This window comes from Suncus etruscus, chromosome 2, assembly GCF_024139225.1.
Source record: "Suncus etruscus isolate mSunEtr1 chromosome 2, mSunEtr1.pri.cur, whole genome shotgun sequence".
Lineage (NCBI taxonomy): Eukaryota > Metazoa > Chordata > Mammalia > Eulipotyphla > Soricidae > Suncus > Suncus etruscus.
Genome location: NC_064849.1, coordinates 58,745,281 through 59,321,996, shown reverse-complemented (window position 1 = coordinate 59,321,996; position 576,716 = coordinate 58,745,281). Strand labels below are relative to the sequence as shown.

General features: G+C 34.6%; 2 protein-coding genes, 1 long non-coding RNA gene, 3 other non-coding genes and 2 pseudogenes across 7 annotated transcripts in view; 4 read left to right on the top strand and 4 right to left on the bottom strand.

The window, feature by feature from the left end:
* The first annotated feature begins 29,322 nt into the window (after positions 1 to 29,322).
* Positions 29,323 to 29,429, top strand: LOC126002274 (U6 spliceosomal RNA). The gene has a single exon (XR_007493029.1). It is a non-coding gene; the product is annotated as a U6 spliceosomal RNA (small nuclear RNA).
* Positions 29,430 to 48,725: 19,296 nt separating this feature from the next.
* Positions 48,726 to 48,859, top strand: LOC126002468 (small nucleolar RNA SNORA5). Its single transcript, XR_007493166.1, has one exon. It is a non-coding gene; the product is annotated as a small nucleolar RNA SNORA5 (small nucleolar RNA).
* Positions 48,860 to 107,571: 58,712 nt separating this feature from the next.
* On the top strand, positions 107,572 to 152,628 carry LOC126001699 (dnaJ homolog subfamily A member 1-like; annotated as a pseudogene).
* Positions 137,071 to 137,202, bottom strand: LOC126002684 (small nucleolar RNA SNORA51). The gene has a single exon (XR_007493360.1). It is a non-coding gene; the product is annotated as a small nucleolar RNA SNORA51 (small nucleolar RNA).
* A 33,515-nt stretch (positions 152,629 to 186,143) lies between the features above and the next one.
* Positions 186,144 to 495,673, bottom strand: PRKD1 (protein kinase D1). 2 transcript variants are annotated; one of them, XM_049766580.1, is made up of 19 exons: positions 495,398 to 495,673; positions 323,499 to 323,637; positions 259,601 to 259,732; positions 257,809 to 257,969; positions 246,793 to 246,816; positions 229,731 to 229,941; positions 229,484 to 229,561; positions 226,816 to 227,020; positions 224,771 to 224,894; positions 223,531 to 223,608; positions 221,504 to 221,780; positions 219,612 to 219,664; positions 217,402 to 217,474; positions 214,365 to 214,471; positions 207,481 to 207,642; positions 206,654 to 206,752; positions 205,455 to 205,722; positions 187,888 to 187,973; positions 186,144 to 187,128 (listed from the first exon to the last, which is right to left on the bottom strand). In XM_049766580.1, exons 1-19 carry the CDS (start codon positions 495,671 to 495,673, stop codon positions 186,910 to 186,912), a joined length of 2,772 nt encoding a protein of 923 aa, XP_049622537.1. In that variant the 3' UTR covers positions 186,144 to 186,909. The 2 variants fall into 2 exon arrangements, with proteins under 2 accessions (XP_049622537.1, XP_049622538.1); XM_049766581.1 differs by lacking the exon at positions 246,793 to 246,816.
* A 55,575-nt stretch (positions 495,674 to 551,248) lies between these two features.
* Positions 551,249 to 552,375, top strand: LOC125998841 (RNA-binding protein 3-like). Its single transcript, XM_049766900.1, has one exon. It carries the CDS (start codon positions 551,306 to 551,308, stop codon positions 551,771 to 551,773), a length of 468 nt encoding a protein of 155 aa, XP_049622857.1. The 5' UTR covers positions 551,249 to 551,305; the 3' UTR covers positions 551,774 to 552,375.
* Positions 552,376 to 552,896: 521 nt separating this feature from the next.
* LOC125999004 (uncharacterized) overlaps positions 552,897 to 576,716 on the bottom strand; it is a 701,961-nt gene continuing 678,141 nt past the window's right edge. The window contains exon 2 of the long non-coding RNA XR_007492093.1: positions 552,897 to 552,978. This is a non-coding gene — a long non-coding RNA (uncharacterized LOC125999004). The remainder of the gene's footprint in view (positions 552,979 to 576,716) is intronic.
* LOC126002722 (uncharacterized) lies at positions 561,556 to 561,709 on the bottom strand (annotated as a pseudogene).

Genomic DNA, 576,716 nt, shown 5'->3' with positions numbered 1-576,716 from the left:
TGTGCTAACAACACAGCATGCTAAGCCTTCATATCCTACACTGTTACCTGATGATCTCATCACATTTGAAGGATGGTAGTCTGGGAAGAAGACATTATTATAGCAAGTAAGCATGACAATAAGATATATGATGATAATCCCTTATTTCCATTATTTAATAAAGAGAAAGTGTGATATTTTGGAAACAGATGGGTTACACTGCATCTTTGCTGAACCAACTAAAGTTGTTTACCTTTAGTATCACATTAGGATAAGCATAATCTTTATATTTGCCTTCATTGATTTCCTAAGTTTATCTATAGTAATTTTATTCCAAAAAAGCATGTTCTATCAAAGCATGTTCATATGACCTATGACCTGAATAAGAACCTTTAATGAATTTTATTAATTTTTATTTCTTTTATATAGTTTGGAATTGAAACTGTATTCTAAAGAATCTATTATTAGGTTAGAAAGTTGTTAAAATGCTTTATGTGAAGAAACAAAAATTTGGATGACTCTAGTATTATATCCCTAAATAAACATAATAAAGGCATGAACCACTTTACTGTGCCAAATATTTGAAAAGTTGACTTCATTTCTTTTATGATAAAACATTTTGAAAACATTGCCAGGCTACTACTTTGACTTCATTTTAATGAAATGTGAGTCATTTTCATTTTACCAGAAATATTCATTCTTCTGTTTTTTTGAAATCATGAGTATATGACTATACTGACTTTCCTTTAATGGATGTTACAATCACTTGGCTTTCCCTTGTAATATTTTCTATTGTAACACAGATTTGCATATCTCATTGTGTTTCACTATGTTTTCTGAAATTTTTGTGTTGCTGATAAAAGAGAATAAAATATATTTTTAGAGGAGGAGGCATTAACTTTCATGAGAAATCACAATTGTTACCACATCATTCTTAATGCTCCTACTTTCTGAACATTTAAATAAAACTCACAGAATTGATTTCTTTTGAGGAAGATGATTAGCATATTAATACAAAAGAATAAATTCAGAATAAGACACATTCCCAAAGTATGACATAGAAAGAGTTTACTAATAATTATAAAACTCAAGTAGTCTATTGTGGATATAACCTTCTCTATTAGATCTGTGTCACAATTATGTGTGAGAGTTGCTTTCAGGGTAACGACAATAACATATTTACCATGGCTTTGTCTTGATACATGTATCCTTCTAGTTATAACGTAAGATTCAAGCAAATAATAAAGCAAGCTCTTTTTGTTTGGAATTTTGACATTTCGTAGTTTAATTTTCATGTCCTTGCAGTCAGAGATGGTCACTTAATTTTTATTATGACCATATATTTGTGTTTATCAAACTAAATACATCTCAGGTAGCTTCTTTAGAGATGTTTTTATCCACACCTGTGACAATGACCATGCTAGTGATGCTAACAAGAGTCAGGTTATAGGTCAAGGGTCAGGACACATCAAGAGAAAGTTATTCTTCAATCTTCTAAATCTCTTTATTATTTTCATCTAATGTAATATACACCTGTCTATCAGAGTATATAGATTTTTGTCTTATCCTAAATGTTATTTTCTGCTTCAAGAAGAGCAATTTGATTACTTTTCTTATAATTACCATTTTTATTTTAAGATCTTATCTTAAAATTAATACTAATACTAATAAAATTTATGTAAATATAGATCAGTGGGTAGGGAACTTGCCATGCCCTACCCCCAGTACCCCATATCATTATTAACTACTGCCAGAAGTGATCCCTGAATACAGAGCCTTAAGCACTCAGCACCAGGTGTAGCTTAAAAAAAAAAAAAAAGGAAAAGAAAGAAAATAAAAGCCAAACAAACAAAAAGCAATGAGTGATATGAAAAAATGTTTAGGTTTGTTTGTTCCATTTAATATTTATGTATTACCAATGAATCAAAATCAGCAAATGAATAATGAAATGAGTAGCACTGAAAGAATGATGAATGGCAGAATAGTTCAGCAATGCTACATGTCAATTCATTTAACTCTATTAAATGTGTTTGTTTACGTGTGGGTGGATTTACCCCAGGTAGAATAAATTAGCACAATATCCAGCTAGCAAGTATGTTTCTAGAATAAATAGATAATAGAAAGCAACTTCTGAGGTGATGTGCATACAGAGTAGGGTGTGCTTATGTATACAGTATTGTTATAATAAAATTACATTTACATTGTGGTATAGTAAAAGGCTCAGTTATCTAGTAGTACAATATGCAAATTGTTGTTACCATTGTCACTTGAGATTCAACATTCAAGGAAAATTATCTAAAAAGAAAAAATTCCCTAAAAAATTACTATGAATTATCTTAAAACATTTAAAAAGAAAACTATGGCTTAACACTCATCAGCTTTAAAGTATCTAAGTTGGGTGATTTAGACATTTTTCACTAAACAAGTCTAAGTCACAAAGAAATCATGCTATCAATTCTTTTTCTCAAAAGAAAGTAAAGAAAATCTATCCATTTCCTAAAATGATCCTTTTTCTCTGTAACTCTTTTAAGAATATGATTGTGGGATGAAGAGTATTACAATAAAACTCAGAGATCACATTGTAACTTCAAATTTGCTCTTGAATAACTGTTTCTTTAACTGTCTAATGAAAGAACAGGTTGTACTTCTAATGGCTGATCAACATATTTTTGCATCCTCAGATATAGAAATAGTTCTACTAGAAAATAGATATTAAGTCTTAATAAAAGATATATTTAAATAACGTGGCCAAACGTTTTCTTTATTTTCTTAATTCCTAATTAAAATATATGTACTCTAATTACATGGCCTTGATCATCTTAAGAAAAGACACAACACTCTCTTTATTTCAATCAATATTTAAATGATTTTAATTCCTATTGAATTTAGAATAATTCCAAGGATAACTTTATTTCAAATTTGTTTATTTCATGTTTAAGTATTTGTTAATTAGTAATTTATAATTTAACTTCTAAAAGTTTCAAGATTGAATAGTTTATATATTCATTATTTCCTTTATAGAAGAAAAAATTCACCACTTTATGTTACATTAAGTTAATGGCCACTCAAATTTTTATTTTCAAAACAAATCCCGTTATATATTTTGTATTATTGTCAGTCTGACTCAAAAAAATTGCAAGTTATTTTAATGTACAACTGAAATGCAGATTCAGTTTTCTATATTATTATTCAATATTTAAATCATCTTGCAGAAGTAATTCTGAAAGTCCTTAAAATCTTAAGATTATTATATTTACAAATATATTTCATATACTTTACTGTATATCCCAGATTTTACATAAAGCTTCTCATACTTTATTTACTATTATGCAAGTAACAAAAAGCAAAAACAAACTTGTTGGCAAACAAAAATAAGCAGTACCAGTTCATTCCAACAGATGTGTTGGGAAAGACAATATTTATAGACAAGAAACAATTGAGAGAGCAAGGTTCATGTTATATTTATAATAGTTAAAATTAATGACTAATTATAAGATGAAAGTATAGTTTAAAAGTTGTTATACTTGTTCTCTATATTTGAACATAATTGTTAGGAATAAATGATGCCCCTTCCTCCCAAAAAACCCTATATTCCTAAGAAACTACTCCCATTTCAATCATTTTTTGGTCCAACTCTGATGGGCTTCTCAAGCCATTATTTTGCTCAAACATATACAATCTTGATATGTCAAAAGCTTCTATAAAGAGTGAATATAAAAGCAGAGAGTAAAGTAACTAACAAAACATAATAAAAACAACTTAGACAATGACAATAAATCGTTAATAGCAGAAACAAGGAAAGAAGTGGGGTGGGAGGAACAGGTAAAAACTATCTAGTTCATGTGGAATTATACTTAAACTTTACTTCCTGGCACAGTTTAATATTCTCATCATTAAGTACCTAATCTCTTCTAGTTTCGAAATCAACTCATTTACTCTTTTTTTCCCTTTTTATTCATATGCCATGGTTTATGTCATTGTTTAGACTCACGTTGCTTCCACTTAAATCCCATTACCCCCTATCCCAATCCTTCTGCTACTTATCCTTGGTTTCTGACTCTCTCCATATGATTCCTAGACATATTTAATAGTAATAGGAAGGCCATACTTATGGCAGTATTAGATCTAGTTGTTTGGATATATAAAAATGCCAAAGGCATCATATCCCTGTCATCTATCAAACCTGAACTGGTAAGTTTCCTACTAAAGACCCATTTTCAGTTTCTGTTGAATGTTCAATGCATTAAAACCCTGCCATTTTTAATATTGAAAATCATAATTCCTAAATAAAAATTAAATAAATGAGCCATTATTAACATATTATGATCAAACCGACAAATTATTAAAGATAATACATCAAAAATAAAAATATATTACATATTTTATATATTATAATTCCAACAATATAACACTTTAATCAGATTTTAAGAAACAAAGAAGATATTGATATTTACCATGAGTTAGAAAGGACAGAGCCTAAAGATTATGTGTTCAGAACAGGGCAATATGAGGTAGTACTATATTGCTGAAAATGTCTTGTTTGTTTGTTTGTTTGTTTGTTTTGGGACCATACTCAGCTACTCCTGACAGTGCTTAGGGATTACTCCTATCTTTGGACTCAGGGATCACTCCTAGATGCGTAAGGGACAATATAGAACACAGGGGATTGAACCCAGTTGACTTTGTGCAAGGCAAACATAAAATAAACACAAATATCCCTATACTATCTTTGTGGTTTCTGTTCTGTATCTTATAATTCAATACTTACACTGTTGTGTTATTGTACTATAGTTTGATAAAATGTAACCACCAAAAGTACTAGATTCATGGCTTTATTCTGTGTTATTTAATACAACTGTATATGAATATACAATATTTCAACAATTTTTAAAAATCATTAAAATTCAAGGCACTATGATTTACAATAATGTCAGTAAAATTTTCAGGCATACATTTTTCTAACACCAAAGTGCCAGTTTCCCTCCACTAGTGATCTAGAGGTCCTTCCCATCCACATCATCCCCTCAAAAAGCTCTTTTTTTTTAATATAATTTTTATTTTGATCACAGTGGCTTACATATTGTTGACAATAATATTTTAGGTACATATTTACATAAAATCAGGGGGTATTCCCATCACCAAATTGTCCTCCCTATTCCTCCATTTTTGTTTTCCCTCCCATTTCTTTTTCCCTCACCCTCAGGGCGACTAGAGTGTGTGGTCCCCTCTGTATCTAACCTACTACTTAGTAGTCTTGGAGCTGTTTGGACTTGACGCCTCCCTTATTTCCCCCTCTAACTGGAGGCAGTACTAGCTATTTCAAGTTGCGTGGTTTTGCCTGAAAAAGAGAAAAGTAATAAACTGGGGTAAGAGTCTAATACCCCGAAAATGGGCGAGTCCTTCCAGAGGCTCTCATCATCGATTTGGGGGATGGAGGAGAAAGGGAAGGTGGAACACTCCACCAGCACCAAAAGACGTTTCAAATATCCAGTGAGGACTCCAGCTTTATCGATAAGCTCCATACAAAACAAAGAAAAAACAGAACAAGACAAACAAAAACAAACAAACGTACAAAAAAAAATACGCCATGGTCTTGAAATAAGAAACTTGGCATAGCACATAATGAAAGAAAAGAAAGGGAGAGAAAAAATAAAAAGCTCTTTTATGTAGAGCAACTCTCTAGTTATGCTACCTTTGGCCAATTTTCTTCCATTATTATGTATCCCAGATATGAGAGAGATAAGTTTAAATCTGTTCTTCTTTCTTTTCTTTCTTTCTTTCTTTCTTTCTTTCTTTCTTTCTTTCTTTCTTTCTTTCTTTCTTTCTTTCTTTCTTTCTTTCTTTCTTTCTTTCTTTCTTTCTTTCTTTCTTTCTTTCTTTCTTTCTTCTTTCTTTCTTTCTTTCTTTCTTTCTTTCTTTCTTTCTTTCTTTCTTTCTTTCTTTCTTCTTTCTTTCTTTCTTTCTTTCTTTCTTTCTTTCTTTCTTTCTTTCTTTCTTTCTTTCTTTCTTTCTTTCTTTCTTTCTTTCTTCACTAAGCACAATGCTCTAAATTTATCCACACAGTGGGAAATTGTATAGTCTTCATCGTTCATCATTTTTCCTGACTCCTATAAAAAAGGATAAGGCGCACTACAGTATTTTATAGATGTTCTTTGTAAAGTTTGGGGTATTCGCCTCCATTCTAAGTTTCTAATTTTGCATCACAAATATGAGTTAAGTTTTGTCAGTTCCTTTTCAAATATCAATATGAATTTAAAGTTTGTTTTTTTGACCTTTATTAATATATATTGTTGATTAACATTCAAATAGTAAGCTAGCTTTTTTTTTTTTTTTTTTTTTTTGGTTTTTGGGTCACACCCGGCGGTGCTCAGGGGTTACTCCTGGCTATCTGCTCAGAAATAGCTCCTGGCAGGCACGGGGGACCATATGGGACACCGGGATTCGAACCAACCACCTTTGGTCCTGGATCGGCTGCTTGCAAGGCAAACGCCGCTGTGCTATCTCTCCGGGCCCAAGCTAGCTTTTCAATCTTGAAATGAACTCTTAGTCATAATGTATAAATGTTTTTTTACTATGATGAAATTCATTTGGTGATATTTTGTTTAAAAGTTTTCCATTTGTGTTAAAATAAAGTACACTGGTGTCTAGCTTTTACTGTCTCTCTCTTTATTTTTACTTTGTCGGTTTTCTTATCAGGGGAATACAAGTTTCATAAAATGAACTGAAAAGTGTTCTCTCTTTTATTGTATAATTTAGTACTAATTAACAATTCTTAAACATTTGGTAGAATTCTCCAGTGAAATCATACAGAGTTGGAGATATTTTCTAACTAAAAGACTTTATATATTATTATATGTTATATATATAACAAATTATAAATTTGTTTCCCTTATTAGTTAAAGTAATATTTATGCTTTACATTTTACATTGTATGCATTGTATTGTACTGAATTTTATATAAATTGGTCTAATCTGTATTTTGTGTGTAGTTTTTGTATTATTGACAAATCATTCACTGATGACTGCAAAAACAATCATAATAATGCTATTACTGATACTGATAAGTATGTGTTTTCTCTGTTTTTTTTATTATTATTACACATCTTTCTTTTTTGTTTTTGTTCTTTCTTTTGGTTTTTTGTTTGTTTGTTTTTTGGTTTTTAGGCCATACCCGGTGACGCTCAGGGGTTACTCCTGGCTCTACGCTTAGAAATCGCTCCTGGCTTGAGGGACCATATGGGACACTGGGGTCAGCCCATGAAAGGCAAATGCCCTACCACAGTGCTTTTGATGAGGCCTCTGTTTTACACATCAGTCTTGTAAGTGTTCCCATTTTTACAAACTGAAGAGTTCAACTATGTTAATATTTGAAATGATAAATCTATTTACTTATGAATATTTAGTCTGCTTTTCTTTCAAATTCATTGATTTTTGCTTTTATATTTTCTTTAGTCCTGCTATAGATTTATTTTTCATATTGATGAGTGCTTGGCTGAGTCACTGTTTCATTCCTGATACCACAGTGTGATGATAAAAGACAGCAATATAACACCCAACTTAAGAAAAGAACTGGTGCCTCATTACAAGAAAAAGAAAATAAGAGAGAGAAAGAAAGAAAGAAAGAAAGAAAGAAAGAAAAGAAAGAAAAGAAAGAAAGAAAGAAAGAAAGAAAGAAAGAAGAAAGAGAAAGAAAAGAAAGAAAGAAAGAAAAGAAAGAGAAAGAAAGAAAGAAAGAAGAAAGAAAGAAAGAAAGAAAGAAAGAAAGAAAGAAAGAAAGAAAGAAAAAAGAAAGAAAGAAAGAAAGAAAGAAAGAAAGAAAGAAGAAGAAAGAAAGAAAGAAAGAAAGAAAGAAGAAAGGAAGGAAGGAAGGGAAAGGTTAAATTAAAAAATAGGAGAAACACTTTAAATTCACACTTTTCTTTTTTTGGGGGGGCACACCCGTTTGATACTCTGGGATTACTCCTAGCTAAGCGCTCTGAAATCGCCCCTGGCTTGTGGGGACCATATGGGAAGCCTGGGGATAGAACTGTGGTCCTTCCTTGGCTAGCGCTTGCAAGGCAGACACCTTACCTCTAGCTAAACTCACACTTTTTTTATGGTCTCTATTATCATCTTGGAGCAGATATGGAGGTGGGGGAAGGTTCATTTTTTTCATGGTGGGATGAATCAGCCCTATAGTCAAGCTTAACTTGATTCATTTTATTTAGTTACTTGATTGGTCATCCAAGAGACAATAAAATCTTCAAAAGTAGGATCTACACTCGCAGGGGTTCTCAAACTTTTTAAACAGGGGGCCAGTTCACTGTCCCTCAGACCATTGGAGGGTCTGACTATAGTAAAAACAAAATTTATGAACGAATTCTTATGCACACTGCACATACCTTATTTTGCAATGAAGAAACAAACAGATACAAATAGAATATGTGGCCCGCGGGCCATAGTTTGAGGACCACTGATTCTACAGTTTATTAACTCATTGTTAGAAACCTTGCTATTTTAATAACATTCCAAATTCTATAAATGTTTAATAATTTATTAATATTAATGAAAATCAATGTTTTGACTTCTAATAAATGTTTTTTACTTTTGTTGATAACTCTTTTCACTTTCATTTGCTATCAGACTTTCCAGTCACCAAATGAAATTAAATGCATCATTGGAATATGATTTATTTCATCAAGTTCAACAGTTTTTATTAATATGTAATCAAAATGGCTCATTAGGAAGAAAAAAGTCTGTATCTGGTTTGGTAATTTCAAGAGTTTTCACTCCAACTGAGTGTCTATAAAACAGTAAAAATTTTTTAAAGATGACCATTAAATATAACATAAACTTTAAAGGATCCAAATAGATTGGTGTGATTTTTAAAGTAAAAAAGAAATAATTATATCTTACTATTATAGACTTTTTTTAGTTTCATTGACACTAACATAGTTTAGGTAAAGATATCAATTTGGGAAACTTTTTAAAGGTTTTTATCTTCACTACCGGGAAGGAAGGATATGTATTTCTTGAAAATGAAAACTTATCTGTGGAAGAAAACAAGAAAAATTGCAAAGAGCAGGAAAATTACAGAATCTACAATTTTGGGAGTTCATGATTTTCCACTATCTCAAGTAGATAACCTTAAAATTAGATGGCAATAAGAGGTGCTTTATGTGACAAGTATTTCAGTTCTTATTAGATTTCCAAAAGTCATTTAGATATGGCATGGCCCCCAAAAATGTCTCAAAATGCTATCAATTCTCTTATTTTTAAAGTTTTATAGATGTTTTAAAACCATTCCTGATTTAACGAGCTCTTTAAATGGTGGGTGATATCTGCAATTTCCCAGATTATCCTTTCCTTTACATCTTTTTTTTAAAAGTTAAAGATGTTCAATAGTCATTGATAAAGAACAAAGCTGATTGTTAATCTGGCAAGTGAAGACAATCTTTGTAATTCAAAGGTATCATTCTTTTTTTTTTTTTTTTTGAGAAACTATTCTCATAGGATTTCAAATTACCCTCATAACCTAGGGCCTACAAGTTCTATCCTTCAAAGTTAAATGTAGTTCCCACATTCTTCATGAAATATATTTCTGCTATTTTAGTCCTGAATGATGACTCCCTAACTTCAACACCTGCTATATGACAATTGTTACCTGGCACACAGTAAATGTTAAATCTTGTTTTATGTTTGCTTCATTTTACGAATCAAAATGAAAATATTTAAAACCATATGCAAAACACAATAAAGAAATGTCAGTTGATGCATATTATTTTAATAAAACTTGGTCTCTCAATGTGTCAGACAAGACTGCCTAGGCCTTGTCTGTCTCTTCTAGATGCATATACTGCAAAATAATCCTTAATGAAATGGTTTTGGGAAGCTTGTTCTGAGGTCATAAAGTTAGGGTCCTCATGAATGGAATTTGCACCCTTACAAAGAGAACCTAGGAAATTCTCTTGACCATTCCAACATTGCAGACCCATGAAATGATAGTAATCTATTAGGCCAAAAATGGACCTTTATTGGACATAATCTGCCTGTGCCTTAACTATGGAATGTCCTGTCTCTTGAACTATGAAAATAAATTTGTATCCTATACATTTTTCAGTGATAGGTAATTTTTGATAATATTAATCCTACAAGTCTGGTGTGTTAGAACCCTTCAGAGTTAGGGAAAGAGTAAATTTTTAATTTCTGCTTAACAAATATATTTTATAACCATATAGACATATATAAATTCTACATAAGTATAGGATAAAACTAGGTTCAGAAACAAGCAACTTAACCTATCATTTATCTATGTACTCTCTTTCAAATAGTAGTTACAAAGAATTTCTATTACATAAGCAGTATTCATTTTCTCCCTCTTGACCATTTATAATGGATACTTTCAGATTAAAAGTGCTAAAATATCTGAGTATAAAAAATATTTTGAACCCATCTTTAACACATAATTTCCTAAATTTACTGGCCATGTAACCTCACTATCATATCATTAAATTATTTGAATAGTATCTAACTCATTTATACTTAGCAGAAGTGGTGATATATGGGATGTTGCCCAGTAGAAGATAAAAATACACTTATCTAAGAACCATTGTCATCATTCTCTTGGAAACTCAGCATTGTTAGCCTTAAATGGAAACTTAACCTTGGTTTAACAAAATGGAGTCCCTTCTGCTTCAGGCTTTACAGTATTAGTGATTGAACCGAGGTCATCTACATGAAAAGCCAGTACCTAACCCATTATACTAAAGCTTTGACCCCAAATGTGAGTTAAAATTTTAAAACATTACATTTTAGCTTTATATAATATTTTCATGATGTATAACAGTTTATGCATCTCTTCCCACTCTCATTTAAATAAAATTAAATGTGAATATGCTTTATAAATGCAATGAAATCCAATTTTTAACATTATAGTCTAGAAAAGAGATTTTTACTACTCTTTGAACCTATAAAATTATTATTAATCTGTGAAAACATAAGAACAATATTTACATTTCTGAATTTAAGATACTCAAGTGATTTTTTTTTTAAGGAAAGGTGTCTCATTTGGCAATACTAAGGGCTTACCCTTGACTCTGAGCTCAGGTATCATCCCTGTTGAGTTCTGGGGCTCATATACCATGGATCTAAGCCAGATGAGTTGCATTCAAAGCAATTGTTTTACCCACTATAATATTTCTTCATCCCACATAAGTCATTTCTTTTTGTTTTTGTTTGTTTGTTCATTTTTAGTCACACCAAGCAGTGTTCAATATACTTATGTATGCTTGGTATTGTGCTCAGGAATTACTTATGACAGGCTAGAGGATCCAACTTGGGTTTAACTTGTGCAAGGCAAGTGCCCTACCCATTGTACTGCCCCTATAACCTCTCATAAATGTTCTAAACTTGTAACCTTTATTTGATGTATATGATATTGAAAAAGACACTTTGGGGTGGGACTTTTTCTTCTTTTTTATTTTGAGCAACACCTGGTAATCATAGGGGTTATTCCTGTCTCAACACTCCTAACACTCCTAAAGTTACTCCTCGAAGTGCTTGAGGAGCTATATGGGATGCTAAGAATCAATCACCATTTGGCTGCACTCAAAGCTCTTGCCCTGCCTCACTTTTATATCTGTAAAAAAGATAGCATTTGTATGTATTTATTAGATATACTAAAATATCAGATTAATGAGTTAATGACAATAGGACACTGACAGTGCCTGACATGTCTCAATAATTGTTATATTATGACTGCAATCATCATCACTCTCCTCCCCTTCCAATGGACTTTCCTAACACAAAATGACGACAATTTAATTACCAAACAGAGAAATTGAGTTATTTCTGTTAAAAACAGTCTCTTAAATGATAAAAATATGGTTTCTAAAATTTCAGTATAGTATTTTAAAAATCCATCACAAAATTAAACTAGAAACACACTGAAAAATATAATTCAACACAATTTGATATTTTCCCCTAATTCTCTAAGGCCCAAAAGCACTTACCTTTCTCCTGTAAAATGTAACCAATAATATGAAAATCTAGAGTTCTCTAAAAAAATTTTTTGAGTGAATTACCCTGTATTTACCCTCCATTTTCTGGTATTATAAAGACACAATTTACATAGAGAGAACTTGAAAGTATGATGCTTGCCTGATATTTGAATAAAGATCTGAACATTCTACTCAAAGCTATAGGTATATTGATTTAAAAAATCAAACATAAAATCACTTAATGTACATTTCCTGCTCTCTTTAGCATGGTTTCTTGGCAGGGGTGAACACCTGGGAAAGTATAGGGCATATTCTTGGCTTTGTGGTCAAGAGTCACTGCAGCTCTGCTAATAGACCTCTATAGCATGGTCTTATAGTCATCTGGTAAGTTTTGGATTATTATTTACTATTTGTTTTATTAGACTATATATTTACTCATTTATTACATTTAACTATTAGTTAATTCATAATATAAATTTATAAAGAGATTGAATAAATGATTGGCTTTCCAATCATTTATTTTAATCATTTTCTTACTTTAAGTAAAAATAAGTAAGACTGTCACATTTTGACTTAGAAGCTATAAGACTTTTTATTTATAATCCAAGGCCTAAAGAGGAAAAGCTTTTAAAACCATTTTGAGAAAAACCACAGGAAATATTTTATAAAATGTATTTGTACATAAGACCAGGAGTTAATATAAACTACATTAACTCTAGGGGCTGGAGTGATTGTACAATGGGTAGGGTGTTTGCCTTGCACACAGCTGAACTGGATTCAATCCCCAACATGGCATATGGTTCCCGAGCTTTCCAAGAGTGATTTCTGAGCACAAAATGATGAGTAAATAACCCCTGAGTGTCACCAGGTGTGGCCAAAAATAAAATAAAATAAAATAAAAAATAAAAAACAAAAAAACATATATAACTCTAAATCTCCCATAAAACATATCTGTAGCTGCCTCTAGATTAGATTAAATCTTTTAAAATCAAATCAATCCATTTTGCAAGTTTTAATATATTTATTTTACAACTGATATTGCAATCCATTATTTAGAGAGAACTTACACTTGAATAAAAGCAAGTATATATAAAAAAATAGAAACTTACATTAAGGGAAAAAATACAATTAGACTGCACTTCAGTTAGTTAAAATGACATGGTTGGTAACTGAGGAGACAGCATCAGAGAGAAAAAAACTTTTAGGTCATTTTAATAAATGACTTGTAGGGAAAAGAACATAAAAACATGTCAAAAATTAATCATATGTTCTAAGACCATACTTCTAAAATGCTTTCTTCTTCTCTGCTATTATTATTCTGTAAAATTGTTAAGATACTCAAATTTTGGTTTGAAATTAATTTCATGTTTGCCTTAAAGATAATAATATCCAAGCAGTCTGCTTACTATGTGAAAAACTTAATCACAAACCAGACACCACTTCACATTACTTCAAGTAATAATTATCATGTACATTTCATCCATGCAATTGACAATGTGGTCTCCACTATTGAATATTTTGAATGTTTCTCATCTATTTCATCATCTAATGAAATTAGGAATCAGGTATAGGCAGTGGGGAGTTGTAAGTTTTGTTCTATTTACTTCAACAAGTTATCTTTTCTAAGTCACAGTTTTCACATCATTAAATTAAAACAACTTGAAATAAGATCTCTTTCATGTTCCTTTATTTGACACATATGACACTATCTGCTAAGATTGCTTTCAAAAAAAGATAAAGAGACAATGAGTAATTCAATTTCATAGAGAAAGATTTACTCTCTCTTTATTAGATGATTATTTTTGTAAATATAAATAAAAATAGTGGAATAAAATACCATTCATACATAATAAATTTAAAATAGGTGAATTGAACTTGAACTGCTTCAGGAAAAAAGTTTGTAGATCCGTTAAACGTATGTATCTCTCTTGAGCAAAATGTTCTAAGCAAAAAACACTTGTATAATTTATCAGTTGACAAGGCAGCCTTTTCTCCACAATTCTGTCAAGTACTGATATATGTTTTTAGTAATATAAGTATTAACTTGTTAATTCTAGCTATCAGATAGTGTTATTATGTCTTTTGGGTATCTAAATGGTTAAAAAATCATAGAATGAACCAAAAAGAAGGTGTGCTTCCAACTAATACATTAATGTCTACAGGTTGGTTGAAGTTCAATCTTGGAAGATATTTATTTGTTAAATTAAAAGCATTAATTTTATTCTAGAAGATGTTTAATAGTACAGTTTTGATGCATTTACCATATTTGGAAAACATTTGACTTCGGTTTTGGCTTACACCTGGTTGTGTTTGTGGTTTACTCCTGACTCAGTGCTCAACTTTTACTTAAGTCAGATTTGCAACTACATGCAGTACCAGGAATTTAATCTGGGTTACCCACCTATAAATTAAACCAACACTTGAAAACATCTAAAATGAAAGTTTTCTATCAAATTTAGGACAATTTTTCAAATGAGACTAATTATAAATTTTATATTAAAATAAGCAGACTAAAAGTTAATCAAGAAATTCAAGGTTGTATATTTTGTAAAAATACAAATGCATTTATAACATAAATGAAGGTGCTCGATATAAAATAAGATGAAAAGTGTGCTACAAATTAAACATGAAGATGAAGGAAAGGGAAGAAAGTAGAATGAAAGAAAGGAGAGAAGTGAGGTAAAGTGAAGAGGAGAAAAGAACATATATTAAGGATTCTCAAGGCATTGAATAAGTGGTTATTATTTATGTATTATATTAATTAAAATGTATAAAATTAATAAAAATTTTATCTACCTACCAAAACCTTAATTTTTGAATAGCTTAAGCCTAATAGATTCCAAGACCCTTTCAAAAATATTATCCTACTAGTAGTGAGAGAATAACATGACTAAAAAGACATGTCTAGAATAGTGAATTCTAATGAAAATTTCTTCCAATCTGAACGTAATACCTCTTCTCTAACTACAATAAGAAGCCTATGTGTACTTCTTGAAGACAAGATGTATATAGTGTTGCATGGCCCTACTAAGTTTAGTTGAAAATGATTTCTAGGGGCCGGAGAGATAGCATGGAAGTAAGGCCTTTGCCTTTCATGCAGAGGGTGGGTGGCTCTACCGGCATCCCATCTGGTCCTCAAGCCTGCCAGGAGTGATTTCTGAGCATATAGCCAGAGTAACCCCTGAGCGCTGCCAGGTGTGACCCAAAAATAAAAACAAACAAAAAAAGATTTCTAAGTGGCTGTTAAAACCTAGATGAGAAAAAGCTCATCAGGTCAGAGGAATTAAAGAATAGTTTTTATGAACAAATACATCATAATGTTTTATAATTATCTATAGAAAGGTATAAATTAGCTGTTAGGAAAATATATAAATAATTAATATAGGCAACTATATACTCAATTTTAAACATATATGTAAATATATTATGTAATGAATTATATATTTTGCTTAAGTAATTGTTATAAGTGTGCAATTAACTTAAATATGTTTTTATTTTTCATTTCAAATTATCTGCCTAATCTACAAATAATTAAGAATATTTAAAAAATAGATATAGAAATATTAAATATATTTTTAAGTAAAATAGAGTTCAGAAAAATATTTTTAAAGCTCAAGTGAAGAAATTCAAAAAAGGGTACAAAAATGTTAGCCACATTATAAAATGCCTAAAAACGTGTCTAACCCCTACAAAGAATCATGTTTTCCTTTGAGAAAACTGTATGCAAAATATCCATCCTTTTTCTTTTTTAAGTCTCTTTTCTATCAAGTTCATCAGTTCTTGATCTCTTGAACTGGCATTACCTATCAGCATCTCTGAATATCAGACTAGAGTCTCTCTCTTTGTTCGTATAAGTTGTTTTCCATTACAATTTGAAAACTTTATTATTATCATTGCTTTTTTTTATCTGCTTCTGCTTGTACTCATTTCTAATTCTACTAACACATATTTTGAATGTTAGATTTTTCTCTTTGGCTATCCTTTAGATTTCTCAGTTGGAGAACACTTCATTCCTTATAAGTCACTAGGAGATTTCAATGTCCCCATTGACGAAAAATCACATAAATAAGCATCACAGCACAAGAATCTGGGGCCAACTGGTAAAACAGAGGATCATGGAAAAGAAACATTATCAGAAGGAAGAGAGGTTAGGAAAAAAAAAAGATGAGTAAAACAATTTAAAGATGGTTCTATATATTTATCTATACATTTATATATTTATCAAATGATACATAAAGCAATGCTCTTTATGTCTTTCATCAATGGTTTTATTTATCAGTTCCTATTTTGGCAAGCACCATAGTTAGACTCCTTCTGGCCACTGAGTTTATGCCAATTATGTTGCAAAAATGTTGCTCTCTAATGCTTTTTGTTTATCAAGTTCTTCTGACCTGATCTACAGATCTTGAGTTTTTACTACCTTTTTTTCATGACAGTGGAAATTTTTCTATGATTTAAAGCGATAAAAAATAGTTTCTGAGAGAAAGAAACTAGGGAATTTCCCTATGGAAGAAATTTCTTGTTCTTATTGGCATTGTTCTTTTACCCTTATGATCTTACGATAACTTTCCGGCTCAGAGCAAAGCTTTCAAAAACCACTTGTGGCATTAAATATGTGAAGTGGTTGGAAATTCTAATTTCTCACACAATGAAGGAAGCTTTATCATTCAAAGAGAGTTCTATTGTTCTTAGAAATATTCCAGCTCTTCTGTTTCTCAATATCTTCTTCAAAACAAGCCACTGTAGTATGTAAACTGATGCAACATGCACAGATAACTGTCATATTACTTCATGTGTCTAGTTTGACAATTCTTCAAAGGTACCTATGAAGATGGACAATGTTTTTATATTTTATGAGGGAAACTGACTTATTCAAAGAAACTTTTAGTCACAACCTCTGTAGTTTTCATAAAATCCATAGGCAGTCATTGTTGGAATACCTGTCTTTAGGCCCTGGCTAATTTTTGGGTTTATAAAGAAATCTAATATATAGCCCTTATTTCATATAATTTCAAGATTTTGGGAAACTGAATACAAGCTAAACACATAATTCTAGACTACTATACTGATTAAAATATGCACAAAGACCATTGGAGTTGCCAAAGAATTTATATACACATAAGGTATATGCTATCACTAAAACATTTATTTTCTTGATAGTTGTTATTAAAGTGCAATCCTTTGAATTATCCCTACAAAGTTTGCTGTTTAAAAATAGACTATTCTTGGTTTAATGATTAGTTCCTCATAAAGTTAAAGTGAAGACAAAATATCAGTGCCAGTAATAAAATATGCAAAGGAATATTATGAATTATGACTCAATGAGCTCTTTATTTCTAAAGTTTTTGAAAATGCTTATCCCTAAAGCATTGCATTTGTAGCCATGACACAGTAGCCAAATTCCAAAGGACTATTTTGTTCCATTTATTATAGTAAAAAAGAAATCCTTGCTGAATACAAAACATTGCTGTTTTGATTATGTGAACTGATTGTGTGTAATTTTGCCACTTCTTTTTATGTCATCATGTCCATTGAATTCCTTTTAAAGGAAAATCATTTTTAGACTAAAATGTTATCATAAGAGCAGCTCTACTTTTGCTGACATGATTTTGATTAGGAAATTTAGATCTTCAGTATATGAATACATTAGAAGAGGATTACTCTGATCGAGACTCCACAAGAGAGCTAAAATTTACCACAAATAAATAATCAAGCATCTTGTATGAATTTAAAAATAAATCATGTATCATAAAGTAAAAATGACCAGTTTAGGCTCAGAAAGAACACAGATAGCATAGTTAATTTGTAGCAGAGTGAATCCAGTTACGAGAGTTTATAATTAGATGGCAGAAACAGTAAGGTGACAGGACTGAGAACAGGTAAATCATCCAGGAATAGCAAAGCACCAAGCGTAGAGCCAGCTGGTGCATTACTGCCTTGGTGTCAGAGATCTGTGCTGCATCCTGATTGGGGACTGTTCAGACAGTCTGTCGCACAGCTGTTCTTACTTTGATACAAACAGCCAGGTCTGGTGGTGGTATCACTCTGCAGGTACTATCATGACAGGAAAGTTTCTAGAAAGGACTGTGTGTTAGTGAGAGGGAGAATTTAAACTTTACTGAAAGGACAAAAAAGATGCATGAAATACCTTTGTTCTCTTCATTGACTAATCTTTTGCATTATGCATATCAAAGGGATTATTTAGTCAAAATTATATCTCTATCATCAGATAGGGTGTTTTATAAAATTGAGCCTGTGAAAGCCAACTAAAAATATATGGCACTATTTTTAATGTTAGATATGATCACAAATAAATTCTAGGTTTATTTCTTTATGGTACCATGTCAGTAAAGAAAATTATATTAAAAATCTTTGGGGGAAGTTGCCTCCTTAGCACAGTAGGCAGCGCGTCAGTCTCATAAAAATCTTTGGGGGAAAGTCAGAACCTCCACTTCCTGAAGTGGATTCCAAAACATACCCTAAAGCTGCATTCTTTTCTCTGCTAGACAGAAGAGGACCTGTTAAACATGGAACATGGAACAATCACTTCTCAGACTCTGGCTCCACCCAAATGATAGAAAACAGCCCTGTGGACTTTCTTAAGTAGGTCTGCTAACATGGCTGAAAATAATCTCTCACCATCAATATATAGAGCTCCCACAAGGATAACCAAGTGAAGTGGAAAAGATGTACCCCAAACTATAAAATAAATCAAGGTAAATCAGCACAGACCGCACCAAGGGTAGTGGGAGAAGACTATAATCCTGAAACCTCAATCATTAACAGTCACCTGTTTGATCTTTCTAAAAAGGACTTCAGAATGAAAATACTTAGGATATTTAACAAACTCAAAAAAAAAAAAAAAAAAGCAATGGAATGAACAGCTAATAAACATAAAAGGAAATGAAACCAAATAATGAAAACAACAAACAGAAATGACAGAACTGAAAAACTTGATAGGTAAAAACTTGCTAGAAGGCCTCAACAGCAAAGAAACAGCTTCTAAAGACAGAATAATTGAACTTCAAGATGAGGTAAATAAAATTCAGACAAGAATATAAGATGAAGAGTGTCTCAAAATAAATGAACAATTGATAAGAGAATTTGGGGATGAATTCAAAAGGAAAACATAAGAATCATAGGGGTTCCAAATAGCCAAAAAGGCAATAATATTTAGAAAGTTCAATATCCCTGTGTCACCTCTTAATAGATCAATTTAAAATCAATTTAATACTAAATCTCAGTAAGAAAACACTTGCTTTGAAATAAGAAATGGGAGATATAGGCTTTACATATGTGTGCTTTTTATCTCTGAAAACTAATTACAAATCTTTGTTAATCTACAAAGTACTCCAAAATGGACCCGTCTGAGACACAAAACACACTCCATAAAGTCAAGAGGATAAAATTATATCATTTATCTTTTCAGACAATAAGGCTTCAAAACAGATATTGAAACCACAAGCAGAAAAAAGAAATTGATTCAAACATCTGTAATTAAACAGCTCACTATTGAACAAGTGGGTAAAAGAAGAAATTAGAGAGGAAAACAAAAGATTCTTGGAAACAAACAAGAATGATATTTGATTGTCCAACCCTAAACCCTGAATACCAAACGTAGAATGAGTACAGTTCCCACAACCATTTTCAGCACAAGGAATCAACCCTCCCCCAGAGGGATGTCCTAATACCTCTCTGGCACCAACTTGCCTCAGGGTAGATTCATATGACACCCTGACAAATAGTAAACAGGAATAACTTGATGTAAGGGCAAGTTATCCTACCTCACCACCTAACAGTGAGATGAAACTGATTTAAGGTACTATAACTCTGCAAGGAAATAATACCAACCCTATCAAAAAAAAATTGGAGAAGAGATAAAAAGACTCTTCACCGAAGAATAAATGGTCAAAAGGCACATGAAAAATGCTCTGCATCTCTAAACATCCTGGAGGCACAAACCAAAACAACAAGATATGTCTCACCAAAGAGACTGACATAAAAAGGATGAAGAACAACCAGTGCTAGCGTGGATTCAGAGAGAAAAGGATTCCAATTAAATTCTGGTGAGATGGTTCAGTCTTTGTGGGAAAGAATATGGATATTCCTAAAAAAAAAAAAAAAGCCTAGAAATTGAGATTTCATTTTTCCAAGCAACTCTACTGTTGGGGAGGTAACCCATGGGACCAAAAACAAATTTGATAAAAGCAAAATTGTACCCTTATGTTTCTTGTAAACACTATCTAAATAGCCAAAACCTCCAAATCCAAGAATAGATGACTGGATGAAGAAATGATGGTAAATATATTCAGCCATAAGTAAAGATATTTATGCAACTTGCTGGTATATGAAGGGACCTGGAGATTATCATGTTGAGAGAAGTTAGTCAAAGGAAGAGAGACATACACAAAGCTCTCTCATGTGTGGTATATAAAGAAATATAATGATGGACTAATGAATCCAAAGAAAAAACTAGTATTCAGTAGAAAATGTGCCACTTGAGTGGGTTGGTGGATAGAACAGGGAGGGACCAATCTCTATGATGGAGGCAATCATTCAATCAAGAGGAGGAGGCAAATGGGCATTGGGAGAGAACTGGTGGAGGGAGGTGAACACTGGTGAAGCAGTCAGTGTTGAAACATTTTATGCCTGAAACCCAATCATGAATAAGTTTAAATAGCATGGTGACTAGATAACATTTTATCTTAAGTAAATAAAAGTCTTTGGGAAGCATGGCCTTAATAACATTAATATTTCTTTCCTTTTCTGATTAATTTTATCAATCTTATTAATTTTAAAATGTATTTTATCTAAACCTTCATAGTAATACTCTAAACTAATTAAATTTATTTAAATGCTAAATAACATGTGTAAACTTGTTTCTTTAGAATAAAATGTTTCAGTACTATAACAAATATAAAAGTACTTTTTTATCAAAAAATGTCATTGTGTATTAAAATTCCAAGGCAGTTATTAAAAGGTATTACTCCAGAATTGGCACTGAATTGTTCACCCTTCAGATTACTGTGTTGAATAATTCCCCCCAATGGTGACTGCATTTTTATGTACATAGAAGGAAATAATGAGAATACAATCTTAATTCAGTAGAATTGAGGGCCTCATAAGAAGGAAAGAAACTACAATCCCTCCTTCAAAGCACACAAAAGGTCATGTGTGTTTTCCAAGATCTGACCACTATCTATAAACAGGAAGGAAAAACTGTTGATAGTTGGGATTTCAGAATTGTGACTGTGAGAGGAGGCTTTCTGTAGTTCAATCCACACAATCCTTTGATGCTCTTGAGATGACAACACAAGTTGTCTTGTTCATCCCCCCAAAAACGAGAATTCCTTGAGAAGCTTTCTATGAGTTTCAAGCCAACAGCTAGACCAGATTATTAGTAAAAACTGTTCCCCTGGAATTCCAAGCAAGAAATTGGTACCCAGAAACAAACCACTACAGAGAGAATGGTACAAATCTTAGACTCATATCCTTTCCTATCAGTAGTTTCTTGCATAGTTTGCTTTTGTTTTCATTTTCGTGTGTGTTTGTGTGTGTAAAAGGTCTGGTTGTTGCTGTGTTACACTGTCTGTAAAAATATATGCATTTCTGATCTCTAAACTATTGGCATTTTAATTTACAATCGACTGTTTACAAATGCTATCTTGAAGTTGCAAAGAAAGTCTCCAGCTTGAGGACATTTGAAAGATAACATATCTTTTAGTAAGTTATTTACTGAGCTAATAATTTTCTAATAATGTCAATAAATATTATTTATTGTGAAACTCTAAAGGGAAAAAAAAGATAGTTAATTTTTCAAGGCACTTTTTATTTCTAACAATTATTGAGTACTTAGCATAACCACTTCTATTTATATTACACATATTAACTCAATTACATTCACAACAATTCTACACAATATTTAGGATGATGATGATTATGATGGTAATTTTTAAAGATAAAACTGAGACAGACACAAATGTGTTATAACACCAAAATTTCTTCAACAGGAAAGCAATAGAGACGATATTCGAAGGGAGGCATCCATAGCATGAATTTTCAAATACAAGTTTAGACTCCTGAAAAGGTATAATGCAGATGAATGCCACCCCATAAAATAACACTTTTGGGGGTGATAGGAAGTCATTGAAGGCCTTTAATAATTAATGCTGAAATAAGTGCTTTAGAAATATAACTTGAAAGTTACTACAGAGTATCTTTAACCAGTGATAATATTAAGAAAACAATAGATAAAAAGCAGAGAAAATGTGAGTGTGAATCATTAAAATGGCAAAAAGAATGCAGAAATCTTGTCAGAAATTTAATTCCCAGGCTTTCCCATATGCCTCAAGCAGGCAGCCTCATGGTTTTCTCAAATCCCTACCCCATCACAAGCAGGACCTTGATTGCTATGACAGGTTTTCCTACAGGAATAAGCTTTATTTGAGTTATTTCTCCAATCCTTTGCTAAATTTAGATCTTTTGTGCTTTTCAAAATTACAATGAAAGAATCAGTTGGCTTAATATATGTAAACATACTAGTTAAACTGAAAGGGGGCAACTTTGATCTCAGTTTTCATGAGTAACAATGTCCATATAAGAAGTTGGTCAAAAGTTAAATAAACTAAATTAAACAGGTATAAAACATTTATACATGATTTACATTCAGTGCTGGACCTTTACACATATAAAAGAAATAAAAGGCAATTGAAAGTTTAAATAAACAGAACTTAACAGAGTCCTCACATTAGACCTTATAAATTAAACCACTTTTTACATACGTTTAATGTGTCTACTCTTAGTCTATACAAAGCTCATTGTAAAATTTAACTTTATAAAGGAAGAGTTCCCATAATCACATATTAATTTTTATTCATTTACATTTTAGTGTTTTATATGATATATTTTGTGATTTATTTAAGCTATGACAGGGCAATAAAAGAAGAACATGTGTTCATTAGATATGTCACAAAATTTAAAAACAATCTTTTAGGAAATTATGGATTCATTATTTATTCAACCATTCATCTTATTCCAAACTGACAGACTAAACTGACTCTTTTAGTTTATGGACTATTCAATGATTGAGGAAAGATATTGCATCTGTGAACAACTTTTAGCCATTCATCCACATAGAAGACCCAGATATATTTAATAAGAAAAAAATGACTCAATAAAACACAAAGGTGAGGGTATTCTGGAGAGATCAGGTAAGAGACATCTGGACATAGGCCAGTATTTGAGAAAAATTACTCTTCTGTTCATCACTGGTCTATGACCAAGTTTTAAAGGGAAAAAAGTTTCTGCTTGACTGAAATACTTAGAAGAGGGTGGAGATACAGATAGCAGTAGTGAAATACTCAAAGCATGTGTCTTGACATCATAACAATAGTAAGAATTATCAAACTATGTAGTCTGGGAAGTTTTCTAACATTGTTGGAAATGTGAGTTTCTCAATCTGAAGTTAAACTATGACTTTTGAGAAATTTAAGATGATTCCGGAGACATGACAGATGTCTCTTTAGATATATATTACTATATAGTACAGGGAAAGAAAAAAGGTCAGTTCCAGATTATCTAACAAATACACTAAAAGCTGTATAAGTAACACTGACTTGCATTTTTATCTTTCTTTTGCCTCTATAATAAGGTTTCTTCCCTAGGAATCGAGAACATTTCTTGATTTAATTATTTAAATATTATAAATATTTTTTGTTTCTTTTTTTTGAGGGTCACACCAGCCAGCACTCTGGGGTTACTTCCCTGGCTCCGGCTCAAAAATTGCTTGTGGCAATTACAGGGAATCATATGGTATGCTAGGGATTGAACCCAGATCTATGTCATTCCAAGACAAACACTACCCACTGTTATGTCCCCATTCCCTCCCCAATTTAACAACATTATTAAAGGGCTGGAGGAACTAGTATAAGAGTTAAGAAACTGCCTTGCACAATGGGCAATTCCAGCATTTCAAGAGTGTACTCTGTGACAATAGAGCCAGAAGTAAGCCCTCCAAAATACCAGGTATGGCCCAATGCTTTAACAGTATGGATAAACATATAAATATATATGCATATTTTAATTTTTTTAATATATTTCCCCTAGATATCCCTGATGAAGATACTAAAACAGATTTTATGGTAAACTAATTGTATTTAGAGAGGAGCTAAACTTTTTCCATTATAACTCTTCTTAGTCTGAATCTTTTTAATGCCTACTGAGTATATATAAAACAGGTAGACTAACAAAATATTTACTAATAACAAATTATAAAAGTGTACTTTAAACAAGGTTTTCAAAACTTATACAACCTCATGAGTTTGTTTTGTTTTGTTTTGAGCTTGGGGTCTTCCTAGCAATGCTCAGAAAACTATTCCCAAACTCAGGATTGACTCCTATGTTGCTCATGGGACCATATGTAGTGTCAGAATTCAAATCTAGTTCTTGGCCTCTGTAGTCACATGCAAGACAATTGCCCTACTTCTTATAGTATCTCCCAGTTCCACTCCATATGTTTAAAGAAGCTCATATCTAAAACAGCTAAACATTTAGAATCCTTGTAATCCCTTTTCAATGGGTTTTTAATAAGTGCTAAATTCTTCTCTATATTAGTTTATATATATTGAAGAAAAATAAAGAAAATTAAACTGTAGCTTTTGTAATTGCATAAGTTTTCAGCACCAAACATAGATATTACCAAACAAAGATAATTAGGCATAATTATCTACAGCTTGCTCTCATTTTTTAGGAATGAATATTTTTTAAGCCAGGAAAAAAGGGGGTCATTTTTTAAACCTACTCTAATCTTTGTTCTAACAGTCTTGGGGTCTGTTTGTTCTCATGGCTGAGTAGTGAAAAGTGTGAAGTGATGAGAAGAGATTTCAAATTCCATTAGCAACTTTTGCTGTCTACAGATATCTTGAAACTCTGCTTCAGATACCAATATTGTTCAGCCTAGAACATCATTTACACATGAAGCAAGATAACCAAAAATTGGCGACATTTGAGGAAAACAACCAGGAAGAAAGAAATCAAAGTCACTGTCAATGGCAGGAAAGAGGTAAACCTCCGCACTAAGTAGAACAGTGTTAATAGAACAACACTCTGATTTTAGAAAGCGCTCAGATTTTTAGACATTTTCCATGTGTAAGAAAGTTAGCTGAAGATAGATTGATCTTGACTGGTTTGTCTGGAGGTTAATATTTATTTGCTTGTTCTTTTGAGCCTGTAGTTATCCAAGGCATGTATGTTTTTTGGTTTTTGTTTTAGGTGATGGTAGAAGTGCAGGAGAGCAAACGGTGGTCCATGTACTTTCTTCTTAAGTGTCTATTGCATTATATCTATATTTAACTTGTTGGCCTATGCAAATTATATGATTGAGCCCAGAATCAAGGCTAGTAACATCATTTCCATACAAATAAATAGAAGTAAGAAATAAAATATTTTATTAATATCCTAGTAGAATAATATGTCAACTTCAAATGGTTGTAGAGTGAAATATTAATTAGTACTTATGTAAGCTTTATAAAAGTAATTACAACATATTAAATATATCAAAGGTTTATCCATTTTATTACTATATAAGTAAGAGATATATCCTCATATAAGGAAATACACATAAAAATATAATTAAAAGAAAGTCCAGGCACATTGTGGGAAATATTTGGGGCATATTCCACAGAGAAATGATCAATCTTGCATACAAATCCAACAATATAAATTATTGAAATAAAAAATAAATCATATTAAAATTTCTCCAAGCAAAAATCTTTAGGATTAAAAATAAAATAATTTAAAACATTAAACCTATAAATGCCTTGGGTTTGCTGCATTGTTTGGTTATACAGTCTTAATCATTTATTAATACAAATAAAAAATTACTGAATAAAAAACAACTATAAAATAGTTAAAATCGGTTCTTTTTTCACTCTGAAGGAGCTATTACTCTCTTAAACATATTTTTCTTTTTCTTTCCCCTACCATTTTTCTAAATAAATTTCTTTTTTTCTTTTCTTCATATTTGCTTCCTTCCTTTCTTCCTTCCTTTATTATCCTTTCTTTCTTTTCTTCCTCCTTCTCTTTCATTATTTCTCTCAGTCTTTCTTTTGCACCAGTACTCAGAATTTATTCCTGGATCTATACTTATGAATCACTTCTATCTGGTTTAAAGATTTCAAAGAATTATATAGAGTGCCAGGTATTGAATTTGGATATAAAGGTGCAAGACAAGCATCCCACCCATATACTATCTTTTGACCCCCTAAAAGAATTTCTTTAGATAAAATTATTTTCTTTTAAAAAAGACAATCAAATAATTAAAATAATTTTTACAAAAATATTTATTTTTTAATATTTTCTACTTTATTTTATTAGCTTTTGGACCACACCCAGCGGCACTCAGGTGTCACTCCTGACTCTTCACTCAGAAATCACCCCTGGCTGGCTGGAAGCCCATAGACGATGCTGGAATCAAACCGGATCTCTTCCAGGTTCAGCCTAATGCAAGGCAAATGCCTCATCACGGTGCTATCTTTCTGAGTCTGCAAAACTATTCAAAACACCTATGTTTTACATAGAGATAGATTTGCTCTAATAATCTTACAAATTTCACTATAGATGTGAAAAACTATAAGTAGAAAAGTTACATTTAAAACAGAAAACAACAAAGGCACCAAATCTACCAGAAATAGACAATTATTGCTATTTCATTTTTCACAAATATTGTGGCTCTGGTGATAAAACTAAAAAAAAGTAAGAACACAAAAAGGTGAACATTTAAACCAATATTTTTAAATATGTATGTTATGCAAATATATTATTATAAGTTATACTTATATAAGTCATATGATTTATATATAACTTACATATATTTATATATAGCTTATGCATAAGTTATATAACTTATATAAGTTATAAGTTATATGAACCTATTATTTGTAAATGTATATAAGTAAAATACTGGAAATTTTTTAAAACATATGAAAGAATGGTTATAGATATGTAATTTAGAAATTCAGACCCATATTTGCTTAGAAGTACTATGTGATATCAGGGGCCGGAGCAGTGGCACAAGCGGTAGGGCATTTGCCTGTACAAGCTAACCTAGGTTGGAATGTAGTTTGATCTCCTGGCATCCCATATGGTCGCTCAAGACAGGAGTGATTTTTGAGCTCATAGTCAGGAGTAACCCCTAAGTGTCACTGAGTGTGGCCCAAAAACCAAAAACAAAAAAGAATTACAATGTGATGTCCATCGTGCATCGGATATACTAATTTATTTTTGCTGAAGAATTAAATCAGAAACAGAAAGCTTCCTATTTTTCTGAGAAATATGTTATGACAAAATATACATATACTGGAGAAAAATGGAGACAATTTTGTTCAGACAGAAACAAGTTAAGAATGCTTCTTGTAGTAATAAGATAACATGTGTTTTCTATAGAAAACTGTAAAGAGTAGTAAAGCCAAGTGAAAATTTGTTTTTATTATCACAATGTGTCTGTCAGTAATTCTAAATACTCTTAATAATAAAGTATTTTTAAAATATTGTATTTTATTGACATTTGGTCAATTTAATTATTGTTTATAGATAATGTAGATATGTAAATAAATTTAAAGTTAACTTATTTTAGTATATATCTTTAATAATGTAAAGTATATTGAAGTATATATAAAGTATATATAACTATATAACTTATATTGAAGGAATATGAAGTATTCCTGCTTATAAAAATAATTTTTGAAATAGAACTGTTGCATATGTTTATTTTGATCATTTCCCCCAAAATGGTTTAGAATTATTTAAATTTGTTTCATAGAACATTGGATTTAAAATTCTGATGGTAGAGTATAATCCTGCATTGAAATATTTTAAAAAATGTAAAAGTTATTGAAAGTTCAATAACTTAAACTGAATTTTACACAATTGATCATTTTATTAATGCATTTAAGACAAAAAAGATGCATTTTTTATGCATTTAATGCATTTAAGAAACAAAATAGAGGAGAACTGGAGGGTCTAGCTCCCGACATGAAGCTCACCACAGAAATTATTGGGTGCAGTCACAGAAATAATTACACTGAGAACTACATAACAAATTGTGACTGAATGAGGGAAGTAGAAAGCCTGTCTAGAGTACAGGTGGTTGTGGGGTGGAGAGAAGGGACACAGGATATTGGTGATGGAAATGTTGCAATGGTGAAGGGTATTTTTATATGTATAAGAAAAATCAAGAGAAAAACATTAAAAAAATAAAAATAGAATTGAATGGCTATTAGCACGTATAAGGAAAATAAAGAAGACAAAAAGATTGTGAACTCTTTAGAAAGCTTCAATTAGTTTATTTCCCACAGACCCAAACACTAATTCTATTTATTTTTTAGTAAGTGTGTGTCAGTGCTTACTTCTGGATCTGTGATCAGGGATCACTCTTGAGGAGTTTCAGGGTCTGTAAGAGAAATTGAAACTTAGTTGGCCATAGTCATAGCAAGCATCTTACTGCTGTGTTATTGCTCAGTCCCAAACTCTAATCCTAAAGCATTGTGTCAGCAAGCAGTTTCATTTGCTATTATTCTATTTCCTCTTATTTTTTGCAGAATAAGAAACTTTGCTTATATAATAGAAATATATTATGACTTCACTGGTAAAGATGTTTTGTGAAGCATGTTATGCATAAAATTCTGTAAAAGCTGGCAGAATTGATCCCCAAGAAACATACAAGAAAAGTATTCTTTCAAGACTATATTAAGCGGGGCCAGAGCAATAGCACAGCCATAAGGCTTTTGACTTGCATGCGGCCAATCCGACAATGAGGGTCTTCAGTTGGATCCCCAACATCCCATATGGTCCCTGGAGCCTGTCAGGGGTGATTTCTAAGCGTAGAACCTAGAGTAACCCTAAGCAACGGATTGACCCAAAAATCATTTAAAGAGAAAGAATATGTTAATAAATAAAATACTAATTAATGCACAAAAACTTATCTTTATTTTTGAGATCTTATTTTCATATCTGTTTCTTAAGTTAACAAAACTTTAAAATTAAGGGCAGGGCTGGAGCAATAGTAAGCAGTAGTATGTTTCCCTGGCACCAGCTGACCTGGTAAGGACCCGGGTTCAGTTCCTGGCAACCCATAGGTCCCCTCAGCCTGCGAGGGCAGTGCCAGGAGTAAACCCTGAGCACCGCCAAGTTTGGTCCAAAAACAAACAAAAACTTTAAAGTTAAAATTTATTTGTGTTGCTGAACATGAATAGGGATGGGTAAACACATAATACTCTGAAATATAGATATTGCATATGATTTCTCAAAATTTTTATGATAGAGGATTCCAAAATTGTAAAATTGTTAAGAATTTAAAAAGACTAGGACCGTTCTCTCTTCAGCAGCACATATACTAAAATAGGAGGGATACAGAGAAAATTAGCATGGCCCCTGCGCAAGGATGACACACAAATTCGTGAACTGTTCCATAAAAAAAAAAAAAAAAAAAAAAAAGACTAGGTCCTCACCTGCACTGGAGTGAGGTGGGTGGGAACAAGCCAAAAAATTCCTCCCAGAGTCTGAGCGGTAACACAGCTGTCGGGCTTTTGCCTTGCATGAACCCAGGCATTCCCTATGGTCCCCCCGAGCCTGCCAGGAGCAATTTCTGAGTGCAGAGCCAAGAGTAACCCATGAACACTGCTGGGTGTGACCAAAAATCTCCCCAAAAATGTCCCCTAACCTTGAGGACCCTAGCTCAGTGGGGGTAGGGTGCAGGGACTCCCAGAGCACCTTTCATGTGTCCCCCACACACATACCAGGCCCTTTCTTCCCCCAACCTTCCTAGTCAGAGAATGCTCTAGCTGCAGGCACCTAAGTCCCAACTGACCCACCACACCTGCAGAGGAGAGTGGAACATATGAATTGCCAATAATCCACTGCCCCACAAACATCCCAGACACTTCAATTTATATCAGACATTTCTAGGCAGATAGGGCCTAATGTTCTTTTCCCTTAGAAAATGTACAGCTCCCAAACCAGAAGAACAAATAAAAAAAAACAGTTTGGAACATTTCTAACATACTTGGATAACCTACCTTACCTAGAATAAATAAAACTCAAAACAGATACATAATTCCTAAAATCAAAAACACCCTCTCAGTCCACATCTTTTGCCCCAGCAATCAACTACAACCAACAGCACACCTGCTGACTCATGCTATGTGACCTTTCTCACCCTCCTCAAAATGTGAATTGTTGCATGGTACCGGATTCAGCTTCAGAAAGACCCCCAGCTCAAGAACACTACCTGATCCCTTAATGCTGCAAATAATGTCTCAAACTCAACAAGACCACGATGTGTGATGAAAAAGTGCCTTGAATTTCACCCTCCACAAGAATATCTCAAAAAACTTAATTAGGAATGCCTATATTGCCTTTGTAACATGTTTAATATTTCTATAATGATAACGTTTATTAGGGTGTTTATTCCCAAACATAAAGGTAGCCTCCTCTATCACTTTTTCCCCTTTGATTACTTTTTTAAATTCAGTTTTATTTCTTCTATTATATATATACATATATATACATTTTTATTATTTTTTCTTTAACTCCACCTGCTTTGATTCTGCTTGGAACAAAAAACAAGAAAAAATGTCTTGCCTGGGATAAAAGTTCAGGTCAAAACCAGAGCACAGAGATTGTGTCGCCTGTTGTTCTTACCCCCAAATGCACCAGCAAAATAATATGACACCATACGCTTTTGTATAGGCACAGTAAAAAAGGGGAAACCTTATACACAGAAACAAGATCTTATCTTCTAGGGATAAGAACTCATACTTTTTATAATACAGGGCACCTTCCACCCTGAACATCTGTCATGTAGACACAACTCAATCTCCATGAGATTGGGCAGTGTCCTTCCAACCCTGAACCCCAGATCCCAGATGTAGAACTAATTTAGATCCCTGCAACAACACCAGGAACCAAACTCCTCTGGGAAATTCCTAACGCCACTTTGGTACCAAGTTGCACCAGTTCCAATATGACATTCAGACAACAAGGAAATGACAACAACTTGAACTAAGGGCAGGTTGTCATATCACATCACCTAACGGTAAGATGAAATCAGAAGACAATTCACCCTGTGATCTGTGCAAAAACCAAGAGCCCTAACTACAGAAGACTGACTTTGTCACCCATGACTGGGCAGAACTTATCCTGGGACCAATAAAAAAAAACTCTACCCTAGCCTTTAGTCTAGAATTTGTACAAAAATCAAGATCTCTAAGTACAGAGGTCCAACTTTGACAATGGAGAATGAGCAGAACTTCTGGAACCATAATAAATACTCTATCCTAGGATTCAGCCTAGGATTTGAGCAAAAACCAAGACCATTTATTATAGAAGACTGATTACAATAGTAGTGATGGAACAGAACTCCTAGAACTGTAAAGAAAAACTCTCTCTTAGCCTTTGCTCTATGACCTATGCAAATAACAAGAACTCCAGCTATAGAGGTGGGATGTCATCACACACATCTGAGCGGAAAGTTTTCTGGCACCATATAAAGATCTTGGGGTGTGTAAATGAGTGAGTATGGAGCCAGTAGTTGTTCCCATGACAGTATGCTACAAGGGCAGAGAAACCCTGAATCTCTTAAGCCAAGGGAATTCCCTTTCTTACTTCCCCAATATTTACTGTCCCTACACAAAAAGGTGGGGGGCACAAAATAACTTTTTGTTTGTTTGTTTTTCTTTTAACTTTTCTCCCTTTTCTTCTTTTTTTCTTTTCTTTTCTACTTTTGTGGTTATTATTCAGTATTTTTTTTTGCATCTGGATGCTCTTTTTTAACTATTGGGTATTTTTTGTTGTTGTTATGGTTTTATTCTTTTCTTTTTCGTTTTTGTCTTCTTTCAGCAAACCACACAATTTGAATTATCTTGTTCTGCCTCACGAATTGAGGGAGAACATAAAAATGAACGGTACCAGGATCAAACAGCTGTATGAACATTGATTGGAATTTAAAAACGATCAAAATTTAACACCAAACCCAGAGTTTAACAACAGAATATATACCCTGTATACAGCAAGCTATACACAGAGGGGAACAATTACTCTAGCACTCCAGGAGGGGGTAAAGAAGGGAGATATGGGACACATGCTGAGAAGGGGAGAGGGAGGACAACCCTGGTGGTGGGAATAGCCCTGATTAATTGACACTATGTACCTTCAATATTACTGTGAAATGCTTGTTACTCACTTTTTTGTCACAATAAAAAATATTATTAAAAAACATGCTAGCAAGCCCTAGTAGTAGATTTACACAAATAGAGAACTGAATAGATGAAGACAAAATACAAGCAAGTAACAACATAGAATGAAATAAATAAAAGGCAGAACATTGGAAGAAAATATAAAGTACTTAATGAACAAAGACAAAAGAAATAATTTATGACTTATAGAACTTATAGCAGAAAAGGAAGAAATACGGAAAGGCTAAGTAGTGAAGGAAATACTAGCAGAGAACTTTCCCACTTTCTGGAAAGAGGCTGCTGAACAAATCCAGGAGCTAAAAATAGTACCAAAGAAAATAGACCCTAACAAAACAACACCAAGACATATAGTAATCTAAATGGCAAAAATAAAATATTTAAAAAGATCATCTGTTTAAATCAATAAGGGAGGAAAAAACCTCAAGTACAAAAGAAGGAATGTAAGAATCAAACCAGATCTTCCATTGAAACAAGAAGAGAGTGAATAACATATTTAAACTACTGAGTGAAAGAAACTTCCAACCTAGAGTCCACTACCCAGTAAAATTCTCATTTACTCAGGTGGGAGGATTAAAAACCTCAGACAAAAAAGAACTCGCAAAATTTGAACTAACCAAACCAACTCTAAATAAGCAACTGAGAGATCAATTACACAAACCAAATACTCAATTATAACAACAACCCTACACAATATAACAATACAACAACCCTCTCTGTCAATAATGTGCTTAAATGTCAATGGACTAAACTTTCCCATTAAAAGGCACAGAGTAGAGGGATGGATCAGGAAACAAAACCTTGATATCTGCTGCCTGAGGAAACATACTTAAAAGCTTAGGATAGACACAGGCTTAGAGTAAGAATGGAAATCAATTATACATGTCACTGGAAAACAAACAAAAAAACTGGAACAGCCATATTTATATCAGACTAAATCACATTCAATTTCAGAACGTACTCAGAGACAAAGTTGGACATGACCTCTTGATCAGGGAACATTAGACCAAGAAGTATTAACTATGATCAATATTTATGCACCAAATGTAGAGCCAGCAAAATATATAAAGCTTTTGCTCGCAAACCTAGAGAAACATATGGATGGGAATGTGATAGCAGTGGGAGATTTCAGCACACCATTATTTCCACTTGATAGATATACTAGGCAGAACACTAGCAAAGACATAAGAATGCTAAATGAGAAACTAGAAGAAATAGGACTAATGAACTTATATAGGGCCCTTCATCCTCAGAAAGCATAATATTCATTCTTCTCAAATGCACATGGAACCTTCTCTATAATAGACCATGCCTTAGAATACAAACCTAACTTACATAAAGTCACAAATAGGATGACTCCTATCTGACTCCTTATCAGCACAATGCAGCAGAGATCAAGATTGACTGTAAAATGATGTGTAGAAAATCCAGCATCTAGAAACTAAAAAACATGCTGCTCAACAACAGCTGGATCAATGCATAAATCAAGGAAGAAATAAAAAGATTCCTTGAGATAAATGACAATGAAGAAACAAATTGCTAAAAATTCTAGGATACAGCAAAAGCAGTAATTAGAGAGAAACTCATAGCAATACAGGCCTATGATGGAAAAGCAGAAAATGACAAAATCAACAATTTAAAGGAGCACCTTAAGTATCTGGAAACCAGCAGCAAAAAACCTTAACAAAAGTAGAAACAAAATAATAAAATATAAATAATATAGGAACAAGGAATAATACAAAGAATTTATGAGAACAGGAGCTGGATTTGGGGTGTGTGGCATACCAGGTGACGCTCAGGGGTTACTCCTGAGTATGTGCTCAGAAATCGCTCCTGGCTTGGGAGACCATGTGGGATGCCAGGAGATCAAACTGTGGTCGGTCTGTCCAAGGTTAGTGCATAAAAAGCAAACATCCTACCACTTGCACCACTGCTCCAGCCCCATGGATTTTTGAGAGAATAAACAAATAGACATCAGACACTACATCAAATAGACAAATTGCTGGCAAGACTCACAAGGAAATAAAAAAAGATAAACACTTAAATAAATCAAACACAAATGAAAGGGGAAAAGTTACAACAAAACCCCAAGAAATAAAATACATCATGAGGCCTCATTATGAACAACTGTACTGTTAAGTTAGAGAACCCTGAAGAAATTGACTGATTCCTGGAAAAATATAATCTCCTGAGACTTGATAAGGAGTAAATAGAAATACTAAACAGGCCAATCACAAGCAAGGAAATTAAAACAGTAATTAAGAAAATTCCCAAGAATAAAAGTTCAGATCCAGATGGTTTTACAGGTGAATTCTATCAAACATTTAAAGAAGAAGTCCTTAGACTTTTCCAAAACATTAAAAAGAGAGGAATCCTCCCTAATTCATTTTATGATGCTAATATCATGCTTGTTCCCAACGTTGACAATGAAACTGTCAAGAAAAAAACTACAGGGGCAGGAGTGGTGGCACAGTGGTAGGGCATTTGCCTTGCACATGTCTGACCTAGGACAGACCGCAATTCGATCCCCCAGAGTCCCATATGGTTCCCCAACCCAGGAGCGTTTTCTGAGCACATTGCCAGGAGTAACCCCCAAGTGTCACTGTGTGTGGCCCAAAAAGCAAAGCAAAACAAAATAAAACAAACAAACAAAAAACAAACCAAAAAAAAAAAAAAACAACAGAGCAATCTCATTAATGAACATAGATGCAAAATCCTCAACAAAATCTTAGTAAACCATATCCAGCTCCACATCTAAAATATTTACATCATCACTAAATAGGTTTCAACCCAGTGATTCAAGGATGGTTCAACACATGCAAATCAATCAACATCATATACTACATCAACAAAAAGACAAAAACCACATAATCATATCCGTTGACACAGAGAAGGCATTTGATAAAATCCAACACAATTCAAGATAAAAATAGCAAAATAGTGGTGCAAGGAACTTTCCTCAAGATAGTAACAGCTATCTATAAGAAGCCCACAGCCAACATTACCCTTAACAGCAAAAAAAAACCTTGGCACTAAGAGCAGGCAATAGGCAAGGCTGTTCACTATACCCACTCTTATTTAATATAGTATTAAAAATCCTAGTAATAGCAATCAGACAAGAGAAGGGAATCAAAGGAATTCAAAGAGAAAGTTAAACTATCTCTTTCTGCAGATGATATGATGCTAAGCATTAAAAGCCCTAAAGGGTCCACAGAAAACTTCTGGAAACAATAAACCAATGAAGGAAAGTGTCCAGCAACAAAGTTAATACACAAAAATGTGTTGCATTCCTTTATACAAATAATGAAGTAGAGGATTAAAATATTAAAGAGTTCATCTCATTTAAAATAGTATCTAATCTATCAAGTACCTATGAATTAAATGAGCAAGAGAAATGAGAAACACAAACTTCAAAACACTTTAGAAAGAAATTGAAGAGGACCTAAGAAATTGAAAGAATACCACATGCTTATGGATTCAGAAGAACCAATATCATCAAAATGATCATCCTATCTAAACTACTATATAGAGTCAATACAATCCCTATTCAAATTCAGTCATTATTCTTTAAGGTCCTAGAACTATCAATGATAAAGTTCGTGTCAAATCACAAATGACCTAGGTTAGCCAAATCCATAAAAGAAAAGAGAAGAAACTGGGTGGTATCTCTTAACCTAACTTGAAGCTTTACTACAAAGCAATAGCGATCAAAATAGCAGGGTACTGGAACAAAGACAATCTCAGACCAATGGATTAGAACAGAATATCCAGGGACATACCATAAATATACAGTAAACTAATATTTGACAAAGGAGCAAAGAATTTGAAATAGAACAAAGATGGTTTCTTCTATAAATGGTGTTGGAACAACTGGATAATTATATGTAAAAAATTAAAAATTGAGCCATACCTCACACCTTACACAAAAATCAACTCAAAATGGATTCAAGACCTCTAAATAAGAACTGAAGCCATAAAGTTCATTGAGAAAAACTGGCAGAACACTCAATTTACACCTCAAAAAATCTTTGATGATACAATGGTAAGAGCTATACCATCAAACCTAAATCAATGGAACTACATCAAACTAAAAAGTTTCTTATGGCAAAAGAAACATGGGCTAAAATTAGGAGATAGCTAACAGAATGGGATCAGATTAAGGTTTGGTGTCTAGGATATAGAAAGTACTCACAAAGGTTAGCTCCACAAAACCTAAAAAACCCATCAAAATGGGGAGAAGAAATGGACACTTCTCTCAGGAATACCAATAGTTGGCCAACAGACACATAAAAACATGTTCATCATCACTTATCATTTAGAACATCTAAATCAAGACAATAATGAGGTGTCAACTAACGCCAGCGAGGATGTCATATATCAAAAAATAATGGGAACAATGTCTGTTAGTGGGAATGTGGTAAGAAAGGAACTTTCATCCACTGCTGATGAAAATGCTGTCTGGTCCTTTTGGAAAACAGTATGTAGGGTTCTCAATAAAGTCAAAATTGACCTACCATATGACCCAACAATCCCTAACTTGGGTATCTATCCCCAAGGATAGATATCTATTTTCTCCCAGGAGAGAAAAACATTCATCCAAAAGCATGTATGCATGCCACTACTCACTGCCACACTCAGTACAATAGCTAAGACTTGTAATCAACCTAGATGTCCAACAGCAGAAGAGTGGATCATGAAGATGTAATACATATATACAGTGAAATATTACATAGGTGTAAGAAATGATAAAATCATGCAATTTTCAGCAACATGGATGCAACTAGAAGATATTATGTTAAATGAAGTGAGCCAAAGAAGAAAGATAAATACAGAATTATATCACTTATATGTGGAATTTATAATAACTCCACAAAGAAAAACAATGAGCTAAATGGTAGATAGTCTGAACATCATAGGTGCCAGGGTATTGCAAGGAGAAAGAAACAAATTAAATGGAAGAAGAGAAACACAAAGCCTTTACTCAATTTTATATTACAAAGAAACTGGCAACAATGAAAAAACAGTTTAGATTGGACGAGTGTTCAATCAGCCTCTCACTACAAAGGCATATAATAAGGTTCTAATGTTTTTATCCACAGAAACAGGTGCAGAATGCAATAGAAATCCAAGAATCCCACTGCATTGTTCACTATCAGTATGTTTTAGTACCTTAATCTTATTATAAATAAAATGATTGCTTCAAATTCTGTATACACAGTGGTTCTTGGAGATATAGGTTGGTTTCCTTAATTTTGTATTTCCATGCTCTACCAGATAAGATTCCAAATACATTGTTCATTATGACAATGTCTTGACAAAATACTCCAATTTATTCATTTCCTTTTGATTACATCTGCTAGTATAATCTGATGCATCTGTCCATAAAGACAAATAAAATAGGCAATTGTACACCATAAATTTTAGTTACAGGTCCCATTCATTGAGTATGATTTTGAAAATAATTTTTTTATCTTTTAATTTCTGTTTCTCTATTTACTTTCAATTCAAAACTCTTTTATCATAATTCCCACACTTCAGTTTCCAGAAAGAAAAGGAACTTGGACACACAAGTCACAGTAGAAATACTACAGGGGGTAAAACTCTTCTTTTTATTTATTTATTTATTTATTTATTTATTTATTTTTATTTAAACACCTTGATTACATACATGATTGTGTTTGGGTTTCAGTCATACTCTAGATGTGAAAACGTTATCTATCCTAAAATGCTCCATGCATAACCTAACCATGAAACTCTATTTAGCAAAGTTTACCCCAACCATTGAGGAAGTGCCTAGAAGTTGGAAAACCTTTCCCCTGATGTGAAGACCCATTTTTAAAGTGCTCTGGTCCATTCCATAAGGGTCAGTCCTCCAACTACAAATTACAATAGATATCCAATATCTGTCTACAAGTGGGTGTGAGGGTGTATGTGATGGACTCCTTTATGTTTTTCTAATTGGTATTGTGCATAATCCCTACCTATATTGTATATAATCTCTGTTATATGTTATTTCTTCTGTGGCCCCATTGACCAACTTACAAAACCCCTTCTATCCTCTCACCCCCTCAAACTTGATCCATTGTGTCTTCCTATTTAATCCTTCTTACCCTCAGTTCTTAACTCCTCAGGAACCAGGACCTTCCCCCTCCCCAACAAGTTGCCACTCAGCTCTAAATGTGAAAGGACACCTACTCAGCACCCCATCTCTTGCCCTGGCAAGAAGCTGCAACTACAGCCCCTCCTGATGCATTCTATGTGGCCCTTTTTCTCCTACCTCCCCTCACTGTGGACTATTGCTTCTAACTGAATGTGGCTCCATTTCTCAGATTCTAGTAGAACATGGAGGAGGAATGAAGAGGTGCCCTGATTTTATCCCTCCTCAGGCTATCTCAAAAAGACTTAAAGAGGATATCTATATTTTCTTTGTATGTTTCTATAGACACTTTTCTTTAATACTTAGAACTTTTAGTATCTCCCATTCTTATTTTTATTTGCTTAGTAGGAAGTTCTAATAGAAAATTTTGGTTGGTATATGAGCTCAGGCCAAAACCATGGCATAGAGACTATAGCTTGTTAATTTTAACACCAAATGCACCAGTAATATAATATGGCATTCGACTAGTTCAACCTTTCTGGATAGCGATATGGAGATTCCTCCAAAAACTGGAAATTGAGCTCCCATATGGTCCAGCTATACCACTACTAGGAATATACCCTAGGGACACAAAAATAAAATACAAAACCCCCTTCCTTACACCTATATTTATTGCAGCACTATTTACCATAGCAAGACTCTGGAAACAACCAAGATGCCCTTCAACAGATGAATGGCTAAAGAAATTGTGCAACATATACACAATGGAATATTATGCAGCTGTTGGGAGAGATGAAGTCATAAAATTTTCCTATACATGGATGTACATGAAATCTATTATGCTGAGTGAAATAAGTCAGAGAGAGAGAAAGATGGAGAATGGTCTCACTTATTTATGGGTTTTAAGAAAAATGAAAGATATTTCTCAACAATTTTCAGAGACAAAAAAAGAGGAGGGCTGGATGTTACAGCCCACATCAAGGAACTCACCACAAAGAGTGATGAGTTTGGTTAGAGAAATAACTAAATTGAGAACTATCCTAACAATGAGAATATATGAGGGAAATAGAATGCCTGTCTAGAGTACAGGTGAGGGCAGGGAGGGGAGGAGGGATATTTAGGACATTGGTGATTGGAATGTTACATGGGTGATGGTGGTGTGTCATCTTATATGACTGAACCCCAACCACAATTATGTTGGTAACCAAGGTGTTTAAATAAAAATATTAAAAATATATATTTATAATATGACATTGTTCCATTTGCACAGGCACACTAAAATGGAAAATATTATGTATAGAAAGAAATTCTTACCTAATATGAATAAAAATCATAAATTTTGTAATGCAGAGGTCCTCCCAACCTGAACATTAGTCACAGAGATTTGACTTATGTCTCAATCAATCAGACATTGAGAATCCACCCCAAGCCCCAGATCATAACATTAGAACTAGCACAGTTTCTTGCACCAGCATCAGGAATCAAATTCCCCCCAGAGGAAGTCCTAATACTGTGCTGGCACCAACTTTCTCCAGCATAGGTTCATATGACACCCTAATAATGAGGAAACAAGAACAACTAGATTTAAGGACAGGTTTTCCTACTGCGCCATGAGATGAAATCCGAAGATGCTCCATCCTAAGATCTGTGCAAAAACCACAATCTCTGATGACAGAAGACTGACTATGACAACTTTGACTGAGGAGAACTTTTCCTGTGGCCATAAAGAAAGACTTTACACTAGCTTCATTGTAGGATCTGTGCAAAATCCAAGATTTCTAAACTACAGACTACTGACTGACAACAACAATTGAATAGAACTTCTCCTTGGATCATAAAGAAAGACCTTGGGGTTGGACAACCAACATACCTGAATCCTATAGTCAATTCATGACAGTGTAATTCATTGGGTGGAGACACCCTGTATCTCTTAGGACAAGGAAATTTTCTTTCTAATTTCCCCCAATGTTTACTGTATATATGCAAAGAAACTCTTGCCACACCTGCCCCCTTTCTTAATTTATATCTTCTACATAAGAGCGCCCACCTTTTTCATAGGACTTTAGAACTTGAATCATTTTGTTAGACCTCATATTCATATATATTTTTACAAATTGAGGGTGAAAAGTAGATGGAACCCAGGGGCCAAGTGGTCTTAGAAGCATTGAGTGGAAAAAAAAATAACAAGGTCACATCTAAATACCCAACCGAGAATCAACAACAATAGAAACAAGAGACCCAAACTATAACAAGTTAAATACAAACTGGACCTGCTACACTAGTAGTCCAGGGGCTAAAGATGGAGGTATGGGTTGGATGCTGGGAAATATGGTGGAAGGAGGTCAACACTGGTAGTGGGAATGGCCTAATTTCCTCTTACTATATGCCTGAAATACAAATGTGAAAGACCTGTAATTAACAATGATCTTACTAAAATAAATCAATTAATTACTAACTATAAAATTTTACCTCTGCATGCATTCATAACACTGATTCATTCTTTGGTTCAAATTTATGGATCATTATTCATCTTTTTATAATAGATGTAAATATAGGCACTCATTTGGGGAGCATCTTTGATTTCACTTAAAGTGGTTCACTCTAAATACCTTGTTCACTGTCCCTAAATATTATGCTCACTGTCTCTAAATAATTCTTTGTCCTTATTATATTTTATCATTCTTCTTTATTTATCAAAGTCTTTTATGTTGTATTTATATATTTATTTGTATTTGTATCAAAATCTTTCCCATTGTATTTATATCAAAGGATTTCCCATTGTTTCTTGGCTATTTTCCTCTAGCTGTCCAAATATTTTGGAGCTTCCTGATTCAATACAAAAAGATATAAAAATCTTAAAAAAAGAATTAATAAAGACTATATAGATAAAAGCTCTATACTTCTTTATGAAGTATTCTTATAATTAAGTGATTAATCTACATAATTGTAACTGTTATATTCTTAAGTACTGTGTTATTTTTAATGTGAATTTTAACTGTCATGTTAAACTTAAGCTTAGAAAATTTCTAAATGTCAGCATTTCTTTTCTGGTCATCATTATGACTTGATTCTTTCATAATTATTGCTAAAGAGAATAGTCAAACAGAGAATGGAGTGGTAAAATGTGATTTACCCTAGATGTCAATTGTAATGTCATTAACAAACTATTTTTTAGAAATTATGAGATTATCAGTGTGATATGCTAGCTTTCTAATCCAATAACAAGAAAACTCTAAAATGTGGAGTAAGAAGAAATCAATACTAAATAAGCACTAAACTACATACTGAATAAATGATAAATTTTTATACTATGTAGTAGGAAGCTTTGATATTTTTAAAGAACTGGATCTGTCCATTCCCAATGACCTTATTAAAAAAAAACTAATTTATAAGATTGGTGGGTTTGGCCTAGAGCTCAAGTGGTAGATATAGCATGTATTTTGTGGATGTGAAACAGTGGAAAAATCACTCATTGCAGCCCTAGTCACACAGCTCTACCAAAATTACCTTTAAAATAACAACTATAAAATTCTACCATATAGTTGAAAATGAATGTAACTTTAAAATTCTAGTTGAATTCACTCAAGTTACAAACCTATCTCGTACACTCAGTGTAGTAAAATAATCTATCTACTCTGCGGAAAAAAGATCCAGGTGAGAATTTGGTTTCACAAATCAGTGTGTTTTAGGGTGTACAGTGACACTAAGATAAAATCTTCTATAGTAAAGAAAACGTATTTACCAATTTTATGACAGTTTTGGTAATAAACTGGGTTTGAAACACTAAGAAAATATTTTGGGAAGACAATCAGAGACACATTTATCAAATATCCACAAGATTTGGTTTTCAAAGTCATCAGAAGCAGTTGCATCAAAAGACCTGAATAACTAAATACTTTGTGATAGAACATTATTTGCCATTTTTATTGACCTAAGAACTTAGACTTATTAAGTATGTTATTCTCTGTCACATATATGATAACCTTTCCAGATTTGTATTTCAAAAACAAAAAGAAAGAAAACATTAAAAAAAATTGTTAGTGATCAGGGACCAGTGGTAGCACAGCAGTAAGGCATTTGCCTTGCACTCAGCTGACCCAGGACAGACCCAGGTTCAATGCCCAGCATCCCATAAAACCAAAAAAAATTGTGATTTGCTAATCTCTTATTAAAATAAAACATTGAAATTTTCTACTCACTAATAACATTCTATTCATATTAATGAACATTTAATTGTTGGATTAAAAGAAAATTACTAGAATTACAGAAGATTATTAAAGACAAATTTTTATAAATACATATTTTATACATAAATATTTTACAGAGAAAATTGTTTTATTTATAGACATAATATAAGGAGATTTTATGGCTTTTTATGGTTTGGTTTTGGGCCACACACAGCAGCGCTGAGAATTCTGACTGTACTCAGAAATCACACCTGGCAGGCTCAGGAAACTATATGGTTGCCGGGTCCATCCTGGGTCAGCAACATGTGAGGCAAACACAGTGATAGGGCATTTTCTTTGCATGCTGCTGACAAATGGACAAAACTGGGTTTGATCCTCAGCATCCCATATAGTCCCTTTGAGCCTGAAAGGAGAGATTTCTGGGTGCAGAGACAGTAGTAACCCCTGAGAGCTGCAGGGTGTTGCCAAAAAAAGACAAATAATTTTTGATAATCTTCACTCTCAGGATTTAATCTCTAATAAACTAATATTATCTATTCTATACTCCTTTTCTTGTAGCATCCATTTTATTACAGAAGCCAAATGTAGCCAGATGTTTCTCTATCTATGTGCAGGAAACTCTGACTATAAAATATTTTAAATAAGGAAATGTGAGGCTGGGTTGAAAGTATGGCAAGTAGGGTGTTTTTCTTGCATGTAGCTGAACCAAATTGAAAACTGGAAACTATATAGTCCCCTGAGCCTGTTAGGAGTGATCACTGAGCAAAGAGCCATAAAAAATCCCCAAGTAATGCCAGCAGTGACCCCTCCCATACATACACAAATAAATAAAATGAAAATAAGGCAGATTTTAAGAGTGGTCATTTCAAAATTTAATGTTTGTTTCCTCTCTTAGTCCTTACTATTCTGTTGACAGCTGGGTCCTTTCTTTTCTAGTCAGATCAGTGTTTTTCTTTGTTCTGTAACAACTAGATACCATTTTTAAGCCATCATCATCATAACTCTTGATAGTAATAATACTTTTTATGGTACTAATTAATAAAAATCTTTTCCAGTCATAACTCTAGTCATCCACTCAGGTGCAGAGAAGTTTCCTGAATGTCTAAGTTTTGCCACCATCTTTGCAATAGCACTAAATTTCATGGTGCTTGCAAAAAAATCTGTCCTTCCCTTTTTTTAAATTCAGCAGATCACAATTCATTCCACCTCTCCTCCATATTTTTTTCATCAGACTCTAACTATGGAAGTGGGTAAAGGTCATTGCATTTTTAGAGTGACCTAAACTAATCTACAACAATAACAAAAATAACTGTCGTGATAACTAACTATACCCTTCCATTCACTCTTCCCAAGCCCAAAATCAAGGAAGCAGCTTGGCTAATAGTCTATTAAAACTAGCAGTGAAGAGTGAGATCTTTCTCCCTCTGTGCTCTGAAAAAATAAATCATTCTGTCCAAAGGAAGAAATGTGGTGCAACATGATTTATTTGGGACAGAACTGACACTGGTAAGACAAAGTCTCCGTATCTGTTTACAGAAACTTAAGCAGAGGTCAATGGCCACATCCTTGGTTGCTATGCCATATGTGAACATCATGGGAAAGATTTTTGCACTTCGTCTTGAATAGGAGTCCAAACATATACTAATATGTCTTGTGAAATAAAAAGGAGTGAAAAATAGAAACCAACTTTGGAGAGAAAGACACAGGATCCCCTAAAAATTAAAAAAAACAAAAACACCATATACTGAGTCTCAAAACTCATATTTCTAGGTATATTCAAGCACCAGTGTCATCCAGGGAATAGGGTTTCAGAAATAGTACTGGTGTTTTGAAGCTAAAATCTTGTTCCTCAGAATTTATCTTGCCCTGCAAGCACCACTCCTAATAATCTGGAAGTGGAAGGAGTTTCTTTGCAGCATGCAAAAAAAATTTTGAAAAATTGAAAAAAAAATTCTCAGAATTGGAGGTAGTTAGAAATGAACCCTTTAGAGGTAATGTGTTGCATCTTAAGTCAGCATAGGTCTATCATTCTTCTCTTAAAGTAAAAGGGATCTAGAGTTAGAGTAGGAAAAAGAAGATGCAGCTGCTCAGAAAATAAGACATGGGTAGCAAATTGGAGTCCCCTGATATTTCTGGACAATATTCTTGGACAATTGTGTGAATGCTTCCTAAAGGGAGTGAGGAAACTGTTCTACCTGAGAGGTAAAGTTCTTTGATCCTTATGGAAACAATCAATTAAAACATTCATACTTAGGTTCTATCATGTTAGAAAATAATTTCTGAATATACTGAAGTCCACATAAATTTGAGAGTGGCAAGGAAATCAATGATTTCCTCACACGATACTGCTTTTTTGTCAAAAATATAATTTCTGGAGCCAGAGAGATAGCATGGAGGTAGGGTGTTTGCCTTGCATGCAAACAAATGGTGGATCAAATCCCGGCATCCCATCTGGTCCCCCGAGCTGCCAGGAGCGATTTCTGAGTGGAGAGCCAGGAGTAACCCCTGAGTGCTGCCAGGTGTGACCCTAAAACAAACAAACAAAAAATAATAATTTATGACAAACATAAAAACTCAAAACCTCTACATGATGGGTTTAATTTGATTTGGTTTGGTTCTGCAAGATGAGTTGAAAGCAGTGATAGATCAAGGGAGTGTGAGTAGGAGGTAAATCCATCACATAAAGATGCTTTCATTGAAAAGGAGCAATGGTTACTTAATGCCAAGTCTATTTTCATTCCAGTGCATATTAAAATATCCTAGCTAATATACAGAGAAGAGTCTGAGTACTAATTCTGAGGAAAAGCAGTTATCCTTTAAGAAATTGGCAGAATAGAAAGTTGACAAGAAAGGTAAATAGTTCCAGCTGAAGACCAAAGAGTCTCAGCAGAGATGGGTGGAGAGGCAGTGAAACTGGACTATAGGTGTGGAGGTAGTTGTAAGGCTGATTTGTGAGTGCAGTCCCAGGGCAGAGGGCCCCTTCAAAGGGTTTCAGTGAGATCAGCTGCAAGCCCATGTGCCCATCAGTGTTTTCTGCAAGTTGGGTCTCTCTTCCCATTTACACTAGCCAGCAAACACCCCAGGTATGCCAATTTTGTGGATAACATCTCAAGGAGCGTTGGAGCCAGACACAGAGTGTTCTGACATAGGCTCTGTCATGCCAGAGAATCGTTAATGAGTATAATAAAATGGGTAAGGCCAACTCCCACCTGTCTCTAAACTTGCAAAAGCCCCTTGCAGTTCCTCCCACAAACCAGCGACTTCTGCTATGTCTGTGCAAGTTGCCAACTCCATAGACTCATGCAAGTTGCCAACTCCATAGACTCATGTAACTCTAAAAAGAGGCCCAACTAGCAGGAAAAAATCATGTACTGGGGCCAGGGCGATAGCAAAGTGGGTATGGAGCTTGCCTTACATTCTACTGGGGTCAATCCCCAGCATCCCACATGGTCCCCCTGAGCCTGGCAGGAGTAATTTTTGAGCACAGAGCCAGATGTAACCATTAAGCACTATCAAGTATAGTCCCCCAAACAAACAAACAAACAAAAAAGTAAAAAAAAAAAATTACCTCATGGACATATAGGCTTTGCAGTTGATAGTACTGGAGCACTTCAAAGGATCTTTATCAACCACTGCTGTCACCATATGAGCTCATCAGTAATTTGTGGACTACATGGCTGCTTGCACATCTTTTGACACCCATAATTTAAATTATGATTTCCTAGTGGTATTAGTAGTAGCACAAAAAATTAAGAAAATTATATCTGCCAAGGGGAAAGCTTTCGGCTTTGTTAAACTGATGATCACATTGGAGATAATTTTATATATGTGCTGAAATATTGAATTACAGAAGAACAAAACTATTATGAATAACTTTGTAAGCACCATATCTAAAATAAATAAATTGAATTTAAAATAAATATAGATGAACAGAGACCATTTTGGAGGTTTCTAAAACAAACTTAAGTCATCTTAAGTAGCAGCAGTTAAATTTTCTAAAACTACTTTCTTTTTGAGTTTCAAAAGAGTATTTTGATACTGCAATTGACTTTCTATAAAGATGATTGTTAATGATTCGATTAGGTCAAGAACCACATTGTAATTTAAAATCTGTATTAGTCTAATCAGTAAACAATTTTAACATGTTTATGAAATTACATAATTGCAATTCCTACATTACAATTTTCTTACCATGACCACTTTCAATTTACTGTCTTAGGTTAGATATCTGTTACATAAATTCCATTTGAGTTTCAGTAAATTGTGTGCATCTATTAGGGAATGAATTAATTCCTTTTGAATTTAACCTTTTATAAAAGAAAACAAAAGGTACAGAGGTATATAGAAATACCTAACCCAATAAATTAAATTAATGTTTTTGGTTCATTTGTGTTCTTTTTTGTCAGCTCTCAGTATCTTTACACCTTCTATAATGCTTAATTCTATTCATATACACTCTATTGTTCTCCTTATTTCAACTACTGGCAACATCACAAAATAGAAGACAAAGGAAGTCATAATATTCTATCAGTTCAAATTGGAGGACCACACATTTAGGAAGGATTCAAATCTGCTTTTCCAAGACGATCCTGAAACACAAAAACATGATGAATATATCAAAAATATTTCTCACATACTGCCTGCCATAAAAAGATTGTTTGAATTAAACATCATTATTGCTCTGTTGTCAACTTGTTAGAATGTAGATATCTACACACATGCCTAATACTATCATGTTACATAAATTACTGTTACTCTTACTTTTTTACTATTTAAAGCTCATTAACCTATATCTTAAAACTTATTTCTATCATGTTATTATTCCTCCAGTTTGTAAAAGAAAAATTCCAAGTGATTCAGTGACCCATGAAAATGGATTTGTTTAATTTATTTGGGGTGGAAGACACTGGTTTGAACAATACATTTGTGATCAGGGCATACTCCTGGCTCTATGCTCAGTGCTTAGGGATTATTTCTGGTTTAAAGAGCCATATGTTTTGCAGGGAATCAAACCTGGATCAGCCACAAATAAACAAATGTCCTACCAAATGTATTGTCCTCCACACAAAACTGGAGAGATGGCATAGAGGTAGGGCATTTGCCTTGCATGAGGCCAAACCAGAAAGGACGGTAGCTCAATTCCTGGAATCCCATTTGGTCCCGTGAGCCTGACAACAGTGATTTCTAAGCATAGAGCCAGGAGTAACCACTGAGCACCACTGGGTGTGACTCAAAGCAATAAATAAATAAATAAATAAATAAATAAATAAATAAATAAATAAATAAATAAATAAATAAAAGTTCTCAGGGATTACTCATGGCCCAAGACTTACTATGGAGTATGGAGGTTCAGAGAGACATACGTGGCACTGGGCATTGAAATGTAAGGTAAGCACCACATCTTCTGAGATATCTTTTGAATATATCACAGCAAACACACAAATGTTTTCAAGTACATTTCCAATTGATAATATTATCTGGAGCAGGAGCATCACTGACATGGCAATTTGTTCTATAAGCATATAAAGAAAAAGAAGACTAAGGCTCTTACTTCTATTTAAAGTGCCTTTTGTTTTGATTTGCATTTCCTGATGATGTGTAACTTTTTTTTCATGCGCCTTTTAGCCATCTGTATTTCTTCTCAAAATGTCTGTTCATTTCTACTCTCCATTTTTGGATGAGATTAGATTTTTTTTTTCTTGCTAAGCTCTAACAGTATCTTGTACATCTTGGATAATACCCCATTTTCAGATGGAGACTGGGTGAATAGTTTCTCCCATTCCATGGGTGGTAGTCTTTTTTTGTTTGTTTGTTTGTTTGTTTTGGGGGGCACACCCATTTGATGCTCAGGGGTTACTCCTGGCTAATCACTCAGAAATTGCCCCTGGCTTGGGGGGACCATATGGGACACCGGGGTGTCGACCCGCTGTCACGATCTTTCCTTGGCTAGCGCTTGCAAGGCAGACACCTTACCTCTAGCACCACCTCGCCGGCCCCATGGGTGGTAGTGTTACTATCCTAATCACCATTTCCTTTAAGGTGTAGAACCTTTTTTGATTAATATAGTACCAGTTGTTTATCTTTGCTTCCACTTGCTTCATATTTCTTCTTTGAAGATGCCTTTAGTTTCAATGTTATAGGGTACATTTTCTTCTATGTATCTTATGGTTTCAATTTTAATATAAAGGCCTTGAATTCATTTTGATTTAACTTTTGTGCACAGTATTAAAAAGAAGGTCACAGCTGAGTCAAATTCAGCACCTGCCCCACCCATGACAGATGCTGGCCAAAAAGGCTGCCATTGGAACGCTGTGACTCATGGGCCCTGATGTCCCTCCTGGACCTCAGGAATAAATTTGGTCACAGACAGCAAAAAATAAAGAGATCATAGTACACTTTTCTGCATGAAATTGACTGGTTTTTCCCAAAACCACTTGTTGAAGAGGCTTTCCTTTCTCTACTTTATAGAGATATCATCTCACCATAGAAATAGGCACACATAACAAAGAACAAGAACAACCAGTGCTGACACAGAAGAGGAGAGAAAGAGACACTCATTCACTTACAGATAAGTGTGAATTGCAATACCGACCACAAATGCAGTCCCCATGATCAAATCTGGTCAGTCCAAGACTCACTCTTTTTTTTTTTTTGAACAAAATATAAACCAAGCTATGAAATATCATGAAGACACTAACCATGCAACAGAAACCTGGCAGAAGGAGAGTATCTGGAGGAGAGTATAGGTCAATATCCCACCCTACTGAAGCCAAACCTGCCTTCAACACCCAGAATGCCCCTGTCTCTTCATCCCTCTACAATTCTCTTCTGGGATACCAATCTGACCAAACTTCAGGTACAATGTTTTCAGAGCTGATAGCTCTAGGGTTTTTTGGATCCAGTACAGAGACCCTCCCCCTGCATCTTTCTTCTTCCAGGAGGCCTGACAGCTGAGAATACATTCTTAAAAGGTGCAGTTTTATTAACAGAGCTTTGAATTTCTGAAAAACTTCATTTGTTTGTTTGATGACCTCATATCTTTAGCACACACTAAAAGGTTGAATAGCTAACAAGAGCTTATTATACCTTCTGCCATTGTACTAATGACTTCATTGGGGATGCAAGAATTTTCACAAATGTGCTTGCTACTGTAATATTTCTTTTTTTCCGATTTAAGAAATTTTCTTTCATCTCTTTTTTCTTTCTATTCTTTTTTTCAATTCCTTCGCTTTCACTTATTTGTAAACAAATGCACTATGGTTGACTAAGTCAACTATATGATGCATGTTCAAAGAAAGAAAAAATGAAGAGAAAGAAAGAAAGAAAGAAAGAAAGAAAGAAAGAAAGAAAGAAAGAAAGAAAGAAAGAAAGAAAGAAAGAAAGAAAGAAAGAAAGAAAGAAAGAAAGAAAGAAAGAAAGAAAGAAAGAAAGAAAGAAAGAAAGAAAGAAAGAAAGAAAGAAAGAAAGAAAGAAAGAAAGAGAGAAAGAGAGAGAAAGAAAAGAAAGAAAGAAAGAAAGAAAGAAAGAAAGAAAGAAAGAAAGAAAGAAAGAAAGAAAGAAAGAAAGAAAGAAAGAAAGAAAGAAAGAAAGAAAGAAAGAAAGAAAGAGAGAGAGAAAAGAAAGAAAGAAAGAAAGAAAGAAAGAAAGAAAGAAAGAAAGAAAGAAAGAAAGAAAGAAAGAAAGAAAGAAAGAAAGAAAGAAAGAAAGAAAGAAAGAAAGAAAGAAAGAAAGAAAGAAAAGAGAGAAAGAAAGAGAGAGAAAGAAAAGAAAGAAAGAAAGAGAGAGAAAGAAAAGAAAGAAAGAAAGAAAGAAAGAAAGAAAGAAAGAAAGAAAGAAAGAAAGAAAGAAAGAAAGAAAGAAAGAAAGAAAGAAAGAAAGAAAGAAAGAAAGAAAGAAAGAAAGAAAGAAAGAAAGAGAGAGAGAGAAAGAAAAGAAAGAAAGAAAGAAAGAAAGAAAGAAAGAAAGAAAGAAAGAAAGAAAGAAAGAAAGAAGGAAGGAAGGAAGGAAGGAAGGAAGGAAGGAAGGAAGGAAGGAAGGAAGGAAGGAAGGAAGGAAGGAAGGAAGGAAGGAAGGAAGGAAGGAAGGAAGGAAGGAAGGAAGGAAGGAAGGAAGGAAGGAAAGAAAACAAAGAAAAGAAAGAATCTGTGACACATCTATACTATACAGCTATTTGGAAAAATAAAGTCATGAAATTTTTATATGTGTATGGATATGGAGAATATTATGCTCAGTGCAATGAGTTAGCAAAATAGGATCAGACATAAAATAATCTTACTCATTTGTGGGATATAAAAAATATAAAAGGTAGGGGCCGGGCGGTGGCGCTAAAGGTAAGGTGCCTGCCTTGCCTGCGCTAGCCTTGGAGGGACTGTGGTTCGATCCCCAGGTGTCCCATATGGTCCCCCAAGCCAGGAGCAACTTCTGAGCACATAGCCAGGAGTAACCCCTGAGCGTTACCGGGTGTGGCCCAAAAACCAAAAAAAAAAAAAAAATATATAAAAGGTAGTAGAATAATAATTTCCAAAGACAATAGAGATGAAGACCAGGAGGACCTTTTCATTGTAGAAAGTTTGCCACAAAGAGCAGTGAATGCAGTTAGGGTATAGAAGGGTCCACTAAGACAATGATAGTTGGAACTAATCACTCTGGACAAGAACTGGCTGCTGAAAGAAGACAAAGTGATATGCAGAGTACCCCTTCATTAACAATAGTGCAAACCATAGTGTCAAAAAGGAAAACAAGAGAGAGAGGCAGTCAGAGGAGTGGAATGGGAGAAAAAAAATAAGAAAATTGGTGGGATAAAATGTGCACTAGTGTTATTTCTTTTGTCTGGCTACCCCCATTTGATGCTCAGGGGTTACTCCTGGCTCAGCGCTCAGAAATTGCCCCTGGCTTGGGGGACCATATGGGACGCTGGGGAATCGAACCATGGTCCTTCCTTGGCTAGTGCTTGCAAGGCAGACACCTTACCTCCAGCGCCACCTCGCCAGTCCCCTAAAATGTACAATAGTAAAGAGTGATAGACATACTATGATGAAACTCAATAATTAAGATTTTACTATCCATGGTGGTTCAGTAAATTAATAAGAAAAAATAAAGTGCTTTTTGTAATGAATACCTGTTTTATTTTATCTAAACATGCATTTATTTTTAGTAAATTAGTATTGGCCTATCTGGTCTTTAGATGGTTACATTTTTCAAGATAAATATATATACATATATATTGATTAATCTACTCCATCCTATGAGGAATTGGTATACCAATGTTTAAGTGGCTTGCCCACAGTTAGTGAACCAAAAGGTAAAAGTAGGAAAATTAGAATCTATTTTCTGGTCTACAAAAAGCCCTACCTATTTGGGTTATCTCATTTTGGGGGCCAGCTATGCTTATTGAAAATTCTACAATAAGTAGAAGAAAATCAACATGTAGCGATTCTCTACTTTCAATTGGAGACCCTAAATGACTTTGAGCATAATCTAAAATTATGCTTCACATCTGGTTTGTATTAGCATTTGGTATGTTTAAAACTTCACTAACTTTTAAGAAAAAAGAATTGAAGGATTTAGACTGTAGATTTTTAAAGTGTCAAAAATTTAAATTAGATGATCTAGGCATAAGGTATATACACAGTTATGCTGTTGACAGTTACATGGTCAGATCATTGTGCTCCAGTTTGCATATCAAGTGTTTGAAAATTCCATAATATCATAGGGGAAAATGTTATTTGATGATGTGCTACCCATCTGGAAGTTTCATCTGATAAGAACAAAACAAATTAAGTTCTGATATAATAAACAATACACTTTTTTCCCTCAAATATTGCTGTGCTAGCTAAGGTCTGTTCCCTATAGTAATTCTTTTTTTTTTTTTTTTTTTTTTTTTTGGTTTTTGGGCCATACCTGGCAGTGCTCAGGGGTTACTCCTGGCTGTCTGCTCAGAAATAGCTCCTGGCAGGCACGGGGGACCATATGGGACACCGGGATTCGAACCAACCACCTTTGGTCCTGGATCGGCTGCTTGCAAGGCAAATGCCGCTGTGCTATCTCTCCGGGCCCATGTTCCCTATAGTAATTCTTATAAAACCTTGACAGCATCTACAAAAACAAGAAGGGAACATTCTTTTGATTGCTGTGGATAGAATTTCAGTAAAGTCTAAGGACTGAAAGAGAGTTATGTCTTCAGGTTTAATTATTTTAATTAATTAAATATTACTATTAAAATTAATGCATTGTTAAAAATAAACATAAAATACTGGAAATGTTTCTTAAATCTTGCAAATCGGGGTGGAGCGGTGGTGCAGTGGTAGCATTTGCTTGCATGGGGCTAACCTAGGATGGACTGCAGTTCAATTCCTGGCATCCCATATGGTTCCCCAATTCAAGAGCAATTTCTAAGAGCATAGTCAGGAGTAACCCTTAAGTGTCATCAGGTGTGGCCCAAAAAATAAAACCAAAAATAATTTTGCATATAAAGACTATGGATAAAAGAAATATGCACCATTAATTTATCTCCAGATATTAAAAACAAGGCAATGTAATATGCTTTATAACTATCCAACACAATGTTTTAGACTATGGGTAAGTTTTAACAAAAATAAAAAGAGAGAAGATTCCTGTTCTAGGAGCAGTAGCATTCTATTAAAGGAAGGCAATATGTTAGAATAATGTAACTGCCTTACATGGTGTTCCAATTCTTTTGTTGTTCCTCAACTTTCAGGCTTTACCTTTTAAACTAAGAGTCTAAGGCAAGTAAGGGATTATACATCTTTTCATATATAATTTCTTTTCCTCTTAAAATTATACATGGATATTCTATAAAACTTTCACTTATTCTAAGTATAAATACCTAAGTAGATAATCATACACTATGGACCCCCAAAGGCTAAAGAAAAAATAATTTTAATTTTCTTTACTTCCCAGAAGCTTCAAATCTCTCTAAAACATGGAGATCAGTAATTTTTGAATATTTAATGACATTTCTTTTTGTTTGTTTTTGGACCACACCAGGTCACACTTAGGAGTGATTGCTTCTGGCTGTGTGCTCAGAAATTGTTCCTGGCTTGGAGGACCATATGGGACACTGGGGTAATCAAACTGCTAGCAGGCTAGCACAGGCAAGTTAGATACCTATCAGCTTGCGCCACTGCTCCGGCCCCAATTTTATGACAAAATTTTAATGAAAACGATACTATAAAATCCTTACAAGCTTATAGGATATGCTATTTTTTAGGCTGTGTTTATTTGTAAATCAGCAAATATAAGTTGAATGGTTTGCTAAGGCCACACAGGTGCTAAATAGTAATATCAGAAATATTTCTTGAGTCCTTCTTATTCCAAGACTGCTTTGTACTACCACCCCTGCCCCAGCATCCTACTTACGTACTATATGCCACCAATTCCCTCTCTATATTTTGTTCTATATTTTGTCATAATTCCTGGTGAGTTGTAGAAAGTTCTCTGTATTGAGACCTTTATATCACTGCTCCCATAAAACATGGAAATGGAAGCTCCCACATGTCTTGCCTCTCTGTGAAATGATGTGTCCTATTGTGCAGGAGTGTGTTTTACTCAAGAAATGAGTTGCATGCAAATCATTTCCATGTTGTAGGCTGGCTTCTGAGCAATATGTAAATAAGCGAGAGAAAAAATATCCACATTAATAAACAGCCCCATGGATATATAAAACCCATCTGCAACATTAGGTAAAGAGTTTGTATACTGAGTAGTCAGACGGGATGTCCATATTGCATTGCTCAGTGTCTGCAAGAGAAAACAGAATGATGGTTCAGGTAGGGTGGTGCCATATGGCTGAATCCATGAAAATATCACAGAGTTATTTTTTTTTCAGCAACTGTGATCAGTCCATGTAAGCAAGGATCAAGTCTCTGCAAATAGAATTATGACACTCCAAGTTTCATCCTGTTTCCAAGGTCTTTTTCTCACACATCCTGCTGAGATTAACCTATAATATTTCTCTGCGCGTGGATTGAGTTCTCCCAAAATAGGGGATGGCGACCAAAGGGAAATTGCAACCAGAAGAGACACAAGCAATAGAAATGGCCCAAAGTGAGAATCACAGATTGACAATACAACATGTGCCAGTAAGCCCATGGCTGACATTATCAAGTAAGATGACTCAGAGAGAAAAAAAAAATATCTGCAGAAGGAACTGTTAACTCACACCAAACAGGAAATGACTGGTTAAAGACAGAACAGAAGTGGAAAGCCAGAATCCAACTCAAGTATAAAAATTTTGCTGTCCCTGTAAAAGAGTACTGTAATAGATAATACATCTATATTTCTCTGATATTATCATAATGTCATTGTAGAAGCGGAGTAGCAATAACAAATAACAGTTATGTTTTCATTTACTCTTTTCTCTTACTCTATTTTTTATCCTTTTTCATGAAAAGAAGAAATTTGTTTTTTTCTAGTATAATTAAGAAGTAAGAATTAATATATAGTTGATCATATTTAACTGTGACGTTTTCCAAGGGTGAGGTATTTTTACCTTATCTCTCACACTCTTGATTCTACATTAAAAAACTGTTTTGTACTTTGATTAACATATGCTCTAGAATAGACGACTTGAAAAATATTTAATAATATTTTCATAATTATACCATACAACTTGAGAACAATAGCTCTGAATAGGTTCACATTATTCTCTGATAACTGCGTTAAAAGTTAATTTTCTTTTTATTTGGTACATTAATGGATATTCTTGCTTTCTTAAAGTGCCTTAAAATTTAGGTTAATGGGGCTGAAGAGAAAGCATGGAGGTAGGGCATTTGCCTTGCATGCAGAGGGATGGTGGTTTAAATCCCAGCATCCCATATGGTCCCCTGAGCCTGTCAGGAGCGATTTCTGAGTGTAGGAGTAACACCTGAGTGATGCCGGTGTGATCCAAAAACCAAAAAAAATTTTAGATTTAATTAATATTAAGTTTAGAACCTCAAGCCAAATAACACTAAACTTAGTAGGCAGAATAGAGAAGGGAAAGGCCTACAATGCCCAAGATTACAGCCAGTGAAAGCAATTAATTATGTATAGTAATTCTCTTAAAAACATTAAGAACAGGCAACAGAATTTCTCTAACAACTATTCTTACTGCATAGCCAGTAATTTAAAATGAATCCCTGTATATGTATACTTATCCCTGTATACTGTATAAGTATAGGTTGAGTTATTGATGTGACTGGAATGCAAGACTCATTCTTTACTGTCTATGCTGTCACCTTCCTATTTTGTTATTCCTGCCTTCTGAGTAAGCTTCCAAATAAATTGCCTCTTCTTCTTTACCTTGACAAAAATCCAGATCTCCCTATTAATTTTTCTTGTCCTCTTTAGGTGTTATATATCTGGAGTTGGGTAAGTGTAATGGTAGAACTGATTAATATTCCAAGTTTCTTGTTTGTACTTCCTTTTTACTTTGTCTTCCTCCCTCATACCAAATTAATTCCAGTATTTATTAGCTTTACAAAATCAAATACTGTAATTAAAGACCTTACCCTTAAATTCCAGCCCTGTGCACAAAATGTCTGCTAAACCTACCTTTTAACCAACCAACCCAAAATCACTTGACAACTGTGGGTCACATCTATATACCCATGTTTTAGTTATCTCAGCTTATTTTATTTTATTGTTAATGGGTCTATAAATAAACAGCCGTTTCTCTTTTGCATAGGCACATTAAAATGGGAAACATTACATATGCAAACAAGTTCTTTTTTTTATTGTGACTGAAGTTCATTACACAGAATTATTTAAGATACATAGTGACAATGAATGAAGGGCATTCCCACCACCAATGTTATCCTGCCTACACTCTTGTTCCCAGCATGTCTCCCACATCTCCCTCCTTTACCCCCCAGAATCCTAGTGCAAATAGTCTCCACCTTAAAGCTTGCTATAGGTTGGGTATCTATTCTGTTTGGTGTTCCAGTCTGGTCATTTTTTTATTTACACTACATGTTCATATTACTGGTCCTGGTATCATTCTTTCCCCCACTCAATTTATGAGGCTGAATGATTCAAATTATGCTATTCTGTTGGAGGTAAAAGGGTTAAGGAAAAGAAGAGAAAAAATTTGGTATCAACTACTAAAAAAAAAAATCATCAAATGATATTCACAAAAGTGGAAAAGAAAGAAAAAATTGGAAGAAAAGGGAGAAGGAAAATAATATCAAAAAACAAACAAAAATTAAAACAAAACAATACCAGAAAAAGTGCTGTAGTGGCAGGGTTTGTGTTACCCACTTTTTTTTTTTTTTTTTTTTTGTATAGGCACAGCAAGTATTGGGGAAGGAAGGAAATTTCAGTGGCCTAACAGATTCAGGGTTTCTCCACTCTTAAAGCATATTGTCATGGGAACAACCACTGGCTCCATACCTTCTCATTGCCATATCCCAGGTTTTTTTGTTTTTGTTTTTTGTTTTTTGTTTTTTGTGTGTGTGTGTGTGTGTGTGTGTGTGTGGTGTCAGGAACCTTTCTTCTCTGTTGTGGTTGAGAAAATAAGGCCACTATAGCAAGCAATCTTAGTATTTGTGCAGGTCCTAGGACAGGACCTAGGCTAGAGTCTTTAAGGTTCTAGAGGTACTGTTCCACCATTGTTGGTGTGTTCAGTTTTCTGTATCATGTGCTCCATGTTTTTGCTCGTACCCTAAGCTGAAGTCTAGGAAATTATGGTTCCAATGGTTCTGCTCAGTCTCTGTTGTCAGAATTGGGCCTCTGTACTAAGAAGTATTGATTTTTGTAAAAGACCTGGGCTATAGTCTAGGGTACAGTTTTCCTTAATGGTCTCAAGGTACGTTCTGTTCAGTCACAGTTGTCAAAGTCAGTTTTCTGTAATTTGTGCTCTTATTTTTCGTAGTTCAAAGGACGATACATCTTCTGATTTCCACTTAGTGTTAGGTGATGTGATAGGACCTCCTGGTCTTAGGTCAAGTTGTCATTTCCTCACTGTCCTCTTTGTCATATTAACACTGGCACAAATATATCTCTCAACGCAGCTTAGTTGCTGGTGTTGTTGCATGGATTTGTTTCAGTTCTACGTCTGGGATCTGGGATTTGAGAATGAACTAACACTGTCCAATCTCGTGGAGACTGAGTTGTATCCACATGACAAATGTCCAGGATGGGAGGCACCTTTGTATAAAAAGTGTGAGTTCTTATCCTAGAAGATAAGATCTTGTGTCTGAGGCCATGATTTCCCCTTATTTACTGTGCTTATACAAAAATGTATGGTGTCCTTTTGTATTGCTGGTGCTATTCCAGGTAAGGATGACAGGCTACACATACAGTATCTGTGGTGTGGTCTTAGCTTTTATCTCAGGCAAGACGTTTTCTTGGTTTTTGTACCAAGCAGCACCAAAACTGGTGAGGGTAGAGAAAAAAAAAAAAATATATATATATATATATATAAAATAGAATATATATATAGATAAAATTGAGATATATGTTAAAAAAAAGAAATTGAGAAAAAAAGGGGAAAAAGGTATTTGAAAATAGAAAGTGATTGGGGAGGCTATCTGTATGTTTAGGAATACATTTGTTAAGATACATTATTATAAAGGTATTAAGCTAACGTAGGCAATATAGGCCTCCCAATTAGGTCTTCTGAGATATTCTTGTGGGGAGCGAAAGCCAAGGTACTTTTTCGTATCACAGACTTTGGTCTAGAGTTTAAGATATGATTTGCGGCATTTCAGGGTCTTATAGTGTCCTTGAGATGGGGGTTTTGCTGCAGCTGAATCCGGTATCATGCAACCATCCACGATTTGAAGGGGGTGAGAGGGGTCACAAGCTTGAGTCAGGAGGCTTATTGGTTGTGGTTTCTTGCTGAGACACAAGATGAGGGATCAAGAGGGTTGTTCATTGAGGAGCTGGATGGTGGTCTGTTGTGAAGGAGGTCGGTCTTGGTGCCTAACGAGTTAAAAACTGAGGGTAAACAGGGTTAAATAAGGGGGAGATAACAAATCCAGGTTGGGATATGAGGGAGGGGGCTAGAAAGGTCTCTGGGTGTGGAAAGGCAATATAGAAGAAGGGCTCTATACATTGTATAGATAAATGTTTAAGGCTAAGGCTCGGTAGTCAGAGAGGACAACTGTATAGAAAGTAACATTTATAGACACTGACTTCAGAGATCTATTTGAGTGCTATCCTCCATACATAGGATATTTCATTTTTTTACCTACAAATATTCAAGAACTAGAATATTTTTGGACTATGTTAAAAAGGGTATATGTCGCACGGGCGCAGAGCGCCCGCCCGCTTTTGAAAAAAGGTTGAGATAAATCTGCTTTGGCTAGCTGTCCAGGGATTCTTTGGCTAGCTGTCCAGCCCAGTGCCCACCACATACGAGTGCAAGGGACCAACTCCTGGCATGTGGCTTCTCCAGGCCCAGCCCTCGCCTCTGTAGCTTGCAATGAATGGATAGGGGCGGAGTTTTGCTCCACTCCATCCCATCCCCCAGGCCCAGGTTACCAGATCAGGCCATGAAGACCCTCTGGCGTGGGGGAATCTGGGCCCCCGAACTGACTGGCAGTCTGGGGGTTCTTTGGCTAGCTGTCCAGCCCAGTGCCCACCACATACCAACAAGTTCTTATCTAATAAGATAGAAACACAAATTTTGTAATGCATTTAGGCCTTATACCCTGAACATTGGCATAATGACTTGGCTCAGGCCTCCGAAGAATGGGCATTGTCCATACACCCCTGAACTAATGGATGACCATCTATGTAAACAACCCACAATTGACCTATAAACATTACCAGGATGCAAACCTCTACCAGGGAAGACCCTATCACTGCTCTGACATTGATCTATTCCAAAGAGTGCTCTCAACACCGGCTTGCAGGGCAGGTCTCTCTAATGTTGAGGTGAAACTAGAGGATGTTCCACATCAGCCTGACTTCGATGATGAAAATGCACAGAATCCCAGAATCCTTCAATACAGGAACCCTCGACACAACAACAGCTAAAGAGCGGGAAAAAAAAAGCCTTTACCAGGACCATGGAGAATGACTCAGGGCTTGGACAGGCTAGTATGCCTGGAGCCAGAATTGGTCTTATGCCAATAAACTTCTGGGGTGAAGCTTTCTTGTAATAAGGCCAAGAATTTTTTCCCCATTTTCCCACTTTTTGCTGGGCCTATGCTAACAATGGCGATTGCCACTTTCACCCCTTACTACTGTGTTTTTTAACACATATCCTTTAAGAAAGAAAAAAAAAACAGCTTAATGACCTTAAAAAAATAACTGTAGTAGAGCGCCTGTCTCGAATACAGGCAGGGGATAGGAAGGGGAAGGGATTAGGGGTGGGAATGTTGCACTGGTGAAGGGGGATGTTCTGTTTGTGACTAAAACACAACTATAATCATGTTTTAATCATGGTGCTTAAATAAAAAATTTTAAAAAGTAGAATCAAGAAACCCAAACTACAAACAAGTTAGACACAAAAGGGACCTGTTATGCTGGCAGTCCAGGGGGCAAAGGGTGGAGGTAAGGGAAACATTCTGGAAACAGAGGCAAAGGGAGGTCAAAATGATGGTGAGAATTGCCCTAATTCATTGTCACTGTGTATCTTAAGTATAACTATGATAGACTTATAATTCATATGCTCTCAATAAAAACAAAATCAATAAATCAATAAAAGGAGTGAATAATAAAAAGAAAGAAAGTTCAGTTAGAGAAATAACCACAACTATCATGGCAATGGTAGTGAGAGAGAGAAAAAATAAATAATAAATAAATAAATAACTAAATAAATAATAATAAATAAATAAAAGTTATCTTCTCAGACTCTTCATCTTTTTGTTTCTATTGTTTTATATTGTTTTTGAGTCAAATCTCGCTGTGCTCAGAGATTATTCTCTGGGACCAAGGATTAAACCCAAGGATTAAACCCAGTTCAGCTGCATGCACCACAAGTGTCTTTCTGTTTGTTGTTGTTACTGACCCACAATAATTCATCTTGGCTCTACACTGGTATAGATATCTTTAAAATTTTATGTTTTTAATTTTTCTAATTTTTATATCATTATTTAAACCACCATGACTACAAACATGGCTGTAGTTGGGTTTCAGTCACAAAAGAACACCCCCCCTTCACCAGTGCAACTTTCCCACCACAATTTCACCCAGTCTCCCTCCACCCACACCTTCTGCCTGTATTTGAGTCGGCAAATCTCACCATATTATCCCATTATCAGGTGTTTGTTTTTTATTTGGTGGTGGTGCTCAGAGAAACATATGGGATGCCAAGAACCCTTTTTACTATCACTCTGGCCTTTTTTGTCATCTGTCAATGGATCCTCTTTCTATACATTATAAAATAAAATACTTGACATTTCAAATTGACAATCCTATGTTAATTCCTTTATATTTTTCTAGCATCATTTTCTTCCTAAAATATAATTTAAGACATATTCAACGGGGCCAGGAAGTTCGCACAACAGTAGGGCATTTGTCTCACACCCTGCTGACAGAGCTGAGTTCACTACTCTGCTTCCCAGCACAGAGCCAAGAGTGTCCCTGGGAACTGCGGGTATGACCCAGCCCTTCCCCAAAGACAAAATATTGTTCTTATTCTTCAGACAAACAATGAGTACCTAATAATATTTTAATAATTTTCTGACATTGACCTACTGAAAAATGTCACTATTTTTTCATTTTGTTCAGCCTAATTTCTCCCATTTTGTTCTTTATGACAGTCTATAAGCAAGCTGGTAGTAGTACTGAATTAGTAAATGGCTAGTTATTAAGAAAAGATATAATCTATTCACTTTGGATTTAAATAATATGTAATTCATGTATTGGGTGCACTTATTGGCCCTTTAATCAATGATACACAAACATTACTGCTATGTCATTATGTCTAAAGCGATACAAGATGAGATGGCCAAAGTGGATGGTGCCAGCGGTAGGCATGTTCTGCCATGCATTCAGCTGATCCAGGGCGAGACTGCGACCATATTCCTTGCATCCCATATGGTGCCCCAAGCCAGGAGCGATTTCTGAGCACATAGACAGGGAGTAACCCAGAAGCATCATTGGATGTTGCCCCCCCCCCCCAAATAAAGACAAGTAAAGCTGGGTCCTCTGAGTAACACTTCTATTTAGGAAGATTTTCAGAAATGAGAACATATAAATATAGAGTATCATAGGTGTTGAGATAGGAGTTTCACTGATGCTTTGAGCTTTTAAAGAGGAAATGTAGATAGCATACAGTAAAGAGTTAAGGAAGACAGTACAAAAAAACGTGCCTGAAATTTCTAAGTAGGAATAAATGCCAAAATAAAAATATTTCCTCCAGATGTTTCCATCTTAGCTTTAAGCCAGCAATATTATCAACCAATTAGTTCTGTTCCTAAATTCTTCAAAGAAACAATAAACTAGTTTGGGATAGGTAAATGTCATGGTACATTTATTTTCTCATGAAATTGTAGGTGATTTTTTGTCTCTGAAATTAAATTGTTTCCATATCTCAATGAAATTAAATAACACATAGATCTGCAATATCTTATTGTAAAATTTTGGGAATTAATTGTATTCATCCTAGATTTTACTAGAAAGAAAGAAATAGCAGTAAACTTTTAAATAGCTGGTTTTCCAGTGCCTTTTGTAACGGTATCACCAGAGTCCAAAATGTTTTCAAGTTTTTTTTCAAAAACATTATTGAAATAGAGTAAATTTTTATTATTATATATGGAAGCTAATCATTTCAGAGTAAACAACAGATGTTTGCACCCTTATTACTGTTTGATACTGACATCGGTATTAAATGATAATATGAAAACATGTCACAAACTTGAATGATGAATCCAAATGTTAGAAATGGAGGAAAAGAAATGTTTAAAATAGAACTCTTAAGGGTCTTAAATGAAAAGTAAAACTATTAGCACCTTCTTCAGGCAAAGTGTGATAAATACTGCCTTACTACCAAATAATTACCTGGAAAATTCCAATGTCCAATTAAATTTAAAGATTTTTCTACAAGATCATAAATTATTTAAATCTGAATTATCTATTAAATAATCTAACCAAGAAAAACTCAATTTTATACAAATAATAAATTCAACAAATGTCACAAATTTAAAGAGGTAAAATTACCAGATAGATGTTTCCATAGTATACAGTTTGGGACATTTGCATGTTGTTAGAAATAAAGTCATATTCTAAAAGTTAATTAATTTACCTTAATGAAAGTTACAAATATTGTTATTAGTCAAAATTGCTACCATATAACTATTTTCCACTGCTGGTGGGAATGCCATCTAGTTCAACCTTTATGGAAAGTGAAATGGAGATTCTTCCAAAAACTGGGAATTAAGCTCCCATTCAATCCAGCTAGACCACTTCTAGGAAAATACCCTAGGAACACAGGAATATAATACAAAAATTCCTTCTTCTCACTTATATTTATTGCAGCACTATCTACAATAGCCAGACTCTGGAAACAACCAAGATGCCCTTCAACAAATGAATGGCTAAAGAATCTGTGGTACATTATACACAATGGAATATTATGCAGCCATCAGGAGAGATGAAGTCATGAAATTTTTCTATTCATGGATGTACATGGAATCTATCATGCTGAGTGAAATAAGTCAGAGGGAGAGATAGGCTCAGAATATTCTCACTCATATATGAGTTTTAAGAAAAATGAAAGACATTTTTGCAACAATCCTCAGAGACAAAGAGAGGATGGCTGGAACTTTCAGCTCACTTCATGAACCTCACCACAAAGAGTGGTGAGTGCAGTTAGAGAAATAACTACAGTGAGAACTATCATAACCATGTGAATGAATGAAGGAACTGGAAAACCTGTCTAGAACACAGGTAGGGGTGGGGAGGGTGGAGGGAGATTAGGAACATTGGTGATGGGAATGTTGCACTGATGAAGGGGGGGTATTTTTTTACATGACTGAAACTGAATCACAATCATGTTTGTAATCAAGGTGGTTAAATAAAGATATTATTTTAAAAAATTGATACCATATTTATCTTTTATAAAATTTAATTTAATTTATTTAATGACCACCTATAACATAGTTGACATAGTTGATCATAATACATTTGTTTCCAGATAAGTCAGAGAAAATTATTAAAAATGAAAAGAAATAAAAAAATTAGGAAGAGTAAAATAAGAATACAGCAACAGGGACCTTTGTAAAAATTATTGTTTCCCCAATGTGGTAATTAAGTCATTGTCAGAAAATCACTAAGCTTTTGTTGCTAGTTGACCACTTTGTTATTCCTCTTGTTCTGAACATTAGGTGATTTCAGATACACATTGGTGTCTCAATTGGTGTGTTTCAAAAGGGATGACAGTATTTTTAAAAATGAAGTTATTGTGCAGCTGCAAATGGGGCCATGAGGTTCAGAAAGTCCAAGCACTATTGTACTGAGACTTGTGGAGCATGTATTTAGCTGCCAGGGCTTCTGGAAGTACAAGAAGTTTGGGCAAGGATATCTGTACCCACTAAAAAAACTCTCTTATTGATATCAACCCAAATACTTGTGTAAATGGAGTTTTGGTCAAATTGAAGTCTCTGCAGAGAATGATGCAGGTTTGGTTAAGCAGGGGCATTGGAGAAACAGCAAATTGGGAGATGAATGCAGCAGGCATGGCTTTTCCAGGGCAGGAGCCAGCTAGTCCTTTCTTCCTATGATTCCAGCTTTCAGCTGTATGGCTAGTGTATCCATGATTTTTCATGGTTTAGTTTATATCTTTTTTGAGAACAGAGTAAGTCTATGGAGCTAGCCAAATGCAGACATGGCAACTGTGTTTTTCATAATTCATTTATTAAGAGGAGTCTAATAATACTAACTGTAGAAAGTCTACTGTGTTCAATTGAACTGACTTGGGGAGGGGCACATCCTATGACACTCAGGGGTTACTCCTGGCTATGCGCTCAGAAATTGATCCTGGCTTGGGGGACCATATGGGACGCTGGGGAATTGAACCGTGGTCTTTCCTAGGTCAGCCACATGTAAGGCAAAGGCCCTTCTGTTGTGCCACCATTCTGGCCCTGAACTGACTTCTTCAAATTAAGCCTATAATAATCTTTATTCCAGTAGTTATAGAGCTTTGGATAAACTTTGTTAAATTAAACATTATGCCTTTCCATTATGGATTAATATAACATCAAAGGTTATACATTTAGATCATGACTTTTATCTTTTCTGGTTAAAATATAAGCATAGGAGCAACTTTCTTATATCCCTATGAGCATTGTATTTTAAGTGCTTATGATAGGAACTCAATACCTAATGATTGAAATAATTATTTATTGAATGAATTAATGGCAGTAATATAGTCATTTAAACTTTTATTTCAAAATATTTTAAAATAATAACACTTTGAATAAATATAATTTAAAAATTTTGTAAGTCATAAATTTTATACCCATAATAATATTTGAAAGTAATATATATCTTGATCAAAAATATGACATAATTTAAACTTTTTATTGTTTTGTTCTCCACATAGAGGTAATTTGGTATTTATTATAGCCTTCTGCTGCCCAGCAAAGTAAAGCAGGGAATTTACTGGTCCTATCCTCTTCTCTGCATTGATTTTCAAGCCAGAATTCCTTAAAGTAAGTAAAAAAAATAAATAAACAGAATTGCTTGTTATTCCAGAGAATAGAGAAACTAAAATGACTTAACTTTAAAATAGAAGGATCTGATGCTTTCGTATAATGTTGTGACTTACCTAGAGAGATAAGTCAAGAATTAAAGTGTAGTTTTTTTTTTCTCCTTGTGTTCTTTTCTGGTTTTAGACTCCACCTGAAAGAACAAGTTTATTTGATCATAACAGAAATTATATGAAAAGAAGTGGCTGAAGTTTTTTGATTTTATGTCTGATGTAGTTGTTAATCAATTTCTAGGGGAAGAGAACAAGGTTAGAATCTCTACCCGAATTCATAGAACAAAGCTGACATTAAGATAATATATTATTTTGCTGATTCTCTGTCACCTGTAACAATGGGAATTCTCCACTTTATGGAATTGCTGTGAGAATAATCTATGATCAAAACACAACTTATACCTGTAGTACAGCAGCAACACATAATAGTATAGCAGTCATGGGGCCGGAGCGGTGGTGCACACGGTAAGGCATCTACCTTGCCCACACTTGCCTAGAACGGACGTGGGTTCAATCCCTGGCATCCCATATGGTCCCCCAATCCAGGAGCTATATCTGAGTGCATAGCCAGGAATAACCCCTGAGCATCACTGGATGTGCCCCCCCCCCCACTAAAAAAAAAAGAAATATACATTGTGTTTCTCATTTGAGCTAAGAATTAGAGGATGCCATCAAGGAGTGGAAACTTTGTTCCCTGGAAAGTGGCACTATGTATGGACCTTTCAGTCAAGTGGGAATTCAACTTGGGTCATTGGATCACAGCACCTAAGCAAGTCATGACAGAGAAGCGACAGTTTAGGAGATTGGGAAAAAAAGAGTCTATATAGTACTCATGGTGTTGGAGAAACACAGCATATAGGAAGTTTCCTTGCACATGCAAAACTAGAGTTTCATCCCGGGTACTCCATGCTGTTTCTCAATATCCCACCAGGAGTGATCTCAGAACACAGAGATATGAGTAAACCCTATTCCGAAGACAACAAAGAAAAAATGCCAATAATTGTTCAACCATGATGAGCAATGGCTTTTTGAAGTTGGGATCAAACTTCTTCGTCTCCCTCTTTATCTGTCACATTGGCAGGTATAGAATCAGAATATTAAAACAGATTACTCACGTGAGGGAGGATATGTATATGCTGTAAATAATAAATAGAAAAAGTGATAACATATATTATTTCCCTTATATGTTTAATATAAACTGTGAAGTCATGCTGCCTATCTGCTGGATAAGTTTCTCAATTCTGGACAGGTGATGCCAAGAGAGGAGATCTACGAATCCAATTAGATTTGTTAATGGTGCTTAAAGCACACCTGTAAGTTACTGCAAGTGTATATAGGACTAAGGAAACAATCTGCTCTGCACTCCCAATGACAAAGGAAAGTCATTTTATATTTCAAGTCTAATCCTGTTCTCTATTTTAAGATTTTTTCAGACTGACAACTCTGAAACCCAATAAACCATTGCCCAGGAGACTGATGTTACACTTACTCTCAAGTCCCAGAGAAATAAAGCAGTTTATCCAAAAAAGATGCTTTCAGCAGAAAGACAGTTCAACATTCATCTCATTCAGATCAATTTGCCAACAGGGCATTGTTTAGTCCAGTTTGTAGTCAGGAGGCTATAGGACTGCTGGGGAGGTTTGGAGGTAAACGACTTTGCCTGTGAAAGGCTGTGAGATTTATTTACAGAGTGATATTTTGAGTAGGTCTCCTCTTAAGTTATGCTTTCTACCACATAGGATATTAAAATAAATATTAGGTTCCTTGGAGATACCCAATGAAACTATAAAAGATAGCTTAATAACTATCTTTTGTTTCTTTGGTTATGTGGTCACCGCAACTGTGCTCCTGAAATATTTCTGGCTCTGAGTTTAGGTGTCCCTGACGGTGTTAAATGGGACTTACGTGATGTTAGGGACTGAACTGGGATCAACTGCATTCCATGCAAGTTCCTTTACCCATGTGGTATCACTCAGGCCAATACAACATATCTATTAATTGATTCTAAACAGAAAATAAAGAAGTGCTACTTACTGTTGTATTAAAAAAAAAGCCTAAGCACAAGTAACTGGAATGAGAAATTTGGCAATGAGGAACAAATATGATTTGTAAAGTAGAAGAAATAATTATATTCGTATTTGGAACAGTTCAAACACATCCTGATTTTACTATTGAATGACTCATTATATGGGTTATTTTGTTGACACTATTCCCAGCCTTGGGTACTTTTAAGTAAATATAGTGTTTTAATCCAAATTCAATGTAGAAAACTTTGCTTTAGAGAATGTAGGAGTGTTGTGAAAAGGAAAAGATTTAAATTAAAAATGGGATTTGTTATAGTGCAGTTGAATCTGTGCAGGACCTATTGCTAAAGCTTTGCAAACAATGATAACCAAAGATATTTTGATCAAGTTATTATCTTTCTGAGTCAATTTTTTAACATGCATGTGTATAGACTCAAGATTTTTGGCAAGAGAAGCTAAATGAATTCTATATATCCTATTCCTAATGCACCAATTATACTGAATATAAATTATAGCTATTAAATTTCTTACCACCTTTCTTTTGATAGAAAATGCCCTTCTGTTGCATTTAGTCTATTCATAATATATTCTGATATTCATCTGCTCTTCTTTCCATTAATATTTCATTCAAACTACAAGGTGACATTGTTGTTTACATATTGGAATTTAAGCATCTTTTCTGGGGAATATTTTACCTTTTTATTGTTTAAACAAGGTAACAAGCAGATGAATTTAAATTAAAACTGAAGGTAACTTTTATATACATGTTTTTGTTTTATTGACTATCACTAATTACTCATGCTAAATATAATGTCACCAAATTCAAAACTCACAGCATAAGTAAAAAAATATTCACAGTTTAAGGATAAAATAGGTTATTTGAACCTCTTACTGTATACAAAATTAAACAGTATGATGCATATTTGTCTCTAGAAAAGAAATGTATTAAATATTCAAAAGCATATTTGCCCCATCTCAGAGCCTACTTTCACAACTTCACAAGAACACAGGGCTTAAGAGATATTTTTTTAAGTTGATTATTTTTTATTTTATTTTAAGAAGGTAAGTATTGGGTGTATGCAAGTGAAAACTTATCCATTAACAAATAATTTTTGTGTTTCCATTGCCAAATATGTAGTTAAAATGAAAAAACGTAATGGTTTCTCACTTTAACCCAGATCTGCGTTTCCTGCTAATTCTATTATTATTAATAGAAATACAATTAATATTAACTCTTCAAGAACTTGGATAGCACTTATTACTGTTTATCTCCTCTATCATTATCACATTAACTGTTTAAAAATTTCCTTCAGTTAAATTTTGTATAATTTTTTCATCTTAAAGTCAAGGGTGAAATATAAAAACTGTTTAGAAATGCATTTTACTAAGCTTAAATACTATTGGAATCTCATCAGCTATTGGAGGACAAGCACACTTCATTTTTTTTAAATAGCTTGCATTGTTTTCCATAATGCAATGACTAGAACTTAGTATATTTAAGTGGTACTTGAAGGTGCAGACGTGATCTAAACTCCATCATGATTATACATATGCTATTCTATGGTGCACACTAATCTCTTCTGCCTTGGGTGTTTTAACAAAATGGCTGAAATTTTCAGCCATTATGGATGAGTTATTCAGCAAATCTGTAAAAGCAATTCCACTTGACAAGCCTATAGTGCTACTTTAAGTGATTGAATCTCTTTGATTCCACAATGGCAAGATTCTTATTATACTTGCAAGAATTTTACAAGTCCTAAGAAAATTCCCAAAATGCCACTAGCCACATTGCCACAGAGAGATAGACAATGCAATCTGAACTATACTAATTTGATTTAGGAATTTAGTTAAAGTATTGTTTTCTTTCTATGGAAAAAAGTGATTTTATACTTTATATTTAAATGCATCTATCTTTTATTAAATTGTCTTAAATAGCTACTCATAATATGGCTTTATTCTCACACCAAAGTTTATTTTCTAGTAAATAAATGGAAGTCACAAAATTGGTGAGGTCATGAAACTTACTTATCTGAAACACTGAATTGTAGACATCCCTTAAAGGCAAAGGGATGTTTTTTGCCCCAAGGGTATTAGTCATGGTCCATAGTTCGTGGGAAAAACTAAGGAAGTCTCAAAATTGTGTTCCTATTATTTCCATTTCTCTAAGACTTTGTTTGAATTCCAAAGTGAAATTTCTATTATCCCATTGTACATTGCATAGGAGGGTACCAGCCAACAGCCTTTGGAGAGCAACACCTGCAGTTACATTCAAAGGCGTGACTTTTCCAAGCAGTTTGTGAGCTGGCTTGCATTGTCCCCAAGAGGATAAAGGCCTAGGTTCTTTACCTGACTGGCAGAAGCATTCCAGCACTACGAAAGGACTCTAAACATTGTTTTGTAAGTAATGAGTCCTGCTGGTTTCATCCTGCAAGACATTGAAATCCCACAGGGAAAATGTGGTTAGAAATAAAACAGAGGGCTGGGGCCTTTAATGAGTTTCCTATCCACAGATGCCATCAAGCTTTTATGCTATTCATTTTATTTCTACAGCTTCAACAAAGATTCCCAGAGTTGTGGGCCATACTCTCAACACTGAAGTGCATAGAACTTGGCAGAAATCTACACTTCAGAGATAATAACATATCATTCCATGAAATAAGGGAAAAGGCATAATCAAAAAAAAAAGTTAAATATGGAAACCTGTTTTGACAACAAATGAATACAGATGAAGCTAGACAGGAAAGGTGTTATGTATGCATGTTTTTTTCATGTTTCACATAAATTATGATATTGTAAGAACCTATCAAGCTTCTTTTTTTTCTGTTTTTATATCCTTTAACTGGATAGATTATTCATATTGCTTTCCATCTAATATCAAGGAAAAATGTCAACTACCAATGCCGTAAAAGAAAAGAACACATTTGTTGATAAGAACACTTGCAATATCTATTGAAAATATATATGTGGTGCATTGTATAGTATTTTCTCAACTTTTATAGTTTTAATTTTTAAAGTCACATATATTTAAAAAAATAACTTTCTGAGTTAAAAAAGAAAAAGGGAAAAGCTACTGTTATGGAGTTGGTAAATTATAAAAATTTCAAATGAGAGTAATTACAAAAAATTTTATATTTTGTTAATAAAGTTAGTTACTGAGGTTTTTTTAAATTCCTGTTTGCACTAAAAATTTTACATCTTGTTTATAAGGGCATTTTGTGTTTGCAATTGTTAATTTTATTTTAAAAACAGAATGCTGAAAAAAATCCCTTAAAAGTCTCCACCTGATTATTTTTCACTCTCAATTTATTTTTACATTCAAGCTAAAATTTTTTTTAAATTCTTAGTGAAGTGAAATGCAAGAATTACTGAGAAACTACACCTTGAAAAATTATCTTTCCAATGCCGTTTTCATTTTTGAAAAAAATACTTAGCTTACTAAACCTTGATACTTACCTTTGATACTTGGATACATTTTTTAAAACTGACTCCTTGTAATTCATAAAAATTCATGTAAAACTAAAATATAAATTTTAAAAATGTTAGACATTTTTGCTGCCATTATAGCTGCCATATATTGAATGAATCTTTCTCTAGTTTACCTACTTCCTTTGATATTTGCTGTTTATTGTAGTATGACTCTTAGATAATGTGAAATTTCATGGGAAAATATGAGAGTTTGTGTTTAGATGTCTAAAAGAAAAAAGGCAAGAAAATTCAGGGTTTTTATTGTTTGTTTTGGGTCACACCTGGTGACTCTCAGGGCTTATTCCTGGCTATGCACTCAGAAAATGCTCCTGGCTTGGGGGCCATATGGGATGCTTGGGAATCGAATTTTGGTTCGTCCTAGGCTAGCACCTGCAAGGCAGCCACCTTACCACTCCACTCCACCGCTCCGGCCCCTAGAATTATTATTGGTAAAGAGCAATATAAAATATATAACACATTATTATAATATTCATACTATTATTTTCTTTTGTTTGTTTGCTTGGGGCCACACCCAGTTGTGCTCAGAAGTTACTCCTGATTCTGAACTCGGGCATCACTACTGACTGGCTCAAGGGACCATATGGGTTGCTGAGGATCAAACTCAGGTGGCCAACATGAAAGGCAAGCTTCATAACAGCTATACAATCTCTCTGGCCCCTATTTATATATTTTCAAACTGTGTACTCCAATGTTAAAGAGCATATCAGGAATTCAGGAAACATAAATTTGAGGAAACTAATAGAAATACTCTGGCATTAATGAGTCTTATGTGAAATGTTGAAAAGTAGAGATTCAAGGGGCCAGAGCTATAGCTCAGCGGTAGGACCTTTGCCTTGCACGCGGCCAATCCAGGACAGACCTGGTTCGATCTGGAGTCCCATATGGTCCCCCAAGCTAGGAACGATTTCTGAGTACATTGACAGGGGTAGTTCCTGAGCATCAAGGGTGTGTCCCAAAAGCAAAAACAAACAAACAACAACAAACAAAAGTAGAGATTCAAGAAACCTGTTGAGCTTTCAGAAACATAAAGTTTGAACTATCACAACAGTATTAATAAAAAAGAAGAGAAGGGGCCAGAGAGATAGCATGAAGGTAGGGCTTTGCTTTGCATGCATAGCCCTGTTGGATATTTTGTATTACCATTTTACAGATAAGACTTAGATATTTTCCCAAAACCAGATTTGATCACTTTTTGCACTTGATAATTCATAATCTTTATATAAAATATGCCATATTACATTTTAACTTTATGTATTGTTTTATCTCTACTTTCATTAGAAGCTTAAAATACTATTTATAATATATAATCAGTGAATTTATTCAAAACTGTCAAATGGATTTATATCTGCAGACTCAACAATAAATATACTATGTTGAGAGACTGGAGATACAGTAGATAAAGCCGATAGATAAATACAGTAGATAAAACCATGCACAAGAACTGATCTGAATTTGATCACTTGTACCACATAAGATTCTCTTAGTATGCCGGGAGAGATCAATGAGCACAGAGTAAGGATGAAACCCTGAGCATAGCTGGTCATGGTTCAAAACCAAAAATAATTTATGATAAAAGATTCCCAATTAAGAAAAAAGTTATTTTTAAGTTGAATTTTCTAAATTTCAAAATGCAAGTTATCTAAATTAGTTTAAATATTTTATTATAAAATTTGTTTGACATGCTGAATTTTCTCAAGGAGGAGAAGGAGGGGGAAAAGAAAGAGGAAGAGGAGGATGAGGAACAGAAAGAGGAGGAGGCGGAAAAGGAGGAGAAAGCGGAGGAGGCGGAGGCGGAGGAGGAGGAGGGGAAAAGAAAAAGAAGGAGGTGGGTGAGGAGGAGGAAGAGGAGGGGAGGAGAAGAGAAGGGGGAGGAGGAGAAAAAGAAAGAAAGAGAAAGAAAGAAAGAAAAAGAAAGAAGAAAGAAAGAAGGAAAGAAAAGAAAGAAAGAAAGAAAGAAAGAGAAAAAGGAAAGAAAGAAAGAAAGAAAAGAAAGAAAGAAAGATAAGAAAAAGAAAAAAGAAAAAGAAAAAGAAAAGAAAGAAAGAAAAGAAAAAGAAAAAGAAAGAAAAAAAGAAAGAAGAAAGAAAAGAAAGAAAAAGAAAGAAAAGAAAGAAAGAAGAAAGAAAGAAAGAAAGAAAAAAGAAAGAAAAAAAAAAAGAAAGAAAGAAAGAAAGAAAGAAAGAAAGAAAAAGAGAAAGAAAGAAAGAAAGAAAGAAAGAAAGAAAGAAAGAAAGAAAGAAAGAAAGAAAGAAAGAAAGAAGAAAGAAAGAAAGAGCAAAGTTTAAGTTGGAACATGAATTTTTTTTATTTTTTCTTTTTCTTTCTTTTAGTTTTGGGTTAAAACTGAACAGTATTCTGGGGTTAGTTACTTCTGGCTCTGCACTCAGAAATTACTTTTGAAGTTCTCATGTGACTACATAGTTCAATTGCATGGAAGGCAAATACCTTAACCACTGTATTATCACTCCAGCCCCTTTCTAATAGTTTCTATTAAGAATAAGAAATCATGTATATTTATCTATCTTTTATCAAAATGAGACATTCACTGTATTTCCATATTTGACACATATTTACGATATATAACAGTTACTGCTATCGTAAAACTCCTTCATTAATGCTCTATTGATTTTCACAACAAAATAGTACCTGAGGCTTTGTTATGGGACCATTTTTAATTTACCAACAATTTAATAACTTCCCTGAGAAAAACAGATTTGTTTGCTATTACATTTGTATTATTTCTCTTTACATTATCATTTATCTTACCAGGATTTTTAAATGAAGATTCTTGGATGTTTTAATTGTACATGTTCACAATGTATTAATACAAGTTCAGCTAATCTATTCAATTTGGGGGAATTTAGGGAACTTTGTTCATTTTATATTAGAAAATTACCTTATCAAGTCTTGAGATCTTAGAAATTTTAAGTTGACTTAGTACACAGGTTAATGATTGGTAAGTGAAAAATTCTATTTGTCAATATACATTCAAAAAGACTTGAGTAACATTGCACAGAATTTATTTGCAGGAGAAATGGTACCTTGTACTGGTTTTCAATTTGGAGTTACACAAATAATTTATTGATTAAGAAATATTTTAATATGTTCATAATCATCCCTATATATAAATTTTAAAAATTATACCTTATTTTAAGACATACAGTTGTTAATTTAAGAAAAAGCATTAGCTTAGAATCAAATCTTTGATTGAAGAAAAGAAACTGTTCCTCATTTTAATTACTGGAAGAATTAGAGTCATTTGGCATTTGAACTAAAATTATGAGCATTTTTTTCATTGTCATTAATATTAATTTAATTTTTAAGTGCATTTAATTTTATCACAAGATGTAAAATGGAACTTTAGGTCATCTTATATCTAATTTTTATTTTCAGGGGTATATTTTTAATACCAAATCAGGGTAAATAAAATACCAATTTGTTTAGTAAATATAAATTATGAAATTATTTTTGCAACCTTTCACGATGTACCAAAGATACAGGTTTTGAACAAACAATATTCTAGACACAAATATTTTATTCTAAGTGAAAATCATTGTCTTACAGGCTAATAATTATAACAAAGGGAAAAACAACACTCACGGAAATTTATATGCATAATATATTGCTACCTTCTATTTTATGTAACTAAAATAAGTTGCAAATTATTTCAGAGGTAAATATCTATTTTTGATGCTTAGATTATTTGATAAAGCGAACAAGTTTAAATGCTAACTAATATTGTACATACATACCATAAGACACAAAATAGCACGTGTTTTCTATTTATGTTGGATACGAATCTTGATATTCAAGGGAAGAGTGTATAAAGTTAACAAGCAATTATTATTTGGCAAATTAGTACTCAACAACCCTGAGTAAATAGGAAGTTTGAAACCTATCTGTTATACAGCTACTTTAATTTGCATAGCACACTGGTGTGTTTGCTTTGCAAATACTTTGCAATGAATCATCATTTGTACTATACAGTCCAAAGAAAAGCAATCAAAATTCACAGCAAGACAATGAAATTAATTATAACTGTTGAATTCTGTGGTGGTAATTCCTCCTCATGCAGGAAGATTAATTGCATTGCACTTTCCTTGCACTCCACTAAATGATCTGATGAATGTATAATCATTTACAGATTTCTCAAATGCTGAAAATTGATTACCTTTGATTAGCTCTGATCTGCACAAAGAGCTCTGACAGAGTATCAGTGAAACATTACAACATTACAGACAAAGTAACAAATGATTTAATTACCAGTGTGCTTATTAATGTTAGATTCCCTGCAGTGATCCTGGCAAATCAGGGGCCTGTAATAGACCTGTGGGTTTCACTGAATTCCATTAGGGTTTAAATAATATTTCTCACTATTTCTCAAATCCTTCTTTTCATGGCTCCTTAATAACTCTAATTAATTTTAATTTGCACCCAAAAATCCACAGCATCTTTAGAAACTTTTAATTAGCTATAAAATAAAACTCTTCTCCTCCCCAATAGACATATATGGTCAGGTTTGGAAAAGACTCACAATTAAGTTTTCATTCATGGTAGCTATATTCCATAATATTAAATGAAAATATGAAACAAATGCTATATTGCACATGTGGTCCAACTTTCTTCTAGCGGCAAACAAGTTGAAATTTATTTAACAAGAACCAAATTAAAGAACGGTACAGTATAATGTTTAGATAGTAGGATGGTAAACATCATCATAATACTCTTTTATCATAAATGCATAGTTGCAATCATTTGTTAACTAGAGTACAAAGAAACACGCTAAGGAGCTTCAGTGCATATTGAAAAAGGATTTGAAAAAGCAGAGCAAGAGAACAGTGGCCCAGTAAGACACAGAATGTGATGAATAATATTGGCACAAACAAATCAAGCTTATCTAGGCTTGTACAAGGGAACATTCAGATCACTTTGGATTGGCAGCTTTTAGGGCTTTCCCCAATTTGATGCCATTACATATGACATTAAATTATTGTGAAGCGATGACAATGAAAACCCAGATGATCAGAGGAGTCAAACAGAGTAGCTTAAATTAAAATATGTTTGCAAGTGTTTCCAGGAAATGGAAAATTAGAGGGTAGACCACTAAAAGGTTGTTTAGTTCAGAAATGCTGAAATACAGACAACTTTATAATAATATTTTTTCGCAGTGGCTTTGCCGTTCTCAGAGACAAGGCAGAGCTGCAGGTGTTTCTGGGTGGCATTTCAAAGCAACTAGCTGTAAAACTTAAGACATGTAGCTATGCAGCCCCCAATGCTAATGAATACATTTATTATGCTCAATGCTGTCAGCAGCTGAAAAGCTATCCATCACGTTGAAATAGCGCAGAGTCAGGAGTCTCTTTTTGTGGAGAAATATTGAAGTCAGATTGTTGATGTCAAAAGTCAAAGTCTAGTTCAGCTATCTGTTTTATGAATCTGACTGAGACACATTGTGCCTGTGCGCAAACTGATATCAAGCAGAGCTCATTTTAGCAAATGTGTGATTTAGAAGTCAAAAAAACATTCGTACAACTAAACTCATAGCAGGCAGAGGCTGTGGCACACATGCATAGTTTTTACATTTTAATATGACACCGTTTGGTAGTGTTTATCATCTGAAATCCAAAACGTATCAACTTCTTAGCTATGATATTTAAGATGTGTGTCCTTTTTTGAAAAAATATTCACACGGAGTAAAGAATACATTACAATACAGCCATAGTAGCAAAGTGAGTGCTCCTGTTGGTTGAGCTTGGTTTTGCTTTTAGTTTCTTCCACAAAGCAACCAACAAAGAGTGAATTCACTTTATTCTCAATTTAAAAAAGGACACACAGGGTCAAATTTAGATTCATTTTTAAGATGCATTACTTGATGTCCTTTGACACATATGTACCACATTACATACTGGAATCGCATATCACTTACAATGCCTGTGTATGTACTTTATATATAACCTTGCAGACCAAATATACCCCAACAGTCAAATGTTACTTAGTTTTCAGAAAATAGAAGATCAAAAGGAGCAAACTCATTATGTTCAAGACTAGTTTTATGTTGTGCTGTTTCTCTGTTCACCTAATTTCAACAACTATCCAGTTTTTCTCTTTTCATTGAATTTAAAAATTGACAATATAGCTGCAAAATGAAGTTGATGTGATGAAGAATAATTATTCAATATCATTTAATGAATTTAAATTAGCATGATAAAGGAATTATATAGCTTTGACTCTATTCTTTTGATTTTTTTTTTAACTTGGGAATCTATTTGTACATTTTGTGAGCATTTCTTTAAGTACAATCTTTGTGCCTCCAAGGTTGCATATGCTCAGAAAGCTATTACCCTTGCCAACTATTACCCTTCTTGCAAATTTGTGGTGTTTAACAAAAAACAAGCACATTTTTCAGTTCAAGCCAGGAAGACTCTTTTTATTTTTTTGCTGATTTTTCCTTCTTTTCTCTTCTCCAGCAGCCCCTCAGGGTACATGATGTAATGACCAGTACTTGTACAAGAGCAAGAAAGCTTGCATGGCATGCAAACTTTATTCAATAAAATTGACTGTGCTCCAGTTCTTTTTTTAACTCCTCAAGAAGGGAAAACATAAATATGATAAAGAAAGCCTTAGGAATCCAAAGCCCTTACTAGGTCTTAAAACAATAATTATCTTTTTAAAAAAAGAATAACCAACAAACACAAAAAACAATGGCAGGGATTATTTTACCCTAACTTGGTGCAATGATGTAGAATAAGGTACTAAAGTTTAAAGGGTCATAAGTTTCACTCAAAGCTCAATTTCAAGTTAATGACTGGTATTGAAGCTACATAAACTCGAGACATATTTTAATGGGAAAAGTTTTGATCACTGTTCCAGTTCTCCATTCCCCTTGTATATCTTGTCAGAAAGTCCATCACTTAAGTAAATAATCTAAAGGTAGATCTTAGTTTATTTCCTGTTAACAAACAAATTAAAAATAAGTGAAATCATGATTAACCATGGTAGAAAAAAAGAAAGAAAAGAAATTGAAGGTGGACTTTTATTTCTTCCAGGTACAAATTTGAAAGCAATGTTTTCTTAATCTGAATTTTGCCTGTATCGGGTAAAAATAAAATCTGTTGACACTCAGATGAATTTAAGTATAACATGGCATTATGCTTTAATTTTAATATAGGCTATGTATAATATGCTAGGCAAACCCTAATGTGAAGTAATCGTGTTTTTCTTGCATCCTTTAATATCTTTTGCTTAATTAATTATAAACTACTTTGAAATTCTAGGCAGTATTTATTTTTTTTCTAAATTGTTTTCCAATTAAAGATGTCAACAATCATTTAGAAAATTTTGTCAAGGGGAGAAAATTACAAAGAAAATAGAGCTACTATATAGAATTCACTAGACACTCAATCTCTTGTCCACCAAAATTATACCAGTCCTCACATAATAAGAAGACATTGCAAAAGCTGTGCTTTATGCCTTCAGGCAAAGCTCCATAGCCAGCAATTAGTCTATATAGTCAGAGGCCAAAAAACCTTATTGTCTAACTTGCTGTATAATTATCTGTTATGATGAACTGTGATTCTAAGGACTATTGTCTTTATGCTTGGATCTGTGAGTGGAGTGGTTGTCTGGCTGAAACCCAAGAATGGACCTTCCTTTTAGTATCTCCTCTGCCTGAGTGATTTCTCTGGTCTCTTCCTGACTGGGTAAAACAGAGACTGTTTCTGCATGATTTCTTGGGTTGATGAGGAGCAATTATGCCTTAAATGAAGTCATTCATGTCTGCCATTTTGTTTGCATATTTTTCAGTGTTCACCTGTTATTAAACCTGTCTTTAAACTGTAAGCTAGTTTCAAGAGGACTTTTGTGTCTAACAGTTTGGTAATCAGAGAAAAACAAAATAGATAAAATGTTTTCTGCACAAATCATTCAAGCAATAAATCTAATAAAGTAATTAAAATCTAAAAGAGCATTTAAGAATATCCTGACCAAATTTTTTCTCATTTCCCCCATTTTCCTGAAATATGCCAATGACAATAATATTTGTTTTAGTGTGAAAATTAAAATAATTTTATCGTTAGGAGGAAAAAGAGAAAGAAAAAGAATAAAGAGTTATTACTATATCATATTATTGTCAAAATAATCATTACTTTTTCTTATGACATGCAAATATTGCTGACCTATACAATAAAAAGATATTTGAGAAATTGGTTTTAAATTGTTTTTAAGTCTTGACACTGCTATTATAATTAAAACAATTCTTACAAATAAGGTGTTTATTAGAAAGCATGAGTTAAATAAGATCATATAAATAAATTAATATGATTAAAATTAAATATTCAAATAAAATTTAAATAGCTAAAAGAAAATTTATATGGACTGTCAAAGTTTTTATGGTTTTAAAATATCCCCTTCTATACTTTAAAGTGCAGTATTAGATACCTTAGTTTCAAGTATAAAAATTTAGACAAAAATTGAGGCATTATGAACTTATCTTAACCTATGCATATTTTATTAATTTTCTTAAATACAATTTTTCTTCTTAAAAGTTTTTACACTTAGTTAGACATTATTACTTAATTTTTTAATGAATATAGTTACAGATGCAATTAATTTTAAAAATAAACATCAGTGATGATTGAGCCAAATACTTACAAGATACTTTCCTAATAATAAATACAAAATAAAATATTGTCAAGCATATCCAAAATAAAATTGATATTATTATTACTTTCATTCTTTCATATTATTCTCATTCATTCTGGAAATTAATCAATATTTAAAATATATAAATTTAGAAAATATTTGAATTAGGAGAATTTCATTTTGTCTATAAAATGTAATCATATATCTGAGTTTTAGAAAACAAGAGAAGATTTGCTGATGGTTTAGAAGTACTTAATTTATCACCACTGAACAGAAAAGCACTTCCCCCCAAATGAGGTTTGTACTAAGGTGACCTCTACTGTTTAAAAAAAAGGCTTGCAAAAGGCAGTCCTTTTCTGAAAATACTCAGTAAGCTAAATTACTAGCATAGAATGGGATACTGCTGTGCTTGAAAGTATTTACTAAATTCATTAACTGTTTCAATTTTATATGTGATTTTTAATTCTTTTTTCCTGATAGCTGGGAAATTTCCTCTTTCATTTATTTTCCTGAATTTATGTATAAATTCTGACTGACTGAAATCTCTGCCATTGAATTTTTGTCTCATTGAAGGGTTTTCTCTGCTCCTGGTGGGGCAAAGTCATGACCCAGAAAAAAATTGATTCATGAATTCTCAGGGTAAAAGTAAAGAAAAGAGGAAATATGCCTTGGCTGATCTCCGACTAGTGACAATTTAAAACCTGTAATTAGTCTGAATTCAAGCTGCAAAAGGAATCTAAATTAAAAATTCATTAATTCTAACTGATAGATTAGCTTTAACAAACTAGATCCCATATTGTAAAAACTCGTTTTTACAAGCTGCCCTTTCACTGCTGGAAGCTAAATTTTATTAATTTTAAAATGAGTTAAAGATGGTGGAAAGACCATCACTTTGTATTACTCAATGCCTCAATACATCACTTTTATTGGCTTTGCTTGGCATTAACAACTTAGTCGAAGATTTTATTTTCATCTTCTTCCTAAATTTTGTTTGTAAGACCCCCATTGTCCTGTGGAGAATATGTTCTTTAACTATTTCCCCCCTGATGTTTCCAAGCCTCCAAGTCTCCTTTAGCTAACTCCGTGACATTTTCATGAACTATACTGCTGAAATGTTATACAGTAATTAATGTTGATCCTAGTACACACTCAGCCTCCAGTACAAATTAGGATGGAAAAGGTTATCATAATATTTTGCTATTCTATTTGGTTGATTTGAATTGTTCCCTGTGGGGGGGACAAACATAAAAGAAAGGTGTTTTAAAATTAGGTTTTAAATGAAAAATCATCCAGATAGTCATGATTCTTTGATCACAAATATTTTAAACTTTTCTTCTGAAAATAATAAATTGCTATGTGTCAACATATTGATTCTTAAATGATAATTCTCCTGGGACCAATGTGCAAGACCGCTAAGTGAGTTAATAGGTATGGTCAGTGGATGGGCTCTGGAACTCAAACTAAAAGTGTTATCGATGGGTGGAGTTCAAAGCCAGGTACACCCAGCAGCTGGAGCTTTTCCAACTGTCAGTGGTGTCTGAAAAACACTAAGAGACTAAATAATTTAGATTACACTATATCGACCTGTATAATTGTTTAAATGAGTAATGTAGCCACCAACTGAAAGAGGTCAACCATCTGTAGAGGAAACACAGAATTTGGTTTCATTTCCAAACAAACTTTTGAAGAGCAAATTGTTTTTTCTGTGCGAGGTAGGGGAAAGTCTGAAGACAGATTAATGGCTTCTGCTAAATAAAGGTTAAAGCTTCTGTCACTTGTAGAATGCAACTTCAATGGAAAAGACTTCAGAAGGCAGCTGGTCCAAACTGCCACATAATCAGTGTAAATGGGTATTGCGATGGATGGGTTAAAAGGTAAGGCAGCTTGAAAATGTGATATTATTTCGTTCTATGCCATCATCATTCATTACATATATGTGTGAGTACATATGTATAAAAAGGGGAGAGACCAGAAAGACTAAACCCTGAAGCTAGAATAACCACACTTTTACTGCAAATAGCAAATAGTTTGTTTGAAAAGCAACTCTACTTAAGCCCTTATCTCTAATGGTTGGCATTGCTATACATCAGAATTTAAAATGAATATACAATACTAAAATTTATTTTGATAAATTAAATTCTGCCTATTCACTAGATTAACACATAATGATTATACTCTTGTTGATAGGCAACAATTGACTTAAAGCCTACAATAATGGAATGCCACTACAATTTGATTATCTAGAATCATTACTTTTTAATGGTTTTCTAATCAGGAAAAGTGATATTATTGTTGATTTTTTCTATTATTTTGTTTCCTTCTCAAATTATACTTTAACACACTTTTCTCAATCTTTTCATAATAAATAAAATTTGTTTTAAAAATGACATAGATGGGGCCTGCGAGGTGGCGCTAGAGGTAAGGTGTCTGCCTTGCAAGAGCTAGTCAAGGAAGGACTGCAGTTCGATCCCCCGGCTTCCCATATGGTGCCCCCAAGCCAGGGGCGATTTCTAGCACTTAGCCAGTAGTAACCCCTGAGCATCAAACGGGTGTGGCCCAAAAACACACACACAAAAAATATTTTTTTTAATGACATAGAGGGAGCGGAGCGATAGCACAGTGATAGGGTGCTTGCCTTGCACACGGCTGACCCAGGATAGACCTTGGTTCAATGCCTGGCATTCCATATGGTTCCCCAAGCCAAGAGCAATTTCTGAGCACATAGCCAGGAGTAACCTCTGAGTGTTACCAGTGTGGGCCCCCAAAAATTAGCAAAAAAAAAAAAAAAACGACATAGAGGAAAGAGACTGAGTTCAATCTTCCTATGAGCTCACTCTGACATTAAAAGCATGAATTAACAATAAAAATAAAGAGTAAAGGTATTTTTCTCTTTTGTGTTTTGGACACACCCAGTGGTGTATGCAACCCAGGACATCCCAGGCAAGGCAGATGCTCCACATTTCAAGCTAGTGCACTAATGTGGAAAACTGTGTTCACAATAAATCTTTACTTCCTATGTATGTGTGCATTCACATACACATGTTTCCTCTTGAATTGCATAAAATAATAAAAACAAATGTAAAGTAACATTTTTGGATTCTATGTCTATCTAGTTAGCAAAGATAATATTCATTTTCATCTTTGCATGATAATTACCTGATCTAAAATAATAAATTGTTCTTCATAATAATTCACTATATTAAAATACTTGCACTGCATAAATGAAATGTTAATATTTTCAAAATATCCACTGGTGATCAGTTCAATAAATATTTACATATTGGGATATATCCACAAATTTATTCTAAAATATTATTTTTGTTGACACTTGTTAATTTCAAATGCTATCACAACTTCATTATGTAAAATGATCTTTTTTAAAGGTTTACTGAGAGCTCAGTACTACGAAGAATGAGAAAAACAAAGAAATGAAAAAGTTCAAATAATTTGTTTCTTCTTCAATATTGACATATCTTATATCGAGATTTATAACAATAAAAGCAATCAAAATGGCATCTCTGTCCTCTGTCCAGAAGAGTCAGTCACAAAGAATGAGCTGAAGCTTTGGCATTTCAGGTTGCAAGCTAGCCTCAGCAATGACAGCTACCCCAAAGGAAGAATCAGGCAGTTTGTTGAACACAAAATCTGTCTTTCTCCCTGGTACTGGTTCAAGACAGGTAAGTCACTGATGTACATTAAGAACAGCTAGTAGGTACATTTAGGTAAAGGCTATGATTTTATTTAGTGGGGGGTCAAACCAGGTGGTGCTCAGGGGCTACTCCTGGCTCTGCACTCAGAAATCCCTCCAGGCAGGCTAGGGGGACTTTATGGAATGCTGGGATTAGAACCACCACCATTGGTCCTGTATCTAGGCCTACAACTGTGCTATCTGTCAGGCCCAAGGCTATACTTGATAGCTATGGCCAAAGTGTAATTATGCACACAATCAACAAGATCCTTTAAAGAATAACATCAAAGTCATGGTAATTTTCTATTCTACTCTTGCTTGGGTCCACATTTGCTGCCCTTATTGTATCCTATTCGTGCCTTGTTTTAAACTATCCTGACCTTGGTTTATTATTATTATTATTATTATTATTATTATTATTATTATTATTATTAACAATAATTTTTAGTTCATACCTGATGAGGCTTATTCCTGACTACTCAGAAACAACTCTTGGTAGTGCTAGGGCATCCTCTGTGATGCCCGGAATCAAACCTGGGTTGACACATGCAAGACAAGCACCCTACCCACAATATTAACCATCTGGCTCTCTCAGGTTGTTATTAAGTGAACAATTTCCCACGTTTGATTTCTATTTATTTACCCTTGATCCAGATATTTCTGTACTATCATAAAATTTACCAGAGAAACTGGAAATCAAACATTTATGCATATATGTTATTTTTGAATAAAGTATTTCTTACCTTAAAACCAAGCTCAGGTTCTAAATATGCTATTAAAATAAGGTTATTCTTTATTTCATCAAAATATACAGATCTTACCTCATGCTAGACACTGGACTGAATGTTGGAGGTATAGGAGTTAGTGGAAATACAGGACCTATTTTCATTGAACTTACATATTATAACTATACAGTATATATAGATAGATATAGATATAGATATATATATAGATAACGTATGAAAATATTAAACTTCAAGTGAGGAAGTCTATTTTTATGTAAAATAGACTGCTGTGAGTATGAATATCTTTATCATCCTGGTCCAATATGGTATCTACATGTGGAAATGAGGGTTTTGATACAAGTTTACAATAGAACATGACGATTTTTTTTAATAAAGGTAAATTAGGACTTTTCTTTTCAAAGTGAAACAATCCTCACTTATTTCACTTGTCTTAGTATTATTAATTTGCTGTGCCAACCTTGTGCCTGAACTGGCACAGGTCAACTTCCGCAACTCCACCCCCATGCCTTAGGTGCCAGGATGTTCCTCCTAGTCCCCCTCAGCTCCCCATTTGGCTAGGGGAAAGAACAGGTCTCAGGCTGATGAGCAGAGATACTTTATTCCATTCCAACAATGCTTATATAGGACAAGAAGAATTGGGATACCTGAAGGGTGACAGGACATAGCAGAAGCATAGCCAGTTGGAAAAAGACGCCCACCTGAGATAAGCGTAAACATTGGAGTTTAGGAAAGCCTCTTGTTCATGTGGATAATCTCTTCTTTAACCTGAGCTCTCTGTGAGCAAGAAAAAAACAGGCAGAGTCAAGCTCAATTAGGAATCACTATCCATGGAGGAAAGGATCACACTTTGTGCTGCCTTTCCATCTCTGGAGCAGTATCTCCGAAGTTTTTTGCCTCAAGGAGAAGCCCCAGCAGAGTTGCTCTTTGGGGTCGCAGAACAGTTTGCTGTATGGGGTTCCATCTGCCAGGCAGTTTTGAAACAGCGAGGGGTGTGCCGGGCTCCAACAATTTGCTTTTGTTCAACTTTTAATGAATTATACATGGTATGCCTACATATTGAGGTAATATAGGTAATCGAGCAAACATTGATCCAGAAAAATAGAATAAGAATGGTAACAGTGAAGGAAGGCATCTTATGAACAAAAAAGGACATTTGGGGCCGAAGAGATAGCAGGGAGGTAAGGCATTTGCCTTGCATGCAGAAGGAAGGTGGTTCAAATCCCGGCATCCCATATGGTCCTCTGCCACAGGGGCAATTTCTGAACATACAGCCAGAAGAAACCCCTGACCACTGTCGGTATGACCCAAAAGCCAAAAAAAGGACATTTTGATTACAGAGCTATATTTCATTTTGAAAATTTTAATTGAGATATTAAATGGTAAAACATAATATGCCATTTTTACCAGTTTTAAATATGTGGCTCAACTTCTTTAAATATATTCACATTGTTTTGTAACCACCACTCACAACTCTATATGTAGGGTTCTGAAGATGGTTGTTATTAATAAAATAAAAACTGGAGATTCTTGCTAATGGAAATTTGTACAAGTATATTAAGAAACATTGTCCAACTCTTCTCCTCACCCAGCCTCTGACCACAACCATACTTTCGTGTGTTTCTGAATTTTATTATTGCAGATATGTCACGAAAATGAATAAATTAGTGTAAATCTTTCTGTGACTGGGTTAGTTCACCTCGGGGTTGTTTTTGCTTTGCAGAATGTGTTAAAATGTCCTTTTATCTATTAATTTACATATAGGTTCCTTCCACCTTTTGCTATTTTGAATAATGTTGCAATAAATATGCCTATAAATATGTTTTCAATATCCTCTTGAAAAGTTTCTGGATATCTAATTTTATTTTAAATTTATTGAAAGAACTAGCCTATATTTCCACTAATGGTTAACACAAATTTTTATTTCTCACATCATTACCAGCACTTCTTTTTTTCTGAGTACTTTATAATAACAACGCTAATAGATGTGAGCTAAACTCCTGTGTTTTCTAAAGTTTCAGTTTATATATCCAGAGTCAACATGATACACCATTTATTAAAATCACATTATTGCAAAGTGTTAGGTCAACCTTATAATTCTGTGTAAACAAATAATTTGTAACACAAATACATTATGAAAAAGAAATTACTACATATATTTATAAGATAAACATTTCACCAGGATATTTCAATCCTAGTGTGTCTTCCCTAGTTCTCTCTGTGTGGAATAACTATTTGTTAGAGATGCTGATGTTGAATAATTTGTGAAGCAGAAGACACTATGTTTTGGTTTTGTTTTGGTTTTGGGGCCACAAAGTTCAGGGATTACTACTGACTGCACTCAGGAATCACTCCTGGTGAATTTAGGGGAACATATGGGATGAAGGGGATCAAATCTGAGTCAATCACATGCAAAGTAAGCACCCTACCTTCTGTGCTATTATTCTGACCCCAAGAGAATGTTTTTTTTTTACCAATATTCATACAATTTACCAATATTCATAAATTATTGGTGACTCATTTGAGTCTATAGATAACCAAATGTCTCAAAATAGTTAACCAATGTCTGAAATACTGACACAGTTACCAAATAATTGCTTACTTATACACTCAATGTAGGAAACACTAATATTAATTACTGATAAGAGGAAAGGTTTACTGGACTGGAGAGATGCACAGAGATAGGGTATTTACCTTGCACGCAGCTGACCCAGGATGAATGGTGGTTCAAATCTCGGAATCTCATATGGTCCCCTTAGCCTGCCAGGAGTGATTTCTGAGAGCAGAGCCAGGAGTAGCCCCTGAGTGTTGCTGGGTGTGACCCCAAAACAAAAATAAAGGAACGAAAAAAGCAAAGATTTACAAATAATTTTAAAGCTACATAAGAGTTCAACCTACTACATTTATTTTTACAAAAGTGTCTAATAGTATTAACATGACATAGTTTTATTGATTTTTATTTAGAAGCAATTTTGGAAAATAATTAAAAATAGCCTCTAAAAATAAACTACCTACGTTTTAATTTTAACTCTGTTACTGTTCAGTTGGGTAGTTTGGGTGACATTCAGCTGCTTATACACAAATGAATCAATGCATAAGTAAGAAAAGATAAATATAAAATAAAATTTGGGGGGGGGCTATGCACTCAGAAATCACTTCTGGATTGGGGGCCCATATTAGACTCCAGGGATTGAACCAAAGTCTGTCCTGGATCAGCTGCATGCCTTACCAGCACCAGCCTTACCACTGTGCTAACTCTCTGGCCCCTAAATATAAAATAAACTTTTAAAGAAAAATCTCTTGCTGGTCGATCAAAAGACTTGACTCAATATCAGAAATAAGAAAATTTATTTTAATTAATTTTATTTAAGATAGCTGAATATTGAGAAAAGAATTAATGTCATTTAACTGTTACCTTTGATAAATCAATAGGGCTTGTTTTATCTAGAAATGTACTGCTATGTAGATATTTCTCTACTCAACATTGAATTAACAAATGTCTGTACATTTCTCTAATGAACTGTCATTTGACAAAAAAAATATTTCAATCTCAAAGATATAAAGATAATTTGTATGTATCACACCAGAAGATTTGCTAACATTGGGCAAATAACTTCCATAACTCAACTCACTATAAATATGCCTACTTGTCCCACTGGTACAAAATATGTTCATTATTATTATAAAGTTATAATTTTAGTTCAACAAAATGGCTATGTTTTAATTTAACTTAGACTTCATTAATGATATAAAAGCTATTTAATAGGAGATTTTATTTACTTTTCCTAAGTAGACCCCCACATAGAAAATATTTCTTTGGAAACCAGTGATGTCAATATTTCCCCTCTTAATGTAGTCTCACAATAGTCTTGTGGTTTTTTTTTTTCGATTATTTAATTTGAATGGTTTCTACTATTAATTTGAGATTACTGATTCTTACATTATTACTCTGTCATAATTTTAGATCATTTACTATATTTTTAGTTCTATTATTGTCTTTAACTTGCCTCACAATTTGAAGTTCTTTTTCATTGATATATTTTTGGTGATCATGGTCTATAGACATGAAAACATGTTCTCGCTCAATCTCATGGAAATGTAAATCAAAACAAAACTGAAATATCACCTTGCATCAGTGAGAATGGTATACATAAAAATATCAGAAAGCACCAATTCTTGAGGGAGTATAGTAAAAAGAAATTCTCCTTATTATTATTGGGCTTTTAATTTGTTATCACCTCTGTAAAAAATAGTATGGAGACATCTCATAAAACTAAGAACAATTCTTCTGCTTTGCACATAGTGGATCTGGGTTTGATTCCTGTGACCATAAATGTTTCTTGAGCCCAGACAGGAGTTTTACTTGAATTCAAAGCCAGGAATAAGAATGAACCACAGAAGAGTGTGAACCAGAAATAAAAAATGACAAATAGTATTTTTACATTCTCCAGTGTAGCTAAACATATCCCCACCCCTTTTAAAATGTCAAGACTCACCTAGGCTTGATTAGTGACCCATCTAGCCTTAATTAACATTAAATATTTCTGTTCTTTAACTATTTCGGCCCTCCACCTCTGAGATGAATTGAGTCTGGTAAATAATAAAAATTGCAAGGGGAAGAGAAGCAGCTCCTTTTCTTGCTGTGGCTCTCTCAGTCCACAAGGCTGGAAGCTACCTGAAACCCTGTTTTTCTCCCTTATACCTGTCTGGTTTCTTAATTCTTGTGGCAAGCTGATCCTCTTCAAATTGCACAAAAACAGAAACCTGGACCTCAACACAAGAACAAAAGCAGAGAGTGTAGTAACAAGTTTTCAGAATATTAAGGAAATCACAAAACCATAAGGTATATAGAAGAAAATGCAGGTAGGTAAAACATTCCATGACAGTGAAATTAAAGGCATCTTTAAGGAGGAAGCACCACTGTCCACACAAGTGGAAGAAGAGATAAAGAAATGAGATTGCATTAAACAGAGAAGCTTCTGTACCTTAAAGGAAATAGTGATTTGGAAACAAATACCACCCACAGAATGGGGGAAGCTATTTATCCAAACCCATCAGAGAAGAGGCTAATATCTAAAATATACAAGGTATTACCAGAACTTACAAAAAAAAAAAAAACAAAAAACTTCTATTTTAACCTCATTGTAAGTTTTCCTTTCTTCAATGTCCTATGTTAATTTTTCTTCAATGGTGAGACCCACCCACACCTGGAATGGGCTGGTGATTTTGAATAAAGAATAATAGAGTTTGGCTGGGGAAAATGGAGGAAATAATAGGCAAAGAGCATGAAGAGAAAGAAGCTGCTTGGAAAGCACAACATAGAAGCCATGTGAGGAAAAGCATATGGTGGATAGGGCCTTGGAATAAAGCAAGCTGAATTCAAAGAAATTTTAACTGACTATTTGTGAATGGTCAAAAGGCACATAAAAAAAGGTTCCACATCACTAACCATCAGTGAGACACAAATCAAAACAATGGGGTACCATCTCATGCCACAGAAACTGGCACGCATCACAAAGAACAAGAACAATCGTGCTGGTGGGAATGTAGGGAGAAAGGAACTATCAGTCACTCCTGGTGGAAATGCCATCTAGTCCAGCCTTTTTAGAAAATGGAGATTCCTCAAAAAACTGGAAATTGAGCTCCCACTCCTAGAGATAAACCCTGGGAATACAAAAACACAATATAAAAATGTTCTCTGCACACCTAGATTCACTTCAGCATTATTAATAAAATTCAGATGCCCAACAAATGATAAGTTGCTAAAGAAATTGTAGTACATGTACATAATGGAATACTATGCAGCCATCAGGAAACATGAATTCATAAAATTTTCTTATACATGGATGGACATTGAAACTATTATGTTGAGTGAAATGAGTCAGAGGGAGAGAGATAGACACAGAATAGTCTCACTCATCTGTGGGATTTAAGAAAAATAAAATATAGTATGGTACTAATACCCAGGGACAATAGAGATATGGACTGGAAGGACCAGTCCATGATATGAAACTTACCACAAAGTGGTAAATGCAGTTTGAGAATAACAACATTAACAACTATCATGACAATGATAGTCAGTGAGAGAATTAGAATGCTTGTCTTGAAGATAGGCGGGAGTGAGGGAGGAGGGAGATGGGAGGCATTGATGGTGGGAAGGTTGTACTGTTGAAGAGGGTGTGTTTTTATGGTTGAAAGCCAACTACATACATGTTTGTAATCATGGTGCTTAAATAAAGGCATTATTACAAAAAAAAAAAAAGAAGAAGAAGAAAGTAGCAGCCTCACTGAAGGTGGGAAGAGGATAGAAGAACAGGGAGATATAGCCTATCCTCTCACACCCATTCCAGCCCAGACACTTAAGTTCTATCCACCCCAGGTGACCTCAGCAGCTTATTACAGAAGATGGGGAAAATAAAACCTAGACCAGCCAAGGCCCAACTGATGGTCCTCTGACCAGGAAGCTTAAGTTTGGGAAACACAAAGTTTTAAATGGCCAGCAGGGCTAATTGTGCTTTGGGAACTGTCCTTTCCTTTCTCAGCTCTACATTAATTTTCATGGTTAGAATAACAACTGGATCAAATTTATTGATTAATTGTATATGTGTTTACATTTGTGTTTATGTGGTGGCCACCTTTATGTTTGTAGTCTATTCATAAGTCTGTCATGTTCCTTAGCAAAGTTTATTTCCATGCCTTCCTTCTTGGCTGCTGCCAATAGTCCAGATTATTTTCTCTGTATTTCCCTATCCTGAATTTGTTGTTGCCCCTATTACAATTGCTACCTCAGCAGTTCATCACCCCTTGTGTCCTGGAGCACTGCACCACACACCCTGTATCATTTCGGCCTTCAGTCACCAGAATATAGGAGGTCCTAGCAGCCATACTGACCACATTGATCCACTTCTTTGTGTAGGGTCCTGACTCAGGGATTAATCTCAGCCCATGACTCCACCCAGCAGCTGCAGGAGATCATTGGTGCTTCCATTGCCTCCATGGCTGCTCTCCATCAACAAATTACCTCATGAACTGAAGTGGTCCCCCAGAGCTAACCTACCTTGAACTTGATCACAGCAAAGGGGGGGGGGATCAATTTTTATGTGTGTTAAGCAAAAGAAATGGGGGAATATAGCTAAATACATTCCTAAAACTACCTAAGCTTGATTAATGACCCACCTAAACTTAATTAATATTAAATATGGCTGTGTTGGATTAACAGGGTTCTAAACTACTTGGTTTTTATTCTCCACCCTAGGGAGTGGTCTGGTTCTTAAAAATAAAAAGCCCAGATCTCAGAAAAACAGGGGCATTCGCAGTCTTTCTTCACTAAGTTAACTGCTTCTTAGGAGTTGAAAGCTTGTGTGTTGGAATTCCTGAACCTGTTTTTACTCCCTTTCACTGTGTGGATTATTTCCTGTGGGGGTATTTGCATCCAAACCTTCATCTCTCCAGGTTCTGGTTTTGGAGCCTGAGGCTTCCTTCTCACTTCTGTTATGTTAATTATGTCCCCCCTCTTCTGTGAATTAAATCTGGTCATGAAGAGGAGGGGCACCTCTCTCTCTTGCTCCAGCTCTCACTCCATGAACTTGTTTTTTTCCATTGAGGGGCACCTCTCTCTCTTGCTCCAGCTCTCACTCCATGAAGTTGGTTTTTTCCATTTTACCTGTCTGGTTTCTTATTTCTTGTGACAAGTGGAGCCTTTACAATAAGAAATAACACTTTTGCATTAACCCCAAGAGAATAAAAAATTAATTCATAATTAATTAATTCAATAATTCTTTTTGCTATTCATTGCTTTGTCCCTCACAGCATCCAAGATCTTAAAACATCCCAAGATTATATAAATAAAATACACTGAATGGAATACTACTCCACTACATACAAAAAATGAAATCTTGTATTTGACAGATGGATGGGGGTACACTGAGTGGTGCTCAGTAATCATTCCTGATGTTGCACTTAGTATTACTCCAGGCAGACTCAGGGGACCATATGGCATTAGAGGATTGAACCCAGGTCAAAGCATGTGTCCTAACTGTGTAATATCACTCAGGCTCCAGAAGACGAAATTTTGAGGTTCACTAAAACTTTAATGTGATTTGAAGATAGTAAGTAAAAAAGAGGACAAGTACTATATGTACTCACTCATATGTATAGTATAAAGAAATATATAAAGAAACATACCACAAATGCAGTCATCATGTTCTCACTGAACCAACTCCATAGTCTTACATTTTTTTAAATAAATGTAAACCAAGCTGTGAAAAATGATGGTATACCACCATGAACAGAAAGCTGATAATCTAGGGTGGAGAGGGAAGACCAAGCTTCCACACTGATTAAGACATGCCTATTGTATCCATTACCCAGAATCATCAAAGTGCCTATGGCCCTGCCTCACCACTAATGTACAATTTTCCTCAGGAACACAAATCTGACCAAACTTCAAGATATGGTGGTATTTGGGCTGATATCACCAGAGCTTTTATGGAGCAAATGCAGGCAACTTCCACCTGTATCCTTCTTCCAGGAGGCCCGAGAGCTAAAAACATGCCCTACAAAACCCAGAGTATCAGTAATAGTGCTTTGAATTCCTAGACAACTTTATTTGTTTGATGCTGTCATTCCTATATGAACACACCAATTTAACAGAAGGGATAGCTAACAATAAGAGCTAACAAAACTTTCTGCAATTGTATTGACTTCTTTGAAGATATAATAACTTTCACAAATTAGCTTGATATTGTACTACTATATCTTTTTTTAAATATTCTGCCTCTTTCTTTTATTTATTTTTCTATTATTTTTTAAGTAACTTTGCTCTCACTTACCTGGAACCTAATGTATTATAGCAAACTATGTCAACTATGCGATACATTTTCTTTAAATAAAATAAAAAAGAAATGCATGGAGGGATCAAACAACAACTATCAATAGCAGACTATGAGAAACTCCCTTTAGAAATTAATATGATTAGTGAGGAAAGCAATTTGAAGTGACCTAAAGATTGTGAAGGAGAAAAACTAGCATTCTCAACTGATGTGGCAACAATATATTCCTAAAATATTAACTTTTATATATAGTTTTTAAGATGTCAAGTAGCCTTAAGAACCTATTGTATTGATTTCCCCAAGTTTTTGTCTTAATCTATCACTTCAGAGATGAGAAGTACTATATCCTTATTATGTCTGGTAGTCTATACAGATTTAGAAGAGATAGAATTCCTGTGTTTAAACTGACCTAAATGATCACTGATACTTTCCCTTATGAGTATCTTGTACCTTCTGTAGCCCAGAGGTTGACCAGTAGTGACTTGTAATTTCACAGTAACAAATCTTTGGTACCTACTAAGGTGTTGTTCACTCAACATTGGGCAGTCACTAAAGAATCTATAATAAAAGGATCTGAAAAGAAGTTGAGTCCTGAGTTCTCAGCTGATGATAGAGCACACACTCAGAAAGAAGTACAGGTTCTATATGGCCATAAGCTAAAAAAAAGTCACAAATAATGCAATAGCATATGTTTTGGGGTGCTTTCTTGCTATAGGTATGTAGATTATTTGTTAGCCATAAGGTGGAGACTTATGTCCTTATAAGGACAGGGTCTTTTTGTCTACAGGATGTATACATTCTGATTTCTTACCTCTGTGCCCCAATAGCTCAGCTACTTTCCAGGCATGGATAAGATATAAGGCAGACCTTATATTTCCTATAAGGTACATGTCCTCTCAGTCATTAATGTGCAAGGAATTCTAATAGGGTGCCTACAGATGCTATTATCAACATGGTTCCAAGAGGTCACCAAGATGGTCTCTTGTAAGGGACATATCAGATTCATTTATACCCTACAATTTCTTTCTGTTATAGTAGTATAGGTATTGGATCAAAAACCTAGAGTTTGGGCTCAGCAAACTCTACCTACTACTGCTTTCCCAAGTTCCACACCTCAGCAATCTCTTCCCTTTTGCAGGTTGGTGTCCCATAATGAATTATTTTTATTGATGATGTTGATCTTTCTGCCTTGTTTACCAGTGTGTCGTAAATTGAGAAAACTCTTGTAGACAGAGAAGGGGGTCTGTTCTAATTTCTAGTATAAGTACACTTTCCATTACTTTCTATTTGTTTGCTGAAAGAATAGAGGTTGATGGAGTTATTTTTTTCTAAAGTAAGGACCATAAACGTGATAAATTTGGAAATTTTTGAATGTTCTTTTTGTCCTTAGCTATAAAAACTGTTCATCCTGGTTCCAGTCTGATTTCTATTAGATTAAAGAACATTTTGTTGTAGGTTTGTTATGGTTACAAGATAATAAAAATAATTGGTCTTCCTATTTGGCCTTATTGACTTCCATAATGAATTGTGTTTTCACCAGATACTTCTTAAAAGAAAATAAATTAGCCCTAAGAATTGATATATTTAGTTCATCTCTATGCAGAAGAGAGTTTCATTCAGTAAACAGAATTCAGTTTGACTTTCTAAAGGTCATAATAGCATGTAAAACTAGTCATTCAATTTAGACAATAGAAGTACTCCATTAGATGGTGCTAATTATGTGTCTTATATTATTAAATTCTATGGTACTCTTTTATTAATTCCATTTACTAGAAAAAGATGTAAAATTGCTTACATTACTTCAACTAAAAAGAGTGGATTTTGCATTTGAACTTTCTTATGTTTCTACTGCTATACATTGTGCACAGCTATACTAGACATCTGAGAGCTAGAAAAATTTAGTTTTTAAGACAGAACAGGTATTCAAAATGTGTAAAATTAGTTATAATTATTTGAAGAGAGGATACATTTCCATATTAAGTTTTCACTTAAAAACACAAAGAAGGGGTCAGAGATAGTACAGCAGGAAGGGTGATTGCCTTGCACATTTTGACTCTAGGTAGATTCTGAAGACTGTATATGATTCTCAAGTCCTACCAGGAGTCATTCCTGTGCCCAAAGTGTCATCATATTAACAATATAGGAAAAATAAGATTGACCGAACTCTAAATCTATTGCTTCTTCAAATTAATTCCCTCAACTTACAGAAGAGGGAGAACAACTCATATGTTCAACAGTTCATGTTACTCTTCCACTGGACCTCATGTAAGCATCTGCATATAGACTGAGATCTGAGTATTCCACAAATTGAAGAGTCCCAATGGCAGAATCACCAGAAATTCCTCACAAATCCTCTACTTGATAATATTAGTAATATACATGTTTTATGTATGAAGTTTAAAAGCTACAGATCATACATAGCCCATCTTTTAAAAATGGTGATTAGTATTTTCTCTTTGTGTATTTAAGTGAATGCATTAAAATGCAGAGGAAGAAATTGTTTTGGGTATTATACTATATTATCTTATAGGCAATAAATTATAATATAATTCACTATTTAATACTTCCTTTTTTGAGCTTGTTCTTGTTTTAAGAATATTTTCTGAGTCTGGAGTGATAGCACAGTGGTAAGGCATTTGCCTTGCAGCAAATGACCTGGAATGGACCAGGGTTCCATCCCTGGCATTCCATATGGTCACCTGACCCTGATGAGTGCAATTTCTGAGCACAGAGCCAGGAGTAACCCATGAGTGCCACCAGGTGTGGCCCAGAAACCAAAAATAAATAAAATAAAATAAAATAAAAACTTTTTAAAAAATATATTTTCTGATTGGTATTGAATATACACAACACCATAATTTCTATGCCAGTGATACATAATAATGATTGTCCTCACACTTTTATTCCTTTCTTGGAATTTCTATGACTATAATACTTTCTTCTGTTTCTATTTGTGGCTACATTCATCTTCTCTTCTAGGTTAAAGAGCATTCTATATATTATTTTATAATCTTAATATAAGTAGAGTATAAAGTGATTAGATTAATACATTAGTTGAGTTAGGAAAACTGCAGAAGGAATTATTTAGTGAGTTGTGAAATCTACTATTTAATTATCTAAAATAAACGGTGTAAGTAAGAATTTAAAGTAAGACCTATGTTGTATAAAATTTTTACTTGTCTTTTGTAAACAAAATGCAACAAATAAACAACCACTGTTCAGTACATACTACAATTTTTGACAATGATTTAAAGCAAAGAGCAGCATGCTATAGAAACTATAGTCAATAAAGTTTCATTCTATGTCAAGATAGCCAGCCATAAATCAAATCTCAAGTATTTATCTAAAGTTGTATCACAAATTTTATATTTTTAAAAATAAATATAACCTTGAATTTTAACCTTAAACCTAAAATAACCTTAAATTTTAATTGAGAACAAGCACATGTTTTCTTCCAAAATTCCCTCTCCAAATTGCTTCTTCATAAAATCCATTTTCTTTTAATTGTGAAGATTTTCTAATTAAATGTAACACACTTTTGTGTCTTTGACTTTTTAAATATATAGTTGTGCTAAAGTAAAATATCTGTTAATTATCATGAAAAAAATAAGTCTTAACTGTGCTTTTTTAAAAATACCTACTCATTTTAAGAACTAAAAAGGTCAGTATCTTAATTTTGGCAGAATAATTAGCTATTACTATATTATTTGTATCTTTATAGTTTATAAAGTATTCATACAATAAGTGACTTTGAATTCAATATATTTTTTTTTGGATTTTGGGCCACAACCAGTGACATTCAGGGGTTACTCCTGGCTATAAGCTCAGAAATTGCTACTGGCATGGGGGACCATATGGGACTCTGGGGATCAAACAGTGATCCGTCATAGGATAGCACATGGCAAGGCAAGGGCCCTATAGCTTGTGCTAAAGCTCCAGCCCGATTCCAATATTTCTTAAGAATGAAAGGTATTTAAGGAACCTTATAAAATAATTAATTTCAATTAATTAAATTTAATTTAAAATATTTAAATTAATATAAAATCTCTTTTAGGGCCAGAGCAGTGGCACAATGATAGGGTGTTTGCCTTCCTTGCATGTGGCTGATGTAGAATAGACCGTGGTTAGATCTCCTGGCATTCCATATGATCCCTCAAGCCAGGAGCAATTTCTGAATACATAGCTAGGAGTAATCCCTGAGCATCACCGGGAGTGCTCCTCCCCAAAAAAGACTTCTTTTAAAATTAAATTTTAAATTTAAATCGGTGGACTCCTGGGTAAAATATGTCATATGTAAATGTGGTTTGAATTTTTCCCAATATTACAGATTAAATAATATATGATATGATGTCTAAAATATAATGCCAGTTTATCTCTATAAATATAAACAGAATTAATTGGGTATTGGTGGTTCAGTGGTAGAATTCTCACCTGCCTAAATATAAACAGAATTAGTTGATCAATTAATTGAGTAATTGCTCTTTTTTTTTTTTTTTTGGACCACACCCGGTGAAGCTCAGGGGTTACTTCTGGATATGAAGTCAGAAATTGCTCCTGGCTTGGGGGACCATATTTGACTCCAAGGATTCAAACCGCAGTCTGTACTAGGTTAGCACGTGCAAGGCAGGCGCCACCACTCTTGCCCCATAGTTGCACATTTTTTTCACAAATAATTAAAATCAAAAAAGTTTCTAAAGATAATAAACAAGACATATGAGGATATGACAATTTAAATATAAATTAGGGTATATATTTTAATGACAAGTCAAATGATAGTAAAAATTAAGATTTAAGATATCTTATTCATATACAGAAGGCTATATATGTGCATTCTACCCTTGTGGAAATAATATACCTATTTATTACAGAAAGAAATATGTGTAAGACATAATAGAAATTCTGAAATTAAAATATATTTTGATTTTATATACTTTAAATAACTTAATACTGAAAAGGTAAAAATCATATATTCTACACTATTTTCTCTTCATGAACTTGAACAATAAAGTGAAAACCATGGAACCAAAAAGACATTATAGCAGGCAAGACTTACAAACAAACTTGTGTTACACACAAACTACCCAAATTAAATCTTGTCTTTACATATGGTTCCATGAATATCACCAGGTTTGATCCTGAGTGAAGAAAGAGCAGTATGTCCTAAGTACCCACCAGCTGTGGTTCCCAAATTTAAATATTAATTAATTAATGAATTAAAAGCTTTCTTTTCCCAAAACTAACCAAAGTTAATTCTGAAGAGCCAGTGTTAGCATATATGCTAACATATGTGTACATTCAATATACATAATAATCTATTCAATAATCATATTGAATAAATTAGTTAATATGCCTAAATAATATTAATACCTAAAAATTATCAATGCCATGCAAATTCCCAAATTGTGGGTAAATAACAACAGCCTCTGGTCATTTCTGATGTTAGTTTCCTAAGTATTTATTTATATTAAGTATAAAGCATAACTGTATTAAAGTATTCATTTATAATAAGCATTCCTGCAGGTTTTGATATAATTTGTAATCAAGCTCAGTTCCTGAATTGATTCTAAAGATGATTCAAATTTTGTAGGTCTTGGTAAAAATTTGGATTGTACAAATCAGGGCAGACACATAGTAGAAGATCGTAAAAAGTCATTAGAGAGAACTAAACAGGAAAGTGAAATGACATTACTAGACTCTCGTGAATTAGTATGGAATGATAAGTGGAATGATAAGTTGGAGAAAAGTCTCTTTTAATAGACCAATGAAATCTGGAATAGAAGCACAAATGGTGAAAAATGCACAAATTCAGGATATACTAGTAATAAGATAAAAAGTAACTTTCTAATTAATTAAATGTAGATCTAAAGAGTAATGAAAGAATAGAGACTTTATACTCATACAACTGTGATTTAAAATAAGGAAGACTGGAGAGCAGACAAGCTGGAATTACCAATAGCTCTGCTTCAGAAATTAATGGTAGGTAAGTTATAACCATCCCATAAGATAGAGGAATAATCAGAATCAAATAATAATAATAAACAGTATCAAAGATCTGAAGTTCACAGAAGCACAATAGGTTTTCTTTTAAGTATAATCAAATATTGATGATATACACTCTATCATGAATTTGACTTCCTAATTTATTCAAATTTTCACCATCAATTGAGCATTGGGGGAAATTTATCTCTATAACAAAACACCCCAGGGTGGGATATGTTCCTAGATAAAATAGTTTAGATAGTAGAATGCAAAAATGTTTGTGAAAATGCACCCAGAAATGAATAAAACAACAGGAAAAAATAGAAGAAATGATAAATATCTGCCCGTTTCAAAATGATCCACCAGTATAGAAATGTTCAATATAAAATAAAATTATTTAGGGTCTTTTAAATATAGGGTTGCATGTGCAAAAATAGAAAACTAGAAATAGTTTAGAAAACAGGCTGGATGAGGTCGGTGAGGTGGTGCTAGAGGTAAGGTGTCTGCCTTGCAAGTGCTTGCCAAGGAAGAACCAAATTTCTATCCCCCGGTGTCCCATATGGTCCTCCCAAGCCAGGAGCAATTTCTGAGCGCTTAGTCAGGAGTAACCCCTGAGCATCAAATGGGTGTAGCCCAAAAAAACAAAACAAACAAACAAACAAACAAAAACAGGCCCGAGCAATAGCACAGTGGTTGGGTGTTTGCCTTGCACGCAGCTGACGTGGGACAGACCTGGGTTCCATCTCTAGCGCCGCATATGGTCCCCCAAGCCAGGAGCGTTTTCTGAGTGCGTAGCTAGGAGTAACCCCTGAGCGTCACCTAGTGTGCCCCCCCGCCAAAAAAAACAACCAAAAAAAAAAAACCACAAACACATACACATATACACACACACAAAAAAAAAAAAAAGAAAAGAAAAGAAAGAACAAGAAAACAAACTATAAGAAAAATAGGAAACTGTCAGGATTTAATGTTTTAAGGGTATTTTCCAATGGCAATGTAAAGTATATAAGCCTCTGATATTTGTGTTCCTACTGAATATTGATGTACTTACTAACTGTCCATAATGTCTGTCAACAATGGCTCAACTGTTAGGAGCCTGAGGAAGGGGTGGAGGAGCAATACTCTATTGAATAAATGGCCTGCCAAGGAGACCAATGAGGATTGCCAAGGTGGCCTAAAGCTTGAATAGTCCATGTGCATTTGTCTGTCTCCTTATGTGTTTCTCTCATTCTCTTTAAGAATGGAGGTCAAAAGTGTCAATTTAATAGCTTTAGACAGAGCATCTAATAAAAACCAGCTGCTATTCTAAGCATTCGAATATATATATACATATACATAAATATATAAATTTAAAAATCCTTGATCTTACGTGGCTAATACTCTGAAGAAGTTCCCTAAAAGTTTTCAGGATTAGATTTATAGAATGATAGATAAAAAAGTGTTCACACAGAGAGATAAACCAGAAGAGTCTGTGATGTTACCTGGGGGGGGGGGGGAGTTACTCATGCTATCTCTTCAAAACTTGTTCAACTTTGTGGATGCCTAGTGAAGTGTGAAAACTTAGAAAGAATAGAATTTTTTTGAGAAAAATTGTGAAACATTTTACTTCATATTATACACAAATTTTACAAAAGGCAGAAATGTTTCAGGTAACCCCACATGACATGAAAGAGCCTTGGTCTGGAGGACCTCCCAAAATCAATGCTTAGCAGCATTCGCGTGGTCTTTTTTCATGGCAGCTGTGTCATGTGAAGAGATAAGCTTTGTAGATTCTATTTAAGAAGTTTCCAGTGTTCTGAATGAGGTACAGCAGAGCTTCCTGAAGTTGGTGCTGGTAAGCAAGCTGCTGGGGACTGGGCTCTGCAGAGGCAACAGGAGGCCATTGGGAGTAGCAAATGGCTCATCACTCCCCAGGGTCAAGAGGCCTTTATGCTTCTCCTTCAGGGGCATGATCTGTGTGAACACCATGGGGGCCATGAGCAGAGACGTCACCAGAGCAGGGAATCACTGGGGTAAAATGACCTGCAGAAGTGGCTGCCAAAATTGTCAATAGAAATACAAAATTGCCAACAAATAACATTTAAATTAGATGAAAATATGGTTGTAAAGCAGGCTGCCAGGCAGACAGGTATGGAAGCCTCCCCCCATAGCAATGAATTCTTGAATGCAATAAAAGTTCTTGGGATGTACCATAGTTTTCTCTCTATAAGACACACTTGACGCATATAGTTTTTAGATGAGGAAAACAAGAAAAAAAAATTAAAGCAAATGGTGCAGTGCTAGACACTGTCAGAAGACAATGGATGGGAACAACCAGTCTGGGAGACTGAAGTATATTTACAATATGCCTGTCCACAGCTGGTTAAACACATTTACCTAAGGTTTTTTATTTTACATCAGAAAAAAAAAATTAAATACTCTGGCATCAGGGGCCAGAGCAGTGGCACAGCAGTAAGGCATTTGCCAAGCACTAGTCTGACCTAGGACAGACCATGGTTCGATTTCCAGAGTCCCATATGGCCCCCCCAAGCAAGGGTGGTTGAATTTCTTGCTTGATTGCTGGATTTCCTCAACCCATTATTATACCTTTTTATTTGTGTGGATTATTTTCTGCATCAACATTTGCTTCCAGACCTGTGTCGTACCAGATCCTTGTTTTAGAACTCTTGGTTCACTAGCATTTAGGTAGAAAGCCTCACTTTGAGGAGATTGGGAGAAACCTTATAAAAGTCAACTTAGAACAAAGGAGGGCTGCAACTTAAGCTTCCTGGGCCATGCACATGTGATTTGTATCTCCCCTCGAGTTGTGAACTTCGCTACTTTCATACTAGGTTGTGTTCTGGGGCTCTTTCTGCCTTTGGAGAAGCCAGCCTTCCTTCTTGAGCATGTTACTTCCTCAAGTGTGGCATGCAAGCTGCCTAGTGAAGCTGTAAGAGATCTGGGGTCCATGCTGTAAAAGGCCTCAGTACAGTCTTTCTCAGTCCTAGAAACCATCTATGCCCCGGATGGTGGAGAAAGGGAGAGAGATAAAGTGGTAGATTTCCTTTTCAGGATTGTAGCTTCTCATCTCTCACTTTACATAAATGAAATCAACCCAGGGACCCCACAAGCCTCAATTGCATCTTTAAGATAGTGAAATGACAAAACAGAACCTGGGTTCATATAATTAGTGACAAATTCTGGTAGGGTTATAACCTGATAGCAGTGAGTATGGACTTTGGTTACATTTTACTTTCAGGTCTAGTTGACATGCAAGGAAATGAAAAGTTTATAGCTAATATTTAATGAAAGATCCACATTACTATTAATAAAATTGAGATTATAATTCATTAGTTTGAATTTAAAAAAAATTAACATATATGCCTCATTTTTATGTGTCATTCTAAAGTGTGTTACAGTTATAGCAAGCTTTCCTGGAGATAGTTTATAGGTATTAGTTACATGCACTCAGATTGATTTTCTTCTTTAAAGTAAAATTCATATCTAAGGTATATACTTACCTATATATTGCACATATAATAAGTGCAGTACTGTACAACGCTATAAACATATTTTCATAAGCACTAGAAATCTAAAAGTGTGTGTGACTTTCTTTATATATATACATTTGCTATATTTGCTTTTCTTAAAGCAGTGTTGTGCAGGCAGACCTCCAATATCTGGGCTGTGTTCCTTTACTGATAATAGAGTGTTGTAAGACTTCACACAAAATATTCCAATCCTGGGAAAATGGGTATGGAGCTGGGGTTGCTACAGGAAATAAACCAGGCCAAGCTTGAGAGGGTGAAACTCATGTGGCCAGAGAGCTTTCATCCTTGTGGGAGAGAGAGAGCTGCCTGTCAAAACTTCAGCTTTTATTAAGCACCAAGACTACTACCAAGCAGGGATGGAGAAGAGAAGATAAAGGGCTTATCTGAAATTATTCCCACTTAGATAGTCTTTGACATGTATAGTGATCAGGGAAGAGGCCTGAGTCTAGCTTTGTTTAGTTGTAAATCAACAGAGTGTCACTAGACCTAAGAGTTGTAGAATTTCCTCTGGAAATGTTAAAAATTCTGGCAGTTACATCAATATTTGAATGGACAAATAAATAAATTATATAATTGATAAAAGCATAAAGTACTCAAATAAATTCAAATATATATTAGCTAGTAAAAGTTTAAGGAAAAGAATCTTCAGATAAGGTTATAGGACTCCTTGAGTCTTAATAATAATTCTGATTTGTATAAAAATTTGATGGCCTTAGTGTATATTCCCAAATGGCATTTTGAATAAGAGGAGGAAGTTTTCAAAGGACCACAAAACCCTTTCAGTGTCCTGTCCTAAAATGATTCTGTCTCCTCAGGATGGTTTACTAATTCTATAGGACTAGAATATTCACTTTTACTGGATAGATGCAGGACCCACTTCACAATACAGTGTTTTATTCTGGAAACTGTGTGTATGTCCATATAAATATACATATATATATATCCATATATATATATCACTTGACAAGGTTGGACATTTTTCGTTATTATTTTACTTGAGATTTAAACTTTAAGATATTAGGAAGTTTTGTGCCAGGGTTTAAAAAGCACAAGGGACAAGAATATATGTTTTGCATGGAACAAACTCAAGTTTGAACCCCCGCACCACAAGGGCACTGAGCTGTGAATAGCCCATCAGCACTTTTGGGTCTGATTCAAAAAACAAACCCCAAAATTGCATATTCGAAAATTCTAAATCAAAGATAGCATTTCCTATATAGTAGTGAGACTTGATAAAATCTCTTTATTTTCTAAGAGCATAATCTACCAAATGTGCCACAATGTTTAGCAGAGGGACTACAAAGAGCGAGCTGTTATGAGGGTGTTGCATCAATTTACCTCTGCCCTTTAAAGGCCACTGGGAATACACTGGCAAGGCTATCTTTACACTAGCTGCTTCATACATATGGCCCAGAGCATGCTTCCGGCACCAGTGTCTCTAGGAGAGGTGTGAAAAAACTTCTCACTTAGTCCAGGAGAGTGGGCTGTTTGAATCCTCCTGGAGACAAAAGAAAGAAATGGTTCCAGGGTCTTTTTCCATCCTAACAGCTTTTGGATGACACATTGGGAGTCATTTATACAGACTTGAATATACCCCAAAGAGTTCCTCGCCAAATCTTCCCACTTTCTACATGAGCCAATGCAGATCATTTTACTTAAAAAGGTTATATGTTATGTAAAACCCACACAACTATCTGTCTTAGAATTTTTTCTATCCTTACTTGGACTTTTGTGGGGTTTCCTCCATTTTTTCCTTTTTTAATTATATAGAAATGGATGTATTGGCACATAGAAAGCAATGTTCATTTTAGTACCCTGTGTCCTAAATGTATCTGTCATGTAAAGTCTGATAAATGGCTTTAGTCACTAACCCCTTTAGTTGAATGCAGGACTAGTTATTTTAAAAGTGACACTCTTGGGAAATCCAGTGTTTATAGTGACTAGCAAATCAGACTTAGTTACTGCACAAATTTTGCTATAAATATCACTTTTTACTGATCTGACATTCTTGCAAACATTTTTGGATCTTTCTCTTGTCCTAAGGGTCAATTCTAGTTAATTCAGTAGCAGGGTCAATTGAGTAGCAGGAGATTGTCCTGCTACTGGCATTTACTTCAGCAGCTGTGTTTCCCTAATAGTTTATCTTGTCAACAACAGCAACAACAAATAAAAAAAACCTGCTGTTTTTAAAGGTAGAGTCCACTTAGCAAGCACTAATACCAAAAGGCATAATAAATCTTTATAATGATATACTAGATGTGAATGACTGTATTTGGATGTGATTAGACCGAGTATCCTACCCTTATAAATTCCTATACTTATACCCAGATATCTCTTATGTCAAGTTAGAAAATAATATTTTTCTAATTTTTATAAATATACTTGTTATTTTATTTTTGTGTAGTACCTTTCATTCTCCCATGGTGATTGATGGTGATCTTATTTTTTGATTCAAATTTATAATTAGTTAATTAGGCACAAGGTCTCAAGTAATATTTATATAAGTATTTAAAAGATTTAAAAAATCCCTACCACATTATAGTCCTGCTCTAATTTGTGAAACAATTTTCAGTGAAATAGCAATAAGGAAAATATGGACAAAATTGCTCCATTTAGGAATAGATAGCCAGTTATTTTTTACCTACTTTGTACTTACAATATCATTTACATTCTTCACTAATAAATTCTATATAATTTTGGTAATAAATTTTTTGATTTCAATAATTTAATTTTTAACTACTGTTCTGTAATTGTGTACTCAGCTTTCTGGTTAATGTATAACCTTTTACTTTAAAAATGTGAGTAATCCATCCTGAAAAAATAGAGCAAAAATGGGGCCAGAGTAATAGCACAGCAGTAGGGCATTTGCTTTGCACATGGCGAATTCAGGACAGATCTGGTTCAAACCCCAGCGTCCTATATGGTGCCCCTCGCCAGGAGCGATTTCTAGTGCATATCCAGGAGTAACTCCTGAGCATCAACAGACGTGGCCCAAAAACAAACAAACAAAAAAAATGAGTGCTTTAGTAATTCTGAAAATATTAAATAATATTTAAAATATATTTATAAGTGTATTAATAACTGAGTATAAATATATGCGTAGATTAATAAGGATATAAACTAATTTTATTGACTTTAAAAAGAGTTCAAATTCTTATATATGCTTAAATCATGTATGCATATAATTTCCTAGATTTTTTTAATGCACACTTAGAAAATTGTGTATACATAATTCCAAGAATTTATGTTTGAGTATGCTACTAAGTGCAATGAACATATCTTGCAAATCATTTCTTGCTTTTTATTTGCTAGAAATGAAAACAACATGAAATTATTCTTTAATAGTGATTTGTCAATGCAATTATAAGTTATTTTTCCCAACCATATCTATTTTTGGTAGATGATTAGTGCCCCGTGGGATCTAGATACTTCTCTGATCGAGAGCTGTTTGTTTTCTACATGCTGCAATTATATATTACACATACACCAATGATAAGTAGCCTCATGTGTTGGAATAAATATGTTATTATAAGTTCAAATGCTTAGATACTTTCTTCAATGTTTATCTGAGCTGAGAAAAACACAGTGGTTGGAGTTCACAGGGGGGCTTATGTAAACCTTTGGGGGAGAATTTCTGCTCACAGGGGTTTGTAAGCAGATGGCATGTGCAAGCAATTGTACTTGGTGGGAGTAATGGCATTTTCTGGGTAAAAATAAAAAAGGGAGGTTCCATGACAAATCTGTTCTCAGAGTCTCCACATGGGACTTTCCTACAAGACTGGTTACTGCAAAAGCTCTTTCAAACTTGGCATATAACTGCCTCTGGGCAATCGTGACTGCTCAAAACTGGTCACTAATTTGACCCTCTTTAAATAGGTTCATTTGCTATGCCCAGGAACTTTGTAATAGAGACACATTGATCACTGTCCATACTTTCTATCCCTCTTGCTGGCACATAGGCATCTAGTCTCTGTTCACTGGATTCTTTCTTTTGGTTTTGGTTTTTGGTGTTTGTTTTGAGCCACACCTGGTGACATTCAGGGGTTACTCCTGGCTATGCGCTCAGAAATTGCTCCTGGCTTGGGGAACCATATGGGACATTGGGGGATTGAACCATGGTCCATTCTAGGTCAGCCATGTGCAAGGCAAACACCCTACCATTGCACCACTGCTCTGACCCTTGTTCATTGAATTCTTAAGCATACCTGCCCTACTTTGTTATCTACCCTAGCATGGACTCCTGAGTGGTCAACTAGATCTTCATAACCAGGGCACCTTATTAGTTCACTCATGACTGTGAAATTTCTGGACACCACCCAGGTTTGCTAGATTTTGTCCCAAAACTACAGAAACTCAGCATTACTACATATTCTAAAACTCATGACTATAAGTATTCCAGACAATTTAAAGATAATCAAATACAAACTCCTAGAACTAACCCAAGTCCTTATGTCACATCAGACAACAAACTTCATTCAGAGAAACTCAACCTCCTCAATGGATCAAGACAATAAGTTGGAAAAAAATTCCAAATTTTACAACAGTATTACATAAGCTTCTCATAGAAAAGTTCAAAGTGCAGTCCTATTGTTGTTCAATAAAATAAAAATATAAACAGAATAACTTCAACAAAGTCTGAGAATGTATGAGAAGGTCAAAATATAGCAGAGAAAGACAATACAGTACCTGTACTAAAAAAATAATATAATGGAGATGGGGCCAGAATAATAGCACAGTGGGTAGGGCATTTATTTGCCTTGCATGTGATTGACATAGGTCTAATTCCTAGCATCCTATATGGAACCCCCCGGCTTGTCAGGAGTGACTTCTGAGCAGAGAGTCAAAAACAAAACAAAAAAATAACCAAAAACACACACACACACACACACACACACACAAGCATAAATATAATGGAGAAGTACAAAAGCTGAATGGAATAAGTTAAAAATCTAATAAATGCATTTGAAGATAAAGCAATATAAACCATACCAATTCACCTTCGAAAAGAAGTCAAACTAGGGCCAGAGGACTAGCAAAGTGGGTAGGATCTTACCTTGCACGAGGCTATATTGGGTTCAACCCCTGGTATCCTATATGATACCCCAAGTCTACTAGGAGAATATTCTGTGCTGAGTAACCCCGAACACTGCCAGATGTGACCCAAACATTTTTAAAAAGTATCCAATTAAGAAGTAAAAAACTATAAACAAATAACAAAATTTTTATAACATGAAGTGAGCAGACCCGCCCACAGACAGTGAAGCTGGTCTCTGCTGTTTAACCTGAAGTACGGCAGCCATTTTGAGCCTTCTCTCAGCTGTTCTGGGGCCAGGGATTTGGTCCTCTAAGCCATCATTCCTGAGGGCTCATTGACGCCGCCTGGCCCGCCCGCCTCAGAGGCTCAGGGGAAGCTGCAGCAGCTCGCTCCAGCTGCGCACAGCCCACGCAGCACCGCTCCTGACCCCGTGGGTCGTCAACACCGGCCTCGCTGGCTCCCCGGCTGTAGAAAATGGTGAAAGAAACCACTTATTACGAAGTTTTAGAGGTCAAACCCAATGCTACTCAGGAAGAATTGAAAAAGGCTTACCGGAAACTAGCCTTGAAGTACCATCCGGATAAGAATCCAAATGAAGGAGAGAAGTTTAAACAGATTTCTCAAGCTTATGAAGTGCTCTCTGATGCTAAGAAAAGGGATTTATATGACAAAGGCGGTGAACAGGCAATTAAAGAAGGTGGAGCAGGTGGCGGGTTCGGCTCCCCCATGGACATCTTTGATATGTTTTTTGGAGGAGGAGGAGGAAGGATGCAGAGAGAAAGAAGAGGTAAAAATGTTGTGCATCAGCTCTCTATACATAGAATATTTATGTATTGGTGCAACAAGAAAGCTAGCTCTGCAGAAGAATGTGATCTGTGACAAATGTGAATGCCGAGGTGGTAAGAAAGGAGCAGTAGAATGCTGTCCCAATTGCCGAGGTACTGGAATGCAAATAAGAATTCATCAGATAGGACCTGGGATGGTTCAGCAAATTCAGTCTGTGTGCATGGAATGCCAGGGTCACGGGGAACGGATCAGTCCTAAAGACAGATGTAAAAGCTGCAACGGAAGAAAGGTAGTCCGAGAGAAGAAGATTCTGGAAGTTCATATTGACAAAGGCATGAAAGATGGCCAGAAGATAACATTCCACGGTGAAGGAGACCAAGCTTGCCAGGAGCAATTTCTGAGCATAGAACCAGGAGTAACCCCTGAGTGCTGCCAGGTGTGACCAAAGGTTCAGCAAAGAAAGTCTTTTGTTAGTTGCAGCCAGCTCCAAAAAGCAAACCGAACAAGCCGTCAGTTCTGGCAAAAGAGCTCCTATGCCTCCCCAACAAGCTATTTATTTCTTTCCTTAATCACCCCACCTGGAAGATCCAGGTGAGATGACAGGCAAAAACAATATTACAACAATTACTCAACAATAGGCCAACACTAGGCATAGAGCATGAAGATAACAGCTTCGATGCTCTCCAAACTGGCTACTACCTTGTTAGTTTCTCAGGTAAGCATTTAGAGAAGAAATATGAAGGATGTTTGTAGAACTCAAGAAAGCATAGATCAAGTTGAAAGGAGCACAATAAGAACAAAGAGCGTATCAAAATAGAAATCAGAAAACTCCAAACTGAAATAACAGGTCTGAACTCAGTAGACAAAATGAAAACATCAATGGAAAGCCACTCCAACAGGGTAACAGCAGCTGTGATCAGAATCAGTGAGCTGGAAAATGAGACGCATAACAACTTTATACAGCAGAAGAAATTGGAAAAGAACCTTAAAGAAAATAATCATACAATAAAAAAATTACTCAAAAAATGTGACCAGAAGAAAATAGAACTCTGATAAACGCAGCAGAAACAACATAAGAAACATGGAGTCCCATAGAACCAGGAAGAAAATACCCAGGAATAATCAACAGTCAAGAACATCATTTAGAGAAATTTCCAGAGCTAAAGACTTCATGCAACCAAATCCTGCATGCCCGAAGAGTACAGCTAACAGAGGCCAGAAGAAAAGCACCCTAAGACACATCCTAGTCACAATGATGAATCTTACAGAGGAATAGAATACTAAAAGCAGCAAGATCAAAAGGGGAAATTATATTCAAAAGAACATCCTTAAGATTTACAGCAGACCTGTCACAAGAAATTCTCAAGGCCAGAAGGAAGTGGTGGGACATAGTAACAAAACTCAACAAAATGAATTCTTCGTCTATAATACTGCACCCAGCCAGACTCACTTTCAGATTTGAAGGAAGTATACATAGGTTCACGGATAAATAACATCTCAAAAACTTTACAGACTTTACAAGCCAACCTTAAAAGAAAAACAGAAAGGTCTACTTTAAGATAAGATCAACCTGTGGTACATATACACAATGGAATGCTATGCAGCCATCAGGAGAGATGAAGTCATGAAATTTTCCTATACATGGATGTACATGGAATCTATTATGCTGAGTGAAGTAAGTCAGAGGGAGAGAGAAAGACGCAGAATGGTTTCACTCATCTATGGGCTTTAAGAAAAATGAAAGACATTTTTAACAGTATCTCAGAGACAAGAGAGATGGGGGCTGGTAGGTGCAGCTCATGACATGAAGCTCATCACATAGAGTGATGAGTGCAGTTGGAGAGATGACTACACTGAAAACTATCATAACAATGTGAATGAATGAGGGAAGTAGAAAGCCTGTCTCGAGTACAGGTGTAGGGGGGTGGGGAGGAGGGAGATCTGGGAAATTGGTGGTGGGAATGTTGCACTGGTGAAGGGGGGTGTTCTTTACATGACTGTAATCATACAACTATAATCATGTTTGTAATCACGGTGTTTAAATAAAGATAATTATATTAAAAAAGAAATAAGCAAGGAAAAAAAAGATAAGATCAACCAACAGACACACCAAACTTCTACACAAAGATGGCACTAAATCCCATGACAATTATCTCTATCAGTGCCAATGGACTAAATTCTCCTGTTAAAAGACACTGAGTGGCAAAATGGACTAAAAAGCTGAATCCAACCTTCTGCTGCCTATAAGAACAACCTAAATAGTCATAACAAACATAAACTCAATGGGGCTGGCGAGGTGGTGCTAGAGGTAAGGTGTCTGCCTTGCAAGCGCTAGCCAAGGAAGGACTGTGGTTCAATTCCCCGGCATCCCATATGGTCCCCCCAAACCAGGGGCAATTTCTGAGTGCTTAGCCAGGAGTAACCCCTGAGCATCAAACAGGTGTGGCCTGAAAAACAAAACCAAACAAACAAACAAAAAAACCCCATAAACTCAAAATCAAAGGCTAGAGGAAAATCATCCAAGCAAACAACAGCCTTAAAAAAGCTAGAGTGGCCATATTAATATCAGATGACAGAAACTTTAGATTCAGAAAAGTTGTAAGGGACAAAGATGGACATTTCTACTAATCAAGGGATATGTACAACAGGAAGAAATAACACTCCTAAACATATATGCACCCAATAAGAAACCAGCAAAATATTTAATACAATTGTTAACAAATCTGAAAGAAGATATCAATAACAACACAATAATTGTGGGAGAACTCAACACTTTTATTCTTTTTTTAGAACATCCCTCTTAACCAGTGCAACATTCCCACCACCAGTGGCCCCAATCTCCTTTCTCCTACACCCCTTCCTGTATTTGAAACAGAAATTCTACTCTTCTCATACATTAAGATTGTCATGGTATTTGTTAGTGTATTATTTTTCTAACTGTACTAGCCCCTCTTTGAGGTGAGTTCCCTTTTGTCATTTGGTCCTACCAGCCCTCATCTCTGGGTATTATTACAATGTCTTTAATTTTTCTTAAAACCCATAGATAGCAAGAGACTATTCTATATGTCTCTCTCTCCCCCTCTGACTTATTTCACTCAGCTTAATAGTTCCCATGTCCATCCATATATATATGTAAATTTCATGACTTCATCTCTCCTTAAGGCTGCATAACATTCCATTATGTTTATGTACTATAGTTTCTTTAACCATTCATATGTTGGAGGGCATCTTGGTTGTTCCCAGAGACTGGCTATTGTAAATAGTGCTGTGATGAATATAGGTGTGAGACAGAGATTTTTGTACTGCACATTTGTGTTCCTACGGTATATCCCTAGGAGTATTATAGCTGGGTCATATAGGAGCTCAATTACCAGTTTTTGAGGAATCTCCATATTGTTTTCCATAAGGGCTGGACTAGATTGCATTCCAACAGCCATAAATGAGAGAGTTCCTTTCTCTCCACATTCCCACCAGCACAATGTCCAGTTTATTGAGGAAACTCCATATTGTTTTCCATAAAGCCTGGACTAGACTGCATTCTGACCAGCAGTGAATAAAAGTTCCTTTCTCTCCACATCCCCACCAGCAATTATTGTTCTTGTTTTTTATGATCTGTGCCAGTCTCTGTGGCATGAGATGGTACCTCATTGTCGTTTTGATTTGCATCTCCCTGATGATTAGTGATGTGGATCATTTTTTCATGTGCCTTTGGCCATTTGTATTTCTTCTTTGAGAAAGTGTCTATTCATTTATCCTCCCCATTTTTTGGTGGGACTAGATTTTTTTCTTGTTTGGTTCTGTCAGTACTTCATATATCTTAGATATTAGCTCCTTATCTGATGAGTATTGGGTGAATAGTTTCTCTCACTCTGTGGGTGGCCTTTCTATCCTAGGCAATATTTCCTTTGAGGTGCAGAAGCTTCTCAGCTTATTATATTACCATCTGTTTATTTCTGCTTCCACTTGTTTGGAGAGTACTGTTTCCTCCTTGAAGATGCCTTTAGTCTCAATGTCATGGAGTGTTTTACCTACATCTTCTTCTGTTTACCTTATGATTTGGGGTCTGATATCAAGGTCTTTAATCCATTTGGATTTGACTTTTGTGCATGGTGTTAGATGGAGGTCTGTGTTTGCTTTTTTGCAAGTGGCTAACCACTTGTGCCAACACCACTTGTTAAAGAGGATTTCCTTGCTTTGTTTGGATTTTTTACCCCTTTATCAAAAATTAATTCATTGTATGTCTTGGGGACATTTTCTGAATACTCAAGTCTACTCTATTGATCTGAGAGTCTGTCTTTATTTCAGTACCATTTTTGATGACTATTGCTTTGTAAAACAATTTAAAGTTGGGTAAGGTTATGCCTCCCAAAACAAAACAACAACATAAAAAACTTGAGAAGAGTAATAAATGTGAACTTATAGAACAAACTCAAAATATAGTTGATTTCTACTTAAAATAATTTATAAGTTTATGTTAAGAAAAATAAAATAGATTAATGTAATAACACCAGAGACTATAGAGATAAGGACTGAAAAGCTGGACCATGATATGAAGCTTACCATAAAGAGTGGTGAGTGCAGTTAGAGAAATAAGTACACTAGCAACTATCCTGACAATGGTAGTGAGTGAAAGAAGTAGTATGTCTGTTTAAAATACAGGCAAGGGTGGAGGAGGGAAATATGGGGCATTGGTGATGGGATGGTTACCCTGGTAAAGGGGGGGTTGTTCATTTTTTATAACTGAAACCCAACCAGAAACATGTTTGTAGTCACAGTGCTTAAATATATTATTATTACTATTATTATTATTATTATTAAAATTGATTTCAGTTTTGTTATATGTTTACTGTTATTGAATGAATGTCCTATAATTCAATACACATCAAGTGGATAAGGATAAAATTTTATGCATTTCTGTATAATTAACCTAACCAATACTTTCCTATGTGTGGCATAAGAAAATTAAGTAAATAATTTCATGAGTTAACAGAACATCCCATGAGTGAATTAAGGTGGATAGATGGATATATGCATGAGTTAATAGATATATTAAAATAAAACTTAAAATTTGCTACACCATAAAGAACTTTTTCCAGGAAATTTCTAGAGGTAACTGTAAAAGCATCGCACACACTGTATCTCCAGCCCAGGTGAACAAGTCTGAATCAGGGTCACACAAGAAATAATCCAGTCCTGGCTGAGGGTGAAACATGTGTAGTCTGGCAGTCTTCTACCTAGTATGGAGCTACTGCTGCCTGCCAGAACTACTGTTTTTATTGAGTACAGAGATCATCCCTGGGTGGAGCAGTAAACCCACCAATCCCTTTTTGAGGGTAAATTCAAGTTATAAACAAACATACAAAGAAACCAGGGATGATTTTGTTTTGGGTAAAAGAAGGTGTAACCCAACAGGTAACTATTATATCCTTTCAAAAATAAGATGAAGTTGCCCTACCTTTATTGTGTTAATATTCTAAGTATGGTCCTTTTTGCCATACCCAGCAATGTTCAGGGGTTACTCCTGACTTTGTATTTGGGATTACTCCTGGTAGTTCTCAGGGTGGAGACCAGATCTAGGTTTGCTACATTCAAGGCTAATGACCTACCTGCTGTACTGTTGCTCTAGCTCAAGACTGATCCTTAACATTATTGTAATAATACGCAGAGACAATTGAGATAAGGGCTGGAAGGACTGGCCCATGATATGAAGCTTATTTCAAAGAGTGGTGAGTTTAGTAAGAGAAATAACTACACTAACAAATATTGTGATAATGGTATTGAGTGAGAGAAATAAAATGCCAACCTCAAAGACAGGCAGGGGTGTGGGAGGGAGGGAGATGGGAGACATTGCTAGTAGTAAGGTTGCACTAGTAAAGGGAGAATGTTCATTTTATGACTGAAACCCAACTACAAACATATTTGTAATCATGGTGCTTAAATAAGGGTATTAAAATGAATTAATTAAAAATGAATGATTCTTAAATTGCCAATCCTCTCACCAAAAGGTGCCTTTAATTTTTTAATTTAACCTCATTTATGACAAAAAACTTTATTTCCATCTTATTGTCCATTTTAATTTGTTCTTGTGGCCCTTTTTTATTCTCCAAAGCATCATGAACCAAAATTTCCAACAAAAATGATAAAATAATATTGTTTTCTTTCAAAATTAAACATGTGGATAAGGATTCTTGGCAATGAATTGCAGATAACTTCATAAACTCAGAATTAGGCCAAATTTATCAAGAATTCATGAAGGGGCAATTCAGCAGTCCCTCTTCAACAACATTCTAGTAAGTTGGGGAACTTAAAAATATCTCTAAAAGGGGCCGTAGTGGTGACGCAAGCCATAAGGCGTCTGCCTTGTGCGCACTAGCCTATCACAGACCACGATTTGATCCTCTAGCAACCCATATGATCCCCCAAGCCAGGAGCGGTTTCTTTTTTTTTTTAATTAGATAACATAGTTTAATAGTATTTACACTTTTAGTTCTTATATCATAGTTGTTACATCATCACTAAAGTGCCCAAGATCTTCTGCCCTGGTCTTTTACTTTTTATACATTTGATTATCATACTTTAGTGTATGTGTGTAAGTGTACAATAATGCTCACATTTATGATCTTGGCGCACATAGATACCTCCTCCTGGAAACACATGTAATCACATTGAGTACTCAGCAGCTGGGAGTGGCCCACCTCCCAAAGTAGAGAATATAGTGCTATTATTTAACATATCATATAGTGAATTTTCATATATCTGTTAACAGATTCATCAATTATTAAGACTATCACATTTGTTTTTCCTTTACTTAATTTTATCTTAATTTTTTGGTTTTTGGTTTAAATCTGGCAGTGCTCAGAGCTTACTCAGCTCTGTATTCAGGGATCATTCCTGATGGGCTCAGGGAAGCATATGTGATACCAGGGATAGAACTTAAATCCATCTCATGCAAGACAAGTGTCCTACCTGCTGCACTATAACTCTAGGTTCTAAATCTAGTGTTTTTGTTTTTAGTGGGGAGCATCCACACCCAGCTATTCTCAGGGGTCACTCCAAGAGGCACTTTCTAATTATATCAGGTGCTAGGGACCCGAGTTAACTGCATGCAAAGTGCATGCTCTATCTGCTTTGTTCTTGCCAGGAGCAATTTCTGAGCGCATAGTCAGGAGTAACCCCTGAGCGTCACTGGGTGTTCCCATCCCCCCAAAAAAATCTCTAAAAGATTGATCGCATTGATGACAAGTACAAAACACTCCCATCTTGTCCCTGAGTCAACTACTCTATGCTTCCCACGCACATACTACCACTAAAACTTCCGAAATTTTACAAACGAACTTCTTTAAACAATGTTTTCATTTAGGTGTGCCTTTCATAATGCATCATTATTTGATCAAAGCAAGAATCCAAAATCTTCATTAAGTAATAGACAACAATCTAAATTATTTGTACTTTATTTTTGTATAATCAGTTCAGATAGAGACTAATCATTCTATAACAGTTGTTACATAACTAAATAAAAATATAATTAATGTGAAATACTGAACAAGAAACTCCTATAAAACCATAAATTGACAACATTATTTTAACTGTGTTTTCAGTTTGGGGCAAAGGAGATGGTAAGCAGGTCAGTGCCATTAAACTTTTTACATTAAAAAATAGTGCTTTTATTGCTACTTTCCTGTTTTCTTTTGGTCAAATGGTTTTAAATTGCTGTTTGAAAAAAATCAGTAAATGAACAATAAAGAGGAAAATCAGAATCTAAATGCGGGTCTGTGAAATTAGGCTTACTGTCTATTGAAAATACCCTACACCTGTTACATTTTGCCACTGGAACGGGATAAGCATTGTAACTAAATGGATTATGCTGCATTTTACTAGAAACAAATTACCCAATACTACCATTTATGAGTTAAGATTTCCTGTAAGAAAATAGTGCAGGAAAAAGGAGGGATTATTTCATATCTTTGAAGGGTGTTTTATCACACTGTGCAATTGCATGCAATTTAACACCTAAACTGCTTAAAGTGCAAATGATATCAACTAGTCCACCCTAAGGGCCTGGTAATAGTCCCACATTTGTGCTGCTAGAGCTGGTTTTGTCAGCATTTCCATTATAAGCCTGGTCTTTAAGGATTTTTTTTTTTCAATTCAACCATAAAATTTGCTGCAGTTTACAACTTGGCATAGCAGTTTTTAGCTTCATAGCTCCTATTTGATATCTAGTTATTTTGTTCAAAGAAGTCAACTATCTCTTCGGCTAGAGAAAACACAAAGCAGAAAAATAACTTATACTAGGTGCAAAAGACATTAAATTTTAAATTAATAGTGAATTCATCAATAGTGAATTCCAACTTCATTGGACTAAGGCAGACTGTTCATTCTATAGTTTAATTTATAAAAGGTGTTTCTAAAGTTCCTGGAATATGATAACCAGACTTTTCCTATGTAACTTCTTACTGTGGAAATATTTCCTTAGTCTAACTACACTGGAATTACAGTGAAAAAATAAGAAAATATTTCACAAATTGTCATATAATTAGCCAGAGTTAGTTTGAATAACAGATGAAATAATCATCTCCAGTAATTGACTTTCTGGAACTAGAATCACAAAAAAAGAAAAGCACAATAGCTTTAGAGCAGTGAAACCAGGAGGTCATAAGGGATATGACTCAATTTACAAACTATCTTGTCTTTTGCTTGTCTCCTCTAGAGTACCTCTTCCAGAACTCCTTTCTATTAGTCTTTACATCCCTTTATACCAAAGCCTCTTTCTTTGTTGACCCTTTCCTATAAGCTTATATTACAATCTTGGAAAATAGTTACAGTATTACACTAAAATGTTGAGTTATTGCTCAGTTTTGTTGTCTTGAAACTATCTTTCAAATACTATATATACACATATATTCACTTCACACAGAATATTTTATTAAATTTTACAGTGAATCAGTGATCACTATTGATTGAAAAGGCAACAACTAGACTGTCAATTTGAAATCTTACTTACAGTTTAGTATTTGTTGGGGGAGATATGGGTGTTGGGCCACACCCCTTAGTGCACAAAGCTCATTCCTAGCTCTGCTTTCAGGCATCTCTCCTTGGCAGTTCCCAGGAAACCATATCAGTGGACTAAGGAAATCTTTCCACAGAGCTCAAACCAGGTCAGCCATCTGCAAAGTTAATATATAACCCCTGTACCATTTCTCCAGTCCAGATTATTATTTCTATTGTAAAGTTTTTTGAGTTACAACAAATACACACATAAAAGTTGTATACATCATTGTATATGTGTGTGTGTATGTGTGCTATCCTGACTAAATTCATTCCTACTAATTTTATAGTTTTTGATATATGACTTCAATTTTTGCTTATACTGTTTGGTAGCAAATTTTTACTATTGTAAATAAAAATATTTTAATTGTGTGACCTTCATAATTATACAACCAGCTTTTGCAGCACATTGCAATATACCTTTAACTTCCATAACAACTAAAAAATTATTTCCTAATCTTTTTTTAATCTATTGTTTACTTTTAATTTATTGTTTGTTTTTGGGGTCAAACACAGATATTTTCATAGCTGTGTGCTCAAGAGTCATTTCTAGTGGAGCATTTGGGGTCATATGTGGTGCCAGAGATCAAACGTAGATTGATTGAAGGCAAGGCCTTAACCACTGTGATATCTCTCAGAACTCATACAACCTATTTCTTGTAAATTTTAGTTGTGTTTCCTGGGTCCTTCTGGAATGTTAAATAATAATAAAAATTAGTGAAATTCTTCCTTGATGCAGTCTTTAAAAATGAATTACCATGGGGCTGGAATAATAGCAGAGCATGTTAGGTGTAGATGTGTTAGGGGTTTGCACATGACTGACCCAGTTAGATCCCTCATATCCCATATGGTCACCCTAGCGAGCCTTCCAGGAGTAAATTCTGAGTGCAGATTCAAGATTAACCCAGAGTACCACCATGCATGGGACCCAAAAACCCACTCCCAAAATATGAACCATCTGAGTAAGCATGTGGCTAAAGGGATAGAGTACAGATATGGTTGACTACAGAGGCAATGAGTTCCATCCTTTCCCAAGCACTGAGGCAGAATGCAGCCCTGTTGATACACCTGATACTTGATGCAGTGTGTCCTTGTTGGTTCCTTGCACCATCAAACCTCATCACTACATCAGATGGCTGATAGATGAACTCTACCTTGAGCATTGATAACATGATCCCTGTATAAATAAAGATACTATTTCATAGATTATTAATATGATTCTAGATCTTAACATTTTCTAATAAATTATTTTATAAAGATTAAAGCTATTTTCCATTCTCATTTGTCCATAAGCAATTTATTGAAAAAATTAAATTTGTCCAGGTACTTTTGAGATCATTTCATATAATCATAATTTTGTTGTCACCAGTTTACTGATGATTATAAATGCTGAAATTTATGTCTTTGTTGCTCTATATTAGGCATAATTAAATATTTTACACATATGAGCTCATTCAGTTATGTCATATCATTATCTCCTGGTTCAGGAATGAGGAATTAGCCATATAGTATTTACACAGCTCTGAGTGAGAGACTAGTCACACAGTCTAGATGCATATAAACACAATCAGTTATTTTTTATTCTGTCAATGTTGACCTATTTCCAAGAATTTATCAAGCCCTACAACCTATAATAAATTATATTTTAACATTGCATATAATTAATCACCTTAAATTAACACATAATATTTTACATAATCTACATTATTATAAACAGCAGAGATTGATCTATGAAGTCTTATATGAAGTTAAATGCATAAAATCTTTTTTTGTATAATTATTTTTTTAATTTTTATTGTGACCAAAGTACATTACAAATCTTTCACTGCATCATTTATGGTACATAGTGACAATGAATGAGGGGCATTCCCACCACCAGTGCTGTCCTCCCTCCACCCCTGTTCCCAGTATGCATCCCATATCTCCGTCCTCTAACCCCCAGAATGCTAGTGCAACTGGTCTCCACTTTACAGCCTGTTGTAGATTGAGCATCTGTTCCACCATCATTGGAGATAAAAAGGATAAGAAATAGGGGAGAAAAAAACTACCAAAAAAAATTAAAAAAAAAAAGAGAGAGGAAAAAAAAGAAAAGAAAAATGGAAGAAAAAAGAAAAAAATGGACCCGGCAAATAAAAATAAAAATAAATCTCTAAATAATAACCACGAGTGAAAAAGAAAGGGAAAAAGTGGAAGAAAAAAGAGAAGGAAAATAAAGTCAAAAACTAACAAATCAAAGCAAAATTAAAAAAAGTATGTGTGCTGGAGTGGTAGGGTTTGGCGTTCCCCCCACTTTTTTTTTTTTTTTTTGCATAGGCACAGTAAGCATTGGGAAAGAAAGGGAATTCCTGTGACCTATGAGATTCAGGGTTTCTCCATCCTTGAAGCATACCATCATGGGATCAACCCCTGGCTCCATATATACTCATGACCCCATTCCAAAGGCTTTTTTGTGATGCCAGGAAAGTTTCCTCTCTGTTGTGTGTGAGAAAATCAAGCCACTGTAGCTAGCGATCTTGGTATTTGCGTGGGTTATAGGTCAGGGTCTAGGATAGAGTCTCTAGATTCTAGAGGTTCCTATCCATCATTGTTGTTGTGTTCAGTCTTCTGTAACACTTGCTCCCTGTTTTTGTTCAGTACCTAAGCCAAAGCATAGGATATTATGGATCCAAAGGTTCTGCTCAGTCTCTGTTGTGTAAGTTGGACCTCTGCAATAAGACATCTTGTTGTTGTTGTTGTTGTTGTTGTTTATGTGTCCTGGGCTACAGCCTAGGGTAGGGTTTTCCTTATTAGTCCCAAGGTAGGTTCTGTTCAGTCACGGTTGTCAAAATCGGTTTTCTGTTGTTGGAGCTCTTATTTTCCACAGTTCAAAGGATAATATCTCTTCTGATTTCCATTTAGTGTTAGGTGATGTGATAGGACAGCCTGGTCTTATGTCAAGTTTTCCTTTCCTTGTTGTCATATCAAAATTGGCACAAGTTGGTGCCAGAGTAGTGTTATGAATCTCCCAATGGAGCTCTATTTCCTGGTGGTGTTGCCCGGAGCTGTATCATTTCTATGTCGGGAATCTGGGGTTTCAGATTGGACTAACACTGTCCAATCTCCTGGGGACTGCTTGTATCCACATGACACATGTTCAGGATGGGAGGCACCCTTCTGCTATAAAAAGTGAGTTCTTATCCCTAGAAGATAAGATCTTGTTTCTGTGTCTATGGTTTCCCCTTTTTTACTGTGCCCATACAAAAATGTATGGTGTCATACTGTGTTGCTGGTGCTATTCTGGGTAAGGATGACAGGTTGCACACACAGTCTCTGTCATCTGATTTTGTTCTTAGCTTTTATCCCAGTCAAGGCTTTTTGTACCAAGCAGCACCAAAAATGGTAAGGATAGAGAAAAAATGTATATATTAAAATAAAACAAATAAATAAAACTGAGTTAAAAAGAAAAGGTATTCAAATAAAACAAGGAGGCTACTTGTATATTTAGTAATACACATCTTAAGTTGTATTGTTATACAGGTATTGAGCTTCCATAGGCAATATAAGACTCCCAATTAAGACTTTTGATATATTCTTGTGGGGAGTAAAAGCCAAGGTACTTTTTGATTCACAGACCTTGGAATTGAGTTTGAGAGATTGCATAAAATCTTACTATTAATGTTATCTTACTTTTTCTAAGATAAATTAGGAAATTATCTTTATGATCAGATATATTCTTAAACAACATAGGATGTACTTACTCTTTGGAGACTAAATATAATAAACATATAAAATTGTTTTTTACGCACAGCTTTACAAGTGGAATACCTTTGGATGCATTTTTTAAAGTTTTTGGTTATTCCTCTTTCCAAATTAATTAACATTTTTATAAACATTTTCAAAAAATCACACTTATTACATCTCCATTTTATGTATAATATTTGCTGTTTTTCTTTTTGTGTGTTTTGGGGAATAAAACTTAAGTTTTTTGACTTGGGTCTTCTTGGAGTGCAGATGAGCAGCCTCCTTCTACACACCTGTACTTCTTAAAGACCTCCCAGCCACATCTGTCTATATCCCACAGTTACTGCCTTGTAAACCCATTGACTCATATCTTCAGATCTTGGTGCAAGCTGGAGTGGCTGCTGGCTGTGACATCTCCAAATTCTTCAATACTAAAACTTCAGTAGGAGCATACCAAATTAAATGAGAAAATAGCATAGAAACTAAGCTCAACAAATAAAAACAACACAGAATGTTCAACTAACAACAAACAGCTTAGTAAACTCTCAATGACTTAAAAACCCCTTTTTGAGCTATAATAATTTTCACAGATTTTCTTTTACTGAAATATTTTCTGATAATTCAATTTGACATTTATTTTCTACCTGACACAGGGTCAGGTTTGGTGGTGGGTTGGAATCTAAATTCAATGGTGGGTTGGGATTGGTGTTGGAACTATATTCTGCAAACTGTATGTTATAAACTGCATTCTGAACATATTTGTAAACCATAGTATTTAAATAAAGTAATATGTTTAACTGAGTTTTGTGGTTGTGAATCTTGAGAACTAGTACAGAAATTAAGGAACAAACAAGTCCAGGGTTTGATTCTTGGCATCATGTGATTTCCAGGGTAAAGTGAGTGTAACCTTATCCCAAATATTATTATGGTAACTCTAGAGATCTCAGGCACTGTAGTGACTGAGCAATACCACATAAATGTGCAGCATAGACCTGGGAGAAATTTCTACAAAATATTTTTCTGCTGGAGTTTATATCAATCTTTGTCAGATATATCAAATTTGAGAGTTTTCTTTTACCAGTTAAGAAATTAAGAGGTGGAAAGGAAACTGGGAATATAAATGGGAAGTGTACACTAGTGAAGAAATGGATTTTGTAACACTGTATGACTGAGATCAAACCATCAACCACTTTCAAACTGTGTAATGCCCTCTGCACTCCTATGTTCATAGCAGCATTAATTACATAGTTAGAATATGGAAACAACCCAGATGTTCAAACAACAGAAATTGTGGTTCATATATACAATGGAATACTATAGAGATGTTAGAAGAAATGAAATCACAAGTAAGCAATAAGATATTATTATACTCAGATAGTAAATTAATGAAAATCTAATTACAACAAAATTAATTACTATGTTCAAAACTCATCAAAGAGATCTTTAATAACAAAAATGGGATGCTTTTCTTAAGTTGTAATTTTTATTTGTATCATCTGATATCTACCATTTCTTCACACTCCTTTCATCACATCTAGAAGTCTAATTTTATTCTATTTTATTTTATTTGTTGAGGGCCACACCCAGCAGTGACTAGAACTTAATCTTGGCTCTTAAGAATCACTCCTGGTGGGTCGTAATGGAACTTATGACATGCCAGGGAACAAAACTGGGTTGGCCAACTACAAGGCAAGTGCTCTGCCTAATGTAATGTATCTTTGACCCATAGGAGTCTATTTTTTTGCATACATTTTTACTTACTTGGATTCACATAATCTTTATATTTAAGTATTTTTAAAATTAATTTATTTAAAGAAAAAGCATTACATGTTGACATAACTGATAATAATACATTTTTTAGGAAGACCAAAAGCAACATTAAAAAAAAAAGAAAATTAAAAGAAAAACTATAGAGATGAGACAGAAAGGAAAGAATATTTTTTGAAAACCATTGACTCACAATGAATTCATTTAAGCACCAGCAGAAAGTTTATTAAATTCCTTTTTTTTTAAGAATAAGAGTTAAAAAAAAAAGTACAACAATAATGGTGTGAGAGTGGCAATTGTTGTTTGCATAGGCCCAGCAAAATATGGGTAAAATGGGAAAAAAGCCTTGTCCTAAATACAAAGAGATCTTATCCCTGAAGCTCTCTGGCATAAAACTGACTCTGGGTTCCAGCATACTTGGTTGTCCAACCCCTTGTTCATTCTCTGTGGTCACGGGGAATTATTTTTTCACACATTAGCTGTTATTGTTAACCAGTTTCTGTCATTGATTCTGGTTTCTGTGCCAGAAGGATTCTGGTTTGTGTGGTTTCTGTGTTTCATCGAAGTCAGGATGTGGAGCATCCTTCAATCTCACCTCACCATCAGATGCAGAGCATCCTGCCCTGCAGGCAAGTTGCTGCTGTCGCTGATTCATCTGGATGTCAAGTGAACGTTCCTTGTAATAAAGTCAATGCCAGGGTAGTGGCAGTATCTTCCCTGGTAGATGTTTGCCTCTTGGTGATGTCGACAATTGTGGTTGTTTCCGTAGATGGTCAATGATTCAGGGGTGTAGGGCAATGCCCATTCTTTGAGGCCTGAGCCAAGTCATTATGCCACTGTTCAGGGTATAAGGCCTAACTGCTTTACAAAATTTGTGTTCCTGTCTTTATTAGATAATAACTTGTTTGCATATGTAGTCTTTTCCCATTTTAATGCACCTATGCAAAAGAGAAACAATGCCACATGTATTATTGGTGCCTATGGGGAGCCAAGGGAACAAGTCTAATAATCCCTTTACCTTGGTTCTAAATGAATTCTAAAGTGAAAGACTCTTCTACCGTCATTTCTTGTTGAACACATCACAAAGAAAGAAAAACAAACAACCATAAAATAGTGGGCACAATTGTCACTGTTTAAGGCGATATTCAATAATAGTTATAGAGGTTAAGGGAATAAATCTAGGATAATCAAAGGAGATATGCATGACCCTTTTATGTAATTTGAAATAGTCAGGAGGTTAACACAGCGTTTAGTACTCATGATGCGAAACCTATATGTATCCAAAAGTTGATCTATTAGTTTCTTTACCTTTAGATGTACTATATTTATCTATCTTTCTGTACTCAGCTTATCTCTTGCTCTCCCCACCTCTTTTTCTTAAGCTATACCTAAGCTAACTTCTATATGTTTATATTGGGCATGAGCACAAAGAGATAGGACTCCTTGAGAGCCAAACCTAAATTGTAAACAATCCATACCTATAGTGTATATAGCCCCTCCCATATACTATCCCCTTCCCCCTTCAGAAATCCGACAATCCCTTCACCCCCCCAATCCCAACCCGATTTTCCACCTTATTAAAACTCTTCACCCTCAATTCTTAATCCATTAGGCATCAAAACCGACCTCCTACGCCAACGAGCCAGTACCCAGAACCCAAGCGAAGGGACACCCACTCAAACCCACACCTCATCCCTGGCAAGAAAATCCAACCAACACCCCTGCTGACTCATGCTGTGTGGCCCTCCTTATCACCTCTCCCTAACATGGGCAGTTGCTTGATACTGGACTTAGTTCCAAAAGGATCCCCACTGCAAGAACTCTATCCAGGACCTCTCTGACACAAATGTTTTCTTAATCTCAAGAAGGCCAGCATGTGTGTGATGAAAAGGCACCCTGGAGCCCACACCCACAAGAAAACTTCAAAAAACAATGGGGAAGCCTATACTTCCATCATAAGTTTAAGACCTATATAACACTACCTCTTAACCTGTTTTTCCCCAAATGTAACGTAGCCTCCTACATCACTTTGTTCTTTTAATTACTTTTTTAATTCATTTAAAAAATCTTTTTTCTTTATATATATATGTGAATATATATATTTTATTTTTTGTCTTGTTTCTGTTTTTTTAACTTTCCACCCCCAAATGCACCAGCAATATAATGTAGCACAATTTCTTCCTGCAAAGGCATACCAAAAAAATGGGGAAATCTTATGTATAAAAACAAGCTCTTAACTACTAGGGATAAGAACTCAAAAAATTTTTTTAAATACAGAGGCACCTCCCACCTTGAACATGTATCATGTGGACCCAACTTAGATCCCAGGTGATTAGATACTGACCATCCAACCTTGAATCCTTGATCCCAGACATAAAAATGACACAGCTCTCCACAACAGCTCCAGGAACAAAATTCTATCTGGGGCATCCTTAATACTGCTCTACATCAACATGTGCCAGTTCTAATATAATATCCTGACAAAGAAGAAATGAGAACAACTTGATCTAAGAGCAGGTTGTCCTACCTCACCAGCTAATGATAAGACAAAATCAGAAGACTGGTCACCTTTGATCTTTGCAAAAGCCAAGATCGCTATCTACAGATGAACTGGCTGATACAACCATGCCTGGGCAGTATGTATCCTGGGACCAATAAAAAAGCCCTAGTCTAGGTTTCAGTCTACAATTTGTACAACCAAGATCTCTAATTCCAGAGGTCTGACTGAGACAATTGCAACTGAACGGGTCTTCTGGAAACATAACGAAAGATTCTATCCCAGGCTCCATCCTAGGATCAGCGTAATAACCAAGACCACCAACTACAGAAGACAGATTAAAATGACACTGAAGAAACAGAACTTCTAAAACCTCAAAGAAAGACTTCATCATGAGCTTCATTCCTTAACCTGTGCAGATAACACGATCTCTAGATAAAGAGGCCTGATTTTATCACCCATGACGAAGCAGATGTCTTCCATACACCTCAAAAGCACGGAGCAGAGAGTAAATGAATATGCAAGGGGTCTATAGTTAATCCCATGACAGTATACTTCAAGGCAGGAGAAACCCTGTATCTCTTAGGCCAAGGAAATTCCCTGTCTATTGTCCCCAATATTTACTGTGCCTATGCAGGGAAAAAAAGCACAAAATAATCTTTATTTATTTATTTACTTATCTATTTATTTACTTTTTTTTACTTCTTTGTTTTGGTGTGGATATTGAAGTTGGTATCACCATTTTTTTTTCTTTTTCCTTTTTGCCCTCTGTCATGTGTTTATTTTAGGACTGTGACTATTATGTGGCACTTGTCTTTATGTTGCAGTGCTCACTGGATATTTTATTTGATATTTATTTTTGTATTTTTGTGGTGTTTCAATTCCTTTTTCCCTTTCCTCTCTCAAACTGAGGTTGAGAGCCTTTAGACGGACTCTGCCCATTTTCTGCTTATTTGATTTTTACCCCATTTTATTGCTTTCTTTTCAACCAAAACCACATAACTTGAACTATCTAGTTCTGCCTCTCAAATAGAGGGGAAATAATGGAGGGTACCAAGATGAAACAGTTGTATGATCACTAAGTAGTATGCTAGACACAGAGGGGACCACTCATTCTAGCAGCACTGGGGTGAGGGTGGGGGACATGGGATGCAAGATGAGAACGGGGGTGGAGGGAGAAAAAATTTGGTGATGGAAATTCCCCTGATTCAATGTTAATATGTACCTAAAATATTACTGTGAAAGATACGTAAGTTACTATGATCAAAATAAAAATTATATATTAAAAAAGAGCCCCTAGAATGACTCTGCTCATAGTCGGCGTAGTCGATTTTTACCCCATTATACTACCTTTCTCTTCCTCAAACAAAATCACATAACTTGAACTTTCTAGTCCCGCCTCCCAATTAGAGGGGGCAGTAATGGAGGCACCAAGACCAAACAGCTATAAGACCACTAGTAATAAACTTGACACAGAAAGGATCAACGCATTCTAGCAGCCCCTGAGGGGGAGAGCGGAGGATATGGGCGGCAGGATGGGAGCGGTTGTGGGAGGACAATTCGGTGGTGGGAATTCCCCTGATTCAATGTAAATGTACCTGGAATATTACTGTGAACGATATGTAAGCCACTATAACTAAAATAAAAATCATATAAAAAAAAAAAAACAGGAAATAGTCGGGAGGAGGGTGCTGAATCCTGGACGCCACTTTGGTCTGTGATTTGGACTTCTGGAGTCTACAAAATGACATCCAGCAGTTCCATATCGGGAAATGTATTTGAGTGGGAACTGATCAGAAACCTAGTATGGTAGCAACCACAGTTGCACAATGAAGGAAGGAGGTGGCCAGGAGAATGCTGAAAGTAAACAAGTATGAACAGAGTACTCGTCTCTTCCCAGCCTGAAAGTCCATTCTCTCAACTTGGTAGCTGGTTGGTAGCTAGCTTGGGTGAGGACAATAATGTGCTTCATGGGGAACCAAGAACAGAGAATAAAAATGTTTAAATATGGGTAATAGGCGGTGGGACTGAGGGAGCAAAGGAACAAAATCAGCTTCTGGGTGAGAGCCAGGGCAGGAGGGAGAGCATACAACATAGACGTTCTGTACATGACAAATAGACTAAACTGAATAATATCCAAATAATTGTCTAGCACCTGCACAGTTTCACAATAGACAGGGCTAGTAAGGAAAGTTGCCTGCAAATTCCTGAAGCCAGCACCTCTTGTGCTGCCATTCCTCACACTGGAAAAACTTCCGGTTCTCAACAAGGAAAGAGATCCTCCAAGAGCTGGAAGCTCGGAAGTTCACATCCCCCACCCAAACCCTCCCTCCAGGTGGGAAATGGGGAAAGCCTGGGGTACCCTTTAAGCTCCTCATTGGGACCCACCTCACTGGCTAACCTGGGTATGTGGCCCAGGGGTAGCCCTGGAGTTCCGAAAAAAAAAAAAAGAAGAAGGAGGTGGAAGGATGTTGGGGTGACCCAAGCCCTGTACCCCTCCTAGGCCTGGTTAAAAAGGCCTTTGGCATGGCGGAGGCCTGCCATACCCTATGCTGGCAAAAACTCCTGGCTCTCAGCAAGGAAAGAGATCCTCCAAGAGCTGGAAGCCCATAAGTTTAATCTTTATTTTTCACTGATTACTATCCATCTTTTTTCTTTTGAAACTATGTGTGCTACAGTTATTTTCTTTTACCAGACTTTTACTTTTAATAACCATTTCTATTTTCATTAAATACTCAAGACTACTTTAAATCATTTAAATAATTGGTAAGAGAATAAAAAAGGATATACATTTAAGTAAAGTAGTATACCAATACAGATTTAACTAATTTCACTTCTCATCACTGTACTATGATTACAAAAGCAAGTCATACGCTAAAGGAGTAGCCATATATTCAAAGAATAAATTCAACCAATAGGTAAAAATTATCCACTCCCATATTATACCATAAAAGTTTCTAAAAAAACAAATAACATAAACTGATCTGTATAAAACATAGTACCAGATTAATTGAATTTATAACTTAAAGTAATTTAAAATCATTATAAGTATTTTAATTCAATCACTAATCAATCAGCGAAAGTGGAAGTGGGATGGATTGGAAAAAATTTCTAGTTTCAAATATATACTTAATAAAGCAGATTTGATAGCTAGAGCATGACTTAAAATACAAAATAATCATGATATTTCAATAAAATGAAGACAAACATTAATGGATTTTTTTCCCTTCAAGTAGATTTGTTTTGGCTAGAAAGCCTCTTGTTGATAAATGTGGAAGGAATAAATAATATTTAAAATTTCTTGGGGCCGGCGTGGTGGTGCTAGAGGTAAGGTGTCTGTCTTGCAAGCCAATGAAGGACCGTGGTTCGATTCCCTGGCGTTCCATATGGTCCCCCAAGCCAGGAGCGACTTCTGAGCGCATAGCCAGGAGTAACCCCTGGGCATCACCGAGTGTGGCCCAAAAACCAAAAAAAAAAAAAAATTTCTTGAGATGTAAGAATTTATGGAGAAATTAGCACTATATGTCAGGTGAATTTACATATAAGGAATATAAGCAATTTTGTGACTCAAGAAGTATTTGAGAAAGGATTCATTATACCTATATATTGACTTAGTTTCTTCATTCTAATATTGGATAGTTTTCTTTCATATGAGGGGGCACACATGGCAATGTAAAGGGATTTTTCTTAACTCTGTGCTCAGGGATCACTCCTGTTAGGTGAAGTTTGGAGGGCATATATGGTGCCAAGGATTAAAACTGGGTTAGCTGTATGTAAGGCAAGCCTCTTACCCAATGTCCTTTTAGACTTACGCATCTGATTTATCTAAACTTTACTTTCTTATTAACGAAATAAAGTGTCTGAATTATATTGGATTATTAGATATGCAACTGTGGCCTAAAAATGAATATTTATATCTTGCACATGTCCAATACTGATAAGGATGGATTCTCTTTTATCCAGTCACAATGTCTTGTTAGACTGATCTTCTTGCTATGTGGGGACACCATCATCTCAGGCCCAGGATTTCCAGGCCTGAAAGGGAGATACTGATCAAGAGGCACATCACTTCTTATTTTCTCATCCAGAACATAGCATGCATAATCCCTGCATAGCCAACTGGTCAGAACTATTCTCACTGCTCAAATTAATTACAAATTATTTAAAAAATATACAGTAGCACATGAAATATCTTGTGATCATGATATATTACATAATTTCAAATTCCCAACAGGGGTCAGAATATAGTTTTCTAATTAAAAAGACTGGTAATTACTGTCTGCTACTTATCAGGCAATATGTTTACACTCATACCTACAATGACCTACTAAAATAGACAACATTTTCACAATGTTATAGATAAAAATATGATTTATGGAAAGCACTTTTCCAATAAGTACTAGACTAGATTTCTGAATTTATAGTTATTTAACTCAAACAATGAAACATTTTTTTTATGTCTCACTGTTTTTCCTGAATATGGTCTTTGAAAACATAAGGAAAACAAATCTGAATTTCGTTTTAATTATGCTAAAATACTTAAAGAAAATTGTGTTTATCTTAAAAAATACAAAGTTTATCTAAAATATTATACCTTTTTACTTTTTATTGATATGATATAAAATCATATAAGGATATGTATGTTTACTATTTAATAATGGCTATTATCAAAATAGTCATTCTATAATATTAAACAATAAAAGAAAATATTAAAAATAGAAAATTTTAGTAATAACTGTAGGAATAATACTGTTAATATTAGTTAACTTTTAGGGGGTGGAAGTTAATTTAATTCTAGAATGACCAGATGCACATTGTACTACATCTGTATATCCTTCTTCACGTAATTGAGTTTTTGTTCTTGCCTCTTTACTTTTTATATATTATTATATTTGGACTTTTGATGCTTTTTTAATAAATCACCGACTCTACTCTTATTCTGATTAGAAACTCTTATTAGCAACCCCAATAAATCTAATGTAATTTTCCCCTTTTTACAGGTTTGAAATCAACCATGTACAAGAAAGTAATTAATCTGATTAATACAGAAATTTCTCCCTTGTCTTATTGCTTCTAAGATCAAACTAAATTAAAGAAACATTTTCACTTCTCCGTGTAGTCTCTAAGTGTCTACAGGATGGGTATACTGAGATAAATATTCAGAGATCTGACTCATAAAGAAGACAGAGATACATAAGAAAAACTCGTTTTAACACTTGTTTCGGTTTGTTCTCCCTTAACTGAGTCCCCAAAGTATTTCCTTCAAGCAATTTATTTTCCTATTTCCTAATAAAACTAAGCATTTCATTATTTTATTAAGGCATTTGTGCTTGTATTGTCTAAATGGCACCTGTTTTCAAAATACTTAGGAATATTAATTAGCTTGTTTGCCACACAAAAGATAAAATCATGTTCTTAAAATGTAATTACTTTTATCATTTGTAGTAATAATATTTATTATACATATTTGTTTTGTGATAATTTACAGACAAATGCCAGAAACAAAATATGTGAGTTTTTAAAAGCTGGTCTCAGTATTTTTGAGAAATGAATTACTGACATCTAAAACTTAAAATTTACTTCTTTTCATATCACAAAAATATCTAAAAAACAAGATTAGATTAGAATTAGAATTAAAACAAATGTTTACAACTTTCTCCAGTCATTTTTTTTGTTAAAATTAGTTTGCACTTGGGAGTTGAAGATGCTTTTTTAGTATTTTTAAATATAGAAAATGTTACTGAGTTAATCCATAAATGCCCTCTTGTGACAATCTCCAAAAATGCAACTGCTTTTCACCTTATTTATTTTGTCTTTTCCCAAAATAATGTATCCTGACTATAGCAATGACAAAAATAACAAATATCACTTATACATTTTATCCACTTAAATTACTGTTTTCAACAATAACTGGTGTCTTGAAATTTAGACATAAAACTTATACAATACTATCACATGTGTAAGGTAATTATTGGAAAACCTTAGGAAACATTTACCTTTCCCATCATTATGACATACATGCATGTTTGGTAAGGGAATCCTTGAGAATGTGGAAATATTATTTTTTTCATTCTTTTCATGATATATATATTAGGGTCACAGCACATTTTTAATGTGTTAACTTACAAAATAATGAATACAATGAATTATGTTGGATCATTCTTTCATAAATTATCTATAATTTTTAACCAATTATCCCATTTATAGTCATTGGTCATCTTGGAGTTCCTAGAAGCAAATGTTATTTTTCACACATTAAAATGAAGCAATTAATTAAATTGTGCAGAGAGAAAAATGAGTCCGTCACTAGATGGTTTGTAGGAAAGGTCCAACACCTTGCCTCCCCTGAGCTTTAAACATACCTTTATTCAAGAGACAGATGTCAACAAATGCTTTTCAATGAGAAAATTGCATTTTTCAAATTTGGTTTCTAAGGAAAAAAAAGACAGATATTAAGTGATATCACTTATGTGGGACACTGAGAAGCAAAGCCCTGGAAGAGGCAAAACCAAAGAAGCACAAGTGTAATTGTTAGATAGTTTTGGGAAGCTATTGCAGAAGCAGAAAGTCCAATAGAGTATGGTAGAGGGATACTGATTCTTTGATGATGTTCATGATACTTTGAAGAGGCATAGCTTGTACTAATAAAACATACTTTCATGTAAATTAATATTGTTTTAATTTGAAAAGATTAAGAAATAGAAGTTATCTAATATAATAAACAAACAAAATACATTTCTAAACCTTATATCAGGATAATAGTGCCCAACTTAATCTTAGTTTAATAGCACAGAAAATGTGAAAAATTCTTGTTTAACTTCAAAATTCAATCTAAAATATCTCTGAGTAAAGAGAAATACATAATACTTGAAGAGCTGCAGTCTGATACAGAAATTTAGTCAAGTCTAAGAGCTATAGCACAAAATTAAGTACCCAAAATGACACAGAAATGTCATTAATAAATCCTAATTACAAAGATATGTGTTTCTTAAATAGGTTTCCCAAATTACTACGGAACATGACCTTTTCTAAGAAGCTTAAGAAGAACCTAAAGAAACTGAAGACCTAAAGTACTAAGGCAATGAGTGCCCAAGAGTGCTGAAGCCATCAAGACCTTTATAAAAGCTTAAGCAGGCCAGGGCTAGTATCTCAAAAGGGAGTAGTCACAAGTTCCCTTGTTTTAACTATATTGTACTTACCAAAATTGTGGCAAAATATTTATGCCCTCATGGTCAACAGCCTCAAGCTCAGTTGGACAAAAAAAAAAAAACAAGACTCAAACCAAAAAAGATCAAAACAGGACCAAACCAAGACTAAAGCTATCGCAAAGTAATGCCAGCCAGTTCAAGCTCCCAAATATTCCCATGCCCAGGTACCCAAAAATATGCCTTAAAAATGTTCTTGCCTGCTAATATGAATAAAAGAACTAGCATGACTTCTGAGCAACTGTAAAAGGTACACGTTAAAATTTATTAATCAGATAATATGACATAGAATTTAAAATAAAAAAGATCTGTGTTTAGTCAGCTTGATTTTTTTAAAAAACTTTAGTTGCCTTTCTGTAGTAGAAATAATGATAATAATAATAATTAGCCTGTTTCAAAAGCCTTTGTTGTTGTTGTGGTAATGGTACTAAGGTGTCTGTGCATAGGGATCACTCCTGGGGGTACTTGGGAAATTTTCAGATAATTTTTTATGTAATTTGCATGAGATCACTTCAATATAAATTTTCTTGTCCTTTACAGAGGCTTTTAAATTATAGCTATTATTATATTTTTGGGCCACACCCAGATGCACTCAGGGGTTATTCCTTACTCTGTGCTCAGAAATTACTCCTGGCAGGCTGGGGGACCATATGGGATGCTGGAGATTGAACCCGGGTCTGTCCTGGGTTGGCAGCATGCAAGGAAAATGCCCTACCACTGTACTATCACTCTGGTCCCATATTATTTTTAAAAATAATATTTTGGAGCTGAAATGATAGTAGAGTAGGTTTGGCTGCAAGGCCCAACATGGTTTGATCCCAAAACCAAGCAAGGCATGATCTCTGATGAGTGCAGAGCCGGAAGTAAAATATCCCCCAAATAAAGCTGGATATGGCCACAAAACAAAAACAAGCAAAAAAAGAAAAGAGAGATAGTTAAAGTAAGAAAAATAATGAAGGAATAAAGAAAAGAAAGGAAGAAAGAGAAGAAAAAAAGAAGAAAGAAGAAAAAGAAAGGAAGATAGAAGAAAGACAGAAAGGAAGGAAAGAAAGAAAAGAAAAGAAAGAAAGAAAGAAAGAAAGAAAGAAAGAAAGAAAGAAAGAAAGAAAGAAAGAAAGAAAGAAAGAAAGAAAGAAAGAAAGAAAGAAAGAAAGAAAGAAAGAAAGAAAGAAAGAAAGAAAGAAAGAAAGAAAGAAAGAAAGAAAGAAAGACAAGGGTAAGGAGAAAAGAGGAAGAAAGGAAGGAAGGAAGGAAAGAAGGGAGGGAGGGAGGGAGGGAGGAAGGAAGGAAGGAAGGAAGGAAGGAAGGAAGGAAGGAAGGAAGGAAGGAAGGAAGGAAGGAAGGAAGGAAGGAAGGAAGGAAGGAAGGAAGGAAGGAAGAGCTGGAGAAATAGTACAGGGATTAAGCCACTTGCCTTGCATACAGGTTAATTCTAGCACTATATATGATCCCTAGTACTTTTAGGAATGTTCCCTAAATAGAGTAAGGAATTAGCCCTAAGATCCATGCTGGATGTGGCCTTACCCCCTCCTTGACAAAAAAAAAAAGTTTTAATTTGTGATATGTACTAGATATGAACAAATCTTTAATGTGGATAAATATACAATTATTGAAAATATTCATTGCCCTTCAAAATTCAATCTATGCCTATATAATGTTAATTGCAAATTACCATAAGCAAATTAAATAATATTAATGGTATTTACACATTTAATGTCATTGTAAAGAATATTTAAATTAAGTTCTCTGGACAGTAAAATTTGCAGTTAGTGGTAGAGATACACAATTTTCTATCCTGTAGATGATATTGTTTGTCTTTATAAGTCTCAGCCATGACAAGCTGGTAGTCTTAGGGGTAATAGAGAATACAAATTCGTGATTTATAATAACATTTAGAAACATTCTAGACAAAGAACTACAAGAGTTGAGAAAGCAAGGAACAGTGTCATTCTTAATTTTAGGAAGGACACCTTAGGTACAATGAAAACAGAATTTTCTATCATTTTGGAAGTGGATATAATATATCTTGCAGAATTATATCTGTGATAAAATTTTTTATGTTGGAGTACCGTTCAAATAATCATGCTCCTTAATTTTACAAATCCTTATGAGTTTAAAACAGGAGTGCAGAATATGAGAAAATAACTGTCAGTTAAAGACATTTGAAAAGACCCACTATCATGAATAGTTTATGACATCTTTTTCTTCTCATTACTCAAACTTAGTCTATTATCTTTCTGATAATTTTACTTCCAAAATATGCCTTGATTCTTCCTATTCTTCAACTTAAACATTAGAGCTTCATTTTTATCTGGGCTAATATAACAGCCTCCAAATAAATATTTATAATTTATTGCTACTTGTTTTCTCTCAACCCCCAAACGCACATTGAATTCTGTATCCAAATTATAGCTTATGTTTTTTAAACTAGAAATATATAAAATAATGCATTTGTTTGGAATACTAGACCTTTTTCTATGATCAACAGTATAAAGAGTTTGAATCATGAGGCCGGTGAGGTGGCGCTAGAGGTAAGGCCTTGCAAGCGCTAGCCAAGGAAGGACCGCGGTTTGAACCCCCAGCGTCCCATATGGTCCCCCCAAGCCAGGGGCAATTTCTGAGCGCTTAGCCAGGAGTAACCCCTGAGCATCAAACGGGCATGGCTCAAAAACAAAAAAAGAGTTTGAATCATATTTCATGAAGTCCTGCCTTAATCTTGTCTACTTTTTCAATACCATGTCTAATCAGTCTTCTCCTGGGTCTCATAGACTTGTCGAATGCATTAGTTCATTCCTTGAAATAAGTTTCTCCTGAACACATTTTTATTTTGAGATATTTTGCTTAATTCTCTTCCACTTGTTTTCTACTTTAGCAAAAAAAACATCACTTCAAGCAGAGAATATGTGCCACACAGGTAAAGAATAGCATTTTTGCTAAACACTAAAAGGCTCCTCGGTCATTTCTTTTAAACAACTCAAGACAGTCCACTCTACAACTTTTATTTGACAGCATGTTTATATTTACTATTTACCTTATTATGCTATGATTTTTGTTTGTTGGTGGTGATGGGGGGGGTGCACACCTGCAGTGCTCAGGGCTTACTCATGGCACTGCTCTCAACAATCACTTCTGATGTGCTCCTGGGACCATATGGACTAAAGTGACTGAATCAGAGCCATCAGAATGCAAAGGCCCAATATCCTTATATTATGAACTAAGTTCCTATAATAGTGAGAAAAATTAGTTTTTCACTATTATAATTCTAGGCCTTAGAACAAAAGTTGAAACAGAGTTTTGCACAATGATTATTGTCGAATAACATTAATACTTGCCTTTTATTACTATTTGATAAGTGACTGTGCTCAATTTTTCTCTGGGACCCATATATGTCCAATTCAATATTTTAGGTTTTCCTCTATTTCATCCCAATTCAAAACTGCCCAGCTATACTCTTTGAATAACTAAACTGTCTCAATCTATTGGTGCCACCTGTTGGCCTCTCTGTATCATTTGTTTTTCACCATCTCCTTTTGAGATACAAATGGGTTCTAATAGCACTTTACCAATCCTACACTTCAAATTTTAATACACAAATTTACCTCTGGTCAAATGCTTTCACATTTGAACTCACATACACAAGTTTCAGAATTTCCTTTATGTTACAATTTCACCTTTTGTTCAACTCTCCAGTATTTCTTTGGTATGGTAATACCATGCCAAAATTTCTTCCAGTATTTTCCCTTTCCCATATATTCTTTCCCACATTACTTCTCTTTCTTCACTTAGTCTTCTTCTTGCTTCTTTACTAAATTAAATCTTTATTCTAAAGTATACACAAAGTACAAAAGTTTACTTTCCAAATTTTAGCTTGAGATCTGTTTTCATATACATCATTTGTTAATATTAAACTCACAAATTTGTATCACCAACATCTTAAAAAGGCGTAATATTCCAGAATGTTTATAGTAATATTGTGTTCTACAGCAGACTTGGAATAAATACATATAATTTTAACAAAATAATCTAATATCAATGAGATTATTTATTGCTATAAAATTTGCTATTTTTATTTGTTTGTATGTTATATTCAACACAATAATTTATTGTGCCTAAATGACAGGGAAATAAACAAAAGATAAAAAAAACTTGGGCCGAGTGGTAGAACAGTGGTAAGGCATTTGCCTTGCATGCAGCTGATCCAGGATGGACACAGGTTCAATCATGGGCATCCCACATGATTCCCTAAGCCTGCCAGGAGCGATTTCTGAGCGCAGAGCCAGGAGTAACCCCTGAGCGCCGCCAGGTGTGGCCCCCCCCAAACAAAAAGCAAAAAAAGGAAAAGAAAAATAAATATATCAATCATCAATATATATCTTCTAATTTTTTTTACTTTCACAATAAGTATACTTAATGTTACAATAATTTTCTTCTATTTTTGTTTTTTGGACCTAATTTGACAGTGCTCAGGGCTTATTCCTGGCTCTAAACTTAGGAACTACTCCTGGAAGTGTTCAGGGGACCATAAGAGATGCCCGGGGGTAGACATTTACGAGCAAACACCCTACCTGCTATAATACCATACCAGTCTCAACTAATTACAATTATTTTTGGTTTTGGCCACACCCAGTGATGCTCAGGGGTTACTCCTGGCTTGCCAAAGAAGTTACTCCTGGCAGGCTCTGAAGACCATATGGGATGCTGAGGATCAAACGCAGCTCAGTGGCATGCAAGGTAAACACCCTACCCGCTGTGCTATCACTCCACCCCCAATTAAACATAAATTTTAATTATATATGCAGAAACATCAGATCTAGCAAGAATTTTGAATTCTAGATAGTTGCTAAATTGTAATATTGAAAATACAACTAATCTTTGTGAAACTACACAATAAACTCAATAAATTAGGTGCTAAATTGACTTTTTAATAAAATTTATTTTATTTAAAAAAATTTTTGTCCCCCAGTTCACAATATAGACCAGGCAAAGGGCCTGTGTTGAGGTGTATGTGGGGTGCATTTACTGTACTTCCTCTTTCTATAAGTCAGTGTAAAGAACACAGACTGTGGTAAGAATTGGGAGGCCTTTTCTTTTTTTTATTTATGTATATATATATAATATGTATATATTATGTATATATATAAAATATATAATATATATATAATCCTTCACCAGTGCAACATTCCCATGGCCAATATCCCAAGTGTCCTTCCTCCCCACCCCACACCAACCTGTACTCTAGACAGGCTTTCTACTTCCCTCGTTCAGTCACATTTTGTTATGATAGTTCTCAGTGTATTTATTTCTGTGACTGCACTAAACGATCCCTGTGGTGAGCTTCATGTCGGGAGCTGGACCCTCCAGTCCTCCTCTATTTTGTCTCTGAGAATCATTACACAAATGTTATTCATTTTTCTCAAAACCCATAAATGGGGGAGACCATTCTGTGTTTATCTCTCTCCCTCTGACTTATTTCACTCAGCATAATAGATTCCATATATATCCATGTATAGGAAAATTTCATGACTTCTCTTCTAATGGCTGTATAATATTCCATTGTGTATATGTACCATAGTTTCTTTAAACATTCATCTATTGAGGGGCATCTAGGTTGTCTGGCTATTTTAAATAACGCTGCTATGAATATAGATGTGAGAAAGGAATTTTTGTATTGTATTTTTGTGTTCCTAGGATTTATCCCTAGGAGTGGTATAGCTGCATCGTATGGGAGCTCAACTTTCAGCTTTTAGATAAATCTCCATATCGCTTTCCACAAAGGTTGGACCAGACAGCATTCCCACCAGCAGTAAATAAGAGTTCCTTTCTCTCCACATCCCCGCCAGCACTGCTTGTTCTCATTTTTTTCTGATGTGTGCCAATTTATGTGGCATGAGATGGTACCTCATAGTTGTTTTGATTTGCATATCTCTGATGATTAGTGATCATTAAAAATTTTATAACTTATTGATAATAAAGTTTACATCTATGAAACAAATATTGTTTTTGATATCGGGGGTGGGGGTCACACACAACTGTGCTTACTCAGGGATCATTCCTGACAGTACCTGGGTACTATATGTGGTGCCAAGGGTCAAACCCAATAGGCTATATGCTTGGCAAAAAAAGTGTACTATCCAACCCCTTTATAAAATAATTCCTAAATGTCAAAATTAATTTAAAATTTTAAATATTATATAAGAACTGATTACTTGACTGTTTAACATGATATGCTCTCATTCTTTATTAAAACTTTTTGTACACAATTAGATATTATTTAAAATTTTATATAACCTGATATTTTATTATTCATTTAAAGTATAAAAAATAGAAGGGTAATTATATTTTTCTAGGTTTACCTTTTATTTTTATTTTATTTATTTATTTATTTATTTATTTATTTATTTATTTATTTATTTATTTATTTATTGGTTTTTGGGCCACACCCGGCATTGCTCAGGGATTACTCCTGGCTGTCTGCTCAGAAATAGCTCCTGGCAGGCACGGGGGACCATATGGAACACCGGGTTTCTTGTTTTTGTTTTGTTTTTTTTGTGTGTGTGTGTGTGTGTGTGTGTGTGGTTTTTGGGTCACACCCGGCAGCGCTCAGGGGCTATTCCTGACTCCATGCTCAGAAATTGCTCCTGGCAGGCACGGGGGACCATATGGGACGCCGGAATTCGAACCGATGACCTTCTGCATGAAAGGCAAACGCCTTACCTCCATGCTATCTCTCCGGCCCCGGAACACCGGGTTTCGAACCAACCACCTTTGGTCCTGGATCGGCTGCTTGCAAGGCAAACACCGCTGTGCTATCTCTCCGGGCCCTAGGTTTACCTTTTGATGGTAAGAATTTCTATAAATTTACCACTTATTTTAATCTGTGGTATACCATTATCTCACGAAAGAAACACATTTAAAGGGTTTCTGTTCAAGTTATCAAGCATTCAGTAGTAAATGACTTTGCTCTTTAAATTTTTGAGGGAGGGTCACACCCGGCAGTGCTCAGGGGCTACTCCTGGCTCTATGCTCAGAAATCAATCCTGGCGGGCTCAGGGGACCACATGGGACTCTGGGATTCGAACCACTGACCTTCTGCATGAAAGGCAAATGCCTTACCTCCATGCTATCTCTCTGGCCCTGTACTTTAAATAATACATTGGTAACAACAGTTCCCTCCTTCTTGAGAAATAGTGAATCAAATAAAATCAGATATTTTAAAACAATATGAAGCTTGAAATACTAGATGCAACATGAATATTAATCTCACACAAATAAGAAATTCTACCTTTCGTGATCTTTTTTTAGGACTAGCTTTTGGGGAATGGTGGGCCTCAGACATGCCAAAGGCCTTTTTAGCCAGGTCAAGGAGGGGTGTGGGGCTTGTGTCGCCCAGCACCCTTCCATCTCCTTCCTCTGGAACTTCAAGGCTGCCCCTGGACCACACGCCCTTTTCCTCATTTCCCACCCGGCTCCGGAGTGAGGGTTTGGGAAAAAGCAAATGAATAAATGAATAAATAAATGAATAAATAAATAAATAAATAAATAAATAAATAAATAAATAAATAAATAAATAAATAAATAAATAAATAAATAAATAATGAATAAAAGCAAAAAAAGAAAAAAGGACTAGCTTTATCCCATGTAAAATGTGAAATAATTATTTCTTTGAAAGGCATTATCAAAGAATTTGATATCTTATTATCATAAGAATTCCCAGCTTATTTATAAACCAGAGCTTCTAAAACTGACCAGTTGAATAACATTCATCAGACCTGAGTAGATTAAAATTTATAGAAAATTTACATTGTTCTTTGATAATCTTGTTTAATAAATATAAAATATCATCATGATGAAACTTCTATGAGCATTTGTATAGTAAAGTAGAAGTAAACAGTTTCAATATTAGCATTTTATTAATTTTTTGTTTATATCTTTCTTTCATAAAACATACCTTAGTTAATGAGAATATAGTTCTTCATAAAGTTATAATGTACATATACCTATTTATATATAGAACATTTCAACTATTTTTTGTATTATAATTATTGTTTTTTTGTTTTGTTTTGTTTTCTGTTTTGTTTTTGTTTTGTTTTTTTGGGCTACACCCATTTGATGCTCAGGGGTTACTCATGGATAAGCGCTCAGCAATTGCCCCTGACTTGGGGGGACCATATGGGACACTGGGGGATCGAACCATGGTCCTTCCTTGCCTAGCGCTTGCAAGGCAGACACCTTACCTCTAGCGCAGGGGTCTCAAACTTGCGACCCGCTGGTCGTTTGTGGCCCTCCGTACAACATTTTGTGGCCTGCAGCCAGCCTTCAAATATTGCAGTATTGGGTAATTATTCGCTTACCGAATAATCGCAATAAAATTGCATTAGTAAGAAAAAAATCGCATTAAACATTTGCATACCCCGAGCAGTTCCATTTGGGGTATACAAATGTTTAATGTAATTTTATGCCATTTTTTCCTTACTAATTCGATTTTTTATTGTGAATATTTGGTAAGCGAAAAATCACGAATACTTTGTGCCTAGCACAGACGTCATTTCCGCTGCTCCTGCCCACTGTCCCTTGCATTATCAGAGGCCTAAGGGAGAGAGGGGAGAGAAGTTTATTACAGAATTAGATTTTGTCATACCTTCATCATGACTTCATCAAAGCCTGCAGTGAAGAGAAAGATTGATGACGAGCACAGGCAATTTTAGGATAAGTGGGAGACAGAGTATTTCTTTGTTGAACACAGGGGCATCCCCACATGTCTTATTTGCTCAGAGAAAGTTACAGTGCACAAGGAATACAACTTGAAACACCATTATTCAACTAAACATGCTGAGTAATGTGTAAAATATCAAGGAAATGAGAGAGCCAAGCGGGTTGCCAGTCTTAAAGCATGTCTAATGAGGCAACAAGATTTCTTCAAGAAAGCAACCAAAGAGAATGTTGCTTACATGGTTAGTGAGATGATTGCTAAGGCAGGAAAACCATTCACAGAAGGAGAGTTTGTTAAAAAATGCATGTTATAGGCTGCAAGTATTATCTGTCTGGAAAAGAAAGGTCAGTTTAGCAAAATCAGCCTTTCTGCCAACACTGTGGCAGAGCACATTTCTGACATGTCAAGTGACATTTATCATCAACTGTGTGAGAAAGCCAAATGTTTTGAAGCATACTCAGTTGCTCTTGACAAGGGCACAGATATAAAAGACACTGTGCAGCTCACAATTTATGTCCGTGGTGTTGATTGCAATTTTGAATTGACAGAGGAGCTGCTCACAATAATTCCAATGCATGGCCAGACCACCGCTAATGAGATATTTCTGCATCTGTGTGATGCCATTGAGAATGCAGGTTTGCCATGGAAGAGATTTGTTGGAATAATAACCAATGGAGCACCATTGATGACAGCGAGGAAAAATGGACAGATGGCACTTGTTCAAAAAAAAAACTTGAAGAGGAGGGTGTAGAGAAGGCCATTGCTCTTCACTGCATTATCCATCAGCAAGCCCTTTGCAGTAAATGCCTGCCGTGTGACAATATGATGTCTGTTGTAAAATGCATCAACCAAATCAGATCCAGGGTCCTAAAGCATAGGAGGTTCCATGCTTTTTTAGAGGAAATGGAGTCAGAATATAGAGATGTGCTCTATTTCACTGAGGTACATTGGCTCAGCAGGGGATATGTCCTGAAAAGATTTTTTGAGTTGAGAGAAGTGAAAGCCTTCATGGAGAAGGATGGGAATGCTGTTTCTGAGTTGAGTGATCACAAATGGCTCATGGACTTAGCTTTTCTTGTTGACATCACACATAAGCTGAATGTACTAAACAAGATGTTCCAAGGCCCGGGGCAGCTTATCAGTGCTGCCTATGACAACGTGAGAGCATTCTCCACAAAACTTATGTTATGGAAATCCCAGCTCTCTCAGACAAACCTTTGCCATTTACCAGCATGCAAGGAACTTGTGGATGCAGGCATACCATTCAGTGGTGTGAAATATGTTGATACTAGTTTAAGCTAGAGAAGGAATTTGATCACAGATTTGCAGGCTTCAAAAAGCACAGAGCCACTTTCCAAATTTTTGTGGACCCCCTTGCCTTTGATGTGCAAGATGCCCCTCCTTTGCTTCAAATGGTGCTGCAATGCAGCTCTGATCTCAAAGCCAAGTTCAGGAAGATTAGTGGAAAAGCAGACTTGCATGGGCAATTTTTGAAAGAATTGTCCCCCAGCCTCCCTGAGCTTTCCCGAATGTTCAGGCGCACCATGTGCCTTTTTGGGAGCAAGTTATTCTCCACATTGAACTTTAATAAGTCAAAGTACAGGTCTAGACTTAATGATGATCATCTTCAAGCCATACTGAGGGTCTCTACTGCTTTCTCTCTAAAATGTGGTTCAGATTTGTGAGAAGAAGCGCTGTCAAGTCTCTGGCAGCAAGGAATAGGCAAAAGATGCCATGTTCAGAAGAACTGTTCATGATCTTCACTAAATGTTCTATTCATGTTCAGAAGAAATAATTAAAATGGTTAATAATGATGTTTGAGGACTTTTTTTTTTTGTGAAATCACTTATGCAGTCCTACCTTACCCCGCCTTTGCCTCCTGATGTCCCCAGGTAACTTGAGTTTGAGACCCCTGCTCTAGTGCCACCTCAATGGCAACGATTATAATTATTATACTTATCCTCACAAGATCTGGATCTGTATATAATATATGCATTTCTTTATTATTGAAACAAGGTAGTTTATTGGTTTTGTTTTTATTTAAATTTGATCTTATTATTTTTTTAAAATAATGTCTTTAAGAAACAAAGTTTTTGTTTTGCTTTGTTTTGGTTTGGTTTTGGGGTCATGCCCAGCAGCACTATTGGGTTTTCCTGGCTCTATGCTCAGAAATCTCTCCTGGCAGGCATGGGGGACCATATGAGATGCCAGGATTTGAACCACCGTCCTTCTCATGCAAGGCAAACACCGTACCTCCAATGCTATCTCTCTGGCCCAAGAAACAAGGTTGCTTTTATTGAATGAAACTTTATTAGATATATGTGAGAGGAGAGAGAGAGGGATAATACATTGATGAAGGCTTGAACAAATGCTTCTTCAGAATGAAAGTAAGCAAAGAAACAGAAGCAAATTAAGTGAAATACTTGTTCAAGGGAGAACATGGGTTTGAAGAGCAAACCTTTCGTTGCATTTAATAGGAAAGAAAACAGCAACAGAACCAATCAAGATCTTTAAGTTTGGTATGGATAGCAGGGAAGAAAGGTGTGACTCAAGGGACTGAAATCAAGCTTGTATGCAGAAGCCCTTGGTTCAGGACACTTCTTTGTGCCCATACTACCACTGGGAGCAACTCCCAATGATCCAGCTGGAAGTAAGACTGGGCACCAGTAGTTGTGGCATCAAACCAAAATAGCAAACAAGCAAAACAGATACCATATGTAAAAAGTTCAGTCTTCCAAAGAAGACAAGATTTAAAAGAAATTAAAGATATATTCATGGCGCATAACCAAATATCTCAAAATAGAGAATCTATTCCTATTATTTTTTTTTAAGTTAGCTGAAAGGTAACTAATACTGTCTATATGAACTTTCTGTATTCCTTATTCAAAGAAATAGATATATGATTTGTATAATAAATTAAAAAATTAATTCAGAAACAAACCATCCCAAGTTATACTACTACCAAACTGACATAATTCCATCTCTATTCTCATAATGCATTAGACCTTTTCTATATTATTAAAGGTTTTATTTGTATGTTACATATTTATATTAGCTGAGTTATGCCAACACTAAATAAGTACCAGAATAAGATATTCTATTTTTTTTTTGGGTGGGGGCACACCCAGTGACACACTCAGGGGTTACTCCTGGCTATGTGCTTAGAAGTCGCTCCTGGCTTGGGGGACCATATGGGACACCAGGGGATGGAACCGCGGTCTGTCTTAGGCTAGTGCTGGCAAGGCAGACTCCTTACCTCTAGTGCCACCATGCCGTCCCCTCTTTTATTTTATTTTTTGGTTTTTGGGCCTCACCCGCTCAGGGGTTACTCCTGGCTCCTCTCTTAGAAATAGCTCCTTGCTTGGGACACCATATGGGACTCCAATAATTGAACCAGGTCCATCCTGGATCAGCCATGTGAAAAGCAAATGCCCTCTTGTTGTGCTATCTCTCTGGCCCTAGGATAAAATATTCTGACATGTTGAATTTTTTCCCTCGCCTCCTCCTCCTCTTCTTCCTCTTCTTCCTCCTCATCTTTTTTCTTCTTTCTCTTCCCATTTTCTTCTTTCTCTTCTTTCCCTTCTTCTTCCTCTTCTCATTCTTTCTCTAACTCTTCTTCTTCTTCTTCTTCTTCTTCTTCTTCTTCTTCTTATTATTATTATTATTATTATTATTATTATTATTATTATTATTATTATTATTTTCCTGGGTCTCTGAGACTCCAATGATTCCTATGTTGTTTCTGTTGAGTTTATCAAAAACTTCTATTTTCATCTATCCACATTCTTTGATAGTTTATCCATTGTCTGATAATTTGCTTTAAGGTTCTTTTCAAATCTCTTCTACTGTACAGAGTTGTTCTGAATCTCATCCTTGGCTTACTGACCTGGTCCACAGCTGCTGTTACTCTGTTGGAGAGGCTTTCTATTGAGGTTTTAATTTATCTACCTATTTTTTTAGACTTGTTATTTCAGTATGAAGTTTTCTGATGTCTATCTTCATTTCCTCTTGATTCTTATTTGTGTTCCATTCAACTTGATCTATACTGTTTGAGTTCCATGAACATCCTCCATATTTCTTCTCTAAACACCTTATCTGAGAGGATACCTAGGTGGTTGGTACTTTTTGGGTCGTCAGAGCTGCCTAGGGGTTGTCTTGCATTGTTTCCCCATTGCCACACGTGTAATGTGATTTTTATTATGTGGTGGGATTCATGGGCTCATGGTAGGGTTCATGTGATGGGGTTCATGGGCTCTGTGCCCCTCTGACTTCATCCATATTGGGTGGGGGCAGCTTATGGGGTATTGGGCCCTGAAGAGATTATGTTCTCTGATATCCTCTTGGCTGTCTCATGCAGAAAAGCAGCTGATATATTAAATTTTTCTTTTTATAATTATATAAATCTATAAGACATATAATATATAAAATTTCTCATACTTTAATAAAATATGTATCTTAGTATGAAATATTATTTATATTATTTAGGGATAATGAATATTCTAACATTTATTTGAATTTTTTATTTGCTAGAAAAATTAGAGATTTACCCATGGCTAATTTGATTTCACTAGAAACTATTGACAATTTTTGTTTGTTTTGGGGGCACAACCCAATGGCACTCAAGAATTACTCCTGTCTCTGCACTCAAAAATTACTCCTTGCAGGCTTGTGGGACTATATGTGATGCTGAGGAATCCAACCCCAGGTTCATTGTGTGCCGCTGTACTAAAGCTCCAATGCCATTATTGACAATTTTATTGTTGTTGAATTAAGTGTACTTTTTGTTTGTTTGAGGCAGAATCTGATGATGCTCAGGCTTACTCTTGGTTCTGCAGCCAGGGATTATTCCCGAATGTGTTCAGGAGACTGTATATAATGCATGGAATTGAACACAGGTTGACTGCATACAAAGCATATGCCCTATCCTCTGTACTATCTTTCTGATTCCAAAATGATATATATTCAAAGCAAATATAGAGATAAATATTGGAGAAACATAAATGTGAAAATAAAATCACTGGTTGTCTAATACTGATTTTGAAGGCAATGAACTCTATACATTGTTCTCTTTTATTAAATTCCCATGAATTCAAGTAAATTAAAATTTCCATTTAGTGGATAGGGTATTTTTCTTGCACATGGCTGATCCTGGTTCTACATCCACATTCCACAAGGTTCTCTGAGCCCAAGAGTAATTCCTGAGTATACAGCCAGGAGTGAACTCTGAGCACTTCTTGGTGTGGGCTCCAACATTTAAAAAATATTATAAAAAATGAATTTCCGGGGCCGGGTAGGTGGCGCTGGAGGTAAGGTGTCTGCCTTGCAAGCGCTAGCCAAGGAAGGACCGCGGTTCGATCCCCCGGCGTCCCATATGGTCCCCCCAAGCCAGGGGCGATTTCTGAGCACATAGCCAGGAGTAACCCCTGAGCGTCAAACGGGTGTGGCCCAAAAACCAAAAAAAAAAAATGAATTTCCATTAAGTTAAATTGAACATCATAAAAGATTAACTTTAAGACTAACATTGTTTAGCTACTGTGAAATTTTAAATATTTATATTCAGTATTCTTTTTTTTTTTTGGTTTTTGGTTTTTGGGTCACACCCAGCAGTGCTCAGGGGTTACCTGGCTGTAGAGATAGCTCCCAGCAGGCACTGGGGACCATATGGGACACAGGGATTCGAACCAACCACCTTTGGTCCTGGATCGGCTGCTTGCAAGGCAAAAGCCGCTGTGCTATCTCTCCGGGCCCATGTTCAGTATTCTTATGCTTATTCATTTATATGCTTTTATATACATTATAAATTTAGTGAGTACATAACTAGAATGTAAGACTGGTATGAATGCAAGCACAGTTAGATATTTTCTGTTGATACATTTACTTACCAAACTTTTATGAAGCTTTTATTTTTTGACAAACATAACTTTTAAAATATGTAAATGCTAATGTATACATATCTAATACTATGTGCCCTTCTATATTGTTTAAAATAATCAGGATCAAAAATTCCAAATTTTATTTGGCATGTAATTATAGCATTTAAATATTAAACAAAATACATGTTATATAGAGGGGCTCCAGAGATATTAGTTTTATTGTTTTAGTTAAATTCAGTATAAAAATTGATATTATCAAAGTTCAAGTACACCAATTCAATTATGTATTTTAAGATATAATGTTAATTATATCAATTAGCAGATTTGGCATTCATTACAGACATTCTATTTTACTCAATTTTCAAAAGAACTTGTATTTACAAATATGTTACCAGTTGGAAATGACTGCTGATTTTGGTACAAGACATAGCATATCTAATGTCATTTGGTGAATTTTATATTTTATGTTCATTTTTAGTTCATGCAGTTGTATTTGCTCTGAATGTGGACTTCAAAAATTAAGAAAGTTACTGATGATAATATTAAATAGAAAGCATGTGGTTTTATTTAAGAAGCCATATATTAAGAATTATAAAAAATTTTAAAAAAAGAATTATAAAATAAATGTACATATGACTATGTATATTTATTAGTGTATAATATTTTCATACATTGATTAATGCATTTATTAATGAGAGGAGATAACAGTAAAGAGTTAAATTAAAATATATATAAAATTTGAGGTGTCATATACTAAAGATAATTTTTCATTTAGCCAATGTCATACTAATACATATCATATTATTTATAGTAAGCCTAATCAGTGAATCTTATTATAAAGCTACCCATAATTTAGTGTACTTAAAGTATAAATGTGGTGCAATTTAACTGCTGACAAACCAGTTTTATTGATAGAAATAGCTTAAGTTGAAAGAAGGATCTTGAAAAGTTTACCGCTTTATTTTTTCAAGCACCACAAACTAATAAGTAAAAACATATGAATTAGATAAAATACTTCATTAAGTTACTTTTATTGGGTGAGTCAATGTGATATGATTACATTTCAGAGACATTTAATTCCCTATCATATAAAATCACATAGATGTTTGGTTATATTTTCTCTTCTGGTGATGTAGCCATTCAAAGTATTTTACTCTTATAAAAGCAAAGATATTACGAAGTTAAAACTAAAGTCATTTTCATCAAAGCTAATCATAAATTTTATTTTCTTAAGTGCTTCCCAGAGTAATTGCATTGCAGGTCTATAAAGGAGACTCTTAAAAGTACTCTCTGGTCTTGGGTTCTAATTAGAAAGACTCCCATCAAACTTGGGAGTTTTGCTGTGAATATAGGCAGGAGAGCGAAAACAAAAACACTCACATTTGGTTCATGAAGCTTTGGATGAACCCATTGAACACTGGTATTTTAGGAAGGTATTTCTTCAAGTATAATTGGCCATTCATTACTGAGATGGCCAGCTCTGCAGTGCTTTGCACTCATTTGTATAACTTATGTAAATGTATAAATGCTCCCTTTGAAAAGATATAAAACTTGAATCACTACCTAAACTGGTAAATGATAGTTGCTCGCTATCTTGTACATGGGTCCCTTTTTATTAGTTAAAGAAGGTAGGTGAACATCACAGATGCAAAATGTTTGTTGTTAAGAATGTGTGTTTACAGGTGTGGAATACCCTAAGGATGGGAAGAACTGATATCCTGCTGCAGGTGCAGATTTTAATAAACAGGAACTTGTCTTTCCTCTAATCACTTCTCTCCTTTATCATGCTTTTGGATTATCTCAATTCACAGTAAGTATCACTTGTGCATAAAGCATATACAGTGTACTATATTTATTTAGATATACATGTGACTAGATTTTCTGTGAATAAAACCCAAAATGCATTCACATGAGAAAATGGAGTGGTTTAATTTAAATATTTTAGGAGTGCTAGAATACTAATAAACATCTGGAAGAACAGATAAAACTAGATAAATGTTTAGCCTTGTTATGAGTAACACACTAGCATACGATTAGGTTTATAATGGTTGTAATTTAACAAAACTGTTGTATGAAATATTTTGTTTAGCATTCATTAAAAACTGTTAATGCACTTGTGTTTTTCATGGACTAATTTTTTTTTGCAGCAGACGCACGTTATTAGTATAATACAAATATGCTAAAAAGCAAACAGTTTGGTGTTAAAATGTTTTAAGAAGGATTGTGAAAAGAAATTTTACACCGATCTTAATTTTTTTTTATTTTTACAGAAAAAAAATTTTACCACAAATTCCATATTTTAATGATATTATACCAACTCTATTTTTTAAACTCATTTTGTCACTGTTTTGTAACAGAAACACTGTAAATATTATAGATGTGGTAAACTATTATACTTGTTTTCTTATAAATGAAATGATCTGTGCCAACACTGACAAAATGAATTAATGTGTTACTAAGGCAACAGCCACATTACATGCTTTCTCTTTCACAGTAGGCAGCAGAGCATATGGTTTTCTCTTAATGGAACGCTAGCTTCTCATTAACATACCAGTAGCAGTGTCAGAACTTACAAACCAGCATAACAGGGAGATGGAAAAACTTATAAATTAGACCCTTTTCCTACTATTGAGAAGGAAATGACTGATGTTCTAAGGTACAATATTTAGCTAGTACTGTGCCCTTTTCTGCACCTTCCTTTCCACAAAAAAACTTTTTCCTTATAATAAATATAAATATAAATATTGAAGTGTATTTTTACCCTGCTTCTAATAGTGATTGGCACTCTGATTTTGATAAGTCTTCTTTAAAATAATATTTCATTGCTTTTTGGCTTCACAGTATGTTTTCAACAGCTGTATTTTCACCGCCCTGTTTCAATACATAAGAGCCATTGAAATGTAAAGCTAGTCTCAAGTCTCACTAAGATAATGAAATTTGTCAAGGAAACAAAAAATAAAATGATGAGAAGAAAATCAATTATTGTCTGGAGGCAAAAAATTGACCGTTTCAATAACTGAGGTGGAGCCACCAAGAGGCTATGCTTGGTAGTGATGGAAGTTGAAAGTGTATAGTTCCCATTTCACTGTGTATAGTTGAAACCATATTTAGTTCTTTCACAATAATTAGGGAGGTTTTGAATTTTTCATCACTTTTTCTATATTTCAGGATCACCCTTTGAGAATTCAATTGTATGTATAGAAAAAGGTCAGATCTTAAAAGACATGTTCTAAAATTTAAAGCAATACAAAAAGTATAAAAATTATACTTTTTTTGAACTGAAATAATCTCACACTAGAGTAATTCCACAAGACTCAGTTGGTTTTATCATTTAAAAATGATAATGTTTACCAATATAAAGTCTTATGAAATCAATTAAGGTGTTCTGGGTTGCTGTAGAGCAGGGGTCTTCCAACTACGGCCCGCGGGCCACATATTGTATTTATTTCATTTTGTTTCTTCACTTCTAAATAAGATATATGCAGTGTGCATAGAAATTTGTTCATAATTTTTGTTTTTACTATAATCTGGCCCTCCAACAGTCTGAAAGACAGTGAACTGGCCCCCTGTTTAAAAAGTTTGAGGACCCCTGCTGTAGACTAATGATCCTAATAAAGCAGACATATGAATACTCTGATATGAAAACTCTGGAGAAATAAGGAATGAATTGATCATTCTTTCCAAAGTGTTTAAGGCCTATACTAATTCCATTCACAGGGTGGAACATTTTATTCTTGAATGTATTCAATTACTAGGTGATTTCCGCAATGACAGTTTTTGATATAGCACTTAAGTTTGCATGATGAATGACAAAATTTTCTTATAAAAGTGTTAGAAATATATTAATAATACTAATATTATATGAACCTTAATCTTAAGCATATAAAACTTTAAATTTTTCTGAATAAACCTATTGATATATGAAGTATTTTAGAAATATTTTTCACTTTAGTGAATTCAAAATCTTATTGTTTTGATAATTACTGAATTATAACATTTATGACTCAATGTTCTATAAATGTTTGAGAATAAAAATGTCCCAAAGGGCCAAAATATATAGCACGATTATCTGTAAGAAGAAGGTATCCAAGGAATATTCCCCCAAAGATATTATCAGGCTGATCTTATACAGAATAAACAACAATGTTTAAATTTTTCAAATGAGCTTCTTTTCCTTTGTCAAAGAGAAAGATACTAATCATATTCTCAGGTAGACCTTCCTCTTTCTTCTCTACCATAACATGACAATATGTGTTTGTGTAATTATTTTTTCCTGCCTCAAAATTTACTATCCTCTCCAACATGATTGCAAATGTGTTAGAAATTAAGTTAAAAACTATTATTCATTCCAACTCAATGTTACTAATGCAAACTGTTAATATGAAGATGATTCCTTACTTTGTGAGTAGCATGTAATCAAGTAACTCTGACCCAGAATGCAGATTCAATGTGCCCATCAATATATTCAGATGCATTTGATATAATTATTTTTTCAGTTCAGTGTGAGGATTGAATCCATGCTCTCATACTTGTAAACTTTTATGTCTTTTCATTTTGCCAGAATTCAAGAGACTCGCGGAAAATAACTGGCCATTTGATCTACACCTTTTCTACTTTCAGATATTTTTTTCTATTACCCAAAGTCATATAAAAAATCACTATCTCTTAATATGGTTTACAACACCATTGGGTGGTTGGGAACAGATCTACATACAGGTGTTAAAAGACGCTTCCACCTGGAGTCTAACATTAAAACTTAAACTGGTGATTGCTATTCAGGTGAAGATAGTATCAGTGTAAAGTGTCACTGATCTGGTCACTATCTTTGGGAGGCTGCCAGAGCTTCTCCATTGGCTAGGTGGTGTTGTCTGTGAAGGAAGCCAATTAAGATCACAAGATAGTGGCTGGTAATAATAAACTTCTAATGATGATCCTGATTGAAAAGAGGTAATTAAAATGTGTCTATGAATGACCCCAACTCCTGTCAGCCCAGTGTAGCTGTTACGGTGACAACATCCATGTTTTGTTTAGGAAAAGGAAGGAGTTAGTGTTGTCTAACAACAATAAAATCACAATTTAATAATATGGAAAGGATTGCTTTGCTGCATCCTGGATCACAGGTGACTGCCTCTTCCTTGGTCAAGGCTTTGTCATTCTGATCACTGCAACTTTTTTCATCCTATCTTTGTTCTCCCAGTCTGCAACATTGAGTACTCAAGTCCCAAAGCCTGAGTTTGGGGGCTGTTGTTGTATTTCTCTAGGACTGGGTCTTATCTTTCTCAGGTGCTTCTTGAAATCAAAGGCTGTGTTTTGAAAAGAATGACAATTAATTAGATAACAAAGAAAGCTGGGCCTCTTATCACTAGATCTGGTCATGGACATAAGTGTTTCACACTTTTTCTATTCCCTAACACTGAAGTCCAAAGCTTTCTTGTACACCTGCTCTGCTCAGCTCATCAATTTTCCTTGAGCCAGTTAAGTTCCTCTAAGTCTGTCCACTGAGAGGTGGTGATAGCTCTCTGAGAAAAAGAAAAAAGAGAAAGAAATAGAATGCTGCTCCAGGCCTTTATCTTGATCTCACTGTTTGTTTTCGCATTGATGTCTGTAATGAAACAAAGAGGATTTAATCATGTTAAACAAAAGCCTGTTGATACCCAGAGGAAACTCATTTAACTCTACTCCAAGTCTTAGAGTTTCAGGTTTCTTGTCTTCCTCTTTGCCGATCCACCAGGCTGAGTTTCTTACCTGGGGCTTAAAATTGTGAGGTGTGAAACTCTTCTTTTGTTTTGACAGGTGCTCTTTGCTAAACATCAGCCTAGTCTTGATGGTGATAATACACAGAACAGGGAAAAAACTTCAGAAACGTTAATGACTGTAGTTACCCAACTTCTGCCTTTAATGGGTTTTATTAGCTTCCCTCCTTAGAGTTCTTAAGTATAAAGTGGGAAAACAAATTGGGTTGATGGGAAATGAGTTGTGAAAAGATAGTTTCTAAGGAGAAATCCAGAAATCATGACTTTCTTAGACCTAAGACAGAAAGAAGGCGAAGTCAAAGGCAATAACATTGTTTTTTTTCTCTTTTTTTCTTTTTTTTTCTTTTTTCCTGTTTTTTTTTTGTTTGTTTGTTTTTGTTTTGGTGGTGGTGGAGGTGGTGGTAGAAATTACACCTGCCTGTGCTCAGGGGTTACTCAGGAGATCTGATCACAGATCTGATCACAGATCTAATAAGACCCTAGCGGGTGCCAAGAATGAACCTGGACCAGCCTCATGCAATGCAAGCACTCTTCTCCCTGTACTGTTGTTTCAACCCCATCATTGCTCTTTATTAGTGAAAAAGATAACTGGCAAAGCTCGAAGTGATTAAGTATTATCTGCTGGGAGAATAAACTGGCAAGTGACACTGAGAACTTGACATTTGACCAAGAAGTCCTCAAACAATCTTTTAATTGTTAAGAGAGGCCAGAGCTACTATATAGCAGGTAAAGCATTTACCTTGTGCTACCAACCTGGCTTTAAACTCAGGCACACCAAATGGTACACTGAGTCCTGAAATGACTAAGCTCTGAGCACAGAGGGAAGAGTAAACCCTTTTTCAGTGCTGCCTGCTGTGAGAGGAAAAAAAAACAAAATAAAAAAAATTAAAATAACCAATAAAGTGGATACTGCAAATCAATATTACTTCTTTTTATATGTAGAAAAGGTATCTGGATGGTAAGAGATGTGAGATTTTCCTCACTGACTTGAAACTGTCCTGGTACTTTGGAGTTGACATCAAAGTAGTCTTCCTCCTTTTTTTCTTTACTCAGTGTCTGCCTGCTGTGCTTTCTCTTTGTCTCCCACCATCTTCAGAAGCACTTACTTTGACATCAGGCTTGAGTGGGGACTTTCCTTTTCTGCATACACTAATAGATCTGTTGTGTCAACCAGACACTCTCAGATAAGACAGCTAACTATATTACAGTAGGGGAGAAATGGTGCAATGTTGTGCTTCTGTGGTCCACACAGAAAGTTCTATTATCCCAAATTAAGTTAAGAAACAATACCTTCTTGTTTTGCCTTATAAAGCCACAGTCTTTCCTCATCTTTATTTTAGACAGTGATGATGGAGCAGATATGGAATTATTACCACTTTACCATATTCTGCTGTTACAAAACTCACAATTCACACATAAATGTCAGAAACATATTAGAAAGGTTGATGACTTACTTCATTGTAGTTAAGGCTAACCTCAGGAACTAGAGCAATAGGACAGTAGATAAGGCAAACAGAAGACCTAGTTTTAATCCCCTGCAGCACATATGGTACCAGAGTACTCACCTGATTGATCCTTGAGTACACATGGGTATAGCTCAAAAACCAAAAAGTAAAGAAACAAAAATAAGCCCTGGCTTTTTTCACGAGAAAGGAGTTGTCTCCAATAGTGATGCTGTCTTCTCATCAATCAAAACAAGATCATTTCTTCCCATACATTCAAACCCTTCAAACACCTTTATAACTTTTCTCTCTTCTCATTTAAATGATTGAAAAGGATGAAATTATATATTTAATTTCTGTCCATTTCTTAAGCAAGGTTTAGAAGGCAGGGAAATAACATAAAAATTTACAATTTCTTTCAGAAATTATCCACATCCTCCCATGCTCACTGGGAAGTCACATGTACACACTGACATTTTCTGCCCCTTTCCTTTCTGTCTTAAAGACAGGAAGTCTTGCACGTTGTTGGCTGTTGCTGTTTTCATTTTTAAGAGAGAACTGGTCTTGGATTTTGAGTTATTAGACTACAGTTTGATTCTTTATTTGACCCCTACAAACTTCATGATAAAAGTGATATATTTTTTAAAATTTTATTTTCATTTTAGGCCCATACTTAGCAGTCCTCAGGATTTACTCCTATTTTTGTGCTCAAAGATTACTCTTCGTGAACTTCAGGTGACCATTTGTGTTGCCAGGGATTGAACTTGAACCAACTGCTTGCCAGGCAAGCATCAAACCTACAATACTATCTCTCTGATCCATAAGCTAATACATATCCATAAGTCTGCTGTTTGCCTATCAATGTCTTTTCAGTATACTTCAATTCAAGTACCTGGAATTAAGCAAAATTATGACAGGAGGAAGAAGGAAGAAAGAATGCTAACATAGTAGTCTTCCAAAATAAGAATAAACTCATAACTTAGAAATGCATGTATCATAATATCTACATAATATTCTGTATTTATTTTAAAATATATAGAACATATAAGTATGCGAGACATGCAATTCAATGAGAAGAGAACTCAAATGGAATAGATCTGAAATTGAAATGAGTATCATGTTACAAGTTGTAGTGTCAACTTAGTACATACGTCATGCTTAATAAATTGTCCTCAAACTACATTAACCAAAACAGAAAAGGACTTTAGTATCATCTCTAACACTAAGTTAGAATTTCGTACACGCTTCATGTTAAATAAGTTTTACATAATCTACAAAAATCAAAACAGAAAAGAATTTGTGTCATCTCTGATAGTTGAAGCAATCAAAATTTATTTTGCCCAAATTTTTGCCATTTGGGTGAGATGTGGAGAGCTCAAAATTAAATGGATGCAATCCATTCTATTCCTTTCAATATAGTCATATTACCTTTTATAATTGAACTTTCATGCAAATTTACGTAGGAGTTTCTAACAATGATGATTTTTTTAAAGCTAGACAGGTGTTCATAAAATAAAGAATAATAAGGAAATAGAATACTTTTCTTCCCCAAATAAAAATTATCTGACTTAAAAAGAGCAATGTATTTGGTTTTCTCTTTTTGTTTGGCATGTCCTGATACAATGAAATTGCCTTGCATTTCAATGTACAGAGGACTGGAAAAAGTTCACCTCTGGCACACAAATTATTTTGTTAGGGTGCCATCTGCTGGTGTCACACAACCAGAGACTTAATTCTTTCAATATTAATTGGTATTCATTTTATTAAAACTGAAGTCTTAGAAGTTATTGTATCCAAACAACTAGTTTTATTTTTTCTCATTTAGAATTACTGAATAGCCTATTCTAAGATTATTTTGTGGTGCATAATTCTTAAACATTCTGATATGATAATACACATATCACTCTAAAGTTGGGAAGATGGAAATCCCAGACTTGACTTTATGGTTTCTGAACTGCCATTTTTCTGTGTGTGTGTGTGTGTGTGTGTGTGTGTGTGTGTGTGTTTGTGTGTATTTTAAAATTGTGAACCATGAAGTAAGAAAAAAAACACATTCTGGTTGAGTGCATGTCCTACATATTTATGATTGGATTCCTGAACCACTCACATTCATGTTCTATTCAAATGCCTTTATTTTATAAAAGTAATTTAATTGCCGTAGTTGTGATTATATAGATTTCAACATGCAAAGGCTTATTAAATTCATTCATTAAATTTGTTCTCAATGATATGATGTGAAGTGCATACACATTTTTTGCTTCACTATAAAGCAAGTTTATCAGTATAGTTCTTATTACCATATTCAATATCAATGCTGTTCACAGGATTATTTTCCCCACCTGCTTTCTCTAAGATGTAATAAAAAGCAATTACTCTTCTTATCCACCACTTTTTAAAACAGTAGGTAAAATCTGTTATAATCTTTACCATTTACTATGTCTATGACTTTGAGCAAACCACTACTAGTTTATTTACCAACATATTCCTAGTTTCTAGAGTAGTACAGACAACTGGGTCTAAAATAGATAAATATTTATCATATGAGGAACTATGGATAGAGTAAATGATAACTATCACCTGTTTGCAAAGTTATATTGTTATAAGCAACATCTTCCTTCAAAATTAGTGACTAGCATAGTTTTCTTTACTAATGTCTTTTCATTTATATATTTATGGCAATATATATAGTACATACAGTAAAAATAATCTAATTGGGGAATTTCACTTGATGTTAGACTTAATTTATAATTTAGGTTACCAAATCATGAATACATTTTATTTTTTGTTTGTTTGGGGCCCACACACAGCTGTGCTCAGGGCTTACTCCTGGCTTGAGCTCAGAAATCTCTCTTGACAGTGCCAAGGATCAAACCCAAGTCAGCTTTGTGCAAGGCAAATGCTCTATTTGCTGTACTCTCTCTCTCCAACCCCCTATATCATAAATATCTTAATCCATATTCACATTCATATAGTATTGAATACCTATTATCAGCAGGTACTTTCAAGGCATTGCAGAGCCTACAAATAATCTCTAAACACATTGAGCTTAATTTGCTCTATCTTTGCTTACATTTTCCTGGACCTGTCAAGGACACCAAAAGAAAAGCAAAAAGGAAATGCAGCTTCTTGGAGCTCAACAGGAAAGGGAGGTGTTACTATCTATGCCTCTAAAAGAAAAGGGGAAAGCAGCCCAAATTCAAATTAGGTGATTATGTGGGAAAGGAACTGTGAAAAGAATTCTTCATTATGGGATTCAGTCACAGTGCAATTTGTTATTTGAGAAGGAATCTGGGGGAATCAGTACCCAGCTCCTCAGACCTTGCATTTTCTTGCTCATTCCCTCTACTAACTAAAGCCAACTGAAGCCAGAGAGCAAGAAAATCTGTAGTGAAACAATGCACAGGACAGTCACCAGGAGCAGCAGAGTGGAACTAGAATGACAAATGGAAAATATCCAGCACTAACCTAGAGCAAGAAGTTTCAATTTTGACATACTTTTAGTGTCCGAATCTTTTCTGAATATTCCTTTAAAAATGGCTCTTTTAGGCTATATATTAGAAATAAGTACTTACTTTTTAAGCCCATTTAAAAAGATAAGTATGAATATTTTGGTTTTGGAAGATTTATTTTGCACAAAATGAGATTTATTCAATCTATTCTGAGTGAATTAACATGATCTTCTTAACTATGACTATACGGTTTATATCAGAACTTTTACTTTTAAAGATATTTTAATTAAAGAAATGTAATTTACAACATTATTAATAGATGAGTCTTAGGCATACACTATTTCATTTTTTTTTTGTTGTTTTTGGGTCACACCTGGCAGTGCTCAGGGGTCACTCCTGGCTCCATGCTCAGAAATCACCCCTGGAAGGCACAGGGGATCATATGGGATGCCGGGATTCCAACCACTGACCTTCTACATGCAAGGCAAGAGCCTTACCTTCATGCTATCTCTCCGGCCCCGGCATACACTATTTCAAAAGCAAATCCATCACCAGTGTTCATGTCCCTTCACCAGAATTGTGATGATCTTTTCCACTGCTTGACACCTTGACAGGAACATATCAAAATTAGTTATGACTGTAGTTTAGATCTCATGTCCTCAGTGTTGTTCAGTTTGTGCTTTGGATATACAGCTATCCTTCTCTCTCACATCACCAGTATACCCAAGGTCCTTGACCCAAGATCTTCCCTTACTTAACTTCTCATATTCCTTCTTTTCTTCTAAGCATATTTTCTTTTCTGTTCTCCTCTCAATAATCTGGAACCAAGGGTAATATATGCATCCCCCATGTACTACTTTACATTTTATTTTCCAGTTATTATATACCCCACAGATAGATATCCTGTTTGTCTCCTTCTGGTTTACTTAACTCAATATGGTATCTTCCAGTTCCAACCATACAAATTGCATGGTTTCTTTGTTTTTTGCAACATCTTCATAACCCATTCAAGTGTCATTGGCTATATCAGAACATTTAAGGGAAATCAAAACGGCCGGCGAGATTTACCTTGTATATATTCAACCTGGACTCATTCCCTAGCACCCTCAATAGTAGTACCTTGAGCACTGACAGGAGTAATACTTGAATGCAGAAAATAATCTCTGAGCATCAGTGGGTGTGATCCAAAAAACAAAATAAAGAGGGGGTATAAAAATATAACAAGGGGGATAACAAGTGGTCTTGATATCCCATGACTATGGAGAAAATAGTAATGACACAAGTTTTCATCCTCTGAACTTGTCTTGAAGCTGCATAAAAGGCAGCTAAGACGTTATGGGAGCTCATAACTAGAGGAATCAGGTAGATGAAATTGTTATACAAAGAGAAAAAGGGCTTTACTGAGATACCAGGTATTTTAAGGATACAAAACTTTGAAGAGAAAGATGGTATCAAAGTATATCTGAGTATATCTGAAATCCAAAGCACACATATGCAAACAAGAACATTATTAAACTTTGTATTATGTTACCCATTTTCCTTGAAAATCTCATTACACTTTTCCTTGCAAGATTACTATTCTTAAGATTTATTCTTTCTTAGGAAGTGCTATTTTCAATTCTTATAATATACTTGCTATTAGGTAAATTTATTTTCAGAAAAGCTCACTTTGTTGAAAGCCTACTTTTTTAGTTCCTTTTCCAAATTTAAATATTAACTAAATAAGCTAGCAGCTTTCTACTTAACACTAACCATTTATTATTGCATATTATAAGGATATTAATCTGATTGTTTCTTCCTTTTAAGAGTTTAAATTAAATAACATATAAATGATAAGAATATATTAATAACAGTTCAGTAATATTTACATTATCTTAAGCTTTTTCCCCTTTTTTTTCAAAAAATATTTATTAAATAAAGCACACCTAGCGGTGCTCAGGGGATACTCCTGGCTCTGCACTTAGAAATCACTCCAGGCAGGCTTGGGGGACCATATGGGATGCAGAAAATTGAATTCAGGTCCAATCTGGGTCCATGCAAGGAAAATGCGCTATCTATGTGCTATCTCTGTTGCCCTATCTTAGGCATTTTTAATACTATATTATCGGAATATTTTTAACACAAAGACCCTGGATCCTCTACAAATTAAGAAGATAAATAAGCTAAATGAGTTAAACAAATGAACATATGAATTTAGGATACAGAACCTACACTCTGATTCATATATCCAAGCATATAAATAATGCTCATTATAAAATTAAAAATCTTAGGATCTATGTCTGATATGTCCATAATCACCATTTTACCTAAACTATATTCTTAAAAATATTTTAAGTGACTTTCTCTAAACCTCATTCCTATGAAGGTTTGGGTCCAATAACCGAATTCCTTCCAAAAAGAAACAAATTCAGAAAATAAACACATGCATATATTTTTGTGGGGTTGGTTTTTAAGTTTGTTTTTTTGGTCTCTTAGAAACTACACCCCCAGTATGCAGCTTATAAAATGCATTGTAGGGATTAATGCATATGTAGGGATCAATATAGCATTGAATATGAATATTATAAAAGGCCTTTCAAGTAAACCAGGTGAAGATACTACTTGAAAATAATTTGCGATTCTTGTTTTATCACATTATACGGTTATTTTTTCATATACTAAGGATATTCAACTATGCAGGTCAATGGAGTATTTTGAGTGTTTCAGAAAATGTGACCAGGGTTAGGACGTGCCATTTGATTAGATTTCTGGAAAGATGATTTAAGTGTTGAGCAAAATAACAATTTGCATTTCTTATTTTGGCTAAACTTATTAGAAAATCATATTTTAATTTAATTGAAATACTTTAAATGTAGCATGTGCCATAGATAAAGTGTCTTTGTCTCTTACACAATTCATATGTGAAGCTCTAAACTCCTTGAGAGGTAACTAGTTTTGCATGAAGTCACTTAAGTGGCCTCCAGGAGGATATTATAAGTGGGTAAAAAAAACAGAGCTCTCTTTTTTGTTTTGTTTTGTTTTGTTTTGGGACACACTCAACTGAGCTCAGGGCTTACTCCTACATCTGCACTAAGGAGTCACTCCAGATGGTGCTTGGAATGCTGGGGTTTGATCTAGCTTGGCCGTGAACAAGACAATTGCCTTACCTTCTGCATTACCGCTCCTAGAACAAAGTCTTTTTCTACCCTGCAATGACAAAGCAGGAATGTAATTGTTTACAAATTAGGAAGCTCTCACCAAAAATACGAATCTAACAATAACCTTGATCTTGGACTGCCTAGCCTCTCTATCTAAAAAATTTATACATGTTAGTCAAGCCATTTGTTCATTAATAAAAGTGATTTGTTCATTAAAAAAAAAACAACAACAACAGGGGGACCTTGATGGGAAAGAGTTCACGTTGATAACATAACTTTTTTTTTTTATTTTGGGCCACACCCGGTAACATTCAGAGGTTACTCCAGTCTATGAGCCCAGAAATCGCTCCTGGCTCAGAGGACCATATGGGACGCCTGGGGATCAAACCATGGTCTGTCCTGGGTCTGCCACATGCAAGGCAAACACCCTACCGCTGGCCCCTGATAACATAAGTATAATTAGGAATTAAAAATATAACAACATAAATATGAGGGAGGGGGATAAGTTAAAATTTTATACTCATAAAATGTTGACTAATGCCAGAAGTTCTAAGTCTCAATGAATTTATTCAAAAGCAGAGACATTGCTAGTCCAAAGTGAAACCTATTAAGGTACCTATGATAGGTTCTCCATTGATAAACTTAAAATTTGCTGGTTTTCCAAGATGCCCTTCAACAGATGAATGGCTAACACAATGGAATATTATGCAGCCATCAGGAGAGATAAAGTCATAAAATTTTTCTATACAAGGATGTACATGGAATCTGTTATGCTGAGTGAAATAAGTCAAAGAAATAGAGATAGATGCAGAATAGTCTCACTCATCTGTGGGTTTTAGAAAAAACCCACAATAATTCTTGCAATAATTTTCAGAGACAAAAGAGAGGAGGGCTGGAAGTTGCAGTTCACGACATGAAGCTCACCACAAAGAGTGATGAGTGCAGTTAGAGAAATAACTACATTGAGAACTATCATAACAATGTGAATGAATGAGGGAAGTAGAAGCCTGTCTAGAGTACAGGCGGGGGTGGGGTGGGGAGGAGGGAGATTTGGGACATAGGTGATGGGAATGTTGCACTGGTGAAGGGGGTGTTCTTTACATGACTGGAACCCAACCACAATCATGTTTGTAATCAAAATGTTTAAATAAAGATAATAGTAGAAATAATTTGCTGGTTTGGAATTGTCTTTTTATTGTTTTCTTTATAAATGATGTTTTATAAAAATAAATAAAAAACTACACTCTTTAGGTTATCTTCTTTTATTAACTCACAAGAGCAAGAATTTAAGTCCTGCTTGAATGTTGTACCCTTTATAAGAATACATTACATTTTTTTAGTATATGTGCTGCCAAAGCGAGCAGGAATACATTACTTTTATTAATCATAGTTGGCTTTCTTGAAACACAGGAAAAAATAAACAGCATGTATCAAGATGTGTTTATCTATTTGAAAAGATGAGGAATATACAGTTAAATACATTTTTAAGTATACTTATTCTAATGATAATAGACTCATCAAAATGAAGCAAAATGAAGTTATAAAAAATCTGATGCCAGATTTTTGTAGCAATTGAGTGGGTAAGGCTGTTCACACCTTGCAGTGCTCTAGAATAGTTCTGGTTCTGTACTGGAGTTGGAAGAGTGGTGGCTCCTAATAGGAGTTGCCAAGGATTAAACTGGATAGGCCAGAGACTTAATCCCTAAACTATTTCTCTGATCTGAGAGAGTAACCATTTTATGAATCAGGGTAAGTAATTACCCATTCAGCTTCACTTTTTCTTTTTTGGTTTTTGGGCCACATCCAGTGACGCTCAGGGGTTACTCCTGGCTCTGTGCTTAGAAATTGCTCCTGTCTTGGGGACCATACGGGACTTCAGTGTATCAAACTGCTGTCCGCCCTAGGTTAGCGCATGCAAGGCAGATACCCTACGCTTGTGCCACTGCTCTGGCTCCACAGATTGATTTATTACTTGTATTAACCTTTCTCCAACTCTTCTTCCTTGTCTTCAGATACCTTTAATCTGAGGCGCAAATATAATAAATAATAATATAATAAAATTAAGGCTACCTTAATTTTAGACCCTGATTCCATGAACTCTGATGGATATTATGTTGTTATGTTATGTTGTGTTATGTTGTTATGTTATGTTATATAATTGAAATTATATTGACTATATGTGTCAAAATAAAAAATAGTTTTTGATTACTATGTGAATGTTGTTTGGAGCAAGGCAAAAACTTTGTTTCTGAACCTTTAATTTTCCATATTTTTATTTATTTGTCATTGGCTTAAAATATATGACATTTCAACCTAGCTGTGTTCAGAATTCATTACTCCTCCATCAAATTTCCAGCAACATCACAACAAAAATAACACCTGTTTTCATTCTTCCCACACATCCTACACTTTCTGGTAACTGCCACAGTTATCACCAACCCAAAAAATTATATTTATTTTTTTGACAGTTTGTTATAGTTTTTTTATATTCCACTTTTAATGAAGCCATTTAGTAATTTAACTTCCTTATTTCATTTAGCAAAATTATTGCAAAATTCAACCCTTTTGTTGTCAAGGGCATTATTTCATTTTTTTTAAAAAAATTGTAGAATAGTATTCCATTGAGTTTTTCTACCAAGGTTTATTTATCTAGTTATCTGTCAGTGGGCATTTAAGCTGATTCCACCAACAATTCTTGACCCTAAAGTATGGAAGTGAAAAATTAATAGACATATTCTCTACAAATAACTCACAGATTTAAAATTTATGAGTTTAGAGGCCAGAAGAGGGAATCAAGGTAGTCAATATGGAGATACATTGCAAATGCCAACAGTAAAGTGGTTGTAGGATACACATAATATGAAGGAAGCCCAAAATTCATAAGTACTCATCCCTGGCAGATAAGAAACGTCAATGCTTCAAGTGTGTGGTGATAATTTTGTAAGTCTTAAATGCAGATATCAGACAATAACAACATTCAGAACAGAATGTATCTGTTGGAAGTTATCCAAAACATTAAAGGAATATCATGTGGGGCATCAGTGTGTATACAGAAAAATCATTCCAGTAGTGGTGTGGGAAATAAGTCATAGTCACAGGAGCATAGAATAGAGACAAGGAATCCCACACTGCTGCTTTCATACAGAAAAAATACTGTAAAAGATGAGAACTCAATATAGGGCATTGAAAACAATAAAATGATGCAAACAAGAAGTAGAAAATAAATTGAACTTCTTGCTTTTGTTGTCTGACCACTATATTTTGGGTAAGCTAATTAAGTCAATATGGTCAGTCAGTCATCCTGTTTTCCATAGTTTCAAAGGATAAACACTCTTGATATTTCTATTTTCAGACAATAGATTCCTTCTCTACATTCTGCTCCATCACTTAAAACTAATTTTAAGTCTAGCGTGATGTTCCTGCCTTCTTTCTCTATGCAATATATATCTCATTCTTTGGCTATTCCATGAGTGGAATAAACTATCCCTAAGATATCTGCTTCCTTTAAGATATAGTTGTGATACAGTGAGAAAACATTATCTAACCTTAGTTTCTTTTTCTTTTGTGGGTTGGGAGTAAAACAGTATTCAAGGAAGCTCTAGAGCCATAGTTCCACTACAGGTGATACTTAGCCATTTAGGCCAGATAGTTCAAAGCTAGAAATCAAGACTTAGTTTTCTTACCTGTAAAATTAGAGGTAAGCAGTAGGAGACTTAGAAATAATAAAAGTAATACCCTACATCAATAATTACTATATGTACCTCAATAATTACCATATGACTGAAAAGTAACCTAAAACTTTTTGTTAGGTAACTGTGTGGTACATTTTGAAAGTAAAACCTGAATTTCAAGCCTGAATTCCAATTAATTTTATCTTACATAACGTGTTTGATCTTCCATTTCCTCCTTGGAAACAACAATCTAAAAACCATATTGGCAATATTTTTTGTGTGGATGCATTCATAAAATAGAGAAAATATAAGCTCCTAGTAGTGAATGTAGTTTATAGAAAACAGGTAACCAATGGCATCTGGTTGAAGAATTAATATACTCTGGTGAGTATACTCATGGAGAGATAAACATTGTACTTTATCAGTCTGTTACTCAGGACAATTGTTTTCTAAAAATATAATGATGAATGACATATAAGTGGATAAATAAAATGTGATGTATATACGCATACACATAACATTGAATATAGCTTAGACCTATAAAAAAAGTGACTTGCCTTTTCAATAACATGAATAAAACTAAATGAGGTTATATAATGTAAAATAAATCAAGAAGATAAAAAATACCTCAGTGGTCTCATGTAGCTGTGGGATTTAGAGAATTAAGGCAAGGGAAAACGAAATGAAAAGAAATCTTGGTAGTTGGGAGAAGTGAGGAGGGGAGTTGTTTTATTTTTGAAAATTACACTGTGATTACACATATGTTAAAAAGTCCTTATATAACCAATTACATAGAATATTGTTATGTCAATTAACAAATTAAAATATACCCTTACCCCTATGCCCATTGAATCATTTAATAACATACAGTCTTATTTATCTGTACATTTCTGGAGTTGTGTTTAATCTACCATGAAACATCTATCCTGGGCTTTAGTCTCTGGTACCACAAATTATTGATTTTAAAAATAAATTTTAAAAATCAAACCTAAGTGGCCAAACTTTATTTGTATATTAATTCACAGATATTTTGACTTAGATTTTCAAATAGTCACATGTATTTGTAACACAATATAAGAGGTGATATTATCTTTTGCAATTTTCTAAAATAAAGTGTTTGTTTTGTATTATTTACAATAGCTACCTGATTTGAGTAAGACCAGAGAAAGGAAAATAAACTTTCCTGCACCGTAATTTGTTTTGAACATGAACCTGGACTCATTGACTGTGGCAATTTGACTTATAGAATATCATTAAATATCATTAAAAAACAGTGGGAAAGCTATATACAGTATTTGTAATATTAAGGTAACAATGATCAGTAGAGTGGACAATATATTCCAAGTTAAATGACTCCTATGACTAACAATCACTCTGGCAAGTTCTACAAAAACAGTTTGTCATTTTGAAAATCAGGCATATTATAATCCTGGGTGAAAGTTGTACCATAAGTAATATGTTGCTAATAAAATTACTGATATAGGCTGACCTTCTCAAAGCCACTCCTCATTCCAATTTGCCCGTTTTTCTTGAGTGGAAGTGAAATTGGTGGAATCTTCAAAAGAAATGGAACTAGCATTTATTGAAAATATGAGTTCTCAAATTGCATAAATTAAATAAAATTACATAAATTACAAATTACATAAATATGTATATGTTTAATTGGAATAATATTTAATTAGAAAGGATATTGAACATTTGAAAGACAATACGTTGTGTTTAATATGCATTCATTAACAATAGTGTAAATCACAGAGTCTAAAAAGAAAAGAGAGAGAGTTAGAAAGAGAAAAGAAGTATAGGAGGCAGGTGGGGGAGGGTAGGTGGGAGGAAAGAGGGAAGGAATCAGGAGGGTGAAAGGGAAACAACATTGGTAATGGGAAATGAGCACTGAACGTTGCTGTACACTATATGACTGCAAAGTTGTTCAATAATGAACAGCAAACAAGTTTATCTGTGAAAAATTATACTAAGAACAACCTTGTAACCATGGTGTTTAAATAAAAATAATATTTTGAAAAAAAACTGGAATAAAAATTAACAAAAATAATATGCATTTACAGATGAAGAGATGCTTGCTTTCTAATTTTCCAACAGTAAGAAAACATCATAAACTATCAGATTGTTCCATATATTCATGTAACCCTCTATATGTATCAGCTTCCATGAAAGTTATAAAGCCACGTGTCTATCTCTTAGCATGAGAAATAAGGTCATGTGTCTATCTCTCAACAATTTAACATAGGAAGATGTATCACTTTATATTCAGACAGAAAAATTAAGAGTGCTTTTTTGAATGTTCTTTCCATTTATGCTTCTATTAGCTGAGACATAGAGAGACAAAAGCTTATTTTTATTTTTTAAAAATAAGCGGTCAAGCTGTGATTTTTTTTTTTTTTTTTGGTTTTTGGGCCACACCCGTTTGACGCTCAGGGGTTACTCCTGGCTATGCGCTCAGAAATCGCCCCTGGCTTGGGGGGACCATATGGGACGCCGGGGGATCGAACCGCGGTCCTTCCTTGGCTAGCGCTTGCAAGGCAGACACCTTACCTCCAGCGCCACCTACCCGGCCCCTCAAGCTGTGATTTAACTCCAACTTTTTAAGTTGAAAAATTCCATTATTATATGACATATAATGTGAATAGAGACACAATATTCGCATCAATGTCCAATATATATGAACAAATATTATTCCTTTGGGGAATCCAGGGAGATAATACAGCAGGCAGGCAGGGCACATGCCTCACACACAGCCTACTATGTTCAACCCACAGTATGTGAGGGTCCCCTGTGCACCATGAGTAATGTCTAAAGCACAGAACTAAAAGTAAGTCTGAAGTACCAAAAGGTATAGTAGGAAAAATATTTCTTATCCCTTTGTATCCTCATACCTTTTGGGCATATTCCTTGTATGACCATCTTTATTTTAAGTAAATTTGAACAAAATCCTTTCCAATTTGGAATAATGTTTGACAAGGTACTACTATGTGTTTCCTATATATATAGCGCCAGATATCTTATCCTTCAAGAAATCTCCCAATGAAAGCTTTTAGAAATTTGGAAACAAACAGGTGGTAGAATACTTTATCCTGACTATTTGAAGGTCAGACAGTAGAATCAAAATAATTTTAATAGTATTAAGCTTTTAAGAGCTTATTATGTAGAAAAAGCACAATGTATCTATCATCAGCAGCATCTGTAATTGGCATTGATTTCCAAAAATATAAACAGAATGACAATCATTTCTTCCCCTATTTCTTAGAACAGAGGCTATGTGTTTTCATCAGTTTTATACAAGATTCCTTTCTTTTGCTGTAAGCTTAAGGAAGTCATTTCTGATATATAAATGAGAAAATATGCAGTCTATCAATCTTATGAAAGCTTAATGACTCACTGGTTATAATGAAAAATTTGAAGAGAATTTCCCCAATTGTTCAGTTTTCTAAATGTTCATAAAATTATATTTAGACTGAAAAATAAAATATAGTTTGAGAATAACTATACTGTGGCCAGAGAGATAGTACAGTGGGCAGGCCACTTGTCTTGCAAATGACTGATTTGGGTTTGATCCCAAGTGTCTCATATGGTAGCTTGAGCCTGCCAGGAGTGGCCCCTGAATGTAGACTTAGGTGTAAGCTCTTAACACCATCATTTATTCCCCCAAATATATATGCATTATACACACATATATATCTATATATACACAGATATATACATATTTATTTACATATGAAGTCATAACTCAAATTTCTATTTAAACTTAGTGAAATGCAAAGAATTGTCGAGAAATATTGGCACTGTCAATTACAAGAAACCTTTTAACCCCTTTTGATAACATTTTTTCTGTCAATATCATTGCTGTAGTAACATGTAAAAAAAAATAAAAAGAGGGCCGGAGAGATAGCATGGAGGTAAGGCGTTTGCCTTTCATGCAGGAGGTCATCAGTTCGAATCCCAGCGTCCCATATGGTCCCCCGTGCCTGAGCATGGAGCCAGGAATAACCCCTGAGCACTGCTGGGTGTGACCCAAAAACCACAAAATAAATAAATAAATAAACAAACAAATAAATAAATAAATAAATAAATAAATAAAAATAAAAAGATCTAGAGGGGGCAGAGCAATAGCACAGAGGGTAGTAGGGCATTTGCTTTGCATACAGACGACCATGGTTCATCTCATATACTCTCCCAGAGCCTGCCAGAAGTGATTTCTGAGCACAGAGCCAGGAGTATCTTCTGAGCACTGCTGGGTTTGCTCCAAATAAGAAAGAAATATCTAGAAAAATGTTATCAAGCAAAGATATCAGTCCATCATAATTTATCTGCTAGGCATTCACTTGGATATGGTCATATTTATTTTTCAAAATCACTCAAGTGTATTTTAATGTTTCTTTGCTGGTATTGTTTTTAATTAAATAACTAGTTTTTAAAAGTGAAATCTTGGTGACAAATAGCAGAGTGGGGAGGACATTTGCCTTGCATGTGGCCAACTTGGGTTCCTTTCCGGGCATCACCAGAGACTGCCAGGAGTGATTCCTGAGTGCAGAACTAGAAGTAACATCTGAGTGCTGGCAGGTGTGGCCCAAAAAGCAAAAACAAACAAACAAAACCCCACAATAGTGAAATTTCAAGCCACAATATAAAGTCATGTAAATAACTATAATGACCACAAGGTGGCAAAGTATACAAATGTACTTGATTTAGATGAGAAGTTCTAAAAGAAAATGCATTTTACTGTGGGGGATGGGGGGGCGGATAGATGGGCTTTTATATTTTCTGGTTAGAAAATAACAAAATCATACTAATCTCTTAAAATTTTTAATTACTCCAATACTTGGTTTTTAAGATGAGTGTATGTTTCATGTTACTAATCTAATTTATTTCAAACTTTTCTGGTTTTAGGGCAAAATTATTTTTTTTAAATTTCTACATGTATATTTTAAAGGCAAAATTATTAGGTCCTCTATTCCAACATTTTAAATCTGTTTGATATGTATACATGAGTCAGTCAGAAAGTGGGCGTTATTGCTACACAAATTCAGAACCATGATGTGATTATATGATTAGTGCTAGTTATTGCAAATTACAGTTATTTATATTTCAAAAATGTTTGGTTTAGAGAAGCTAGATTATAAGACTTTCTTTTAATATTGTTGTTCTCAAGGATCTTTTCCCTGAATTCTCTTTTCCCTGCAATATACTCCAAGTTATCAACCAGTGTTCAGTGACTTGGCATATAACAACTGTCTTTTCTACTGAAACTCTGGCTTCATGAGTCTTAGATAATTTTTTAAATAACTATATGAATATGGCATAGAGAGCATCTGTTTAATTGGCAATATAACAATCAGTAGTGACATCTAACACAGAAATATGGGACCACTGGATATCAATTGGTTTTCTTGACTCTCATACCGACCATGCCTGTATTCTCTGCCTCTGTCAATTTTTCAGGCCCTTCACCCAAATTTACCATGTTATCTCAATCCCTTCTGCCTTTTATTCTGGAGTTGTAAGTTAACAGAAACTTTGGAAAAATTTATAGTATAAATACTAAGTGCCTTAAAAATTCATAGGATTTTATTTGTCAATTCCCTGACTATAAAAAGGGAAATCAAAAGGCCATTCTGACATTTGTGTAAATATTACTTATAGTAGTATAAACAAAATCTAGTAAGCTTAGACAAATGAAGAAAAAAGCCAAATAACAGCAATGTTTTAACCATGTTAAGCCATTGTACAAGTTGCACTTACAAATAATGGTCTGATTTTGAAAAATGTGTATATAATCCTAAGTAAAAATTGATGAGTGAGGACTGATGCTGATAGGATTCTGGAGCCAGAGCACCTGACTGGTAACCTAGCACTGCTATAATCTTACTACCAGTTATTTACTATCTCTATTCTTTAGGGTTTTTTTCCTTTATAAATCTAAAACAATATCAATAGAACAACTAAAAGTATTATGTCAACTATTGCAGGTAAAGTTCTAACAGTGACTGACATATAATAAGTATAAAAATCTGGGTCAGACCAGTAGTGCAAGCTGTAGGATGTTTGACTTGCACGTACTATCCTAGGACGAACAGCAGTTCGATCTTCCAGCATCCAATATGGTCCCCCAAATCAGGAGTGATTTCTGAGCGCATAGCCAGGAGTGATGATCCCTGAGGGTCACCGAGTGTGGCCCAAAAAAAAAAACAAAGAAAAAAATCACTAAAATTAGATTTTTATTGATTTTGCTGGTGGCTATTAAATCACCATCAATAGTTGATTTGATCTATATTATTTGATTAATTCCCTAGGGTAATCTCAGGAAAATGATGATAAATTATTCAACAGTGTTTCAATAATTACTTTGAATCTAAACAGGGTGCTCCCTAAAGAAATTGTTTATAATTTAATAGAGCAAATTTGTTACATTACTATGACTGAACTGTTAGGCAAAATAATCTCCTCAGAGAAAGATCTCAAGAAGATTATACTCAAACCAAATATTCTAGACAATGAAAGTCTTAATATCCAGTTTTTGTTTTTGAAAACTATGATACATTTTCTTAAATGAATATTAATGAACATAATTAAGGGCACATTATGATAGTCTACTGATTTACTCAGAGGGAGGCTAAGAACTCTCCAGATCAAAATTTAACTAGCACAGGTACATATGAAAGGCCTCATGTTCATTGTGTTAATTATCTTCTGTTTGAAAAGTAATTAATTTGAGTTTGCTTAAACAGTGGGCTAGAAATTGCTGACATTTTAATATGCATTTTAATATACATTTTAATATTTTGATATTTGTGTAGGTCAGGATTTAAAATTTAAATGTCATCTTATCTCATTATAGAGTTATCAAATAGGAACTTATAGATCACGGAATAATATTAACCTATGAAAATAAATACTGAAATCAGCCAGTCCTCATGAAAATTTAGATCCATTTTACTTCTTTATTCAAGTTGAATTCCTATTCGGCTTATATTTACAAGTTCCCATTCATCTTTGATCATTCAAATTTAAGTAAATTCAAATAGTTAAATTTCACCTGTGTTCAAAGCTAAACATATCAACAATTGTACATCATTCTGTAAAAATAGTCTAAAGAAAGAAAAATGTTGCTTTCTAATTTACAGAACATTATTCCTTTCACTAATATTTAACAACTCTTGATAGATCTCCTAAAATTATTTATACTAAAATAAAATTAAATACTATTTCACACTTAAACAAAATTCTACAGAAATTTTGCTAGATTCTTTTTCTTTGCTTAGCCTATTTTCTGAGTTCTTGTCCATTGGTACCTAATGTAGTAACTTTATAACTTTCCAAATTAATTGATGTGTCTTTGCTTTAAAAATGGCCTTCAAAGGGGCCGGGTAGGTGGCGCTGGAGGTAAGGTGTCTGCCTTGCAAGCGCTAGCCAACGGAAGGACCGCGGTTCGATCCCCCGGCGTCCCATATGGTCCCCCCAAGCCAGGGGCGATTTCTGAGCCCTTAGCCAGGAGTAACCCCTGAGCGTCAAACGGGTGTGGCCCAAAAACCAAAAAAAAAAAAAAAATGGCCTTCAAAGCTTTGTTAAGAATCTCAAGATGAAAAAAAATAATAATAAATAAACAATCTCAAGATGAGGGCCGGAGAGATAGCATGGAGTCAGGGAGTTTGCCTAGCATGCAGAAGGACAGTGGTTCGAATCCCGGCATCCCATATGGTCACCCACCCCTGCCAGGAGCTATTTCTGAGTGTAGAGCCAGGAGTAACCCTGAGTACTGCTGAGTGTGACCTTTCCACAAAAAATAAGACTATCAAGATGAGATCATACTTGATTAGATTAGCATCATATTCAGTGACAATTTTATAAGACACATGAAGTAGGAAAAGGAAACACAGAAAGGACACTCAAATAAAAACTTGAGACAAATTATTCAGTCATAAACCAACAAATGGAGAAGCCAAAAGTAAATTAAAAATACTTTGCACTAGAATCTTCAGAGGAATAATGCTCACTAACTGACATCTAGATTTAGATATTCTGACCTCTAACATTGACAAGACTCAATTTTGCTATTTTAAGTCACCAAGTATGTAACAATTGGAAACTAATGTACCTTTATCTCTAAAACTTATTTAAGTAGAAGATTTAGTCTGGCTAAATTATTTGGAAGTGTGTTTTCCATGTTTGGGAATATTTAATTTATTTTTTGAAGAGGATTTTCAATATAACACTAATGAAATTAGTAGAAGTAAACTCAACTTTTTCTTGTTTACATTTGTTACTTTTAGGTAATTAGAAGGTTGAATGTAGAGCAACATTTGATATTAGTTTTCTAGGACTTGCTATCAATCCCCATATTTCAATAATGTTTTTATTAACGAAAATGATTTTGGATTAAAATTAATTTATAGAGGCTGGAGTTATAGCACAATGGTAGGGAGTTTGCCTTGCGCACAGCTATCCTGGTTTGATCCCCAGCATCCCATATGGTTCTTCAAGCTTGCCAGGAATGATATCTGAGAATAGATCCAGTAGTAATCCCTGAGTGCTGCTAGTCATGACACCCCCAACACCCCACATTTATAATTTGGAAGTAGCTTTAACCTATAGTCACTTTTGACTGGCGTAAATGACTCTATGGTAGGGTAATGGAACAATTCTTGTTTCTTGCCTTTGGAAGACAAAAGGAATCATAAAAATATCGCTGATCACATATCTCACTCTCTTCACCATGTTGTCTCTCCTCTTCACCATGACAAAGGGCATAAGTGCCAGGAGATAAAAGTGATAATGAGAGATAAGTAGGTAGGTAGATTAACTGAAAGATAGATGATAGATAGATAGATAGATAGATAGATAGATAGATAGATAGATAGATAAATAGATTGAACAAGTGTACTGGGACAGTCATAATAAAATCTCAGGAAATGAAATATAAATGGCAATATTGAAGAGTAATCTGTCAATTATAAAAATAGTTTGATCTAATAAAACATGCCTATGGTTATACTAAAGTATGTATAGATAATATAATTTAATATTTATTCTATGTCTATACAGCCATGTAACATTTTCCTTAAACACACATTATTAACATTTATTATGTGTTTACATACTGTTTACAAACTGTCTCAATCTGAAAAAAAAGTTTAAGATAATGCAAATCCTTGTGGAAGTGATAATTGGGGAAAATTAAATGCTGTTCCATATTTAGGAAGCAAACTATACAAACCACAGAGATACAAAAATTTATTTTTAGGAAAAGAATACATCATACTGTGAGAAATATACTGACTTTATATTTCCAGAAAATCCTTACTGAAACAGTATTGTATTTCTTTGTAAAAATAGCCACATATTTTTACTTTAAAGAAATTTTATTGGAGAGGGTACTTCCATTATTGTTCAGGAGGTCATATAGGATGTCACTTGCTTACAAAACAGAATGTCAATTCCTCTCCAATCTTTTTATCTTCATTTACTTATTGTTTTGCAAGATTCAGAAAATTGAAGATTATATAGAACATGTGTTGTATTATTTTTCTTATTAGTCATTATTAGTATTTAGCTAGAGAAAATTAAACTTTTATATATACTGATTTTTAAATTTCTGTATTTTTTCTGTATAATATTAGGGTCTGGATAAATTGTGGACTGAAAATATATTGAGCAAACTGAGACAGAATTATTAAGATTAAATTTATTATAAGGAATATAATCTCTATACTGTGTCCTTTTCTCTAAGAACACATTTAATTCATCAGAAATACATTATCTTAAAGTAATGTCCAATTCCAGATACTCCAGAGAAGTTGGTTAATGGTCACATTTAGTAAGACACTGATGTTAAAGAATAATTCAGGTGAAAAAGTATAGGTGCTTGTAGAACTGTTTAAACTAAGGGATTAAAATTGTTTGCCACTGAGTTGAATAAAAAATACCATGCATATCTGTTGTAGTAAACTGATCTTCACATTCCTTTTCCTCACCGCCACCAGTTTTCCAATCAAAGTTGAAACTATATGCTCACAAAAGGACTTCTAAATACCTATTAACTACCAGTCCAGAAATGTTCCTGATATCACAAATCATCTACTTGTGTGGCACTTTAAAGATTTTTCATTATAGAACTTATAATCTCGATAATCAAAAAATATTAAGGAAGACCAACTTTTAGATAGGATCAAAATTAGTCCTGGCCAATATCTCTTAGGAAAAAACAAATCAACCCTTATTCAAAACTTCAAGCATAGGTTTGCGCATGCGTGTGTGTGTGTGTGTGTGTGTGTGTGTGTGTGTGTGTGTGTGTGTGTGTGTGTGTGTGTGTGTTTTGGACCACACTCAGCAGTGCTTGAGGCATACACTTGGCTCTGTAGTCAGGATCATACTGAAGTTGCCGGAGGTGGGTGGGGTGGGAAGGGAAAGACAATATGTCTTCCCTTGAGAATATGCTTGGGAATCTAAAGTCAGTCACATGCATCCAGGCATACTTTACAGAAAACTGTTTAAGTTATTCAATAAAGAAAACCATGTAATATGGCTCAAAGTCGGCAATATCAGAGGACAGGAATTAGAAAGTTATTTCTCATATCTGGGACTTAAAGACTTAAAGACATTCAGCAAGGTAGCAACAAAACACAAATAGCCATACAATAGGAAAACTTATTCACTCAACTAAGTTAGGTGAAGATGGGAAAGGATTGAATGAGGGGGCTTCTGTTTTCTTGGGGTAGGTGGATACAAATGATGATTAATGTAATGGTGGTACATAGGAAAACATCATTAATAGTAATGAAGACCACAGAGCTTCAATGAATTAAAAGAAAAAAAGCATTATTTACATACATTTAAAAAACATACAAAAAACTGTATTTAAATTAAAGTTTATTGTTTATTCATCTAATGGGGAAGAGCTTTCAAAGTAGTGCTGAGAAGACTGGGGACCTTTAGTCAAGATATTTTGGGAGATAATGTGATTGTGGATTTGAGCTTGCCCATTCCAAAACATGCCCATAATTGTTGAGCTCTGTCATTTTTTTTTTTCAAAATTAGAACACAAAATTACTTTGGGGAAATTTGGTACAAATAAATAATTATAAGAATAAAAATAAGGATAAAAGGGCTGGAGGATGGCGCAGTGGTAGGGCATCTGCCTTGCACACAGCTGACCCAGGATAAACCGTGGTTTGATCCCCCAGCATCCTATATGGTTCCCTGAGCCAGGAGCAATTTCTTTATATATCTATATACATATATACATACATATATATATAAATAAACCTTTTTATTTTTTTTATTTTTGTGGTTTTTGGGTCACACCCGGCAGTGCTCAGGGGTTATTCCTGGCTCCATGCTCATAAATTGTTCCTGGCAGGCACGGGGGACCATATGGGACGCCAGGATTCGAACCGATGACCTTCTGCATGAAAGGCAAATGCCTTACCTCCATGCTATCTCTCCGGCCCAACAAATAAACCTTTAAGCACCATAATTACAAGCATGTTTGTAGTTGGGTTTAAGTCATAAACAGAATACCCCCCTTCACCAGTGCAACATTCCCACCACCAATGCCCCCTCTCCCACTCCAGCCTATATTCCCGACAGGCATTCTACTTCTCTCATTCTTTAACATTGTCATACTAATTGTTAGTGTAGCTATTTCCCTAAAAGCATTTACCACTTTTTGTGGTGAGTTTCAAATTGTGAGCCAGTCTTTCCGGCCCTTCCAGCCCTGAGCACAGAGACAGGAGTAACCCCTAAGCATCACCAGGCGTGACCCCAAAACAAAACAAAACAAAAAATATAACGGTAACAACGTACAGACTCACATAATTATTTTAATTATAATCAACATAACTTTGCATTAATTGCCACAAAGAGTTCCAACACATACTATCAATTTCTTTTTTGTTGTTGTTGTCTTGTGATCCATAGCCATCCCTACCCTACAGAATTTGTTTTTTTCAAATCTCCTTTGTGTATGAAGCAAGAAAGTTTTTATTGAAGGAAACTTAGAAAGACAAGAAGAGAGAGGGAGAGAGGGAGGGAAAGAGAAAGAGGAAAAGAAAGAAGGTGTAGGGAAAGAAAAAGAGAGGGAGAATATACATATTTAGGAGAAAACACTGGCTTCTGAGAGGAAAAGTGGCAAAGACATAGAGATTCCTGGGCACAGAACCAGAAGTCTTAAAGCATAACCAGGGATGGCCAACAGTCCAACAAAAAATACTAGCAAAAAATCAGAAAAGATGAATATTTGGGGCTGGAGCAGTGGTGCAGTGGTAGGGCATTTGCCTTGCATGTGGCTGACCTAGGCCAGTCTGTGGTTCGATCCCCTGGCATCCCATATGTTCCCCCAGTCAGGAGCAATTTCAGAGTGCATAGCTAGGAGTAACCCCTGAGCATCACTGGGTATGCCCCACAAAAAAAAACCTAAAAATAAATAAAAATAAAAGATGAATATTGATCAATCTGTACTTAAACTAATAAAGGAAAAAGGAAAGAAAGTAAAACTTGGAAAAGTTAGAAATGCAATACAGAATATCCTTAGATATAAAAATGAAAATAATAAATCTGCGTATATAATTTGAAAATTTAGATACAAATGAACTAGAAAATGAATGCATAAGAAATATAAAAGAATAAATAAAATTGTTCCTACTTACAGATGATTGTGTAGAAAGTTTCAAGGGACTTAGGCTAATCTAGAAGTTCTAAGTGTAAAAACTGAAAAAATATTTTATCCAGAGAGACATGACAGAAAGTAGCATGAGAGATACTTAGTATCATTAACCAGAATGGAAATGAAAGTGAAAAATCACAATATGTACCCCCACCCACTTATTAGAATGGTCAAGGTAACGTTTTGTAAGTGGTAATGCTAGGTGCTAAAATATAATGCTTCTGGGACATTCATCTGCTGGAAAATACCTACCCCAAAGGCCCCAAAATAATATTTCAAGAAGATATTTGTGATCCTATGTTCACTGTTGCATTATTCACAATAGATCAGGAGACAACTCAAATAACCAAGAAGTGTATACTGGATAAATGAACTGTATTATTCATACACATTAGAACACTACTCATCAGTAATAAGAGATTAAATCATGCAATTTTCCACTACATGGATGGCACTGCTGAATGAGAACAATCAGAGGATAGAGACAAATACAAAATGATTTCTCCTCTATGGGAATATGAAGAGACATAGTACTAACAAATGTCCAAAGAAACAGAACCTGTGAATAGGCTTCCAGAACTAAGTTTACTAAAATGGGTATTTGGGGGATAGATAGGAGGGGATCTTGGGATATTTTGTGGACTGTGTGATGTTAGAACATTTTATGCATTGAACTCTTATCATTAACAATTTTGTAAAAACAATTCCTCAATAAAATGGTGAGAGGAATGTACTCTGATAAACAATTTGTTCATTTTATCAAAAGTTAACACTTAGAATATGATTCAGTAATCCCATTTCTCATGGGTATTTAGTCTGAAGAAATAGACCTTATTTATAAAAAGTTATGTACAAAATCTATATGGAAGATTAACGGAAAATTAACCCATGTTGAAAACAATCTAACTGTCCTATAGTAGGTAAGTGGATAAAAAGAGTGAATGTATTATTGAAATAAAAATCTACTCAGCAAAAAAAAAAAAAACAAACAAAAAAAACGAATCAACTACTGATTCATAATACATATGCATCATAAAGGCTTATGTTGAAGGAAGGAACCAATATGAAAACATTACATAGACTGGGATTTCACTTATATAAGATTCTTAAAAGGGCAAATAAGTAGGGAAGGATAGAGAGATTTTCAGTGTTTATTAGGAGTCAACATCGAAAAGAATTTTCATTACAAAACAATAACACAAGGACAGGATCTATAGTATATGATAAGTTCAGCACATCATATGGTCCCCTAAGTCTACCAGTGATTATCCCTGAGTGCAGAACCAGCAGTCAACCTTGAATATTGTTGGGTCTGACCCAAAAACCAAAACACAAAAAAAATAAAACTATACATCAAAATAAATATGTATTCTGAAAAACTAATTGCTTGAGTGACAGCTTGACTCTGATTACTCTGTATCCTGAATGTGATATTTAAATATTTTTATCATTATATGTTAATATTCACTGAAATATATATATCCAAGCAGGTCCTTTTCACTACAAGTAAAATTTCAAGTGAATATGAATACATTTTATTCATTTGTTCATAATTTAATATATAATTTGAGAACAAGCTATATTCATTTAATGGATCAATTTCCCTAGTGAAGTGATCGGAAAATTATTTTTATTGCTGTACTCATAGGATTAATGAGATAATGTTTGTGAAATGTTTTGAGCTCCTTAAAAGGAAGTTGCTATGCAAATATAATGTGTTGTTATCATTATCCCGGCACTATTTTTTCTGGCTTATATGATGAAGTTTATGATCATCCTCATTTTTCACATTATTTTTAATGAATTTTAACAATAAAATGTGGTAGCCAAGTTATAAAAATGAAGCACATGTGTTAATGAGGCTAAAACTTTGTAATTAGAATTTGCAACATCAGTCTGTCTAAAGATAATTGGCTCTAATGATTATTTTTCTAAAGCTACAATTTTATGAAGTCCAAGGATAACTTTTTCTGTAGTTTTGTCTATGAAGAATACTCAAGTCCCTGTCTCTTCTGATATGCACTTCACTTAACTGGCTGTTTGACTAGAAAAAATCAAGTTTGAGTAAAAAATTTCTACATGATAATACAAGAGGACTCCTTGAAAGGGAATTAATGAAAATGTAGTCATTGAAATTAGACTTTACTTATACTATTTTAAAAAGCCTTTTGATCTCTGTATGACAAAGATATTCTATTCATGAATCCAAACAAAATTTATTATTCCTTTAAGTATAAAATAAAAATTGTACAATTTCACTCTTAGTTAGCTTCCTACTTACATGACACAAATTATGAATTCTTCTTCCTTGGTTTTAATGTCTTTTATAAGTTAGCACTACTAGCCTGGACAATATGTTTTTCTAGATGTACCTTTATGATGGCTCTCTTATGTCAACAGAACATTTTCCTTCATCCATATCAGGTCCATTCCTATTCCTGTAACTACACAACTGATTCACCCTTTTCCTATTTCTCTCAACTTATAGAGGTGAACACTTCTGCAAAAAAATAAAGTTCACTGGGATACCATAATAAGATATTTGCCTCCAATAACCATTGCCTCAGTGGATGATAAATTTACCCACCATTAATTAATCCTTTATCAAGGGTTAATATCCATATGCATAAAACACTTGTAAAATTTAAGAACTCCATCAAAAGAGCTGGACAGACCTTTTCTCAGAGAAACATCAAGATGGCCAAAGTGTATATGAAAAATGCACTTATAATCACAGAAATATAAATCAAAACAGCAATGTGATATATCATCTCTCACCCGTGAGATTGGCACTCATCACAACGAATAAAATGAACAGTATTGGCATGGATATGAGACAAAGAAACCCTCATCCACTGCTGATGGGAATCTTGAGTGGCTCAACCTTTAAAAAAATGGCCACTTCTTGGGGCCGGAGAGATAGCATGCAGGTAAGGCATTTCCCTTTCATGCAGAAGGTCATTGGTTCGAATCCCAGCATCTCATATGGTCCCCGAGCCTGCCAGGAGTGATTTCTTTGAGTGGAGCCAGTAGTAACCCCTGTGCACTGCTGGGTGTGACCCTAAAAACAAACAAAACAAACAAAAAACAAAAAACAAAAAAATGGACACTTCTTAATAAAGTATGACTTGAGCTTTGATATTACCAGCAATTCCAGTTGTTAAATCTCTCCCAAGAGTCTAAAAACTCCTGTCAGAAAAGGTATTTGCACTGCTATGTTTACTGAAGTGCTATATACAATAGACAAAATCCATAAACAACCCAAGTATCCAATGAAGATGATTGGATAAAGAAACTTCCATAGACTTTGTCATTGCTCCAAATTTCTATATATGGCTAAACAATGTGCATATTTTCAAATAGTAAAACTTTGCCGTTAGACTCTGAAATTAGCTCTAACTGTTTTTGTTTTTTTTTTTTTTTGTTTCTTTTTGGGCCATGCCCAGTAGTACTCAGGAATTACTACTAGCTAAGCACTCAGAAATCACTCCCTTAGTGGGCTAGGGGACCATATGGGCTTCAGATCAAACCTGGGTGGGCAGCATGCATGACAAATGCTTTGCCATCTATACAATCGCTCCTACCCCAATTAGTTCTAAAACTGTGAAAGTTCATATAAACAACACCCACATTAACTTTAGCTCGTTGAAGCAAGGAACATTTTTCACTTTGGGGAGACGATATCTGAAAACATACTCAGTGTGCACAGGGCTTACAGCTAGCTTCTGCATTCAGGAATCACTACTTGCTGGCTCAGGGGATCTTATAGTGTTGCCAGGGACTAAATCTGGGACAGCTGCATGCATGGAAATTGCTTTACATGCTGTAATATTGCTCCAGTTCCTGGTAGACAATGTTTATAAATCAATTGGGGTCACACTGTTCAAACAGAACTTTAAGGATGGAGAAAAGAGTTACACATACATTCAACATTCAGTAACTTCTAGGAAATAATTACAATTTGAATACTGATAAGGCAGTAGCTATATGTGTGATTTCTGAACAAAGGATATATGATGATTCTGTGAATATTTTCTACTTTTTTATATTTGAATTGATCATAAACATTTTCTGGATGCCCAATTTTCAATGGATTATTTTCTTGTTTGTTTACATTGTGTTTTGGGTCATACCTGGCAATACACAGGGTTAGTTCCAGAGTGGTGCTGGGGTAAAGGTAGCTCTTGTGCATGTCTGTAGGAACATGCAGGGCCAGAGAACAGTACCTAGAGCTCTCGTGGAAAAGCCAGAGCTCCAGTCCTCTGAACTATCTCTACTTTCCTCAGTGAATATTCTTAAATTGAAGTGAATATTGACTTTGAGAATATTCAGAGAGTAGAGTGAGAAGTTTAATAAATCTTTTCACAAAGGGCAATAGCATACCATAGCTATTCACAAATAGCAATAGCAAAATTTTTCATGATAATTTTTTCTGTAAATTGGAAATGGTCAAGGACATGCAATGATTTGGCAAGTATTTATGGCGAAAAAAGAGCAAACCTTAGTAAGAACAATGAAGTCTGCGATCTTTCATTTTCTTCCTTCCTCCTATTTCTCTCAGTTCTGTGGCAAGACAATTCTACCTCCAGGTGGAAGGGGGCTTCCTTTAAAGCAGAGAATAGTAAAAACCATTTTCAGGCTTATTGTCAAAAATAATAGCAATCTCAATGATGAACAATCAAGGAAGGTGAACTATATAGCTATCCTTGCATTTTAATACTGATTGGATATCATGAACAAAATGGTAAAATCAAAAATGAATTAAGTGATGCAGAGAAGAGTCTCAAATATCCATTGTGGCTAAAGTGAATCTATGCATAAAGTGCATAAACATTAGACATTGACAAGGCTTTGTTAGTTACTCTTCACTTTACTAGCATAAGGTCTTTCACATACAGAAAGTAAAAGCAATTGGGTTAACAATTATTAACTGCTTGAACCTAATCCACATAACAGATTTAAAAAGGAAATGGGAAAATTTCTATTCATTTAAGAGGTTTAAACAAACATGAACTCCAAATTATCCATTGACCACTTCTCTATTCTTTTATACCCTAAGATGTCAGGATCAAAATAAAAGTGGAAGACAAAGAAAACAGCTGAGAAGTGACATTTACATATTGAAATATCCTGAACAGGGGCCCGGAGAGATAGCACAGCGGCGTTTGCCTTGCAAGCAGCCGATCCAGGACCAAAGGTGGTTGGTTCGAATCCCGGTGTCCCATATGGTCCCCCGTGCCTGCCAGGAGCTATTTCTGAGCAGACAGCCAGGAGTAACCCCTGAGCACTGCCGGGTGTGGCCCAAAAGCCAAAAAAAAAAAAAAAAAAAAAAAAGGAAAAAAAAAAGAAATATCCTGAACAGAAACACTCTGAAAAGTTACTAAACAAATAGCAACAGAGCAAATACAATGAAGTCATTAAAATCCAAAGTACTTGTTAGAACATCCTCTTTGAAGAACTCTAAAAATCATACTTAAAAAATAAAGAGGGGCCAGATCTATAGCAAAGTGAATAGGGTATTTGCCTTACACACGGATGAGCTGGGTTCAATCTCCAGCATCCTCCATGGTCCTCTGAGCCTGCTAGGAGTAATTTCTGAGTACCAAGCCAGGAGTAACTCCTGAGCACCACAAGGATTGGGGTTAGCCCATAAAACAAAACAAAACAAAATTAAAGAGAATTATGATAGTCATCCAATAGAAAATATTTCTTGTTATAAGTGGCACATCCATTGGTATTTGGGGACACTATGGCCACAGCAATGATGAGGGACCGTGGCATGCTGAGAATCAAACTGGGAGTCTTGCACATGCCTGGCATGCGATCTACCACTTAGGTTTTCAATAAAACTATTTTAATAGCTAAATATAATAATAAAACACAAATTTTATACTAAAATACTGAAATAAATGATTTCCTGGAGAGAATCAGCAGCAGAAATTATCAGCCAGAAAAGTAAACCAGTGAATTTCAAAAAAAAGAAATTGCAGTTTAACCTATATACAACCAATACAAATACCCAAAAGAAAATGAATTAAAAAAATGAACAGAGCCAAAAAGACTCATGAGGCTCACAAAACACATAAACTAATATATATCGAGAAAGTCTTTTAAATAAATAATGAAAAACTTATCTATATATCTAAAATACTCTCGAATACGACAACACAAAGAAATGCTCATCTATTCACATGATTCATTGTTGGAACAATGAAAAAATATTAAAAACAACAAAGAAAAACGTCATACACAAGGGAATCATAAAAGAGATTAAAAGGTCATGGGCTGGGCCATGGATACAATGCAGTGAGTGGGTAAGGTGCTTGACTTACACAAAATTCAATCAGATGTGATTCCTTGCACCGCATATGATTTCCTGAGTCCTACAAGGCTGGATCCCTAATTTTAGAGCCAGAAGTAATCCAGAGGACTGTCATGTATGAGAGAAAAAAAATAAAGGCAAAGAGCAACAACAAAAAAAGCAAATAAATAACAAAACTAAATGTAGAACAAAGACCCACTCACCAATAAATATATAACCATCAAAAATTCCCCTAAAGAGATGAAATTCAAATAACATAATATGTTAGGACTGTGAGAATTTACTGCTGAGACCTACCTCAGACAGTCTGATAAACACACATTAAAAGTACTCATTAAAAAGTTACCTCTCTAATGTCTAGAAATGACCCTTTACTTCAAAGTTGAGCAATAGTTGACTATATTTTCTTATGTTTGTCTCTAAACTTATTTAAATGATATTTTATATATTAAAACATATGCATAAAATAAAGTCATTGAAAGTTGAGATTGTAGAGCGTTGTTGAGACAATATTTGTATAATTTTATTAGAATTTAGTATTGATCTAGAGCAGACTGTAATAATTCATACTATAACTTTTACAGCAATCATTTAGACTTCAGTTTCAAGTAGTAAAAATAAAACAAAATTTAATGGTTCACTAAAGTTCCTAACAAAAAAGAAAGAGAAACAGAGGAGCAAAAAATGACATGAGACATAGTTCAAACACAAGGCCAAAGATTGAGTAAATGGATGGTACAAAGTATTTTTCCTATGGGAAGGCTGAAAAACTTGTGTTTTTGGAAACAGTGAACTCTTAATCACAGGTCTTAGTATGTCTTCAGATGTAGCAGTACTGGCTATTTAATACATGTATAACAAGATAGCATGCAAAATATACTCACCTCAGATGTTGTCAAATTTAATAATCACTAAAAATGGATGAAGATGATACCCCTCTAGTCACAATTTTGCAAATCTCAGTGTGTGAAAAAAAATAAAGACAAAGAAACAAAGAGAGAGATGAGAAAAAATGTTTACCATAGAGGCTGCAATGGGAAAGACATGAAGGATGATGATGGAGGACAGAAGGAGAAAAGGGGGACATCAGTGGTGGGAAATGTGCACTGATGAAGGATGTTGGACACTGTATGACTCAAACTCAATTATAAACAACTTTGTAACTGTATCTCAGTGATTCAACTAAGAAATTTATTTTAATAAAAAAAGAAAAAGAGAAACCACATAGAACTCAACAGGTAAGTACATCTCATTAGTAATATAAAACCTTTAAGATTTTATTTAAATGTCATTGTATTAGCTTTTAAAATAAAAGATTTTTAGCATGAACAGTTTAATAAAAAGTAATAATTGGTAAATAAAATTGGATGCAGAGAAGGATATAAATAATTTTCTATTTATACAAAAGTTGTTTATCTTTGCAGTTGTGCAGTCACTACAATGACACAACGATGTTTTTCTTAAAAGTAGCCTCTACGAAACTGAGCATTTATTAAAGATATACTTTCCTTAGGAATATTGAGCATAAAACACATCACTGATCAAAATATTTTTTCAGGGGTCAAATTAGCAGTACAGAAGACAGAGAACTTGTCTACAGTTGACTTGGGTTTGATTTGTGGTATCACATATGGTCCTCCAGCCCTGAGCTCAGCCAGGAGTGATCTCTGAATGCAGAGCCAGGAGTAAACCCTGAACACTGTTAGAATACAAAATATTTTTTCAGTATTTCTGTCTTGTTCAGGCCAAAATAAATAATGGAGTCAGTTTTCTCTGATGTCTCAAGATGCACATAAACCAGTAATTTTTAAATATTATCTTGGGCATAAAGATACTATCATAATTTAAGGAATGTTGCCTTAGTGGCAATAGCAGTAGACTTTCGTCAGAACCTTCTTTCCTTTTTAAATGTTTATTCTTTCATCAGAAGATATTCCTTTGTGTAAGTGCATGAGAGCCCGAGTATACACCTCAGTACTGTGATGCAGAAAACTTTCCTTACCATCTTCTACATCTTCCATTAAACAGATTACCATTCATCTCTCAGTTTCTGTTGCCTTGGGACATTTGTTATTTCCGTACTGTTTCTTTATACCCCACATATGAGATTATTCTGTATTTGTTCCTTTCCTTTTAATTGACTTTATTCAAAATAAAATCCTCCAGATCCATCGATATTTCAGTAAATTGCATGATTTCTTTTCTTATAACCTAGTAGAATTCAATTGTACATATATCCCATAGCTTCTTTATCCAATAATATGTTTTTAGACAATTTGGGTTGTCTCCAATTTTTACTATTATGAAGAATGCTGCAATGAAAATAGGCATGCAAATATATCTTATGAATAGAATACCGGGGTCGTTGGGGCCAACAAGAGGAATTGCTGGCTCATATGGAAGCTCAGTTCTTAATTTTTTGAGACTTGTCCTTTATGCTTTTCCAATAAAGTTTGTAGCAGTCAACATTCCCACCAGCAGAAGAGGGTTCCTATTTCTCCACTTCTATGAACTGGTTGTTTATGCTCATTGTGATATGTCCCAGTCTCACTTGTATGAGATATTTTATTGTTATATCTTATGAATAGAATACCGGGGTCGTTGGGGTCAACAAGAGGAATTGCTGGCTCATATGGAAGCTCAGTTCTTAATTTTTTGAGACTTGTCCTTTATGCTTTTCCAATAAAGTTTGTAGCAGTCAACATTCCCACCAGCAGAAGAGGGTTCCTATTTCTCCACTTCTATAAACTGGTTGTTTATGCTCATTGTGATATGTCCCAGTCTCACTTGTATGAGATATTTTATTGTTCTGATTTGCATTTTGATGGCAAGTAATGCAGAGCATTTTATCATATACGTGTTAGTCATCTTAATGTCTTCTTAGAGGAAGTGTCAGTTCCTCAATTATCCCCCCCCCCAGATATCAGCGATCCTAATTGGCTCCAAAATACTATGGCAAATTTCATATTAAAATAATACAAACATATGGACAATATTGAGAAGAATATTTATTTGTTATTACTGAAAAATACACAAAAGTAAAAGATTGGTTAGCTGCTGATTTTCCATAGTACAGCAAGGTATTGTGATAAAGACTGAAAATATATGTTATATGTGGTGGTATACACTTATAAGGCATTTAGGTTTAAGAGCAATAGGCATGCCTAGCTCCATTTATTTGAGTTTAAATATACAGAGGCACATCATACAGGAAAAGGAGTGAAAACTGTACAGTAAATCTCCTTCATGCAATTTTGTCTTGGGATCTTTTATCTATTCTCTTCATCCCCTAATATTCTTTTTTTTTTCTCACAAGTTTGAAGTTGTTCATAGAACACTGGTAATAATCTACTCTTCAAGAGTTTGTTTATAATGATATCACCAATGATAAACACAAAACAGAACTATTTCATGGACAGGATCTGCAGACATACCAAATTGATGTTCCAAGTTGAAAAACAGCAATTTGCAAAGGCACAGTGGAGACAGGTTTAATGCATTAAATATAATGTGAATCATTCACAATAACAAGTTTAGTGTTTCAGGGAACTTTTGTTAATACAACACAGTTGGTCATACAAAATACAAATGCTTCTGTTGATTTGTCTTGGCAACTCAGATACATCAACAGTGCTAACAGTTTAACAGCTTTGTTCTCATCTGACAGAAAATAATGGCAGTTCTGCAAGGCAAATGTTAAACCTGACCGTATGTATTTATTAATTCCACAGTGTTTTGACAGATTATAGGAGATGGAACTCAGAGGATGCTGACACGCTCACTGAGGGCTTTCATCTCCATTTCTTCAGTCTCAGGACTGTCACTGTGGCTAGCACTTGGATTGATCAGGTGTGTAGGGTACTGCATTCCCTGCTCGCCTGCATACTGCTCCCACCTCAAGTCGTCACTTTCATGGGTGATGTAACGTTCTCCGATCTTGCATTCCAGTTCTCGTAAATCTAACCAGGTCTGATAATCCTAAGTAAGAAATCCCAAAATATCACCATATTTATGTTTATTAAAACATTACAATACTCTTTCATATGTTTTCATGTTATCAATTCCTACAACCAATGAGTTAGCTTTTTTTTATGTTGTGCTGTGCTTTTGCATTTACCCTGAACTGTGTCACTTTCATCCTGATGTGACATCACCAGAACCGAAGCTAGTCACTTTGCAAGCCCTTAACTGCAAATCTATAGAGTTTATACCTTATCATGCACTGAATGATTTAATCAATGCTTAGTAAAGCTGTCAGAAACATTGGTACACCTCTAAAATGTAATACCTAAAAATAATGCTGCAATATTTCAGTGTGCCATTTTCCCAAATTTAAGTGTAATGCAAAAAAAAATTCAGAAAACAAATACATGCATACTTTTTAAACTGTTCACGATTTGGCAATAAATATTAACTTAGAATTTAAAAATGTAGGACTAAAACAAGTACAGTATGTGAGCATATGGGCATTGATTCGGACATTTGTCATGACTGCACATACAGATGCTCTTAATATAGGGCTCCTGTAGTTTATTTTTATAACTTTTATTTCTTTTGGTTTATGGTACTAGATAGAGGTCTAGAAAAAATAAACTGATAATCAATCCCAATGCTGCATACATTTTGGAAATATATTTATCTTAGAACTACTTTTTTAAGAAAAATTATATGCATTATAAAATATGCAGATACTAAGAAGACATTTCATTGATTGAGAAAATATCTAATAAATTTTACCTGTAGCCAAGGATGACTCAAGGTCTTATCCACACTATAGCGCTTTCTCATTTTCACTTGCAGTAAATTATTGATGAGATCAATAGCTAAAACAAAATTAATTATTTGTAAAAATAGATGATACATTTGGAGCATTAGACACTTCAATTCATGTATTTCATATCTTCAAATTTACAGTTAAATGCAACTTAATGATAATAGGCAATAGTACCTGAGGAAAATTCCTCTTGCTATTTCAAAAAAAAAATTGCCCTTTATATTGATGTTAAAAATGAAATTAGAAATAACTGTAGAGGAAGGATGACAACTTTTTGATTACTCAGTGATTTACTCTTGGTTAGTGTTAAATAAAAGTTTTATAAAGTAGAATTATGTTTTGGGGGGGCATTTTCCTTGCATGCAGCCAACCCACATTTGATCCCTAGCATCCCATATAGGCCCCCAAGCCAGCCAAGAGTGATTTTTGAATGCAGAGCCAGAAGTAACCCCTGAGCACCACTGAATGTGGCCTAAAAACCAAAAACAAGGCATTTACCAAATTTTATATAAATTTTAAAATGTATTGGGGCTGGAATGGTGGCACAAACAGTAGGGAGTTTGCCTTACAGCACTAACCTAGGACAGACTGCGATTTGATCCCCTGGCGTTCCATAAGGTCCCCAAGCCAGAAGGGAATTATAGTGACTCCTATCGCTAAGTGTGGCCCAAAAAGCAAAAAAAGTATAATGGGCTCCAAAATCTGACCACCATTTAGAATGAATAAAAAAAAATGAACCATGAATAAAGACTAACCTAGAGACTAAAAATGTATTGCCTAAAAATGTGAAAATACCGTTTCTTCCCATTTGCTTTTACAAGTAAATAATGATGGAGCTTGGAAAGTTTCTAAGTAAAGTTTCTCATGGTGTGACCTTGGTTCAATCCCAACATCACTACAAACAAAACAAAAAGGATGAAAATTAAACCTAAAGTGATTAGTAAAGTAGCAATGGATATTGTTTTTCAAAGGATGAATAGAGTGGACTATATCAGTTCATTATTTTATAGGGGAAATAGAAAAGAAACATCTTATAGTAATAGATTATTAAGAATTTAGTTAATCTAATCTAGGCATTTACCTCTGGTTAGGACTTTCAAGGAAATACAATTTAACAGAAAAAATTATTACTTACTTATCTAGTTTCAAAACATTTTGCTTTCATCTACTATCATGCAATAGAGTCCTCAACTTCAGTCAATATATTTCCAATATATACCATAGTTCTTTTTCTATCAAATGCATTATAATCCACTCATGTTTTAATTATCTTATTTAAACACTGTGGTTACAAGGTTGTTCATAATGCAATTAAAATTTTCACAGTTATATAGTTATTCATGTTGAGTTTCAGTCATATACTATCTAATACACTCCAGCAATGTCCCTCGTTTTCCTTCCTGTCCTTCCCTCTTCCCAGCCTAACTCTGGGGCAGATAATTTTCTTTTTCTCTTTCTCTTTCTTTCTTTATTTTCCTTTTAGCCACTTCAGTTTGAAATTTTGTTACTGAAGAGGTATAATGCATATGACTTTACATCCTTTCATAATGCCATTCTTAATGATAATCTCTAACTCTCAATGTTGTATTGGTCCCTTCTCTGCCTTAACTTCATTTCCTTGCTATTTGTGGAAAGGTTACAATTATTCACTGGCCTCTGGCCCTCATCTTTATTGCCTCTGCATCGTATTACTATACTATTGTTTTTATACCCTAAAATGAAAGTGATTATTCTATGTCTATTCCTCTCCCATTGATCTTACCATAATTCTATCCATATTCATCCAAGTAAAAACAAATTTTATGACTTGATTTTTCCTAACATATGCATACTATTCCATTGTGTAGATGCTTCACATTTTCTTATTCACTCATCTGTCCTTGGACACTGGTTGTTTTCAAATTCTATGTTATTTCAAATTCTAGTTATTATGAATAGTGCTAAAATGAACATAGGAATATACAGGGCTTTTTCTGTATTGTATTGTTGGGCTAGTAGGGTGTACTCCCAGGAGTGGCATTGCTATGTTCTCAGACTGGCTCTCAGGTATATTATGAACTAATCTTTGATAAAGGGGAAAGAAATAAAGTGAATCAAGAAAAGCCTATTCAAGAAGTGGTGCTGGAAAAACTTATCAACTACATAGAAAAAAGTAAACTCAGACATTTCTTTAATGCCATACACAAAAGTCAAATAAAAATGATTAAAGACCTTTATATAAGACCTGAAACCATAAAGTATACAAAGAAAAACATTGGAAAAACACCTAGACATTGAAAAGCAAAAGGAATTTTCAAAAATGAAATACTACTGACTAAGCAAGTGGAAGCAAAGATAAACAAATGGTACTATATTAAAATAAGAAGCTTCTGCACCTCAAAGGAAATGGTGAGTAGGATTCAAAGACTACCCATTGAATGGAGAAACTATTTACCCAATAACCATCTTATAAAGGGTTAATATCTAAGATATACAGGGCAGGTAGAGCTTAGCAAGAAAAAAAATCTAACCCCATCAAAAATGGGGAGAAGAAATGAATATATATTTCCTCAAAGAAGAAATACAAACAACCAAAAGACATAAATAAATGTTCTACATCATTAGTTATCAGGGAGATGCAAGTAAAAACTACAATGAGATGTCATCTCACTCAAAGAATTGGCACAAAGAACAAAGAGCAAGAACAGCCAGTGCTGGTATGGATGCGGGGAGAAAGGGACTCTCATTTACTGCTGGTAGAATGTCCACTAGTTCAGTCTTTTTAGAAAACAATATGGATATTCTACAAAAATTTAGAAATTGAGTTTCCATATGATCTATTCATTCATATTATAACTTCACAAATTTTTCATTTGTTTTTGGTTTTGGTGTCACACCTGGTGGAATAAGTAAATCACTCCTGGATCTGTGTGCAGGGATCACTCATGGTGAGCTAGGAGAACCATATAAAGACTAAATCATGGTCAGCCTTGAGCTATTTCTTCCTAAAAAGGATCTTATTAAATTATTCAAAGTAATGGAAGCAATATAATTTCACCAAGAATCAGTTTTCTTTCTCATCTTATTCTGGCAATTATGTTTCCTAAAAGTTAAATCTTTTTGTGAAATTTCTCAATAACAGATAAAAATATTTAAGTGCATATTACAATTTTCAAAACTGTCAAGCTGATTTTGAACATATAATATGATGCATAAACCCAAAGTTATGGGAATAGAGGCTATATGGAGCAAAGATGCTTTCATTTAATCAATAAGAATCCTATTGATGAGACAAAGAAATTATTTCTACAGTTTTCTCATAATCTAGACTTGTGTATTTCTAATGCTAAGGTCTAAAGTTTTGTCTACACTGAAGGGAAACAGGATTAAACATCTAAAACTTCTTTGAGGTTGAAAAAAGAAAACGCAATAGCACACATTTAAATGCTCTGTGTCTATACTCTTGTCCTTAGTCAAGACTTTAGAAAACACTGTACTTAGTACAATTTCAAATTCCAGGCATGTGTTCTCAGAAAGCTTTTCAAAGTATAGTTCTCTCTGTGAACTGTGTATTGGGTATGTGCTTTAAAACATCCATTCACATGATTTACTCACTGGTGAGTAAAGTGCACCTTCCATTCTAGCTGCTGTGAAGTCACACAGCAAAAATGGAAGTTGAGGGGTGAAGGGAGAGCTTATGTGCTACTGTAAGCATGCCATGGCATTATGCTTCCCTTGTCACTGCAGGAAATAAATACATGCTATTAATTCACTCATTCTGCTTTGAATTCTATAATTAGGAAGGTAGGAATATAGTAACCCAACAATAGGTCTGGTTTGTGCCCAAATGGGCCCCAACAGTGAACCATACTGCCTAATGGGGAGGGAAGTACTGACAGAGGAGAGAAACTACAAGTGTTAGAAGGGAATGGAATAGGTGAAGATGAAAAATGTATTCTGCTGAATGAAGCATACAATCACACATCTGATACAGCCACAGCAGTCAGGTGACCCGAGAAAGCAAAGTAAGGTATTTCCAAAAGAAAACACCAGAGGATGTAAGGAGAGCCTGAGAGGGAATACATGTTGTGCTTGTGTTTATAGTATATTCTCTGACTCTTAATAGCAGAAATGGTTAACTATTTAATATTGGAAATGATAGATACATTTGGGAAATTGATATGTTAAAAATAGGTGAGTCACTAGTATTTAGAGCTCCATCCTAATTATTGTTTATGGAACTCTTCATCAAGTTCCACAGAATCCAATATTAATCACACTATTAAAGGCCTATTGCTAAAGAGTTTTAAGAGAGAATAAAACTATTACAAAGATGTTCTTTACTGACCATGCTCTTTATATGATTATATTAGCCATTTATTTTAGTATGTGCACATGCACACCATACATATTTGTTTCCTTCTATAAAAGGGCTATTTTTCTTAGCTTTCCCCCAATTTCAAATGGGAGCAACTATCTGCTATATATTAAGCACTAGGAACATTATTTTAAGATAATGCTTCTTCGCAGAGCTTGATATCTTTCCTACACCACACCCCTAAATGACATGCCAATCAATTATTCAATGAATAAGGTAGACAGATACACACATACACACATATACACACACATATTTTGGATTTTTGGGCCACACCCAGCGGTGCTCAGCAGTTACTCCTGGTTCTGCACTCAGAAATCACTTCTGATAGGCTCGGGGAACCATATGGGATGCTGGGAATCAAACTCGGGTCCAATCCTGGTCGACTGTGTGCAAGGCAAATACCCTACGGCTATGCTAATGCTCTGGTCAGATACACATTTTTTTTTTGGGGGGGGGGCACACCCGGCGGTGCTCAGGGGTTACTCCTGGCTGTCTGCTCAGAAATAGCTCCTGGCAGGCACGGGGGACCATATGGGACACCCGGGATTCGAACCAACCACCTTAGGTCCTGAATCGGCTGCTTGCAAGGCAAACGCCGCTGTGCTATCTCTCCGGGCCCACACATTTTTTTTACTGCTATGGTTGCTGCTGCTACTGCTACTGCTGCTGCTGCTGCTGCTGCTACTACTACTACTACTACTACTACTACTACTACTACTACTACTACTACTACTACTATTTTCGCCGCTGTGCTATCTCTCCGGGCCCACACTACTACTACTACTACTACTACTACTACTACTTTCTTTTTGGGCCATACCTGGCAAGCATCAAGGCTTACTCCTTGATCTGTGCTCAGACAGTACTTGGGAGACCACAAATGGTGCCAGAGATTGAATTTGAGTTAGCCACATGGCAGGCAACCACCCAAACTCATGTATTATCTCTTCTTTAGAAGTATTTATTAACTAGATAATATATTACCTTTTCTAAAGGCTACCTCTTGTAGTTTTATCTATCCAAAAGTTTTTTATGGTTAAGATAAATCAGTTTTTGATCTTACTAATTTTACCAGTTATTTTTTAAAAAAAATAAGATATATTTATTCTAGGGCAAGAGATTCTATGTAAATAAATACTGGGGAGTTTTGACTTTTAGCAATTTCCTTCTAAAGACCAGGAGGTGTTTTCTAAATATTTTCAAACTATTCAATCGTTTATTCTAGGATTTTGTCCAGGGTAAATATTTGGGCTCTTGTTTATTGATTTCAGAATTTACCCTTTTCCACCTCTAGAAATTAAAAAAAAGTCTGGGTTCTTTTATGTATATTCGTATCTATTTTAGCTCTCATTTATTCATTACAAATTATTTACAGTGGCTCTAAATGTTCAGGTATCAGACATGATGTTCGATTTGTTCTATTTTATAGCTGCCATCAAATGCCCTCTTCTTTTGGGTCCACTTGTCCCAGTAAGTAGAGTGCTATGCATAACAGAGCCAGGGTAAAGGAGTTCAACACAAACTGGCAGAAGTCAGCAGCAGACCAATGAAATGAAGCAGCTACAGTAATGCAACAAAGCAGCCACAGCAATGCAGGAAGGGAGCAAATAAGAAATTTTTTAAATCCGTATGGGGTTTCAACTGCAGTTATCAAACTCAAATCAAGATTTAGAAATCTAATCTAGAGTAAATGTGATAGGGAATGTCTTTGAACTTACAGCAATGCAAGAGAGAGGAAATGACTACAGTAGTATACAACGTCTGGTCATCTTTTGACTTTCTTTCAAAAACAAAGTAGAGATAAAGGGGACATAGTTCATAGTGGGAAACAGGAAAGAATACAGTAAAAGGAGTGTAGAATGGAAAGGTGGCACAGCAGAAGGCAGATGCTGGTGTCCACTGTGGAATGAAAAGAGGTTTGTCTACTACTCCATTTTCCTAAAAACAAGACAAAAAATTGGCATTCATGAAGAAATGGTTATTTAGAAAGATGGAACTGCTTCAGAAGTTCTGGAACTTGTGTTTTGTGCCCCAGCCCCAGAACATACACAAAGCTAAATAGTTGCCTCTTATGAGGTGGGATTGTATTACAACACCATGCAAAACTCTGCTGATTCAGGCAGTATGCAGATGACATTGTATTTACTTGGGCTTCGGGTCATGCCCAGCTCAGACCTAGAGGGCTGCTCCCAGTAGTGCTTGGAGAACTGGCAGAGGCAGTACTGGAATCTGGGCTTCCCCTTGAAAAGCATGTGCCCTACTTAGTTGCACTTTGTCAATGGCTCCAACAGATGCCATCTAATCAGCTGCAGTTGAGTTCGGGCTAAAGTATTGTAAGAAACTAGAATCTTCTGCTCTTTCTTGTCAATACATATTATTCGCACCATGACTCTTAGTTTACTCTTTATTTCAAGATATTTCCCTCACCCCTAAAGAAATCAGGAACAAATTAGTCAGTGGCTATTTGTAGTAAATATGATATCAATAATTTTAGGGTATGATAGGATTATTTTCTGACGATGCCTGCCTATTCAGTCTGATATTTAACCTTTTGAGATTTGTGTTATCATCTTCATCTTTAAATAATGTCTTTGTTTCTTTACTATTATTATAATATATTAATGTCAACCACTTGGAACACCTGAAAATTTTTAAACAATTGCATGGTTAAATATTCTGCTTTGAAGATTTCCTTCCCCTGTGAGCAATCCTATAAATTATGAAAAGAGAACAAAGAAAATGTTTTCTAAGTCAATTAAAATTTTACTTTTTTTTTTTTTGCTATAACAAATACTTGCCTAACACATTTAATTTCTTCTTAGCTTCCTATATCATGAAAGTGAACAGAAAATTTTATAAAATATTCTCTTTTGCCTGAATGGACCTTCTACCAGATGTTACAATAGCAGAAAAAATTCTGTACAGACTGTTTGCCAGGTGCACAAGTAGATTTGAACAAAAATAAAATTAAATGGTATATCCAGGTGTTGAAATGCTTTGTTTTAATATGAAAGGAAACATTACTTCAGAGTGTATGTTGTATAGATTCCATTTTCTCCTAGTATCAAAATACAGAATTATCTTTGAAATTGTAGGAACCATATTGCAGTCATTCTCTGCTTCATAGTGAATACCATGTGAATGGAACAATTGGTTCCCATGTATGCAGGAGGTATATTTGCATCTTTCACTGCTATAGAAAAACTGAACTTTATCCAAATCTTAGAGAAAAAAAATTCAAGAATGAAGTTGGACATAAATGATATTCAATTGTTCTCTAAGATTGTCTTTCCTAGTGCTGAAAATGTCTTATTTTTACTTATCTTATGGTAAACTTGTCCCCTCCCATTCTCCATATCCTTTAACTTCACACAGATGTGTATTTATTTTTGCAGAAAAAATTTATGAATATTTAAAATAAATGGTATCATTTACTGTATTTGAAATATACTTGATTTATAGCATTTGGTAGATTGACTACATTAATGAGAAATTTTAAATGGACATTTTCAAATTTAAGGTTTAAAATCCAGATTTGGTTTATTGCATGTATAATTTTGACCTACATACTTGCCTATATGATACGACTGTGGAATGAGTGACTTCTGAGAAAATAAGAATGATGCTGAGAGTATCTCCAACCAAGATTATGTTTGTTTCAATTTTTATTAGAGAAACATTGCCCATGAACCCCCAGCAGTGATGTTTAATTCTGACAGTATTTCTCATCTTTAATTTATTCCAGGTTATTTTTTCTCCATAGCCACATGATTCATGTATATATTTTCAAGGTGGAAATCAGACCACATCTATCTTCCAGGAAGTGGTTACCTCACAACCTTTGAGCTCCTTGTCATCAAGAAATCATTTTCATTTTTTCCTTTTCTACTCTACCTTATGGCCTGTCACAGTGTACTGCTCAGTTCTCCCTTTGATTTGCTTCATGCTGATGGTAAGTTGTGTATTTATTTAAAAAATCATTTTGCAACCCTTCACATTCCAGCTCTCAACCCAGAAAGCTGTTGCCCAGCAACAATGACTGGGACGCTCCTCTCAGGGGCTGAAGCCAGAGGCTGCCGGCAGCAAACAAAGCTGCTGGATGTCATCATCTCACTAGTTCCTGAGTCAATTACTGCAATCCAATGAAGTGCAAGACCTTTAGAGACTCAAGTTGCTGTCTTTCCTTTTCCAGTGCTCTGTCAAATTTATTCTATCAGCGTTCACTCCCTGGCTTTACTTTCAATTTCATTTCTCTCTGAAGACTAGCTCCTCAACCTTGGAAATAATTGTTTAAACACAAGCCTATAGCAATTCCCAAAATTTTTTTTTTTTTTTTTTTTTTTTTTTTTTTTTTGGTTTTTGGGTCACACCCGGCAGTGCTCAGGGGTTATTCCTGGCTTCACGCTCAGAAATTGCTCCTGGCAGGCACAGGGGACCATATGGGACACCGGGAATTGAACTGATGACCTCCTGCATGAAAGGCAAACGCCTTACCTCCATGCTATCTCTCCGGCCCCGCAATTCCCAAAATTTAATCAGTGATTCACAAATTAAAGCAGATATAAAAATGTTCTGACGTGATTTAGTGTTATTTTCCATTACATAATAACATCTTTTGGAGAGGTTTTCAGTCTTTCAAATGATGATACACAAGCCATAGGCCAAGTGCAAATCTTTGGAAGAGGGGCCTCAGATACTGGAATTTTTATAGGTGCCTAAGTCCTCAGGTATTTCTATTATGTGCAGGAAGAATTGAGAGTAAATGTGTTCCTCAGTGCATTTTTAAATTTTATTTTGCATATATGTAATCTGAAGTGGTAGATATTTGGTAGATATTGAATAGGCCTCCAGTGTCTCTATTTTAATTGCTTCCAATGTCATCTTATAAAATGTTAGTAGCAAAGACTAGAGGTATAACACTGAAAGTAGCTAAATAATAAGTTAATGTTATTTAATGGGCTCCAGAATAGCTAGATATAAATGTGGAGAAACTTTTCTGTTCTCAGTCTAATACTGTTCAGTATCCTCAAATAAAATGGTAAGGTTTAAGTTAGGATCTACTCAAAACAAGCAAAGGAGACAAAAGAACAAGTTGGAATATACAAATGAATTCTAATATAACAGCAGTCTGGAGCTAGTGGCAATTATGATAAGATAAAAATTAATGGAGACAAACTAAACTAAGTTTTCTGTTTAGATCTTACCTCTATACCTTCTCCTCTTCCTCTAAAATGGTATAAGTAGAAAACTGGAATATCTAACTTATTTCACAGTGAACTAAGAAATTTAAGTTACAGTCCCCAAATCACAGTGAACTAAGAGATTTAAGTTACAGTTCCCAAATCAAAAGTCATTTTATACCATGTTAAAATAAATGTTTTTTTTTTTTTCAGAAATAAGGGACAAAACCGTTTTAATTTATTCTTAGACTTAGTGAACACTGAGTCACACTATTTGGGGTTTAAGAAAAACAGAAACAAGGCCAGAGTGGAAGCACAGTGATAGGGCATTTGCCTTACACGCGGCTGACCCAGGACTGACACTGTTTTGATCCCCAGCATCCCATATGGTCCCCAGAGTCAGGAGTGATTTCTGAGTGCAGAGCCAGGAGTAAACCATGAGCACCACCAGGTGTGGCCCAAAACAACAACAAAACAAAACAAAAAACAACACAAAACCATTGGGAAAAAAGAACAGAAACAAAGAGGAGAGTGTTCGGATAAGAGTGAACAGTGATTGAATGAAAGACTGACTTCCCAGGAGAGACGTTGTTTCTGGTGACATGGCTACTTTCAAAGCTCTGAAATACACCTTCACATAGGAAAATGTTGTGTTCTATTTTATGCATGGTATACAAAAAGATAAATATTTTCCCTCTGTGTCAGGGTCAGGTAAAGAAATAGGACTGTTTATACAACAGTTTTATCTGTGGAACAAATTAAGAATATTCTGGGCAACTGTATAAGTAGATTTATATTATAGGTATAGAGTTTACAAAAAGTTTCCATATTCTATATTTTGAAATATTACTCTGTATTTTTATTGTAGAGTAGTCACTTGGGGGTCCCTTGACAATGACTATCAAGAAATCAATAAACTAAGAAATCTAAAAAGTTCTCAAAGTTGGTCTGAGCTGAAGTGCCTAAATTCTGCTCAAAGCCTAAGAATAAGATTACTCAAGAGAACCAGAGACCCATCAAGGGAACCTTCAGCAGTAACAAATGGTCTTATAAGACTGCAGGAAGATCATATGTTCTTCTTCTTCTTTTTTTTTTAATCAAAGCCTTAGTGGTAGGCTCTTATTTGTACAAAATTCCCATACCTGAACACCTTGGGTAAAGTCTTATATACAGCTTTGTGAAAATAGTTCTGGCATGGCTAATATCCCCATTTGGGATTCATAATTTCTTTACTGCTCTTTTGCTTCTCCCTGGTGTAGCCTGTCTTCTCTCTTGTTTCCTTCTATATACATTTTTTGTGTATTTTCTTTTTCTGAAATGCCTTTTCTGCATGAAAAGACAATGACCCTGGAAAACCTGGGTAGAGATCAGGAGAATCCTTTCCATTTCTTGTGATGAGTGTAATCTCACATTACTTCAAGTATCACGATTTCCTCAAGATTTGAGAGGTCTGAATCATTTCCTTGGCTGAGCTGACCACTGGGTTCAGGTATAGCTTGACAATTGCTTCAGTGGGGCTGGGAGTATAGAATGTTCCTAAAGTTCCTGTGTATTTCATTAGGCAAAGAATCAGGACAGTAGAAATTTGTCTCTTTTCTGAATATCTCTTTCTCTGCCATTTTCCACTCATTTCATTAGCAACAAGAGCAAACTTTACCTCAATGCTTCTTATGATATGTAACTATATATATTCAGACATCACAGTTCAATTCAATCTTGCTACACATTCAGATATGAAATTTTCATTGTATAATTAGAATATATCAGGAACATTTCCATTAGGGGCAAGTAAATGGGTCTTTGAATATTTATAATGTCAATATTCTTGTTCAAATTTCTGAACTGTTTCTCTAATCATTTGTAGGAGATAAAACCTAGTTATTATAATTTATTTTATCAAATATTCATTTTAGTAGGCTATTTTTAAGATGTCACATTTGGATATTTTTTACTAGGTTAGTAGACATTTTTTTAAATTATTGGGTATCGGTGATTCATTATTTTACAGTGCTTTATACAAAATCCATGTTTTGTTTTTAGCGAAACACAACTAATTCCAAAATTTTAAGTAGAGATATTTTAAAATGTTAAATACCGAGAAGTTCTGACCCATATAACGCATGTTAGTTAATCATTCATGATTAAATTTCCTGGCACCCAGTCAGGTATTCTTAAGCGTTTGACTGGCTAGTCCGTTTGTAACTCTCCCATGCTGTTATGTCTGACAGTGGTGCTAATATGTTGACAAATCAATCTATTAATTAGTATTCAGCAGGCTTACTGAATCTGCAAGTCTTATACAGTTTAATGATTAAAATGACAATTGTCTTTCTTTTGTTTTACATACCATTGGATTTCTAGGTCTCATCTCTCCAAGATTTATTTTCAATGGAGTTATTTTTTGTTTTGAACAATATGTTGTGAAAAGGGACCTACAGCTGGTTCCTTTTCATGGCAAAGTGCTACTTCCAACTTAAGTGTTTATCGTTCTGGAACACTGTTGGATTCTGAAAACATACCATGTGGTAAATGGTGCTAGGCTTTTATTTAGCTTTGCTTTGTATTTGCGCTGGCTGTTTTTTTTATCTCCAGATTTGGAAGAGCAGGACATACTTGTGACCCATTTATTTTAATTTGCCATACCAAATGGCAAAATTCTGTTTTAAAATAAAATGTAAATGCTTTGATAATTGGTGGTATATTGTTATAATCTTTCAATGCTATAATCTCCTATATAATATTCTACAACATACATAAATGTAAGCAAAGGACTGAGACCAACAATAAGAATAATGGGGAAGGATAAATTAGATTTTACATTGAATAACTAACTATTTAAGCTAAATAAAATTTGTAAATTATTTTAAGTAACAAGTTACAATATCAGAGAACTAGAAATACTATTTTGAGGGTGTCAGAGCACACACATGAAAAAAATTCCAAGGTTACTAGTGCTCCATAATGATTTACTCATTCTAAATAAAAAGAAGACAAGGTACGGTATTAATGCCAGGTCATGTCCTCCCTCTGCCATAAATGGTATAGCAAGGCTTTGTGTTTCCGCTTAATTCTTGATAATACCAACTAATCATGTGACTCTAAAGTTGAGCAGTAACAACACAGCAGGTGACTTGAGAATAGGTGCTTCTTCACATTTTACCTGTGAACACAGCAAATGATCTCTGTCGGCAGGGGTCAGGGACTGGTTGTAAGACAATTTCTGAACTTGCCTCTGTGTTGATTACTGCCTGCTTGCCTCCCTAATGGCATATAAAGGAATATCAAAACTCAGGAAAAAAAAAACCTAGAGTAATCTTTCTAGTGATCTTCAGGGCCTATTACTAACCAGCTTCCAATTTACTTTATCTCTAATTGAGCACATCAATTCAATTCGAAGATGAGAATGTACTACCACTTTAATAAATGCCTTCCTAATGCAGCTTATTTGTTATCTTTTTATTAAGAGAGTTTGCACTGCAGAAAATTGTATCTCACTTTTCCAATTATATACTCCACTTTACTGGCTTACTTGTGTCACTTTTCTTCTTCCTCTGAGAATAAACGTTTTATTTTTCATCTGAATTCTTCTCACTGATTATTTAGCTCTTTGACCAGTTCTCTATGGGGCTTTGCAATGAGTGCATAATTGGAATCACTATGAATTAGAGAAGAGCACTGAGATCTAAGTAAGTAAGTACTTTGGATGAGATCACCAAGGCTTAAATTAGGTTATTACAACATGATTCTATTTCCTTGTATACTTAAACAATATTAAAAATTCTGTTGGTACCTATAAGCTAGTGAAAGCATATTAAAACAGTGTTTAATTTAATTTAGTGTGATTAAATCCATTAGGATATTCAAGAAGCTATACATGTTAGAGTGAAGTAGAGCATCTACTTTGGAGCTAAGCTATCATGATTTGGACTCTTGTTCCAGTCAGAAAAGCCATATTTCTTTGCATGTACTAGCTTATCTTAAAAGCAGAAATATAATTGCTTCGAAGAAAAGGTTAGGGATGATTTAAAAGAGTCACATATATCAAGCATTTAAAGTAATGCTTGGCTATAAATACAACTTTTATATCAGTAGTATCTATTATTCTACTATTACTTTCTATAGCAAAATTTCACCTTTTCTCTCTCCATACAACCTATAACTATTTGCACAGCTTTCTTCAAATGTACTCCCAATTTTCAAATCAAACCTTGGATTTTCAAAAAAGCTCTATTTTAATTCTGGACATCTGTTAATGCTTCTGTATTTGTTTTTAAAACAGAAACTTTTCACGGTAGGAATATTTTCTTCTCAATATGCAGGGAGCTCAACCATCTGTATAGGCTTATCAAGCTCCCAAAGGTTCAAGTATGATTGCTCCCAGGAAATTTGGGATTTACGTTGAGTCGACCAGTGTCCTTTTCAGGACTTCTAATGACTACGAGAAAACAGTTCTTGATTTCTGAGATTATTTTACAAAATCTCAGAATATTGTGTGTGCCTAGAACAACTGAGTGATCCACACCAAGAACTGAACTAAGAAGAAAGCCACTGTAAAGAAGAACTGGGTAGCTATATGGAGAAAAATGATGCATAAAATGCAGGATCCAACTGAGATTTTTCTTTTGGAATTTTCAATTGTGTGGAAGTGTTTGTTTCCCTTAGCTAGCAATAACTTATTTGTATGTAAATTCTGATCAATTAATTCAGTGCATATCTATAATTAAAGAGTGTATCTTCTAAATATCAATGCTCAGATGAAGAAGTATTTGTTATATGGCCATAAATATCAAAATGTAAGAAATAAGCACAATTTGGCTCACAACAGAGAGGGAAAACAAAACAAATAAATGATTGCAAGCCTTACTACTATTTAACTTCAGGCAAGTTGCTTTCTCTGTAGTAATAGAGGGTCTATCAAGTTACTTGTCAGAGGACTGCAGTGAATATAAAATAATAAAATTTATTGCCAAGTAAGGCCCATTATATACCCTTTCATATTTTATCACATGTATGTCTACACTAATAGAAAAAACATGAAAAAGGATAACATATTTTTGTTTTGGTTTTGGTTTACACCTAGCATTGCTTAGGGGTTACTCCTGGCTCTCTGCTCAGAAATCCCTCCCGGTAGGCACAGGGGACCATATAGGATGGCGGTATTTGAACCACCTTTGGTTCTGGGTCAACTGCTTGCAAGGCAAACGCTCTACCGGTGCGCTATCTCTCCAGCCCCCAGGATAACATTTTTAATTGATGTATGCAACAATGACCATACAAGTTTAAGAAAAAAATACATATGTAAAAATACTTAAGGAATATACACAGTAGTTTGAATATAATTTCTAAAAGTAAACAATCAGAACTCAGTTATCAGAAAATCATTTGCTTAACTTATTGTTTTGCTGTTTTTCTTCTAAGTCCAAATTATTGACTTACTTCACATCTCTATTTATAACTTTCACATCCTTTCTTTCATTTATCCCTTTTATAACTTTATTATGTGTGGAGAAATCATAATTCATTTTAGTGAATTGCAAAGTAGGTAAATAATGGATCATTAAAATGGCAGACAGGACATTACCTCAATTTCCTTGACTGCTGATCCTGGTCTCTGTAGAGTAACTGTAATGCCTATTTTGTTTCTGAGTTCTGTATTCTTGGCAGTTCTGGTATGTTTTAATGCCCTGTGACTTAAAATTTATTCTAAGAATATGTGTTCATCCACTGACAGAAAAAATTTTGCTTGCATTATTATCAGAGACTAAATGCTAAGATATATTAGGTACTAGTCCCTGTTATAATATCTAATACTTTCTCAACAAGAGAGGAAGGATAGAGATAGGGAGGGAGAAAAAAGAAAGGGGAGAGAAGATAATAATCTGCTATAGAGGCAGGATGAGGGGTGCAGGAGGGAAACAGGGAACTTATTGGTGGGAGATGCATGTGGGCCAAGGTGCACTTTGGTCAAGGTATTTGTGTTAAAACATAGTATGACTGAAACTCATCAACCAACAACTTTTAAACTCTATATCTCATAGTAATTCAATAAGAAAATTAAAGGAAAAAAGAGTGGAATAAAATCTGGGCCAGTTTTAGCTGACATTATTATGATAAACTGGCAATCACATGACTCATTTACCATCCAGATCCTTGGTAAATGAATAGAACATGTCTATGCTTCAAAGACGTAGCTGAATTAGAGAAAGATAGTGAAGCAAAAGTTCAATTCATAACGTTTTAGAAAAGTGAAGTTTTTTCTGGATTGGTTTTGACATGTGCCTGAGAAGTAGGAAATTTTAGGGCTTAGACAAACTAGTAAGTAAAATGTTTACTTCCTGGTCATATTATTGCATGTAATATTTTTCCTGAAATGCTGCATCTCTTCTTTTTCAATTTTTAATGACTAAAACATAATTTTAACTTGTCAAATATACATATATTCTTTCTGACTTTATACCTATGCATCTAACAATTTAAGAAAATAAATAACCGGGGCCTGAGTGGTGGCGCAATGGTAGAGTGTTTGCCTTGCACATGGCTGAACCAAGACGGACCTGGGTGAGTTCAATCCCCAGTGTCCCATATGGTCCCCCAACCCAGGAGCCATTTCTGAGCACATAGCCTGCAGTAACTCCTGAGTGTCACTCAGTGTGGCTCCCAACACCCCCCCCACAAAAAAAAAAAAAAAAAACCTGAAAAAAGGGGGAAAATAACGATTTTTCCAAATTCACAGATCTCAACTTTAAGTACCCTTATGTTTTCTCTTCTACTTTGATATCATCAACAATAATAAAAATTGTAATTTCCTAGGAAGTTTCTTAACCCATTTATATCTATTTCTCTTTTCTGCAAAATACAGTGATTAGCACTTATAGCCAGTGATAACTAGATGATCATCATCTATAGTTATTTGTTCTTTGCTTAAACAGACTATGTTGATATGGTAAGTTCAGAACATTTCTGTGATAAGAAAGTGAACACCAAAAAAAATTGGGAAGGGGGCGCGAAGTGGTAGCACAGTGGTAGGCATTTGCCTTGCACATGGCTGATTCAGGACAGATGCAGGTTCGATCCCTGGCATCCCATATTGTCCCCAAGCCAGGAGGGATTTCTGAGCACCATCTGGTGTGTCCCACAAAACCAAAAAAAAAAATAAGTGAATATCACTCTTTTACTGTTGAAAGAAAACATTCCATTATAAAAAAAAGTTTAGAAATTGAAGATGATTTTTCCAGTAAGGTGTTTCTACATAGAAGAAAAATGTTTGACTAGTTTAAAAGATATTCCAGATTCCCACTATGTTAACAATAACAAGTTATTTTACTGTATTTACAAATTAGAGGTATTAAAAATAATAGTTGCTTATTAATGTTATTAATGTTATTGATATCAACATTTTCGTTTTTGGAGGTCATACCTAGCAGTGGTCAAGGCTCAGGATAACTCTTGGCAGGACTTGAGTATCCATATGTAACGTAGGTATCAAACCTAGGTCAAGTGCATGCAAAATAGATAGATGCCCTATCTGCTATACTATTGCTCTAGTGTCATGAGTAATATTTTGGTGGGTTTTATTTATTTATTTATTTTTATCTTTTTTTGGGGGGGGCCATACCCGGTAACCCTCAGAGGTTACTTCTAGCTATGCACGCAGAAATCGCCCCTGGCTTGGAGAACATTATGGGACACCGGAAGATCGAACTGTGGTCCATCCTAGGCTACTGCAGTAAAGGTATACACCTTAACACTTGCACCACCGCTCCGGCCCCATGAGTAATATTTTGTAACAAGGATACTTATCACTGACTTTATCTGATAAATCCATTTTCTGTGTCCTGGAAAATATTACATATATTATTACACATGACATGTTATATATTACTCATGTTGTATATTATTAAATTGAACAACGTGCATTGTGAAGTACTCAATTTAATAATATACAACTGAATTAGACAACATGTAGGCTTAAACATTATCAATATATTACCTTCATGAGAAATTTCCTTCCAAGGATTTGGTGGATACATGAAAGCTGCATTCTGAATTTGGTCATGTATGTCTTCATCTTCGTTAAAAGGAAATGTGCCACTTAAGCTGACATAGATGATGACACCAACAGACCACATGTCTAAGGAGCGATTATAGCCCTTGTTCCTCAAAACCTCAGGAGCGAGGTAAGCTGGGGTACCCACTACTGATCTCCGGAAAGACTTCTCTCCAATAATTCGAGCAAAACCAAAATCACAAAGCTTCACCTGTTGACAATAATGGTTTATAGAAATAATAAATTCATTTTGGCTTTACCTCATGACATCTACATATATAATAATTTAACATATGTTGTTTGCATTTTCCATAGAAGTATCAGCTACTTGCCAATTTTTGTATTTTAAGAAAATGGTTTATGTATCAATATCAAAGTATTTTTTATTTATTATCATAACCACTAAGCATTCTCCTTGCTTCATCCCCAAACTAATACAAATGTAGGCATATTCATGCTAAAAACTGGAAATATTATCTTAGAAGTTAAAGAAACTTTGCACTGATCAGGGAAGTGACAGACCAAATTTAAATGATCATCAGAACTCAAGATTAAAAGTAAACACAAGGACATTTCAGGAATTGATAATGATATTAAAACGTAGCCATGAGTATCCTCAATATTAGCTCATTGCAAGAGCTAAAAGTACAAGGAAAGTAATAATGACAGACATCTTGCTCAGGCCAAAAAAGAGAAACTCAGTTTTTTTCCACGCTCTGAATTGAGGAAAAGAAGACAATTTCATATTATTATAAAATTAAATAAAAAACTTGTAACTAAAAACAATTGAGCCTCTCCCAACCTGGGAGAGCTGGTAACATCTCTGCCAATCTTAGTTTCTCAAACTTAGGCTATGATTTAGATATAAGCCTAAGGCAGTCAGTTCTTTAGGATCTAAATTCAATAGAAGCTAAAAAGCAGAATAAGAAGGCATGATGAGTTTCTACGAAGGTAGGCTGAACTGGGAAAACAGACAACAAAGCCAAAATCCTGTATATAGAAAGAGTGACAAATGTATGAAAGCCAACAGGCAAAACCAGAAGTAGAGTTTTGAGGGAATAAATGGTTGACACAGTCTACCTTGGAGCCATTGAGGCTATCAGCTATCTTATTTTTCTTTTTAAAGGTCTCTTTATACTTGCCTGAGGAAAAGGATCAGCTGATGCTAGTAATACATTTTCTGGTTTGAGGTCACAGTGAACAATGTTTTTAAAATGAAGATGCCGCAAAGCCACAAGTATCTGTAAAGAAGAGAATTGAAGAGTTTCATCCACTATAATTTTGATCAGTTAGTTTAAATAAAAATTTATGCCATAACATCAATTTAAATAAAACAATATAAAACTCATAATGTGGCACTCATGAGTCAGGGGTTCTCAAACTTTTAAACAGGGGGCCAGTTCACTGTCCTTCAGACTGTTGGAGGGCCAGATTATAATAAAAATAAAAATTACGAACAAATTTCTATGCACACTGCATATATATTATTTAGAAGTGAAGAAACAAAATGGGAATAAATACAATATGTGGCCCGCAGGCCGTAGTTTGAGGACCATTGAGTTAGATTAACAGAATAGGTTTCTAACAAAACTTCAGAAGAAAAAAAATAGCCTATTAATGGTATTAATACAACAACCAAGACAAGTGCAGATAAAAAATAAAAAGTAATAAAAAATATAATAGGAATACTCATTCTCAAATATTTTCAAAGAACCAGTCCTCAACACTGCACATTTAAAATTTCACGAGGCAAACTTTTTAATACATAGGTCTTTATGTCGTTTATTTATTTAGTTTACTGAGCTCTATAAACAGAGACAGAAGTCAGATAATACAATTACTGAAACCTCTTTGAGTATAGTATAGACCCTGAGAAGGTGCTGCACAACAATTAGAAAGCTATAGTTCAATGGCAATAACATTTGCTATTCAATGTTATCTATTTTTCTGTTTCTAATTGATTCCTTACCTGAGTAATTAAAAACTTCGTTATGTGTTCTGGCAACCTGCCCTTTTCACTTGACAAGATCATCTCCAGCATGTCTCCATGGAGTTTTTCCATAACAACAAACACTCTTTCAGGCGTCTCAAACATACACTCCAAATTCACAACTCCACGGTGATGGAGGTTCTATTAAAGATAAATAAAGCACTTGAATAAAATGAGTTTTTTGATACTGTTTGGCAAGCTTGCTGATTATACAAAACTGTTCAAGCTTAAAGCTATGGAAAAACCCACACTTACAATTTTAACACCTCCAAATTCCACATGTGCTGCCTTTTATTTTTGAAATTCTAATGTCTCCATTAGGATCCAAAAAATAAAACTCTACTTTCTATGCATAGTAAAATTATATTTTTCTATGCTGAAATTTCAGGTTCAAGCACAATGAATTGCTAATTGAGTTTTAATTAGAATACCATATTGAGAAATCTGAAAGTTCTTAGGATGATCTCCAATATTAAGCATAATATCCTAAATAAGCATGGCAAGTCATCCCTGCACTATTGATAGAATTTAATGTATTAAAGATGAAATTTGCACATGTAGTGAAGCTGACTACACTGATGAATCCCATTACTGAAAACTTTTGGAACTGTTGTGCTATTGGAGGTGCTGCATTTTTTGATTGAAATATCTTATATGAAGTGCTAAAACTGCATGGAAATTGCTATGTGGATATATATGTATATATATACACATATATATGTTTGAGACACTGTTTGTCCATAACACCACACTATGCTAATCTTTCATAATTATCAAATAGTCAATAAATATGTCCATCACAAAGCAATGGCTAGTAATGGAAATTTGCAATTGGCTTGTCATATTGTCATATGTCAGGTAAAATTACTTTGAATATAGGAGGTGCTCTTGTACCCTTAAGTCTGAATGTTGGCTTGAGTTATCAAAAAAATCTTTTGATTATTGTCTTTTTTTTTAAACAATAAAAAATTCTCTCATTGGAAAATATTTACCTGGTTTACTTATATCTCAATGAGAAATTGAAAAGTAATTGCGAACAAAAAAAATCAGAAAACAAAAAAGATTAGGGGCTAAATTTGTGACAACAGAAGATGTTAAATTTCCATTTTTCTTTTAGTAAGAATATCTCATTTAAACTATAGATTTCTATAGTTTATAGATATTTAAACTATATTAAATGATAGTTCTACCAACTTCTTCACATCTAAAATTGCTTATTCTTGAGACTATAGATGATGCTTAGTGGTGAGCATTAGTGCAACAACATTGCAGACTTGCTAGCTACCATTCAGACAGAGAATATCCAGCAGCAACTAAGTATTGAGCCCAGACATTGTTGGCAGCAGTTCCCAGGTGATGATCTCTCAAATGTTTGTTTTCTTTGCCTCAGACATCAGCTAAGTCATTTTAATTTTGGTGTCTGAGTGTACCGTCAGGTCACATAATTAGTAATGAAAGAGTTTTCTATGTCATCCAAGGAATGCCTGCACTTTTACCTCATAGTCTTTCACATTAAGATGGCCACTGTTTCTGAAATATTCAGTTAACTGATAAGAGTGTGACTACTTCTTAGAAACTGGTTCTCCAACCTTAAACTTTCTTGCTCTGAAGCACATGGAGAGAAAGTGGACTTAAAAACATTGAGTTCTACCTATCCTGACTAAAGGAAATCAGTACCAGACAATGTCTTGGGTTTGACCTGTGAGTGCCAGAGAATTAAAGAGGAGAAAAAACCATATATTTGTTTGATATAAAGACCACAGTACTCTTCAGAACTGAATCTCCACCGAAACTTACATTCTTTGCTGTTAGAGGATGCATAGCAAAAGGACACATAGCCATCCTCTAGGCATCCAGGCATTTCTATTTAACTCTCTTTTCTCTCTCGCAATGCCATTTCTATCCTTTTATTTTCTCTTTTTTAGGGGCTGTGGTACCACACTTGGTGGTGCTCAAGATTTACTCTTGGCTCTGTGCTTAGGGATAACTGTTGGCTGTTCATGAGAGACAATATGGGCTGTTAAGGATTAAAACTGTGTCAGCTGTGGCAAGGTAAGTGCTCTATCCACTGTACTATCTCTCAAGCTCTAGGAACCCAGACACCTCACCTATCCTCTTTTTATCTTTTTACTATGGCTTGAGAGTCCTGTCTGTAATATAATTCTTTTAGGAAAGTTCACATTGAGATAGACTAAGTGAACCTTTCTCTTTCAGAGTTATCTTAGCTATACTTTTTTGTTTACTCTAAGCATTGTTCTACGACAGTCTCACTTCCTTAAATAGTCGAGGCCTCATAATCTGGGTTGGATCAAAAAGAGAAAATAAAGAAGCATACTAATAGAGTTGGGTAGCAAAGCAAAAGGGTCACTAGTGTGCAGACAAAGGAAAAACTAGAATGTGGAGAAGATAAAAATATAAGGGAGTACCAGAACAGGAAATGTGAATCAATAATAGATCACCTGCCTTGCAGGCACAAGGCTGTGAGTTGGATCCCTAATATTGTCCTACACTGATGTGCTCAAGCCCATAGCATCATTGCTGTGATGATCATCACAACACAGTGAGTATGTGATCTTAAGCAAACCTCCACCAAATGTGTGGAAGCACCACAGCCAAGTCTGAAATACCCAGACTCAGCAATAACATAACAATGAAAAAAAGGGGAGGGGATTAAGGAAGACCAAAGAAAGCTGGAAAAAACTGAAGTGATGCTGTAGCTTCTCAGTTCACTGCTCTCTTAGGGTCTGCAGCAGGGTAAAAGAGGAAACCAGAGTGGACAAGAAGCTTTCCAACCTAAATCATGCAAATATATATGATGGCAAATCTGTTATCTGTATACTTTCATTACACAAGTTCTTATCGCGACTTAAAATCTTACTTTTAATATATTACTTTTTTTCCTACTCCATGATATGACTTCAACGGATTCTATACAGAAGATAAGATTTTAATGCACATTATTAATTGGTAAATTCTTAGAATGATCTAGGCCAAAATTATGAAATTGACTAATGATATTCTTCACTGTCAATTGCTTTATGGGATGCTAAACATAAACTCTGACTCCAGAAAAGTGCTCTAATCACATTTTTATTAAATGTTTGGGAAAATTTTGGCTCTATATTACTGATTAAATATAATATATAGGTTTATTAAGCAATTTAGATGAAATTTATGTATACACAACTGGTAGAAAAATATTTTAGAATTTTAAACTAAAGCATTGAATTTGACCCTTGCTCTTTAGGTTACATAGTCTGCTAAAGAACTATGAGGAGTTAAAAACTCCAACAATATAGCAATGTTACATTTTCTTCACAGATAAATGTACTAAGTTAAAATTTTATTAAATGGGAAGAGAGAAGGCCATCGTAGGCACTTATTTGAGTTCTAATTTCTTTGTTCTGAATAAAATGATCAATTTTGTTTTCCTATTTGAAAATAACAAAACAGGCTATAAAGAATCATGCATTATGTAAAAATTTCTATGTACTATAATAAGTATTTCTTTAAGCTAGAGAAGATAATTTTGAGGCTTAAAATAGAACAAAATTCAAACTATTATATTCTATTATCATGTATAACTTATCTTTGTAATACCTTAAAGCAGCTCTAAAATAAACTTCAATGTAATGTAAGAGACTTATTCACTATTTTTTTTTAATAAAGGTTACTCCTAGTGATCCTCAACCCAGTTTTGGAGGCCTTTAGTGTTTGGTTCACAGCTCAAGACTGGCAATGCTCAGTGGCTATTAGGCAAATCTAGCTGGATCAGGTTGAAGGGCAACATGACTATACCTGACAAACTAAAAGACTCTGACATTTGCTCTATTACTTGAGCTTTATCGACAGCACCATATTTTAGTTTTTAAGATATTATAGAAACACACTTCCTAACTTTTCTTCCTAGTGTCCAAAGTAATTGAATTAATATTAAAATGGCTTGAAAACTACAACAATAAGTGCAGTTTACTACTGTTAAGAAAGAAAATTTGCTAAATTCTCCAAGTCTACCTGAGGAATTGGGCAATAAGTTCCATGGCAGAGTAAGCTACTATAGGACTATATGGCCATCTGTTTGTTGAATTGAAGTAATTTAATTTTCAGGAAATGGAACATTTGTTCAAATGTGGGGAAGAATATTGTCCACTCACACATAACAGATTGAAGACATAGCCATGAGGTGAATATAATGTTGTGTTGAAATCCGGGAGGAAATACCATTAGAAAATTGAAACAAAAATTTTCCTGTCCCAAAAACTGCTTGGAGAATTCTTATGTAATTAATGAATGCAAGTCACCAAAAGGAAAAAACTTTTATATAAATATTTAAAGGAAAGATAAATGTTTAATCAGAATGTTTGTAAATTCTATGTTATAACTTTGGAATCTGTGTTAAACTACTTAATTTATACCTATATTTTAAAAATTCTTGGGGCCACAGAAATAATAGCTCTTGCAGTTGACTCAACTTCTGTGCCTGGCATTCCATCTAGTACCAAAGTCTACCAGGAGTAATTCCTATTGAATGCAGAGCCAGGAGTAAGTCCTGAAAACCACTAGGTTTGGCCTCCCAAACCACAATAAAAAACTTAAAATAAAAATTCTACTAACATTGTTTCACTGTAATACCAAGTTGAAAATCCATTCCATATATTTAGCTGTAATAAGTTATCATTTTCTTTTTTTCTACCATTTCAATTATTTATACAAACATATGAAAAGTGAGAAAGAATAGGTTAGAATCAATATTTCCCTTTAACTGATTATTCAGCATCATACTACAGTCTTCATATAGGAATATTTGACTACTTTTTCAAACAAAAAATAAATAAAGAAATTTGAAAGTGATGGGTACATAATTTAAGTTTTAAATGCAAAAGGAAGAATATTCCACTGGCTGGCATTGTAGATAGGAACAGGAATTGCCTTTGGAGAATTGGAGCATTTTGACAATTGTTAACTCTCATTCCTGCCAGTTTGCCAGGGATGAGAAAAGAAAAGATTATCACACCCACTTTCAAATCATGGTCCTAAAATTTAGTTAATAGACCAAGAAATCAAAATCATTGAACATTTATTAAGGAAAAATAATGTAAAATTCCCCATGAAGTGCTAGAGACATAGTATAATGAGTAGCTTGCCTTGCATGCATCTCACCTAGGTACAATCCCCAGCATCCTATATTGTTGCCCAAACACCACTAAGAGTAATCCCCGAGTGCAGAGCCATCCTTGATAGCTATGTGTTCAGTGATTACTTATGCTTATGCTCACAAGGCCATATGCAAACTGGCAAAACAAGCATCTAACCTTAAGTTTTACTATCTCTTTAATGTCCAAGAATAATTTTAATTACCTCTCTTGCTAAAAACTCATGATAATCAACACCAGAATCACAGTGGTAAAGCCCTAAGAGAAGGCTTCCTATCATCTGTTTCTCCTACCAACCATTTTCCCAGTTTATCCACATATCCACCCTATTCACCGTTCCATATAGTCATGCCAAACTACATTTCTTCTATAACAAGTCACATACTCTATTTTTCTATATCTTCACTGCACTATTGTCCAGCTATTACTCCTATGGTCTAAATATTCAATAATTAGAGAGTTTCACTGACTCCTGTAGAATGAGATAGATATTTCTACTCTACCCTTCCACAATCCTTTTTCCTTGAAGCCAATATTTAAGTTATGAGTGAATCCATTTGTCTTAATTGCAATACATTTAGTTCCTTAAAGTCAATATTTTATCACCTATTTCCCAATCAGTGTAAACCTAATAACTGGTACATATTAAGTATCCAAAGAAAGTTTATAAATTTGATTAAAAGATCCCATGCATATCTTTAAATCACTGCATATCTTTAAATGTTTAGTATGTAATGATTTTCCTTGATATGTAAATTATTTTAGGAACAAGTGAGGCAGTAAGGGAGACAGATAAGGAATTTGTCTGAGTCATAGCTGAATTCAGTTTAATTCCCAGCATAGTTCCTGAGTCCTACCAGGAATAACCCTTGAGAACAGACCAGGAGTAAACCTCATGTACTGCTGATATAATTCGTACTTTCTCCAATAAATAAAACTAGAATTAAATGAATTAAATAAATGAATTAAATGAGTGATAGTGCTTTTGCAACAAAACTTATATGCTGATGACCCGCCTTGGAAAAATATTATGAGCAGCTCGCAAGGCAAGTAGAGAATTCTAGTGATTCTGTAAAACTGGACTTATCAATAGCTTGTGTTGTGTAGCTAGATTGCTCACATGTAGCTCTGAATCCCAAACTGCTATTTCATTTTAAACTCTAGATAAAAGATTTAATGGTTACAATTACATATGCCACATAATATTTTTATTAACAAATTATGACTTCAAATAAAGATGTTACAAATGAGTGCACTTAAGAAACACGTTCAATACTGAATGAAAATATCATATTGAGAGACAGGAGGACACTACAATATCAAGATAATTTTATTCTTGTACATACATTGCTCATTATCTAATAGGCTGACAATTATTCTCTCAACTCACATAATTATCCCAGCTAATGAAAGACTGCCTCTGAAGGCAATGCCATTCAGAATGTAAAACAAATTATCTCAGCATGTCCAGTATATGTCAGGAACATTACCCATTTAATAAGTATTAATAATATATACAAACCTAAAATTATGTGAAGTTTAGAGTTAGAAGCAAAACTTAGGCAATATAATGATGCTTGATCTTTCTTTACAGATATTTTATCATATTTCTGAATATCTATGTCACAGGTATCTAAATGAATTTTTTTTATTTTGAAGAAATTGAGTAGTGGGTATTTTATAGCTTCCATGTGAAAAACAAAAAAATACCTGTAAAATTGCAACTTCATTACGAAGCTGGCTCTCTTGCTTGGTTGGAAATCTTAATTTGTCAATGATCTTAATAGCTACATCTCTTCCTGTTTTCCGATGCTTTCCTTTAAATTAAAATGGGGAAATTAGCATGATACATAAGATTTCCTAAGCATAATTACAGAAATTATAAAAATATTTCACTGACTAATTTGCTATTTCTGAAGAGCATTGACTTATATTAATAAAGATTTAATTTCTTAGCACCACTTCTGTAAGTCAACATTAAAAAATTAGTACAATTAAGCACACAAATTAATTGGGACATTAAAAAACTAAACATATCAATATCCTGATGTTCTCTTATAAAATACATGTTTTAATTATTAAGCTATTTACTCGAGAAAATATTCATGCCACCATCAAAAGTATTCTCCTTAAGAAGGAATCAATTATAAATCCTGATTAAACTATTTTATACTATAATGGAAAACAATAGAATAGGTTCTGTCACTTAATATACAAGTATTGTGAGTACATCGCTGAAATTCTCTGAGTTTTTGAAACTTCATCATCTTTTAGGGTATTTGAGAACTATAGGAAATATGATATGCATATAAAGTCCAGATAGTTAAGCACACAACAACGTCAGTTATCAACATCATTGTTATATTATCATCAGCACCTCTACATAATTATGATGCATTTAATTCTTTTGTTTTTGTTTTGTTTTGTTTTGTTTTGTTTTGGGTTCCACCTAGCAGTGCTCAGGTGTTACTTCTGGCTCCAACCTCAGATATCGCTCCTGTCAGACCTGGGGGGTTATATGGGATGCCGAGATTCGAACCACCATCTGTCCTGTGGTGGTGGCATGCAAGGCAAAACTCTACCGCAGTGCTATCTCTCCAGCCCCTATATTTAATTCTTATAACAAACATTTTAGGGGAATGGAGAGAATGCTGTCTGCAGAATATATCAAATATATAACAAAAGCTGAAATTAGAAAACCAAAATAATTTACAAAATAAAAATGGAGCTTTTACTAACAACATCTGTCATACACCAACTAATTTAAAATTTCATTATTGCAAAATTTATTGTGAATCTTGTTTCCTTTCTCCATGGCCCACTCTATTTCTTATGACCTCTTCTAGATGGCTTCCCTTAATATAAAGTCATCGTTTTTTAATATTCTCTAATCCTTACACATTCCTTGCTGCCTCAACCCAATGCAATCTCACTGAACTCTCTACAAGTTATTTTCTTATATCTCTATTTCTTGGTCACTATTGTACTAACCTCTTGTGATATTATGCTTTCCTCCAATTCATCACCTATGTTCCTTCTTGCCTATTTAGTGTCCCATGGCTGCTTCATCGTATGCTTGCTACTCCAATATTGAAAGAAATAATTGTCTGACACCAACTGGTCTCTCTAATCTAATTTCTCATCCTTGCTTATCTTCCATGCTTTATAAAATTCAGTACATTTATCATGTTCTACATACAATTGTATTTTCCATACAGTTATTACATAATAAAGAAATACTCTATAATACTTCATCTCTCTAAATACATAGTTCTTTATATATTATCATTTATACATTATATCATTTATATATGTATATATGTATAACATACATATGTATATATCTACATATGTATATTATTTACACATTATAATAGTGTTTATTATTCATTCATAAACATGCTATTTTTAGAAAGGAATTTAAGTTTAGAATTAACTGCTTGGGGGTCGACGAGGTGGCGCTAGAGGTAAGGTGTCTGCCTTGCAAGCGCTAGCCAAGGAAGGACCGCGGTTCAATCCCCTGGCGTCCCATATGGTCCCCCCAAGCCAGGGGCAATTTCTGAGCGCTTAGCCAGGAGTAACCCCTGAGCATCAAACGGGTGCGGCCCGAAAAAAAAAAAAAAAAAGAATTAACTGCTTGTTTCGCTTCTGTACCCCAGCTTTGCTTCAGTCATAAGAAGCCATGACAACCTGAAACTGTAGAGGGACTGATCAGCCAGTTCCAGGAACTTGTTCAAGGGACAGTTAGATAGCAACACTCAGGGGCCAGCAGGTGATAAACCTTACTAACTGCACGCCAAGGCTATTGCAACATGTACTAAGAACCTATAGTTTTATCCTATCTTGAGGCCCCAGAAGCCCAATATAAGGATGGGCAGGTCCCACCTGGGTAGTGGTTACCTATGAGAGCTGTGGCCCCAACATCCTGGCAATAAACTATACTATTTTTGCCTTACTGACTCATCTCCTAACAGTCTTTGTGGGTCAGATCTTGAGTACATAGTAACACTATAAAATATCTTTTAAACATCTATTCACCAGAATCTAAATTACTCTGTGAAATAGAGTAAAATTTAATGAGCTTTAAAATAAAAGCAAGACACCATGTCATCATAATCTTTAAAATAATTAGACTAGTACACAGCACATTTATCTTAAAACAGCTAATTCATCACTGATTATATTAAGTGACTGAAAGCTATAATGAAATTTGATAGGTATTTTAAAATATTACCAGTTCTTAAAGAATTAAAAATACTATTTAACATACTAAAATTGATAACAGAGCTAAAGTAATTAATTCATCAAATGTCTGGCAACATAAAATGCAAGATATTGCTTAACTTCAAATATTCAAAACTATAAACCATAACATATCATATGTATATTATGTTTTAAAAGCATTATTATGAAATAATTTTGTTCTATAGTTACATAAACAAGTTTCTGTCATCTTGATTAAATTACTAAAACAAAACGGAATTAGTTTGTTTCTGCATTATTTTCTTTTCTCAATATTTTGTCTAAATTAACCAGTATTATGTATGGAGCTTGTAATATTTTAGAAGAGAAATTTATTAGAAATATAAAAATAATATTTAAAGATAGAAACATCAATTTTCTACACAATAAATATTTTAGGAGAAATACTTGAAAAGGTAAAACAGATACGACACAAACATATACACACATGCCATATAAAAATAGCTAAAAATTTAAGTGAAAATACTTTGTCAATGAATCTTACCTCCATAAACAATTCCAAACTGTCCTGAACCCAGTACTTCATCAGGAAAAATCTGATAAACAGTGCTGATATCCTACAGGTGCAAGGGCAATAAAAACAAATATAAATAAAACAAAACATTAATCCTAATTAGCAAATATAATTATTAAATATATAATAAATACTGCTAAATACTTAAAAATAAGTAATTCTAAGTGCCTTAGATACTGAATAATCACTACAAAATCCCAATTATGTTTCAGTTACTATGATACTGTAATGTTTTGAAAAGTACTTTACCTTATAAAATAGAGAATTCTAATGTTTCTTTTCAAGACAGAAAAGTCAGAGTTTTTTAATCAATTTAAGTATTTGTTACTGTATACTCAAACAATTAAGCACACATATACAGTAAGCAAACATATAAAATAACATTTACTCAAATTGATGAGGCTATTTAGAAATTCCAGGTTAAATAATCATGGTTCTCGATTGTGTGTGAGAGTTTTGACTCCAAACAATCCACCCTTTATGGCTAGAATACCGAGACTTCTTCTTTATCAATTATTCACATGTACGTTTTCTAACTGCAAGATTAAACCACTGAATCCCTCTGAGCCAGACACAGCAATCAATGGCATATGAAATGCTCATATTTGAGGAGATGAAACTCTTTCATTATTACCATTTCTGTAGATAATGCATTTCAAGTATCTATAATTTATCTTTAAGGTATCTACTAAATAATGCACTAGGTTTTAATCAACATTACAGTTATTTGATTATTTGATTTGTAAAGACACATGTAATATTTTATCACTATGTATTCTGGTGCCATTCTATAAAACTTTCTCATCATATTTATTTTGTAATATTTGTCCTGTTCTACCCAACCCTAACCTCAATTTCTTTCCAAGTTTGTATTTTTTTCTTTGTTCTTTCCCCTAAAAAAATGCCTACAAGCTATTTCCACTTTATGATCCTTTCAGAGTATCCACGGTGTGACTTCAAAGTTGTTTGATAACAAAATATTATTTAATTAAATTCCAACATTAAACTTCAAGCTATTTACAATGGAAAAACAGGTTTCAATGACTATCCATGTTTTTAGAATTCCAAAGATGATTAAGGGTTAACCTATATTTATTTTCTAAATTCTTTCTAGCTATATAAGTACAATAAGAAACTAAACTTTAATGTAAATTTCTTCTTTGGTTTTAAGTTTATCTTACTTGTTAATTTAACGAAAAGCACAAAGTCTTACATGCTACTGACGATGTTTAGAGAGTTCATACTTAAAAAAAACTTAAATTATTCTGAGCAAGACTCCAAATATTTTTATTTTGGTTGTATTACATATGCATAGATAACAACTAAAAATAAAAATATGTAAGCTACAGAACTAGGAGGCAAAGGCTTCATTTTTTTTGATCACTTGCCAGAGTAGACAAAACAAAGAACTCTGATATAGGAGAGTGTGATTTATTCAATAATATGTCTGATCTCTAATCATAGGATGTCTGATCTTTAATTTTCAAAAATAGATGAAAAGGATAAAATGTGTTCATAGGTGACTAGGATATTTCCCATGAAATCTCATTTGTACAATTTTCTGGTTTGAAACATGCATGTGACTTCAAGAGCATTCTTCAGCTGTTTGCTCATAAGAATATTCCCTTTTAGCAATGAAGAAATAGGACAACGACAGGTTTAAGTTTCTTGCCCAAATGAAGAAATATAATTTGTTATTGAATAACATCAAACATAATAAACATTCCTATCCAAGATGCATAAATAAGAAAAATCAGACACTAATCATTTATCTAAAATGAATTACTTAGTATTCAGTTCTAGAGCAGAATGGATTTTAAAAACACTTAAGTAGGGTCCAGGGTGATAGCACAGCAGTAGGGTGTTTGCCTTGCATGAGGCTGACCAGGATAGACCTGGATTTGTTCCCTAGCGACCCATCTGGTTCCCTGAGCCAGGTGCACATAGTCAGGACTAACCCCTGAGCATCATTAGGTGTGGCCCAAAAACAAAACAAAACAACAACAACAAATAAAAACAATAAAGCAATCCATTCTAATCATTTGTGGAAAAAATACCCAATAAAATCCTAATGATTTTCAGAAAACTAAAATGTCTTATAAATAAAAAATTTTATAAGGCTCATAATTTTCAATAAATGATCAGATCAACAAGTTTTATATTAGTACGTATATGCTTACCACATTTTCTTGAATCTGGCAATTTGAAACAGAAATACTCACAGAAATGTCTCCTGTAAATACAAGGTAAAAATATATAAACACATAAGAAATAAGAAAGATAATACCAAAACTAGCAAACATATGCTTTTAAATTAAGCTGAAGGGTGTTTATCTAAATAATCTCAAAAGAAAAATGACTATACCATATTTTAAGAATAAAAATTGTTACCATTTAATTGATTCTGAAAATTTGATTTTGTCAGTTGTGTGAAATCAAAAATTTGGTCAACATATTAATGTCTCATCTCATAGATTTTACAAACTAAGAAAAATAATCTTCCCTTATTCTGATTTCCTCTATTTTTTTGGGGGGTGGTCATACCCAGCAGTGCTCAGGGGTTACTCCTGGCTCTATGCTCAGAAATTGCTCCTGGCAGGCTCAGGGGACTATTGGATACTGGATTCGAAACACCGTCCTTCTGTATGCAAGGCAAATGCCTTACTTCTATGCTATCTCTCTGGCCCCCTGATTTCCTTTAAGGTAAATAAAACATGACTATTCATTGTTTTAGGCAAAAAAAAAGGGGGGGGATGACTACATGTATAGTTCTTAGCACCAAAATTGGTGGGTATTTACAAGTTTATTGGCTTTACAGACTAAAAAGAATTATTAAAACATTATATAATGTAAATAAAAGGATCACATAACCAGTTTTATAATTAACAGTCACTATAAATTTTTAAAATCTCGGGCCCGGAGAGATAGCACAGTGGTATTTGCCTTGCAAGCAGCCAATTTAGGACCAAAGGAGGTTGGTTCGAATCCCGGTGTCCCATATGGTCCCCCGTGCCTGCCAGGAGCTATTTCTGAGCAAACAGCCAGGAGTAACTCCTGAGCACTGCCGGGTGTGACCCAAAAAAAAAAAATTTTTTTTAAATCTCATTTTTCCACCAAGTGATAGTATAGCAGATTAGGGTGTTGAGTTGTAGCATGGTCAACCTGCATTAGATACCTGGCATATCTACAGATATAATATATTTATGTATTTATACATTATATATTAATATATATTATATATAATTTTATATAGCAATTCATTGAAAATATTTTTAAATGTATTCAAATAACTGATTCTTGTTGTACTTTGGTAAATTGTGTCTCACAACTTTATCAGGAATTAGCACAGACTCTGTTCTGAGTATAATGTTAGGTGGTTTCAAATATGCTAATTCAGGGGCCAGAGCAATAGTGTGCACTGGTAGGGCATCTGTCTCTCTTTTGGCTGATCCAGGACTGACCTTGGCTCGATCCCCAGCATCCTAAATGGTTCCCCAAGCCAGGAGTGATTTCTGAGTGCACAGCCAGAGAGTAACCCCTGAATGTCACCGAGTATGGCCCAAAAAACAAAAAAATTAGAATAATAAAATAAAATATGCTAATTCATATTAGAAAATGGCAAGTTTTTTGGAAAGGCATATCTGATGGCACTCACAGGTTACTCCTATCTCTGTGCTCAGAAATAACTCTTGCCAAGTTTGGGGGACCATATGGGATGCTGGAGTTTGAACCTGCATCAGCTGCATACATTACAAATGCCCTACCCACTGTGCTATCACTCTGGTCAGTAACAAATGCTAAGATTTCATTGCATTTGGGGTTCAATTTAATGCTTACTATATTGCTTACTATATTATATTATTTGTGGTTTGGAGTTTATAGTATTGCCTAATATTGGCCTACCTTAAATTTGTTCAAATTTTATGATAAAATGAATAAACCACAATAGCTATGAATTAACTATATTAGTATATGTAAAAGCATTTATTTAGAGACATGATGATTTCTAATAAATTGCAATGGGGGATATGTTCCTTATAAATGTACACAAAGAAAACGAGCATATACTCACTGTGTGAGTTGGTGCCTGAACCTGCAGAGCCCTTGGGAATGACAGGCATGAGGGCATGCTGGATCGCCATTTCCCACATCCTGGCCACATCTGCACCAGCCCCACTAGTAAGGAAACTACTATTTGGTGGAGGGCTGGAAGGATTGACCACATTCTCTCCAACATAATAAACAACATTTGCTGTAGTGATTTCAAAACAATGAGGATTGGCCCCATTATGTGTTAAAGATGAAGGTTTTGCTGGTTCTAGAGATAAAATCTCTGATAAAGGAATTTCCTGTTGAAGACAGAGTATGCAAAATGTAGTTTATTAAAAGTTGGGAAAGGGTAAATTAAAATTAATGTCAGACGTATGAGAACTGATACTATAAACATTCCTGTTTTTAAATAAAACCCTTTTATAAATTTTAAATATTACTAAGAAAAAGTAAAATTACTTTTATCAGGAGAAAATGTATCCTGTTCTGTTTTCCAATAAAACTCATGTGGCTTTTGTTTGTTTGTTTTGGGACCACACATGGCATTGCTCAGGAGTTACAATAAGCTCTGCACTGAGGAGTCACTCCTGGCAGGCTCAGAGACAATATGGGATGAAAGGAATTAAACTTGGGTCAGTCACATCCAAGGCAGATTCTCTGCCTGCTGTATTATTGCTTAGACTCCTCCTGTGATTTTTAATGCAAGAACCACTATGAATAAGGTTAATTTTTGTAGAGATGGAAGATAGTACAGTGTAGGTAGGATGCTTGGATGCTTGCCTGATACATGGCCAATCTGAGTTTAGTTCCCATTATCTCATACAGTCCCCTAAACATCAGAAACCATTCCTGAGTACAGATCCAGGAGTAACCCCTAAATATTGCCAGATGTGGTCCAAAACCATAAAAAGGGGAAACATTACTATGTTCCAATATAAAACCTGAATTAAAAATACAAATGACAATTTATCCCCCTGTCTGGTAAAGTCAAGTTATTTAAAAATACATTTAAGCATGTACTGTTTATATTTTAACTATTTTTAAGGCACTGAAAACATATAACATAATTTGATTCTCTACTAGTTAATATAATAATGTAGCAATGTAAAATTTTATTAAGGAAAACCACATTTATTTTAAAAGGAATTGCTTTTAAGTAAATTTTGATATAAAAATAATCACCACACTGTCTTCCAGGAGGTAGAGAATAAGAATAATAATTTTTTTTTTTTAGTTTTTGAGCCACACCCAGTGATGCTCAAGGCTTACTCCTGGGCTATGCACTCAAATCGCTTCTGGGTTGGGGGATCATATGGGACACTGAGGGATCGAACTGCAGACCGTCCTAGGCTAGTGTGTACAAAGCAGATGCCTAACCTCTTGTGCCACCACTCCAGCTTCAGAAATATTAACTTTTAAACCAAAATTTTAATTAAAAAATGAACAGGATTTCCTTTCTTCTGTAAGAATTGCATAGAGCTACTTATGAGTGAACCTTCATTAGTTTTGAAGGAGTAAAGTACATTAATTCATATGACCCTTTTTAGAAATCATATTTTACTAGGTGACATATTATGTCACATTTGTATTATTTCATGCAAAGAGAATAAAAATTGCTGCCAAAATTTTCTCTAGAGGAAAAATGTTCCTTATGAATATTGGCAATACATAAACTGAGCAATGTGCTGTATTCCACAGACATTAAATTAAAAAGTAATGCAGGATGTAGTGGATTGCAGGCCTTTTCTATTAGTTAATCTTTAGTGACTATGAAATTTATGTTGAAATCACCCTCCTTTGCTCAGATACAGAATTAAACTATGCTCCATTGTACTACCACCCACACAGAGTACTCCCCAAAGAAATTTGGAATTTCTAGATGATGTTATGACTCCTCTGGAATTTGTATACAACAGTAAAGAAAGATTATCTCTTGAATAGGCATAATAGCAAACATGTCTATTGGGTCTAGTTCACATTTATTATACTCTAAATTCTTAGAAGTAAGAGTTTTTATGAGACTCTAATAAAGAAAAAAGCTAATCTTACCTTGTAGTACCTGCTTCCTGTATCATTTTGAAAGAGGGTAATACATTTACTATCCAATCTCCAATAGTGTCGTTTCCGCTAAAATAGAAATTAGATAAAAATATTTAAAATAACTTTTAAATAGCTCAATATTTATATAAACAAAATATTGCCCAATGAAGACAGTACTTAAAGGACATAGTACTTGAGAGGGAATGTAATTAAGTAGACCTTCTCTTGAGCTCACTACAAAGCTAAAATGCTTATTACTTAGTAAGGATTTTGTTCACTGTAGGCTCATGCTCCATATTATTTTGGGGGCAAGCAAGTTCATATAGTTATTATCGTTTTTATATTAATGACTCTTATGTATCTATTTTCATCATTTTAGAGTGAAAAGACTAACATTATTTCTGAACTCTTCTGCAACCAATCAATCTTAGACAAGTCAAATACATCAAATATGCTTCAAATATTAATAACAAATTAATTAGTATTGAGTCCTATAGTTAGTAATATAAATCTCCCTTCAACAGAAAGGTACAGATAGAAGTCTGAAAAATTAAGCTATAAGCATCTATTAATCTAATAGATGATATAAAGAGGACTCTATTAATAAGAAATGATGAGAAAAATCCGAAGGACTGAGAATGAGGATTTTTACCAAATGTTAATTTAACTTTGAATTTGTGATTAATATTTTTCCCTTTATACAAATGCAGAATATTCATTAAGTAGGAAAATCTGCAGGAAAAAGTAACTTGGGTTTTATTAAAATTAAAATATATTGCTTTTTTCTAATGAAGTATAAAATTTAGGTATTTCAGAAAGGTCTGTTTTTAAGAACACAAAAAATTTATAAACTATATATACTTATATATTTATAAACATATACATATACAATTATCATATTCCTTTCCTAAAATTTAGGTTTTTATAGAAAACTTCTAAATCATAGAACACCTAAAAGTACAGTATTTAACATCTGCTCTGTATAATGAGATATTCTAGTTGTTTAAAGATCATCTCAAATTAAAGAAAAATTAACTGATTTTGTTTTCCAAGCCTGATGTCTGTGCTTTGTAGATTTTATTCACAACTACAGATGACAGCAGAGACTATCAGCACTCTCGACTTGATCCTAGGCCATGACGGCACTGAGGTTTGCTCCCAGTGATTGGACACTACACAATTTTCAAGAGATTAGCAACTCCTTTAATTAAGACAACGATTAGAGAAAAGTGCTTGCAGAGGATCTTACCAATGTGTCCTTGCTGGTGTAGTGAACCATCCAACCTTCTTTCATTACTGTGCTGCTTTTCCTCTTGGTGTGTTTGACAGACTGTACTACTCTCATTAGTGGGATATTGTTGCTTGTTGAGGGGCTTTGAAGAATTAAAACAGTTTAGGAAAGAAATCTTTTTAGATACAGATTCATTTTCCTGCATAAACTTTATGTTAGTGATTGGAATAAGAACAAAAAATAGTTTCACAGTCCATATTCCTAAAATTGTCATCCTATTTCAAAATCTTTGTTATTATGAAGAGTAACAGACACTTATAGGTACAGGTACTTTAAAAATCCCGAGGCATCAGAATGAACACTGTACTCTACAAAGAACTGTATGCTATTCTGTTTTTGGTAAACATCAGCCAACTTATTGTCTTATTCTGAGAATGCGGTATTTAAAATCATAGAATAAGCTTATTAGCTTGCATATGACCCTCAAAGGAAATAGAAATCATTTATAGATTATATAATTTAATGTCAATTTGAGTCCCTGGATATTTTCATTAAAAATAGACCTTTTAAAATTGTCTTTTAAGTAATATTTCATGCAGAATTATGCTAATTCTTTATCATTCTCTATTCCCTTCACTTTACTCTCTTAACATAATCATACATGGCAAGCACACCCAAACCCTTTTATATATAATATATTTACACCTTCAAAAGACTGATGAAATATAAGATAATATTTTCCAGTATTTGGTGGAGGTTGTGACATTCTGAGATTTTGGGGACTATTCTTGGCTCAGAACTCACTCCTGTTGGTGTTTTGGGGAACACATTCGGTGACAGGGTATTCAAATGGAGTACATGATATATAAGCAAGTGCCTTAGCCTCTGTACTATCTCTTTGGCCTTAATTTCCAGTTCTTTTTCACTATTATTTCTGTTATTAATTGGAAAAAATCCACTCGTTTTATTGTTCTCCCTTCATGAATAGCATGTTTTTGTTCAGTTTCTCAACAAACTACAGCATTTGAATAAAGAAAAAATTAAAAAATTTATAAAATAAATCAAATGTGGGGATACCTTCTCTTTAATAGGTCAGTAATTATTAGGTTCTACCATTGTAATTAAACAATTATATAAAATAGACTATTGAGCCAGAGCAATAGTACAGTATGTATGTAGGGTGCTTGCCTCGCATGTCGTTGACCTAGGTTTGATCCCTAGAATGCCATAGAGTTCCCTGAGCCCTGTGAAGAGTGATCCTTGGAAACAAAACCAAATAAACAAAATAAAACAAAACAAAAAATAGACTATTGGATGGAGATGGCTATTTTCAATGAAATTTAAAGGGCTGGAGCAATAGCACAGTGGTAGGTTGGTTTACCTTGCATGAGGCTGACCTAGGAGAATTGTGTTTTGATTCCCCAGCATCCCATATGGTTCCCCAAGCCAGGAGCTATTTCTAAGCACATAGCCAGGAGTAACCCCTAACTGCCACTGGGTGTGGCCCAAAAACCCCAAAATAAATTTAATTAGAACACAAGCAACAGTCTTATTTGTCCATAATGAGCTAATCCCTGAGAGAAAAAAATGGGACATATTGTAATTATAAGTATAGTTAGATAATAAATATAATTTGTCCCATTTTTGTAATAAAATAATAGATTTATACATAAGTGGTATTTGTAATTAGTGGCAGCTGTAAAATAGATTGTGTCTTCTGAGTTTGGTTTCTAATCACTGTATTAACGTACAACAAGCTTCAGATAAACATAAATTTAGGAATAAATTTGTCAGTCACAAATAGGACTATCCCTATATGCAAAAGGAGATAAATTAAAGAATAAGGAAATGTTGAGATTATGCACAAACAATACTTTTCCAAGAGAATCCAGACACCCAAACTCCAAAAGTTTTCCTTTGCAGTACAGTTCATTCTCAAGCAAATTAAACACACACTTAAGGTTCTTTTACAATAAATTAATATATGAGAGATTTCTACCTTCTTAGGAAAGTGAATACCACCTAGGATTGTAGTGTTTGATATAATGAGAATCTGCCCCCACCTGATGGTTCTATTGGAGTCCTCATGGTCTGGATCTGTATCCTGCATTTCACCACTGTCATTCTGGCACTCTGCCATCACCATCTCAGCATCTTGGACCATTGCCTCTTCTATGTCATCCATGAGTCCACTGTTCCGTTCACTGTCATTGTCATCACTTCCTTCTTCCATGACCACATCAGACTCTGCTCCAGGGCTAAGCAAATCTAAAAGAAAATTGTTTTGCACACACAAAGTATGTCTGGAATCTTAGATATAGGACTTTATAGAAAGTTAGGAAATCCTAAAATAGGTCATGGAAACTCCTAAAAAAATAACGTGAAAGATTTTTATTCATATCTGAATAAAAATACATATCTGAATTTATGAAAAAATACTTATCTGAATTTATGAAAGAGTAAAGATATTCTATAAGCAGTTACTTGTTTTTCTGGTTTCTAAATCTAAAAACAAGAAAAGTATGGAAATCCTTGGAAGGACATCAAAGATAAGAAAGAAGCAGAATGCTTGGAAGCAAAGTGATACTACTCAAAGTAAAGCAGGAACTGACAGTGTATCAATAGCACAGATCTGTAGAAAAAATAAATACATGGAGAGAGAGAGAGAGTTTTTACATTCAAGAAGACACGTGGTCATTGATTTTTGCAAGTCCAGTAATTTTAGTTTGCTTGGCATTTGGGGGGGGGATCATGCCGTGTGTCACTCGGGATTACTCCTGGCTCTAATCTCAGAAATCACTCCTGACACACTTGAGGGACCATCTGGGATGCCGAGGATAGAACCCAGGTAAGCAAAGTGGAAAGCAAATGCCCTACCTGCTCTGCTGTTACTCTGGCCTCAGAATTCAGTAATTTTATATCAAGAATTCCAATAAATTATTAAATTAAGTTGTAGCTTTAAATATCTAAGATATTTGAATTTAAAGTAAAATTGACTCTTGTCATCAGGAAGTTTATGGGAATGAAATAAATTATGTTTACTTACTAAAGCAAAGCACTTGTTTTAAAATTAAAAAATAAAGGTTGATCTCAGACCCTTGGCTGACATGCTTAGAAGATTCACATTTTTACCAGATTATTCTGGATGTATGGGGGAAAAGGCAATATCAAAGTAATCAACAATATAAAAAATACTCTGCTTTTTAATCTAGTTATCAAGTTCACATTGACATATTCTGGGCCTGAACAAACTCAGTACCATATAACACAAAAAGTGGGAAGATTGCCAAACGTTCTAACTTGGCAGCAAATACATAAATCTACAAGAAAGAAATGAGAATGAGAATACTTTTTATGGGAAGCTTTCTCTTTTTCTTACATGTACATACATTTTTAATCAGAAGATTATCTGATTCATCTGTTCATCATTTTAGCATGAATAATATTCAACGTCATTACTACTTTCTACCAACATTTATTTTTCCAGAAGAATCACAAATCTGCTTTCAGACAGAAACATTTCTTTATATGAGGAAAGATAGCTTAGGATACTAGATTAAATATTTTTCTAAAAACTTTTAGGAAAAACACCTGGAGAAAATGTGAAATACTTTTTAAGGACATAACTTTTTTTTTTTTTTTTTTTTTTTTTTTAGAAATCTCTCAGAGTTAATTGCAGCAATTGTAGCTTCCCCAAAGTAGTATTCCTCCTCAATTGAGAAAAGGATCGGTATCTTTAAAATTGGCTATATTCAAGCTCCTTGAAGAGGCAGATTAACAAGTACATATGAAAGTACAAGTACAAGTACAAAATGAAAGTAACTGGGTGGAGGACTGAAATGGTGATTATTTCCTGACAAATCTATAACTAGTTCTTTCTTCCTTTTCAGACAGGGAAGAAAAGTTATTTTCTCTCTCAGTGCACAAAATGAGAATGCTAACAAAAAAGAGACTGACATTTATTAATTTGTAGGATTTACAATGCTTTGCATATCTCTGAACAAACTCAGTCAGGCTCATGAAACAGAGATGGGGAAGAACTTCTTGACATCCTTATTTTCAGTACAAGTAGTTTGATGTATAAAAACCAGCAGTATCTCTGTTTTTTTATAAAAAAATAAAATAAAATATCAGGGGCCGGTGAGTTGGCGCTAGAGGTAAGATGTCTGCCTTGCAAGCGCTATATATATTCCAGGGGTCGGTGAGGTGGCGCTAGAGGTAAGGTGTCGGCCTTGCAAGCGCTAGCCAAGTAAGGACCCTGATTCAATCCCTCGGTTTCCCATATGGTCCCCCCAAGCCAGGGGCAATTTCTGAGCGCTTAGCCAGGAGTAACCCCTGAGCATCAAACGGGTGTGGCCCAAAAAAAAGAAAAAAAAATCAATGATGGGTATTTTTCTATAGCAAGTAGTGAAAATTCAGACCAATGATTTACTTCAGGTGGAACACACATCTAAAAATGAGAAAAATTGGTATAAAAAATCCTAATTATTGGGTTCAGAGAGATAGCATGGAGGTAGGGCATTTGCCTTGCATGCAGAAGGATGGTGGTTAGAATCCTGGCATCCCATATGGTCCCTCGAGCCTGCCAGGAGTGATTTATGAGCATAGAACCAGGAGTAACCCCAGAGTGCTGTCCAGTGTGACCCAACCCCACAAATAATAATAAAAATAAACAAATAAATAAAAATCCTAATTATTATTACATACCTCCAGTCCATTTTATTCACCTACCTCCATTGATCGTCACTTCTCCAAGACAGTTGTTTGGTACTTTTGGTGCACAACGTTTATGACAATTGAACCTGCAATCTAATCACAATGATTGTATCAAGAAAGCAAACCCAAAGAAAATTCTTCATAAAGAGAAAGACACGATTTTTCTTTCAAATAATTCTTAAATAGGATTTCTTAAATATTAATAGCCATTGCATATGGATGGGGAGTAATTTAACATTTTGGCTAGCAAGATTATTCTTACCTTTACATTGCAGCCCCTGCCTAAACAGCCCTTTGAGAAGCTTCTTGCAGTACTGGCAGACAGTCGGCCTGGTGTAGGAGTGGATGACAAAAGTGTGTGGCACTTTAACTTTAGACATCAGAATCTTGTCAAGTTGAATTGGACGTCCAATGTATGACTGAGAATTAGATCTCTTCTCTCGACCAATAAATGACTCTGATGGTGACTTTTGCTATATTTTTAAAAAAATAATAAAGTACAAAGAGATTTAAAATACTACCTGAGTTTTGTTTATTTAGTTATTTATTGATCTACAGCTAGTAGTATTCTGAGTCTACTACCAGAAGTGTTTTAGGGACCATACTATGCAAGGAATCCTATCTGGGTTTCCCAAGTGTAAAGTAAACCTTTTAGCTTTTGCAATTTTCTTAGCAATCAACTATATAAATACTTGAGTTGCATCTTGTTTTGTAATGCTATCTATTATAATAGACAGGTGATCCCTCAGAAATAAACTAAAGCTATGTTCCTGTAATATAATACAATTTATTCCACTCCCTTCATTTGTTTAAAATTGCTTTTGTGATTTTTGGGTCAATACCAGTGGTACTCAGAGTTTACTACTGGCTCTGTGATCAGGATAACTCCTGATGGTGCTCAGAGGATCACGTGTCATGGAGGGGATGAAATGTAGGTCAGCTGCGTAGAAGGTAAGTTCTTTGCCATCCATGTTATATCTATACATATATATGTTTTGGGGCCACACCCGTTTTATGCTCAGGGGTTACTCCTGGCTTGGGGGGACCATATGGGATGCCGGGGGATTGAACCAGGGTCCTTACTTGGCTAGCGCTTGCAAGGCCGACACCTTACCTCTAGCGCCACCTCACTGACCCCTGGAATATATATTTGACACTCATCCTTTTATTTGAGTTCCCTTTGCTATGTGTTTGAAAAGAAGCAAACTGAAGACAAGAATATTTGAACTTTAAGCTGGAGTGAGTAGGCTGTTTGCTTTGCACGTGACCGACCCATGGCAAACTTGTGACCAATAGGATTCCAACTCCTGTATCCCTTATGGTCCCAAAGCTGGCCAGGAGGGATTTCTGAGCACAGAGCTAGAAGTAACCTCTGAGGGCTACCAGGTGTGGCCCCAAAACAAAAACCAACCAAACAAAAAAGAATATTTGAATTTATTTTTGCTTTATTTTAGGGGGGATTTTAGGGGGTCACACCCATCAGCGCTCAGGCTAAACTCCGGGCTAAACGCTCAGAAACTGCCTCTGACAGGCACGGGAGACCATGTAGGATGCAGGGATTTGAACCACCATTCTTCTGCATGTAAGGCAAACACCCTACCTCCATGCTATCTCTCTGGCCCTATTTTTGCTTTAAAAATATACTTGAGTTTGTTTTAATATAGAAATATAAATTTGAAAACAAAATTCCACTGCACATATTATTTTTGCACATGGTGAGAAAGAGCAAATAGCTCATAAAGATAGAAAACTGGGGCTGGCGAGGTAGCGCTAGAGGTAAGGTGTCTGTCTGCCTTGCAAGCGCTAGCCAAGTATGGACCACGGTTCGATCCCCCTGAGCATCAAACAGGTGTGGACCAAAAATCCAAAATAAATAAATAAATAAATAAATAAATAAATAAATAAATAAATAAATAAATAAATAAATAAATGAATAAATAAATAAATGAAAATAAGAAGTAAAATGAACTTTTTGGAGATTTCCTTTGAAAAGCACCTCCCATATCTTTGGCTTACCACATTTAAAAGAAAACATGATTTAGTATTATTCCTCAATAATTTAATGAGTCAATTAAAATTTTAAAAGTAAGGGTTAATTTTTTACAAAATTCTTTGATCACTTTTTAAAAAGATTAGATTGATTTAAGAACTATATTGCACATAATGAAAGACTTTGTCAACACAATTATATAACATCTAAATATTGCTCCAAATCATATTTATAATTTCCCTTACTTTGAAATAAATTTGAAATAGTACAAATATTTTTAATGGTAACTGAGTTTTTCTGATACCATTTTATATTATCTGTTAGTATCATAGATACTTTGGATCATTCTGTAAATGTATTTAAAAATCATAAGAACAAAGGATGAATCAAATTAACTTTTGTTATACAAATTAATATTTAACATCACTAACAACACAACTACTTTTAGTAACCATTATGTTAGGCATCATATAAGTTTTGTTATCTAGAGTTGCAGCATCTAATGTTATAAATTTTAAATACATTCTTTTGAGATATTTCTAGTAAATAGTGGAGCAGGAGCAATAGCACAGCAGATAGGGTTTTTGCCTTGTATGCAGCCCCAGTATTCCACATGGTTCCCCTAGCCTGCCAGCAGTAATTTTTAAGTACAGACCAGAAGTAATTAATAAGAGTTATAAGTTGTTTTTCTGAACAAGGACACATGTGACTAAGTGTGGCCCAAAAACAAAAATGAAATTTATAAATCTATTTTTCATAGTATTATCACATTCCAGTTAATTATATCAGTAATAAATCGTATTTATATAAAATTTCTAGCCATTTCAATACTTATCTGTACCAAATGGTAATACTATTATCACGTGGCTAAGTTTGGATAGAAAACTCATTAGTTGCAATTAAAAGATATTTAAATGAAGTTCTACAAAGAGATTTTATGTTGAAAGTTCCATTTCAGTTATGATTCTATAAAAGAAATTTTCATAACATAATTATCTAAAAATATCAATTCTGAATGTGCCGGGAACTTAATCAGATAGGTTTAACCAACTAGTATCATGAATATATTAAATGGAATTTTTCAACAGAATTAAAAAATAATTAAATCCACTGGGTTAAATTGCTGTTTCATACATCTTTCATTAGTAATTGAAGTTAATGGGCCAGTTTTAAGTATAATTTAAAATGAAAGTGATTTTTTTTCCACAGTTGGATAATTTCAACACTCATAATAACCTAATGTCACATTTTTCTAAGCTAATTTAACATATTCTCAGATTTGGAAAATCTTATGAAAAGTTGACCAAATCATTCCAGTTATTTTCCTAAATATAAGATACTTTATTCTCTACTGTGTGAACAGAACAAGTCAGCCAGATAACTAGTCCATGGTAACTACCAAAAGAAAAAAAAAGGACAAATGCCAAAGTTCACTTACAAAAGCAAGAAGTGATTTGATAAATTGAATGTTTTATTATTTTTAAAAACATGGTTAACATATATAAATACTACTCTACACATTAAGACCAAGAATTTTTGTTCTTTAAAATTTGCATGTATTACATTCAAAGCAGGATTATGTAATATAAAACATTTATGAGTTTAGGATAAAGGTATTATCTACCACATTCTGATACAGTATATGTTAATATTGCTATCCTGGGTATAGAGAAAGCATATTTAGTCAACAGTAAGTTGTGCACAGTCACATGTGTCCTTGTTCAGAAAAGCAACTTATAAATACCATACTTTATAGTACCATACTTTAAGACTTAGGTATCATTTAAGAATCATAATAAACTAAAATATTAATAGCACTGTTGAAATGTTCTCCTGTCATTTATAGTGTCTTAAGTAATCTAAGAATAGGAAACAAGTACTTATTATTTTCTTCTATTATTTCATATATAACTAATTTCAATGTATCTTATATTTCTTATGAGAAAGGAAAAGATCAACATCTTGAGATGGGTTGTTACTATTTGGAAACTAATTTACTGCTAGAAGGAGACTGAGATACATTATTTTACTAGATAACAAACACTTTGGAAATCAAAAAAGTGGAGAAGGCTCCTAGAGATTATGTTAGCATAATTATATTTTGTTTGGAGGGTGTACACATTTACTTTAACATGCTTTCCCCTATTGTGAGGCATCCCAAAGAAGCTACAGGAGGAAATTAAGTTGAGCTACTAGTTGAGACTTTGTAATTATAAGGTATTTACATATTTCTTATTTCAAAATGTTAATCAAGGATTTCAGTGATATCTAACAGAATGGTAAAGCAAACCAATAAAAAGAAACAAAGGTCTATAAAAGACCATTCTCATACAATTTATCATTGTCCTACATATTTGAAAACCACTGTTTATTTTTTAAAAAAATATGATTTGGGGGTAGGAGCAGTGGCACAGCAGTAGGGCATTTGCCTTGTACACAGCTGACCTAGGACGGACTGCGGTTTGATCCCCCAGCGTACCATATTGCCCTCCAAACTAGGAGTCATTTCTGAGTGCAGAGCCAGGAGTAACCCCTGAGCATCACCGGGTGTGGCCCAAAAAACAAAAAAGAATATTGATTTGGAGGACTGGAGAGATAGTATATCAGTAAGAAATTTGCCTTCTATGCGGTAAAACCAAGTTCGAGTCTCATCATGTTCCTCCAAGCCCACCAGGAGTTTTCCCTGAGTACAGAAGTAGAAGTAAGTCCTGAGCACCTCTGGGGCAGCCTCTTAAAAATGTTACTAATTTTTTAAAATAATGATTAATATTACATATATATACATCACTTGTTCAGATTGAGAATATCTGGCATTTATTCTAGCCTTCTGATTTCAGTTAATGTGAAATCCTTTAGTTCCATTCAAACTAGGGTAAAAGATAAGTCATCATCCTTCCATCATGTGTGTGTGTGAATTTTTATCCACTTTGATCATTGTTTCTAAAACACTACAAAATATCCCTTTAAAAATAGTCTTTTTTTTTTTTTTTTTTTTTTTTTGCTTTTGGTTTTTGGTTCACACCCGGCAGCTCTCAGGGGTTACTCCTGGCTCTATGCTCAGAAATCGCTCCTGGCAGGCTCAGGGATCATATGGGATGCCGGGATTCAAACCAGCATCCTTCTGCATGCAAGGCAAATGCCTTACCTCCATGATATCTCTCTGGCCCCATTTAAAGATATTCTTAAAGGTTTAAATATAACCAATCATTTCGTCTTGGGGGTAAGGGAAGTAGGGTTAGTTTGTTCTCAGGGATCCCTACTGGCTATGCTAAGGGCATTGAATTAGGTTGGACTATGTAAAGAAAAACATCTTAATCCCTGTATTATTTCTCCAGGATACAAAATAAAAACGTCAAAGAATTTTCAGAACCAATTATTTTTCCATCAATAATTGATGTTCATGGTAGAAAAGAGAATAGAGTAGTTAAGGTACTTAGCTTGTATGCAGTCAACTCTGTTTGATCCTGTAACCATATATAGTTCTCCAAACCCTGCCAAGAGTGATCCCTGAGAGGACAGAGGCAGGAGTAAGCTCTGAGAACAGCCAAGTGTGGCTCAATACCCCCAACTGCTGCTCAGTTACTATATTTCAGTAATTTTATTAACATGACATTTTATTTGAAAGTAGGTAGACCTGAAATATATAACTATAGTACACAGTATATCTTCTTTTAGCTCTCAAGTAACAGGTTATAGGGATTTCAACACTTTAGTGGTGAGCATGTAGCACAACTAACTTCCTTTTTATTTTTTTTAAGTAAAAAAATCTTTATTTAAGCACCATGATTATAAACATGATTGTAGTTGGGTTTCAGTCATAAAGAGAACAACCGCCCCCCCCTTCACCAGTACAACATTCCCACCACCAATGCTCCCCCCCTTGCTTCCCAACCCCTGCTTGTATTCGAGACAGGTATTTTACTTCTCTGAGTCAGTAAGATAGTCATGATAATTGTTAGTGTAGTTATTTCCCTAACTGCACTCACTATTCTTTGTGATGAGCTTCATACATGAAATCTATTATGCTGAGTGAAATAAGTCAAAGAAAGAGACATATAGACACAGAATAGTCTCACTCATCTATGTGTTTTAAGAAAAATTAAGGGAGTCGGAGAGATAGCATGGAGGTAAGGCATTTGCCTTGCATGCAGAAGGATGGTGGTTCAAATGCCGGCATCCCATATGGTCCCCCAAGCCTGCCAGGAGCAATTTCTGAATGTAGAGACAGGAATAACCCCTGAGCGCTGCTGGGTGTAAACCCCCCCCCAAAAAAAAAACCAGAAAAACAAAAAAAAAAAAAGAAAGAAAGAAAAAGAAAAATTAAGGACATTATTGTTGTAATGCCCAGAGACAATAGATATGAGGGCCGGAAGGACCGGCTCACAATATGAAGTTAACTTCCTTTTAAAGAATTAAAAAAAAAAAAAACATGTTTTACAATGCAGTCATATAAACTAATGTTTCACAGATACACATATATTTAACATAAAATAGTAAAAACTAGAAAGAAAAATTTAAAAGCAATACATCAAATCTCATAAATATAAATCTTACTAACTTTTAAATAACCTTGAAAATGAAACTTCTTAGTGACTCAGTATAATAAACATGCATTTCTGCATTTTTCACAGAGACATAATATTGCTTTGCTTCTTCATTAACTTACAATATTAACATTACAAATATTTGTATATTTAGTTAATATATACTTATATGTCAAGAGTTCTCAATGAGATTTTTTTTTTTTTGGTATTTGAACCTCAGCTGGTGACACTCAGGGTTACTCCTGGCTATGTGCTCAGAAATTGCTCCTGGCTCAGGGGGGGGGGGGGCATGGGCATACGGAATGTCGGGGATAAAACCAAAGTCTGTCCAAGGTCAGCTGTGTGCAAGGCATGCACCCTACTGCTGTGCTATCACTCCTGCCTCAATGAGATATTTCTTTAAAGATATTCTAAATAAAAAAAACTTTTTTACCTATTAGGACTCATAGAAGGTTTAAGCAAAGCTTACTAATTGAACTAGATGGTGTTTAAATGAATTTCTAATGTTACTTGATGTTCTAATTTGGTGATCCTTGGAATTCTGCAGAATTAATTTTTTTTTAAGGAAATAGGAAGGAAAGTTAAATGCTTAGGAAAAGGAACAGCTGTTTTACTTCATTCTGCTTTATTATTTTATCTAAAGCAAATATGGCTCAAAACTCAAAACAAATTTAAAATTCATTTCTCCATAATTTAATAAGCATATATTGGATGACATATTTGCTAAAACTTAGTTTTACATTAGCCATTAGTCCTTGACTAAATAAAGGGGTTTGGATCAAATTACAGGTGTAAAATTTCAGAGAGAATTGTCACTGAAGTAAAATAACTGTTGGGAATGAATGTATGAAGATGACTTGATTTGGCAAATTACAGATGATGAAAAGTATAATGGTCTCTTATCTGTTCACTGTGCAAGAGGTATGCTAGCAGGGACTGGAGAGAATATGAAAGAAGAAAAGTATAAAAGCTTAATTTTGAAAGTAGAATTTAGAGATTAAATAAAATAAAAATTATAGGAATTAAATATTTTAATAGATCTTTAGTTTTGTAAAGCTTCTGTAACATTCAAATGCAAAAAATAGCTCCTTTGAAATCTCTGCCAAAGTCAAAGCTACATGAACTGAATACCTGCTTCTGAGAGACAATGTACGCTGCTTTACTCGAGGCTGGATTTGTTTTACTAGCCTGCTAAATTAATGACTCAGCAAATCTGGACTGTTTCCAAGAAGTGATTACTTAGATTACATTATGGAAACTCCAACTGCCAGAACATCTTTAAACATATAACAGGACTCTGATACAATTTCCCAACAAGTATATTCTACTTGTCAGTTCAAAAATAAATGCTCTTCATTAGTAAAGCTAGAAAACAGAGGGAAGAAGTCACCTTTACTTGAGGATGTTTGCTATCATTTATCTAAAAATCAAACAAGATATTTGTAGAGATTTGAAGTCATTTTACCAACAAAAAAGAACATGATTCAAATGGAAACACCTGCAGTATAACATGTTTATAGCTATTAACTAATATTTCATTGGCATTGTATTTTGGGTGATTTAAACTTCTCTAGGTAAATAAAGGGAAACAGAAAAATAAAGAAAAGTCTAGTGTGGGTTGATCTCTCTTTATGAAAACATCGGTGTTGTCAAACAATAGGACAAAAATGAGCAAGGTCCTAGTAATATTTGTTCTGTTTTAAAAATGCAGTGCCTTTTACAAAACAAATAATAAGCTTTGCTTCGAAACCCTTATGATCCTCTTTGCCTCTGACTCTTCTTTCTCGTCTCTCCCTTCTCTCCTCCTCTTTTTCACCTCTCCCTTTTCCTCTTCTCTCTTCTATAAAAAAGATTTACTTTACTGAAAAGAATGTTTTTATGAAATGGATGCTAAAGATTAGTGAAAAAGACATTTCAATAGAGATATGAAAAACACAAGACTATAATATAAGCCTTTTAAAATTTAACATCACATGGACTGTAACTTTGACATATTTACATTACAGAATTTCTTTTTAAGAGTACAATCGGCTAAGGAATGTTTTTTCACCACAAATGTTCTTGTACTTGTGTGCCTGATCCTCTCCCCTACTTGGCATATCCAACATGAATACAAAATCTAGGCAGAACTCATATACTCTAGAAAGGGAGGAGTAGCAAGCTCAGAAACCTGCAGACCATTAATTTAATGTGTGGCTGCTCAGTGTCAAAATGCAAGAGAATGTGGGAGAGACTACAGTGACTTCAAGAGGTCATGTTCCATCTAGAAGGCAAGCCAACTACTCCAGAGCTATGAATAACTCCCATGTGAGAATGTATGCCCAATGTCGTAAAATGTCTTAGTTTTCTTTTATTTTTTTTAAGTGAAAAAACTAGATGGTTTGTAAAGTAAACCAACTTTTAAATATTGGCAACTCTGAAAAAGTATTTGAAACATGGCTCTAGTTAGCTGATTTGGGGAGTAAGTCTAACCTCTAGGGAGTCTGAGATCTTTGGCCTAAACACTTTTATAACTTTTGTATGTGCCAAAATTTTCATAGCACTGCATGGATTATTTTAAACCTAGTTTTAGGGGATTCTTTAAGTCAGAAAATTGACTCAACACACAATGACAAAGTAGAACTATGAATTTAAGTTGTCTTTTTCCGAAGTTCATGATAATTTTCCCTTTTTGACCCCCAATTTTACATTCTCTATTGATATACTAATATTATCAGAGGAAGATTTTCCTTCTTACCTAAGTCATAAAGAAAGTTCAGTGAAGACAATTAAACACTGTCAATAATAATAATAATAATAATAGTAATAATAATAATACATTTTACTTGCCAAAATGCAATGTGTTAAGTACTGTGAATCCCTTAATTTGATGTCTAGAAGAGATATTCAACTAGTTTACCTAGAGCTCAGAAAATAGCATCTGAGTCAAGTATGTCTTCTAGGATATTTGAGAAACTGAGTAATTCTCTTCTATGATACAAATATTCTTCAATTGATTGTCTACTTTCCTATTCAATGTGGCTATGCTTAAATATTCTAGCACAAAGCCAAGGGATAGTACTTATGAATGGTAGGCGTAGATTTGATCCTGGTACCACATGTTCCCAGAGCATCTCTAGGTGCAGCACTGGAGACACCCAACATGGTCTGAGTGGCCAGGGTATGCCTGGCACCATGGGGTCAAGCAACAAATCATCCTTAGCCTTTGTTTTAACTCCTCAGCATGGCTGGATGAGAATCACAGTAAGCGCTGCAAACCCCATCTTCTGAGCATCATTTAAGAACATCCCTGCTAAAAATGCCAAACATAACTGTGTAACAACAAATTCAATAAAACACTAACCATTTTCTGGAAGTCTTCTATTGGGGAATATTGAGTTTTATGATCACACCCTATGATGATCAGTGTTTACTCTTGTCTCTGTGCTTAGGAATCACTTTTGATGAGGTTTGGGGAATTTGATGTGGTGTTAGGAGTTTTAATCAGAATCCACTGTATGCAAAGAAAGCAAGTAATCATTGTATTGCTTTGCTGGTCCTGTTCCATAAGTTTCAATGTAGAGCAATTCAGACTAACATTCAAAATCTCAGTGCAGAATAGCATCTTGTAATAGTTTTCTCATTTCAACTGCTATAGTTGAACTGCATATATATACACACACATGCAATTTAACTAGTGTTCCCTAGAGCAAATTCTATGTGAAAGCCCAATACACACTGCAATATATATATATATATATATATATATATATATATATATATATATATATATATATAAGTCAGTAAATCATAATTTCTGCTTCCAGGAAATATGGTATCTGGTAAAATTCTAGACAAGATGAAACTATTACTTTCAATATGAGCTCTTCTCACTTTTCTGGTCTGTCTAGGTTCTTTAAATGTCTTACCCTTCAGATTTCAGTTCAAATAACTCCAGGAAAATGTGAACTGAACATGTGAAATAGACTTTGGAACTTATCTGTCCAATTCTTATAGACAACATTACTCAATGTAACAACACTGTCTCCTCATCAGTCATTACTGCAGTCTCTTACTGACATATTTGTTTATTGCTTTTTCCTAGATTTCCCTATTTTTTTTTTGAAGTATGCTCAGGGATTACTTCTGGCTGAAGTAATCTGCTGAAGGAACCAATGAGGTGGAAGGAATTGATCCCAGGTCAACCAGGATAAGTGCCCTAAGATAAGTGTCTTATCTCTCTACTCCCCCCATTTTCCTTTAACAGTACAAGTTTCATGAAGAGAGAAATTGTATTTGCTTGGTTAATTCATATCTTTTCTCAGAGAAAGTATACACATATGTTCATATATGTTCATGTTCATATATATGATAATTTTAAGTGTATATTCATATTCATATGAACATCTGAAGAAAAGAAAAAACCACCCTTGGCAGAGGTAAGGGAGATATTCAAAACAGGAGTTTTCTGAAGTAGAGGAACTTCGTGATAATTCTTGAGACTAGCCATGTAAGGGCCATTTTGAATATCATTACTAGTTTAAACTCAGTTTATGTCAACTCAGTCATCCCTATCTTCATCCTGACTTGCCTCTTTTAGATTGGAATTTACTTATCACACTCAAGCATAATTACATAGCTCTACACATAGAACAGCTTATATAATAGGCTATGAATGTTTAATATGAAACTGAATCCTTTTTGAAGGAAAAATCAAAACCAAAACACATACATACAACAAAGCACAAAAACCATTAGCTCCTTCAACACACTATATTGAGCATACTATCTCTCACACATGAGGAGTTATAGATTTGCCAGAGCATAACAGGTTTGGGAAAGAACTGAGGGATCACGGTAAATGCAGTTCATGTAGAATTTCCCCATGTTTTCATCCCCCTTGCAGTTCATGGAGTACAGAATAGATTATCAGCCAGTTTCAAATTATTTAGTTTGATTTTATTACAATTCTTATCTAATGCCCCTCAATCTACCTGTCAAATGTGCCAGATAAGTGAGTTTGGCACCTCAGTTGGAAACCCTAAATATATAGGATAAATAAAAGCTAATCAACACCTTTTCAAAAGAGTGAAAGGGAGGAGGCTGGAAGCATGCCCCTACTTAGTGGGAATGCTGTGTTTTACAGTGGAGAATCCACTTCTTAATATGTGCAGCTATTTGTGAAAGCTTTCACAGTAATAACAACATATATATAATCACTTATTAAAAATGTAAGTTGATCTGGACTTGCTGAGTGTTAAAGTAGTTATAGAAGTTATATTGACTTTTATATTTCTTATGCAACATAAACAGAAAGGAAGAGTAAAGGATCCTTATATATTTTTTCCTTTTGTAGAGAAAGCACTAGAATTATTAAGGAATTGTTATAAATTGCATGCAGTGTTCTTTCAATATGTCATAACAGTCTATAAATTCTTCAATTTATGGAGATGAGATGAGAAATATTCTTTTTAATTTGAAGGCACTGTAACCTTAATACCACACACTAATAAAATAAGAATATTTTTACTTGGGAATAAACTTTCCATGTCAAGGTTTGGCATCTCAAATAGATTATACGTAATCTACACATAAAATTAAACTAAAGGTAAACATAGTATATAAAAATCTAGAATAATTATTTTTAGAGAGATGTATTTTCTATTGATTTGACCCTACCTAAATTGGCGGAGCTTTGGTCTGGTTTTATGAGGTCATTAGAAAGTGAAACAAAACATAAAGATGCTGTCCTGTGATTTCTAGAGCAGAGACACATCAAGAGGAAGATGAAAAGAAGGCTATAAACACAGTCCAAGGACTTAAAAGTTAGAGTCATTCTTTTTTAAATGGGTCCATCAGAAAAACTTTTAAAGGATTTTACAGAATCTTAGCCTGAAACAATGTGGTAGATTAACATCAGACTAGACGTTAATAAATCCAGTTAAATTGTAAGGAAACTATTTTTCCTTTTATACCCTTCCAAAACAAACTCCCATTTTAAATATACATGAAAATATTAACTCCATAAATTGTGCATTATTTAGTAATGTTTTTGGTGCAGGACTAACAAAAATAGACACCAGTCAAAACTGGGCTCCTTGAAGAAAAAGGTATGTCTGTTCATAAATTCTGGACGTTGTTCTAGCTAAGATTTCCCTAACTTCATAATCAGAATAACAATGCTTTCTTTCCTTCACTTCAGAAGAGGGGAATATGTTAGTCTTATAAAATAGAAAATAAGAAAAACATTATTTATTGGAAATATAAAATATCAATAAACAGATACACATTATAATTAAAGTATGACTTAAGTTTATAGAGTCTAATGTTAAGTGCCAATTTCAGCCTTTCTCTTATATCACTCCCCTTCATTATTATTCCTTCTACATTAAACTTTATTTTTCCTCAGTTGAGCTATTTCTGAGGAGACATTACACTCTCAAAAGTGAACTGGAGAAACCTTTTGTTTTATAGCATTAAGGCAGGCCTTTATTAGTCATTATAGGTCAGAAATTAAAGAGAAGACTTAGGCATGACTCACTATGATTAGATGGCCATTAGATAAAAGTGTGTACATGGAAGGTTAGGGAGAGAGAAATACCTCTCTCTTCAGCATGTTTTGTGATATGTATTTTTTAGGTCTCGTATGGTAGCATGCCTAAGAGGTGTGGAAGGCCCTCCTGGATTTTATTAAAGAGCCACAAATTCAAAGAATTCTATACACCCATATGGTTAGTAAAACATTATTTATAATACTGCAATCATTTGAAATAATCCAAGTGCCTACTGGCAGATGTATTAATGAAGAAATTTGTAGAAGGGCAAAGGAATGAGCTTAAAGAATTGGAGTTCACTATTGACATGCAGAGGCCCAAGTTCCTTCTCTGGTAAAACATAATCCCCTGGGAACTTCCAGGATGGTCCTTGTGGATTCAGTTATCACAGAAAGTGGTCTCTAGATTCCTCTGAATACTGCATAGGAATCTCCCCCAATAAGAAGCTGTGTAATATATATACATATTTACATGTGTATATATATATATATATGTAGGTCTATATATAGCTATATATAGATATAGATATATAAACCAGGGGATGCTACTCAGCTATAACAAAGATTAAATTCTGACATTTTAATAACATGAGTAAACCTAAAAGGTATTATGAGTAGTGAAATAATCCAATGAAGAAGGAAGGCAAACATCATATGATTTTATTTCTATATGGTACATAGAGGCAAATAGTAATGAAAAGACTAAAGTAAATTTAAACTCTAAAATCAATTAGTGGTTACCAGAAAAGATAACATGGAGTTGATAAATGAGGGAAAAGGATTTAATTTCATGATAAAGTTAAGTACTTTATTTTATCTTTGTGAAAAAAGGTAGCTTCTATTGGGAAAAAAAATACTTGCTTAGAGGAGTAAGAGGAGAAATACATGTTTAAGAGAAAACAAGACTTCTCCAGGATGGAAATAAGCAAACAAAAAATACAGAGACAAGTAAATAAAATACAAGTTCAAGGGAGGAAATTGGATTGACAAGGAAGCCAGTATTAGACTTTTAGTAGTAAAGGTAATAAGTAATTTAAGCGAATGCTATTTAAAATGGTGCACATCTCCAACTTAAGTAACATTATAATGCAATGTTACATAAAAATTATATAACAGTAGATTGATTGTCCCTATAACATTTACACATTTATATTTGTTAATGTAGACAATTGGTCTATGATGTTGTTCTCTCTTTCTCTCTTTCTGAGTTCATATTTAGAACTATAAATCTGAACATTTTTATTCAGAACATGAATTACACACATAAATAATCTCAGAGGTATTGGGAGAAAGCTCAGCAGTCAGGATTGTTCAGAACCATCCAAATACAGTTAAGTACATGTGTTCCTGGCCCCTAAGAATGAATTGGATGCTTCAGGTGGTCCTGGAACTGCAGGACAGGAGCAGCTCCAGTTTTAGATTTCAGCACTGAGTTGAATGACCAAGTAAGGCTGGGAGTGGCGCCAGGCCCTCTGACCAGTATTTAGGAGCCATGCCTACCCATAAGGAAAGAAAAGTGAGAAACTCAAAAGAAATTTAATGAGCAGCAGATTGAAATAGGACTGACACTTGATTCCTCTATAAGCTTCCTTGCTGACTATCCTTTGCTGAATCAAATCTCACTCTCAGCTGTGAAGAATTGTGGCTAAAGTATTCTTGGATGTCTTTCTTCACTTAAAGTGCACTTTACTCAAGTTTGCACTTGATGTAGTTTATACAATCATCAAAGGAAATCTTGTGCTATCTGGAAAATGGACTACAAAGATGTCAGAGTGCATATCTAAATGTAAAAATGACTTTTTAATTCAGATAAATTATTAGATTCCTGGAATTCCAAAACACAAGACAATGTAAATCTTTACTTCTAAACAGATGTTTCCTACATTTTAAAATATTTATTTGACCAGAAGTATTAAGACAATTTTACTTAAAGTTAGAAATAACTTCTCCATCTATCATTTCTTTATTTAAATAAACTATATTTTGATTATTATAATGTACATAATGTTTCATGAATGAAACACTAAAAGAGTTACTTCTGGGAGAAATTTTCTAAGCATATCTGTAGCAAGTAGCTCCTCTTCGTAGAATATACTTGAACTAAAATAATTAAATATAAAAATAAATATAAAAAGTATATTTTATTAACATAATAGAAGTTAGAAATTATCTAGAAATATGCATAATCATATTAAAAGTTAAAGTTAGAGGTCAATGAGATAGTATGGAGTTAGTACTCCCCTTACACATAGCCAACTTCAGTTTGATCTTTGGCACTGCAAAGAGTCCACTGACCACCACTGGAAGGGATCCCTGATTACTTGAGCAATAAATAGGTCCTGAGTACTGCCAACATAATCTAATCATCCTGCAGTTTCCCAAAGTTACTCTGAATATTGCTAAAATCTTACGAAGATTAAAGAAAAAAAAGAGTAAATGCACTAGATGGAGAAAACAGTTAGAATAAATAGATGATTACCTATTTTTTATAAAAATTGAAATGATAAGGATTATTAGAGCAGGCTAGACATATGTGATTTAAAAAAAATAAATACTATGTAGGATCCCTAAATCTCAATGCTATGACAGCATATGTTCTTTTAAGAATGTTTAAAAGCATATTTAGTAAAGTTATTAAATTAAAAAGAACATTGAGTTATTCTGGAAATAGAACCAAGGAATGTGTATATGAAAAAACATTTATTTTGTTTCTGCACTTCTTGCAGTGCCTTATATTTTTAAATACATGAGGCTTAATAATGCTTTTAAAGGAAAAAGAGGAAATAAAAAATATTTAGGGGCTGGAGATGGTATACAGGGCCTAAGGTACATGTTCTGCCTGTAGCCAACTTTGGTCCAATCTCCAGCTATACAAATCCTCCTGAACATTGCTGGACATGGCCAAAGAGGCATCAGAACACAGAAAAGTGAAACGTATTATAACAATGCAGAGCCTAAAGAGCTGCACACTCTTAGACCCTTGCAATGATCCACTGGCCAGGCTGATTAGAATCATTCAAAGAGCCTCCACGGACCCCTGAAAATACTTGACATTTCCCACAAAAATATTTAGGGTTAGAAAGTATTTTATATATCAAATTATTTTAATGTTCAAAATAATAAAATCTAGATATACATGTAAACATTTACAACTTCTTACAGAATTATAATAATAATAATGGCATACATTCTATAACCTTAGAAGCTAAAATTATAACTTTCAAATTCATTTGCAAATGATCAGAAAATTACCAGATTTTTTTATTGTTAAAAATTTACAAGAAATAGAGCCAGAGGTACAGTATAGCAGGTACAAAGAGGTATTTGCCTTACATGTGGCTGACACAGATTTGATCTCCTACACTTCATACTCTCCCCTGAGCCTCTAGGAGTGATTCCTGAACAGAGGAAGGAGAAAGTTTTGAGTACTGCAGGTTGCTTCCCTTCCCCAAATAGCAATATGTCAACTCTTAATTTTCCAGAGATACTGGAATGTAAAAAAGTAAACTTTAGCCAGTGAACTTGTCAAAAACAAGTTCAAAAGAAGTATATTATTGTACTCTCCTGCCTTAACTATACTGATATACTTGAATCTCTTCTATATTCAGGCTATTCATTTCTTAAAAGAGATGAAATGTCAAATTGGGGACAGGTAAGTGCTTAGATAAAAATAATTATGAAGAAAATGTGTGTCATAATTTCATGTATGATTCCTCAATAGATGCTAAGATTTATACTACTTCACATTATTCTTTTAATGGTTAAGATTATGAAAATATACTAAAGATTAAAATCTCTTTATTTAGTAATATTATCATTAGATAGTCTTGAACTTTTTCTGCCTTCATCAACTCAAATCTATATTTATGAAACAGTGACCTTACTTTCATTGTCTTATGACATCTGAACATAATTTCAATATTCAAATATTTCAATTAATCTCATACTGTACCTCTTCTATTTGCTTAGCTCCAATGACAAGACACTAATATTCTGGAATCAAGAAATCTGAGGGCAAATTTTATCTAATAAATAAAAATCTATAATTTTAATGTCTTTTTTTTGTGCTTTTTTGTTAAGACTTTGGAAACAAGTAATGAAAGAGAACAACAAAAGCGTGTATTTTGTAGTTGAATTGATGGGGTTTTAAACTAAATTCTAATCTGATTATAAATAACTGATGTCAAATTATGATTATAATATTGGCCACAAAAGATGGTAAAATAAATTCAAGTGGTCAGGGAGATATAATACCTACCTCCACACCAGGACTCACAGGAGACTGATATATGAAGTTGTAAGAACAAAAAGGCAAAGGAGCAGAATAAAGGGAGGAAAAAAAGACAAGAAAATGGTGTTACTGAAAGAAAGCAATTCAAGTTACTCAATAATTTTTAATACAAGAGTGTTTTCAAGAAAAGCAGTAAGTTAAAATGATCAGTCTTCATGTTACACAGACATCTAACTTGGAAACTACTTTTTAAACATTTAAATGGAATTATGACATGTTAAAATCAAAATTTCAAAAACACAGCATAAAGTTGTGAGCTTATAAAACTATTAAAAATCCACCTGTCAGAGTCTCAATGACGGAAATCAGTATTTTGCTGAAGAAAAATTACAGTACAAATTGAGCATTTTTGACCTTTAAGTTAGAGATTAGATTTTCTTCACAATAATTCATCTTATCAATGGGAAAAGGAAGAAAAGGTCATCAAAGTAATCAAATGTTATAAGTAAAAAAACTTGATGAATAATCACAGATAGTGATTAAAAATAGGAACAGTCCATTAGTGGGTTAGAGTTTTAATGAGAAGACATGTCTATGATACATTCTTTGTTCATTTAACATTCTTTGCCACATTGTACTGTTGCTTGTATGCTTTCTTTAAGGTTGAAATATAATTTAAAATAGTGTATTATTTCTTTAGTGGAATATATAAGACTGTATTTATACATATACATACCCATATGTAAACTTATGTTTATATATATATGATTTGGAGCCCACATTTGGTAGAGATCAGAACTTATTTCTGACAGCACTTGGGTGAAAATATGTGATATAGGGACAGTAGGGTTAACAGCAAGTAAGGTAAAACAGTAACTCCTGTACTATTTCTCCAGCAGCTCAATGAAAAATTTAGGACATCTTGGTAAAGGAGACAACACATTCTGTCATTTATATAAAACATGTTTATTTTTATTATTCAATCTTTTTCAAAAATTCTATCTGTAAACTAGAAATATAGCTGATTATTTTTCTCAACAAAATTTCTCTAATGGTTTGAAATAAGTGACCTTCATATTATTGTACTTAATAAACAATTTTTTCTTTAAACATCTTGGATTTTAGATTATAACTTTTAACTGCCCTGTTTGTCACAGAGTTTGTTAAATGGTATATGTAGAAACTGAATTTATGGCAAGATTCATTGTTGCTAAGTCATACTTGCTGCTATTCTAAACTTACAAGAAGCATATAAAGAACTCAGAGGAGACCATTGTTTATTTGGTCATATATAAACATGACTTTGTAAAAACTTTCACCTGCCAGTATGTACTTTTTATAGAACAGTTTCATATAGATGTGGAAAAGCTCCATTTTTAAGAATGAAAATCAGTGAAATACTAAATTCCAAATGGCATATTAGTTAGTCTATCATCATAAAGCTATACAAATCTTATAATTTTTCTTTTGTTTATATTTCTGAATCCCTTTACTCTGGGCTCACAAAAGAATTCAACATAAGCTAGAGATGTCTCAGGTTATTTTTGTCTAGGTCTAGGTGATGTGTATTAATTCTTACTCCTTTACTCTTTCACAGAGTATATTCTACACCAGATATTTCTATAATTCATGATAAAGAAGATTTTATACTTGACTCAGTTCAGAAAAACTTTTTTTAAATAATTGTAATTTCTGCAACCCATAACTAATGTTTAATAAATACTTAAGATTACTCCCCAAAAGCAATTCCCAATCTTATTTAATCAAACATCTTTTAAGAATTTATTTTGGATCATTATTTAGAGATAAATTTGGTAGATAGCTTTATTTTTTTATTAAATTACATTCAACAGAAATTTTCATAATTCATCAAGAAAAATAGCAACTATACCCATGGAATTGGTTCTAATTGTATTTTTATTTGTAATATTATTTTCCTTGAAAGAGGGTTATATGAAATAATATTATGCAACCATTATAGAATTTGCTGCAGAAAATAATAGTACACTAATATATACAACATATAATTGGTCCTATTTTGTAGTTTTGTTTAATACACAAAGAATTTATCTTTTGCTATGGCATACTGTAGTTTCTATCACCTCATTTCTTTTAATTATTGAGCAGGAATATCAGACCTAAATTTCTTATTAAGTGGTGACACCAGGCGGGGAAAATCCGCGAAAGTACACCGGCCCAGTGGGGCTCAGCTGTGAAAGACTGTGAGTGTGACCTGTCTATGTCTGTCTACTGTCCTCTTGCGTGAAACTCTTGCGAGTGGGGCAAAAAGAGCCTCCAGAAACCTCGCTCGCCCAGACGCCATTTTCAGGGAGGGACTTCAGAGCATAAAAACCGGCTATCCTTTGCAAAAGCTGGCTCCCTGTGTGTGACACCAGGCGGGGAAAATCCGCGAAAGTACACCGGCCCAGTGGGGCTCAGCTGTGAAAGACTGTGAGTGTGACCTGTCTATGTCTGTCTACTGTCCTCTTGCGTGAAACTCTTGCGAGTGGGGCAAAAAGAGGCTCAGAGGAGCACGGCCGCTCCGCTTCGCTACGCGGCCGTGCACTCTTTCTAAGGAAAGAACTCCATTGCAACAAGAAGGAAAAATCACACTAAGAACGGCGCTATATCACAGAAGCAAACATTTCTCTCTGGACTGTCTTCTCTGTTACATGCTCGGGCCTAAGATTTGACCCAGTGTGAGGCTTCATCCACGGAGGACTCCCCTCCCTTAGAGGCAAGTCAGCCCATCCAGAAAGGGAGGAGCCAGAGGAGTGTGCTGCCTACATCATATAGACAATGAATACCACTACAACACGTAGAAAAACCCACAATACAAATGTGACAATGGGGAAACAGCGCAGGCCAGCATCAGACATAGAGAATGAAGATGACAATTCTGAGGACCAGATAATGACTGAACAACTAATCAACCTCTCAGATAAGGACTTTAGACTAGCAATATGGAAGGTGCTCAACAGACTCCAAGAAACCATGGATCGAGTTGAACAGAACACTAATAAGAACCAAGAAAATATGAAGGCAGAAATGACAAAACTCCAAACTGAAATAACATGTCAACTAACAGGCCTGAAAAACTCAGTAAACGAAGTGAATGACAAAATGGATAAGCTCTGGGACAGGGTATCAGAAGCTGAGAATAGACTTGGTGCTGTGGAAGATGAGATACATAACAATTCCATACAGCAGGAGAGATTGGACAAAAAACTTAAAGCAAATGAGCAGACAATGGAAAAATTAGTCAAAGAATGGGAACAGACGAAAATAGAAGTCTATGATAAGATCAACAGAAACAACTTAAGAATCATTGGAGTCCCAGAGACCCAGGAAGAAAATTTCCAGGAAGAATCAATGGTCAAGAACATCATTAAAGAGAAACTTCCAGAGCTAAAGAATATATGTGATCAAATCCTGCATGCCCGAAGAGTACCAACCAAAAGAGACCCCAGAAAAACCACCCCAAGACACATCCTAGTCACAATGACAAATCCCACAGATAGAGACAGAATTCTGAAAACAGCAAGATCAAAAGGGGAAATCATGTTCAAGCAAGCTTCCCTGAGATTTACAGCAGACCTGTCACCAGAAACGCTCAATGCCAGAAAGCAGTGGTGGGATATTGTGACAAGACTGAATGAAATGAATGCTTCACCCAGAATACTATACCCAGCAAAACTCACTTTCCGGTTTGATGGAAGAATACATGGTTTCACAGACAAAAAACAGCTCAGAAACTTCACAGACACAAAACCAGTCTTAAGAGAAAAACTGAAAGACCTAATCTAAGACAAGACTACCCAAAAGACACACCAAATTTTGAAATAAAGATGGCGTTAAATCCCAGGACAATTCTTTCTCTCAACGTCAATGGACTAAATGCACCAGTTAAGAGACACAGAGTGGCTAAACGGATCAAAAAACTCAATCCAACCTTCTGCTGCCTACAAGAAACGCACCTGAATAGTCAGAACAAACATAGACTCAAAATAAAAGGCTGGAGAAAAGTTATCCAAGCAAACAACACCCATAAAAAAGCTGGAGTGGCCATACTAATATCAGATAATGCAAACTTTATACTCAGGAAGGTTGTAAGGGACAAAGACGGACATTTTATATTAATCAAGGGGTACGTAGAGCAGGAAGAATTCACTCTCCTAAACATATATGCACCGAATGAGGGGCCAGCAAAATATTTAATACAACTGCTGACAAATCTGAAAAATAATATCAACAACAACACAATAATTGTGGGGGACCTAAACACGGCTTTGTCAACACTGGACAGGTCAACCAGACTGAAACCCAACAAGAATATACTAGACCTGAGGAGAGAAATGGAAGAAAGAGGCCTAGTGGATATATATAGGACACTCCATCCCCAGAAACCTGGATACACATTCTTCTCCAATGTACATGGGACATTCTCCAGGATAGACTACATGCTGGCACATAAAACATACCTCCATAAGATCAAGAGGATAGAAATTTTGCAGACTACCTTCGCTGACCACAAGGCTCTGAAATTATTTGTGAACTCCAAAGGGACTCAGAAGAAACACTTTAACACCTGGAAGTTAAACAGCCTCATGCTCAATAACCAGTGGGTCCGAGATGAAATCAAGGAGGAAATAAAAAGGTTCCTGGAAACAAATGACAATAAAGACACAAACTCTCAGAACTTATGGGACACAGCAAAAGCAGTACTGAGAGGAAAATTTATAGCTTTGCAAGCACACATCAGGAAGGAAGAAGGAGCTTACCTGAGTAGCTTAATGACACAGCTAATAGAACTAGAAAATGCTCAACAAAAGGACCCAAGAACAGGAAGACAGAAGGAAATAACAAAGCTGAGAGCAGAAATCAACGAAGTGGAAACTCAAAAAACAATCCGAAAGATCAACGAAAGCAGAAGTTGGTTCTTTGAAAAAATAAACAAGATTGATAGACCACTGGCAAACCTAACAAAGAAAGAGAGAGAGAGAAACTTGATAACTCGTATCAGGAATGAAAAAGGAGAGATCACTACTGATATGACAGAGATTCAAAGGGTAATCAGAAACTACTTTGAAAAACTCTACGCCACTAAAAATGAGAACCTGGAAGAAATGGATAAATTCTTGGACTCTTATAATCTTCCACGGTTGAAGGAAGAGGATGTAGCATATCTAAACACCCCCATCACCATTGATGAAATTAAAACAGTAATCAAATGTCTGCCGAAAAACAAAAGCCCAGGTCCAGATGGATTCACTAATGAATTCTATCAAACTTTCCAAGAGGAACTACTGCCAATCTTGGCAAGACTCTTTCATGAAATTGAACAAACAGAAACACTTCCAAATAGCTTTTATGAAGCCAACATCACCTTGATACCTAAACCAGACAGAGACGCTACCAAAAAAGAAAATTACAGACCAATATCACTGATGAATGCAGATGCAAAGATCCTCAACAAAATCCTGGCAAATAGGATTCAATGCCTCATTAAGAAGATCATCCACTACGATCAAGTAGGTTTCATCCCAGGAATGCAAGGCTGGTTTAACATCCGTAAATCTATCAACATAATACACAACATCAATAACAAGAAAAATAAAAACCACATGATCATATCAATAGATGCAGAGAAAGCATTTGATAAGGTCCAACACCCATTCTTGATCAAAACTCTCAGCAAGATGGGAATGGAGGGAACCTTTCTCAATATAGTGAAGGCCATCTACCACAAGCCAGTGGCAAATATTATCCTCAATGGAGAAAAACTGAAAGCCTTCCCTCTAAATTCTGGCACAAGACAAGGCTGTCCTCTCTCACCACTCCTATTCAACATAGCACTGGAAGTACTTGCTATAGCGATTAGGCAAGAAAAGGATATCAAGGGAATCCAGATAGGAAAGGAAGAAGTCAAGCTCTCACTGTTTGCAGATGACATGATACTCTACTTAGAAAACCCTAAAGACTCTATCAAAAAGCTTCTAGAAACAATAGACTCATATAGCAAGGTGGCAGGCTACAAAATTAACACACAAAAATCAATGGCCTTTCTATACACCAACAGTAATAAAGAAGAAATGGACATTAAGAAAACAACCCCATTCACAATAGTACCACACAAACTCAAATATCTTGGAATCAACTTGACTAAATATGTGAAGGACCTATACAAAGAAAACTATAAAACTCTGCTCCAAGAAATAAGAGAGGACACACGGAAATGGAAACACATACCCTGCTCATGGATTGGCAGGATTAACATCATCAAAATGTCAATACTCCCCAAGGCATTATACAGATTTAATGCCATCCCTCTAAAGATACCCATGACATTCTTCAAAGAAGTGGATCAGACACTTTTGAAATTCATTTGGAACAATAAACACCCTCGAATAGCTAAAGCAATCATTGGGAAAAAGAATATGGGAGGAATTACTTTTCCCAACTTTAAACTGTACTACAAAGCAACAGTTATCAAAACAGCATGGTATTGGAATAAGGATAGGTCCTCAGATCAGTGGAATAGGCTTGAATACTCAGAAAATGTTCCCCAGAGATACAACCATCTAATTTTTGATAAAGGAGCAGGAAATCCTAAATGGAGCAGGGAAAGCCTCTTCAACAAGTGGTGTTGGCACAATTGGATAGCCACTTGCAAAAAATTAAACTTAGACCCCCAGCTAACATCATGTACAAAGGTAAAATCCAAATGGATTAAAGACCTCGATATCAGCCCCAAAACCATAAGATATATAGAACAGCACATAGGCAAAACACTACAGGACATTACAGGCATCTTCAAGGAGGAAACTGCACTCTCCAAGCAAGTGAAAGCAGAGATTAACAGATGGGAATATATTAAGCTGAGAAGCTTCTGCACCTCAAAGGAAATAGTGCCCAGGATACAAGAGCCACCCACTGAGTGGGAGAAACTATTCACCCAATACCCATCAGATAAGGGGCTAATCTCCAAAATATACAAGGCACTGACAGAACTTTACAAGAAAAAAACATCTAACCCCATCAAAAAATGGGGAGAAGAAATGAACAGACACTTTGACAAAGAAGAAATACGCATGGCCAAAAGACACATGAAAAAATGTTCCACATCACTAATCATCAGGGAGATGCAAATCAAAACAACGATGAGATACCACCTCACACCCCAGAGAATGGCACACATCACAAAGAATGAGAATAAACAGTGTTGGCGGGGATGTGGAGAGAAAGGAACTCTTATCCACTGCTGGTGGGAATGCTGTCTAGTTCAACCTTTATGGAAAGCGATATGGAGATTCCTCCAAAAACTGGAAATCGAGCTCCCATACGATCCAGCTATACCACTCCTAGGAATATACCCTAGGAACACAAAAATACAATACAAAAACCCCTTCCTTACACCTATATTCATTGCAGCTCTATTTACCATAGCAAGACTCTGGAAACAACCAAGATGCCCTTCAACAGATGAATGGCTAAAGAAACTGTGGTACATATACACAATGGAATATTATGCAGCTGTCAGGAGAGATGAAGTCATGAAATTTTCCTATACATGGATGTACATGGAATCTATTATGCTGAGTGAAATAAGTCAGAGAGAGAGAGAAAAACGCAGAATGGTCTCACTCATCTATGGGTTTTAAGAAAAATGAAAGACACCCTTGTAATAATAATTTTCAGACACAAAAGAGAAAAGAGCTGGAAGTTCCAGCTCACCTCAGGAAGCTCACCACAAAGAGTGATGAGTTTAGTTAGAGAAATAACTACATTTTGAACTGTCCTAATATTGAGAATGTATGAGGGAAATGTAGAGCCTGTTTAGGGTACAGGCGGGGGTTGGGTGGGGAGGAGGGTGATTTGGGACTTGGGTGATGGGAATGTTGCACTGGTGATGGGTGGTGTTCCTTTTATGACTGAAACCCAAACACAATCATGTATGTAATCAAGGTGTTTAAATAAAAAAAAAATTAAAAAAAAAATAATAAAAAAAAAAAAATTTCTTATTAAGTATTAAGATGTATTTGACTTTGAATTAAGTATTATGATATATTTGAATGTGGCCTCCTTCATGGTACAACAATATTGTATGTGGGGGGCAAAGATCACTTTTGGGTTTCCTGGTCAAATGGTGACAGGTGGACAACTCAGTGTTTGGGCTTGGTGGAGCTAGTAGCTCAAGAGTGCACAGACACCACCCACAAAATACCTTGTGGTGCTAAGGCTGCATGTGCTTTGCCACTTGAGAAATTTCCTACAGTCCTTTGATAGAATTTTTTCATAATGAACTATAAAAATAAACCTATTTGATAGTGACTTGTTATAATCCTATTATTACACTGTTATTTTATATGATTTGGCATAAAGTACACAAAATTCTACTTGTAATTACAGATGTTATCATTATATAGATAAGCATATACCTGTATAACTTATTTCCAAATCAATGTATAGTCCCAGGTGTCCCTAACAGTCTCTCTTACTTTCTCTCAATTAGCACCTAAGTAGAACAATTATTTTGATTAAACTCAGTATAATTTTGCCTTAATTGAAATTCACAAACTAAATGTGTATGTATGCTTTTGTGTGTAAGTGTGTATTCTTTTTTACATAAATATTAATTTGTGGTATTCATCCATGTAACACAGTGAATTGATAGTTCAATAATTCTTTTACTATGTATTATTTTACTGTATCACTACTACTTACATTTTTACCCTTTAGTTATTATAAATATACAAAGTCATGTTTTCACTAAATTCAGGTAATTCACTAAAAGAAAATATCTAGGTACAAAATACCTAGGAAAAATAGCTGGGCATAAAATAACCAAATGTATAATATGTGTGAGAAAAAAATAGAAAGTATGAAACTGTTTAAAGAAAAATATATGAATTAATTTGAGAATGCCATGTATACAGATAGGAAGAATCAATATTGTCAGTCATTTTTGGCCTTGATAAAAGGATTAATGCAATTTCAGTCATGATTCAAGTAAGTCTTATACTTATAAACACTACTCATGATCATGCAGTTTATACAGAGAGGCCAAAAACCCAGAATAGTCACACAATAACAAAGAATAAAGTTGTGGATCTGAAACTACCTAATTTTAATATTTATATAAAGCTATAATAATCAAGACTGTGGCATTGTTGAAAAGAAACTAATGGATCAGAACATAGAAACCAAACTAGAATCACATAAAGAAAATCAACTAATTTTTACTGAAGGACCAAAGCCAACACAAAGATGTAGAGATGATTTATTTTCACAAATGCAATGTTGCTGGAACAACTATGTTCACATGCTAACAATTAGCCTAGGTGCAAAACTATAAACTTTACACCATAACTACCTCTAAATATAACAGTTTATAAGCAAAGCATACAACTATATAACACAGACTAAAACTTTGGTGACCTTGACTATAGTGATGCCTTTAATATATAAAAGGCATGTGATCTAGGAATGAAATAATTTATATTCATATAAATAGTAAATTTATATTTCACTAAAATTAAAATATGCCCTATATAAAATGTCAAAAATTATAAGACAATGACATTTTATGAAAAAGTATCTGTAAAATATTTTCAAGATACATTTATTAAAAACTGTTATCTAAAATAAAGAACTCTTTGCAATAAGATAAAAAGACATAAAAAGCAGGTCAATTGTACTTCTTGAAAATTACTCAGTTTACATCAACCAAACATCTTGTATAGCAATATTCATAATTACAAGAACTTGAAAGTAACTAAAACATCCTTTAGTAGTTCAATTTTAAATAGCAGCTTGCAAAAATTGACTCATGTAACTTTAGAATTTGAAAAAGGACATGAAAAATATTTTAAATATATATTTAATTTACAAGGCCTGGAGAGACAGTATAGCGGGTTTGTATGCAGCTAGCCCAGGTTTTATCCCTGTCACCCATATTTCCTGAGTGCTGAGAAAAAAGAGTTATGAATATCACCAGTTGAGGCCCCCCAAAAATATTCTTCATTAAGAATATAACTAATTATAATAAACAACTATAAAATGTAATTTTGCAAAATCCCTTAACAAAACTAATAATCTCTCAATTATAGTATTTTTTCAAAATTTTATCATAGTCAACATTCACTTAAGATTTATATCTGGCTTATGTTGTCACAAAAATTAAGTACTACTGTGGAGAGCTGAGGGAAAAAACTTAAGTAACACAGAAATAATGGCAGAATATTTTACAAACCACTAAGTAATTAATATATGATAGAGCCCTTCTCAAAATGTATTATTGACTCTCTTCACTGTTTCATCAAAATATTTCAATTTTTTTATTTTCTTTTTAAAATTTTGCTAGAATATTGAATTTGTAAAATTACTGGGAAGAGGAAACAAATATTAGAAATATCACATTTATTTTGTTTCTTTCAAATACTTGTAATACAATTTAACTACCTTAAAGAAAAATATTTAATTTGTACCTCAAATATTCCCCCAAGAGATATGTTTTAAGTCTTATGGAAATATATTTTTCTCATGGAATTTGTCAGTGGCACACAGTAGCACTTTGACAAAATGCCAGCATATGTCTCTGTAATGCCCAGACTCTTAGTTTCAAAGAGCAGATTTTAAATTTCATTCAAATGTAAATACTTAACTATCCAGAACATATACTCAAATCATCTTCAGAGAACATCTTTTATCTCTGGTTTCTACATTTTGACAAACTGTTTTGCAACACTCACACTTTATTGTGTGTTGCACTGGCCCCATGACCACAACAAAAACCTCATATATTTTATAACTGCAATAAAAACATAGTGTAATTATAAAAAAGGAGAACTTTAAAAACAAACCCCATGCTGTTGGATATTTAACAAAGCATTTCCAAAACTACAGCACAGGTCTTGAAGAAATGCAGCTGTAAACACCCTAGCTGTACTCCCTTCCAGGGAACTCTCTTGCATTGACATGGCTATGACTACATCCAAGAGATTTCCCAAGTAACCAGAGAAAGATGTAAACAGAAAGCCATACCAGAAGGGGCTCATCTGAGGCACTGGTGGAGAGTTCTGCAGAAGCAGTGCGGATGGTGCTGAGCCCCGTGAGGGAGACATTTGACAGCCTTCTCCTTCTCACACCACTGCAGTTGTTGGGGATTTTAAATGCACATCTCTTATGGTAATTCAGACCACAGCCTACAAAAGGGAAAATGAAATGAAATTTTGTTCACCAGATATTAATATCTATTTGTTTATGGGTTGAAAATCTTGGGATGCAAGATTTTCCTCTCATTTTTGTTGAAGTTCTTTGAAAATTCATATTTCCTTTTGAGATATTTTCCCTCTTAATTCTTTTCCCAATTTGTCAATAATTTGCATTTAACATATTTTAGTGAACAAATAGAAATATCCTGGTTATCAATTTCTTTGGAGCAGATCTGGGGCCACACCTGGCAATTCTCAGGGTTTTCTCTTGGCTCTATGCTCAGGGTTCTCTCCTGGCATTGTTGGGATACCACATGTGGCCCTGGAATTGAAGCAGATTAGATCACATGAAAGGCAAGTGTCTTAATCTCTGAACTCTCTCTACAACCCTAATGACCTTGTTATCAATTATTTGGTTTTGTTTTGTTTTGTTGCCACACCCAGTTACATTCAGGGGTTACACCTGGTTATGTGTTCAAAAATCGCTCCTGGCTTGGGGGACCATAGGGACGCCAGGGAATAGAACTGTGGTCTGACCTAGATTAGCACTTGCAAGGCAAACACTTGTGCCACCATTCCAGCCCCAACCTTGTTATCAATTTTAACTCAAAACATCTAGCAAATATCTCCAAAGATGTTAGCATCTACTGGTTCTAATTTGAGTGAACACAGAAAAAAGTACCACGATGTTTCACAGGGCTTTTGAACTCCATTAATTTGAATCCTGGCTTCACTACTTAACTATATACAAAAATAAAACAAAAACAAAATGGTGATAAATTAATTCACTTCAATTGTTCTGCCCTAAGTTTATATAATAACTGCCTTTAAACATCCATTGAAAAATATGTAAAATAACTCACTGTCTGGTTTCGACTTAGGGGAATACCAATTTCCTTTCAAGTTATTTCTATAATTCATCATTCCCCTCTTTTGCCATATTTTCAGAATTTTTCTACACATTACAAATAAAAGGAAGTTTACCCATAAAAAGCCCCATTTTTTAGATTATTTTATTTTAGATTTTTTTATTACTAGTTTATTTTAGATTACTGTATCCAATTTTTCTTCCTCAGAGACAAAAATTCAAAGCTATCAGTAATTTATTTATAGGTGACATGCCAGTGTTTAGTTATATTCACCAAAGGTCAGTCTCATCTGAATGCTATTCCATTCTTCAAATCAAAATAGAAAAGAGTTTAACTAGGTTAACTTTTAAGATAATATTTTGAAGTCCTTCTAACTTGAATTATGTATGAAATTCTTTCCACAGAGAATGAAAATCCACAATACTGGTGTAGATTGTTAAATCCAAATTCTGGGTTGCTGCTCAATAGCAAAATGATGTTGAAAAGTTTGATCAAATTGACTTTTATCATTTCAATTAATATTTACTGAAAGTATAATTTTTAGTCTATTGTGAAAATAAAAGACACAAATTCACATGAAATTGAAAGAAAGACTTGAGGACTGGGTTTCCAATATCAAAGAATATATTGAACATACAAGTACTCAGTCAAAAAAAAATCCTTGGAAGATATCTGAAGGTAAGAAGACTTTATTATAGAGAGCACTATATAAGCAGTCAACCCAAGAATGTGTTTGGGGGAAGATGAACTTACCTTCACATTTAAGGCCTTGACGTACCAGACCCCACAGCATTTCACCACAGTGATCACAGAAAGCTGGAGCTCTGTATGAATGAACAAAGAGAGCGTGGGGACGGATCTGAAAATCTTCAAAAGTGGCAGATGCTGTAAAATTAGTAACATTGAAAATAAGTTAAATAGGTATCTGACCTACAAACAAATGGTATACAAGGTAATTAATACACAAGTATAGATATCACATAAGCGAAGTTTGGTAAGAAGATACAACAGTACTTCCTATTCAGCTAATAAACTCCATCCTTCAGAAACAAGTCTGAAAAAAATGACAAAGTAATTTTTCTTGCTACCTGCAGAACTGTTATGTCTTTTCAAAACAGCCAGAAAATACTGGAAGAAGGCATAAATAAAAGGTAATTCAACCAATATACAAATACTTGATGTAACTTAACATTTTGTTTACTTTCATAAGTAATGTGATCAATATTAAAAAATCAATAAAAAAGAAAAAGATCAACTGAGTTAATATAGATTAAAGTATAATGAACATGAGAAAATATTTTAGACCTTTAATATGACAAATGATCCATAACTTATATAATTTATCAACAATCTAAACAAATCAATCATAAAATGGGAAGAAAGAAGATGTGAAACTTCCTCGAAATAAAAACTATCAGTGCTGGTATGGATGGCAAGAATCCATATCTACTACTGGTGGCTTGCTTTATTTTACATATATTATCTTACAGTTCCATGTTACAATGAATTATATGATTTCACCATTCCTTACAGATGAATAATACTCCATTGTACCATACATTCCACTGTATCTGTCATTGGACAACTAGGCTAATTTCATATCTTAGATACTGCACTAAGTAATGCAATGAATATTTTTGGAATGGATGTTTATGTGTTCTGGGGACAGATATCCAGAAATGAAACTTCTGGGTCATTAAGCGGCTCAATTCTTCATTAACTGAAATATCTCCACACCGTTTTTCAAAAAGGGTGAACAAGGAGGCCAGAGTGAAAGCACAGTGTTAGAGCATTTGCCTTGCACATAGCTGACCCATTGACAACCTATGGCTGACACGGGACCAACGTGGGCTTAATCCCCAGCATTCCATATGTTTCTGAGCTTGCCAGGAGTGATTTCTGAGTGCAGAGTAAAGAGTAACCCCAGAGCCCAGAGGGGTGGTCCAATCTCCCCCCAAAAAAGGTTGAACCAGATACCATTTAACCAGCAGACGAGAGTTCCATTATCATCAAACCCCTGGCAAAACAGTTTGTTCCAAATATTTTTGTTTGTTTGATTTTGGTCATTCAGAGGATACTCTTGGCTCTATACCAGGAATTACTCCTGGCTGGGGACAACATAGGGTGCTCGGGATTGAAGCTGGGTGCTGTACTATTGCTTCAGTCCCTAGTTTTCAATATTTTGATGAATGTAATTCTCATTGGTTGAGGTGGTCTATCATAGGTGTCTTAGTAACAGTACACAGGATGTATAGCTACCTGATTCATGGCCAGAAATTGAAAATGTATTAAATTGGTTATCTTTGTTGAGATTTCAATAAGAATACTTTATTTTAAGCTAATTTACTTTATATTAAGGACATGACCTATCCGGAGAATTATGTCAGTTTATTAAAGTTGTAATTTTTACTCATTTAACAAAAATGAAAAAATATAAATTTATTGAATTATAATTGTACACTAAATATGATTTATTTAAAGGTAGAAGAAAACAGCAGATCAAAGAACTTAATCCAAATTCACTGGTATTGCCTACATGAGGTTCTGACAAGTGTAAATTTTTTTAACATATGAAGTGTTTCAATTGAAATGGTGATGGAGATTAGGTAGTCTCGTTTTCCGCTCAATATTCAAACATAATCAATGCTGTTATTAAATGGGTATGTAAAAATGGTGTGATTTTGGTGCCAGATATTGACTTCTGCATTACTTATAATACACTATATCTATTAAAAAGGAAAATGAATAATCTGCAAAGAGGTTCTTTTGCTGTTGTGTATATAATTTGTTTAAAAAAAAACTGCCAATCATTATCTTTAGCTCTACTTCTCCCAATTCACTTATTAGAACCAATCAACTACTAATTGTCATGACAGCAATTAATTTAATAATTAAGAGTTTTCAAAATAAAAAATATTAGAAAGTGGGCAATACAAGTAATGTGCAAATTTAAAAAATCTAATCAGGAAAATAAAAAAATAATTAATGTGATGATGTTAAATGACCATAGCCCCCAATTTATGTCAAATAGGTTTGTTTTTCACTTTTTAAGGGATTAACATTCACAAGCAGTTAGCATCCTTGACTTATGTGTAAATGCCATTTTCTAAAGTTCAATTTTAATATTCTTCTGTTAATTTTAGAATAATTAAAGATATTTTGAGATAAAACTAGCAAGTGTGGTGAGGTTTTACATGCATTTGAAATCAAAGCACAACATCCATTCATTATGAATTTACCTGTTCTGCACCCTGGGGGAAATCAGCATTAGCTGAGAGTATGCATGCCATCTCGCCTAATCACAAAATTGCACTTCAGAGATAATCACTTAGCATAAGAAAACAAAGTGAATGCTGTAATTCCATTTCACTTAAGTTTTGGAATCAAAATGGGCAGGTAAGAATAGGGATATTGATGTATCTAGAGATCCTATGAGAGGAACAATGTGCTGTCAATCTGTCATAATCAGTCAGCCAACCTAAATTAAATACATATGACAAGAATACAAACTAAATACAATGGGTCCCTTATACTGGTGTTTGTGTCTCTTTGATTTAGTCTATTCACAATCTATTGTTACATTCCAGCGTGTCAGAGAGGAGAAAATGACATACTTGCTGTAGTTATTGAGCATTTCACACAGGTAATTGAGTCCAAAACTCTAAGATAATCAGTAGTTCTTTTTAAAGTTCATTATAAATTGTTGCACAAAATAGAATAAACTGGTTAGCAATAAGGAAGAAATGAGGCTTTAGAAGCAAAATAAATTATTCCCTGGGGTCAACATTATTTGCATAATAAAATAAAATAATGTCAAACCTTCTAAAACTTCAGTCATCTATTTTATTGACAATTTTGGTAATTCAAGAGAAGCATTAACTTTTCCTAGTATTGCTAAGGTGGGACTTGTAATGTAAGAAAAAAGATGAACACATTATAAGTATCGTTCAGTTCAATTACAAGCATTAAATTCTTAGCCCTATTTTTCATATGAGAAAATCAAGTCTCAAAAAGGTAAGGAGACATTACAGGAAACATCAAATTATGATTCCTGGCACATGAAATGCACAAGTTCTCTTAATTGAGCTGTCATATTTTCTGACATTAGACTATCAAAGGTTAAAAATTATGAATACACTAATAACTTGACAAATATTTTTAAAACAGCAATTGAATATTAATCTATGAAATAAAATACAAAATAAAATTCAGTTAATGATCAAAATACTTTTAGTACATTTATGTATAAGTCACCACATGGTTTTAATATTATTAATATTCTTTAAATAAATAGAATAAATAAAAAACATTATGAATGGAGCCATAAAGACTTCAAAGAGTCAAAGACATCTAGTAAAGTAGAAGAATGAAGAGATCATGCTCCTGACATCAGACTACATGATTAAACTACAACTATCAATCAGTATATTATTTAAGTAAAAATGGGCTCACAAGTCAACATATCATTTTGAGAGCCTATAAATAAAGCCACAATAGAATGAGCAGCTATTTTATATCAAGGAGCCATAATCATACAACAGGAAAGAAAAAATTTTCTCAACAATGGTAATGGGAAAACTGGTTAGTCATAAGCAAAAGTATAAAACTAAACCACTATCTCAAATCATACACAAGATTTAATTGAAAATGGATTAAAGTCTTGACAGAGAACTGAAACTATAAAAAACATGGCATATAACATAGGCTACACATTCTTGGTTTTCTCAGGCTCTAACCATGGTCTCAGTGATATAATTTAACAACAATATAAAGGGAAACAAAAATTTAAATTTAAATGTGTCTATATAAAACTGAGAACTTCATTCTGAACAATGAAAGGAACTATCATTAAAGTGAAAAGGTATCCTATTGAGTAGGAAAATATTTTATGGTATATATTACAACAAAAGTTTAGCATCCGAGATATAAAAATGTAATACTAAAAAGCAATAAAAGGGGCCAGAGCAATGGCACAACATTACAGCTGACTCAGGACAGACCACTGTTTGATCCCCTGGCATTCCATAAGGTCCCCCAAGCTAGGATCAATTTCTGAGCACAAAGCCAGGAGTAACCAATGAGAATCTCCAGTGGGTGGGATGTGGCCCAAAAATCAAAAACAAAAACAAAGTAAATAAATAAATAAATAAAAAGAAATAAAAGAAATAACTCAATCAAAAATTGCAGCAAAGGTGAAGAAACATTTCTCCAAAGATACAGAGAGGAGCATAAAAATGTTTATTTTCCTTTATTATAGGTAAATGCAAATCACCACATACCTTAAAATGAAATAGAAATAAAAATCAGAAATAAATGTTAATGTCAGTATAGAAAAATAAAATATTTATATACTGTCATTGGAAATGTAAGCAGGGACAGTGTCTGTGAAAAAATATAGAAGGGGCTCAAAAATTAAAAATAAATTTTCCATATGATCTAGCACTTTGTTCTTTGAAATATAAATAAATCTATTTAAAGAATATAAAGCACTATCTTATAAAGTTTATACACCTACTTGCATGCCGTACTATGTACAATAGCCATGATATGGTAAGAACACAATGCCCAAAAACAGATGACTGAGAATGAAGATGGAATACTACTCAGTTAAATGGAAATATATCCTTTGTGATGTGGATGGAATGTGAGGGGTTATCACATTAAGTTAAGTAAATTAGGATAAAGATAAATACTGAATTATTTCAAGTGTATATGGACTATAAGGAAAGAAAGCAAAGTTATAGACTAAACCAAATGAATTATATCTTGAAATCTGGATACAAATCTGGGTTATTTTAGAAGTTGTGTAAAAATATAAAGAGATGGAAAGGGTTCAGCAGATTGTGATAGAGTTATTAATGATACCTTGACTACGGGTATCAAAAAAGAAATTTCAAAGTGTGAACCAAGGATACAAAAGTCACCCACAGAATGGGAGAAACTATTCATGCAATACATATCAGATAATTGGCTAATATCAAAAATATACAAGGTACTGACAGAACTTAACAAGAAAAAAAATCTAAGTCCATCATAAAATAGAGAGAAGAAATGAACACTTTATCAAGAATAAATACAAAAGGATAATGAATAAATGTTCCACATCACTAATCATCAGGGACATGCAAATCAAAAGAACTATGAGGTACCATCTCATTACACAGAGACTGGCACACATCACAAAAGAACAAGAACAATCACTGCTGGCGGTGATCTGGAGAGAATGGAACTCTCATTCACTGCTGGGGGGAGTGCTGTCTAGTCCAGACTTTGTGGAAGACAATATGGCAATTCCTCAAAAACCTGGAAATTGAACTCCCATATGATCCAGCTATACCACTCCTACAGACATATCCTAAGAACACAAAAACACAATACAAAAATGCCTTCCTAACACCTATATTCATTGCAGTGCTATTTATAATAGCGAGACTCTGGAAGCAACCAAAATGCCCTTCAACAGATGCATGGCTAAAGAAACTGTGGTACATATACACAATAGAAATATATGGAACATCAGGAGAGATGAAGTCATGAAATTTTCCTATAATGGATGCATATGGAACCTATTCTGCTGAGTGAAATAAGCCAAAGGGAGAGAGATAGACACAGAATAGTCTCACTCATCTATGGGTTTTAAGAAAAATAAGACATTATTGTAACAATGCCCATAGGCAATAGAGATGAGGGCTGGAAGGACCTGTTCATGACATGAAGCTCACCACAGAGTGGGGAGTGCAGTTGCAGAAATAACTACACTTACAACTATCACAGCAATTTAATGAATGAGAGAATTAGAATGCCTGTCTCAAATACAGGCAGGGTGGAGGGGAGGAGGGTAATGGGAGGTATACTGTTGTTGAGAATGTTTCATGGGTTAAGGGGGGTGTTTCTTATGTGACTGAAACCCAATTATAATCATGTCTGTAATCAAGGTGCTTAAATAAAACTATAAAAATAATTTTAAAACAAAAATAATAAATTGATAACAGAAATTATTCTATCTATATCTTAAAATAACTATATAACATAAATCAGTGTAGAAGAAAATTATGTAGAGAATATTTAATTATTAATAATTGTTAATAAAATTAAAAATTATATACTATCTTATATACATCTATAGTTGAAGAGTAAAAAATTATTTTAATCACCACCCCCAGAAAATCTAACAAAAATTTTTAGTGAATACTTTTCAAATAACTAGAGAAAAAGTAACTCTGATAGTTAAGAGTAATGTCATAAATTTTCAAGGTGATAAAATAAATTAAAAGGGAGATGCTCATTAGTATGATGAATAGAAGACACTATTACTTGACTTACTAAAGTCATACAATAATAATTTCATGTGTCTTAAACTAGGTTTATTTTATTAATTATAATTATATATTCTATGCTATAAAACCAGTGAAGGCAAATTATATTTAATACTTACATTTATTAAGACTGCAGTTACTAACATTCAAGTGAGATACTTATACTTTGTAAGGTACCAAGAATATCGGTATAAAGGTAGCACTGAGTCCTTTGCTCCCTGCCTCTGCAACAGTACTGGTTGTTCTTGTTCTTTGTGATGTGTGTCAGTCTATGGTATGAGATGGTACCTCATTGTTGTTTTGATTTCTCTCTCTCTGATGTGATGTGGAACATCTTTTTCATGTACCTTTTATCCTTTTTTTTTTTTTTTTCAGTTTTAGGCTTTTGGGCCACATCGTGCAATGCTCAGGGCTCACTCCTAGCTCTGAGCTCAGAAATCACTTCTACCAGTCTCTAGGGACCATATGGGATATGGGGAATTGAACCTGGGTCCATCCTGGTTTGACCAATTACAAGGCAAATGCCCTACCACTGTGCTATTGCTCTGACCCCATTTAGAAAATATATGTTCATTTCTTCTTCCCATTTTTGGATGAGATTACCTGTTTTAGTAAATCCCACCAAACTACATTGCAATTAGACCTCTAATAGTGGTGGCAGTTATAAAAAAAAATTCTGGGGCCATACAATTTTTCTTAGAATAATGACTAGCAATGCATTTCATAATCAGAAAAATACTTTGTATTTCAGGTATTAGCAATATTATTCATAATTATTATCATAATCATCAATACTGATACAGGGAAATTAGTACTTTTAAATTTCTTACTAATCCACAGCACGTACAAATATCTAAGGGCTTTAAAAACGATTATTATTTTTTCCCTCCACTGCGACATGAGTAGTATGTTTGCACTCCAGAGGAAATCACTTTATCTACTGGTCTGACTAACACTAATTAAATAGAACTAAATCCATAGGCCAATATCTAGTTCCTTCTCTAACATGAATCAATTAACAGTTGGGAATTGCAGTGGGGAAAGAGGGGTCACCATATCCTGATGTGACTGAATGACAAATGCCACAGCTGGAAAGAGATTAAAGAGCATCTCAGGTCAAGAAAGAACATAAATGGTTGCCCCATGTGTCCAACATAGAGAAAAAGAAAATTAAGTAAAAATGTCATGGAGTCAAATTCTAGCTAATGAGTGCAGGCTCTGCAGGTACCCTCAATAGAAGGAAAGAAAGGTCAAGTCTGCTTCTTAGAAAGCTTTATGGAATACAGGAGATTTTATACCTTTAAAAGGATAATGACCTCATTTACATGAGGAACACCAGCATACAAATTGCCCTTTAGATTACTCACAAAAGGCTGGTAGACAAAGGCTAGGTACAGTATTATATGTTCTAATACGCAGCAGGGTTTCTAGCCACAAATAGCATCACTGTGGTCAAATACATTTGCGCATAAAGAGAACAGGCTCAGGTTCTTCATGCTTTGCTTCAATCTTAATCTCGTTGTACTTTTCATAGAAATAGATGCTTATTTTTTATTTGTAAACAACAGAAACCTGAGATGCTGGGACAACTACTGGGTATTCCTATTGCAGAAGAAGCTAGACTTCAAGGCTGGCTGAATTCAGTATGTTGGGCACCTGCTGTGCGAAAGAATTGTTCTCACTGCTCTTGGGAGAACAAGAAGAGAGAACTTGCAGTAGGACTCCTCATGCTCTTACAGAAGAATCAAGCTGATTCAGTTGTCTGCTGTGGTTCCTCGAAAGCACTTTATAAATAGAAAATCTGAGTGTATGTGTTTTAGTTAGGTTCCCAGAAAAGAAAATCCTCCCTTTTGTACATAAGTTTTGACACAAATATACATTTGTGAAACCTGCACTATAATCAAGATATTGAGTAATTTTATCAATCTTTTTCAAATTCTCTGTATCCTTTTCTAGATAAGTATTTTTTATTCATATTAACTGATTTTTTTTATTCACATTAAATGATTTTCTAAAATGCCACATAAATGTAGCCTTTTGAGTCTAGCTTATTTTGGTATCATGCACTTAAAATAAATACCTAATATATATTCATATTTAAGTTATTCTTTTCATTACTGAGTTGCATTTTATTTCATTGACATGTTATTGTTTGCCTATCTAATCACCAACTGAATCAATTCACTAGACAGTTTTTAATTCCTGAGGCCCTAGAAACAAATGCCATGCTGAAAATGAGAGCAGTAAAGTCTAGGGTCCAGAGTCCCAGATTCCAGTGGGAAGGAGAGAATAAAAAAATGGTTATTTGTGATATGTAGAAGTAATTTATAATATCAGGGTTTTTATTTATTTATAACTTTAAAATTTTATTTAAAAATTTAATCTCATTTGGACTGGAGTGATAGTGCACCAATAGGGCATTTTTCTTGCATGTGACTGAATGTTCGATCCCCTTCATTCCATATGGTCCCCCAAGCCAGGAGCAATTTCTGAGCACATATACAGTAGTAACCACTGAGCGTCACTGGTATGGCCAAAAAACTCACCCCCCCCCCAATTTAATTTTATTGTCAAAAAGCTCACCTTTTTTTTTTAATATAATTTTTATTTTGATCATAGTGGCTTACATATTGTTGACAATAATATTTTAGGTACATATTTACATAAAATCAGGGGGGCTTCCCATCCCCAAATTGTCCTCCCTAACCCTCCGTTTTTGTCCTACCTCCCATTTCCTCTTCCCTCACCCTCAGGGCGGTTAGAATATATGGTCCCCTCTGTATCTAACCTACTACTTAGTAGTCTTGCATCAGTTTGGTCTTGCTGCCTCCCTTATTTCCCCCTGTAAGTGGGGGCAGGGCTAGCTAGTTCAAGTTACGTGGTTTTGCCTGAAAAAGAGAAAGTAAATAATCTGGGGTAAGGGTCTAATACCCCGAAAATGGGTAAAATCCTTCTAGAGGTTCTCATCATCAATTTGGGAAGTGAATGAGAACAAGAAGGTGAAACACTCCACCAGTACCAAAGGAAGTGTCAAATATCCAGTGAGGACTCCGGTTATATCGATAGGCACCACAAAAAACAGATAAAAAAAATATTAAAAAATAAGAAACAATCAAACAAAAAAGAAAAAACAACAACAACAACAAAAAAAAAAAAACAAAAAAAAAAACACGCCATGGTCTTGAAACAAGAAACATGGCGTAGCACAAAACGAAAGAAGAGAAAGGAAGAGAGAAAAAAAAATAAGACTAATTGGGGACAATAATTTCAATAATCACATCCAAACAGAGAAATCGACCAAAATAGCTAGGTAAATAAAAATAATAATAACGATAATAAATGAAGGTAAGATATATATATATATATATATATATATATATATATATATATATATATATAAATGTCCAAGGTTTTGTGTTTTTTGTATTTTTGTTTTTTTTTCCCTCCTGCCCTGGCACAGTAAATATTGGGGTTATTCAAAAAGGAATTCACTTGCCCTATGCGATATGGGGTTTCTCCGTCCTTGGAGTATAGTGTCATGGGATCAGCTCTTTGCTCAGGATCATTACTCTCCCGGTGGTGTTTTTTTTTTTTTGGTGTGTGGAAGACTTCTGCTCTGTCCAGGGTGATACAGTCAGAGCTCTGTGTTTAGAGGTCTCAGTATCTGTACAGATCCTGAGGTAGGATTTATGGTGAAGTCAGTCTTTGTGAATCTAGAGGTTCCGTTACCTCAGTGCCATTTTAATCCATCTTCTGTGGTTGGTGGTCTTGGTCTTTGCACTGAACCTAGGATGGCATCTAGAATAGCGTCTTTCTTTGTGCTTCCAGAATCCCCTTTCCGTTACAATTGTCTCTGCCGGACCTTTGGAACTGGGGATCATGCTTATTGTGCAGGTCTTAGCTCAAGCCCTAGACTAGGGCTTTTTTATTGGTCCCAAGATGTATACAGTCTGGTCGTGGTTCTAGCAGCCAGTCATCTGTAAATCACGTTCTTGGCTTTTTGGACCTACCAAAGGGTGCCACGTCTTCTGGTTTTGTCTTGTCGTTAGCTGGTGAGGTAGGCTAAACTGCTCTAAGGTCAAGTTGTTCACATTTTCCTCATTGTCGGGATATCATGTTAGAGCTGGCCCTTGTTGTTGACCCTGCAGTATTAAGGCTGTCCCAGATGGAGTTTGTTTCTTGCAGCTGTTGTGAAGAGCTGTGCCATTTCTATGTCTGGGATCCAGGGTTCAAGGCTGGATGAATGGTATCTAATCACCTGAGGTCTAAGTTGATTCCACATGACATATTTTCAAGGTAGGAGATATCCCTGTATTATAAACAATTATGAGTTCCTATCTCTAGTAGATAAGAGCTCTTTTTTTTTTTTGTATGTAAGATTTCCCCTTTATTTAGTGTGCCTTTGCATGGGGAAGTGGTGCTCCATTATATTGTCGGTGTATTTGGGGTGGACAGAGTGGGTAACAGCAATAGATTGCATACCCAAAAACGATAAAAAAAAGAAATAAAAGTATATGTGCCCACAAACGTATATGTAGGACAAACATTTAACAAATTAATTAGTTAAATAAATTACAAAAAAAATAATAAGATAAAATGAGTTAGCGAAGTTTTTAAAGGACCAAAGTGGTGCAACAGACTACTTTACAACTGGGGGAGAACAGGTAAAGAGGTAGTGTATTACAGGTCTTATTCCTATGTTAGAAGTACAGTTTTTCCCGTTGTCTTTTGGATTTTTCTTGTGGTGTGTGGGTTTGTAGGCATCTTCCAATCACACCCCCTGACCTTCTTCAGATTGGTAAAAATTTTGCGGCAGGGAGGTCTTGGAAGAGTTCTTGCATTGGGGATACTATTGGACCTAAGTCCGGTTTCAAGAAACAGTCCACGTTAGGGGGAGATGGTAGGGAGGGTCTCGCAGCATGAGTCCACAGGGGAGTTGGCTGTCTTTTCTTGCAGGAGACGAGGTGCGGGTTTGGCTGGGTGTCCCCTCGCCTGGGAGCTGGGTACTGGTTCGTTGGGTGGGAGGTCGATCTTGGTGCCTAAAAGATTAAGGGCTGAGGGTGGAGAGTTTTAATATGGTGGGAGACCTGGATGGGATTGAGGGGTGAAGGGATAGTTGGATTTCCGGGGGGGAGAAAGGGGAAGGTATATGGGAGGGGTATGAAGGAAGAGAAAAGAGAAAATATCAAAGAAAGAAAGGGAGAAGAGAAAGGGAAAAAAGTAAAGAGAAGAATAGAAGAGCAAAAAAGAAGAAAAAAAAAGTAGTGAGAAGAACGAAGAGAATTGCAAGGGAATGCTGGTTTGGTTGAATGTGTTTGATGACTAGAACCTGTAGTTTAGGTCTGTACGTTGCAGGTACTGCTTTGGTGGACTGACTGGTCACGTGCTTCAATTCCTAAATGAAGGTTTAACCTAGAGATAAAGTGTATGTTAAAGAGTTTTCGCGTGGCCATCTCGTAGTGCAGGCAAGGTATGGTATCTCGTGTGGTATCCCGAGTTGCCATCTTAGTTTGTCCGCCCTTTGTATCTAAGGGCGCCTGTGAACAGAAAAGCTGAGAGGTTATATAAAATATATTAAGGTAAAGGGATTAAAACGTAGTGTTATGGTATGTTGCCCTTGCAGTCCGTGAATTCCCGTGGTGTTCTATACTTGTGTTCCTGTTAACGATCCCTAAGGGATTATTGTGGGCCTTTGTTGTAGGAGTCTGATTACATACCTGTTCTCTCTATGTTGCTGTTTCTGTTTTCTTTGTGGTATAATGTGCTGTCAAGAGTTTGCGTTGTTTGTTTTTCATGTATTTTGGACACTGCTTCCACGTATATGTTGACTATTACAGTGTTCGGAGTTTCTACCCTGTTGAACCCTGTTATATGATTGTTAGGTATTAGTTGTGTGTAAAATGTATGTTCTAGGTATTTCAGAATAGTGCTACCATTCTGTGTTTATCTTTTGTCTTCTGACTTACTTCGTTTAACATAACATGATCTAGGTCCATCCACGTTGCTGCAAAGTCTGTGATTGTATCATTTCTAACTGCCATGTAGTATTCCATTGTGTATATGTACCACATCTTAATGATCCATTCATTCGTTGTTGGACATCTAGGTTGGTTCCAAGATTTGGCTATTATACTGAGTGCTGCGATAAATAGTGGGGTGCATACGTATTTTGGAATGAATGTCCTTCCATCTTGTGGGTATATGCCTAGGAGAGCAATTGCTGGGTCAAATGGCAGCTCAATTCTGAGTTCTTTGAGCACTCTCCAGACTTTCCTCCATAGGTGTTGGACTAGGGGGCATTCCCACCAGCAGTGGATGAGAGTTCCTTTCATACCACATCCCCGCCAGCAAAGGTTGTTTCCATTATTTTTGATGTGAGCCATCCTCACTGGTGTAAGGTGGTATCTCATTGTTGTCTTGATTTGGATCTCCCTGATGATGAGTGAAGGTGAGCATGTTTTCATGTGTTTGTTGGCCATCCTTCTGTCTTCCTCAGAGAAATGTCTATTCATTTCTTCTCCCCATTTTTTTATAGCTTTGTTTGGTTTTGGGGGGCTCAGCTTTCTGAGTGCTTTGTATGTTCTAGATATCAGCCCTTTATCTGATATGTCGAGTGAAAAGATTTTTTCCCATTCTGTTAGCTGTCTTCTTGCATTAAGTAGGGTTTCTTTTGCCATGCAGAAGCTTTTTAGTTTGATGTAGTCCCATTTGTTTATGTTTGATGCTAACGTTCTTGCCATTGGTGCTCCATTCTCAAAGACCTTTTTGATATATAGGTCTTCTAGTGTTCTGCCTATTTTATTCTCGATAAACTTTATGGATTCGGGTCTGATTTCAAGGTCTTTGATCCATTTTGAGTTGATTTTTGTATATGGAGTAAGGTATGGGTTGATTTTCACTTTCGTACATGTGGTTTTCCAGTTGTACCAACACCATTTGTTGAATAGGCTTTCTTTGTTCCATTTCAGATTCTTGCCTCTTTTATCAAATATTAGTTGGCTATATACCTGGGGGTTTATGTCTGGGAATTCTGTTCTGACCCACTGGTCTGAGGTCCTGTCTCTGTTCCAGTACCATGCTGTTTTGATTACTATGGCTTTATAGTATAGTTTCAAGTTAGGTAAGGAGATGCCTCCCAGCTTCTTGTTTTTCAGTATTTGTTTGGCTATCCTGGGTCTTTTGTGGTTCCAGATGAATTTTGTGAATGATTGTTCTAATTCTTTAAAGAATTGTGTCTGGATTTGGATAGGGATTGCATTAAATCTATATAGGAGTTTGGGTAGGATAGTCATTTTGATTATGTTAATTCTACCTATCCATGAGCATGGGATGTTCTTCCATTTCTTTAGATCGTCTTCAATTTCTTTCTGAAGTGTTTTGAAGTTTCCCTGGTATAGGTCTCTCACTTCTCTTGTAAGGTTGATTCCTAGATACTTGATATTTTTTGAAACTATCTTAAATGGAATTGTATTTTTAATCTCTCTCTCCTCAACTTCATTGTTTGTATATAGAAACGCTACTGTTTTTTGTGTATTGACTTTGTAACCAGCCACTTTGCTGTATTGGTTAATTGTTTCTAGGAGTTTTACTGTGGACTCTTTAGGGTTCTCGATGTATATCATCATATCGTCGGCAAATAGAGATAGCTTGTGTTCCTCTTTCCCTATTTGAATTCCTTTGATTCCCTTCTCTTGTCGAATTGCTATTGCTAGAACTTCTAAGGTTATATTGAATAAGAGTGGGAAGAGTGGACAGCCTTGCCTAGTTCCTGATCTTAGTGGGAATGCTTCTAGTTTCTCACCATTGAGTATAATGTTGGCTGTGGGCTTATCATATATAGCTGTAACTATTTTGAGGAAGGTTCCTTCTAACCCTATTTTGCTGAGTGTCTTTAACATGAAAGGATGTTGGATTTTGTCGAACGCCTTCTCTGCATCGATTGATATGATCATGTGGTTTTTGTCTTTCATGTTGTTTATGTGGTGTATAATGTTGATTGATTTGCGTATGTTGAACCAACCTTGCATTCCTGGAATGAATCCCACTTGATCGTGATGTATGATCTTTTTGATGAAGTGCTGGATTCGGTTTGCTAAGATTTTGTTAAGTATCTTTGCATCTATGTTCATTAGTGAGATTGGTCTGTAGTTTTCTTTTTTGGTAGTGTCTTTGCCTTCTTTGGGAATGAGTGTGATATTAGCCTCATAAAAGGAGTTGGGGAGGATTCCTGTTTTTTCTATGGTTTGGAAGAGCCTATGGAAAAGTGGTAGTAAGTCTTCTTGAAATGTTTGATAGAATTCACCTGTAAATCCATCTGGGCCTGGGCTTTTGTTCTTAGGGAGTTTTTTAATTACATCTTCAATTTCCTCTGAGGTGATTGGTCTGTTTAGGATTTCTAGATCTTCCTTTTCCAGTCTTGGAAGAGGGTGTTTGTCCAAGAATCTGTCGATTTCTACTGGGTTCTCTAGCCTAGTTGAGTATAGTTGTTCATAATATGATCTCATGATATGTTGTATTTCTTGGGGTTCCGTTGTAATCTCGCCCCTTTCATTTGTGATCCTACTGATTTGGGTGTTTTCTCTCTTTTTTTTGGTGAGTTTTGCCAATGGTTTGTCTATCTTGTTTATTTTTTCGAAAAACCAACTCCTGGTCTCATTGATTTTTTGTATTGTTTTCTTAGTTTCGATGTTGTTTATTTCTGCTCTGGTTTTTATTATTTCTTGCCTTCTGGTTGTGGTTGAATTTCTCTGTTGCTGTTGTTCCAATTCTTTGAGGTGATCTTTTAAACTGTTGGTTTTGTTATTTTCCTGTTTCTTGACATAGGCCTGTATTGCAATGAGTTTCCCCCTAATTATTGCTTTTGCTATGTCCCATAAGTTTTGACATGTTGTCTCTTCATTGTCATTTGTCTCAAGGAATCTTTTTATTTCTTCCTTGAGTTGTTCTTTGATCCAGCTGTTGTTGAGCAGCATGTTGTTTAATCTCCAGGTATTAGTTTTTCTCCATTGCTTCTTCTTGATTTCAATTTTGACCTCTGTTGCATAGTGATCTGAGAGGGTACTTCTAATGATCCTTACCTTTGTGGTCTTATATAGGTTGGCTTTGTATCCTAAGACATGGTCTATTCTGGAGAAGGTTCCATGTGGGCTTGAGAAGAATGTGTATTCTGCTTTCTGGGGATGGAGGGCTCTATATAAGTCTATTAGCCCTAAATCTTCTAGTTTTTCATTCAGAGCTCTTATTTCTTTGCTATTTTTCTGTTTGGTGGATCTATCTGTCCAGTGGTGATAGTGGAGTATTGAGGTCCCCTACTATTATCACATTTCCCTTCATGTGTTTCTCCAGTTTTGCCAGTAGTTGCCTCACATATTTTGCTGACTCTACATTAGGTGCATAGATATTGACCAGGGTTAGTGTTTCTTGATCTAATGTTCCCCTGATCAGTAAGTAGTGACCCTCTTTGTCTCTGATCACTTTCTTGAGGTTGAATGCAATTTGGTCTGATATAAGAATGGCTGTCCCTGCTCTTTTTTGTTCTCCATTGGCCTGAATAATTACTTTCCATCCTTTTATTCTAAGCCTGTGCTTATCCTGTAACTGTAGGTGAGTTTCTTGCATACAGCAGAAGTCCGGTTTATTTTTCCTAACCCAGTTCTCTACTATGTGTCTTTTAATTGGAGAGTTTAGTCCGTTCACATTTAGGGAAATTATTGATAGAGAGGACTGTTGTGCAGTTGTATTGTGTGGCATGGTTGTTGTTACAATCGGGGGTTTGGATTGTGTAATTCGTCTCTGAGTAGGTCGCTTAGGATCGGCTTAGTTTGCACAAATAGTTCAAGTTCGTTCATATTTGAGAATGTTTTTAGTCTGCCCTCCCATATGAATGATAGTTTTGCTGGGTATTGGACCCTAGGTTGGAAATTTCTTTCATTCAATCGTTTAAATATGTCATTCCACTGTCTTCTTGCTTGAATTATTTCAAATGGGAGATCTGGTTTGATTCTTATGTCCCACAATGATTACAAACATATTTGTAACTAAAATTAAAAAAAGGTTGGATAAAGAAACTGGTACATGCACAGGATAAAATACTATGTAACAGTTAGGAAAAATGAAGCCATGACATTTGGATGATTATGGAGAGTATTATGCTGAGTAAAAAAAAGAAGTAAGAGGGAGAGGGATAGACAGCATAATCACACTCATTTGTGGGATATATACAAAAGGGTATGGCAATAATATTCAGAGACAATAGAGATGAGGACCAGAGGTCCAGTCCATACTAAAAGTTTGCCAGAAATAGTGGGGAGTGCTGTTAGAGCATATTAGAGACAACTATGACAAATATAGTTGAAAATAATCACTCTGGACAAAAATTGGGTTCTGAAAAGACATGTGATATGCATAGACTCCTTCAGTAACAATATTGCAAACCACGGTGTCTAAAAGAAAAAAAAATCAGTGTTTAAACAAAATAAGTACAAAAAGTAACCATTTTCATGACCCCTGATTGGAATTATCTAGATGGAAAATAAAATACCAACTAAAAGATTTAAGTACAAAAATTAGAAAACAAGTCATGTACCTCATTTACCAAAAAGTTGAAAAAATGGAAATTGAAAATGGAAGAAACTTTATTTGATGATCAGCAGAGAATAGACTAAACAAGTACCATATGGCAATTTTAGTTCAATCTTCCTAAAGAGTGCTATAAACATAACATTAGCACCAATGATTCTAAGCAAAACATTCCAAAAAGGTGATTTTTGCCTGCAGGATCATTACATCTGGCAGAGCTTTGAAGTCATGTTCAAAGACTATTGTTCTCTCCACACTCAAAGATTGTATCTGGCCTTCCGCATTTTTGGGCTCCCTCCACATTTACAGTAACATTCTCTGGATAATTCCGATACTCAAAGTGAATAAATCCAACAAAATCAACACTCCCCAACAAATTTGAAACAAAGTAACTTAAGAAACACAATAAACCTTTTATTATTTTCACTCTCAATAAGAAAAAGAGAAGAGCAACAAGTTGAAAAAGAAAAGAGTAGCTCAAGGTACCATACTTTCTGTACCAGAAGATGCACTTTTCCCCCTTAAAAGATGTGTCTTATGGAGTGAATGCCACCTGGAACTGAGGCCTGAGTGCAGAGGAGGAGACAGTCATATGATTATTAATGTTTGTTGATTGCTGTTCACTTAATATCATGGAAATATTATTCTGTATAGTTTATTAAATATTTTAATACACCAATTGCCTTAGAATATTTTTTCTTGTTTTTGTTGTCTAAAAACTATGTGCGTCTTATGGTCAGATGCATCTTATAAAGCAAAAATATGCTGTCAGTTGAAAATCCAAAACTCAAGAAGAGTTTTCCTAAAATACCAACCAGATCTCTGGACAAGTAAATTTCTTGCTTTTTAAAGTACAGAAGTCTGCATTACCAATATCAACAGGAAGCTAGACATTCAGAATCCCAGAGAACCATATGTCACACTCCATACCCTTAGCTAGTCCCACCATACCTACTAAGAATCTGTTTTAATATAATGCCAAGGATACATTAATGTTAACTGTGCTTTAACTTTGAGTTAAAGTTAGATTTTTTAATTGATTCTGTAACGTTTGAAAATCTTGAGGATGTAATAAATAGATTATGCATAGGAATTTTGAAAATGAAAGGGAACAATGTGATTGGGAGAATAATGTAGACCTCTAGGTCTAATTTCTTCCACCTGTGTATTTGCCATACCAAAAATAACCCATGACAATATACTCCAAGGATGGAGAAACCCATAACTCTTAGGCCAAGTGAATTCCTTTTCGAATGACCCCAATATTTACTGTGCCAGGGCAGGAGGGAAAAAAAAAAGCACAAAACATTGTTTACTTTTTATATAATATTTTTTACCTTCATTTATTATTATTATTATTATTATTATTATTATTATTATTATTATTATTATTATTATTTTTACTTACCTAACTATTTTTGGTCGATTTCTCTGTTTGGGTGTGGTTATTGAAGCTGTTGTCCCCAGTTATACCTATTTTTTTCTCTTCTTTTCTTTTCTTTCTTTATGGGCTATGTCATGTTTCTTATCTCAAGACCATGGCGGTTTTTTTTGTTTGTTTGTTTTGTTTTTTTTGTTTTATGTTTTTTGGTTTTTTTTTTTGTGCGTGTGTGGTGCTTACCATTATTGTTGGAGTCCTCACTGGATATTGGACACTTTTTTTTTTTTGTACTGATGAAATGTTTCACTTTCTTTTTTCTCCTTCACCCCTCAAATCGATGATGAGAGTCTCTAGAAGGACTCTGCCCACTTTTGGAGTATTAGACTTTTACCCCAGTTTACTACTTTTCTCTTCAAACCAAACCATGCAAATTGAACTAGCTAGGCCTGCCTCCCAGTTAGAGGGGGAAATTAGGGAGGCACCTAGACCAATCAGATGCAAGACTACTATGTAGTAGGATAGGTACATAGGGGACCACATATTATAGCAGCCCTGGGGGTGAGGGAAGAGGATATGGGAGATAGGACAAAAACGGAGGTGTAGGGAGGACAATTTGGTGATGGGAATCCCCCCTGATGTTATGTAAATATTTAACTAAAATATTATTGTCAACAACGTGTAAACCACTATGATCAAAATAAAAATTATATTTAATAAAAAAATAACCTCAGGAAGTAGGGTAGAATAATATTACAGTGTGTAGAGCACTTTTCTTGCACACAGCCATCTTGGATCTGATCCTTGGCATCCCATATGGTCCCCTGAGCCTCACCAGGAGTGATTCCTAAACATAGTTAACTCCAGAATATCGCTGGATATGAACTCCTCAAACAATGAATGAACCTAAAGAAACAGAATTAAGATTGCTAATCAGGGTCCCAAAAAGTGATAGTCAGGGCATTTGTCTGCATGTCCCTGACTCTTGGCATTAGAACTGGTCCTCAAAAACCACCAGGAGTGATTGTGAGCACAGAACCTGGAATAAATTCTGAAGTACTGCCTGATGTGGTCCAAACTTCTTCCCACAACTCTCAAAATGATTGTAAATTTTCATACTTGTAGATTATTTTAGATTATCTGGGTTAGCACAAAGCAAACATGGTTTTCCTTAAATATGGCAAAAAGAAGCACAAATTAAAGGTAGAATGACATAATATAAGGATTTAATTGGCCATTAATAGCTCAACAGAGGATAGAGGCTATGGACCTAGGTATTTGGGCAAACATCTAAAGTGGAAAATGCAAAGAACAATCTCCCCACAGTCTTCAGAAATAAATGCAGCCCTGCCCACACCTTGACTTTAGCCCAGTGAAGGGCATTTAGACTTCTATAAAATAAATCTCTGTGCCTTTTTAAGGCAGTATGTTTATGGTAATTTGTTAAAGCAGCAAAAGAAAACTAATACATAGATGTATGTTTTATCTGTTTCAGCTTATTTTCGTAGATTTCTTTACTGGTGTTTGGGGACAAATTTCCCACTGAATATAAAACATTACTTCTGGGGGCTTGAGAGATAGCATGGAGGTAAGGCGTTTGCCTTTCATAAAGAAGGACGGTGGTTCGAATCCCGACTTCCCATATGGTCCCCCTAAGCTTTTCAGGAGCAATTTCTGAGTGTAGAGCCAGGAGTAACCCTGAGTGCTGCTGAGTGTGACCCAAAAACCCAAAACCAAACAACAACAACAACAACAACAACATTACTTCTATTTTCTTAATCTATTTCCTATTCATATTTTCTTGCTTTCAAAAATGGGAGAATAGATTAAAAAGAAAGCCCAACTATAATTTAGCTTCTCCCCTGAATTTTTCCCACAGCAAGTTTTAAAATGTTCTTTAATCTGCTGATTCTTTGTCTTTTCACAAAACTGAGGTTGTGATGAAGAAAAATATTTAATAACATGAAAAACAGAGTAACCAGTTCCTGTAAATTTTGTTCTGCTTCTGAATAAGCACAAGTTAATTATATTTATATATATATAACAGAGATGAATACTATTTTCATACAACTGAAGACATAGGTGAATAAGCTGTCTCTGTCATTGTTACAAAGAAAGTCCACATGGGATTGGCCCAGTTTTCTTCAAGTCACCAGGCAATGAGTATATAAAAAGTCTTTATGGAAAGCATTATTAGGTATTATTCTCTATTACATTCTGAGTAATATGAAGCAAGCAGAGACTTTCATTATGTTGAAATTATTAGGCAGGCACTTAGATATATCAAGTAATTATACATTTGGATATCTCTAAATTAAATAAGAAAAAAGATTATCTCTGAGAAACATTTCCATTTGTCATAGTTACACTATCCTTTGTGTAAAAACCAAAACCTGTCCTTATGGTACATAGTTCTAAGTTTGGGCTTTGAATCAAACATTCAGCATGGCACAATTTGTATTCAAGAATTCACATACTTAATGGTGAAATGCTTTTAGTAAGATCAGTACAAGCCAATAACTCTAACAGTATGCTGAGAAAATGAGCAGTTAAGCTTCTAAAATTGCTGAGTATAGATGTAATTCTCAATTATACCACCAACGACATTTTCTGAGCAAAAAGAAATGACACTGAACCTAAAGATAATGAACAAATGGAAAGTGAAAGCTAGCAAAATGGCTACATATTATTGTACACAACTCTATAGCCTCTGAATCTAGAAATTGTGCTTCTGTGTGTTCAAGTATTCATGTAACTAAGAATTTTGCTAAGCAATTTGACTTTCAACTTTATATATTAAGTCATGTATATATATGAAGTTATATATGTATATATGTAGTTACAGATAGAAATATCTAGAACATATGATAATTACTAAGAAAAAACTTAATTTACCATTGAATTGAGGATATTAAAGCACACATATTTGTCAGAGAAAAATGAAAATCATAGTATTTTTTTACCCTCTATTTCAAAGACTTTCTCTAGAGTCTCCCTGTGCCTGATGGAATAAATTGTGCTCAGGATCTCATTAAATACTTTTAATTCTCTAAGTTTCAAGTATCCTGATAAATGAGCTGATACCCTTCACATAATTAGTAGTAGATTAACCTTCCTGAAATATCACTTTCATCAATAACTTTTCTTTGCTAAAAATTAAGTGGTATTATGTTTCTCACTGCATTATTCATTCAAAAAACATTTGTTGAACAGCAACTATAGGGATATAGTGTTAGGAAATGGGCAAGGAAGGGATGGTGAGGCTGTGAAGGAAAGAAAAATATGATTTAGAAGCTTTCTGAGCTTATCATCTAGCAGAAGAGATAAAATGTTTATAAAGGCTATAACAGTGGTTTATGACACATCTTGTAAAAATGGACTGGGAACTTCATGCAGAATTTGGAAATTTAGCTACATTCTAAAAAGTCCATCTGAAACAAAAAGGCAAATCTAAAATTATAAATGTAATTCATGGTGGGGCATATTTCATACATGTAAGATATCCTGTATCTGATCCAGGACACCACCAAAATCATTTCAAACTTCTGGAAAATCAGGTGTTTCCATAAGGAAGAAGTGACCAGTAAAGGATAGTTGAAGAAGTACAGCTGTTAAGTTTAACAGAATCATGCATTTTACAAATGAAGCATGTCAGAGAAAAATCTCAAATGAGTCAATGCTTCTGTAGCAAATATTGATACCTACTTAGATAAATAATATTCTTCAGAAAGTATAGAGAGGATCTGACAATTTCAGAGCAGAGGTCATACCAGCACATAGAAAAGATTTTGGGAGAAAAACATGTAGAATGATGAGCATATAGAGTGGTGTGTAGAGAAGGAAGGGTACTCACTGGGAAGATTTATAAGGGTTTTATGTGAGAACAAAGAAAGAAAAAATAATTTATGCTACAATGTTGACTGTAATGAGAAGATATAAGGAAAGCAGCAATAAAGAGAACCTGACAACTAGCTGAAAACTAGTTGGTACTGTTAATGATAAAAGACAAATAGCAAAGTTGTAATCTGAGCTGCAGGAATACTGAGTTCTGTTCTGGCTAACCAGTGGGATATTTTAGTTCATGACTTAGGATATCTTAGTATTATGATCACCAACAAGTGGTCATAAATTTCTATCAGCAAGAAGATTATGTGGATAGTCTAGACAGGCAATGCCATTCACCATACAAGCAGCTTTTATAGAAAAGGCAATGAAGAGGGAATTCGAATAAATACAGTCAACAATATCAAAGAGGCCAACGTGAGGTCCTTTAGAAAAGAATAATCCACAGTTAAAGGAAAAGCAAGGGTTCAATGAAAGCTAAGGTAGAAACAATGTCCAAATACAACAATTTTATAAACTGTATCAAATGCTGAATAGATGACTTTCAAGTAAGATATTTGCTCAGAAATATTATCTAAGATTTATCATGTACATAACATTTCTGATGTACCATATTAAGCACTTTATATTGTTGGCTCCAAACTTAAACCAAGCATATTCTATGGTCATAGAAAATAGACAAGAAAGTGACATTTCTTAGAATAAGGGACTTGTGCAAAGACATAACTGGCCATTACTGCCATATATAAGAGGGGTATAATGGAGGCATCTGACCCTCAAAGATAATTTTTTCAGTTAAAATTTCTATGCCAGCCTATGCCAATTCTATAGGATTTCCTTAGTACTCTCTACAAATCATTGCTCAAGAATTATCATTTTTGGGTTTTCCACTACTTCCAGTATCTTCTCTATAAGAATGTTCATAGCATTTTATCTTCAAAATGTGATATTCAATATTATATGCCAGTAACTTGAATGTATTGTTCTCTTAGTTAAGTAGAAGATTCCTTCAAACATAGATTTATCACCATCCTACAAAGTAACTTGCCAACAAGTAGCTGGATGTGTCCAGTAAAGAAATACCCAAATAACTTAAACCAAAGTCTCTGGACTTTAAAAGAAAACAAAGGTGGAAGGACAATGAAACAGACAGCAATGTTCTTGGTTATATAGATTTAGCTAAATAATTATGAAAAGGGGGGGACACTGTCTGTTAGCTGAACAGACTGGCAGACCTGAATGAACAATGAGTAGGAAGGACAGATGCTGCTCAATGGGTGGTTTTCAGGAAGGTTGTTCTCAGCTAACATTCTGAAAATATACTTGGCTCCTTATGCAATTATCACACCACTGAAACACTTTTAGTGAACTAAGGTTTGCAATTTCTTCAGAGGACCAGTGGTTTCAGCTCATTTTAAGAGGAATTTTCAATTTCCATTATTTGATGAGTTTAAAAATTTTCCCCCAAACTTGTGTTTTCTTGTTTGTAAAAAGAAAGATGGAGGGGCTGGAGATATAGTACAGGAATTCAAATAGTTGCCTTGCATGAGACCAGTCCTTGTTTAATCCCAGGCATCACAGATAGTATCCTAAGTGCCATCATTATGGCCACAGAGCCATAATCATAGACAAGTGTGGCCCTCAAATTAAACCACAAACCACCAATAAGAAGGATGGTGTCCTTCTTTAGTAAAAGTTAGATAGATACTAAATGTGAGCCCTTTAAATTTCCTGGCTCAGAAACATTTGTCTCAAGCAATTTTCAGACCACAGGCCTAGTGGGACTCTTGCCACTTCTCAGTTAGAATGCAAAGAATAGCACATTGGGTAGAATTCTGAGGGCCCATGGAACCTGAGACACCTTGCTTGTATCAGAATATCAAACTTGATAACTGCTAAAATGTTCTTTCTCCTGCTTAAACACTTCCAGCTTGTTTTAAAATGCTCCACAATGTTATTTCCAAGTATATCTGAGGACAATGCCCAATTAAGTGCACTTAACACCACTGGTTCTTTCATTTTATGATCTGGACCTTCACTCTGCTAAAAATGATAGGAGATAGTAGACAGACCACTCTAATAAAGCTCTTTACATCTACACTTTATTACTATTATTAATTTAAAATTTAAAAAGTGATTCATAATGGGGTATCAGGCATACAATGTTTCAACATCGTTCCCTCACCAGTGTCCACTTTGCTCCACTAATGCCCCCTTTCTTTCATCAATTTTACTCTAAGAGAAGCAAAACTTTACTCATATACTTTAATGTTATATAAATAAAGATTATTGTGAATTTTCATCATTTATCTCTCAGAAGCATAAACTAGCCCACATTCTTACTTAAATAGCATTTTGCTCTTTTAATCATACAAAAATGAAAAGACAGCACATTTTTCTGTTTGGACAAGAGAAGTATTTCATTCACCTTGGCTGGAAACTTAAGATACTTCCAGAAAACTAGACAAAAATGTGGATGGTTAAAATTCCCAATACTGTGATAAATGCACTCACATATTATCCAGTGGTAGTCCTAAGCCTTTGGGGGTAAATAGTATCCTTTGTAGATTTTTACTTGAATATTTCTGTGAAGTAAAATTATATTTTAGAGAATAAGCAAAATAATACAACTTTATTTTTCACTCTGCATGTGTATCTGTACACATGTACATCTTTTCCTGGCAATACTGGACCAGCTAACTATAATTCAAGCTTCAGATGTCTATGCTTGGAAAAAAAAGTTTCTATTTTGGACTGTATAGCTCTCATCAGCATTTAGTTTTAGAAATAGAAAGTTTTCAATTCCGAATTTCTAACTGTAAGACAAATTCTCATTTTGATGATGACAGCTGATTTGGGAAAATGTTTATTTCCATTTTAAAGTCTGCAAAGACACATATATAATATCTTTCCATAATAACTATATTATGAAAGGGGAGACACGATGTAGATGTAGTTTGGATTTATTTTGCAAGAATTTTTTTTTTCACAAGAGTTTTATTTCTTTTTTTTTTTTTTACAAGGGTTTCCTACTTTAACAGTTCCATGAGAAGGAACATAGCACTCCTGTCCCACAAATAAACTGAAAACCACCCCCTTCATGATTGTCCTCTTAACTTAAATCCTTCTGGGTTTCATTATCTGAGTAGAGAGTTTATGCCCTAATGCAGCTGGGAACAATCCTAAAGTGTCTGACTCTAAGGAAAACATCAGCAATATCATACCACCTTTAGATTTTATCATTTGGCATAGTCATGTAGGGAAAATGAACAAGAAAGTGTAGTAAGGTTAGAGGGAATTTGGGCCTTTAAGCTGATACTCTGGCTTATTATCCAACGCACCTTGTTAGTTAACAAGGTGGGATAAGGGTGCATCTGCAGTCTTTGCCACAGTAGAGAACTCAGATACCAAGTACTTGTGGCTGAGTATTGTATTTTCCTCACTTTTATACTAGAATCCATGTCTATGTAATCTGCTTCATATCAATTACTTGATCATGAGTTTGTTAGCTTTCTTCTAAGAGATTTGACTACAGATAATTAGGACCTGGGATCTTGCATAGTATCTAATAACATTCTGAACTCCCTCTCAGAGGCTTGGCTTGCAAGTTGTTATCGATTTGCCATATACCAAATGTGTGACCTGGACAAACTTCATAAACCTCTCTAGCTCCTTTTTCTCTATGTCAAATGAAAATGACCACTATATTGAGTACTTAGCAATTTTAGGGGACCTCTATAAGTAGCGCTCAGGGTTTCTGGAGGCCATTCCCACTAACACATGGTCTGTGGGCCTGAAGCTTCAAAGGTAAGATGCGCAGCTTCTTGGGGCCAGTAGTGGTGGGGCCACTCCACAAAACCATGAGAGCATTTATATGGGTAATATCTAGCCATGCTCAGAGGATCACAATACATGCCAGACCAAATTCAAAGTCTCTTCATACCAGGCATCCACTTCAGTACTTTGAACTATCTTTCCAGTTCCCCAAGAGAACATTTTCAGAATATTTTGAAACATTAGGAAAGCATCTGGCACTGCTAAATTATTTGGGAAAAAAACCAATTCTCATTTTTATTCAGTCTCCTGAAATTAGACAAGGTTGATGCTGATCACAAAACAAATTTGCCTCCAGGTTGACTTATAAGGAAAGCACCACACTTTTGTTGTCAGCACTTTCTTCTGTCCCATTCCTAAAGTTCAGTCTGCTTCACCTTTTCTCCATAGGTCTGGTGATTTAGCATACTTCTTCCTACCTCAGATTCTGGAACTTTCCAACCTACAATTTCCAGAAGCAGAGATAAGACCCATTTTGGTGACATAATTGTTTGTTCATATCTCAAGACCTTTGTCTATACATTTTTCATGATGTATATTTAAAAATTATATAACCAGGAGCCAGAGTGGTAGCACAGTGGTAGGGCATTTGCCTTGTATGTAGCTGACCCAGGACAAATGGGTTCGATGCCCGGCATACCATATGATACCCCAAGCCAGGAACAATTTCTGAGCACAAAGCAGGAGTAACCCCTGAGTACTGTTAGGTGTGGCTCCCCACTAAAACAAACAAACAAACAAAATATTATATAAACCAAAGAATCTCTAGGATATTCTTGAAAAATACATCTGATTTCATCCAAGTATGTATCAGACTAAGTAAAGTATTTGAAATTATTTAAATGTTATTTGCCTAGTTGAGATAAGGGAAATTCAAACATTTAGTAATAATTTCTCATTGCATCAGTGAAAATGTCTCAGGCAGCACTTATATTTGAGTCAGTGTACTATTGAACCTACCACAGTTAAACCTACCACATTTCCAAATGCAGGTGGACATTTTCCAATACATAAGGGCTCAAATAATACAAAAAGATGCATGATAGGAGACTTGGTTTTCTGTGCCTGATTAGTTGAGTTGGGGCACTGGTCTTTCCCTGGCATCAAACTGGAATTTAAACCATTTTAGACTTATATTTTTATATCTGGGACTTGTACCAACATTTATACCATCAACTCTTTGGTTCTGGGGTCTTCAAATTTGGAAAATAAATATGCCACCAATTTTCTTGATTCTGCAATTTGTAGAGAGCAGATTTTAGGAACTTTTAGTCTCACAATCATAGGATAAGTCCTATAATAAAACCCTTACACATGTATATGTACATGTATGTATACCTTTATATATAAATATAAACTATATAGCATAAGTATATTGTAATTGAATAACTATAATATGTATCCCATGTAATATTTATCAATAATAATATATAACATAAAGCATGACTATAAAATATTTAGTTCTTATGAGAAGTATATAAAGAGACATATACAAACATATACAAATAAATGTATTGCATATGTAAAATCAGATATTTAGACAATAAAATAGAAAAAAATGGCTAATGAAGAATTTATAGAGAAAGCATCACTAGGAAGAGAGCAAACTGAACAGGCATGTAGGACAAAAATAGTTTGGACAGCCAAGAGACCAATTATTAACTAATAAATTAGTTAATTCTAATTCTTAATTCTTATATTGAATAGACAGTATAGAAGCAAAGACAGAAGCAGAGGAAAGATTGTGAACTGAGTCAAGGTGAAAGTGATAAAAAATTTAAGAAGTGATAGAATTTAGATGATATATCTCAGATTATGACAATGTATGAAAGAGAGAAAACAAAATGATTTTCAGTTAATAAACTGAGTGAGAGACAATGTGGATTTGCCTATCATAGAGAAGGGACCAGGTGGAACAGAAGACCAACGAGAAACAAAAGAATTCACTTTGTTACATGATGCTTGACAGTTCTTGCTAGATATGCTGAATAGATAGGCGTCAAGAAATGTCTCTGAACTGGAAAGCACTGAGATTGGACCTCTAGGAAAATATCATAAGAGAAGATTTCCAAGCTATGCAAGATGTACTTATAATGCTACATTTATAAAAGAAGTGGAAAATAAAAGATCTGCCAACTTAAAACATAAATTTATTTGCTTATTTAATAAGCTGAGAACATTGAAGGACAGAAAGTGATCTGATATGAGCCAGATGTAGTCACCTTGTTATGGAAATGGCAATAGTATAAACTGGAATATAAATCGTGAAATTTTCCTATACATGGATGGACATAGAAACTATTACACTGAGTGAAATAAGTCAGAGGGAGAAAGATAGACACAGTATAGTCTCACCCATCTATGGGTTTTAGGAAAAATAAAAGATATTAATATAATAACACCCAGAGACAATAGAGATATGGGCCGAAAGGAGCAGCTCACAATATGACACTCACCACAAAGAGTGGTCAGTGCAGTTAGGAAAATAACTACACTTACTAGCATGATAATGTTAATGCGAGAGAAGTAGAATGCCTGTCTTGAATACAGGCAGGGTGGGGGAGAAGAGTGATAGGGGGCATTGGTGGTAGGAATGTTGCACTGGTGAAGGGGGTATTCTGTTTAGACTAGAACCCAACTACAGTCATGCTTGTAATTATGATGATTAAATTAAGATATTATTTTGTTGTTGCTGGTTTTTTCTTCTTTTTTTTCTGTTGTTTTTGTCTTCTTGTTTGTCTGTTTGTTTTTATTTTTGTGATGCTTTTCTTCCCTTTTTTCCCCTCTTTTTCTTAAACGGATATTTATAACTTCTAGATGGACTCCTTCCTGTTTTTTGTTTGTTGGATTTTTGCCCCCCCTTTTCATTTTTTTCAAGCAGACCCACATAACTTGAATCATTTTGTTCTGCCTCATAAATTGAGGGGGAAATAATGGATGGTACCAGGACCAAACAAGCATATGAACAATGCCACAGGCCAGCTCACTAAAAAATTAATTTCATCTGAACATATCACCAGACATCAAGTATTTAGTAAAGTGTTAGAGAGCTAGATAATTTCAATAAACAAAGTTTATTGATTTATTTAGTTTCCAAATAAATATTCTGAATGAAAGAGATGGAGTTATTTAAGTGTGTGAAATCAGTATTGCCAAATACTAAATGAAATTTCATTATCAGATTAAAGCTTATTTCTTTGTTTTACATTTCAGTCAGATTCATACATTTAAAAATTGCTAACGGTGATGAGATTTACTGGAGAGTGGGGGCTTTCAAAAATTAGACTGTGATGAGGGCAATACAATTATACAATTCTGCAAATGTACTGAAAACTAATGAGTCACAATTTTAAATGATCAAATTTTATGGTATATGAATGATATCTCCATATAGACATTTTAAATATGTCTGAAACCTATACACATAAAATGGGTGATGTGAATCCCTTTATACTATTTCAACAAAATCTGCTTTAGAACTAGAGCTACTAAAATGTTATATTTTCATTGTCATAGCCAAATATTTCTGAATTAGGAGCATTATCATTTATATTTGCAACAATGAGGAACTATGGTTAAGTGGTGTAACTTGTTTGTTTTTAGTTTTTTGTTTGTTTTGGGGCCATACCCGGTGACGCTCGGGGGTTACTCATGGCTATGCACTCAGAAATCACTTCTGGCATGGGGGACCATATGAGACACCGGGGATCAAACCTTGGTCCATACTAGGGTAGCGCGGGCAAGTTGGTAAGAGCAAGCAGTACCGCTTGCGCCACTGCTCTGTCCCCAAGTGGTATAACTTTTAAGAGAGTGTGAGTAACAGAGTTCAAAGTCCATTAGAAGAGAGACTAGTTACTCATGGTTTGGTCTAGCACAAAAAGCTGAACCAGTCTTTCTGCTCTTTGGAATTCTTAAGGAAACCCTGGAGATCAGACTTTTATATAAAATTATCTCCATATTTCAAAATGCCTGTTCAAATTTCTATTAAAAAAACCATTTTGTTGGCTCAACAAAGTACATCTGCAGGTTGTTGTTTCTGGCCTATGTACTGAGTTTGCAACCAGATTTTAACACACAGTCAAACACGATAAAATTATGCATCCATATTTAAGTCCATGCCTACTTTGACCAGATAATTTAAAATCATAATTATCAGGAGCTACAACATATGGTTATATTTTTTGAGAACTATTCTTACATAGTGCTACAAGGCAGATGGCCACTTCTATTCAGATGGCAAATAACAGCATCAACACAACTTCTAGCACTTGTACTGCATAAGTGAATATATGGACGCAAGATTAAATATTTAATTAGAAGTTAAATTTTATTAAGTGTGCAATGAAGATATTTCAAATGGCTGATTGCATGCTTTGCATGCAGGGTGCCTGGGCTCAATCATTGCCTCCACACGATATACCCTGAGAACAATTTGAGCAAGCCCTACATAAAGATACAGGAGTAGCCTACAACAGATCTGGTTATGGCCCAAAATTTAAAAAAAAATAAAAAAAATTATTCAAGTCACTATTTTCTCAAATAAGAATAGTCTATGTCATTTATATAGTTTTACTTTTAGCAATCATTTAAATTCATGGAGCTAAAAAATTCATGAAGCTGTTTTTGAACAGTCAAATATTAACAGCATGTTACAGCACTGAAAACATGTATCTTATTAAGATCTAGGTGTAAAATGACTTTTCAGAAAAGGCAATAATGTTTTAATATAAAATAGGGTTTCTTAAACTGGACTCAAAATTTTTAATCCATTTTAATTTTCATATTTTTATATGATTGTACATAAATCTTCCTAGCAATTTCAACAAATGTATTTTTAACTTTAACAAACAGTAAGCTTTAATGTATTCCTGTTTGACATAAAGAAATTGCACAACTCCCACAGCTCTCTGCTTTTCTGATATTATATAAGAACCCTATAATTTTATATGCCAGAAAAGACAGAACACCTGAAAATAAATGCCTATTCAAATCTTTAGAGCAATATCTGAAGAAGCACTATGCATTATGAAAGTAACCTGAGGTCAAAATTCACAAGAAAACAAAAGATTCTCAACAAATTTTAAAGAAATATGCTTCCATGATTATACCTTATATTTCATTTAAAAAGTTATCATTCATTATAGGGAATATGTTAAAGTATTAATATTTAGAGCACAGACTTAACTTCTTCAATTCAGAGAGTTGGATCTTTGAAATTAAGTCTGAAAAAAATTGAAAAAATGACATTTGAAACATACAGGTTTCTAATTACTATTATTTAAATCAGTTGATAATATGAAGATGTTAAATTATTAGAACTACCTGAAATAGACCAAGTTCTCTGTAATATAATTTTTCAATGAAGAGAGAAAAAATTATTATTTGTAAGCAGTGATTTTTTACAGTTCTGAATATTGATATGCCAACATTATCATACTATATCAAGTTTGGAGAAGAGAAAATTAGATACTGAAAAATAGTTTATGTAAGAAAAAACAATGGTAGTGAGAAAACAGAGAGAAAGGGACTTTTATTCACTGCTGGTGTAAAAGTAGAGTGGCCCAGACATTCTGGAAAAAAAATATGGATATTCCTAAAAGACTATAAATTGAACTCCCATATAACCCAGCAATAACATTAATAGGAATACACCCTAGAAACCCAAAACCACAATTTAGAAAGGCCCACTGCTCTCCTATGTTCATTGCAGTAACATTCAAAATAGTCAGCATCTGGAAACAACCCAAGTATCAAGAACAAATGAGTGGATAAAGAAACTGTGCTACATAATGGAACACTATGAAGCTTTTAGAAAAAATGTAGTCATGAAATTTACTTACAGATAGATGGATATGTAGAGTATTATGTTGAATGAAACAAGTTCAAGGGATAAGGATAGGCATAGAATGGTTACACTATTTGTGGGATATAAAAATATGGTATAGTTATAATACCCAAAGACAACAGAGTTGAGTGCCAGAAGAACTGGTCCAGGGTGGGAAACTTGTAACAAAGAGTAAGAGAATGCAGTTAGAGCAGAGAAAGTACCACAATGCGAATGATAGCTAGAAATAATCATTCTGTAGACAAGAACTGGGTACTAAAATGAGGTAAAGTGATATGTATGATATCCCTTCTGTAACAATATTGCAACCCACAGTGTTTAGAAGAGAAAAGAGAGAGAAACAGAAACAGAGAAAATGTGGTGTGTGTGTGTGTGAGTGTGAGTGTGTGTGTGTGTGTGTGTGTGTGTGTGTGTGTGTGTGTGTGTGTGTGTGTGTGTGTGTGTGTGTGTGTGTGTGAGAGAGAGAAAAAGAGTGTCTGCCATAGTAGTGGCCTGAGGGAGGAAAACTGGGGACATTGGTGACAGGAAATGTGCTTTGGTGAAGGATAGGTGTTGGACATTGTATGATTAAACTCAATCATGAACAACTTTGTAATTATATCTCACAGTAATCCAATTAAATTTTATAAAAATAAAAAGATTTATTAAGAAAAATCTTCTAGATGGTGCATAAAGTTTGGCCTTCTGAACTCATTTCTATTGTTACTAAAGTTTAAATGCTATAGACTATCCCAGGCTTTGTAGTCCAATTGCATTCTAGCTTTCTAAATGAAATTAAAATTGGGAAAGAACTTGCTTCTCATTGGAAGAACAATTTTCTAGCCTTCTGCATGCATGCATACAGAACCATCAACAAAAGTCTTCCAGAAAACTCCATCCATATGTGACAATAAATATGGCTGATTTGTGCATGTGACACTAAATTTAATCTGACCCTTTGTCCTAATGTTAAGGATAAAGAAATCAATAGCAGTGGGAACTCTGTAAATAAATCACAAAAATTTAAGTTTAGCCTGCACTTCCCTTAGGAAGTTGAACTGTGTTTGGTACAAATGCAGAAGCCTTTCACTGTTAGATGCTCAAATGTATATTTATTAAAGTGGCTAAGTGCAACCTTTGACGAATTGTATACTAGTGTGCTCTCCTTTTCCACTTAATTCAATGTCATGACATTTTATATGTATTAAGTATAGGTCTCCTTCACTATTCATTCAATTACATAATATTTTATTTAATTATTAATGGGCATTTATTATATAGATTTGCTGATCTGTCACTAATAAACTTACTTATTAAAAATAAGTATATGTGACAGTATTTCCTTTTACTTTTTGTTCATTTGGTTTGAGGGCCACACCTAGAGGTTCTCAGGTTACTCCTGGCACTGCATTTAGGAATCACTCCTTGTGGAGTTCAATGGACCATATGGAACACTGGAAGTTGAATGCAGGTCAGCTGCATTCAAGGTCAGTGTTTTACCCAGTATATTATCACTGTAAGCCATTTCCTCTGTGTGTGTGTGTGTGTGTGTGTGTGTGTGTGTGTGTGTGTGTGTGTGTGTGTCCACAATAGGCTGACTCTTCAACAGGAATCACTCCTAGTGGAGATTAGGGATCACAGACAGTATCAAGAATCTAACTCTAGCCAGCACATACTAGGAAAATATCCTAGCTACTGTATTGTCTCTCCAGTCCACAGCACTATTTCTAAAAAATTGTATATTGCCAGAGAAAAATGACAAGGTCAATGAATGAGTTTTCTTTCATGTCTGAAAGAAATCACCAAATGTTATGCCCAAAGAACTTTACCAATATGCTGACCAATCAGTTTGTAAAACTGTAATTCTCAGTAGTTTAAACAGTAGGGTTTATTGTCTGGCTTTTTAGTTGTTGGCAATCTTTTAGTTGATAACTGTAATTTACATATAACTTAGATAAAAATAGATTGGTTATATTTTGAAAATGTTTTCTAATGGTATTACATTTGTTTTCATATATCTTAATTCTTTTGAGAACTTAGCAGACTTTTGTGTATGCTCCTTTTTAGTAATTTTACTAGTTCTTATTTATGCAGAGGATACACATATATCTCCATTCTTTACCTTTCATGGAAGAAATACAAGTATTTTATATTTAATAAGTATGTTTTCTGGGATCCCGCTGGGTATCACAATGAATCTGGAGGCCTCAAACTATTAGCAGCTAGGGGGCATCAGGGATTTTAACTCATCATTGTAAGCTTTCAAGGTTACAAGGCATATTTTCTAGCCATTGCATTATTTCGCCAGACCTAATTATGAAATGTCCTAATTCTTTAGAAATATTTCTCAGTTCAAATATCAAAATAAAATATATGTATTTTATAAGAACACATAAGAAATACAGTTTAGAGTTTTGTATCATTCTCCAGCAGCTTTCATTATAACTTAAAGATGTATCATTTGTATTCTTTGTCTCTGGACTTTTTAGAATTTTTATTTTGTGGGAATAACTACTTTTTTAATAAAATGTTTCACCTTTGTTATCTGTGTATTTCTATGGTTTGGGACCCTGCATCAAAGTGGATTTTTGGTATGTTTCGTTTGTTGGGGGGGGGGGCACACCAGCAATGTTCAGGCGTTATTCTGGCTCTGCTTTCAGTAATCATACCTGGCAGTATTCAGAAAAAACTTAACGGATGTCAGAATCAAACCTGGGTCAACTACATGCAAGGCACATGTCCTACTAGCTGTCATATTGCTCCAAATCCACATCTAGGTTTTTAACCCATTCCACACTCCTTGAATGTCAAGTGCTGAGTAAACTCCATAACTACTTTTCCCCTAAATTTCTGTTTAACTCTGCAGCAAAACAGTATTGTATTTATTATGTGATGCACTCTATTATTGGTATTTATAAAGAGTTTTTCCTCTGAGAAGTATTTTAAATTTTTCTATTTATGAAAATATATAGAACCTGAAGAAAAAAATCAGCATGTACCAGATTTTCAATTTTCTATCACCAAATTTTTAAAGAAGATTAAGATTTGCCACATTTGATTCACTCATCTAAGAAAATGTTCTTTTTGATTGAATATCTTAAAACAAATTCCAGAATTTTCTGAGAATGTATTTAAGACAGACATTTTAATTATAATCACAAATACCATGTTCACTTTTATTGACACTAACAAAAACATTTATTACCTGGTAGTTTTCACTTCAAAGTAAGTGTTTGCAATAGTTTCTCTGACAATTTTGTTTATTCCAATAAGATCCAAAAATGTTTAGAACAAATTTGATTGCTAATGAGCCAATACAATGCAGAAGTATTGACAATTTTTTTCATATCACATTGATAGAACCTAATCACACTATTTCTTTTCCATTTAGCTAGTTCCTTCTCTTAGAACTAGAAATGGGGCATTGGTGGCAGGAAATGTGTACTGGTTAAAGCTAGTGTACATTCTATGAAACTCAGTCATGACCAATTTTGTAACCATGATGCTTATATAAAATAATACTAATAATAATGATACAAACAAAAAAGTTCTGGTGCCTTGATTAGATTCGAGTTAACTTCTTTATTAGAATGAACACTTTGTGTCTCTGATGTTTAATTTTGTCACCTTGGCTAGAGTCCATCTATATGCTCAAACATTTTCAAAAGTTTTATACCAATGTTATTTTAAAGGTTAGTTAACAGGAAAATAAGAGATAACAGATTACCTTTCATAATTTGAGTAGGCCTCAAGCAATTTTGTAAGGTGGCCAAGAAAGAAAAGACAGAGATCTCAGAAAGGAAGAGGGAATTCTGCCAGAACGTGAACAAGAACTAAATCATCAGTTCTTCTCTGCACATTTTAAACTTACTAGTGTTCGTAAATACATGAGGAAATATTTGTTGACATTTTTCAACAGTTAGTGACTAAATTATCTTAGTGGAGATCAATAAATATTTTTACATGCTACCTTTGTCCTACATTTCTTGAGCTCACAGATGTATAAATATAATATTCATGTTTTCATCAATTACACTAATTTAATTAACCATTCTACAAAAGGATATGTAGGCATAATCTTTGTTCCTCTTTTCACGCTGGTAAATATATCATAGTTTTCCCTTTAGTGATTTAATATTTCTAAAGTATATTACCAAATAATATATATTTGTGATGACTTCTTGTTTACTATCATCTCATTTTAAACCAACTAATTACTCCCAATACCTTTTCTGTTAAATTTCTTAGATTTAACTATTAGACAATGAAATAGCTTTAAAGTAATAGCTGATTTTTCTCCTTCTTAATACATATGTGACCTTTTTATGTCTTTAGCTAAGTTTACACAATATTTAATGGTGAAGCATTAAACCAAATCTACTGTTTTATTCTAACTTGGATGACAACTATTATTTTTCTCTTGTGCATTGAATACTAAAATTAGTTTCTTCAAATATGATTTGGAGGGTTAAGGAAACATTCATTCTTGATTTGTTATAGGTATAGCACAAAATTCTATAAAACTTTTCTAGTATCAATAAATTTAATAACTATATTAATAAATTTATAAAATATATAAACTCACTCCTATAATAAGCTCAATTTATAGTTTTTAAAAATATTGGTAATAAACGTATAATTTTTTCTCCATTTTAATGCCTTTTATATGTAAACATGATATGGGAGTGGAATGATTAGATTATCCAACATTAGATTATCCGAACATATTCTCTAATGCTTTCGACTTTTCTCTTTAATTTAACTTTTTAAATGGATTATCTTAAAACTTTTAAATTGACTATTATTTCTTTTGATCTTTTTTCACTGTACTGAAGTGAGATTCAAAACATAACCTGATGGCTTCTACTTTGTGAAATATATAAATATTTTCTTTGTTATATGATCAAATACATGATTTTCTCCCTTGAGTTTTGACAATTTTTGTTCTATGCTTTCTCATTTTCTCATCTCATTTACTTCATGATCCTTAAGAGTTAAAACCAAAAATATCCCTTTACCTTCTATGCAAAAACCATGATATATATGACTGTACCAACCCCATTGCCTGCCTTTACTTTCTGTCTTTCATTCTTCAAGAAATCTACTTCAACTCCATTGAATATGTTACAACTAAATTCCTGGGCTTCTGTTTTGGTATGCAGACTATGCAGAGTGTATTTTGTGGATCATCATATTTGAGTGGATTTAGGGTTTATTCTTGTACTCTTAATTAATTATATTAATCTATATAAAATTGTAAGCTCACCATATGTAAGAGAAAAATAAAGTGAAAAATAAAAATACTAAATAGAGTAATAAACATTATAAAAATAATTAAGTAGGCAGTTAATTAACGACTGTACATACATATTTAAACAGAACCATTCACAACTCATTCCATGTAATATTTTTTGGAATTTCAAAGCTAAAGAGATAGGACTTTATATATCACTACATAAACATGTTTATGTAAAGAAGAATTAACTCTTTTTGGTTAAGGACAACAATTCTCTGCTGCAAAAGATAAAAGCATATTGTTTATTAGAATTACAAGATGCATAAAGAAATCCATTGAATTATCCATATTGATATGTTACCTTCAAAAGAGGATAATTTAAAAACTGATCCTTCTTTATAGAGTCTTAAAAATTAAACCTTAATTTCAAATTCTTGATTTAAATTATTACATTCCAAAATCTGAAGAAAAAGTATTGATAAAATACTTTCATGTTATTTTAATATAGTATAAATATTTTAATATAATATAATATTTTCTCCTCCCTCTATAAAACCTTGGTCCTGTAGATAAAACAGAGAGTTAAATGCTATTTATTTTTCTTTTACTTTTCATCTTTATGTCTTGTCTTTCTGCACTGTATATTTCTTAGGAAGAAAAGCATAAATATATTATGACATGCATCTTAAAATACAAATACTGTTTTAAAGATTCACTTATCAAGGAGCATGTATCTGTACTTCATTTTCAAGGCTACATATCCCACTAAATGACATATCAAAATTTTGTGTAATAATGCATTACTATCTGTATATTTACACTCTTTAGCTACAATGACTAATGCTGCCAAGTTGTATGTGTACAAATCTTAGTTGTAAATGTGCTTTATCTTGAGCAAATACACAGAAAATGAATTACCTTGATAATTTTGAGGCACTGTTAACCTTCTTCTAGAGCAACTACAAAGTTTTATATTCTATTTTACATTCTGATCACCAATTTCTATCTGATAATAGCTATGCCAGTGATATGAGATGTTGTTTAGTGACTACTGATATTTTCATGTGATTATAGGTGACATATGTCTTGTTTGAAAAGATTATTTTCAAATTCTTTCCCTAAGTTAATAATACGTAACATATTTTAGGCTTTTGTATTTCAGTAGAAAATTATTCTTAAAGTTATTTTTGCTAGTAGCTGATGTGATGGTGTGGTGCAGGCAAAGAAAAGAGATCACCTGGTCGTACTAAGGGGTTATATGAGGCAGGTAATTAGACCCTGAACTTGAGCACATTTGTTCTACTACTTGAGTCTACAGACTGTATGATCTTTATTTCTGTCAACAAATAAATGCTTTTCAGTAAATTCTGTTGGTAAATAATCTTCATATTATGAATTTTCAAAACTCATAAATATACATTTAAAAAATCAAAGTGACAACATAAAAATGTTCTTACCTAACTATGTTCCATACACATTGAATATGAAAACTTATTTAAGTGCCTATGATGATAATTAGTAAGAAAATTTAATATAACAATCAATAATAAGTTAATGTACACATAACTATATGATAGACACTTACTAGAGATTATAAATAAATTTAAAGTGTGTAAGGATTTTTAGTAATATTCCTCTTGTTTTTATTTAAAATACCCATAATATTGTTAAACTTGAAACTTAGAAATCTCATAAGGAGCAATTATTTTAAAAATCAATACAATTGTGCCATAAACAGTGTGATAAATACTAATCAAAAGAGCACTTGGTGGGAAGAAAAGCTAGTCCCAAGCATGATGTTTCTGGCAAGATTTCCTACAGGACTACATATATATGCCAAGTTATGAAGCATGAATGCATACAAACAAGGCAAGGCAAGAGAATAAAGATACATATCACAAGACTTGGAATGTAAAGAGATTTTGATAGCATAACAGTGCATTGTAATATATTCAGAAAAAATGAGTTTTATGTGGCTACATAAGTAGAGGTGGATAAAGTAAAAAGATTAGGAGGTCATGTGTATACAAAAGCCAAATCACAAGTTTCTTTAGCCAGAACAAATATTTAGTCCTGTGTTATTTAAGTTTGATATGGAGGAATAATATCATTAAATATCTGATTTGAAATCTTACTAAGATAGAGAAGGAGCAATAGAGAACTTGCCTTGCAAGCTGCTTGTCCAGGTTTGATCCTGGCAATACATAATATGGTCCACCAAGTTTGCCAGCCTAATCCCTGAGTGCAGAACAGAGAGAAAGCCCCAAACACTACTGACTTAAAAACAACAAAGATTTTTTTTATTTTTGTTCTTCTGAGCCACACCCAATGATCTCAGGGGTTACTCCTGATTATGCACTCAGACATCACTCCTGGCTTGGGGGACCATATGGGATGCTGGGAATCAAACCAAAGTCCATCCTAGTTTAGCATGTCCAAGGCAAACATCCTACCACTTGTGACTTTTTTTTAACTAGAATTCAAGATGAAGGATAATAGATAAGAGGGGACAAGAATAGCACTATAAAATCAATTTGGAATCTTTATTTTATAATAACCATGAGAATAAATAAAAATTGAACAGATAGTAAAATAAAAGTACAATAATGTGTTGCAGATAATACCAACAGAACTCATTAATTTATTAGTGACAATCATTTTACATATTGATTTTTTTACTAGATTTTAGGCTCTGTCTAGGTACTCACAATAAAGCAACAAAGAAAAATAATGCACCTTATCTTCTTTGATTTTAATATAAAAGTGAAAAGTATACTAACAATATCTATATCTATATTTACAACTAATGGTAAAACTATATAAGTTCAGCATCTCTGCCAAGAGTTTCTACCCAGACAAAACTGAAAAACTAAATACACTTATCTTCAGATTAGATAATATCTATCATTTTAGGCAAAAACTTTGTGATTTGGGGGCTTTTCTTTCTAATGATTTTTGATATTAGTTACATAGTCTAATAAATTCCTGGTTCCTAGATTATGTTTATTGCTTTCTTGAATACTGATAGACCTTTCAGACTTATTACTTATTCATGACAATAAAATAGCCCTTAGGATATATCTTTTAGGCTGACGAATCCCAACCCTGTCATAAACTCCTGAAACAATCTGGCTTCTGACATGTTATCCTTCAATAATTGTCATTACTTCTGATTTTATTTTTTGGGTTATTTTGGGGGTGCTCAGAGTTACTCCAGGCTTGGGGAACCATAAAGACTGCTGATAATTAAACCTGCATCTGTCCTGTGTCAGCTGCATGCAAGACAAATGTCCTACAACTGTGCCCCTTTCCATTACTTCTCGGGACCCTGTGCATTACTTCTAAACCTTGAATCAACCATGAGAGGAAAATGTGCTAAACTTACTCTTGAGGAGTAATTTTCATTCAAAGGACAGATATTATTAAGTGTTGTTTTCATTTATTATGTATCACTTACTACATAGATTAACATCTTCATCAAGCAAATTAGGAAATATTTAGAAGGACCATTCAATGGTATACCAAAGCAAGTATCAGGATGATCTTTAATCAAGTAAGTTCTTGAAGAAACTATTAATATGTATCCTAGTAATAGATGACTAGTGTAAAATGATTTAATGTATAACATGATGACTATAATTGACAATAGTATATTAAATCATTGAAACTTATGGAGAGTATAGAGTTTACATATATTCAAAGAAGTTATAATTTATGTGAGCCACTATATAAGCTATGCTCATTAATTTGTAGACAATCTTTATGATCAATACCTATATCACACCATTGCATTTAATTTTAATCATTGCATTTTATACTTCAAAATATTACAAATTTAATTTCAATTATATCTCCATAAATAAAGAAATAGAAAAAGGGAGATTTTATGGAAATAATCATTCAAAAGATAATAAATATGTAGGGTTAGGATAATTTATCCTATGTTCTGTGGATGTATAAGTAACAGCAAGTTTAAATGGCAATCAAGAATTTACTTGTAAGTTTTCATTTTAAGGCTCATATAATTATTAGAGCCCATAAGCACTTGATTTCTTGTTTAAAACTGTTAAAATAAAGATAACAAATATTTTTATAAGAGTATTTATTTTTAAACTATTTTAAATGGATCTACAGGCCCATTACTACTAGACTAAGATATTAAACCTAGAATTTATTGAAAGATGCTTTTGTGTAACATTTACTATCATATTAACACATTAGCACAATTTAAGATACAATAACTTTCTTTTGTTTTTAGCCCACACCTGGAAATGTAGAAAGCTTACTGTTGACTCTGTGCTCAGCTATAATTCCTGGCAAGGCTCAGGGTACCAGGGATTAAATCTGGATCAGCTGTGTGTAAATGTAAGTACCCTATGTACTGTTCTTATGAGTAAAGCAACTTTAATTGCAAATTCAGATCTAGTGGTTCAATAATTTGTACAGGCTTCCAAAACAAGTTAGTTATAAAATAATTCATAAGAGTTTGTCAATTTCAGGATATATTTTATTATCTTTATTATTTTGCCATTGTAATACAAAATTGAAAAAAGGATGTAGTTTAAGGAAGAAGAACCCAAAAAATGCATTTTTCATTAATATATTATAGTTTTGTTAACTAATAATCATACCTACTTACATATCTTACAAAACATGAATTATAAGTTTTAAAATATGACCATGTAAAACAATAAATGCAAGGAAACAACATAATTTTCAAAATAGCAAAAAAGGAGTAGAAGAGTCAGAGAAAGTACACAAAAGACTTTCAGAGGAAGCACTTCAATCTACTTCTTATGTCAGGTTGTTGATTTAGAGCTACCCACAGGCTATAACATTCATATGTATATGTGTGTATATATAAACACATACATAGATACAAGGAATTGACTCACACAAGCATGGAAATGACAGGTTCCAAAATTTGTAGTAAACTGAAAATCCAGGAGAGCCTATAGATAGTGTTTGAGTATGAGTATGAAAACAGAAGACTAAGGTCAAGACTCATAAAAGACAACTATACTTTGTTTTGTTTTTGTTTTTTGCCTGTGATGCTCAGGGATTACTCCTGGTTATGCGCACAGAAATTGCTCCTAGCTCGGGGGACATTATGGGACACCCAGGGATCAAACCATGGGTGGTCCTACTTTCTCTGTTTTCTTGTTTTAAACTGACTTCAACATATTGGATAAAGATGATCAATATCCAAGAAACTATCTGCTTTACTCACTCTACTGGCTTAAACATTAATCTCATCCAGAAACATTAACCAGATATCTGGCTACCAGTGGGCTAGTCAAACTGACACATAACACAAACAAGTCCAATTAATTGTAAGAGTTCACAATAATTGCTTTAAGCTGTATGTGTGTATATTATCTTTATTTTTAGTAAATAAAGCTAAACTCAATAACTATGAACAAATAACACAAAACCTCATTTTTCATATAAAGTAAAATGGAACATTAATGTTGGGTTTTAGAATAATGAATGGATGTGTGAGAAACATTCCAAAAGAATGTAAATTAGGGGGCCAGAGCAATGGCACAACAATAGGATGTTTGCTTTGCACATGGCTGACCCAGGACAGACTGCGGTTCAATCCCAGGGTATCTCATATGGTCACCCAAGTTAGGAGGATTGTCTGAGAGCATAGCCAGGTGTAACGCCTGAGTGTCACCAGGTGTGGCCCAAAAACAAACAAACAAACAAACAAAAATATAATAAAAAGATTATAAGCTAGTATATGCAGATTATAGGTTTCTACAGAGTAGAACCTGCCCTCTACCAAAACTCCCTCGAAGCTGAGATACAAAGTAGGGTAGAAGTGAAATATTAATTGTGCAGTGGGAAAACCTGGCATAAATACTTAACCAAATGATGAGGCTGATGTCATCTGAGATGTACTGATTTCATGTATTCCTGATAGAGTGAGAAGTGTACGTCACCATTTCATGGTGTTTTTATCAAAAAATTCTTGCTTGAGGATAGTTTGGTAAAAAAAAATGTCACTCAAAAATAATGATTAAAGGGGCCGGTGAGGTGGCACTAGAGGTAAGGTTTCTGCCTCGCAAGCGCTAGCCAAGGAAGGATCACGGTTTGGTCCCCCAGTGTCCCATATGGTCCCCCCAAGCCAGGGGCAGTTTCTGAGTGCTTAGCCAGGAGTAACCCCTGAGCATCAAACAGGTGTGGCCGAAAAACAAAAAAAAATAATGATTAAAATATCAAATTAACTCAGACTGGGCACATCATATAGCTTATTTGTCTTTAAGGGCAAATTTGTTTTGCACACAGCCAAACTGGGTTCAATCTCTAGCACCACATACAAGTTCCTAAGCCTGCAAAGAGTGATCCCAGAGGGCAGAGCCAGGAATAAGCCAAGGATAACCTAGTATAGCCCAGAAACCAAAAATAAATAAAGTCTATCATGGTCAAAGAAAACAATGAAAATCAAAGAAAATGCCACAGAACAGAGAAGAGAAGAGTAACAACATAATACAACTTGATTTTTTGGAATGGATGCTGGCATGAAAGTATTACAGATATTAATGGATAATGTTATATTATGTCACAATGTGAGTTTTAAATACTGATCATAAGCTATGTAAGATGTTACCATTAGAAAAAAGTAGATATGCATGAAATAAATATTGTAAAAATTTTTTGAATGTTATGCAAATCTAAATCTACAACAAAATGTAGATGTTTATAGAAAAATATCATATTTTGACTGCTAACTCCTTGTTTTTATAGTGGTGCCATTTATGGAAGCCATTCCAATTTCACAACTGGAGATATATTTGTGCTCGCCTCATTCACTCCACATGTTGAATAGCCCAAAAGATCAGAAATAGATTTCAGTCATTAGAGATGGCAAATCAAGACCTCTACTCAGCACTAAATGTTTTTAAAAGCATAAAACCAGTAAGGGTGGAGATTAACACATGAGATAATTCTGAAGTTGTCGTTAAGCATGAAGGACAACAAGATGAATCTATTTGGCTCAATCTATAAACATTACAAAAAATTTTAATATGGAAAAGAATTTTAGTAAAACATGTAGCATCTGAATAATACAAATACTGTATTAAAAGCTCACAACATTTGTTATATACATGATATGATGTCTAAAAGATTTTGTATTTAACTCCTTAAAATAAATATGAATTTTTCTTTTCAAGTTAAAATTCATTTGTGAAGTCTTAAATTTCTAAAATTCCATAAAAGTCATAAGCAAGAGTTTCAGACTGACTAGAATTTGTCTGACACTTTATGGATTTTTTTTTAAATGACAACATTGTTCTGGTTGTAAAGCATGTACAATTTGTGTGTGAGATCTTATGCCTGAAATGCTGGGATTGACCATGAGCATTGCATTTTCCCCTAAATGCTTGGTATAGTGATAGCAATACAAGTTAATAAACAAGAAATTGAAAATATGATACAGGGTTGTTAAAGATTCATGTCTTGAATTTAATTCATGCCTTGAGTTTAATTCCCTGTACCACATGGTCCCCTGAGCATTGCTGAGCATCAGTCAAGATTTGCCAGGGTGACCCTAGAGAAACCCAAAATTCCCCCAACTTTTTCAGCATCACACACTGAACAACTGGCCAAATAGGCCAGAGAGGGATTCCTGGTCTCCTAAGAACTGCTTACAAACCACTCCTTCTCCACTTCAAGCCATTAATAAAGTAAAATGATAAAACTCTCCAACACACTGTCTTGCTCTTTAGAACTGCTAATCTTATTAAGTATGGAAGACAAATGCATTCAAATAAGCAAAATTGTTAAGTGTTCTATCATTCATCTTCATGACTCCATTCTAAAGAAAGTAAATTTTATAGGTCAACGCTCATTAGTATGAATAATTTTTAGGATGTCAGACTCATATGCTGAAAAAACTCACATAGAGGCAGCATTAACACATCAAGTAACTTCTATGAGACCTTTTTACATTCCATTTTGAAATTCATAACAAGTGAGGACAGAGCACATATATTCAAACTAGTAAATCTAAAAACTTACCAAACCTATTGAATTTTTTAGTTTAAAGCAATTCTATCCAGCTACTAATATAAAAAGGTATTTTGGAAGTTCATTGTATTTCTAAAGTCTATCATTTTTAAATAATCTAATGCTGGACAACAGTAAAAGAATAGTAGTTTTCATTTCAGTTTTGTTTTTCTGCATAACAAAATTACTAGGAGGAAGTCTTTGCTCTATTATTTTAATCCGTTTTATGAAAAAATGGACTAATTATTAGGTATCAATATTCTTCATATAATTTTATATCACCCTTTTCTCACAAGTAATGTTAAAATTAACATTAAAAATCCATAAAAACTTAAAGGAAGGGATTAGAACAATAGCACAGCAGGTATTGTTTTCGCTTTGAATGTAGCTGACCTGGGTTCAATCCCTAGTATCCCATATGTTCACTTAAGCCTGCCAAAAGTAATTTCTAAGGGCAAAGACAGGAGTAAACCCAGAGTAACACTGGATGAGGAAGGAAGGAAGGAAGGAAGGAAGGAAGGAAGGAAGGAAGGAAGGAAGGAAGGAAGGAAGGAAGGAAGGAAGGAAGGAAGGAAGGAAGGAAGGAAGGAAGGAAGGAAGGAAGGAAGGAAGAAGGAAGGAAGGAAGGAGAGGAAGGAAGGAGGGAAGGAGGGAGGGAGGGAGGGAGGGAAGGAGGGAGGGAGAGAGGGAGAGAGAAAGAAAGAGAGAGAAAGAAAGAAAGAAAGAAAGAAAGAAAGAAAGAAAGAAAGAAAGAAAGAAAGAAAGAAAGAAAGAAAGAAAGAAAGAAAGAAAGAAAGAAAGAAAGAAAGAAAGAAAGAAAGAAAGAAAGAAAGAAAGAAAGAAAGAAAGAAAGAAAGAAAGAAAGAAAGAAAGAAAGAAAGAAAGAAAGAAAGAAAGATTTTGTTTAACTCAACACAAGTAACAAACAGGATACAGATGCCTTAAACATGCTTAGAAAAAAGTGGAGGTACAAATAGATTCTGGTGTAGCATTGCTCTTTTAAAATGTATCTTCCTATTTTATTCCTCCATACTGGCATAATGAATATGCTATTGCTGTTTAAATCTTAAAACAGCTGCATTTCTAATTTTGGCAGATTATGAGCGATTTTTATATGGGTTGCATGTTAAAAGCAAATAAACGGCATGCCAACCAGCAGAACAAGAGCATGGGGCAGATGGTGGCACAGAGGAGTTATTGAACTGAAGTACTATGTGCCACCACCAATCAAGATACATCTAAAAGGGATACTTGGCAGTTTTTCAAGTGCAACCCAATCTTGTAACTCAAAGCAGAAATATTCCATGTCCACTAGCTCTTCAAATAATTATTCAGTAGCCATTCTCTAACTGGCTTTCTTAATCCATGTATGAATTTATTTCATTGATTACATAATTCTGCCTTTCTCTTTTTCCTTTCTTTTCTTTTTAAGGCTCTACTGACATTCTTTTTTTATGTGTGTATCAGAGAGATAAATGTGGAAAAATGTATGTTACAATTTCCCAATTTTGAAGAGAACCATCTGTGTATTTGAAGAAAGCATAGGAATAAAGCATTTGGTATGCCCTTCTAGTAAAAAAAATTCTAAACATAAGTCAATAAAATATTCTTGGTCAATATTTATTTTCATTAAGTAGTATATTTTAAAAACTGCATTTAGAATACTACAATATACATTTTCCAAAACCCATAGAGTTATTTCCAAAGAACAAACAGCTAGACAATGTATCAAAGAAACTTTTGTCTTCAAAAACAGGCTTTCTTGGGGCTGGAGAGATAGCATGGAGGTAAGGCATTTGTCTTTCATGCAGAAGGTCATTGGTTCAAATCCCAGCATCACATATGGTCCCCAGAGCCTGCCAGGAGCAATTTCTGAGGATAGAGCCAGGAGTAACCTATGAGCACTGCTGGGTGTGACCCAAAAAACCAAACCAAAACAAAACAAAACAAAAATAGGTTTTCTTAATAGTATGGAAATGCCTTAAAAATTAAATGAGGCAGGGGCCAGAGCAGTTAGATGGAGCAGTAAGGAATCTGCCTTTCTGGTGCTAGCTTAGGAAGGACTGAGGTTTGATTACCAGTGTCCTATATGGTCCCCCAGGCCAAGAGAAAAACTTTGTAAGAAAAAGCCATTGGTTATTTTTATGGTGATATTTCAATCAAATGTTGCTGGTAGGTGTGGTAAAACTTTTACACATATAGAAAAGTTAATTGTGCTCCCCAAATCCCATTGTATTATGAGTCAATGATAAACAAAATTTGACTAAATATAGAATTAAATTATGGGCTCATGATGTTTTGAGTAAAAAAAAAATAAAAGTCAGGTTTTTTCTTGATTTAAAGCAGCTTACAGAGGGCAAATAATTCAGGAGTAAAGTGTTTGCCTTGCAAAAATTCAATTCCTGAAATGGCATATAGTGCCCGATCACCAACAGGAGCGATCCCTGAGCATAGAAACAAGAGTAGGCCCTGAGCACTAACGTGTGGGCCAAAAGCCAAAACTATAACTAAATGAAAGTTAAAGGTAAACAGCTCAAATAAGATACAAATATAAAAGTTGTGTTTTTTAAATAAATACTTTATAACTTCCATTATTGACTAAATATTGTCTTTTCTAACTGGAACAATACCTACTGCCAATCTGGGTACTTGGTTACTTTATTAATTTTAACCAGCAAAATATTCTTTGGAAAAATATGCTATGAGGCAGAAAAATAAAAAAACACTGATAGAAAACCGGCTACCTGCAGTATTTTGCAGAAAGGTAGGTCTCTTGTTAGTGATGTCAGGCTGAGAAAATCCACGCCTGCCCAGTGGTTTTATCCTTAAAGGAAAAACTGAAAGGTCTAATTTAAAAATGAGAGACAAACAAAAATAGCAAACTTATCTACAAAGATGACATTATATCCTATGACAATCATTTCCCTCAATGTCAATGGACTATATTCACCAATTAAAAGACACAGAGTGACAAAATGGGTCAAAAAGATGAATCCAACATTCTGCTGCCCACAAGAAACACATCTAAATAATCAGAGAAACATAGACTCAAAATCAGAGTCTGGAGGAAAATCATCCAAGCAAACAACACCTTTAAAAAAGCTGGGGTGGCTATATTAATATCTGATGACACCAAATTTATACTCAGAAAAGTGGTAAGGGACAAAGATAGACACTATGTACTAATCAAGTGATATGTGCAACAGGAAGAAATCAGACTATTAAACATATATGCACCCAATGAGAGACCAGCAAATTATCTAATACAATTGCTGAAAAATCTAAAAGAAGATATTAATAATAACACAGTAATTGTGGGAGACCTCAACACGGCCCTGTCAACACTTGTTAGGTCAATCAGACTGAAACCCATCAAAAACATACTAGCCTTGGAAAAAGTAATGGAAGAAAGAGGACTAGTGTATATATATATATATATATATATATATATATATATATATATATATATATATATATGACACTCCACCCCAAAAAACCTGGATACACATTCTCTCCAATGTAAATGGGTCATTCTCCAGGATAGACTACATGCTGAAACATATAACAAAACCTTCATAAAATCAAGAGGATAGAAATCTTGCAGGCTACCTTTGCTGACCACAAGGTTCTAAAATTAGATGTGAACTGCAAAGGCACACAGAAGAAAAATTTTAATAATTGGAAATTAAACAGCCTGCTACTGAACAACCAGTCGGTCCAAGAGGATATCAAAACTTTCCTGGAAACAAATGATAATGAAGACACAAACTGCCGGAATCTATGGGACACAGCAAAAGTGGTCCTGAGAGGAAAATTTATAACTTTACAAGTCCACATCAGAAACTAATAAGGGGCATACCTGAATGACTTAATAACACAACTCATAAAATTTAAAAATAACCAACAAAAGGAACCAAATAGAGACAGAAGGAAATGACAAAACTGAAAGTAGAAATAAATGAAGTGGAAAACCAAAAAACAAACCGAAAGATCAACAAAAGCAGAAGTTGGTTCTTTGAAAAAATAAACAAGATTGATAGATCATTGGCAAAAATCACAAAGAAAGAGAGAGAGAAACCTGATAACCCGTATTAGAAATGAGAATGGGAGATCACGACATATATTGCAGAGATCCAAAGGGTAATCAGAGACTACTTTGAGAAACTTTATGCTACTAACCATGAGAACCTAGAAGAAATGGATAAATTCTTGGACACTAATAACCTTCCACAGTTAAGTAAGGAGGATGTAGCATATCTAAACACCCCCATCACTATTGAGGAAATTGAAACTGTAATCAAACATTTGTCCAAAAAGGAAAGCCTAGGCCCAGATGAATTTCCTAATGAATTTTTTCAAAACTTTCAAGAGGAGCTAATACCAATCCAAGCCAGGCTCTTCCATGAAATTGAAAAAACGGGAACACTCCCAAACAGCTTTTATGTAGCCAACATCACCTTGATATCAAAACCAGACAGAGATGCTGCCAAAACAGAAAATTACAGATAAATATCCCTGATTAATGCAGATGTAAAGATCTTCAACAAAATCCTGACAAATAAGATCCAATGCATCATCTAGAAGATCATACACTATGACCAAGTAGAATTCATCCCAGGAATGCAAGGATGGTTTAACATCCATAAATCTATCAACATCATACACATCAACAACAAGAAAAATAAAAATCACATGATCATATCAATAGACGCAGAGAAAGCATTCAATAAGTCCAACACCCATTCTTGATCAAAACTCTCAGCAAGATGGGAATGGAGGGAACCTTTCTCAATCTAATTGAAGCCATCAACCACAAGCCAATGGCAAATATTATCCTCAGTGGAGAAAAACTAAAAGCCTTTCCTCTAAATTCTGGTAAAGACAAGGCTGTCCGCTCACACCACTCCTCTTCAACATAGCACTGGAAGTGCTTGCTATAGCAATCAGGAAGAAAAAGATATCAAGGGAATCCAGATAGGAAAGGAAGAATTCAAGCTCTCACTGTTTGCAGATGACATGATACTCTACTTAGAAAACCCTAAAGACTCTACCAAAAAGCTTCTAGAAACAATAGATTCAAATAGCAAGGTGTCAGGCTACAAAATTAACACACAGAAATCAATGGCCTTTTTATACACCAATAATGATAGGGAAGAGATGGAAGTCAGGAAGGCAATCCCATTCACAATAGTGCCACACAAACTCAAATAACTTGGAGTCAACTTGACCAAAGATGTGAAGGACCTATACAAAGAAAACTATAAAGCCCTGCTCCAAGAAATGAGAGGACACACGGAAATGGAAACACATACTCTGCTCATGGATTGGCAGGATTAACATAATTAAAATGGCAATACTCCCCAAAGCATTGTAGATATTTAATGTGATCCCTCTAAAGATACCCATGACATTCTACAAAGAAGTGGATCAAACACTTATGAAGTTCATCTGGAACAATAAACACCCTCGAATTGCTAAAGCAACCTAGGAAAAAGGAAAATGGGAGGCATTACTTTCCCCAACTTTAAACTGTACTACAAAGCAATAGTTATGAAAACAGCATGGTATTGGAATAAAGACAGGCCCTCAGATCAGTGGAATAGGCTTGAGTTCTCGAACAATGTTCCCCAGACATACAATCACCTAATTTTTGACAAAGGAGCATGAAATCCTAAGTGGAGCAGGAAAAACCTCTTCAACAAGTGGTGCTGGCAGAACTGGTTAACCATTTGCAAAAAAAGCGAATGTAGACCCCCCCCCCCCAGTTAACATTATTTACGAAGGTAAAATCCAAATGAATTAAAGACCTTGATATCAGACCTGATACCATTAGGTAAATAGAATAACACATAGTCAAAACACTCCATGACATTGAGACTAAAGGCATCTTCAAGGAGAAAAACTGCACTTTCCAAACAAGTGGAAAGCAGAGATAAACAGATGGGAATACATTAAGCTAAGAAGCTTCTGCACCTCAAATGAATTAGTGCCCAGGATACAAGAGCCACTTACCATGTGGGAGAAACTATTCACACCAATACCCATCAGATAAGGGGGCTAATATCCAAAATATACAGGGCACTGACAGAACTTTACCATAAAAAAATCTAATCCCATCAAAAAATGTGGAGAAGAAATGAACAGACACTTTGATAAAAAAGAAATACAAATGGCCAAAAGGCACATGAAAAATGCTCCTCATCACAAATCGATCAGGAGATGCAAATCAAAACAACGATGAGATACCATCTCACAACCCACAGAGAGTGTGCACACATCACAAAGAATGAGAACAATCCGAGCTGGCTGGGATGTGAAGATAAAGGAACTCTTTTTCCACTACAGGTTGGGGATGCCGTCCCAGTCCAACCTTTATGGAAGGCGATATAAAGATACCTCCAAGAACTGAAAATTGAGCTCCCATTGGACCCAGCTATTCCACTCCTAGTGATATAACCTAGGAATACAAGAATACAATACAAAAACCCCTTCCTCACACCTATATTTATTGCAAACACTATTCACTATAGCCAGGCTCCAGAAACAACCAGATGCCCTTCAAAAGACGAATGGCTTAATAGAAACTGTGGTACATATTACACAATGGAATATTGTTGCATGCTGTCCAGAGAGATGAAGTCATGAAATTTCCTATACATGGATGTACATGGAATCTATCATGCTGAGTGAAAAAAGTCAGAGAGAGAGAGAGAGATTCCGCAGAAATACTCTCACTCATCTATGGGTTTTAAGGAAATACACGTCATTTTTGCAGCAATCCTCAGAGACAATGAGAGGAGGGCTGGAACTTTCCAGCTCACTCCATGAAGCTCACCACAAAGAGGTGGTGAGGTGCAGTTATAGAAATAACTACACTGAGAACTGACTATAATCATCGTGAATGAATGATTGAATTGGAAAGCCTGTCTAGTGTACAGGTGGGGGTGGGTGGGATGGAGGGAGATTTGGGACATTGGTGGTGGAATGTTGCACTGGTGAAGGGGGGTGTTCTTTACATAACTGAAACGCTAATCACAATCATATTAGTAATCAAGCTTTTTAAATAAAAATAAAGTTTAAAAAATTACACACTGTTTTGTATTATTGTGGGGAGATTTTGGAAATGCAGAAAAAAAATTTAAAGCTAAAAAAAAACACTGATAAATGATACTGTCCATGCATGTCCATATCTTGATATTACATTACACTTTCTGATTTTTACCATCCATTTCTACTATATAACTGTCATCTTTCTTTCTCGTGATCTTCCAAAAACCTTATATCCTAGGCAATGTGTTATCATAATCAATCCTTAGTTTCAAGGTAAAAAACTTGACACAAAAAACACTGTCATTCTCTACTGCTATAATGCCAAAAGTAGGCACTTAAACTCAGGCAGCTTTGGATCCTTTGACTTCTGTGTAGTACACAATGAAGTAAGATAACAAAATCATGATTATTGGGATAACTTGAATCTGTGTCAATTACAAACAACACATAGCAAAAGTGATATGCAAGTGACTTATATCATTGTTAATGTTGTGGCCATGAATTCAGACAGATTTGAAAGGGGTGAGCAAAGAGGTTATAACAAAAGTGAAAAAGATGAGAAATGAAAAAAATGAATATAAACTGAAAAAATAAGAAATAAGAAAATTAGGTTCCATAAAATAACATTGTTCCTAAAATAGAGTTGCTTCGTGTACTAAAGTTTGGGGAATTTTCACGTAAGGAACTCATAGATGGACAATTTTCCTTGAGATTATAAAGATTTTTATTTATTTTATTTACTACAACCCTTAAATATTTTGCTCCAAAGCACTTTTCAATTTAAAAGCACTTATGCAGGGTGTGTGTGAGTGCAAACAAAACAATATGTTTTATCAATAGGGACGAAGTTTGGTTATGTAGCTTCTCTATCCAAGTTTTAGAATGTGAAAGGTCTCTATAAAAATGGAAATTTTTAGTCTATGTGTCTATTAAACATGTTTAAAATCTGCATAATGACTGAAGATTAAGTAATTTTTTTAGTTTTGTCTTTGTTTTTGTTTTTTTTTTTTTATTGTGACTGAAGTTCATTACACAGAATTATTTACAGTTCATAGTGACAATGAATGAAGGGCTTTCCCACCACCACTGTTGTCCTCCCTCCACTCCTGTTCCCAGCTTGTCTCCCACATATCCCTCCTTTACCCCCCCGCCAGAATCCTAGTGTTACTGGTCTCCACCTTACAGCTTGTCATAGATATGGGTATCTATTCTGTTGGTGTTCCAGTCTGGTCATTTTTTATTTACACCTTACGTGTTCATATGACTGGTCTTGGTAGCATTCTATTCCCCCCTCAATTTATGAGGCTGAATGATTCAAGTTATGCTATTCTGTTGGAGATAAAAAGGTTAAGAAAAAGAGAAGAAAAAACTTGGTATCAACTACTAAAATAGAAATTAAAAAAATCACCAAATAATATCCACAAAAGAGAAAAAGAAAGGAAAAAGTGGAAGAAAAAATAGAAGTGAGAATTAAGTTTTAACTTTAGTTTATACAAATTTAAACATTTATACAAAAGTCATTCATCGTGGAGTGCAGAACTAACGGGTATTTTGGACTGCATAGCTCTATCATTTATTCAGAATAGAATTTTATATATTATAGGGTTCATAAAATACATACTGTTCTACTATGAGCCTGGAGAAAAATAATTGTGAATTATCTAAATCAGTAAAAAAAAACTTGTTTTAAAAAGATTATGACTTAGAAGAAATCTCCAATCATCTATAGAAGTGAAGTATAGAAGTGAAGCAAGAAAATACCTATTTGTAATACACTGTCATTGATAAAAATATTTTGTTGCTATTGTTGTTAGAGTCAAGTATGTAAAGCAATATATATTGCCAGATATTGTATATGTTTTCAGATACTGATTAATGTAATCTGGCTGAGAAATATACAGCAAGCTAAGATGCTATAACATTTGCTAGAAAGATTCTAAGCATACAAAGTCTTACGATCCTGGTGTGCCATCAAGGGCGATAATGTTGTAAGATTCACATACTGTTAAATTCTCCACTCTTGGGAACAAATGTTAGGATTTTTTGTTTGGTTTGTTATACAGAGACAAGAGAAGAAAATCTTTGTGTGGTTTTCATTACTCTGTATTCTTTTCCCTGTTTATATGAATGAGTTTACAATACTGTCCTCAATTAGAGACATACGAGATGAAAAGAGAAGAGAGAGAGAGAAACTATGATTTCTGGCTAGATAGTCACTTGCCAGATGGTGAAGAGCTAGGCCTTAGGCTAGTTTTGTGTGAACAGAGGGGCTTGATATGTTTCTCTCTGAAAACCACAGTATGTACCCGAACAAGAGATCTATGGAGATTAGACTCTAGTTCTGAGTACATGAGTCAGCTTTTCCTATAGATCTTGCCAACTGACCCTTCGGCACAGACAGCTGTTTGCTGCATGAATAAAGCCTCAATGTGGAAAAGTGTGTGTGTGTTGGGGGTGCATAGGAAAGGTCAGCCAGCATTTTCAGGGACATCAGTTTTAGTTCTTTCCAGATACTGAAATAGAGAGGACAGAACCTGGAACAAGGTACAAGGTTCCTACTATAAGCTCAAAGGTTAGGATGGAGGACTATGGCTCCTGGTAAAGAAATGAAAATACATGATTAAAGGCAACTGAAGTTCAGTATTATAAGGGATGGGGGGAGAAGTGAGATACAAATGCATTAAAATGCATTAAAAATTACAAATGCATTTCTATCATTATTGAATGCTAGAAAGAATAGTTTGAAGAAAAGAGATATGGTTGAGAAAACTGGTTTGATGGAGGTTAAACAGTAAAGAGAAGTATAATGGTGATAAGAATAATAGAAATGTAAGAATTGGAAAACAGTTGGGTATTATGTTAATTAGCTCTACCTTAGCATGACAAAATGTGAACAAAATTTCATTGTGTTAGAAAACAAGGGTTATATATTTTAAATATTTTATTTTAGAAGATATCAGCTTTATTCAGCGACATAGCTGAGGCCAAAAAGCCCCAAAATCAGCCCTCAATAAAAGCCCGTGATATTTTAAATTTAAATAATTTCTAGAGTTAGTTTTATTGGCAGTATATAGAATATATCAGATTTAGAGGTAAAAGGTTGGTCACATGATAATATTAAACATATTAATGTTAGACAAAAGGTCAATGGTAGACACTAAAATTTAATTTCTACATAGCTGTAGAAAACTACATAGTTTTCAGATATCATATATAGGTCATTAACTTAATCACTTATTTTTAAATTTTTGCTAAATAAAATATTTATTTACTCAAAGAAACATTGTGTTACTGTGCAATGTCAAGTAATAAGAATTCAATACAAAAAAATAAATGTTTTATGTGTCAAGAAATACATGGTCCAGTGAAGTTGACATAGCATGAAGACAATTGTACACTTCACAAAAGTAAGCTTTCTTGTATTATGCTTTCTAGTTAATCTTAGGAAATCTAAAGCCAAACCACATATTATTACACTGTTATTGCTATTTGATAGGTGATGGATCAAATCTCAGGAAAATTAGGTGACTTTTGCAACATTATGTAAGAAATACATAATGGCATCTTCAAAGCAAAGTCTTTGAAACAAAACTGATGTTATGTAGACATGCTATCAAATAAATATTATGTGATTTCTGATATAATTATCTGTAAAGCACTCTGAATAGTGTCTCACATATCATAAATAATGTGTATCCCTATATCACTGTTATTATTATAATAAGTACTTTTCAAGCAATAACACAAAGTAAAAGTTATATATTCAAAGTGTTTAGTTAAAAGAAGTCAGAATAGTGGAAATTAGTCAAAAGAAGTATGAGGTAAAAGAATGCAATATATGTATAAACTTTTCAAGTAAGACAATATTTTTCAAGGACTTTTAAAATGTTTTACATGCCCTGTTACCTTGCGCATAATATGTTCACCATTTTAACATGTATGGATATTTAAATAAAAAGAAATGACAGAGAATAAGTGTACTATTGCACTCTATCTTGTAAACAAAGATTATATAAAAGAGGGAAATAAAAAGAAAACCATCAAAAGAAGGAAGAAGTGCATAAAGTTCCAATCCCAGAGTTCACAGATGGGAAGGGTAGACAATCTATAAAACTTGCTACTCTTCACATGCACTTTCTACTTAAAAAGAAAATTCCCATTAAACTTTTTTTGTGTGACACAAAGAACAAAATATAAGTGCACTCAAAAAAACAAGAATATGGGCATAAATAATAAGGAAATACTTATATGTGTAATAAAACATTGTTGGAAGAATAATGACCTGTAACCTTACATTTACAGAAACTAAGCTACATAATTTTCCACTCTCACAAAGACCAGCAACACAGGTACCTGAAACTAAAGTTGCATTTTTATTGGCATCATTCACCTGACATGTTTAGGTGTTTAAGAAAAATCGTAAAGAACTGCTAATTTAATACTAAAGACCAAGTGTTTTGCCATCTTAGTTATTCAAAATATATAAATGACTAGTTATATTTTCTTACAAGCAAATAAACATTACTATGTCTATTAATATACTTATGGGGAACTAACAAAACATTGATTCAAGTACATCACTCATAAGATTTTTCTCTTCCACTCATATCTCAAAAGGGGATATAAATGTTAAGCATTATAATATTTGACAAAAATAAATAAGCATGGAACAGTGCCATATAAATCAGTAATTTCTATTTCTTATAAAAGGATGTAGGGTCTTGCTGCTTTTATTAAACTATATGTTTCTTCTGATCTTTTATTTAGCACTAAAGCTTAGTGATAGATAAACAGGATCATAAAACATCTTAACTACTAGTGACCTTATTTCAATTAGATAAGAGTCATAAAATTATATTACAGAATCCTATTTGCTCAGGGATACTATCAATTTATTATTTCACATTTTATATTATAACTGTACAGAGAAGAATCTGTAGGGTTTTCGTAATGGAATCCTGGTTTATGTATTTATTAAATGTCTATTTTTCTATAAAGAAATGGGAATAAAGGTTCAAAGACAATCCCCCTGTGAATGAAAACTGTTGCCCACTTGCTGGCTTTTTTGTTACAAAACACTATTATTGTTTTTTCTCAAATGTAAACTCTCAGTGTACTTGAATTCTTTGAACAGGTTCTCAAGAATTCCTGTTTATTGGTCCAAGTTCAAAAACCTAAAGAAAAGTTGAAGAGGAGTAAATAGAGGCTGAACACATAAAGTCAACTCTAATACTACCACTACTTCCTTCAGAATGTGGACAAGTTAAAAATTTATATTCCATAGCTTTTAAGATATCTGATTTCACTACTTCTCAGAGGTACAGCAAAGGAAAGAAAGTTATTATGTAAACAGCTTTCCAGAGTTTGTCCTATTGTGTAAACAAAGATTTCTTTCTTTTAAATCCTTGCTTTTCCATAGCTTGAATATTTCCCTTTGTGAAAGAGTCAATGGAAGGAGAGCTGTAATTGTTTTCTCAGGCTATTTGGTCCATGAGCTTGAACTGCAGAGTATAACCAGAATCAAGTACAGGACCACAATTTACAGTATGTCCAGCAGAAAGAAAACGATTCTATGTCAGAGTGAACTTGGAAGTAATTTTGGAGAGTTATGCTTCATTGAACTTACCAAACGGTTCTGAAGAGTCCTGCAGAATATTCTTTAACTATTTTTAACCCATTTTTTTCAAACATTTTTACAACAGAACAGGATTCTCATCTGTAGTATATTCAACAATCAAGAACATCAGAAGAAAAATTGGCCCAGAAAGAGAATGAAGGAAAGCAACCATGATAACAGCTTTTGTGTGGAAAACCTGAAGAGCTTTCTATGTATTATGTTTAATTTGTGTGATATCCTTTCAATGTAACTACAGATATAATGAGAAAACACGATGAGAAAAATGATAACCTATCCTAATAATGATGCAAATAAGAATAGAAAAATGATAGTAGACATCTGATATCTGGTTCTGAAGTTGAAGTTTATAGTAAATAATTAAGCAAAAGGCTGTTTTATTTATTAATTTATTTTTGGTTTTGGGGTCACAACTGGCAGCTCTCAGGGGTTACTACTGGCTCTCTGCTCAGAAATTGCTCCTGGCAGCTCAGGGGACCATATGGAATACCTGGATTTGAACCACTGACCTTCTGCATGCAAGGCAAATGCCTCACCTCCGTGCTATCTCTCCAGCTGCTTATTTTTTTTGTTTTTGAGCCACACCCAGTGACCCTCAGGGATTCCTTCTGGCTATGCTCTCAGAAATCAATGCTGGCTCAGGGGACCTTATGGGATGCCGGGGATTGAACCGAGGTCCATTCTGGGTTAGCCACATCCAAGGCAAATGCCTACCTATGTGCTATAGCTCTGACCCCATCAAAACTCTTATATGTAGATGTAAAGAGCATGAACTACATGTACTATCAGTATATGTAAAGTATATTATACTTTTATTATAAAGGATATTATAATAAAAGTATGTTATGCTTTGAATAATTCTAAGCACCGTGCTTAATTTAACAAAGCAAAAAATTTTGATGCTTAGAGAATAAACAATTTACAGAAACACAAAGAAAATCAATGATACTATATATCTTCTGAGATTAGACGAGATAGGGCGTATTCAGGGTGGTATGGCCATAGACGATACTATATATCTACGGAAGCAGTTCTTCAGCCCTTTAGGATAGTGCTCAATCCACATGACTACAGAATGCATAGTGTGTAAAAGCAAGAATTTCGATGAGAAAAAGGAAACATAGCCATGGTACAGCAATTCTACTTCTCCAGGGTTCACATTTTCTCATTCTCCTTTTTCAGCTATATCTAAAAGTATCATAGCTCCTTATTTAATCTCTAAAATATTGATTTATCATCCTGCCTATTTTCATTTGCCTATTTTATTTTGTTTTTTTTTGGGGGGGGGTTGGAGGGGGTTGGTCAGAGAATAAAGCCTTGAGCCCTCTCTCTGGACTCTACCACCAGTTTTTCATGATTCTCAATCTTAAGATAATGAAAAAGAAATGCACAGTGTTACTCAAAGAAAAAGTTATATAATAATACAGGGGATTATGTGTTTTAATTTATGTATAGGACTTGAAAAATGAAATTCATGAAAATAAATTTCTCTCATAAAAATGAGAGAACATATTCAAGACTTAGTTCTCCAAATTAAAATTGTGCTTTAACAATATTTTAAAGAAATTCTGTGGTCTTTATTGCCACTGATCAGACCTACAACAAAAACACACATATACACTTATTACAGGTAAATTCTACACCCCAAAATTAAAGAAAAAGAGTACACACATATTAATGTAGTCCTGTTATTAATTTGCTTTGCTATGATTGAACTGCTAGCCTGTGATAGAACCCCATCATTAAGAGGACTCCAGATAAATTCCATGAACTTTATTTTACAGTTCAGTATGATAAAGTTGAGTTTTGTTTTTGTTTTGGGTAAGAAATATTTCCATTTGTTTTTTTTTTCCTATTCCTTAACAATAGTAACAATGCTAATTCTTTGCTTAAAAACAAAGAAAATTTGTCAGTTGTGGGTTTTTGTAGTGGGGAACTTCCATGCAGTTATTTCTTTTTTCCTTTTTCTCCATAACTCAACCAATGCACTATGAGTGATTTTTTCTTGGATTATTGTGTTTAACTGCACTAGTTATTATTATATTTTTAATAAAATGAAGTTAGAAAGCCTTTAGCATGTTAGCTAAGAGTAGACAGGTTAGTTTTAGACTTCAGAAGTTACTAGCAGATGATGACACATTTCAGAAAAAAATGGCGTGAACAAGAAAAGGCAAGTATCTAACACTCTCCAAAATAAGGCTTTTTTTAAGTATGATATTTTTAAAACGGCTTTAAGTAAGAAAAGTCTGGTTGGTGAATGTTGGTTAAATATATAAATGACTAGATCATAGTTACGTTAAACTACATTCTTAAATTTAAATTTGATGGGAAAGGCAAATTTTGTTAAAATGAATTTTAAGAGTAAAATTATCATTTTGAGGAGGAAATATTCACCACAGGTTTATGTTATGGGACTTGCCAAAAGGAAAGAGAAAGAATGATCATTGTATTGTATTCTCTCCTTATCCTTTCCAATTTGAATAAAGCAGATCTCTCAGACATCCATGAAAGAATGTTTTTCTATACTCTTTAGGGATTGGTTCAAGATGGAGTGTGTGATCAGCCTTGCATTTGCACCTTACCTGAAGTGCTTAGTAGCCATCACCTGTCCTGCTTAATAAGATAATGCAATTCAATCATGCCCACCTTATACACATTAATTTCTCAAAAGGGCTTAGTGAGTACAGAACAAGAAATAAAACTAAAGATGTATTTAGAAATATTTTTTATTCCCCAAATCTGTATTTTAACAAAAATTCCCAATTTGATTTCCATTAGTCAGTCAGTTTATATATATACTTACTGCTATTTTATTATGGTTAGTAATAAAAGGATGAGTAAGAAAAAAAGCCCTGTGAAATCTATACTGAGACAAATAAACAGAAGACTATTTTTAACCATTATGTATGACTTAGAACCTCAGATGGAAAATAAGAATGGTAAAATAACGGACTACACATAGTTATAGTAGATCTAAGATAAACAAATATGATGTATTTAGGACTGCATTAAGTGCAGACATAGTGATACATATGTTGGATGGAAGGGAAAAAGAAGAAAATACAGCCCCAAATGATGAGGAATTCATGATTAAAAATTACAGTGAATGAGAAAGAAGACAGGTGTGAGCTCTGATCACCATGGACAAGACAGAGGAGGAAGGCCATGAAGTGGAGATCTCAGATCTGAAGTCATGAGTTTCTGGTGAGATTAGAAATAGGAATATGCTGCAGGATATTGACAAGAAAGAGTATTAACAAGAAACAAGAGAGTTCTCAATATGTATTCTAACAACAATAATTATGAATGGTTACACAGTCATGTATGGGCCTGACTAAAATGAGAAATGAGCCTTCAAGAAAGCAAATCACCTCAATGTTGTTATTAAAAAAATAACTTATATAACATACATATTAGTGGGAGTGGAGAAGAGTTATACAGAAAATAACCAAAATACGGCACTGGAGAATGAGAGGAGGATCTCAGAGTGGAGGAACATAAGACGCTGGGTCCTCAATATTGGAGCAAATAGAGCATCACCTTTCGGCTGGGGTGGCAGAGTACAAGCAAGGCATGAAAACGGGTAAAAATCATCAGATTATTGATCCCATGAACGCAGAGCCTAAAAGTGGCCTGAAAAAATAAGCATGGGGGTTGGGGGGATGTATACAGTAATACAGGGAGTGGGAGGCTCTAAGGAAGAGTTCCTTTTAACCTTATCAAAAATAAATCACAGTGCTAAAGTAGAATGGAAGAAGAATTAAGAGAATATCATGACCAAGTAAACCAAAAAACCAAAAACCAAACAAAGAAACAAAAACTGTGGGAGTAAGAAACAAAATGAAATGCTTTGTGTATATATTATCAACAATATGTTTTTAAATTTAAATACGTAAGTGTCTGAACGTTTTTTTCTGAGCTTTTACTGGGAGACAGTTGGACAACTGCCTTTTAAAGCCCCCGTTAGTCCCTGAGGTCAGAGAAATAGCAGACATAGAATAAAAATGTTAGAACACAAAGAGGAAGGACCGGAGTAATAGCACAGTGGTAGGATATTTGCCTTGCATACAGACAGCTCAGGATGGACCAGGTTCAATCCCCGGCATCCTATATAATACCTCAAGCCTGCCTGGAGTGATTTCTGAGTGCAGAGCCAGGAGTAACCCCTAAGCGTTGCTGGACATGGCCCAAAAAAAAAAAAAAAAAAAAACAAATAACAAAGAAAACACAGAGTGGTGTTCATTTTGCAAAGGAGAGAAAGACAGAATTCTGCTTCTTGTGTAGCCTGGGCATATAGAGGGTTTATCAGGTCAGGGACGATTGGAAGAGTGAAGCTGGGACACAATTCAAATGGGCAGGGCTACCTGCCATGAGCACTCCCACACACAGCTTGCATTCAATCTGTCTGATAAAACGAAGCCCTGAGTAACAAAAGTAAAATCAAAAGAGCAATAAATGTAGAAAAGCAATTTAAAAAATATTCAGTTATTTCTGGACATTGCCATCAAGCAACGAAGACCAGTATAATACATTGCTTTATTTTTTCAAAGCAGCCTGAATATGAGTTTAATCTGAATTATGTTGAGAATAGTTTCAGTGATTTTCTTGAATAATTTAACTTCAGGCAGCCCCTAGTGTTCAGAAACAGGAATTCTCAGAATCTGACTAGCCTAGGCACTAGTTTAATAAAAAAATCACGAAAGTGTTTGCTTTTTGTTTTGTTTATTAAGCAACTGAAATCTATAAACAAGAGGAACATTATGACTTCCATTTAGTAAAACAAATGACTGTTTTATAGACCATATTCTCACAATGAAAATGTGGCAATCAAAGGACCTCACACAATGCAAAATGATCAATAAAGACAGAGTAGACTGAAACACAGCAAAACGAACAGAATTATAATTAGTGTGCCCAAGTACTGGACTCTGAACTAGTTGAGGAATTGGGGAAATGAAGTCTAAAATCATTAAACCTAATGGATTTCCATTAGTCAAAGAAACAAGCAAAGAAAGCCAGAGAAGAAAAAAGAATAAAATACTGTTTCTCAATAATGACTCAACTTTAATAAAAATAAACAATAAAAATGTCGACCTATAAGATCTGGACCTATCCTTATTAACAAAAAAGAGCCCCTCATAGTGGCAGACTGGTGGATAAGCAGCAAATGTGGGAGGAGAGAAACTAATGAAGAGAAGTCAACACTGGTGAAGAGTTCAGCATTAACAACTATGTCTGAAACCAAATCATATATCAATTTGTAATTTCAATGTGACTGAATTAAAAATTTTTTAAGTTTGGATCAATTCACAACGTCTGGTTGACTTTTATTTTAAGAGTTCTGCTATAGATATCCTTAGGCCTTTTTTTATTTTTCAAAGCTAAATACATCCTCCCTTCCACTACCATCTCCTCTCTGCCCTCAACATTTTGATAGGCATGTTCGGATCATTCATTTCTAAACTCTAAGAAAGACTAAATTTGGGCTGAGGGAGCACAGCAATTTTTTAGGGAATGAGAATGAAGTAACATTAAACGATATGGACAGACCAGTTAACTCCTGAACTGATTGCCTCCTTGGTACTGGGAAATAACTATTAGGATTTTGACTCAACTAAAGTAATGATTTTTTACTCCTGTTTTATTTCTTGGCTTCCAGGACACACTGAGTCCTGACTACTGTCTTCACTCTCCATATAAGTGTATTGTTGGGAAGCTGAAAAGAAGCTGACAGAAATGATTCAGGGTTGAATCTGCCAATTAAAAGGAAATGTTTTTGCTTTATCCAAAATAATTTTAAATAATTATAAATATAGCCTTAAAATCTCCTTTGTTGTGCTAAATTTGACATGTGTTTCATGCTACATTTAAAAATTTTTTATAGCCAAGAATTGTTTTAACGCCATATATTAATCTAAGGAAGGGAAAATATATATACTACCTGACAAGACAACTTCAATAAGATCACCTTCCTGGATATCACTTGCAGCTTTCACCAGTTGAAGGATATTTTCAGAGGTAGGGTCATGGCGAAAAAGCAGGATCTTATCATACATTCCATAGAAACCACATTCAGGGAACTGTAAATACAAATATCGACAATAGGTTAATTATCAAAACCTTCCTAAATTCATAATAAAAACAAATAAACATCAAAGCATAAATCATAAAACACTGAGAAAATTAAAGTATGTATAGGTAAAATCAATTAAAAAATTTTGGCCATATAATTGATATTGATAAGACACCAAGTTAGGAGATAAAAAAGAAACATATACAAAAAGTATTGTGATTACCATCTTGATTGAGAGTGCAAGGAAGTAGAAGATAGCATAAGATTAGAAGACATTTCTTGTAGTAGTGTAGTTAAACAATGTGCATTTGCAAATACAATCTAAACAAATTCCATTACACAAAGTACGTAAATATGTTTGCAATAAATGGCTAATTCAATTTGGCAAATTGAAAGATAAGACAGTAAATCTGAAAAACATTTTACTCCGGGGCAAAAAGAGGACAAGTGTTTTATCTATATTCCTGAGACTAGGGGATTTCTAAAAGGGAAGACCATTTCTCACTTCAGTGGCTGCATTAGTATTTATGTATCTAACACAAATAAATAAACATCATAGGCAAAATGATTTTAAGCTTATGGGATATAGATTCTCTTCAGGAAAAATCTAAGATTTTATCACTAAAATATATTATCCAAATATATTGCAAATCAAATAAATTTTTACAGATTATAAACCTGAAAAATTAAAAATGGTAAAATACTATGGTGATATTAACAATCTATATTATTTTGGCATTCTCCTTCCTTGTAATGCAAGATAGAACCCTATAGTCCAAACAGTTATAACTGATTAGTTCCAATTAAAAAAAAATTGGGGGGGGGAGTGCCACAGCCCATGAAGCTTAGGGGTTACTCCTGGCTATGTAATCAGAAATTGCTCCTGTTTTGAGAGACCATATGGGAAGCTGGGGATTGAACAGCAGTCTGTCCTAGGCTAACGCACACAAGGCAGATGCCTTCCACTTGCACCACCGCTCTGGCCCCTTAAAATGTATTTTTGACTAAAAATGACGTTATTAAACTCTGAAAACCAATTTCAAATTGATGACAAAATTACAAACCTATAATCTCATAAGTAACAAAAGAGAAAGTACATTTGCACCAATACTGAATACTTTGATTGAATAAACACCCCTAAGTAATTCCTTATGTAAATGGACTCTTTTAATTTTATATAACATCTACTAATGATTATGTATTAGAAATATTTAATAAATTGATATCTGTAATGTAGTGGGAAAAGGCACAAGTCAAGGAGAAATAAAAATTCATCTTTTTTTATTAAGAAAAGTCTCTGAGGGCAGGAGAGATAGCATGGAGGTAAAGCCTTTGCCTTTCATGCAGAAGGTCATCAGTTCGAATCCCAGGGTCCTATATGGTTCCCCGTGCCTGCCAGGAGCAATTTCTGAGCATGGAGCCAGGAATAACCCCTGAGCACTGCCGGGTGTGACCCAAAAACCAAAAAAAGAAAAGTCTCTCAAACAGTGCTCAGGTAGTCCAGTGTCACAACTAGAAAAACTGATGATGTGACCCTAGAGTCTAAGGATATAATGTTGCTTTAATTTTGACTGCTAGGGACACCAAGGTCCTCACTATCATAGAGCTTAGGGGCCTCCAGGGTGACACTCAGCGATGCTTAGGGCAGGGTTCATGCATATAGTGCTAGACATAGACTCTGTGAACCTCTCATGAACCTTTGACCCCGATCCCTCCCCCCACAAATGTTCTTTCTTGTCTCTATAATTGGTGAAGGATCTCAGTTCTCTGATACAGATCTTTTTTTTTTTTTTTTTTTGGTTTTTGGGTCACACCCGGCGTGCTCAGGGATTACTCCTGGCTGTCTACTCAGAAATAGCTCCTGGCAGGCAGGGGGGACCATATGGGACACCGGGATTCGAACCAACCACCTTTGGTCCTGGATCGGCTGCTTGCAAGGCAAACGCCACTGTGCTATCTCTCCGGGCCCCTCTGATACAAATCTTAAGAAAATGTTATTATACAGAAATATCCAGAATGAGAGTTTCTGAGAAACCTTTTAGTTTTGGGGCCATATCTGATGGTGCTCCTCGTTCTGTGATGCCAGGGATTGAAGTTGGTTGGCCATGTGCAATGCATGTTCCCTACCCACTGTACTATCTGCACAGCTCTATGAAACTTTTTGTGGTTTAAAAATAACTATGCTCATGATAGCCCCTTGCTCTTAAGAGTCTGTTAGCAGGCTTAAAACTGTCTATTTACTGCACATTGTTCAATCAGTTCAATTCCTTAAAATAAACACAAGAGCTGAATTATGTCACTGCTTCCACCGTGCTAATTTAAAGGAAAATAAAATAGTCCCCTTTTATTCTGTAATTTCCCCCCATAATATAACTAGAGTAGAAAAGGGGAAAAGAAAAATACCTGTACCCTAACTGATAAACAATTTGATAATTTATTTACTATTTTAAACATCAACTAAAGTAAAGTGAATATGTGTGGACATTTATGAATTTTAAACAAAGTTCACAAACAAAAAATCTTAAAGAAGGCTCTGAACTATTTTCATCAGTTCCCTGTGAGTTTTACCGTGGTTTCTGATAGGCACTGTCATCCACAATCTACTCTAGGTGCAGATCTACTTCCTGTCACCATAGGTTACTTTGTCTGCTGGAAAGTTTTATAGAAATGAAATCATGCAGTATATGTGTATAATATATATTCTAGAACAGTGGTCCTCAAACTATGGCTCGCGGGCCACATAGTGTATTTGTATCTGTTTTGTTTCTTCATTGCAAAATAAGATATATGCAGTGTGCATAAGAATTCGTTCATAAGTTTTGTTTTTACTATAGTCAGACCCTCCAATGGTCTGAGGGACAGTGAACTGGCCCCCTGTTTAAAAAGTTAGAACATTTTCTTTTGCTTATTATAAAGCTTTTGAATCTTCTTTAGATGAACTGCATTCAAGACAGATCTCCTTTCATTATTTATATTTATTCACAATAATCTAGGTTATTTATCCTTTCACTGCAAAAAGGGTCTTCTGTATTTTACAGCTTTGTCACTTTAATATATAAAGTGCTGTGAAAATTTTTGTATAGGTTTCAGATGTACCTTAGATAACATATAGGAGTAGAATTTTTGGGTCATATGACATTTGAGCTATATGTCTGCTTTAATGACAAAAACACATGATGCTTTTGAGTTTAGTAATGTATCTTTTTGCTTTTTGTGTGTATCACAGAAACAATTTCTACCAAAAGAAATCTACCATTATTTTTTCAATGATTTCTGTGGAACTATGTAAGTTTAGAAAAGTATGTGAATACATTGATTTTTTAAAATAAATTACTTTATATAAAGGCCATGTATTGCACAGTTGGCAATAATACATTTTTTCTGCCATGCATGTTTCAACATCTATTACATCAATTTAAAAGTCCCTCCACTGTTGTCCCAGATTATTATCCATTCCCAAATCTATCCTCTTGGCAAACACAAAATAATATATTTTCTACTGCTTTTTTTTTTTACAGGTAAATAGTAATGAAATTAATTTTTTTTGTTTTTTTTTGGGGGGGGGGCACAGTCATTGGATACTCCTAGCTATGCACTCAGATATCGCCCCTGGCTTGAGGGGACCAAATGGGACCCCATGTAATCGAATAGCAGTGCTTCCTAGGCTCATGCTTACAAGACAGACACCTTACCTCTAGCGTCACCTCTCTGGCTCCAATAAAATTAATTTTTTAAAGGTACATCAATTGTGAAAATTCTTGCAATGATGCCATTAAGTCATTGTCAGAGGTTTATTAGTAAGCTATTTGTTACTAGTTTATCTTTCTATTATTAGTTTTATTTCTGAAAATTAGGTGGCTGTTAATCCATGCTGACATCAAAATTGATATGTTCCAAGTGGAATGATAGTATTAAAAAATTTGGATGTGTGGCTACATGGTCCAGGAATTTTAGCTCTGTGGCTGATATTGTGGCTTTTGTGGGCATTGTCTTGATTACTATTGATTTCGTGATGAGCAAAATATACTGCTCAATTTATTATTTTCTTTTAGCTTTTTCTCAAATATTTTATATAAATCTTAGATATTTTGTTGAATTTGTAGAAACATTTTTATTTGACATATTTTATTTGCAATTCTTATTAATAATCATCATGTAAATTTGCTGTATTAGTGCATAGCCATTTTTAAATATATACTATATATGCCACATAACTGCTTAGCAACACATATCATAGATCTTCCATGTATAATAAACTTCTCCCCTCACACCACCAACCACTCATTTGCTTCTATTCTATAATTATTTTCAGGAATATCACAGAAATGATACAAAATTTATAATTCTAAATTGATATTTTTCACTGATCATAATAAATTTGAGATAGTCCAGGCTGTTTCAAGTACCATTAACTTATTCCTTTACATTGCTAAAGAATCTTGTATGCATTGGGCAGATAGATGCACTTATTCTTTAGCTGAGGGGCATCGGAGTTCCAGATTTTCAGTACAATAATAAAGTTACTATAAATGATCATTTATCTATTTTTCTAAAATAACATTTACAAAATGTTAGGGGTATAGAAAATTATCCACATAATTTAAGAAATTTTTTTCAAAAAAGTTCTGTATCCTCATATGGAAAGAGTACTTATAATTTTAGAAAATCTAATAAAAGTCTAGTAGTATATTTGGGATGGGCCAGAGATAGCAGTGAATAGGTCCTTGTCTTGCATGAATGAATAAAAGTCCTGGCAACACATATGATGGTTTCCTGAGCCCAGGTAGCATTGAGTCCTGAGCAGAGAGCACAGAGTAAGCCCTGAGCACCACTAAAAATGCACTCCCTAATATAATAATTATAACTTAACTATATTATTAAAATAATAATATGAACATCTACACACATTTTAATAAATGGTTTGGAACATTTTTAAAGTTGTTTGCTTTCTTATTGGATTCTGATAGTTTAAATATAGATATCTGAGATAAAAGTCATTTATCAGCTATGCCTTTCACAGATATTTCTTTCTAATCTGTAGCTTGCTTTTTTTTATTGTTTTCTGGATTTCTGATGCACTGTGAAATAATTTTAATAGAAGTAAAAATATGAATATGCTCATTTTTTCATGTTCTGAAAGATTTTTACAGAAATAAATTCTTCCATAAATATTTGGCAGAATTCTCCCGAAAAGTTAAAAAAGAGTCCAACATTTTAGAAAAAAACCATATCTTTATCTACTTAAATGGCATAACATTACACATACTTCAATTTCATCTTAAATTAGCTTTTTGGTAGTATGCACTTATGAAATCTTTTTCATCTCAGTTGTCAAATCTATGGGTAGAAAAAATTTTTAATTAATATCTTTATTTAAACACCTTGATTACAAACATGATTGTGGTTGGGTTTCATTCATGTAAAGAACATCCCCCTTCACCAGTGCAACATTCCCATCACCAATGTCCCAAATCTCCCTCCTTCCCAAGTCACTCCCACCTGTACTCTAAGCAGGCTTTCTACTTCCCTCATTCATTCACATTGTTATGATAGTTCTCAATGTAGTTATTTCTCTAACTGCACTCATCACTCTTTGTGGTGAGCTTCATGTAGTGAGCTGGAACTTCCAGCCCTCCTCTCTTTTGTCTCTGAAAATTATTGCAAGCATGTCTTTCAACAAAAGGGGGAGAAAAGTTTTTATTTTTTTAAAGGTATTATTCCTTTATTACCCTTGTAAATGAATGTTGGGACTATAGTGTGACCCTTTTTAATAATTTCTTATATTTATAATATTTGTTCACTTCTTTTTGAATTAGCCTAGCTGATGGTCTATGTATTTGTTGTTATCCTGGTAACATAATGTTTGATTAATACTTTGAAATTAGGAAGTGTCATGCTTCTAGCCTTACTCTTCTTGCTCTATTTACCCAGCTTAGTCAGGGTCATTTATAGTTCCATGTTTATTTTAAAGATGCTTTTTCTATTTCTTTAAATAAGTATTCCTGGAGGGACCAAAGAAATATGACAACAGGTAAGGAGTCTATGTGGCACTCAAACTCAATCTCTAGCATCATATATATCTGAGTGCCAGATCCCTGAACACAGAGCTCTGTGAACTGCCAGTTGTGAAACACAAAAACAACAATAAAATTGTTACTGGGATATTGCTAAGAATTACACTTAGTCTGAATATACATTTGTGTAGTAGGTTATTTTAACAATATAATGTTTGCAAAATAAAGCTAATATGCCTTTCAACTATGTCTGTTTTAATTTTTTAGTAATGTTTTAAAATTCTCATGGTATAAATGTTTCATTTCGTATTTCCATGTGAACCTTAGGAATCTCTTTCTGGATAAATCTATCACCTCTACCATTTCTGGCCTGTTGTATTAAGTCTTTTAATTCTGGACATGGGGTACATATTTCCAGATTTTTTACATATATACTTTTAAAATTAGATACCAGATATTATCATTAATGAGAGTGGTTGGAATTAAATATTCATTAAACATTCTTCCTTTAAAGAATATTGATATTTATTTTGGTAAAACATTTCGGTATTTGAATATCAGTTTTATTTTTATGTCTTGTTTCTCAAGCTTTGTAATTAGCACAGTTCTAGAGTAGTATTTTCTCCTGGAAAGATTTCATTCTACTAATAATACATCTTTGTATACCTCAAGATCTTCCGTGAAATCTATCCTGTTTGTTAGACACTAAATTATCTTAACCCTGTAAAGATCTTGTAGTGTTAATTCCAGAGCTTATTAACAAGAGCACTTTTTTTTCTATATCACAAAATTCCACCCTGTTCCCACACAAATTACATTCTCATATTCAATTGGAATCCAAAGAGGTTTTTGTTAGTTTATTCATATATGTTAAACTTTTCCAGCCTTTCTCCCCTAAAATGCTATTGACTTGATATTTTTGAGCTTTATTTTTTGTCCTTAACTTGATATCTTTGAGCTCTATTTTTTGTCTTCTTCATGATGTGAGAGTTACGCTCTGTTTGGGTCTCTCTTCCTACACAATATTCTGTATCACGGCTCCAGCCAGAAAGCTAAGATGATTACAGTATCTAACTCTGTATATTATCCTTATCTGACAGGCCACAGCCCTGTATATAAGACCAGATTATTTATATTTTTGCTATGCATGCCCCATATGAGATACTCCTTGTAAATAGAAATCAAATTTCATGTGCTTTTAAAATATAAACTATTAATCTTTTCTATTCAAGAAAAACTCTTGGATATTTGATGTTCTAAAACATGCATCTACAAAGAAAGTAATTAACAGAAAAATAATATATCCAGGGGTTAGACATATAACACAATGGGTAAGATTCTTGTTTTGAATGTGGCTAACAATATATGGTGACAGCAGCATCCCAGGATTGATTCAAAGTCGAAAAACCAGGACTAATTCCTGAATAGAGCTAGGTCTGACCAAACTTCCAGTAATAATATATCCATAATTAATGAGTAAATTTAAGGGAAAAATCTTGGTTTTACAAGATATGCTAGATGCCTTAAACTTAGAACATCACAAATATACAATAAAGCATATGTTTTTTGATCCATGTCACTGGCACACTCAGAATAAATTTCTAAGAAGCTGGGTTTGACCAAATGGGACAATGACTTTCTTGCAGAAATGACTTGAAAGTTAAATTCCCAAGTCTTTTCCAATGCCAACTGTAACTTTTACAGTACTGTTGAATGCTGTCCTCTGTGCCACTAATGTATGATTTCTGGGGCATCTCAACTAGGAATGTGTGAGCACACAAACAAAGGCACAATTCCTTCCCATGACAGTACAGCAAAAACAGCAAAGAGAACAAAACTCTGCAGAAAGTACATTTTAAAAATTAGTAATAAAATAAAAATACAAAAATTAGTTATCTCCATTTAGGTTTCAAGCATTAATTTGAGCTTCATTGATCTAAAATGTGAATGTGCCTGATTTGTTTTATAAGTATTGCTTAAAATATAATGTGTAAATTAGTGTACATATTTTAACATATTTTCCAAACCACAACACTAAATTTTGATTTAAGACTTAACCCTAAACAGAAAGATGTTGCAACAGTACTGTTTCTCTGAATAATAGCTAAACTGAGCTTTTTCAGTTTTTGTTTTTGATAAGGAAGGGTAAGCTGGAAAAACAAGAGTTCTTAGGAGACAAAGATCCTTCCAGTCACACAATTTCATTGCAATCTGGGTTTTTCCAGTGTGATTTGCTTTCTTTAAGGACATAACTATATTCCATTTCTCTCTGGTTCATTGTGGCTGACATTCTATGCTGTGAATCCTTGTAAATTTAGAGGAATGATATAATAAGCAATTTAATATTCAAATAAAACTTTTATGTTTCATGTTAGGCATGAATACCTCAATAATAATTTTGTGTTTATTATATATACACCAATCTAATAATATATACTTTATATGATATAAATGTCACATATAATCCTAATATATATTCCTTCTACTTTTAATATTCTATGACTCAGAAAAAACTTGTAAAGTAAAAATACATAGAATACCAAAATAAGCTATACATATTAGCTATTGAAAAAGCCTAAATCTTTATTGAAAAAACCTAAATTAAAAAATTTTATTTAAAAGTCATGGTTACAAACATGTTCTTAATTTGGTTTTAGCCATAAAATGCATATCACCCTCCCCAGTGCAACTAAATCTTGTTTTTTTTTTTGGGGGGGGGGGCCTCACCTGGCTATGCTCAGGGGTTACTACTGGCTATCTGCTCAGAAATAGCTCCTGGCAGGCTATCTGCTCAGAAATAGCTCCTGGCAGGCACAGGGGACCATGTGGGATGTCAGGATTCGAACCAACTACCTTAGGTACTGGATGGGTTGCTTGCAAGGCAAACACCGCTGTGCTATCTCTCCGGGCCCTAAATCTTTTTTTTTTTTTTTAAGGCAGGGTTACATATGTTTGTGAATTTAATCTTTCGACTACAGGAGTAATAGAAGTGCAGCTCTCTTTGCTCCCATATCCCTTCCTATGAGATCATAGAGCTGTTTTTTTTTTCTCTCAATAACAATCAAAAGTAGGTTACAGGGACTTTCAGGATAGTTGTCATGGCACTGGCAGAAGCGGTCTCAAATTTATTGTTTTATATTGTACCTTTTTATGGTATAGATATAACCTATGCACCTTTATCCTTTATTGTTAACAAAAATGTTTTATACAACAGTGTTCTGCTTGAATAAAAACTATACACAATGAGACTTTCAGAACTGTATTTGAAATGGATGTCTACAAGGTGAAAAGTGTAAGGGAACAAAGCCTGACAACTGAGAAGAGAACATATTGGGGGAAAACACTCTTGGAACAACATTCCCTAATTTGGTCATAATCATCTGTTTTTATGTGAAGGTGTGTGAGCTTTGAAATCTGTAAACCCTCATTAAACTAAACAGGCTTTCAGAAAGGCTCAGAGGCTTGTAAACTCAGCTGGAGCTTATTACAAGATCAGTTCTGTGTTTCTCAGAGGCTTTGTGGTTGTGAGTGCAAACGTCTAAGATAAGTGATTTCAAGCTCTCTCCATGTTTGACTCTAACAAAACTGGCCACTGTGAAAATACGGCCAACAATCCCGGCACTGGTCCTAAGCTCTTTAATTCTACCCTATGCTGGAAACCTCTGTGCTGCTGTGTGTATCATTTGGCATTTTTGACCACAGAGCACAATTTACTGTTACATTTCACTATAAATTCATGGCTGGCCAGACAATGTGCTCCAGAGTAGAATAAATACATGTTTTAATGAGTAGCTGAAATGTGACCTGGCCAACAGGAACTAAAGAACAAAGGGATTTTTCCATAGTTGAGGGCAATCAGAAAGGATGAGGAACAAGCAATACTAGAAACAAATTAATCCATCTAACAAAGAAGAGAAATGGCCTGAGTCGGAAATAAAAATACAGTGAGAGTTTCCTCCTGCTAAAAAGTGATGGAAGTCCTAAAATTATAATTAGTTAGCTTAGTAATTAAATCTCTTAGGCCACTGAATATTTCAGTTGTCAAGTGTTTTTGTAACATTCTACCTATTACAAGTAAAGTCCCAATAAGCAAAAATAAGTAAATAAATAAAAAAGCTTTTGTCTCTCACAATTTAGTCAAAATACTTCTCAAGTGGCCTTTCAAGAAAACAAGAATAATGCATAAATATCTTAAGTATTTTAATTATAATGCAAAACTTAAAGTGAAAAGGTATCTGAATCCTCTGGTGGAGTTGCATCAATGGTTGCCAGCTTTAAGATATAAAATTTCTGGATGATCGGCTGTTAAATATAGTTTTGAAAGCAGCTAATATTTAGGTCATTTTGGATTTTCTAGGAGATGTTCTTATAAAGTACTAAGATACTAATCATAAATTTAGATCATTAAGACTAATGTTTTAAAAACTAAATAATCCATTCCATAACACCTCAAAAAAACACAATTAATATACTAAAATTTAAGTATTCTATTATAAACAAATTTTTAGTAAATAACCAAGTGGACATATTTATACACATTTGCACAACAGCTATAAAGAAAAACTTATGATTGGTTCAATCTTATCAAAAGCATGAACACTTAAATTTTCAGAGACAAATGAGCTATAATATGGAAATAAAAGGGAACAATAAAAGTGAATAATCTATAATATTTGATGACATGTTTCTGAATTGTGTTTCTTCTGGGCAAGGCTCTTTTAGTTGGTGATTTCATATCCTCAAAAGACGGAACATAAAAGGAATTCCACACTACAACCACAAAGCTTTATGACTAATTTCTGACTTTAATCTTAGGAAATAAAAATCCAAAACAAACCTTTTAGCATTTGTTTCCCTCTTTTCATTCACTTTTCATTGACATATATCTTTGTTTCCTAATCCAAACTATGCAAAAAATGAATAGTTTTCTATAATAATAACTAAGGTTTACTAAAAAGGGAGGGTGTTATTTTATTTTCTAATGTTGATTTTTATTGTAGATTTAGTCTGAAAGATGTAAGATTTGTGAGAAAATAAATAAGCCCATTTTCTTGCCATATATCTAAAACTAATTCTTGTTTTTGAAATAAAAAAGACTATCTGATGATGTTGAAATAAGAAAATTCATTCACTAATATACCATGAAAAACAACAAAATTGTAAACTGTGGAGACAATAACAAATATATTTCCTGTTCTGTCTGATATTTTCTGGGACACATACATGCTATACAAATGCAAATACCCCTATGAAAGAATTATATCTGTGGCCTTTTCTCTCATACCAGCACCTCCAATAAGAGCTGCTGCACCAACCTAGAGATTCCTTTGAAAAAAAGACACATTTTGGGAGCTGGAGAGATTGTACAGAGGGTAGAATGCTATCTTGCATCCAGCCAAGTGGGATTTGACCCCTGGCACTGGTACCATATATGGTCTCCCAAGCCCTGGCATGATTGATCCTTGAATGCAGAAGCTGGATAAGTCCTGAGCACTACTGAGCATGGCATGCAATAAATAAATAGATAAAATAAATAAATAAATAAACACATACATACATACATAAAGTAATGACTGAATGCATTAATTATAATTTTGAAATTAAGTTTTTGTCTTACCCTAAATTATATAATAACAAAGAAAATAGAAGGAAAAACGACTTAGAAAATAAAGACTATTTCATCATAGATAAGCTTTGAAACTTTTAGAACTGAAATTCTGATTTATTATTAAATGTCAGGTTGAAGATAAGAGATTCCAAAGATAGTTGTATTATACAGCATATAAAAGAGGATGTAGAGACCATAGAAATAATACTCCAAGTGTAGAATACTTTCCTTGCATGTGGACAACCAGTTTAATCCCCAGTATGCCAAATGATCCCTGAGCACTCCCAGGATTAATTATTAAATGTAGAACCATGAATAACACTGGAGCAGGATATGCCCCCCAAAATCAAACAAAAGATATATAGATTTATATGGTTCACACATGTGCGTTTGGATTTGATCCTTTGTATCACCACAAAACTTACATTACATGTATATAACCTGGACCTTAATATCTTGGGAAAATAACATCATAAATCTAATTCTTAGCATATAAAATATTGCTTTTATATCAAGTATTGCTAATATATTTTAATCAACTCAGTGTATCTTATTGTAACAAATGTGATTCAGTGTAAAGCTGAACTGTTGACAGAAAATTTTTCTATTTAAATTTAAATAAGTGTATCTATTAAAGAGATAAAAGAAATAATAAATGACTTGATACATCATTAACTATAATTCAACAACTTCTGCGTGTGGAGTTCCTGGAGTTATTTTAAATCATTAGTTTGTTGTATATAATTTTTAAGTTTTAAAATAAATGTTAAAAGCAAGCAATTATAGGTGGTAATAATTAACAAATCTCATCATTGTTGTGTGAAAACATATCTTTTTATACCTTGACAGATTACGAGTCAGTGCTAGCTATTAGAAGTCTTGGTAGGCATTTGAAATTATTCACACAACAGTAATTAGGTGTGTGGATGTGGAAGTTTGGAAATGGAAAAATAATGTATTTCACATTCTTTGTCTTAGTTGAATAAATTGTCATGATTGCATACTGTTGATTTTTATAAGGCTACATATTTGTTCATTATTTCAATAAAATCAAGTGATAGTGGATGCATTACTGGATAAAATGAAGACTATGTCAGTAACTCAAAAAGTTTTAGCAAAAATTAAGAAACTTTTATTTTTTTGAAAGTAAACCTTGTTGAAATATTTATCTTCTCTTTAGAGATGAGTAAATTTATACCTAGAACATATGATCTATTCAAGGTCAGAACATTACTCAATGCCAGAGCAAGGATGAGTAACCTAGTGTCTTAATAATACTTGATGATCTTCCCTCTCAGTTCTTCTCTTAGAAAGTCCAAATGTTCTGCAAACAGTGACTCTGGACTAAAATATAGGGTATTCTTCCTTGACATAAATCCTTGCCAGGCAGTCTTATAGATTTTAGGTTCTCAATACAATCAAGACAAATCATTTATTGAACTTTGTAGCAGTTCTTTGTGTGAGTTTAATATAGTGTGTGGTTCTATTTCAAATGCAAAATTATACTTGTATATTAAGTAATTAAATTAATTAACATTAAAATACACAGACCAATGAACTGAAAATGCTAAATATCACAAATTTTCAGTAAAGTACTTATGTAGTAGTCATCAAAAATGCCCATATTAACATGGAAATATTTAGTTTGTCAATTTATGAAAATGTTCAAGTAAATCTTCAGAGGAAGAAAGCATGAAGAAAGGGAGGGAGGAGGACGGATAGAAGAGAGGTAAGAGTCAGGAAGGGAAAGGATGAGGGTGAGAAGAAACATTACTTTTTAACTGTTCTCTTTTATTCTAAAATGTAAGTTTTTTTAAATTAAATGTGAGGTAATTCTCTTTCAAAGTAATGAGAATAAAAGATATAATTATGTATAAAAATTGGTGATACATCAACACTTTTGAGGAGTCTTGAATTATGGAGAAGTGCCAGGATTATGCTTAACCGATAAATACAGAAATGAGTTAGGGAGTTGAGTTTGAAGGTGAAATATTTAGTCTTACCAAAGCTATCTAAAGGCTACAGCATGGAGTTATAAGAAATGTTAGTTTAGGAATCTGGTATTCAGAGAAAAGTTGAAAAACTGATTCCATGAATCCTCAATCTAATTAAAACACACCTGGGTAATCACAGAATATATCAAACATGTAACTAATCTCATAGGGGTGCTGATAGTTGTCTACTGCCACATGGACTTAAATTTAACTTACCTCCCTGAGGATAGTGGTTAAAAAAAATTTACCAAGCATATGTATTTATGCCATGAGAGGCTAAGTTTATACTTTGTGTGTTGAAAGCACAGAAGATATGTACTTGCCTTGCTCATAGCTGACCCAGGTTCCACCTCCAGCACTAAATATAATCCCTTGAGCATCAATGTCAGTGATCCCTGATCATAGAGTTAGGGCACAGAATCAGGTATGCTCTCTAAAATATAAAGTTATATGAATTTGAAAATAGAGCACTCTCCTATCCTTGAAAACTTGTTATGCACATTATCATACTGTTCATATAGTAACATATTTCCTAGTACTATTTCTATATTTATTGATATATGCTAACATATATGTATATATGAACATATGAATATATGAACATACAGATGCACTCCTACATTTGTTGATTGTCTATATGGAACACTACAAAGATCAAGTAAAATAACATAGATGAGTATTGTAATAGAGCCAGACCCAATGTAAATATTCTATATTTTGATTATATATGATAGGTATACGTTATGAATTGCTCATAAGAAAATAAAGTTTTCTGGAACTTTTGTTCTTCCTAAGAAATTCCAGGAAAGAAACAACTCTGTACAGTGCATCAGAAGTACTCAGAGATCTACTGTATTTGCTTGATTCCAAAGTTTCAGTACTTTTCACTTTGATTTCTCTCAAACAGAAAAGGCTAAGGTTTTCTTTATTTCCAGCTTTAATAATTTTCTAATAAATGTGATCATCATATAGAAGAAACAAACTTCAATTCTAATATACATTCATATAAGAATAATTTAACTGATTGGTTAATAAATTGGCATAATATTATTTTACTGTACTAGAACTAATTAATGACCATAGATTTGGATGTTCACATCAATTGTGTGAAAATCCATTGCTCAGATTATGCTTCTAATGATACTTAGATTCCATGGATTAAAATCTCATTTCCTGAAGGCCAATCCTGAAGGAGTTAGTGAATGTTTTTTCACCTTCTTATTGATAAGCAAGCAGTGCATATAATTAAAAAAAATCAAAATTAGAACTATTCATTATATATACTTTGATGTTCCTTGAGATAGGAAAGAATTTCTTCTCCCCTTGTAAAATGCGATACTGCATCTAGAAAGAATGTTGTAGCTGTGGGAGAGTCAGGAGCAGCCAAAGATAATAAAACCTGCTGAAAGCCCTCCAGAAGTAAGGTTTAATAAATTGGCCTTCAGTTTAAATTGGCCTTCAATTGCAAGATGTGATCACACACAAGAACAAGCTTTAGCTTTACCTACAAATAATTTTCTACGCATGTATAAAATTATACCTACAAGTCTTTTATGAATATCCACATTATACTGAACAATGATTCAGGTATAGGGTCATAGAGCATTATGCACTTCCACATAAAATCATAGTCTATTTTTGGCTGTCATAAAAGATTCATATATGTAACACACACTAACCAAATATGAAGAAAGGTCAGAGAGAGTAAGTACACTTGGTACCAAGGAAAATAGAAACCAGAAAGCTCGTATAGTGAGTAGGTGAACTAATAGATTTGATTCCTGGCATCTCATATAGTCTCCCAAGCCCTACTAAAAATGACCCCTGAGCACAGAACCAGGATTAAGTCCTGAGCATAACTTGGTGTGGCCCAAAAAACAAAACAAAACAAACAAAAACCAAGAAGGTGGAATGAAAGTATGACACTGAGGGTATAAAATCTATAGATATAATTTCTTTAATTTGAGGTATCACAAAAATAATATAAAAATAGCATGGAGGTAAGGCTTTTGCTTTGCATGCAGAAGGACGGTGGTTCGAATCCCTGAATTCCATATGGTCCGCCAAGCCTGCCAGGAGTGATTTCTGAGCGTACAGCCAAGGGTAGCCCCTAAGCACTGCTGGGTGTGACCCAAACCCCACCCAATAAATAAATAAATAAATATGAATTTATTTTTATTATTCATAAATATCAGTGGTTTGTATGAATGTGTCTATGTTAATGTGAATTCATTTTACTCTTTCAAGAAGAAAACTATTGTGATTAACTGGCCAATATGTATACTATAATCTTGAAACTATAAAGTCATTGTTTTAATTTTATTGGTTGCTAAGAGACAATGTGATAAACAATGCAAACATTTCTCAAACTCATGAATCTCTATGTTACCACTTTATGTTTTCTACCTATAAATCATTAGTGCCCTAGAGATGACAATAAAAATCCAGTTTTTCACATTTTCAGGCTGTTTCATTCAGATTCCTGTGCTCTAATTTGCTTATAAGACAGTATTGATGGAAGGAGGCAAGCTAGGAAACATTTTAATGAGAACCTGGGAAAAGTTTCAATTTGTCTTTAGAATAAGGCTGAACAAATCCTTTTAAAATATATATTCATTTACTTTTTTAATATCTTTACTAAAGTGAACAAATTGTTTTTGAGAGTATGTTTAACACTGTAGCATGTGAGAAATTGGGTCATAACAGACCAGCAATTAGAAGTCAAAAAATCTTTTATGTTATTAAAACAATTTGAAGTTTAGTGGAAGCATATAGCTAGTGATTTTGTCTAGATGCACTCAGTGCACTAAATCATATCTATTTCTTTCACTTAAAAGGAAGTGAATATACAAAACTTTGAAAAATATTACTAAGGCAGTATTTTAAAACCATACTGTTTTAAAGTCATATAGACCAAAGAGCAATACTGAAAATCAGTTGTAGTTTTTAAACACAGAGCAACAAGAAATCAGAGCCCAAAGAAAAGTGCTGTTTTACTTTAGATCTATAGAAAATAAAAATTCATTCATTCATTCTAGAATAGTTTAAGAATCAGAACATGGTGCATCCCAAAATTTTAAACCAACCAATACTCAAATTGTCAATAAATCACTCAAGATATTTTGTGCCCCAAATTCCACTCCTTTATCTCATTTATAGCAAAACACCTCCATTCTCAAACCAATCCCAGACCTGCCAACATTTTTCAATAATACTAGATTCTGTTGCTAATTCTCATGGGCTCAAGAGTACTTAACCCAGTTGATTACTCCCTCCTTTCAATAGAACACCTCTTTTCTTTCCAGAATAAGGCATTTTGTGCTTATTTCCTCTTACTGGACTACAACTTTTCAGTCACATTCAGTGACTCTTCCATTTTCAACCCTAGTAAAGTACACACAAATCATTCCATTAGATTTTATTTTCTCTATTTTATACTTCTATCACTCAATTAATTGGTATCATCCAGTCTCTTTGTAAAACACACCAATATATTTACTAACATTCTGAGAGGTATTTCATTCACATTTCCACAATAGAATTCTTAATTGTAAGCCCCCCATTGCACCTCTTCACTATTCTCAAGCTCAAAAAACAGCACCAACAGCCAGTTGTTTTGGCAAGAACATTGGAAATACCTTTGAATTTTATATCTCTCACTCCATATGTTTTTTTATCTTTATTTAAACACTTTGATTACAAATATGATTGTAGTTGGGTTTCAGTCATGTAAAGAACACCCCCCTTCACTAGTGCAACATTCCCATCACCAGTGTTCTGAATTTCCCTCCTCCCCACCACACCCCCCGGGGCCTGTATTCTAGACATGCTTTCTACTTCCCTCATTCATTTATTTTGTTACGATAGTTCTCATTTTAGTTATTTCTCTAATTGCACTCCACTCTGTGGTGAGCTTCATGTCGTGAGCTGGATCTTTCAGCCCTCCTCTCTTTTGTCTCTGAGAATTATTGCAAAAATGTATTATTTTTCTTATAACTCATAGACTCTGTGCCTATCTCTCTCCCTCTGGCTTATTTCACTGAGCATAATATCCATGTGCATCCATGTATAGGATTTCATGACTTCATCTCTCCTGATGGCTGCATAATATTCCATTGTGTATATGTACCACAGTTCTTTAGCCATTCACCTGTTGAAGGGCATCTTGGTTGTTTCCAGAGTTTGGCTACTGTAAATAGTGCTGCGATGAATATAGGTGTGAGGAAGGGATTTTTGTATTGTATTTTGTGTTTCTAGGGTATATCCCTAGGTCTCACTCCATATCTAATTCGTCAACAAAATCTAAGCTCTATAAATAAAATGATGTACACTCCAAATAAAGTAATTGTCATCATCTGCATTGCTACCAGATTAAGGCTTTTAATCATTTTTCTTCACACTAAGGACCCCTCCCACCCACCCTATGATCATGGTATAAAAAGCTCTTACTATTATTATCATCATCATTATCATCATCATCTTTGGGTGTGGTCATACTTGTGATACTCAGATCTTTCTTTATTTTCAGCTCTGAGCTTAGCGATCACTCCTGGTGGTGCTTTGGGTCCATTAAATGGTGGTGGGGATTGTAAATAGGTCTGCAACATACAAGTCAAGTGCCTAAACCCCTATTTCTCTGGTACCAATCTCTGTTAAGTATTATAATTTCTCTGATATCATTTTTTTTCTTTTGGTTTTTGGTTTTTAGGTCTCACATGGTGGCACTCAGGGATTACTCCTGTCTCTGTGCTCAGTAATCATTCTTGTCAGGCACGAAGGAACATAAGGGATGCCGGAATTCGAAACATCTCTGTCCTACATCAGTATGTGCACAGCAAATGCCCTACCGCTGTACTATCTCTAAGGCCCTGACTTCAACTTCTATCATTTTTTTCTCCACTTTGACTTTATTTTGTTCTTCAAACAAATCACAAACAATTCTTCATAAAATATTATGCATGTGCTGTTCTCTCTTTGCACAAAAGACTTCTTTACTCTGGAGGAACATAAATAGTTTATTCATCTGGTTGTCACCTGCTCAATAAGTTTTATCTGACTTTATTCAGCATCGATTTTACTTTAGAGAATTCTCACTACCTTAAGTTATTTTAGAGTAATTAATTTAAATTTTAAAATATTTTTGTAGTTATTTTAAGCACCATTATTTAAAACACTGTTGACAGGGTTTCATGCATACAATGTCCTAAAACAACATACCCTTAACAAGAGTGGCCTACCAACCCAATTATCTCATCTTTTGTCCACAATATGGTCAATATGTAGGTCAATTCTTATTAACTGTTTTAACTATTTGTCATTTTCTCACTGCGCTTCTCCTGTCTATGCCATTAAGAGGGAGATCATTCTCTATCTACTCCGCTCCTATGACTGAATTCACTTAACATGATACTCTCCAGTTTCAATATTCTATCTATATTATAAGCTCCATTATAGCAGAACTTTATTATTTTTAACACTATATATAATTGAATGGCTTAGAATAGTAACTGGTATATAGTATGTAGTATGCAGGTTAACATATAGTATGGAACTTACACCAAAATAAGCAATTTTACCTCAAAAAAACATTAGCAGAATTAACTATTACCAAACAATGTGATACTAAAAATAAATTAATTATTTGTCAGTAAAAGTTTAGTGTTTACCTGGAGAAGTTTTTAAGAACTGAAAATACCAACCTATAGATTTAAAAGTATTATCTATTTTTAATTTAAGCACATAATTAAGACAGGTCAATGATTTCTATTTACTTGGACTGTTTGTTCCCCTTTGACTCTTAAAATAAAACAGTTTTTATTTTTAGAAATCAGGATTTCCTTTCCTTGCAGAGGTTACAGCCCAGACACATTTGAATGCTCAAATGTTTACGATGACTTTGGCAGACTGTTCACTCTGGTGAAGCATGACTCCCCAATAAAGAAACTCATGTCTCTGAGGCCTTGTTCTCCTTTTCTGGGCCATATGAGCATTTCCTTAACTGTTTTATCAAAGTACCTGTATTGTGGTGGGAGTGAAGGGAAGGGTGTCAGGTAACCTAGTTCATTCAATGTATCTGTTTTAAATATCACAGAAAATGTAACAGGAATGCACATAGGAATGAATGGGATGGGAAATAGTAAAGATAAAAAGGAAGGCCCCTACTGGGAAACTCTCTAACTCATGCTCACACCCAGTAGACTGCAGGACAGAGGAATCTCATGCAGGCTAACAATGCCATGGATAAAGGGACTTAAAGGAAGTCAAGAAGACAGGGAATAACTGAGCAAAGCTTAAAAGGTAGACCCATTAGTCCTATGATAGACAACAGAGCACCAGGACAGATCAGAGTGTACTTGGAGAGTAAGCATCATATGAACCAACATGGAGCCTGTGTAAACACAACAATGAAACCAGTGTTTGGGACACTGAACACTGACAAATCTAAAACTATGTTCTTGCAACTATTAAATAAAATACTATAACTTCATAAGAACGTGGGATTTTATATGTAGGTCTTTTATACATTACTCAAGCACTTTCAGGATAATAACTTGATCTTATACACTCTAAGTAACATTACTTAAATATTTACTTTGTGGTGTGAAGGTTTGAACCCAAGATACTGATTATTGAACAGGCAGAACATGCATTCTACCATTGAGCTATAATATACATGGACTTTTAGAAAACTTTAGAAATGTGAATATGCTGATTGAAAAAAGTCAATAAATAATAAAGTCAATAAATAAGAAATAAAATGTTACTGCTCTGGGGAATTTCCAAACATCAAGCACATCTGGCCTCATTAGTCAGTGAATAAATTTTCACATATTTTAGAACTATTTAGAGGAAAAACTATTTGATTACTTACTTTTAGGATATAATTTCCTATCTTAGATATTAATTGATTGATTCCTATCTTGGAATTGATTGATTTGAGAATATTATAGGAATGGAAGCAAATAATACAGCTAGAAATTATTAATATAGTTTATTAATTTGATAATGTATGTACTTTAAGAAAATATGATCATAATTCAACATTTCTTTTAAATTTCCCTTACTTAATTCTATAGTAACCTAATGTAAACAATTTCAATAGAAATAACATCAAAGAAACACAATTTTGAAAATATAATTTCTGGGCCCGGATAGATAGCATGGAGGAAGGTGTTTGCCTTTCATGCAGGTCGGTGGTTTGAATCCCGGTATCCCATATGGTCCCCTGTACCTGCCAGGGGCGATTTCTGAGCACAGAGCTAAGAGTAATCCCTGAGCGCTGCCAGGTGTGTCCCAAAAACCAAAAACCAAAAAAAAAAAAAATATATATATATATATATAAATATATATATAATTTCTCTTCAATACATAAACTAATTTAAAATGTTGTGGATAACATTCCTATTTCTAAAATCTGGCTAAAAATTGTGATTTTTAATATTTCCCCCAAAAAACAATTTATAAAAATTTTGGTTCTATGAATTGTTAGCTATAATTTATTTACTACATATGTATTATAATTTTGGAATTCTAAATATTGAGGAAATACATTACTTTAAAACAAACCACAATTCATATTCAATAAATTATTATAAAATAAGTTTAAAAAATATATCAGGAGCTGGAGAGACACTATAGGACTTAAGGTGTTTTCTTGCATGCAAACAAGCCTGCTTTGAAATTCAGCATCACCTATGACCTCTGAGCAACACCAGGAGTGATTCCTCAGCAAAAAGCCAAGAGTAAATTCTGAGTACTGTTCAATCAAAAAAAAAAAAAAAAGATTATACTTATATTACTGGGTTCTTCAAAACACCTAATTTAAGGAAATTCCCAGTTCAAAATGTCAGACAAAGCATAAATAGTAACATTTAATTTAATTTTTTTTTTTTTTTTTGGTTTTTGGGACACACCTGGTGATGCTCATGGGTTACTCCTGGCTATGCATTCAGAAATTGATCCTGGCTTGGAGGACCTTCTGGGAGGCTGGGGATCCAACCCAGGTCTGCCTGGGTCAGCCATGTGCAAGGAAAGCATCGTACCACTATGCTATGGCTCTGGCCCCAACATTTGATTTACTTAATTCTACTAAAACAAAGGTAAAATACAAGTGTAATATTTATATTGACACCTAATATAGGAACAGTGCAAGACATCAATTAAATAACATTAAAATATAATAAAAATTAAAATCGGAGGAAAAATATCTCAGGTATTTCCTGGTTTTTTTTATATTGTTTTGTATTGTTATTTTTTGACTTGGGGGCCATACCTGGCAGCACTCAGGGATTAGTCCTGTCTCTGTGTTAAAAAAAAAAAAAAAACCACTCCTGACAGGCTTGGGGGGATCATATGGGATGACAGGAATTGGCCATGTGCAAGGCAAATGCCCTATCTCCTGTGCTATAGCTCTGGTCCCAGTTCCTGACTTTTCTTATGCAATTATTTACATAGAAACTTTGCCTTGTGTTTTCCTCTGAATATGCTGCTAGAGCGGTGACCTTACCTGCATCATTTATGCTAATATATTCAACAGACATCTGTTCATTATATCAATAATAGTCAATAGTGGAATGTATATAAGAAATAAATTAATCATTTTAATGTACAACCCTTTTTTATGGCTTTCAAAATTTTTTCTGGGTTTTGTTTTGTTTGGAGAACAACAAGCAGTGCTGAGGGCGTAGTCCTCGTGAGTACATGTGACTGAACTCGGATTAGCTATGTGCAAGGCAAATGCCTTACATGTACTTACTCTGATCCCTCAGGATTGTTTTCAGATTCTTATAGATATGAAAGGCATAAAAAATAATCCAGAAAGATAGGAGTGCTAGGGAATATTGGTTCATTGTTGGAGGATGAACCCTAACAAGTAACATAGAATTGGAACACTAAATGCTTCAAACTCAAGTACTAACAGTATTGTAAATCATGATTCCAAAAAATATTTCATTAAAAATAAATTTGTATAAAAAAGATGAAATAGTAAAACTGGAATATATGAAAAATATAAAGAAATCATGGTTTTTAGCCATTTTATATGAGAATGCTATCTTGTATGCTTTCCTTGGTTGCTTAACAGAAATGAGACCATTTACTGAGCTGAGTAAGTTAAAATGGCTTGCTTATATTTTAGTACAATTTCATTGATAACAAAATGAATTATTTGCTATAAGATATAAATGACCAGCAAGAAATTACAAAAAGTATATCATATTTTATTGTTATTTATAATTTATATGCCATAATCTTTATATAATTAAAACATAACTATTTCATCAAATCTGGTAGTTATGAAACCATTTATACTACTATATACATTGTGATATGCTTCTTTAGACATTAGTCTCAGAGACTTGAGCAAAGAGATTAATCCAATTGTCTAATATTTTTTTAAAATCTCTATGACAAAGCAATTCAACTTTAAAGAAATAAAGAGAAAAAAATTCATATTCAGTAAATTAGGCTGTAACAACTTCATAAACTTACAGGAAAAAACTAAAATAATTGGAGGTGGTAAAGAGATAGATTTTCTAATACAAAGCCTTTGCATTTTTCCCCATGAAAGAAGTATTTTTCTTTTATCAAAGGCTCTAAAATTTTTGAAACAATTATAAATGAGAGCCAGACTGTATATCCTTATGTACCACTTTTATTAGGATACACGAAGCATCACTGACTTAACATGATAAGTTTCTGTGGCCAAGGTCAAAAAGCAATGTTAGTTGGCATAGTGATTACATTTTGATTTTCCACCTCTATGAAATATCAAAGAACAAACCACAGTACCACAAAATATAAGAAGAATATATCTGAAAGTAAACTTTTATCATAACCTTTCTGTTAATGCTAAAATGTATGCAAAAAATAAATAGCAAAGAACCTAGAGGTTTACTCCCTCCTACAATTTTAATCCTGAAGTCATCATAGGAGCATAGTGTAGGTGGTATAAGGATAGGCAGGGTAAGGTAAATCAATTTCTTTGAAGAAAGTAATAAATGCAAGTTGATGTGGTGAAAATGTTATGAAATGACAGCAAAAGGAGCTGGATGATAATGAGAAAAAAACAAGCTATATAAAAGAAAATAGAAAATAAAAATAAAGATGGAAAAGATAGTAAGAATCAAAATGACATCAGTCTTACCAGAGAAACTTCTATATGACATAGTTAGTTTCCAGTTTGATGACTCATGATATTTCAAAATTAATTCTGCAAGTACATGTTATATTTCCTCATCCTTAAAATTAAGTAGTTGCTATTTCCTCAACATTTAAGGTACTTGCCAGGGGAAATCTCAATATGATTACAACTAAAAGAAAAGCCAACATTTTTCTCCTCAGGTTGATATTCACCTGATATCCTTTTATGTTCTGCCTATTAGAATCTTGTTTGAAGGCCCCTTTCACTTGAATATTATTGATCACTAGAAAATAGACAGCTATCACTTTTAGCCAAATAAAATTCATGTTGCATATTTTCACTTTGTATTTTATTTTATTTTATTTATTTATTTATTTATTTTTTGGTTTTTGGGCCACACCCTGTGACGCTCAGGGGTTACTCCTGGCTATGCGCTCAGAAGTTGCTCCTGGCTTCTTGGGGGACCATATGGGACGCCGGGGGATCGAACCGAGGTCCGTCCTAGGCTAGCGCAGGCAAGGCAGGCACCTTACCTCCAGCGCCACCACCCGGCCCCTTCACTTTGTATTTTAATAAGTGAAAGAGGATTCTCATAATTCTTATGCCTTGCATTTATCTAATTACAAAATAATCTGAGGCAAACTAGCATTGAGGTTAAATTTATTCGACAAATTAGTATTCTTTGCTATGTTCCAATTGGTGTTGATTTCTTTCACTAATGGGTTTTAAAAGCATTCTTTGTTTTCTATTGTATAGGTAGGTTTTAGATGTTTCAAATATAAGCACATAATTAGGTCACATATTTACTAATGGTGTCTACATTTTCATATAGTGTGTAAAGAATTCTGAAAGTGATATCATTTCCATCATTTTTCATTTTATTCTCTTATTTTAGAAATGTATATAAAAAGTCATTTCCATTTTATGAGAGCTGTATCATACTTCATATTTGTTTTTCATCTTCATACAGTAGAGATTTCATATCATAATTAAAAACATCAGATTTAATCTAAATAGTGTAAGCCAATTTTCTGAGCACATCTACTATATTCTCTGATGAATGGTACAACTCTTTATTATATGTAAAGTTTACCCACATATAATAACTTCTGAGTTTTCAATCTATATAGTCTTTGCTTATTCAAATAAAACTTAATTTTTTTGCTGGTGGTGATGGGGAGTTTGAGCCAAACTTGGCTGCGGTCAAGGCTTTCTCCTGACTCAGAGCACCATATGTGGTGTCAGAGATCAAATCCACATCACACTCTCTACCAGCCTACCTATCACGCTCCACAATTTTCTCATGGTATCTCATCAAGCCATCAGATTCTATCTTACCTTAGAAGTTATTTTTCTAAGTCATATATTTATAAATACTATTAGACTCTATAAATTTTTTGTTATGAATACTGAGAAAACTTTCCTAATGAGATTAAAAATGAAGTTTTACATTGCTAAGCATAGTGTCATCAAAATATGAATCTTGAAATCATAAAGGTTTAAATCAAACTTAAGGAGTTCACAGCATAAATTAGAGCCAAATATAAATTCAACAAGCCAAGACACAATTGGCACTTGACCCATATATTTTGGAGTATGAAGAATTCTTCAAGAAAAAACATTTTCAATTAGTTTCCCATATTTCTAATCAAATGATCCCTAAGCATTTGATGCTAATACTTTAGTCTTTAAACTTAAAATCTGCTTGAGTTCTTTGAAAAATAATTACCTCCTGCCCCTAAAACATGGCTTAAAAAAGTTGTAGCTCTTTAGTTATTGCTTGATAAGTTTACTTTTTAATTTTCCCTCAAGTATCTTTTGCAACCTTAACTAGTAGTTGATTTCACTTTCACATTCCCCCAGCCCCAGTTTTGGGGCTGTACCCAGAGATACTACAGGGTTACTCCTAGCTCAGAACTCAGAAATCATTTCTGTTAGTACTTGAGGACCAGATGGAATGCTGGGGATCAAACACGGGTTGGATTGATCACATGCAAGTCAAGCAAGCATTACACTTGCTTTACTATATGACTCTGGCCCTCTATTTTCACCGTTTCACTCATCTAAAACTCAGTGGGCTACTAGAATATTTTTAATAAACCACCAATTAGCATGGCCATACCAGAGTAGTGCCACAGAATCACACATAAAATAGAAATTTACCATTTGTCGCATAAAAACATCATTAAATTTCCATACTGATTCTCTAATTTTGACATTACTGTTCCACAGACCTCATAGAGAAGGAATAGGAACGTATATATATATATATATATATATATATATATATAGTCACACACACAACAAACAAACAAATATATAAATATATATACATATATATATACACACACAGAGAGATATACATGTGCATTTTTCCTTGAATTGATTCTGGCATACTCAAAATCCTACTGTGTTTCTAGAACATATGATATCATCTCAAAGACATATGACAGAGAAACAATGTTTGGATTTCCTAAACTGAATTTTAACTATAACAAACTGTTGTACAAAGCTATGTTTAAAAACTTTACATTTAGAAACAATGACACATGCTGCCAAAGTTCTTCCTCTGTACTATATAAAAAGGCATTCTTTTTGTTTTTAATCAAAACTTACACAGTGGTGGATATATATTCAAGATATGGAAGTTCTTTTTAAATGCTGCAGAAATAAAAAATATGCATGTGGTAAATTATCACTCACTAATTACATTTCCAATAAAATAAACAATGCTAAAAATGCTAACAGCATATACAGCTCCTTAGAATATTACTTAAAATAAAGCAAGATGAAAGTTCCATGTTGTTCTTCATAGAACAAAACTGTTCTATATTGTTCTTTTTCCTCTCCCTGATGGAAAGAGGGGGAGTAAGGACATTGACTTCAGGAACTTTACTCATGCTAAATCATACTGAAGTTGGAGTCCTATTATATGGAGTACACATTAGCTTGAGATCCTGCATGTAAAATCTAAGTGAGCCTGCAGCAATCATACTAAAAATCTTAGTACAAGCCACAATTTTAGATATACTTCACTTAAATCTTTATCTGAATGGCTCAGGATTCCTAAAAAGGGCCCTTTTATCTTTTGTGAATTTATTAAAAAGGCAAGAGCAGCCAAGGGTTACTTTTCTATTTTTCTTTTTACTTGAAATCTATTTTAGAAAACCAGATTATTAGAACTTAAAGTTTCTTAGTATCCCTCAAGTTGGGCTGCTATGACAAAATTCTATAGCCTTGGTGGCTCTACAAATAACAGAACTTTCTACTACTCAGAAAATCCAATCCTGGTTGCCAAAATGATAGGAGAGTGCTCCTTATGAGTCTGATACTTTTACTGTTCTCGTACAAAAAGGAAAACTCAAGAGTTGTGAGCTCTCAAAAAAAAAAAAAAAAAAAAAAAGCATAGATGAAAGAAAGAACTATATCATGGTGGGTAGGGCACTTGCCGTGCGTGTGGCTAAGTTGGGTCTTTGGCACCTCATATTGTTCCATAAACCATGAGAGACTGATCACCTAGTACAGAGCCAGGATTAAGCCCTGAGTAACACCAGTTATGGCCCCACAACAAAGAAATAAATAGAAAGCATGACATTTAGGATGGCTCTAGCCTTACATAGCTCCCAAAATCACAACCTCATTAAAACAGCACTTTGGACAGTTCAGAGTTTCAACATACACATGGGCAGAGAGGGCATGGCATACAATTCAAATTATAGATACCATAATTAGGCCATATTGCCATCATTTTAGCCTAGATTTTATATAGTCAATGGACTAAAAAGCATTTAATTATAATGAAGAATTTTCAATTGTAAAAATAAATAAGTAATATCTGGGCTCAATTGATTGATGTACATATACATATTAACATAGTTACATATTAACATAGAATTAACTAGAGTAACTGTATCCTGAGGAATTAATAATCTATTAGCTTTCACAGTCTGAATAATCCGTTAGCTTTCTCACCACTCCTAAGTTTTAGCATTGTGCCTGAACATAGACGCAAACTTCATAAAAAACTAACAATTCAGATAAAAACTATTTCCTATTCTTGACAAGCTCAAATGCAGTGTGAGAGTTACAGAACATGATCTCTATGCAATGATAAAGCTAGTGGCAGGGTGTCATAAAAGAAAGGATAACAATTACTAAATACTTAGCCACATCCCAAGGCTACATGGAGAAATGACATCTGAGTTTCTTTTTTCATTTCATGAACTCTATAATTTATTGGTTTCCCTAACTTCAAAAGTATATACATATCTTCTTTTGATGAACTATTAAGCTGTTCTTTATCTGTAATATATCCCACCATTATTTTTAATAAAATATGAATAATTTATATTTTACCTTTTTTTTATTTTTGGTGTTTGGGTCACACCCGGCAGTGCTCAGGGGTTATTCCTGGCTCTATTCTCAGAAATCACTCCTGGCAGGCTCAGGGGAACATATGGGATGCTGGGATTCAAACCACCGCCCTTCTGCATGCAAGGCAAATGCTATCTCTCCATGCTATTTCTGGCCTCCCAAAATTTATATTTTAAATGAGTTTAGCAAAGACAATGCAGAATGCAACACAATATTCTTTAAACTAAATATACGGTTATTTTAAGAAAAACTGAAAATGTGTGAAACATTTTCTTTGTGATTTTTGCTATTTTTCTTCTTTTATATATAAATTATTTAATGGAATCATCTGAGTTTTTAATTTGAATAATAAATAGGCATAGAGAGGACTTTTGTAAATAAATATTTATTACTTGTTCCATAAAAATAATTAATGGTTGAATATGGCTATTATGAACCCTATTTCAGGAAAATAGTAGGACAAGTAAGTAGGGAATGTTCTTCATTATAAGACTTTTCTTTTACTGTGGACACAAATAAACTGATTTACTTTTTAGTCAAGCATAATCTCAAATACCTTATGTTTTTTACATACATGTAAAGGGAAAATGGAAAACAGTAATGCCTATGTATGATTCAAAATCAAAGTGACAGAACTCAGCAGGAGAAAACTAAAGGGCTCAATGAAAATCTTATATGCAGACCCTGTTTATATAGAGTAATGGCAGAATCATGAGAGACTTGCCCCACTACAAAGGCTGTGTCCATATTCTCTAAAAGAGAAAATTAGAAGGAAAAGCAAGCTTGGAGAAACAGTTGTGGAACTGTTCCTAGGAACTATGAAACACCAGGGTGTAAGCTCTATTTCCTGGGTGTGCCTGTCTTTCTAACTGCACTGCTAAAAAGCTAGCAATTACTGCCAAAATTATACTTCCCTTCTTGGTGAATAAAATTTTCTTTGTGACAAGAGGAAGGGATAATAAAAATGAAGAAAAGAAGGGAAGGGAAGGAGAGAGGAAGGGAAAGACAGAAGAAGAGAAGGGGGGCCCGGAGAGATAGCACAGCGGCGTTTGCCTTGCAAGCAGCCCATCCAGAACCAAAGGTGGTTGGTTCAAATCCCGGTGTCCCATATGGTCCCCCGTGCCTGCCAGGAGCTATTTCTGAGCAGACAGCCAGGAGTAACCCCTGAGCACCGCCGGGTGTGGCCCAAAAACAAAAAAAAAAAAAGAAGAAGAAGAGAAGGGAAGGGAAGGGGAGGGGAGGGGAGGGGAGGGGAGGGGAGGGGCGGGGAGGGGAGGGGAGGGGAGGGTGGTGGGGAGGGGCGGGGAGGGGAGGGGCGGGGAGGAGAGGAGAGGAGAGGAGGAGGGGAGGGAAGGGAAGGGAAGGGAAGGGGAGGGAAGGGAAGGGAAGGGAAGGGAAGGGAAGGGAAGGGAAGGGAGGGGGAAGGGAAGGGAAAGGAAGGGAAGGGAAGGGGAGGGGCGGGGAGGGGAGGGAAGGGAAGGAGAGGGGAGGGGAGGGGAGGGGAGGGGAGGGAGGGGAGGGGAGGGGAGGGGAGGGGAGGGGAGGGGAGGGGAGGGGAGGGGAGGGGGAGGGAGGGGAGGGGAGGGGAGGGGAGGGGAGGGGGAGGGGAGGGGGAGGGGGAGGGAAGGGGGAGGGAAGGGGGAGGGAAGGGAAGGGAAGGGAAGGGAAGGGAAGGGAAGGGAAGGGAAGGGAAGGGAAGGGAAGGGAAGGGAAGGGAAGGGAAGGGAAGGGAAGGGAAGGGAAGGGAAGGGAAGGGAAGGGAAGGGAAGGGAAGGGAAGGGAAGGGAAGGGAAGGGAAGGGAAGGGAAGGGAAGGGAAGGGAAGGGAAAGGGAAGGGAAGGAAGGGAAGGAAGGGAAGGGGAAGGGAAGGGAAGGGAAGGGAAGGGAAGGGAAGGGAAGGGAAGGGAAGGAAGGGAAGGGAAGGGAAGGGAAGGGAAGGAAGGGAAGGGAAGGAAGGGAAGGGAAGGGAAGGGAAGGGAAGGGAAGGGAAGGGGAAGGGAAGGGAAGGGAAGGGAAGGGAAGGGAAGGAAGGGAAGGGAGGGAAGGGAAGGGAAGGGAAGGGAAGGGAAGGGAAGGAAGGGAAGGGAAGGGAAGGGAAGGGAAGGGAGAAGGGAAAGGGAAGGGAAGGGAAGGGAAGGGAAGGGAAGGGAAGGGAAGGGAAGGGAAGGGAAGGGAAGGGAAGGGAAGGGAAGGGAAGGGAAGGGAAGGGAAGGGAAGGGAAGGGAAGGGAAGGGAAGGGAAGGGAAGGGAAGGGAAGGGAAGGGAAGGGAAGGGACGGGAAGGGAAGGGAAGGGAAGGGAAGGGAAGGGAAGGGAAGGGAAGGGAGGAAGGGAGGGGAAGGGAAGGGAAGGGAAGGGAAGGGAAGGAAGGGAAGGGAAGGGAAGGGAAGGGAAGGGAAGGGAAGGGAAGGGAAGGGAAGGGAAGGGAAGGGAAGGGAAGGGAAGGGAAGGGAAGGGAAGGGAAGGGAAGGGAAGGGAAGGGAAGGAAGGGAAGGGAAGGGAGAGGAAAGGGAAGGTGGGAAGGAAAGAGGTGGGAAAGGAAGGTGGAAGGTATATCAACAGAGGGAGCCTAGTGGAAGAAGTAAAGGACATTAGTAACAACAGAAAAGAGAATAATATAAAACCTGGGGGTATGTTTTAAATTTAGGAACTTCCCACATTGGTACTTTTCACAGACATTGGGACACAACAAATTAAGGCAGTAAGATGTTTAGAGAATACTGGCAGATAGAAGGTCAGGTCTCTCTTGTTAGCTCTTCCTCATAAAGGCAAAGGGAAAAAAGAACCTTTAACTTCTTTATTCACACTTGAAGACAATTAGAAAATGATTAACGGATAGCTTTAACTGTACACTTGGGTGTATTTGCATCAAATTATAGAAAGTCAATTATTTAAGTGAGCTTAAAACATTGGATATAATTCCACCAACGGTTTAAGCTAATATTACAAAGTATTATAAAATATAAATGATTTCACAAATTTTCTGAATCCTCATAAAATATTAATATATCGAACCAAATGAGGCCCATCTTCTCTGTAATTTCATCCAAACTTTGGATGTAGGCAGAATACAGCTCTGAGGGGGAACAATGACCTTGTATCTATTCTCAGAAAATAACAGAAAAAGTGAGGATTGAGAAAAGTCTCTTTCTCTGTGTAAAGTACCTTAAGGAATATTCTTCTCAATTATTCCTCAAACTATAATTATATTCCTTTGATATAAGTATATATTTACTTCCAATAGAAAATATATAAGAATTCTTATTCTTACAAACTTGCCATTTAATTTCTTCATAATTAAAAATAAAGCTGAGTTCTTATGCAGTATTGTCTCAATATTTTACAGATCAGTTCAGTCTTTAACTAGAGATTCCCTAATAAAAGGAAACTTGTAATTGTGATGAGGTTTGGGAGTTCATGATTATGATTATGACACATAGTACCAAGAATAGAAGGGGAGAGCATCGAATCAAATAACCTGATTGACCCAAGTATAAGCTGAGTTCGGGTTTTTTGTGCCGAAAACCCGGGCTTATACTTGAGTGTACACAATATTCCAGCTTTCTGGGGATGAAGAGCTCTCCATATATCTACTAAGCTACTCTCTTCTATTTCTTCCTTCAGAAGAAACTTAGCCTTTGCTAAGGTTTAGCCTGGTTGACCTATCAATGGGTGACATGGCAGTGTTAAAGTCTTCCACTATTATTGTGTTGCAATTGATGTCTTTCTTAAAGTTTATCAGTAGGTTTGTTATTTGTTTTAGTTTTGGGGCCAGGCCTGGCTCAGGGGTTACTCCTAGCTATACACTCAAGAAATTGCTCCTGGCTTAGGGAACCATATGTGACGCCAGGGGATGAACCGCAGTCCATTCTACGCTAGCATGGGCAAGGAAGACGCCTTACCGCTTGCGCAACCACTCCAGCCCCTATCAGCAGTATTTTAAGTATTTTTGGGGTCATCAATGGGTGCATATATGTTAGAAGTATTATTTATTCTTGGTGTATACATCTCTTGATCCCTTGATTAGTAAGAAATACACATTTCTGCCTCATAAGCTTTTAAGAGCTAAAGTATGTGTGGTCTGATATAAGTATTTCATCTTTGACCCACTCGTTGTTCAGTAGTAAGATGCTTAATTTCCAGGGGTTGTTTTGTTTTGTTTTGGGGTCACACTCAGTGATGCTTAGGGGATATTTGCGGCTATGCACTCAGAAATTGCTCCTGGCTTAGGGGATCATATGGGACACTGGGGGATCAAACTTCGGTCCATGCTAGATTAGCGTGTGCAAGGCAGATGCCCTACCATTTGTGCCACCGCTCCAGCCCCTAATTGCCAGGTTTTAAAGTTATTTCTTCATATTTCTTTATAATTCACTTCTATTTTCAGTGCATCAGGGTCTGAGAAAATAGTAGAAGAAATTTTATTTTCTTGATTTTATGGAGGTAAATTTTATGGCCCATCATGTAGCCTATCTTGGAGAATATCCCATGCACATTGGAGAAGAATGTGAATACAGCCTTATGGAACTTAAAAGCCCTATATATGTCTAGTAAGACACTCCTCATTTTTTCCTTCAAACCCAATACATATTTGTTAAGTTTTAGCTTAGATGATCTATCAAAAGGTGACAAGGCAGTGTTAAAATTTCCATTACTATTGTGCTGTTATTAATATCTTTCTTTAAATTTATTAGCAGTTCTTTTAAGTATTTTTCTGGTCCTTCATTGGGTGCATATATGTTTAGTAGTGTGATTTCTTCCTGATGTACATCTCTCTTATTTTAAGAAATTGGCCTCTTTTAACCTTTTTGGATCACCTGATATTAATATGGCCACTTGAGCCTATACAAGCGAGTTATTTGCTTAAAGGATTGTCATCTAACCTTTAATTTTGAATCTATGCTTGCTCTGAATATACAAATGTTTTTCTTGAAGGCTGCAAAATGTTGGGCTCAATTTTCTTGTTTGTTTGCTTTTTGTGGGTCACACCAGGTGGCACTCAGGGGTTACTCCTGGCAAGCTCAGAGGACCAGAAGGGATGCAGGAATAGAACAGAGGTCTGTCCAGGGTGGATGCAAGCAAGGCAAATGCCTTATCACTGTGCTATCATTCCAGTCCCAGGTTCAATTTTCTGATCCATTTGGCACTGTGTTTCTTATCTGGGGCATTTAGTCCATTGACATTGAGAAGGATAATTGTCATAGGAGAAGAAGGAAGGAAGGAAGGAAGGAAGGAAGGAAGGAAGGAAGGAAGGAAGGAAGGAAGGAAGGAAGGAAGGAAGGAAGGAAGGAAGGAAGGAAGGAAGGAAGGAAGGAAGGAAGGAAGGAAGGAAATGAAAGAAAGAAAGAAAGAAAGAAAGAAAGAAAGAAAGAAAGAAAGAAAGAAAGAAAGAAAGAAAGAAAGAAAGAAAGAAAGAAAGAGAGAGAGAGAGAGAGAAAGAAAGAAAGAAAGAAAGAAAGAAAGAAAGAAAGAAAGAAAGAAAGAAAGAAAGAAAGAAAGAAAGAGAAAGAAAGAAAGAAGAGAGAGAGAAAGAAAAAAGGAAGAAAGAAGAAAGAAAGAGAGAAAGAAAAAGAGAATGAGAAAGAAAGAAGAAAGAGAAAGAAAAAAGAAAGAAAGAAAGAGAGAGAGAGGAAAGAAAGAAAGGAAAGAAAGAAAGAAAGAAAGAAAGAAAGTAAGAAAGAACGAAAGAAAGAAAGAAAGAAAAGAAAGAAAGAAGAAGGAAGGAAGGAAGGAAAGAAAGAAAGAAAGAAAGAAAGAAAGAAAGAAAGAAGAAAGAAAGAAAGAAAGAAAGAAAGAAAGAAAGAAAGAAAGAAAGAAGAGAAAGATAAAGAAAGAAAGAGAGAAAGAAAAAGGAAGAAAGAAGAAAGAGAGAAAGAAAAAGAGAATGAGAAAGAAAGAAGAAAGAAAGAAAAATGAAAGAAAGAAAGAAAGAAAAAAACAAAGAAAGAAACAAAGAAAAAGAAAGAAAGAAGAAATAGAAAGAAAGAAAGAAAGAAAGAAGAAAGAAAGAAAGAAAGAAACAAAGAAAGAAACAAAGAAAAAGAAAGAAAGAAGAAAGAGAAAGAAAGAAAGAAAGAAAGAAAGAAAGAAAGAAAGAAAGAAAGAAAGAAAGAAAGAAAAAAAGAAAGAAAGAAAGAAAGAAGAAAGAAAGAAAGAAAGAAAGAAAGAAAGAAAGAAAGAAAGAAAGAAAGAAAGAAAGAAAGAAAGAAAGAAAGAAAGAAAGAAAGAGGAAAACATCGTAAAGAAAATCTAAAATCCATGAGCAGGGTAGTAGAACTGGTATTATGTAAATAAAAAGTGTTGTACTGTGGCAAAATTCACTAAATTAAAAATTCTAAAAGAAAGATTTTAATAAACGTTATTTTATTTTCTTCAGATAACAGTATTTTCAATAATATTAATTTGTGTTATTGCACCATGATCACCACCAATATGTTCCAAACTCCGCCACCATTGTAACTAGGTCCTTCCTGTTTTATCCCCATTTGGAGTCGTACAAAATGTAAACATAAAATTTCATACACATATTTTCAGTATGACTAATAAACTGTATATTCGACTTAGCAAGACATCCTACTTACAAAATCAATATTTTTACTTTTTCACATTCAAAGATTTTTGTCAAAAGTTTAATGACTAACCAAAAATATCCTTGACTATGCGCACATATAAAGGTTTAGACACACAGACCTCTCAGTGTTATTAAATAAGAGACTATTGTGTTTTCTGAATAGGCAAGAACCATTGTTTACTATTTTTGTATGAACATTTTTCAATAGCTCACTTATTTTCCTTATAGTAAGCAGCATTCCATTCATCCAACCCAAAATTCCCTATTTTCTTCATATTGTAGAACTTGTTCTATATTCTAGTTTGGATATTTACTGAGTTATGCTAATGAGAGATTGCTTGATTTGGAATCCTACATTAAAATAGCTTCTGAATTCCAAATTCTCTTTAAGGAACAGGTCTTATGGTTGGAACATTATCACTTTTAATTAATACTAACCATAGCAACAAAATAAAAATTGCTGAGTTTTTTCTTGATTACAACCTACTATTTCCACTCCACCAAGCTTTATGAAACAATTTCTTCAGGCTTTTCCAGGTTCTTTGTAAAACATTCATTTGCCTTAAAAATGGGAAGTTTGTTCTTAGTTTATGTTTTTGGCAGCTCATATTTAAATAGCTATACAATATCAAAACTCAGATAGAATTAGTAGTCCCAGACATGCCTTGTTAGATGGATTTTTATAATGATTTACTTTTGAATATCATTTTAGGGGTCGGAGAGATAGCATGGAGGTAAAGCATCTGCCTTGCATGCAGAAGGTCAATGGTTCAAATCCCGGCATCCCATATGGTCCCCTAAGCCTGCCAGGAGTGATTTCTGAGTGTAGAGTCAGGAGTTACCCTTGAGCACTGCTGGGTGTGACCCAAAAGCCAAAAAAACAAAAAAGAATACCATTTTAACCTTAGTTTAAGTTGTCACTACTGAAATATTTATAGACTAGAAAATATGTTTCCTTGTCTCATTAAGCATATTTTGTTAACATCATGTAAATTTTGAGCATTAGAAGTGAAGTCATGGGGCCGGTGAGGTGGCACTAGAGGTAAGGTGTCTGCCTTGCAAGCGCTAGCCAAGGAAAGACTGCGGGACCGCGGTTCAATCTCCCGGCATACCATATGGTCCCCCCAAGCCAGGGGCAATTTCTGAGCGCTAAGCCAGGAGTAACCCCTGAGCATCAAACGGGTGTGGCTGTAAAACCAAAAAAAAAAAAGAAGTGAAGTCATTGGAACAAACATCATGATTACTGGAAGATCCCCCCATACCAGGTGGGTCTTCAGGGCCAAGCCTGGTTAATCTGGGCCCTGAGGGGAGGGGGGTGAGAAATTCCTCCCTATGCATCCAGAGGCAGGGCTGGGCTCAGAACACTCCACATGCCAGGACTTCTGGGTATCTTCAACTGGTATGTTGGGAGCTCTGGGCAGGACAGCTAGCCATACGCCCCCTGGGCTGACCACTTAGTTCAGGGGACCGACATCCCCCCACACCAGGCGGGTCTTCAGGGCCACGCCTGGTTAATCTGGGCCCTGAGGGGAGGGGGTGAGAAATTCCTCCCTATGCATCCAAAAACTACAGAATTGCGTGGGGGCGCCCCATGAGCACTTTAAGCATTAAGAGTATTCCTTATCCTTATGTTATGTTTTGCATTTCCAGAATGTTCATTTTGTATTCTGCCCTTTCCCACACCCCTACAAAGCTCTTTTTTACTCCTATACTCTATAACCCCCAAATGTCACTATCCTACATTACTCTTTTTAACATCAGTACTGTACATTCCTAATCGCAGACCAAAGCCGTGCATTGTGTGTAACAACCCCAAACTGTTTCAAGATACATAAAATGGACACGCATTTCTTTAGAATATTTTGTGTTTTTTCTCTGACAGCTATAATTCTTACTAAATGTTGTCTTATACAGTGACGATTCTAACCACTTTTTATCTTCTCTTTATGAGCTGTTTATCAAAGAATTTTGGTGAAAGAGTCCCCCAGTTTAATGCTTATGATTCAACCATATCATGGGAATCGTTGGACTTGTTCTTATGGCCCGAATATGCGCCAATAACTCCACGTGGTATTGCTCCTTTTTTGCATGGGCACATTAAAATGGGAAAATACTATACATACAAATAAGATCCTATCTAATAGAGATTGGAACACACAAATCTTGTAGTGCAAAGGGACCTTACACCCTGAACATTGACATAACGACCTGGCACAGACCTCAGGAGAAAGGACATTTTCCATTCACCCCTGAACCAGGGAAGCCATCCACGAAACGTCCAGGCTTGTCTATAACATCACCTGGAAGCAATCCTCTACCTCGGAAGACCCTACACTGCTCAGACATCGACCTGCTCAAAAGAGACTTCCCTTAACACTGAGAACACTTAATAACAACGACCTGCTTACAGGACAGGGCTCCCTACTTTGCCCTTTGATTGCAAGGTGAAACGAGAGGACGCTCCAAATCCTGACTTCAATGTAGGATATGCAGATTCCAAGATCTTTAATACAGAAACATGATACCAACAACAGAGACTGTGTGAAAAATAAAACTGTGTTGGCACTACAGACAATGTCTTGGAACGGACGACCTAGCTTGCCTGGAGCCTAGAGTTGGTCTTGTGCCAGGAAACTTCAGGGGTTGGGTCTCTTTGTATTTAGGCCAAGGTTATTCCTTTCCCTGTCCCTCTTATTTTGGTGGGCCTATGCAAACAACAATTGCCACTCTAACACCATTTTTACTGTGCTCCTTTGACTCTAATCCATAAAAAGAACCCACTTAAAATTTGAGGTTAACTTAGCTAATGTGCATGTATATGAAAATGTAAAAAAATACTATGCCTGTAATGTTTAAGGAGTTACGTAAGTTTTATGGCTTTAGATTGCCTTGTGTGATATTAAGAAATATTATAATGTGTTACAATCTGGGGACTTGAGGGACAAAGTAATTGTACATGGATTCTGTCTTATTTATCTTAATGTACTTTGGCTGAAATTTCAAAGTTAAGATATTAGCAAGGGGACTTCTGAGAATTATGTTATGGGTGATTGTCCTTCCACTGTAACTTTACCTTGTCCTCTTTCTTTGCATTTTTGTACTCATAATTAAAAATAAAAAATTAATAAAAAACAAACATCATGATTACTGGAAGAGACACAATGGATCACCAAAAACAAGCAGATTTAAGTCCTGGGCTCAATGCCCAAATTTACTTGGGAGTATCTGAGCCTTGAACTGCTTATCCACAAAATGGGAATAAAAACACGTCTCTCATAAAGCTCATGGGAGGACTGAGTAGATAATTGACACCACTCAAAAAGCAATGCCTTCATCATTCCTCTCTAAGGTTGCCATGCACTTGGAATCTGATGACACAGAGGAAATCAGTCTGTAAACAGCTCCAGAATCTAAAAAATTCCAGACATAAAAAAATCCTTATGCTTGATTTGATTATTATAATCTATTATCCAATGCAATAAAAATTGGAATCATTATATTTGTCTCTGATAAGAACAAAATGGTGCACAGCATAAAATAATAAAAAAGGAGCCTTCCTGGGAAAATAATAAAAGACTCCTCTTTCCTTATACAAGCAAAAATGCTAATTTTTCTTTTAATACTTTTTTTAATTTAAGCACTGTGGTTACAAAATTATTCTTTGTTGGGTTTTAGTAATCGAATGTGCCCTTTCTACCACTGATTCTCCCCTTTCCCTCCAGTCCTCCACCTTCCCGCCCATACCTGTCTCTAGTAGGCCTAATAGGCAACTGTCTCTGCTTTCTCCTCTCCTTTCTCTTTTCTCTCTTTCTCATCTCTACTCTCTGTCTATCTCTCTCTCTCTCATTGTCATAGTAGACACTTCTGTTTTCAATAATCTTTTTGTTTTGTTTGTTTTGTTTTGTTTTTGGGTCACACCCAGTGATGCTCAGAGGTTACTCCTGGATATGTGCTCAAAAATCGCTCCTAGTTCGGGAGACCATATGAAATGCCAGGGATTGAACCCAGGTTCTTCTGGGGTCAGCCACTTGCAAGACAAATACCCACGGCTGTGCTATCACTCCGGCCCATTTTCACTGATCTTTTTGGCAAGATTGATACCCTGGGCTGGGCCTCATAACTATTATCTCTATTGTCTCTAGATATTACAACCATTTGTCACCTGTTTTTCTTATATTCCACAAATGAGTGATATTATTCTATTTATATCCCTTTAACTCTGTTCATTTCACTCAGGATAGTAACCTTCATACCCATCCATGTATCAGTAAAATTCGTGACTTCATTTTTTCTTAACTGTTGCATAGTATTCTATTATGCATATACCGTATTTTCTGACGTATAAGATGATTTTTGAAACAAAAAAAAAGTCAACCGAAAATAGGGAGTCGTCTTATATGCCGAGTATATCCCAAAAAAATGTTTCAATATGCCGCTAAACAAAAATTGTCTGAATATTGCCACAAAACGAATTTTCCAACTCCATCCTGCACCAATCACTGCAAGGCTGCTCGGATCACCTCTCGAACTCAGCCAATCCAAGCAGGCTTTTTTATGCATGCAAATTATACAGTGTTCTGTACCTGAATCTACACGGAAAAAGCCTGCTCAGATTGGCCAGAGTCAGAGAGGAAGTCTATTACAGTATAACCTTTGGACCTTTGCTTGTTGTGATTGGCTCACTGTGGAAGATACAGTTGCAGCACAGGAACTTTCTGTCTTATGCAGCAAATATAAGCCTAAAACTATGTGTTGTTTTTTTTTTGTTTTTGTTTTTTTTTTTTGGTTTTTGGGCCACACCCGGTAATGCTCAGGGGTTACTCCTGGCTATGCGCTCAGAAGTTGCTCCTGGCTTGGGGGACCATATGGGACACCGGGGGATCGAACCGAGGTCCGTTCAAGGCTAATGCAGGCAAGGCAGGCACCTTACCTGTAGCGCCACCGCCCGGCCCCCCTAAAACTATGTTTTAACTGTAAAATTAGGGGGTCGTCTTATACGCCGGAAAATATGGTATACCAAAGTTTCTAACTCATCTGTTGTAGGGCACTGGGTTGTTACCAGATTCTGGCTATCTTAAACAGTGCTGCAATGAAAACAGGAGTTGAGAGAGTATAGCTGAATTGTATTTTTGTGGGGTTTTTTGTTTATTGCATTTTTTGTGTTGTGTTTTTGTGTTCTTAGGATATTTTCCTAGGAGTGGTATTGCTTGATCATATATAAACTCAATTTCTAGTTTTTAGAGGAATATCCATATTGTTTTCCAAAAATACTGGACCAAGATGCATTCACAACAGCAGTGAATGAGAGCCCCTTTTTGCAGCATTCACACCAGCATTGTTGTTTTTGTTTGATGCGTGATGATCACTGTAGTTTAAGGTGATACCTCTTGTTTTCTTGATTTGCATCTCCCTGATGGTGTTACTAATGTGAAACATTTTTAAATGTGTTTTGACCATTTCTATTTCTTCTTTAAGAAAATGTCTTTTAATTTCTTTTCCCCATTTTTTGATGGGTAAGTTTTTCTTGCCAAGTTATATCAGCACCATGTATATCTTTGATATTAATCTCTTATCTGATAGGTATCTGTGGGTATCTCCTCATCCAACTTCTTATTTATCCCACCTGAATGATTAGAACTGCCCATACCTAGAATGGGTGGGTAGAGGAGTCTGTAGGGGGAGAGAAGAGGGGTTAAGAAGGAGAGTTAGAGAGAGAAGTGTAGGAGAGGCATCATCATCAGAGATACAGCCTCAGATTCAGCATTCGCAATCGAGCATCATCAAAGAAGCAGCAGCAGTGGCATCAACAAAGGGAGTTAGTCAGCCTGGAAGCCAGTTAGGAAGCTTGGAAATAGCAGCTGAAAGGGAGATATAGGCCGAGAGAGTCAGAAGGATTAGAGAAGTAGCTGCTAGGAAAAGGCTTAGTAGAAAGGTCATGTGAGGAGGTGTGCCTGGCGAAAGGGACTGTGAAATAAAGCTGGCTGACTCCTGGAACTTTATCTGACTGCTTTGTGAATCTCTCCACCCTCACCCTGCAACCTTCAGACCTGCCAGACTATAGAGGCTGTGGGAGCCAGATCGAGCCCAGAAAGGCCTCACCATCCTCAAGCCAAGACTAGGACTCATTAATTTATATTAAGACAAAAGGTATTGGGTGAATGGTTTCTCTCTTTCCATGGGTAGTTTTTGTAACAAAGTCATTATTTCCTCAAGGTGCAGAAGCTTATCATTTGTTTAGCTTTGCTTCCACTTGCTTGGTCAATGGTGTTTCATCCTTGAAGATGCCTTTAGTTTCGATGTAATGGAGTGTTCTGCTTACATATTCCTCTCTGTACATTATGGTTTCAGGTTTTATATCAACATATTAAATCCAATTTTATTTTATATTTGTATATGGTGTTAAGGATAATTCTAAATTCATTTTCAAGCATATAGTTGACCAAGTTTCCCAGCGCCACTTGTTGAAGAGGGTTTCCTTGCTCCACTTTGTATTTCTCATTACTTTATCAAAAACTAATTCATTGTAAACCTCAGGGTCCATCTCTGGAAATTCAAAGCTATTCCAGTGATCTAAAGGTCTGTCTTTATTACAACACCATGCTGTTTTAATGATAATTGCTTTATAGTGCAGTTTAAAGTTTTGGAAAATGATTCTTCCCATATCTTTTTGCCAAGGATTGCTTTAGCTGTGTGGAAGTTTTTTCTCCATAGGAATTTCAGAAGCATCTGATCCACTTTTTAAAATAATGCCATGTGTCTTTTTATAGGGATTGCATTAAATCTGTTCAATGCTTTGTAAAGTGTTGACATTTTAATGATGGTACTCCTCACAATTCATGAGACAAGATATATATTTCCATTTTCTCATGTAGTCTGGTACTTCTTGAATCAGTGTTTTGTGGTGTCCTTTATATATTTTTTTGTAAACCTCTTTAGTTGAATTGAGTTAAAGTTCACTCAAATTCTGAGGCACAATTGTGAATAGGATTACTTTTTTAATACATTATTCTTTCACTATTTCTGTATAGAAAAGACAAGGATTAACTTTGTAGCCTGCCACTTTATCATACAAGTCTATTGTTTCTAAAAGCTTTTTGTGGAGTCTTTGATATCTGTTGTGTGTGTGTGTGTGTGTGTGTGTGTGTGTGTGTGTATGCATTTGCCTAAGTGCCATATTCTATGGAAGAAAGGAGTTTCTTTTTCCCAACTGTGCCTAATGCTTTAATGGGTTTGTGATGAATACTGAGAAAATATTAAAAAAAGTTCCTGCCATTCTCATCTTACTGAGAATTTTTTATGAAGAATAGGTGCTGGACCTTGTCAAATGCTTTAACAGCATTTATTGATATGATCATATGGTTTTTTCCCTTTTATTTATATGGTGTATTCTTTTGTTTGACTTGCATATGTTAAACCATACTTGCTATCCTGGAATGAACTACATGGTCATGGTGTATATGCTTCTTGATGAGTGAAGGGATTCTTTTAGCTGGCATTTTGTTGAGGATCTGTATATCTGTGTTTATTAAGAATATGGGCCAATAAATATACATATCTTTCTCTCACATTTTTCTGTAATATCACTGTGTACTTTTGATATTAGGGGATGATAACTTCATAAAAACTATTAGGGAGTGTTTCTTTGTTTTTTCAGTTTCTTGGAAGAACTAGAAAAAGACTGGCAGTAGATCCTCTTTGAAGGTTTGAAGGTATTCAATAGTAATTCCATCTGGAACGGGCTTTTTGGTTTTGAAGTCTTTTGAATACTCTTACAATTTCCACAATAGTAATAGGTATGTTCAGGCATTCCAGATTACCTTTACAAAATTCAGAGGTTATCCATTTCTTCCAGGTTCTTTGTATTGAGGCATAAAGATTCTTAAATTAATCTATTAATCTTTGAATTTCTGTAGTAACTGTAGTGAAATCCAACTTTTCATTTCTGACTCTGCTAATCAAGTTTCTCTCTCACTCTTCCATTAAAGTCTTGCTAACTGTTTACAAATACTGCACCCTTCTGCTCTGGGAACTTCTCAGTATTGTTGTCTTTGACTGTTGCTTCGTTATTGGGGTTTTCTTCCTGTCTCTCCGGGACCACACTGATTCTTATGTTGTTCTTGTTGAAGTTATCCCCAGAGTTCTATTTTCGTCTGTTCACTTACTTTGAGGATCTTTTCCTACCTCTTCTGTTTATGAAAGTGTTATGTAGCACATCTTCTAGCTCAGTAATTATGTTCTCAGCATCTGTCACTCTGCTGTTAGGCCATTTCAGTGAACTGTTCATTTTTCCCACCAAGCTTTTCAATCTATTATTTCAGTATGAAGTTTTCTCATTTCTACGTTCATAACCTCAAGTCTTATTTGTGGTTCATTCAATTTGTATCATAGTTTCTTTGAGTTCTTTGAACATTCTCTAACTTTCCATTCTAAAGTCCTTGTCTGGCACTTGTTTCTTCAGAGCTCCTCACTTCATTCTTTAAGTATGGTGGTGTTCTGCATTGTTTCCCATATTGTCTTGGCAATTTGGTGTTTCCTACATGTTGTGCTGAGGTTCACTGACTAGAAGATATCTGTGGCCTTGAGATAGAGTGAAGTGGCCATGATCCTCATATTCATAAGCTTCAAAGGGCCTCCAGGGTGTGTAGGGCATGTGCATATTTTTAATGCTGATGGGAGTCTGGAGCAGCTCACTTCCTTAGTTCCCTGGTTTAGCTAGGTCCTGTAGGGTGGGCGGGGCTTGTGTGACTCACTGCCATTCCTGGGTGGCTTTGTGGCTCACCATACTAGGCTCTAGGTTAGGTGGGTTCCTGAGAATGTGTGGGAAATATTTGCCTCACTACTGCTTTCGAGAGGCTGGGCGGTTCATCAAGTAGGTCTGAAACTTTACCTAGATCTTCTAGGGTGGGCGAGGCATGTGAACCTTTCTGACACATGCAGATGGCTGGGCAGCTCACCACACTGGTCTGCAGGTTTAGTTTGGTCTCCTCAGAGGGTAGAATGTGTGTACTCCATTGCTGCTTTTGTGGGGCTGGGTGGCTCACTACACTGGTTTGCAGTTTTACCTGAGTCTCCTCGAGTAGAAGAGGCAAGAGTGCCTCAATGTCACTTGCAGTGGGCTGGGCCTGGGGTGGCTCACCATGCTAATCTGAGGGTTTATTTGGGTCGTGATAAGCTAATGTTTCAAATAAAAAGGAACATAAAAGGAACTCGAAAAGTGAAGAGAATACTGGATTTACATCAATTGAGCCAGTAATAACCTTAGGGTTTTTTTTTATAAGACAATGAATTATTCCTGATAATCAGTAAAACCTGTTTGTAATGAAAGCAAGTTCTAGACCGAAATTGGAATCTAGTTCAAATAAACATTAACAAGCAGCATCAAAATCAGCATGTCACCTATTAATCATAGATTCTTAAACTCCCCTCACTTAGTCATTTTGGGTTCCACACCACTATTCAGCATGAAATATTCACCATTACAGAAGAATCAATAAATTCTCTATAATATTGGGAGACAAAATGTTCCTTTGTATCAACTCAAGATATTCTCCAGTAAGGGAATTCAAAGTGGGTCATTAACTTTGATTTAATTAATAGTCTCAGTGTCCTGAGTGATGGCATAACTGTAGTGCATTTGCCTTGCATGGGTCTGACCTGGGAAGGACCTGGGTTCAATCCCAGGAATCTCATATGGTCCCAGGAAGCTGCCAGGAGCAATTTCTAAGCACAGAGCCAGTAGTAACCCCTAAGCACTGCTGGGTGTGGCCCAAAAACTAAAAAAAAATTAATAAAAATCATTAATCTAGCATTAATTTGCTAGATTCCTAAAGTACTTTCATTCAATTTGGCCTTAGTGACCTTTTCAAATTTCAGATACAATCAGGGCATCTGACCATGCATATAGTAGATAGTAAGCTTCACATAAATATATGTAAGAGTACATATATTATAGTCAAAATTGATGAGGTGGTTTTTTTTCCACTTTGGGCCAACCCAGTGAAACTTGGGGTTACTCCTGGCTATCTATGTGCTCAGAAATCACTCCTGCCTTGGGGGACCATATGGGACACTGGAGAATTGAACCATGGTCCGTCCTAGGTCAGACGCATGCAAGGCAAACACCTTACCACTGTGCCACTGCTCTGGCCCCATGAAGTTGTAATTTTTAAAAATAAATTATATATTACTAATAGTATGGAGAGAGGAGTCTAATTCTAACTTTTTCTTCATAATGGCAGCAGAAGGAACAAAAAGTCAGAAGTTTCAGGGCCAAGAAATTAACATTGACAGTTTTGGGTGTTCCCAGAGGCTTCAAAACAAAGCTTAGATTTGATTTATATCTCATAGGGCTATTGAAAGGACAATAAAGAGGAAACTGAGCTACTGAAACCATGAACTTTCCCTATAGCTATTCATCCTGATGACCTCTCTCTTCCTTTTTCTTTATCTGCTCTTAGGCTAGGAATATTCATAGAGTACAAAATGGCTGTATTCTATTTAGAATATATTTTCAGATGGGTTTTTTATCATTCTGGATCCAAATTACAAATATACAAATTTTAAAAAATTATTATACTATAGAAAAAAAAGCAAGCCACTACAGTGTCTATAGTGTGATTCAATTCAACTTAAATCAGAGAAAGTCAATAATACACAATCGATATTTTTATACATCAAATGAATTAAAGGATGAACAGGGAACTTTTAAGTTGAAAGAGAAAAAGAAATGTTACAGTGGTATTTTTCATGATCTAGTGACAATTTCAGGAGTCTATGCTTTATGAGTTTATTAACCCAATATTGATTATAGTATGCAAAACAGCTACCACCACCACCATCACCCCAGTCACTGGACTAATCCAAGGGGACAGTGATATCCTCAGGAATATTGGGGTATATTTTCTGTTAGTTTCTTTAATAGTATATTACCAGAGTATTTTCCTTTCTGCAAATAGTCTGGCAAATAAATTTTTCAGTATTTTCATCAAATAACTTCAACTTTATTGATTTTACTGGTAGCCTGTTACATTCCATAACAATAGTATAAGAAACAGAGAAAGTAGTATAATGGAAAGAAGTTGTGTGGGGGGGAAGAAGGGGAGAAACTGGAGAGATATAGTTCAAGAAATGAAAAGAAGAGATGTAATGGGGCCAGAGAGATAGCATGGAGGTAAGGCATTTGCCTTTCATGCAGAAGGACAGTGGTTCAAATCCCGGCATCCCATATGGTCCCCTGTGCCTGCTGGGGGCGATTTCTGAGCTTAGAGCTAGGAGTAACCCCTGAGGGCTGCCAGGTGTGACCCAAAAACCAAAACAAAAAAAAACAAATAAAAACAAGAAGAGATGTAATATTAAATTGAATAGCAATACCCACCACACCAATTACTATAGATTTTCCTTGGAGTACAATATCAGAACAAATTTTTTCATGCAGCGTCATTTCAGTAAACCTTCTCCACTGGCCAGCTAAGTTGTGTCCTAACTTTGGTTGTCTTTGGTGGTTTTCTCAATTGCCAAAATCTCTAACACAATACATCCGGAAATAAGTATTCAATGAACAGGGGAAATAGGATATGCAGGATATCACAGGATGACACTTGCTCAATACAACTGTAACCTCATTTAGTCGTATAGATAACATTGTAACAGATATAATAACTATAGCTTTGTTTTCATAGGTTTTGTCCAAGAATCTCATCCAGGCTGAACAGGCTGATAAGATGATAAAATTATGCTTCATGGGACTAATACAAGAAAAGAAAAGGAGCGATATGCTCTTAAACATAGCATGGTAGAAAAACAATCTGGAATTTAAATTTTTATGCTTCCACAGACTTCTCTTGTTTTCTTTTTTGGTTTTGGGGCCACACTCATCAATGCTCATAGGTTACTCCTGGCTCTACATTAAAAAATTGCTTCCGGCAGGCTCAGGGATATTTGCTGCTGAGGATCAAACTCAGGTCCTTCTAGGAACAGCCGCATGCAAGGCAAATGCCCTACCACTGTGCTATCACTCCAGCCACAGCACATTTTTTAATATCTTTAAAACTAGAGTTGGAGAAGGCTAGCCATCTTGGGAAAAGAGGGAAGACCAAGCCCCCACCCTGCCAAAGCCAAGTAGGCTGCCTCCATTACCCCAAATCACCATTATCCCTGATGGTACTGCTTCATTACTGACTCTGTAGAAAAGTGTAAGATTCTCTTTGGGATCACCAATTGACAAAAATTCAGTTATAATGGTCTGGGCTGATATTGGCATGGCTTTTGAGAGTGAGTGCGGGCACCCTCCTTCTGTATTTTCTTTCTTCCAGGAGGTCTGCAAACTAAGTATACATTCCTTAAAACTCTCAGTATCAGTAATAGTGCTTTGAATTTCTAGACAACATTATTTGTTTGATTTGTAATACCTACAGGAGCACACCAATTTAATAAAATGGACAGCTGATAAGAGCTTACAAATTTTTTGTCACTGTATTAATGACTTAATTAGAGATACAACAATTTTCACAAATGTACTTGCCACTGTAATTTTCCTTTTTTCTTTCTTTTTTTAATTTTTCTTCACTTCTTTTATTTATTTACTTCTATTTTTGCAGTAACTTTGCTTTAATTTACCTGGAAACAAATGTATCATGATCAACGATGTCAATTATGTGATGCATATTCTTTAAATAAATTAAAAAAAATAAAATTAAAATACGATTGGAAAAATGTAGCTGCTCAATGTTAACTCAGAGATTTTGGTTGACAATAAATACTCAGAAAGTAATACAGGTATTATTTTAAGAAATTACTGTATCGATAACTTTAAATGAGCAATAAGCATCATGGTAGGACCACGTTATGGACACAAAAGCTGTGGACAGACTAGCACAAGACCAGAGAAGACTGGTTTCCTTTCCAGAGGGAAGCTCCCACAGGACAAAATAACTGTAATAAAGACATGAAGATGGACTACCAAAGTTCCAAGCTTCTCCCCTTGACAACAACCTGCAAGACTCTTATTTACACATGAGATAGGCCTACATGAGAGACAACTGGGAGATAACCTGTAAAGCCAACTCTACAAAGGCAAGAAGGTTTTTCCTTGTCCAGAGAAGTAGCCTATATCTCCATTTTAGATACGGACTTATTTTAGATATAGACTCAACCCTATAGAGAAACCCAAGTTCTCTGACATGACTGACACACATTTTCTCTCTCTCCTTCCTTATAATTTCAAAATGAAACTTCATTTCCATCCTTTTTATCACTTTCAGAAAAATATTATGAGATAAGGAAATGGACCTGGAAAGTCTAGATAAAAATCAGGACTGACTTTCTTTTCCCACAAAGATTAATTCTTTACTCTAACCTGAATTCCCTGGTTTTCCGAGAACTTCGTGTTTGGGATCATTTTCTCATGCAAGGCAGGATGAATAAGATAAAGCAGAAGGGTGTGATTTAATGACCACCTAGTGGGCTGATGAGACTTGAAGGCAGGTGCTGACAGCACCAGTGCTTAAATTCACAAGGTTCTTCCACAGATGACATAGGTGGGTGAAAAGAAAATGGTAGATTCCCATTTTAGGCTACCACATCTCTTCTGCCACTTCACATAAGTCATGTGACACACAGTTTTTGAGCCATCTCCAATGTCTGGGACCAGAGAGATGGTACAGTGACTAGGTGCTTACCTTGCAGGTGGCCAACGTGGACTTGATCCCCAGAACCTCTATGTTCCCCATTACCAGATAATAATTACCAGAGTAATTACTGAGTGCAGATTTTTCTTGGAGTAATTACTGAGCATTACTCAGTATGGCCCACAATAAAATTAAAAAAAAAAAAAAAAAGCAACCACCAATTTCTCAAATTTATACAGGGCACCATAGGTGCACCCAGGTACTTTGCTGTTTAATTATCCAGTGATCATGTCAAAAATAGTATCTCAGCCTCACTAGGTATATAACACGAGAAACAAAATAACAAAAAATGGTTAATACTGAATATGCTACTTTATAGTTAAATCATGTGACTAAAATGAAACCCAAAATAAAATCTATTTGTGTGTAAACAATAGTACTTTATTACTTGCTAATTAAACAGCAAAGTACCTGGGTCCCTTTCTGCTTCATTTGCTACTATATTTTCTATATTTTATGTAGTTCTCTTATGTAGTTCTTTTTTTTGTTTGTTTGTTTTTGGTTTTGGGGTCACACCCAGCAGCGCAGGAGTTACTCCTGGCTCTTCACTCAAAAATCACTCCTGGCAGAGATGGAGGACCTATGGGATGGCAGGGTTCGAATCACTGTTTGTCCTGGATCAGCTGCATGCAAGACAAATGCCCTACCACTGTCTTTCTCTCCAGCCATTTTGAGTAGTCCTATTGATTGTCTCCAGTCTTACAAGATCACTTAAAATTGTATCCAGGGAACAATAGACAGTGCTAGTGTTCATATCTAGTTGCGACATTTGCTGCATTCATCACCCACATTCACTATGTACTTCACTAATGGCCCCACTTCACAATTTATGAATGGCTCCCTGCAGGGACAACATTCTAACCAAAACTTCAGGAGGTCAGTATTTGGACCAACATCACCCTATGGCTTTTTTGTAGTTGTTGGGGTTTTTTTGTTATTTTTTGGGGTTTTTTTGTTTTGTTTTGTTTTGTTTTGTTTTTTTTGGTTTTTGGGTCACATCCAGCAGTGCTCAGGGTTACTCCTGGCTCTACGCTCAGAAATTGCCCCTGTTAGGCTTGGGAGGTCATATGCAACCCCAGGATTAAAACCACCATCCTCTGAATGCAAGACAAATGCCCTACCTCCATGCTATATCTCTGGTCTCTGGAGTAATTTTTTGGGAGTGAACAATTTAGTCATACTTGCAATATCCATTTTTGTTTTAATAATGTCATCCCCGGGGCCGGAGAGATAGATAGCATGGAGGTAAGGCATTTGCCTTTCATGCAGAAGGTCATCAGTTCGAATCCCGGCGTCCCATATGATCCCCCGTGCCTGCCAGGAGCAATTTCTGAGCATGGAGCCAGGAATATCCCCTGAGCACCGCCGGGTGTGACCCAAAAACCAAAAAAAAAAAAAAAAAAAAATAATAATAATAATAATGTCATCCCCATAGGAACACACCAATGTGTCAATTTATATCTGAAGTCACTTATTGTTCATAAACAAAAAAGTAGCAGAATAATCAACTAGCAATAAAAGATGATAAAACTGACAATGACTTAATGACCTCATTGCAAGATACAATAATCTTGCACAAATTTTCTTGTTGCTATTACTCTATATTTTTCTTTCTTTTTTATTTTTATATCCAATTTTTTCCTTTTTAATAATTCACTTCCAATTATGTGGGAAAATAGATTATTCTCAACTATGTAATCTTTGTGATACTTGGTCTTTAAATCAGTCAATGTATATTAAAAATACTAACAAAAAGATAACAGAAAGTGAGAAATAGTCTTTATTAAGAAGCTTACAGAGGTGGGAGAGGAATAGGGTTTAGCATCAGGGGACATGTGGGGCAATGGTGCAGAGAAGTGAATACTCTGAGGAATGAGTATTGCTGTACTGTATTATGCATGAACATATATCATTAAGATATTGCAAACTATAGTGCATAAACATTTTTAAATAAATTAAAAAATTACCTTTATTCTTACAGCAAAGGGAAAAAGTCTTTTATAGTATCATAAAATTTTTATTGTAAAGGTAAGGATAAATAGATTTAATAATTTGGAAGTAGCAATTTGACTTGTAATCTATTTGTATCTATATTTGTAGCTCTACTTTCTGTTCTGCCATGTCCTCCCTATATTAACCATCATACTATGATAAATATATGCAGAATTGACAGTCCATATAGATTTTACATTAATCACCAGAACCCTTTCAGAATAGGGTGGGCCTAGAAATTAAATCCTACAGAATACTGCAAAAATATGTTTCCCAAAAAGAAAAACTGATCTTGAAACAAAAATCATTGAAAGATTCATTTTGATAAAGCAATGAAATATCATCATCTACACAAACTTCATTACTTCTCCAATTAGGTAACTATCTAAAAAGGTATGTCAAGATTTAAAAAGAAAAGGCATATTGAAATATTTAAATTAAAATAATTTTTAGTAAAATATTAAATTATTTATTTGATCAAAAGTTTATTTTAATCTGGCAATACCAAACCAGAAGTGACTGTTAACTCTCTTCTAATTGAAGCCATAGGCAAAATATTTATACAAGATGTAAAAGCAATGCAAGAAAAAGATTTGGATATGGCTTAACTCATTACCTTATTTGGGAAAGCTCATTTGGAAGTTTGTGATTGGCTGTCCTCGAGTTTTGACTTCTTAAGCTTGATAAATTTACAGACTTAGATTTGGGTTCATTTATGTAGGCAGAGAAAACACTAAGGTCTCAAAGTACAACATGTCTAATGGTGTCTTTGCCTAATTAATTTAACAACAGTTATGAAAGCATGAATTGTTCTTAAATCCTGGAAACTACTATTTCTCATATTAATCATGAGTATTTTTCTAAGTGCGCATGCAATTTTATCATCTATTTTGAAATTTTACTAATGTTTGAGATTAAATTTGTTAATTGATAAATTGTTTTATGACTCTTTTTGAAAATTATCTTTAATCTCTGGAATCACTGGTACTTTGAATCTATAAAACTAATTAATGATCTTTCCAGGAGCATGGTAAATATGGACCTTTCTAAGGCTACACTCACTATTTTCACAACCCTCAAAGAATTAGATTCTTGCTATTCAATTACTCTATCTCCTGCAAAACAAGTTAAAACTGCTTCTTTCATTTTAAAAAAAGAGCAAAAAAATAAAACATTTATTAAATAACTTTGTTTTCTGTTTTCTCTTGGAATAGCATAACAGCCCTTAAACATTAGTTTACCTCTTTAATGTTCATATCCAGACATTGATTTCAAAGGCTTCCTCCGCATATGTTCTAAAATCAGTTTTAAAACTGATTTAAGTGTTTTTTAATGTTTTCAATCATTTTTAAAAATTCCCTCACCTCTATTTTAACCATTATTGGTACATACTTGTCAAGAGCAGCAAGGAATGTATTATCTTAAATCTGAGAAACCTAGATACTTGTAATTCTTGAATTCAACATTTCCTTTTGCTCCCACCCCCACCCAAAAAGGCTGAACTTGGGCCAAATTTTAGCCGATAAGAAAGAAACTAAAGGCATTACAGTAACTGGTACAAATACCAGGAAATAACAGAAGCATCAACAGATAAGGGTTGTGGGAAGAAAAAAAAAAGACAGAATTACAGGTCATAGAAGTTTACATATATCACCAAGAGTACACACCAAGGAGTCAAAGTTTAGGAGACATAACTAGAGTTAATTACTAACATGTAATATCTGGTCTCTTTTTATACTATAGGCAGATATGAACAATGTTCATGATTCAAACTGAATTTTATAGAAATTCATGAATGTATTAGAAGTTTTTCAAAAGAGTTCACGCCAGTGTTTTTCTTCATGTGGAAAAGCAGTTATTCACTTCTCAACCCCAGTTCATCTGTGTAGTAAAAAGTTAAACTACATGCTCTGAACAAATACACAAATCCATAAATATATAAGAAAAGAATGTTATGAACTGTTACATACAGGAAAAATGGGTGAGTGTACACATTGTAGTTCTTTTGTGCTTGGAATTAATCTAACTGTGATTAAGGGGACATATATCATGTCAAGAATAGAATGGGGATCAATTGCATCCATACTATCTTTCAGACCAAAAGTTTGAGTATGTATATATAAACAAAAATTCATTCTAATGCATAACATAAGTTAGATGCGATATTACATATCATCCATTAAATTATATATTGCATATTATAAATGATTTGCATGTATTATGCCTTAAAACATTTCATACTTATTGATGTATAAGAGCTCAATGTAAGTCTATCAAATGTGCCTTCAGAAGCTTGAATCATTCACACATGGTTAATTCATACTATATGGTGGTGTAAATAGCCATTATCCACTGCAGCCCCTATCTACTATACCTCAAGCTTAAGTTAGAAAGAGACAAACTAATACACATCATGCAAGTAAAAGAACAGAGGATTAAGTTTATTTGTCATTGATATAAATCAGAAAAAGCATACAATATTCCAACCCACCACTAGTTTAAACATTTTCCACCATTATTTTGAAGGAGATAATTTTATCACTAGTGAGTATTCTTAAAAAATGCACTGAGAAAAAAAACAAAAAAAAATGCACTGAGGATCCAAGTCACTATTCTGCCACTTCTAAAGTATAGGTATTTTATGGTCCACCTCTTATCAAATCAATTTTTATAAATAATCTATAATTATGCATTTAGAAATCAGTCTATTATAATATTCCTTATTCTTTAATCATTTTTATGTGTTGGGGAGGGATGTTTTCCTAAGACAGTGTATCTTGAATTTCAGTGCAGCTGAAGGCAAATCCTACTTCTTTTAAGAAAGTTCAGAAAATGAAATATATCAATTCTACTCTACATCAGTACTTATTCAATATTTTTCAACTTTCATTCCTTTAAAACGAAGAATTACTTCTTTGTTTGTTAGGGGGCCACATCCACAATGCTTCGGATTAATGTCTGGTTCTGCATTCTGGTTATTCTTGGTACTTGGAGGACCATAAGGGCTAGCAAAGAATTGAACCCAGATCAGTAGCATACAAGGCTCATGTCCTACCAGCTATACAATAGCTTTAGCTCCACACCAGGATTTTTATGTGACCTCATGTATATAAATTAATAAATCAGGATAAAGTTCAATAACATACAGTTCTGTTACTAATAAATCACAAATTTGTTCTAAAACTAATTTATGCCATATTAAGAATATAATGTACCAGATTAAGAAATTACACATATAATAAAGAGACAAAACATAATTTACACATATTAATAAGCTAGTTTCTAAAGTGTCAGCGAACATTTTTGAATACTACTGATTCTATTCTATGTATTATTCAAGTGTCCTATTCTCAAGAGTACTTGTGCTAACAAGCTCTATTCTGATTCCTAAATGCATTTTGGTAAGATGCATGATATTAAAGTGTTTTCTAGTTCATTATTTCCTCTGAGTTATATGTACTGCTAACAAAAAATACTCTGAAACAAAACATAAAATATTACCTTAGGTAATAAAAGTGATTAAATTTCACTAGTCATTTAAAAAATTATTATAAACTTTTCATCGAATAATTTTAGTATTCAAATTATGATCAGTTGGAAAATCTTCATTATTCAACATGGGGACTAACTAGTTAGAAACATGAAATGACTTGGGCCAGAGAAATAGTACAGTGGTAAGGAACTTGTCTTGCACAAAGTCAACCAGGGTCTGATACCTGGCATCCCACATTATCCTAAGTCCCTCAGGAATTATTACAGAATATGGAGCCAGGAATAACACAAGTACCACCAGCTGCGCCCCTAAAAAAATCAATGAAATAAACTAAGTATTACATTTAAAGACATAAAACTCATAAATGTTAATGAAGTATGCAAAATTAAATGATATGACAAAATGATGTAAATTATAGATGTCATCTAATTACTTGTCGTCATGCCTGTACTAATGTAACAGAAAGCCATAATTCATTTGATAGTCTGCTAGCTATATGCCATATGTTTTAATAAGTGTTATTTTTGAAAGTGAAAAACCATGATCACTGACAAATGTATTCATAATTGACTAAGATAATAAATACCTGGCACTAGCAAAGGCAGTACAATGACCTTTTTTTAAAATTTGAGTTTCCTTGTCTAAACTACTTTAGTTTAACAATAATTCTATGCTTGTTTTAGATTGCATTGTCATATTCCTATTTTGCTTTTTTCATGGCTTTAAGTTAAAATTATTTTTAGACTAAACATCCTTATAGATAACTGGAAATCACTGCATCACAGTATTATTACCAACAATGCAAAGCTTCTGTTATGATATTTTTGGGGGTATTTTGGGGAGGAGGCACACCCAGTGATGCTCAGGGGTTAGTCCTGGCTAAGCGCTCAGAAATCGCTCCTGACTTGGGGGACCATATGAGATGCCAGAGGATCAAACCAGGGTCTCTCCTAGGTTAGCTTGTTCAAGGCAGACGCCCTACCACTTGCACCACCACTCCAGCCTCATCTGTTATAATTTTATCATAGCTTAGAACTTATAGATTTATGTTTCCAGCAAACACTAAATATTGTAAACAAGATATCTCATTTCATAATTTAGAGGATATATACATAATAATAATGTAATTATAAAACTTATATTACTGTAAAGTGTTATGAAGACAGATAGTATAAGAACATAAAATAATGTTCTGACTTAATTTGAAAACTACAAGTAAGAAAAAGTCATCTTTTAGGATTTTGGTGACAGCAGTTTACAAGCATCAACTTGGGGTCCAGTATACAGTAGCTACTTGAAGAAGGATAATGATAAACATTAAAGACTTAAAAGAAGCATTCAGTGAAATTTTGCCCTGGCCCCAGATCATGAAAAATTAATATATATTATAAAAAGAAAGATATTATATGAAGAGCAAGTATATTCTGCTGTTTCAGAAGTAGAGAGTATAAAGAAATCATTATCTATTTTCTTGTTTTTATCATTACAGTGTTACAGAATTTGCTCATTAATGACTTAACAGTGCTGGCCAGGTATTTCTGACTCTCCTACTCCAAATAAACTATTTGAGATCAAAATGGGAGTTATCATGTTACTTGTTAAGAAACAGAAGTCATGAACTTTTCCTATACATGGATGTGCATGGAGTCTATCATGCTGAGTGAAATAAGTCAGAGGGACAGAGAGAGACGCAAAATAGTTTCACTCATCTATGGTTTTTTTCTTTTGTTTGTTTGTTTGTTTGTTTGTTTGGTTGGTTGGTTGGTTGGTTGGTTAGTTTTTCTGGCCACACTCAGGGGTTACTCCTGTCTAAGCGCTCAGAAATTGCCCCTGGCTTGGGGGGACCATATGGAACACCGGGGGATCGGGGGATCGAACCGTGGTCCTGATCCTTGGCTAGTGCTTGCAAGGCAGACACCTTACCTCTAGCGCCACCTTGCCGGCACCGCATCTATGGGTTTTAAGAAAAATAAAAGTCGTTTTTGCAACAATCCTTAGCAACAATGAGAGGAGGGCTGGAACTTCCAGCTCACTTCATGAAGCTCACCACAAAGAGTTGTGAGTGCAATTATAGAAATAACTACACTGAGAACTACCATAATCATGTGAATGAATGAGGGAACTGGAAAGCCTGTCTAGAATACAGGTGGGGGTGGGGTGGGATGGAGGGAGATTTGGGACACCGGTGGTGGGAATGTTGCACTGGTGAAGGGTGGTGTTCTTTACATGAATGAAACCTAATCACAGTCATATTTGTAATCAAGATGTTTAAATAAAAAAAATATTGGAAAAAAAAGAAACAGAAGGCCTATGAAGAGTAAAGACAGCTCCAATCATAATTTAGTTCTCACTGCCACAATATGCATAGTCTTTGAGAAACTTAGCATCTCTGCCCTATATAAGTCTGTCCTTCAGCATGTCTCATATTTTTCAATTAAAGCTCCTCTCTTTGTTGGCTAGTGACAGCTACAGTATCGAGTCACTAAATAGCCCATGTCCTACAATTTTATTCACTCACATGTGTATACAATCAGATTAACAAAACAGGATCAGAAATATTTCAATGAATATGTATATACTAAAAAATAAAAGCAATGTATGTGCTAATCATATATATTCACAGGCATAATCTAATAAATTTATCAAAAGAAAAACTGCCATCTGACCACTACAGAAACTATGCTGTGTCTGCTTTTTCCCTACTTCAACTTTTTAATATTTTAATTTAAGAACAAACATTATGAGATTGTCATTCCTAAACAAACAGTAAAAATTGTATATGTGGATACATAAATTACATTATTTGAGGAGGGTTGGACTACACTGGCAATGCTAAGAGGTTACTCCTGTTCTGTTTTTAGAGAACATTCCTGGTGGTGCTTCGGAGAATATATACATGGTGCCTAGCATCAAATCAAAGTTGGCTGTGACCAAGGCAAGAGACTTGGCTCCTGTAGCATCATTCTGGCCCCACTTGTTTCATTTTAAATGGCAAACGAAGGCATAATTGAACAGATAACAAAACATGTTTTAAAATCAATCCAATAAGTTTTGAAATATGAATATATTACTGGCACCATTACCAAAATAAAAATGATGCATGGCTCATATAAAAAATTTTCTGAAGACTGAATTTTTTTATATCTTTTTCAAAATTGTAGGTGAAAACTCTTAATCCATATTGTAATAACACTACAGAAGAAATTTTTGAAAGGCAGTTAGCATATTATATGAACAAATCCCTCATCAGTAGGAACAATGAACAAGTAAAATTGTTGAAAGAGTATTTACTATGTGTAAATACTGCAAGAAGGAACTATCCAAAAATTAGGACAAAAATTCTCATCCAAAACTTGACATACCTAACTATATTGACTCTCTATCACACTTCTCACACTACAAAACTGAAAGAATTAAATTTCCATGAACTAGATTCAGTTTATAATATTGAGTTAGAACAGTACAAACTGAGGTAGAAATATACTACCTTTTCTTATGAAACTTAGTAATCTCGCCCAGAGACTTTACCATGCAATATCCTCATATTCCATGTCAACAGAGCTGAACAGTTTTTATTATAGATTTTATTTTCCAGAATTTTCCATAAGTTAAGCAATATATTATGTTTTGCTTATAACATCTTTCATATAGTATAATTATTTTGAAAGCCATCCACATTTTATATTAATAAGCCTTCCTTTTATTGCCAAGTACAATTTACTATATTACCACAATTTGTAAAAAGTATTCACTTCTAGAAAAGTATTTATATTATTTTTCAATTTGATGATATGTATACAAAGCATTTACAGTACTTTTTATCATAGTATACCTTATTGCTTTCATTGGTGGGGGCACACCCAGTGAAACTCAGGGGTTACTCCTAGCTATGCACTCAGAATTCACACCTGACTTGGGGACCATATGGGATGCTAGGGGATCGAACCGCGGTGAGTCCTAGGTTAGCCCATGCTAGGCAAATACCCTACTGCTTGCACCACGGCTCTGGCCCCACCTTTTTTGATTTCTTACAGTGACACATTTAGCAACGATCAAGAGTTATTTTTGATTCTGCACTCAGGAATTACAACAGTAAGTGCTTAGGTATCTTGTTAGGTAGCAGAGATTAACCCAGGTTCACTGTTTGTAAAGCAAGTGTTCTACCTGCTGGACTACCTCACTGGCCCTAATAAAGAATTTCTATTCCAATGAATTGTATTCCTCAGTATGAACAATTGCACACCAGGCATCATCCAATTTTTTGAGTGAAGACAAAAAATTGAACCATTGAAGTATGATAGGAATTTGCTTAATTTTTAGAAGATACTTTCTAGAGGTTGAAATATTTTATCTTTGCATCAGCAATGAGCTCCCAATTTCTTGATATCTTCCACAAAAGTAGGTATGTAAAATCATTTAATGATTCACCTTGTTAAATCTCATTGAATCAAAAAAAAATACAGAATTTCCAATCATGATGTGGAATAGAGCTCACATTTTCCAACCAACTAAATAAATTACAAAAAGTTCCTTCAAAGTACAAATTGTATTCAACATAAAAATAAGAAAATTTTAAATGTCAAAAGTTTTGTCTTATTATAATATAATAGGATATTCATGCTAGAGATTTAAGTCATGGCAAAATTGGCAAACAAAATTTAATTCCAAGTGAAAATGGGACTATGCAATAGCATTAAAATGACATATTTTTGACATTCAGAATGAATAAGATCGAAATTATATGGGTGATGAGGTAATTTCTTGGTAGTTATAAAATTTAAAATATTTAAACTGTCTTATGAATCTATTTATTTTTAATGTTATTAGGAGTATTCTTTGGTAGAAAAGGATTTTAACGAGTACAGCACAAATTGAGCTTGTAAAATTTCAAACAGAATGAAACTTTGGGTGAACCAAAACTATATAGTACAACATTTCCCCAATCTGGGTTCTAATCTCAGAACCCCATACCCCATATTGTCCCCTGAACCACCCCAAGAGTGATTCCTGAGTGAAGAGCAAAGAGTAAGCCCTGAGCACTACAAGGTATTACTTTAAAGAATAAAAGAGAGTAATAAAATTTAATGACCATTCCTGGTTTAAAAGAAAAAAATGGGAGTAAATAATTTTGCCATTGGGCCGGTGAGGTGGCGCTAGAGGTAAGGTGTCTGCCTTGCAAGCGTTAGCCAAGGAAGGACCTCAGTTCGATCCCCCGGCGTCCCATATGGTCCCCCGAAGCCAGGGGTAATTTCTGAGTGCTTAGCCAGGAGTAGCCCCTGAGCATCAAACGGGTGTGAAAACAAAAAATTAATAATTTTGCCATCTTCTTTCTGAGGAGAATTATTAAAATGATCATCAATGCCTGAAGATGATCTGTAATTTAGACAAGAGAAAATATTATGTGGAAACTCATTAAAAAACTCCCAAATACCTGAACACAGAAACACCTGTGAAGAAAGCAATGAAAAAGTGCTTCATTCTGCCAGTATTAAGCCATTACTTAAAAAAGCCAAATATTCTTTCAAATGCTTGCTGGATAAAAAGTGATGAATCATAAATAAAATATATATAGAAACATACAAGCAAGTATAATGGCAATATAGAAATTACTACAAATCATTTTAAAGGCTTCACTCTTGTATATTGAAAATAATGATCTAGACTAGAGATTATTAGAGCTGGCATACTGGAAAAGTTCTATGGTTAAAATGAAAGCAAAATATGAATAAATATACAAGGCTAACAATAAAACATTTTTTATTACAGGAGGTGTTTCTGCAGATTGTAACTTTACTTTAAATGATGGTATAGCTAAAGATTGTAGTCTGCTTTAAAATGTTGACAAAAAATAATGTTCATTAAAAAAAATAAAAGAAGTGACGATTTCAAGATCATCCAAACCACAGAGAAACACTTCAAATTTTCACTTATCCCCTTCTAAGATAAATCTGAGAGACAATCTTGAAGATAACAAAAGCTACTATTAAGAATTGATTTGTTATAAGATATCTGTGTACCAAAAATCACTTCTGGAAAGACTATCAACACTATCTAGTTTTCAATATGTGTTCTGTGTGAAATTGAGAATTACAGGATTTTGTTTCCAAATTTTAAATTCTTACACTTTTAAACAGTGATATTCAAAATAATTTTGACTGGCCAATTTGTATATCCAATTCAAATAGGAAGAAAAGAGCACACATTTGAGTATTTAGTATTTTTTTTTTTTGAAAAAGAATAGCTGGTTATTTTACTACTGCTTCCGAGTTCTTAAGCTTTCAAATTTGAAGCTGATTTGCAAAGATTTTCTATGTGACTCTTATGAAGCAGTGAGTTTTAAGTCATCCATAGCTGCTGAGTAACCATAGAAAATAAGATCAAGAATTAGATTCACTTTTTCCAAAACATTTAATATTATGATTCCTATGTACAGGTGTATTTTGTACTAATGGGAAAGCTAACAACTATGAAGTAATAAGCAAGCTATAAGATACTTTTTCTCAAAACAGGAACTCTTGGCCTATATTCTGAATTGGTTAACATGAAATGTTCCTTCCAATACAAATTTTCGCTATAGTTATTTAAATTCAATTGTATTAAAGGTCTAAAAATGCTATTGTGAACTCACTGACATAAAATGCAGCTATTTAAATACATTGGGTTCAATTTTAATTTAAATAATTTGCTTGCTTTATAAAATGTGGCTTAGAATTTAAAAAATAAAATGGTTTTTAAAGTTTCAGTTTTATTAATATAAATAGCAAAATTTATTATATTTATTGAAGTACTTGGTAAGTGTGAGTAAATGCATAATACACAGTGTTCCTCTTAAAATTATGAATATACAATAGTAAATATAGCAAGAATTTTCTATTATTGAAGTAAAATAAACAATGAAGGTAACCCTTTAACTAGATATCTATGAATTGAATATGTAGTCCTCTCATTTTTCTTCTACATACAGTAAAAAGCATTATCATTGTAAAATGACATTTCAAGCATAATTTTCATCAGATTTATATTCATAATTAAAATATTTTAATGTACTCTCTCCATGTGTTTCTTTAGAATTCATTCTGTAAAGGCTCAAAAATAGAGAACAAGAGATAGAATCAAAGGTATGAACAAAGTGCAACCCTCCTAATACATTATAGTATCATACAATCTGTAATATTATCAGATATGTGAATTTATACATAACTCTAAAATAAATATATAATTTTAGTTACATAAGTTCGTAGATAAGCAATACCACATTTTAAAAGAATGTTTCATTTCTCTAATAAATGTAAAATAAACATTTTCCCAATCAATGTTAGTACTTCTATTTTGATCTATATGAACATTTATAATATTTATTAAAATTTATTAAATTTACTTTAATTCTGTGAATATCAGTTCTTTGAATAGTACACTCAATATTATTGATTCTATAACATTAATATATATTTTACAAACTATATTATTTTGTATGTATAATGTAAAATATGCATGTATATAATGTATATAATGTATAATGCATGTGTATGCATAATGTATAATATATTATACATATATGTATAATATATAATACATATTTTCCAATTACTAGATATACATGTATATATAAATGCTTAATATGTATATACATGATATATATACAACATATACAATATATCTCAGAATATATTATACTGAGATAATAAATATACTGAGATATATTGTATATTATATATACTGATATAAAAAATATAGTAAAATTTAGAAAATGTCAGAAATGTCACCCAAAACCATTTTTCTAATATATTTCCCCTATGTTACATTACTAACTTATATTCTATGAATTCACCCTTATAATTTTTAATATTTTAAACTCCAAAACACAAAATCTATGCAGTAGAATGTACCATTTAGCTAAAAATCGAAATTTATTGGAAGATAATATAAGGAGAATATTTATAAAGGAGGTGTAACAAAATAAATTATGGTCACTACTATTTAATTCTGTCTACTAGTATATTAGTATTTCTTAACTATAAATGCTATATTCATCTTTTCTGCATTAATATATAACTACTTATGTTTATAGTTCTACTCTAAACACCAAATATATTCTCCAGTTAAACAATATCTTGTAGTAAGATTGCATGTAATATGTCAGCATTAATTAGCCTGTTAAATAACATTAAATAATAATAAGTTTGCTAGAAAATCCTTTAAAAATGTATTATATGTTTCTAAGTTGATTTTACTTTGCCTATCAACAGCTAAAAATGACATTTGAATATAAAACTAAATTAATTTTTATTTATAATAATACCAAAAAAGTGAATCGCTTATTATATCTCATCTTATATATTGCTTTTATTATTTTATTTATTTATTTATTTATTTTATTATTTATTTGGTAAAATCTGTCTATTAAAATTTCTGGATAAAGAACCAAAAATTTTTCCAAAGATTAAAATCAAGTTGGATGAACAATTTTATGGTTTAATGGTATTAATTTTAAATCATAAGTCAATAAAAAATATTTTATGTCATGAAACTAAATAAGAACCCCAAAAGTAAATGAACATAGAGAAGATTAAAAATAAAACTGCTGGGCCAGAGAGATAGCATGGAGGTAAGGCATTTTTGCCTTGCATGCAGAAGGTTGGTGGTTCAAATCCCGGCATCCCATATGGTCCCCTGAGCCTGCCAGGAGCGATTTCTGAGCATAGAGCCAGGAGTAACCCCTGAGCACTGCCGGGTGTGACCCAAAAACCAAAAAATAAAATCCAAAAAAAAAAAAAAAGATCAACTGATCCCATTAACATTCCAATATAAAGAGGCTTGGAGAAAGGAGAAAAGTCCTCTAATTAGATTCTGACACAAAGGGATTAAATGTACCAAGAAAGATCAAATAACAACATAGTCACATCAGGAAATAATATAATCAAATATGATTGGGATTAAACTGGTCTATGTAAATACTACAATACAGCCAGTGAAGACTGAGTATCTTGGAAGATGCACTAACTTGCTCTGAGATACATCATGTAAATGACCAGTCATGGATTTAGCAACATGAAGGTCACCATATAACCTTGCAGATTTATGGTGAAACTGTCGAGACACAAGTCTGATTAATGTATCTTTTATGAGATAAAGGATAAACTAAGAGTAGTAAAGACTTGAATTTTACTGCCAAGAGAAATAAAGAATGACTTACTAGTGAGGCAAGAAATGTGAAGAGAAAAATAGTTTCCAATATTATTACTTCACAACAAACTAAGAATCAAACTTCTATATCATCTGGCAATCCCACACTTTAGCATCCATCCCCAAAGGCCTGAAACCTCTTTTCAAAATAAACATTCATTTACACTCCGATGTTCATTGCAACATTATTCACAAATAGCCCAAATCTGGGAAAACCCAACTGTTCAAGAACAGATTAACTGAATAAAAAATGGTAAATACACTCAATGGAATGCCACTCAGTTCTAAGAAAATATGAAATCACACAAGTCACAGCTAAGAGAGGGTGGATCTGGAGAACAGGATGCTAAGTGACGTTAGTGAGAAGAAACAGAAACAGAATGATCTTGCTCTTATGTGGTGTATAAAAAGGTATAAGGGAATAAAAAAAGTGGCAAAGAACCAGAAGCATATCATGATGGTTTTGGAGAAGGTAGGTTGAATGGAGGGACATGTGGTGGAGAAGGTTGGTGTTAGAACACTGGTATAAAATCCTATCATTAAGAGTGCCCCAAATTTAATTTTTCTAATTTAAAAATATTTTAAAGTAATTTATTTTTGAAATAACTTGGTAGTTTTAAGGCACTACTAAAGCTTAAACCAAATAAAAGCAAAACCTCAATCAAATTTAAGCTCCAAGTAAGGCATAAATATGTAATAGAAATAAGTAGAGAAAAGTGTTTTTGTTAAGAATAATTTTTATCTTCAGTTAGGATAATTCTACATGCAAAGTGATTAATTCTATATGCAAAGTGTTTATACCATACAAGAACTCCAGATCAAGAGCAATAGTTAAAACACTCTTTTTTTTTCATTAATAACATGCTCCCCCTATTTCATGAATAATAGGGACCCATAGTATATTCTCTGAAGAACACTATTTCCGATGCAAGTTAAAAGAAAGTAATAAAGTTCTGCACCATTGCATGTGGCCAAAACCCATTCCCCAAAACAAATAAACAAAAAAAGGAAACTTCTAAGGCAGTCTGACGTGTTTTTAATTTAAGGAAGCCATTAATGAACAACAATCAAATAAGTTCAATGAAATAATTCAAATAAAATATTTAATTCAATTTAATAAAATACAGTAAGCTAATATCATCATTGGGTCAACTTCAAACAAAATTGGAGGTTTGCTTGTTTATGTTTGTTTGGAGGCTACATTCAGCAATGCTCAAGGAATACTCCTGGCTCTGTACTCAGGGATCACTTCTGGCAGGGCTCAGGGAATCAAATGTGGTGCTGTAGCCAACAATCCTCTTCACTGTATCATCTCTCCAGTCCATCAACTTTCAGCTTAAAATATATGGTGAAAGCCTAGTTTAAGGGATGTCAAGAATCAGAACTGTTCTGCTGTTGAAGGATATAAATTATGGAAATATGATCTGCTCCTCCTCTACACAAATTTACACTAACATGCCACTAAGTAACAAGTTTCTTTTTTCCAGAATACTTAACACTTTATGAATGAAGCCACTTTGCTCTGACTATAAAGAGTACTTAATTCAGTCTATGTATGGGAGCCACAATAATTTGCTGCAGATCCCAGGAAATGCTCAATAACCCAATGAGCCCAGGGAATACCAAGACATCAGAACCGCTTACCAAAGACACAAAAGACTAGGAAAGCAACCATTCCACTTAGCTTTCCTGTTCCACCCCAAGATTCTTATCTAGCATGACCTATATATAGGGATCATAAAATGGAATAGTTTGTAACTGCCCTACTATTTAGTTTGCTCTTCTTTGCCAAACAAATGCAATTCTGAGGACATTACAGGTTAATATCAAAACCCACTTGACATAGATACAAAGCTCACACAAAAATTTTAAACTGAATTCAATCATTTATGTAACAATAATAGATAAGCATTATCCAGTACAGCAATAACCACAGAACTAAGTATCATACAAATCTTAGAATGTGTTCATTGTTAAGGATGTGAGCAGCCATTATGAAGATGTATGCACACTTAAATACAAAGGATTATCCTCAGAACACATCCAAGTTATGAAAATGTCAACAAAAATTTTAACAATTAAAATAGACAAATATCAGCTTTCCTCTTTTGGAAAAATTTGTCTTTGAGGACATGTCTGAAATGAAAACTTGCCCCTATAATTTTTTTTTTCTTTGAGAATTGCACTTTTCTGCCAGCAATATGCAGTTCCACGCAGTTCCACCCACTTCCCACTGCTTTTCAGACTTATGTAGCAGAAGCGCCACCAAAATACACATACATATTCATAAGCTGTCTGAAGCATTAATTCCACACATGGCAATGTATACTTGCATCTGTGGTTGGAACTTCTAATTTGCAAAAGCAAATATAATGTGTCTAAAAATCTTGATGAGTGAGTCTTTCAAATTCAAGTCCAGAACATTAGAGATCCACATATACATAATTTCAGTTAGCAATAGATTTAAGTTTTCTGACTACCTAATATAATTCTCTCCAAGTCAGAGTGTCACTATACGAATATAATTATTGTCAATGCTAATTTCTCTAATTTACTTCTTATATTTATTCCAGGTTATACATATGCATAACCAAAGTCATCTGTTAGTGTCCCCTACATGAGTTTAAACTAAATTTAATTGCTAAAATATAATGCTAGCTTTTATCATTCTAATGTATAAGACAATCACAAAAATAATTTGCAGTATTTTTCAAAATAATTCATAACAAGCATTCTCTCTTTGTTTTAGCGTACAGTAGCCTAATGGTTGCAACACTAACAGAATTTAAATCATTTTCTACATCTCCAATTCCTTTTCTTTGGCTAGCTCCTCTTCTTTATTTTTAATAAAAGTCCCAACAGCAGTTGAACCATTCGACTTCATCTGCCCTTGCATCCTAATTTTGCTTCAACCACAACAAATGAAAGTCCTTTTACTATTATTTGTAGACAGGGATGTCCTCCATGGTACAATAGTGACTTAAGTCAAGAGATACTCTGATGAGCTGATTCTGAACTTTATGACTAGAAATTTACACCGAAATGCTTGACAAATAAATAATTAAAAGACTGGCATCAATCAAAGTACATAAACAGTTTGCAAGTATCAAAGTTGTAGACTTGCTAATTTCTTGGCAAATTTCAATATGATAAAATCATTAAAAGGTGCAAACCTCAATTAAACAAGTAATTGTTTTAACATGGTAAAACATGTGACATGTTAATGAATTGATTTTTTTAAAACTTTTTAAGACAAGTTGCTTCACTACTAATATTTTGGAAAAAATGACCTTTGAATTTTCATTTATTAATTACAGAAGAGAGTCTAAACAAACTCATGAAGTTTGTATTTCCTCGGTCTCCTGAGGAAAGCCAACTATCAAATCTGAGTTTTCTCACTTATATAACTTGCTTTCACTTCCTAAAAGGTTGTAGTAATAAAGACTTAAAATGCTTATTTTAAAAAATAACAAATGAAAGTAAATATTTAGAAGATAAACAACTTTCTTTGGCAGCAGGATACTCCCCTTACAGAATGAATTTGTAGGTGGCTATTCATCCATAAATATATGTATCTTCTAGAAAAACACATGATGTAGATCCTCAATGTCTTTAGAAAGCATTCTTATGACTGCACCAAGACAGAATTTTATGAATCATGTACTGATAATGATCACAGAACTCTGGATGAACAGAATTGATCAATAGAGACTGCACAATTGAGCCTCCTCTATCACTCACCAGTATTGTTATTGCCATACTAAAAAATCACTAATATCATTTTCATCATTTTCTATATATGTGATAAATGTACACTGCATGATCCTCAATTGTTTCTATCACTGTTTGTTCTCATCAATAGGGATAAATTTCCTTTTAAAACAACTCAATATGTATCCATTTTCCTAGATCTGCCAAGATTAAATAGACCCCCCCAACTCAGCTCTGGTTAGACTTGCTTCAAATTTATGTTGTATTCTTGCCAGTAATGTCCCTTTATTGTATTCTATCAATCTTATGCTTTTTGATGCCAGCTATGTAATGATGTCCTTTAGTTCAAGAAGGTCACAATAAGCCTCTTGAAGAAAATAAGTGAATTAGGTAAAAACTTCATCTATGATTTATAGAACTGTTATCCATGTACCTTTTAAGCAATAATGTTTAATTAGGAAACTATACAAATTACTATTATATATATATTTTATGCATTGACTGGTTGAGAAAAAATGTGACATAAAAATAACCCTAAATTTCAAGGAGAAATTATACTATATATGATAATTCAGTGCTAAAACAGAATTTGTAGAACCACTCCACTAGTTTTCCAATAAGAATATTCTACCAAAGAGATGCAACCCTGGAAGTAAACTTGAACATTTACAATAGTTTAAAAATTTGTTACTAGATCAATTTAACAAAATATTAATTTATCAAAATATTTTGTCTTTGGGTTTATTATATAGTTTGATTTATCATACAACTCAAAATAATCAAATATTTTATTTATAAACAAAAACTTTTACAAATCAAAAATAATAAATTATCTCTCTTTTACAGAAAACAAAAAGTCCTCTTCATGAAATGTTATATGAAATGAAGTTATTTTCATAATGCAACTTAAGTTTTTGAAACCACTACTATCTTCATTTTAATATCAAATATTTAATATTTAAATTGAATATTTAAAATTGAATATTAAATTTAATGTTAAATCTTCATATATCAGAAAATCTATTTATTTATAAAACTAAAAAAACATAAGATGCAGAAGAGATAGTGTAATATTTGGACAGCCAAATAGGGTCGATCTTTGGCATCCAAATGATGTCCCAAGTATATGGAATTATGAGGGGTAATTCCTGAGTAAATATCCAGGGATAACCCTAAGCATCTCTGGATGTAACCCCACTACAAAAGAAAAACTTTTGACACCAACAAACTGAAGACAAATGCCAACTTCATTTGAGTAAGGCATAAATAAAATTTTACTATTCTACTGGAATTTCCTGGGGATAAAAAGATTTTAGCAATTCTATAAATCATTCTCCACACAGTTATCAATTGAATCTCAGCCATCTTATCTCAGACAACGGTTAGACACCCAAACTACCAAAATAGTATATAAAACTAATAATCACAGAACCTTTAAACGATAAAGTTACCTACTATTAATGTCAATAACAAATATTGAGGCAACAGTTTTGGGTTTAAAAAAGTAGAATAGTATATGAATACTTAAATTACTGGTAGTTGATAGATTTTATAAAGAGCTTAAGATATCAATGAGTGATAGTGTTATATATTATAAATTATAAATATATTAATGGTTATCTATATTTTACTGGCACATGAAAAGGGTTTCAAAATATGTGAAAAGGAAGAGGGACAGGAAGGATATAAGAAAAGTGGAAGGAAGAAAGGGAGGGAGAGGGGAAGGGTGAGAGGGTGGAAGGAAGATAGGGAGGTTAGAAGGAAGGGAGAGAGGATGGAAGAAATGGAGGGAAGGAGAGAGGGAGGGAGGAAGAAGCTGTATAAAGAAAGAAATGTCTATATTCACTTACAAATAATTAACAAAATTACAGTTTTTGAGTCTAGAGGGAAAAAATAGAATAAAAATTAATCCCTGCTTTCAAGAAATTTAGACCTGGCAAGAAAATAAGGACAGATTGCAAATAAACATAATATTAAGATAGATATGTGGAAATAAATGCACTTAACATAAGGCAATTTTAGAATTCTGGGGTAAGTAAAAATGAGAGGCATCCTCTAAGACTTTTAAGTGTCAAACCCAAAGCCACCACACATGAAATTAACCTAAGTCACCATCCTACTGTACATGTATCTAAAGGTAGTTTTATAAACCAAGATCACCTTACAAATTAAATTAAATGAATTGACTTGCTACATTTTAAACAAGGGAGGAAAACAAATCAAGAATGGCATTATTACAATGGAAAGTACAGCAAAGGAAAACTGTAATTCAGCCATTTGGGGTGATTGATAAGAAACTGAAACCTGAATACCCATTAACTTCTATATCAAATTAGCAAGGGAAAAAACCCTATCAAGTGACATGATAAGGCAGTCAGGTTTTGTAATAATACTAGATGGAACATCTTTCAAGAAAATAAAATTCTTCATGCTTCCATTCCAGCCAATCTAGGTGTTTTCTGGTTATTTAGTCAGATTTCCATCATCTTTCCACAACATTTAATACCCTGAAATACATGTACCTATTTGAATTGGTGCATAGGGACTGAACTTCACAAAAATATTTTTCTGAAATTTTTAGCTAAAGTTCATCTCCTTGAAACTATGGCTGTGAAGAAAAATAAATTTCCTTGAGATTAAAATTTGAGAACCAAAAATCACACCTCAGTGAATACTCATGTAAGAAACCCACTTGGTAGATGGTTCATGACTGTCTGTGACATAACTGTCCCTAATGTTGTCCTGTTAATCAAAACCAAATGGCAGTAGTGGGGAAAAAAAGGATAAAACACATTTCCTATGACAGAAATACTGAGTAGATGGTTGCAGGCAGCTAGAAAAGCGTAGCTGAGATTCAAAGCTTAGAAGCACAAACATAAAAAAAAAGAAGCACAAACATACATATTGATTAGCATAATTATCTCTCATCTGTGGTGTCAGTATATTTGAGGACTGAATAAGAAGATTGTAAAGGAAAACTGACTATTTGGAGCACTTTTGGTAAGCAAAATGAATTTTATTAGCGATGAGTTATTTACAGCTAACGTATAAGAAACTTAACTATGTATTAGTGAAATTAACTTAGCAAATAACATTGAGAAGAGAGTTTAGTGGACCGTGAAATTTACTCCAACAGCCTATTAAGAAGTTAATAATAATTAATACAAGAAACATTGTTGTTACAATGAAGCCAGGTGATGTGAAGATGACGTAAAGAAGGGACAACCACTAGGATTTACTGACTAGGCTAAATGTCCAGGGAGAGGGCATAGTGAAGGAAAGTTAATGTATATTCCAAAGTGGTTAATGCAGAGTATGATGCTATCACAAAAAGACATGTATAACATCAAGAAAAACATGAATATAGCCTGAAATAATACTCTAAAAGGTAGATACTAATATTGATATGAATAACTTCCAAATATTAATATAAATGATACTTAAAATATAATACAGCAGGGCTGCAGAGTTGAAGTCGAAGTCGAGGAGTTGGAGAAAATTTTGGGTACCTGAGGTCGGAAGTATGAGAAAACTGAGGAGTCAGAGTTGGAGCATTTATCTACCGACTCCACAGCCCTGTTATCTACTGACTCCGGAGCCCGGCAACACAGTGTATCTTATAACGGCCTTGAGCATTGTGGATACTCAAACAAATATTAAAAGAGGAAATAGGGGCCGGGAAGGTGGCGCTAGAGATAAGGTGTCTGCCTTGTAAGCGCTACCAAGGAACGGACCGCGGTTCGATCCCCCGGCGTCCCATATGGTCCCCCCAAGCCAGGGGCGATTTCTGAGCACATAGCCAGGAGTAACCCCTGAGCATCAAACGGGTGTGGCCCAAAAACAAACAAAAAAAAAAAAAGAGGAAATAAATATCAAATTAAACCCAATTTATTTCATGAGAGAAAAGAGTTTGGAGCTCTAGTTTTAAAAATTCTATCTAACTCAGGTTTGAAAAATACTCAGGTTCATTATTTCAGAGCTGAAACAATATTATTTCCATAATAATAACCACTAAGCAATTGTCTGTAACAATATTTGATGGAGATTTTTTTCAGTCTGAAAATAAAGACAGAATTTATGAACATGTTTTTAATGATTTGATACAGCCCTCTTATTTTAAAAACAAGCTGAGACTACATTTTTCCATCAGGATGAGCCAAAACTCCCACATTTACCCCATCACCAGTAAACCTGACAGCCTCTCTACCCACACAGGCAATAAAGCCAGGCAGAAAAATGGCCCAGCTCCTCTACTAAGCAAGCTCCAGAAGAAAATAATGGCTGATTCTTTCCAGGTAGTATGGAATGGGCTGATACCTAATGGCTCTCTCAGAATGTGTGGGACCAGAATCTCCTTTCTTCCTGAAATCACAGCAGCCCAGCACCACACCTTAGATCCTCCAACAATAAAGGCCCAGGTCCACAACTTAATGTTATCAAACTGCCAAATCACAAAAATAGCTTCAGATCTATAGATCCCTTCATAATTGCATAGTAGAATCACAACACAGTAGAATCACAGGATATATCATGGGAAAGTTACATAGAAATCTACCCAGCTCAGTAACCTAGTAACACAAAAGGCTCATCTAGCACCAACAACAATCTAGTCAATTCTTAGACACTAACTATAGTAACATCATAGAGAGAAACAACAATTATTTCAAATTAAGTCCTGTTGGCCTATGTTTTGATCATTTCATTTGCCTTAGTGTTGTAACAAATAATATGAAGTTAATCTGTTTGTGCCTGCATGAAGCAGGATAAGGTGGAGGGAGAGAAACTGGGGACAGTGATGAAGGGAAGGGGGATTGGTATTGGAACATTTAATGCCTGAAATGATTGTATTATGAACAACTTGGTAAATCACAATGTTACAATAAATAATTTTAATTATCTAAAAAGGAATTCTCATCAAGTGATGAGAATTTCTTTTTTTTCGCCCTAGTTTAAAAGTTACTATTTAATAATAACATAATAATGAAAAACATCATATAGTACATAAATAATTTTTACCAAATGTACTGCTTGCTCTGTTACCCATTAACTTATAATAGCTGTAAGGTATCAGTAGAGAATTACTCTAAAAATCAGAAGAAAATTGACCCGTAGTATTTGAAAATATAGTAAATAGCAGAAAAATGCATTTCTATATTATAACTTAATACATAAAATAATAATTCAATACTAAAGATAATGCTAGTGATAGCAGAGAAAGCTCACAGTCATAAAGGGAACTTGGTAATCTAATCAATCTGTATGACACATATGAGGGGCAGTTTTTTGTCAACTATTTAGATAATACTCATTCATTTAATCAAATACTAATGTACGTATGGCTAATAGAGGTATTATCAGATGAAGTCTACATAGACTCCAAAGGATGTTTTTTTAATTAATTTTTTTTAATTTATAATACCTCTACAGCCTTGGATAAAGTGTACCAGATTCCAAAGGATGATTTTTTTTTTTTTTGGTTTTTTGGGCCACACCCGTTAGATGCTCAGGGGTTACTCCTGGCTAAGCGCTCAGAAATTGCCCCTGGCTTGGGGGGACCATATGGGACACCGGGGGATCGAACCGTGGTCCTTTCCTTGGCTAGCGCTTGCAAGGCAGACACCTTACCTCTAGCGCCACCTCGCCGGCCCCTAAAGGATGATTTTTTAATTAATTTTTTTAAATTTATAATATCTCTATTTGCCAGAAATAGAAATTGGTGGCAGGTTTCCCTTAAAAAACAAATTCTAAGTGAAGATTTTAGTGTCAGTTCCTGCCTGAGAGTCTAAACTGTTGCTTTCAGGCTTCCCATGTTCAGTGGGTATGTGTGTATACTCACACATAGTCATAGGTGCGCACGCGCACGCGCACACACACACACACACACACACACACAAACCTACTCATTTTATGTGGAAAACTCTACTGAAATAAAAAAAAATGCTTGCTATGATACAGGCACACGTGGTAATTAGAAAGGGACCACACAAGTGAAACCCCTGACTTAAGTCTTCCAGTTCTGGAATAAGACAAGGAAAGGAATGAGACTCTGTAGTTCAGTTCTAGGGATGTGGAAAATGATAATATGAAAAGGCAATGGGCAGCACTGGGGAATTAATTTTGCTATTTTTAATTAATATATTTATTTAAGTACCATGATTACCAACATGTTTGTAGTTGGCTTTATTGCTGTGGTGCTTTTTGGTTGTTTTTTGTTTGTATGTTTGTTTGGTTGGTTTGGTTTGGTTTGGTTTTTTTTCCTTTTTTTGTATTCTTGTTATGTTTTTCTTCGTTTTCCCCTTTCTTCTCTTAAATTGATATTTTAGCCTCTAGAAGGACTCCTCCCATATTTTGCTTGTTTGATTTTTGCCCCCCCCCTTTTTTTTCTTCTTTCTTTTTTTTTTTTTTTTTTTTTTTGGTTTTTGGGCCACACCCAGTAACGCTCAGGGGTTACTCCTGGCTATGCGCTCAGAAGTTGCTCCTGGCTTGGGGGACCATATGGGACACCGGGGGATCGAACCGCGGTCCGTCCAAGGCTAGCGCAGGCAAGGCAGGCGCACCTTACCTTTAGTGCCACCGCCCGGCCCCTTCTTCTTTCTTTCTAACAGAATCACTTAACTTGAACCACCTTGTTCTACCTCACAAATTGGAGGAGAAATAAGGGAGAGTACCAAAACAAACAGTCATATGAACATCAAGTAGAAATAATAAATGATCAGACTTAAACACCAACGACAACAGAATCGATATCCAATCTACAACAAACTAGACACAGAGGGGATACTTATATTAGCAGCCGGGGAGGCAAAGGAGGGGGCAATATGGGATGCATGCTGGGAACAAGGGTGGAGGGAGGACAAAATTGGTGGTGGGAATACCCCTGATTCAATTTTACTATGTACCTAAAATATTACTGTAAAAGATTTTTAATTCACTGTGGTAAAAATAAAAATAAAAATTTCTCAAAAAAATTCTGAAAGATTAAAAAAAAGTATACCCCCTTCACTAGTGCAACTTTCCAACCACCAATGCCTCCCCCCCAAATTCTCTCCTGCCCCACTGAGAATTTTAAATAAGGAGAATAAAAGAAGGTCAAAGAAAAATTTTTATAGAAATTGTTTTAATGAGATTAAGTATTGTAGAAAGGTAATAGCTTTTTTAATATTTTCACTACTTTTCTATATAAAAACATGAAATGTTAATGGAGTGAAATAAATGATGTATTAATATTTATAGCTGCAACTGAAAAGAATGCAACTGAAGGAAAAATCATTTGGTGGTCCATAAATAATAATGCAGGGTTGGAACAGTAGAACAACGGGTAGGTCACAACACTTGTCTTACACATGCCAACCCAGGCCTAATACCGTCACCTCATAATTTCCCCCATGTCTATAGGAGTGATGATACCTGAGCTCAGAGTCAGCTATGACCCTAGAACACCAAAATAATAATAATAATAATGCTAAAAATACAACAAAATTATAAATAAATATAGTACTATAAAATACTACTTAAGAAATATAAAGTAAGAGAAAAAGACATATAAAATAGGGAACGAGAAAATGCAATTTTATTCATTAATGTAGTTTGGGTTTTACATACACATCCAGTAGTGCTTGGGTTTACTCCTGGCTACTCTCCCTGAGTGTAGACTCAGGGATCATTCCTGAAGCAGTTCTGGGAACTGTAATAGATGTCAGTGTTCCAATTCAGATCAGTTGTGTGCAAGGCAAGAGTCATACGCTCTGAACTATTTTTCCAGCCCCAAGGACATGCAAATTTAAAATAAGTGAATATAAATAAAAGCCCAGGGCCAGATTTATACTATATTAGATAAGGTACTTGTCTTGAATGCAGCTGACCCAGGTTCAATTTTTAACATTCCATATGGTCCTGAGCCCTACCAGGGGTGATACCTGAGTACAGAGCAAGGACTACCTCTGAGCACTACTGGGTGTGGTCAAAAACAAATAATTCACAAAAATAAAAACAAAACAAAAACTGTATCCTAGTAAACTAAGCCTCATTCTTAATAGCCACATGCTTAAGATTTTCCAAATGAAGCATTCATCCATCAAGGAAAATATGTGTAAAAGGCTTGGGGCCAACCTAATAACACTAGTATTTGTGGTCTACAAGGCAAAACCATTGAAAATGAAAAAGTGTGTGCCATTTTCAGGCCTTTATGAACTTTGATATACAGAGAATGAATTTTATGTTTACATCCTCATAAATGTTTCCAAACTTGAACCTTGTTTTAACAAAACATTTAGAAAACATAAGCATCAAATCTGTATAAGTACTTAGACAGAAGAGGGGAAGTCCAAAGGTGCTTTTTTGTGTTACCTTACCATAAACAATCCCAACTAGGAAAAAGAAAAAAAAAACGAAAACCTAATTTTGAAAATAGTTACCACAGCAACAAAGTGAACAGTTAGAAAGCAATGAACTTAATCAATATAAGTCATTGTTGGAAAGATTATCCCTTGAGACAAATCTCTTACTGCTAAGATTATTGCTATTTATCTGAAGTATTTTCTGAAAGGATAAGAATGACTTACTGAGGGATTCAGATCAATGTGATTTTTTTTTATTCTTTCAATGAGCTCAAGCTCCCAGTAGACATAAGCTACACTTTTAATCATGAAATTAATCAATAACAATTACACCCAGAGAATACCAACATAGGTTTTCCAAGAAATCTTATAGGGCTTAAAGTACAATACTTGTATTAGTCAATATTACATGTCATAAAATAGAATTCAGGTTAATTTCTATTTCCTTAGGCAAGAATTATGCTATGCGAGGCTCAAGAATGTTAGGCTAGTGTTTTTCTAATATAATGTACTGAAGAATCACCAGATCCAGCTAAAATAGTAGATTCTGATTCAATTAAACTGGTATGTGGCTTGACATCTTTATATCTACAAGGTCTCAGATTATTTGTACCATCACATCAGACCACACTTGAAGTATGAAGATAACAGATTACATTACTGATTGGTCAAGAGAAAGAGCAAAAGGTATAGATGCATATTCAAGAAAGCTATGCTTACAAAAAAGGGGACTGAAGTGGTTATCTTTAAGTCATTCTCTTTTTAGCATTTCTAACCTTAAAATTCTCTCCCTAAAAACTGAAAAATTCCAACATTAAACATATTTTACATGGATCCTTTCTAAATATATTCCAAGAAGCCCTAATCTACCTATTAAAACTTATTGTCAGAAAAATTAGGTAGAAGTATAGGCTTACTGATCACATAACTGAATTAAAGAAAATCAAGTAATACAAATGACTAACATTTGTTTCCACTTTCTAGGCATGACATGGAATAATTCATTTTACCTTCACAGCAAAAAGTCAGATAACTAGCCCACAGCCCCATCACAAATAAAGCAGGATTCAAACTTATGTAGGCTGCCTCATGACATGACTTCTGATCTTTGAATCTAAACCTTGAAAGTTCTGGATGAAATATGGATCACCATAATGTAATGAAAGAAAATGTGCCATAGAAAGTAAATATGCAGTAGAGAAGAAAACTCAGAAGTTAGAGCAAAAGGACAAAATGAGAGAAGTTGGAGAAGAAAGAAATTAGAAAAGAGAAGCAATATTTGGAAGGAAAATAGATTTAGAAGAAAATTCCATAATAATAGAGGCATCCTCCATGCAGACATAGATGCACTGAATGAACACCAATCTGCTTAGTAAATAAACACCCAGGAGGGAACAGCAAGTCATGTTGTGGGATCTCACCAACCGCAGGAGGACAGGAACAGTTTACTTCCACCACATATACTCAAAAGCACTCAAAGACAACAGAGTCATGATTATTCTTACACTAATTACCTAATTTACAGATTATTTCGGCCCCCTGCAGTGTCTCTTTCTTCTTCCTACAGGATTGTTTGGACATTTTGCTTCTAATTAGCAACTTTTGTGAGAGTGAGTAGGGAGAAGAGAGAAGAGGACTGAATCATTTCTTTCTTCTTCTTTTCTTTTCTTTTTTTTTTTTAACAATTCTTTTGCACTCTTGTTTGGGTATCTAGTAACAAAAATAAGAGGAGGATCAGATGCGGAACTGACCATAGATTTCTATGTGGCCTCTGCCTAGCCTTTCTGTTGTTGAGAGAATAGAACTGCGTGGACCCAGTCTGAACTCTATTCAGAATTAAAACAACACCTAGCAGAGTATATTTATGCTAACAGATTATTATGCAGAGTATATTTCAGTTCAGGCAGAACTATAAACAAAATAGTTGCTTAGTTAGATGAGTACTGAGAAACAGTTCATATTTTTCAGACAACTACTAAACAAAAACTAACCTTAGGATCTTTGACCATTCACTGATCCCTAAAACTGAATATATGCAGAGATGCTCATAGAAAATTAGTACTCACTAAAATAGAGTCAACCTGAACTAGAGACAAAGGATGATCTCTCTAAGCCTTCAAACGATCATATATGTAAATTTATTTACAAGTACAACGAAAAATTACTTTTTCAATTGAAATTGGAACACATTTTAGAAATCCCTTATCATCTTCATCATCCACTCCCTAACACTCTGGGCTGATATTGCCGATGTACCTCTAATTATAGGGATCTAAGTTGAAACCATCTAATTTTGTCATACTAGTACTTCAACCTAAATTTATAAACTTTCATACATTTTAATTCTATGTAAATGTTTTCCATCAGTGTGTCCTTTTTTTCCATAAGAATCTTTAATTGTTTCAAGACACAAATCATATTCCTTTGAATTCCAGATGAAAACATTTTAGGTCTATTTATGATTGTATTTCAATAGGCATGTATACACATATAAAGCAGTTTCAATGTTATTTAAAAATACACTTCAATAGGTCTTATTGTGTTGATATGAGCAAGACACTTTAAGAAAATGCTTCCAGGTGGCAGGCACCTGCTTGTGCTTTGAAACTACAACCTCAAAACCTAAAGCCAAGCACCAAATTGGGGAAGAGCAACAAACGATGTATTTTAGCACCTAGTAGTTTTGGCAGCTTGTTTGGAACTGGTTATTGCCAGCTGGGCATTTTGCCATTTCTTTGAGGCAAAATTAAAGTGGAAGATGCAAGGGTTTTATTGTAATTTTCTACCACATATTTATATCATTATGGGTTTTGTGCTGCTCTAGTCCCCACATAGCCTCAGTGAATATCTTCTTATTATGTCACTGAGATTTGAAGCAAATATAGGCTGATGCAGTGAAAACAAGTGGGCTCTGTGTATAGTAAATGGTTGCTGGAATTAACACACTGCCTATCAGAACAGGGTACATAATTTTCAGGGCCACATGCAAAATTAACAAGTGGTCCTGTTGTTCAAAAGGCAGAGTAGGGCTGGAGAGAGTTGAGCCCTGTTAAGGATGATCCCTGAGTACAGTGCCAGGAGTAAGCTCTAAATCTACTCTCCCTCCCCAGAACTTATTTAAAAAGATGGAAAATTCCATTTAATAAAACTAAACTATCAAAATATATCCTTGATTCTCTAGTCTCTAGCTCACCTTCCCAGTATTGCTTAGTTAATGATTTGTGTTGTGATCCATTAGGTACAAGAATACTTTCACACAGAGCAGAGACTTACACACACACACACACACACACACACACACACACACAACACACACTCACTCACATGCATGCACGCCAGTACAAATACAAAAATTACTCACTCATACAAAGGGGACCAGTTATACAAGCAGACCAGGGGGCAAAAGGGAGAAGTATGGGATGCATACTAGGAACAGGGGTGTAGAGAGATTACTGATGGTGGGAAATTGCCCTAATTCACTGTCACTACGTACCTTAAATATAACTGTGAAAACTTGTAATTCACATGGGTCTCAATAAAAATTATTAAAAGAATTACTCATTCAGTGGAAGTGTGTTCCCATTCCCACTAGTCACCAAGTCATGCTCTCTCTGTGAATCAGCTAGAGGAGGTAAACTCGCATCCACCATGTCCTTTGCTATAATCAACTCAGTTCTTAGGTGAAGAAAGCCCCAAGAATTATCGCAAGAACTACAAAAGTTTCCTAAATTGAACTGTGAAGGAAAGTTCTACTAAGAACCAGCTGCCTACTAGGCAGGTGAGGGTCACACCAAATTTCTGTCCTGAAATGCCTTACACTGCATTCCAAACCCTAACCCTGAACTGCAACTACAAGAGACAACAAAAGTTGTTGGTCAGAAGACCCCATGACTGCTACAATACTCAGGGATCGAACACTGGAAGGATGGTGTCACACATTCTCAGGAGGGGCCAAACATTCTAGAGCCAGCCAGCTCTATGATCTCTGGCACTTCACATATTAGAACACAGATTCAAACATAAACATCAGGATTTTTCCAACAGAACAAAGTCAGAGCATTATACTACAACTGAATACAAATACAATGTACATATTGCTAGACTCGATTCCTATAATACCCCATGATTTACACTCACTTCTGCAGCAAAGACAAGATTAAGCAATTGAGAGATGAGCAAGACTTGCATAAGGATGACACACACCTATCCATTCTATGTTCCATAATTATTTAACAGAACTAAAAACAGATATATGCTCATCCTGCTCAGGATGTTTTAGTAAAAGTAAAGGGAAATTGTACCAATGTCCATAGATTACCTGTGATTCTACACTATGGTTTGCAAAATGTTTCCATTAGGAAAACTGTAAAATCAAGGGATCTCTTTGTTTTCTTAAAACTGAATAGCATAATCACCACAATTCTGAAAAGGAACCAAAGATGGACAAAAGATAAAACACGATCATTCCCCAATCTACTTTTACTTGGATATAAAGAGAGAATTAACTTGACTATTTCAATTTGTTACAATGTAAAAAAGCAATCTAGTAAATAACTACCTTGGATAGAGAACACACAATAAGCATGTTAAACACAAAGTGTAACTCATCAGAAGAAATGTGTTCAGCTAAATTTCTTGTTGAAATTTCTCTTACCTACCTCTGATAAAATGAAAACACACCATATGGACACTATAAAAATATTCTGGAAACCATGGTGGTCTATGCAGAAACCTTTATTCATAAAATATAGATGCAGAAATGGAGTTATACAAAGCAACTTAAAATGTTTATTTCTTAAATGCATAAAGTCACTTACAACTGAGAGAATATATTTGATGCTGGGACCATTACATCATTTTTTCTTTTTTTTGGTTTTTCGGGCCACACCCGTTTGATGCTCAGGGGTTACTCCTGGCTAAGTGCTCAGAAATTGCCCCTGGTTTGGGGAACCATATGGGACACCGGGGGGTCGCGATCTTTCCTTGGCTAGTGCTTGCAAGGCAGACACCTTACCTCTAGTGCCACCTCGCTGACCCTACATCATTTTCTTATGTGTGTGCATATATATCTATATGTTTCATATATAGCAAATATATTATTTGGAGCACAGTAGTTTACTATACTATCTATTACAGGGTTTGATGCATACAATGCTCTAATCTCAAAACTTTCACCAGAGTGTCCATTTTGCTCCATCTATCTCAGGGACCCCCTCCCAACTACCCCATTTCTCACCCCTTGCCATTGGTAAGATGCTTCTATAAATCTGTTCTCAATACTATGTCTCAGACCATTAGTTATTCCCATACTGTTTCTTAATATACCACACATAACATCATTTTGTTACTCAATTTTTAAATCTAAAAGACAAACATCTTGCCTGTCATGTGTTAAAACATCACATATAGAATAGGGAAATTCTGAGTTCTGTAGGCTAGGTTTCCAAGAAACTGAGTAAGATGGGAAGTTAGCATGGCAAAGTAGGTCCATGTGTGTGCGCAAATGCTCAAAAGAGATTCAGCTATCAAAGTTCTTCAAGAGGCAAACCAAGTCTGTAGGATCTGCTACCCAAAGGGCTCCTAATTCTACTTAACTTGATAATTCTACTTAATAATAAGGCAACAGAAAAGACTTGGTTAATACCATACAACTCAGGAATTTGAAATACTCCAAAGATTTTAGCAACTGAAATCCACCATGCAGGTTTGTTCCCACTCTGACCTCTTGAGTGCATATGGCCAACTCAAGGTAAATCACATTTGCCATTACCATTTCTTGCTCTGTCATATATTGCTCACAGCCAAGAGAAAACCACCTTTGCCTCCAGCCAGGGCTTTTATAGAGATTCAAAGAACTGATTAAACAAAAATAGAAATTTGGGATCCAAATTAATTTTGCCACTGCTAACTCTCTACCTCTGAGTAAAACACTGGGCTGTTCATTAGTAAAATGAAATTTGAATTTCAAAGCTGGATGAATATTCATTCACTTTGGGTAATTACATACTAAGGCATTCAAAAAATATTTGTTGAATGAAAGACTGAATTAATGAATTGATATGTACAGACTTCTTTCCAACTTGGCTTCTTTTTTTCTCTTTCCGAGTTAGCTTTTCTTTCAGCTTATTTTAGAGTTAAAATATCAAAGTAGAAGGGGAGGAACCACAAATAAAACAGCATTTTGCTCACGACCTCACTTGACTGTACAGTGCTGCAGTGCTACATAATTAATCACTGTCAGTACCAAGGAGATGTAGATATGCCAGCAACTCTATGTCAGGGTTTGCCAGGTGTGGCAAATTACTGAGTCTTAGGCTAGCCAAGCTTTGAGACTGGGAGTCTAACGGAAAAGCACTTAGGAGTCTCCTAAGGTGGTTGAGTCGCATGGCATAAGAGCAGCATTGGCTGCCTATCAATGTCTCCCTTACTCCAGTGCCTTTGTTTAGTTCACAAGTTCCGAAGATTCCTAAGCATCTGACAGTGCCAACGTACTAAGCTTCTGGGTTTTCCCTGTCCCAAGTTTAGACCTTCATCTTCCGCCCAACTTACCTCTGATGCCTACATGTGACTGAACCTCCATCTGCATACCTACTTTTGACACACATCCTTCAGAGGTATATTCAAAGCCTTTCCACTTGGCATATGCTCAGATCCTATCCTGGCTGCTTGCCATGTCTCAGTGACTCCCTGCTGCCTCACTGCTGGCACTGACACAAATGCAGTTTTGTTATCTGCTCACCACAAAAAACTTTGACTTGTTCTATTCTCTCACTGATTCCTGAGCACTTGAAACTAAGCTGATTATATTTCCGAAACTTAACTACAGAAAGAAATGGATATGACTGAGCAAAATATTGATAAATGCCAACTTGAATTGTGTCACCATAAAGGATCTAAACGATAGCAATATTTACTTAAATTCCAATGCAAACAGAGATGACAAGTACATGATCCACCACAGATTAACAATATAAGTTTTGCTGTTGATTCTCAGAAACTAGTTTTCTTCTATGTGCCTTTCAAATCAATTGCAGCTTCAATTTTCCTACTATTTTTCCAAGCCCAATTGGAGAAGTTTATCAAATACATTTAAATCTAAAAAGCTATTTTAAGATGATTAATTAACACATCAGTAAGCAAATATAAATGATCACAGTAGACTTCACACTACAGTATAACATTAAATCATTCAACATGACATAGCAAAACCGCCATCAGAAATATCTAAATAATTTAAGATAAATAAAAAGATAAGAGTTATTTCTTTCCAATCCACCAGTACATCCTAGTTAACCTGGATACTATAGAGAATAGAGAGTTTCACGATTTATCTCTTTCTGGCATATTTTCATCTCTCAATTCTAGACATTCATTTTCAGAATATTCATAGAGGGAAGTTGTTAAAAAATACCAATGTGAGGAAAAATCCAAGTATAAGATAGAAGCACAGACTCACTTCTGACTATGAAAAGAGACAACAAAATTGCGGGAAAATTTACAATTGATATATTTACAATTGATATTACAATTTAGATTGATATCAATCTAAACATTAATGCAATTGGTACTTAATTAGAGAGCCTGGAACAATTTACAGAACCTTGTAATGGAACAATTACTAATGCATCATGTAACATTTATCAGTCTGAACAGTGGAATCAATCTTGTCTCAGGGTTCTTCCCAGGAGACTATTAACAATGTATGTACTTTAAAAGTCCTTAAGTGGACGGGCTTCCAACTGTGCTTCTCATGTATTACATCTTCAAACTTTGCCTTTATTTCCAGGTAAACTATAAAAATTGTAGAAGTTCTTTTTGCTACCAATTTGAATACAGTTGTATATGTGTTAATCATATTCATATTTTTACTAACTTAAAAAATATTTCACCCTTCTGTATAACTTGTAAGTAAAGGGAACAATTTAGTAAATAAAGCTGATTTATATAAGTAGTTATTAAAATTGGAATTTTTATCAGCAGTTCACAGAAATTAGCAGAGAGGGGGCAGAGAGATAGCACAGTGGTAAAGTATTTGCCTTGCATGCAGAAGGATGGTGGTTCGAATCCCGGCATCCCATTTTATCCCCCAAGCCTGCTCGGGCGATTTCTTAAAGTAGAGCAAACAGTATCCCCTGAGTGCTGCTGGGTGTGTCCCAAAAACCAAAAAGAAAAAAGAAAAAAGAAATTAGCAGAGAAATAAAGCAAGGCCTTCTGAACTACTTCTGTTGCCTAACCAAATAACTCAGTATGTAGTATATATATATATATATATATATATATATATATATATATATACACACACACACATGCATGACAAGAGAATAAATAATGTTACACAGCTATTTCTACAAGAGTGGTCCACTAATAAAATCACTCCGTTCTTTCAAAAAGCTACCATTCACTGTCTAACATATGTGTGTATATGTATATATACATATATATGATTAACTTTTTCCCTTTTTACTTCCCTGCAGTTCTAAGTATTTTCTATTAAATGTATTTTCTTCTGTCATATCATAGGAAAATCACGAGAAATTTATATTTACTCTAACTTTACCTCATATGAAGATATAGGTTTGTTTTGTTGCTGGTGTTTTATTGCAATAGAGTGAAAAAGTCATTGCTAATGACTATAACTTTAGTCCTACTGCGGTGGTATTTTGGGATATAATTAGAAGAATCTTCAGAATGGAATCCGTGCACTCATAAGGAAAAGATTGTTTTCTCCCACTGAACTTCTCTCTCTCTTGCAATGAAAGAAAACAGCAAGAAGAAGGTCACCTGCAAAAGAGAACGCAAACTCCCACCCTACAACTCATCTGTTGGTCCTTGCTTCATCCTGGTCTTCCAAACTTCCAAATAAATGATAAATAAATGTGCCTTTCTTAACTCACCCTGTTATGGTGATTTGGACAGCCTTTGCAAAATTAGTCAGGTGTCATCTGGAATATTAAGTTCCGATAAAGTAAATACTTGTGAATGTGTTGGAGGGGGTTTGAAATGCACTCAGCTCTGTGCTCAAAGTTGCTCTTGGGGGTACTCAAGAGTCCTTGTTGTGTGCCAGTGGTTTATATTCAAAACAAGTACTTTAACTCCTGTATTAACTCTCTGGCTCTAAAATATCTATTCCATAAAAACAATTATTTACAGTCACACCTAAGACATATTACTTGTTTGGTTCTCCACTACTGTAATAAAGTAAATTTTGCAATCATGTAAATCAAGTGATTTTTGTTTCCCAGTACAAATGAAAGTTATATTCACATAGAAACATAGTCTAGAGTCAAACTCTCATGGAAATGGAATGCCAGAATCTTACCAGGTGGTTTGTGAGTCCCCCCCAATTATCACATTTAAAGTGATAATTTAATATTAAAAAGGAAGGGGAAAAGGCCTGGCTATCAGATAAAAGGAGTCAATTAAGTGGTAATTATAGTTCAAGACCTTAAGCCCTTACCAGACAGATGATTTTTTCCTATGCCTTGGGTTGTCTTTTAATTCTGTTGATTTTGTCCTTGATCAACTTAATTATTAAATTCTGATTCTTAAACAACAAAAAAAATCATTAAGCAAAATTTGCTGACATAACTACTCCTTGCAAATAAGAAATGATTTCTAAAATGAAAGATATCTACAAAGTAATCCTAAAAATTCAATGCTCTATAATATAACTTAATGCTATGGAAATGTCTATGTTTTTTATTTTAGGGGGCACACCCAGTGACGCTCAGGGGTTACTACTGGTTATCTGCTCAGAAATAGCTCCTGGCTTGTGGGACCATATGGGACGCTGGGGATTGAACCATGGTCTATCCTAGGCTAGCACATACAAGACAGACGCCTTAATGCTTGTTCCACCGCTCCAGCCCTGGAAATATCTATTTTGAAGGAGAAAAGGGAGCCATAATCTTCAAATGCAATATCTCATCCTACATTATATCTTGTACTGAAGGAAAAAATATTAACATGTAATCTAGTGACTCTGACTCAGTTGATTTAAAAAAATTGAAAGATGAAGGTGTTTTATCAGGGATATAGTTGAGGTTATTATCACATTCAAATATGAAAATATAATATGACTTGGAAGACATACAGAGAAATTGACAAATACAGGGGCCTGTGATAAAGTATAACAGGTAAGACACTTGCATTGCACAAGGCTGACTTGATTTTAATCTGTATCTCCTACAATTTCTGAGCACCACCAAGAGTCATTCCAGAGTGCAGAATCAGGCAACCCCTGAGCATCATCAGTTGTGGCTCAAATACAAATCCCCTTCCACTAAAAAAAAGAAATAAATATAATGAAAATCCATGGTACCTACTATCCTTAAATGGTTTACAAGTAGGAAAGTAGGAATAATAAAGAAGGCAACACATGAATTATAAAGCAAGTGGGATAAAATGTTTATGTGAGATTGCTAAAAGTTATAGGGAAGTTATTTGTATTATTTTTTATTACTTTCAAGTTTCCTATAAAATTAAAAATATTTCCAAATAAATGTAAATAATGAAAAAGTATCGTATCCAATAAAATAAATTACTTAAGCCCCAAGGTTGATCTCACTGTTTTATAGTATACATAGTACAGTCCTAAAAACCAGACTTCAAGATTTAAGTAGAGAACACTTTCATGTCTCAAAAGTAGTTCACACGGAGTCTGCATTATTTTTAACACTGAAGAATCTATAAAATAGAAACAAAAACAAACTCTTGTATGCACTCCAGTTCTCTAATCTCTATATCCTGAGCACATAGACTATCTATTGAGTTTTCACTTAATTAAGGCAGAACAACCAAAAGTTAATAATTGAGACATCACAGTGGCTCCCCAGATTATCACTAGATATATGTGGTCCTCATCTCCACCAACTCAAAGAATATATCTTCATCTATCATTATGAATAATGTCAATCAGTGAATGTTTATTTAATGCCTTTACATGCAAGTCCATGATCTATGTACTAAGCAGTAAAAGAAAAGCTTTCACCTAAAGTTGGCCTATAAGAAAAAGTCTAAAAATTCTGCAACAAATTAATCTATGCAATGGTACTGTAATGGGTATATATCAAGTGTACCTATTCTGTAAATGCCATAGTAAATAAGTGAGCTTTCACTTCATTTAGTTACTCAATAAATATTTATTCCAAGTCAAAAAAGGGAATGTTGAGTATGAGTAGTACTCTCCCCCCCCCAAAAAAAAAATCTAGGCAAAAGCAATGAAAACCATAAGACAATAGCAGAATCATGAAATCATAATAGATTGCCATTAAATAATAAAGGGATTAGTAATGGTTGGGCACAACTCATCTCCTGAGCTATGCATGACAGGGAAGGATAAATCATTCACATTCAGATGCCAAATTGTTTTACATAACATATAAGCAACTACAAAGCAATCTATTTAAAATAATAATACAATGTTTTCAGAGGAAAAGTAAGTGGTAAAATTACTGTTATGAAAGACAAAATTCCACTTGAAATGTCAAGAAAAGTACAATAAAAAAAAGACATGGACTTGCAGCAACCTTCTAATGTGATCAAAGTTTAAGATGGGGTAGCACTAACACACAAAGAGATATTTAAGGAAATAAAATAGGAAGTACTTAGCAATCAACTGATTGTGTCTGATAAGATATGGAGAAGCTGGAGGAGTAATATAAAACAGGCTTTCTTAAACTGAAGGGGGGGGTCATAATCTGCTTAAAAGAAACATTGAAAGCAGTTCTTGTACATAAAGAGAATATCTTACATGAGATAAAACAATAATAAAGTAAAAGAAACAAAGACAACAGTGATCTGAGACAAAAAGAAAAAAGAAAAAGGGATAAACTTATTTTAATCAAGTGAAAATAAATACAATCAAGAAATGACATTTTGGGGGATCTTGGTGATAGTAGAGTAGGTAGGAAAATTTTCTTGCATGAAGCTTATCCAGGGTTAATCTCTGAACCAAGCAGTGAGCACAAATTAATATTCCCCCACCAAAAAAAATATACATTTATATATAAAAACATGGCACAAGTCCCAGGGAAAAAAATAAAATAAAACCTAAAGGAAACATACTTAGAAGAAAAAATGAAACTGTATAAAATCACAAGGAAATTCTGCCATCTGAAAAAGCAGATTCTATCAATACTGGACATACTGTACTTATCTATATGCACAAATGGTATTTAAACAAACATAAACTTAGTGAAAAACTAAAGCAAGATGTTATAAATGAGATAATAATCAGATAATGGCATACATAAAATAGCAGAAATAGCAATTCTCATACCAGATGGAATATGTCTACAACTGAGAAAAATCATTAACAAAAATATATATTAAGTGTTGATAAAGGCTAAAACTCAACAGGAAGATAGGTCACCAACATATACAACATAGGGGACCCAAACATATAATATAATTATTAACATATATCAGGGATACATTAACACAAGAATTAAGAAACTTGAGAAGTCACCACTAATAGCAATTAACAAATCATCAGACCAAAACTGGTAATAAGAAAATAATGGCATTAAAGGAAATGATGGAAGAGATGAACTTAGTAGATAAAGACAAAAACTTCCATTCCAAAAGATATGAATACATATTTTACCAAATATGAGATGAAACATTCTCAAGTGTAGATCATATGTTGGGACACAAATAATATCTTAATAAATTTGTGAAGAATAAAATCTTATAAGGCATCTTTTCAGATCCCAATGATATGAGAATACAGTGAGATAAACAGAATATAGTACAACAAACAAGAAAAACAACATGCTTGTAAAAAATTCTTAAAAGAAATGCAAAGATGGGGCCAGCAAGGTGGCGCTACACGTAAGGTGTCTGCCTTGCAAGCGCTAACCAAGGAAGGACCGCTACCGCGGTTCTATCCCCTGGCGTCCATATGGTCCCCCCAAGCCAGGAGCAATTTCTGAGCGCTTATCCAGGACTAACCCCTGAGCTTCAAACGGTGTGGCCCAGAAAAAAAAAAGAAAGAAAGAAAGAAAGAAAAGAAGAGAAGAGAAGAGAAGAGAAGAGAAGAGAAGAGAAGAGAAGAGAAGAGAAGAGAAGAGAAGAGAAGAGAAGAGAAGAGAAGAGAAGAGAAGAGAAGAGAAGAGAAGAGAAGAGAAGAGAAAAAAAAAGAGAAATAAAAGCATGCCTAGAGAATAACCAAAACCAAAAAAGTAAGCTATCAAATTCCTTGGGATCAGAAAAAGCTGAATCTTTGTTTTTGTTTGTTGACCCTAGTTGTGTTTTAAGCATACTCCTGGTTCTGTGCTCAGAATTCACTCCTAGCAAACCAAAGAACAATACTTAGTGCTGGTGATAAACCAGGGCCAACCAAATGCAAGATAAGTGTGGTAAGCACTCACTCTAGCATACTGGAAATCTTTAACAGAATGTCTGAAGTAACTTTGCTATTTACAATGACTCAGTAAAAGATTTTCACTAAAGAGGTCCTCATAAATAAACACCTTATGCCTAGAGGGACTAGAATGAAAGAAAAGAATCAATGAGTAAACAAAATATGAGAAGTAGCAAAAAAGAACTAAAAGAAGTGGAAACAAAAAAAAAAGATAAGCCAAGTACTTTGAAGGGATCAGTAGAATCATAAATCACTTGGCTAAATTCACCAAGGTGGATTGGTGAAGAAGGAGAAATCCTAGCAAAAAGAATGAGAAGAGTACAAACTATAATGAGGGCTATAGTGATAGTACAGCAGGTAGGGCATCTGCCTTGCACACAGCCAACCTGGTCGATCCCTGGCGCAGAGCCAGAATTAATCCGAGCATTGCCAAAAAAAAATCTTGCAACCAATACTACAGATATAAAATTAATGAATAAAATACCACAATACATATTTATATGCAAAAAAATTGGACAACCCTGAAAAAACTAGAAAAATTCTCAAACTTATAGGACTTCCCAATACCAAACCAGGATAACTAAAGCATGACTAGATTATTCACAGTACAGAAATCAAATAAGCAAAAACCTTCCTGGGAAAGCAATCCCAGGACAGGTGAATTTACAAATGAATCCTATAAAACTTTCAAAAGTAATTAATATTTATCCCACTCAAACTCTTCACATAAATTGAAGAGAAATGAAGTACTCCACACATTTTCTGAGGACGATATCACTAAAAGTTCAGACAGTACAAAAAATGGCATGGGCATTTTTTATGAATAAAAATAAAATTCCATATAATTAAGAAATATCACACCTGGATATTTATTCAAAGACAAAAAACACTAATAATAAGGAAATTTGCACTTCTATGTTAATGGCAGACCTTTTTACTCTATGTAAGACTCAATGGAATAAATCTAAAGGCTATGTTTTAATGACTGGATAAAGAAGCTGTGTCCTATACATTCAGTGAAATTCTATTCATCCATAAAATAATAAAATTAAACTATGCTTTTTGGGGATGATGATAAATAATATGAACAGTGAAGTGCAAGACAATTATCAGATGTTTTAGTAACATGGAGAATGTGAATTTATGAAACAAAGTTGTTAAAAAGTAATTTATTGACATAGTAAAAAATATGGTGGCTATAAGAAAGGTGAGGGAAATAAATGATGATGGGGCAGATACATTTGGTGGTATAACTACACAAAAATATGATAAGACTATTGGTAAAATAATATTCACACTCAGAGATATAAAGGTAAATCCTTGAAATCAGATTATATTACAGAGCAGTGAAAATTAAAATAAGTAAAGGGGGATTATTTCTAATGATTCAGCAAAAGGTTTTGAAAAGATAAAATCTGCTTTGAAAATACCAATAGAGTATAGTTTAGAAGATTCAATAAGGAGTTTAGATTTACAGAAAACACACTAACATTCAGGAAAGAAGCTGAGGTAAATGTATACTAGTAAGGCTCAATATGATGATACTTAATTCATTAAAAATAGCTATAAGAAAAGATATGAGAAGATAGTTTTCTTATATTTTCTAAGGAAGACTGCAAATTGAGAAGAGAGAATATATAGATAATAAAAAGAAAATAAAATGAGTATGAAAAATAATTGTTAATTATTTGTACAAGTTTGTACAAGCATTTGTACAAGTTACATATCCACAGTTGAACAAATATTCAATACATATTTATTAAGATCTATTAATATATACTCTATTAGATCTTAATTATTTACTTACCCTAATTTTCTACATAACAGTGGATTTTAAGTCTGGATAGAGGTCAAGTGAAGTTTTTATACTGATCGCTTTGCATTTAAATGAAAAATTAAACAACTTTAATTCAAAAGGAAGCATAATATTGCACACACAGAGCTGTTACAGGGATTCTAGAATTATAAAGCAATACAAATAAAGATTAACTAATGACTTTTCATAAAAATAGTAAACCATGCTTAAAATGCATTTTTAATTATGCTGTTCTGATTACAACCAAAGAATGACAGGTTATTCCAGTTTAGTGTGCGAAACTTTGTTTTAGCAATTTTATTACATCAATTACAGTGCATACACTACAAGCAGATATTCCAGGGGCAGCTGACAAGAAGCATTCACATCTGTTCAGTCATGTAGTAGAACCAACCAGATTTGTCTTAGGTGCTCATATAGCTCACTGGTCAGAGGAGCCTTTTCCCTGCTATAGTTAAACAGTAAGTGTCTTCCACATCGAATGACTGTAGATGTTCACATGAGTGTGTGTATGTTCCTGCAGATGTACTGCCACACACACAAATACCCTCCAATACAGACTTCACAGCCAAAATAGTCTTTAAACATTTTTGTCTTCATTACTCGCAGCGACAATCAATATGTCTTGCTATGACCATCTATCCTCTCCTAGAAACAGTGATACTCAAAATATTAACCAGGTTTTATAACTCTATTACTGTACCAATTTGTTCTACAGATAAAATGTTTCAATTTTAAGCATCATGATTAATTATTTGCCCAACTCTTCAATGTTCATGGCCTCCAGGGTCACTACAGAAAAGCAATCTGTTTTTCCTGTACAATTATTTGAATAAATAATACCCAGTCATCTGATTGCAAGTATTCATTACAAGCAAGCTATAGGAAATAATCAGTCACAGATCCAGTTTAGTAGCTTCAAAACAAATGACGCAGGTATGATTTATACAGAATCCTTCATGTGGTTACTTTTTCTCCAGAAATAATCTGAATATTTTATTTAGTGTGCACTGCCCAACCTTCTTTTCCATATTGTGACTATTTCTCTGGAAACATTTCATGTCCAAAATGGCTTTTTATTCGCCTCCATGTTACCAGAACAATAATTATTTTAGTGCTTCCATCTAGACAGTCCAAAAGATGACCTTATGATGAACCTCCTGGAAGAGAAGCAGTACTGTTTATAAATAAAATTGCAGTGCTTTAAGATTCTGAGCTTTCAAAGGAAGAAGGCAATCACTGTGTTTGCAGGCAGTTAATGTTCTATCCTTTACTTTAGGTACATAGTATCTAGATTTTCATCAACATTTTTGAAAATGTTGCTCTTAAGTACAGAATCCTGGGTTTTGTTCATGCATATCTGGAAACTATTCTGCTTAGGGAATATCCCACAGCAGCAAGGATGCAAAACAGGCATTCTTTTCTGATTCATGTTAATAAGAAAATACTCCCACAGTTCTTGCTTTAGTCCCACTACATTCTATTTTTTTCTCTTGGTTTTCACATTGTAAGCATGGTGGAATTTTATAATTGATATTTTTATTTTATTTTTTAATTATTTTTAATAAATTCTTTAATTGAATCACTGTGAAATAGTTACAAAACTATTCATGATTGAGTTTTAGTTATACAGTATATAATATCCTTTACCAGTGTACATTCCTGCCACCAGTGCTTTCAGTTTTCCTTCCTGCCTCCTCCTCCCTCTCCCCCTCCACGCCCCCTTTATGCCTCTATGATAGAACTTTTTGTTCTCTCCCTTTCTCCTCACCCCTTTTAGATACTGTGGTTTGCAATATTATTACTGAGAGATATCATGCCTATCACTTTATCTTCTTTCAACACCTACTTCCTCATCCTAGTTATCATTTCCAGCTATCATTCTCCTAGTGGTCCCTTCTCTGCCATAAGTGCTTTTCCCTCCTGCTATTTGCTACTTGTAGCAGGCTTCCTACCATACTGGCCTTTCTGGCCTTCATTTCTATTGTTATTGGGAAGTATCATCATGCTATTTTTTAATATCTCACAAATTAATGTGATAATTCTATATCTATCCCTCTCTGACTAATCTGCTCAGCATAATACATATCTATAGCCATTCATGTACAAATAAATTTCTTTCATGACTTCATTTTCCTAAAAACAACATAATATTTCATTATGTAGATGTACCACAGTTTCTTTATCCTCTTTCTAGAACCTAGCTATTGTAAAGAGTGACACAATGAACACCTGCATAGGACTTTCCTATACTGTGTTTTGGATACATTCCTAGGAGTGATATCTCTGGTCATAAGAAAGTTCAATTTCTAGTTTTTGAGGAATATTCATATTGGTTTTGCAAAAGGTTAAACTAGCCAACACTCCCACCAGCAGTGAATGAGAGTCCCTTTCTCCTCTCATCTGCACTAGTAAATAATAGCAGAGGATATTCTTGGGGTTTTTTTTTTTTTTTGATGTGTGCAGGTCTCTAGTCTTACCAAATATTTTGCAATATTATGTTTTTTTTGTTTTGTATTGTTTTGTTTAGGGAGCCACACTCTGTTAGTTTACACACTGCTTTTGACCAGGGTAAAGGCATCCCTTCAACTTCCTCTTTCTTTTCAGGAAGCCCTTTCACTTGTAAAAGTCTACCTGAATAGGTACATTAGTCTCTCACTGGACCTTCCCACTCTCAGTTGAAGTTGTAAATAAAGAAAGGTCAGTTTGGTGGGCCCAGAGAGACCATAAGGCGAGAAGCCACCCATCTCCTCTGATTCTCACCATGATTATCTCCTGACTGGCTTGGTTTATTAATTTGCATGCAACCCTGCTTTAGACCAGCTCATTCAGCATTGTAAATACAGTGTGGTGATTTATTGTTTAACACTTTGTAGTACTCAGGAGATATTCATGGCTCTGCACTCAGAATTATTCTTGGCAGGTTCAGTGACCAAACCCAGGTTGGCTCCATGCAAGGCAAATGCCATTTCTGGATGGCTCCATCAAACCACATTTTTTATTTTTTGTAATGAAAATAACCTTTGTTTATTTTTTATTTTGGTTTGAGGGCCACACCAGTGATGCTCACGGATTATGGATTATTTCTAGCTCTGTACTCAGAAATTACTCTTGGCAGGCTTGGAGGAACCAAGCCTAGTGCAAGGCAAACATGCTACCCACTGGGGCCCCAACACATCTTAAGCAGACATCTGAGTAAAGAAGAGTTGAGCTTTCTGTAAAGATTTTATTTTGTTTTTGGTATTTGGGCCACCCAACAGTGTTCAGGGTTACTCCTGGCTCTGTACTAGAAATTACTCCTGGTAGTCTCAGAGGATCATATGAGATGCTGGGGATTGAACCTGGGTTGGCTGCAAGTAAAACAAACCCCTACATACTGTGATATCACTCTGGCCTTTAAACACTTTAAAAAATATATTTCATGGAAATTATACCAGAAGTAAATTACACAAAAGGCTAATTCAAGTGTGGAGACATAGCACTCAGGTTTTAACGTCACATTTTAAATTCAAATTGACATGCATTCCATGATCTACAAATTGAATAACTAGAGATAAATTTCTTGACTTTGCTAAGAAATTAGATTTTAAAAAACAGACATACTAAGCAAATAAACTATGTTCTATGTGTAGAACTTAGAACCCATAGATGCTAACTAAATATCTTTGTTCATAAATTTCCTTTTTTGTCCTATAAAAAACAACATCATAAGGAAAATACTATAATTTCCACTATCCATGTGCATAGTTTACATTTCAAAGATTTTACAATAGTGTGTCAACAAGGAACATTACAAATATCCAATTTTGACATATTAGGTTCCTTTCACAAGTGAGTCCATAAGCTAATCTTAATCTTAGTTGTATGTGTTGAGAATACATGTACACAGTACAAAAGTAAAACCATTAAAATGTACCATGTTATAGCATATATTTGGTTACTAATCATAAACAAGGCTCACAATATTAAAGTACTCATAGTCCTAGTCTCACCAAACCAATGATTACAAATGAAAAACGCATTGAATGAACAGAACATTACCACTTCCTTTAGGCTACCTCTGGGCCAAATACAAAACACTTCAGTAGAATAATATCCTCGTTACATAACACAACAGCTGACTTAAGAGGAAGGAGATCAGGTCAAGTCTACTTTGTAAAACTTCCTAACAGGTCAGTGGATAGACACATTTCGATGAAATCATTATATGTTGTTGATAGAAGAAAGAAAAAAAGAGGTCTTCAGCTTTTGATTCCCAATTGCTAATATACCAAATATCATATTCACATTAATAAACAATTTCCACTTTAATGATGAATAGCCACCTGCTAAATTCAAAGAAACAGGAGCCCACTCCTAATTGGAAACAAGACTGTGTATTTTCCATTATGTATTTTGGCTCTTCAAATATTCAATTTGAGAACTCTGAGGTTAAACCCTAGAAACACCCCCATTTCTCCACAAACTGACACATTCTTCAGACACACACTGCATGCATTCAGTATAATCAGAATCTGCAGAGTTGGAATGTAGTGCTTGAGGCTCTTGCATTTTTTTAATCAGTTTCTGTGAATTTTAAGTTATTTATCAGGTATGGTGAGGGTACAGCAATTCTTGGTTTGGAAAGTTTTGAAATGGAAATAATAAAACCCAAATGTTCTAATGTTCCTTTATTTATTTCAGAGAAGCAGCCTCTGTCACACTTGCTACCTCTTGCCAAAGTCTACATGAATCAAACTTAGTAGTAGCTGAATACACTAAACAACATTTGTTCCAAGTTTCCAAAACAAGCTTTCACAATTTTCCATGCATGAAACTGAAAGGTAGAACTACATTTTTTTCTAAAGTTCGATTAACTACAATGACTTTTTAATAAACTTGATTCTCTTAACTTTCCTATTCACCGTAAAACCATAACCAAAATTGTTTTTATGTAGTATCAGCACATGAACATCATCCCTTTCTTACTAAGAAAGATCAATGGGAATTCAATTTAAGGTCAATTATCATTTCATATTCAAGATTCCACACCAATAATAAAGCAAAATGCTAACTTTCCCATGATAAGCTACATATCAATCAATTCACCAAAAACTATTTGAATTGAAATAAACAGACTGACATTAATACAACATATGCTGATGGTGGAATACATTCTTCTTGATGATGAAATAAACTATATTACAAATATTCTTTAACTGGTTACAATCTAGGAATTTATAAAATACCTAGGTAAATATGTGAGTATGTGTCTTATATTTTAATGAGACTGCCTGAGATTGGAAGTAATCTAGAATTTTTCAGTAAGAGTGATAAAATATTATTTAGCTCAACTGATATTGATTTAATAGTCATCCATTTGTCTGCATATAATGAAAATGGCAGAGAACTATCTTCTGAACAAAAAATTCTTTCAAGTTAATATTGTAGCCTATGAGAGGAGACATTCCATGCTTTAAAGGTTTATTGAATATAAGAATTTTCCTAAGGAAAAAATATCAAAAATATCTTTTGTTCTCAAATCTAGTCTGCAAATTCTCTTAACAGGGAATTTTAAGCGTTCTCTTTTGGGTTTCTGAAGAGAGATTTTTCTCAGATTACATGCACCAGGAAATGTAACAGGGCTTCCTGATGAAATGAAGACAATATTTAACATAGCCCAAAGGGGAAATTATGTATTTAAAAATAATTTCTTAACATATCCATAAAGTACTGCACACCAAAAGTATGCAGAGAAAGGGACATGTGTGTTAGATATTCTAAAAAGGGACATCGGAACTAACAATTTACAATGAATAAAAAATCAGGTACTGGTCAGGCAAAAAGAAATGCTATCTCTGTATGTATTATTTTTATGTGTATATGTAGTCACTCTGTAAGGAGGCATGAATTTGTGCATAGATTTCAAAATAACAGAGAATGAAAGTGGATATTTACTAGACTTTGAAAGAATTTATTGCAATTTTACACCAATATATGGATCTAACCTCCAAAGAGGTTTAGAAGTTTAAGAGGGATAATGACATGCTTTTATTTACACTTTAGTCTTGTTCTATTGAAAAGAGCATTTTAATGGACTATTTAACAGCAGTAATTTCAAAATAGATCCACCAATGTCACTTTAACACTTGTTTAAGAAGTAAGGGTTCTGTATGTCATTCAGTGAAGTCCAGACAGACTTGATAATGTTTCAGAAACCAATAAAGTGCAATGAAAATAATAGTAGGCAACTTCCAAGGCTGGTCATTAAGAGGCTACTTGACCTCTGGCTCTCTTAGATTTTTCCTCAGGGGAACGTCTTTTTTTTAACAAACCTGTCTTGGAAATAAGTTGCCATATTTTGAGCAGTCCAAGTATATGACTGGTTATACAGTTTCAAACTTCCCTGTACTGGAACACATATGGGACTAAAGAAACTTGAGATTGTTCCCCAGCCATTTATGTTTTCCTAGGTGATGAGACTCATGGACTAAAGACCCCCCCCACACACACACAAAATATAATAATTACCCAGTGTCTTTCTTTCATCCTGATCTATAAAATCTTCTAAAAATATTATTAAACCTTGCTTTTTTATATCATGACATTAAACATGCTTATTATTTTTTAATGTTAGACACCATGATTTACCATGTCAATGATAAAATTTAAGGCATAAAATGTTCCAAAACTATACCTTCCATCAGTATGACCCCACCTCAACCCACCCTCCTTAACTCCCACAACCCCTGCACCATAATAAGCTCAAATTTGTAGAATAGGTTATACATTCTGCTGCCTTTGGCAATTTGTTATTCCTTTATTATGCTTCCAAGTAGTAGCAAACTATGATTTTTGCCTTTTCTTGTAGACAAGTAGCATTTCATTAGTTTTTTTGGTGATAGTGATAGATAAACCTAATGAGGTTCATTCTTAAAAGAATAAGATTTTTTGTGGCCAGAGTGATATCACAATGGGTAGTGTGCTTGCCTTGCACACAACTGACTTGGGTTCGATTCACTGCATCGCATATGGTCCCTCAAGGTAGCCAAGAGTGATTTCAGAACACAGAGCCAGGAATAACACCAGAGTGCCATCAGGTGTGGTTCAAAACTAAACCAAAAACGATTACTTAAAATTATTTAAGATATAATAAGATTATAACTTTAATGTAGTTGAATATATGATTGACATTAAGCAGGTTTAAAATATACTTTCAAAAGAGTTCAATGAGGAAGTGTCACAGTGTGTATTTATTTTTTTCCTTTTTTATTTACAGATTTTAATCGTAGTTGTTTTAGTCACAGAAAATTTAAGATGAAGATTAGATTCCTAGCATACTATCATGTCTATTTATGCATGCTCCCCATTATCATCATTTTTTACCTAAGATTAATCATTTACCTTTGGTAATCATTTTTAATAAAAAGAGGGTAAATTCTTAGTGCTGCATTCATTCTATCAACTGTAATATGCTATATGTGTACGTGTGTAAACAGCATTTCTCCATTAACAAAGTGACCCTTAAACAATTCTGGTTTTAACATTGAATCTTCTTTTATACAATTGTTTTCTACCCATAGTTCCCAATTAACATATTCAACAAACCACATAAGTTGTGGACTAACTCTGTGGACACTGACTGTAGAGACTTATTATTTGACTTTGATTTTCATGGGCAGGGTTTTAGAAAGTTCTTTAGCCCTATTTTTTAAAGATGAAATGTGTATGCATCATATATAATAACAGAATGTATTATCCATCATTCCAGTATTTTATTTTTATTCCTTTTTCTTTTTAGTCTTTTTCAATACATTTTTTTAATTTAAGCATTTTAAACAAAAATTCTAAATTAGGGGGAAATACATAGGAATATTTGTTCCTATGTATAAGTGATAGAAGCATCATAATATTATTTTTCCACTCACATCGAAGCTTTATATTTAAGGAAAATAGAACTTTGTTCATGTTCTGAAAACTCCCCCATTCAAAAATTATTATTATACATACTTTGAGCCAGATGTTATTCCAAATTATGTGCTCCTCTTTTCTTTTTTTCATTTTACTAAGTTCATATTTACTGCTCAAATGTTTCTTTTAAACTTGGCGTTTGCATATCAGGGAAAAATAAACAAAACAGTAAAATGAAAGACAACTGATTTACTTATTTCCTTTAGGCTGACAGATTTCAGAGAAAGTGCTTTAGTAATAAAAAATATTAATGAAGTAGCAATGTTTTGTGCAGACATTTGCTCCTCTGTCTACTTCATTTATAAATACATTTTAATGAGGTAATAGAGACTACACAACTCTGCAAGTGTTCTTTTTTCTAACATTTGTTCTGAATTCAAAGATTAGAAACAGCTAATCTGCTGCATTTGGGGGGCTGCTTTATGAATACAGCATTTAAAGCACATTGTTCAAGCATCTGGAAAGCTAACATCTCATAAATAGCCCATCCTCCCAAACATATGATTAGACAATAAGGGTAATCTGAAATTTGTTTAAAATCAGTAGCCATAAAGTAGATACAGTGTACTACAAATTGTCCCTCCCTCCCTTTCCACCCTTCATCCCAGAGAGTGTATTGAAACATGGCTTAATGGGACTTCGTTTGCCAAGAAGATATTCAGAGTAGTTTGTCTTTGTACAATTAAATTATGCACATTGTCAAATCTTCTCATTTAACAAATCTATATTTTACTGAATTATATTGAAGAATTATGTCAGGTCATACTCTGGAGGTATTAGAGGATTAAATTCTGTGTTTTTTATTTCCCCGATAATTTTCAGTTCCTCAATTGTGTATGTACATATACACATTTCAGTACATCAGAAGACTTAATAAAGAACATTCAAGTAGACTAAATATACCTGCTAATTGGTACAGAGAAAAATCTGCATTATATATCATAGCAGATATTTTTCTATTCCAGATTAACAAATACAACCTAAAAATTTAGGAAAAACATTGCTTAATTTATTTAATGTAAGGAACATACCTGAGTGTCATAAATATACCAAGTTAATTCTTACATACAGGAGAAATTTGTGACTAAAGAAAGACTCTGGAAATAACAAAGTCTCAGAGGTCTTAAAAAGAGGAATATGTTGGGGTCAGAGAGATAGCATGAGGTAAGGCGTTTGCCTTGTTTGCAGAAGGTCATTGGTTCGAATCCCGGTATCCCATAAGGTCCCCCGAGCCTGCTAGGAGCAATTTCTGAGCATAGAGCCAGGAGTAACTCCTAAGCACTACTGGGTGTGACCCAAAAACAAAAATAACAAAAAAAGAGAGAGAGAGAGATCTGTATATACAAATCCACTAGACCCAACAATAAGGTTAGCAAAAGATCTTATGTAATTAAATTTAAAGGTGTGTGTATCTGTCAAGGAGACAGTTTGTGAGAGGGGTGGAATCTAGAGTCACTGGTAGTGGGACTGGAGTAGGATGCACCATAGCCCTGAAACTCTACTGCCATCCACGTTGCAAATTAGTGTCTAAATATCAATAAAATTATTTTAAATTTATCTTTATTTTTCTTGAAAAATTATAATTTTGTGATTTAAGCATGCCACTGATTTGGTGTATGAATTTGAAATTACAACTATAATTGCTGACTTTAACTTAGTATTACTAAACTTCCAGTACAATTAAATAATCTGTAAGGATTGTTTCATATCCTCTTCAATACAATTCAATCATTAAATAGTAGAATCATTAGTGTACAATTTATAGGTGACCAAACAAAGAAAAAGTATATTAGAAAATAGACCTTGTATTACAAGCATTATACAATGTTCACAAAACTTTCAAATTTTCAATAAACATTTAATATGACTAATATCATCTTCCTGTTTTGTATATAAGAAAACTGAGGCCAGGTGGTTAAAGGACACAGTAAAGTTGGTAGCAGAAGGAAATCTAAACCTATTAATTCTCACAGTGCAGGAGTACTCCACTGTTTCAGTTTCTTTTGTTCTCCCATTAATATTCATCCATCCATCCTAAATTTGTTGTATATTCTCCAGTCCATGTTTGAATCATTCAATATTCCATTACCACATATAAACCTTTATAATAAAATATATAGGATTGCTGTTTGTACATTCTTAATCTACCCCACTCATGTATCATAGTTTTCACTATTGTCTTTCAACTCATTTATTTATAAATGTTCAAGAATAATTTCTGATAAGACTGTAAACACAATGGCTTTTATTTATTTATTTATTTATTTATTTATTTATTTATTTTTGTTTTTTCTGGGGGTCACATACAGCAGCGCTCAGGGGTTACTCATAGCTCTATGCTCAGAAATCACTCCTGGCAGCCTCGGGGGACCACATGGAATGCCGGGATTCGAACCACTGTCCTTCTGCATGCAAGGCAAACTCCTACCTCCATGCTATCTCTCTGGCCCTTAAAATGGTTTTATTAATATATCAGATAGGTAATTAATAGTGTATTTAAATGCACAGAGATTATAATTTATATGATTTTACTAATTCAATTCATTTGTTTACATTTGTGGAGTCTCTAGAGTATATGTCCCTTGACTTCATTTTTCTTATTGTTTGTAAGATTTAGTTTATAAAATGTAGTTTGTAAGATTGTTTTTACTTTTTGTCTTCTCTAGGAATAACTTAGCTTCTAGTTTTGTTTATAGAATTCTTTAGAATATCAACATCTAATTTATAGACTTAAATTAATCTACTGTTTCCTCGTAGTTACAAATAAATATAAATTCACATGAATATGTGCATTTTTCATCCAATGTATTTTGGAAATGTCATTATCAAAATTTCATTATATAAATCTTTTCTTTTTATAAAATTCAGACTTTATTTTATTTTTAATTGCACTTAAATTTAAATTTATTTTAAATTGGGTCCAAAGTGTTAGAAGGGGGCCGGAGAGATAGCATGAAGGTAAGGCATTTACCTTTCATGCAGAAGGTCATCAGTTCAAATCCCGGAGTCCCATATGGTCCCCCGTGCCTGCCAGGAGCGATTTCTGAGCATGGAGCCTGGAAAAACCCCTGAGCACTGCCGGGTGTGACCCAAAAACCACAAAAACAAAACAAACCAAACTGTTAGAAGGGTGTTTGCATTGCATGTAGTGACCCAGATTTGATCCAAGGCACCTATTATGATCCCCAGAGTCCTTAAAGGAGTGATTCATGAGTGCAGATCTGGGAGATAAGCCATGAGCACTGCACACTGGGGCTCAAAAACCACTAAATAAATAAAATTCTTTTAAGTTTATATTTTTTTAATGCCCACAAAAATCTTATTTTACTTTTTTCTTTTTTAAATTTCTTTTTATTTATAGGGAGGAGAGAGGGAGAGAAAGAGAGGGGAGAAGAAAGTTTATATAATTTTATGTGACATTGTATATGCAATATTATCAAAATATCAATTTTATAATACTCTCAGTAATTTATTTAATTATGCATTCTATCATTTTGCCCATATTTGGCATTATATTTTAATCTATTTAAAGTTTAGTATCATAATTTACATATCTTTTCTTTAATTTGGGATTTTCTGTTTTAAGACTTATTTACAATGAAGAAACACTATGCCATTATTTTTGTAACTACAGGAAAATCACTAAATCTTATTTTACTTTAATAAAAATAGATTAGACAAATTATTCCAAATTCCATTTCTTTAAAATATCTTTAAGACTAAATACCCACATGTTACTTCTCAGACTTTTGGCTAAGATCAAATATAAACTAAATATCTAAACTATTCTCAGGAGTCTAAAAGCAGCTTTGAAACTAAAATTGTATTTAACAATTCAATGACCAAAATAAGATGGGCAACTTCCAATCATCAATATATCTTCTGAAATAAAAAACTTTATTCACAAACCAAAGACAGTTTGCCTCAGAGTAAATAGGTTCTGGTGATACAATATATTTATTGTTGTTTCCAGAAGAGACAAAAGTGAACTGACTTTTGTTTCTGATCAAGAAGGAAGTATTCCAGTATAAGAATATGTATAATATTAATCTTTACTTCACAACTGACCTCATATCTGTTTTCTGGGTCATCTGCAAAAGGACTTAACTGAGTGACTTACCTCTTATGCACTGAAATTGCTATTTGCTGAATTTTACAAATTTCAATTTCATATATAAAAAGGAAAATCTCTTCGACTGCTCTATTTTCTTTCCATTTAACCTATTACTGAGAAAGTGCTGTTTGATTTTTTTTTTAAAAAAAAGGAAGAAAAGAATACATCTCAAGACCTCTGCTATTCAAAGTACAGAACAAGTAGAGAACAAAGAAAGTCAAGGAAGTCAGAGCTTCTACATATTCCTCTGATGGAGATCTACAGATTTCCTAGAGCAAAAGCCTTAGCTGCCCTTAAAATAAGTAATTGCATGGAGTTTACATTGAATTGTACGTATTCACAAGACTCTTATTTGTTTTAGACTACAGGAATATATTCCAACAGAGTTTCACAGTTTAAAAAAAAATGATGAATCGTTTATGAGATTCATCAAACTAACTCTGCTAGAGCCAGAGCTGTCAGCTGTTCATTGTTCTGGTAGAGGAACTCATAAATTCAAGTGGTGATTTAAGCAAAAATATAGCTGCACCATTAATCTAGTTTGTTTGTGTTGACATAAATGGTCTAACTTTTCTTGTTTTATTCGCAATAGAGGTCTGATTAAGTAATTCTTTTTCCTTCTAAAATGATTCTGTCTAGTTTTTTCCACATAGTAAAAACATCACTGGTATTTCAGTAAAATATTTCTTTCTCATTAATACTAGTTCTCAGATATAACTCTGACCTGTATGTATTCAGATAGACCTTAATCTTAGAACACAGCAAATTAACCACACACAGTATGCTGTATTTATTTAATTGGTTCTGCTTATATAAATGTATATATAATTTATCTATAGTGCATTTGCTTTCTACTTACACCAGCTGACATTATCTTGGAACATATTTACAAGTGACATTATCTTGAAATATATTTACTAAAAATATATAGATTTAGTGCCAGAGCAATAGCACAATCTGTAGGGCATTTGCCTTGCACACAAATGACCCAGATTCAATATCTGGCATCCCATATGTTCCCCCAAGCCTGCCAGGAAAGATTTTTTGAGTGCAGAGCCAGGAGTAACCCCTGAGTGCCTCAGGGTGTAGCCCAAAAATCTAAATATATATCTATATACATATATAAATTTATAACATTAAAGAGTAATTATAATAGGTGCTTTGCCATGCATTATACAAATATTATATCATAATGTCCTATAATAAAACTATTATATCTTAGGACCAGAGCAATGGTGAAGAAATAGGGCATTTGCATTCCACGTGGCTGACCTAGAATGGACTGCAGTTCAATCTCCAGTGTCCCATATGGTCCTCCAAGACAAGAGCGATTTCTGAGTGCATAGCCAGGAGTAACCCCTGAGCAACACCAAGTGTGGTGAAAAACAACAAAAACTATTATAACTTATGAAGAAGGGATTTGACTTATACCTGTTAAATAATTAGTAAATTATCATACATCTAAAGTTGTATGAGCTAAGATTTACATTTAGGCCAATGGCTCCATAATCAATGCTTCAAAACCATAAAAAACATAAATTATTTACATATTACAGTAATCTCTGCTGAAAAAATTTTTCTCAGAAACTGACATATTTTCCATTTGTAAGTTTAAAATGTTATATAATAAAATTAATATATAAATATTATATATGAAGTTAATTCAAAATGTAGCATCTATAGGCTCCCAGAAAGAACACTTGCCTTGCATAAATCCTACTGTAGTTTAATCTCAGAATGTCATATAGTCTCCTGCACACCATCAGGAATAAACCCTGAGCAAAAAGCCAGAAGTAGCCTATGAACACTAATGGATATGTCCCAAAATTTTCCCCACTCAAAGTCACTTCAAAGTCAGGAGCTAACTCAACTGGCTAGAATTAGATCAACAGGCTAGAATTGTACATGGCAGTCAAGATCTTTGGGTTGAATTCCAAATATAACATGGTGCCTGAGCACCACTGGAATTGAATCTCAAGCACTAGACTAGGAAGTGTATCCCAAGTAATAGCAGGCGTGCTTCATACCCCTCCCATTTACTCACTATTTGTATACCAGATTGTTGCCTTAAAGTTTTGTTTTTATATACTGAAATACTGAAGAAATTGAAGACAGCAGGATAATCCAATTTTGGTCAGTCCCAAGAAGGTTTCTGGAACTGGAATTAGTGTAGTTGACCAGATTTTGATCAAACACTAAAATTCTCCATACAATGTAGTAGGTGCCTCAATTATATTATATTTCTCTGAAGAGATATGAGAGTTTTCCCTCATGTCCATAATTGGTGGTATGTAAAAGCAAGTAAATGTTTCTCATGTGGAAATATAAAAAATTGAATTGTTTTACTTAAAAATCTAGGTTATGTTAATAAACTCTAATAATATTTTCCATCTCCTATTCTATTTCCTGCCATTATTGGCTTGAATTATTGAAAATGGAATAAGATACAATTTTGCTTTTTAATTAAGTTTAAAAACATCTTAAAATTATATATAGAGTATATTGCAACGGGTATCACAGGATAGATTTAAATAAATTAGTTGTTATGTTAGACTATCTTTGATTAAAAAGTGTTTGCTTCTCATTCAAAACTCCTTTTCTAAACATGAAGTACCTTGCTAGTACAGAATGCTGATATTTTGGATTCTGCTTTCTGAAGAAATTATTTTCTTAAATTATTCATAATATTAACAGTAATATGTACATCTTGAAATGTAGGATTTCTTTCCATATTGCATATTATCATAAAATCGAAAACATTTTGGGGGACTTTTTGTATCGAATATATTTTTTAAAATATCTTTTCTTTTAGGCCATAATTGATAGTACTCAGGGATTACTCCTGGCCATGAGCTTAGGGATCATGCCCAACAGTTTTCTGGGAATCATATCCAACATTTTTCTGGGAATCACATGAAGTTCCAGAATTAAACCAGAGTCAACCAAGTATAAAACAAGTATCACTGAAAATAAATGGGGGACTACTTATTGTTAGGTCAGGTACTATAGAAGGTAAGGACTGCATTACAGACTGCTGACACAGCTTCTATGCCTAGCACCCTGTAAGATCCCTCACAACAAGAGTGATCCCTCATCACAGAACAGGAGTAAAGCTAGAGCACAACTGGGTGTGACATCTCCCCTTCCTCGCCCTCAAAAAAGTACACTCTATTGGAAGAGGAAGTGTCACACCAAGGGTGTTCAGGACTTCTGTCCTCTGTGCTCAGGAATCATTCCTGGAAGTGCTTGGTGGAACGTATACAGTGCAAGGATTAAACCAGAGTTGGCCTCCTGCAAAGCAAGACTTATCTGCCTTACTATCTCTCTAGACTTAAATAACTTTAAATGCTTCCTCCTTGAAGATGCCTTCAGTCTCAAAGTCATGGAGTGTTTTACCTAAGTGTTGTTCTATATACCTTATGGTTTTGGTCTGAAATCAAGGTCTTTAATCCACTTGGACATGACCTTTATACGTGGTCTTAGATGGAGGTCTGAGTTTGCTTTTTAGCATGTAGCTGACAAGTTGTCCCAACACCACTTGCTGAAGAGGCTTTCCTAGCTCCAATTTTGCATTTCTTGCCCCTTTATCAAAGATTAATTGATTATATGGCTGGGGAACATTCTCTGAATACTCAAGTCTATTCCATTGATCTGAGGGTCTGTCTTTATCCAATATCATGCTGGTTTAATGAAAACTGCTTTGTAAGAAATTTAAAGTTAGGGAAAGTGATGCCTCCAATATTCCTTTTCCTAAGAATTGCTCTAGCTATTCATGGGTGTTTATTGTTCAAAATAAATTTCAGGGGTGTTTGATCTAATATTTTAAAGAATATCACGGGTATCCTTAGAGGAATTGAATTAAATCTATACAATGCTTTGGGGACTGTTGCCATTATAATAATGTTAATCTTCTCAAATGTGAAGTCATGAAATATTTTTATATATGAATGGACCATGGAAATTATTATGCTGATTGAAATAAGTCAGATGGCGAGAGACACAGAATAGTCTCACTCATCTGTGGATTTAAGAAAAATAAAAGGCATTATTGTAATAATGCCCAGAGACAACAGAGATGAGGGATGGAAAGACTGGTCCACAATATGAAGATCACCACAAAAAGTGGTGAGTACAGTTAAAGAAATAACTACACTAACAACTATCATGACAATGTTAATAAGTGAGAGAAGTAGAATGCCTATCTCAAATACAAGCACGGGATAGGGGAGGAAGGAGAAGGAGAACATTGGTGGTTGGAATGTTGCCCTGGTGAAAGGGTTGTTCTTTTTATGACTGAAACCCAACTACAAATATGTTTGTAATAATGGTGCTTAAAGATATTATTTTTTTAAAAAATGAAAATAAAATAAAATCAGTATGAGGTAAAAAAATAATTTTAAATGTATAATTAAGGAGTTTAAAAGGAAACACTATAGATAAACAAAAGATAGGACGTCCCTTATGAGATAGTGATATTTTTTAATTGAAAAGGTGGTACTATTCCAATCCATAACTAAAAAGAAAGACTGTGTCTGGAAATATCAAGAACATCAAGCCAGATAGAAAATAAAGATTTTTGGAAAATAAAGAAACAGTTGGAAGGTGGGACTTGTGGTTGGCATGGTTGATATCTTGATAACCTATTTAGGCAATGTTTTGGAATCAATAAACTTTGGGAAATATTATGCTTAAACAAAAAGCATCAAACTAGTAAAAGTAATATGGTAACTAAGACTAGATGGAACCCAGTGTTTTTGTTCAGTGAGGAATTGAAAAAAAAAAAACTAGTAATATTACATACATAATGAAAAAGAGAGAGAAAAAAAGAGAAAGAGAAAAAGAGAACTAGACCACCTACCAGGAGGATGAGTAGCACCAGCTGGTAGAAGTACCGTATTTTCCGGCATATAAGATGACTGGGTGTATAAGACGACCCCCTAATTTCGCAGTAAAAAAAAAATAGGTTTAGGCCTATATTCGCTGTATCAGACAGAACGTTCCTGTGCTGCATGCGCTGCATGTGTTCCTCTGCTCATGTACCACAATGAGCCAATCACAAACAAAGGTTCAGAGGTTATACTGTAATAGACTTCCTCTCTGACTCTGGCCAATCTGAGCAGGCTTTTTACAGTGTAGATTCGGGTCCAGAACATTGTCTAATTTGCATGCATCAAAAGCCTGCTTGGATTGGCTGAGTTAGAGAGGCAGTCCGAGCAGCCTTGCAGTGATTGGTGCAGGATGGAGTTGGAAAATTCGTTTTGTGACAATATTCAGACCATTTTCGTTTAGCGGCATATTGAAACATTTTTCGGGGGCCGGGCGGTGGCGCTGGAGGTAAGGTGCCTGCCTTACCTGCGCTAGCCTAGGAGACGGACCGCGGTTCGATCCCCCGGCGTCCCATATGGTCCCCCAAGCCAGGAGCGACTTCTGAGCGCATAGCCAGGAGTAACCCCTGAGCGTCACTGGGTGTGGCCCAAAAAACCAAAAAACCAAAAAAAAAAAAAAAAAAAAAAGAAACATATTTCGGGATATACTCAGCGTATAAGACGACCCCCGATTTTCGGTTGACATTTTTTTGTTTCAAAAGTCGTCTTATACACCGGAAAATATGGTAAGCAATTGTAAACTGCAGGAAAAAAAAACTGCAGAGAAATCACAGAACTAAAGTCTAGCCTAGTTCTGCCCTTGGAAGTAAAAGTTCATTAGAATGTTAGAAGATATCTTAACCTCATTATAAGTCTTATATAACCATAGGCATATCACCAGAATAGTGAAGATGATGTCTGGCTTTACCTATAGCAAAATTGATTCCATATAATCCTAGCATAGGAAAATATTCTTTTTTTAATATAATTTTTATTTTGATCATAGTGGCTTACATATTGTTGACAATAATGTTATAGGTACATATTTACATAAAGTCAGGGGGGTTCCCATCACCGATTTGACCTCCCTACACCTCCGTGTTCATCCTACCTCCCATATTCTCCTCCCTCACGCCCGGGGCTGTGAGAATATGTGGTCCCCTCTGTACCTAGCTTATTACTTAGTATTCTTGGTCTTGGTGCCTCCCTTACTTCCCCCTCTAATTGAGAGGCAGGACTAGATAGTTCAAGTTATGTCGTTTTATTTAAAGAAAAGAAAAGTAATAAACTGGGGTAAAAGTCTAATACGCCAAAAATGGGCAGAATCCTTCTAGAAATTCTCATCGTTGGTTTGAGAGGCGAAGGAGAAAAAGAAGGTGAAACACCCCAACAGTACAAAAAGAAGTGTCAAATATCCAGTGAGCACTCCAGTGATAACAATAGGCACCACAAAAAAAGCCATGGTCTTGAGTTAAAAAACATGGCAGAGCACATAAAGAAAGAAAAGAAAAGAAGAAAAAAAAAATATATATATATATAAATATAAATATAAATGGGGACAACAACTTCAATAACAACACCAAAACAAAGAAATCGACAAAAAGTAGATAGGTAAATAAAAATTAAAAAAATAATAATACATGAAGAAAAAATAATATATAAAAAATAAAAAAAATGTTTTGTGCTTTTTGCCTTTTTTTTCCCTCCTGAACTGGCACAATAAATATTGGGGTCATTCGAAAAGGAATTCACTTGGCCTAAGCGCTATGGGGTTTCTCCACCCTTGGAGTATATTGTCACAGGAGTAACATGCAGGTTCATTTACTCTCCTGGTGGTGCTTTCGTGGTGTTTGGAAGACTCCTGCTCCATCCTGGGTGATGAAATAAGACCTCTGTATCTAGAGATCTCAGTATCTGCACAGGTCCAGGAGTGGGACTTATGATGAAGTCTTTCTTTGTGGTTCTAGAAGTTTTGTTCCCTCAGTGTCATTTTAATCCATCTTCTGTGGTTGGTGGTGTTGGTCTTTGCACTGATCCTAGGATGGAACCTAGGATAGCGTCTTTCATTGTGTTTCCAGAAGCCCCATTCCATTGCAATTATCTCTGTCAGACCTTTGGAACTGGGGATCATGGTTGTTGTGCGGGTCGTAGTTCAAACCCTAGACTAGGACTTTTTTTTATTAGTCTCAAGATATATTTAGTCCGGTCATGGTTCTAGCAGCCAGTCATCTGTAAATCGCAATCTTGGCTTTTGGACCGACCAAAGGGTGACAAGTCTTCTGATTTTGTCTTATCGTTGTTAGCTGGTGAGGTAGGACAACCTGTTCTTTGGTCAAGTTGTTTCCATTTTCCTTGTTGTCAGGATATCATATTAGAGCTGGCACTTGTTGGTGGCCCAACGTTATTAAGTATGTCCTGGATGGGATTTGTTTCCTGTAGTTGTTGTGAAGAACTGTGTCGATTCTATGTCTGGGATCCAGGGTTCAAGGCTGGACGATGGTGTCTAATCACCTGAGATCTAAGTTGGGTCCATGTGACATATTTTCAAGGTAGGAGATATCCCTGTATTGTAAACAAGTATGAATTCTTATCCCTAGTAGATAAGAGCTCTTTTTTATATGTAAGATTTCCCCTTTTTTAGTGTGCCTTTGCAGGGAGAAATGGTGCTACTTTATATTGTCGGTGCATTTGGGGGTGGACAGAGAAGAAAACAGAAACAAGTCACACATCCAAAACAGATAAAAATAGGAATAAAAGTATATGTGCTCACGTATGTATTTGTAGAAAAAACATTTAAAAAATGAATTAACAAAATAATTAAAGGAACAAAGTGATGCATCAGACTACCTTACTTTTGGGGAAAAGCAGGTAAAGAGGTGGTGTAATACCGGTCTTATACTTATGTTGGAACTATAGGTTTCCCCAATGTCTTTTGGGATTTTCTTGTGGTGTGTGGGTTCCCAGGTACCTTTCCATCACTCCCCCTGACCTTCTTGAGATTGGCAAAGGATTTGCGGAAGGGAAATCCTGTAAGAGTTCTTGCATTGGGGATACTTTTAGAGCTAAGTCTGGTTTCAAGTAACAGTCCACGGTAGGGGAATTTGGTAGGGAGGGGAAAAATATTCTTTATATAAATGACTGGATTATAATCTTAAATAAACCTAAATCCCAAAAAAAAGGAATACACATTTCCATACCATAAATAATTCCAGTATATATAATGATATTACAGCTGTGAAAAAAAAGAACCTAAGCATCCTCTTTGCTTATAAGGAGTAATAAAATAGAAAGATTAAGATTAAGGGTAAATTATCTCCAAAAAACTAAAACCTACTATTTTTGTTGTTGTTGTTGTTATTGATATTCTGCTGATTTTTTGGGTGGTTGGATGATCTGCCTTTAGAAGTATAATCTGGCTCATTTTTTAATATATTGTACTTTTTTTTTTTTGGTTTTTGGTTTTTGGGTCACACCCCTACATTGTACTATAAATCAAAAGTGTTCTAAATAAAAGCACTAAACCATACTAATACACTAAAGTTGTTTTTTTCAGCTTTTTATGTGTATTTGGAGAAGCTTAATATTTAACACATTGAAAGTGGAGAAGTAATCAAATTTATTTGTATAAATGCTAACTAAGAATGCACTTTCGGGTCTGGGGAGATAGCATGGAGGTAAAGCGTTTGCCTTGCATGCAGAAGTTCAGTGGTTCAAATCCTGGCATCCCATATGGTCCCCCGAGCCTGCCAGGAGCAATTTCTGAGCATAGAGCCAGGAGTAACCCCTGAGTGCTACCAGGTGTGACCCAAAAACCAAAAAAAAAAAAAAAAAAAAAAAAGAATGCACTTTCAAGAACACAAATTTTATGAAATTTTAAAGCACAAAGACTATTTTTTGGTGACTCAATCTGTTTTATCAGGTATAGGTTGAGGATAAAGTCTACATTTTCTTTTGGGGGGGGTAATTTTTTTTATTTTATTTAAACACCTTAATTACATACATGATTGTGTTTGGGTTTCAGTCATGTAAAGAACACCACCCATGACCAGTGCAACATTCTCATCACCAATGTCCCAAATCTCCCTCTTCCCCACCCGACCCCCACCTGTACTCTACACAGGCTTTCCATTTCTCTCATACATTCTCATTATTAGGACAGTTCAAAATGTAGTTATTCTATAACTAAACTCATCACTCTTTGTGGTGAGCTTCCTGAGGTGAGCTGTAACTTCCAGCTCTTTTCTCTTTTGTGTCTGAAAATTATTATTGCAAGAATGTCTTTCATTTTTCTTAAAACCCATAGATGAGTGAGACTATTCTGCATTTTTCTCTCTCTCTGACTTATTTCATTCAGCATAATAGATTCTGTGTACATCCATGTATAGGAAAATTTCATGAAAGTCTACATTTTCTACCTAATGTGTACATAACTCAAATATAAAGCAAATACTGTTATTTAGTACAGGAAAATATATTTCAATAGTCATTAACGTGGATAATGGTAAATACAACATAACTCCACCATCATTATTGATTCACAGAGACTTGCTAGCTATATATATTGTAGTAATATTTTAAATATGTATAATACTACATTCTCAATTTTAAACTATTTTATTAAATTTCAAGCCTTGGGGCTGAAGCAATAGCACAGCAGTAGGGTGTTTGCCTTGCATGTGGCTGACCCAGGATGGACCTCGGTTCAATCCCCAGCATCCCATATGGCCCCCCAAGCCTGCCAGGAGAGATTTCTGAGTGAATATCTAGGAATAACCCCTGAGCATCACTGGATGTAGCCAATAAAACAAAAATAAATCAATAAATAAATTTCAAGCATTGAAGCAAAGTGTATCTGATTAATTTGAGATACACCAGATTTTCTTCATCAGTATAACAATTTTCAAACAAAATTTTCAAACAAAATTTCAAACATGTCTCTGTTGAACTATTAGAAAATACCACTACTTCATTAATGCTAGTTGTTAGATGCCTGATGGATTTCTCAGCAGAGCACAAAATTCCAATTTTATGTTTACATGCCAGTGTTCGTAGAACAAATAAGAATGTTTAGGAAATTGGGGTCAGAGTGGTGGTGCAAGTGGGAGGACATTTGCCTTGCATGCGCTAACCTAGGACTAACCACAGTTTGATCCCCCGGCGTCCCATATGTTCCCCCAAGCCAGGAGCAATTTCTCAGCACATAGCCAAGAGTAACCCCTGAGCATCACCGCGTGTGTCCCAAAAAACAAAAAAACAAAAAACAAAAAAAACAACAAAAAGAATGTTTAGGAAATAGATTCAAAAATAATACTGGTCTTATAATTCTTTCAAATAAATTCATGAGTGCTCAATTTTTTGGGATATAAGTCTAATACATTGGCTCTTTTCACCCTTCCACATAAGTTCATGTACAAAAATACAGGGAAAGCATGGTTATTTTAATTAGAATTCTTTAAATCAAAAATAAATTGCAGAGTAGAACAAAATACTAACCTAATCCATCCTCCACCCTTAACATAGTACTTCAGATACCTTGTTAATTAATAACAATGTAACATCAGAGAAATTCCCTACAAAATTTTTTTAAAAAATTAGTTGATGTGTAAAGTTTCAGAAATACATGTGGCCTTAGCTGTATGACTGGCACTTGGTCATTTCAGAGTATTCACTGTAGATTAAAAATAGAGTTTATTTTCTAATCTAAGTGCATAATTGTAATATGTCCATAAAACACAATACATGATCAAATTTAAAAACCCTGGGTATGGGGAGTAGGGCCTGACAATCTGATCTAACAAGTCCTCCCAGTTATTGTGGTATATGCTAAAATTAAAAAAAGAAAAAAGAAAAGCACACTAGCTTGATCTACAGATTATTGACAAAACATGTTAAAAACACATTTCCATTGTGGAATTGTCAGTTTTTCCTTGTAAGTCTGTTTGTTTTGCTTTCAATATTTAGAAGCTATATTATTTATGTGTATACAAATACCCAAAATGTTATATTGTTCTTGCAAACTGTTCTAACAATACATGATAATATAATTCTTCCTTATTAAATTTGCACTTCTTTGAACCACAGTAATCCTCCCAAACTAACACATCCATATGAATCAGCCAGGCATGCAAGTATTCTTTCCTTAGACTTTTTCTTCAAAATCTCCTGGAAACATAGACTGCATACAAGGTTAAAAAGTGGGAGAAAGTAGGGGCCGGAGAGACAGCACAGTGGTAGGGGATTTGCCTTGCATGTGGCTGACCCAGGATGGAAACTAGTTTGATTCCTAGCATCCCATATGGTCCCTTGAGCCTGCCAGGAGCAATTTCTGAGCACAGAGCCAGGGGTAACCCCTGGGCACCACTAAGTGTGCCCCCCCCAAAGAAAAAACAAAAACAAAACAAAAAAAGTGGGAGAAAGTGCTAATAATGGATGAGTATATGGAACTTACTTTCTGATAAGAAAACTCTAGTTTAGAAAAGTATTACTCCTGTAAGGAGTGGGATAAGTTGGCGAACCAAATAGCAAATAATCAAATTCAGCTCTAATATTTTCCTTATAGGTAAATGAGGAAAACATGTAATAAAATGAATAATTACAGATTCACTGCCAAGTGCTATGCTAAAAGTCTAAGCAAGGGTATTCTAGTAAAATGAAGGTACAGATAAACCAGGGTATCTTTTCTGAAAAGTTATTTAAAGAAATTTCCTATGCTGTGTATAACTAGCATTCTAATAAAGATATTTTCAAAAGTTAAGATAGAAATAAAACTAACCCTGAAATTAAAATATTACTCTATAATAGAACAATTATCAAAAAATATTAGCATAGGTGCAAAACCTAGTTTTGATCTCCAGCACAACAAATAGTAATGACAATAAAAATATAAAAAATAAAAACAAAATAAGATTGTTTTAGCTACCTATAATAAAAAATAAATCAGAAATAATTCAATACCATTCTTTTTTATTAGACATACACAAAAATATAACTGACAAAAATGGAGCAGATCTGATCACAGTGGAAAACGGCACATAGCTGCCAAATTTAAATCATTATGTAATTTTTAAAGCAGAACAACCAAGTGCATGGTCAACATTCAAATCCCAAAGAAAGATAGTCTAATTGACACAGCTTAGATTTGGGTTTCACTCTAACAGTTTCTATGGGACCTGTAGCTTAAAGAGACTATGTCTAATATTACTGACTTTTCCATAGTACTACTCAAGTTCCAGAAAAACTCTGCTTTCATGAGTACCATAGTTCCAAAAGCTTTATTAGGACAGTTCATCTGTTATCAGGAAATATAATCCAGTTTAGGTAAACACAGATGGGAAACCAAAACTCAAAAATGCAAAATGACACAGCTAGTTAAGTGAAAGTGGTGAGGTTTTCTGGTTGTTGTGCAAACTTACTTAATTTGGCAATATCAACTACAAAGTTCTTTTGGGTAGCCACCAACTACAGTAAAAAAAAAAAAAAAAAAAAAGAAGAAGAAGAAGAAGAGTCTAAATTTCTTTGCTTGGGTGCAACAAGCAAGTATAAAACCAGATCTCAAAAACAAATTAGCAACCATTGAGAACATTAATTAGATATCAGAAGTACAAAAGCAAATAACAATTACAAAAAATGCCAGAGCTTGCATAGTAAGTAGGGCACTTGCCTTCCACACAACTGACCCAGGTTCCATCTCTGTATCCCATATGGTCCATCAAACCCACTAGGAGAGCAAGGCCAAGAGTGAACCCTGAGCATCCCAGGTGTGACCCCAAAACCAAAAATAAATGCATTTTAAATGACTAAAATTCTTTATTAATTTACATATTCAGTAAAAATCTCATATTTCTATTCTATTGGGGGTTCTAATCCTCTAACAATCTTAGGAAAGACCAGTTCTCATTAAAAAGGTTTCAAGTAATAATAATCTGATCATACCAGTTTAGGACACATGCTCCCATTATTTTTTTTAAATTTCTTTTTGATACCAATGTGAATTGCAACTTTTTCACAGTTGTATTTCAGGCACATAATTACAGTGAATTAGGGCCATTCCTACCACTCCATTATTATTCTTAAAGACATTGGTTTTATTCTTACATGAAGAGGATAGAAGGTGCAATATCATAATCCATTAATTTTGAATATCAACTTATATTTTTAAAAATTCCAACATCCATTATGTTTACTAGCCATGAATCTATCAATGGAAATATACTTCTGACATTCAATACTTGCTTCCACATCTTATTGTGTTGACTGGAGATAAAAACAGCTAGTGGAATATATTTAAATAATTTAATCTTTTGATTAAATGTTCTGTTTTTGGCAACTTGCCTTCCTGATTTGAACAATTAAAGCCCAAGGACACTGCTTACAGTAACATATACATCATGTAACCTTATATAGTGTCTTAAAGAAAATTATAATAATGATCACCAAATCCATATTCTGCTACCATATTTCAAAATAGTCTAAGATTGTCAGAAACAATCCTGTTTTGCTGTGATCAATTTTAAGTGTTCCGTCTTATTTTCTTACTTGCTGCAATATATTTATCTAAATCTAAATCATAAATTATTTCAACTTTGGATTAAAAATATGAGAACTAAATGATATTTTAATGGCTTTAACTTACATTTTGTGGCTTTAACTTACAATTGAAGAAACAAAACCTGCAAAATAAAGTAATTTACTACTTTCAATGAGTGACCATTACAGGTCTTCACACCCACTATTCTTTTTACAGCACTGTAATGGTGATGAGTTTAAGTACTTTTCCCCAAAAATTCACATGTAAAGGATTACCTTTGAACATAGAGAAACTATCATATGAACGCCCATCATAACAAAGTTACTGCATCTCTCAAGCTTTGTATGTCACGAAAGTAGATGCCATGTGAATTAAGGCAACACACACACACACACACACACAACACAAAGCTCACTGCATCCAATACATCACAGAGAAAAATAAAGAAAATTGAAAATGGTCAAGCAGAAAACCTAAAAGTAGCCAACTGCCTATACAAATTAAAATTGTTTTTCCTAGTATATGAAAAGGTTTTTACTTGAGACAAGTAGATCAACTTACCTTCCAAATATAGCAACCCCGGCACCACTTGCCATTCCCCAACCTTCTCAAAAGAGAAAAAATATAATGCTGCCAGTTGTTGAAATACCTGAATAACTGGTAGTACAACCATAACCAAAGATCTTTCAGATGGCCTAAGCAGAATAACAAAGAAACTATAACTATAGAATTTTCACTGAGTCTTTTGGGATAAAAAGTAAACAATCAGTGAAAATGCCCCCAAAATAAAAAATATAAACAGTTAAAGGGTATAAATAATAGATCATATTTTCTCAAAAGCATACAGCAGGAAACCTAATTAATAGTAAACATGAGAACACCCTAAAAGGTTGTCATCCAATGCCTGAATTCACTGTTCCATGTTTCTAATTTAAATGCATAAAAGAGAAGGAAGAAGGAAATTCGGGATAGAATTAAAGTGCAGAGGGCCTAGAAATTCTGCTGTAATCTAGCTAGCTAGGGTATAAACAGGCCCTAGAAAAATAAGTCTGCTGAGCTGATCTGAGAAAAATCACTCTCACAGAACTCAAGTTGCTAGTTATTTCCTTTATGTAGCCAAACTCAGTTGATTCATTTACTACATCAGAAGAAACATAACTCAAGTCTAACAAGGAATTATTATCTTGGAAATCATCACAGGCATATTTCATGAACACTGGGGACAGAGGAAATTAAAAAAATACTGCAGGTTTAAACAACTGCACAAAAACAACAACAACAACAACAACTGCACAACTAGCAAAGAAGTCTGGGAGAGCTAAAAATTTGATAAAATGGAAAAGGCTAGCTAACTTTAAAATATCCCCTTACAAGATGGTGACCAAGTGTCCAAGGTAGGCAACTTAAAGACAATGGAGGAAAATTTTTCCCTTATTGTCTTGATTTCTTTCTTTTCTTGAAAGCAAGAGTGCAGTCTCCCATTATTAGTATGATAATGAACTATATGCACTATATGGGTTTATAAGTTCACTTATTTTTCATTTTATTTTTGTATAGGAAAATTGGTTCTAAGTTCTACAGAACTTAAAACTCCTATAAACAGCAATCTTATCTGCTTTGTTTAAGATCAGAAATATGTTTCACTACATTCACAGAACTCAAGTTGCCTGAGAAAATGAAAGACAGAGTCCCTGATAGGCCGTGCAAGGCATGTTTGTGATCAATCTTGCCCATGACTCTCATTTTGTTTTATTCTAAATATAAATAACTCGCAGACCTTAGGTAGATGTAAGTGATAAGTTTAGCAGTTCACTCTGCTACCCCTGTGAACATAAACTACATTAGCACATACACATTTTCCACTGCTCAAGTCCTCACCTAAAACAGTATCCAGCCCATGTCCACATGGCTAAGAGATACATGAAATATACTATTATTTAGGAAAATCACATCAAAACCACAATAAGGCATCACATCAAACCAATGAGACTGAGCTATTAACCTAAAGACAAAAAAGAGTGTTGGAAAGATGTAGAAAAAGAACGATGGTACACTATTATAGGAATGTACATTAGTGCAGTCACTATGGAAAATATATGGAGGTTCCTCAAAAAAAAGTTTATAATAACACAATACTTCTGGGTATTTATTTAAGAAATAAAAATAATTTATAACATATATTCACACTTATAGTCATTGAAATACTATTTACAGTTGCCAAGATGTTGCAACAATCAAAGTGTCCACTAATAGATGAGTGGATTAACTAATCGGAATATAATTCATCTATTACAAAAAATGAATTACTGGCATTGCAACTGTGAATTAATATATTAAACTAAGTGAAAAGGTCAGAGAAAAAATATCATAAGTTTTCATTTATATATGAATGTTATTAAAAATTAAACACAAATATTAAGAGGAGTTAAATTTAGAGGAAGTGGTTAAATAGGTTAAGGTGGTCAACCTTGTGGTATGAGAGAGTAACTAGGTTTCTGGTGATTGTGAGGCAATATATACATATACAGAATTACAATGCTCAATACTGAATATTTTATAATGGCATAACTTAATACTTCACTTTTAAAGGGAAATACATAGCACATTTTAGATAATCCATTAATATTTGCTGCATGAGAAAATGACTGAACGGAGCAGGAAGTATCATAAGATACTTAGAGGTTAAACAACTAATCCTTAAGGACGGTTCTCTGGATTTTTCTTCTCTTTAAAACACTGTCCCTGGCTGCTCTCTGAGATACTACAATCATTTTCTTTTAAATAATCCCTTACTAATCAATCACTCTGAGACACTACAGGTCAGCTTTCATAATATTAGTGACTCTCCTTGCTACCATTACCATCATGGATATTTTTATGGTATGCTTTTGGAATTTCTACCAGTCTTAAAAGCAGAAACTTTTGTGTACATAATTATTTCCTCTTTTTCATTTTTAGTATATAGACATTATTAAAGAAAATGCCTAACTCAAAAAATAAGGATAACTTAACAACTAAATAGTACTAATAAAAATGTTACATTACTTGGTAATAAATATTCATGGCCCAAAGACAGACTTTTGCTCTCATTCAGTCAAAGAAAATGCATTTGTTTACAATGATTAATTTTAACTTACCGTCTAAGATATTTCTTTGGAACAACATATGTAATAATGACTTTTCACATATAATCTAAATGATTAAAGTGATTTTCAAACTAAACCAAAGGGTACTTGTGGATTTTTAGAACACTTTCCTAATAACTTGACACTAGTCAAATCAACTCTTCACTCCTAGAAAGAAACTTGGGACAAGAAGTGAGAGACAAGAAGTGGTTTCAGAAAATAAACATTTACTTGACTTAGAATACACATGAATAAATATATTGTAGCTACACTCTTAAAAAATAATGAAGTATACAACTTTCGTTATGAGTTCTATTATAAATAAAAAATTCATAATTATAAGATAAGCTATCTTGGTTTTACACATGAATCTCTGCATTGTAGAGAAGGCTGTGAGAAATAGTTGAAGGTATTAGGAGACAGATGATTTGGGGGAGGGGCGAGTTTCGGGCCACACTCGGCAGCACTCGGGGGTTACTCCTGGCTCTACACTCAGAAGTCACTCTTGGCAGGTTCGGGAAACCATATGGGATGCTGGGATTCCAAACACCATTCTTTTGCATGCAAGGCAAATGCTCTACCTCCATGTTTTCTCTCTAGCCCCAAGAAATGATCTTTTTTTAATAGTAAAATATGCAAGTACAGAGTCAAATAAGGTTTTACAGAAAGAACTGTACATGGAAAACAGTCTGATAGTTTTAGTGGTAACTCAAATTTCAATTCAATATTGTTGCCTCAAAGCAGGCATAGAGAAATAGTTCCTATAGTTCTACTTCTAGAAATTAAGATGATAATGATAAAAGATGTCATTCTAAGATTTGCATGTATTTAAAATGCCTTTTAATTTGTCATAATGTAAGAATTTTGTCATTTTTAAGTTTTAAACTGCTTTAATAAATTATTTTCCACACTACGAAATAGGTATCTTTATTGTCTTTTTATTTGTTTTTTTTGTTTATTTGTTTTGGTTTTTATTTTTTGAATCACACCCAGTGGCCCTTAGGGGTTACCTCTGGCTCTGCACTCAGAAATCGCTCCTAGCAGGCATTGGAGACTGGTGACCTTTATGGGATGCCAGGATTTGAACCACCATCTGTCCTGAGTCAAACGCCCTACCACAGTGCTATCACATGGACCCCAATTCTCATTATTTTCTTAAGGTAACTGAGGCTTAAATAATTTAAATGACATTCCTAAGGTCACTTGATAAGAACTTGGCCTCAAATTCAGATCTATTTAACTCCAGGGTCAACAAACTTTCCACTACATCAACTTCTAAGATTCATTCAACTTTTCTAGATGTTTATCTCACTCAATTATGTGTTAATTCTCTAATCAGACATGCTACTCTTTCCACATTCAAAACAGAAAATGCACCAAATTTTCAAGCCTAGAAAAAACAGAACTTCCATCATTTATTTTTTAATTAGAAAAGCATTTGATAATACATTACACAGACCAAATTAACCTCTACTTTCAGTCAGAATGTGACCAAAAAGTAGTACAAATAAATAATTAACCAGCACTTTTTTGATCTAGTATAGTTTACTGAATGATATCCAGGTTGGAAAAGTGCAAAGGGATTGTTGTAAAATTTTGGTCTTGCTGGTACCACTTTTATAAAGAATAACTGTGAGTTGGTTTAGCTTGCATCTCTAAAAAAGATGGCATAATTTACAAACTAAATCTTATTTCCCCATTCCTAAAAAGTCTTTTACTATCTTGGGATTTTTTACTCTATATATCTTTACCTTTTCAACAAGAATACTCCTCTACAGGGGCCATAGAAATAGTGCAGTGGCAGGGCATTTGCCTTGCACATGGCAAGGCAAGACAGACCTCGATTCAATCCCCCGGTCCTATGTAGTACCCCAAGCCAGTAGCGTTTTCTGAGCACATTGCCAGGAGGTGTCACTAGGTGTGGCCCAAAAACCAAGAAAAAAATAAAAAGAATACTCTACAGCACTTGCACAAAACAATAACAACTATGAAATTGATAAAGTGCACAAAAATTTAGTAGTTTAAATTTTGCTGCCACTCTTATGAGAATTTCTTGTTGAATATCTATAGCAAAGGTTGAAAGGTTCCTATGAAATTCTAGAAGGGAAAAGACATTATATTAAAAAAGCGATGGCAAAAAACAGTTTTATAGTCTAAAATCATGGCATTAATTTTAATTTAAGGGATGGTAACTTAAATAGGTCTCTAAGAACTTTTTAATATTATACTTTATGTATTTTAATTAATAAATATAAATTTTGTAGCTGCTTATAGTCAGCCTAAGTAAAAGCAAGATATCAGATTCAAAAATAATCTTTAAAACATTGAATTAGGGACCAGAACACTGGTACAGCAGTGGCGCAGCAATAGGGCATGTGACTTGCACACTTCTGACCTAGGATGGACTGCAGTTCGATCCCAAGCATCCCACATGGTCCCCCAATCCAAGAGTGATTTCTGAGCACATAGCCAAGAGTAACCCTTGAGCATCACCAGGTGTGCACCCCAATAAAAATTTTTTTGAATTAAAAATGAAATGTTTAGGTGTAAAGAGATAGGGTACTTGTCTTGCACGCAGGCCACCCAAGTTCAATCTTTAGGCCACATGGTCCCTTCAGCCCCATCAGGAGTTAACCTTGAGTAGTGTCAGGAGTAACTTCTAAGCACTGTTGGTATGTACCAAATGCTAGACTCTCTCTCTCTCTCTCTCTCTCTCTCTCTCTCTCTCTCTCTCTCTCTCTCTCTCTCTCTCTCTCTCTCTCTCTCTCTCTCTCTCTCTCTCTTTCTCTCTCTCTCCTCACTCTCTCTCTCTCTCTCTCTCTCACACACACACACACACACACACACACACACATAGACACACATATATAAAGAGTTTATAACTGAATACTGACTCCATCTGAGGAAAATTAACTACTTCCCTGGAGCTTTAAAATAAAATCCTTATTTTTCAGTGCTATTTTCTATTTTAAAACTGAGGAACCACAAAAAAAAAACAACAACTGTATGCTTTGTTCTATTTTTTATTTGTATGTATCATTTTCTAATAACAGGCATAGTTTATTTTTTATTCTTCCTATTGTATTCTCAACTTTCTATTGTAACTTTTAATTCATTGATTCCATGTGGCATACTCCATATCTACTGGGAATAGTAGTGAATAAAGGAATATTTAGAAGAAACAGTTATCCTTAAATATTATATATATTACTGCATAAACTTCCATAAAGGAAAAGATATTTAATGCCCTATGAATATGCAAAAGGTTTATTTGACCTAGTCTATGAGAACTGGAATGTGGTGAATAAAAGGAAATAATACTTTTAAACGCAAGTATCTTTCCCCAGTTTTCAGTCACAGACATAAAATATATGACTCCTACTCAATAATGTCTTTTAAATAAATGTTGTTGCTCTTCTTTCTTTAAGTCCTATCCTGATGCTATTGAAAATTTTTTTCTTTAACATTTCTTCAGATCTTCAAGTCAGATCTTTCCTTTCTCTTCACATAGGATTTGACATATTTAGGAAAGACAAAGATTGTATATGTCAGGACACAAGATCTCTTAGAACTAAATTTTAAGAGCTAAATGAATCTTGAGAATATTTCTATTTGCCAAAATCAAAACTTGAAGTTTGTTTGTCAATTGGTGATTTATTAATATATTACTATTGCAAATATTAAACATGCTAACATATTAGTGGAAATCAAGCAAAATACATGAAAAAGAAAATGTTATCAGAATTAACTATTGTCCTTTATTATCAAGTCTCTTTGGAGCATTTTACTTCTTACTCATTTTTTGTATTTGGATAATGTACATAAGCCTAGAGAACTATGACCTAAAATGTATACTTTTCTAGGCATCCTAACTTCCAAACGTTTTTCAAACATTTATGATGATAGAAACTCAAAACCCACAAAAATAATAATGGCAATTTTAGTTTAGCTAATTCTAAAATAAAAAGCATGCATTGTAAAGAAAAGCCAAACACATCTAAAGATGAACCTGAAATTAAATACTATTACACGTCATAGTTTTAAAAATGTTTTGACAGTACAACACCATATCTATTAAACTAACAACTATTGCTAAAGCAAGAAACTATTGAAAATATTTATTTTATTTTATGATTTAACAAGCAGAACTAGTTGACTTTACAATACATTTTTGTCACCACTGGCCAATTCAATTGAATTCAACAGGTTACATATTAATCCGCCACAGTAATTTGGTCAGAAGATAGCATTATGATTCCACAGAATGCATCAAAAAGGGATTAACATGGAACATTTCATCTAACATTGAAGTATTAGGTTTTGCACTTAAAAACTAAGATTTTAATGTTCACTTCATTTTCATTTGACATTGGCTTCCTACGCCCTTATCCAAAAAGTTGTCCTAAGAAATACTTTTACATGTTAAATCTTAAAAGTCAACCTGGGTACAATTTGGCATCTTCCCAACTCTATCCAGTCTTCATTCCCACTACATCTTACATTCGATTCTACCTGATAAAAACTTTACTCCCAGTCTATAAATCCCAGTCTCTTTAACATTAAGGAGGCAGAAACCAATAAAGAAAACCAATAAATATTAACTTCAAATTGTGAATGTGCTATAAGGAAAACCCAAAGCAACAAAGGCAAGTTGTGAGGGGGGTGTCTATTTATGTAGTGTGTCACAGGAAAACTCTCTTTGGAGAACTGACATTTAAGATAATACATGAAGAAGGAGCCAGCTTTGGGAAGAACAGGGAATAGGGTGTTCCAGCTAGAGGAAACAGCATGTGCATGTAGATGAGAAAGATCCTGGCCTCTCCCAGGCACAGAAAGGTGGCCAATCTGGCTAGAAAACAGTAGGGAGAGGGAAAAATAAAAGGATAGGAGGTCAAAAGGGTGGGGAGAGAAGTAATATCATGCAAGGCTTTGTGAACTTTAATAGGGAGTTTCTACCATAAGCAGATTGTGATGGAACTCTGCTGAAACTCTTTAAGCAGGAGTTGGACATGATCAAAGCTATATTATTGAAAGATAACCTTGGCAACGGCAAGCAGAAATGATGCTGGGAGCAGACAGGTGTGGACTATATGTAGAAAGGGTTCTAATGTTCAGTGAGATAGACTGGGATAGAACATAGTTCTTAAAAAAAAAAAAGGATGGAAACTTAGATAAAAAAAAAAAGCCAACAACTTTTGAAGGTGAAAGTGCAGCCATCAATCAATTTTAGAATGTCTGGCAACATGTTAAACACAATGGAGAATTTGTTGAGGGAACGTGAATCATAGACCTTAAACATACCCCTAAAAATCATCTCTTCTCACAATTACAAAGGAATGCAATACAGTAAAGAGAGGAAGACTACATCATCTTTGACTCGAGAATATGAGGAGAAGAAGAAAAAAAAAAAAAAAGAAATCCAGAAGGGGACTAAAATGAGAAAGGAAAGTAATGAACAGGGGCAAGGGTAAGGAACCACAGACTCCAAAACATAAAAAATATGAGATCCAAACTACATAACCAAACTTTAAATGAAATGTTTGTCCAAAGAACAAAGTGAAAAGTGGGAGGGAACTTAGAAATATTGGTGGAAGGGAGTTGACACTGTTGGTGGTACTGGTGATAGAACGCTTTATATCTATAATATCTACAATCTTTGTAAATCACAGTAAATTCAATTAAAGATTATATTATGTTACAATTAGTTGTAGCTTTTGAAAATTTAGCATAAAGCTGTGCATACTTTTAATATTCCATAATAGTATAATAGGTATCTCATTTTTGGAAAAAGGATTAAATGAGCCCAGAGACATAATTAGGTCTACAATCTACATATGAGGCCCTGGGTAAGATCCTCAATATTACATACACAAGGAAGGAATTAAATCACTTCATATAACTTGTTCTTCAAGTTTAGTGTATTGTTTATTTATCTCGTATCTCACCGTGTGTTTGTGTTTGTGTGTGTGTGTGTGTGTGTGTGTGTGTGTGTGTTAGACATATAAAGACTGATGGTCAATCAAGAAAAACTCACAGTGAAATTGTTAAAGCACTGGGAAGTGAGCCAGTTTGTAATCACTACAGGAACTGCTTGAGTTGAGTTCCATGTTGCCATTCTGGTAATAAGCAATCCTCAAAAGATGCCACTTTGCATACTTTAGTCTTATCTGATGTGAGAGGTGTCACTTCTGAAATCAGGCTGAATTGTTTTAAAAGGAAATGTAATAAAATTAAGCTCAAGCTTAGCCAGTAACTTCAAGAACATTAAAAATAAATGGTGGACCTTAGGCCATTTTTTTTAAAATGCCATAAGAAATACAGAGAGGAACACTTCAGGAGATTTAGCACTAAGTTGGATAGAAATTATCAGACAGAAAGGAAAAAGGGGATAAAAAAACATCCATCTGGGCGCCAGAGCAACAACATAGTGGTAGTGTGTTTGCCTTGAAGGCGGCTGACCTAGGATGGACCTCGGTTCTATCCCAAAGTCCCTTATGGTCCCCCAAAGCCAGAGGTGATTTCTGAGCGCATAGCCAAGAGAAATCTCTGAGCATCATCCCAGGTGTGACCCAATAAACAAACAAACAAAAAAATCCTTTTATTCCGTAGGGAATTTTTCCTCAGAAGTAGTAAAAGATATTTGAGCACTGTGGACCTTTGCAAAAATATGTATTATTTTAAAAGCAAAATACTCATATCATAGGTATATTGCATAGCAAATAAAATCACCTATTCCTGCTTTGCAAATGTCTTCATGAAAAAACAAAACTTAGGGCATAGTGATATCAACTTAATATTTTTAGGTCCTAGCGAGACATGATTCACTTACTGAAATCAATCTATATAGACTCAAATACAAGGCAAATACACTTAGAAGAAAATAATATAATATATCTTGGTGAAAAGGGTCATATGCCATCATAAATAACAAAAAATCCACAAGTTACTCTGAATGTTTTCTAAAATAATTAATAACAAGTGCAATTATGAAAACAAAAGCAAACAACTCTACATTTCACATAAACAAAATTGTAAGCTGTCTTTTACATATATAAAAATGAAGGTTAAGAAAGTACAAAATTGAACAAGTTTAGACATATTGAACAATGATTTGTCTTATTTAATAAATTTCAAATATAAAATGTAAAACAATCTTCTAAATGAGGGGATTTTACATTTAAATGATAGCAGACCACATGATTTTAAAAGATGCTAGTTTTTCAAAGCTTGTGACCTCAAGAGAATTATATAAAAGTATTAATATATTACAATTAATCAGCAAATGTTTTGCCAATTCTATGTGCTAAACATCATGCTAAGATTTGTAAGAAAAAAAACTGAATTTTATTTCATTTTAATAAGAAATTATGCATTTATGTTGTGTGCTTACTAAGATAATTATCAGTGGACATAAAATAGATTACCTAAACAGAAAATGCTTACAATAAAATATGAGAACACATGCTACTTGACTATAAGATAAAATGAAATAATAGACCAAATGAAAAGCAGACACTTGGTTGCTAGAAGTTGTCAGAAGAGAGACATTATTTAGGCTTAGCTGATAAAACATGGTTTTACAAAAGAGATGGAAACTGAAATGAACTTGGATAAAAAATTAGAAATAGAAAAATGGATGCAGTTGAGAGAGGCAATAAAGCAGCAAATTACAAGGCCAGTATGAGCCTGGATAAACTCAAGAATTTAATTTTGAAAGAAGTGGAAATAATAATGGAGAAGTAGGCTGGGGCCACACAGAGGAATGCTCCTTAATGGATAATGAGTTTCACATAGGAATGATGAAAAGTGCCTCAGAATTAAGAGATTTAAAAAAGAGCTTTATTGTGAGTATTATGTTATAGGGAGTTCCCTTCAATGAAATGTTTCATGTTGATGGCTATTACACAAATTATTGTTACTTGCAAAATATTAAAGTATCTACACATTAAGTTGTGTAAAGAGTGAAAAATGTTTCAATATCCGTGATAACGACAAATTATAGTGGAATATTTAACAACACAAACAGGTTTATGGTGCAAAAGAAAAAGTCCCAAAATAACTTACCATATCTACTATTCAATAAACACAATAAACAATAAGGACCAAAATGATGTAATACAAAAATGTTTACAATGTCTGAGTGTAGATATACAAATAATTTAAATTCCCTTCTATTTTTATGACATCTATGAAGTTATTTTAAATTAATTTTTATTTAGAAGTATGTTTTCATGTAAAATACAAAATTTTAACTGTACATTGTCACTCAATATAGTTATTCATAGCCTTTCCCTAGAGAGAAATGGGCATGAAGTAAAAAAATTATTCAAATGTGTTGTTTTTAAGTAGCAATTTATAAAACCTGTAGGAATCAAAATAAGCTTTAGGTGACTAGCTTATGCCTTAACACAAGTAAATTTTCAATGATTTTCTTTCTTATTTTGTGATAATCATTCTCAGCTTTACCCCTAAGTACAGCATGATAAAACAGTTTATTTCTATGTCTATTCTGTTTTAAAAATCGTAGCAAGTAGCCATGATTCTAATGTAGTTCATAGTCTTCCTCTTTTTTTTTTTCATTTTGGCCTCCAAAATTTCTATTTGAGGGTGTTGCTACAGAGAGGGTTCTTCCTCTAAAAGTATGCAATTCACCCACTTTGCTCACTTCCTCATTTCCTCACTCCTAATTCTTAACGACTCTTCTTGAATATGGTTAACTTATGGCACTACAATCAACTCCAGGTTATTTTCATTTTTCACTACCAAGGTGGGGCAAAGATAAAGGCAATCAGGTAAAACCCTTAATTCAGATTTCCTCCATATTTCATGAAATATATCAAACAAATGCTTAGATTATATTTCACAGTAAGATGAGCAAAAACACACCTCTTCAGATGTAGCTAGCCCCTTTCCTCTTGCATTCATGGATGCCAAAATCAGAACCTACAGTTCGGGAGCTGCACACAGTTGCATCTTGTTTTGAGTTTTTGTTTGCAAACTGTCAGTAAGATCAGAATAAATTGCAGGATATGCAGTCCAATATGTATATTCTTGAGCACATCTCAATGTATCCACCAAAAAAATATTCATAGCTGCAGGTGTACAAAAAAAAGGCAGAATTATGGCTTGATTTGCCTTGATAAGCATGGCAATTTTCTGTACACTTTTCATAAAGTGCTAATCAATTTCAGCTCAAAATAGATTGAAACACCCAACAGATTGCTGCCATAGTCCACAAATGTTTGTCATTTGTAGGCTGTGGCAATAATGTGAATTCTCAGAAGGAAAACTGCAACTGAACTACACCTTGTAAAAAAAAAATCTTTTTCCTCTGCCTTAATAACCCCTGAAGAATAGTTCAGAATTATTTTGAAATCACATATTTGAAATTTCCTTTTTTCATGTTATATCTAAGTATTGCTTGTCACATAGCAATATCCATAGTAAGTATGGTTATAGATAGGTTATATTTAGAATTGTGTGTAATGATGACATTTAAGAATCAAATATCACATCCATATTGTTTAATATTCCTCTAAAACATAATTATAGACATTACATACAACTTGGAATTGAATCATCACAGACTTCTGTAATAAATTACTCTTTGTATCTTTAACCATTAAATGTAGTGTAATTTTTGAAAATGTTTTGTCAATATTCTAGTCTTTTGATTAAGGTTATTTCTCAAACACTCAGAGCTGCTAATATTCATATTAATGCACCTATTTAAGTAGCAGGGCTTCTGCCATATGAATCACTCATCTGCCTGGGACGATTTGCCAAACACAAGTGCCAAAACTTCACTAAGGGCTGTCATACTCGTCCAAGGGAGGCTCTGCTGAAAACTGAAGATACACTTTCCCTTTCGTTAAGTGTGAGAAACAATTGGTAATGACATTTCAATTCGAGTATGGTATACTGAAGCATGAAATGTAGGAAATTAAATGAGAATAGATAACATTTCAAATGTTCACACCTTCCTCTTCAAGACTACAAAAGTGTTAATATAATTTGGGGGATCATATCTTCACAATTTGGTTTGAGGGAAAAAAGGAATACTTCAAAGTTGTGACTTTAAGCAACTTCTGTGATCACCATCTGCCAAAAATTTTATTGCCAAAATTAGAGGCGGTGGTGGAGTATAGTAGACATGGGCTCTGCCATCTGAATTCTAATACTGGTGCCATCATTTCAGACATGGCCGTACAATGTCTCAGTTTCCTCATCAGTGAAAGAGGGATTATGAAAATAGCACTGACCGAATACTTCAATACATGCACATTCCTGGGGATTTATTGAAATTGTATTGCAAAGTTCATAGCAAAATAGGTTTAATAAATGTTACTTATAGTAAATTACTGGCAACACCATCAATCTTTTAAAAGAATAGAATTAGACCCATAACATGAGTCTGACCACACACTTAACAGTCAAGTGTTTGCTCCTAGATTTGAGTCCTCATGCATCACATAGATTATATCTGACATTGTCACATGAATTCCAATGGAAATAACAACACGTTGGAAATCTAATTGGCTTTACATAAAATTCTTGACTCCGTGGCTCACATTACCTTCTACTCATCCTCTTAAATAAGAATAAAAAGGCCTATGAAAGATATGAAATACACCTACAAAACGTGATTTTGGCTCTCCAGTACAAATGGAAAATTGTCATCTTTTGCTTAACCCAAACTTAATATAACAGCAGCTTCATTCCTTGATAAGCCATTTTCATAATGTTGATCTTTTACTCATTACTCTGGTCTCTGGAATTTAGTTATATTGTCATCTCTAATTATCTATTAGATGCTCAGGAGCCACAACAGAAAAAGTTTACATGTTCTGACCTAGAAAATGTTTAATTCAATGTTGTTTCAGGAGAGGACATTCATTTGATTAACCAATTTTATAAAATTGAAATCACATTATTTAAAAAAAATCTAACATACTTAAGTATGATCACAGAAACACAACAAAAATTTTCCTAAAGGGAACAAGGATGTAGCTTAGTGATTAAAAAAAAAAAAACGTACCAGGCACGTGCAAAGTTCCAGGTTTAATACTGACAATGCAAAATTAGTCATAATTATGAGTTTAATATAAAAATATTCTAACTACTATAGTCAAAAGAAAAGCAGATGACGGCTTTGACTCAAAATTATGTACAATATCCACACCAAACATATTCTTTTTCTTTCTTCTCTGTTATATTTCTATTTAGTAGTTACTCTGAACCAACTACAAAAAAAGAGTTTATAACAGAAAGTAAAATGAAGATGTGAAATATATGTAGTATTTAGATGCTGGTAGTTGTTGCTGCTTTGAAATCACATAGAGGCATTTGTCAGTTTCTGTCATTCTACTAACTTTTCTGTATTTGTGTTTTTCTTCAAAATGCCAAAACATCAATGAAAACATCTTCATGAGATACATGAACATCATGTTATTTTTCTAAAAATAATTTAAATACAAGTGATGGAGAAATTTGGAAAACACTGCTTTACAAATAAATGTTATGTTGCTTGACACCATTTTTGTATAATTATTAGCACTTTCTCAAGAACAGAGTTTTTAAGAATTTAAGCTAAACAATAAATCAAAATTCAATTTATGAGCGAATCCTGGTTCAGAAAAGCAACATACACTGCTGAGAGCAAAGCAAGATCAATGACCACATATGCAAAAATACTTGGCAGAGAATACACTGAACATGCACATATCAATCAATTAAGTAAATATTCTTCACATATAAGGTTTGAAATGTTGAAAATGTGCCAGAACTTGTCAAAGAAAATTATTAATAATTTTATCTGTAGCTTGCACACACAGGGATGCAGCCAACCCAGATATAGGCAAAAATATACTGTATAAATATTTTATATGGATGTTTAACTTTGAAATTGCTTATTACTTGGTAATTGTAAATTCTATTAATACAGAAGCATATGTATACAATTGCGTATTCTATATTTCTATAATATGTGATTAAATTTGTTTTCATTAATGGTTTCTATGTTAAAAAAACTTTACAAAATAGAAAACTTAATCCACAGATCAAATCCAAAGCTATATATATATATATATGGTTTTTGGGTCACAACCGGCAGCTCTCAGGGATTACTCCTGGCTCTACACTCAGAAATCACTCCTAGCAGGCTCGGGGGACCATATGGGATGCCGGGATATGAACCACCATCCTTCTGCATGCAAAACGAACGCCTTACTTCCATGCTATCTCTCCAGCCCCCACAGATATTTTTATGCTAATAAAGTTTACTTGTTACATTTCTAACAACTTTATGAAATGGGACTGCCATATAGATTAATACAGATTTTCACTGTTTGGCAGTAGGCATCTATCTAAAAGCTACATGTATAACTACATGTATACATGTATAACTACATGTATAACTGCTTTTAATTTAATGTGCTTCAGCTTCAGATTTTAGTTTCAGCCTCAACTTCATAAAGAAAAAAGTAAAAAAAAATAGTGGTAACATAAAAATATGAAGTCCTTAGATCTGTAGATTTTTCTTCTAAGAGGTGGAATATATTTTTTTTCAACAACCTCTGACCCTCCCTGAGACTCAGTTTTTATCTCTAGATAGTGGAAATAATTCTTCAGTGGATAGCTAGAAAAGGGTAAGTTAACATAACCTTGAATGATTAAAATATTATTATTAGAAGATCCAAGAGTCATACATACTATATCCTACACAAAGAAATAAAAAATAGTATCTATGACAAATTAACAGGTGGGCTTTCAATATTATGTATGCATAGTAACAAAAGCTAGAAGTGCAGTTCAAAACAGAGAACAGTTCATCTGGTGCACTGTTATAATTCTCAAGTGTTTATATATTGTTATATATTTATATAATATAGGTATTATATAAATTATCTTTTGGGGGAGCTAGAGTTAGATGGGCAACAATCAAAGCATGTTCTCAGGTCTTACTCTTGGTTCTGTTCTCAGAAATCAATCCTTGTAGTGCACAGGGGACCATATGAAGCACAGGAGAATCAAAATAGGGTATGCTGTGGGCAAGACAGAGTCTTAGCCCTAGTACTTTATCTTTAACCCCTGAAAAGTTGTTTTAATTACATTCTTTCCCTGATTTCTGTTAGTACAACAATGTTTGTGCCATCTATTTCCAATAAACATTGTAAGATAATCCTTAAAAAAGGATTAAAAGAATTAATAGTAATGCTAAATGTTCTTGACAAAAAATTATGCTTCAAAACAAGCAAGCTGGGGGCAAGGGAGAAAATAACATGTTACTTGCATATGCACGGAGCTGACTTAGGTTCTATTCCTGGCATTATTTATTATTTCTGAGCCCCACCAGAAATGAAACTCTCCAAAGAGAGCAAGCAGGGAGTAAATCATGAGCAAGATGTGAAAGAAGGAAGAAAAGGAAAAAGGAAAAGAAGATTAAAAAAAAAAAAAGAAAAGTAGGTAGGGAAAGTGGGAGAAGAAAAGAGGTAGAGGAGGAAGAGGTGGCAGGAAGAAGAGGAAGTGAAGTTGGGTTATTTTTATTATGAGGATTCTTTCATTATACTGAAGTTCATTGAAACAACATTATAAAGATGACAGTATCACAAAAGAAAGTATAAAGGCATTGCTTATATGCACCTGAAGATTTTTTTCTTTGTATATTGATAAAAATAGAGGGCCCAGAGCCATATCATAGCAGTAGGGCATATGCCTTGCATGCATGCAACTGACACAGAACAGACCTCGGTTTGATTCTTCACGTCCCATATGATCCCCTAAGCAGGAGCAAATTCCGAGCCCACAGCCAGGAGTAACCACTGAGCATCATCAGGTGTGGCCCAAAAATCGAAAAAGCAAAACAAAAACAAACAAAAAAAAAAAACCTAACCATTTACTGCTACAAGTTAAGTTTCTACTAAAATACAAATTTATGTTTTCCTAGTTGCTTTTAACCTTTTTTTCTGACCCATTCCTGCTCACCAGAAAAATTACCTTTGTGGGCTGTATTTTTCTTAGTTGATGATATGCCTCTGGTAGATTTGATTATAACTGTTCATTCTAATTTTTCCACATTTTTTTATTTTCCCCTTTGTTCCATTACATGAACTCTTAGAACTCAGACATCCCATCTGAAAGCTTCAGTGAAAAACAAGGATGCATTTCTCCAATATCTCCACTTCCTTTTGAAATTATTGAGTCTTCCTTTCACAAGAGACAATGACTTGCATGACGACTTCAATGACTTCAATCCCAAATATGTCATTGTCCCACCCTATTCTCTTTTTCTCTCTCTTTCTCTGTTTCTCTCTCTCTCTCTCTCTCTCTCTCTCTCTCTCTCTCTCTCTCTCTCTCTCTCTCTCTCACACACACACACACACACACACACACACACCCCTTAAATATTAGGCCTAGTTGATTAAGCTCAATAAGTCATGCAATCTTGCATCTGTAGGCAGGCCACCAAACCCTGATAAGTGAAAAAGAAATCAAGGATGCCCACCCATTCTCTCTCTCTCTCTCTTTCTCTCTCTCTCTCTCTCTCTCTCTCTCTCTCTCTCTCTCTCTCTGCGCCCCCCCCACACACAAACCTTAAGTATTAGGCCTAGTTGATTAAGCTCAATAAGTCATGCAATCTTGCATCTGTAGGCAGACCACCAAACCCTGATAAGTGCAAAAGAAATCAAGGATGACAGAGCATCCTAGAAAAAATGCAACAGAAAGTCTCTCTCTACCTCTGCACTTATTGTTCCCTCCATTTTCTCCAGCAACAATTTCCTAGCTTCCATTTCTAATGGCATCCTGCTATTTATTGATACGTAAAGTATTTCCTTAAAATCCAGAACCAAAAAATAACAAACAAAAAACCACATTTTTACACTTTATAAAGAAACTCATAATGTACACCTTTATTATCTTATGTAATTTTTTTTTTCATTTTTGGGCCATACCTGTTGACGCTCAGAGGTTACTCCTGGCTATTCGCTCAGAAATAGCTCCTGGCTTGGGGGACTATATGGGACGCTGGGGGATTAAACCGCAGTCCATCCTAGGCAGATGCCTTACCCTCTGCGCCACCGCTTCGGCCTCTACCTTTTGCAATTTTTTATTTGCAATTCCATTTGACTAGAGATTCCTTGAGGATTATATCTGGGGGCCCAAAGCTAGCAAAGCAGGTAGGATGCTTGTCTTTCAAAGAGTCAACCAAGCTCAATGCCCAGCACTCCAAATGATCCTTGAGTCCCGCCAGGTTAGTAAATCCTGCTCAACATCAGATGCTCTCTCAAAAATTATATTACATATCTGAGCTCAGCTTAATCTCTGACACAAAAGAAAGCAGTTATAAACTTTAAAATAAAAGTAATTGGGGACCAGAGTGATAGCACAGCGGTAGGGCATTTGCTTTGCACACAGCCAATCCAGGAGGGACTTGGTTCTATTCCTGGCGTCGCACATAGTAGCCTTAGCCAGAAGTGACTTCTGAGCGTAGATTCAGGAGTAACTACTGAGCGTCACCGGATGTGGACCAAAAACCAAAAAAGTAAAATAAAATAATAAATAATTGTGCTAGAGAGATAGCACAGCAGTAGGACTTTTGCCTTGCGAGCGACCAACACACGATGGACCTCATTTTGATTCCTGGCATCTCATATGGTCCCCAGGAGTAACCCTTGAGTGTTGCCAGGTGTGACCCAAAACTAATTAATTAATTAATTGATTAAAATAATTAACTGTAATAGCCACAGAAGAAAATGTGCTCTGTTAAATAAACTATACAGTAACTTCAATAATTTAGCTCTTAATAACAATTTGTCAACTTTCCCACCAAAAATGAACATAACAGGACATTTAGAGATATGCCACTGATATGCCACTGATATCGAACAAATATTTTCGTATAGAGTTCCCATTAATGTGTAATCATAGACTTCTTAAGACTTAAAGACCAGTCCAATGTATTGATTCTGTATTAACAACCACAACTACAAACAGAAGGCTCCAGTCCCTAATTTTTTGGTAGTATGGTAAAATGCACATAATTTAAAACTCAGTACCTTCTAATTTTCAAGTGTACCATTAAGTAGGAATAATTATATTCAAATAATTGTGCAACAAATATCTATAACTATTCTATCTTGCAAAACTGAAATTCAGAACCATTCAAGAATTCCATTTCAACCTATCTCCAAACTCTGTCACTCACCATTCTACCATCTCCCATTTCTATAATCCTATCCATTATATCCATTATAGATATAGATTTTAGATATCTCATAGAAAGGGACCCACGATTTAAGTTTAGCATAATATGCTCATTATTAATCTATGTTGTAGCAAGTGCCAGAATTCCCTTCCTTTTAATTTTAAACAATAGTTAATAGCATCTGTAAGCCATATTTTATTTAGCCATTTATTAGACTGTAGTGTCCTAGTTTTTACTGCCTGGCAATTATGACTATCACTACTGTAAATAGAATTTCCAGTTTCTTTTAGAATAAAAAATAAATAATGTCACAATCATAAAAATAAAGAAAATTCTTATAGAAGAGAATAATATTCTTCCATACAGATATTTATTGTCTTTTTCTATAGATATTATTTTTAGATGAAATCTTTATCTTTGTGACTCACACTTTCACTAACAAACATATGTTTAACACAATCCAAACATCATGTCTGTTCTAAAAATGAATATTCATTCACTTTAATGACAAAGTAGCTTTTTCAGCTACATTTAAAAGAAACTTACTTTGGGAAAACACTTGCTTTCTAATTTCTAGTTATATATAACTGACATCATAAAATTACTTTGTTTCAGGCATGAATATGTAAACAATTTCTAGTCTTTTGGGACTGTCTCTCCTATTTGTGAACCTAAATTTGCACAGTCCAGAGACATCTCCCGAACACTGGGAACAAAGATAAGAAATAAATGAATAAATTAAGAAAATGCAATTCACAATTATGATACTTCTACAATCTGTCTTTACTTGCTCTCTCAGCTGTATCACTGTCAGCATCTGACCCCGTTAGGTGGCTAATAAGAAGATTTTGAAGGCCAGCAGATTTTATTTTTAACCTCTCCATATGGTTGACCTTCTAGTTACAACGTGAGTATCATCTGCAGATATGATCATCAAATGGCAACTTCTATCCTAAAATGTTTGGATAATTTGGTCAACTCAAAAGAGATGCTCAGTTGAGAAACAGTAGGCACAATAATGATCTCATTTTTACTTGAAAGTTTGTACATAAATATATTGAAAAGATGTATGGGTCTAGAGACCAAAATATCAAGAGTAATTTACTGACATAAGGATTAATTTTTCTTTCAAACTACATTCAATACTCTGCATAATGAATAAGTTTATAAATTACTTTTGCTAGTAAGATGCTTAGTCAGCCAAGATATTTTTGTTTTCAATATGATAAATAATAACCCAAATTTAAAACTAGACTAAAACAAAAAGTACTGACTTTATTTTTAAAAAATCATATACATCAGCATATTAATATTTCAGGTCAAACTCATAATACAAATTATTACTTAACATATTAAATATATATTACACTTTTCTAAATTGAAAGTGCTTTCTAGTCACAAATTTTAAACCCTCATAAGTCTAGATGATAAAGACAGTAAATATGATTTTCTATACATGAAAATATTATATCCAACAATATCACAAAATCTATCTTCTTAATAAACATTTAATTAGTTCTTATAGACAGATTCAAGGAACAAGAAAAAAAGCAGTCTCTACACATCAAAGATTTTGATCAGGTGATAAAGGAAGATGCAAACATATTATTACAACACACAAATACCTCATGTAGAGTGCAAGAGAAGAAGGTTACAGTACAGAACTAAGAATTCATGGAAATCTTCCCTTGAACAGATGAAAAGGGGGATGTTGCAGATAGAGTCAAAGTGATTTAAATCTCAAAGTAGTAAAAATTTACTTAGGCCTATATCCAGGTTTGCATAGATAAAGTAAAAAATTTCTAGGCAGAGAAACAAATCGTACACAGGCACAGAGACTACCCAAGATTATCTAAAATATTTTCTACGTAGGTTTGATTTCTTAGTTCTGAGAAAATTAAAAATTGTAACATTCTTTATGTCTGATATCAAATTTCAATGCCAAACTATAGCTGTGAAGAGATTTATAATTTTTATTCATTTGAGGATGTCATATACTGTTTGTTCTACAGAAATGTTCCTTAATAAATGTTCCCATTTACTGTAATTATGGTAGAACACCTCTACCAATTATAGGATGAAGGGATAACTTCAATTATTTATCTAAGACAGTTTATAGGAAAAATTTTGCTTAAAATATGGTTCATGTCCAGACAAAACTGAATAAAAACAACATCTAAAAAAATGGTGGGGGAATTCTCCATTCTTACAAAGACCTTTAAATGAAAATGAGCCTTTTAATTTTTCTGAAACAATAGCTGAAACTTATTTACAGAAAACCAGAACTATGAAAAATATTCTCTAGAGAGCATGCAAAGCCCTTTCAGCCACCAGTGCATTTTGGCTCCAGAAGTGTTAGACCAAGGATGAAGGAAAGGAGAGGAAAAGGTTGGCTCCAACTGACACATTCTTGGACAAGCAAAGCTCACTTAAGTTCCAGCTACTAGCAAATACTCTCATTAATTAAAATGCTAGAAATCAGTGTAATTTTAGGGTGTACCTGATATGATCAACAGTACAAATTGTTTCATGCTGAAATTCTAATGTTTAGCAGAAGTTGTCAAAACTGAAATGATATGAAGCTAGTACATTAAAAAAATCTATTATCTCTAAATGGAGATACAACCAAATCTAAAAATAATTTTAAAAATTCAAATAAAAGTCAACAATGGCTTCTTATTCTCTACCCTTCTGCCCCTTAATCTAAGAAAACACCATTATCATTCCACTGTGTTGATGGCAGGTTTTATGACATAATAATTTTGATGAACAACCTATATGTTCAAATAAATAAGTTTATTTTCAAAATGCATATTTGGGAGAGTTCCTGGAAGCATGTTTAAGTACACAATGATGAAACTTACTCTGCCTAGCACCATCTGCTGAAAGCCTCCCAGCCAATTCTCTTAATAGAATAAGCCATAAAATCCAAGAAATATGAGATAGTAGGTAGAATATCTATATATGCCCAATTAAATAGTCTTCAACAAATTCAGTGACTCTTCTGCAACACAAAACAATGATGAACTGAATGATTGTATATGTTGGTTTCCCTGTCAGCCACATTTGATTTATTACAGTATTACTAATAACCCAGCTCAGTGTGTAATAGTAAAGATAAAAAAGAATTGTAGTTGTTCCCTTCCTTTGATAGTAGGTGCTGTCATTTTAACACAAATGATTGACATTATACATCAAGCAGTTTTCTGGAAAGGGACTTGTGCACCTATCAATGGCACATCTGGTAGCTGCAGATGGTGTGGATTAGCATAATTTTTCCAGTAAGTTGTGCCAAAAAGCATAATACAAAATAAGACTTATGCCTGATGTCAATTGTTTATTACTTGCCAATGTTAATAGAAAATATAGATAAGGTTCTAATGCTTGCTCTCAGCTCAGCTCCAAGGGAAAACTCGGGAGAAAACTTACTATCAGAGAAGTAAACCTGAATTAACTTTTTTGGCAGCCTACTTCCTGTCAAGTGATGTTTCACCTCTCTTGCAAAAAGATGGACACTTTTCCTGTTAGGAGAACAGTTACATCTATAGGAAGTCCACACCATGCATGCCTTCTATAATGCATTCAGATTTGATCTGCATTATATCTATATGTATATTTAATGTGTCAACACAACCAATATATTGGGAGAAATATTTATTTTGAATAAGCATGAAATAAGTGATTTATTTGTGAACACAGAATACCATTTTAAAAATGAGCACCTCATTTATAAAAGGAGACAAGAGCCTCTTTATAAAATTTACAGCCTTCCTAAAGAATATAAAACCAAAGTAAGAGAATCTTTTCTATTAGTAAATAGGGTAGTAGCTGACTAGTGGCCTAAAACTCACTAAAAAGACCTTAACTAATGTATAAATTCCTTCAATTGACATAATAATAAAGCATCTATAAATAAAATAGAAAGGTATCCAAGACCAAATGCTCCAGAAGTAGAAAATTAAGATTAATTTTAATTAAATTTTTTATTAAAATACATTTTAGAAAGAAAATATGCTTAAGAAAAAAAGTACGTAGAGGGGCTGGAGTGGTGGCGCAAGCAGTAAGGCATCTGCTAGCCTTGAACAAACTGAAGTTCGACCCCTGGCATCCCATATGGTCCTCCAAGCCGGGAGCTATTTCTGAGTGCATAGGCAAGAGTAACCCCTGAGAGTCACCCAAAAACCAAAAAAAAAAAAAAATAAAGTAAGTAGATCTAAATAATAATCAATAAACAGGATATAAAATCACAAGTGATATGACACAGTGATCAGAATGAATGACACAGGTAATAGAAATAAGGACCTTAACTTTGAGCTGCCAGCATCTTTGGCTGAGGATTTGCAAGGAGCAACAGCTGGGTCCTCTAAGTACCACTTTGGACCCCCCAAAATTGATTAATTATTTAATAAATTACATTTATAGATGTGTATATATATATGAAATACTTATGTTAACAATCTTTTATTGGTAATTTTCTAACAAGACCCAAATTATTTGTCATTTGTCAAGTAACTTCTTTAATCTCTAAATCAATGTTCTCAAACATTTTCAGTCATGGTCATGTTCTGATTACATTTCTTTCCTATGCCCCCATTCTACTTCTCGTGGGATCATACCAGATTAAGACACATGTAAGGCAAGTGTCTTACCCTCTACTATCTCTCTCTTACCCCAAAACATTAAGTTTTCCATGAAAAGACACTGCCTAAAAGCACGGTTGGATGAGAGTGCATAAACTAGAGTCAATTTTAAGAATATTGCATATTCTAGTAAACAAAGATAAGCATTTTTACAAACCTTAATACTGTATATACCTGAAAATTCTATTATTCAAGGTCAGTTTCTCTGTTATCAGATGAGCAATATCATCTGTAGGTCACAAAAAACATTTACTTGCTAAATATTAAGTAAAACACCCTACCAAAATTAATAACCAAATATTGAATAAGAGCTTGTTACAGTTCAGGTTCTGTTGTAGACACTGGATACTTTTCAAGAAAGAAATGCACCAGAATGCCCAAATATAGGATATGTGTGTGTGTGTGTGTGTGTGTGTGTATCATATTCATGATAACAGGATATACAAAATAAGCTCTGCAATAAGTTGTAAATGTAAAATCAGTGGGCAAGAAAAATATCTATTCAATGTGAAAAGGTAGGGATTTCTATGATTCAAGGAAAGACAACAAACTAATTAGAATAATAATCAGAAAAGTCATTTTTGAGGGAACTATGCCTGGCAGTGATCAATACTTGCTCAGAGTTCTGTACTCAGGGTTCTGAGAAGCTCAGTGAACCATCAGGTATCAAATGTGGGTCAGCCATGTGCAAACCAAGAGCTGAACACATTGTACTGATTCCAGCTCATGTGTTGTTGTTGTTGTTGTTGTTGTTTTTTTAAAGTAAAAGAGTCACCATGGATGGGAAACTCTCTGTCAAACTGTGATAGATAGACTGACAAACTATCAATAATAGATGATGGATGAGGCAGATCTCTCTCCACCTTTCCTTCCATCTCTTAGCTACTTCTCTTACCTTACTCTTATTTTATCCTTGAAGAAAATATGAACTACCTGAAAAATAGAAGGTTCTGAGAGAAATACCATATATTTAATTACAAACCGATAACAACATATGTGAATGTGAATAATCTAGTCACAATTTTTTTCTTATTTTCAAATTATTTCTCTATTTTCTTAAAATTTCCAAAATTTCCCATCATAGGCTCTCAGGGGTCTCAAACTCAATTTACCTGCGGGCCGCAGGAGGCAAAGTTGGGATGATTCTTGAGTGCAAAGTCAGTAGTAAGCCTTGAACATTGGGGGTGTGACCCAAACAACTAAAACAAAACAAAACAAGATTCCTCTAGGGCAGGGCCACAAAATGTTATACGGAGGGCCATTTGCAGCCCACGGGCCGCGAGTTTGAGACCCCTGAATAGAGTCTATATGAACCAAAATAGAGAAATAAATGACGTAATTCACTCTATTGACTGGGATAGTAATGACTTTACTTTGGCATAAATTAAGATATATTGAGATTATAGAATAGTACAGGGGGAAGGGTCCTTGCCTTGCATGCAACCACTCCAGGTTCAATCTTAGCACATCATATGATTCTCTGAGCCCTGCTAGTAGTGATCCCTGAGTACAGATCCCTGAGCAAAAAAAAAAAAAAAAAAAAAAGGAAGAAAAAAAAGCAGTAAAAGATGCTGGTGGAAAGGCCCTCATTTATTGTCACTGTGTACCTTAAATACCACTGTGTAAGATTTGTAATTCACTTTGGCCACAATAAAAAAAAAAAGACACATTTAGTTTCACCAAATTTCTTGCCTTTAATTCCATGGGGAATAGATAGTATATCAGATACTTCCACCACGTCACACATTCTCCAGATCGTCTTTCTAAAGACAGCTCTTCAAATACCTTAGTTTCTTTAACACTCATAGCTACACACACACACACACACACACACACACACACACACACACACACACTCACACACACACACACATACACACACACACATTTAAAAGCATACCAATATATTGAGGGTAAAAGCCTGAATAATAGAAAGTAGATACTGAATAAGGAATTACTTGTTGGTTTTTCTTTTGGAGGAAAATGGCCCTCTTCTGCAGTGTTTAAGAGTCAAGAGGTATCTCCAACATATTGTTTGTTTTGGGTTTGGGGCCAAAACAACACCCAGGATGCCACACCCAGCAATGTTCCAGGCTCACTCCTGGCTCTGTGCTCAGGGTTCACTGACTCCTAGAGAGCAGGGGAACCAAATGGAGTGCCAGGGATTGAACCCACCCCTGCAAAGCAAAATCCCTACCAATTGTGTTACCACTCCAGCTCAAACTACTCTACTGTTGGGGCTTACTTTCTGGTCCTAAAATTTCTTTTTTAAGGACTCATGTTCTCCAAGCATTGGCATCATGAACAATCTACTGAATCTTTTTTTTACAAAGGAGAAAACATTTAGAATCATGTGTATGGTTGATAGAATCAATCATTTGGAATTATTTTGGGCCAAATTTTAAAAAAAAGACAAATAAGTATTTTAGAATCATCTCTTTAAGGAGTTTATTTTGCAGTTTCTCTGATGGCAAGACCTCAAATTACATGTCTTACACAAATTACCTCCTTTTGCCAAGCCAAAAATGACTAAATCCAACAATGCCTGCTACTGATATGCCTGGCCTTCTATGCATAGTACTCATGAAAAGCAAAGGCTAAATCACTTTTTAAGGTGTGCTTTGGTTTCAGATTGCTGCATCAATGTACTTCCATGATTGAGATCAGATCAAACATTACAATACCTAGAGCCTACCCTGTTGGCACATTAAAAATAATTATCAGAATTAATATTATTAGAATTGATAATAATATTAGGACAGTCACTAAAACTCTGGGTGGCTCTCTTCATTACTTTTATTTTGTTTTGTTGTTTGTTTGTTTGGGGGCCACACCCGCTGAAGCTCAGGGGTTACTCCTGGATCTGTACTCAGAAATCGCTCCTGGCTTGGAGGACCAGATGGGACGCCAGGGGATTGAACCTTGGTCTACCCTAAGTCAGCTGTGTGCAAGGCAAATGCCTTACCCCAATGTCACCGCTCCAGCCCCTCTATTCATTACTTTTTTTTAAACATCTTTTAAAATTTATTTTTATGCATTTTGCTATTTTGAAAACAAAATTTGTATTCATTGCTTTTAAATAAGACTACATCAACATTTTTGGCAAACATTTATTTCTAGAATATGATAGCCACAAAACTGAATGTGGAATAGAAGGGCCATTAAAATGTTCAGCAGAGTCTATTTCTGCTTAAAGTTAATAATAAATTGTATTCAGTTCTATAAATCTGACATTGTTAGAATTATATGCATTTCAGTAACCTTTTTGTTTACTTGTTCTGCAATGGCTATTGATGCACTGAGAGTACAAAGTGAACTCTTTAAAATGAATCAGTGAGATGACATTGAGTTACAGGCTAGAGAAACTGCAAGATTAAGGTGCATGCCTTATATAAACCAACCTAGTTTATATTTTTTATATTTTTTGCTTGCATCAAAAAATTATTTGATCTAGGATACCCAACAGCCTCCAAGCACTATCCAGAATCTCAAATCATTACCAGCCCCCCTGGGATCAAAGATCGCCATATTCTTGGGCCATTGCATTTAACTGATGGACCAATTGACTGAGAACTTCCAGTGAGACACCAAGATCTCCTGAGAACTGTTTAGGGACCCTAAAAGAAAATAATACAGAAAAACAACCGAATTGCTATACTAAGGGATTTTGATAAGTACAGTTTCATTTTCCAGTAAAAAATAAGTAAATTTTCATAACAATAAATATTTTAAATGATTGTACCAAGAAGTTTATTACTAGAAAAATCTTGTTCTTATTTAAAAGTTATACTTTCATGGGACTGAAGCAATAATTTGCATAGTTGGCTCCAACTCAGTCCTGATCCTTGAGGCTAGAGCAAGGAGCAGGTTCGAGATACTGTTGTGTGAGCAAAAAATTAAAAAAACAATAATTAAAATAAATAAAAATTAATTCTCTGCTTAAGATATCATCAAATATAAACCTTTAAAAACTACTTGGAATTTTTTATAACTAAGTAATTACAATATAGGTGCTTTTGTTTGTTTGTTTGTTTTTGTGGTTTTTGGGTCACACCCAACAGTGCTCAGGGATTACTCCTGGCTCCATGCTCAGAAATTGTTCCTGGCAGGCATGGGGGACCATATGGGACACCGGGATTCGAACCGATGACCTTCTGCATGAAAGGCAAACACCTTACCTCCATGCTATCTCTCCGGCCCCAATACAGGTGCTTTTAATTTTGTCTTTCAAATCTCATCTATTCTTTCTTGACTTTACCTACAGATTTGGTAAGACAATTCCAGTCTTCTTCCTTTGATTCCACTTATTAAGTGGAACTTTGTTCCTAAATAGAAAATATGTCAATTAGCATGTAAAATGAGGAATATACATATGTGTATGCATAAACATACAATACATATATCTCTACACACATTCAACTTCAAAACAGAAAGACAGGAAACATTTGGTGAATTGTGTTTTCTTTAGCACCATTTCTGAGACTTCCATCATATGCTTAGGGTTGTATGTGTCCATCTCAGGAAAGGAGAGAAGGCAGAAACACTGGTGATCTAGCTTCAGTTCCTACTATAACTGTGAAATCAGTCCTACTTTTAATTCATATTTTGAGCTACATTACTAGCATTTCCTTGATGATTACTGAAAATTACCTGGGGAGCTATCTTCACCTTCTAAATGCATTCACAGAATAGTTAGCTAGTGAGTACATTTTATGTACCAAGGACTCTCTCTATAAACAAAAAAAAATGCCATATCTTTGACCTCATGAAGCCTAGAATCTAGCAAAGAAGAAAAACATTATGCAAATTATTTCATGAATATGTATGCACACCCATGCCACCTGCTACAAAGAGAAAATTTAGTGAGAAAAGGGAATGTTTAACCAAGAGAGGCTTCTCTCAGGATACGACATTAAAGCTAAGACTTTGGCACAAGTAAAAAGTAAGGCATGATTGGAAGAGCAGGTGGAGGAAAATCAGTTCAGTCAGAAGGAATGAGTATTAACCTATGGGAATAAATATCTTATGTTCTTAAAAAATAAGTAATAGCAACTATCAGATATGGAGAAATAATATTAAACCTCTTGTGTAAGTCAGTCTGTCATGCAGGGCTTTCCTTGAAGAATACTTTCTTTGCAGGTCATGGATTGTGGACCTTTTCCCAAGTGAAAGAAGAGTGCCTTACCTTCAATGGGTTACAGGAGGCCAAAGTTTTAGTAATGTATCTGTGCCTTCTGGGGTAAATACTGAGCAAAGGAATGTGAAGTAAGTATGTGAAAACTACTTTACAGAAGTTACTGAAGAGGCAACACAGTTGCATTTATTTTGGACTGGTAATGCTCAGAGCTTACTCCTGGCTCAGTGCTTAGAAAATACTCTTGTACAACTAAAGGGACCATATGTGGTATTGGGGATCAAACCTGGATTGACCACATACAAAGCATATGCCCTACCAACTGTAGTATCTCTCCAACCTGATATTAACATTTGTATAAAATTCTCTGACCTCCAAGAATATAGAATGAATGGATATAGTAATTATAGAAGCTCAAGAGAGATGTTCAGGACCTATTAGGTTAATAGTAAAAATGGACAGATATAAACTGACTTGAATAGATAAATTCTGGTCATTATTATGCACAGAGGGAAAACAAAAAATGTGGTATTGTAAATAATATCTCAATTCTGAAATAAACACAGGAAATACTGAAACATCCCTGACTCCTGTGACACATCGATTGTCAAGAAAGCAAAACAGAATATTCACTAAACCAAGAATTTTTGTAAAGGACTTCTAAAATTGCGATGATTCATTATATTACTAGGCATTTACTGTTAAAATATGCTAAAACATCTAGACATAAGATGAACATTCAAATAATGGTGCTATTTAAATTCTAAGTCTGAAAAAATCTTTTGATAGATGTATACCTTCTTGTTCAATGTTTATAAGAATAAATAACACCTTAACTCATCTTGTGCTTTATGGATTACACTCACTGAACTACTTAGTCCTATCATCTCTCACCTAAAATCTGTGAAAGATCCTAAACAGGTTATGTGTTCCCATTCTTAAGCTTCCAACTTGTTTCTACAGAGCAGCCAGATGCAATCCTTTAAAAATTTAAATAAGGTCTTGACATGACACTGTTTCTCTCAAAACTCTTAAATAGAGGCTGGAGAGATAGGAATGCAAGTAGGATTCCGGCTTTGCACAAAGTTGATTCTGGTTTGATTACCAGTGGTGCAAGTGGCCCCCTAAGTACAAAGGAGCAATCTCTGAGCACGGAACCAGGAGCAAACCATGAGTTTAGGTTTTTATCTTATTAAGAGGGTAAACTTGGATTGTTAAATAGGCACAATGGCAGATAGCACCACTACCAATCTCAGCTCACCCTTTAATCACTCTATTCCAACTTCTGTAGACTCAATTCTGTTCCTCAAATACCATAGGACTTCATCCTGACTACGATTTTGCTCTGGTTGCTATCTTACTGACACATTCTTCCCCCAGAAATACATATGATCATAGGCAATTCTTTCTTCTCATTTAAGAGCTTCTTCAAACACCACCTTTAAGTGGTACATCCTGACCACCACATTAAAATAATAATCCAATCCCCCCACCCTACTCTGCTTTATTTACAGCTCTTTGTTCTTCTTATTTTATCACATTCTTTTCTCCATAGTGACAATCAGAATTTATACAACTTGCTATTTATTGTTTTATTTTTCATTGTTCAACTCCACACACACAACATAAACTGTAAACAAGCTGGGAATTATTGTTAAATGACAAATTACAAACTTAAATACTTATCAGTATACTATAAGTACAAATGAATTTATTTTTGGAACAAATGAATGAATGGACAAAGTATTATATGACTGAGAAGTGTCCCAAGCTTTTTAAGATAATAAGGGAATACGTATGTCCATTATTTTAGATGAATAAGCAGAAACTATGAAAATTTGAATAATGTTCTCATGTCTGTTAAGAATATACTAAGCCAGAGTATATTTTAAGAATCTAATCCAGAGATTAAATCCAGATTGTTAAATTCAATAAAACCATCTCTCATTAATGCTTCCTATTACATTTTAAAGCTTCTTTCTGCACATATACACACAAATGTATACACAACCACATGCACACACACACACACATCAGATAATCCCTCTCAAGATTACTCCCTAAATACAGATTTGTTTTTCCTTCCCTACAAGTATTTGCTTAGGTGATAGGGGAGGAAGTGGACATCAGTGGTTTTCTCCTCCTCCTGGTAATCAGTAAGCCATCAGGAAACTAAAGAGGACTCATTCTACCTCCATCAGCGAAATCTTCAGATATGGTTATAAGACTGGGCAAACAGTGCAAAACAAACATGATATGTGGCGGCCAAGCATTATAGTAGCCAGGTCTTAGTTCTACAAAGGCTGAGCTTTAAGAAGTTACAATTTAGGTGTTGAAAATTCACATCCCTATTGAAAGTAAGGTGTTTGCCTTGCAAGTGATTGGCCTGAGCTTGATCTCTAATACCTCATATGGTCTCTCAAGCCCAGAGTGATCCCTTTGCTCAGAAGTGATCCTTAATGAGAACAGTGGACAAAAACAAAAAGTCAGAATTTTTCAGAACTCTCCATTCTGGAATCAACATCCCTGCCAGCTTGGGGTGACTAATTTCCTTCTATACAATGAGGCTAATAAATAAATATTTGTTTATTTATTCATAAATATTTACTAATAAATAAAACTACTATAACATATACATACAACATTTATTGTAAAAATCAAACTTACAAAATTCAGGACTTCTAGACTTCTATTACTACAACTAACACATGAATAATTTTTCCCAAAAGTTTTAGAAGAAACATAAAATACAATGTTCTGTTTAGCAGAAGATGAGGTAGAAGGGCTATAGATTTAAAATGTGGAAGAAAACATTTCTAAATGATATCAATTTCCAGAATATTTTTATTTTAAAACCAAGACACTGGAGAGAGAGATGGTACAATAGTACAAGTAAGACACTTTCTTTGTATATAACTGACCCCAATCTAATCCCCAGCACCACATACAGTCACCCGCTGGGTGACTTTATTGTCAGAAGTGATCCCTGGGTCAGGAAAAAAGACTTAAGCACAGTCAGGTGTCACTCAAACACCAAAAAATATTTTCATATTTTTGATTATAAAAATTTAGGATTTATTTATTAAAATCATGTATCAACACATAAAATATATGTCATAAATAACAGTAAATTGCTTACAAATTGGGATGGCTAGACTCTCTTTCTAGGTAGTTATAGAAATAAATACAGATATGTTCAGTATTTTTCCATGATTGAAAAAAAACAACACTTTTAGAGTCAACAAGTACCTATGTGTCTTGCTGTACAATGATTTCTGGTGTAGAGCCATAATTCAATATAAAAGGAAATGCTTAGGGGAAAACAGACATTTGTCATTTAATAACTAGACAGCCTTTTTATTTAATCTATTTTGTCACATTTTCTTAATCTGTATGGTAAGTATAATCCTGACATAATTTATATATAATAATAACAAAAAGCAAATTTATGAAGCTTAGGCATCTGGTAGTTGTGAACTTCTGAAGATACAATTAAGAAATACAGTTGCATTTCTGAAAGAATTGCATGGCAACTGGCAAAAATTTACAGCTACACATGGTTACAGTATATTATGATTACCTGTTCAGTGAAAAGTTGCTATAGCTATTAAGCAAAATAGAACCCACCAAAATATTACAGTAAACTACCAATAAAACTAAAGAAATTATGATGTATCACTATAAATATTAACAGACTTAAACACCAAACCCAAAGTCAATGACAACAGAATCATACCCAATCTTCAACAAGCTATACACACACAGAGGGGACTGGTTATACTAGTAGTCCAGGGCCAACGGAGAGGGGGTGTTGGAAACAGGGTTGGAGGAGGACAACACTGGTAGTGGTAATACCCCTGATTCAAAGACACTCTATAATTTTTTTTTTTGGTTTTTCGGCCACACCCATTTGACGTTCAGGGGTTACTCCTGGCTATGCACTCAGAAATCGCTCCTGACTTGCAGGGGGATCATATGGGACGCCGGGAGATAGAACCACGGTCCGGGTCCGTTGTACCCTAGAGCTTGCAAGGCAGACACCTTACCTCTAGCGCCACCTCTCCAGCCCCATGATACTCTATAATTTAAATATTACTGTGAAAGACTTGTAACTCACGTTAGTCACAATAAAACTTATTTTAAAAAAAGATAGAAGATCTTCACAATACTCAAAACACTATATTTATATAAATTTCAATTGTAAGAGTATTTCATGAAAAATACAAAAAAATGTTTTCTTTCTGGAGATTATTTAAAATAGTAATATACATGTCACATAAGAACATATTATGGAAAACAAACATGCAGTATTTTATTTATGGGCCAATACTTATGGTGCTGGGGTTCACTCCCAGCTATGTTCAGAGAAACATGCATTACAAGGGTAGAACCTGGGACTCCTACATGTAAAGTACTCACTCTGTCCAAATACAGAAGACTGAAATGCTGCAGGATATGGCCAGAAAACAGTTGTTTGTCTTGCATACCACCAATCCAGACTCAATCCCATTTGGTCCCTTGAGCTCAACCAAGAGTGATTTCTGAGCACAGAATCAGGAGTAATAGATAGGCCCTGAGCACCTCCAGGTATGACTCAAAAACTAAATAGATAAATAAATCTTGTGGAAATTGTGGATTCTTTAGTAATTTGTTGAATTATTTTCTTGGCTTTTTATAAAAGGTCAACAGTAGTAATGCTGAAAAATAGTAAGTCAGCAATTTCATACATAGTTAGCTGTGTTTGCAAAGTAACTTTACGGATTAATATAGAGCTGCCTTTTATTTTCAAAATATACAGCAATAGCATGTACTATTTACGTTACATATTTTCAAGTTAATACCTTTGCTTTGAATTTAAAACAAGCTAAATAAATTTATTCTAAAAACATGAATTCTTTTTTACTTTCACAAAGTAAAATAATAAATAAATAAATGTTGAATTGAGGATCTAGAGCATGTCTCAAATATGTGAGGTCCTAGGTTTGATTTCTGGCAATACATACAAGAAAAAATTTTACTTTGCTATTATTTTTCTTCCTAAGTCAGACATATATCCAATTCTTCAACTCTTAATTTTGCATCTCTATTTTATATACTTTTGTACATCAAGATGAGAAAGTTAGGGGCTCTATATAATATTTCTGAGGATCATTAGAGACAATGATTATCTACATTTGATATAGAAAAAGAGTGTTTAAGTGCAGTCATAGAGTTGTCTTGATGGTATTATTGTTGGTTCTTTGGTTTCTCTATGACAAACTATTTTACTATAGTTTGGCTAATGTGTCTAAACTTGGAGTGGATCTGTGAGATCCATTGGTAAAGGCATGTTACATTGCTATTGTTACATCTATTGTTACATCAGTATGAATATCTGTATTATGAACAATAATGAATCTTTATAAATGGTTTACTGAATAAATGAAGCACTTATTTTTTGAATGCTGGTGCTTTTTAAGATAAGATATAAAGTCTTAAGATGTTAAGTCTAAGATATAAAATACCACCGCTTCTATGGCTATTAGATTTCTCAACATAAAATGCATCATTAGATTATCTGCATCATTATATTTCCCAATATAATCATATACATATATACATAATTCTGAAAGAAATAAAATCCACTGTTAGTATTATTGCACCACTTAGGTTTTAGTCAAGCTGGCTGAGAATATAACTATACAGAATTCAATTCAGTCCAAATGATTAAATCAGGGCATCTACAGATTAAACTGCTGGATCTCCTTTTCTACTTAGGAGAAGCATCAAATTTCTCCATTTGGAATTTTACATATTTGTTTTTAAACATAATGACAGTCAATACATTTTAAAGAACATATCAATATTAAGTATTATTAAGTGGATTCTATTTCATAGGACAGAAGGTAAAAAATACACTTGTGGGCTAGCAAATGTTAATACTCATCCAGGCGTTGATTTATAATATCACAATCACTGAAGTGTTCTGAAGCTTACCTGACTGATATTTATTAAATGTTCAAAGTACAAATTCTCATACTTAGGATGCAAATATGAAAATAACACAAGTTTAGCATGTATTATTTGGAATTTAATTCATAATTCACTAAGAATAAATACAAAACGTATACAGTTAAGTCAACTGCGATGTTTTGTTACACTGAGTTTAGATGCATTTAAATTAAATTAGATGTACTGAATTTATTTGTAAGTAAAATTTAAATAAGTCTTCATAAACTTTGCTACTATATATATATATATATGTAAATTTGCCAGTTTGAAAAACCTTCTCAAATGATTTCAAAAACAATATAATATTAAACCCTTAGAAGTCACTCACATATAGTAAGAATGCATTCTTTTAAGAACTTCTCCATAATACAAAACTAAAATTATGGCCTTAATTATGCTATAAATGAGTCTCTCACCATGACTTGCACAGAATGATTACATCTACATACTAGGCATTCCCCACTCATAGAGAATCCTGCAACATCAAGAATCTCTCCAAAGCTCTTTCTGAATATTCTCAGGACCTTTGGATGAAAATAAATCATAATATTTAGCTTCAAAATAATCTGGAGCATTGATAAAAAGGTAATAATTAGTAAGTAGATAATTATTAAGGAAACAAAACTGGTTATCATTGACAAAGTTGGGGACAGGTTAATGAAGTTCACAAAGAAAAATCTAAGGAAAAACTCTAAGAGAGTAGCAATATCTCCTCTGGGTTCCCTAGACTCAATCTGTTCTCAAAGAGATATAAAAACAAGCTATGAAAAACCTTGGCTACACCAGCCACACAGCTGAAAGCTGGCAATCTTCAGAGAAGATGGCGGAACAAGCCTCTGCCCCGTCAAAGACACACTTGCCGCATACATCACCCATAATCACTGCTTTGCAGATACCCTTGCTAAATCACTCCTTTACAACTCTCTGCAGAGACACTAACCTGACCAAACTCTAAGTATGCTGATATTGACTGATATTATCCGGACTTTTTGGAGTAAGGTCACACCCCCTGGCCTTCCCAGGCTTCAGAAGACCTGGCAGTTGAAAACACGCCCCACAAAATTCACAGTATCAGTAATAGTGCTTTGAATTCCTGGCCCATGTGGCATTATTTGCAGCCTCACAACAACTTCATTTTTGTTTAAAACTGTCATCCCCAAAGGAACACACCAATTGTGATAGCAAAGTGTAGCTGAAACTTAATGTTTCAAAATAAAGAAAGTAACAGAATGGTTAGTTAGCAACAGGAGCTTACTAAATCTTCTGATAAGGACTCAATGACCTCATTGGAGATACAATACTTTTCACAAATGTGCTTGTAGCTATACTTTTTTCTATCTCTTCTTTTCCTTCATTTCTTTCTATTCTTTGTTTTAATGATTTTGTTCTCACTTCTCTGGAAATAAATTTTTTATGATCAACTGTCAACTATGATACATGCTCTTTAAATAAAGTAAATTTAAAAAATAGAAACTCTAACAAAGTTCTGGCGAGATGGCACAAAAACTTTATGCTTTGCATGGAAGAGAACTGACCCTCATCACCTCCAGAAAGACTCCTAAGAACTTACTATGGAGTAGCCCCTGAGCACTGTCAGGTGTAATTCCCACACAAAACAAGCTATTCTTGAGTATCCCCACACTATTATAATCATTATATTATATTATATTATATTATATTTATTATATTATATTATATATCATATTATAATATACTATATTATAATATAATATATTCTCTATGATAAACTCATTATGAGCATAGCTATTTATTTAAAGCACATGCTTTAAATTATTTTACATTAGTTTACTTAACACTGTTAGTATGGTGCTAGTTTACAGTATTGGTATAGAAAGTTACTGCACTCTATCATCACCACAGTAGCCAAGAACCTTCACCAGTGCTCCTGTCAGTTCTAGGCCAGTCTTCAATAGACATACACACACACACACACACACACACACACACACACACCACCACCACCACCACCACCACCACCACCACCACCACCACCACACACATCAACAAAGTGCTTCATAATCAGTTTCGTAATCCAAAGCCAAAGATTTGCTATTATTCAATGCTGCCAATTCCTTTCTTTTATTTCTTTATATTCCATAGATAAGTGAGATCATCTAGTTGTTGTCCACCTCCGTATTGACTTACTTCATTTAACATGACACCTGCCAGTTTCATCCACATTGCAACAAACTACATTTCACTTTTTCTTAGAGGATTCCATGCTGTATTTTCTGAATCTATTTTTCTATTGCCATTTTCGAAATCCAGAAGCACAAGTTTTAAACATAAATAAAACTAGCAAGAAGTGATAGTTCTACCTCCATGAGTGAGAGAAGAGGGGTATCAATCTTGACTTAGCACTAAGGATGAGAGAAGCCCTTACTAACAATAATAATAGACAGTTCACATACTTCTGTTTCACAGTATGTGACTGATTGCTCCCAATACAGTGGCTACATATTTGGGAGATCACAGATTTCTCATCCAAGAACTGAATGTTATGTTAAAAAGCAGCAGGGTTCTAGAATATCAAACTTGATACACACAGAAGGGTTTATGACTGGAAAAAAATCAACTCAGGAGCAACTTCAGAACATTTAGGAATGCCCGAAAAGACTTAAAACAGCAGGAAAAAATAAATTATGAATAAAGAAAAGAAAACTGTAGGACAGAAAACTTGAAACATATTAGTTGTAAATCTGGACTGTCATAATCTGAAATGATTAAGGGAGAAAATATAAAAGCATATAAAAGATAGGGAACCACAAGAAAATATGAAAAATAGGGCTGGAGTGACTGCACAATATGTAGGGCATTTACCTTGCATGCAGATGACCCAAGTAGGACATCTAGCATTCCATATTGTCTTCCAAGCCTACCAGGAGTAATTTCTGAAAGCAGAGCCAGAATTAACCACAAACAGGGGTTAATTTTCTATTATTATTTACATACTTGGAAGGAAGGAAGGAAGGAAGGAAGGAAGGAAGGAAGGAAGGAAGGAAGGAAGGAAGGAAGGAAGGAAGGAAGGAAGGAAGGAAGGAAGGAAGGAAGGAAGGAAGGGAGAGGGAGGGAGGGAGGAAGGAAGGAAGGAAGGAAGGAAGGAAGGAAGGAAGGAAGGAAGGAAGGAAGGAAGGAAGGAAGGAAGGAAGGAAGGAAGGAAGGAAGGAAGGAAGGAAGGAAGGAAGGAAGGAAGGAAAGAAGGGAGGGAGGGAGGGAGGGAGGAAGGGAGGGAGGGAGGAAGGGAGGGAGGGAGGGAGGAAGGGAGGAAGGAAGGAAGGAAGGAAGGAAGGAAGGAAGGAAGGAAGGAAGGAAGGAAGGAAGGGAGGGAGGGAGGGAGGGAGGGAGGGAGGGAGGGAGGGAGGAAGGAAAAGCACATATAAAGAAGGAATAAACTGTCCCCTAAAATTTAAGAATTGAAAGTATAAATAAAAATGGGGTAGAGAAACTGTACAGTGGGGAAGCCACTTGTCTTGGAAGTAGCAGGCCTGAGTTTAATATCTAGTACACAAGTCTGCCAGGAATGATCCCTGAGCACAAAGCCAGGAGTAAGCCCTAAACACAACCAGAAGAGACTCAAAAACAAAATAATTAATAAAGAATGAAGATATAATACACTGGATAGGGTGCTTGCTTTTTGCATGTGATCAATTCTATATCATTCTTCAGAACCCTATATGTCACCTCAAACTCTACCAGACGTGATTCCTGAATGCAAACAGGAGTGACCCCTGAGCACAGCCAGGTATGGCCACAAGCAAAAATAAATCATGAATAAAAACGATTTTTGCAGTTTTTTTCAACTTAAATTATTTTGAAAATAAACATACTTTTAAATCATTTTAAAAGAAGAAATCTATCTTACTAAGACATAAATAACACATACAGAAGTTTTAATTTGTTACAACATTTAGGCCATAATATCAGCCATAGAGCTTGGAACTCCTGGCACGCACAGCCGCATGCAACAGCTACCAGGGGTTAATTTTCTATTATTTAACATAAAGGGACATAAAGACATTAAGGACATAAAAACATAAAGACACTTTTTTTCAATACTACCAACCCAGTAGAAACACACTAATATAGATGTCAACGAAGATTCAAAGCCATGTAATGTTCAGAAATAAAACATAGAACAGAAAATCAATGAGCAACAAATCACTTAGCAAACCTTTGGACAATGACAATGATTTCATTGCAAGATACCTTAATTTTCACAAACCATCCTAATGGTGCACTTTTTTAAATAATTTCATTACCTTTAAGCAATAATATAAATATTATTTTATATACATAAATAAAAATAAATTTTATTTAAATTATATAATATAAAAAGAAAATATATTATTTTGTGTCTGCCAAGAGAGTAGTCTTGGGAATGGGTAAAAATTTGGGAACAATTATGGAAGGAATTTCATATTGTTGGTGGGATTGGTCTTGGAGCAAATGTATTATGAACAACTATGTAAAACAGAGTCTTTAAATAAAGTAATTTAAGAGTTAAAAAAAGGGAAAAAAAAAGGTAAGTGTTTTTTAACTGCACTCTTACTGATTCATATTAAACAGCAAAATTAGTAGCTATTAACTATTTAAAATATCTCTCACTGTTTCATGTCAGGCCATCTGAGTTTCTCAAATTCACATCACAAACCAGTGGGAAGCAAAGGAACTTCCAGTTAGTACTGGCTGAGTTCGTATTTCCTGTTGTTTATTTTCCCAAAGACATGATTATTTCTTCTCATCACCATCACTCCTACCACTACATTTTATTTATCAGGCTTTTGTGTTTTTCTATACAAATGCTCGTAAAATCTACAGGTAAATTAGGCTGACAAATACAGCACAAAAATCTCCTCTGTGCTAAAGATTCAACTCAATCCAACAAATATTGGATTTATTTATTCTGGCCCTGATCTGAATGTTTTCAAGAAGAAAGACTTTTACTGGCTTAAAATCCTTGGCTCAATTAGATGAGAGCAATACCAATGCTCCAGAAGAGATTCAAATCCCGTGGTTTTGCACTGTTTCCTCAACAATATAATATTCTTCTTAAGTATACCCATCTCCAAAATACTTCAAATTTATATATGTTTAAAAAACACACCTTTTTATAAACATTTAAGAAATTTCTAAACAGGGCTGGAGTACATTAGGTAGGTTGCTTGCCTTGCAAGCAGCTCACCTGAGTTTGATCCCCAACACCCCAGAAGGTCCACCAGCACCATCAGGAGTAATCGCTGAAAGCAGAGCCAGCAGTAAATTTCTATGCATTTTGGTGTGTGGCCCCAAAACTAAAACAAAAATTAACAAACAAAAAAAAGAGATAAAATTCCAAATAGACATTAAAGCAAAATTTTACCCTCATTTATAAAGGACAAAAAAAAAAAAAAAAAAAAGACTGATGCTTTTAAAAACATGAAGGGATATTCACATGCTCATTTTTTTTTTTAGAAAGATTATTTTTCCCTTAAAGAAGTGGTTGGATTACTTACAAAATATTATGGAGCTATCTTCATAATTTAAAATACATTTTGTGTGTATATTATAAATTTTTATTTAACCTTCCTATAATTTTGGAAAATGCATGTTTTAAAAATTCTTGGAAAATGGGGTCAGAAAGTACAGTGGTAGGGCATTTGCCTTACACACATCCAACCCAGGAGAGATAGTGGTTCAAATCCCAGCATCCTATATGGTCCCCTATGCCTGCCAGGAGTGATTTCTGAGTGCAGAGCCTGGAGTAACCCCTGAGCACTGCTGGGTATTACTCAAAAACAAACAAACAAAAATTCTTGGAAAAGTGTGCTTTAAAGATTCTGGAAAAAATCAGAGTAGACATTTAAATATACCATGACACAGAAATTAAAAATATCAAGAAAATACATCAGTCTTATAAGAAAAAAGCAAGATAGTGTTCGTTATGAAACTTATGAATTTAATAACTATATTTAACATATAATTTACTCAGTTTATGGGTTATTAAATAAAATATTTTATTCTGATCTTGCTGTTTATTTCACTTTTAAAAGTGAAACTTCAGGAGACCTTGAAGTTGTACCTCTCGTTTAAAGAATTAATGATTAAATTAAAACTATGAACTATGAGGCCTAAACTCAATTTGGAGTACATGCTTTACATTCACAAAGCAAAGTTTAATCCCATTGGTGCCCTAACATCACTAGGAATAACCACTGAGCTCAGAGCCAGGAATAGTCCTTGAGCACACTGAGTATAACATAAAATAGGGGGAAGGAAAAATAAAATAATATAAACATCAACCTTGGACTGGGAAAAAATTTTAATGCACTAGGCACATGCTTTGCATGGAGTACCAGTTTAATCCCCAGCACCTTATGGGGTGCTGAGCATTTCTGAGCATGTTTGGACCAACAAGCCCCAAAATAGCCAAAGTGGCCCTAGTGGTCCCCTAAGCACTACAACACCCAAGCAGCAAAGGCATCCTGAAGCCCCAACATTGAATCACCAAACCAACTGACCAAACACAGCCAGGAAGACCCTCTAGAGCCCAAGAGTACTGACTTGGATAGCCCAAGTATTTGAATATTAAATATGAATAGTAAACCTTTGAAAATAAATAAATAAATACTGACATAAAAAGACAGAGTTATCAAAGAAAAAGAGCAAATAAAGCCATATGCAAGTTGTGATGAGCATATTTACTTACAAAAAAATCTGATAAGATATTCACCAAAATGTTAATTGTATTTAACTCTGACTAGCTAGATCTGTTTGGAAGCTTATCTAAATTTCTCACCTTTTCTACAGTGAATGTGGCATGATAGCTCCCTGTTGCTCCTGTAATAAACTGCCACAGATTCAAACACAAATTGCAGATTTGGAGAGGAGATGTATAATATAATATCATGAGCTTAGTAAAACTAAGCTCATGTAAATTTGTGGGTGCTTTGTGAAGGTTTTGTGGAGACTAGGGAGAATTCATTTTCTTGCCATATTTCTTTTGATTTCTGGTTGAGATACTGTTTGGTTTGGTTTATAAGCCCTTCCTTCCTTGCATCACTCCAACCTTTTGAATATACTGTCACATCTCTTTATTCCTTTGCTTTCAGATCATTTCCAAAGTCAGCGACAAAAGATTAAGTCCTTCTCATGCCAGAGCTTTCCACTGTTCTAGCCTTCTGGCAAGATTCTCTTCTTTTCTCCTAGTTGGATTGGGTTCTACCTTGATAGTCTAGAATTACTCTCCCATCTCAAGATCTTTATCACATCTGCAAAATCCATTTTGTCATATTAAGTAACAATTTTCCTGGACTTGAGACGTAGACATTCTTTAAGAGTTATGCTTTAGCCTACCAAATGTTTTGATTTTTGTAATTTTCAAAATAAAAGCAAATGAGCATTTAATTAAAATATAAAAATTAGAATTCTCTATGTGAGGAAAATCCTAAATAAAATGACCATACAAAATCATCATTTTAATTGCTTTTAAAAATAATGACTTGCATTATTACTCAGGAGTCAGAAAATTCAACATTATAATATCTAAACCTGTAAATTTTTATAATTATACAATTAAATTATTTTAATTAAAATAAATTTATAACATAAATTTATAAATAAGATAAATTTGTACTTATTTTAATTATAATTATGATTTATAATTATAAAATTTTGTAATTTTTACATTAGTTCAACAATATATTTATTTAAAAAATCCAAAGGTTGGCACCAAAAAAATAAATAAAAAATAATCCAAAGGTTGAGTAACATGTACTACTCATATATCCGATTCACCAGATTAGTCCTGTGAACATTTTAAGAAAATATGGACTACAGTCAGCACACTTATTGAGAAATAAAATAATGTCTAATATTTTACATCTCTTATCTGCCTACTTGTATTAAAGTATGAAAAACATTTTCTAAGTAGGGCCATTTGTCTGCAATCTCTCCGTTAACCAAGTCTAGTACATATAATATGATTCTACGCTATTACCTTGACAGTATGATAATGTTATTTGTGACATGTCAGTTAAGGAAAGCTCAAATGTAAGAGAGCTCCAAGAAATATCTTTGTTTTTAGCTATTTGAATTAATAATAATAGTATTATCTGCCAGAGTAAGTAAAATTACTTGTATAATACCAAAAAGTATCTACTACTATCTTAATGTATATAAATTGAGTTTGATAATAGAAATTTAATTACTTAAAAACTATTCAAAATGAAATCCATTTGCTTGAGAAATAAATTTGAATGTTCTTTTTTCAAAAAGATTTTATAGAGAAATATTCAATTAAAGACAATAACATTTTAACAAAAATGTGTCTATTCATTTTGTTTATAGACTCCAATTTTAAAAGTTGCTCAAAATGGGACCATTACTCTAAATCATCTCTTAAGTTTCCTAGGAAATAAAATTCTATACATAAATCTTCTTTTTCTTTAAATATACGAAGTCTTTAAATCACAAGGTACTCAAGTGTCTGACACAGTGATGTCACTTTTTTGTTTTTAACTTAAATCTCAATAGCTTTGATAATCATACAAATTAGGCAAATTTCATAGCAGAGGTATAAGAGTAGAGTATAAGCAGGTATGTGGTCATCCAAGTCAACTTATTTCAAATCCTCACTGTATATTTACTTTTGCACCCCACTCTTTCCTGAGTCATTGAGCATGTAAAACCTATTCTTCAGTGCTTGAAAATTCTAATGATATTTATCTAAATTTTCTAAAGAGCTATATCATAACTGGCATCTATCACAAGGAGCATCAGAGTTGCCTATCTCGGAACTACTGTTGAGGTTAATCAACTGTTTCTAAATTCTGGTCATTTGGCACGAATGACCCAACTAACACTTCTGGAACAAATACCGATGCCTTATGTCCTCCTACTTAAAGATGAGTATCCTAAAGTAAAAATACATACACAATGTATGACTAAGTAGACATCTAGTAAATTTAGGTTCCTTATGTAGTTGGGCAAGTCTACTGTTGTCCTGTTAGTCAAGTAAAACTTAATATGCCCCAAATATATAAAAATGATATTCAAGATACATATCTAGTCATTAGTTAAGAAAAACTACTATATGCTTTCTCAGTTTCTCAGGGCAGGAACCCATAGAATTTAATTGAATTATTGACATAATATAGCACGAATCATGTCAACTTACATATACACTACATTTTTATAGAGCCAAAAGACAAAACAATCCACAATGGAAGTGTTGGACATATTCCTGTACACATACAATACAAAAGACTATAAGGCCCTTAAAAATTCACACTGGCCAATATCACTGAGTGAAACCTCCAAATTCTATGATTAATCATGCAAAAGTGGGAATAAATGTGAGTTCATTTATGAATGACCAAAAGAAGGCAAACAAATACATAAACTTTGTAATAAACAAAGCAAACCTATTTCCAAAACATGATCCTTCTCATAAAAGCAATCCAAACACTTTTCAAATGAAAAGCAACCACTAAATGCCACTTTTCTTAAGAACTCTCAGTTTCTCAAAATCAGTTTAGAATCAAAGTTCTTTTCAAGAAGAAACAATTCATTAATTTACACTGGTGGCTAACATTCTTTACATCCACAAGTTTTGAATCACAATTATCCACAAACAAGACTTATCAAGAGTCTTACCATAATTCATAAGCACTTCTTCCAAAGCACCTGTCAACAGCTCATTACAAAGAAAAATGGAGAACCAATATAAGGCAATTGAATTACCCCTAAAAATTATTAAACAACAGTAGGTATTCAAAGAGTGATATGAGCTGGTTGTCCCCACATTCTCTTACAGAATATAGTGAAAGTAGATTTCAAACTAAATTCTGCCACAAGATATTTATTCCTTTTAAAATATTAACAAATGGGGCCAAGAGATAGCACAGAGGTAGGGTGTTTGCCTTGCATGCAGTTGACCTGGGAGGGACCCAGTTAGATTCCCAGGATCCCATATATGCCCCAGCCTGCCAGGGGCGATTTCTAAGTGTATAGCCAGAAGTAACCCCTGAGCACTGCCGGTTATGGCCCAAAAACCAATCAATCCATCAATAAATAAAGTTTAAAAAAAAATAAAATAAGGGGCCAGAGTGGTGGTGCTAGATGTAAGGCACCTGCCTTGCAAGCACTAGCTTAGGAAGGACCCTGGTTTGATCCCCCTACGTCCCACCTGGTCCCCGAAAGTCAGGAGCAATTTCTGAATGCATAGCCAGGAGTAACCCCTGAGTGTCAATGGGTGTGACCCAAAAACGAAACAAAAAAAAAAAGTAAAATAAAATAAAATACTAACAAGTACAACAGAACTTATATGATTCCTCAAAGGTGAGGTATACCTCTAAAATTCTTTGAGAAATCATATTTCTGATGCCACAGATGACTGCCATTAGTCATCAATGGAAGTCCATTTCTAATGCCCTATTAGCTATCAATACTTGAGGTAGGTATCTTGCCACTAAGAGAGAACTACTGTGGTAAACTCCAAAGTGACTAGAGTTCTGGCTGACCACAAATTGAAATGTGAACTCTAGAAGAGAAAAGCCTTACAGGTAATGCCTTCCTGGGTAAAGTGTTTTGTTTTGTTGTTTTTGTTTTGTTGTTTTTGTTTTGTTTTGTTTTGTTTTTGGGTCATATCCTGCAGTGCTCAGGGTTACTCCTGGCTCTATGCTCAGAAATCTTTCCTGGCAGGCTCGGGGGACCATATGGGATGCCAGGATTCGAACCACCGACCTTCTGCATGCAAGGCGAATGCCTTACCTCCATGCTATCTCTCTGGCCCCAGGTAAAGTGTTTTTAAGTACACTTTAGCCAACATAATAGGAAATTTTACATTTCTTCCTTCTTTCCTACCCCACCCCCCCCCAAAAAAAACCCTGAATGGTTTTAAAGACTCTATAATGATCTGTGGCTGACTATGATTTCTTACTAGCATTATCTATGGTAAGTGAATCAACCATAGTCAGGTTCATTTGGTAAATAATATTTGAGGTCAATGATTTAAACTCTGTCCCTTGGCTTCCCCAATCCTTATATGAAGACATAACTATCACAGAGCTATGGTTAAATCAGAAATAAAAAAAAACTGAAAAAATAGGAAATCAAATTAAGTACAGAAAGAGTCAACGTAATTAATGCCTGGAAGATTTTGTTCCTACAGACATTGCTGCAGGCCATGGTTACCTTCAGATCCGGCATCCAACAGACCACAAGTCAAGGCTCCAGGGACAACTTATTCCTAAAATACTCTCATTCAAGCCTTTGTGAACATGCTCTTTGAGCCTCTCATCCATAACACAGAAAACATCAGAATTTTTACTCTTTAAAACAAAACAAAACAAAACAAAAAAAAAACTCTTCCACCAGCATTTAAAAGTTTTCTAGTGGGGCAGATCCAGTTTGACTCCTAACTCAGTACCCAGTGCTTCACTGCCATTGTCTTCTGCTCTCAATTTCATACTCTCAAGGGCCTCAGGTGCTAAAGGTTGCTCTACACACAACCACTCACAGCATTCATCAAAGTTCATTTGCCAACTCTCATGCCCAACCAAATCTCAACTCTTTCCTGCCTAGAATAGAAAAAATTGCAGTTATCTGCCCATCAGAGCTAAAGGGGGTCATAATCTCTAGATATAGTCTGAGAGCTGAGCTGTATTAACCAACCTATAAATCATTAGAACTCTATTGGTCTGACATATTTTTAGTGTTACATCAAGGATACAGACCTTCAAAGACTAAGTGCAGAGACTATAGAGCAGGTTCTGCTAGCACAGGAAAGCAAGCCTCACCATTTCATAAACCAAAGCCTCTTCCTCAGTTCCATCCTAATAGTCTGTTTTCTTCAGGAAATTGCTCTTTTGTGTCTCCAAATTCCTCCTACTACTGATGTCAGATTCCCTAGAGTGCTGAAGATATCCCTCCCTAAAGGCTTTGTAAAGAATGTGGTCTCTTGAGGTGACTATAATAAATTCTGGTCCCATCCAAGAAGTCCTACTAAGCCATCAACTTACCCAAATGTCAATAAATTGAGGAGTTAAGTAAAAGAAAAAATATATTCACATTCAATTGATTAAAAGACTGAGCGACAGTATCATGAATAAATATCAGACCAATGGCAGATTATCTAATCCAGTCAATTAAGTTATCAGGAAGTCGATTCAAATACTAGAATTAAATCTTGCTGGTCTCTCCTGGCTATAGTTATCTATTCAAAACAAAATGATAGTACCATAATTATCCAGTAGTTATTTTATCATTAGTATGACTGATTTAGACAACCTAGAAAAAGGTTTTGATTTGTAAGTATGTTCCTTGCTGACAGTATAAAAGTCTTTATTAAGGAAAATGACTTAATCTTTATTAATGATTCATGAAAAAATATTTTGCTTCTTAAGAAAGTCAAAAATTTACATCAGTATAAATTTAGCTAAATAAATTTCAAGAGCATTCTTAACGTCTAGCTATAACTTTATGAAAATATATAAGAAGCAAACTGATTTTAAAATATTTTTCTATGTGCAAATGCTTTCATCTGTAACATCTTATCAAATTAGCTTTATATTCTCATTCATTTTACCCACTATTTATGAAAGGCTGAGATGTTTATTCATACATAAAAAACTTTTAATTGGAAGTCAAAGAGATAGTACTAGAGTAGATGGCTTGTCTAGCATGCAGTCAATGTGTTTGATACCCAAATCCATGTATGGTCACCTGAGAACCACCAGTAGTGATCCCTGAGCATAGAACCAGGAATAAGCACAAAAAAACCCTTTTCATTAGGTCTTACATGTTTATTATTCCTATAACAAACTTTGTATAGTGCAACTAGTGTCCACGTTTTCAATGTATAACATTTATATACATGTTGCAATCCATCCAACCATCTGAATTAATAGATTCGTACAATTTTTGTTTGTTTTGGGGGTCACATTTGCCAATATGCTCCAGGCTTACTCATGGCTCTATGTTCAGAGATGACTCTTGGTGGTACTCAGAGAACCTATGATGTTCAGGAGACTGAACACAGGTCAAATGCCTACAAGAAAAACACCCAACCACAGGATTATCACTCATGTCCAGATTCATATGAAAATAATTTTACCAAAATATGTTGCAAGAATTTCCTACCAAACTAAGTTTGTTTTTTATGTTAATAATATAAAGGACTAGTCTACAGTCTTTGTATATTAATTTCATTCATTACATGTTCACATATTTCAATCATATTTCCATTATATATTCTACTTTTTATTCATTTCTATGATAAATGTAAAATAGTTATTACAAGCAATTAGCAAAAGAGACATTCAGAAATTCTTGAAATTGTGCCTGAGTAGGAGTTACAAATTCACTAATCAGTGGCTTAGTCAGAAGAGAAGCTAGAGATTTAGTGAAGGGTACATATTTTTTTTCTTTTCACCAAAATTAGTTGAACAAAATTCCTATGTGATTGCATATTTAAAAATCTAATATTCATATTTGCCAACATTGCTAAGCTGCTCTATCAACTGTCTAGCATAGCCAAGTAAAACCTTTTTGTAACTTTAAAAAAAAAACTTCTATAAAGAAACTATTAATGGATAAATATAATTTAATCTTAATATGTATTTTAATACCAATCCTTATCTTTATAGCTACCTAAATTATATAATCCAAATTGGCCCTAATGACCATATAATTCAAGACTTTGTTTATTTACTCTTCTGTATTCTGTGTGACTCTAGAAAGACAAAATAAGAAACGACATAATGTGGGCTTCTCTGCTGCCAACTAACTTCAAGTAGTGCTGTCATTATTGGTTTTTAATGGTACAAAAATATTTGGTTGACAGAATCAGAGTAATTCCTGGGGGTAATCTCACATTTTATTGTAGATGGGGAAAATTTTTAAATATCTATGTGCAAAAACCTATTTTTCTCTGTGTCTAAACATTACCAATAGAAATAGAAAACAAGTTATCTTACTGTTATTTTATGTTGTTCTAACATATTACAATATAAAAGAAAAAAATTTTAAAAACTGATATCTTATTTTAAAACCCCATAAAGAAAAATACTGAGAAAATAGAAGGTAAATCCTCTCTTAAAAATGGAAAGAAAAACTTGTAGTGTAACCTGATTTTCAGATTTGAGCTTCAGATGAACTACATGATCTTTAGAGAACAGAAATTAAAATGATGAGTTATCTCAAAACACAGAAACAATTCAAATGTAGGCCAGAAACATAGTACAGTAGTAAAGTACATTACTTGCATAGCACTGGACCCAGTTCTAGCCTCAGCACCACATATGGTGCCCACACACTCCAAGGAATGATCCCCTGAGCACAAAACTAGGGTAAACATTGAGCACTGCCAGGTGTGATTCAAAAAGCACACAACAAGGAACTTCATAATTAAAAACAAAGACCTTTTCATTTATGATTGATTCTTATAAATTTACCTACTGTATTTTATTCAATTTAATTACAGTCCATCAAAATCCATCACAATTCTGCTATCTTGATCTTTTTGTGAGTTTCTCATCTGAGAGCTTTGTCAGTGATTCTAGTCTAATACTTGCAGACACACACACACACACACACACACACACACATACGTTTTATATAATTAGTCATTCCACTCTTCTTTAAAGAATAGATGAATAATAATTTCTTATTGTGGTTGTCCAAAGGTTTCATACCAGAACATAGGGTTCCATGAGAGGTAAGTGGCATTGGAAAAAACTGTAAGACTTACGATTAGTTTAAGCAAAGTACAACTTCAACTGTTTCCCAATAAAATATCCTCTCATCTCCACAGAACTCTTCTGCACAGACAACTGTGTTGTATTAGCTATTCATCAGAAGCAATGATTTAGCTAATAACTTCTGCATGCTAGCATGACAGCAGAATGTAATCTTCACAAGTCATTTCCAAATCCCTTCCCCTTCACATCAAAGTATTATAGGCAAAGGAACTTTTGATTTCTGTTTGCGCACCAACCAAATTGGCAAATCATTGTTGCCAAATACAGCAGCATTACCCACTTTCTTGCCTTATCATTAAATAATATATGAATCAAATGTATTTATTATTAGAAAAGGATTTAAATCAATCTGCCATATATAATTAATAACAATGAAAATATACTTTACTTTTTATCTTCTTGCATTTTTTCACATAGTACTAATTAAATTAGTGCCTAAGGAATTCTGCAGGGTTGATTTCTGAGAAGCAATTCCACAATAAAGCTACTCCTACTATCATAAGAGGGCAAAAATCAAATAATGTTACCTTATAGCTGTAGTATCTATTATTAGAAATTTAATTATATATTGAGATAACATTAAGAATAAAATACATTTTTATTTCATTAAGAAGACAGTGTGCTAGTCTGCAATACATAAGCATATTAATAATCTTACTCATTTTACATCTAATTACTAGGTAATGTATCTTTTATATATATATATATATATATATCTTTAATCTTATATAACATTATCTTTAATTCTCCAAGTAAATCACAAGTACATACTCATCGCCTTACAAATTTGTGCTATCTAACAAGACACTCATTTACAAATTGTTTGGGAATTAGTATAATAATCCAGAGGAGTTTAAACAGGGAGTAATGGTAATTATCCAACGGACACTTTAGATTTCCCTTATTAAACTATGATAGCCGTGTAGTCATGCAATAGCTATCAGTGTGAGTTTTCAGCTATCAAGTGTTGAACAAACTTCAAATTTTATTAAGATATTTTTCATGTTCCCTCATTCTCTAACCACCACTCCCAAGGATACATACACTCTAGTTTTCACCCAAAATTAAAACTTTCAAATTTGATCATAAAACTCCAATTAATTTATGTATTTGTCAATCAATCTTCCAGTTTTTTGTAGACCAAAAACTCTAGGTAGCTTTATAGATTCAAAGAATGGTCTCCTTGTTAAACTGTTGAATAGTCTACAACTAGAAGAAAAGTTCTCTTCATTGACGTTCTGTACATTGATTTTTAAAAAACACAAAGCAGAGTTTTCCTTTTGGATTCTAAGAATAGCCTATTTTTTGAAAGGTATCAAATAACTATAAGTTCTTATTTGATGCATTCTACAGTAAAAATATAACATCTGGAGGCAATATGTGAAGAATTAGACTTAAGTAAAACACTATGTAATACACTACATACAATAGTGGTAAACAGATACAGATTATGGAGGAATAATATATGAAATATAATCCTATTAAAAACTTGTTAAATTTTAATATTATAGTATTGATGTTTATTAAGAGTAAATTATAAAATTAAAATTCTATTATTCATATTTAAGTGAGAAATTTAATTAATTATATAATAAATACAACTGCAAACGTAGAATAAAAACGTAAACCTGAAACTTGAAACCCATTATTACCTTAAAATGATTTTACTGTTGCAACTATGTGGGTCTGGTCAAACCCCTCATTACATCTATCTTTCTCACTCTTGATTGAAATAGCATTAACATTAACAATACACGTAAAGATAAAAGTAAGCAATTTACAATTTTGTATGTGAAACTCAAACAATGCTAAACTGCCCATAAATTAAGGCACAGGCCTTCATTATTACTTCACTGAGCGATCTCTGATAAAACTTCACTCTACAATTTCTTTGGTCTAGTATAATGAAAGTGTATGCCTGGAGACTTATAGGTGTCTTTGGCCCACTTAATAAAACTCAAAAAGAAAGCATGAGTCACATTGCTTATAAAATAATAGCCAAAGTGTATGGACATCTTGTCATATTAATTTCATCACATTAATCATATAACCCTAATTATTACTGTGAAGTTTTTATGAAAACATAATGTGGCTATCTATATTGACACAAGCATATAGATGATTTCATGAAACTAAACTAATCCTTACGCTGGATAACTATTCCTTGATTCAAAACAATTCCTATCAGTCTTTATAATCCAAGTTTTTTTGATAGTAAAAAGCAATGTTTCAAAGTGAATTCAATTACTGTTATTATTTGTTTTACTCTCTGAAAACAATAAACAAGGGCAATAGCAAAAAGAACACATTTGCAAAAATACAATCTTTTATTACAAACTAAAGAAATGGACATAATATAAATAAAATCTTGGGCTAACAGAGATAAAACAGAAAGAATTAATTATATAAACTGTTATGTACAAAAGTGTAAATTTATAAACTAAAAGAAAAAGGAAATAATCCTATAATCAATATCTCCTTAGAGCTTCATTTATATTAAAATAATAATATTGGGGGCCAGAGCAGTGGCACAAGTGGTGGGGCATCTGCCTTGCACATGCTAACCTAGGACAGACCAAGGTTTCGATACCCTGAGGTCCCATATGGTCTCCTAAACCAGGAGCAATTTCTGAACTCATAGCCAGGAGTAACCCCTGGGCATCACTGGGTGTGGCCCAAAAACAAACAAAAGAAGATTAAATAATAATATTGAATTGCCATCAAGATTTTAAGTTTAATAGTATGCCTATCGCTTTTCAAACCCACATAAAGAAAATCAATATTCTAAATCAGCTTCTCCAAGACAGGTGTTTCTTAGCCCTGTACACCTCAGTGGTTCATCCCACAGAAAGTGTCCCAAGAATGTGCTGAAATAAAATGAGCTGTCAACTAATACTTTCAAAGGTTTAAGTCTGAGCTCAGCTTTAGTATTCAGGGAACTCTCACATAGCTCAGCCATAAACACCCTTAAGACTTTTTTAAACAAAGACCAGGAGAATTCAGATCAGAAGACTTTACAGCTGTAAACTCCACATGACTCCAATCTGCATAGTAAATTGTAAAGGACTTCAAAAACTCATCTCTTTCCTAACATAACATTCATATCCATTTTACCCTCCCTCCCTCTACCCAACCCCCATTTCTGTCCCTTAATATCTTTAAAAAGATACATCAGAGAACTTGAAATAAAGTACAAAAGGACTTTCTCCCACTTCCTTAACTCCCCACTCTGCCATTTATACTGTCACTAAGCAAAGAGTTCCCTTTAATTCCATGATGGGTATGAATGCCCTCTTAACTTTGTTTCTGCCTATCCCAATGTAGGAGACAAAGTGAGAGATCAAGTTAGCAAATGACATAAATGGAGTTGGCTTGATAGATATACAATGTCCTCTTTAAATCAACCAGCCAGTATATAATTACAAAATTTATATAAGTCCACATCCCTACGTGTAAGTCACTTTGCCATAACTTCTTAAAGTACAGTAAGGGTGGGAAGATAATACAGAGGAGATAAGACACCTGCTTTGCATAGATCCCCAGCATTTCCCCTGCTTCACAGGTTACTCACCAGAAGTGACCCATGAGCAAGTGGAGAAGTGGTCCCTGAGCAATATTGGCTGTGCCCACCTCATAAAATGCAAATAAGTTATTTACCCTAGCTATTGTCATTAATCAAAGTGGCTCAACTTCTAGTATTAGTACTAGCACTACTGGAGCACACAGACAGAAGCATGGTGTCCTAGTAAAAGAAATCACCAAATCTAATGACTTTCCCTTTCCAGTATTTCTCCAAAACTTTTGTTCAGGTCTCAACTAGCTCATGACTGAATTCCAGTTGTTTGTTTTCTTGGGTATGTTTGTCATTGTTCTTATTGTTGTTGAAGTTTTAGAATTTTTTTGGTTTGTTTTTTTTATCCAGCCATTACTTGACTAGCATTCTAAAGGACATTCACAAAGCAAATCTATCTTTTAGATGCCCTTGGTTTGAGAGCTCTCTGTAGATTACGAAGGCTTCATGCTATTTGAGTTCATTTTCATCTCAAGGTCTGCTCACAATATTTTTTCTAAATACCCTCAGCAAGCTCCTTGCACAGGTACTCAATGACATGTCCTTCATATTCCAATCTCCTTCCATTTAGCACCCTTCTTGATAGCTAAGGAGATAAATAGGAATAACACCAGATTCCCTCCTGTTCAAAACAGGTGTCTCAAATATCTTAAATCATATATTTTTCTCCCCATCCTAAATTCCATCAAGGTCTGCAGGGTAGGGGAGTACATGGGAGAAGGGAGGGAGGAAAAAAGAGAAAAAGAAAGACAGAGGTGTTGTATGTGTGTGTGGGTGGGTAGGTGTAAGTGAATGAGAGAGAGAGAGAGAGAGAGAGAGAGTATATACTAGAGATCTAAAGCCAGTCAAAACCAAAGTGGGTCTATATTAATCAGATTTAATTTAAACATTCCCTATAACTCTATTAGATGCCTTAGAATTTGGGTAAGTAAAAATTTTTACACAGCTGCATTCCCTTTTTGGTTTTTAATTTTTTGTTTGTATTTTTGAGAAGTGCTATTTTATGTTGTTTATATGCTTATCTGGTATTGTGTTTTAACTAGTTTGCTGCATCCCAAATGAGTCTTGTTATTTATAATTTCCACTATAATGAAAGGTTTTTACTGTCTGGGAAAGTGATTTTGTCTTTCTATTTGTAAGAGATATCTATAATATCGATGAGGTGGCACATTATATGCCTAGAAATAGAATTAGAGAAAACTGTAATATATATGATAACTGGGGGAATGAAAGTCACATGGAATATTAAAATCATTCCGTTTAATAAACAAAACTCCTGGCACTTATAGTTGCCTTAGTCTGACCTCCAGAACTTTTACAACTTCCTAAAATCCGTTCATTTCTCTCTGGGAATTTTCCAAACATCTCAGCACTCGATGCCAAAATTCTCAGCACTCAGGTAAAATAAATTCTGTTGTAAGTAGTTTAAAGAAAGCAACCTGAGCTCTTCAATTGATTATTAGAAGGCAAGTCCTAAGGATTCCTAGGGGGTTGACAGCAATCCAGTGGAGAGCCTGTATCCCACCCTATCCCCACCTCCAATTCCAAGTTGTTTAGACTAGGAACACTGGCGCCACTGCCCCCACCCCTTGACACTCTTATCACCCCTTTCCATGGAGCCTCCCTGGAAAAGGCCAGGAAAACAACCTGAAAGTGAGATCTGCATTTCATAAACAGTGGTGGGCTCTGGGGGCTGGAGCTCCACCCCGGGTGGCCAAGCCCAAGATAACAGGCCTTCAATAAACCTGCCCTCGTGGCCGCTGTCCTGAGTCCCACAGCCTCAAATTTAGACCCACGGGCTGCTTTCAAAAGCTCCTAAGAAGTTATCCCACCCATTAGCTCCAGTCCCGCCTTTTCCATGCCTTACTATCAGGGTCCCGAAATCAGGAGTTTGCAACTCTCAGCTTTGATCCTTGCCAAATCCCTGCCCAACGTCTAACACAGAGGTGGCATTGTGGCAGTCTAGGAGACATCAGAGAGTGGGATTCTGGGCATTGTTTTCACAGCTGGCCCACTAAATCCTGTGCTCTGAAAAAGCACATTTGACAGGTGAGACATTCCTAGTCTCCAGATGCTTCTAAGGACTCTCCAGCGTCACTGTGAGCTGGGAAAGGGGTCTCCGGGGGGGGTGGGGAGGGGGCTGAGCAGTGCTTAAAATACAGCCAAGCCTATCTCCGGAGGAACTCGAGGGTGGGAGGGGGAAAGGGGATGCGGCTTCAGGAACCCTCCGGTCGGAGAAGCAGGAGGCAGAGAGGGGAGTCAGAAGAGACTTGGGGACGTGGGCCAGCAGGACTGACTGAGCCAGCGGGCTGGACACGAGTGATGGGGAGACACGGCTGGAGAGGTCTGGGAAGGAAGCAGAAGGGAAGAATTCGAACCCGTGGCAGCGGGTGCGCGCGTGCCCAGCCTCTCGACCAGCCCAGCCGGGGCCCAGAGCCTGGTGGCACAGCAGAGCAGAGCAGAGCGGGCGGGCGGGCGGGCAGGCGGGCGGACGGACGGGCCAAGGGGCTGGAGCCGGAAAGTTGGCGCGGAGCTGGAGCTGGAGCTGGGGTGTCCGGGCGGGCAGGGAGGCGCCAGGCTCGGGCTCTCAGTGCTCTGCCTTACCTTCTGGTCGACGATGGAGCAAGCCATCTCGCGGACGTGCGCCAGGCTGTAGTCGCCCGCGGAGTCCTGCAGCAGCAGCACGGGCTCGCGGCTCAGGCCGATCTGCAGATGGAAAGAGATGCCCGCGGCCGGGGCGGCGGCGACAGGCGCGGGGAAGAGCGCGGCGGGGCCCGGGCCGGAGCTGGGCACCAGCGCGGCCGCCGACGCCGCCGCCGCGGCCGCCGCGGCCACGGGCAAGAGCGGGCTGGGCGGCCGCAGCCCCGGGGGAGCGCTCATCGCGGGGCTGCGGGGCGCGCGTGGGCCGACGGCGGGCACAGCGGCCGGAAAGTTTGGCGGCGGCCGCGCCGGACGCGGCGGGCTCCCTCCTCCGAGAGCCCCAAGGCGGAAAATAAAAACTTTCCGGAAAAGTCCCCGCGCGAGGGGAGGAGGAGCGGGGATGCGGGGAGGGGCCGCCCGGGGAAGGGAAGGGAAGGGAAGGGAAAGGCAGGGAAGGGCAGGGCAGGGAAGGGCCGCCGGCCGTGCGGGCGCCCAGCGGAGGAGAAGGAGGAGGAGGAGGAGAAGGAGGAGAAGGAGGCGCCGCTACGCGACGAGGAGCGCTGGCCCCGGAGAGGACGGGGCGGATCTGGGGGCGCGAGGGGCGGGGAAGGGGATCAAGGGGGCGGGAGCCTGCAGAGCCACCACCCGGCGGGAGACGGAGCGGCAGCAGCAGTGGCCGTGCGGCCGCAGTGGCCAGCGGGGGCCTGCCCTGGTGGCCGCCCCCTTCTCCGTCCGTCGCTTTCCGAAAGCTTCCCGGGGCCCGGGTGGCACCGAGCAGCTGGGTGCTGGGTGCCCCGTGGGCACACTTAGTCCCGATCTCGGGCCACTTCGGGGCTGCGTGAGCTCTCTCGGCTGCCCGACGGCAGATGGCAGGGAGCCCGGAGTGCCCGCTGACACCTGCTCCAAGAACACGCTACCTCTTGGAAAAGCCCTAATCGCCCCACCACACTAGGGACTAACCTGTCAAAATCCGAGCCCTGCCGCTCTCCTGGAGTCTGAGCTGTGGAATGCAAGAATTAAAAAAAAAAAAAAAAAAAAGGCTGGAAAAAAAAAAAAACAAACAGGATTCTCATTAATTTGCCATCCATCTCCTTCCAGGAATATGTCCAGCCGTGTACCTGTGTGATGCAACCTGTTACTGCCTCTCTGACACACCCTGATGACCACACCCAACTACTCGGCCCCGGTGCTTCAAGACACTAGATAGATGGACGATAGGGCCTGAGTAGGAGGCCTTCCCTTAGAAAGAAAAGGCATTGTCTGTGGAAGGAGAGTAAGGCCTTCTAATGCAGCCTTTCTGTGCTGCTTCTGTGGCTGCTGTTTTTTACTTCTGGAGCTTCATAAGACTCCTCTCTCCTCCTCTATAACTTGCTGCCTGCATGTCTTGTTTTGATGGTTGTAGGAGGATGTCCTAGTGTTGAGAGACGAAGTCCAGTCATCCACCCGGGCTGGCCTTCTGGGTGCATCACTGCAAAGATGCTTTGGACTCCGACCTCTGCGAACCCTGCTTAGTGCAATATTTTCGCATAATGCTTCCTATCTCCCAACTTGTGTTCTGTGAGAAACTTTTGTTTTGTTTCTGTTTTGAGGTTGCATTCAAGGTGTTCAGGGTTTACAACCAACTCAACCCAGAGATCTCTCCTAGTGTGCACAAGGGACTATATGCAGTTTTTAGGATAGAACCTGAGACAGCCATGAAGGATAAGTTCCTTAACCATTGTACATCTCTCCAACCCCTATTTTGGAATTCTTATACTGTTTTCCTTTTTCAGAGAGTCAGATTTATGTTGTCTGTTCCTCTGAACATTGTAGAACTTCCTCTCTAATTTAATCCAGCCTTGATAATGAAGCCCAGAGTTGATAATGAAGCCTTGGACACCACCCCTGACCAAAGGCATTATAGAGCATATACAACTCCCATAGAACATACAGCGATCTAAAAAAAGACAAATTCATTCTCTCTGGACTTGAACATGTGACAACACACATGTAACGACACTATTTTTCCCCTATGTAATTAGTTCTCTTCAATCAAGGTGATAGTGGATTTTTTTCCCCCAATGTACCAGTTTCAACTGAAGTGGAAGCCTGGTGGATTATTCTTTATGCTAAGATTTTGTATGTACATGTGGTCAGTAATTGAACTCAGGGTCTCACATACACAAGACAAATGGTGAATCACTGAGTTATGCTTTGACCCCCCCAGCTTGTTTTTTTTTGGGGGGGCGGGTCTTTTTGGGTTTTGGCCACACCCGGTGACACTCAGGGGTTACTACTGGCTATGTTCTCAGAAATCGCTCCTGGCGTGGGGGACCATATATAGGTCGCCTGGGGGGATAGAACGGTGGTCCATCCTAGGCTAGCGCTGGCAAGCCAAGCCTTACTGCTTGTGTCACCACTCTGGCTCCCAGAGCTTTTTTTAAGTAAGAAAGTGTATTTTATTTTTGTTTAAATTTGAAATTAAATAAATATTCCTATAATTTCCTATTACTAGTAAATAGATCAATAATTAATTTATGTAGAATTTAGCAAAAAAGTTGGGTGGTAGTGACTGCTTCAAGTACTGGGGATGAAACTCGGGGCCTTAAACATGCAACACGAGTGTTCTTCCACTGTGCCACTTTCTAACCACAAAAGTGCTCGATTTTCTAGAGAGTCAAGAATATTAAAGATATACATGTTTTGTACATATTAAAACAATTCGTTGAGATATTTTCTTCTGTGCCAAATACTACAGTGGCACCAAGTAGTCAACTCTGAAAATGGACAAGATCCCTTAGAATCACATTTAAAAAGAGAAAATATAAGGAAGCTTAATTTGGATAATCATAGTTGCAATAAGTAAGAATAATGCCAGGGGCCAGAGACATAGAATGGAGGTAAGACATTATCCTTGCATGCAGAAGGTCGGTGGTTCAAATCCCGGTATCCGATATGGTCCCCTAGCCTGCCAGGAGCAATTTCTGAGCATAGAGCCAGGAGTAACCCCTGAGTGCTGCCGGGTGTAACCCAAAAAAACAAAAAACAAAAACAAAAAAAAGTATCAGCTTTTTGGGGTCGGAGAGATAGCATGGAGATAAAGCGTTTACCTTGCATGCAGAAGGTCAGTGGTTCGAATCTCAGCGTCCCATATGGTCCCCTGAGCCTGCCAGGAGCAATTTCTGAGCATGGAGCCAGGAGTAACCCCTGGGCGCTACCAGATGTGACCCCCCCAAAAATAAACAAACAAAAAGAATAATGCCATTGTTGCAAAATGATGATTTCGAAGGGAAATTGTGAAGGGGGGCACTCCTTTGAACTAGGGATGAGAGAATATTTCATTGCATTTACATTTATGGAAATAAGCCAATCTTAAAAAGATCTAAGAAATCTCATATAGGAAACAACCAGTTCAAAGAGTCTCCAACAAGGGAATGTCTTGGCATTTTCAAGGCACAGGAAAAGAAGGGCAAATGATAAGGTCGGAATACTGCTTATCAAACACGAAGGGATTGAAAAGCTATTTGGAGAGCTTGTATTTTTTTTATATCTACCCAAACCACAGGATGGTTCAAACTCAAGGAAAGAAGATTTAAATAGAGCTTTACAAATTATTATTTCAAATTATTATTCTTTGTCATTGTGTAGTCAAAGTAGATACCATACAAGAGATTTGCTGCCTATAGATATTTGAAGATATTTATGATGTGGATGAAAGAAACTTTTGGCTTGGTTACAGGAGAGACAATATGAAGAGAAAGATGCAGAATCTAATACAGAGACAAAACTGAAGTTGTTTTTTTTTTGTTTTTTTGGTTTTTGTTTTTGGTTTTGGTTTTGGTTTTTGGGCCACACTCGGCAGTGCTCAGGGATTACTCCTGGCTGTCTGCTCAGAAATAGCTCCTGGCAGGCATGGGGACCATATGGGACACCAGGATTCGAACCAACCACCTTTGGTCCTGGATCAGCTGCTTGCAAGGCAAACGCCACTGTGCTATCTCTCCGGACCCAGAATTGAAGATTTTGATGAATCAGAAATTTATATAAAGTGCAAGAAAAAGGGAATTATGAAAGACTCCTAAATTTCTGAACAAGTTGTCTGATAGTATTGCCAATGATAGAGACAGAGAAATAAAAAAGAAAGCATTTTTAGACAAGAATAAGATTTCTACTCTGACATTCTTGACTTTGAAATGACATTACACAGTCATGTAAAAATAACAACTAAAACCAAATACTTAAGCCCAGAATTCTGAAAAGGAAGGAGGCTCAGAAATACACTTGGAAATCACCATTATAGTGATATTCCTAAATGAGATTCCATGAGAAACAAAAGACAACCATCAGTTACATGAGACTAACAGAAACTTAGATGCCCTGCTTAGGAGGCAAATAAACTTAAAAATAACTGTTTCTTCTCCTCCTATTTCTCAGTTGTAGGAAAAATTCATGGAGGGTACCAGAAATCATTATAAAGAAAATGACATATAGGAAAAGATTCTAAAGGAACCCTGAATTATTAAAATTATATTTCAAGAAGATGATAAAATTTTGAAAATATCACTGAAAAAATAATAACAAGCTGAAATATTCATGGTTACTATTTGCAAATTCTATAGTAGGCATCCATCTGTGATCTGACAGTTTGCCAACTGCTGCACATATTTGATGATTGACAAGAGAATGAACAATAGAGAATACCTGAAATAAAACTGTTATATATCTCTGGTAACTTCAAAATTACACATATAAAACTTAAAAGAAGCTTAAGGTTTTACTGCCTCTGAATATTTGGTCTGAATATCAGGAAGGGAAGAATAAAAAATGTGGAAAGCTGCTAACGTATATTAAATTTATGATGTAGGCCTTTAGTTCTTTGTTCATTGTTGTGTATGTAAACATTTTTATGGGATTATTATGTTACTGACCCTACCCTGATTGGTGATTGTGCCCTACCCTAGGGTGTGACCTGGTATTCTACTTCCACCCTAGGGTGGTACCTGATTCTGCTTCCATCACTGGGTGGTATCTGATCCCACCATTGGGTGGTACCTGATTCTGGGGCATAAAAGCAAGGGTCTGTGGAAGGTGAGGGGCTTTTTTCCTGGGGCCTATTCTTAGGCCTTTTGGCTTCGGCCTCTTCACGAAATAAAGAGCTGTTTTCTTCGGAAGCCTGACTGCCTGTTGGCTTTCTTCCCGCCACATTCACCTCAGAACCGACGGCTGAACAGGGTAACAGACATGTGGTCCGAGCTGGAGGAGAAAGGCCTCATCCTCCATCCCTCCATCAGTCAACCTCATCAGGGGATGATTTGCAACAGTTCATCATAATCATAAATGGAATAAGGGACCTCTTGCCATGTCAGAATCGATCTCAGAATGTTTTCTGCTCCAATCAAGAGTCAATGGAAATGTATTCCAGGATGCAGACTTTAATATAAGAGTTTCCAAAGATAAATTTTCACCCCACCTGATGTTCTTCAAGAATATTGAATTATGGGGCCGGCGAGGTGGCGCTAGAGGTAAGTTGTCTGCCTTGCAAGCGCTAGCCAAGGAAAGAACCACTGTTCGATCCCCCCACGTCCCACACGGTCCCCCCAAGCCAGGGGCAATTTCTGAGCGTGTAGCCAGGAGTAACCCCTGAGCATCAAACGGGTGTGGCCTGAAAAACCAAAAAAAAAAAAAAAAAGAATATTGAATTAAAATTGGAAGGAACTGCATGCAATTTATTTTCCTTGTATAACTATAAACAAATTAGCCTCTAAATTCTCAAATATAAATTTGAGAATGAATAAATATAAATATAAAAATAAATAAATATAAATGTTCAGACCAAATATTCTCAAATATAAATCAGCTAGTTAGAGACCATAATGGGGCATGCATTTTTTTTTTCAGGACACTGGTTTTGATTTAGACACCACAAGGCCCATCCACAGTATTCCACTTTCTGCACACCCAAGTGTAGCCATAGATTTCCTTTATCCATCCATCCTTACTCCCAAACATTGAACCATCTGCTCCTGTTCATCAAAAATCACCAGTAGTATTCCCCTGGGCCCTGAGCAGTGCATAGAAGGCCTGCTCTTCAAAATTGTTCAATAAGCAATAAATAAATGAATATCAAATAAACACTAACATTTTAAAATAAAATAAAGACAATTAGAAGATATATACAAAAGTCTCAAATTTTTTAGTCCATTGCTTTCTAGTCATATTTGAACTGAATAAAAGAATCACTCATTTTATTTAGTTTACCCAGTAGCAAATCTTAGCTTCACATAGCTAAATATTCCACAGAAAGTTTGTGAAATAGAGTATTACCGTATTTTCCGGCATGTAAGACGACTTTTGAAACAAAAAAAAGTCAACTGAAAATCGGGGGTCGTCTTATTATATATGCCGAAAAATGTTTCAATATGCCGCTAAACGAAAATTGTCTGAATATTGCCACAAAACGAATTTTCCAACTCGATCCTGCATCAATCACTGCAAGGCTGCTCAGACCGCCTCTCTAATTCAGCCAATCCAAGCAGGCTTATTATGCATGCAAAGTAGACAATGTTCTGTACCCGAATCTACACTGTCAAAAACCTGTTCAGATTGGCCAGAGTCAGAGAGGAAGTCTATTACAGTATAACCTTTGAACCTTTGCTTGTTGTGATTGGCTCACTGTGGTACATGAGCACAGGAATACTTGCAGCACATGCAGCACAGGAACGTTCTGTCTGATACAGTGAATATAGGCCTAAACCTATGTTTTAACTGCAAAATTAGGGGGTCATTTTATACGCCAGAAAATACGGTATATCTATTTTTATAGTAGATATATAATGTCTACTATAATTTATAAAAATACTTAGGTTAAAAAAATACTTAGGTTAAAAGTTAAAGGTAGTATCCAGGAATCCCAGAATCACATAGTCCACTGATCACTACATGGTACAGGCCTGGGGGTCTTCAGCATCCTGGAGACTCAAATTCCCTAAGGATACAGGACATGAGTAACATAACATTTCCAGACCCTTGTACTGAATTGCCAGTTTGACTGGCCAAGAAGCACTGGAGGGGCCCCATAGCTCCAGAAAGCCACTGAAAAAAGCGCACCAAAATAAAATATATTAATTCAAAAATGAAATTTGAAGTAAAGAAAATTTCTCAAATAATTTTAAGAAGAGCAGAAATAGAAAAATAGAGGAAAGGAAAAGTCCAAGTGTGCACTAGTTCATAATAATCATAACAAGAATGGGCTTTTGTCTAAAAGAACTAGAAGGTTTATGAAATGAACATGCAGACATTTTATGAGGAAGAAAAGCTTAGTAGAAAACATTTAGTTCTGTGACTAAAAGGCTCATGTCCCTTAGGATAATCACTTGCAGCCTAAGAAAGTAAGTATTAAAGAATGTGCTTGCCAAAGTGGAAATTCAACATTTGAATGAGAAAATAATATTCTAAATATCTTCCTTTTTATACTATTGAGTCTGAAAGTTGGATAGGTAAAAATGACAGGTAGAAGGATGGAACAATGAATAACATGAAAACATACATAAATGTCATATATTGTTATTCTAAACTGTTCAGAAATGATAGTTAGAAGACCAAATTAAATATGGATAAGGTCTCAAAGCTGGCACAACTGAAACAAAAGGTCCATATGAATTATCTTCCCAAGGTCTATTAGGCACCAGTGATAGAAAGTCCAGTAGTGTTCTAAGACCAAACATTTGGTCACCTTTACTGCCTTTCATGTCTTAGCATAACCCAGTGGTCTGTTTGCCATCCAACTTCCTATCCAGTATCCACCATAGTGTGTCATCTCAGACACACTACCAAGTGTGTACAAGCCCTACAAATAAAGTCTGTCCAACCAACTGAGCACTGCAGCACACACACAAAAAAGTGTTTTTGACCTCTAGTCATCAAAACAACTAAAGAAAAGGAAAAACTGATACCTTTTGGGTTTTTATAATCTACTAAAGCTTAAACATGCAACAAAATGTTGCTTTATCTTGATAACTTAATAGAAAATTAAAAAACCACCAAACATTTTAAGTTAATTTTAACCAAAACAAAATCCTTTTGTTGTAGTTTTTGGTTTGTTTCGTTTTTGTATTTTGGGAGGGCTACACTGAGTTGTACTTAGCACTTACTGCTGACCGCTGACTCTGCTCAGGGCTCATTTCTGGTTGGGCTTGGAAGATCAAATAGACTGTCAGGGATCAAATCAACATCATTGTGTGCAAGGGAAGAAGCCTCTTTGCTATACTATCTCTCTGGCCACCCAAAAACAAACAAACAAACAAACAAACAAAACACAGCAACAACACAGACCAGAGAGAGTACAGGGTGAAAAACTTTCATACATGTGACACTGACTTGATGGCTGCAACCACATAGACCCTCAAAGTATAGCCCTGTCTATCCTTGAATATGCCTCATTAGGTGTGGCTCTGGTGGCCCCCAATTACACAGGGTTGGCCAAAGAGGGGCAGAATCCCTAGCACCCTCTCCTTGAGTAATTCTAAGTCAGTATTGCTTAAATTTTAAATTTTTAAAATTTTGGCTATATGCATTTATATATTTTAAAGTGTTTATTGATCATTTGTCTTCTTATTTTATTTTATTTTTTTGGTTTTTCGGCCACACCCTGTGATCCTCAGGAGTGAGTACTGGCTCTACACTCAGAAATCGCTCCTGGCTTGAGGGACCATATGGGATGCCGGGGAATCGAACTGCGGTCCGTCCTACACTAGCGCACAAGGCAGGCTCTTTTTTAAATATTATTTTAAATTCTTATGTTTTTATATTGGAGTGTTCCCCTTTTGCTATTTAAACATATGTGGTTATATATAAAAACAGGTGTTTATTTCCATTTATCATTTAACTTTTTTTTTAATGGTGCCAAGCATCAACCCTAAGCCTCACGCATAATAGGCACAGGATCTATTGTTGAGCCATATCCCCAGTTATTTTTGAACTTTTATGGAATTGTATCTTCAAGTTTCTTTATATTGCTTAAAAACATCCCTTAATCTTATATCAGCAAACTGCCCACCAGCAGTCTTTATTTTCCATGATTATTCACACTACTTTTTAAGAACTTTGATTAGTTTATATAGAGTATGTAAATTAATTTCTAGAACTATTCTTTTTATTTTCTAAAGAGCACATTATCTCAACTATCGGAAGACATTTTTCTTGCCTTATATTTATCTGTGGGCAAGAAGAAATAAAACCAACCTCCTGTGTTTATAAGTAGTCTTTAAAATATATTTCTCTATAAGTTTAGGATTTAAATATGTGTGAATTTTGAATGTCTTTGCTCAAATGTTGATGTTTCTATGTAAAATACAAACATTTGCATTCTATTTCTACCTTTTGTGGTTAGAATTTATTTCCTAAATATCATTTCTTCCTGAACAGTAATAACTTTATCTTTGTTGTTCTAATAAGCACTGTTAGCTCTAAGGTATTATAAAATCTGCTTAAGTCTTCTGTAGAAAACACACTGAAACATTTTCCCCTTTGACATCAATATACTCAGAAGTTATTGTTTAGAGCAGCCAAGTCTAATTGTGCACATTAGTTTTTATTAAATCAATCCATGACTTCCATTTAGAAACCATTAAAAGCAGTACATTAATTTTTTTATTAAGATGCGATTCTTTTTATTCTACTTCCAAGACCCAATCAAAGCCATTGGTTCTAGGAAAATATCTTTTCTTCAGTCTTACTAGATCTTAGATATTGCCATAATATTTTCTAATTATGAATATCAAATATTAATGTAGTTAATAATATTCCATTAATATTTTACAATTTAAATTATTTTAGTAAAACATTTTGTAACCGCATTATTTTATTCAGTATATCTTATAAAGCAAAAATATTTTTTAAAAGTCATAACAAAGAATAAAGAATGTATAATTAACCTAAGTTACTTTTTGGGTTCCACAATGGAAAAATAATTTTGAGCTAAAATTTTGTATGTGTGGTTTCTAATGTTTGATTTGGAAAATGAACTTTTTAAGTAGAAGAATCTGGCAGACATATCTGTTAGTGACATAACCAGGAAAAATAGTTTTAATAGTTTAAGGAAGAATAATTTGTTTTTCTTGGCTTTGAAATTTTTTAAATAGAATTATTTCTAAAAAATAACCTATTACTATGAAATTTATATCTTACTGAAATGAAAATGGTATATAACTAAAATGAGGTAATTTATAAGAAAAAAACATGTTTTATTTAACTTTCATGCTGTATTTTTTTTTTTTTTTTTTTTTGGTTTTTGGGCCACACCCAGCGGTGCTCAGGGGTTACTCCTGGCTGTCTGCTCAGAAATAGCTCCTGGCAGGCACGGGGGACCATATGGGACACCGGGATTCGAACCAACCACCTTTGGTCCTGGATCGGCTGCTTGCAAGGCAAACGCCGCTGTGCTATCTCTCCGGGCCCATCATGCTGTATTTTTTTAACTTAATTGTTTATTTTGTTTGGGGCCCACACCCAGTGATCTCAGGGTCCTGGACTCAGAATTCACTCCTGGCAGGTACAGGGTACTGGTGATTAAATCTGGTTAAAACACATATAAGTGCCCTACCCCTACTGTCTTGTCTTTTGGGGCCCCAATTTTACCTTTTTTTGGGGGAGAAGGGCCACAGCACTCTACACTCAGGAATCACTCCTGGCAGGCTTGGGGGACCATATGAATGTTGGGAATTGAACCTAGGTCAGAGGTATGCAAGGCAAATGCCTTACCTACTGTGCTATCCCTCTGGCCTCCAAATTTGACCTTTCTTTTTTTTTTTTTTTAAATCAATTTTACCATTTTAAATAGAATGACTTACAGTGTACCTTCAAGCAAAAATTTCTACCTCACAAAGCTTCTTTAAGTAGAGTTTTTAGTTTAAATTGAATTAAGTGCTGATTTTTATTTACTTTAAATGCATGCATCCTTTAAAATATAGTGATACCACAGACATTTTATAAATATATTTTGTTCAATATATTAATCATACTAGGAAAACTGTTCTCATAAAATGAAATATGCATTTCATTACATTTCATATATCTTTTAGGATGTATTGAGAAAAAGAATTATGCATTTATTCTTTCAGATGAAATAAAAGCAGTCAGAGTACCTTAACCTCGATGCTTTACTGCTCTGATTAAATGCCAAAGTGCACAAGTAATGAAAACAAAATTTGAATGCTTATTCACTCAGCAGCAATCCTAACACTTGCTTGGCATTTCTTTCTTTTATATTTCATTTCTTTTAATATGTATTCATCTACATTGACTTGCCGGATGAATTTTTCTTTATATAGTCATTGAAATAAATATTACTTGCTTTGGATAAATAAAGCATTGAAAGTCAAGATTGAGAAAGATTAATTTTAACCTTACTTTTTTTTATAAAAACATGTTTAGATAAAATTCTAGAAATTATATAATAATGATAAATATACTATTTTATTTTGTTTATTATTTATTTTGTCTTTTTAGAGACAAAAATATCTTAATAAAATTTATTATGAAACTAAATTGAGAATACATATCTTGAATAACAGGCATGACTATTACTGTTATTATTTAGTTATAATCTTCCTCATTAGTCAATAAAACGTGTGTACTAATTTTTGCTGTTTTATTTTATTTTATTTTATTTTTGGTTTTTGGGTCACATCCAGCAGTGCTTGGAGATTACCCATGGTTCTGCGCTCAGAAATCACTCGTGGCAGACTCTGGGGACCATGTGGTTGCCGGGATTCGAACCATCATCAGTCCTGGGTTGGCTGCATGCAAGGCAAATGCCCTACCGCTTTGTTATCTCTCCGGTCCTGTTGTCTGATTTTAAACAAAAATTTTAGATGAAATTATAAGATGTCTATATCATATAAACAGAAAAACTTGGTTTAGACTCTGAGCTTCCTGAGATCAAGACTTGTTTTATTGACCATCTGTCCCTCAATACGGAAACATGGCACAGATTGAAATGTAAATTATTCTGCACAATTATTCAATTCATTATTATTTATGATACAAATATATGATATAAGTTTGTGAATTATTTGATACAACTACTAAGGCATAAAATAAATTTGTTAATTTAAACAGAAGAGTAGAAATGAAACTGCATGGGGCCAGACTAGTGGCGAATACGTTTACCTTGCACACTGCTGACCTAGGATGCAGTTCGATTCCTTAGCGTCCCATATGGTCCCCCAAGCCAGGAGCATTTCTGAGCGCATAGCCAGGAGTAACCCCTGAGCATCAAGGGTGTGACCCAAAACAAAACAAAACAAAACAAAAAAGTACTAAACTTGATGTCAATGAATGTTTAGAGATTTCCCCTTGGCAATAAGCAATTCAAACACCAGACACCCAGAGGTTGCATAGGATTTCCCAGTTTCAAGTTGGTCTCCACTTCAAAAGCCAGTCAGGAATCCAAGCAGTTGCAGATTGGAGATATTCAGACCAGGTAGCAATCATAAACTGACTGTTATTGACCCTTTGATTATCTGACTATAGATCAGAAGTTTCTAAGAACCCTCTCTAGATTTAATTATTTCTTTAGAATGATGCATAGAACTCCAACCCAGTACTCATCTTAGATCACAAATTTATTACAAGAGTACAATTCAGCAATGGCCAGAGGATGAGATACATAGGATTAATAAATGGAGGAAAGCAGAATTGTACTTTTCCTTCTCTGGAGCACCACTCTCCCTAAATCTCCACATGTTTACCATTCTGGAATCTCTTAAACACCAAAAAACACACATTTGGATTTTTGTAGGTATATTACTTAGACTTGCTGAAAAAAGGTGATATAGAGATTCCAACCCTCTAATTACACTCAGCTCTACTGGCAGTCAGTCTGCATTCTTAGGTGCTTTCCCAAAGTCAAATAATTCACATGATAAAATACACACTTACTCTCAAAGTTTTAGAGATGCCAAAACTTTGGGGAGCTAAAGACACAAAGAATGGATAAAAATTAGATACCATTGGCAGCAAGAGAATATGGTGAGTAAGGAGCTTGCCTTACATGCATGCAACCCAGGTTTGATCTTCAGCACCACAATGTGGTGCTTGAGCTTTAAGAACAGCCGTCCTCCCCAGTTCCAAAGGTCCGGCAGAGACAATTGTAACAGAAAGGGGCTTCTGGAAGCACAAAGAAAGACGCTATCCTAGATGCCATCCTAGGTTCAGTGCAAAGTCCAAGATCACCAACCACAGAAGATGGATTAAAATGACACTGAGGTAACAGAACCTCTAGATTCACAAAGACTGACTTCACCATAAGTCCCACCTCAGGATCTGTACAGATACTGAGACCTCTAAACACAGAGCTCTGATTGTATCACCCTGGACAGAGCAGAAGTCTTCCACACACCAAAAAAAAAAAAAAAAAAAAAAAACACCACCGGGAGAGTAATGATCCTGAGCAAAGTCTAGAGCTGATCCCATGACAGTATACTCCAAGGACGGAGAAACCCCATAACTCATAGGGCAAGTGAATTCCTTTGCGAATGACCCCAATATTTACTGTGCCAGGGCAGGAGGGAAAAAAACAAAAATACAAAAAACACAAAACCTCGGTTATTTTTTATATATATATATATATATATATATCTTACCTTCATTTATTATTGTTATTATTATTTTTATTTACCTAGCTATTTTGGTCGATTTCTCTGTTTGGATGTGACTATTGAAATTGTTGTCCCCAATTATTCTTATTTTTTTTTCTCTTCCTTTCTTTTCTTTCGTTATGTGCTACGCCATGTTTCTTATTTCAAGACCACGGAGTGTTTTTTTGTTTGTTTGTTTGTTTTTGTTTGTTTTTTGTTTGTTTTGTTTTGTTTTTTATCTGTTTTTTGTGGTGCTTATCGATATAGCTAGAGTCCTCACTAGATACTTGACACTTCTTTTGGTACTGGTGGAGTGTTTCACCTTCTTTTTCTCCTTCATTTTCCAAATCGATGATGAGAGTCTCTAGAAGGATTCTGCCCATTTTCGGGGTATTAGACTCTTACCCCAGTTTATTTATTTTCTCTTTTTCGGGCAAAACCACGCAACTTGAACTAGCTAGCCCTGCCTCCACTTAGAGGGGGAAATAAGGGAAGCATCAAGACCAAACTGATGCAAGACTACTAAGTAGTAGGTTAGATACAGAGGGGACCACATATTCTAGCCGCCCTGAGGGGGAGAGAAGAGGAAATGGGAGATAGGACAAAAACTGAGGTGTAGGGAGGACAATCTGGTGATGGGAATCCCCCCTGATTTTATGTAAATATGTACCTAAAATGTTATTGTCAACAAAATGTAAGCCACTATGATCAAAATAAAAATTATATTAAAAAAAAAAAGAACAGCCCTCCTGAGTATAGAGTCAGTAATAATCTCTGAGCACCCTCGGTGTAGCCAAAAATATTAAATAAAAATACTCAAATATAAATGAGAAATAAATGTTGGTCATTTGAATGAATATATATATGCATGCATCTATCTTACAAATATAAATATATGTGTATTTCCTGTAAGTCTTAAGGGATGGTATTAAAGAATGATCCTATTTCTGGGGACAGAGCAATAGTGTTTATAGAGAATTTGCCTTGCAACAATTAGTTTGAACCCTGGCATCTCATATGTTCCTCTGATTATTGTCAGGAGTAATTCCTAAGTACAGAGCCAAGAGTAAAGCCTAATCACTGTCAGTTATTATCCAAACTAAAACAAAAAGAATTTTTAAAATCATTAAGAATTGGACTCACAAAGATGAGATACTGTAATTACCATACATAGAATATAAAAGTTTAAGTGTGTTATAAGAACTAATAGATGTTGGATTAACTGGGTCCTACCCTTACTCAGTATTCCTTCTCCACCTATTAGTGTGATCTGGTGTTGGATTACTGGGTTCCACCTTATTCAGTATTAGTTCTCTACCCTAGAGTGTGGCCTGATTATTGCTAATAAAAAGCCTGATCTTAGGAAAGCTGGAGTCATTCTTGGGTCTTCTTCCTCTAGGTTGTCTGCCTCTTAGGAGCAGGTGTTGGAATTCCTGGCTTTTGTGTTGGAATTCCTGAACTTGTTTTTACTCCCTTTCACTGTGTGGATTATTTCCTGAATTTGGTGTTTGCTTCTAGATCTGCATCTCTCCAGGTTCTGGTTTCGGAGTCTAAGGTTTCCTTTTCAAATAGACATAAAAATATAAATAAAGAGGGGCCAGAGTGGTGGTGCAGGCAGTAAGACATTTGCCTTGCATGCGCTAACTGAGGACAGACCCCAGTTTGATCCTCTGGCATCCCATATGGTTCCCCAAGCCAGGAGCAATTTTTGAGTGCATAGCCAGGAGTAACCCTGAGTGTCACCAGGTGTGACCCAAAAGTCATATAAATACATACATATATACATATATATGTATATATATAAAGAGCGGAGAACTTTATTGCAAACATTTCTAGAAGTTAAAAATTCAGTATAGGTAAGGGATATAGTTAAATGTTAGAGTACTTGCCTTGCAAGTGTGAGATCCTAGGTAAATCCCTTACAATATAAAAATAAAGGGAGGTATTGGTGATGGGAAGGTTGCACAGTGAAGGGGGGTGTTCTTTTTATGACTGAAACCCAACTACAATTATGTATGTAATCATGGTGTTTAAATAAAGAAATTGTTAAAAAAAAATAAAACTGTTTTCAGTAAAAAATGAAGTAAAATAAAATCAGTGAATATATTAAGATAAGATGAAAATTAGCAAATTGGAAAAACGATTTAAAGGCATAATGTAGAAGTTAGTTTAAGGCTTCAAAAAGAGGAAATATGAAAAACTGTCCAAGAAAAAATATATGTAAATGGCCTCTGAGGAGCCAGAGTAATAATACAGTGGGTATTTACCATGCATGCAGCTAATCTGGGTTCAAACTTCAACATCTCGGTTGTTCCCCCAGCACCACAAGTGTGATTCCTGAGCACAGAGCCAGAATAACTCTAGAGCACTGCTGGATGTGACCCCAGAATAAAACAAAACAAACAAACAGAAAGAGAATGTTTTCCTATAAGTCAAAATCACCATGGCATGATGAATAGAAGGTCAATGGGAAGGCTAGACTTTCGGTCCTGTCCATAGAGAGTAAATTACAAACCTAGATTCTGTTCATGCTGAATGATCATGAGGTAAGCATTCATTTCCTGTTGCCAGAATGGTGTCAGCAGGAAACACAAGCATGAAGACCTAGCATGAATCTCAACACTGAAGTGACAATGGAGACTGGGAAGCAGACTTTGACCTCCATTTGGAAGTAATTCCAGGGTTCTTCCATTCTCCTACTTGACATTATTAAAATGTCTTCTTTGGGAAGATCTAACAAAGCAGAGTTTGAATATCTACCTAATGCAATATTCAAAATGTCCAGGTTAATTCTGAAAGTTAGACACACTCAAATCAGAAACTTTATTTTGAAATTAGAAATAAATAGTCAATAGTCCCAAATCACCAGGTCAAAAATATTGGTACTATGTCAACAATTACCTTAATTGAGATATTATTTTAAAGTTTTAAAGAATAAATGCAGAAGGACCAACTTCCACAACTCAATCAATAACCAATAGATAAAGGAATTAATCTTTAGCTGAGAAGGAGCTTGAGTATGTAATTTAAAATTATTATTTTTATGAGCAGATCTAAATACCCAAGCCAAAGTCAACGACTTTTTATTCAAGCTAAACACAAAATGGATCTGTTATACTAGCAGTCCAGGGGGTTAATGATAGACATATGGGATGCATGCTAGGAACTATGGTGGAGGGAGGTCAACACTGGTGGGGAGAATGACCCTAATTCACAGTAAATAAATGCCTGAAATACAACTGTTAATGACTTATAACACAATGATCTCAATAAAAAGTTTATTTTTAAAAAAGTATTATTTTTAAACCTGACATATTTTTTAAGCATGAATATCTCAGTCAGTCCAGGCTGCCACTATAGAATACGATAGACTCAATGACCTAAACAGCAAAGATTTATTTCTCATAGCTATGCATATATAATCTCAGAGCTGGAGACACTGAAATAAGGGTGCCAACATGTTTAAGTTCTGTTGAAAACCAGAACTCTAGATTTCAGATTGTTGTTTTTGCCTTATTAGAAAAAGAGAACATGTAATCCTTCCTGGTTTATTTTAAAATGGCACTAATAGTATTGATTGGGACTTTCAAAGGTCCAACTTCCAACTACCCTGGATGTACAACGCAGCATAGAAATTTGGCTTTGAATAAAAGTGGGCACAAAAGCAAACATTTATACTAGAAAAAATAACAACAAAATTTTTCCTAAATTAAAAATGTAAATAAACAGAAAATACATGGTCAGAGAAGAAAAATGACAAATGTCTGGGAGAAACCCTTACAAATCACATCTAGCACAATGACTGAAAAGTAGAATATTATGGAACAGTCTCTCTGTAAGCCAAGCCACTAAAATTCATGAGTACATTGGTCTCATAGCTGAAAATTAAGTCCCTGTCCTGTCCAGCTCTCAGGAACCACATCCACACCCCACAGTCACTGAATCCAGTGCCCCAGCATCATTGCTTTATCACTACTCTCTGCAGAGACACAAAACCACCAAAAATTCCAGGTTTGAGGCTTAAAACTCAGGTTTTCTTGAAGTAGAGGCAGTTGCTCTCCACCTTTTATACTTTTGGAAGCCCCAGAAGCTAAAGCCACGTCTCACATCCACAACCATAACTCATCATCCCAGCTTCATAGATTCTGTAGTTCCTGCAGTAACATCTCAGATTCCTCAATACTAACATGCCAGTAGGAACACACAAATTAGATGTGACAATAGCCTGAAGCCACCTAAGCTCAATAGATAAAAACAATACAACCTGCTCAAATAACAAGCAACTTAGTAAATCATTAGACAATGACTTAATGACCACATTGTGAGATGTAACAATTTTCACAGATTTTCTCTTACTTGAGGTATTATTTTTTATTAACAGCACTACCATTTAGTTGTAACAAGCAATAAAAATTAATGATTTTGTGCTTGCCAAAGGGTCAGGCTTGGGGGTGGATGAGAACCTGAGTGGGGACAATGATGAAGGAAATGTTTCACTGTTGGTGGGATTGGTATTTTAATTTTGAAGGCCAATACCAGCTGCAAATGAACAACTTTGTAGACCACAGTATTTAAGTAAAGTGATAAAAAGGAAACAATGTCTTCAATTTATAATTTTAAAAGGCAAAGGATATGAAAAGGCAGATGGAAAATAAGCACATAAAACATGTTCAACATTCCTAATATTAGAAAATACATGGGGCCAGAGAGATAGCATGGAGGTAAGGCGTTTGCCTTTTATGCAGAAGGTCATCGGTTCGAATCCCGGCGCCCCATATGGTCCCCCGTGCCTGCCAGGAGCAATTTCTGAGCATGGAGCCAGGAGTAACCCCTGAGCACAGCCGGGTGTGACCCAAAAACCACACACACACACACACACACACACAAAGAAAAGAAAATGCAAAGAAAGAATGCAATGAAATAAAACTGCAAACCTAACAGAATTTAATTTAAATTAAATTAAAAAAGAAGGGGCAATATCAAATTTTGAAAAAGATGGGGAAGAAGAAGAGAGCATGAAAACCGGCAAAGCTTTGAAAAAGGCGGCTCCCTGTGTGTGACACCAGGCGGGGAAAATCCACGAAAGTACACCGGCCCAGTGGGGCCCAACTGTGAAAAACTGTGAGTGTGACCTGTCTATGTCTGTCTACTGTCCTCTTGCATGAAACTCTTGCAAGTGGGGCAAAAAGAGGCTCCAGTGGAGCGCGGCCGCTCCGCTTCGCTACGTGGCTGTGCACTCTTTCTAAGAAAAGAACTCCATTGCAACAAGAAGGAAAAATCACACTAAGAACGGCGCTATATCACAGAAGCAAACATTTCTCTCCGGACTGTCTTCTCTGTTGCATGCTCGGGTCTAAGATTTGACCCAGTGTGAGGCTTCATCCACGGAGGACTCCCCTCCCTTAGAGGCAAGTCAGCCCATCCAGAAAGGGAGGAGCCAGAGGAGTGTGCTGCCTGCATCATATAGCCAATGAATACCACCACAACACGTAGAAAAACCCACAATACAAGTGTGACAATGGGGAAACAATGCAGGCCAGCATCAGACATAGAGAATGAAGATGACAATTCTGAGGACCACATAATGACCAACCAACTAATCAACCTCTCAGATAAGGACTTTAGATAAGCAATATGGAAGATGCTCAATGGACTCCAAGAAACCATGGATCGAGTTGAAAAGAACACTAATAATAACCAAGAAAATATGAAGACAGAAATCAAAAAACTCCAAACTCAAATAACATGTCAACTAACAGGACTGAAAAAGTCAGTAAACGAAGTGAATGACAAAATGGATAAGCTCTGGGACAGGGTATCAGAAGTTGAGAATAGACTTGGTGCTGTGGAAGATGAGATACATAACAATTCAATACAGCAGGAGAGATTGGACAAAAAACTTAAAGCAAATGAGCAGACAATGGAAAAATTAGTCAAAGAATGGGAACAGATGAAAATAGAAGTCTATGATAAGATCAACAGAAACAACTTAAGAATCATTGGAGTCCCAGAGACCCAGGAAGAAAATTTCCAGGAAGAATCAACGGTCAAGAACATCATTAAAGAGAAACTTCCAGAGCTAAAGAATATATGTGATCAAATCCTGCATGCCCAAAGAGTACCAACCAAAAGAGACCCCAGAAAAACCACCCCAAGACATATCCTAGTCACAATGACAAATCCCACAGATAGAGACAGAATTCTGAAAACAGCAAGATCAAAAGGGGAAATCACATTCAAGCAAGCTTCCCTGAGATTAACAGCAGACCTGTCACCAGAAACACTCAATGCCAGAAAGCAGTGGTGGGATATTGTGACAAGACTGAATGAAATGAATGCTTCACCCAGAATACTATACCCAGCAAAACTCACTTTCCGGTTTGACGGAAGAATACATGGTTTCACAGACAAAAAACAGCTCAGAAACTTCACAGACACAAAACCAGTCTTAAGAGAAAAACTGAAAGACCTAATCTAAGACAAGACTACCCAAAAGACACACCAAATTTTGAAATAAAGATGGCGTTAAATCCCAGGACAATTCTTTCTCTCAACGTCAATGGACTAAATGCACCAGTTAAGAGACACAGAGTGGCTAAATGGATCAAAAAACTCAATCCAACCTTCTGCTGCCTACAAGAAACGCACCTGAATAGTCAGAACAAACATAGACTCAAAATAAAAGGCTGGAGAAAAATTATCCAAGCAAACAACACCCATAAAAAAGCTGGAGTGGCCATACTAATATCAGATAATACAAACTTTATACTCAGGAAGGTTGTAAGGGACAAAGATGGACATTTTATATTAATCAAGGGGTACGTAGAGCAGGAAGAATTCACTCTCCTAAACATATATGCACCGAATGAGGGGCCAGCAAAATATTTAATACAACTGTTGACAAATCTGAAAAATAATATCAACAACAACACAATAATTGTGAGGGACCTTAACACGGCTTTGTCAACACTGGATAGGTCAATCAGACTGAAACCCAACAAGAATATACTAGACCTGAGGAGAGAAATGGAAGAAAGAGGCCTAGTGGATATATATAGGACACTCCATCCCCAGAAACCTGGATACACATTCTTCTCCAATGTACATGGGACATTCTCCAGGATAGACTACATGCTGGCACATAAAACATACTTCCATAAGATCAAGAGGATAGAAATTTTGCAGACTACCTTCGCTGACCACAAGGCTCTGAAATTATTTGTGAACTCCAAAGGGACTCAGAAGAACCACTTTAACACCTGGAAGTTAAACAGCCTCATGCTCAATAACCAGTGGGTCCAAGATGAAATCAAGGAGAAAATAAAAAGGTTCCTGGAAACAAATGACAATAAAGACACAAACTATCAGAACTTATGGGACACAGCAAAAGCAGTACTGAGAGGAAAATTTATAGCTTTGCAAGCACACATCAGGAAGGAAGAAGGAGCTTACCTGAGTAGCTTAATGACACAGCTAATAGAACTAGAAAATGCTCAACAAAAGGACTCAAGAATAGGAAGACAGAAGGAAATAACAAAGCTGAGAGCAGAAATCAACGAAGTGGAAACTCAAAAAACAATCCAAAAGATCAACGAAAGCAGAAGTTGGTTCTTTGAAAAAATAAACAAGATTGATAGACCACTGGCAAACCTAACAAAGAAAGAGAGAGAGAGAAACTTGATAACTCCTATCAGGAATGAAAAAGGAGAGATCACTACTGATATGACAGAGATTCAAAGGGTAATCAGAAACTACTTTGAAAAACTCTATGCCACTAAAAATGAGAACCTGGAAGAAATGGATAAATTCTTGGACTCATAATCTTCCAAGGTTAAAGGAAGAGGTGTAGCATATCTAAACACCCCCATCACCATTGATGAAATTAAAACAGTAATCAAATGTCTGCCGAAAAACAAAAGCCCAGGTCCAGATGGATTCACTAATGAATTCTATCAAACTTTCCAAGAGGAACTACTGCCAATCTTGGCAAGACTCTTTCATGAAATTGAACAAACACAAACACTTCCAAATAGCTTTTATGAAGCCAACATCACCTTGATACCTAAAGCAGACAGAGATGCTACCAAAAAAGAAAATTACAGACCAATATCACTGATGAATGCAGATGCAAAGATCCTCAACAAAATCCTGGCAAATAGGATTCAATGCCTCGTTAAAAAGATCATCCACTACAATCAAGTAGGTTTCATCCCAGGAATGCAAGGCTGGTTTAACATCCGTAAATCTATCAACATAATACACAACATCAATAACAAGAAAAATAAAAACCACATGATCATATCATAGATGCAGAGAAAGCATTTGATAAGGTCCAACACCCATTCTTGATCAAAACTCTCAGCAAGATGGGAATGGAGGGAACCTTTCTCAATATAGTGAAGGCCATCTACCACAAGCCAGTGGCAAATATTATCCTCAATGGAGAAAAACTGAAAGCCTTCCCTCTAAATTCTGGCACAAGACAAGGCTGTCCTCTCTCACCACTCCTATTCAACATAGCACTGGAAGTACTTGCTATAGCGATTAGGCAAGAAAAGGATATCAAGGGAATCCAGATAGGAAAGGAAGAAGTCAAGCTCTCACTGTTTGCAGATGACATGATACTCTACTTAGAAAACCCTAAAGACTCTATCAAAAAGCTTCTAGAAACAATAGACTCATATAGCAAGGTGGCAGGCTACAAAATTAACACACAAAAATCAATGGCCTTTCTATACACCAATAGTAATAAGGATGAAATGGACATTAAGAAAACAACCCCATTCACAATAGTGCCACACAAACTCAAATATCTTGGAATCAACTTGACTAAATATGTGAAGGACCTATACAAAGAAAACTATAAAACTCTGCTCCAAGAAATAAGAGAGGACACACGGAAATGGAAACGCATACCCTGCTCATGGATTGGCAGGATTAACATCATCAAAATGTCAATACTCCCCAAGGCATTATACAGATTTAATGCCATCCCTCTAAAGATACCCATGACATTCTTCAAAGAAGTGGATCAGACACTTTTGAAATTCATTTGGAACAATAAACACCCTCGAATAGCTAAAGCAATCATTGGGAAAAAGAATATGGGAGGAATTACTTTCCCCAACTTTAAACTGTACTACAAAGCAACAGTTATCCAAACAGCATGGTATTGGAATAAGGATAGGTCATCAGATCAGTGGAATAGGCTTGAATACTCAGAAAATCTTCCCCAGACATACAACCACCTAATTTTTGATAAAGGAGCAGGAAATCCTAAATGGAGCAGGGAAAGCCTCTTCAACAAGTGATGTAGGCACAATTGGATAGCCACTTGCAAAAAATTGAACTTAGACCCCCAGCTAACATCATGTACGAAGGTAAAATCCAAATGGATTAAAGACCTCGATATCAGCCCCAAAACCATAAGATATATAGAACAGCACATAGGCAAAACACTCCAGGACATTACAGGCATCTTCAAGGAGGAAACTGCACTCTCCAAGCAAGTGAAAGCAGAGATTAACAGATGGGAATATATTAAGCTGAGAAGCTTCTGCACCTCAAAGGAAATAGTGCCCAGGATACAAGAGCCACCCACTGAGTGGGAGAAACTATTCACCCAATACCCATCAGATAAGGGGCTAATCTCCAAAATATACAAGGCACTGACAGAACTTTACAAGAAAAAAACATCTAACCCCATCAAAAAATGGGGAGAAGAAATGAACAGACACTTTGACAAAGAAGAAATACACATGGCCAAAAGACACATGAAAAAAATGTTCCACATCACTAATCATCAGGGAGATGCAAATCAAAACAACGATGAGATACCACCTCACACCCCAGAGAATGGCACACATCACAAAGAATGAGAATAAACAGTGTTGGCGGGGATGTGGAGAGAAAGGAACTCTTATCCACTGCTGGTGGGAATGCCGCCTAGTTCAACCTTTATGGAAAGCGATATGGAGATTCCTCCAAAAACTGGAAATCAAGCTCCCATATGATCCAGCTATACCACTCCTAGGAATATACCCTAGGAACACAAAAATACAATACAAAAACCCCTTCCTTATACCTATATTCATTGCAGCACTATTTACCATAGCAAGACTCTGGAAACAACCAAGATGCCCTTCAACAGACGAATGGCTAAAGAAACTGTGGTACATATACACAATGGAATATTATGCAGCTGTCAGGAGAGATGAAGTCATGAAATTTTCCAATACATGGATGTACACGGAATCTATTATGCTGAGTGAAATAAGCCAGAGAGAGAGAGAAAAACGCAGAATGGTCTCACTCATCTATGGGTTTTAAGAAAAATGAAAGACACCCTTGTAATAATAATTTTCAGACACAAAAGAGAAAAGAGCTGGAAGTTCCTGCTCACCTCAGGAAGCTCACCACAAAGAGTGATGAGTTTAGTTAGGGAATAACTACATTTTGAACTGTCCTAATAATGAGAATGTATGAGGAAAATAGAAAGCCTGTCTAGAGTACAGGCGGGGGTCGGGTGGGGCAAAGGGAGACTTGGGACATTGGTGATGGGAATGTTGCACTGGTGATGGGTGGTGTTCTTTACATGACTGAAACCCAAACACAATCATATATGTAATTTAGGTGTTTAAATAAATTAAAAACAAACAAACAAAAAATAACCAAAAAAAAGAAAAAGATGGGGTGATTGTATTTCTAATACACTATTCAATGAAAATGAAAAATGGTGCACATACTATGATTTAATTCAGCAGTTTCTTTAAAATCTAAAGACTAATATCATATGACTCAGTAATTACATGCCTGGACATATTCCAGAGAAATAAAATATTATTATTACAAACATTATTAGTGTTACAAATGATAATTTTTATTAATTTTAAGTTTTTATTATATATATAAATCTTTATTTAAGCACCATGATTACAAGCATGTTTGTAGTTGGGTTTCAGTCATAAATAGAACACCCCCCTTCACCAGTGCAATATTTACACTACCGATGCCCCCCTCCTTCCCACCTCTGCCTGTATTATGACAGGCATTCTACTTCTCTCATTCTTTAACACTGTCATGCTAGATATTAGTGTAGTTATTTCCCTAACAGCGTTCACCACTCTTTGTGGTGAGCTTCAAATTGTGTACATGAAATCTATTATGCTGAGTGAAATAAGTCAGTGGGAGAGAGATAGACACAAAATAGTATCACTCATCTATGGCTTTTAAGACCCAGACACAATATTAGTTCTTTTTTTAATTTCTTTTTTTTTTTTTTTTTTTGGTTTTTGGGCCACACCCGGTAACGCTCAGGGGTTACTCCTGGCTATGCGCTCAGAAGTCGCTCCTGGCTTGGGGGACCATATGGGACGCCGGGGGATCGAACCGCGGTCCGTCTCCTAGGCTAGCGCAGGTAAGGCAGGCACCTTACCTCCAGCGCCACCGCCCGGCCCCTCTTTTTTTAATTTCAATCTAAATTTCAATCTAATTTAATTTTCAATCTAAACTGATGACTTAAAGGCCTGAGAATGTTTGGCGTGTGGGAGTCTTAGAAGAAGGATTCTTGAATGTCAGGGAACCCTGATGGGAATAGTGCCTGAATACTTAGGTAAAAGAAAAACTCTAGCACTAATGGGTGTGCTCAGAAAAATTTTATTTCAAAATAATGTAATTTAAATTTATCTTTAAAAATATATCTAAATGTCTTTTTAATAGGCGAATAACCAAGCAAACTTAAATCCATACAATGATACACAGAAATACAAAGAACCTAGTGATGCATCATGATAAAATAATTGGATCTCAGTGAAATTGAGGTGTATTGATGAAGAAAATGTTAAAATTTTCTACTTATAAATTATTCTCTAAGTGACAAAATTGTGTAATTCATAATATGTTAGGAATTGACAGGGTTTGGAGCTGGTGAGGGAAAAGGCTTATAGTACAAAAGGATATCTATTAATAGTTTGATGTATTACTATATAATGTCAAAATTATTCATATTTTTATTATCATGTTTTTAATTTTGATATATTCACATGTTTTGATATATAGACATGTCATAATATTTTTAAAAACCTGGGAAAGAAATACATTCAATTTCTCTATATTTCAATAGTTATAAACTTAAAATCATTTTAAATAAAAATTGTAATTTTATTAAAATTGAATATTTTATTTAATGATTTTGTTAATGATTTTATTTAATATTTAATGATTTTATTAAAATTATTTGAAATTGTATCAGAGTAAATCAAATTACAATAAAAATTAAAAATTTTCTCTTAGACTTTTCTTTCTTTGCACTGATACCTACTTGGAAGATCAATGTTTGAACTGTTTATTAATGTGAATCTTTAGGACTGATAAAACTGCTAAAAAGTTAAATCATAATTTTCAGGCCTAAGTTTCTAAGTAACTGCCAAAACAGTTGATTGTGAAGCTTTAAGCTTTAGAATTTGCCTCATAGAAGCTAGATATGTGTAGAAATGAAATGAATCAGTTAAGTTCAACTCTACAGAAACATATTTTCATTTGATGAAAACATGAAAGGGTCTAAATGAAAAAAAATAAAAGAAAGAGAATATAAACACTGGGACTCAAGGAATAGAACAGAGGGCATTTACATTGCATATGGCTTATTTGGGATTGATTTCCAGCATACTATGTGCTCCCATTGACTCTACAGGAGCTAATCCCTACGCATGGTGTCAGGAGAAAGCCATGAACCTCACTGAATGTGATTCAAATGTGATTCAAAAATTAAAAAACATTAAACCCAAACAAAAATACAAAGGAATAAAAAGGCCTGTTGTTTAATGCAAGGGTATGAAGATTCCCAGAAGGCTTTGGGGCCACATCATCTGTTCTCTGGAAGCCATAAACCATGTGGTTACAGAAATTGAATCAGAGTCTGGGCATGCAAAACATGCACTATATACCCTGTACTATCTTTTCAGACTAAGGGAGATCTATAGTAAGGATGCCAAAAAAATTAAGATTAAGAATTTATTTGTGGGGCCGGAGAGATAGCATGGAGGTAAGGCGTTTGCCTCTCATGCAGAAGGTCATCGGTTCGAATCCCGGCGTCCCATATGGTCCCCCGTGCTTGCTAGGAGCAACTTCTGAGCATGGAGCCAGGAGTAACTCCTGAGCAACTGCCGGGTGAGACCCAAAAACCAAAAAAAAAAAAAAAAAAGAATTTATTTGTAATTATTGGACTGGAATAATTTACATGGTCTTTTTTCATATATCTTGATATCAGGATTGTTAGCATAGATGGACGGATTGCAAATCTGTTACATGTGTATTTTCTCTGTGGACTCTAACACTAGAATTGACTCAGTGTTCCAAGAAAATTAAAGTAGAAGCTAGAATCTTTATTGAAGTAGTAAACACAGAAGACAGAATTAGAATGAAAAAATATAAATTGAACTATGTTAAATTTATGTTCTGAACTTATCTGATTGCTTCTGAAACTAAGAAGGTTATCTTTAGTGCCAATAGAAATTTGAGAGTGCTCTGTGTGGTGATGGTATTTAAATGATTGGTCATATATCAAATAATATAAAAAAAAGAAGAATGAAGAGTATTGAATCTTAAGAAAACTATTTTAAATGAAATCTTATAATCTCTTACAGAATAATTTTAACTATTATGCCTTAATAAATTTTTTTATTTTTTATTTATTCATTATGTAAGCAGTTTTTGTGTGCACATATCCCTTTGAACAATTATTGATTAACTTATTAGCTGAATGGAATGTATAAATTTTACAATCATGTTGAATTCCCCTTAACCACAAATAAGCCATGATCAAAATTATCCACATATATTAAATGTTCATGAAGAGCTGCCTATATAGCATTACAATTCATATAAACTTGTAAAGATAATAATTATAAATTTTATTATTAAATAACACCTAAAATTACATTTCCAGAAAATATAAAGTTAAAATGGCTAAATAAAATTTTAGCATTTATACAAGTAGAGATATTGGTTATTAATAATAAAGCTATAACTTAAATGTTCCTTATTGAACTATGTATATTACTACATTTTCTGAAACTATACTGGCAGTTAAGATTGATTTCTGTATTAGAAAATACTTGAGTAAAAATGTCTGTAATTATGAAAATATTTTGACAAAATACAAAAATATTCCAAGAAAATGGTCCCACCTACATAGTGAGTCTCCCCAGCAGTACTAAGGCCCAGAGATTACACTGTAAATTACATTACAGTTTCAGGATCTAAGGATGTGATGTTTCTTGGGACTATCTGGTCATATCCAGTAATGCTTGTGGTCCTTCAGGTGTACATCAGGAAATACTGGGTATACCTTGTTAACAGGAAATGAGTGGTATGCATGTGAGGTATGTACTATGCCATCTCCTGGCCTCCATCCCCAGAAATCTGATAGTTTTGAAACTGTGTTCCCAAAATAAAATTTTATTTATTATTTTTTTATCTATTGGGATATGGGCCAAACTCCAAGTCAGTAGTGGTCAGGGCTTATTTCACATTCTGTGTTCAAAGGTCATGCCTACAGTATTTGGGAATACATATGATATGACAGGGATTAAATCACAGTCAACTATAATGACTATATAATCTCTCTCATTCCAACATGGAATTTCAAAATTGTTCTTCCTAGTTTCCTTTGTCACAGCTGTTAGGCAGAGGAGCAGTTTCAGGAATCATTTTCACTCACAGGATCTTCAGTATACAAGTGATGCAGTGAGGACAAGTTCTGAAAATAGACAGTAGGCTCTGAATAATAAATGACTAAATAATAATAGTGTCTTTTCAACCTTAAAATTTTTGTTTGGGGGCCATACCCAGTGGTTCTTTGGGGCTATTCCTGGATCTGTGCTCAGAAATGACTGTTGCTATGGTTGGGGTACCATAAATGCACTGAGGATTTGAATGGAGGTACTTGGGATGCAAAGCATTCCATTCAAATCCTTAGTTAACCAATGTATTATCTCTCATATTTAATATAATATATTTATATCCTGGAGGATATAAAGTTTTGAGGCACATTATCTAGATTCAGAGAAAACTATAATAAAATAATTGTTTATTTTGTTATTTTACTCCTGATCACCTCAATAATTATAGCTCAGTCCTCAAGGAACTGAGGAGGTGATTGGTTGCTGTTGTAAAGAGTATAATGGGCATAAGGAATGCAAGAACTTTAAGATGAGTAAACTATTTTTAAATGCTCCAGGCTTTGAAAGAAAGAAAATTACTAGCTTTAAGTTTTAAATTCCCAGCTCAATATAGTCAAGAAGCCAGAGTGATAAAATAATTTCCCTAAAATTAGTTCTCATATCTAGAAATCTCTAAAAGGAAATGCATAGCTTAATCCTATAGTTCTTGAACTGTCAGTTGAATTCAACACAATCATGTCTCCTATTGAATGTTAATATTTTCAATGGAATGATAGAAACTTTAGAAACTTTCAAGTACTTTGAATACTCAAATCCATTGAGTATTCTTTACAAGAAGAAATTTGTTTTTCTTCAGAAACTTATGAAGATTTTTTGCTTTCTTTGTAAACTATGTAACTACTTTGCTGAGAGTAGTAAAGCTTGTATGGTGGTATAAATTAATCCTTTATTCTTTCTACCCTCTGTAGCTGAGATCCGTGACTTGTGTCAGAGTCCAGAACATTTTAAGATATCATTGCAAAATTAAAACTTCAGAAGGAAAATACTTATTCATAATGAATCATGTAAAATATCAAGTCCCACTGGCAAAAGTCTACAGAGAACAATGATCTGGATACTTAGATACTGAACAAGAACAAATGGAATATCTTTATGTACTGAGGTAAAGTAAGACTCACACAAATGCAAAGTAAAGGATATGAAGCAGACAAACAGATTCAACTATTTTTGAAAAGGAAACAGTGTCAATCCTCTATAAACTAAAAACAAAGTGGGGGAGATGCTGCCTTATGAGGCTCATATTATACTACTTAACATGCATAATGTCAGTCAATCATTTGACACACACTGCTCTGCCTTGCTGATTGATTAAAGGGTCCCTGATCTGAAAAAAGGTGTACTCATTATGGTACCACTTGATCTTTTTAAGCAAAGCAAAGCAAAACAAACAAACAACAGCAATACTCAACTTGTAAAACAAACTCCGAAATTGAGCTTCCATTCTTTGGCTGCCCTTGCCAGTTTCACAACACAGAATTTCTTGAATGAAGAGTAAACCAGGTATTCTTTTTGTGTGTGTGGGGGGGGGGGGGCACACCCAGTGATGCTCAGGGGTTACTTCTGTCTATGAGCTCATAAATTACTCCTGGCTTGGGGCACCATATGGAATGCCGGGGATTGAACCCAGGACTGTCCTGGGTCAGCTGCATGCAAGGCAAATGCCCTACCACTGCGCTATTAGTCCAGTACTGCCAGGAATTCATTTTTAAGGAAGAACAGTCTAAAAAGGAATGCACAGGGCCGGGAAGGTGGCGCTAGAGGTAAGGTGTCTGCCTCGCAAGCGCTAGCGTAGGAGAGACCGCGGTTAAATCCCTGTCTTCCGATATGGTCCCCCCAAGTCAGGAGCGATTTCTGAGCGCATAGCCAGGAGTAACCCCTGAGCGTCAAACGGGTGTGGCCCCAAAAAAAACCAAAATAAAATAAAATAAAATAAAATGAATTCACAATATGAAGCACATCACAAAGTGTTGTGGTGCAGTTAGGGAAATAACTATACTAACAACTATCATGACAATCTTAATGAGTGAGAGAAGTAGAATGCCTATCTCAAATACAAGCAAAGTTTGGGAAGGAGGGGGGGCATTGGTGGAGGGAATGCTTCACTAGTGAAGGGAGGTGTTCTGTTTATGACTGAAACTCCAACTACAATCATGATTGTAATCATGGTGCTTAAATAAAGATTATATATATATATATAAAATAAAAATAAAATGGGTTTATATAGAAGCTGATACTGAAGTTCTGTGCAAATATTTTTAAAATGCTTCCAAAAGAAACTGAAAAGTAGGATTAGAGTGCATAGGAAAGAGAAAACAAACAAAGCAAACAAACAAAAAAGTAAAAAAAAAAAAAACAGAACAAAAATACCCTAACCCTGTGATATCTGGAACATAAATTGGATCACAGAGTTTGTCCTACTTTATGGTAAATGGGCAAAGGAACTGGACTTTCATATATTCACATTATCTGATGCTATCTAATATAGGAACTTCCAAGTCCTTGGTTCTCTGCAAATTACAGAAAAATAACTCCATTACCTAAAAACAGTTTTTAAATGAAAAAAATTCAAATGCAGATCATGAGATTCCCACGTACTTTACTGGAGGAGGAGCAGCATACAGAAATAAGAGCAATCTGGCAGATTAGTACTTAGAGTGTCTCCAACAAATATACAAATCAATATGAATAGTATTGTTATCCTTCCTCTGGATAACCTGAAACACATACTCTTATTGAATATTTTTTGCTCAGATGATCTGATCTAAAAACAAAATTATATACATATATATATACATATATATTCTACTAGTTTAAGAGGATCTTTATGGCAGGGAGGAGAAATAAGTGATAAATAGGCTTGAATTCGTATTATAGTGACCCAGAGTCTGTGAATACTTCCTGAGTTCCTGAGTAGTTCCTCAGTGGCTGGATTTATTATTATAATAGATTTCCTAAGCAATTAAAAAATCTTTGTATTGGCTACTTAATCAGTGAAGACAGAAACAGATGTGATGACTTTGGACAATCCTATTTCTCATGAAAATAATAAGGCAAAGCCAATGCTTTAACATTTTAAAAAAATTGCAAGAGTTAATGTCCCCATCAGGAACTTAAAAATTTAAGGAACTCTGATTTCTACCACATCTCAATATAACTTTTCTCTTGCTGCTAAAGATAATTCTTGGGGGGTTAAAATAATTTTTATAAAACAAATTCTGGGACAGTTTCTGTTCTGCAACTAGTGATGTGAAAGACAAGAAAAGGGATTTTCAAGATTAGCAACATTTCAAATGTTCAAATGGTGATTCTTGTGATACACTTTCCCTGAAAGTGACAGCCTGAATCATGCATGACTCAAGACTGATTAATGGACAGTGGCTAGCAGTTCAGATTATAAAGGGCAAGAATGGAGAATAGATGGCAGAGGCATTTGGGAATTTGATATGTAGATATACCTTTTAACATGAGCCCAAATAGTGGGTGGAAGAAGAGAATCCAGCTTCCTGTAAGTACTCACTAGTATACTTTGGTTGAGAAAGAGGATTTTAGTGATCAAGTGTCAGACTGACCTGCTTTAAAGTCATTAGCCATTCTCCAATTCTCCCAATATCGAAAGCTTGATTAGACTGGTTGGCAATGTAGTCTAACACTGTGATCTTCTAACCCAAGCATAAATTGCTGTTTCTATGTCCCCAGCTCTCCAAAACAAGCGTTGAACTTCTAATAAACCAATATAATTGAATAGGGAAGATAACTAGTCAGATCTGTTTAATTGTATAAGAAGCAGTAAGTTATCTTTTTTTTGGGGGGGGGGCCACACCCAGGGACACTCAGGGATTACTCCTGGCTATGCGCTCAGAAGTCGCTCCTGGCTTTGGGAACCATATGGGATGCCGGGGTATCGAACTGCGGTCCGTCTTATGCTAGCTCTGGCAAGGCAGACACCTTACCTTAGTGCCACCGTGCCGGCCCCAGAAGCAGTAAGTTATCATAATAAGAATAGATACTCTTATTGAATTTGCTTTTTATTCCTACCATGTTTCTATTACCAAGACCTATGTGAAATCATTGAATGTTCTGTTCACTATCACAGTTTAAATTTAGCCCACACATACTTCTTCTAACAAAGGAACCAATTTATGGAATGTTTAAGTCTCATCATATGCCTTATTACTTAGAATCCATTTGTCTTAGGAAATGGTATATTCATTTACTGAAAATTTATTTTCAATAACTGTTGGAAGTTAGCTAAAGTGTTTTCTAATGAAGTTGAGGAATGATTATACTTAGAATAAGTTAACAACAAATGGTCGTTTCTTCTAGTCTCAGACTACCTAGATTTAAGAATAACGTTGACGTTATAAACAGGTAGTTTCCACTATTATGCCTAGTTATGTACTTGTAAAAAGTTTACTTCCTTTCTATAAAATCAAAAATTCTCCTATATCTAACGAGGTCTTAGAAAAAAAAATGTATGAATATTTCAAGAGCATACAGACATAGTTCCTTTAAATTGGAAGTGGATGTAGATCACTTTTGCTTTTTCTGTTTTAAAGAGAAACTTTTGCTGTTTTCTCTGTCTCTCACTTTCTCTCTTACACACACACACACACACACACACACACACACACACACACACACACACACACACACACACACCTAACAAGTATTTCTCTCAATCTGGTCTCAATAGCATAATGGTAACTTCAGGTTTTCAGAATTTAGGGGTTGAGATTTAGGGATTTAGTGCCACACCCAGTAGTGCTTAAGGTTTACTCCTGGCTCTTCATCCAGGGATTTCTCCTGGAAGTGCCCAGTGTACCAGAAATTGAACCCTGGTTGGCCATGTGCAAGCAAGCACCATACCTGCTCTAGTTTCCATCTGACCCCAAGTTCTCAGACTTCTTACAGAGTAGTTCAAGTTGTCAAGAAGTGGGAACATCCATACAACTTTGTCCATAAATAAAACTTATTAAAAGGCCAAAATAATTTGATATAAGTAAGTATACAAAAGCTTTATCTCCTTCAAACATGAAGGATGGATCACTCTAAGGGATTAAAAAAAAACAGCTAAGATTTTCAGGCAAAGGTAACCTAAAATATACAGTGAAAGTCAAGTTGTAAGTATCAACTGCACACCAGGGTCTATTGCAAAGAAGTGTATAACTATGAACATTCACATTTTGTTTCTTGATGGTCATGTATAAACACACACATATAAATGGCTATGGTAAGCATTATCACCTTTAATTTTATAGCATTATACAAAAAAAGTAGAGTTAACAAAACATTACAAAAATGTAATCAAGTTTAAAAATAACTTAGGAAAAATACTAAAAATTAACATAGTTGTGAAGTTGGGTCACATGGAAAATAATTAATAAAGTAAAATAAATAATAACTTCAGAAAATGTCTCACAGAGGAAGATTAAAGATGACCACAAATTCTTCTGCCATTCTCTTATTTGCTCTTACAAATTAAATGTACTGTACATGAGGTTGTGAGATTGTGAGACTAGCCTTTAAGAGGTCTGTCTATTTCCATTTCCCACTTCTTGATACCTTGAACTATTTCATAAGAAGTCTGAGAACTTGGGGTCAGAAGGAAACTACAGCCAGGTATGGTGCTTGCTTGCACATGGCCAACCAGAGTTCAATTTCTGGTACCCCATATAATCCCCTGAGAACTTCCAGGAGTAATCCTTGGGTGAAGAGCCAGAAGTAAACCTTAAACAATACTGGGTGTAGCCCTAAATCCTTAAACCTCCACCCCTAAATTCTAAAAACCTGAAGTTATCATTATGCTATTGAGACCAGAAGGTGGTAGATTGAGAGAGATACTTGTTAGTGTGTGTGTGTGTGTGTGTGTGTGTGTGTGTGTGTGTGTGTGTAAGAGAGAAAGTGAGAGACAAAGAGAAAGAAAGAGATAGAGAGAGAGAGAGGAGGGGAGGGTGGGAAGGAAGAAAAGAGAAAGACAGATACTGGATGATTTCTAGTTCAGTGATTCATGACAGGACTTAGCTTTCATAGAAAGAAAATTGTAATTTTCCAGGCCTGATCAAAATCTTTAATTTCTTCAATTATAATGCAAATACAAGCTAACAATCACAGATGTATGTGGTAATTATTATTTTTACTTATAAAAAACTAGCAACATTTATTGTATGTATCTTAAAAACACAGTCCGTGTCTAAAGTCACACTGTAATCAATGATGTTAAGATTTACTTCTTTGTAATAAAATGTACAAAAATATAAAAGATGTAAATAATTTTAAGGTTTTTTTTTACCTAATGAGTACATTTAGTTTTAATTCCAGTAGGAAATTGACCTTGGAATGTTACCCATTTTTAGCAGCTTTATTAGTTTTATAAATATGAACATAGGTTGTTCACCTATAATAAATATTGGTTGTAGATGAAGTAAAGTAAGAAGATACATGATCTGCAAGAAAAATGAATTTTCACTCATTTAAAGTAGAGTAATTAAAAACTGACTTTATAAAATATTTGACTATTTAAAGAGACTGAATATTTGAATAGTTAAAGATAAAATGAGTATAAACATCAGTGACTAATATACTTAAGCAAAAAGTAAAATTATTACTATTAAAAATATTAAATTTTGTAGGAATAAACTTCAGCATCCAGCCACTTTGAAGTGTTACTGAATAAAACAAAAACATACAATACAACAATATAATCTAGGCTACCATTATAAGTTTACTATAATAGAATTCATACTTTTGTATGACTTTAAATGAAGTAAAAAGATCAATCTAAAATAGAGTAAATTCCTATCTCATTATTATGAAAGCAAAACACAGTAATATCATCTTACATTTGTTTATTAACTTATTGTGCTTTTATCATTTTTTTAGTGTTTTAACATGGTAATAAACAAGTACATGCCATGGGTCCTTGTCCTTGACATGCTGATATAATTAAATATTGTTAGTAGGACATTATAAAGATAAATGTTAATTGATTTCTCAAGAGCCAGTATGTGATACTTATGAACAGAAACATCATCTTCCTTTCCCAGATAAAGAAGTAAACTTTCACAAAGCTATTCAACACTCTATGACCATAATCAGCTTCCATTTCCTCTGTCCACTCCCTTACCCTGCCCCTAGGGAAAACTTCAGAGAATATTGATTTGGAACTTTATTGTCTCTGATAAAGAAAAAAAAATCTTTGAAACATTCTGTGAACTGGAAATCCCATTTAAATACTTTATCTGACTATAATAGGCTCCGGCACAATTCTATGATCTTGATTTTGTCTTTTTTTTTTTCTAAAAATGTTAAGTCATACTTCATCAGACACTAAATACCTATGTTTGAACTGCATTATTTTAAATAAACTGATAGAGGAAGCACATGCCATTCATTCTGTCTATGAATGAAAACACTACATAAAATTCTAAAAGCTGGGAAAGCAAGTAAAGTCAATGCTTCCTCCTGTGAAGTTTTTAGGTAGATAATTTACTTCATGTTTGACTTTTAAGGTTTGTTTTATAGAGGTTTTATTTTTCCTTAAAAAAAAAAAAGTTTAGTTTGGCAACCATGAGTTTTCAGTTTTACAATACTGTCAATTGTAGGGCTCAATTATACGACATTCCAACTTCAGACCATCCACCACAGTGCCTGTTTCCTTCCAACGTTGTCTGTGGGTCCCCTATCCCACCTTCTGACTCATTGTTCCCACCCCATTCTTCACCTCTCACCCCTCTAGTAAGCAATGTTCAGTAGACTAGTTACTAGATTCAATTGTTTGGGACCATTTATTGTTCCCCTTACAGGGATTTTATATCCCACTGATGAAAGAATATATTCCACTACTACTGATAAACCACTTAGCATAATTCCCTTCAGATCCATTCAGGTAGTAAAAATAGAATGATTTCATCTTCTCTTATAGCTAACTAATATGTGACTGTATGTAATTACCACAATTCCTTTATCTAGTCATCTGTGTAGAATTCTTTTAATGATAAATTCCTATACCCCTAGATCAACTCAGTTTCCACTTTAAAGAGATTTACAAGCACTAATAAAATGTTTTAAAGCAAAGAATCCTGCAGCTGTTCTAGAAGCTGCTACAGGAAATAGAGTTAAATGTGAAAAAGAAGCGCATATGTTTACAAATAACCAAATAATTCTTTAAAAATTATCTTTTATAATTTTTAACTTCCTCTCATGAACTCCAAGTTTCAGGAGTAAAAACTTTTAAGAGGTTGGGGTCAGTACACAATTCTCAGACACATGTTTAGACTGAGGATGTGTGTATATGTATGTGTATGTGCATGTATATGTGTTTATAAAAGTCTGCAGATTTCTGGAGTCAACTGGCGACCTTCATCCTTCATATTCTTTTAATTTGAAATATTATTAGTCAGATTTTCTTGAAGGGCTAAAACAAGGTTAAATTGTATGAGGAGGATAAATAAATGATGTCATGTTAATTCTGTTATTCTATTGATTTCTTTTTATTGATATCTTTATTTAAAAACCTTGATTACAAATATGATTGTAGTTGGGCTTCAGTCATGTAAAGAAACCCCCTTCACCAATCCTATTGATGCCTTACATACTTTTTCCCAATCTTTATGTTGCTGTTGCCTCCCTTCTTTCCCAGTTTCCCTTCCCTTCATTCTTGTTGATGTTGTTACTGCTATTGCAGTGACTGGGATCACTCAGAAATTTGACTATGTGTAATACATGCATATAATTAACTGTAGTGCTCATCAGGATTGTTTTTCTGGTTAAGTTTCTGCAATGCTCAAAATTGTTTGCCATGGCTCATTCTCTTAGTTAAGAGATAGAAGTTTTAGCTCTGGTGCTACCTGAGGTCATGCATACATAAGCCTGACATGTCAAGCTTCCTGGCCCTGGAACTTGCATTTCTTTTCAGTTGAAATGATGTCCCTGGGGGAATGAGGAGGGTGGGCTGCAACTTATTTGTGGTGCTTAAACATACCTGGTTGCAATGTAGCCATAAATCCCATGCAGCTTTGGGATCACAGAGAAGAGAGCAGCCAGAGCTGCCAAAACTGCAACTGGTACAAGGGTGACATTGGGTATTTGAACTGGCAAAGCAGGAGCTCTTTTACTGTTATTTGCCAAGATCTTTGACAATGTTACTTTCACTTCCAATTTTCAAGTGGATAAGTGACCCCAGTGATGTCCTGATAAATTATCTGCCCGTATATCAGCCTCAGATTGATAAAGTAATAAGATAATCCACATTATATTGATAGACCAAGAAACATTTTTTAAAAATTTATAACTGTATATTTATGTAATTATATAAAATTCACTTTATAAATTCTGATTAGTAGAAGTATTCTTTCTCAATATGTCCCTGTAATATCAGAACTTATTATTATTATAGTGAATTTTTTAGTCTGGTTATTATTATTATATTTCTTGAAATCACTTTTCTTATACTTTAATGTATATATTAGTGTTTATGTTTACAAATCTTCCTGTGATGAAATAGTATAATGCAAATAAAATTTTGTTATCTATAACTGGCATAGCAGCTATTATTTATACATGTCAATATTTAAATGGAAATACACAGGGTTATGTGCTATATATTAATCAAATTATAATTAGCATATGGTCTCACATACATTATTTCCCCAAAATGTTGAAATGGCTTTTCTTATCCTGCCACATTTGACAAATTTGCATAAGCTAATTTTGATCACTACGCATTCTTAACAATTGATTATAAAGCTAAATAAAATTACTACTCTCGTACTTGAGAAGAATCTAAAGAAGGTGATGTACATGTCTTGCATGCTTGAGGCCTTGAGATAGATGCTGGACACTGAATAGTTTTGGAGAATCACCAAAGATAGTTTTATTGATCCCAGAAATTCCAAAGTCAGGCAGCACCCAATTACTTGGCCTATCTGGGAAGCCAGTATTGTTAGGTCTGAATTACCAGGAATAGTCCTACAGATCCAAGATATACAGATAATTTTAAAACCCTCTCTGTTCTTAAATTGATAGATATAGCCTCTAGAAGGACTCCTCTCAGTTTTTACTTGCTCGATTTTTGTCCCATTTTATTTTATTATTATTTTTTTTCTCTTTCCTTCAAACAGAACCACACAACTTGAACCATCTTTCTTTGCCTCACAAATGGAGGGAGAAATAATGGAGGGTACCAAGACCAAACAGTCACATGAACATTAAGTAGAAATTAAAAAGAGGTTCAAACTTAAGCACCAAATCCAAAGTCAATGAGAACCGAAATGATACCCAATTCACAACATACTAACCACAGAGAGGACCACCTATACAAGCAGCCTGGGAGTTAAAAGAGGGGGTTATTGGATGCATGCTGGGAACAGCGGTGGAGGGAGGATAATATTGGTGGTGGGAATGCCCCTGATTCACTATCACTATGTACCTAAAATATTACTGTGAAAGATATGTAATCACTTTAATTAAAATAACAAAATAAAAAAGTTATTATAATTTTTATAATGATTTTAGTTATTTTGATAATTATTTTAATAAAAACTATAACACATTTAAAAATAAAACAGAATTGAAGTTATATGATCTAAGAAGGAAATATTTTAAATTACTCTCATAAGCATTATTAGTATAATGTTTTCATTTCAAGTGGATATAAAGTCATTAAAATAAAATGCTCATTGAATCATAAAGCCTTTTCCATTTTTATGCAAGAAGTTATCTGGCACCCAGGGGTATTGGGAAACTGGTCAGCTACATGTAAAAATGTGAACTCAGTTCCCTATCTAATGCCTTGCACGAAAGTCAAATCAAAATAGATAAAGACCTTGATAGCAGACCTGAAACCATAAAGTACATAGAAAAAAATGTAGGCAGAACACTTCATGACTTTGAAGCTAAAGTTATCTTCAAGGAAAAAACATCACTGATCAAGAAAGTGAAAGCAAAGATAAACGAATGGGACTATGTAAAACTGAGAAGCTGCTGCACCTCAAAGGAAATGGTGACTAGGACACAAAGACTACCCACAGAATGGGAGAAGCTAATCACCCAATATTCAACTGATAAGGGTTTAATATCTAAGATATACAAAAACACTTGTAGAACTCTGCAAGAAAAAGATCATCTAACCCCATCCAAAAATGGGAGGAAGATACGAACAGACATTTTCTCAAAGAAGAAATGCAAATGGCTAAAAGGCATATGGAAAACTGCTCCACATCACTAATCAGGGAGATGCAAATAAAAACAATAATGATGAAGCACTCACACCACAGAGACTGGCGCCTGTCACAAAGAGCAAGAACAAACAGTGCTGGTACAGATTTGGGGAGAAAGGGACTCTCTTTCACTGCTGGTAGAATGCTGACTTGTCTAGCTTTTTTGTTTGGTTTGGTTTAGTTTTCTTTGGTTTGGGGGCCACACCTGGCGGTGGCACTCAGATCTTACTCCTGGATCTGATCTCAGAAATCGCTCCTGGCAGGCTCCGGGGACCACATGGGTTTCCAGAGATCGACCTGACTCAGTCCTGGATTGGCAGTGTGCAAGGCAAACACCCTACTACTATGCTATCACTCCGACTTTTTTGTAAAACTATGTGGATATTCCTCCAAAAACTGGAATTGAGCTCCCATATGATCCAGTAATACCACTTCTAGAAATATACCCTAGGAACACAAAAACACAATAGAAAAAAATGTAATCTGCACTCCTTATTCACCACAGCATTACTTACAATTGTGATCATCTCGAAACAACCCAGAACAGCCCAAGAACAGATGAGTTAGATAAAGAAACCGTGGTACAAAGGAATACTATGCAGTTGTAAGAAAAAAATGAAGTCATGAAATTTGGTTATACATGGATATTATTATGCTGCGTAAAATGAGTTAAAGAAAGAGGGATAGACATAGAATAACCTCACTCATTTATGGGATATAAGATTAATAAAATAAAAGATAATGCAGTAATATCCAGAGACAATAGAGAGGAAGACCAGGAGGACCAGCCCATGGTGGGAAGTGTGCCACAAATTGTGGAACAGGTGCAGTTAGGGCAAAGAATGGACAACTGTGACAATAATGATTGATCAGGACAATAACTGGGTACTGGATGGAGATAATGTGATGTGCATGATATCCTTTCATTAAAAATAGTGCAAGTCACATTGTCTAAAAAGAAAAAGGAAGAAAAAGAGAGAAATAAAGAGCAGGGGCAAGCAAGGGGTAGTGTGAGAGAAAAATCAAGAACATTGGTGATGGAAAATGTTTATGGGTGAAGGGGACATATATCATAATACTGAAACTCGATTTTGAAGAACTTTTTTGTGACTGTGTTTAAATTTAAAAAATGTAAAAAAAAAATCTGACACCAAGTGGCAAACAAGGCAGCTCTGTAGACTTGTTTATATTGCTAATATTAAGTTTTAAAAATATAATACAACAGGGATTTGATGAATTAATCTATTTTTATCAAGAATTAGAAGATAATATGGTTTATGTTAAAGAATATAAAATTTAATTTATATTTGCCAAGTAGAAATAACTAATACTTTTAGTGCTTACAAATGACAAGTGGAACTAAATAATAATTTATTGGATTAAATTATTGGATTAAATAACTTTATTATTATAATTTCTCAATAAAATTAGGAACAAAGATTAGGTAAGACACTTGCCTTGATGCAGTTGGATCCATTTGGATCCCTGGCACCACCTATAGTCTCAAGGAGTTATTCCTGAACACAGAGCCAAGCCCTAAACAGAGCTAATTGTGTTCCACTTCACTCAAAAGAAATAATCAAGAAACAACAGAAAAATTATAGTTTAATCTTTTGTCTTTATCCTCTAACTATATTTAAATATACTCTCTGAACTCTAAGATAGGCACAGATTGTAATGAAAACAAGTTAAAATTATCACAAGTTTATTACAAAATAATTTAGACTAGAAATCATGGACTTTACTACATTTGAAAAATAAACAAAGACAAAGACAATGAACAAAACAAACCCCATGAATTGGGTGCAGTTTTCCAACAACTAGAATAGATTAAACAAAGCATGTTTATTTTTTAAAGCATTTTTACAGCTCAAAGAGCCTAAATTTAAGGGGATCATAGACCATTCTTATAAAGCAAAAATGCAAACTATAAATGATGACCAATTTGTTAAAACATAAAAAAGAAAATTGAAACTAAAGATGTTTTGTGGTACAAAAAAAGTATGTGGCCTTAAATTTCAATTTGGATTTAAATAACTATATATCTATATTTATTTAGCACCTGCCACTTTATATGCATATAGGGAGATCAATACATTATCTTCCTCTTTTTTTGTTAATTAGACATTGAATTATAGCCAGAAAACCGAAATTAACAATGTGCAATGCCTGAATTGCATATATCTTAGGGCAAAATTACTGGTAAATGGCAAATTAGACTCATATTCTCATACTATAAGCTACAGAAAGAAAAAGGTTCCCTGTCATGTTTAGTGATGATGCAATTTTTATTTCTCTAATTAAGGCCTGGGATTTCCTTTTTCTTTGTTTTTTGTTTTGTTTTGGTTTGTTTTGGTTTGGTTTTTGAGTCACACCCGGCAACGCTCAGGGATTACTCCTGGCTCTATGCTCAGAAATCGCTCCTGGCAGGCTCGGGAACCATATGGGATGCCGGGATTCGAACCACTGTCCTACTGCAGGCAAGGCAAATGCCTTACCTTCATGCTATCTCTCCAGCCCCAAGATTTCCTTTCTCATTAAATGTTTTTGTTGTTGACTAATTGGATTTCTCTGCTCTTTAACACAACAACATATGCACTTCAAAGACACCTGCCTAAGTTCCTCTGAATCACCTAGAGTTAGAAGAGTGAACTAAGTCCTGGGCTCTGGTGATGATGTTCAACAAGTTAATAAATTTGACTGACAACCCTATTTGAAAAAAACTAATTTACTGATCATCAGATTATTTCTAAAATGATATTTCTAAAATTGAAGTTTTCTAACCTAGATATTCTAGTTTATTAAATGTAGGGTTAGAGTTTGGGCATTAAAAAGCTAAGAAGGACATTTATTTGGTGCCAGCACATACCAAAATTACTCATATAGCTCTACAAATAGGAAATTATATGTATTCTCTAATATGATAAAAATTAAATTATAGAATCTTATTTTAAAACTTTCTTTTCTGGGACCAAGACTACTGCCAATCACTTTTTTTTTTTAAGATCTTGAAGGAACTAGATAGCATACTAATGGAAAGCTTGGAGAAAAATCAATCTAAGAATATACAATGAAGTATTTACAAATATTTCTGATTGGGCTAAGAAAGCCAAAAGGAATGGCAATCTGTCCTTAAGGTAGCATTAATAGAAAGCTCTAAATATCACTTTTAGATGGCTATAGCCATAGTTATGAATAAGATAGATTTTTAGGATAAATGAGTCTTCTTTGAAAAGGATATGTTGCATACTTGCTGAGATATGAAAAGGAAAGATCATATTTCAGAGTGTATATTAAAATAACATATTTGCATATTTAGTGATTTACAATACAATGATCAGGTTCCAACATTAATAGCACAGTAATGCAAATAGCAACATTAGTGTAATATTTAAGCAACATGAGTACTTAGCATTATTCAACATGTTTTAAAATGGAATGCATTGAATCCCTTTGATATATACCCTTATGCTTTTTATCAATATCTCATGCTTAGTGAGATATTGAGTGATTGTGATGACAGTCTTTATGCTCAAAAGTTATTCAATGTGGACATTGTATGGTAGCTTTTTAATGTACATATACTAGAATTGTGACTGATTTTTTTAAATATTTTTTACTATCTCTGTTTTTTTAATAATTTTATTGAAACTAATATGAATTACAAGTCTTTCACAGTTATATTTAAAGTACATGGTGAAAGTGAATTAGGGCAATTCCCACCACCATTGTTGACCTCTCTCTGCCCCTGTTCCAGCATGAATCCCCTATATCCACCTTTAGCCACCTGGACTGCTAGTGTACAGGTCCCTTTTGTGTATAGTTTGATGTAGATTGGGTCTCTTGATTCTATTGTCATTGACTTTGGGTTGGGTATTTAGGGCTGATCATTTTTTATTTCCACTCAATGTTCATGAGACTGCTTGCCCTTGGTACTGTCCACTTGTTTTTCAATTTATGAGGCAGAACAAGCTAATTAATATTCTATGGTTCTATTGAAGAAAAAAAAAAGAAAAAGAAAAGTGGAGATGAGCCCTTGTGTGGAAGTTATGGATTTAAATTTAAAAGAAGAAAGAAAGAAAAAGAAAAACAATACAGAATTAAAAAAAATAGGAGGGGCTGTAGAGATAGCATGGAGGTAGGGTGTTTGCCTTGCATGCAGAAGGACCGTGGTTTGAAACCCGGAATTCCATATTGTACCCTGAGCCTGCTAGGGATGATGTTTGAGCGTAGAGCCAGGAGTAAACCCTGAGTGCTACTGGGCGTGACCCAAAAACCAAAACCAAAAACAAAAACAAAAATAGGAGGGGGCTGATGTGGCAAGGTATTTTTGTTGGTGGTGTTTGGTTGGTTGTTTTCATAGCACCGTAATTGGGGAAATTAGAAAGGAAATTTCCTTGGCCTAAGAGATACAAGATTTCTCCACCTTGAAACATACTAGCATGGTTGACACAGGCTACGGCCATGTTCATTTTTGAATCCTGAGGTCTTTATGGTGCCAGGAAATGTTCTGCTCAGTTGTAGTTGTCAACATAAGTCTTCTGTAATTAGTGATCTTGGTTTTCCACAGGTCAAAGACGGAGTATCTTCTGATTTCATTACACCGTTATGTGATGAGGTTGGAGAACCTGCCCTTAGATCAAGTAGCTGCTGTTTCCTCGTCGTCAGGATGCCTTATGCACCGAGCCTGGCGCACGTTGGTGCCAAAGTGTTATTAGAGACGTCTCCTGGAGAAATTTGATTCCTGGTGCTGGTACAGGGAACTGCGTCAGTTCTAAGGTTAGGATCTGGGGTTCAAGGCTGGACAGTCGATGTCCGATCTCGTGCAGTCTAAGTCGAGTCCCCATGACAAGTGTTCAGAGTGTGAAATGCCCCTGTATTATAAAATTTATGAGTTCTTTTCCCTAGTAGATAATAGCTTGTTTCTATTCATAAAATTTCCCCCATTTTAGTGTACCTATGAAAAAAGGAACTATGCCATATTATATTGTTGGTGCATTAGGGGGCAAATATGGCAGGCTTTACAGTCTCTGTGCCTTGGTTTTGGCATGAGCTATTTTATCCCAGGCAAGTCTTTTCTTCTAGAATTTCATGTTAAGCAAAACCAGAACAAGCAAAGAAAAATAAAATAAATACATAAGCAAAAATTAAAAAATAAAAGAATGGAAGAGGCTACCTTTGCATTTGGGAATAGAAACACTAAGAGGTATAGCTGTTTAGGAATCAAACATACATAGAAAATATAGATATCTCATTAAGTCGTTTGAGGCAGTCTTGAGGGGGATGAGATCCAGGGCATATTTTTGTCCCATACCGTGGTCTTCTTGAGACTGAGAAATTGTTTGCAACAGTACAGGTTTGAGTAGTATCCTCGAGCTGGAGTCCTTCTGGAACTGAGTCCAGTAGAAACAAATTCGATCATCAAATTTAGTTCAACATCATTTTTTTCTGCTGAGAATGATCCTAGGTATTCAGGACATATAAATAATTGTGACATCATATCTACAATGAATCATGTTCTGAAAGACAAAATGACATTAACACAGTTTTAATAATCCAGAGTTATTTTTATACCTTTTAGAGCACTAAATTCCAGTAACTCAGGAGCTTTTCCATTGGTTCTCACAGTGAGCTTATCTGGGTGTAAGAGTTGAACTGGTACTTCAGTTGAAACCATATACTTTTCTCTTATTTTTCTTTTTGGTTATTTCCTTCACATGTTGCAGGAAGCTATCTAGGCTCTTAGACTGCTTCATATACTCAATACAAACATTCTGTTCTCTTGACAAGAATTTTTCCCTTTGTTTATTTATGGAAATGCCAATAGCATCTTAGTAATGCTGCAGACTTGTCATTTTGCCATGATCACATTTTTGGAGCCTTCTTTTGTAAACAATGTCCATTCCCTCTATATCTACATCATGTTTCATATAGATTTATACATACTGGCCACAGAAACTAATACATGTAGAAACCAGCAAGAGTGCAGACATTCTACTTCTCTTTGTGTCTGCACATTTCTTCCAGTCAAGAAGCTGTTACACAACACTTAATACAAGTACCATACATCAAAGTTTATAATGAGAAAAGTATGTAGTACCCCATAACACCTTGTGATTACTTCTGGAGACCCAACCAACACCTTCCAACTATATAACATTACTAATCAGGACTTTAGAGAGGAAATGTTATGAATGTTCAACAAACTTAGAGAAATGAAGGAATAGACAGCCCAGAAACTCAAGAGGATATAAGTGTATAAATAAGAAAAAAATCAAACAGAAACTTAAGGTCTGAAAAATATGGTAGATAAAATGAAAAACCTCACTGGAAAGCCTCACCAGCAGAGTAACAATTGCTGAGAACAGAATCAATGATATAGAAGATAAGCTGCATAATACCTCTGTACAACAGACATTGGTTCGATTCCCCAGGGTCCCATATAGTCCCCCAAGCCAGGAGCGATTTCTGAGCACATAGCCAGGGATAACCCCTGAGTTTACCAGGTGTGGCCCAAAATAAAAAAATATGAAAAAAAGTGTAGGTATTAAGAAAAAATGTTGAGGAAATGCCTTTGTTTTGGGTTAATAGCTGAATGTCATCTTACAAACCGCTAGCAAGACTCACAAAGAAAGAAAAACTTAATAAACTGAATTCAAAATGAAAAGCGGGAGATCACTACAGACATTAGAGAAATTCAAAAGGTCATCAGAGATTACTTTGAGAAACTCTATGCCAAGAACTAAGAGAACCTGGAAATAATGGATAGATTTCTGAACTCCTATAACTTCCCAACGTTGAACCAGGATGATCTGGCATATCTGAACAAACCTATCACTATTGAGGAAATTAAAATGGTAATCCAAAGTCTTTCCAAAATCAAAAGCACAGGCCTAGATGAATTCACTAGTGAATCTTTCAAACCTTTCAAGAAGATCTACTGCCAAACCTTTTAAGGTTCTTCCAAGATATGAAAGAAACAGAAAAACTTCCAAATAGCTTTTATGAAGCTATTATCATCATGATATGAAAAGCAGACAGAGATACACCACAAAAAAGAGAACTAAACTGATATCCTTGATGGACACAGATGTAAAGATCGTCAATAAAATCCTAACAAATAGGATCCCAAACCTCATCAAGAAAGTCATACACCATGACTACTAGGGTTCGTTCCAGATATGCAAGGATGGTTTAACACAAACAAATCAATTTATGTAATACATCATTTCAACAAAAGATAAAATAAAAGTCATATGATCATATCAATAGATATAGAGAAAGCATTTGACAAGGTCCAACATCCATTCATGGTAAAGAATACTCTCAGCAAGATCAGAATCAAAAGAACTTTTATCAATGTAGAAAAGGCTATTTATGTCAAGCCCATGGCAAATATTATATTCAATGGGGAAAAATTAATATTCTTTCCTTTAAGATTTGCCAAGACAAGGTTGCCCCCTCTTGACACTTCTATTCAACATAGTACTGGAAGTACTTGCCATAGCAATTAGGCAACAAAAAGATATCAAAGGCATATAGATAGGAAAGGAAGAAGTTAATCTCTCACTATTTACAGATGACTTGATACTTTATTTAAAAAATCCTAGAGACTACCTAAAAGCTTCTAGAAAAAAATATATTTGAATAGTAAAGAGGTAGACTGCAAAATTAACACTTAAAATTTATAGCATTTTTATATAGAAATGAAAGAGAAGAAAAAATATTACTAAAACAACACCATTCAAAATTATATCTCAGAAAATCAAATACCTTGGAGCCAACTTAACAAAGATGTGAAAGACCAATACAAAGAATACTATAAAACTTGGGCTGGAGCATTGGTGCAAGCAGTAGGGCATTTGCCTGGAACGCACTAACCTAGGACTGACTGTGGTCCTAAACCAGGAGCTATTTCTGAATGCATAGCCTAGAGTAACCTCTGAACATCACCAGGTGTGGCCCAGAAACAGACAAAAAATACTATAAAACACTGCTTCAAGAAATAAAAGAAAACACAAGGAAATGGAAACATATACCCTGCTCATAGATTGGGAGGATTAACATCATTATAATGCCAATACTCCTCAAAGCAATGTACAGATTTAATGCAATCCCTCTAAAGAAATCCACAACATTTTGCATAAAAGTGGATCCAACACTCCTGATATTTATTTGAAATACACAAATAGCTAACGCAATCCATGGGAAAGAGAAGTGGGAAGCATCATTTTCCTCAATTTTAAATTGTACTATAAAGCAATAGTAATTATATTGGCATACCATAGAAATGATGACAGACCCTCAGGTCAATGCTATAGAATATTATAAGACTGACCTCCAGGTATACAACCAACTAATATTTGATAAAGGAGCAACATATACAAGATGGAGCAAGCAAAACCTCTTCAACAAATAGAGCAAGTAAAACCTCTTTAACAAGTGGTTCTGGAAAAAATTGGTTAATTACATGCAAAAAGGTGAACACAGATCTCTCATTAACACTACACATAAAGGTCAAATCATGATGGATTAAAGATCTTGATATCAGTGTGAAACCCTAAGATACATTGAGGAAAATATAAGCAAAACATTCCATGACATTGAAGCTAAATGCATCATCAAGGAAGAAACACCACTGTCCAGGCAAATGGAAGCAGAGATAAACAAATAGGACTATATTGAACTGAATTAAGCTTCTGTACTTCAAAGAAAACAGTGACTAACTACCTACTGAGTGAGAGAAACTATTCACCCAATACCCATCTGATTAAAGGCTATTATATAAGATATGTAAAGTGCTGACAGAACTGAATTAGAAAAAAATTCTAACCCATCAATAAGTGGGGAAAATAAATAGACATTTCCTCAAATAAAAAAAGATGGCCAAAAAGCACATTAAAAATGCCCCCACATCAGTAATCATCAGGAAGATGCAAATAAAAAAATGAGATATTATCTCATACCATAGAGAATGGCACACATAACAAAGAACAAGAACGTCCAGTGCAGGCATGGATGTGGAGTGAAAGAGATTCTCATTCACTGCTGGTGAGAATGCAGTCTAGTCCAGTCTTTCTGAAAAACAATATAGGTTATTCCTTAAAAAACTGGAAAATAAGCTTCCTTATTTTTCGCAATACCATTCCTAGGGATATACCCTAGGAACACAAAAGCACAATACAAAAATGACCTCTGCACTCCTATGTTCATCTCAGCACTATTTATAATAATATCTGGAAGCAATCCAGATGCCGAATAAGAGATGAATGGCTAAAGAAACAGTGATATCCTGACAATGAGGAAAATGTGAACAACTTGACCTTAGAGCAGATTAGCCTACCTTACCAGCTAACGACAAGACAAAACCAGAAGACTTGGCACCCTTTGGTAGGTCCAAAAGCCAAGATCGCGATTTACAGATGACTGGCTGCTAGAACCACGACCAGACTGCATACATCTTGGGACTAATAAAAAAGCCCTAGTTTAGGGTTTGAACTATGACCTGCACAGTAATCATGATCCCCAGTCCCAAAGGTCCGGCAGAGACAATTGTAACAGAATGGGCCTTCTGGAAGCACAAAGAAAGACGCTATCCTAGGTGCCATCCTAGGTTCAGTGCAAAGACCAAGATCACCAACCACAGAAGATGGATTAAAATGACACTGAGGGAACAGAACCTCTCGAACCACAAAGACTGACTTCACCATAAGTCCCACCTCAGGATCTGTGCAGATACTGAGACCTCTAAACACAGAGCTCTGATTGTATCACCCTGGACAGAGCAGAAGTCTTCCACACACCACAAAAACACCACCGGGAGAGTAAATGATCCTGAGCAAAGTCTAGAGTTGATCCTATGACAGTATACTCCAAGGATGGAGAAACCCCATATTTCTTAGGCCAAGTGAATTCCTTTTTGAATGACCCCAATATTTACTGTGCCAGGGCAGGAGGGAAAAAACAAAAATACAAAAAGCACAGAACCTTGGTTATTTTTATATATATATATATATATATTTTACCTTCATTTATTATTATTATTATTATTATTTACCTATCTATTTCGGTCGATTTCTCTGTTTGGGTGTGATTATTGAAATTGTTGTCCCAGTTATACTTATTTTTTTCTCTTCCTTTCTTTTCTTTCGTTATGTGCTATGCCATGTTTCTTATTTCAAGACCATGGCTAATTTTTGTTTGTCTGTTTGTTTTTGTTTGTTTTTTGTTTTGTTTTGTTTTGTTTTTTGTGGTGCTTATCGATATAGCTGGAGTCCTCACTGGATATTTGACACTTCTTTTGGTACTGGTGGATGTTTCACCTTCTTTTTCTCCTTCATCTCCCAAATCGATGATGAGAGTCTCTAGAAGGATTCCGCCCATTTTCTGGGTATTAGACTCTTACCCCAGTTTATTACTTTTCTCTTTTTCAGCCAAAACCACGCAACTTGAACTAGCTAGTCCTGCCTCCAGTTAGAGGGGGAAATAAGGGAGGCATCAAGACCAAACAGGTGCAAGACTACTAAGGAGTAGGTTAGATACAGAGGGGACCACATATTCTAGCCGCCCTGGGGGTGAGGGAAGAGGAAATGGGAGGTAAGACAAAAACGGAGGTGTAGGGAGGACAATTTGGTGATGGGAATCCCCCCTGATTTTATGTAAATATGTACCTAAAATATTATTGTCAACAATATGTAAGCCACAATGATCAAAATAAAAATTATATTAAAAAAAGAAACAGTTGTTTATCTACATAATGGAATAATATGTAGCCATTAGAAAAAAATAAATTCTTTGTGGTGAGCTTCCTGTGGTGAGCTGGAACTTCCAGCTCTTTTCTCTTTTGTGTCTGAAAATTATTATTGCCACAAAGAGTGATGAGTTTAGTTAGAGAAATAACTACATTTTGAACTTTCCTAATAATGAGAATGTATGAGGGAAATGGAGAGCCTGTTTAGAGTACAGGCGTGGGTTGGGTGGGGAGGAGGGAGACTTGGGACATTGGTGATGGGAATGTTGCACTGGTGATGGGTGGTGTTCTTTACATGACTGAAACCCAAACACAATCATGTATGTAATCAAGGTGTTTAAATAAAAAAAACAGTGAAGTCAAAAATAAAACAAAAAACAGTGAAAAAAAAAAGAGAAAAAAATAAATTCATGTATTTTGCTTATACATGGATAGAAGTGGAGACTATTATGCTGAGCAAAATGAGTCAGAGGGAGAAATATAAACATAAATATTCTCACTCATTGCTGGGATATAAGGAAAATAAAACAGTGTTGGGATGATATCCAGAGACAATAGAGATGAAAATCAGGAGGATCATTCCAAGATATGTAGCTTGTCACAAAAATGGAGAGTGCAGTTAGAGTAGAGAAGGTCTAATTTAAAAAATGGCATTCACGGGGCCGGAGAGATAGCATGGAGGTAAGGCGTTTGCCTTTCATGCAGGAGGTCATCTGTTCGAATCCCGGCGTCCCATATGGTCCCCCGTGCCTGCCAGGAACAATTTCTGAGCCTGGAGCCAGGAATAATCTCTGAGCACTGCCGGGTGTGACCCAAAAAAAACACAAAAAAAAAATGGCATTCATGGTACCCCTTCATGTGCAGTAGTACAAATCACAATGTCACTAGAGAGAGAGAGAGACAAAGAAGTAAATGTCTGCCCCAGAGACAGGCAGGAGAGGGTGGGTGGAAGGGAAGAGGGCATCAAGGAGGGTGTGAGAGAAACTGTTGACACTGGTTGCAGGAAATGCACACTGGTGAATGTTGTTATACATTGTATGGATGTTATTCAATCATGAACAACTTCATCTGTGGGAAAAAAAACTGTATTATAAACAATCTTATAATCATGATGTTTTAATAAAAATATATTAAAAAAGAAATAAATGAATGCATGTTTTCTAAAAGATCTAGAGACCACACAGCAAGATCCTCTTCTCTTTCCCTTTGGTACTGATTTTGGTGCCTTACTTGGAGATGGTGATTCTGACCAAAAAAACATACACAATTAATTTAGTGCAACAATATTAAACAACCTGCCTTATAAGAACTTATGGAAAAAGTGTATGGTTTAGAAAGGATTATTTAGGAAATACCAGATAGTCCAATAAGGTGGAATTTGTTCATAGTAAAGAAAGACAAGAGATTATCCTACAAAATCAGATGGTAGACAGGTTTGTAATAATTGTTATAGTATTTTGAAGTACTTAGTGCCTCATCCTATTTTTTCAGGATAATTTACTTTGAATAACACCAAGAGATATACACATATTACCTAGTTATAAGTGTTCAGAGAGATTATGAAACACATTAATCATTAGCGTCTTTGCTCAAGGAAAATGTAGTGAAGATATATTATGGGACAGTGGTATGCTAAGAATTTTAAATTTTGTGATTGTTAAAGTGAACAAAATATGCTCTCACTGAAAGTATATTAAAGAAGAAAAAGAACTATGATTCATCAACCATAATGCACAAGAGATAAAAACATGCAAATAGAATTTTTGTCAATTGTGCTTGTGGAAATGGGGAAATTTAATGTTATCAGTGTTCTGTTTCATGGGGAGCATCCTATCATTGATAAGGATTAATTGATCTGGAAAAAAGAGATGACAATTACAAATATTATTATTACAAGTTACAAATATAAAATTAACAATGTGCATGGGAAGAAATTATGAGTATAATTATTACAGATTGAACAGTAGAAGTGAGAGAGAAGGATAAGATTAAAATTACATTTCAAGACAAATGGGATCAATATTGTAGTTAATTTGGTACAATGAGAGTGAAGAAGTTGTCTCAGAAGATGTAAGACTTGATACTCTTTACCAGATTATTCCCACTCTACTTGAACTTCAATGGTAAATGTGCCATTATAATATCAGTAAGAAAGAAAAGGCATTTTAGGCTCTTGAGCAATAGTACAGATGGTAAAGAACTTGCCTTATATGTGACAGACCTGGGTTCGGTCCTAAAAACACCCATTGTCCTCTGAAACCAGTCAGGAATGATCTCTGAGTCTAAGTCAGGAGACAGCCTTGAGCAATTCCAGGTGTAGCTGCAAAACAAAACAAAATAAAGAAAATTCTAATAAATTATAAAATAATGCTTTCTTATTCCTTATACTTTTATTTTAATAAGAGGGCCATTTAAGATTTATTTAGACAGAAAATTTTAAATTATATTTTATTCTCAGAAAGTTTGTATTGCATAAGAAACACAAATTGGTTAGAGTAATCCTAAAATATTGCACATTCATAATCAGGCCCTCACAGTTAATCTACACAAAATTGCCAAGATCCATGAGATATTTTTCATACAAGGTTATTCTCTGCACCAAGAATAAAAAATTTACTCCAGTATTGTTTCTAAGGTTTTCTTTGAAGTTGTAAGCTTTGATGCTTATACTTTGTTGATCTTACAAAAAATAGTCAAAGGAAGGCTGGTAGACAATGTCTAAGATTTATAATGCCTTCAAATGATCCTTAAATCTTTCCTTGACTAAAATGTCAGGGAATCGTTATTGTCCACCATATCAACAAGAATAACAGGCATTTATGCAAACATTAGCAATTAAATTTTTGCTGTAGTTGTGCCATAGTAATAAACAATTACAATAGGCTAATGATTCTTTAGAAATGTCAAAATGAGTGGTCAAGGGCATTTTTTTAGATATGATTAAATATGGGGTTGATAATTTTAAATAAGATAGATAGCATAGCATTGCCAAGGATTCAAATTTAGTTGAGAACTTATTTTTGTCATTTCACTAGAGAGATCAGTGTCTTGCATAACACACAGTATATTAAAGAGGAACTAGTGATAGTGGGAAATTTGAACATATGCTTCTTTAATTCAAGTGCTAAGATTCTAGGGTTAAATTTTTAGTAATAAAATATGTATATATTTGTCTGTGATATTCACTGAGGTTCTCCATAATTCCTTCTATGGATATGTTCACTGAATATGATGTATACTTTCTCTAATGTATCACACTTAGACCAGGCAGAAAGAGGCACAGAAATACTTGTGGTGTGTTTATAAACATTATATCTAAAAGAAATGGGAAAACCAGAAGCCTATCATCAGAAAACTACAAAACAAAACAAGTTATCATCTCATACTAGTGAGACTAGAAAACATCAAAAATAATTACAACAGCCAGTGTTTACCTGGGTGTTTACCTGGGGGAAAGGAACCTTTATCCACTGCTGATGAGAGTAAAGACTGGTTCAGCATATTTGGAAAATAATATGGACACTGCCCATAAATGTAAGAATTGCATTTCTTTTTGATGCAGCAATTCTTGACAATTACACAAAGACCAAATGCATTCCTAAATCTGAAAATGACCCAAATGTTCACAACAAATGACTTCATGAATATATATAAAAATATATATTTATACACATATATAGACACAATAGAAAACTTACTACTCAGCTTTAAGAAGTTATAAAGTCATGCAATTTGTAGATATGTCAATGGAAGTAGAGGGAATCATGCTGAATGAAGACAGCAAGGAAAGAGAGACTCAGAATGATATTCTCATGTATAGGATATAATGAAGCATAGAAAAGGAATAACAAATGACCAAAAGCAACAGAATCTGAAAACTGGTTTACAAAATGAGCTTCAATGGTAGGGAGGCAATGGGATAGCTGGGGTTGGTAGATAAGCTGGGACAATAATGAAGGGAATTATACAGTCTGGGTAGATGCAAACATAAGATCCTGTTACTGACAGTATTGTAAATCACCATGACTGAAATAATTTTTATTTTATTATTTTTATATCTTTATTTTAGCACCATGATTACAAATATGTCTGTAGTTGGGATAAGTCATAAAAAAGAACACCCCCACTTCACCAATGCAGCCTTCCCATCACCAGTGCTCCCCATCTCCCTCTTCCCTCACCCCCTGCCTGTGTTTGAGACAGCCATTCTACTTCTCTCACTATTAACATTGTCATGATAGTTGTTAGTGTGGTTATTTCTCTAACTGCACTCACCACTCTTTGTGTGAGCTTCATATTGTGAGCAGGTCTTCTGGCTCTAATATCTATTGTCTCTGAACATTATTACAATAAGATCTCTTATTTTTCTTAGATCCCATAGATGAGTGAAACTATTTTGTGTGTATCTCTCTCCCTCTAACTTATTTCACTCAGTATAATAGTTTAGGAAATCTTCATGACTTTATTTTTTCTGAGTTGCATAATATTCCATTGTGTATATGTACCAATTTCTTTAGTCACCCATCTGTTGTTGGGCTTCTTGGTTGTTTCCAGATTCTGGATATTGTAAATAGTGCTGCAATGAATATAGGTCTGCAAAAGGCATTTTTCTATTGCTTTTTTGTGTTGCTAGGGTATAACCCTAAGAGTGGCATAGCTGGATCATATGGTAGCTCAATTACCGGTTTATTGAGAAATCTCCATATTATTGTCCATTAAGGCTGGACTAGATGATATTCCCACCAGCAATGAATGAGAGTTCCTTTATCTCCACATCGCTGCCAGCACAGATTGTTTTTGTTCTTTTTGATGTGTGTCAGTCTCTGTGGCATGAGATGATACCTCATTGTTGTTTTGTGGTTGCATCTCCCTGATGATTAATGATGTGGAACATTTTTTCATGTGTCTTTTGACCATTTGTATTTCTTCTCTGAGGAAGTGTCTATTCATTTATTCTCCCCATTTTTTGATGGGGTTATATTTTTTTCTTTTGAAGTTCTGTCAGTATCATGCATATCTTATATATTAGTTCCTTCTCTAATGGGTATTGGGTAAATAGTTTCTTACATTGTCAGTATCATGCATATCTTATATATTAGTTCCTTCTCTAATGGGTATTGGGTAAATAGTTTCTTACATTCTGTGGGTGGCTTTTGTGTCCTCATCACTATTTCCTTTGAGGTACAGAAGCTTCTCAGCTTAATATAGTGCCATCTGTTTATTTCTGCTTCCACTTGTGTGGAGAGATGTTTCCTTCTTCAAGATGCCTTTATGTATTTATTTATGTATTTATTTATTGTTTTTTGGCCACACCCGGTGACTCTCATCAGCTATATATTCAGAAATCACCCCTGGCTTGAGGGACCATATGGTACGCGAGGTGATCAAACTGCAGTCCTTCCTAGGTTAGCGCTTGCAAGGCAGATGCCTTACTGCTAGCTCTGGCTCCTTCAAAATGCCTTTAGTCTCACCCACTCTTTCTGCTTCTCCGCCACGTGTGTCTTTGCAGCATCCTCCGTTCTGCATTTCCAGGACTTGAAGTCACCGCCATGTCCTCTGAAGAAGGGAAGCTCTTCGTGGGAGGGCTCAACTTTAACACCGATGAGCAAGCGCTGGAAGACCATTTCAGCAGCTTTGAACCCATCTCTGAGGTGGTCGTAGTCAAGGACAGGGAGACTCAGCGTTCCCGGGGTTTTGGCTTTATCACCTTCACCAATCCCAAACATGCCTCAGATGCTATGCGTGCCATGAATGGAGAGTCTCTGGATGGTCGCCAGATTCGTGTGGACCACGCAGGCAATTCTGCCAGGGGAACCCGAGGGGGTGCCTTTGGGGCCCATGGGCGTGGTCACAGCTACTCCAGAGGTGGTGGGGACCAGAGCTACGGGAGTGGCAGGTACGACAGTCGTCCCGGAGGATATGGCTATGGCTATGGAAGGTCCAGAGACTACGGTGGCAGCCAGGGTGGTTATGACCGCTACTCAGGAGGAAATTACAGAGACAATTATGACAACTGAGATGAGGCATACACACCTAGGATACACAAGGAATAAAACTTCTGATCCAGGACCATCCTCTCAAATGGCTGTATTTATAAAGATTTTTGGAGCTGCACTGAAACAACTGTTTTAGTATGTCAAATTACATTTTTTAATTGAGCTCCCAAGGTAGCTTGTTAAAGACCTTTTACTTATGGAAAGCTCCGCATTTTTAAACAATTTCTCCCATTGCAGACTTACAAATTTTGGGACATTTTAAGAGTCTGGGTAATTTTTCTTTTTCTGGCTTGGACTCAGGATTATCAGTTCTGGCCAAAAAAATTGGCCAGATAATTTTTAACAATAAGGTGCATTTACAGACTTTTATAAAACTTATGCATGATCCTTAAACTAAGGAAGCAATTTCCAAATGTAACTACAAGAAGTCTCTATCAAGAACAATTACTTGAGGCTTATTTTCTCAAGCTCACCACCTACATAATATAAAAAAGTTTCTTAAAAATATTTGTGAATGTCATTTTTTAAATACTGGAAGAAAAATATTCTGTTGTGTTCATGTAGCCCTTAAGGTGTCCTTTGAAGAGTTGATTAAAAAGTTGAAACTTGAAAATAAAAAAAAATGCCTTTAGTCTCAATGTCATGGAGTGTCTTACCTACATATTGTTCTATATACTTTATGATTTTGGGTCTGATATCAAGGTCTATAATCCATTTGGAATTTACTGTTGTGCATAGTGTTAGCTGGGGGTCTGAGTTTGCTTTTTTTGCATATGGCTGACCAGTTGTCCCAATACCCACTTGTAGAAGAGGCTTTCCTTGCTCCATTTTGCATTTCTTGCACCTTTATCAACAATTAACTGATAGTATACCTGGGGAACATTCTCTGAATACTCAAATTTATTCCTTTAATCTGAGGATCTGTTCTTATTCCAATGCCATGCTATTTTAATGAATACTGATTTGTAATACAATTTAAAATTGGGGAAAGTGATGCCTCCCATGTTCTTTTTCCTAAGGGTTGCTCTAGCTATTCGTGGGTGTTTATTGTTCTAAATGAATTTCAGGAGTGTATGATCTACTTCATTTTTTTTTAAGTTTTTTTTTTCTTTTTGGGGGGGGGGTCACACCCGGCAGTGCTCAGGGGTTACTCCTGGCTCTATGCTCAGAAATCGCTCCTGGCAGGCTCGGGGGACCATATGGGTGCCGGGATTCAAACCGATGACCTTCTGCATGAAAGGCAAACACCTTACCTCCATGCTATCTCTCCGGCGCCATGATCTACTTCTTTGAAGAATGTCATGGGTATCCTTAGAGGGTTGCATTAAATCTGCCATTTTAATTATGTTTATCCTCCCAATCCATGATGAACTAAAATAAATGTTTTAAAAACAGGGAGAAGGGACATGCATGATCCATATATTTTGGTGACAGACAAAACTCAGTATTAAGACTGCTGATTCCACAACTGTATGGATTTGACATTATATACAAGCTCCATAAACTTTATTGGTAGTATTTATATGCCATTATTATTTTGCTCTAATAACTAAATCATGTTATAAATTTTCTGCATATTGCAGGCATGCAGTAAGTATTAAAGTACCATATTTCCTGTCTTAACATAGTTCATTGGTAAACAGATTCAGCATTTAGAGATTAATTAAAATTTACAAATGGAAACTTCATCTTTGGTGTCTAGAAGAACAGCAGCAAATCAGAGGCAATTTATAAGTTCTTTTATTAACTGAACCATATGAAATATACATTTTGTCTATCAAAAATGAAGTCCTCTCAACATTATTGACTTATAATATTGTAGAATTTGTTCAATGTTAGTGTGTAAAAAGCCATTTTATTGCTAACTTTACTGCTTTGAAAAAGGGGCTTTCCTAGCAGTGCGTGGGGGAAGGGCACAGTGATTTCTTTATTGCAGTAAAGGCTAGCACAGATCAATGGTTGGTCTGGTGTTGTTCAGGGGTTAGCAATGCTACACTTGATATGGTTTGGAAAACTGTGACTGCTAGGAATTTACTCAGTGGTCTATACATCCAGAAGGCACACATCTATTATTTCATGTTATTTCCTCACATTACTGCTTGAAAAATTGTCATGTTAAAGAGGTAATACGGGATGTAAGGTGCTTGCCCTGCATGCAGGTAACCACGGTTTTGTCCCCAGCATTGCACATGATTTTCAAGCGCTTCCAGGTGTCACATCTGAACACATGACTGTAAATAGCCATTGAATACCATTGGGAGTGGTCCAATCCTTTCCTACCTAAAAATTATCATAATGTTACTGGCTATTCATGTATATTCTCTGAAGAAGTGTATTATTTCTATGGGTCTATCTTTAGAATTTTGTTCTTGAGTTGTATGAGTGATTTTTATATTTTATATCTTGTAAATTTATATATTTTATTTTATATCTTGGATATATAAATATATAAAAGCCTTTATTTTAATATATATGTATTGTATACAAATATTTTCTTCCATTCAATAAGATGTCTTTAGTCTGTTTCTTTCTAAATGTTAACACTATTATAACTGTTACCAAATTATAAAAATTAATCATATCTATAAAAGAAGTCTGAATATTGTTTTATTTTTAGTGTTTTATCTTCCTAGTCTTAATTTTTTGTGATTAAATAATAGTAACTATTGAGTAGTAACTATTGAAAATTATTAATATGAAAATAAAAAATCAATAAAATCATAAGAAATAACAATTAACATGGAAAATTTGTAACACACCTTATTCATACTCCTGGCTCAGTCTTTGTGTGTACTTAAGGTGATTTTTTTTTTTTTTTTGGTTTTTGGGCCACACCCGGTAACACTCAGGGGTTACTCCTGGCTATGTGCTCAGAAGTTGCTCCTGGCTTGGGGGACCATATGGGACACCGGGGGATCGAACAGCGGTCCGTCCAAGGCTAGCGCAGGCAAGGCAGGCACCTTACCTTTAGCGCCACCGCCCGGCCCCCTTAAGGTGATTTTTAATAGTGGGAAGGTAATATTCTTGTATTTTAAATCCTGATAGAGCTACTTAAAGGAAGTAGAGGAGGTTCTGCTGAAAATTGACCCAAAACAAAATGTGACATTTGACAATTATCTCTTACACATTATTGTAAGGTCTCTCACCTTATCTATTTTTACCTGAAAACTATTTTAATTTTGCATATTTTTGTCTATTTTACATTACTTGCTATTGTTTGGATTCTTTACTTACTAAAATCATTCTGACATTTATTCAAACTTTCATTTATAAGAAATCATTTGACTTTGAGTGTCATCAGATTTATCTTTTAAACAGTAATTCTATTCTTTGAGAATTTTGAATACTGTAATAAAGAAAGAGTGAAGTCCAGTGGTTGGAAAGTGCATTTTATATAGTGAAGTTCATTTACATCTTATTCTAGAAGTTCAGGATATGGAAACAAATTAACTGTTGAAGTTTCTTTTAATCAAGATTCCTCCCTCCCAAAAATGTACTTTAGATGATTTAGATCCAATGTAGGTTAAACACAATGATAAAATAAAGGGAGACTTTGAACTATGACTTCACCCCTTTAGAAGTTTGTTATAATTTTTCCTTATAACCCTACAAATGGAACAAAACTGAAGATAACTGATTCTTATTAGGAAATTACTTGAAGGTCAGAAAGGAATTTACAGGTATTTATAGACAAAAAGGATCATATCAAGGGTGAGGGTGTGTATGTCATGCATGCATGTGAGAGTGCTGAAATTACTGACTATAGGAAGAAAAATTAATCTTTAGAAATAAAGGTGTTTTCTGAAAGTGTGGGTAAATTCATTGAGTCACAAACAGAAATGTGGTTTCTATGATGGATGTACTTAATTTTTGAATATCAAGTTTTCTTCTTGAAGTAAATTTTACTTTTATCTCTTTTCAAGAAACCTGTTTATCTAGTTTGACAGCAACCAAAGGTTCAGAAAGAAATGTTTTCCAGAACGTTTTGTTCTTAAAAACAGTCATTTAAACACTTGATAACTTACTGGAGAATCAAAACATAATTTGTAGCCTATATACAGATGAAAGAACTTTCAACCTCTTGATATTTACTACCATTTCAACTGTGAAGCGAGAAAGCATGTGCCTAATTATTTTTGATTTTTTAAATAAATCTATGAGATATTTAAATAGTGGCTGGAATGAACTTGGCTGTTTCCCTTGTGTTTGGTGAACATCCCCTAATGCTAAATTATCTAAATTTCTTAAGAGATGTTTAGCAGTATTCTGGACTTTTTAGTATGAGGGCCATGGAGAAGAATTGGGTGGCTAAATAATTTAATTACATCATGTATAATAGTCTCCACCTCATTATTTCAAATGAAATAATTCTGAATTTCCACCAGAGAAACTTATTTATGTTGTTTAATGAGATTCCTTCTAATTTTCTTTGACCATGGAATATTAAAAATTAAAAAGGCATAGTCATTCTTTATACACTTTCTATTTTCTTACAATAATGTATGTTATCAGCTAATGGGGCATAAAAGATAGAAAATTTCAACAACTGATGTATAGAAAGCTTTGGCAAGTGAGTAGAATTTTCTAGTTTATTCACATTATCTTGATATAAATAGGTGGTGTCTCCAGTGTTTGGTCAGGGGTAACCCACAGTAGATTTTGCTATGTTGTCCTTGTGATATTCAGCTATAGCTCTGTATTGACTGGTAGTTAGAAACATACTGTCATGGTTCTCTAAAGCATATGCTTCTCTGTGCTGTTGAGACAATTCTCTACAAGGCTGATGCTCAATGGCAGCCATGTGTTGAAGCCAACTGTTGCATTTCTCTTCCATGGAAACTGGTAACTTAGAGAAGAGGAGATCCAATTCACTTGCTTGTACAGAATGCCACTTCTGCCTTTGGAAAATATGTTTTTTTTTTCTGAATTTTGACTGTAGAGTTTTAGTGTCTTTGCCTCTCTGTTGTGTTGTCCTAGTGACTTGTACTACCAATGGGCTAATAATTTTATTTCATGAACAATAAAAAATAACCACTGTTAGTAACTTGGATAATATTCCATGATGCTATTTAAACAAAGAACTAATGTACTCTTAAATGAAGACTCTGGGAAAAACAAGGTTAGTATTTTTAATGATGATAAAGTAAAATTCAACAGACCACAGATTCTGAGATCCAAAAAATTAGGCTTTTTCTCACTCTGTCATATGGTTTTTGGAAATCCTAGCATGGGTCTTGTCAATTCTCTTCTGTGCTGTGTTGTTTCCCAGGGAAAAAATTTTTTCTCCAAGGTGAAAGAGAGAGACACAAAAGACATAATTTCGATAAAACTAATGTAATTAGTTTGCAAAGACCTTAGGGACCAGTAACTACCGTTAGTCTTACTGTCATGCTGAAAGATGGAGGCTCTTTTTTTGAGATTGCCTGATATTCTTTCTTTCTATCATCTATTTGCCAGGCTAACTTTGTTTCCTTCTCCCTTCTCTCTGATAGATGGGAACATTTTCTCTTATATTTATGATCCACATATTTAATTCATTCTTTAAAATATATCCTGTCTCAGAAGCTATATCTTTATCTGTGTCAAGAGGAGCAATGAAAAGAATAGAAAAAAATTGAGGACAGAAACTATAAGTCAGTATTACCCTGACATATTCTTTTAGATAATATTTGCTTTCCTACAAAAAAATTTTTGGCTCTTTTGAGCCAGAGAGATTACAATGGTCATGACACTTGCCTTGCTGTGGCTTACATGGGGTCAATCTTGCATTCCACATGGTGCCCAAGCACCTCCAGGAGTGATCATTGAGCATAGAGTCAAGAATAAACTCTAAATACTATTGAGAATGAAGTAACAAGGGAAGAAAGAATAAAAAGAAGAAAGAAAGAAACAAAAGAAGAAAGAAAGAAACAAACAAACAAAGAAACAAAGAAAGAAACAAAGAAACAAAGAAAGAAAGAAGAAAGAAAAAACAAAGAAAGAAGAAAGAAAGAAAGAAAGAAAGAAAGAAAGAAAGAAAGAAAGAAAGAAAGAAAGAAAGAAAGAAGAAAGAAAAACAAACAAAGAAAAGAAAGAAGAAAGAAACAAAGAAAGAAAAGAAAAAAGAAGAAAGAAAGAAAGAAAGAAAGAAAGAAAGAAAGAAAGAAAGAAAGAAAGAAAGAAATAAATAAAGAAAGAAAGAAAGAGAGAAAGAAAGAAAGAAAGAAAGAAAGAAAGAAGGAAGGAAGGAAGGAAGGAAGGGATGAAGGGAGGAAGGAGGAAGGAAGGAAGAAGAAAGGAAGAAAGAAAGAAGAAAGAGAGAAAGAAAGAAAGAAAGAAAGAAAGAAAGAAAGAAAGAAAGAAAGAAAGAAAGAAAGAAAGAAAGAAAGAAAGAAAGAAAGAAAGAAAGAAAGAGAAAGAGAAAGAAAGAAAGAAGGAAGGAAGGAAAGAAGAAAATGAAAGAAAGAAAGAAAGAAAGAAAGAAAGAAAGAAAGAAAGAAAGAAAGAAAGAAAGAAAGAAAGAAAGAAAGAAAGAAAGAAAGAAAGAAAGAAAGAAAAGGAAGGAATGATGGAAGGATGAAAGGAAGAAGAAAAGAAACAGAAAAAGAAAGAGAGAAATTGAACTTTTTATTCAGATAGCCTTCCTTTTCATATCTCGGTGTATTTTTGAAAACCTGCGGTGACTCTTAATAGCACCAATTGGCAGAGTGGTGATCTCTTTCTAAATGTATGTTGTAGTCTAGTTATAGGATAGACATCTTACCTCCTTGTTTGTAGGTCACTATGACATCCCCAGGATTATCTCAGTCCTGTTTCCAGGAAGTTAAGTTGTAGGTGTAGATGAATGTTCACATGTTCAGTGTTTGGGATAAGCTTTTAGGAAGTCTCAAATTATTTGTGAGACTGAAGGAGAGTACCGATGGGTAGTTCTTCTAAATAATCTATATTTTTATCCTCGTAATAGATCTGAAAGTTATTGTGAGAAAACAAACTGACTTAATTGAGCTTGAGTTTTATGTCATCAATAAGCCTACACTTTCTGGTCTTGTCCTGACATCTTCAGTCCCTGGAATTATGGTGTGTCAGCACAACCGAAGCAAATTGAGCCTGTACACCAACCAATACCCCTATGACTTGAATATCACTTTAGATGAAAAGATCAAATCTGACATCGTTTTACAAGAGCTGTTTACTTTTATAAAAAATGAAAATAGCAGGATCAAAAAGGAAAGTGCAGTGGCCAAGGCACATACTTTGCATGTAGCTGATCCTGGTAAGACACCTGGTTTGGTGAGTAGCAGGACTAAGCCCTGAGTAGCTTTGAGTATGGCCCCAATTTAATCTAAATTAATCTCCATAATCAAGGCAAAGAGATGAGTACTACAATCATATTTGTAATCAAGATGTTTAAATAAAATATTAATAAAAAATTAAAAAAGATGAGTACTTACATTTCTCTACATCAACTTCCAACAGGATGATGAATATTTTTGATCCTAGTAATTCCATTTGTGTCCCAGACCAGAACATGGGAAAATTCAATGCTTTCTATCTGTGGAAACTCAGGAAGCTCTTCACTCTGGTCTGACATTGGAAGGTCTATGGATGCTCCACCAGGCTTTCCTTAAAGTCTTGGAAACGTGAAGATTTGCTTGTTGGCAATTTGACAAGGTTACAGTGATCTATCTTTTGGTGTCTGCCATCTACATGTACTCAAAGTTATAGAATTTGGGGTAAAAACAATTTTTATTCCTTTATTTTTAATTTTCCAGTAATGTTATCAGTAGAAAGGGAGGTTTGAACTATGTAAGGAGTCTCTTGGGAAGTCCACTAGCAGTGCTTGGTGGACCATACAGCTATAGGGGTTGAACCTATGTGCAAAACACATACTCCAGATTTTTTGTTTTGTTTTGTTTTAGGGCCACACCGGTGATGCTCAGGGGTTACTCCTAGCTATGCATTCAGAAATTGCTCCTGGCTGGGGGACCATATTGGACACTGGGGATCGAACCCAAGTGCCTCCTGGGTCAGCTGCGTGCACGGCAAACGCTCTACCGCTATGCTATCACTCCGCCCCCATGCTCCAGACTTTTGAGTTATTTCCCCAGCCCTGAATGACAATTTTTTACTATTTTAAAGATTTTGTCAGGTATATTATGAGGTTTTAATTTATATTTCTAATAGTTTTCAATTTTGTATGTTTTCACTATAACTTTGTTGAACCAAATGAATAATTTGTATACTTATGTCAACTAAGTGGCATATATCATAGCAAATAAATGAAGTGATTAGTCTTGCTCTGATAGGGTTAGCTTTGATTGTTTCAGTTTGACTCACAAAGATGATGTGAATTCAAGAAAGGTCTTATTGATTTGACAACAGTGAATTAATTTAACCTGTGCTTTTAAAACTGGCACTTCTCTTTGACATGTATTAATAAACTACATCTGTTGAAGAAAGTTGAAGGGGCATTTCAAACGAATGCCTGATGGTTTAATCTGGATAATTCAAATATTTCATTTGGCAGCTAGTGTCACACATACATTTACTCTGCCAGTATGTTTGCTGAGTTTCCATTTTAAATGTACAAATACTTTCATTAAGATGTGACTCAGATGCAACATTTAATAACTAGTATTTAATAGTACTTATCCATGTGCTATAAGACATAAATTGGGATAACAATGCGATTTGTTATCATTTTTGTTACTGATACATAAGAAAATAAATTGACATAAGTGCTTTCTATCTTGAAGAAGTAAGTGTTTCTATTTTCCATAAAACTGCTGAATGGGGGGCCCAAGAGAGAGGCCAACTCAAGACCGATGGTGGTTCGAATCCCGGCATCCCATGTGGTCCCCCGTGCCTCCAGGAGTGATTTCTGAGCAGAGCGCCAGGATTGCCTGGTGTAGCCCCAAAACAAACAAAAAAACCCTGCTGCATGTATGGGCTGAGTCTGGTCAGGGGTTTTGGTAGAAAGGTGTGACAGAAGGACTTTCATCATGAATGCCAGTTTCTTAAAGCCAGAATATACTTCTTAACCAAGAATTTATATTTTATAATGTCCTGGATGCCTACTAAATCTATAGGTTCTATGTGAAGTGCACATAGAATCACTAATGTTTTTATCAAATTAAGGGGAATGCAAAAATTTATTATATAGAACTCTAACTCTTACAAGTACAAAAACTCTGGAAAAACATACCTTGTGATCAATATACATGAAATTTAGACAAACTCACTGACACAAAATGGCATAAACTTGTGTTTTCAAAGGGCCTCAATGAAGTAAGAATGTTAAAATTACATTTACAAATCACTGCTGTTTCTGAATTTGAAAAATGAAAATAAAAACAAAGTCACTGTTATATTTTGTATCTTTAAAATAATTTCTTCTTTTTAATTGATTTTTTATATATGGTGGAACCACATTGGTTATTTTGTTTTGTTTTCTGTTTTTTTTTTCTTTTAAAAACAAGAAACCATAAACTCATGGAAATAAAATTGGGTTATCCTAGGTCACATAGCCTTTAACAGCAGAAGTTTGGGAGAATTCTTTGATGATTGTTACTATCTTTGTAGTAATTCCTGTGGCCTTGGACATTTTCCTCATCACACTGATAGGGTGAGTTTGTCTAGGCATCTTGACAGCTGAGTTATATTTTAAGAATAAATAGTATGTGGGAGAAAGAAATCTTGTTACCTTGTTAAGAGCCCTCAAATAATTTAGCAAATGAAAAAGGAAATATCTTCCAAATTACTTGAATATTATGCCAATATTCTGGGTGACACTTTGAATATTGTGATAAAAATCTGTATTTTTCTTTTGTCCCCCAATTCACAATACAAACCAGGCAAGAGGCCTAGGTTGAGGTGTATATGGGGTGCATTTACTGTACCTCCTCTTTCTATAGTGGTAAAAATCTTAATGGAATAACAAGCAGTGCATTTTCAGGCTGAGATAATTAGTAGAAATAGAAATATTTTTTAAATTCTCAGAAAAAAATTATATAATATTTTGTGCTCTAAATTAATCTCTAAATGTATATAATTATACTTTGTTATTTTACTGTTAGACCAGTTATGCATTTCCACCATAGTAAGTAACCATTTATTTAAAAAATTAGGGAACATTTATTTTAATTCTTACACAGTTCTTTGTAGTAACATTTTTCTGCTAATTTTTTAAATAAAATATATTGTCACTTCAGTATCTATGAATACTAAGCTCTTTAAGATGATTATAATTTTTTTTTCATGTGGCAACACTGACATCATCTGAGATTTTATGCTTTGTCCTTAACAGTGCTTACAGGCGAAAGGCTGTTCTCTTCATAACCTAGAAACATAAGGAGGAAACACAAGAATGGAAGCACTGTGAGTAAGGGGCCATACTAATACTGGTGGATATCTAAATAAAGATTAAATGAACTTGGAACTCTGGTCTGGAACACAAAATCAATAATTATATGAAATGTATTTAACAGGTCTTCCATTAAAGCAATTTATTCCTATGTTGTCAAAACTCTTGTGGCTATAAGTGAGTGTGGCCAGGAGAGGGAAAAATTGAAAATCATTGTAAATTAAATTATTCTGACCACTGAATCTTTAGATCTCAGGAGTCACAGGATCAAAGCCAGACTTTTAGAGTATAAAACTAATGAAGGTGGCACTAAATTAACTGTGATGAGGTATATATTCTAATCAAACTTTTCCTCTCCTACTTCATGGAGTTCCATTTTTTTTTTGCCTTTTGCATCTTTAAAAAAACAGTTCTTTCTCCAAATATAATATATTGCATCATTTATTTAAACTTCTAGAAAAAGATAGTTCATGTCAGGGGAGAAATTATTATAGTAATTGTCCCTAGGGTTAGGAATATGAAATGGGGAATCTGATATTAATGGCATGAAGGATCTTTTTGCATTGTCATAAGGATTTGATTACTACTCATTAAATTCAGCATTTATTTCCTGCATTCTTAATAAAAGTAATTCTCATTGATTTATTATGACACTTCAGTGTGTTGATTTAGATTTTCCTAATAAATATTAACATGAACACTTTTTTCCTTTCCTTATTGGACATCCATATGTTCTCTTTGTGAAAATGTCTGCTCATCTCTTCTCCACATTTTCTTTTGTTTTGTGTTTGCAACACACATTGTGGATGGAACTCAGGGCTTATTCCTGGAGTTGTGCTTAGAATCATTCCTGATAGTGCTAAGGGGAACATATAAGGTACAAGGAATAAATCTGTGTCAGCCAAGGAAAGCCACAGTACATAACTAGCTCCTTTTTCCCATGTTTTAATAAACTATCAATTCCTTTATTGATGAACTATCAGTTTTCTTTATTGATGTGAGGGCTTTATAATATCCTGAATATTAATCCTCTATTTGATGTATTGTATGCAAACATCTCCTGTTCTCTAGGATTTATTATTTTATTCTTTTTATATTCCCATGCCAAACCTTTTTATTTTGATGTAGTTCTACTTATTTTTGTTTCTGGAATCTTTGTCAGTGGGATCACATCAATGAAAACAATGCTGAGGTCAAGAATCTGGAGATATCTTCCTGTAATTTTTTCAATGTAACTGATAGATTCTGGTCGAATATTGCTGTCCTTAACCCATTTAGTATTAACTTTTGTATTTGCTGTGAGATATAAATAAAATTTTATTATTTTGCATGTGGTTACCTAGTTTCCCTAGCATTTGTTGGAATGGTAGTAGGTTTGTTTGAGGGTCACACCCAGAGGTAGTCAGAGCTCATTCCTGGCAGTGTGATCCTTTTCTTTCTCTACTTCATGCACTCAATTACTTTGTCATAGATGAACGGTCCATAAATCTGAGTATTTTTTTCTGTTTTCAGTTCTAATTTATCAGTCAGATAGCCTTTTCTTTATTTAAATTCACAACCAAGGCAGGTGATACATAGCAAAAAGCAACCCCCATTACAGCCAGTGAAAATGTCTGGTTTGACTCCCATGTAAACCAGTGTGTAAATTTAGCAAAAAACCTAAAAATCAAACTTTAATGCAACTCAGCAGTTTCACTTCTTGGCATCTACCACTAGCCATAAAAATATTAATATAAAAATATATGCGCCCTTGTGCTTATTCTAGCACTCAGTACCATTCTCAGAATGTGGATACAACACACTTGTCCAGTGACAAATGAATGGATCAAGAAGTTATGGTATTAAACATTGGAATACTATGGAGTTATAAGATGAAATCAAGAATTTTACTGCAACCTGAACAGAACTGGCAGATTTCATGTTATATAAAATTAGAGCAAGAGAGAAAAACACCAGATCTCTCACTTATCTCTGGTATACAAAGTAATAAGATAAAGAAATAGAATCACATCAAATGATCAAATGACCTTGTCTTCAGATTATAGAAAAAAAAAGATTATCAAGGAAGAAATGGCCTGGTGATATAAGGAATATTGATGATAAACTAAAGGCATTGGTTAAGGGTCTTGAACATTTTGGTGTGTAGAGGGTTAGGTAACCATATACATCAAGACTTTAAAGCCAACACTATGGTAAGCATGTGTCCCAAATTGTAATAACTACTTTGAAGAAAAAATTAATTTGCTGGGGTAAAAGAGATAGTACAGTGGGCAAGATGCAGTTGATGTAAATTTAATCCCCAGTATCACATATGGTCCACCGAACTCTACAAGGACTAATCCCAGAGTACAGAAAAGGAGTAATTTCATAGCACAATTGGGTGTTGTACCCAAACAAATACAAAGTGAATTTTCTGAGAAGTTGGGGTAAGGAGATAAAACGAACCTTGTATTGAAGGCTACTGACACTGAGTGTAGGTTTGGAATTAGAATATTGAATGTTTAAAACTCTGTTATTAAAGCTTTGTAAAGAACAGTGCCATAATAAAAATATTAACTAAAATTTAGCTAGCCTTCAGTTTCTGTGCCTTGTGTATATATTTTATATCTAAAGAAAAACATGGAGCTGGAGAGATAACACAGCAGTAGGGCATTTGGCGTGCATTGGTCAACCCAGGAGGGACCTGGGTTCGATCCCTGACATCTCATATGGTCCCCTGTCCCTGCCAGGAGCAATTTTTAAGCCCAGAGCCTGGAGTAATCTCTGAATGCTACTGGGTAGGCCCCAAAACCAAAACAAACAAATGAACAGTGGGCATAAATGTTAAACTATAGTTAATGATATGCATGCTGAAATATGAGATTATTTATTTTTTATAAAACCTTCTTACAATGGAGCCTTAAAATTAATCTATAATGTTAAATGCTTTGGAAGACACTGGAGAAATTATTTTCTTTTCTTTTAATTATTTTTATTTGTATTTATTTTATTTTATTTTTAAAAATAATATTTTTATTTAAGCACCATGATTACAAGCATGGTTGAAGTTTGGTTTCAGTTATAGAAAAGAACACCCTCACCCTCCCCCCCACTTACCTCCAAAGCTTCCTATCTCACTCCTGCCTCACCCCCAGCCTGTATTTAATAGATAATCTATTTTCTCACTGACTACCATTGTTATGATAGTTGTTAGTGTGGTTATTTCTCTAACTGCACTCACCACTCTGTGGTAAGCTTCATGTTGTGACCTGGTCCTTTCAGACCTCATCTCTATTGTCTCTGGATATTATTACAATAATGTCTTTCTTTTTCTTAAATCCTATAAATGAATGAGACTATTCTATATATATATATATATATCCCTCTAATTTATTTCACTCAGGATAATAGTTTCCATGTCCATACATGTATAGAAAAATTTCATGACTTCATTTTTCCTTACAGCTGCATAGTATTCCATTGTGTAGATGTACCATAGTTTCTTTAGCCAGTCATCTGTTGTTGGGCATCTGGGTTATTTCCAGATTCTGGCTATTATAAATAAAACTTCAATGAATGTAGGTGTGTATATGGCATTTTTGTATTGTGTTTTTGTGTTCCTAGGGTATATTCCTAGGAGTGGTATAGCTGAATTATATGGTAGTTTAATTTCCAGTTTTTTGAGGAATCTCTGTATTGTTTGCCATAATGGCTAGACTAGACAGTATTCCCACCAGCAGTGAATGAGAGTTACTTTCTCTTCATATTTCCACCAGCACAGGTTGTTCTTGCTTTTTTTGGTAATGTGAGCCAGTCTCTGTGATGTGAGATGGTACCTCATTGCTGTTTTGATTTGCATCTCCCGATGATTAGTGATGTGGATCATTTTTTCATGTGCTTTTTGGCCATTTATATTTCCAAATAGATTAAAGACCTTGATATCAGATCCGAAACCATAAGGTATATAGAACAACATGTGGGTGAAACACTCCATGACTTTGAGACTAAAGGCATCTTCAAGGAGGAAACATCACTTTCCAAACAAGTAGAAGTGGAGTTAAACAGCTGAGACTATGTTAAGCTGAGAAGCTTCTGTACCTCAAAGGAAATAGTGACTAGGATACAAAATGGGAGAAATTATTCACCCAATATTCGTCAGGTAAAAGGCTAATATCTAAGCTATACACAGTACTGACAGAATTTAACAAGAAAAAACATCTAACCCCATCAAAAACTGGGGAGAAGAAATGAACAGATACTTCCTCAAAGAAGAAATACAAATGGCCAAAATGCTGAAACATTTAGAAAATGTATAATAAAAATATTTACTTTGAAACTGATGAATAATAAAATAAATTGATAAAAGGATAAACAAATGGATAACTATGATAAAAAATAGTGAAGATGTTATTAATGGTAATCTTCACCTTGTCATGTGTTTTCAACTTTATTGTGTATTTAAATTTTTTTTTTTTGTTTTTGGTTCATACCCAGCACTGTTCAGGGGATACTCTTGGCTCTATGCTCAGAAATTGCTCCTGGCAGGCTCGGGGGACCATATGGGATGCAGGGTTTTGAACCACCAACCTTCTACATGCAAGGCAAATGCCTTACCTCCATGCTATTTCTCTGGCCCCTACTTGAAATTTTTTATAACATAATATTAGTGTAAAAACTCAAGTCAGGGGCCCGGAGAGATAGCACAGTGGCGTTTGCCTTGTAAGCAGCCGATCCAGGACCAAAGGTGGTTGGTTCGAATCCCGGTGTCCCATATGGTCCCCTGTGCCTGCCAGGAGCTATTTCTGAGCAGACAGCCAGGAGTAACCCATGAGCAATGCCGGGTGTGCCCCCCCCCCCAAAAAAAAAAAACCTCAATTCAGGAATTAGTCTTTTTAATATTTCTCTCCTGACTCTTACTCCCATCTCTTTTAAGAATGACTGAGGTTATCTCCCCTTTCAAGATCCTACAATGCTTTCCATAATTAAAAAGTTGTATGTATCTTTTTCTATATATAAATTGTGAGTTTCTTGAGGCTAGGTATTTTTCAATTTACAATTATACTAAACATTGATCTAAACAAAATAATAAAAAGTCAGTAAATATTGGAACTGGTAGTTGGTTTGTTTTTTTTTGGGGGGGGAGGGTCGCAATCAACAATGCTCAGGGGATTACTTCTGTCTGTGCTCAGATATCACTCCTACTGGTGTTTAGGTGGCCGTATGAGGTATTGGGAATTAAAGTAGTTTCAAACACATGCAAGGGAAATGTTAGAATTTCTGTGCTATTTTTCGGTTCCTGTTTATAGGCTCCACATTTTCTTCTAATTTTAGAGGAATTTTGTTTTCATAGTCAGAGAAGGAAAGAGACTTGTGTACTAAACAAGTAGACAGCATGGGGGGTGAAAAATTATTGATAAAATATTGATTAAATTATTACAAAATAGGATGGACCATGGTTCAATCCCTTGGCATCCTATATGGTGCAGAGCCAGGAGTAACCCCTGAGCATCACTGGTTATGCCCCCCAAAATAAATAAATTACTACAGAATAATTATAGGCTGTGGCATACAAATAAACATGACTTTACAAAACACTGAGGAATGAAGAAAAATGTAGTGGCACATATTGATACAGTAATAGTGGCAACAACCATAGGTTATGTAAGCATAAAGTATAGAAAATCACTAACCTCAGGATTATCTCTAGTCAACAAAGAAGAAATTGAAAATTTGTTCATGGTGTTCAAGAAATGGCATAAGAAAAAAGGACAACTGTACAATAAACTGAAGGGTATTTTGAAGAACTCTGAATGACAATTTTCTTGTAAATTTGTAAGATGTTTTGGGGCCAGAGAGATAGCATGGAGGTAAGGCATTTGCCTTTCATACAGAAGGTCTATGGTTCGAATCCCGGCATCCCATATGGTCCCCTGAGCCTGTCAGAAGTGATTTCTGAGCATGGAGTCAGGAGTAACCCCTGAGCGTGGCTGGGTGTGACCCAAAAACCGAAAAAAAAAAATTTGTAGGATTTTTCATTTACCTTACTGAATTGAGGTTGTATGATTTATCTAATGATCCAATGAAAAAATCAGTATAATAGTCTTGTTAGAACTTCACTGAAGCATTAAGCAAAAGCCAAAGTTCTTTTTACATTGTGAAGAAGCACTGTTCACTAACTGGAACATGTAAAACAATGAGAAAGGTGAAATAAAGAAAACAGTTATCCAAATTCAAGTTATAGTTGGTCAGTTTAGATAATTTATATACAAAATCCTACATACGATTCTTCTCCAAGAGTTTGTTGTTGATAATTATCTCAGAGTTCCCTGACATTTGGCTTCTAAATGAGAATTCAACAAGCAAATCTTCAACCATAAAGTTAGCTTTGTTCATATGTCACTTTAATGAAAGCTAGTCATTTGTTACACTTTAATTAATTGTTTTATATATATCATTGATTACAGTGGCATAGTTAAAATTTTCTATTATCACTGAGTCTATTTAATAATTCAACATACTTTAAGATTCAATAATGCTAATGTCAACTCAACTTGGATATAATTTTTTAAATCTATCAAAATAATGAGTTGCATGAATTTAGTGATATTTTAGTGTTTATCATTGATATGTCTATTTTTGTTTCATTTAAATTTTATTTTTACTCTTACATGTTTTTATTATCTTTACTAAGTTCTACTTTATTTTGTACTGTATAATTTTATGCTACAATTTTTTATCTATTTGAAGCACACAATTTAATTTTTGTGCATCTATAGTGTTGTATATGTTGTATATGTATAGTGTTGTATATGTTATTATAACTAATTTTAGGATATTTTATCATTTCAAAATATAAATTATTTTTATAATATACCAAATCAATATCATTTTGTTCTCTTAATGAGATAGTTCACATTTTAAGATTTATCTCTACATTTGTTTCTTTTTCACATAGATTTAATCATTTCAGTTTGTCTCTGTGTATATTGAAACAGTTTGCCCATTTTTAAATTTTATTTTATACAGATATCATATATACTTCAACAGTTTTGATAAATAAACCTGTTTTTCTCCCTTTTATTTAAGTAGAAAAGTATATATTGGAAATTATTTGATGTGTTTATTAAAGTTTTAATTTGGCTCAAAGAACTTCATTACTGGAGAGCTCTGATTACCTTTAGCGTTTCTTGAATGAAAGACAATTCCTAAAACATTCTTTTTTTTCTGTGTGAGTTGAGAGAGAAACTTGAACTTCATAGATCACTAAATTAAAGATAAAGGTGACATACTAAGCTTATGCTTTTGTTCTGTAGAGGGGATTCAGGGAAATTTTATTTCCTACTACTACTAAACATTGGCTAAGGTTCTGTTTTAGCTATAATATACACATTTGGAAATAATCTTCTAATGTATGACTCTTCTCTCCTACTATTGCTTATCATAGAAATATTGGAGCTCTAGCATTCATACTTTTACTTTCCATCACTGGTTAACAGAGTGTCTCTACACTAGATTAATGAGAACTTAAGAAGAAATCAATAAGAAAATAAGCAGAAATTAATGAATAGCACAACACAAGTTCTTTAAGCTGCAACAAAAGTAAGATCAAAATGATGAGACTGCAGAAACAGTACAGTGGGTAGGGCACTTGACTTACATGTGGCTAACCTGAGTTAACTTCTTGTCATACCATATGGTGGTGTGAGCACCTCCAGAAATTATTCCTGAGTGCTAAATCAGGAGTGAACCCCAAGTATAGCAGATGTGGCCAAAAAAATTAAAAATTAAAGATCTGGTGAGCAAAATCTGCCTTTTGTTTAGAGCAAAATCATGAGATAAGGTATATTCAAAGAGAAAAATAATACTCGATATTGGGAAAACACTGGAGAATAATTTTTTATGTCAGACACTAAGACATTTATTGCACTTTTGGTCTTTAAACAGAGATTTAATTACCAAATATTTGTTCAAAGAGTTTAATATGATTTTGGTATGGTGTGTAACTTAGAAGCAAATTGATTCACATGAAACTTACTTTCTTACAAAGACTACAAAGAGGGAGACAACCTACAATATATGAAAAAATAAACATAGTGGGAAGTAACCATGTTTCCACTGGACCAGTTTCATGGACTCACTCTTTTCTCAAAAGATATGTAAATCAAGCCATGAAAAATCACAGGCACACTGACCATGCAGCTAAAAACTGGAAATCTCAAGAGAAGCAAGTGGGCTAAGCCCCTGCCCTGCCAAAGCAATGCCTGCTTCATCCATCAACTTGGCCTATGGCCCTGCTTCACCGCTTGTCTAAGATTCTCTGCAGGGATCAATCTGACCAAACTCAAGGTATTTGGACTGATAGCACCATGTCTTTTTTGGAGTGAGTGAGGGCATTCCCCTTTCCCCTCAAAACCCCTTTATTCTCCTACTTCCAGGAAATCTGGCTATAGGAATATGTCCCACAAAAGCAGCAGTATTAATAACAGTACTTTGAATTTCTGGACCAAACAACAGCATTATTTGTTTGATACTGTCATCCCTATAGGATCATACCAAGTTAGATGCCAATGTGTCACTTAACGTTGAAAACAAACGAAGTAACAAAATGATCAGCAGCAATAAGTGCTTACTAAATCTCAGTCACTTAATGGCTTTATTGGAGATACAATAATTTTCACAATTTTGTTTGTCATTATACTTCTTTACATTTCCTGTCTACTCTCCTATTTCCTCTTTTATTTCTATACTTTTAAAAATGATTTTTCTCTCGCTTATCTGGAAATAAATATTATGGTCAACTATATCAACCATCTTATTCATGCTCATTAAATAAAGTAACTTTTAAAAAGTAAAAAACAAAACAAAACCCTACAGTGGCATAGATCAATGCTTCCCATGCTATTATATGTACAAGTGACCTGAGAATTTTATTAAAATGTAATGAAATGTAGTTCTGGGTTGAGACCAAATATTTTTTCAATTTCTAGCCCTTCACATAATAGATTTGATGCTCAATGCATATTACATTTTAAGAAGTCAAGATTTTGGGGATGGGTAGGTTAATGGTCCACACCCAGTGCTCAGGGGTTACTCTTGCCTCTGCACTCAGAAATTGCTCCTGGCAGGCTGGGGAAACCATATGAGATGTCAGAGATCAAACCCTGGTCGACAGCATGCAAGGCAAATGCCCTACCCGGTGTGCTATTGCTCCGGTCCCAGAGCTCAAGATTTTGAAATGGTGCTCATCAACAAGTCAGTGAGGGAGAACTAAAGTCAGAAATGTTTCCATGGTTTGTGCGGATAGTAATGTGGGTAGGACACTTGCCTTGCTGTGTCTAACTCCACATGGTACCTCGAACACTAACAGGAATGAATCCTGAATTCAGGACCAAGAATAAACCCTGAGCATTGCTGAGTGTTACACCCCTAATGATAAAAATAAGTTTTAATGTACTGCAGTAAACTGGAAAGAGAAAACAAAACATAAATCATGAGTATATTTATAGAATGTCTACTATTTACTATTCTTTCAGTCTGTGACCCAGACTTATCAAGTAAATTTACTCATTTTATTAGCAATTGCTCTTTTTTGGGGAGGGGGGGTTGGGCCACACCAGGTGATGCTCAGGGGTTACTCCTGGCTATGTGCTCAGAAATCGCTCCTGGCTTGGGGGACCATAGAGGACTCCAGGGAATCGAACCGTGGTTCATCCTAAGTCAGCCGCTTGCAAGGCAAATTCCCTACCTTGCGCCACTGCTCTGGTCCTGATTAGCAATTACTTTTTAAGTATCGACTCAGTGCAAGGCATTTTCTGTTGAATTTAGTAGTGAACAAAAATATAAAAATATTTTTATATTTTACTTACAATTTAAGGAGAAAAACCAAAATGTTAAAAGTATGTAAAATATGTGGTAAAAAAGTGTGATAAATCAAGTAAATAGCCCAAAGTCAAATAGTTATAATTTTGACAAAAACTATCTTATGTATAATAAATATAATAATAAATTTATATGGGATTTAAAATATATATTAAAGTGCAAACTATTTTCAAATGTATTAAAAAGAATTACTGAGCTAATAAAAATTTTTTGAAAATCCCATGTACCTTAAATGTGTTAGACTTAGACACATTTTAACAAAACTGTACACATGAAATGTAATAAAATTTGTAGCATATTAACAGTCATCATCTCAGAACAAACATCTGTTTTATTAATCAAGTGATATATGACATTTCTCACTTATAAGAGGCCAACCTAAACATTCTTCTCTGTTTCTTACAGAAAAGATTATCAGAAGTTCTTTACAGGTACATTGTAGAAGTTAAATTTCTCTAGTAAGTTGAAGAAAATACTATGGAATTTAATTATTCAATGAAAACAGAGGCAGGAATTGAGACTTCTTTGTGTATATATGTGCATATAAGTGTTTATCTATCTATATTTGTACTTCTGCTGTCTATGGATCTATAAAAATGAATAAATAAAATGTAAATGAAAGACTATTAAACTATAATTGCTATAAAACAATAGTTCTTATCCTCCAAAATGTATATTTAAAAATTGCAAAATGTTTCTTTGTTCACTAAGTACTTTAATTAACATCTATAACATGGTGATTATATTATTCAACATTTAAATGCTTAATTTGCAATCTAGAATTGCAGGCAGTTCCTAATAAAGACATATTTTCATTTCTCGCGTTTGTATTTTTAGTAGAATACAAAAATAAGAAGATACTTATATGGTAATATGTGAATCAATCCATAAACAAAAGTTTTACTCCTTTATTTTTATTGCTCTTGAGATTTAAAACCCAGTAACAATCTTTTTTTGTGTATGTGTGTGTTGGATTTTTTTTTCATGTTACAAGAAGTTTGAAGTACTGTACCTGCCATCTACTGGAAATCTATGGGAGGTACATTTTCCTGCTAATAACTAAGGCTCCAAAGAGTGAAAATGCTATCAATGCATTTAAGGAAATTGAATTATTTAAGGAAATTGAATCATAGGTTGCTATCCTAGCCTAATGCTAAAAGAAAACATTGAAAGATTCGCCATGGAAAAATTCAAAATTGCCGAAATGTGAAGTGAAAAGACTTAGAAATGTTCTTTTCGGCATTTTTATTAAAGAAAGTATACTTATCATATAATCATGTATATAAACCTTAATTTCTTTTAAGATTAAGGCAGTCAGGATTCTGAAAACTTCTTTAGTGGCTACTGATTATATCTGAGTTTAAGTGGATTGAATTGTATGGAAATGGGTAGAAGAATATATGAGATAAGTTAGTAAGTACTAACAGCATAGCTGAAATGTCATATTACAGCAAAGAGTAAAATATAATTTAATAGTTTATTATTTAACATAGTTGTTCTTTATTTAGCAATATAGCTCCAACTCAATGCATACACTTAGCAGAGTTAGCTCCAACCCTCCATGGATTCCAGACACCTACGTGACTTGATGCCTAGAATTCTATTCATCATTAATCTCAATAAAACTATTTTTTTTGTTTTCTTTCTGGGGGGGGGAGGCCACACTTGATGACCCTCAGGGGTCACTCCTGACTATAAGCTCAGAAATTGCTCCTGGCTTGGGGACCATAAGGAACGCAGGGGGATAGAACCGCTGTCCTTCCTACGCTAGTGTGGGCAAGGCACTAGCTAGCGCCACCACTCTGGCACCCCAAACTATTTTATTTTGGTTTTGGGGTCACAACTGGTGATGCTCAGGGTTTACTTCTCGCTATGCGCTCAGAAATTATTCCTGGCTTGGGGGACCATATGGGACATTAGGTATCGAACCCAGGTCTGTCCTGGGTCAGCCACATGCAAGGAAAATGCCTTTCTGCTGTGCTATCATGCCGGCCCTCAATAAAACTATTTTAATACAATATTCCTAATTACTCTTTTCCTGGTTTGTGTGGAGAAAAAAATGCTGCAAAGTAACCTATTTAATATTTGTGAGTAATATTAAAATTTAAAAATCTTGAAAACAAAATTTTTCATTCATTTTAGGGAACTAGATGAAAATTTTTTTTTTTTTTGGCTTTTGGTTTTTTGGGATCACATTGGGCAGCACTCGGGGGTTACTCCTAGCTCTACTCTCAGAAATTGCTCCTGGTAGGCATGGGGGACCATATAGGATGGCGGAATTCAAACCACCTTTGGTTCTGAGTCAACAGCTACATCTTCATAATTTGAGACAGGATTGTCCTTTAAGGTCTTGTATGTGAGAGAGGTATGTGAAAAAATAGATATTTGCCACATGGGTCCTTGACTTTATTCATGAAACATACTCTAGATAATTCCCTATGTCAAAGTTTCAGGCTTAAATTAGGCCCCCTTTATTTGAATTAACAAGAAAAATACAAGTATACAAGGAATGTTGATAAGGATAATATTATGTTACAAAGACAAATGGCACCCAGATATTTTAAGTAATGGAATAATAGGACTCCTATGTTTAGCAATGTGTCAGATTATGAGAGACCTTGGAAATCTTCAACTGCAAATATACATATATATCAATGTATATGTGTGTTATATATTTGTGTATCTATATGTGTATATGTAGATATGGTATAGTAACATAAAACATTTGATACTTGAAGAATATATGTGCAAATATACCTATAAGACTACAAAGTTGGTCAGGGCAAATGTCTTGATTTACTAAATTGATATTCTGAATATAATATTGCATGTTGGAGAGTTAGATAAAGCATTTAGTGTTTGGCTGGCAGCTAAACATTGAACAGAATGTAGTCCACAGTTGGGGATCTGTCTAATCTGGATTAATATGGAGGAGGAACAGATTCAAAGGTCTAGAGAGGTTGGAAAGTTGGGAGGCTGTCACTTAAGGCCTACTCATTTTTTCCTCCCCCAAGTGTTCAGAAAACATCTTACATTACAACTGTGATGAATAAATTGTTATGTGGAGCTCTAGAATTCTTGAAGATCTTTGTGATTTCTTATTTCTATAGGTCAGACCTCACCCTAAGACCTGCAGTTATTCAACTGGGAAATGTAAATGCAGTAGGAGTAATTGAATCCCAGGCTGGCAGGAGCCAAGTGGCAGCACTCAATGTGCAAAAGAAAGGGTGAGTCTGATTACTGTAATGCACAGCAGAGTCAAAGCAACAAGCAGAATAGTCTAACTCAAGCAGTGGTATTGGCAACCTAATCATGGTGTTCTTAGATATGAAATAGAGGAAAAGTCTAGATTAAGTGAATAAAAGTCAATCTTGAGTCATAAAAATATAGTCACAGCCCTTTGATCAAATCCAAACTAGAGCTCTTTAAATGTAAGGAAGGCTTTCAAGGGAAAAATGTCTTGGGAGAAAGGCCCCAATACACTAAGAGAAATTCAGACTTTCATGGGAAAAATGTCTTGAGGAAGGGTTCTAGTACACTAAGAAAAATTTAGACTGTTGGACCTGAGAAAGTATGGTGCATAAAATACTTATTTTCTAAGCTATTTATCTGGAATAGATCCCTAAAAGCATTTAGGGTCCTTTAATCACTGCCAGGATTAATATTTCAGGACAAAGACAGAAGTCCTGAGCACCAATGGGTAGGCCCTATCCTCATCCCCAAATAAAAGAGAAAGTTATATAACTAATCTTCATTCTATCTTTTTCTCTGGTCCTTTTACCAGGATAACCAGGTGTTGGATAAAAAGGAAGAAAGAATCATGCTTAAATAACTTCTTGGGTACTTTTTAAGAGCTTCCACAAAATAAGTGGGAAGGCTTGTACTCAGGAACTCTAAAGAAACTAAATTTAACAGAGACAAAAGAAAATACCATCTATAATGCATGAATTAAAAAAAAAAAAACAAAGTTCTACAGTCATTCATTGTCTAGCTAGTTTTTAGTGACCATAATATATTATGTACTAGTCATAACAGCTATGAATAATTTCTATTATTAGAAAATCTCCAGTTATATGACTCATTTTGAAAACACAGGATCTATCTATTAAGCAATATAAAATTAAAAGGTCCTATGAAGTCTATATGTCATACTCCTGAGGCATGACAAGTAAATTTGAAGGAGAAAATAAGAAAATAACATACATAAAACTATCCAAAATTTCTGAGATTTTTTTGTGGGGGTCACACCCAGCAGCACTCAGGGGTTACTCCTGGCTCTATACTCAGAAGATGCTCCTGGCAGGCACAGGGGACTATATGAGATGCCTTGGAATCAAACCATCATCTGTTCTGGGTTGGCTGTGTGCAAGTCAAATGCCCTACCACTGTGCTACCTCTCCAACCCCAATTTCTGAGATTTTTTAAAGCTCTCTATGAGTATGCAGAAGAAAAAATGAAGATAATTTTCAATTCTCCATTAAGAACTGCTTGGTTATTTTAATATATGCCTAAATAATTGAAAAAGATTAAGGAACCTTTGTTTCCTAAATAAAGCAAAATAAACCTCAATGGGATTACTCATAGAAAAAAATTCCTGGAGTATTCTGTCATCAGAATAAATTATAAAATAATCAATGTATATTTTTATACCCAAGAGGGTTTTTCTGTGCTGCAGGATTATATGGAACATTCCCCGCGGCAGAATACACAATAGTTGTTGCTACAAATAGCATCATTTCATCACTTGAATTTCATGAATGTTAA

Coding starts and splice junctions, on each gene's coding strand:
- PRKD1 (XM_049766580.1), bottom strand. CDS start 495,673: ATGAGCGCTCCCCCGGGGCTGCGGCCGCCCAGCCCGCTCTTGCCCGTG. Junction 221,781..223,530: donor CAGGAAGCAGGTACTACAAG/GTAAGATTAGCT, acceptor TGTCTTCAACAG/GAAATTCCTTTATCAGAGAT. Junction 207,643..214,364: donor ATGAAGTTGCAATTTTACAG/GTATTTTTTTGT, acceptor TATCTTTAATAG/AACCTCCATCACCGTGGAGT.
- LOC125998841 (XM_049766900.1), top strand. CDS start 551,306: ATGTCCTCTGAAGAAGGGAAGCTCTTCGTGGGAGGGCTCAACTTTAAC.